This window comes from Dermacentor albipictus, chromosome 1 (genome assembly GCF_038994185.2).
Source record: "Dermacentor albipictus isolate Rhodes 1998 colony chromosome 1, USDA_Dalb.pri_finalv2, whole genome shotgun sequence".
In the NCBI taxonomy this organism is placed as follows: domain Eukaryota; kingdom Metazoa; phylum Arthropoda; class Arachnida; order Ixodida; family Ixodidae; genus Dermacentor; species Dermacentor albipictus.
Genome location: NC_091821.1, coordinates 88,000,859 through 88,577,574, shown reverse-complemented (window position 1 = coordinate 88,577,574; position 576,716 = coordinate 88,000,859). Strand labels below are relative to the sequence as shown.

General features: G+C 46.5%; 7 protein-coding genes and 1 non-coding gene across 16 annotated transcripts in view; 3 read left to right on the top strand and 5 right to left on the bottom strand.

The window, feature by feature from the left end:
• LOC139048719 (netrin receptor DCC-like) overlaps window positions 1-81,583 on the top strand; it is a 132,462-nt gene extending 50,879 nt beyond the window's left edge. The window contains exons 5-8 of the mRNA XM_070523232.1: window positions 19,378-19,431; window positions 27,045-27,314; window positions 78,577-78,867; window positions 80,193-81,583. Coding sequence (XP_070379333.1) covers window positions 19,378-19,431; window positions 27,045-27,314; window positions 78,577-78,867; window positions 80,193-80,455 — 878 coding nt within the window. The 3' untranslated portion in view covers window positions 80,456-81,583. The remainder of the gene's footprint in view (window positions 1-19,377; window positions 19,432-27,044; window positions 27,315-78,576; window positions 78,868-80,192) is intronic.
• A 38,283-nt stretch (window positions 81,584-119,866) lies between these two features.
• Window positions 119,867-413,400, bottom strand: LOC139048715 (uncharacterized). 8 transcript variants are annotated; one of them, XR_011507863.1, is made up of 4 exons: window positions 413,041-413,065; window positions 291,759-291,809; window positions 244,456-244,575; window positions 236,925-243,589 (listed from the first exon to the last, which is right to left on the bottom strand). XR_011507863.1 is itself a non-coding variant. In XM_070523211.1 (3 exons), exon 3 carries the CDS (start codon window positions 122,950-122,952, stop codon window positions 121,741-121,743), a length of 1,212 nt encoding a protein of 403 aa, XP_070379312.1. In that variant the 5' UTR covers window positions 122,953-123,152; window positions 291,759-291,809; window positions 413,041-413,127; the 3' UTR covers window positions 119,867-121,740. The 8 variants fall into 8 exon arrangements, 4 of the variants coding, with proteins under 4 accessions (XP_070379312.1, XP_070379314.1, XP_070379325.1 ...); XM_070523211.1 differs by lacking the exons at window positions 236,925-243,589; window positions 244,456-244,575 and adding an exon at window positions 119,867-123,152 and having other exon boundaries at window positions 413,041-413,127; XR_011507865.1 differs by lacking the exon at window positions 291,759-291,809 and having other exon boundaries at window positions 413,041-413,145.
• On the bottom strand, window positions 203,759-228,627 carry LOC135897033 (uncharacterized). 2 transcript variants are annotated; one of them, XM_070523209.1, is made up of 10 exons: window positions 228,352-228,627; window positions 226,727-226,854; window positions 225,677-225,898; window positions 222,280-222,364; window positions 220,678-220,845; window positions 209,515-209,739; window positions 207,024-207,162; window positions 204,832-204,908; window positions 204,090-204,194; window positions 203,759-204,012 (listed from the first exon to the last, which is right to left on the bottom strand). In XM_070523209.1, exons 1-10 carry the CDS (start codon window positions 228,490-228,492, stop codon window positions 203,974-203,976), a joined length of 1,329 nt encoding a protein of 442 aa, XP_070379310.1. In that variant the 5' UTR covers window positions 228,493-228,627; the 3' UTR covers window positions 203,759-203,973. The 2 variants fall into 2 exon arrangements, with proteins under 2 accessions (XP_070379310.1, XP_070379307.1); XM_070523206.1 differs by having other exon boundaries at window positions 203,759-204,194.
• LOC139055445 (uncharacterized) lies at window positions 370,540-378,122 on the top strand. Its single transcript, XM_070532931.1, has 5 exons — window positions 370,540-370,634; window positions 372,904-373,046; window positions 373,994-374,062; window positions 375,123-375,203; window positions 377,693-378,122. The coding sequence occupies exons 2-5, from the start codon at window positions 372,950-372,952 to the stop codon at window positions 378,046-378,048; spliced, it is 603 nt and encodes a 200-aa protein (XP_070389032.1). The 5' UTR covers window positions 370,540-370,634; window positions 372,904-372,949; the 3' UTR covers window positions 378,049-378,122.
• A 67,587-nt stretch (window positions 413,401-480,987) lies between the features above and the next one.
• Window positions 480,988-508,253, bottom strand: LOC135897816 (uncharacterized). Its single transcript, XM_065426520.1, has 8 exons — window positions 508,037-508,253; window positions 501,834-501,910; window positions 499,786-499,818; window positions 498,340-498,429; window positions 488,982-489,029; window positions 482,483-482,530; window positions 481,662-481,805; window positions 480,988-481,534 (listed from the first exon to the last, which is right to left on the bottom strand). Exons 1-8 carry the CDS (start codon window positions 508,158-508,160, stop codon window positions 481,175-481,177), a joined length of 924 nt encoding a protein of 307 aa, XP_065282592.1. The 5' UTR covers window positions 508,161-508,253; the 3' UTR covers window positions 480,988-481,174.
• On the top strand, window positions 482,973-488,397 carry LOC139055439 (uncharacterized). Its single transcript, XM_070532925.1, has 2 exons — window positions 482,973-484,083; window positions 488,251-488,397. The coding sequence occupies exon 1, from the start codon at window positions 483,109-483,111 to the stop codon at window positions 484,078-484,080; it is 972 nt and encodes a 323-aa protein (XP_070389026.1). The 5' UTR covers window positions 482,973-483,108; the 3' UTR covers window positions 484,081-484,083; window positions 488,251-488,397.
• Window positions 508,254-545,205: 36,952 nt separating the features above from the next.
• LOC135897815 (uncharacterized) lies at window positions 545,206-554,799 on the bottom strand. Its single transcript, XM_065426519.2, has 2 exons — window positions 554,196-554,799; window positions 545,206-546,029 (listed from the first exon to the last, which is right to left on the bottom strand). Exons 1-2 carry the CDS (start codon window positions 554,667-554,669, stop codon window positions 545,358-545,360), a joined length of 1,146 nt encoding a protein of 381 aa, XP_065282591.1. The 5' UTR covers window positions 554,670-554,799; the 3' UTR covers window positions 545,206-545,357.
• An 11,939-nt stretch (window positions 554,800-566,738) lies between these two features.
• LOC135897831 (U2 spliceosomal RNA) lies at window positions 566,739-566,929 on the bottom strand. Its single transcript, XR_010563164.1, has one exon. It is a non-coding gene; the product is annotated as a U2 spliceosomal RNA (small nuclear RNA).
• Window positions 566,930-576,716: the final 9,787 nt, after the last annotated feature.

Sequence of the window (576,716 nt, the reverse complement as noted above, 5' to 3'; positions counted from 1 at the left end):
TCTCTCTGGCGATTTTAATGCGACTTTCAAGATCTACATGCGCGTGCCATACTGAATAGCCAGATCTCGGTCCAATTTTACAAGGACTCAACAATTTATTTTCGTCAATAAACTCTATTATATGCCCGTGAAGCACTCTTTCAATAAGTTTCACTATGTTTGATGTCGACGCAATTAGTCTAATGTTGTCGATAGTATACCCTGTTTCTTGTGTTTTAAGTAACGAAATAATTTTGGCAATCTTCCATTCATGTGGAATCCATGAATTGCTAATAGAGTAGTTTAGCCACTTCAGAAGCTCACTTGGAGCTTCTAGGAAGAAAATCTTCAATATTGCATTTGTTATTCCGTGCGGGCCAGGCGCTGTAGTTGGCAACCGTAACATGACCTGTGCTACTTTCGAATAGGATATCTCTTTGTAGTCCGAGAATGCAGGAGTAAAAATAGAAGTTCGAAGGCGCATTGTGAACCGGCTCTCCAATCCTTTAGCCAATACGTCTAAGGACTCCTGCATTTGCTGTGCGGTATAGACGATTGAGCCTACATTAACACTCATTGGGAGTTTGTTTTTGGATTTAGAAAGACAATCGAAATGTTTTTATCGTACTCATTTTTTGCGTGTTTAACAGTACGTGTGAAGGTTGCCGAATTAAATCGATAATCTTTCCAATTTTGTGGGCTCTGATTGTGTGTGTCACGTCTTGTGTCACGCGAAGACTCACTCAAACGTAGTAGCTGGGTCATGAGAGTCTGGAAAGCATGCAGTCGCACAGAGCGTGACCCAGCCAGCTTTGTAGAGCACTTTTTTGTTCGATGCCGGCTGAGGGCCTCCCAGTCAGAGTGGAAGACCTCTTTCAGTGTATTGCTTCTAAGCGCTCGTATTGACTATCTGAGGGTGACATCAGATCAGATCAGATATCAGATAGATATAGGTAACAGGCCGCGCTCATATACTTATGCAGCACCAAACACGCTTCGAGTCATAAGATTGCGCTGCTCGAAACAGAGTGAAGAGGTAGACCCACCTTGGGCATTTGAAGATATCACATGCACCTAAAGTTTAACACGATTGCAGTCAAAAAGCTGCATTCCATCTGCAGAAGTCAAGTCACTGGTTCTGGAACATTTGCACACGACTTACCCGGATCACCTCCAAGTATACACAGATTGCTCTGTTGAAGTAGACGAAGACACCTGCGCAGCTGCAATCTATATGAGTGGTCTGGTCGTCTGGACTGTATAGCTTCGTCTACATTTGTGGAAGGCGTGGCAATAGCTGTTATTCTGCGCAAACTAAATACTTTGCCTCCACAGAATGTGGTTCTCTTTACGGACTTAAAAATCGCCATGCAACAACTCTACCGTGGTCTACCATCCGTCAAGTTCCTACGCAAATCCCTAGCCCCCGTGAAAGAAATCGGCAACAAAGGCTTCACAGTAAAGTTTCAGTCGATTCACTCCCACATTGGCATTGCTGGGAACGAAAAAGCTGATGCTCTTGCATACGCTGGGCTCTGTCATCCTACCAAAGTCAAGGCCCCAAAGGGTAATCATATTAAAAAATCTGACATTCGAAGTCAATTTGGGTCACTTCAGGTTCCACCACATGTGCTCTGCGTAATCAAGAGATTTCATCAAGAGGAAGCCTCACTTCCATATTCCAATAAGGCAGGATCTGCTAGTACACCAGCATGCTTATTTAGGACGGGACGTATCATTTCTTCGAACTGCATGACATGCAACGAGACAGGAGACATTGAACGCTTTCTGTGGTCATGCCCGAAATTCCAAGATGAAAGGGACGCTCTAATGGAAAAATCTTGAAGGAAATGACCTTCCGCATTCGTGCTTGCACCATCTTGTGTTCCCCGAAGGAACATTTATAGCCCACAAAGGAACATCGTCTTTTTTTCGCATTCTTAAGAGAGTCTGGTTTGATAGACATGTGGTGAAACACCGCAGTGATATAAGAGGCGCTCAAGCGGAGCAGCTGCGGGCCTTGATCGCCAGGCTAAACCCAACTGTTGCTCCAATTCACCACCACCATAAAATTGTAAGTGAAAAGGTAGAGACAACTCAAAAGAAACCTCAAATGATGTGGGTAACAGAATTATGGTAACGACAATTTAGGTGGGGGCAGGGCCTCCACCTCCCCCGTATTCTCCGCCTATAGGGCGGAGCAAACGTTTCTGTGACTGAACCCTGAACAGAGGCTCCAAAATAAAAACCGCACCACAGGCAGAAAGAAAAGCTGAATTTTCATGAGAATGGTAATGAAAGCACATGTTTAACTGGTTTTACGATGAGAGAGGGGTCCCACTGTGTTATATATTTGCTTGAATGAAATGAAAACAGATATCCCTGGCAAGTACTAATTTATGGCTAGAATGTGAACGAGACGGGAAAGAAAACCTGCACATGATCCTTTATGAGTTGCGAAGGGAACGAGGCAAACAGCTGAGAAAAGAGGTAAACAGCGATACATTCTTTTTCGCATATTGCAACTTTCCCGAAAGAAAGAAAATGAACTCCGTGCCGTTTTGCGGGCACTGTGTTAGCATAAGGACAAGTTTGGGTGTGTGCTATACGCAAAAAAAGGAACAGTAGCACACCTTCAGTTTTACATACACCGTTGTGGAAGATACGCAAGTATAGTGCGGTCATAATTGTGAACGTAAGACTACGTAAAATCACGCACTATTCGTGCACCTTTGCGCTTACAGTTTGCGACGTGCTATGTTTCGGTATCATGCGCAGCAGTGCGCCGTGTCCGCATGATTGAAGAAACTAGGTTGAGGTCTGCGGCGCCTTCCATGTAATAACGGCCTCACATTTTGCGACATAGAAGTATGAGGCGTAATGCTACATGCAATTATGTGAAGCACTGTTCCGTAGTCGCTAATGGAAGTTGCGAGAGAAGTGTCTGTAGCATTCGTGTAGCATTGCCTGTTACGTATGAAACGGAGTAGAGTATCGAGCGAGCTGCTGTGCTGTTGCAATCTGCCCAGAAGTATAGCAGGAAAGCATGGTAGTGGCTGGGCGCCCCGTTTGAGGATGCCACCCGGTTCTTTGTGATGTTCTGTTCTTACCAATGGTCTTATTGTGAGCGCGCAATAGCAGTTCGATATTATTGCCCAGCCAACAGATTTAGTGAAGCGAAAACCTCAAATATTTTTTTTTACCAAACAGTAAACAAAATGCGTCATCGTACGAAAGGTACAAGGCACGAAGCATTTGCTCGCGGCGCGAATAAATGGTCCGCTTAGGTGCAGGCTATAACACATGACCAAGAAAATACATTATGTATATCGACATATTCCAGAAGCGAAAAAAGGCAGAAGAAAACGAGTTGCCAGCTAGGATTGCCTTTGTTGCCACATGACGAAGATGTACGCCATCTCGTTCCCGAGTGTCCAAAACATGAAACTGCAAGGGAGGCACTGGGGGCAGATTTTGATGTATTAGATCGTCGATCATTTATCCTGAAAAACAAAGGAAGAAAATACTTCTGGCCAACAGCGGTGCTCCAGAGGAAAGCGCTTGTTGCTTTAAAAGAAAATTTCTAGAAAATGGAAACATCTTAGGTTTATAATAAATCGTCGTTTCGTGCGTCACGAGAGTTTAGCTTGGTTTTATGATGTGTAGTTGTTTGGAATGCTGTTTAATTTCACCTACTCGACCATGTGCAAAACTGCGAACTGTGTGTCTTCAGGAACAATTCAGTTACTTTTATTTATTTATGGAACTGTGTATGTGTATACATGTTTGTGCGTGTAGTTCTGTACTATTTTGAGCTGTGCATTTGAGTTGGCAAGCAAAATATGCTGACGCCATCCGGTAGGGAGGCAGCGAAAATGGCACGACATCACCATCATCAGCCTGGTTACGCCCACTGCAGGGCAAAGGCCTCTCCCATACTTCTCCAACCCCAGTCATGTACTAATTGTGGCCATGTCGTCCCTGCGAACTTCTTAATCTCATACTCCCACCTAACTTTCTGCCAACCCCTGCTACGCTTCCCTTCCCTTGGGATCCAGTCCGTAACCCTTAATGACCATCGGTTATCCTCCCTCCTCATTACATGTCCTGCCCATGCCCATTTCTTTTTCTTGATTTCAACTAAGATGTCATTAACTCGCGTTTGTTCCCTCACCCAATCTGCTATTTTCTTATCCCTTAACGTTACACCCATCATTCTTCTTTCCATAGCTCGTTGCGTCGTCCTCAATTTAAGTAGAACCCTTTAGGTAAGCCTCCAGGTTTCTGCCCCGTAGGTGAGTACTGGTAACCCACAGCTATTATACACTTTTCTCTTGAGCAGCTAACCGACACGACATGTCGGCACGACATATCGAACGTTAACACACGCGCCATAGGTCCAGCCGAGATCTGTCTATGGCCGTGCTCGTTGCGAGGAGTGAATGTCGTTTTACGTTCTAGCACACTAATGCCCAGTCACATGGAGGAAGAGTAGAACTATGAGGGGGCACTGCGTAACAAAACTGCAGCCAAGAAAAGCCGGCCCATCACTTGATCACGTCGTGATAAGTTTTAGTCACTTCTACCGCCGCGCTCAGCGCACGTTCTTTAACAAATCAGGAGTCATTCCTCTCTGTATCGTGTGCTAAACAGCTTCGCTGGTCATCTGCCTTCACAGAGGTGACGCAGAATTTTTAACAAAGGTACGAACACATTTATAGTTCTGATCGGTGGTCATCATGACATTAGGCACGCACACGCATTCTCGTATCGTATCTATCATTAAATGCGTAAGCATTTGTATGCCTACGCAACGAGAAATTTGCCCGTCATGTAAGACAAGGAATGGCTCATACCCCCTTAAGCAATAGTTCATACCCACGTAAGCAAGCAAGTCTAGTGATGCTGAAGATGGTGCCTATTGATAATTAATCTACTGAAAATGCACATCCAAGTGATGAGACGTATACGCTTTTGCATAGAATAAAGCGTTTTTGCATGAAATTCGGGAGCTGAGTTTTTGTACACACAGATTTGTTAACGGACACGGAAAATCCACGGCACCCTACACATAAACTGCTGCACTGTAAAAAAAAAAAGGAAGAAGATAACGGATGCGACAGCAGCAATGTGCATTGCTGCACTCGAACGATGCAACGAAGACGACGAATTCAATAAAGCTAGAGTGTACTTGATAGACTTGCTAGCAGTGCGTGTCGATTAAAACCTACTGGAACCAAACACGCTGGGCCGAATCTGCCGAGCGCTGCTGCTGCATTCTTCTTCCTGCTCCTCCTCCTCCTGATCGCTAGGTTGCGTGTAACGGCGCTGCGGTTGGCCCGCGGTGTCTTAGAGCTGGTTGCCCATAGAAACGGGATGGTGTTGGCCTAACAATACGAGAAAAAGAAGGCATTGTATGAAAGACGACGCCAGTACTAGTGGAATCACTTTCGTCCACATATACTGCAAACTGTCTTGCTCGCTAGACATGGCTCCTATAACGTGCATGGCCGCAAAATGTAAAGACGCCGTCCGCTCATATTTTGGTGCACGCTAAGAAATAGTTGCGCCGATTACAGCCGGGTGACTCTCATGCTGCTCTTTTTATCGTCCTCAAGGGTTCTTGTAGGAAACTTAAGGTTTTTTGTTGTTAATCTGTATTCAGGCCAAGCAAGATCACGATTTTGATCCACACTTTTGCTGTTACGTGACCTTGTGACCTCTGCGTCACAACGGAACACGATTCACGCTTAATTTCCACATTACCGTTGTCCCCCGCGGACTTATTCATAAAACCAGCTGGTATTTCGGTTAGTGTGTCTTAAGTCGACGTATTTGCGTTGACTTAAGGCACTGAATCTATGGAGGTGAATTGCATTACTTAAATTGCTTGAAGCGAGGCTTCTCATGTAGGGGCTTGTCGTGAATCTGCTCTTGCAACGTATAGCGAACTTGACCGAGAAAAGCAAAGCTGAGTACTGCAGTAATAGCACTTTCGGTAATATGTATTTGCGTTGGTTAGAGATTATACACGGGAATAGTTCGTGGTGCCATTCATCGAGAAGAAAGAAGTATGGAGCCTCACACTATAGCCTTGAAGCCTAATAATACAAAATAACTAGGAGAAATAATCGAAAAAGCAACCAAGCTCGTCTTGACAATGGATTAGTTTCTAGTCACCCTGCGCTATACAGTGTCTCGTCGTCTGCGTGCACGTCTATATTCATCTGCTGCGCCGCTTGGAGAGCATCTTGTGAGAGGTAAAAGTAAGCGTATTTGGAGTAATTATGATATACAGTCAATTAAGTACAGAGCAAAACGGTACCAAAAAATTTGCCTCAGCCGTGATATTCATTACATCGTGTGATGTGATGCGCATGGTTACACCGATTCTAAACTCGAAGCCACCATATTTTATGTAGGAAACATACCTAAGGTGACAGAATTCTCTGAATAATAACGTTCAGTGGAAAAATGTTCTTAGTATAGGAATGAGGGGACATCGTCTTCCCACTAATGTACGAAGGATAAGGAAAAACGTTAATCCACTCCTGAATTTGATCTAACAACATAAAAAAAAACCTTCAGTGTTGTTGCGTTCACAGTAGCTTGAATAAAAGAAAGGCGAAAATATTAGCATTCCCTAGAATGTTCCTGTATCGCACCCACGGGACTCATGATTTCGTGGTGGAGGTGTAGCACGTTTTAAGAAAAAAAAAAGGAGAATGCATTCATTGAATTGCCATCGGTTACCTGTAGCTTTGCTGATATGTTTATCTGTTCGACACAGTCTGTTATAGTGAGTGTGTCATACCGTCCACCAAATTCTGCACTGGCCACCTTTCTGGGCAAGCGTGAAATATTTTTTGTGCTCTCATCGGTCAACATAAAGACCCAGTGGTTATTGTAGGAGATTTGCATTTTACCACTGGTGAATCTGGTCATACAGATTACGATAATTTACTCAAGAGTTTGTTTTCGTAATCTCAGAGACACACCTTCACGCAAACGTTTACATCAGCAACATTAGGCTGAACCAAGCGTTGACTAACACACCCGTAACCTGCGTTGTCTATAATAAACCAATGTCGAACCAGCTCCCTCTCTTTCGGTTTGATTGAGTAAACCTGCTACAAGAATTCATAGTAACAAAAAGATAAGGACTAGAATAAACTGACTTACAGCATGTGGTCACTAGGGTCAGATTCCCTATTTAATGAGAAAGTTGACGCATGACTTTCAAACCTCACTGAAACAATTACAGGCCTTTAGGCGCAGTGCAGCGTAACTGCTCCTACTCGATCATATAAGGCTACATTTTGGCCATGGATAAATGAGTTATTGCAAATACTAAAAAATAAATATTTCTGCTATCAAAGCGGCTGAAACATGAAAGAAATTGTTATTACCTAAGTCAGTACAAATATCTTCGAAATGAAGCAGTCACTGTAATACGGTTACGTAAGAAGGACTACTATCGATCGCTTATTCAGAAAGCAGAAGAAGACAAAACAAATCAATACTCAAGGAAGTTCTTGGTAATCCGCATTTGCAACGGATTCTTCTAAATAGCGTTGATTGTTGCACTGTAGAATACTTCAACTTCCATTTCACTAGTACAGGGTCATCTTCGGCAACTCGGTTTCTAGAATGTAAAAACTGTCTGCCTTTCTACTTGTCCCGTCAACGCCTTCGCTCATCCTGATATTAAGGTTTATCAACTACAAACTACAGTAGTGACTATGCTTACTAAGAAAGCAGCAGGTCTAGAGGGTATTACGGTACGCCTCGTCAAACATAACCTTTACACACTAAGTCCAATTGTGTGTCACATTTTTAGTTAATTCACAGAATCTTCTACCTACCCATCATTGCTTAATGTAGCCAAGGTCGTACACTTGTATTCAAGAATGGCGACCGATCGTTCTCAGTGTTATGAATGACATCGTCAAAAAAATTTGCAATACGCTTCCATAACTATTTAGACAAGCATAACGCAATTTGTCCACAGCAACATTACGGCCATATTTCCCAACGCCATCCTTAGTGTCGTACTTAACAGAACTAATTTAATTCGTCATTGAATAGTAACAAGCCAGTCGCTATTGCGCTTTTTGGCTTAAAGAAAGTATTTGACACTGTGGACCACAACAGTTTACCACTCAAACTAAAACACTAGGTGTTAGGGGTAAATTTCTTGATTTCTTCAAAAGCTACTTGTCCCGCACTCACAAGGTTGCTATTAACTAAACGGTATCATCTCCTCTGTCGTATCTCCCCTAGACTCAATTATGAGGCTATTGTTTCTTTTTTGTACGTTAACGAACTACGATTTGTCTTGCACTCCGCTGAAATTGCGATGTATGAAGATGATGCAGCTATAATTGAGACAGGCGATAGCGTAGAATAAATTGAAAGCAAGACAAGCGCAGAGCTGGTCAATATTCAAGACTGGTTTTCTGACAAGTTAACCATTGGCACTAGGGAAACTAAGGACATCATAATTCACTCCGGTAAGAAGGCTGTTGAATTAAGCGCTCTAAAGATCGAAATTTCTAACTACACTTCTTCCTTCAAATGCACCATTATATATTATGGACGACACCTTCCACCGGTGTGATCAAAGTAATGCAGATTGTTCTAAGCTTTCTGGAGGCTGCGATACACTGTTAGAAGCACGTGCTTATTTTGGTCCTAGTGTGTTACGCATTCTTTATTTCGATTCCTTTCCCTCTCACTTAGCATATTGCATAGCGTCATGGGGTTTGACTTACAGCACTCCCAGTGTGGTCTCGTCGTGATAGCGTTAGCCATCACGACGAGACCACACTGGGAATGCCGTAAGTCAAATCATGCTATGTCATAGCTCTGACGGACTCTCAAACGGCATGCGGAAATTTTTCCAGGGCCAAGATTTCCAGGGCCGCACGTTGCATTCTGATTGGGGCGCACCAGCTCCCGCCATACATACAATTCATGTGGAATCCGGGGCATGAGTCCTTGCGCGGCACTCAACAGGCGCACGCCTACGCCCGAGCGCATGCACACCGGGAGCCACGAGAGGGTCACGCTGCGCAGTTCCACCCCGAGCCCATACCGTTAACCTACACGCACATCCTACAACACTATCGCCTTTCACGAAGAACACTACCGCCGCCTCATAATGCTCTGACGCGAGAGGAAGCCGTAATATGGCGAAAACTCCAAACAAACACAAGTCCACATTTGAGTCTCTACCACGCCATGCACCCTGCGCTGTATTCCTATAAAAGCCCACACTGCGATCAATGCGCAAAGCTTTACCACATGGTATGGGCTTGCGCAAGCACACCATAGCTCACACTCATAACGCACCCAACTACACGGCAATGGGAGGAAGCGCTGTCCAGCTCCGACTCGATGGAGCAGCTCAACCTGGTCAACCGAGCGGGAAGAGCCACTAATGTCGCTGGACTCCTGGACTGAGTGGACCACCAACTGCACAGCGAAAAAGCTTCCCTACGCTCGAGTGCTCTTTTCTACAAAGTTTACTCTCTATGTCTCTTGACGTACGGCAGCTATCTTGATAACATTGAAGCGATGACGAAGTGTCTGCCTATTCATGGCCCATCCCCCAAAGTGTGTTGAGCCATTTAACTAAGGAACAAGAAGAACAGTTTTTGAGTATCTCTTGCAACAACACCATTTCTTGCCTTTTCTGTGGAATTATACGTGTACCTCTGGGACGTCGCTTCTTTGTCCGTTGGCGAAGGACGTCGACCACCTCGGACGTCTGCCAGGTTCGGAGACAGGGGCGGCGTCCAGAAAGCTGACCGGCGCTCACAGTGACTATGGTACCGATGACACCCGTATGCACTCACTGGACAGCGAGGAGCCCTCTGACGATGACTTAGCACTTGTTGTGAGCCGTAAGGCGAAGAGACGGAGCACCAGAACTTCTTCGTTCTCGAGCACATAGAATGAAATAACGCAACGGAGGCCTCTTACCAACACCACCCTTTCCATTCCTGCTAGCGCCCTACGGCAACACGAAACGCCTCAACAGGCAGTCTCCTTCATTGCTGCTGGAGGGAGTTGGTGCCGAATGAAATTACCGACACCACAGTGAATTCACGCAAGAATGTCCTGGCGATTGATGGCGCGCACGCAATGCGGCCGCGCTGAATATCTTGCGCTGTGTCACTGATCTAGATGGAATGTTCATTCCCATATCCCGCTGGGCTCTGACTTCGTCACCGGTGTTATCTACGATGTAGATACCGTCGTTCTCAGCTCCGACTTAGGTCTTGTCAAGCCAGCTAGTGGAGCGGCTGTCATTGCGATTGTTACCCGCCTGAGTAACGAGTGTGCACTGAGACTTATTGCTTTGAGGCGTTTAACAAATAGGCTACGCTTGCTTTGAAATTTAGAAAGATATACAAATCCATGCACTAACCATCGTTACCAAGTATAGCAGAACGATAGCAGCGCGAGAGTTCCTCTAGTAACTGTTGTAGAAACGCTCTGTGCCTAAGTCATTGTCTCCGAGATCGCGCTCTCCCGGAGTCCATACGTGGGATGGTGTGACTATTCAGACTATTCAACCCACTTTATGCTTAGTCTTCTCCTTAAATATACGCCGTCCCCTACTTCTGCTGCGCGCCGAATAACCAGTTGAAAATTTACTTGCTCGTGCCTTATTTAATTACTGAGCACCTTCGCTTCACTTCCCGTTATCTTAAATGAGCTCTCGGTAATATTGGCACTATTATTTCATTTCGTCGCTCGCTCTCTTTCAAACGCAACCTCTGATTCGCGGTGCCGCGGTTTGGGGCGCCTATTAGTCGCGGAGCAGGGATTAATAAAAGCTTTATTATAGCTCTGGAACTTTGGCATACCAATATATTACATTCTTTTTTTTTCAAGGTTAGGGCACGTTGTCCGGAAATTAATTGTTCGAGGTAACAGCGCATGCAGGGTGAATAATGAGAATCTGCTGGACTGTACGCGGTCTGTTTATTGCTCTCTCAAAACTCCGGTGAGGCGCTAAGTTGCTTCATTTCCATCCACTAAACGAGCCATGCTCGCACAGACGCCCCAAGCGCAACCTTTTATCATGCAGTCCGGAAGTCCTGATGAAAAGTTTAGTTCCACCGTGGTTGGGTGAATCTCCATATATGTGAGTACTGCCGACATTTCTCGCTGCACAAGCTAGTGATTTCATAACCCCATCTACTAAAATTACCTGCGAGTAAATTGGCGTTGCGCTAAAGATAATTTAGTGCGAGTGATGAAACGGACGTCTGTTGGTAACTGCGCTTCAAAGTGGAAAAAGGCAAAAGAAAAAGCTATCGTCTTTGTTCGCCGCGCGTGCACGTTTAGTGGACCGCTATACACACACTGCACTTCAAACTTCAAAGTTTTCAAACTTCTATTATGCAGGCAACAAATGTGAATCACGCGTGCACGTATGGGTGGCGGTGCTGTATTTATGACAAACGACACTTCTTTTTCTAGCATTTAAGGGACCACGCCTCGTTGCAATGACACTGCAACAAATTGATCCGTAATTTTAACAGATTGTGCCTCAACAAATTTAGATCTGCCAACTGTTACTTGAGATTACACAACGCCATTTTCAGATAATCCGATTTTTCTTACTCCAGACCCTCCTACGGAGGTAATATTTGAAAGTTGTACACTTCCATACAAAGACCAGTATGCAAGATACCGCGTAATGAAAAAAGAAAAAAAAATCAAATGACCTTTGGTTTCAACGTTATACAGGATGGTTCAGCGAACACTTTCATAAATTTTTAAGGATTGCCTGTGGCAGACCGCACAATTCTAGTCCATGAACCGGTCTACTCGAAGAGGCGGACATCACTTGCACGAAAAATTGAAGTGCATAATCGACTAACTAAATTTTCCTAATTAAGTTTTAACTAATTACTGCATGGCACGTAATGCAATTTACAAAGTCTAATTAATAGGTGAGATTGCGAAGCGTATCCATTTGAAAAGAATTGTGTGGATGACACGATTTAAGAGAGACGCGCCGTCACACTTGCGGTAAAAAGGCACTGTGGTTCCAGTTAACAAAACGTCTTTTTATGCATTTCAGCACAAAAGTAACTGGAACGCCAATGCATTTCTCCGCAAAGTTGGGGAATTAATATCTCGAAAGTGATGTCATCCTGAGAATTCGTTCTAAGTGTGTCCGCCTTGCGAATTCCCGGCCAGAATGTTTTAATTGCGGTATGTGCCATTAAGTAATTAGGTAAGAACGTAATTATTGAATGTTTGTTGATTAGTCCATTATGGTTTTCAATTTTTTGTGCAAGTGATGTCCGCCTCTTCCAGTACACCAGCTCATGGACTAGAATTGTGCGTTCTGCCACAGGCAGTTGAAAAAAACATTGTGAAAGTGTTCGCTGATACATCCATATTTTATAACATACTTGGACAAAATTACGAACAATTTAATCTCACAATTGCAACTACCAAAATCAGCTGCAAGGTTTTCGACTGTACAAGAGACAAGCCGTTTCCATGATAAAATGTATACTTGAATCGATTGAAAGCTACCCGCCGTGGTTGCTCAGTGGCTATGGTGTTGGGCTGCTGAGAACGAGGTCGCGGGATCGAATCCCGGCCGCGGCGGCCGCACTTCGATAGGGGCGAAATGCGAAAACACCCGTGTACTTAGATTTCGGTGCACGTTAAAGAACCCCAGGTGGTCGAAATTTCCGGAGTCCTCCACTACGGCGTGCCTCATAATCAGAAAGTGGTTTTGGCACGTAAAACCCCATAATTTAATTTAATTTTCGATTGAAAGCTGAATTTAGTTTTATTCTGTTTTCCTTTACTCGTGTGCGGAACTTCCCAAAAGCTTGTGATGTTTGATCTCTACTGTTTTCAAGTGTTTTTCATCTCTTTAGTTCTTCATGGCCTTGCGAAAATGCGGCGCTGATAATGCCGGCACTAATAAAAGCGCCAAACTCTTCTTTAATTAATAAGAAAATAAATACAGTACGTGAAGCAAATCGATACAAGTACGGGAAGCTTAGAATGCTGCGCAAGAAATTTTTTTTCTCATCGGCTAGACTGCTTTAGGCGGGCATTACGTGCAAAACAAATTGCAATGTGATGTACCTAATGAATAAACTTCAACTAATTAACTTTTATTTCCGTTATTCACCTCAGCGCAAACGCCCAATTTGGGGGAATAGAAACCTAGCAGTAATAAAGTCGGATTCATTTAGCAGAAATCCTGTGCCTAGCGCCAATTTCGAGAAGTATATATCCTCAATTGTGCGGACACTTATACATTTGTGTTCCAGTTAACCCTTATCGGCGACGTGGAAGAATGCAGAACGGGCCAACCACCTCCATCAAGCTGCGCGGCGCCGTAGCTTTTATATAAGTGACTGCTTCTTGTCCTTCCTTGTGAGCAAGGACAAAAAAAACGAATGAATGAATAAATTCGAAGTGACCTGCCGCGATGACTCAGTGGCTATGACATCCTGTTGATGAGCAAGAGGTCGGGGGTTCGATTCGCGATGGGGGACTCGCGATTTCAGTGGGGACAGAATGCAAGAACGCTCGTGTTTTATGATTTAGGAGCACGTTTAAGAACCCCCGGTGGTCTAAATTAATCCAGAGTCCTCCACTGCGGCGTTTCTTATAACTCACTGAGCACTTTCTAGACGTTAAGCCCGAGAGTTTCGATTCTGAAGTGACCTGAAAGCTACCGGAACCCCAGCTGTTGCACCTTTCAAGTTTGTTGCAAATTGTTTCAGGCGCTAAGGCAGATTTATTTCTGTCCTTTTTGTGCAAGAGCAGCACCTACTAAATGCTTCAAGTTTCGCTGCTTTCAGATATCCTATAGTGCAAAGCTGCCTTATACCAGTGCCCGTCGGTGACTTTCGCTGTGGTTTGAGTTTGGAGGTCTCTGATAACGTGATCCAGGCGTTTGCTGCATTGATAGGAAATAACCATTTTGTCTCACTGCCAGGAAACGCAGATCCTGAGCGCGGTTATGTTGCTGTGTCACAAGACAACTGCTCGACATGCGTGTCTCCTTTTGATAGCAAAGGGATCGCAATATGATTGCAAAATGCCATGACTGCGGCGGGGCGCATAGAATGTGGATCAAGATGGGCACACGTATCCTAGTGAAACGCTGCTTTATACCACTGCCCGCCGGCGGCTTGCGCAGTGAATTGGATTTGGAGGTCACTGATAACGTGATAGACGTTGGCTGCATCGATAGAAAATAACCACTCTGTCCCCCTGCCAGGAAACGGAAATCCTGCGCTCGGTTACTTTGCTCTGTCACAAGACAACTGCTCGATATGCGCGTCTCATTTGATGATGGCAAAGTGGTGGCAAAGTGATAGCAATGGGCCATGATTGTGGCGGGGTGCATTGAGTGGGAATCAAGATGGCTGCACGTCTGCACGTATAAAGAAATAAGGAAGCAATGCTGTCACCATTTAGTTCTTTTCTTTCGTGCCGAAGTCATGCTTTTTAATTCACGTGCCTCCGAGAACGCATACGGAACTGATTGCGACTTTACTAGTGTACCTTGTCCACCACGCAGAGAGGCAGCCGTATTAGTGATGAGATTTATTCCCATGTGCGCATAGTTCCAACTGAAGTAACGGCAGCGCTACTGTGAAATATACCTGTGGCTTCAAAGCAATTCTGACCACCTGCGAAAAAAGAATGAAGATAACCGTAGGGCTTATCTTTCATTCAAGTAACAACCTTGCAAAGACCATGTGAAAGGCAAAAAAAAAAAGAAATATGTAGCGGTTTTCTGTATTTCTTTAATAGAACTGTCAATTATACAATCGTTGATGAACACTCATTCTATATTCTTGATGAGTCGAAAAAGCTTTACGAAAGGAGAGTTCTATTGACGGTGGAAACCGAACTAATAGTTTCCGCATTGATGTTGCCGTGCTCTGTGGATTGAGCTGCGAGATTGATTTGGTTTGCCGATGGCTTTCTTCCTCTCTCCGTCCCTCCCCCATTTTCTTGGAGGAAATCCTTAACCTCGGTCAGAGCACCAGGCTGCACGTCACCTGTCGCTTGCTCTCGCTATCTCTAAGCGTGTCATAACCGGCAATATAGCACTGAGCTGATGCTGCTTGGTGTTCGATGATCGACCAGCCCATGTGGTCGCAGGGAATGCACCAACATTGCAACATCGTCACAAATTGGACATGTGAAGGCGGAAGGGTTGATCGTTTCGAACTGCTAATAGACACCATATTTTGACTCAACAGCGGAAATTTGAATCCGGCAAACACGGAACTAAGCTCACAAAGCTTCCTGTGTGACCTTTCCTACGTTCGACATAGAACGTTGCGTCCGGTCGAAGGGTCGTCCGGATTGTCTAACTAATGACTCAACTTGCACACTGTGATGTTTAGGACAGGGGGAACCGGTTGGTTTGAAAGTGCCGCTACGGGCAAGGAACCACATGGTAGCTTCACCAAGGTGCTTGACAGTGTGCGGCGTAATGAGCCCGGCGACAGAGAATGTTTTTTTTTATACATGAGTGACAAGTTCGGCTAGTTGATTGGGCAACATGTTTTACCTCTTTTTGTTTTATATGCGTTGATCAGGCCTGCTCGGTGCGGAAATAACATGACCGCTGGGCACGCTATATTTGGGAGCATACACCATCGGAAAGATAGATTCCGCTTGTATCAGCACACCTTCGGTTTTATTATTCAGCAAGGAGATTACAACTAGATTTCTTAGTTTCCGCACATCTTCTCGCCTGCGATCTCTTTTTTACCACTGTCACCATTACATTTGTTGTATTTTTGGCTGTCGGCCGTGTACAACAGTTATCCTCGCTAGTTTTCGTTCTGTTTTGTTTCGAATAGCATGCAGTTCGTCTATCTGATAAATTGCACTTCGCTTGACCGATGTTGCCGGTCGGCCCTTGTTCCGTTCTTTATGATCTTTGCTTACATTCAGATGTGACGTTGGATTTCTTTAACACCTTTGTGCTATGTATCTATGTAAGTCCTTCCTATGAATAAACCACAATTTGATAGTAGCGCTTGGGTTGTTCCGTCTTTCAGTGATGCTGGTGCTGCTATGTTTTTCTCCAAATGTTCTTTTTAGCGCGAAATGTTTACGCGTGACATGAGACGCACTTCATCGAGCCTCTCGCCGAGTTTTGCTTGTTCGGTCTTCATTTTTACCGATTTGTTAGTTTCCACACTGAAAACCAATAGGGCCAGGACGAAATGTACAAGCTTGCACCTGACTCATGACCTGACGCCTGCACTGTCAGCCTAAATTCAACCGTGAAATAATTGCAAGAGACTAGGTTGAGTTATTGCGTTTTCAGCTTTGCCTGTATTCAAGCTTCACAACGTTCATTTGATCCACGCCACGCTTAATAACCGGCAACAGAACAATCGCGCATACGCCTTGTGGTTACAAAGAACAGGTGTTCCCGTGGGTTTTTTTTTTCGTTCGCGTTTCAATTTACGCTAATGGTACATTGTGTGCTTGTGCGAAGCAGCAACGGTCGTAAGCAAAGCGGAACTAATAAATTTTTTCTCAAATGCACACGCACATGCACGCGCACACGCGCGCCCAAACCAACGAACACACAAACACACGCAAACAGACACACACACGCGCGCGCGCCCGCGCACTCAATATTGAGCAGGGGCACATACCGTACCTTGCCTACAAAATTTTGCAAAACAACGACTATCTCGGTGCCCCCTCGCACCGTACGATTATCTGGACTCCCGCTCACACGGGCCTCGAGGGAAACGAGACGGCCGATGCCGTCGCCCGCGCGCTCACTTTCCGGGCATCACCTTCGTCCCCCACCGATCCGGACCCCGAACCCAATCCCGCCTATACTTTCAAAGAGATCGTTCAGCTCTACCAATCTGGCCATGCCATCTATCCCAAGCCCTGTAAGGGCCTCACAAAGGCGGAGGATCGCATTCGCCTTCGCCTTTATACCAAAACTCTGCTGTGCCCGGCAGCCTTAAAATACTTTGACCCCGCTTGCACGGGGGAGTGCCCGCACTGTGGGGAAAAGTCCTCAGACATTTTGCACATGGTATGGGCATGTCAGAAAACCCCAAATCTAACCCCCCTACCCAACCCTTCCCGGGAGGACTGGGAGGCAGCCCTGGTCGGCTGCTCTGACCTGACGGCCCAACGGGCCTTGGTCGAGCGGGCCCGGGCGGCGGCCGACGCCAATGGGCTCCCGTAAGGGGGAGCCCACCTAGTGTTGATGCAAAAACCTATCTAAATAAATGTTTTTCACACAGACAGACACTCAAATCGTGAAGGTGACGCATTTTGTTCCCATTGTTTGCTAGATCGGTCGTCCCTAAGAGGGAAAAGGTTCGTTAGTGTTCCGGTGTACCATTTGGCGTCATCAGTCTGATAAGAAGCGTTGCGCGAAAGTAGGTGCCGTATAGGCAGGGTGTTACGACATCGCTGATAGGACCCGGCCGGACGCTTCATTAGGACCTCTACAGTCATTACGAGCTTCCTAACAAACCGTAGCGACAACTGTCGCGTGCTGTATCCGCGTTCGCTATTCTTGGTCTATGGTCAACGAGCGTTAGGAAGCGAAGTGCACCGCCAGTTGAGAAGTGGTATTGCAGAGGGCCTTCTGCACAACGGCGGACCTTAGCTACAGGAACAAAGCGTCAATCGTAACATTCTGCGCAAACTTCTGGGACGCTGCGGGATCCAAGTGCGATTGCTCAGCGCGGCGCGTGATGAACTGAGGAGAGAGTGCAGCCAGCGCTGCCTCAGTGCCGCAAACAATAATTAACGGCAAGCACTAATTATCTGGGCTACCTTCTGCGGAGCTGGGCCGATGAGTGCTGACTCTAGTTCGTCTCATTTCTCAGAGCGCCGTTCGCTTGGCCTTTGCGCTTAATTGCTGTGCATGTCCCGCTTTATACTCGTGAATCAATGGAAGTTTTTTCCCGAAGCTCACCCATCTGCACTCAGAGCACATTTTGTGTCTTTTTTTTTTTACCGGTGTTTCAAAGCAAGTGTCTGTATACCACGAATAACATTAAAAATAGAGGTGGAGGAATATCAACTAGTTCGAATACGAATCGAACACGAATAGTAAGGGTGGAATATCATATTGAATACTGAATAGTCACTCGCAAAAGCACATGTTTTCAGCAGGAATATTCATTTTTGGCATGATTAGGTAGCACGCTCGTATTGACCAGTGAAAAGGAAAAAACACCAACTATCAAGCGCAGTTAGGATCAGCTTTAGACACGACTATAGTAATTGGCATAAAAAGAAACTGCACAAATAGCCTCCCAACATCTTTAGAGCTTGGTTGCAAACAAGATTCCTAAGAATTATTGGCTGCTGTATGACCAGATTTCCAAAAAAGAACAACTAAATAAATGGGTATTGAAAAAAAGATTAGAAGTTCTGGAAGAAGAAAAGGCTCCTGTAGGACTTGTACGCCGTAGACTCATAGAAAAGAATCCGTTACAAGGAAAACATAGCTGGTTGTTGCGTAAAAGACAAAACTGCGGCATGAATAGACTGCAAGGAACACGAAATGACAGAAGACGAGCAAAAAAAAAAAAAATAAGGCAGGTAATCATGTAGGGTCCCGGCGCGAGACCGAAACAAAGCTTGCGTCGCCAATTTTGTTTCTGCATTGGTTCGAAAAATTTTGACGTTGTTTCGCCTTTGATAGTTTGCGATACATTAGAGAAGAATAAGCAGACTTTAACTGTCAATTTTTACGAAATATTTGGTTAGTTTCGATATTAGAAAATTCGGAATAGTTAGTTTTACCAATACGAATAGTTAGTGTGAAATATTCGATTCGTATTCGAAACTCCGAATATTCTCTCACCTTTAATTTAAAGTGAATCAGCTCGGTCGTAAATATTTTTTTTACTCCGTCGTTTTGTTATACACCATTTCACTTCCTGAACCTTCCCATTTTTGCAAATAATACCTAGAATAAGAAGAGCGATTCCATTCTAAGACAATATTTTCGTTCTAAACACCATGTGCGAACTAGCCCAACAGCAAACTTTCAAACATCTTCATAGTGGGAATTTTAGTCATTACGGTCTTTTGAATTTGGATGCATTGCGCACTACTGGTTCTCAGTGAAATTAATGGCAGCCTTTAACTGGCACGTGGTGGGGGGTAAAATAGCGATTTCCGATATGAAACGGCTGAACCTTACTTTAGTGCGAAGAAGAAAAAAACAAAAACAAAAACGATTAGTTAAACGTGTCCTAGTGTGGGTGTGTTGCGTAAGTGTTGTATGAAAGTGCAGAAAACTAAACCACGCTTCGCCGTTTTTGGCATGCATAGCGCAAGCGAAGTCAATAATTTTCACTATTCTACTTTCAGCGAGCCCCACGACTCCCGCGACTCCCCAAAGTACTCCCCAAAGCGTTCTCAATGGTAAGTAAGAATATCCGTAGGATTTGTTTCCTTATTTTTGTAATCACTGTAGCATGAAGAAATTGATGATCTGTTATACTCGACCTCTTATATCCCCACGACGTGAACAATGACGAGAGAGACGGATGCGATTTAATGCCTATTCGTCAGTTCTTTATATTACACGCAGGGTAGATACCTGAAGTGAAGGCGTTACGTCTCGTACAACGCGGCGACGGTTGCTCAAGGGATTTGCGACTCGTATTATCTACGTTGCATATACCACGCATGGATCCCGTGGACGGGTCTCGTCTAGTTGTTGGCAGATTGAGGGGTATTCCACTGAGAAAATCTATCGTTTAGCTGTAAAACGGGAATCGAACTTTTTTGAAGTTCCTGTGGTCGGTAAACTTTTGTGGCCGGATGTACGTACACTGTGTGGCGTACACTGTGTGGTCTTCGCTAAACGAGAAAACTGTGATACTGCAGCTTCGCACATTGTTTATAAGAGGTGCAATAATATGATGAAAATGGCGCTAGATAATAAATTGGAACGAAATAGCATACAGCCTAGAAGCGAGTCATTCTTATTGAATGACTAAATTATTGCGCAGAATTTGTATTCCGCGTGCGTTCACTCGGGAACTAAAGCTCCTGCGCAATAACCGTAGCTATCCCGTAGTGCAGAACCATTCGAAACAGTCCTCGCATCCACTGCTCTGTCTCCCTCGAGACTACAATAGGTGGTTGTATGCCTTACACATGCTAAAGAAGCGAATATCCGGTCACCTCAAATAGTGAACTCTCGAGTCGGATGCGATTCATATAGCAAGGATTATTCGGAGCCATTCGATTCGTATTCTAAATTTGAATACTCACACACCCCTATAGAAAATTAATACGATAGGTGGCACGCCACGCTGTGCATTACGAGCCACATCCGACGGCGCGATGCCTCGCGTGAGCTAACAAGCAGCCCACCCCACATCCACGCCGAATAGGGCCGCGATGAACCTCCGCGCTTGAGCACTACACCGGGTCATCGAAGTCTAACTAGCGGCAATTTTAATGAAAACGCTGTGCTAGCTACGCAAAATCTGCTTCCGTATACGGTTTATGCACTTTGGCGTACGTAATTTTCGCAACAAATTAGTCACCAAACAGATATTTAACAGAAACTTCTTAATTAATTTATTTGCAATCACGATTAAGGTGTATGCATATATTTCAAACGTTAAGACGATCGTATTTGTAGACAATCTCACTTTTTTGTTCTCCTGGAACGCTTTTGTTCCGAGATACTTATCCTCAAATTTTGCACCCAGTTAGCTAATTTTGCACTTAGGGGCGTGGGTCTCGACACAACCTAAATTGAAGCGTGTGCGTGGTAAAAGGAAGCAATCAGTATTTGCTTGTTTTCGCCAGCCAATGGCGGCTTCCCATCGGGGGCTCGACATTGTGTCGATATCCAAGACCCTGCGCGAAATTAACTGAATACGGGTCAAATTTGATTATGAATATCTCGGAAGAGAATATTTGGACATTAATTAAACTAAATGAAGTCGTCGTCAAATAGGACTAACGTTTCAAATACAAACAAGTGAACATTCCCTAGCTCGCTCAGCTATTGCAGGAAAAGACAGCCACACAGCACACGTGTAAGAAGGCGGCAAGGTTTATTTTAGCCCACACGAGACCTGGTCTGTCTTCATCACGGCCTGTTAGACTCATCTGACAGTATTGAAAGCCGATGACGTTATTCTGTTAGTGGGTAGTCAGAGAGATATTCAGCTTCCGGCAGACATTTGTGAAGATGGTCAATGCCGATGCTCAAACTTTTAAGGCAGACAATGACAGTCAAACAATGACAGAAGAGGAGGCATTATTCTGACGTTACTTCGGTTTTAAGGCAGATGGTTTAGGCTAGTTGGTTTTGCATCGTGATGTGTGATGCAGCGCGAAGCGGGACAAGGGACTCGCGCTTGCCCTTATTTTTCTGTGTTCTTTGTCCTGCTTCGCGCTGCACCACACAGCCTAGGTTTTAAGTTCACTGGGAAAAAAATAAGAATCATGATGCCTAGTGATACTACTCATCAGGCAGTCACAATGCAGGAAGACGCGATATCGAGATAGCAGCACTCAAAGTGTAATGCGAGAGAAACAGGGCCACAATGAAACATCGCGCGATACGGGGACACAACAAATATGAGGTAGTGCTAGGACTGTGGAAAGGAATCACCATTTCCAGACTTAGGTTTGTAAATTCGGTGTTGCGCCTTCAAAATCCGAAGTCTACTGTGGGTCAGAGATTAATCAAAGGCATGTTGAAAGACTAACTTTAGGGGCCCTTGAATAATAAGAAGAAAAAGAAATAAAAAGCTACAAACGATTGGTGTTGGGAGGAATGGGTTGGGGTTACTTTCAAGTTCGGGAGGCTCAGAGCAAAACCCGTTTCGAAAATGAATTGAGGATAATGAAGGAACAATAGATGGGCGGCTAGGATAAATAGGCGCATGTATAAAAGTAACTTCGACTCAAAGTGGAGACAAAAAGAAAAGTTGGGAACTAACCCGTTAACTTTGCATAATCAATATGGGCAGTGGCAAGGAAAATAGCGTTTAACATAAAGTCGGAGCCGCATAATCAGCATACTAGATAGGCGCCATGAATGTAGAGAAAACAAGCAATGGAACTATATCCAACAGCAAAAGATAAATGAAATCAGAACAGAAAAGATTTATCCTAATTAGAGTGCCTGATTGTTCGAAGCCAGATTGTGGTGTCTGAGGACGCGGAGTTATGGACTATTCATGAGTAGCGTGTGAAAATAGCACAGGCGCCGTTATGGATGTTTTGTTAGCATATCACGTTATCAATCTAGAAGTAAATAAATAAATGAAGACGCAGTCACCCAGACCCAGGCCCTGGGTGTTTAAGATAATGAAAGGAAGGTGAATGAACCTGCTGTGGAGAGAAATAAAGCAAGAAGAAGAAAGGCCGGGAATTCAGCCAGACGAGCATGCGGTTTACTTCCCTACATTGGAGGAAAGAAAAAAGGTAGAATCTAAAAATGGAGAGAGCTAGCACTGTGCGCACACAGTAGGATGCACAGCAGGACCGCAATCGGCCACTGAGGCTGATGTTCTTCAAAAGGAAACGCCTGGGTGCCTTCGTGACCTGACGGACAGCCTTGTCAGTGCAGTCGTTACCGATGATGCCACAGTGATCTGGAAGACTCTGAAAGTTGGTATCGTGCTCTTTTTTCCCATAGCATGTTGGTTAATTTCTCTTATTTCAATTGACATCTGCTCGTACGTACAGATTTCTAGCTCTGAAGAGCTGCTTTTGAATCGCAAAACACGACCCATTTCTGTGCTGGTTGGTCAGCGACATAATTGATAAGGCACGGAGGGCTGCAAGTTCTGTTGCCATGGATGCCGTTATGTGAGACACCTTGAATGTTATCGGGATCCGCACACGCACATCCGCACACGCTGTGTAAATATAGTAAACGGCAACTCGAGAAATGGTGGCATAAATGTACTGAACGCACGGAACGAACAGAACACGACTTTTCAGGGCACTACAGTACATTATTTTAAGGCGAAAGCCTTTCTAGGCTCATGGTGAAGTTTGTGTCAGCAAACCTGACCGCCGGTGTGTCCGCTGAAGCGTCATCACGCCATATGAAGATAGATTAAACACAGATTGAAGAACGAAAAATGATTGATAGTGACAGTTAGTGAATGATAACGTTATAATAGAGATTGGTAAAAGGTAATAATGGCTAGTAATGAGTAATGATCACTACTAATGACTTGTAATGACTACGAAATGACCAATATGTCTAACGACGGCTTGTTATGACCACAATTGATTACAAATGACTAAAAACGCGTACTAGGGAGCAGTAATGACTAATAATGACTGAAATGACTTGTAATGACCAGTAATGACTGAAATTCTTTTAAGATGGGATTTGAATTGGTCAGTGACACTTATTATGATATCCTTCGTCTCAACAGAGAAACCACAGGTTTAAAAAGATTTTCGACTATGCATATAAATGCCAGGAGTGTAAGGAACAAAGTAGATGAAATTCGCAATATGATGTCGTCAATAGAAAATAACTTTGATGTTATATGTTTCACGGAAACATTGTTATCACAAAAGGACCACATACCTATTTTTAATGAATATCGCTCGCAGCACATAGCTAGAATCAATCAAAGGCGGTGTAGCTATGTACATAAAAGAGGTAACGTTTTATTGTAGTGGAAGAATTCTCTGTATTTACTGAACAAGTAGAGTGCCTTAGTGTATATTTATGAAAGACCATGGCATCGGTAATGTATAGGCCTGCTACTGGCAAAAAAGTTTTTTTTTTAATTTCTTAGACGCGCGTTGCTACCACATGCCTGTTCTAGCAATGAACCTGTGATGGGAGATATAAACATAGACATGACCTCACATGACACATGGGAATGGCATCTGAAATCAATTCTAGCTTGCCACGCCTGCACAAACCACGTTAAATTACCAAGCACACTTACAGAGAATAGCGCTACATCGATTGACATCTGTGTTACAAACTTACATTAAGAAGTATTTGCCGCAGTTCTTACAAGTGATATAAGTGACCATTTACACCTATTTTCTGTTACTAATTGTACCATCAACAACCGCGCTAGCCGGGCACCTTGATATCGTCGAATTATAAATGATTTTTCTTTACATCTTCGGGAATGAATTGTAGTTGTAGAATGGCAGGCGGTCTACAATGAAAGTGATGTTTACGCAGCTTTTAACATTTTTCTTCCTAGCATGCAAACCACTTATGAATCGGCTTTCCCGCTATACCACATGAACGAAGCAGAAATAAGAAATTACGAAAACCTTGGATAAACCGTCATTTGTATAATGACGTAAAAAAGAAAAATGCGTTGTACCACCTTTTTCATAAAAACATGTAATCAAGGACAGTTGGCGATATTTAAAATATTCAGAAATCACCTGCAAAGCTAACTAAAGAAAGCTAAACAAGATTACTATCCACAACTGTCTTCTGGCATACGTCACGAAGCGAAACTGATACGCAATGCAGCGAATAAAATAAGCAGAAAGTCGAGTATTGCGTCGCAGATGGCATTACTGAACAGAAGCCAAATAACGAGCATGAACGAACATTTTGTTGAGGCTGGTTCATGTACCTCGAGAGGAGGCGAAAGAAGAGTTGTTCATGCAATAGATATCCCGCCGGTGACTAGCTCCATTTTTCTGCAACCGACAGACAGCGTTGAGACGCAAAATCTTAGACAAAATGAAGAGCACAGCCTCGGCAAGACCTGATGGAATTCAACCGGAGCCCATCCAATATGTCTCAAGCGAAATAAGCTTCGTTCTAGCTTATATTGTTAATTTGTCAATATCTTCAGGAATTTTTCCAGAAGCGCCGAAGACCACTCGCATAACACCAATCCATAAAGGTGGTGCGAAAGATGAATTCTCAAATTAGACCAATGTCGGTCTTAAATATATTTGCAAAGCTTTTGGAAAGCGTCGTGGTTCAGAGGCTGTGGTCTTTCCTGACTAAACACAATGTAATCTCAAAGTACCAATACCGTTTCCAAAAGAATAAGTCAGCAGAGCAAGCACTTCTAGATATCAAGGATAAAATAATTGAGAGCATTGTAAAACAGGTTACATTTGGCCTTTCTTTAGATTTGCAGAAGGGTTTCGGCTCGATCAATCATAAAATATTACATAAACTAGAAATCTACGGAATACGCGGCGTCGCTAATGATTTAATAAGAAGCTATTTAACGAATCGAAACCAATTTGTTCAGATAAATTCTATTGCCTCTGGCATTTCGCCTCAGGGTTCAAAACTGGACCCACTATTCTTAATTTATGTAAATGATATTGTACGAATACCCGACTCACCTGACATGGCAATGTATGCCGATGATACTAACGCGTTTTTTAGATCCAATGACACTTCTGAACTTTCTGTCAGCGTTAATGCATATCTAAATCGCTTGTCAGTTTGGCTGAGAGTAAATAGTCTTGAAATAAATACTGCAAAACAACATACATCTTATTCGGGGCTGGTAAGAAGAACATACCTAATGACATTAACATTTATTTCAATGGTACAGCGATTAACCATGTCCAAGAACAAAAATTCTTAGGCGTGTGGTTTGATGAAAATTTTACTTGGGGATCGCATATAAGGATGCTATGCAATGACCTTTCTAAATCTGTCGGTATCATTAACAAGATAATCCAGCTGATTCCGCTTTGGCTCAAACAACAGTTATACAACACTCTTCTTTACTCTAAACTCTGCTACGGGGTCCTGGTTTGGGGAACAACTTCAAAAACAAACTACAAGTTAATTCTTTTACAGAAACGAATCCTTCGTATATACTGCAATTACCATGGCCATTTTGCAGACCTTGAAACAGCTCCATTATTTCACCACTACTCCCTTCTTTGAGCAGAAAGAATATATTATCAGAAGCGTCTGATCACCATACATATACGAAAATTATTTACCAAAATAGACAATGATGACATATCTCGTTATTCACTACGCCGGAATACCAGACACTTACCGAAAACAAGAACAAATTATAGAAAACAAACATTCATATCTTAATCGATAGAAATATTAAGCAAAGTAGGAGAACTGCTAAATTTTAGTGCTTTAGAAAGCTCCTTCAAAAAGAGCTTAGTGCATTATTACTCGCCGATGGCGTTTGCTTTCACTAACTATTGATATTTTCGTTTTATGGAATCTGTATGTATGCTTGTGTGACCTAACAAAGAGTGTATATAGATAGCATTTGTGCTCATTTTTATGTGGCTTCCTCATTCCAATGAACAACTGTAATAATTTTTGTTACTGAAATTCTGTTCTCTTGTGCGAAATGTATGTACGTTTTATATGTATTCACTTGTACTGATTATAACCGCTGTTGTAACTGTGGAGTCTGGGACCTCTGTCAGGCCTTCGTGCCTTTAGTCCCAGTCTCCCCTCGCTCGGACGAGAGATAAAATTCATTCATTCATTCATTCATTCATTCATTCATTCAAATGACCAATAAGTCTAACGACAACCTGTAACGACTACAACTGATTACAAATGACTAAAAATGCTTAGTAATGACCAGGAATGACTCATAATGACTGAAATGACTAGTAATGGCTACAAGATGACCAATATGTCTAATCACGAATTGTAACGACTACAATTGATTACAAATGACTCAGAATGCCTACTAATGAGAACAGGCAAAGAGAAAAAGGTGAATGATAAAAGGAGGAAGAGTAGGCTTTCGCCGTTCACCTCTTACGAGAGATCTTAACAGACTCTGCAATATTTTTGATGATTTGTTAACACCACCTCCGCATCTTAGAGGCCAAAAGATAAACGTAGCAGAAGGGTAAATATAGCGACTTGGTGGCCCCACCACCTCGTTTTCAGAGAACTGGTCATAAAATCACGAAGTCCGTCCGTCCGTCCGTCCACGAGCCACCCTACTCACGCATACAGAGATCAAAGAGAGTGCATACTTGTTTTGCACTTATGTCGTTAACAATGGCCACTTAATTATCGTGCTGTATTGCAGGCCCTACGAGCATCCAAGCGGTTCCATTGTCGAGCACGTCGGTGCTGCTGTCGTGGGGTCCTTTGGCACCGTACGTGGTAGGAGGCCAGTACCGTGTGCGCGTGCAGAACAGTGATACCTCGCAGCGCTTCCTGAACGTTGGCTATGTGCTCTCGGCCATCGTTCAGGATCTGGACCCCACGGAGAACTACACCATTTCTGTGCAGTGGTGCCCCTCGCAGAACGTCTGCAGTCCTTTTGTGTCCACCACGCGGGTTGCTAACGCACCAAGTGAGTGGTGAATCTCAGTCTGTTTTGCTTAAGGACGTTGAGTGCCATCAACCGATCATTATAATCATTATAACAACCAACAAGTAACGCATGACAGCATCCGCTATGACGGCCATCCAGAGTGTTGAATGTGGCTGTCATGTGAGCAGTCGATGTTTTTATTGTTTCAGTTTGAACGCGATGAAGAAAACATCAGAATGTTTCGCATAACGTATGTTGTAATCGGCGCATTCAAGTTCCCCAACACCGGAGCAACATTTGTGGAAGTGACAAAATGTCGTTCCATACTGCCCATTGAAGACGACAATCATCGGCATAGGTACTCGTTGGGGCATGCGCATAATAAATCTATAAGACGGACCAGAGAAGTACACTGGTCTGCGGACTGTTGGCCACAACTTCAGGGCCCTAGCCTTAACGGAGTACTGACATAAACATTTCGTTTCTCACTTTATTGCTTCATTAAATGGCTCTCAAATCTACAGTCAAGATGTGAAGCCCCAGTTCTAAGGACCAATAAACCACTAATTGTGGCATTTTTTTCATGTGACCAACTTAAAACACGCGCGAAGTGGAACGTAAACGAAATGCTGTTCACATGCTGTTCACATAGCTTCTCAAACCACTGACGCCTGTCAGAGTAGCGCAGTTATCGCAAGCCCGAAAGCTGGGCGCGCGTTGCCACATCGGCCTTTCTTTCCTCCTTCGCTCTGCATTTCTCCGCATTTGACGTGAAAAATTGGATATTCTTCGTCCTCTGCTTTCGTTTCCCTTGGAATGCGGAGTGCCCCTGACACTTTTCTTTCCTATTATCATTTCGATTGCTCAATGTGCTCGGCTTTCAACGAGGCGGTCGCGGTGTGGCTTGGGACCATTGTACTTGGTTGACTGACCAGGGGGTAAGTGGTTTGTGATTTAACGTGACCACTACCTCAAGTTTTCAGTTCTGATAAGAAGCCCACGCAGCGACTCGACACCCTTAGAGCAGCGTTATACTTGGCGTGTATCTTGAACTTCATCGCATCAAAAGACGATGTAATTGATGATTCGTTGCGCTTTCCAGAAACTGAGGCCTCATACCGTGATTACCGAGGTGGCAGCTATATATGAAAAATGCTTTCCGCCAGTGTACTCCTCTAATCAATTTCACATGCAACCATCAAAAGAATGCTTTCACTGCGCAGAGTGGTGTCAATTTGCATGTTCTTTTTCATATATATTTTGTTTGCCCGTAGTTAACCGCATCAAGTTTTGAACTACGCGTACGGTGAAAGTACGTACCAGATGTCTGAAAAAGAAAAGCAAATAAGCACCGGCACTGGATAATATGAATACCTTTATTGATCTTATAAGGCAGTCCACATTCACCGCCGCACCTAAGCACAGTCCTTCTGTGTGGGCAGGCCGTGCCTCAACAGCCTCAACAAAATAGTGAAAATTGATTTAACATTTAGTAGTTGAAACATTAAATACTATTAAATCATCTTTGGCATCAAGGATGCTTTAACTCGTTGTTTACAGTATTACATTTATATATTATATTACAAAAACATTTAGACAGCGCAATTGTCCACTGAAGAATATATAAGAGAGCAGATAACACACATTAGTTACATATTGCATGCACATGCACATTCAAAGAAAACGTAAAAAGCAGTTACATTTCGATTGAGGCGTACATGGTGTAACTGCTAACAGAAACAAAAATGGAGCATGACAACTGCAGTAGGTGGTAGCCGAATGAACCGAACGTCACCGTGTGGTACAAGCTGTGTCTAGTGCTTATGACTTCACCTGAGATCTTTCGAATCACTGGCGGATGCTCGGTTTTTAGGCAATACTACCACTATTAAGTGGCAAACGGTTTCCTGGATTTGACAGGCACTCTTGTTTTAGGTTAAGAACAGTTACTACAATGCGTTTAGGTTACAAAATTGATAAGCTGTCGGCAGAGCTCAAACTTAAGAAGTGTTAAATTTTTGTATTGCTTAGTAGAAGCACTGGAGGGATAAAAATGTTTGTTCTGTTACTGCAAATGCACTGAGCTAGAGAGCACTATATCAGTGCTCTCATATGTACATAAATTTGGGACATTGAATGTTAGTGACATGGGTTGGTAGAGAATGTGGAGCACGCGCGGCATTCAACGGGGAACGTCTTTTAATATTTGATTACAGTGCCAAACTTACTCATACTCAAATAGTTTCGCTGATGTCACCTGTAGGGCATGCTCTAGCCAAAAGTCAAGTGTGGCTTTATTATTCTTATTATTATTAATTTGTTTTCAACATATATATACATTTAACAGGAAAGAGAGAGCGAGGAGCAGGCTGGAAACTGCCACCGGAAGGGGCACAACGCCTGCCTACTCTTCAGAAGGTAGGGGACAGCAACACAGAAATGGAAGATAGGAAGGAGGGGAGGAAAGAATCAGCAACAGGGCAAATCTAAAAGAATAAAATAAAACACACATTGCTTATCATACACAGTAGGGCCGGTCACTGAAGGTCAAGCTACTACAGAATGTTAAATAGAAGAAATAGTATCGACGCCACAAACCTGAACATAAGTTAGTTAACTCTAGAAAAGTAGAGTGCGACGAGCCTGACCACGTTTAGACGCACTACCAGTGGGGTACAAACATTTGTCGAGTGTCGTACACCGTAGGGCAAAAAGATGATAGACTCACTAGTGACATGCGCTGCGCACTGAAAGCGGGACACTCAAATATAAGGTACTGAAGGTGCAGCAGCCGCAAGACGTACACGATGGACTGGCCACTCGTCCTTGTCTGTATAAACGTTCGCGCACGTTCACGCAGCCAACCCTCAGCTTGAGTAGTTGCGCTTTAGCGCGATGACGCAAGCCTCGACCGCGAACATGGGACGGGAACGTTCCATTGGCGACGCGCTGGTCTGGATGCTGCTTTATTCCGGAAACACTTATTCACCCAGTAAAACTCTATAGTTATGTGTGTTTGGAAACCGTATCAGTGTACTGGAAACTCATGCATCCAAATAATGCTACTGACGCAACTCTGTCGACATACAGTGTAATAATAAAGTCGCACTTTCTCCCGAAAGGCGAAGCATTGATTGCGAATGCAAATTAGTGGACTGGGATACGAAGTAAGGATAGCAGTTTTATCGGCCGTATGAACTTGTAAACATAGGCATACTAACTAAATTAACAAGCATGGTGTCATACACGCACAAGAAAACACGAACGCATCTCACTCGATGATCGCGGAAACTCGCTGTAAACAACGCTGGAATGAGGAAGCATGGCAGCAGCAGCGAGCGAATTGACCTTCCTGCTGTCTCTCTCATCAACGTGAACTAAGCCGCGGAAACACGGCGCGCGGCGGCTTTCAAGATACAGCAGGTCGGAGTAGGACGCGCCTACCATCCCCCCGAAGCCTTGCGCGACGGAAGACGGCGCGCTTCTTCCCCGCTTCCCTCCCTCGCGTGCACGAGATTGAGCCGCGATCGCCGGTTCACCCTCACACGCTTTCGCTAGCACATACAGCATACGGTGCGCGGCGACGATTTTGTTTCACTTTGACTTCATACGAAACGTCACGGCGACGGCAGAAATGCGCCTGGAGTGTCCATATAATTGCTATCGCAATAAAATGCTTTTACGCTAAAGCTATCCATAACAGCCGATGCTAGTGAGTTGTGATGGTGGGCATATTATTACCAAAGGTGGCCGGTGAGTCGTAAGCAGCACTTACGAAATAAGAACTGTGTATTCGGACTTAGAATCCGAAGGAATGACCAGCTCTCGTAGGAGACAATTCATGGTCACTTCAACTCCCTGTGGATTCCCTCTCATGAACCATGCAGTATCACAGGGCTCAGGTACAACGAAGTCATGGTTTTATGTAGAATATATTTGTTGCAGCGCGAAAAGCGGTAGACTAATTGACACGGCTAGTTGGCCGAGTTGGTGATTGAACATGTTCCTAGGGGTGGGCAGAGCAACCAGGACAAAGAACAAAAGGAAGTAGGCGATACGAGCGCATACTAACAAGTGATTTATTTTTTCAAACAGGCGAATAAATATACAGATAAATATCATTCCAGCTTCGTGCGAAAGAACCATGCGCGTGGACCGTGGCAAAATGAGTGGCCGCGGTGGTAGGCATCGGCTCCACAGTGCGTCAGCATCTTTGGCGGTGGCACACGGAAAGGAAGCGCCATCGTTCCTGATGCGCGATAGGCTCGACGTACGTTTGAGAGCGCTGCAATACTATAGCGCACGAACGCAGTCAGATGGTTTTATTCCATAGATCGCGGGCTTTCTTTAAACGCCGAAAAATATCCCCCCCCGCAGCTGTACATTGCCACAAAAAATTGCATCGGTCATTTCTGTGAACCCCCTTTAGAACTAACTCACTGAAACACACTTGGCCCTAAAGTGGATATTATGTTTGTTTCATAATTGATCTTTCAACAACCGTTGGACAAATAAAGTTTATTCCTATCCTATCCTATCCTCATAATTGATCTTAGTTAATCAACTAATTAAGCGGAATATAAAAAATGGTCTAACGAGTGCCACATGACGGCAAACCAAATGTCGTTGGTTGCATTCAGCTGCGGTTAACCACGTTTAAAATCCTCGGTTGAAGTTACCTGAAACACCCTGTATAAGCGATTGCAACACAAAATATACAAATCCAAAGAACGGACGATCAGAAACAAGGCAAATAAAGCAAAAAAAAAGCAGGAAAGAAACAAGGCAAACATTGAAAGTGATCTTCGTGCCTTGTATCAAGGAGGATTAGCTCACGTGCGTAGTCATTGTCTGATAGTGAAACCGAAGCCTGGTTGACGCACGTGTCTCACATTCTTTTAATGTGGAAGGCTTCGATAATTTGTGAGTTTTTCCACAATTATGAAACATAAACAGAGCACTGGTGTCGTCCATTCCTTGTCCCTCATCTGTGTCGCGCTGCACTTATGCGTCAAAATGGTAACTTACCAACTCGCCAAACTTGCTGTGTTGATAAAAATTTGCTTTTGCACGTGCGCTCACCCTAGATGATACATGACATGAAGGTTTCCTTGCACTTGTTGCATTAATTTGTTATCTTCTTTGCTTTCTTTTTTTGCTTTCTTCGCCCTCTTGTTTCGGATCGTGGGTTCCTTAAATTTTTACGTTTTGAATTGCAATCGCTTATACATATATACGGTTTACAATAAAATATTCAGCTGAGAATAGGCGCACGTCCTGCGTGCGTCATCTACGTCTGGGTCATTTCGCGTTGCAACAAATAGGTTACCATACCAACTCGGCCAACTATTGATCCTTTCGTGTAGGATACAGACAGGATCGGCGTTCACTCCAACATTTCTGGTCATGCTGATTCTTTCCTCCGCACAAACTGTAATGAAGGAGGGGATGCGAAACGCATCTGCCAGTGCTCCAATGTAGCGAGAGAGAGAGAGAGAGATAGCTTATTTTGCATACTGGAGAGAAAAGGATTTCCTCATGCCTGTGTGCAACATCTAGGACCAAATTCTCGAAGCTTTTGTTCGTAAGTGCTCTTTGTCATTGGCCAACCGACTTAGCCAACCGACCAGCATCACTATTCGTTGGCATATTTATTTATTTATTTATTTATTTATTTAAAGTAGCTTACAGGCCCCTTGACAGGGCATTGAGTAAGGGGGGTAACAGAAGTGCAAAGTGTCTCGATAGAGTACAAACATACGGCTCAAATTTGCAATTAACACAAAGAAACGGAGGAATCGATGATAATGTGGTATGACGGCAATATGAGTTTGGGCAGGAAAGAGGATAACACGAAAATATTGGCTGGCATGATACACATGGCAAAATTGCCCGCAAGAACTACAATGTATACCAATTACAATGACGACAGTAAAAGGAAAAGAAACGACAACCAAAGATAGACAGCCCAATATGCGGATACTAGGCGCAGAAACCGTTAGCATTGTTTGAAAGACGCACAAGGGTAGAGCATAATAAAAACGCAGGGTCTAATCGCGTGCAGAGCAAAAACATTTTTCAATATAAGAAATGCAGTCGGGTGCAAAGTGGGATAGGGAAAAAAAAAGCAGGAAAGCACGTGCACTGGTACAAGAAATGACGGATGTCTTTGGTCTTAAAGCGGCAAAAATAACAAATAAATAAATACGTGGATGACATACAGGACATGGCACAAGAAGTAAAACAAAATTTGAGAAACTAGTGGTAAATTTTTATTGCGAAAAGAGTGCAGAAGTTGACGGAAACTATCGTGGTCTGATTCGGATGCGATGTTCTCTGGAAGACCATTCGACAAACGTATGACGCGAGGAAGAGCAGATGAGTTGAAGGCATCAGTTGACCCATATAATTGCGTGAAACTTAAGTGATTATGCAACCGACGTGATGTAATGAATGGAGCATCAAGGTGAAGTGGGAATGGTCTGTTGCTGTATGTGTATTTGTGAAAAAGGCATAAAAAGGCAATGTCGTGGCCAGTACTAAGGGGTTGGTTGAAGTGAAATGTTGAGTTTAATTTGCGTTATGCTCAAATGATTGTCACACTTGCGTGAAATGAAACGGGCGGCCCTATTCTGAACCGCTTCAAGCATGTTAATGAAATCATTGTGGTAGGGGGACCACATAGACGCGGCGAATTCAAGCTGCGGGCGAAGAACGGTTTGATCAGCTGGTTGACGAATATGAGTGGGACAGCTATTTAAATTTCGACGTAAATCTCCTAAAGATTTTGAAGCTTTTGCGCATATGGTGGTAATAGGGTAAGACCAGGAGAGGCTGGGTGTGAAATGCATACCAAGGTACTTATAAGATGATGCCTGCGACAGTTGGTAATTATTAATGGTGTAGCAGTAGTTGGAAATGTTTTGCTTGCGTGTGAAGGAGATTATTTTGCATTTTTTTGTATTCAGTGACATGAGCCATTTTTTACACCAGTTGGAAATTCGGTAAAGGTCGTTTTGCAGCGTTAAGTGGTCGTCGGTACAGGTTATTGGACGATATATGATGCAATCATCAGCGAAGATTCGCATGCAGGAAGAAATGTTCTCTGGCAAGTCGTTTATATAGATAAAAACAATAGGGGGCCGAAGACGCACCCCTGTTGTACGCCCGAAGTTACGTGAGGAAGGGAGGATTGTAAACTGTTAATAACTGTTAACTGCTCGAGGAGTGAAAGGAAGGTACGGAGCCAAGATAAAGTTAGCGAGTCTAATCGGAGGGCAGATAATTTAGAAATCAGGCGGCAATGGGCGACACGATCAAAAGCTTTTGAAAAATCAAGAAAAATAGTAAGTCTGGAGGTCATTGTTCATGTTGCAATGTAGTTCTGTACTTAATTCTAGTAGCTGGGTTTCGCAAGAAAAAACTTTCCTGAATCCGTGTTGGTTGTTAAAAAACAAATTATTAGATTCTAAGTGTCGGTAAACATGAGAACTGATTATCTGTTCAAGAAGTTTGCACCAGATGCAAGTTACGGAAATTAGACTGTAGTTTTGAGGAATATCTTTATCACCGGCTTTAAACACAGGCGCTATTTTACCAATTTTCCAATCGGGGGGAAGTTGACCTGTCGCTAAAGATTGCCTGAAAAGGTGGTATAAAATGTTAGCAAAAACGGAGACTGTGTTTTTAAGAATTCTAAAGTTAATATTGTCAATGCCGGCTGAAATGGATAATTTAAGGTTATCAATTAGAAGTATTATGCCCTCGGCAGTCATTTAGATCGGTTCCATATATGCGAAGTCAAGTTCAGGTACGTATGAAAGGTCAGAATGGTCTTCCCTGGTGAAAACAGATGAAAAGAACGTGTTGAATGTCGAGGTGCAATGACTGTCTGAAAGTGGAAAACGATCATCGTCTAGCAAAGATATCTGTTGCGGATCGTGATCGGAGGATACAAGTATCGAAAACTTCTTAGAATTAGATTTCAGAAGGGAAGGTAAATCAGAAGAGAAATATTTTGTTTAGCAGATTATACTGTGGAACAGTAGTTTATCATAAAATTTTTGTATGCCTTCCATGCGGAAGGCGTGCCATGTCGCTTTGCTGTGCGGTATAAACGTTTGTTTTTGTTTCTGAGCTGCCGGAGGGACTTAGTAAACCAGGGGTTCGATTTATCGTTTTTGGCTGTTATGAGCGGGACGTACTGATTTGCTAGCTCACACAATTTGTCTCGGTAAAGCACCCAGTTATCATTGATGGGATGACTGTCGAAGGATGATGGGAATGTGTCAGTGTAGAAGGTTTCAAGTTCGACGTTAATTTTCCTGTAATTGGCTTTACTGTAATCGCGAATTTTTGTGCTGTCGCTGCCGGAGAAGGGTAGTGGAATGTTAAGGGAAACTTGAAGGAGTCTTACTAAATATCATCTTACTAACAGTTCCAGCGTAAGAACTTTCTTGCGAATATGGACCATAATGTTTACTGAAGAACCGCGCACAAGGCGAAAGAAAGTTTCGCGTCTCTTCGCAATTTTAGGCGGCTGTAAACAAATGAACGTATGGTAGCGCGCTTTTTGTTCCAGACACAGCAGTGCTTAGCTGAAGTAATTGCCGGCGCCGACTGCCAGATGAAGACCGGCTGCTGCAGCCACCGCCACTGCCATCGCAGCAGCAGCAACGATAGCACCCGAAAAAAAAGGCCGTGATGAGTACGTTACCCATTGGTTTATACTGCTGGCACAAAAAGACTATGGCTGTTTGTTTTTCATGCGCAAAGACGGCTGGAAACACTCTGTTAATCCTATCAGTGTTTCTAATCATCGTGGAATTACTAGGTGAAGTTGTGCAATGAGTTATTTCGGGGGTACGTTCGTTAAGTTCCCAGGAACACCTACTTTTTTTTTTCAGACTGGTGGCACCTGCGTCTCATTTCTTCCTTCCTGGCGACGAGAAGGCTGAGATAGTTTCCTGCATTCCGTATGATAAAACTGAACATCAAAACTGAGTTTCGCTTGGGCCGTTCCCAACATCTGGTGTCAGTGGTCGTGACAATTGTATACATTGAAATTGTTCTATGAAACAACTGCTATAAGCTGCTTTTTTTCTTTATCCTTTCTGCCCTTGCATGCCGTCGAACAACGCATGAATTCTAGAAAAAAAATGTTTGGAGTTTCCGAGCAAGCTTGATTATAGTTCATTCACGGGCCTGTTTCTTGGCAAAAGGGACTACACACGAAGAACTCTGTTTCTACATGCCTCTATCTACAACAGCGTGGTACTGCGAATGCAACCATGCATTCCCAGTCAGTCAAACGCCATTTTATTTTCATACGACACGATGCAGTGCTATTCGCGTCCAGATAGTGTCACTGTTGGTCTCGTGCATGTCATTTTTTATCATCTGGGTTAAAAGAGGAACTTGCCCTATACAATCATGCTGTGACGCAACACGGTGAATGAATGAGGCGCGCCGCGGCAATAGGTTGTGTCGGCCGCAACAGCAACGTTAACGCCGTGCCACAATCAGGCAGAAGTTGCCACCGTTCTAGAACCTTTGTTTAAGACAGCTTTCATTGAGAAGCTGGGCGTGCATGATGAGGAATTTCGATCAAGGAGCATGCGCAGCAAGTAAGGGTTTATCAAGGAGCTTAACACTTTACAGATGCACCCCAGGAGCTCGCCAGTGTTTCGGCGGAACGTGGGCGAAAAAGGCGAAGGAAACGCCTACGCGTGTGCAGTCGGTATTCTCGGTAGTTTTGCGTGCGTGGCGGAAAATAGATTGCGGGGTTATGGAAGACAAATTACTTCCAGCAGGGGAGAAATGGTCTTAAGCTCGTTTGTATCGTGCTACGCACGGAAGCCCACGAGTGAACATTTTTCTCATGAAAGCGCGGCGCGACTGTAGGTGTATGAAGCCGCATTTCGATGGGGGCGAAATGCGAAAACACCCGTGTGCTTAGATTTAGGTGCACGTTAAAGAACCCCAGGTGGTCAAAATTTCCGGAGTCCTCCACTACGGCGTGCCTCATAATCAGAAAGTGGTTTTGGCACGTAAAACCCCAAATATTATTATTAGGTGTATGAAGCGTCGCCGTGTTATTGCCACGCACGTGTTCTGGGTGTTACCCACAAATTTCCTTTAGCGTTGAGCTTGCTGCTGCTGCTGCGCTGTCATCTTGGGGATAACATTCTTAGCACACCTTTCGCAAGATACCTCGAGTGCTCTTGAGAGCTGCCTGCAGCAAGCATCTGTAATTCGTTACGAGGTCATGTGTGGTCGCTGAAACACTCGCCACGCCATCTGGAGTATATATTATGGATTGCGTACATATGTATATTGAAAGTACTACTTTAGCAGAAGTCAGGAATGACCGTTTGGGATAAGTCAGCGTGCGTGCTCTCGTTTGCGGCATGTTCATTTAGGTACGCTACTTGCAGTTCATTGCAACTACCCCTGTTGAGGTATTCTGTAAGTATACACCTAGTGGACATGTCCATCTCGTATGCTGATGAAGTGCTGAATGGCTGGAGGTGCTTGTCTCCTTCTGATGCGTATCCCAGCCCACTACTCCAATGTAATTGACGAGACCAGGTTAATGCGAATAAGTTACCGTCTCATATCATAGACCATTCGTGAAGGTTGTGAAGTTTCCTTTCGTGGAAAAGTCATGGGATTGAAAGGGCACAACACGAGAGGTCGACCCATGGTACAATCATAAATGAAGGGAGAAGTGCTTTATTGAAAGGCAAGGATTTTTGCCGGTGTGTGAATGACATGTTTTCATATAGGGCGCGTGTATGCGATGTTGTTTTCATTGAGAGGAGGAAGAAGATCAAAAGATAGGAGGGTGTGAAAAAAAGAGTGAGTAAAGTTAATGGGTATACATTCAACGGGCATACGATGTTCACTGTGCCCTGCGTGCAATGTAGGAAAGGAAATAGCACGCTTATTCTGCAATTGCTACCTCATTGCACTCCAAAGAACCATCCTATTAGTCGCACTCAATGTACCTCAGGGTTTGCACCTTGGGCTACGACATGTACTTGGACCGTGAACTAGTACTACCTGTATGTATCCGTGCTACTAAGGCGCTCCTAGCTTTTCCGATCTTAACAAGATACTTTAATCGTGTGTGTTATGTGTCGTGTTCTCTGTTTATATCGATTGATTTATCATCGCACTTACCTGCAGTAGCATGCCAGGCGTGCCACCAGGCAACCCTCTCCAGTTTTCAACAAAGAGCCTCTCCCTAACGGATGAGATGATATCGAAAAAATTCACGCTTCACTGGAGCATCAAGGGAACTCTGGCGACAGTTTCCGAGAATGCTATTTCGGAAAAGTGGGTGAACAATAAATCTAAAGGCTACCGCTATTTTGAAATTATTATTATTATTATTATTATTATTATTATTATTATTATTATTATTATTATTATTATTATTATATGAAAACACACATACATACAGAGAGATTGAAACAGGGAAGGAGCAGGCTGGCTGGCAGCTACCATTGAGAGGGGCTCGAAGCCTGCGACTCTTTAGGAAGTAGGGGATAGAAAGGAAGTTGAAGATAAGAAGTGAAGTAAAGAAGAAAGAAACAGCAATATGACAGGCCACAGTGACGAAAGTAAAGCAGGAACATACCCACAGGAACAGAAAAAAAGAAAACGTGCAAATCAAGTCGCACTGATCAGAGAAGGATGTACAAATAGAAAGTTAGCAAAAAATATTTCGTCCCTTGCAAGCACACTCATAAACAGGAAGCTAAGCCAGTTTCTCGTAGAAAAGTAAGCAGCGTGCGAAGAGCCTGGTCGCGTCGAGAGGCACAGCCACTCAGACACAGGCTATGATCAAGGGTCGTACACTGCAGGCCATGTAGGCTATAGTCCATTAGTAGCAACGTGTGCTACTAAGGAAAGCAGGGCACTCTAACGTGCTCCAGTGTGTCGCAGGAACCGTAAGAAGCACATGATGGACTGCCTACACGTCCTTGCCGGTATAAACATAAACATTCAGACACCAGGAAACAACCAACCCTTGAATAATGGTGCTCTAGCACAAAAAGGCAAGCCGCGACTACGAACACGAGGAGGAAAGTATCCGTTTGTAACATGCTGGTCTGAGTGCTGCTTGAGTAGGTATCTTCGAATGAACAGACGAGCATAGTCAAGTCTACACAAAATTTCCGAACAGTCACATTCGTTGTGAGCACAAGAGAAGGCAGTCCATCGGCCTCCTTGTTTCCGGTGATACCTACGTGCCATTGTATCTACTGGCAGACTTAAAGATGCTACGCATAACTGGGCGATCAGCGCCACTTTGTAGTATTCTGAGGGCAGCGCGGGAGTCCGTATGGATGACAACCTACAATGTTCTTAACTCGCCGTGCACGTACTTCAAAGCAGCATCAAAATTGCTGCCAGCTCCACAGTTATTGATGAGACTGGATGCGGTATGCGAAACGGCCGTCGGATGTCAGTTGAAAGGCAGAAGGAAGCTGCAGAGGCGCCTTGGCAATCGCTGTGTACAGCTGCGTCCGTAAATAATTTAACATCATGCCAAATCTTTCGAATAAGTGTGACTGGCCCAATTCGAATAGCGTCGGAACAGGCAGTGTCGACTTTTTGTGTATCTCTGGAAGTGCAAGATAAACAGGGAATATACATTTGCTGAAACCTTTCAGAGGTGTAGCTGTAGTAGCACCTTCACAACTGCTAGTAATAGCTTTAAGCAAAGCCGCCATTTTCCCCTTGCGAGAGAAAGGGCGCTGAATCAGCCGTTTAAGTACCTGACTATCCGATGCGCGGTGCAGACGCAATGTCGCGGAAAGACTTGTGTGCTTCACTAAGTAATGGAACTGATTGTGCCTCGCGAGGTAAGCCAAGCATGACTCGGAGGGCAACCCGGTGGTCACGTTTAAGTTGGGCCATAAAACTAGGCGGCATATCCAGGACTGGCAACTCGTACATCACGCCAGAGAGTACAGATTGATACACCTGTAGGGCTGTCGTTTGGCCGCAGCCGGCACCACTAGCATCCAAGGCCGCCGCACATTTGAGGAGGGACTGTCATTGGCGCCGTGCAGATTTAACCACAGGGCGCCAGGAGAAGCGATCATCAATAATAAAACCCAGGTAACGGCGTTGTCGTACCTCTTGCAGAATGCATGGTATTGGTGTCTCTCCAAGGTACAGTCGGCTCATGGTTTGACGAGCACGTTATCTGGGATAGTATGCAATTGCAGCCGACTTGACAGGCGCAATCTCCAACCCCACTTCATCCAAGTATTCTGCAGTCGCATTTCGAGCTCTCCTCAAGCTTGCCCGAAGGCGTGGACCAAGGTGCGAAGGGCCGCTGATCCACAAAGCTATGTGATCAGCATAGACACATATGCCTATTGGGAAGTCGCATTCCTGAGGCAAACAGCTTGGAAGTCCAGGGATAACGCAGTTTAAAAAGAAGAGGGTATAAAACGCTGCCTTGTGGAACTTCACGCATCACATTGCGAGATGCATTTATTGCTCCTCCAACGCCTACTTTCATTCTACGCTCTCATAGAAAATTATGAGCAAATAGAAGCAGGCGACCCGAAATTCCAGCGATCGCAAGTGCGACAATAATCCCCTTATGTGGAACCGAGTCGAAAGCTTGCTGTCTGTGCAAAAAATGGCGTATATGCGGAGTGCTTGCTCTCTCGAGCAAATTCAGGCGATGATACAAGGTCTGCAATACTTTCCAGGGCTGAACGACAGCTACGAAAGCCGCTGATGACATCAGGAAAGAACTTAAGCTCCTGTAGCCTGTCATCTTGACAGTACCATTCCTTCCATCAGCTTTACAACATTTGATGCTAGTGATACTGGTCGGTAGGACTTGAGGTGCTTTGTAGAGCGCCTAAGCTTCACGATCTGTATCATCACGAAGATTTCCAATCATGTTGGATCATACAGGTTTGCCAAACTTCATTAAATTCGTATAGTATACGTTCATGAAAAGCGTTATCAATGTTTCGTAAGATTTGGTAGGTGATACCGTCTTCATCTCGGGCAGTGCAGCCTTTCGAAAGACTGAGAACGCGGTGCGATTTCTCGAGTGAAGTCTGCCTCGTCCATCTGGCAAGCAGGACTATAGCAAGCAGTTACGGCACTCTAGACTTGTCAGAGATAGAAGGTTGCCGTTTGGGATGTCACTTGACATAAAAGAGACGAAAAGGTGTGCAAATGCTTCTGCGGGAATTTTCGGTGACTGGCCAGTCGCTATGCAAAATTCTGCCGTTAGATTCTTTTAGACTATAGGAGTGCGGGGAGCCTTGAATAAGCGCCGTTCACTTCTACAACCACTTGCAGAATGCAACGAGCTACATAGTGCTGCCGAGCTCTTGCGACGAAGTTTAGCGTGCCGACGTATGGCTGCATCGAGGCGGTTATGCAGCGTTCAGTGGCGCTCATTGGCGCTACCCTTGACCGAAAGGTTTCAGCCGAAAGGTTTCGTTTTCTCCACTCTGCGCCACCCGCGCTTTCACATTTCTGTAGGTTCGTCACCGCGTAGTGCTGCGCTAGTTATGCTGGCTCGCGAAACTCTACAAACTGCAATTAGCAGAGAATTCTATTTCCATGTGGATGTCGCGGGATGCCCGAACGGTCCACGCCAGGTGACCAAACGCAGCGGCAGCAGCGAATCCACCGCTCTATCGTGGCTCGGTTTCTCCATGGCTGGGCGTTTGCGTTTTCTGAAAAACACCATGCTGCCCTCTAGTTGGCGCCGTTTTACTCACCAACGGCCGCAAAGGGCGCTGATGGTTTATGCAACGTCACCGCTCCACCGTTGGGAGGCGGGATATTTGAATTGCGATAGAGGTAACCGGACCTTTCAGTTCATTTTTCTCGTCAACTAATTCTTTTCTTGGCACGAAACAAGCGTTTCGAGGTTTATGGTAGGGTACTTAAGCAGTCCACGTCGACTTTGTATTTGTCTTTAGTGTACCTGTAAGAGGAAGCTTTAGCTCGAGGACTCTTATCTAAAGATATAGATGGGAACGGAGAAATCGTTTTTCTCGGCAAATAATATACCGAATTTGATGAGGTTTAGTATTTAATTTGATGAGTTAAATCTAGTGACTACTGGAAACAAAATTATAATTTAGGACGGCAGTGTATTTATAAACTCTGTTGAATATCTCAAATTTTTAGAAAACGAACTATTAAATTTACGACTATGTAAATCAGCACAAAAACGATATCACAGTTATAAATGTTACATCTAATAAAACATCTAAAGCGGACAAATTTGATATAATATGCATGGCTTACAAATGCACCACAAATGTGTGAGTACGACTTTTGCAAAACGTTTGTGAACATTGTAACAAATCACGTAAAATATAAATTACATCAAATTTGTGCGCTTTAGGTGCTCTAACGAATGCAGTTTACAGTAATGTGGTATCTATTTTTTGTGCAGAGATACGGATTTGTAACCTTCGTGCTTCTATTTTTAAACTCGCCAATTTCTGCACATTTCGCAAAAGAATTTCGCATCTAAATCAAGACTTGGCTTCCTTCAGTCACTATAGTTTAACTTACATCTCTCAAATGCAACAAATTTCGCTAAAATGGTTTTAATAAGTGTCTCGTTACCATTGGTCAGGAATTCGAGACCCTCGTTACGTAATGAACGAGAAGTGAGTTAACCGAGGGGCCAAATATTTTACTAATCATGGCATAAGAAGCGAACAAACAAAGACAGAGAAGACAACACGGGGGAACTTGTACTTACTAATTGAATTAAAGAAGTAATAAATTAATGTAAATGAAAATAGATGAGAAAACAACTTGCCGCAGGTGGGGAACTATCCCCCGTGTCCACGCATGGGTGGGTTTATTTTCAAGTTGCCTTCACCCATAAAGATAACGTACTCGTGACGCCTGCGGCAGGAAGGATGTTCCACATCCTCCGCCAAGGTGTGCGAGTGGTGCCGCTGGCTAACACTAGCTAGCACGCGTAACGCGAAAACGTGGCATCGTTCCCCGCCCTGCGTCAAGTTTTTTTCATCCACTTTCATTTCCATTAATTTATCATTTGTTTAATTCACTTAGTAAGGACAAGTGATTTCTCCTGGGTTGTCTTCGGCGTCTTTGTTTGTTCGCTTGTTATGCTATGTTTATATATATATATATATATATATATATATATATATATATATATATATATATATATATATATATATATATAAAATGTGTGTGTATATATGTATGTGTATATATATATGTGTATATACTGTATAAATCGGCAGCTAGCTCAGGCGTATCTCCTGGACGAAGCGCGAACCACTGCTCTCAGAAATGCAACAGGACGATGAATATGAATGTCTAGGTGTCTTGCACAAATAAGGATATTATTGAAGGGCACCTCTTTCATCACGACCATCACTATCAACAACAAAAAACAACTAAAAAGCAAACAAACAACCTTTCTAAAGTTCAAATCGAGAACGCGCTCAGGTTGCTTTATTGTCCTCTGTCAGATTGTGAAACCAGTTGGTGCCGTTAGTTTGTAGCGACCGGCCGTCACTTCGTTGTCCCCTCCATGGGGGTCATTGCTCTCTGCTCGAACCGAAGCCGCTGCCCGACAGGGGCACCACCACTGCCACTCGGCAAACCTGCTTTTACTCTTCAATAAAGCCAGCCGACTCTCCCAGGACATTTACGCTTTTTTTTCGAACACTAGTCATGGACGACGCTGCTTCTACTCCTTCTGGCAGAGACGACGCCTCGATCACGTCTCCTGTTATCGCCGCAGAGCTTCAGCTTTCGAGCTTTTGGTACAAGAATCCTCGAGTTTGGTTTATGCAAGTAAAGGCCCGCTTTCAACTGCGGCGCATCACTTCACAGAAACCAAGGTACCTGCACGTCTCCGCCGCGCTACCCTCCGACATCGCCGATGCCACAGGCTTGTTAGTGTTAGTGCCCCGACTTGTTAGTGCCACAGCATACGATGACCTGAAATGCACGGTCGTGCAGCGCCTCGAGCCATCGCAACCGAATAGGCTCCAACAGCTCCTCTCCGAGGAACTCGGCTACCAACGACCGTCACAGCTCCTGCGCCGCTTGCGTAAATTGCTATGTGGCTACTCGCAAACGAGAGCCAGCTTCCAATTTTGCGCGAGCTGTTCTTGCGGCGCCTCCCAGAGTCCGCACGCATGGTGCTGGCGGGTTCCGACAAAACGAATCTGGATCGGCTAGCTGCACTCACTGACCGTATATGCGACTGCTCGTCTGTGGCACAGTTACCTGTCGGTGCTGCGAGAGTCTCAGAGCCAGGAGACCGACTCTCACGCCTGGAGGAAACAGTCGACCGCCTTACCAATGCACTGAAGAAGCTGACGACGGGTGGCCACATTGATGACCAACTTCGGCGCAACCCTTCACCTTCACAGTTTCGAAGCGCACATAGGCTCGCCGCGGCAGTTGTGCTGGTACCATTGTCGCTTTCGCGATCAAGCGAGTCGCTGCATGAACCGGCCAGTCGCTAACTGGGGCATGCAACATCGGCCCTCGCGCAAGCCGCCTATTCTTCGTAGTCAACCGCATCACTGGCACCCGCCTCCTTGTCGACACTGGAGCCGAGCTGTCTATCATTCCCGCCACGGCCGCAGATCTCCAACGCGGCAAGTCCACACCCACGCCCCACGCAGTGAACTGCCATGGCGTCGTATGAGCTCCGGTCAATAACGCTAGACATTGAACTCCAGCGCTTGCACAGACGGGTGTTTGTGATCGCCGACGTCAGCTTTGCCATACTGGGAGCGGACTTCCTCAGCCACTTCAACTTAGATGTGAGTGTTCGCGATCGGCGCCTAAAGCATAACGTCACATGCCTCGATGTACTTGGTCTGCAGTCCAACCGCACCTCATCTGGCATCCATACGTTTTGGCCGCTCTCAACGTACATTTTCGTCTACCTTGACGACATTCTCATTGCAAGTCGCACAGACGAAGAACAAGAGCGCCTTCGCCTTCTTGTTCAGCGACTGGAAGAACGAGTCCTGGTCCTAAAACCCCAGAAATGCATTTTCCGGGTTCAAGCCCTGGTTTTCTCGGCCATCGTATTTCACCTCAAGGCATCAAGCCACTAGAATCACGGGTGCGGGCAATCGAGGACTCCAGCTTCCTTCCGAGAGTCGCACGAGTTTCTAGTGCTCATAATTTTTTATAGGCGCTTCATACCAACCTGTGGGCAATTTCTTCAGCCGCTTACCGACCTGCTGCGTCGTGACTCCAAGAAACCGCCTACCTTCCACTGGTCCTCGGAGCACGAACACACCTTCCAGGAAGCCAAAACGCGGTTGGCTACTGCAGTGCTGCTGATTCATCCGTTGCCCGACGCGCCAACTCGCCTTATGGTAGACGCGTATACCACGGCAGTGGGTGCAGTACTGCAGCAGAACGATGGAACAGATTGAAGGCCGTTGGGATTCTTCTCAAATCGCCTCAAACCTACAGAAGCTCGCTACATCACCTTTGGGAGGGAGACGTCGGCCATCTATTGCGCTGTCAAGCATTTCCGCATTTTTCTTGAAGGCTGTAGCTTTTACATTCTGACCGACGAGAAACCGTTAACCTTCGTTTTCAAGAACAGTTCCTCGTACTCAGAATGTGAGCAACTCAGAACGTGAGAACGCGGGAACTTTCCTTTATCTCCGAATTTTCTACGCACATCCGGCATATCTCGCGACCCAAAATCAGGCAACTGGCGCACTGTCGCGGATCTGCACTGTGTCTGCTGGCTCTGTGGATTTCCAAGCTCTAGCCCCCGCCCAGCAAAACGACCCCGAGCTTCGCCAACTGCGGTAAAAAGGCTCGTCGCTCCAGCTTGCAGTGGTACCACTTCCCTAACGAAAACATTGGTCACGTGCGACACATCGCAGGCAGCTCCTTGCCCGTTCGTGCCCTATCAGTTTCGACGGCCAGTATTCGATTCACTGCGCGGGCTAAGCCATCCCGGCATCAGAGTGGCACTGAGGCTTATCACAGACGGCTTCGTCTGGCCAGGGATCAAGAAAGATGTTCGAAGCTGGGCAAGAAGCTGCAAAGCTGGCAAAGCCTCTCAAGCAGTGAAAGTGACCCGGCACACGCGTTCAGCGATGCAGCCCTTCCGACCACCAGAGAGCCGTCTCGATCATGTTCATTTAGACTAGGTGGGGCCTTTTCTGCGCTGCCAAGGTTTCAGGTACCTCACGTGTGTCGACCGATACTAAAGGTGGCCTGAGGCGGCGCCTCTATAAGAGATCACGGCGGAAACAGTGGCGGGGGCATTTGTTGCCACGTGGGTGTCGCGGTAGGGCTGCCCTTTGCGCGTAGCTGCTGACCGAGGCCGGCAATTGCAAAGCTCGCTTTTTTCTACCCTGGCGAAACTGATTGTGCATAACACTGCTGTGCATGACAGCACGGTGCATGATTGCTGTGCATAACACTACGGCTTACCAGCCACATTGCAACGGCATGGTCGAGCGTCTCCACCAACAACTGAAGGCCTAATTGACCGCCATGCTCGACAGACAGCTCTGGGTGGAAAGGCTACCTCTAATACTACTAGGGTTGCGAACAGCAATCATGGATGACCTCGGAGTCAGCGCAGCCGAGGTGCTCTATGGGTCAGCAAGCCGCGTTCCAGGCCAGTTTTTCGGCACCCATCAAGGCACCCCGCCAGCGACCGCGCAGGACTTAGGCTACATTCATGGCTCGACCAGCTTCGACCTACACCCCAACTTATCGCCCGCGGGCACCCTGTGTTTAGTTTCCCGACAATGAACACTACCACGCACATCTTTCTGCAACGCGACTCTATCAAGCCACCATTGACTCCTTCCTATGAAGGTGCCTTTCGTCTGTTTTAGCGTTCAGAGAAAACCTTGAAGATTGACGTTCGCGGCAAAGAAGAGACCGTGTCGTGCGACCGTGTGAAACCAGCCTATCTTGAACATTAACCCTTCATTGCATCCGCCATTCACACCTAAGCATCCGGCATTCTAGGGGGGGGGGGGAGCCCTTGTAGTGACTGTCCGTCACTTCGTTGTCCCCGCCGTGAGGGACATTGCTCGCTGCTCGAACCGAAGCCGCTGCCCGACAGGGGCACCGCCACTGCCACTCGGCAAACCTGCTTTTACTCTTCAATAAAGCCAGTCGACTCTCCGTTCTCAACCTGTCAAAACGAGTATACTTGCCTCCGCTAAACCGAACTCCCAACAGGTTCATCGTCAAAAACACTGGCAGCGCTCAAAAGTTGGACATATGCCTGTGTGTCCTTGCGTGTGTAGGTTCCCGCGTCCTGCCGTTAAGTTCTGCAGCGTAGTGCAGATTGTGAAGTAACGAGATTGCTGTCCGATTCCGCAGAACTATGTGAAAGAAATAATTGAGGTTTCTGTCGCGCGGGAGGAGCATGGCATCACTGGGGGCCACTAAGGTTCTACTGGTATTTTCTCCCACTTCGCCGACTATTGGTACGCAGCTTCACTCGCTCTATATATATGTCCGTCACTTGGTGCAGTGCCTGACCTCAGTGCACCTTGGGACGACGGCACATCTTTAGAAAATACCGTTTTGAATGTGAATGTTCCCGCACAATCATGAAATGTGCCACCTGCGAGAGACGCGGCAGCGACGACTAAGCTGGTGTCAACTCGACGGTGTGCGTTCCGCTATCGTTTACGCTGTGCCACGCCTGGTCGTGCTTCTGTTGCTTTCGCTCACGAGTCTGTGGACCAAACGATCTCTCATTTCTGCTCTTTATGGCATCAGGTGAAGTTCACCTCAGTTTAAATTCCTGTTTCAAAATTTAGTAAAAAAGACAGAGTGTACCAAAATTTTTGCAGTGTAACACAGAACAAGACAGAGTACTCATAGGTGCAGCAGTAGTAATAATAAGAATTTAACAAAAAAGAAGAAAACGGAATAATGACGGGTAGCACTCCAAAAAAACAATAAGATAACTACCCATGTATCAAAAAAATTCTGTAACACCTGTAATAGCTATGTACTAAGCAGCGATGTTAACACGGGCGATTACAACTATGTTATTGTGCGCAGCAGTACCGAAAATTCGGAAAACATTAGTTAGAGCCCTATATTGAGTTAGTAACTCCGATGATGGTGCCTTGTAATTCGTGACGTTAGCGGTGTTCCAAATTAAGGGACAGATTTAGGTACAATATGCGTTGCTACCGTTGAAAGAGAAATTTTAGTCTCTAAACATTTCGCTGTAAGTGGTAAGTTGCAATGTCTCGCCAACTAAAAAAATTCCGCGACTGCGAAATCTACAATACCAAAGTTTGATGAATATTCAGGAGGTAAGTCGGGAAGTCAGTCTTACGACATTTCAAGTAGATAAATCGGACATATTTCCGTTCGATCATATTGACAATGTCTCGATGTTGCGCTTAGCATGCGAATATCATGCATTCGATGCCTATTGAAGCTTACAATCTGATAATGAACGTATATATTAAAAGTTTGGCTTCGGCTTACACGTGCCTTAGCTTGTGCCCCTGAGGACGCGTATAAAAAATATGGGTGAGGGAATTTAAAAATATGGAGATTTGAACTGAGCATGCTTGCTGTCGTGGGGCTTTGACAGTTGCATTTGACAACCTCTGTTAGTGGCTCATGCAGTTATCTATACGGGAGCAATGAAACGTTTTGTTCCCTTCTTACATTCGTTTTTTTCCCCTCGCGGTTACAGTCCTAGATTCGGCCCCATATACGTATGTGTATTGCATAAATTAACACTTGTCGAAGCCTTATAATCCGAACGTTTAATTTCTTTAAGGCTTGGTTTAAACCAGCTCGTTAGTTGGGGATACATCAGGCCTGTTTTTGATGCGTGTTAAAAACGAGAGAGCTCCGAGACCATTTCCTTGCGAGACTCCGCCATTATCAGGCAACTACCCCGAAGAATGGCCATCAGTATCTCTTCAATTATCCACATTGACTAATCAGGCATTAGTGGGAATTAAGGTCGAGTTTGCATCTGTTGTGTGGAACACTCCGTGCCAGACATTGCAACCAAACGTTTAAAAAGGTACAGCACCGCGTTATTCGCATTTACTGTGGGGATACCTCGATCGACGCTTTTATTACGAATATGTTGAATTATTGAAGAACCCCACAGGAAGTTGCAACTTTTTTTCTTCTGCAAGTGTTTTCTACAATGCAATCTTGTTGACTCGCCGGATATTGTTGAATCAATTGTGTTGAACGCGCCTGTGTAGCCACTACGACATTACTTTTTATGTAATGTAGTCGTGTCCTGCTAACCCTTTCATGCGCATAGTTCTTCTTGTTGAGATAAAGAGCTCGAGATCTCGTAGCACTTCTGGGTGACTTGCCTCTGCTGATGCGTTTGCTTCATCGTTTAGCCAATTTAAATTGTTATTGAATGCACTTAATTGAATTGAAGTAATTGAATGCAATTACTTATAGGCATGACGCTGTCTATGCACTAAATAAAGAATAAACAATGATACAAACTTTTGTACGGTTACTAAAGTATGCTGGAAACTAAGTAACTATGAAATACGATAGTACCGAGTTTTAGTATTTTAATATTAGTTTTTCATGCGAGACAAGATTAAAAGCTTTCATAACGTCCCAAAGTAGAACGTGGGTTGCGCCCAACTTAACTAGACCAGAAGCGACCTTATGAACAACTTAGGTTAGCGGAGTTTACTGTGGAAAGCCTCTATATAAAATCGTGCTGTAAATGAGATTTCACGTTACTATCATTACGATAATTAGTCATCCAATGGCAATAGCATGTTTAATGAGTTTACAGCAGGATTAAGACAACGATGTAGGTCTATAATTTGTCACTAATGTGGTTTTGCCCTCTTATACAATGGTAAATCCGTGCTCTTCTCCGGTCTGCAACAATAGATGCTGTTTCATGGCAGTGATGCACGGAAAATAACTACACGATGTTGTGCTAGCATCTCAGCGTACCGGCGAATAAAATGACCCGAAATATGGTCCGAGCCGGGTGACTTTGCCGATATTAAATTGACATCCATACATCATCGAGTAACTACACAGTGTCTATTTCAGAATAGTTTAGTTACTCTGGTATACTGGCTATGATGGTTTAGGAAGGCTACAACGACACAATGACGGTATCTTACCCAATGCGCCCAATTACTTTCTTATTTTCAAAAGAAGCTGTCAAAAATAGTGCGGAGGTGCGCGAATGAATTTAGGCAATGCGTATTGAAACGCTGCTGCGTCGCGCTACTGACAGCTTGATTGAGTGTGACGAGTCTCTTGCACTGTTCGCGTTTCGTTGTTTAAATATCTCCGCTAGCTGTTTTCTTCCAGTCTCCGCTTTTCTGTCGTTCAATAGAAAGCTTTTTGCAGAGAGCTTTCTTTGTTTTATCTGGCTCGAATTTGTCAAGGCAGTATGCGAACAAGATACGCGGTGAAGACTCCCCTTAAATGGAACTCGTAGGAACAGAAAAACGTATTGCATTTATTGGAGGTTTCCTTGAAGCGAAGAAATCAAATATAACCAACAATCGTTACATTGGAAAAACGTCCGAGCGTTTTGATATTACTATGACGATATAGAAAGACGTTACTCCGCTCTTTCTTAAATATTTTTGCTTCTATTGCGCAAGGTTGATTTCATGCGCAAAAGTATTCCCATTATTCCGCGAAGTCGTCGCATTCAAAATACATCTGCAGACTCAACTGCATCTCCTGTCGTCTGGTTCGAAGCAATTATGCGCACTGGAACAGTAATATCTATGTCCTCCTCAACAGAATCAGCATTCATCATAAGTTTTACCGATAATATATTAAACTTACACAAGGAAGTATAATATGGATAGAATTGAACATGCGCTCAGGAACGGAGGAAGCCTAAAAACAGTGAAGAAGAAACTAGGAATTGGCAAGAATCAGATGTATGCGTTAAGAGACAAAGCCGGCAATATCATTACTAATATGGATGAGATAGTACAAGTGGCTGAGGAGTTCTATAGAGATTTATACAGTACCAGTGCCACCCACAACGATAATGGAAGAGAAAATAGTCTAGAGGAATTCGAAATCCCACAGGTAACGCCGGAAGAAGTAAAGAAAGCCTTGGGAGATATGCAAAGGGGGAAGGCAGCTGGGGAGGATCAGGTAACAGCCGATTTATTGAAAGATGGTGGGCAGATTGTTCTAGGGAAACTGGCCACCCTGTATACGCAATGCCTCATAACATCGAGCGTACCGGAATCTTGGAAAAACGCTAACATAATCCTAATCCATAAGAAAGGGGACGCCAAAGACTTGAAAAATTATAGACCGATCAGCTTACTGTCCGTTGCCTACAAACTATTTGCTAAGGTAATCGCAAATAGAATCAGGAAGACCTTAGACTTCTGTCAAGCAAAGGACCAGGCAGGATTCTGTAAAGGCTACTCAACAATAGATCATATTCACACTATCAATCAGGTGATAGAGAAATGTGCGGAATATAACCAACCCTTATATATAGCTTTCATTGATTACGAGAAAGCATTTTATTCTGTCGAAACATCGGCAGTCATGGAGGCATTACGGAATCAGGGTGTAGAGGAGCCGTATGTAAAAATACTGAAAGATATCTATAGCGGCTCCACAGCCACCGTAGTCCTCCATAAAGAAAGCAACAAAATCCCTATAAAGAAAGGCGTCAGGCAGGGAGATACGATCTCTCCAGTGCTATTCACAGCGTGTTTACAGGAGGTATTCAGGGACCTGGATTGGGAAGAAATGGGGATAAAAGTTAATGGAGAATACCTTAGTAACGCGATTCGCTGATGATATTGCCTTGCTTAGTAACTCAGGGGACCAACTGCAATGCGTGCTCACTGACCTGGAGAGGCAAAGCAGAAGAGTGCGTCTAAAAATTAATCTGCAGAAAAATAAAGTAATGTTTAACAGTCTTGGAAGAGAACAGCAATTTACAATAGGCAGCGAGGCACTGGAAGTCGTAAGGGAATACATCTACTTAGAGCAGGTAGTCACTGCGGATCCGGATCATGAGACGGAAATAATCAGAAGAATAAGAATGGGCTTGGGTGCGTTTCACCGGCATTCTCAGATCATGAACAGCAGGTTGCCATTATCCCTCAAGAGAAAAGTGTATAATAGTTGTGTCTTACCAGTACTCACCTACGGGGCAGAAACCTGGAGGCTTACGAAAAGGGTTCTACTCAAATTGAGGACGACGCAACGAGCTATGGAAAGAAGAATGATAGGTGTAACGTTAAGGGATAAGAAAAGAGCAGATTGGGTGAGGGAACAAACGCGAGCTAATGACATCTTAGTTGAAATCAAGAAAAAGAAATGGGCATGGACAGGACATTTAATGAGGGGGAAGATAACCGATGGTCATTAAGGGTTACGGACTGGATTCCAAGGGAAGGGAAGCGTAGCATGGGGGCGGCAGAAAGTTAGGTGGGCGGATGAGATTAAGAAGTTTGCAGGGACGGCATGGCCACAATTAGTACATGACCGAGGTTGTTGGAGAAATATGGGAGATGCCTTTGCCCTGTAATGGGCGTAACCAGGCTGATGATGATGATGATGAATTTTTAATTTGATTTCTTCAGATTTAGCCGGGATGATGACTGCAGCAGCAGAGCTGTGGAGTTTTACCGAACCATCTGTGTAGACATGTTGCCGGAATCTGTGCACGTTGTGAATATGTTCCAAAGTGACTTGTTTCAAAGATTGCAAAGGCGCTCCAGCTTTGTTTCTGAAGCCTGGAATTGTCAGTTGCACTTTCGGCTGGTGCAGACACCACAACGGGTCGGATAATCGTGTAGCAGGCGTAAACTATGATGCCAAGTCGGACTGATGTCTTACAATACTTTTGGCAAAAGTTGAATGGGGCATTTTTGCTGGCAAGCAAGCAAGATGATGAGAGGGAATGCGAGTTAGGTGTCGGATGTGTGCTCTCAGGACATCTGTATCTATATAGACTGTCAAAGGTGTGTCTCTGGCGATGGCCGACGTCACAATCCATGTAGTTTTTGGGAGACGGAGACAAGTTCTCAGTGCTTGTGCTTGCACACTCTGGAGTTTGCGGACATTTGTAGTGCAAGTATTTCCTAGTACGGGTAAGCTGTACCGCATGAAGCCCAAAAGAGAAATCGGTGCGTTCGTCTATATCGTATAGTTTAGTCATTATTCCGCAAAGCATACGGGGCCATCGCTTTGCGAGTAAAAGCGACGAGTGTACATTTCTCAGCTGAAAACTCCGGTACTTGCCGTCTTAGGCACGTTGACACAGCCGTTGAAGCTATCTGAAGTCGCGCGCGGACTTGTACATGTCACTCCTGAAGCCCATATGCAAATGTCGTCTGCATATACGGAGAGCTGAACGCTTTGCAGTAACGAATCTGCGAGACCAACGAGCACCAGGTTAAAAAGGGTAGGGCTAAGTACTCCGCCCTGCAGTACACCACGACTGGTACAGCTAGGCGGCGTTGGTCCGTCTTCAGTCAAAATTCCATTGAAATAGTTGCGTACCCAGCGAGAGGTGTGTCCACCAATCTCTACAGCTTCTAAGGCACCCAGAATTGCATAATAATCTACATTGTGCTGCGCACCTTTAACATCAAGGAATAGGGTCACAGTGATTCGTTTCAGATGTTTCTGGTGTTGTACGTATGTTACAAGGTCGATAACGCTATTTATTGACGAGCGTCCGCGTGGAAAACCAGCCATTACCTCTGGATAGACGTTATAGAATTCCAAGTACCATTCCAACCATGTCAGGATCATTCTCTCCATTACTTTGCCGACACAGCTGGCCAGTGATATTGAACGGTAAGATGACAATTGCAATGGAGATTTGGCAGCCTTGAGGAGTGGAACAAGGCGACTGGATTTCCACGTGGTAGGGACCAGGCCGTCACGCCATGATGCATTGTATAGGCCAAGAAGTGCATCTCTGGCCTCTTGACCAAGGTTTGCAAGCGCAAAGTATGTGATGCCATCGCGTCCTGGTGATGAAGATCGCCTGCACCCAGCAAGTGCGGCCCCCAGTTCTTCGGTGGAGAAGGGAGCGTCCATGCGAGGATCTCGGGAGTAAGGGGGACAATAGATGACATTTCGCGTTCCGTCAATGGGGGCAGCTTAAACTTATACTGATGAGTTTTCCCGCGAAGATTTGTGGTGGAAATACAAACCGCTCCACAAAAGTAAGGACAACACAAGGATTACGCGCAAACAAGCTGTTAAAGAATGGTTTAAGCATATTTGCACTGACCGATGTACCTGGCGGCAAGCAACGACGACGACCCGGATTGCTAAAAGTGAAGCATGTGGCCGTCCATTGCCATCGACAGGCTTAAACTGCTTGAGTTCACTTTACGCGGATGTATTCCGACCAGGTATATTGAGTGATACGTTTGAGTACACTATACTTGTAGGTGGGCTAGTTGGTTCATACGCGCGGTGAAATAGAAGGTGGATGGATGGATGGAAAAACTTTATTTTCGTCAGAACGCATGTGCGGACGATTCCGTGCTAGATGGCCATCAGCTCATGGCTGACGGCGACCTGGGTGGCCCACTCCACGGCCCTGGTCTGGACGACCGGGTCTGAGCTGGCCAACACGGCCTCCCACTGCTCGAGAGAAGGATCACGCATAATATCCGCCGGTGGCAGCGCTATGCTACAGCTCCATAATATGTGGTCATAGGTGGCCAGTTCCTGGCACCATTTGCATTCCGGCTGAACGTCCGGGTAGATTTTGTTTAACACGTATGGGTTACAGAAAGATCTCGTCTGCAATCTTCGCCAGACGCTTTCCTGCGCCTTCACCAATTGCTTGTCCGGTGGAGGGTAAATTCTCCGCTCAAGTTTGTAATGGTTAGTAATGTCGTGAAAGGACACCAGCCCATCTCTCGTGGACCTCCCTGGAACGTCCGGCTCACCTGCTCGGCTGACGAAACCTCGAGCATTTATGTGAGCTGCCTCGTTCCCAGGGTTCCCAGAGTGGGCCGGTACCCAGACAATTTCCACCTCCGTAGTCCCTCGCCCCGTGGCCCGATTTAGTAATCCTGCCGCTGTGACAGAGATTCTGCCCCTCGCCAAATTTCGGATGGCTGTTTTAGAGTCGCTGAAAATCAGGTCAGCTTCAGTATTACCTATAGCTAGCGCTATCGCCGCCTCCTCTGCAGTTTCTGAGGAGCGGGTTTTGACTGATCCAGAGGTGATTAAGCGTCCCCGCCCATCCACCACCGCAACTGCAAATGCGTCATTGTTCTTATACTCGGCGACATCTACGTAGACCGCCCCGTTGTACTTCCCGTACTTAGCATGTAAAGCTCTGGCTCTTGCGTTGCTACGGTTCTCGTGATGTATCGGATGCATATTTTTAGGTAAAGGTTTATGTACAAGCCCTTGTGCATTTCTCGCTTCACCTGAATTTTCATGTCCCCAGCTGGAGGATCAACTCCAATGCCGATCCCTTCCAATATATCCCTCCCTACTATCGTTTTGGAAAGTCTACTGAGTTGCATCGCCAAGTGTGCCTCCCGCAGTTCTTCCAAGGTGTTGTGCACCCCTAATCCCAGCAGCCTTTCGGTGGAAGTATTGTTAGGCAACCCAAGGGCCGCCTTATACGCCTGTCTAATCATAGCCTCCACCTTGCCTTTCTCCGTCGCGTCCATCTTCATATAAGGCGTCGCATACACTATTCTACTGAGCACAAACGCCTGTACCAGCTTACACAAGTCCTTTTCCTTGACGCCTTGTTTACGATTGGCGATTCTCCTGATAAGTCTCACGGTAGCATTGACTGTATTTTTGAGCCTTTCCAAGGCCTCCCTATTCTTCCTGTTAGTCTGCAGATACAGACCCAGGATCCTGATCGTTTGGACCTCAGCGACCGGTGCACCCCCCACTTTCACCTTCAGCGGTGGTGGCGGCACATAGTGCCTCGCATGTATCCCTCTTGGTTTATCCCTAAGCACAAAAAGCTCGGACTTGGGCTGAGAGCACGAGAGTCCTGCCTCCCCCGCTAGCTCCTCCACAATATCCACTGCCTGTTGTAAAGTTTCCTCCAATTGTGCGTCGCTTCCCTTTGTTACCCATAGAGTAATGTCATCCGCATAAAATGTATGTTTAAGTCCCGATATCATTGCCAGCCTGGGCGGTATCTTGATCAAGGCGAGATTAAACAAGAACGGCGATAAAACCGACCCTTGTGGTGTCCCCCTGCCCCCCAACGGGAAAGGATCCGATTTAAATTCTCCGACTACAATCTCCGCAGTCCTATCCTCCATAAATGATCTGATGTATCGGAAGGTTCTCCCCCCCGGTCCTATGTCCGATAGGTTCCTTAATATTGCCTCATGGGTGACATTGTCAAAGGCCTTTGTGAGGTCGAGCCCCAAGATAGCCTTCGTGCCCGTGCCGCACCCAGGATCAACCACGTCCTTTTTGAGCTGTATCATGACGTCCTGCGTTGATAAATTAGCCCTGAAGCCAATCATCGTTTTAGGTATCAACTCCTTGTCCTCCACATAACCCTGAAGCCTGTTGAGGACCACATGCTCCATCAATTTGGCCAAGCAGGACGTCAGTGAGATGGGTCGAAGATTCTCAATACAGATCTTCTTCCCTGGTTTAGGAATAAATGTAATCCTAGCATGCTTCCACTCTGCCGGGATCTCCCCGGCCGCCCAATATTTGTTCATCAAGTCCGTGAGCGCCTCCACTGACTTGAAATCCAGGTTCCTCAGCATTTTATTAGTAACCCCATCTGGACCCGCTGCCGACGTAGTACGAAGCTGCCCCATTGCAAACTCCACCTCCGCCACCGTAAAGTCCGCATCTAATTCGAGGTTTTCCTCTCCCGAGTAATCCGGCAAGAAACCGCCCGCCTCGCCATTTATGTAACGACTTCGGAGTTCTTGAATGAACTCCCCAGTCGTGCCTTGATACTGATGAACTAACCTAGCCATTTGACCCTTCTGCGCCGATTTGGTTGCCGCCGGATCTAAAAGGTGCCTCAACAACTGCCATGTTTTTTTGCATCCGAATTGCCCATTCATCCTGTCACAAATTTGACCCCATTGTTTGCACTACAAGTCCAACGTGTAGGTTTCGATTTCTCGTTGTAGCTTGGCCACCTTCCTACGGAGGACCCCATTATGCTTTTGTTTCTTCCATCTCCGAAGGAGACTCGCATGCGCTTCCCACATGTGTAACAGTCTAGAGTCCGCCGTAAAACCTTCCTCCACCGTCGGAACCTGTGCTGTGGTACCCTTCACGTCCTGCTTGAGCGCCTCAACCCAGGCTCCCAAGTCCTCGATTTCCCCGCTCACTGTGTCTTTCCTGACTTTCCGAAATCTGTCCCAATCCGTCACTCTAGTTCCTTTTACCCTCTCTTTGTGCTTAGCAGCACTAAATACCGTGGAAAGGATGTAGTGATCACTGCCCAGTGGCTGTCCCGTGTTTACCCACTTTGCATCCCTAATACCTTTAACAAATGTGAGGTCCGGAGAGGTGTCTGCGCTAACGCTGTTGCCTATCCTCGTATGATCTAGCGGGTTGTTCAAGGTTGTCCATTGTAGGTCCTGAGCTACCCGCCAAAGCCTATTTCCCTTTGGAGTGGCTCGGATATAGCCCCACTCCGGATGAGGCGCATTGAAATCTCCAACCACAATGAGTTGAGCCCTAGCCGCTAGCCGTTGCGTCTTTATAAAGAGGTCTGGCAAGCCCAGCCCTTTATCTTTAGGAGAAGAATATACATTAAGTACAAAGAGACTCTTATCGTCCTTTCTTTTGGGCAGAACCTCTAGCAGGACGTAGTCCTCTCTGCTGCTATCTATGGTATGCTGAATCGCCGTGGTGTTGCGATGGACTAGCATGGCCGTGAAGACGCTCGATACACCCCCCCGATCAATCTCTGGCGGTGTAAATGCCTTAAATCCCGGTAATTTCACCCAGCCACTAGCCTCTTGCAAAGCTATAATGTCAGGCTTACTGTCCAGATTTTGTATGTGCAATTGCAGGTTCCCCCGCTTGCGACGGAAGCCCCTGCAGTTCCACTGCCAAACCTCAATTTGCTGGCGAGGGGCCATGATTAGGCACTAGGTTTACTAACATCGGCGCTTGGCCGACTACGGGAAGCAATCTAGCCTGTAGCGTAGCATTGAGCTGTTGAAACATGCCCATAACCTGTGTTTGGAAAGCCCGCATGTCATTGGTGAAGGCGTCAAGACGCTCCTCAACCTTGTCTAGTCTGGCTTCGATCCTGTCGACCCGAGCTTCCAACCTATCCTGTCTTTCCTCCAGTTTTCCTATTCTGTCCGCAAGGGCAGACATTTCCCCCCTAAGACTAGTGACTTTAACGACTGGCTGCGGCGTGTCCGCCGTTGAAGTTTCTGCCACTCTTTTTGCATTAGCTCCCTCATCCGCCGATGGCGGCCTCTTAAGCTTCCCCCGATTCTCCACCTCCATAGCTGTGCTCTCGCTCTCGCGAGAAGCAGTCGCCTGTGCCGCTTTCAGTGGGGCCTGGACCACCGGCGTCTGTACCCTTTGTCCTTTGTCGCTTTTAAGCGCGCGTTCCATCTCTGCCATCCTGACTTCCATCTTTTTAATCGTCTCAGCCTGCTGCTGCACCTGCCTTTGTAGCTCCTTCTCTCGAGCAGTCTCACTCTGGGAGGCCACGTAGGGCCAGCTCACCTTTTTTCTCGTGGCACTGGGACTTCTTCCATGACTGGAACCCTGTTCTCCTTTGCCACGCTCGGGTCCGGGCAGTGGTGGGAAGGAAGTGGACCGGTCCCTGCTCTTGTTATCGTCTCTCGCACCGCTGGATGACCGCTTCCTGGGCCTCGAGCGCCGCTCCTCCTTGTCAGTTAGGCCGTTGTCCTCACTGCCCTGCTGCAGGCCCGTCGGCTGCTTACGGGCTAGACGAAACTTGCAGTTCAGGCTCCCCGTGTTGTGCGCCCCATGGCACACGATGCAGTCTGGAGTGCAGGTCAGCGGCTCTCCTTCCGGTGGTGCAGGATGATCCTTTCCGCAACGGCGACAGAGATTAGTCTTCGGACGATAACAAACGTCCGCCCGATGTCCCAATCGTCTGCAGTTATAGCAGGTCTCGACTAACTCTCTGTACGGAATCACCGCGTACAAACAGTTCCAGTAAATAACCTGCCAGGGAACATGCTTCCCCCCGAACGTTATCTGAATCGCCTTCGACTTCCCCAAAGGTCTGGCATCCAAAATTTCTATGCCGTCATTCCTCTTCAGGAATCCCGCCCGAACTTCTGCCAGTGGGCATCCGTTGTACGCGTTGTAAATGACTCCGCGCACAGAGTTCTCCAGCGCCGCCACGTACGCCGAAATCTCAAGGTCATGATTACCCAGCTTGAAGGAAGGAAGGAAAAAGTGGAGAAGGAAGGCAGGGAGGTTAACCAGTTTCGCTTAACCGGTTGGCTACCCTACACATGGGAGTGGGATGGGGGAGATGAAAGATGGGAGGAGAGAGAGAGAGAGAGCACATAACACAGCGAACACATCGTCAGTTACAGTCCGTCACTCTTGCGCAGTACGCGATATCACTGTCACAGCCGCTTGTCCAAGCCCGTATCCTTCAAAAACCGAAGTAGTCCCTTCGTCGCCTTCAGCTGCGATGTCTTCTGTCGGCGATGTGTGAGAATGGTTGTAACTGACAATGGTCTATTGTCCAGGTGCGCTAGAACAGATGCCATGGACTGTCTCTGAACATTATATTCAGGACAGTCGCACAGAATGTGTTCCAGCGTCTCCTCGCAAAGACAGGCATTGCAGAGAGCGTTATCGGCCATTCCAATGCGAAACGAGTAGGATTTCGTGAAGGCCACCCCTAGCCATAAGCGATAAAGCAGGGTAGTCTCACTTCGGCGGAGTCCAGTTGGCATACAGAGACGCATCAATGAGGGCAGGTCGTGTTGATGATTGCTGCGGTTGGTCTGGCTGCTTGGTGTGCACCATAGAGAGAGCGTGATCTCCCGTGCAAGCACTTGAAGTCTGCTGGCTGCGTCGGACCGCGAATGTGGTATGGCCTCTTCCTGTGTGTCTTCAAGAGCTCTCCGAGCGGCTTTATCAGCGTCTTCATTTCCTATGACGCCGCAGTGACTTGGCAGCCACTGAAACGTCACGTGATGTCCTTTCTCATGTGATGTATGAAGCAGGCATCTAATATCGAGCACGAGCTGTTCGAATGGCCCGCGACGCAGAGCTGATAGCACAGATTGGAGGGCTGCCTTTGAGTCACTGAAAATTGACCATTGTCGAGGTGGTTCGCGATTGACGAAACTAAGAGCAGCGCGAAGAGCAGCTAGTTCCGCAGATGTAGATGTCGTTGGGTGGTCAGTCCTAAAGCTGATGGTAATACCTCTTGCTGGGACGACCACAGCACCGGACGAACACTGGATGTTTGTGGAACCATCTGTATAAATATGTGCACTCTCCGCGTACCTCTCGTGCAGTAGAAGCAGAGACAGTTGTTTGAGCACAGGCGACGACAGCTCAGACTTTTTCCCAATTCCTGGTACGCTGAGATGGACTGTGGGGCTGACAAGGCACCAAGGGGGTATCGGTGGCTTAGATGGAGCGGTGAAGCCCGAGGGAAGTTTGTCGTTGTACTTGGCGATAGTTTTCGAGAATGATGCTTGGTGCCTGTCTGAAGGTAGTGTTGCAAGGTGGTGATAGGGGGCACGTGCAAAATGTCTTATATGCGTTCTCAGGGCTTCCACCGTGATGTGAGTTTGCATTGGATGGTCCCGAGCAATCGCAATAGTTGCCTCAGTTGACGTGCATCTGGGCAAACCAAGACAAACTCTGAGTGCTTGAGCTTGTGCTGCCTGCAGAACACGAATATTTGTCTTGCAGGTGTTGGTCAGTACAGGTAGACTGTATCTTAAGAAACCGAGGAAGAGAGCTCTGTAGAGTCTCAGCATTGCGTCTACTGACATCCCCCACGTCTTTCCTGTCAAGTATTTAAACAACTGGGAGGTTGCTGTCAGGCGCCGTTTCATGTAGGCCACATGTGGGCTCCAACTGAGGTCTCGGTCGATAATTACGCCAAGAAATCTGTGGGTTCTGACATAGGAAATGGTCCGCCCATTGATTGAGATGACATAAGGCGTCATTGGTCTGCGCGTAAATGCTACTAGGGCGCATTTTTCTGGCGATATGCTCAGACCTTGTTCACACAAGTAGCTCGCTGTCAAAGTAGCCGCTCTTTGAAGCCGTGCACGTACCTGAGGACGTGTGACTGCCGAAGTCCAGACACAGATGTCATCTGCGTATAATGAAATTTTGGTGGTAGTTGGCAAGTGTTCAGCAAGCCCAATAAGAGCGAGGTTGAATAGCGTCGGGCTAAGAGCACCGCCTTGAGGAACGCCCCTGCTGGTATAGCGTCGCGTAGTTGGGCCATCGTCGGTTAACACATAGAATGATCTTGCAGAAAGGTAACTTGCGATCCACAAAAATACTCGACCACCTAGGCCAACCGTCACAAGAGCGTCGAGAATTGCCTCATGTAATACGTTATCGTATGCCCCTTTCACATCTAAGAATAAAGCTGCAGATAAACGTTTACGGGACCTTTCGTGCTGGACATAAGAAACGAGATCAACTACATTGTCGATGGAAGAGCGGTCACGTCGGAAACCAGCCATGGAATTCGGATAAATCTTGTAGTATTCAAGGTACCATTCCAGGCGGCCAAGGATCATCCGTTCCATTATCTTTACTACACAGCTGGCCAACGCTATTGGGCGGTAAGAGGCGAGCTCTAGCGGGGATTTGCCCTGCTTCAAGATTGGCACCAGGCGGCTCACTTTCCATTCGTCAGGAACATTTCCCTCCTGCCATGAGGTGTTGTAGAGACTCAATAGTGCTATCCGTGCGGATTCTCCGAGGTAGCACCCAGCTTAGCTTGAGTGTCTTACCCAGCTTGAGTGTCTTCACATTCGCATATGCCCCACAGCGATGCATACACGGCGTGCTCACCGTCATCGTGTTATTCGTCTCGTTGACCCGCACCAGGTCTTCCTCCGCCGCAGTCGCATTCGTCAGCTCCGCTGCCGCTCTCAAGGCATATCCGAGTTCCCTCGACGTTACCATACTCAAGTCCCAATTCTTGGGTCGGCACACAACCTTGAAGTCCTTCGCTGGCATCTTCAGAAACGGTCCCCGTTTCTTCCACACCGGCGCTTTCCCGCGCTTGACTTGTTCTGCTCCGTGCGTCTGGCGCCCGTCGCTGCCTGCCTGCTTCTCGCTAGGCTTACTCTCGGGATGGTTCCCGTATACAGATTTCTTGAATCTATCTTGAACCCGCAAAACCCAGGCCCATTCTCCCGCCTCGAACTCTTCGGGCGTTATAGTCTCTCCCGCAACGGAGTACTCCATGGTATTCAGCCTCACAGAGGCCCACAACCACAAGTCACCGCCACGGAGCCCGGTGCCGTCGGCGGCGGCTCGGCCTAATGATGAGGCCTAACTTTGCCGCGCGGTGGTTGAGCACGAAAAGCGTGGAAAAACCCCTAAAAAGGGGGCAAACTTGCCGAAATTAGGTGTCCGCAGGGAGAGGGCAACTTCCTGTGGAGAATCACACCAAAAGCAAGTCCACAGCACAGGGAGTTCCACCGAAAAACGGTGAAACAATCTGAAATAAGAAAAGAACAAGAAATAGCGTACCTCGCAACTAAGCTTACTCAGAGCAGACGTGTTTATTTTTATAGGGAAGGTGCTAGCGTGCGCAAACACATTTGCGCACCACAATCAGACCACTACGATGGAATACTTTTTCTAACACACAATCAAGGAAGTGATGTTCACTGCTGCGCAAAGCCACAGACTTATCTCTGACACACATATCGTCTTTTTTGTTTAATAACTCTTCCTTAAAACTCTCGTGGAAAATTCATCCTTTCCTCTGCCGAGTATGCGGATGTTAGAAAGACTTTGCTCACGCATGCAATAACCATAGTGCATAGGCAACAGTACATCAATCTTATTCTTGAGAGAAAGCTCATACTTCCTTGCCCTGCCATTGACGTAGCTATTGCAAGTGAGCGGGATTTTTTACACCAGGTCAGCCGCGCAGGCAACATGCGGCCTAGCATGCTTCTTCCCACACAGGGACGGCTTTTGCGGTACTGAAATGCGTGGGCACATGCGAGCCACTTTCCGTGATGCCGGAAAGACAATAGGTGTCTTGTAACTGTTAGTCACTTTCTTCAAGCTGTGAGCCACTTTGTGAGCGTAATTGAGAATATGTGGCCTTTTTTCCACAAGCGGCTTGGCGTTTTGCTTGCCTTTCATTTTGTGAAGGAGAGTCACAGCCAGCAATTTCGGACATTGTCCTTCCGGCAAGCTGTTGGACTTCGCTGCAGTACACCAGCGTAACTTAAAGGGTGGTATTTTCAAAATACATATATTCCAAAAGATGCGTCGAGTTTCAACAAGTTTCAAACAGCAATGTTGAGTCTACTTCCTTTTAATAAAATGCGCATTCACGGCACTTCGTCGGCACCAAGTGCTGCCTTATAGTAGTGTTTTAGTCGGCACACTGAGGTCGCTTACTTCAACAGCCCTTGTAAACAGTGCACGATCAACACAATAAGGAAAGACAATATTACAACTTTTACACGAATATGAGGAAGTTCTGATTTTCGATGAATTTAAAGTAAGCCCGTTTAGCTGGCACCATTCAGAGAATGAGGATACGTAGGACTGCGGGGAGCGCGGCAGTTCTCGATATTGGTTACCTCCTTAAATATTTTGATGTCGTCAGCGTAAAGAAGAAATTAGCACTTCTGGACTACTGCGGAAAGGTCATTTATGAAAATATGGAACCATGGGCAACACCACTATATACCGTATGTTGATCATTGTTGATCACGATGCTCACGAAGCAGGATTCATCGAGGAGATAGCTGCGTGGTGCAGCTACAGTAGCAGCTTGAACACCATAGTGCGCAAGTTTCTGGAGAAGTAGGGAATTGGCTGCGTCAACGGCTGTGGTGAGGTCGCAGTACACTGCATCAAATTGCCGTTTTTGTGTGATGGGCATGGAAATATGTATCATCAAGCTGTCAAGGTTGGTGATCGCTGAGCGGCCATAAGGAAATTCATGAATATTTAGAATAACAGCATTTTTTACACTGAACAACAATACACTGTGACTAATTCGAAAAGCTTGGAAATTAGAAAGAGAAGAAAAACCGGCTGATAGTTTGCGACATACGTTTTGATGCCTGATTTAAAAGGCAGGAAAAATGCGAGTAGTTTTCCAAGCGCGCGGGAAAGTGGAATTATACGGACAGTTGGTAAAGATTCATGTCAGCACACGTGCTAAGATGCTACCGTAGGCTTTGATAACAGCGGTCGTGTTATCATCTGGGCCGCAGGACAAACATGGCCTCGGACGCCTGAGGCATTCGCTGTTGAGATTTTCGTCAATGAGTACCGAGCTGGAAATTCTAGCAAAAGAGCGCGGCTGGTGGACAGTGTGGTCAGGTGACGGTTATTATATAGAGTAAAAATGAAGCGCGAAAAAATCACTGGCTTTTGCCCTTCTCCCCCACAGAGTCGAGCAGATACGATCTGCACTTTTACTGGAGCTCCTACGAAAGTTTCTCCAAAGGTCTGCCGGCCAGTTAGATGCTGTTCTTCAACGACTCAATGTGAGACTTGTTATCGCGTGTATGCAGGTCTTTACCGAGGACCGCAAGTGGTGGAATTGTCCTATCCATTTGTTAGTCTTAGGACTTCAGGCTGTTCTGTGGGCACGCGCGCTAACCCGCCGTGGTTGCTCAGTGGCTATGGTGTTGGGCTGCTGAGCACGAGGTCGCGGGATCGAATCCCGGCCACGGCGGCCGCATTTCGATGGGGGCGAAATGCGAAAACACCCGTGTGCTTAGATTTAGGTGCACGTTAAAGAACCCCAGGTGGTCAAAATTTCCGGAGTCCTCCACTACGGCGTGCCTCATAATCAGAAAGTGGTTTTGGCACGTAAAACCCCAAATATTATATTATTATTATATATGTGGGCACGCTCCTTACGCTTTAGAATAGTTCTAAGTGCCGCAGAGAATCAATGGGTAAATTCCATCGTTTGGGCTTGTACTCGGCTGTGTAGTCATGTTTACATCCTGAAAGATCTTTGTAAACCGATGGAACTGTTCGTCAACGCCTCATATACTAGTGGCGAGAGACAAATCAACTATGCAGAAAAACTTGAAAAGGCCAGCATAGTCACCAGATTGAAAAGCAAAGGGGAGGAATTTACTGACTCTGGCCTTACATCGACCGTTATGGCGTAATGGCGACAAGGGGGTTGGGGGTCTTCGGTGGTTGACATGACATCACGCTCACGGGCTCATGTCAAATATGGAACAGTCAGTTAAAAAATAAGCAAAATGATGGCTGCATTCCTGGCTAATTTTCTTTTGTGAACGTAACGTCACCAGTTCTGTCAACTTTTACACAAATTTTTAGACAGTGTTCCTTCCAACAGCCTCAAGGGCATATTGCGAGACCTTATACAAGTACTGGCACGATGCTTTTCCTTCTCGTTTTGCTTGCTTTAACAAGTTCTTATGGATCCAATTATCGCTATAGGGAAGGGCGATTGCTGCACCGCCGGGCGAATAATTATGTACGCACTCATTGAAGCCGGTCAGTCTTTGACCGCGATGTCGAAAGAAGCGCGAGGGGAGATCATGTAGCTGATGATTACGTGGCTTCACAGACCACGTCCCTGGCCAACTAATTCACGTCTCTTATTGCTTTGCATGGATGGAAGAATTTGGAAGCGAGTTTCAATGGAGATTTCTTCGCATTGAAAAAAAAAATGTCGGCAAGAAGAGAGGAACATTTTACGCTGAAAACTCTCGAGTCTCCCAAAGACGTTTCAAGTTTTTCGTATTGCCTAGTATGGTCCTCCTGTTCGTTAATTAGGCATGATGCTTTAAAGACATGACTGTGTCCAAGAACTCGAGAGCCACTGTCACTATGCCGTATTGTGCCATGCGCTAGCTGGGCATTCGATCGTGCAACAGCGTCCTAGTCCGAGCGCTGCTTTTTCTGCGCTGTAGTCGATCGAACCACACGCGCTTCTCTGCCGCAACTGATGCTTGTGCGCCAGGGACTACTTCGCGTTCTTTCTCTTCTCACATATATGCATTCTTTTGTCACGAAAGGTCAGCGCTGATCGACCTCTTATTGATCAAATTTTGATATACTTCATGGAGACTGCATTTGAGCGCAGCGCTAAAGTACTGAGGCATCCCCGGAAATGTTACACATACTTAAACAAAATGCGTCAAGCCATACGGGCAAAGTAGATCTTGAAAACAGCTTTCGTTAATTTCGTTATAATAGGCTGATTTTTGAAGTGAAAATGAAGATTAAAATTAAATTTTTTGAACACTAACGTTTCGGCGGAACTTCAGCGCCCGCACGTCAGTGTGACGTCATAAATTTCAAATTTTGTATTTTCTTTTTGTATTTAGACCACTGTGACTTGCCAAGTTCAGTATTTGACCCTTCTAGACCCTTCTGCCTTGTATCAATATAATTTAGTTCATTTTTACCGATAGCAAATAAACTAGGCCTGAGCAGACGCCATCAATATGCATGACGTCATGGCTAGCGGGTGAGGGAATGTCAAGACGGCGTCGCCACCCGTCATTAGTTTCTGCGCCTTTTGTGGCTCACCAAGCATTCTCACGGTAAGAGTGCGTTTTCTATATTCTCGAAGGGTAACTGAATAATTTCGCTTAGTCTAGTTTTCTGTTTTCCCTAAAAAGAGCTCGTGCTGTTGTGCATGAGTATATGAAACACTATGCATTTATATATTTCAAATGCAAGGGAGGTTATTCTATGGTGGTCAAGTAGCGCATTACAAGGGTAGAGTTCCAATTAAGTGTTCAGCACGCCAACTTCGAAAAAAAAAATGGTGCACATTAAACAACCATGTTTCCGATTACTTCCTTATGAATAACTTGTGACGAGCTTAGCGTGCACCCAGACAGACGTAGGAGCGTCTTGTCGGAGGGGATCAAACAGCGCAAAAAACGGGACATGAGGGGAGACGAGACCCACAGCGCTGGTTAACAGTCCCTTCTTTATTGCACTTAAACTGCAATATAGCTTCTTGTGTGCTTACATGAGGGAAACGACAAAGTGACACAATGCAGCAATAAACCAGAAAGGAAGATCTTGATATTAACTACACTGTTCCATATAAGAATCTAGTCAGGAAAAATACCAATTAAAAATTTAAAACAGGGCCGCTATCTTGTACACGTTCGAAAAGCCGACGTTCGATTTTGCCTCACGCGATTGGACTAGATTGGCCTAGGCCGCGATATCGGCGCAGCTTGGACAATCGCGCGAGGCGAAATCGAACGTCGGCTTTTCGAACGTGTGCAAGATAGCGGCCCAGAAAGACAGGCAAAATAAAGCGTCCCTGAGATACATGTCCCAACTTGTGCTGGTCGTGAATAGGGGACAATACCAACATGCTTTGAAATTGCCCTCCCTGGGTGCTGAAAAGTAATTGAACCCAATGTTTTTTCTTTCTTTTTTTTTCTGAACGTGCCGCTGTGAACCTGGTGCCGAATTCACAAAGCTTTTCGTTCGGAAGTGCTCTTCGCCATTGGCTGGGTGCCTTCGCTATTAGCATCTCTAGCATCAGGATTGTCTGGAATTTTCTCTTGGCGTACGACGTTTCAAGCGTAAAAAGTTCTACCGCAGAAGCGGTTTTTGATGAGGTCTTCCGCAGACTTCTGTTGCACGGATGAAAAGGAAACTGCGTCATCGCCTGTCATGGCAGCACCTGGCTATACCTAGGCTTTCTAGCTTCAGGCCCCACAGGTACTTCCCAGTCACGAACGGCATGCGCGTTATCAGTGTGACGCAGCATTCTCGACAGGAAAGTAGCGAACGCCGAGTTTTCAGGAAAGGAAACGCAAGCAAGGCAGATGGCGATTATTGTTGTGGGACAAATATACACCCCAAAGGGTGCAACCGTTTTAAGAGTTTAAGAACAGTTTGCACCCTTTGGTGTGCCCCTTCTGCCACACAACAATAATCGTCACCTGCCTTGATGCGTTTCCTTTCTTTAACGCTGCGAGCCCGGTACTTTCCCGTAACGAACGGCATGCGCGTTATCAGCATTATAGCATTCCCGACAGGAAAGTAGCGGGCGCGGCGTTTTCAAGAAAGGAAACGCATCGAGGCAGATGATTGTCGTTGTGTGGGAGAAGGGGCACGTCAAAGGGTTAAACTGTTCTTAGAGTGTAAGAGTGTAGCGTGTCAGGATTGGGGGCTCAATCCCATCGTCCGTGGTCCTTTGCCAAGATTGGAGTACGGCATGAATTCGGAGGTAGCTGGCCCATGCCGTCGTCCAACTTATTTACGCTGAGATCGTTGATGAAGTGAAGAACTGCTTCTCATCGAGAACGAGGAAAAAGGGTTTATTTACAGAAATTAACTCAGTTTAACATGACTGCTTGAGAAAAAGAGTATTAGTCCAACAGGACTGCATGAGAGAAGTGACTCAGTCTAACATGACTGCTCAAGAGAAGTGTCCTCAGCATTCGCACAACCACAGTTTTTATACACTCGATGCGCCGGTCCTACGACGCGGCGACTGTTCGTTTACTCATCACCAACTCGCCGCTGCTCTGCAGACCAGTTTACGTACACAAAGGCAACCGCGCTCTGTACACAGAGGCAACCGCGCGGGGTGCCGTTCCGGGAAACTATCGGCGCCGATCGAGGGTCGCTCGTTGTTCCGTGCTAGGCCGAAGCGTGAGACGCTCCAAAATACGTCGTCCCCACGGCAGCTTGTCCATGCGTGTCAAATCAGCTCCGCGTTGGGGAACTCCGGAATCATTGTTCACACACCGAACTAGTTCCGTCACAATGTCGAAGGGGCTGGAGTAAGGCGGCGGATTCCAGCGCAAAGGCCGCTTCTTTGAACGCCTCCCAGCTGCAGCGACGGAGAGGGAGAGGTGCGCGTCGTGTCGCCCTGTCGTAACTGTGTGGCAATCTTCTTTCACAGCTCGCCATTCTTGACAGCGCCTCCATGGCCCGGAAAGTCTCGACTGTCTAGCGCTGACAACCGCTAGGCAGGAAGAGAACGGCTGCTGGTCAGGGGGGGATTGATGTATTGGCTCGCAGCGACCACTTGTGCATTGATGTCACCGCCCCAAAACATCCAACAAGGACAGGCAACTGCAAAATGAATCCCACAACACGGCTCTGCGCCGAGATGACGCGCATTGGCTCTCACTTTAGACTCGCTAGGCTTCAAAAAAAAACAACAACATAAGTGCAGAAACAAAAAAAAATGCTACATTTCACTATGCCAATTTCTGAAGCAAATTCTTGCTGACAAATTCAGCAATTAATGGAGGGAATTCTGCTGAATGAGAGGGGATTTTCTTCGCCTAAAGAAAAGCTAACACTAGTAACCTTAAAATTTCGGCGGGACCCTCAAACGTAGAATTCAAATTAGCCTGCTCAAACCATCCGCATTGCTATGCAACTTTCCCTTCTTATATCTAACGGAGAAGTTGTACTCTTGGAGAGTGAGGCTCCATCGGAGCAAGCGGCCGTTTTTGTGTGACATTTGATTGAGCCACGTCAGAGGACAGTGGTCGGTCTCGAAGATGAACTTCGCTCCGTACAAGTAACACGACAACTTCTGGGCGGCCCAAACCAAACAAGCGCATTCCTTCTCTGAAGCGCTGTAGGCTTCCTCTCTTACATTTAGTTTACGGCTGGCGTAGAGGATAGGATGCTCCTCGTTATCGTCGCCGACCTGACTAAGTACCACGCCCATACCTCTGTCGCTTGCGTCGCATTGAACTATGAATTCCTTTGTGTAGTCTGGCGCGCGAAGCACAGGGCGAGAAACCAATAGCGTTTTCAAACTTTGGAAAGCGTTCTCTTTGTCCTTATCCCAGTGTACGTTACTCGGTGCTCCCTTTCGGAGGGCGTCTGTTAATGGACTTGCCAATTGCGAGTAATTCGGAATGTACCGTTGATAGTACCCCACAAGTCCCAAAAATGAACGAAGGTCCGTTTTCGTGCGCGGCTGAGAAAATTCTCCAATCGTAGCTATTTTCAGCTCAGCCGGCCGTCTCATGTCCTGACCGACAACATGGCCCAGATAAGTAACCTGTGAACAACCGAACCTACACTTTTCCGCTTTCATCGTTAAGCCGGCTTCAAACGTACGAAGCCTCGCATTCTTGTCGTAATAGACTTTGGCGTTCTTTTGAGCTATTGCCATGTTCTTTCCGACTAGTTCTTGGTTTGCGCTTAGCCGTTCCAGTAAATTTAGCACGTATTCAACCACTGTCGGAATCTTCCCCCTTTCTTCCCACATCTCTCTTAACATTCTCAGTGGAGAACGGAGTGTTCTCTCATACACTAGTTCTGCTGGTGAGAACCCTGTCGCCTCATGTGGAACCGTTCGCAAAGCAAACAAAGTTGCCGGCAGACAGTTCTCCCAGTCCTCCTTGTGCTCGTAACAGAGCGCACGCAAAACTCGCTTAAGCACCGAATGCCACCTCTCTACACTGTTTGACTGAGGGTGATAGACAGAACTGTGTATTAACTTTACCCCGCACTTTTGCAAGAATGTGGAAGTCAGTGCGCTCGTGAATACTGACCCTTGATCTGCCTGAATTTCGGCAGGAAACCCAACTCGTGCAAACACTGTCAAAAGCGCGTCTACTACTTCGGTGGAGCTGAGCTCTTTCAAAGGGATTGCTTCTGGAAACTTGGTAGCCGGACACAGCATGGTAAACAAGTACCTGTAGCCTGATTTTGTTTTTGGAAGAGGCCCTACCGTGTCTATTACCAGTCGTCTGAAAGGCTCTGTTATTAAGGGCACTACCTTCAGTGGAGCTCTCCAAGTCTCTCCTGGTTTACCAGAACGCTGGCAGGCGTCGCATGATCTTACAAAGTTTTCTACATCTTTGAAACAGCCAGGCCAGTAGTATTCCATAAGCAATCTTTCCTTTGATTTGTTTATGCCTAGGTGGCCGGACCACCCATTTCCATGACAAAGACTCAAAAGGTCCTCCCGATACTTAGTAGGTATGACTAACTGATCTAAAATCCTACCCTTTCGATCTCTGTAATGCCGATACAACAATCCTCCTCTCTCATGTATCGTTACGTTGCGCCTAGCAATGCCTTCTTTAGCTGTGTCATGTAATTTTGCTAAGCTCTCATCATTCTTTTGCTCAGCTGCCAGTGACTCTCTATCCACGCGTAAGAGTTGATCAAAGTTCTTTGAGGCCGGTGATAATAACGACCCTGTCTCGCTTGTGAGCGCGTCTGCTTGCTCTTCCTGCAGGCTAGAACTCTGACACTCTAGTGCTACGCTCTCATTGAGCTGGTCAACTGGCAGGCTCTCCTCAACTGTTCTTTTGTCCCTCGGGCCTAGCTCGGATTCGGGTATTGAAGTTATCCCCTTTTCTGCTTCCGCTGGAGGAGCTTGAGCATTTTCAGCCGAAAGCGCCGCGATCTTACGAGCTTGGCCTCGGGTCAATGCCTGTACTATGCCCTCTCCCAGTTTGAGCCCTCTGTCACGCAGTAACTGATTCGAACGATTCGAAAAGATGTAGGGATACTGCAGTGACAAAAATTTGGAAACTGCAGCCTCAGTCTCTAGCTCCCCGAATGGTCCACTGATTTTGACTTTGGCCATGGGCAGACACACGCTGTGTTCTACAACCTGTTTTATCCATGCTACTTCTCCGGTGAAGTCATCTACCATCACGTAAGACGGATGGACAATGTCCAGCGTGGCGGCACTGTCTCTTAGCACTCGGCATGGTTTTCCATTAACTTGCAGGTCGTGGAGATATGGACTTAAAAGTTCCATATTCTCATCTTTTTCCTCCACGTAGGAAAAAACTACGCTAGACTTCTCGCAGTTTACAGCTATATGTCCCAGTTTGTGGCATTTGTAACAGCGAATTGGTCTAACAGATTCGAATTTTCTTTTCTGTTCTTTTTGTGCGGTTTCTCCGTTAAGTTTCTCCTCGCTCTTTTGTGCGGGCTTTTCCGCCATGTCTACAGGCTCGGATCGTCTAGTTTGCGCACCCTTTTTGAACGGAAATGGTTTCCGCGGTCCATTTCGACCGTCCCAGTCTCCCTCCTCGGCGTTCAACTTTCTACGGGTTGCGTACTCTTCGGCTAATTCAGCCGCCCTTTCCACAGTGTTTACATTACCTCTGTCTTGCACCCACAGTTTGACAGCTTGGGGGATGGTTTTGTAAAACTGCTCTAGACACATGCATTCAATGATCATGTCTCTGCTGTCGTACGCTTCCGCGCTTTTAAGCCACTCGACTAGGTTGGCCTTTAAGCTATATGCAAACTCCGGATAGCCCTCGCTATCTTTCTTGCCTGTGCTCCTAAACCTTTGCCGAAAAGCTTCGGCTGAAAGGCGGTATTTCTTCAGGAGACTAGCCTTAACTTTTGCATAATCATATGCATCCTGCACACTCAATCTGGCGATTACTTCCGCCGCCTCACACGGCAACATAGACAGCAACCGCTGTGGCCATGTACTCGGGCCGAAGTTCATCTCCTCGCAAGTCCTTTCAAAATTGCTTAGGAACAAGCCTATGTCGGTCCCGACCTCAAATGGCTTTAATAGCCTGTCCATGCGGTACGATTCTGCCTCACTTGATCGACCCAGAGCGCCTTCACTTCCTTGAGGCAACTCCAAACGTTTGCTTTCAAGTTCAAGTTGCATTTTCCTTAACTGAAACTCGCGATCTTTATCGCGTTCCTCTCTCTCTCGGTTTTCTCTGTCCCGTTCTTCTCTTTCTTTTTCCCGTTTCTCTCTCTTTTTGAGAAGTTCCAATCCCATTTCAATATCTTGCTCACTGGCCTGATTGGAAATTAGCTCCAATAATTCTGATTTGAGCATTTCCTTGCGTACATCTAGGCCCAGTTCCTCACCAACAATCAACAACTCGTCTCTCAGCAGTGTCCTTAACTCCATGACTGCTGCTTTTACTGCCTTGATTCTGCTCTCTAAATCTAGCTAGGAAAACACAACCTAGCTAACACACAACAATCTAGCTTCCCTACTGTTCTAAACAGAACAACCACAAAATGAAGCCTAGAGAGTCAAAGCAAAAACCAAGCACTCACCGCAGATACAGCACCATGTCGCAAAGTCCATCTCACCGCTGTCAGCCAGTTGTCAGGATTGGGGGCTCAATCCCATCGTCCGTGGTCCTTTGCCAAGATTGGAGTACGGCATGAATTCGGAGGTAGCTGGCCCATGCCGTCGTCCAACTTATTTACGCTGAGATCGTTGATGAAGTGAAGAACCGCTTCTCATCGAGAACGAGGAAAAAGGGTTTATTTACAGAAATTAACTCAGTCTAACATGACTGCTTGAGAAAAAGAGTATTAGTCCAACAGGACTGCATGAGAGAAGTGACTCAGTCTAACATGACTGCTCAAGAGAAGTGTCCTCAGCATTCGCACAACCACAGTTTTTATACACTCGATGCGCCGGTCTTACGACGCGGCGACTGTTCGTTTACTCATCACCAACTCGCCGCTGCTCTGCAGACCAGTTTACGTACACAAAGGCAACCGCGCTCTGTACACAGAGGCAACTGCGCGGGGTGCCGTTCCGGGAAACTATCGGCGCCGATCGAGGGTCGCTCGTTGTTCCGTGCTAGGCCGAAGCGTGAGACGCTCCAAAATACGCCGTCCCCACGGCAACTTGTCCATGCGTGTCAAATCAGCTCCGCGTTGGGGAACTCCGGAATCATTGTTCACACACCGAACTAGTTCCGTCACAATGTCGAAGGGGCTGGAGTAAGGCGGCGGATTCCAGCGCAAAGGCCGCTTCTTTGAACGCCTCCCAGCTGCAGCGACGGAGAGGGAGAGGTGCGCGTCGTGTCGCCCTGTCGTAACTGTGTGGCAATCTTCTTTCACAGCTCGCCATTCTTGACAAGCGGCACGCCAGACGCGCCATATGCCTACACTCTAAGAAAAGTTTACACCCTTTGAGTCGTATCCTGCCACACAATGATAAACATCATCTGTCTTGTCCGCATTTCCTTTCTTTAATGCAGCAAGCCCGGTACTTTCTAGTAACGAACAGCATGCGCGTTATCAGCATGACATAGCATTCCCCGACAGGAAAGTAGCTGGCGCGGCGTTTTCAAGAAAGGAAACGCAAGCAAAGCAGATGACGATTATTGTTTTGTGACATAAATACAGCCCAAAGGGTGTAACTTTGTCTACACACTCTTAAAGCGGTTGCACCCTTTGGGGTGTATATTTGTCCCACAACAATAATCGTCATCTGCCTTGCTTGCATTTCCTTTCCTGAAAACTCGGTGCCCGCTACTCTCCTGTCGAGAATGCTGCGTCACACTAATAACGCGCATGCCGTTCGTGACTGAGAAGTACCGGGCTCTCAGCGTTAAAGAAAGGAAACGCGAGGAAACGCGGGCAAGGCAGACGATGATTATTGTTGTGGGATAAGATACGCCCCAAAGGGTGTAAACTTTTCTAAGAGTGCACTCTTAAAACGGTTGCACCCTTTGGGGTGTATATTTGTCCCACAACAACAATCGTCATCTGCCTTGCTTGCGTTTCCTTTCTTGAATACTCGGCGCTCGCTACTTTCCTGTCGAGAATGCTGCGTCACACTGATAACGCGCATGCCGTTCGTGACTGGGAAGTACCGGGCTCGCAGCGTACTTCCGTAAACAACTCTTCCGTCCTGGCGTAGTTAATTTGAGTGAATGACTCGTATACTAGGAGATGTTTGCGACGCTTTCTATGAGCCCCAGCATCATTTTAACTGGTTTCGATAGTTCTAGGGCACGCTCACCGCGCCCAGCTTTGTGAAGCAGTTAGTTTTCCGTGTACTGAATCTTACTGGGACAACTTTTGGCGCTTTCTTTGACCCCCAACGAAAAAGTTGGCTAATTTTGTTACTTTTTCGGTTACCTTTGGAGAACAGTGGCCATGCCCAGGGTTGCGACGTAGTTAGCGAAAAGCAGCTCGGCCGTGTCACACAGTTGCGCGTGTACAGAATCTTACTGGGACAAGTCTTGGCGCTTTCTCTGATTCCGAACATTATTGTGATTAATTTTGTTACTTTCTGGGTTACTCTTGAGGCATGCTCGCCGCATCCGGCTTTGTGACGCAGTTAGCGAAAAACAGCTCGGCCGTGTGGCGCAGTTAGCGAAAAGCAGCTCGGCCGTGTGACGCAGTTGCGCGTGTACTGAATCTTGCTGGGACAACTTCGTGACGCATTCTCTGACCCCCAACATTATTGTAATTTCGTTACTTATGTTCTAGCATAGGTTTGAGGTACGCTCACCGCGTCTGGCGTTGTGACGCAGTCAGCAAAAGCAGCTCGGTCCTGGTGAAAAAGTAAGTTTGGCGTGTAATGAATCTCAGTGGGACAAGCTTGTGGCACTTTTTGTGGCCCCACAACATCATATACTTTCTTTCGGTACTGACGCTTGCGAAAACGTGACAATTGCCAGGAGTGATAACACTGGAGTGTATCATAAGAAGTTAACAAACTTCTGCTTCTGGCTTCTTATGATATGACTAATCAAAATCGGGCCCCTCGGTTAACCCCCTTTTTTCTCGCTTAACACTGGAGTGTGTTTCTTGCGCCGGCAGAACGTGCGAAATATAACGCCGGGGAGCTCAAAAACTAAGAACCTGAAAATTCCTTCTTCAGAATGACTGAAAACAGGCTTTGCACCCACGCATGTCTTGAGCGCGAGTAGAATGAATTCCGTCAACGTCTAGCATGGTTTGGCTGAGAGCCTGTGTTGTCGCCACTTCTGTGTATGTAGCTTACCATCGCGTCGGCTGAGGCCAAGTTGTTTTGGAAACGCGCGGTCGCCCGTGTATTTGTGCTCTTAAAGTGCAGGAAGTAATGAGCGGTAATGGGAAGTGCTTGCATATCAGATGTTTTCATATTTTATGGTATTGTTTGGGGTGAGTCAGGTATTTTTCTGCACTCTGTGTACGTAGAATCGCATTGCTTTGGTTTGCAATGCCGCCCATTCACGACTTTCGCACGCTTCGCCTCTACACGCAGTATTCCTATAAGGTCTAAACGCCAAAATGACACATGCTTTTAATTTTTTCAGCTGATACCGTCCGGTGGAGTTTTGTACGCGAACTACTGCTGCTTACCTGGTGCCAGAACGTTGGATGAATGCACAAAAAGCCCGGAACAAGCATTTATATAGAGAAAAATAAAAATTTATTGATGTACTAGTCGTCTTGCATCTACTTAATGAAATTGCCGTGACACAGATTCGATGGAGGCTTCTAGAGATCGTTCGCAATCATTTGTACTAAATAAAACGATTCCGTACTAAGATCGCGTGCCGTTGAGCAGCATAAGCAAAAAAAAAAATATATTGCCGCGCAGATTATATAGCGCAGCCGGCGCAGCGCGTGCTACCTAGTGTTGAAAACGCGATGTTAATCTCATCCACTTGGTGCGCTACAGTCAATTCGGCCGTTGGCTCTATGGGAGTGTCCGCTTTTGTTAAATGGTTCGACCATCTTCGCGGACTGGAAGGGGCGGTGATTTTTTTGCTTTTTCCTCCTTCGTCAATGTTCCGAGGTGTGCTCCGAGTATACACTATCACCAGGATCAGTCTTTCGTGAGCGGTGGCTAACAAGAAAGAAATAGAATCGAACGATAGGAAGCATTGAATTATATCGGCCAAGGTCGCCCAGAATTTTCAGGCGTAGTTTGCCTTGCGTATCTTCACGAGATTTCGCGTGTCGTTGTCGTCTGTCTGGCCCAGTAGAAGCTGTCGCTGCCAGCGATACGATGACTTCCGCGAGGTTTCGCGTGACTCGGAACCCCACGCGTCGGAGTATACGGCTTACCGCGTTTTTTGTCGCTGTGCCAAACTGCCAGTAACGCTTTCGGCCCGTCTACCTCGACGCCACCGGTGCAGGGTCACGCGAAAGTAATAGCATAGAGAAAGGAAAGTAAACGTGAGTACACTAGGCGCAAACTGGTATCAGAAAACGCGTCACGGCCTAGTTCCTACTCCAGCCACCAGCTGACGCGAGCATGACAAAAACCGAGCTCAAAGGTCGCCATTTTGACACGATTGCTTTATGAAACTCGAATTGCAGTGGGGTGCTCGACTCCTTCAGGAAAGCAGGCGTCCGGGACATATTCTGAAAGTGGCAGGAACGCTGAGAGCACTATATTGGTGTGCAAGGGGACAATTTTATGAGAGGGCAGTATTTCAATGCATGTAAATAAATTTCTTCAAAACGAAGCCAGTCAATAAACTTTTTGATAATAACATGCATATGATGCATAACAACCATTCTCTACCAAACAAAGCATGCATGCTTCGCGTTACGTAGACGTGAATTAAAATTACGTCTCGCTTTATTTATTTAATTTTCGCTTCCAGTTCAACAATGGAACTGCCTTGACTGCCTTATCACTAAAACTGTGTCACTAGGTGTTTTCACTAACTACAACTACAAAACTGGCACAATCTGGTCTTCCTTTGGCATTTTCTTACCGGTTGTGGGATGCTTCATTTCGCGTCGAAATGCCTACATATTACATACATACTACATATTATTAATTTGTTTGCATTTTATACTAGTATGCATTGTAGTACGTGCCAGTGCATTGCCGCTTTCAACGAAGCTTATACTGTCATAGATACTTGAACTGCCGTATAATTGGAAATTGTATTAGGTGCCCTACCTTGTTAAATCTAATTTAGTGCTTTAAGCGCAAGTCATTATCTATTGACCAGCTTTGTAATTTGTATTGATGCATAGACTGTCCACCTGTCCTAGTCTCAAATTGGACTGGAAATGTCATAGTAGCTATTTATATGAAAATAATTAAATATTATTTTTTCCCTCGGCGACACATGTGGCTTCGTAAAGAACCTCCTCTGGGCCCTAACAAAAAGCTGTAGGGTCATCCTGTGTGTTATCGTTGCCAAAATCTAGCCGTGCAATTAAAACGCACTTTCATGTTACGTATATATACCCCAAGTGCTTAATGGTTCGATGACAAATTGCAATTTCCTTCTTTCCTTACCTCCTCTCTCTCCCTATGATCTTTGCTTTCCCCTTTCCCATTCCCCCGGTGTAGGGTAGCCAACCGGACGTTATTCTGGTTAACCTCCCTGCCTTCTTCTTTTCTCTTTCCTCCTCCTCCTCGCAGAGCTTCCGGTGCCGTCTAACCTCACTGTGGTGGCTGTCGGGCCGGCGTCCATCAACGTCACCTGGCAGCTTCCGGGGAATAGCACCAACATTACTGGCTACCAGGTGTCCTGGTGCATCAGCGACTTGTGCGTCGGCAAGCTGAACGACCTTACGACAAAGACTTTCTATTCGGTTCAGCGGCTACAAGACTTTAAGAACTACACCGTGTTCGTCTGCGCCTACGTGGACCGCGGCCTGACCACCTTCGTTGGTCAATGCATCAATATTAGCGCCAAGACGCAGCCCGCGGGTGAGTGTCTGCTTGGTGTGCGTTTCTTCATTACTCAGCCGTAATGGAAAGAACGTTATCGATGACAGACGGTGCAAGCGCATTGTCAGCTGATTGCCGCACTTAATCGGGAATGCTGAAGCGAGCGACTTTAAACGGACTCCATATGCTTGGCTACATGGACAGAGTTTAGTGGAAAACGCAAAAGGCGTTTTATATTCAGCAAGAATTTCAAATAGGCAGGAACCTTATCACGTTAAATATTTTTTACCTATTAACACCGTCGTTCCGTACCAGATTATACGCCGTCATTTTCACGGAAAGATGCCAAGAAATAAAATTGGCAGAGCCTTTTGTGTACGTTGTTACGAAGAAAAAGCGAGAACTAATGCATAAAAGTAACCGTCACAGTGTTGGAAAACGCCTATGCGGTAATTGTCGGAGAGTGCATTCGGTGAGTGCGTCGAAAGTCGAGAAAACAGGACTGTGGAGTGCTAGACGTATATTGTATAGCAGGGCGACGATACCGGGCCGTAGCGTTAAAACATTTTCAAATATACTCCAGCTTAAGTCTTGGACTTCTTTATGTGGTCAACCATATATGTTCTAGCTTAAGTTTTGTACTTTACGTGGTCATCCATATAGCAAAAGTTCACTCGCTTTGTGTTGCTACTGGCAGTTGTTTTTTGCGGAAAACTGCAGATTACTGATGTGTTCTGCATGATGGTGTGATTTATACTGCGGCATGTCAAGTCAACCAAAACCGGCTTATTTCACTAAATAAAAGAAAGCACCAAAAATGTAGGCTCTCGATTGAGTTTTGTATACTATAGGTGCTACAAAAACTAAAGTAACGTGCCCGAATGTGCACGATAAAAATAACAAGGTTCTTTTTCTGACAAAACGCAGTTACCCGGTCTGCTTGCGCACGAAGTGCTGCATGCGAACGCTCGTGCACATGACCGAAAGCACGGCCGCTTCTCGCCACCGGAGGCAGGCTAGAAGAAAGTGGCTGTGAAAACAGGGGCCTGGTGGCTCATTGATATGCGTGGAAACAAAACGGGTCCTGGGCTGTGCCACCCATGGCAAGCAAGCGCCAGGGCAATGACTTTGCATTCATTTAGTCTCCGCGACAGGAAATGGATTGACTTGGGCGTGAACGGAACACGGCAAAAGAAAAGCGCTCTGCGGAAATTCCTCGAGGCTATTGTCGATGGTATCGTTTTCTGTGTGCGCGATGTTCGCGGAAGACGGATGAACCGCGAATAGGTTGCACGCTATTGTACTGTCTTCGTCCCGTGCGGCAATGGACGGACGTGACCGACATCTGCTCTTTCTTCTCGCAGCTCCCACCGGTGGGGTGGCGATACCGCTGAGCCAGTCATCGATCCTCGTCGCCTGGGCACCCAAACCGGCATGCCCTTCGATATCGGCGTACCAGCTGAGGGTCGCCAGTCCGACGCCCACCGTAAACTGGGCCTCCACGGAACTCACTCAGTACACTTTCGCGAACTTGGTGACGAAGACGAAGTACACCTTCCAGCTTCGCTGGTGTCCCCTGCCGGGAACGTGCAGCGAAGCCGTGAACATAACTGGAACCACTTTTTGAAGCCTTCAGTGCAAGAAGCACTTGCATAAGGAAAGGCCTGAGCGTCTGTGTACGTTGTAATGACGACGGTGCTCTACAACTGCGCGCGATGAAACTTAAATAAGGCACATCGTGCAGGCCAATGGTATACTCCGAAGTCTCAATGCGCTCATCCATTTACTAACAGGGTAAATGCTATGCGCCGCAATGAGTATTATTTACGTCACACTGCCTTTAAACTGTTTTACGTGTTCGTCTTCGCGCTAGTCACTATAGAACGTGAATTCATAGCGTGCATGTTCTTCTAGCCAGACATCTCGAGATACTTATATTGCGAAGAACAAAGCAGGAAAAATTGGTTCTCGCAAAGCAAGCTGTGCGTAAACTTGTTCTTTCACAGCAGGGTGGCTTGTTTTAAGCGCGTATTGATGTTATGTGCTAAATGTGACAGGATTCATGGGGCTTCTATGGTTGGAAAAGTCAGGCGCATGGAAAACATTGGAACAAGAGGAATGAAAAGGTGCCTTTATGTTCTATGCCTAACTTTACAGACCCTTTGTAACCTTACGAACTCGCTCAGCTTTCTCTCGTCATAAATAGAGCTTCTAATTTCTAAGGCTACTTTCACGTCCTTCTGTAATGGTGGGGTGTGTCTGATTAATTAGCGAGCTATGTAATATGAATAACAAAAATCTGATCGGATTCATTTAGCAGAAAGAACGCGGAATGCGCGAGAATGCGAAAAGCATAGTTTTATGCCGCTCTTAAGTATATTCAGCGACTCCTCAATGTTAAATATAGTAAATGCCGACGTTGTGCGAAAAAATAAATATGAAACGGATAGACGAATACAACTACCGTGATTAAAAGCGCGCTTCCCAGATTCCAAAGCGCGACGACGGAGAGTGATATCAGGCATACGCGGACTTCGAGCACAGTGGAGCCCGCCGTACAAGCACATCGCTTCGAAGGCCACTTGTCATCCACCCTCGGTCTTCTGTAAGCTCGGCTATGTTTCGAAGCACCCAGCATTTCTATTCTTCAGCCGTAACTCATATGCCACGTCAGTGAAGGAATGGACGATAAACGGTCATGACTCCCATGAGAGACCGCTCCCGATGCATGAATAAAGTTTCATCTTCGTCTCTATTTCCTAGCCCAGCCACCAAATAGCGGCAATTACAAGCGAGTAATATGGGGCCGCTTGCGCTTGGATGGATATAATAGTGGCATGTTGGAAATGGAAAACGTTAACTGTAGAAGTTCCTTTCGAAAACTTATCCAGCATGAGCACGAGAGTGAGTGAGACCAGCACCACTGAGATAACGCTGCTGCACTGTCTCGTAGCTGTTACGTCATACAACTGCACGGAAGTTTCCATTGCGTACCTAACACCTAGTTAATGTGGCGAATTGGGCGTGTTGGTCCATATTTGAAAAGGGGCACCACAAAAAAAGACATGCAATGGAGACAGGACAGCAAAGACGAGTGCTGAATTTCCATGATGATTGTGAACGGTTCACTAAAACATACGTGCTGTCCGAGCCAGGCATTAACATCTGCGCATGCGTAAATGTGCCAGCCCTTTGTCTGAAAGCATGAAGGAGGTCATGCTAGTATCATCATCAGCAGCAGCCTATTTTATGTCCGCTGCAGGACAAAGACCTCTCCCTGCGATCTCCAATTACCCCTGTCTTGCGCCAACCGATTCCAACTAGCACCCGCAAATTTTTTAATTTCGTCGCTCCACCTAGTCTTCTGCCGTCCTTGACTGCGCTTCCCTTTTCTTGGTACCCATTTTGTCACCCTAATGTTCCATTGGTTATCTAATCTGCGCATTACATCACCTGCCCAGTGCCATTGTTTTCTCTTAATGTAAATTGGAATATAGTCTATACCCGTTTGTCCTCTGATCCAAACCGCTTTCTGTCTCTTAAAGTTATGCCTAGCATTCTTCGTTCCATCGCTCTTAGCGCGGTCATTAACTTGTTCTCAAGCTTCTTTGTCAGTCTCCAAGTCTCTGCCCCATATGTCAGCTCCCGTAAAATGCACTGATTGTATACCTTACTTTTCAGTGATAACGGTAAGCTTTCAGTCAGGAGCTCACGATGTCTGCCGTATGCGATCCAACCCATGTTTATTCTGTGAATTTCCTTCTCATGGTCAAGGTTCCCTGTGATTAGGTGACCTAGTTAAACGTACTACTTCGGACTCTAGAGGCTCACTGGCGATCCTGAACTCTTGTTCCCTTGCCCGGTTATTCATCGTTATATTTGCCTCCTGCCTATTAGTATTCAACCCCACTCTTACACTCTCCCTGTTAAGGCCCTCAATCATTTGTTGTAACTCGTCTGCAGTGTTGCTGAATAGAACAATGTCATCGGCAAACCGAAGGTTGCTGAGGTATTCGCCGTCGATCCTTACTCCTAAACCTTGCCAGTTTAATAGCTTGAATACTTCTTCCAAGTACGCATTGGAGAGATTGTGTCTCCTTGTCCAACCCCTTTCTTTATCTTCTTACTTTTCTTGTGTAGAATTAAGGTGGCACGTCACAGATATTTTCCAAGGTATTTACGTAAGTGGTCTGTACTCCTTAATTTGATGACTCCTATGACTACTTCTATGACTGCTGGTATCTCTACTGAATCAAATGTTTTTTCGTAATCTATGAAAGCTACATAGAGAGGCTTATTGTACTCTGCGGATTTCTCGATAGCCTGATTAATGACATCGATGCGATCCATTGTAGAGTATCCCTTCCTGAAGCCAGCCTGTTCCCTTAGTTGAATGAAGTCCAGTGTTGCCCTTATTTTATTGGAGATTATTTTGGTAGGTATTTTATATAATACTGGGAGTAAGCTAATGGGCCTATAATTTTTCAGTTCTTTAACTTCTCCTTTTTTGTGGATTAGTATAACAATGGCATTCTTCCAGTTTTCTGGGACCCTTGCAGTGCATAGACCCTTCGTATAGAGAGGCGCCAGTTTTTCAAGCATCTCTCCTTCATCATTGATTAAATCGACTGTTATTCCATCTTCTATTGCCACTTTTCCCCGTTTCATGTCTTGCGAGGCCCTTCTGACCTCATCTCTAGTTATAGGAGTTTCTGTATCCTGTTCTTAATTGTTTCGAATGGAGTTTTCCTGAGTCCTCTGGGTACTGTACAGGTCAGTATATCCCTCCCCAAGTCAAGAGATCCGCCCAACCTTGAAAACTCTTCCGTTCCCAAGAGGAGTAAAGTGCGTGTGACACGAGAAATCGCAAAATCTGAACGGACCTTTTGACTTGGGGAGGGATGGTTTAGTATGACCTCCATCACGCTTGCAGACAAAGAGCTGGCATATTTACGCATGCGCAGATGTTAACCTTTGGCTCGGGCAGCACGTATATATTTTCGTGAACCATTCACAATCATGTTGTTGGACGGAGACAATCGTCCTATCTCCAGCCGTGTCTTTCTTTTTTTTTTTGCGCTGCCGCCTTTTCTAACACCTAGTATGACGAAAACACGATAGTCGCCACTGCGCACTTGTCTATATATGTTTAATATATATCTATATTCTTCATTTTTTATTCTCGTCTTTGCAACAAGGTTTTATATTTCTTCGCGGACACGCTGTGGATGGCAAATTATGGGCAAGAAATAACCCAATTCAATAACAAAATAAAATTTTTGGGTTTATAGTCTGCACTTATAAAGTAATCTTAATGATAGTCGCGTTCTATAAGGCGAGTTCATTTTGCTGTTAACAGTGCAAAATGTAGACAAGAGACGAGACAAGAAGACACCACAAGCGCTGACTTTCAACAACAGTTGTTGTTGAAAGTCTACATTTGCGCTGTCTACATTTTGCGCTGTTAACAGCAGGATGGAAAACCCAACAAGCCCAAGCTGCTATTCTAGAGGACTTCATTTTGTTTTATTTCCCTGCAGGACATGCGTTCCCAGATAATTCCAAATTTTACATCCGAGACTGACTGTTGCAGATGATCACACAATATGCATTTCTTTCCCACTAGAAGGCAAACGTGATTTCTGAACTTCTGTTACGAGTGTTGGCAGAAACATGCCCTTTCACAAATGCGACTTTCTTCCTACTACTACGCCACAGTATAGGTGACATCGTCAAGGCGGACTTTGCCATTTAGACATGGTGAAAAATCGCAGATGGTCGGATTCTTTCGTAAGTGGCAGCGAGGTACGTGCGATACGGCATTCAACATGTGAAACCCAACCTTAGTCTGGGGTTTTACGACACATTAGCGTCGATGACTAAAACGGTCGTCTTGGATTGACATCAAGCGTAGCGCAGCAAAAGCAAGGACAGAAGAAGAAACGAGAGACTCAAGCGCTGGCTTTGCGGCTTTGGTATTAGCTTTCGGCCTTAGGTGTGGAGTATGTTGCTGCGGCACACTTCGTCACTTCATAATGATCAATCGGCAAGCGCACATCGCCACCCTCGTTGACATCGGTCATTGTCAGCAATTTTTAGTTTCGAGCGTATAAGAGCAAGCTGTAGCTCAGCTGCTCCTCTCTAAATACATGGGAACGGAGAAGTCGTTTTCTCAGCGACCACTGCACCAATTTTGATGAAGCTTGCTGAAATTAAGATAATAAAATGTAATAACTTTGGTAAGCGATTTTCAATACCTTCCGCGAATGGTTTTGTAATATTCTCGACAATGGCGAAATATAAGAAAGTCAAGTATTAAGTTTGCAACTATAACTCGGCAATGAAGAATATCCCAATTGTTTAACCTTCACCTCGCACTAAGCCTACCGGCGCACGTCGCGTCTCTCAACTAGGAGTGCACATGCACGTCACAGCATAAGTCATCGCTAGGCACAGCCAATCCCCCAATGCGCGCCTCCTCACCCAAACACCTGTGCAGCGCGATGCACTCTCGTAGCTGTTGCCTATGTCTCGCCTAGCCTTTCCTCCTCTCCACTCCATTTGCATAACTGCACCGAGTTTTTAGCGGTCGCCGGGCACGACTGGAACTTACGCTTAAACAGCTCCGCTGTTAAAAATGGAGACGTAATGATTCGAGCGTAAGGCTTCTGTGCTGAGGGACAGAGCTTCCATCTCACTATCCAGCCCGTAATAAATTTTTAATGCGAAGCAAACTAGCCGCACAACCACGCTCTTCCTTGCTGCGCCGCGCGCGGCCGCGTAGCTACCATATGACGTCATAACAGCTGCAAAAGCGGAGGCTCAACTCGTGCGCTCGCTTGCGGCCGCGTAGCTACATAGCCGGATCTCAGCTCGTGCGCTCGCCTGCATGAGTTGTTTCTTCGTCTAGCCGAGCCAAATATAGCCAAGCAACAGCAGTTCACCAGGCTAAACAGTGGTTCAACAACTAAAATAAAGGCTAGTATGCTTCGCATCCTGGGCTTAACCTTAGCTAAGCCACAGCCATTTTTTAAGTGTGAGATATCCGGCAGGATAACAGCACCACCCAGCAGCAACGGTCAAGAAAGTCCGGGAGTGCTTGCAACGAAAGCTTCGCTTTAAAATAAAGCTTGGAATGAATAATGCATATATTCATATGCCGTATGAAATCGAGATGGTTCGAAGACAGCGGTCTTGTATCATAAAGTAGCATATTGGTAAGGAGTGGACACTCCCGTAGGGCCCTTCAGCCGAGCTACTGCACTGCCACCAGCGCCCTGAGCAGCTGATCAGACCACTAATCTACAGAGATTTCATACGCGTGGTCTAACTCTTAGTTTCGGTTTCGATAACAATGCTTTCGATTCTTGTTTTCCTTTGGCTGCAGAAATGCTTCAAACGTCGTCTCTACAGTAGCGCAAGAGCTCTAATCATCTTTAAGCAGGCCATACAAATGGACGTAATAAGCTCGCGGATGGCAAATATTTTACTGAAAAAGCAGCCAAGCTTCTCAAAAGGCCAGCAAGGCTGAATCAGCTCATGCAGATTGGAAAAATAATGCGATCAGGGCTCTCTTTACTGCAATTCTTTTACCGTTTGTGAGCCAATTTTCTCAATTGCATACAATGGGAAGCAGTGGTTCCATACAAAAAAAGTATATTTTTTTCTTGTTTACACAGGGAATTGGACAGAAAGAATGCTGGATGACACACTCGATAAATACACAAACCGAACTACAAGAAGAACGTTTTAGCAATGACAAGCAACGCGTAAAGTAAAAGTGACACTTGCGAACCGGGCTAGGCGCCATGCAGCGAGGTTAACATCATTCACAAAACGATCCCAAATGCGCATTACACTGCTCGGGCTGCGCCTAATGAAACGTTTTTGTGATGGTACGAGTGAGCCACGTGTAACGAGTTCTGGTCTTGCGAGTGACTTGGAAAATTGCGTGTCAGATGTAATGCGCATGCTCATCCGGAAAAGATGGGTGCAAAAACAAGCGGATGGCTGCACGTTAAACGGCTGCCACGGCTCAGATTCTATGCTACATGTCCAAAATACGCTCACCCAGCATAACAAACGTCTTGCAACAATGCTCTTAATGCAAGAAACAGCAAAATTATCTCTGTAGAGAAAAGGAAACACCTTACCGCACGAGCGAGGCGGCGCGTGGAAAAGCACGGTGGGGTGGGCGTAATCAGCGGTACATGACCGGCGCAGCATCACCGTCCTTATGAAAACGGAATGTGTGCACGTAACCACGTAGACGTATTTACGTGTGTAGACTTTTGAGGTAAAGAGGAAGCGCGAATGGCTACGCCGCCTGGAGGGTGGTCAGATCCTTAAGTGCTGCGCAGAGTACTGGACCAGTTGGACAATTGTCCACTATCAGAACTGAAAGTTTTAGGTCAGTACTCGAACAGAATATTCACGCTAAAGGCCTTACTCACGGTTCCTGCGGTCTGCGGGGCTTCACGATAGACTGTAAGGGCCTGTTTACGCTCGAGCCGCCCATCGCCGCAAGCCGCACCGCACGCGTGCGGTTGCGCGAAAGATTGCACGTATCAAACACTTGTGTACGCATTTCGGTTTACAATGTGTAAGGTATACACTGTGTGCACAATGTAAACGGTAATTTGTGCAGAAGTTCTGGATACGTGCAATTTTTCGCGCAACCGCAAGCGTGCGGTGCGGCTTGCGGCGATGGGCGGCTCGAGCGTAAACAGGCTCTTACTTGCTCGGCCGCGATACGGCTCGAGTGCCCGCTCTTTACGCAGGTATGCTTCTCTGGGCTTGAGTTCATTTTTTGCCTGAGGAAGTGATCAAGCAAATTGAACCATGGCATATAGCGATAAATAGCGCATGGAAACCATGGAAACTCTTGACGTTATGTCAGCGTTTATACATTTGTCGGGCTGCCCAAAAGGCGAGGAGGCTTCGGTGGCGGATGGCAATGCATTCGAGATAACCGGTGGCCGTCTCCTCAGAACCACCAGTTTCGCTTGCGGCCTATTCATACGCTCCTCACTGGCGTCCACATGGTGCCCCCTGCGCCAGGAACATCATGGGCGTCCCGGGTGACTGCAGTGTCAAGAGGTGGTCAAGCCTGAAGTAGCGAAGTCTAACTCGTACCGTGGGAATAGTTAATCGGGGGCCGAGGCAGATTCGTAGATAGTGTTGTTGCGCGGACGATGAGGCTGCGGTAAGAACGTTCGAGTCGGTACTTGAAGATTTCTGGCATTTGTTCCGTGCGTAAAAATTATCCTCCGTAGTGTTTCTAGTACCGTTGGTTCGACTTGTCATGGTATTGTACGTGAACCAAAGTTTGCGGAGGCCCGTGCCTCCCTTAAATGTAATGCAGTGACCTCTCCACCTATCTCTTATAGCAGGCACGTACCCAGGATTTTTTTTTCGGGGAGGTAGCCTTTCTATGTAAATGAGGGGGGGGGGGGTACCTTTAATAGTACACATGTGAATAACGCCCACCATTCGCCAAAAAAACGCGTCAACCCACCAAAGAGAAATGAAATAAGGTGTATTTTACAGGTACGCCTGTGCGATACACCTCTCCTTTACTTGGCAAACAAAGAACCACGTCAAATGGAATAGCGCAGGAAAGAAGCGCAGGAAGAACACTGCCAAGAACAAGAAGCCCTCCCGATACTGTAAAATAAAGATTAGTAGAACAGAACTTAAAAACAGCAGTTGGCAACAAAGGCACAAGGACCGCGCGGAGTTGTGTTACTTCACCAGCCAATCACAAAAACAAACAAAATCGTCGTCATGCGGCCTTTTCAACATGGCATCGTGCTTGACACCTCCGGAGCATCTGCTGTTCTTGAAGAGTCTTTTCATCGGTGGAAGCAATGAGGTGTGCAACAGACATGGAGATAATGTACGGAGTCTGCGCATTTCGCATGAAACTTCACTGCCAACTGAAGTGAAACTTCACAACGGAACTGAAATAGTTGTAACGAAGCAAGCATGTTATTCCAGTTCAATAAAGAATTGAGCATCCACCCTTCCACTATAGTAGGCGAGGAAGAATTACGCGCTAATAATATTATTTTTGTCGTTACCGCCTTATTTGGGTTACAGAAAAAGTTTGAAGTACGAGTTATTTGCAGCCTCGCGGAGGAACAGTGGCTGGCGGTCATAAGGGCGTGGGCGGGGCTTCATTGCAGACTTAGGTTCTATCCGACTATAGTAGCGTTTTTTGCAATTAGCTCTGGAAGTATTATACATAAATATATATTTGCGGAACAATCACAGTTCTTTTAGGTCCCTCGTTTACCGCTCAGACAAGTTAAGTGCCACAACCGACTCGTATTGCTATTTGGGAAGTTGCGTAACGATGCGTGGCCGCCAGTTGCGTACAACTGCGTATGGCGCAGGAAGCTGCGATTCTGCACGTACTTCGCCCACCACGGAAGGTTAGAAAAACACCTACATAAGCACAGCAGTGGAGTGGCTATACGTGATAACTGTAGCAGCGTGATTCAGAACACACGGAATTGTCCTCCACTTCTGGCGGTGTTTTCTCTACTTCCTTTTGAAATAAAAAGATGTTGATCCATGAATATTTTCATAGAAAAGCGGTTAAATGTGTTAATTTTCGCTTTTCCTTCCTTTTGGCTGTTGCCTTGGCACTCTCCCTTAGTAGATCGCTTAATTTCTCAAATCCTTGCGACTCTTGTTTCCAGTCGGCAATTTTGCACGAAAAGAGCTGTACAATTAGGGAAAAACCAGACGGTTAACGGGTGACAGTCATATTGCCTATGAGTGTAAGGGTTATTGCAGGGTTTGATGATGGACGCTGTCTCGCATTATCTTATTTTACACCTTATCTAACCCATATCACGGGTATAAGGTTCCGAGCGTCGCGGCGAGCCGTCACTCGAGGAAATAATGAAACAAAAAATAAGTTAAACGCAAATGGCATTTTCTCTGGCTCCTATTCGTTCCATGTGCATACAGACTAGCTGACCACGAGCCGAATCCCTTTCCTGGTCCCTGGATCAGTCTAAATGAAGAAGGTTGAAATAACGAAGCAACAACGATGTGCGTGACCGTTGAATAAACGGTGACAACTGAATGCATCTGGAGTTATCTGTGCGGGCACCGAATTGATGAGGAAACTGGCCTTCACATCCCAGGAGACGCCGTTAACTACCGCCATCCAAAAGGAGTGAAAAAGGCAGCAAAATGTTGACCGCCGAATAGCTGTCCAGTCTCAACATTGATTTGGCGGCGCTTTAGGAATGTGTGTGAGAAGTGGTGGCCTGGGCGCGGAGGGGGGTGGGGGGTATGTGTCCTAACTTCGGGGGGGGGGGGGGGGGGCCGGGCCCCCGGGCCCCCTGGCTCCCCCTTGGGTACGTGCCTCTCTTATAGACTGCATAGCTGGTCGGCGCGCTCGTGTAGTTGCGATGTTCTACGGTTATTATGTCGTCATGTCTTCGTGCGATAGTTGCGTGTTTTTCCAGCAACCTCTTTCGGCTCTCCAACAGTCGTAATACTTGTGGGTCCTGCATAGGGGGGGGGGGGGGGAAGGGGCATATAAATGTGTTCCTACACCATTATCGCAATGGCCATGGTCATCTAGCTATGGAGTAGGGGTGTCAAAAACGTCGTCGTGTTTTGGTTTTGTTTTTCTACCGCCAGACGGCAAGTGGCTGAGGTCGTCATTTTGTATCATCTTCCGATACACTGTTGCATTGCCCTTTTGTTAAATTAAAACAATCTCACGTGAAGTGTCGAACGAAGTCGTGAACTTGTGCATGATCCACAACAACAGTGCCTTTTGAGAGCACATGTAGCGTACGCCCACAATACATAATATAGACGTGACAGCGGCGCAAAACACTTAAAGTGCCTCGGGCAACTGAAGTGCAACTTACAAGTGTTCAGGGGCAAAGGTCTGCACTCCAGTTGCCCAACTTGTTCTCCTCCGACCTGCCACAATTTTTTATGCTGTGTGTGTTTGATGGGATATCATTTGCGACATATCATATGCGGCTGGGCAAGTACCGACACACACAACCGGATGCATCTGCACCGTTTGACCTCGGGCGTCCACAAGACTCGGTATCCATAGTCAAGCTGTAAACTGTCGCACTTGCTCCACTGGTTGACACGGTCACATCGCATGTTGAATTGTCACGAACTAAAAAGCATTCGCCGCCGACGTCTGAACCAACAGATCCACATATGTATATAAGAAGTAACTACGCTATTTACCGCTACGGGACGTCTGCGTTTCTCTGTCCAAATAGCACTGACAGAGAGAAGCAACCACCACAGCACAAGCACTGAAATTTCACGTGCATATCTATTTCGGAAAAGGGTTTATTTTAGGGACGCATGTGCGCCTGCAAGAGAACAAAACGAACGCTACAATAGAATGCAGTTACAATCAGTTTCACAGAAAAATGATTATATGCATCTTCAACGCACATTCACCATGCTGTATGAAGCGAAGCTTTCCTGAAGAAATCCATTGAAAGCAATAAAGTTGTTCATCTTTCGCAACACGTGCCTGTCTGTCGCACGAGTTTACGTCAGTAAAATAAGGTGGATTCACGCAGAGTCAAGAGGGAATGATACAGACACGGGCTCTGGTAACAAAAGCAGATTTAATTATTTTTAAGATGGTGCCCCCCCCCCCCTTGTTCGCTGCTGCAGTAATGCGGCTTCGAGTCGACGACGTCGACGCTTGTCTGCAGGCGATGACGGTCCCCAAGGGCTTGCGTCGTTTGAGAATGGGTCGCCGTCGCTCGGTTCAGCAGTCGCCGTCGCTCGGTTCAGCAGTTGCCGTCTTCGTAACCGAGGGTCTGCGTCGCTTGTGAATGGCCCAGTCTAAGCTATGTTCATCTGCTGCTGTCTTTGTCACCGCCGAAGATGGTGATCTACCACAGCCTCATTTGCCGGCTAAGGGCGGCTAGGTTGTCCGTGCGGGGTTGTATTGGCAAGCGCTCTCCCTTTTCGAGGCGGAGGCGCTTTGGGAATTGCTCCTACAGCGTCTCTACTCGACAGGCACCGAGTTGAGACTGGAGAAAAGCTGAGGCTCCCATAGCCTGTCCTTTAACTCCCTGCGCGGACGAGGGTTTTAAACCCTCCTTGGGTGAGGGGTGCGTTCTACAAAGCAAGCCGCGCGCACTACTGTTCAGGTTCAACAACCGGTCACTCACACCTAGATGGCTGGCAATATTACGGGGTGTTGTTCCATTTTACATAGGCTACATGTATGTTCGTGTGTGAGTTGCCTCCAGCAATACGCTCTTCACGGGCTTCACACCAGCCCGGCAAGCCGGCGAGACGCGCAGACCCCCATGCACCCGGCCAACGTGATCCACGCAACGGCGGATTCACTGTATCCGCGATCGGCTATCTTTATCTTCTTTATCTTTATTTCTTTATCGATCGGCTCTCTTTATCTTCTTGATCAGCCCAGTTTATATATAAACTGGGCTGATGAAGAAGATGACGTATACTATTTCGCTATCACAGTTTATTTTAGCGAGAGAGAGAGGGGGGCAGGGGGAGGGTAGTTAGAGTTACTGCAAAGGGAGCCATAAACAGTAACACTATGGGGAATGTGGTTGTGGCACCATCTGTACTTGGCTAGAAGCACTGCTTGTAGCTACCCACCGAGACTACCCACCGATGGTGCCCACCGAGACAAGAGATTATGAAACGGCGCACGAGAGAGGCTGTGAATAGAAAGCTGAGGACAGAAAAGTATCGAAGAACAGGTCAACTGAACGGAACGCCACGGTATGGCTTGAGTGTATTTTACAGGATTGTTGCAGTTCATTGTAGTTGCAGGATTGTATACTCTTGACAAGTTTCTATGTTCAACGTTGCCGCTTACATAAAGCGGGATCAGTGCTTTTTAGCCATCACATTTAAACCACTGACCTGACAGCCATGCAGGACGACTGCAAGATACTGCTATTGGCAATTAAAACTCACTTTAAAACATGAAACTCTTTATTAGTTCATGCTTCTGATAACCGAAGGCGACCAAAAACATACAATTCACAATATAGCGCCACCTTGAAAAACTTCCCTTCAATAACATTATTGACTCGCAAGAGCCAACCCACCTGCTTTTTCTTAAGAACAGGATGCTATGCGGTGCAAGCATATGGAAGACTATAAGCGAGATGAACCAAAACGAAATATGATCATTACTTACAAGTAAAGGAACTTTTCATTTTCATATTTCTGTATATCTAGAAGATATGTTTTATTTGTGGTCTAGCTACTTTGACCTTAAGACGACGTAGTATTGGAAACGTGTTTCACTCTAAGTGGGAAGTAAAGTCTGAAGTTGGTATACATATCTTGTATAGAATGTGCCGTAACGTGCTTAGCTCGGCTTTAATATCAGCGTTACATTTTCATTTTCTTGTCCGTCTGTTTAATCAACGCTTTCATCTCGCACGGAACGCATCTTAACGTCAACCTCAATAAGGCGAACGGACAGCGGACCATGAGGAACATGTGTCGACACTGTGTGCTGTAGGCAGACGCCTCGATCTGGTTTCGCGCTCTAGAATAGCCCGAGGAGGAATTCGGCGTTAGTCAACGATGGCCTAGCGTCAGCGTTGGTCAGCGTTCGTGATGGGGCCTGCTTCCTCTCTCTATTTTTTTTTAGGAGCTAGACTGCGTGTGAAACAGAGGCTGTCCTTCAGTTTCCGGCGTTCAAATCACGTTCGTTCGACGTGCTGAAAGTGGCTATTGCGGTCAGTGCTGAAATTTTATTTAAGCGCACTACACATGGCCGTTGTAACCACGGCAACGACACCATCAACACTCGTGTGGACTGGCTATTTCAAATAGGCAATCACGAGTTGCAAGACTGTACGATCAAAGTCGAGAACACTGTTTTGCTTGTTTGTATATTGAAATCGGGGTCGAATAATTTAAGAGCGAATGCGCCAATTGCCGCTCTTCTTTTTTCACCTCTGCACACACGACAAAGCGATATTAAATATTGACAGACAGCATCCAGAAACACAATCAACTCTATCTAAATATACGAGAGGGTCACGGCTGCCACCGAAACCTGAATCGTACGTGACAGATGGACATAAGATTGAGGTTTAATGGTATTTTTGCATGCTCTATATGCCTTGCTGGGTGCCAATACACTTATGCTTATTTTTGTGTGCAGTCAGCAGCCCAGTTAACGCGTTGGACGAGCAGGCGTTGTAATTATGAAACGACAGGTAGGCTTTTTAGTGTCCGGCATTGTTTCTCATCAAAAATTCACCGACGAGTAACGGTGCTTAGGGCTTTTTCTAAAATTCGTATGTGATCTTGTGGCCCCATGAGAAACTTTACTAAATTTACGATGATCCATTCTAAATAAAAGCTAAATGGCATGTAAAACACCAAGCGAATTAAGATATACATTGTTGTGAGCTTGCATACAGTTTTCATGGATATATGAACTGATAGGCTTTAGATCGGCGTTACAAAAAAAAAATGCGTTGGGTAGGTCATGTTGAAATGATTGTCTGCAAAATATTACGCCAATGTACACCACGTAAACGTCAAAATTAATAATCAGCCGCGCGATCTTACCCTCAGAGCAGTTAGCCTTCCCGCCAGCGGAAAGATGCCAGAGCTCTCGCCTGTCACATCACGAGTCTCCCCGGGCAGAGCACAGACATTCAAAAGCAACATTAACAACACGGGGTGTCTAAACCACAACCGTCTAGCTACTGGATATGCTCAATGCAGAAAGAAAGGAAGTGAAAGAAATAAGGAAAGACCCGAGGTGGGGGCCTTGATAAAACGTGACACGGGCAGAAAAAGTGGTTATCGGTAGAGGAAAACCACAGCAGGTGTCTTACTCGCTGCTGGGCTCCTGAACTCGTTCGTTACCGCGCCTATAGAAATCAATTTTATTGACGTTTTTTCTAAGCGTTGTTAAACATTTCTGTTGAAATTCTTCGACTTCAACATGATGCACGGTCTGAAATGACGGCTGAACTTTACCTATTTGTCAGATTTGACAATTATTCGCAAATTGGGGACTCTAGAAAAAGAAATAAATAAAAAGAAACTAGCTTCTACTGCTCCTAGCACTACTTCTATAAAAGAATGCAAAATATGCTCTTTCGTCGACTCGGCAACATCATTTTTAAAAGACAGAAGCAGTTAATATACAGAAGCGTCTTTGAGTTTAACGGTGTCTCAAACGACGGTAGATGCTCATGGGTGTGTTATTTTGATAAATACATTCGGTTAATGCCAAGGGCAACTTTATTTATCCCACCGTGGGTTGATTTTATCCATCAGCGCTTCGACGGCGTATGTACATTACGAGCAATACTTCCCATCGTCTGGAGTTTTTACTCGCACAAGACCAGACAGTAGATTTCAGACCGATCTTCAACCGAAGCTTGACTAGCTGTCTAATTGCTTACATTTTGAACAACGCCTGTGCAAGTGCCTTTATTCATTACTGTGCAATATTGTTCAGCAGTCCACACTACCGTACATCACTCTAGAGGAACTGAACAAGGCACATGGAGGCTCCAGCGCCAGTTGAATGCACGCTAGGTCACCTTGCTTGCGCAGAAAAGCTGATCGAACGAAATAATTAAGTATGAGAAGGTCTCTGCGAGCTCCATGACATGACAACAGTTGATTCGCGAGCCTGAGGAATGCAGCAAGTGGCAAGCGAAGGACCTGCTGCAATGAGTAAAAACAAATGCTCCGTTTACAATAGGAAATTATCAGTTTTCATATTTGCGAAGCTACTACTTTCCCACATAGCATGGACATCCCTATTGCTAGTATTGATGCCTGCAAATATTAATAATTTTTTTGCATGATCTGACTGACAATATTTGGGAACTGGGGACAGGCCCATAATTTGTATCTCTCATATTTTTTTTTTTACTCTCAGTGCTTAGGCTAAAAATAGCCAATTATTGCTTTCATTCGTGTTCCATGAGGTGCTTCTTGTCAGTTCCCCATAATAATTCTCAGAAATTGTCTGACCAATTATTACTGCTACAGATCTATTGAAAGCACCAGTGATCCGGGTATAATCACATGCATCGCAGTAAAGGTTGCGACTTCTAAGTCCTGAAATACAATGTTAAACATGAAAGCACGGCAAATGAGCCCATTTCTTGCGGTAACGATAGAGTTAACCGTGGTGTCGTAGGAAAGAAAGAAAGTGAAAAGAGGGAGGAAGAGAAAAGAGCAGCGAGATCAGTGGCGTGTAGAGGGGGGAGCACTAACCGAAGGAGTAATGCTCGTCTAGCACAGTATTTCAGTGTAGGTCTTAAAGATCATCTGAACCTAGACTCGGGTGGAAAGATCGCTATCCTTATTGTAATGACGGACGGCCTGGGACGATCTTCTGCGCAGTTATCACGCGCCAGAAGAGCGACAGGAGATCCTGGCGGCTCGCCGTCCGCAGATTGAGGCGCATATGTGGCTTTACGCACTGTATACGCTGGGCATTCCAGATGTATGTGGACCAGGCCTCAACTGCCAGGCACTGGATCCACTTGGAGGAGGCCCTTTTAAACTGCAGGAATTCTTTCAACCACATGCATGCAATGCATCATCTGCTAAGGAGGATCGAGCGGTCGTTGCGCTAAGAAGCTTTGTCTGGCACTGGTTTGGCATTGATTTGGCGAAAAGGTGCTGGTGATCCTGGAGTCCGGATGGTGTGGGAAAAAGTCGAGGCGTTTTCCCTGAAGTGACAGTGGTCATGCGTCTGTCTCAGTCAAGGCATCAGCTACATGCGAGCTAGCCAGAACGTCAAGGCAGATATCCAAGGTATTTTGGTGGGCCACTTTGAACCTACCCCAGTTCTTCTGACGAGCTCCAGGAGAGGGCCGAGTAGCGCATGGTTGTAGAGAGGTACGCAGTGAATATACGTGTTGCCCAGGTTGCTTAGCAGCTGCGTGCTCCAGCTAAAAGTCGGTGTACCGCATGGAATGTCCTGACAACATCCAGGTATACCTGACTCGCTGTCGCCTTGGTGAGGCGCGAAGTGCTCCCATAATGGAGGGGTTGAGTGGCATGGACCTGTGACCAACTTGCAATGCCTGGGCCTCGGCAGTTGACACCACAAGATTCATGCACTGAAGGCAGTCGCTGATAACATACACTGCGCACTCCTGCTGGCCACAGCTAACATCTGGGCTGCAATATTGTTCTGGGCAACAGCGACAGACCATCAACACAGAGTGCATGGGAACAGTATAGGCGGTGGCAGCTGGAAAGTATTTATTGGAGGAGAACTGCACTTGGGGCTAGTTATTTTCATTACAATGTATTTATGGATGGAGAGCTGCAAGTGGGGCCAGTTGTTTTCACTAGACTGCACTTATGGACCATCGCCATTGCAGCGCTTAATGGTTAGGGCCTCGGTACGGAGGAGCCTCGCGGAACATCACCGGTCATGGTTCGAGGCGTGAGTCATGTCATGTAGCAACAAGTTGCTTAAAAAACGGGAGCCTGCCAGTATCACCTATTTTATCGTGGAAGCTAGTGTTCAGAGACGTGGTGTTATACGGCGCTTCGTTTTCTGGATCGGCCAACATTCGCTATATAGTCTTTTCCTCGGCTGTTACATCATACCGCTTTCAGGGTGGGTTCAAGTTGTAACGAAAAAGGTTGTAATTTTTCTTCATCGAAGTAGCCAAAAAATATCATTCGTCATGGCGTCGGCGTCATGTTATCGTCGCAGCCGTCGTAGTCTTGCCGCTGTTTTCACGCACACACTAGCCTTATGCACGCAATTGCTTGCCTTGTATAAACTCAAAGATGTTGGTTCATCTGGTAACGCCTTGCAGAAACCCAAATGATGCTGTAAAGCCAGTTAGCTGCAAAATGCTTCGCACAGTACCGATTCCCATAGAGCGTGGTATCTGCAGAATTTTTTTTTTTTGATGACGCCCTAAATGATGCGAGACCGGAACCCGCCTACGGCAAAGTGATTGGAATGAGCCAAAGACTGCTTCACATTAAAACCTTTGCTCCTAAAGGCCACTACTTCCTCGCACTCGCCTGATTCTGAAATTGAAAGGGAAGCAGACTATGTATAGGTTTCGCTTGAAAACGCTAGAAAAGCCGCTTATGCTGCGACAGGCAGTGCCCCTCGTTCTTGAGGTTACCGCAGCGACCGCAAACTGCACGCGCCCGTTCAGGGTGAATTCTACTGTGCCTTACCTTTTTACGAAGTAGGAGCGGTTGGAGCACATGTGCATGAAAGGTTGCAGTGAAGGAACAAAAGAAGCCGCACTTTCAGAGCAAGCTACTCGCCCACGATGGCTGCACAGCTCGCTTCCAAATCCCGCGGGGTTTTTTCTTGCTTCGGAGAGAAATGGCTTGGCGTCTTTCGTCTGACAGGGATGGTGGCCACATTCTCGAGTGCAGAAGTTTCTTGTTTTCCTTTTTCCACGTGCCACGGCGCAAGCGTACAGTGAGTAGATGGAACACACAGAAGCAACGCTCAGGATGAAACTGAACAGGAAATTCTAACAAGAATAAAACTTCAGTGAAAGGCTATTAACGGTATACGCAGGCGGATCGCGAGGGAATATGCAAGCGTCGTTGTAAGCGGCCGCAGCATGATGTTTGCTGCTGTTTTCTGTGTTCTATGATACAGCGTCGCACGTAGACTACCCGACAGGAGTTTCACAACCTTCGACTACATGATTGTGGTAGTCGTGCTGAATAGCACTGCAGACCGCATATGCAGTAAGCGAGTCGTCTATACATGCAATTCCTGTCATTGGCGATGGGCAGCCAAGTGGACTTCATTTCTGGGAGATCTGGGTAGGCTTGACGTCATCGTTCGGCAGGTGCTTCAGTCAGCGTAAAAATGCATCAATTATTTATTTACTGCTTATTTCTGACTAAACCTAGCTCTGGTATCATTGTTATAAGAATTCAGCTTTTATTTGTGGCATAAATCATGCTGGCAAAATGTTCATTCAGTACTATCCTTTAAGGAATCGGTGGTATGAACATTTGACAACAGATACTCACGGGCCACGTGCACGGAGATTTAATAATGAAAATGATGCCCATTTTCGTCTCTCCTGCATCCAGTCACACCACAATTAGCGACCTTCCTTCTTTGATAAGTCACAGCAGCATAACCGCTTCCTACGGTCCAGCCTGCCAGATGGACGAGGCAGATTTCGGTCTTGAGGAGCTGCGACACGCGCTGAGCCTCTCCAAAGTCGCACTGCTCCAGGCGAAGATGGTGTGACGTATATAGCATTGTGGAACGTTGATAAGAGTTTCCATGACCGCATATTGGAAGAGTATAATGAAGTATGGAGAACGGTGTAATCCCAGCTGAATGGAAATCGTACGTGGTAATACCAATTTTAAAGCCCGGGCGTCCTGCAAGGCACCCCAAGTCCTACCGAGCAATATCCCTAAATTCAAATGTCATCAAGTTAATGGAGCGAATGGTCTTGTTTCGCTTAGATGTCAGGCTAGGGAAGCTGAATTTTTTCCCTGATGTCATGAGTGGCTTTCGTCGCCGCCGTTCGGCTCTGGACAGCATATCAGACCTTGTCTCAGCACTCGAATTTGCTAATGAAACAAGCATTCCGCCTGTATGCTCTTCCTAGAGATACAGCAAGCTTTCGATTCAGTTCCGTATAAGGCGATTATTTTCGCTCTTGCAACCGCGGGAATTTCGGGTCGTCTGCTCCAATTTGTGCATAATTTTCTATCGGAGCGCAGGATGAAAGTGCGTGTCCGAGGAATAACTAGTGAATACCTAAATGTTAAGAGCCGTGTTCCACAGGGCAGCGTATTATCACCGCTTTTGTTTAACACCGTACTCGCCGCGCTTCCAAGTCGTTTGCCTCGGGACACTGACTTCCCTCTTAGCATAGCTGTCTACGCAGATGACATTGCTTTGAGGGTAAGCGGCCCTTGACACCTTGGTCCGCGGCTTCGTGCAAGCTTGCAAGGAGCTCTCAACGCTACTTCGGAGTACTTGGGTGAAGTTGGCCTGCTGATATCAGCTGCTAAGTTGGCTGCAATAGCATATCACCCTAAACAACGCGCTCGTCGAACAATGAGCCGACTGTATCTTGACGAAACGCCTATAAACTGGGTGCGACAACACGGTTATTTGGGGTTAATTGTGGATTATCGCATCTCTTGGCGTCCTACCGTTAAATCTGTACGACGCAAATCGCACTCTCTCCTTAAGTATGGGGCCGCCTTGACTGCTCGAGGTGCTGGCTGTGACCAAACAACGGCTCTTCAGGTGTACCAGTCATCTGTACTCTCAGGCATGCTGTACGCATTACCAATTTTGAACATACCACCCAGTTTGATGGCCCAACTGGAGCGAGATTATCGCGTTGCCCTTCGACTAATGCTTGGATTACCTCTTGTGGCGCAATGTATTGCATTACTCACTGAAGCGCATCAGTTACCCCTGAAGCTGCAAGCAGATCAGAGAGCTCTGTATCATATTGAGCGTCTGCACCGCGCATCGAATGGTCAATCACTCCTTGATCGTCTCATTCACCGCCCGTTATCTCGCATGGGAAAAATGACAGCATTATTTATGAATATCACTGCCATTTCTGAACATGCTGCTTCAGATACGTCTCCGCCTCCAAAAGGTATCACGAAACACGTATTGCCCATTTACCTCACAATCCCTGACATCAGGCACGTAATCAGGGGGGGGGCCCGGGGGGGCCCGGGCCCCCTCCGAAATCAAGTGGCATACCCCCCCCCCCTCCCCACCCACGCCAGCACTCCTCACACATTCCTGAAGCGCCGCCAGATCAATGTTGAGACTTGGCAGCTGTTCATCGGTCAGCATTATGCTGCCTCTTTCACTCCTTTTAGATGGCGGTAGTTATCGGCATCTCTTGTAATGTGAAGGACAGTTTTCTCATAGATTCCGCACCCGCGCGATTAACTCGAGATGCGTTCAGTCGTCACCATCTATTCAACCGTCACGCGCATAGCTGTTGTTTTTGTTAGTTCAACCTTCTTTGTTCAGGCTGATCCTGGGACCAAGAGAGGGATGCGGCTGTTACTCAGCTGGTCTATACTCTCATGGAACGAGTTGCGGCCGCGGAGAAAACGCCAACTGCGTTTAGCTTTTCCCTTCGCTTCATTATTTTCTTGTGTTACGGCTCGCCGCGACGCTGGCAGATGCCCGGTACCATATAAACGTGATATGGGTTAGACAAGGTGGGAAACAAAATAATGTGAAAGAACGGCCATCATGAAACCCTGCAATAACCCTCAAGCCCATAAGCAAGATGACTGTCGCCCGTTACCTCGTCTGTTTTTCCCTAATTCTATAGCACTTTTCGTGCCAAATTGGAAACTGGAAACAAAAATCGCAAGGAGTTGAGAAATTAAGCGATCTACTGAGGGAGAGAGCCAACGCAGCAACCAAACTGCAAGCAAAAGCGAATAATAAAAAAGTTAACCGTTGTTTATGAGAATATTTATGGATCAACACCTTTTTATTTAGAAAGGAAGTAGAGAAAACGCCGCCGGAAGTGGAGAACGATTACTTGTTTTGAATGACACTTCTACAGTTATCGGTCGAATCGCCTCACGTAGCCACTTCTCTGCTGTGCTTATGTGGGTGCTTTTTAACCTTTCGCGGTGAGCGCAGTACGTCAAGAATCGCAGAGTCCTGCGCTTTACGCGGTTGTATGGGACTGGCGGCCGCTCAGTGTTACGCAATTCGCGGAACTGTCAACACTAATCAACAAGGCGAAAATAACTGATATTCGAAACTATAACATGAGAAAGACTGAAGAAGCCGCAAAAAAATGAACGCAGCCTGAAATCAGCAAAAAAGAAACCTGGCATAGGACAAACCATGATGTATACACTAAAAGATAAGAAGGATAATATCATCAGCAATCTCGAAGATATAGTAAAAGCAGCGGAAAAATTCTAAGCTGACCTGTATATAGTACCCAGAGGAGTCACGATACCTCACTTAGAAACAGTAATGAAAAGGATACAGAAACTTTCCTATAACTAGCGATGAGGTGAGAAGGGCCCTGCAAGACATGAAACGATGAAGAGTGGGAGGAAAAGGTGGAATAACTATCGATTTAATCAAAGATGGAGGCGACATAATGGTTGGGAAACTGGCGGCTCTTTATACGAAGTGTCTATGGACTGCAAGGGCCCCAGAAGACTGGAAGAATGCAGACATTATACTAATCCACAAAAAAGGAAACGTTAAAGAATTGAAAAATTATAGGACCCTTAGCTTGCTCCCAGTATTATATAAAATATTTACCAAAAGAATCTCCAACAGAATAAGGGCAACACTCGATTTTGTCAACGAAGGGAACAGGCTGGCTTCCGGAAGAGATACTTTACAATGGATCACATCCATGTCATCAATCATATTATCGCGAAATTTGCAGAGTACAATAAGCCTCTCTATGTGGCTTATATAGATCACGAAAATGCATTTGATTCATTAGAGATACCAGCAGTCATAGAGGCACTACGTAATCAAGGAGTACAGAACGCTTACGTAAAAAGCTTGGAAAATATCGCTACATGCGTGTGGTATTTGTTTGAACGAGGCGCGTGGGCGCCGTCACTCCAGAAAAGAGGAGGAAGAACGAACTGGGCTCGCGCTGTGAATCTGACCGGTCTTCGCTGCAACCGTTGTTGTAAATATAATATGTAAATAGTTTCTCGTCTTACTGACTCATCCTTCGCGTAAGAATATCTACAGAGGTTCTACAGCTACCTTAATTCTACACAAGAAAAGCAGGGAGATACCTATAGAGAAAGGGGTCATACATGGAGACACAATTTCTCCAAAGCTATTCACTGCATGCTTAGAAGAATTCAAGGCAATAAACTGGGAAGGCTTAGAAGTAAAGATCGACGGCAAAACTCTCAGCAACCTTCGGTTTGGTAATGACATTGCTCTATTCAAGAACAATGCAGACGAGTTACAACAAATGATTGGAGACCTTAACGGAGAGAGGGTAAGAGTGGGGTTGAATATTAATATGCAGAAGATGAAGATAATGTTAAATAGCTGGGCAAAGGAACAAGAGATCAGGATCGCCAGTCGGCCACTAGAGACTGTGAAGGAGTACGTTTACCTAGGTCAATTAATCACAGGGAACGCTGATCATGAGAAGGAAATTCACAGAAGAATAAAAATAAGTTGGATCGCATACGGCAGGCATTGCCAGCTCCTGACTGGAAGCTTACCATTATTATTGAAAAGTAAGGTGTGCATGCAATCAATGCATTTTGCCAGAGCTGACATATGGGGCAGAGACTTGAGAGCAAGTTAAGGACGGCGCAAAGAGCGATCGAACGAAGATTGCTAGGCATAACGTTAAGAGAGAGAAAGACAGCAGTTTGGATCAGAGAGCGAACGGGTATAGACGATATTCTAATTGACATGAAGAGGAAAAAATGTAGCTGGGCAGGTCATGTAATGCGCCGGTTAGATAACCGTTGGACCATTAGGGTTACAGAATGGGTACCAAGAGAAGGAAAACGCAATCGTGGACGACAAAACACTGGGTGGAGCGATGAAATTAGGAAATTCGCGGACGCTAGCTGGAATCGGTTGGCGCAGCACAGGGGTAATTGGAGATCGCAGGGAGAGGCCTTCGTCCTGCAGTGGACATAAAACATGATGATGATGATGATGTTCATGATGATGATGGAGGTGGTGGGCCCCCCCCCCCCCCCCCCGAAAAAAAATCCTGGGTACGTGCCTGCCTGACATGCACAAAAAGTCTGATATGGCTGTTTTGGCAATATTCCAATTGGCTCAGTCTCGCATGTTCGAAAAGTTTCCAGATTATCTTCAAGTTTTCACAGATGCATCTGTGAACACCTGTGATGCATCTGTGAACTGAAGTACGACGTATCTTTCAAATACCTCATCCAACTTCGTCAACACTTGCGCAGCCAGCTGCGATTAATGTTGCACTGAAATACGTGCAAGAGGAGTTAACTACATCGAAGGTTGCCATCTTTACGGACTCCCGTGCTGCCCTTACCAGGTTGCAACGCAGTGAGCTTGATTGTCCACTTGTGCGCAGCATTACTGACTCTGCGAGCAAAATTGCATCACGTGGGGTATCTCTCGTTGCTCAATGGATACCTTCTCACGTAGGAATCGCCGGAAATGAAGAGGCTGATCGGCTCACTTCAAGTTGCGCTCATGACAACTGTGACTGCCCAGAAATTTTGTGTAAGCTTTATGACGCTCGTGTGCTGATTCGTCGCCACCTACTCAAGCAGCATCCAGATCAGCGCGTCGCAAATGGGACGTTCCCGGCCCGTTTTCGCGGTCAGGCTTGCCTCGTCGCGCTAGAGCACAACTGCTCAAGCTGAGGGTTGGTTGCGTGAACGTGCACGAACGTTTATACAGACAAGGGCGTGTGGCAAGACCATTGTGTACGTCTTGTGGCTGCTACGAGACACTTCAGCACTTTATATTTGAGTGTCCCGCTTTCAGTGCGCAGCGCATGTCGCTAGTGAGAAACTATCATCTCCTTGGCCTGCGGTGTGCGACACTCGAGGAATGTTTATACCCCAGTGGTTGTGCGTCTAAACGTGATCAGGCCCATCGTACCCTACTAACATTTCTAGAGTTAACTAACTTAGGTTCACATTTGTCGTGTGAACATTCAACATTCTGTAGTAGCGTGACCTTCAGTGTGTGATCTGTACTGTGCTCTAACGCTTCTTTCTTCGAAGATTGGAGGTGGCGGGTTCAAACACCTTGTAGTGTATATTGTGAACCGACTACCGGTGAAACCGTGATTGCGTGCAGCTGTACTTGGCGTCTCATCGTGGAGCGCACAATTAGCCTTATAGCGAACTAGCCATGGATGTGATTGATAATAGTGGAGGCTGTTCGACGAGGCGTCACTTTAATTCCGGCTGCAGAGTCGAAACTCGGCAGAACAACGTGCGTAGTATACTGTGTTCTACTTTAGTCTTTAGATTTGTCCTGTTTCTCTTCCTTTCCTCTTTCCTGTCCTGCTTCTTATCTTCCATTTATGTGTTGCTGTCACCTCCCTTCAGAAGAGAAGGCAGGCGTTGTGCCCCTTCCGGTGGCAGTTGCCAGCCTGCTCCTCGCATTCCCTTTCTTGTTAACTGTGTATATGTGTTCAAAACAAATACTACTACTACTACTACTACTACTACTACTACTACTACTACTAATAATAATAATAATAATAACAATAATAATAATTGCCCTCCTTACCGGTATAAACCTAATATACAGAAGACTTTTGAGGTTGCACGTGATCTTGGGGCCGTGGTCACGCATATCACAGCTGCAAAAACCACAAAAGCGTTGCTGAGCTTCCTGAAGAAAACCGGACTGGGCGACCGTCTTTGATTCAGCGCTGAGTATTTTCACTGCGTTGACGATACCGAAATTGGACTTTCTCTCATTTCCTTAAAGGGACACTAAATTGAATAATGATTTCTTCTGCATCAGTAAATTACCGTCCTACAACACCAAAAACACCGCTCTTTCAACGATAAGACGTTTGGTAAGCCAGAAAAAGCGCAAGAACGAAATACGGGTGGCGGCGCCTACTTATGTTTCCGCACCTGGGGGCTGTGACGTCTCGGATTTTGATGGCACATTCTGGGGCGTACTAAATATATATAGCGGTACAGATTGACTACATTGTGTTCTAAAGGAACCAAACATTAAACATGGCAAGTTTCGGCAACCTTTATTCAGCGAACGCGCCCCAAATGCGAAAACATACTTTGGAATCCCTGACGTCACGCTGATGTACCAGCGCTGGGGTTTCGGGGCGAAATTCAAACACTGATACTTGGACCTTCATTTTCTCATCTAATAATCAAACTATTTTTTTGGAATGACTGCCTGCAGGGTTCTCAAACAACGCTTTATTAGTCTAAACTGATGTATTGTATGGCTGTAGTGTCCCTTTAATATTTTCGTCCCCTTCCCCCAGTACAGGGTAGCCAACCGGCCGCAGCCTTGGTTAACTTCCATGCCTTTCATTTATCCTTGTTGTCCTCACTCTACAGCCTCTTAAATCATGTTCAATCAAACGGCATTGAAATTGTCATTATTTTTGCTATAATTTTTTTGCAAACGGCTGTAGGTTTCCAAAGAGACACGCTGACCTGTCCTTTCGTTCACACTTTTTGCAAGAGTATATATACACAGCGATGAACGCGATCTTAGAGGTACAAAGCTCATATGTAGTGTTTCGCCTAACTTAACATATTTAAGCAAGATCTGCCGAATCTCAGCAAATTTTTGAGCCACCTCAAGTGGGTCTTCCCTCATTAAATGACGGTACCGCTGTTCTGCAGAAAAGAAAATGAGAAACCCATCGTTAGGAAGGAATTATTCCGCATGTTCACGGCTGCTAGGTCAAAAGAGATAAACACGTGATAGCTTCGTTTAGCAAATTTCTACTCTGTACCAATATGCGAAAAAAAAAAACCTAAATATATCGTAATATATCGTAAATCACAAAAAAATAGTAAAAAATAGTCGGACGTTGTTATGTCGAACAACGGGGAAACATGGAACTTTGTTTTTTTATATTGGTCACATCGTTATAACGGTCTCTAGAGCATCTAATAAGGCACACGAAGTGCTTTTTTAAATTTATTACTTATCTTTTTATTTTTTTAGCACACTAGGTGTGCTAAATATCCAAACTGACTGCACGATAGTTTTCCGGCACGCTTGGGAAGTAATGCTTTACTTTTTTTTTCTGGAACCTTGTTGAAGTGTGTACTTTAATCGATCAGATGTGGTCGGGGTTTATTAACTGTGCACTCGAAAGTGTCTGCAGTGACGCAAGAAATAGCTAAAGGTTATGAAATATCGCTTTGCCAGTCGGTCGTCATCATTCTCGAAGCTGCCTCTCAGTCCTCGTCACTGTCCACCGAGGACTCAGATAGCGAAGGATCCGCGCCGTTGTAGAGGGTTACAACAAATGGAGTTCTCATTTAAACGTGTGTTCGCTATAAATAATTCTTTTTTTAGACAGGCAAATTTATGGTAGAGCGCTCGCTGTAGCGGAGCTCACGATTAAACGATAAAATACGATTCCAGCCACGAACGAGGCCGTATATATCCGTTCGTTGCCCGGATCCTTTTGTAATAACGGCCACTCCCTCTTTATAGAAATTAGGTTTGACTTGCAAATGTTCTAAGATTCTGAGCGCAGATATAAAAAAAAATACACTTCGTGCTGCTACGTGCTTCATATTAAGCCAGTATTCTTGAAAGCTATGTGGAAAGCGCGAACAGCGTTACTTCAGTAGCATTTCTTGTGATGAGGTTCTTTGTAATATTGGCGCATACCATTTGTCTGCAATATGCTCGAAATAAAAGACACACCAGCAGCCATGCGACTTTTCTTGCTTGTTAATATTGACATGCAGTACGACCGCGATTATAGCGCAGGAGCGCGCCCATTCGGAGAGAATACCATAACCCACCATTGGAACGAAAACCGGCTTGTCGTACACGGTATCGCAATTCTTTTACTGGGGGATATGTTCAATTCCTAGGTTGAATCGGAAGATCGAAAGCGCAGCTGTGACGTACGTGTAAACATTTAATTATGCTACTGAGCTTTTCTAGTGAGCTACAACACATTCGTCCTTTAAGCACTTCATACGAATATTCAACAAATACTTGTAACTTCAATTGTATTATGCGCATATCTGCTTCCTGAAGATGATGAATTAGGCATTCTGACGCCGCCGCCCGGTCAAAATTAGCAATAACGGACAAAGAACCGCACATACGTACTTTCGAAATCACTGACGAGCGCTTCCATGGCGACAGCGTTTCTTTCTTCTATTTTTTTTCGGAAAATTTTTCTACGCACATTTCGCACCTGCATTTCATCGCCGAATTATTTGCTGTGTACTCCTCATTTATGCACATGTCTGGTTCTTCATCATGTGCAAAGCTTTATCATGGGCGGAAACAGCACGCCTTTGACAAGCACCGACGTGTACGCTTACGTTTGTTTCCTTTTTAATGATCTTGCGACATACGTAACGAGAATCAGATCCACATCATCGACATCAGAGTCGGAAGATATCTGCCACTTCAGCAATGGTTGCATAAATGTGCCATATTTGAGAGCCTGCATGATTGTGAAGTCCAGAGCGGAAAAAAGAAAGCTACTCTGGTTTTTTGTTCCGAACCGTAGCGAAACACAAAAGCAGAGCGTGTATTATACTACGCATATATTTTATTTATCGCATGCGGAGCACACCTAGCGTAAACACAGCCTGAAGTGCTGCGAGCATACGTGTCTACGCACATTTCTTTACAGAACTGCTTCAGGTTGAGCAAGTTGGAAAGGATTCATGGTATACCGAAAGGCAGGCGTAAAAACACGGACGCGAGACGGAACAAAACGGGCAGCATGGCATTTGTGTAGGCTTTTTCGTTTGCACTTGTGTCTATGTTTGTACGCCTGCCTTTCATTACTATGACTCTTTTACAAACTTATAAAGAATTGAGAAGGCTAGCATTGAACGAAACTGAGTTGTCGGCTGGCAGACAATGGCGGCTAGAAGAAAAACTTCGGCAGAGTCAATTAAGACTGCTCACGCGTGGGAATGCTAAAGCATTATAGTCCCTTTGGTGAAATGTTTTTTCCGCACGTTCCTTGCCTGTGCAAGCTCTCGCCTGCATTCTAACTGCGCTTCGGTAAGGCCAAATCAAAACGCGCCAAGCGTCTCGACGCACTCGCTTGTGTTGTGACTTCGGGGTGGAGGACGAAAGACGGACTGTTTCCACAGACAAAGAAGAAACGAAAAACTTTACACAATATTTACAGATGGTGGATGATAGCGTACATGTAGCTGCAAGAGCACATCAGACCGACTGGGTGGCTGGAAGCGACTCTCTCTCCTCAACTTCGACCGGTTCTCCCTTCAGTCCCTTTGGCGACCGCTCGTCGGCAGGAACCAGTTTGGCAGGTGCCGACGTCACTCGCGTCGAATTCTTAATTCGTCGCGGAGATAGCTGGGTGCTTCTTGAAGTCCCCCTCGTCAAATTCTTGATTCGTCGCGGAGAAGTGGGAGCTCCCGTCGCCTCGACGATAGCCACGTGGTGCACGTAGTATGGCAGCTCCCGTCGCCACGATGATAGCCACGTGGTGCACGTAGTATGACAGCTCCCGTCGCCTCGATGATAGCCACGTGGTGCACGTAGTATGGCAGCTTCCGTCACCTCGAGATAGCCACGTGGTGCCCATAGTATGGCAGCTCCCGTCGCCTCGATGATAGCCACGTGGTGGGCACGTAGTATGGCAGCTCCCGTCGCCTTGATGATAGCCACGTGGTGCACGTAGTATGGCAGTTCCCGTCGCCTCGACGATAGCAACATGTGGTGCACGTAGTATGGCAGCTCCCGTCGCCTCGATGATAGCCACGTGGTGCACGCAGCATGGCAGCTCCCGTCGCCTCGATGATAGTCACGTGGTGCACGTAGCATGGCAGTTACGGTCGCCTCGATGATAGCCACGTGGTGCACGTAGTACAGCGGCTCCCATCGCCTCGATGATAGCCACGTGGTGCCCGTAGTATGGCAGCTCCTGTCGCCTCGATGATAGCAACACGTGGTGCACAAGCTTGGAAGCTCCCGTCGCCTCGACGACAGCCACGTGGTACCCGTAGTATGGCAGTTCCCGTCGCCTCGATGATAGCCACGTGGTGCACAAGGTATGGCAGCTCCCGTCGCCTCGATGTAGCCACGTGGTGCACGCAGCATGGTAGCTCCCGTCGCCTCGACGATAGCCACCCACGTGGTGTGCACGTAGTATGGCAGCTCCCGTCGCCTTGATGATAGCCAAGTGGTGAGCGTAGTATGGCAGCTCCCGTCGCCTTGATGATAGCCACGTGGTGCCCATAGTATGGCAGCCCCCGTCGCCTCGATGATAGCCACGTGGTGTGCGCGTAGTATGGCAGCTCCCGTCGCCTTGATGATGGCAACACGTGGTGCACGTAGTATGGCACCTCCCGTCGCCTCGATGACAGCCACGTGGTTGCGCGTAGTATGGCAGCTCCCGTTGCCTTGATGATAGCCACACGTGGTGGATGTAGTATGGCAGCTCCCGTCGCCTCAATAATAGCCACGTGGTGCACGTAGTATGGCAGCTCCCGTCGCCTCGATGATAGCCACGTGGTGCACGCAGCATGGCAGCTCTCGTCGCCTCGATGATAGTCACGTGGTGCACGTAGCATGGCAGCTCCCGTCGCCTCGATGATAGCCACGTGGTGCACAAGGTATGGCAGCTCCCGTCGCCACGATGATAGCCACGTGGTGCCCGTAGTATGGCAGCTCCCGTCGGCTCGATGATAGCCACATGGTGTACATGGTATGGCAGCTCCCGTCGCCTCGATGATAGCCACGAGGTGCACGCAGCACGCCAGCTGCCGTCGCCTCGATGACAGCCACGTGGTGCACGTAGTATGGCAGCTCCCATCGCCTCGATGATAGCCACGTGGTGCACAAGGTATGGCAGCTCCCGTCGCCTCGATGATAGCCACGTGGTGCACGTAGTATGGCAGCTCCCGTCGCCTCGATGATAGCCACGTAGTGCACGTAGTATGGCAGCCTCCGGTCGCTTCGATGATAGCCACGTGGTGCACATGGTATGGCAGCTCCCGTCGCCTCGATGATAGGCACGTGGTGCCCGTAGTATGGCAGCTCCCGTCGGCTCGATGATAGCCACGTGGTGCACAAGGTATGGCAGCTCCCGTCGCCTCGATGTAGCCACGTGGTGCACGCCGCATGGTAGCTCCCGTCGCCTCGACGATAGCCACCCACGTGGTGCATGTAGTATGGCAGCTCCCGTCGCCCTGATGATAGCCATGTGGTGCACGTAGTATGGCAGCTCCCATCGCCTCGATGACAGCCATGTCGTGCACAAGGTATGGCAGCTCCCGTCACCTTGATGATAGTTTCGTGGTGCACGTAGTATCGCAGCTCCCATCGCCTCGATGATAGCCACGTGGTGCGCAAGGTATGGCAGCTCCCGTCGGCTCGATGATAGCCACGTGGTGCACATGGTATGGCAGCTCCCGTCGCCTCGATGATAGCCACGTGGTGCACGCAGCATGGCAGCTCCCGTCGCCTCGATGACAGCCACGTTGGTGCACGTAGTATGGCAGCTCCCGTCGCCTTGATGATAGCCACGTGGTGCACGTAGTATGGCAGCTCCCGTCCCCTCGACGATAGCCACTCACGTGGTGCACGTAGTATGGCAGCTCCCGTCGCCCTGATGATAGCCATGTGGTGCACGTAGTATGGCAGCTGCCATCACCTCGATGATAGCCACGTGGTGCACAAGGTATGGCAGCTCACGTCGCCGAAATGATAGCCACGTGGTGCACGTAGTATGGCAGCTCCCGTCGCCTCGATGATAGCCACGTGGTGCACGTAGTATGGCAGCTCCCGTCGCCCTGATGATAGCCATGTGGTGCACGTAGTATGGCAGCTCCCATCGCCTCGATGACAGCCACGTGGTGCACAAGGTATGGCAGCTCCCGTCACCTTGATGATAGTCACGTGGTGCACGTAGTATGGCAGCTCCCATCGCCTCGATGATAGCCACGTGGTGCGCAAGGTATGGCAGCTCCCGTCGGCTCGATGATAGCCACGTGGTGCACGTAGCATGGCAGCTCCCGTCGCCTCGATGATAGCCACGTGGTGCACGCAGCATGGTAGCTCCCGTCGCCTCGATGACAGCCACGTTGGTGCACGTAGTATGGCAGCTCCCGTCGCCTTGATGATAGCCACGTGGTGCACGTAGTATGGCAGCTCCCGTCGGCTCGATGATAGCCACGTGGCGCACGTAGTATGGCAGCTCCCGTCGCCTCGATGATAGCCACGTAGTGCACGCAGCATGGCAGCTCCCGTCCCCTCGACGATAGCCACCCACGTGGTGCACGTAGTATGGTAGCTCCCGTCGCCCTGATGATAGCCATGTGGTGCACGTAGTATGGCAGCTGCCATCACCTCGATGATAACCACGTGGTGCACAAGGTATGGCAGCTCACGTCGCCGAAATGATAGCCACGTGGTGCACGTAGTATGGCAGCTCTCGTCGCCTCGATGATAGCCACGTGGTGCACGTAGTATGGCAGCTCCCGTCGCCTTGATGATAGCCACGTGGTGTGCACGTAGTATGGCAGCTCCCGTCGCCTTGATGATAGCCACGTGGTGCACGTAGCATGGCAGCTCCCGTCACCTCGATGATAGCCAAGTGGTGCGCGTAGTATGGCAGCTCCCGTCGCCTTGATGATAGCCACGTGGTGCCCATAGTATGGCAGCTCCCGTCGCCTCGATGATAGCCACGTGAGTGCGCGTAGTATGGCAGCTCCCGTCGCCTTGATGATAGCAAAACGTGGTGCACGTAGTATGGCAGCTCCCGTCGCCTCGATGATAGCCACGTGGTGCACGTAGTATGGCAGCTCCCATCGCCTCAATGATAGGCACGTGGTGCCCATAGTATGGCAGCTCCCGTCGCCTCGATGATAGCAACACGTGGTGCCCGTAGCATGGCAGCTCCCGTCGCCTCGATGATAGCCATGTGGTACCCGTAGTATGGCAGTTCCCGTCGCCTCGATGATAGCCACGTGGTGCCCATAGTATGGCAAGCTCCCGTCACCTCAATGATAGCCACGTGGTTTGCACGTAGTATGGCAGCTCCCGTCGCCTTGATGATAGCCAAGTGGTGCGCGTAGTATGGCAGCTCCCGTCGCCTCGATGATAGCCACGTGCTGTGCGCGTAGTATGGCAGCTCCCGTCGCCTTGATGATAGCAACACGTGGTGCACGTAGTATGGCAGCTCCCGTCGCCTCGATGATAGCCACGTGGTGCATGTTGTATGCCAGTTCCCGTCGCCTGGATGATCGCCACGTGGTGTGCGCGTAGTATGGCGGCTCCCGTTGCCTTGATGATAGCAACACGTGGTGCACGTAGTATGCTAGCTCCCGTCGCCTCGACGATAGCAACACGTGGTGTACGTAGTGTGGCAGCTCCCGTCGCCTCTATGATAGCCACGTGGTGCACGCAGCATGGCAGCTCTCGTCGCCTTGATGATAGCAACACGTGGTGCCCGTAGTATGGCAGCTCCCGTCGCCTCGATGATAGCACGTGGTGCACATGGTATGGCAGCTCCCGTCGCCTCGGTGATAGCCACGTGGTGCACGCAGCATGCCAGCTCCCGTCGCCTCGATGACAGCCACGTGGTGCACGTAGTATGGCAGCTCCCGTCGCTTTGATGATAGCCACGTGGTGTACGTAGTATGGCAGCTCCCATCGCCTCGATGATAGCCACGTGGTGCACAACGCATGGCAGCTCCCGTCGCCTCGATGATAGCCACGTGGTGCACGTAGTATGGCAGCTCCCATCGCCTCGATGATAGCCACGTGATGCACAAGGTACGGCAGCTCCCGTCGCCTCGATGATAGCCACGTGGTGCACGCACCATGGCAGCTCCCGTCGCTTCGACGATAGCCACGTGGTGCATGTAGTATGGCAGCTCCCGTCACCTTGATGATAGCCACGTGGTGCACGTAGTATGGCAGCTCCCATCGCCTCGATGACAGCCACGTGGTGCACAAGGTATGGCAGCTCCCGTCGCCTCAATGATAGCCACGTGGTGCACGTAGTATGGCAGCTCCCGTCGCCTCGATGATAGCCACGTGGTGCACGTAGTATGGCGCCTCCCGTCGCCTCAATGATAGCCACGTGGTGCCCGTAGTATGGCACCTCCCGTCACGTGGTGCACAAGGTATGGCAGCTCCCGTCGCCTCGATGATAGCCACGTGGTGCCCGTAGTATGGCAGCCCCCGTCGGCTCGATAATAGCCACGTGGTGCACATGGTATGGCAGCTCCCGTCGCCTCGATGATAGCCACGTGGTGCACGCAGCATGGCAGCTCCCGTCGCCTCGATGATAGTCATGTGGTGCACGTAGCATGGCAGCTCCCGTCGCCGCGATGATAGCCTCGTGGTGCACGTAGTATGGCAGCTCCCATCGCCTCGATGATAGCCACGTGGTGCCCGTAGTATGGCAGCTCCCGTCGCCTCGATGATAGCAACACGTGGTGCACGTAGCATGGCAGCTCCCGTCGCCTCGATGATAGCCACGTGGTACCCGTAATATGGCAGTTCCAGTCGCCTCGATGATAGCCACGTGGTGCCCATAGTATGGCAGCTCCCGTCGCCTCGATGATAGCCACGTGTTGCACAAGGTATGGCAGCTCCCGTCGCCTCGATGATAGCCACGTGGTGCCCGTAGTATGGCAGCTCCCGTCTCCTTGATGATAGCCACATGGTGCACGTAGTATGGCAGCTCCCATCGCCTCGATGATAGCCACGTGATGCACAACGTATGGCAGTCCCGTCGCCTCGATGATAGCCACGTGGTGCACGCACCACGGCAGCTCCCGTCGCCTCGACGATAGCCACGTGGTGCACGTAGTATGGCAGCTCCCATCGCCTCGATGATAGCCACGTGGTGCACGTAGTATGGCAGCTCCCGTCGCCTCGATGATAGCCACGTGGTGCACAAGGTATGGCAGCTCCCGTCGCCACGATAGCCACGTGGTGCACGTAGCATGGCAGCTCCCTTCGCCTCGATGATAGCCACGTGGTGCACGTAGTATGGCAGCTCCCATCGCCTCGATGATAGCCACGTGGTGCCCGTAGTATGGCAGCTGCCGTCCGCTCGATTATATATAGCCCCGTCGTGCACGTAGTATAGCAGCTCCCGTCGCGTGGGAGCTCCCCGCATAAGAGCTCCCGTCGCTCCCGACGTGGTATGGCACAACACTTGCCAGCGAGGAGCTCGTAACTCGAAGGACCTCTCAGCGCCATTCGATTGGATATTAATGCTTTTTATTTTATACCCTAAAAACGCGGGGCCGCCTCCTCCCATCGGCTGTGCCATCACGTGCGCAATGACGCATGCACTAGGCACAATTTTAGCCAACGAGAACCGTGGAGCCCGGAGGCCCCAGCTCGAGTCCTAGCAAACCGGATCTTTCAAAGTGATTAATTTACTTAGTTTACGGGAACTTCGCTGAGGAATTTGACTTAAATCCTAGCATATTGTGACGTGTGTTTACTGTTTCCGCCGTCGGCCGCTTTTGGTACCAGCTTTCGGTCACGACGACTACGCCGAAGGATTTTTTCGTAATGGGGCATATAATGCTTTAGCATTAAAATAAGAAATACACACGCCTTCACGCAAACGCACACGCCTTCACGCAAACTGAATAGGAACGGCACACAATAGTGAGAAGTACGTACGTTCACTATCGGCACTTCCTTTCGAAACACGGAAGATCGTAACGCGGGGCGCACGCTACAGTGTTCGGGAGCCGGCTGCTGCCCACTGTAACCACGATCCCAACAACGAAACAGAAAGGCACATGCTCAACACAGCACTCACGTTGAGTAGGCACACACACCCTTGCTACTTTGTAGAAGTCGCTATCTATTTGTACATCGCGGCTTACAGTTATACGTATACAACATTGAGCTGATCGCGAGGTCGTTATGTCTCACCTGACTCATAGTGATCGCTATTTGTGGAGTGTCCTAGACATACTATGATGCGCAAATCTGTTAGTTGAGCCACTTTAGCGTCAAAGTGCTCTACACGATTTAGTATGAACGACATGGTGTTGTTGCAAGGGCTGTGAACATTCAGGAAAGAAGTATCCCGACTTTTGAAGTTTTTTGGGGATAGCAATTATATGGACACTTAAGGCGCATTTTGCCGTCGCCATGGACGTCGCCGTGATGTTCTGTATAAAGTCCAAGGGCGACAACACCGTCGCCGCACGTCCTATGCTGTATGTGCGAGAGAAAGCATTCGAGGGAAGCCGACGATCGCGGCTCAATCTGACGCGCGCGAAGGAAGAAGGCGGAGAGCAAACGCGCCACCTTGCGTCGCGCGAAAGGCCGTGGGGGTATAATAGGGAGGGAGGGGGCGGCATTGTGCCTTGGCAGCAACTGCGCATTTCGAGACCGGGCACAAGGGGAACAGACTATCGCGGCTCAATCTCGCGCGCATATATGGATGAACACGGGGATGCGGCGGCGCGGGAGGAAGGGATCGGGGGGAGGCTTCGACTCTGTCAACAAGTGTGCACTTTACACGGCCGCGCGCGCCGTTATCTTGAAAGGGATCTGCATACGGCTCGTAGCTTTGTGCGCGCTGTCGTTCTTGCGCTGAATGGATAGACGGCACGAAGGTCACTTCGCTCGCAGCTGCTGCCGCGCTTGTACACCAGCGCTTTGACAGCGAGTGTCCGCGCTCATCGAGTGTGATATGTTCATGTTTGCTTGTGCGCGCTGACACCATGCTTGTTAATTCAGTTAGTAAGCGGTTGTTTTCAAATTTAAACAGCCGATAAAACTACTACCCTTACTTAGTATAGCTGCCTACTAATTTGCTATCGCAACCGATGCTTCGCCTTTCGTGCGAAACTGCGACTTTTCTTTAGTGATGTGGACTAAAGATTCATTCACACTAGCGGGAAAAATTCACCGACGATTTGATACTCCCTAATGCAAAATTTGAGCTCAGCTCTATAAGTGTTTGCATTTCGCGATATTTTGGCAGGCACGGACAATCTGTCTCGTACGGCACGCTGCAAACGGAGCGAAGTGTGGCGCGACTGCCTCGCTAATCTGAGGATCGCGAGAGCCAGGACGTGGGTGACGCGTGAGCGCAATTCACAGCAGCCACCACCGACAGACCTCCCAGACGCCGCACTACGCTTTTCTTCTTAGCCTTTCACCATACCGTCCTCCTCCGCTTTCCGCCTCCATGGTTACGCTGCACTCTCCTCCTCCGCTTTCCTTCTCGCGTCTTTCATCACCCGCTGCGCTCCAAGTTCGTTTTCATCGTTTGCTGTGCTGGTTCGCTCGGTTACGCCAACGCTCGCCGCAGGAGCCGGCGCCTAAAGCTGAGCTCTAAAATGGGAGAACGCGCCAGCGTTGGCATGGCCACACTTGGGGGCATCTGCCGCCGCGTCAAGCAAGTGATTTGGTATCAACAGGATTCACTGCGGCTGGGATCAGCGATGCTGAGCCATATATTTCCTTGCAGTTTTCGCTCAATCGGCCGCTCCTGATTCGTCTCCTCGATCGGCTGCAAGCGGCCTGCCCGCGAAATATAGCTCCAAGACCCATTCGCTACGCGGCAGGAAAAAGTTGCCGCTCACTTGTTTTCGCAGCCTGCTTTCTGCCACCTGCGGCAAGCCGCTCGCGTTTTTGCCGCTATACTCGCGGACAACTTTCTGTGGCTGTGGAGGGAAAGCTACAGGGGCAGAGCTTCTGCACATGAGTTACCGCGCCAAGCAGTCCGGCAGCGTTTGACAGTGTTTTTGGTTGCTCGAAACAGACGCTGAATCGGCGCAGCTTCGTGCGACAGCCTCCTGTTTGCCTAGACGCGGAAAAGCCGCAAAATAAGTAAGCGTTTACGTTCAGTGGTGTGTTTTGTCTTATTTAACTGTTGCTAATAAGTTGGTTTATGTTTTCTCTTCGCCAGCTTAAACTACCTAAGATAAAAACGCGGGACTCTTTTCAGAAGCGATCTGACTTGTGCGCGCTTTGCCTCCGTAGCTTTCCCTTCATAGCCAGAGAAAGTTGTTCGCGAGTATAGTGTGAACGTACCTTTAGTCTGTATGTTCGTATGTTGACTCATTTCAAGGCGTTGTGTCAAAGGCTGGGTGGGCCGGCGCAGCATCGTGGCGCTGGGTTGGCCCAGAAGCTGCTTTGGGCTTGCGCTCTGTTCCGCCTCACTGGCCCAAAACACAAATGCCGACACCACACGAGAGCGATGCGAATACTATGAGCAGGCGTTATGAACAAAATATTTTCATGGCACCAAACGACGGGGAAAATGTCGCGATACGCATTCCTCTCGGCCGCCATTGCATATGGCTGCTCATTACCATAATTAGCGCGGATCGTCCACAAATTATGGCAGAAAATCTCTGCAATGGCGGCCCAGGGCAACGTCACGCAACGTCAAGTTGACGTTTACGAAACAGCCCTTCCTGTGACGCTCCCCACAGCAGATTCCTTCAGCCAATCGGCAAGCTGGCATGGCGGCTATCTTGGATCGCCACCACATATTCGCGAAATTGCATATGCATTGCACTGGCTTCTGTACGCTACCGCTCACTTTCGTTTTGAAGCGCTAACATCGCAATATAGCTGCCAAGGACCAAAAAAAAATGTATTAGTCCATAAAATTTGCAGCTCCACGTCACGTTTCGTCATCTTGATGAAAACGCAAAATTGCGTTTTGCAAAACTTCCATTTCCCGGCACAAATATCAAGGCACGTGAGCTCTCCACAGCCGATCAGAGTCAACATGGCGAATAATGGCGGCCGTGCAGCCGCAATGCGTGTCGAGAATAGCACCCCTTGGACCGCACTACTAAATATACAGCCGAAGCCACAGCCGATGCCACAGCCGATGCCACAGCCGGAGCCACGTCAAGTGATACAGCGCGGGTTCCTGACTAATTGCCCGAACAAGACCGGCAAGTGATTATGGTGCTTTGGTTTCTGATTAATACTTTTCGAACACTCTTAAATAAACTGCATAATCAGTCAGCGCAAAGTGCAGTACAAGTGCTGGATGCTCTCAATTCAGTGCTTGCAAGTCTTCAGTAGGCATCACAGCTCACCCGCAGCATTCTATTCGCGCTGAAGTCAAGAAGGCCGGGGTTTACTTTAACGATATACTGCCCCGTACTGCAACGTACTGCTAACAACCACTGGCCCCTTGGTCTTCCGACGTGCATCACCAGCTATGGGGAAGCACCAAGATTAGCTTAAAACAGCTAAAGGACGGCAGCCCGATGTATCGGCTAGGCACTTGCTTGGACTTGACCGATTTCTAGGCGCTTTGCTGCGTGCACCCACAGTGTTCACTCTCTCCGGCTTTCCTCTTTCTATTCCTACTTTCTTTTGCCCCAGTGTAGATTGGCAAACCGGACACTCATCTCGTTGACCTCCCGGCCATACTTTTTCTTGCTTTCTCTCTCTGTCTCTACGCACAGGAAAATAATGCAAGTAATTGCCGAATGGAACTAAACGTACCAAGACAGGGAAGTTTAGAAGCACACCCGACGTTAACATGAAACATTTAGAGACACATGTAAGAGTATGACTAACTATAGCAGAGAAAATGAAGGCCGAACTTCGTATTTTCAATGCGCACACAGATAGCGGCATCAAAAATGTCATTGTGCAGTGCCTCAAATTTCGCGGTATTTTCGCAGTGAAGTGCCCTTTCTGCGCGAGAAAGTTTTATTGAGTTACCGGGCCCAAGAAAAGACGAATCAAATAGAAAAAAATATTCACCGAGTGGCTGTTTATGTCACCTCCTTAGTACTTAGGCAATCTAACTGAGTTGCGTTGCTTCATGGTTGGCATTCAAGCGCTACCCACTGTCGCGTGCCATGACGCAACGCGTCGTCATGAATTTTGTTCATTGTCCAGTATACCATCGAAATTACGGTATATTGAGCAACGTGCAGGCAGCCACGAATGGGAAAGGTAACAAATCTGTGTGGCACACGCTTTCCGCGACAAACTTTCTCCAAGAAAGGACTAAGCCTGCAGGCACTACCTGTGTATAACGTGGGGCCCAGCTAACACAAGCCAAGCTCCTCCAAGAAAAAAAAAACGAAGATTAAGAAATCTCGGTGCAAGATATGATAAGACCTACGGTGTTCGGTCGTCAGACCTATGACGACCGAACACTGTAGGTCTGACAATCGCATATTGCCGCGTGTTCTTTGAATCTTTATTTTCTTTTAACATCTTCACTAACGTTTATAATGTATATGGCGCACTCCTATTATAGCGTTTGACAATCCATACGTATACAGCATTGTACCATCACAAGTAAGCCTGCAACGATCTGCATGTATGCAACATTCTTCCGTTATTGTGTCTACGAACTTTACTAACAATTCTTTCACTGGATACATACTTTATTCTCTTAATACACTAGGCGCTTAAACACGCTTTGAGCACAATATTTTTCTCTTGACATGATTTATTCCTATTTTTCTTACAGAGTAATATACGCAGTTAGTAATTTTTCTTCGTTTTATACATGAATGTGTTCCTCGTGCGCGGTGTAGTTTGCCTAATTTAAGAATTACCGTGGTTTGCCTGAAGGTAAATTCAGTTGTCTTTTGGTATAGGTAGGATATGACGCGTGAAACACCAATAGCAATGTCCAGTTATAACATCTTCAGTAGCAGACGGGTTTGTCCGAAACTAATAAAATAAGTTTTTTCTTCTCACACCGAAAATCATTACACACAAACGCCAACGGCCTCATGAGTGGCATACACCGGTGCAGCCACTGAACAAAGTAGGTCACTGTTTTCGTCAACACAGCTTTCCGGCACTGCCACAAGAGCGTCAGCTCTCAGAATTCATGCACTCCGGTTGCTAAAGCGTTCATGGCACTCGAGTGTTACTGCAGTTTTTGAGGAACACCGGCCTCAGTGAGTGATTGTATCGCTTTGCTGTGCGTCCCACTGTATGCACGCTGCTCTCTTTCTCTCTTCGTGTTTTCCGCTCTCTATTTCTCCTTGCCCATTTTACCCCTAGTGTAGGTTAGCAAACCGGACGCTCGTCTGGTTGACGTCTCCACCTTTTCTCTCTCTTTCTCACATACTATATGTTTGTGCTAAGAGGTAACTTTTGGGGCATTTAATTAAGGAAGAGGCACCCTGCTTAATTTTCAACGGCCTTATACCACAAACACACTGCCCCAGACATATCAAATACAACTTTGAGCATTTATTCAGTCTTTTTACCAGCGCGCATGGCTTTTATATATTTCCAGTAACTGAACACTTCCACCGCAAAGAACGGCACTGTCAACTTAGTGCGCTAGCGCGCACCAACTGCTACATTCAGCGTGGTTGCGTTGGCGCTGTTTTCAAAACGCGACAGGAATCACAGTAAGACCACTCAAGTCAGCAAACAACGAATTTTGCAAGGCTTCAACGAACGATGTTCGGATCCTCAAGTTTGTCTGTGTAGGTGACAGGCACAGTGAAGTGTTGCACTGGATGAAATCTGCACAGCATCGTCGGCTTAAAGAAATGATTCAGACAGCTGCGTAAGTTTGTCGCCACTGGGAAGAAAGTAATGAAAAAAGGAAAAGAACGACAGAAAATTAGAAAGACTAAATAGTGCATGATGACGCATAATATTTACTGGTGTTGTTACTATAGGATTGGTGTGCGAACTACGTGGTTGTACAGAACAGCAAGGGCTCCGTGCACAGCTTTTACAGTTAAGGTGACTACAAACGGCTGAGGTCAATAGCATTCATTCTCGATTGTTTTTCAGGACTGAGCAGGGTGGACTTACCTGGGACGATCCCAACCATGGCTGGCCTGCTGAATGTGATTACATATTGTACCGAACACACCTTACCCGTGGCCGTGGCACTTATATATATATGAAGTAAGAACACACAGCTTCCATACACCTATATGGAAAAAAAAAGATCAACGACAACAACAACAATGGCAAGCATACGTGACAGTTCAAATGCACAGTTTGAATCATTTTCAAGAAAAAGCTGAGTAGCTCCGCTGAGCGACCATAAACATTGAAAGTACACAAATTCATGTTGTTTCGTGTTCTTCATGCGAACCGCAGACAGCGTTGCCCAGGTGCCTTTGGGATGCAGCCTGCTCAACTACAACGATAATTTAAATGTCCCATCCCCGAGCGTTTCATAACGATATGTTACCTTTTGGCACGCTAGCAGGTCCAACACGTGATGTAAAGAAAACGTTTCACGTCTTTTTGAAGGAAACCCTCTTGGGCGTCGTAGGCACAGCAGCCGAAGTACCGCCCATGGAGCCCCTGAGGAAGGCTTCGATGGCGTCCCCAAGAAGCATGGCATCTACAACGTTGCCCTCGTCCCACTTGACCTGCGACTCGTCTTTTTTCGGCGGCTCCTTCGCGCTCTCTTCGGTGGTCTCCTTCTTGACCTCGCGAACAGCGTCGCCTGACTGCTTCCGCTTGGACTTGCGCACGCTCGGCTCATCCGCCGGGGACGGCGGCGCGTCCTCCAGCGACCTCTGGGGCGCGCCTTTGCCAGACAAACTGTTGCGCTTCGACTTGCTCGGCTTGGCCTCTTCGCTGGTGCTGCGCTCAAGGGTGGTGGAGCCTCTGCGGGGTGCTGGCGGCGTCGACACGATCCTGGGGATGTTCTCGGCCGTCGGCTCGTAAGGATCGGTGGCCATGCCCGAGGGGTCAATGGTGGCGGAACGCGTCGTTCGCAGTGCTAGCTTCTTGGGAGAAGTGGCACCGGCGGCCGGCACTGCGACGGAGCCAATAGACGACTTTTTCTTTGTGGTGTGATGAATGAGAGAGAGGATGTCTTCCTTTTTGCAGACGATTCCTTCGTCGATGCTCGTTCGTGGAGACACGTTGGGAGAACCATCCGAAGATTCTCGCGAAGACTTCCTCGACCCCTCTCCGCTGCGCAGCCCTTCTGGTGAGCGGTCTTTGTTGACGGCCGAGTCACTGGACGAGTTGCGCTTTTTCATCGTGAACTTGACCTTCCCACCCGAAGGGGGCTTCGCATCCGGGTCGTCAGAGGTGCTCGTCGTAGCGGCGTTCACCGAGAGCTTCTTCAGGCCACGTAGTAGCTCGGCTGAAGACATCGTCTTGCTGAAAAACTTGGAGGTCTTCCATCCCGCAGCCTTGTTAGGCTTCGGCTTGCCTCTCTCGCCATCCGAGGAGCTGGTGGTGGGTTTGACGGCAGTCGCGTCCACCACAATTTTGTTGGAGGTGTCGCGGCGCGTGAGCTTGACTTTGAAGCTCGACGGCTGCGAGGCGCTCTTGCTCAGCGGCTCGGCCACCACCACCGTGCTCTCCGGGATGACGGCCGAGCGCCGGGGGCTGGACGAGCCGCGGCGCTCGTCGCGCGACGGCGACCGGGCCCGCTCCTCCGCCTCCAGCCCCGCCTGCGGCACCGACATCTGCCGCACCGCGGCCATGGCGCGCTGCGCCACGAGCACTAGGTGGTCGCTGCAAGAGCACACGTCATTCTCGGGGCTGGCAAGCTTCACGAGGATCTTGGGCAACAGGGTGCTGGCTGCGCTCAAGCGCTGGCACGGGTCATCTCAGCGGGCTGTCAGCCACTTGGCCGAAGAGGCGAACATCTCCGCCAGCCACACAGTAGCCGCAGCAGGGCGCCCTGCACAAGTGCAACAAAAGCAAGCGTAAGAAAGGCTTTCCCAAGCAGCGTTCTCTCCTAACGTCCTTTAGTTAGACTTAAGTACTGTGAATTAGAGAACTCGTTTTGACCACCGCGCTTACCGCCGACAATTGATAACACCCCCATCTTGCCCTTACAGTAACACTAGCTGTCAGTAATAGAGGGATTTGTGTACTTGAATTGACCCAGAAATTAAGCCCTCTTTGTCTCTAGGAAAGCGTAGAGTACACACATATTTTGGCAAAAATAAATGCGCGTTGGCGCTATATCTGATAATTCAGTGCGAGGAACCATGAGGGCGTAGAGGAATTTGACAATGGGCATCACGCTGCACTTAATTTAAATGTTTCATTTTCTCACAAAGGACGAATAAAGAGCGGAAAACTTGAAGCGCCGAAACAGTTTTACGAGCTGCTCCTGTATTCGTGGACCATTTTTTTTCTTAGGCTATTAACATTTACTCAGGCAAGCTCACAAACCCGCAGGTCTTATACGGTCGGGTTTTATACTGCCTGCTTTCCATAACGGGAGCTGCGCCTGAGTAGCTGCACCTCTGCGCGGTTACCCGTGACGTCGAAGAACAAAAGGTGCAGTGCCGTTCTCAGGAGCTGCGTCCGGCCATGTACGGGGCACAACAAGGGATGATTAATACCAGGTCATCGCGACAATGATAAAATGAAATATAAGATAAGAAAGCACCGCCTACGGTGCCGAACCTATGACTTTCCTCTTTAAAATTAACGCTATACATATATGTATACTGGCAGGGTAAACTAACGAAATGCCCGATGCAACTCTTTTTTTCTGCATACGTCAGTGCAGCGCGTGAACGCTCCTTACAATATGCTCATTATGACACGCTTTAAAGTAACATTGGCGTTTGAGTTTTACGTACACACAACTGTTTCTGTGGCAAGACCCATCAGGCACAAACACTCATATTCGCTCTACGAATACGCGTTCAACACAGACTGCTTTAGGTATTTGTAGGCTCGTGCCTCAGGAGCGAAGGAGAAAGACAGTTGACCCGAATCGACCCCGGGAAAGAACCGCGAGCCGTGGCTTCGCATGCCACGACCGTCTTTATTTTTCCCTCACGCGGGCGCGCGCTATCCCGACACCGCCCAAGCAAGGGCGCTACAGGGGCCTAGACTGGAAGTCGAAACCGGACTAAGGGCCGGCTATGGCTCTCGAGCACGAGGTCAGACAGCGATGCGAGGCTTGCCATTGTGGTCTCATTCATCACTTGTTTTTCGTTAAACACAAGATAGTGCAATGAACCAGCCCCTTCTTCAACCAGCAGAGCATCACTGGCTGAATCCCTCTCGAACAACCAGGATAACGTTTGCAATTTATGAACTGCTAACATACTGATGTGTCCTGTTTCGCAGTGTGTCGTGTTCTGAGTGCTCATTTTACTACCGAGTGCCCATTTTCTGATCACTGAGTCTTTATTAGAACATGTTTCTACATCTTTCTTTAGTTACTATCGATCTCACCTCCGGTCGTGCTAGTATAGGTAAATCTTTGTCGTGCGATTATGCTCACTTATCAACCGTCCCTTTGAGCGACTAATTTCGGCGATAGCGGCTGTGCGGAAGCGCATGACGGAGGGTAAAAAGATTCGAAAATTAAGAGCATCGTTGCCCAACGCGGCCACAGTGTTTTCTTTTTGTTGTCGTAACATAATTTGTTCATATACAGGGTGTTTCCTTTAGACAACAATATATATATATATATAGTCATATCATAAGAAGCCAACAAACACCGACACCAACGACAACATAGGGGAAATTATTCTTAATCAATGAAATAAAGAAACGATAAATTAATGGAAATTAACGCGGACGAAAAAACAACTTGCCGCAGGTGGGAACCTAACGCACAACCTTCGCATTTCGCGTGCGATGCTCTACCAATTGAGCTACCGCGGCGCTGTTTCCCGATCCATTTTCTTGGGTAATTATGTGTCCTAGTAGAACCCTGGGAGTGTTAGCCAGCGCCACCACTCACAGACCTTGGCGGCGGACGTGGAACGTCCTTTTTGTCGCAGGCATCGGTTCGGTTCGGTTCCCACCTGCGGCAAGTTGTTTTTTCATCCACTTTAATTTTCATTAATTTATCGTTTCTTTATTTCATTGATTAAGCACAAGTAATTTTCCCTATAAGTATATAACAGCTGCGTCTTACCACTACTCACCTACGGGGCAGAAATTTGGAGGCTTACGAAAAGGGTTCTACTCAAATTGAGGACGACGCAACGAGCTATGGAAAGAAGAATGATAGGTGTAACGTTAAGGGATAAGAAAAGAGCAGATTGGGTGAGGGAACAAACGCGAGTTAATGACATCTTAGTTGAAATCAAGAAAAAGAAATGGGCATGGGCAGGACATGTAATGAGGAGGGAAGATAACCGATGGTCATTAAGGGTTACGGACTGGATTCCAAGGGAAGGGAAGCGTAGCAGGGAGCGGCAGAAAGTTAGGTGGGCGGATGAGATTAAGAAGTTTGCAGGGACGGCATGGCCACAATTAGCACGTGACCGGGGTTGTTGGATAAGTATGGGGGAGGCCTTCGCCCTGCAGTGGGCGTAACCAGGCTGATGATGATGACGTATTTTCCCTATGTTGTCCTTGGTGTCAGTGTTTGCTGGCTTCCTATGATATGACTAATAAAAATCGGGCCCCTCGGTTAACCCCCTTTCTTCTCGTTTATATATATATATATATATATATATATATATATATATATATATATATATATATATATATATATATATATATGGTGTGTTTTGCAGACGAGTTCCTAGGCGAGGCGGACATACTTTGCGGCTAGTAACGTGAGCTTCAGAAGAGTAATTAACAGAAATTTATTAAAGCACCTTCTATTCTTCTGAGGTACAGCAATCTAGAATTTGTCCAATATATTAGACGTTTGAAAGCTAGGCGCAGCGGCCAGAAAAACACCTCTGCACGATGGAAAGCAACTTTTTGGTTTGTTCCGGCACCTGAGCTGTTAACTGGGGTGTATGAGTTATGCGCGCTTGCTTCTCGCAAAAGTAGGAGATTTAAAAATGGCGGAATAGGAGCTCCGCCAAAGCACGGGCTCCTGTTACAGCGGTCGTCACAGAAATACGTGAATTTGTGCATATTTATGTGAGTACTTATGTAAGGGTCAATGTGTTTCCAAGCATTTCTTAGTGTTTGGCATAACCGAAGGATTATGTAGAATCTTAATCCGGGTGATGAGTGCAATAGTGTCTTTGCAATATCGGCAATGCCCAATATATTGGACATTATTTACTTGAAGATATTTCAAACACTATAAAATGACGTTTTATGGTTTTCTGGAAGCTAGAATAGCATAACTTATAAATAAATGAAACAAATCAGTTACACGAACTGCACTTCGGACCTCAGGAGGATACCAGTGCCTGTGGGGCAGTTGTTTGGAAGGCGAATTTGAAGGACGTCAGATTTTAATGCACACTTATTTTTTTTAATCATGCAAGTCGCACCGAATTCGAGATATTTACCATCGAAGTTCAACGGTAAATCCAGGACAATATCAAAACTGAGCGCCGCGGGAGCACAGAAAAGGCGGCCCCGCTAAGGATGGGTGGATGGATGCTTCGAGCGTCCCCTTTGCGGGTTGCGCCACCAAGTTCTTTTTATTATATTGCCTAACGTCCTACCTATGTTAAAAAATGAAAAAAAGGAAAGAAAACAGAAACCACGATGGACTCCCGAACTCACATTTCCTGACCCCCTATTGCGAACTTTGCTTTTGTACGTCTCCGCTTTTTGTCGTTTCCAAACGTTTCTTCCATCAATCTTCCAATCGCCTCTTACTAATTTCTATTGCGGACATGTTTACTTTTCCCCTGCTCTCGCTGAACCCAAGGGCTTCAAGGAGGCCAGAGGTGCCTGCATCGATCGCTGGGCAGATATAACTTCACATTATAATAAAACACGCTCCATCGTTTCCCTAGGTCTACCGCAGCAATCACATGCTTCTTCTTCCTTCTTCTATCTCGCTTTATAGGTGCGTGTTATAAGGCATTCTGATCTCGCTTCGAAAAGTAATGAGCTTCCCTTTGAGTTATCATAAATTGTTTCTTTCCTGATTTCGTTTTTTTCTCTTAAGTAGTTACTCATAACAGGTTTCTTTTCCATTACCACAACCCATGAAATTATTTCAGGCTCTCCGACTTTCCGCTTGACGTTCTTTGTTTCCATGTAGCTTACTACACCGGTTGCATATTTGCTCATAAGCTTCCTAGTTCTTTTCCTCCACTGTGAGTCAATGTCTTGTTTTCTGTACAAAAGGCTGAACATTCTCGTGACCCATTTACTTTCTTTCATATTCCTCATTCGTTCTTTGAAATCAATCTTACTCTGAGCTTTCCTCACTTAAAAACTTGTCTAGCCCATATCACCCTGCACAGGTTCATTTGCAGTCTTCCAGTGAGCGCCCAATGCAGGGGTCCCATTGACCTTTGGTTGCCACCGAGTCCTGATTGTGCCCCTGACTTCAAGCAAACAACCGCATTTTCAAATGTGAGTCCTCGGACCATTACACCTTTCCACATACTCCCGAGCACCTCGTACCTTTTGTATCTCCACAGCGCCTGTGTTTCATTATGGCAGCATTTCTCTTCTCCTTTGCTGTTATTGTTTTTCTTGTGTTTCCGTGTATGTATTGCATTCGTTTATCCATATACCAAGATATTTATATTCTCTTACCCGAGGAAAGTCGTGGCCATGTACTGACACTGTCCGTTCACTGTTTTCATTGAATGCCATAACCTCCGATTTTTTACGCTAAATTTCAGACCTACATTCTCGCCTTCCTGCGCATAGATATTAGCCAGACCTAGCATATCGCTTGGCTTGTTAGCTAACACTACAATGTCGTCCACATAAAACAAACCTGGAAGCTGCTGCTCTAATACCTTCCTGTTTGTACCAGAGATTAAACCCGATATTACGTCCTTGTAGCGCCCTCTCCATCCACACCATGTACATCATAAACAGCAGTGTGGATAAAGGGCACCCCTATCTCAGTCCGTTGTTGATATCAACTTGCTACGCGCTCCTCATCCCTTCCCATTCAACGCAAACTGTATTTTCTAGATAAATCTCTCTAAAAAGCTGTATACAGTCATTGCCTATGCCTTCCCCTTCAAGAATATCGTGCAATATGTTGCGGTTTAAGTAATGTCTAAAAAAGCTACACATGGCGCTCTCCTTTCTTCTCCGGATACTTCAGTACACTGAGTAAGGACAAATAAGTTGTCATCCAGACACCTAATGATCCTGAAGCCATTCTGAAATTCTCCCCAAAAGGCCATTATTCTCTGCCCATGCTTGAAGCTTTAATTTGACTGCCTGCATTGCTAACAAGTACATTACCGGTGTAACGGTCAACGGTCTATACGAGTGGAATCTATCTTCTTCCCCCTTACCCCATAAATTAGGTTCATTCTACTTTGTCACCAACTATCTGGTATTCATCTATCTTTTAAGGTTTTTCCTACTGCTTTCAACAGAGCTTGCTTACTTTCTGTTTCTAGTTCATTAATCAGCCGAACGGGAACCTCCTCTAGCCTTGTGGCTGTGGGCTTAGAAATTTTCTTTTCGGCTTTCTTCCACTTGAAATTTGTCAGCTCCAGCTCTTTTTCCCCCATCTGGTTCTCTTTCATGCTCGTTTTTTCCTCGATTACAACCTCGTCATTGCCTTGGAAAGATTCGGCTGTTCTTTTTCAGATGTAATTTAATGCCGCGTCCCCTTCCAGTTTGTTTCCATCTTTGTCTAGGATATGTTGTTGTATTGTTGCAGACTTTCTGCCTAATAAATTTATGTGGTACCAAGATATTTTAGGTGCGACCTTTTTTTTTTCTCAGGTATTTCTGACAAACAACGTTCACTTTCACCTTTTACCCTTTCTTAAACCAGTATTTGAACCATAGATTTTTGTCTCCCGGTATATTTCCCATTTTCCGGCTACTTCATCCTGCAGCAACTGCACTTTTCTGCCCCTTCCTGTGCTCTCGTGATACTTTCTCTCATTTGGCGATCGATTCTTGTATCTCCCTGTTCCATCAGCGTTTCAGTTTCTATTTTCTTTCCAATGAGGATGTTGCTTCTCTTTGCGTATGTCTGTCGTAATTACGCTTGGAAGCGTACCATATTCCCACTCTTTCTTCGTCCATTTGCCGAATTATTCCTCTACTCTTGTGACTATATTTGTTATTTCTCGAACGTTCAAATTTGGATTGGCCACTCCTCGCTCTTTGCTCTCGTTCCCAACTACGTGTCCATATTCAAAACGATGCGTCGCTCCCTATGCATGGTCGCGCCCTACGTTGCTATACCCTTCCTCGTTAATGACGATTTCTCAACTCATCATAAATTCCTTCTGTCATCAGACAATAATCAATGGTCAATTGCCGGTTTCCCAATTCCCACGCGGTCTGCCCGTCACATTCAGGCGCTGTATTCAGAATAACGAGGTTGTTTTGCTCGCAAATATCTAGCATTGACTTTCCGTTGATGTCGGCATAGCCATCTAGATCCTGTATGTGGGCATTCATGTCAACTAATAATTTCGGCATCATTTCCGAAACCCCTAATAGCAGCACTTAGGCATTCCATCCCTTCCACTCTCTTCTTCTTTTTATCCCCCTTAACCCTTCCCCCCGCGCAGTGTACAAAACCGGAACTACCTCTGGTTAACCACTCTGCCTTTCTATGCATCCTTTTCTCTCTAGGCATTGCACTAATTGTCGATTCTTCTTTATGCAATTCTTTCCGGTCAACAAATACGTTACCCCCAGCCAAGTTTTCTTTCCACTCATTGTACATGATAACCAAAGATGCTCTTGACATTTTGAATTTACTCTTTTCCGTATGGCTCCCTGATGGATGAACACTACGACTCCCCCTCCCTTTCTTTCCAATTTAGTTATGTAACACCTTTCCAAACGTAATTCTCAATCACTGGCGGCTCTGCCGAGTATCTAAGGCGCGTTTCTGTAACTACGTACACCCCTATTTGTTCTCTACTTACCTGTTCTTCAATCTGGAAGAACCACCCACTTTTTTTTTCTGCTACCGCCCGGCAAGTTTATGCAGCCTATTGCATGGCGAGCTTTCTTTCTTGTTTTCCTCCTTCTTCTGTTATTGACGCCGATGCTATTCTGAGGTCCCCGTAGGGGATATTCTTCATTGCTACCTACCTTGAACTACTGAGCGCCCGTGGGCCCCTAAAAAAAGCAACTGCGCGTCCAGCAAGTCACCAGCCCACTTCTCGTCCAAGCCTGTGATTGAAGTCCATCCCGCCTCGTTGAAAACAACCATATACCTTCTCACTTCCTTGTTTATTTCTACAACCTCGAAACCTTTCTCTCGGCTCAATTTCCATACAGCCTCATTTGCAGCCACGACAGCTCTGTATTCAGTCATTCCAGCGACTATAGGCGGCGCGACGGCAGGTCGAAATGGCTGCCGAGACGGTGATAAGGCGATGTCGCAAGCGTGTGCATCCCGAGCAGCAAAGCACGTCAGGCCCCCTAATTTCGCTGCAAAGTATACTTTCTCTCTCGCTAAAGAGACGCAAATGTTTGTAAATGAAGGCGAAGCTACGTTCAACGCCGGTCACATCATATGCTGTGACATCAACTCCACTAGAGACGATTTCTGCAAAGGGGAGCGCAGAAGCGTAGCCGAAGAAGGAGACGTTGACAGGAAAGACGCCCAGTTGCGACTCAGTATACGTTCAGAGACCTACCACCAGGAACATTATTGCGCCTGCGCTGTCATCGAGCATTTAACAAAAATGTTTACATTATATATATATATATATATATATATATATATATATATATATATATATATAATGTAAACATTTTTGGTGGCCTGAGAAAAGTCATTCAAAAAAAAAATATATTCAAGGGGAGAGCGACAGAGGAGGTGGCGCAGAAACTTGAGCCAAGGGCGAGGATCGTAAATTCTTTATCCATCAGATGCACTTACGGAGCACCAATACAAAAGTTAGAACGAGCGTGAATCTGGCCTGCCTCGAGGATTTCCCTTTCGAGTCTGCCTTTGGATCTGCTTTTAATCTCGGTTTTATCGAAAAGGGGCTTACAGCCACAATTCCTGCAGTGCGCAGGAAGGTGCGCGGAGTTGCTCCGGGCCTTTAAAAATCAAGAATGTTCTCTTAGCCTGTCATTTAGACAGCGCGCCGTCTGCCCAAGGTAAGCTATCCCACAGTCGACTGGTATCTTATATACCACTTCGGTAGCACAGGAGGCGAGCGGTTTCGTGTGTTTCTTTCCACAGGTCTTGTTCTTGTTGTGGCCGTTTTGCAAAGGCGCACAACCGAGAAAGCTTGAGAGGAGCTGTGAAGGCGAGGTCAACGCCGTGCTTTTTCCCGATCCTTTTTAGGTTGTATGAAATCGTTTTGTCGCTGAAAATATACTTAGTTGCAAGCGAGCGTCTTTCCTGTCCACATCACCTTTTTCCGCAACTCTTCTGCGCTCCCCTTTGCAGAAATCATGTCAAAGCAACTGGCCCAATAGCTTAATATTCCATTATAGAAAACGAGGTCAGCGTCGAATCGCTCTGCCTGCAGACGAGTGCAATCAAGGGCTCGCGGCCCTGCGTTAACGCCGCAGTACGTGAAGGTACAGGCTCTGTAAAGGTCAGTATGTCGTTACTAGCCTTGAAAATGCTCACGGGCATGAAGCCATATATTTGTGTTTTCGCAAACACTTAGTAAACACAAGCGCATACCGATAACAGACATTAGTTGTTTTTCAAGCGCTCCTGTTTTCAACAAATTCATCATATGCAGTAAGAAACAAACTTTAGTGCATTTCGAAATGCAAACTAAAAGAAAAACGGCTGTATAATACAACAATTTACGAAACTCGTAACGTACAGGGGTGATCACGCTCGTCTCGAGCAGCGTACGGCGGAGCAAATGAACTGAGCTTTAGCGCAGCTGTTTGACTAAGGACAAAGTGCTTGTTCCTGAACGGGTTTCACGTTTTTCCACTTGCGTATCGAGTTGTTTCTTCGTAACTCGGTACCTCCCTTAAAATTTGTTTCTTCCTTGCGCAGAGCTCGGCTCGATAGCTGTAGACAAGTGGGATCCCCTCTGTACGCGATTCAGTGTCATGCAAATGTAGTACGAGCTTCGTAACTGGTTGCAATGACTCAGGTCGTTATGCCTGTCTTGAAGTACATCTTAAAGATACCTTAGCAGTGAACACTCGCTACGGCACGGTTTGAGCGCTGCAGCACGCTGCATATGTGATTACTATTTTCTTTTTTCGTCATCGGCGCGTCCCTGCACACCACTAGACCCAATCACCGAAGGGCGTCGCAGATTTCTATCACCGGGTGACTGCTTCGGGGGAGGGCTGCGTGGCGCCGCCTGCGTTGCTGGAATGACCGAATACGTCACTGTCACGTAAAGGTACCCCCGGCACCGTGCACACCACAATCTGCACCTGAAGGGACATCCCGCGCAAGTCGTCTACCTCCTTCGCCAAGCGCTGGGCTACTCCTGTCCCTTTTCTGTTTAGGACGTCATTTAGCCCACCTGCTACGGCGACAAAGTTGCCTCCGTGGCCATTTTCCGCGAGGATTGCTTTTGCTCGCTCAAATGATACTGCGAAACAAAAACGACACGGACGTAGGAGAAGACGGCACACCAAGCGCAAACTTTCAACTAGGTTTATTGTACCATTGAATCGATTTTGTACATGTGAAGCAGTGTAGAATGCGCATGCGCTTGCATGAAAATGAACTGCGTATTCATGTAACATACATGGTTATATTGCGCTCAGTTTTACAAAGACGATATTAAGAAAGGACAGAACGTGGACGGACGTAGCGCAAGTAAGCTACGTCCTGTAAGCTCATCCGCTACGTCCGTCCACGTCCTGTCCTTTCTTAATATCGTCTTTGTAAAACTGAGCGCAATATAACCATGAACGTTCACCAACTAGCCCCCTTCATTGCTTTACTAAATGTCATGTAACATAGTTACGAGTCATGCGAAACTAAGTTCTTTTTCTGTGAGAGCCAGTGAAGGGAAGCTAACACACTTATCACCCAATTTTGCAATCATCTGCGCTTCAGATATTTCACGGATGAGCTGCGTGCTGCCACAGAAAACAATCGTGCATTGGTCCTCAATAGGTTTGCATCCATGATCGCGACAATGAATCGCCAAGAACCCACAGAAGCCATTTTTTACGTTGTTGCTGTGTTCGCGGAGCCGATCATTGAGGCAACGCCCAGTTTGCCCGATATATTGCTTCCCACATGAAAGCGGGGGGTTGTAAACCACCCGGTGTACACACTCGACAGACTTCTTGCGGTGTTGCTTCCTGCATTTATCGGACGGGACGGCATTTGGATCCGTCAACCTGCAAAGCTTGCCAAGCTTGTTGGGAGCAGAAAAAGCAACTCTTAAAATTCGCCCTTTGGGCCATCTTTTTCAAGTTATGGGATATCCCGTGAATGTAAGGTATAACACTTACATTAAGGCGTTTGGCGGGAGGGGCATCGGCAACTGACTTCTGCGTGCTGGATCGCACTTCTCTTAAAATACGTTCTGCGACAGACACTTGCACCACCTTGGGATATCCAGCCAAGGACAAATGTCGAGTTTGCTTTTCAAAGCTTGCGTCCACTACATGACAGCAAGACTTGCTGAGGGCATACTTGAAGCACAAACTGACAATGGGCCGCCTAATAAGTTTAGAATGTGCGGACGTATACGGCAGAAGTGGCTTGTTGGCTCGCGTCTCATACGACCAATACGTGTGGCTGTCCTGAAACCTCAGGCTAAGACCAAGGAAACGAAGAGACCCATCTACCGGCATCTCATGAGTTGTTTGAAGGGGCACTAAGCACTTCTGAAACGTTTCTATCGCTTCCTTCGTTTACAGAATGAAGGCGTCAGAAGAGCAGTCAATGAAAATTAAAAAGTCATCAACTCGCTCCATGACTCGTTGCTCGCCCTATGACAGCGCCCAATGCCCGCCCTGGAAATGTCCATACCGCCACCCTTTTATCGACTTTCACCTTCTCCACAATTGCTTTTGAGCGACTAACCTAGGCCGCTATCTTGTACACGTTCGAAAAGCCGACGTTCGATTTCGCCTCCCGCGATTGGACTAGATTGGCCTAGGACGCGATATCGGCGCAGCCTGGACAATCACGCGAGGCGAAATCGAACGTCGGCTTTTCGAACGTGTACAAGATAGCGGCCCTGGTTTCAGCCGCCGGCGATAGTCACCCTTTCACTCTCTCCTACTGCCGAGGCCTCTCCCTGCTCCCCTTTATTATCCTTTGCCGCGTGATTCGGACTTGACAAGGGACACTGACACCTGCGTACCTGCTTTTACTTTGTGGCCGCCTCAAGGTCGGTACAGCTCTTTACAGCCACACCCTCCTCCCGTCGCACGCATTCCACGTGCTCTGTTGACACTCCTTCTCCTGTCACGTCGAGAGACGGCGTTCCACTGTCACGACCATTCTCGTTTATGATGGTCGGCCTGTTCAGCTTTTCCTCGGCTACTTGAAGTTTTTTTTTTTTTTCCACCGCCGAGAGAGGGCCGTCAGGTTTCACCTGATGGTCTCCGAGTGGGCCTAGCCAGGTGACGTGGAGTTTGCTTACGTTTATAGTGGACCAAATAAAGTTGTTTCACTCACTCACTCACCGCCTTGCGTGCATCACGCCCCATATTTAGCTCATTTTTGAGCTTTCCGACCTGTTTCACAAGCTCATCCTGTAAATCCTTCCTTTTCTTTAGTCTAGAACCGACATCACTGTGTCTGCCGATTGATGTGATTTACTCTCCATTCTGAGCCTACTCCTCGTCTACATTTATCTTCCACTCGTCAACCTAGGCGCTAAAAACTTGACGTCCCACAAGGTTGCACACTTTGAAACACGTGGCACGAAAGGACGTTCTGACTATCCTGCAAAACCAAATATACACGAAACACACCCGCGCACACGCAAAGGAAAGAAAAAGAAAGAAAGCTAGCAAATTATTATTTGAAGGCTAAAAAAATCATCAAATAAAAGAAATAGAAGCTAGATCAAAGCATGCACAAAAATCTTTTGTTTTCGTCGCTGCCACGGAGCCCTGGAAAAGCACGTCCATTCGCCAAACGTGTCTCGCCTTGCGGCGCCGGTAGTCTGTCCGAGGGAGACGCATTCGTGGCTTCACGAAGCGATTCGTCGCAGCGGGCTAGGAGAGGCTAGACGGTCACTACACCCACTGGCCGATGGTATCACCGGCTGTGTGTCGGATCAGGGGTTGCCGCGACATGCAATCATTCAAACTTCACCCGACTCGGGGCGTTGCCGTCTGAAGTGCAGCGGGACGCGCTCAGTCTCGATATGGCCTCGATTGAGTTTTGGAATTTGATGATGAATATGTCGAATTAGGTGCGATTTTCCAGATTTCTAGAAGATTTGTGTGCATGAAAATGTCACTGCCTCCAAATTTGCCATTTAGACAATTGCCCCGAGGTCGTAATAAAAACGATAATTAATGATATTTGTTAATTAGTTTTCTGAATCTATCGCTATTAGCGGCAATGTTCGCCTCGCCTAGGAACTCGTCTGCAAAAACGCACCGTTCTCTGCTCTCATTACTTTTCATCACAAAACAATAGGTGTAGTTTTTTTTAAAGAAGAGCACCCCATATATCCCCGCTGAGCTCAATTTCTGTACAGAAGTGGCAGCACGAATAAATAAATAAATACATAAATAAAAGTTTGCATTTGCAAGATCTACATGAGCGTGTCCCTGAGCTGCGTTTTTGTTCTCAGCCGGCACGCGAGCGCACATCAGGTGTACAGGTATAGTAGCACTCCATTGATGAAAACTGGCAAGACGTTACTTAACAGATATTGATGCGCTGGTTAGTTAGCCATAGTATTGATGAAACAGCGCACCTGAAATAGGCACGTTCACGCACAGAGATGTTAGTATAAGTCAAAGCTCACAAAGATATCGTTTTCATATACTTATTATCGTTTTACGAGGGCGAGCCTGTTTTCTTCTTTTTTTTCTTTTTGCCGCCAAAGGCAACCATCACAACGTTCCGAGAGCTTTACTAAAACTTTTTACACAATTTTTGAAACACAACTGACGAGATTCGCTTGCGCATTATACTGACATCGAACAGACAGCCGTACATACATACATCACGTCGACTGTGTGCGACATTCTGACAGTGCTCCAGACTGGTTAGGTTAGTTACGAGGAAAGACGAGGCGTCACGCCAGGCACCCGAACGAATGTGGCCGTGGCGAGGATAAAATCGCAGCTTCCGCGAAACGGCCCGAGCGAATCATGTCTAGGCGCATCCGTATACAGGCGAGGCTGCGCGCGGCGCGCCCGTTTTAGTGAAGCTGCGTGCGTCCTGACGGGGCTTTCTTCTCAGCTGCGCGCGCGCCTAACAAATTCGAGGCATTCGCCCGCTTGTGCAAAGCGTGCAGGCGCGTGTATTCGCCGCCGTGGGTCGATGCGCGAGCTCCCCCGGCGGGCGCCCGTCGCCAAGATATATACATAACAAGACGTCGCAACGCCGCCGTCGCTCGGGCTGATGTGGAACCTCTTTCGCGAGCCCGCTTGCCAAGCGGCGCAAGCTGTCACATGTGCTACTTCCGACGAGGCAATCCTGAACAATACGGCCCACGCGCTGCTTCATTCGCTGCTGCTTGCGTGGGTGCGCATCGCAGTTTTTCGGGCGCTTGAGAGAGAGAGAGAGAGAGAGAGAGAGAGAGAGAGAGAGAGAGAGAGAGCAAATAGAGGAAAGGCAGGGAGGTGCAGCAGACGAGCGTTCGGTTTGCTAACCTACACTGGGGGTGAGGGAAAGGAGAATAGAAAGAAGAGGAAGGAAGGAGTTGAAACAGTCATTTGCTGGTATACTGGCGGACAACTTTCTGTGGCTATGAAGGGAAAGATACAGACGCGTGGCTACTGCACATGTGTTACCGCGCCAAGTAGTCCGGCAGCATTTACCAGTGCTTTTGGTTGCTCGGAACAGAAGCTGAATCGACGCAGCATCCACGTGCGACGGTTTCGTTTTTCCCTACACGGGGAAGGGAAAAGCTCTGCAAAATAAACATCTACACTCACTGGTGCGTTCTGTCTTATTTAACTGTTGCTAATAAGGTGTTTGTGTTTCTCTTCCCCAGTCAAAACTAACGTCGATCAAAACAAGGGACTCTTTTCAGAAGCGCTCTCATATGTGCGCGCTTCGCCTCCGTAGCTTTGCTTTCCCCCTTCTTAGCCACAGAAAGTTGCCCACGAGTATGGCATGTTTAGTGTAGTCGTGGGCAGCTGCGTAGGGTGGAACTGCTCTACTCGATAAATCACGTAGTAGAGCCGTAGTAGCGCACACATACCGCAATCGCTCCTGATGACCGAAGATTAATAACAACGCCTTTCGCATGGAAAAGGTGCGGCACACGGGCTGCGCGAAATGCGGCAGATTAAATCATAGAGTTTTACGTGCCAAAACCACTTGCTGATTACGAGGCACGCCGTAGTGGAGGACTCCGGAGATTTGGACCACCTGGGGTTCTTTAACGTGCACCTAAATCTAAGTGCACGGGTGTTTTTGCATTTCGCCCCCATCGAAATGCGGCCGCCGTGGCCAGGATTCGATCCCGCGACCTCGTGCTTAGCAGCGCAACACCATAGCCACTAAAGGGCCGTTTATAGTCCGACGTAACGCACGCGCACGCGCGCGCGCGCGCACGCTACGTCACGTCGGCGAAAACGACACCTCTATAGTCGGGCGCACCGGCGCAGCTAACGTAACCGGCGGCTTCCAACGCGCCCCGACGGGCCCGGCGCCGATTTGGCTCCGGAGCCATTCGCGCGTCGAAGTCGGCGGAACTCTCGCACCACAATGCATTGCGCGCGAAGAAAAAGGCGCCAACACAACTCCGCAGACGGCTTTTGCGGACGGCGCGCGACTTGGCGAACCTTCTGCGCATGCTCCGAAGATAGCAGCCTACGGCGCGCGCGTTAAAGTATAGAGGGGATGGCATCTCGGCTGGCGCAGCGCAACCGACGCAGCGTGACTGCCCGCGAATGACGCTCGTCCGCGCGCCGATAACGTCGGACTATAAACGGCCCTTTAAGGGCCGTTTATAGTCCGACGTAACGCCCGCGCGCGCGCACGCTACGTCACGTCGGCGAAAACGACCCCTCTATAGTCGGGCGCACCGGCGCAGCTAACGTAACAGGCGGCTTCCAACGCGCCCCGACGGGCCCGGCGCCGATATGACCCCTGAGCCATTCGCGCGTCGAAATCGGCGGAACTCTCGCACCACAATGCATTGCGCGCGAAGAAAAAGGCGCCAACACAACTCCGCAGACGGCTTTTGCGGACGGCGCGCGACTTGGTGAACCTTCTGCGCATGCTCCGAAGATAGCAGCCTACGGCGCGCGCGTTAAAGTATAGAGGGGATGGCATCTCGGCTGGCGCAGCGCAACCGACGCAGCGTGACTGCCCGCGAATGACGCTCGTCCGCGCGCCGATAACGTCGGACTATAAACGGCCCTTTAAGGGCCGTTTATAGTCCGACGTAACGCATGCGCGCGCGCCCGCTACGTCACGTCGGCGAAAACGACCCCTCTATAGTCGGGTGCACCGGCGCAGCTAACGTAAAGGGCTGTTTATAGTCCGACGTAACGCACGCGCGCGCGCGCGCGCGCGCACGGTACGTCACGTCGGCAAAAACGACACCTCTATAGTCGGGCGCACCGGCGCAGCCAACGTAACCGGCGGCTTGCAATGCGCCCCGACGGGCCCGGCGCCGATTTGGCTCCTGAGCCATTCGCACGTCGAAGTCGGCGGAATTCTCGCACCACAATGCATTGCGCGCGAAGAAAAAGGCGCCAACACAACTCCGCAGACGGCTTTTGCGGACGGCGCGCGACTTGGCGAACCTTCTGCGCATGCTCCGAAGATAGCAGCCTACGGCGCGCGCGTTGAAGTATAGAGGGGATGGCATCTCGGCTGGCGCAGCGCAACCGACGTAGCGTGACTGACCGCGAACGAAGCTCGCCCGCGCGCCGATAACGTCGGACTATAAACGGGCCTTAAGCAACCACCGCGGGTGCGAAATGAAGCAATCGGTGGCGCAGGCCTTATGGCGATTCCTGGCAAGCACGCGAAGCATTTCTTCTGCTACCATGACCGTATGTCACATGTAGAACACTTGCATGTTGTTTTGCATGTTGTAACTGTCGCGGCTTGATGCATAGCCACAAAGCTGGCGCGGCGCAACAACCTGTCGACGTTTTGTGTAGAAACAGCACGAGCGCGACGGAATGATGGAATAAAGAATTTACACGCGTGGGCGCTCGTACTTTCATCCTCTGTGAGAAAGCACTGGCAAAATACCGTCGCTCCTGAGTGCTCGTGTCCGTTTCGCGTAGTTGAACGTCTATGCACTACGAGCATAGATACTAGAGCATGTATACTTGATCCATTGCGCTAACAATACGGAACGTGGAGAACGAATAAAAGCTTTCAGCCGAACGTGAGGCAGCTGCTGGGCGCCGCGTGCATTAGAAGGGAACGCGCACGCAATGTCTCCGCTTTTTACCGGCGCTTAAAGCTTAGAGGCAAACAGCCCGGTCTGGTATTCAGATAAGAAAAATTTCAGCTCGGTGGAAGATACAATAACGCAGCAAAGTTGTGGAAGTAAATTAAACGCATGAAATGCCAAGAGGGTCAGCGTTGCAGCCTGAGGCTTACTAAGCTTCGCTCACGCAAAAAACAATGACGAGTGCATGCTGCGACGACAGCTTGAAATCGTCGCACTAATTTCACGGCACGTAATGGCTTTTCATAACGTCTGCATGCTCAGGACTAGTTCATTGTTTACGTATGAACAAAGATTGCATTGCAATCTAGAGAACCAAAGACTTCGCTAGCGAGTTTTGAGTAATTATTTTTCGCGAAAAACAAATGAAAGGAACAGTCCAAATGCGTAACGATAAATTTCGAACCCGTAAAGTCACAATGACATTAATTGCGGAATAGTGAAGAAGCAAATGGTTCTTCATTTTTTTTATCCACCTTTCCCGCCAAGAAACGCCCACATCGAGTATCTAAAAAAATACTTCACGAGTATTGATCAAGTTGGTGTTGCTTATATGGGTGGTAGGGAATAAGTGGAACAAACGAAATACTTGTTTATTGCGGGAAGTCTAAAAGTACAGACTCAATGCCTTGTTGTTGCCGCATAACGCTCGTAAAATGTGCTAATTTGAGAGATAAAGACACCCACACACAGAGAAACACACACACAAAACACGAAGATAGATGAAAACAACACGCCGTTGGTAACCTTTAGTGACTCGTCCTCACCCTTGACCATTTATACCGAATTCATTCATTTATACTAAATTTACGTTTTTAACCACGTGATATCGGAAGCCAGCGTGAACTTACACGCTGGATTTGAAAAGCATCTGGTGTATGTGATTCAGAAGACACGCAAGAATAATGCGAAAAAAAAAAACTCTTTTGACAAGGCAAAATGCTGGCTTCCGCAAATATTTAATCACACAGCCAACGAAGCGGGAAATCCTGGAGTGAAAAAACACAAACCACCTCTGCACACCACGCAGGTGCGCCACAAGTATTGCGGTGGAATTTTTTTCTCTAATAGCAGGGCGACCTTACAACTATGGTGAAACTTAACGAATCGACACATTTTGGAGACAAAACTACCGCGTCAAGCAGGTTGTATTGTTTAAGGACTTGATTTTCATTTTGTTTTCAAAGAGCGAGATTTGGACGCACGAAAAAAAAAGAACTTTGACAACATCGCAGATTCGAAGAGATGTATGTTCAAGCATGTCTACGATAAGAATCATTCCTGCGATCGGTGAGTTCCGACTATCGCAGGCCAAGGTTTGCGATAAGAAGTACGTGATCTCGCTGGTTAAATTTCTGCATAGGTGTACTATAAGCTTGCCGCGTCGCTGACTGGTACAGTCGCGATCAATATGAAGGTGATCGCTCGAGCGGCGACCAAAACTAGGAGCAGCGCCACGTTACGTCATCACCGTCGGTCGAGAGGGAAACATCAGATAGCTCCCCTCTCTCTCTTTTGGTGTTCCCCGAAAAGCTGTCACTCCCGTCACCGTTCACGGCATAACCTGCGAATTCATTTCGATTGCGTTATGAGCTATTGCACAGAGGCGTCATTGTTAGCCAAGATATGCATGAGGAAGCGACGCACACAGATCATTGCCATGAAAGGGAAACAAACACAAAAAAATGTGGCTAGTTGGTCTTTGGGGTTATGGTTGCAGCCTGGAAGAGCCTAATAGGGGATGAAGGCAGCGCAATTTTTATCTTCGCAGTTCCAAAATCGGCCGCTATGCTGCTTGGAAGGGCCGCCGGTCGATGCTCGCGCGATCACCTTCAAGTTGATCGCGACTGGTACACTGATCAGTCGCGCATAACGCGCCACGGCGCTGTCGCACGCAGGAACGCACCGCTCCCGCGCCGTCTGTAGTGCGGCACTCGCACATGACGCGAAATCGGAGAGCCGACGTCGTACGCCAATTCTACTGGTATCGTAATTCGCGCCGTGTCATCAGTTTGGCCTTTCGGTTCTCAAGGAAGCGCGTCTCAATGAATGAAGAAGTCATGCTCCAATTCCAAGTTTTGCGCTAGCTCAACGCCCACTCATCTCTTTGAAACCATTGACAGCGCGAAACGGCACGAACTATACGGCACGAAGACATCAGAGAGCTTTAGATTAGGGATTAGGGAATTTCCGGCAATAGAAGCAGACCCATCCCCTAATCTAAAGCTCTCTAATGGTGGTTGTAAAACTTTATTTCCCAAAGTAGGGGTCCTGAAGGACACTCGGCCAGGCGCCAGGAAGCTCTCTAATGTCTTGTCACCTGTATACATGTGCGCCTTCGTTCACCGCTCTCGCCGGGAAATTATATAGCCAAGCACTAATAAATAGCTAACCTGGATCGTCTTGTTGATTACACCCGAACTTCGAGAATGAAGCTAACATATCAGGACTCTTCGAGGAACTATCAGGCATTGTCTGGGATATAATTGGCTTTAGTGAGGTTAGAAGACCCGGTGAGCCTTATACAGTACTGACTAACGGCCACTTCCTCTGCTATAGAGGACCCCCAGATAGTAAGCAATACGGGGTATTCCTAATCCATAAGGACATAGCGGGCAACATTAACGAACTCTACAGCAATAGTAGCAGTAGTCGTAATAAGACTTAACGACAGGTATAAAATAAAGGTAGTATAAGCCCACACTGCAACCTCCAGTCATGATGATGATGAAATAGAACATTTTTATGATGTTGAATTAGCAATTAGAAAAGTGCAAACTCAATATACTGTAGTAAGGGACAACTTCAATGCAAACGTGGGGAAAAGGCAGGCTGGAGAACAAGCAATTGGCAACTACGGTATCGATTCTAGGAACGCTAGAGGAGAGATGCCTGTAGAATTCGCAGAAAGGAATAAGCTTCGAATAATGAACACTTTTTTCTAGGAGCGTAGCAACAGAAAGTGGACCTAGAAAAGTACTAATGGCGAAACAAGAAATGAAATTGATTTCATACTTTCTGCCGATCCCAGCATAGTGCAGGATGTAGAAATGTTAGGTAGAGTAAATTGCAGTGATCATAGGTTACTGAGGTCTAGGATTCACCTAAATTTGAACAGAGAAATAGTATAATTGGTCAGGAAGAAGCAGGCCAACCTAGACACACTGCAAACAAATATGCAGCCTTAGAGCAGAGAGATTAAGATGACATACTGGTAATGAATGAAACCGTAACTAGGCTGGCTTCAGAAGCAACAATTGAAGTGGGAGGTAAGGCACCAAGGCAACCAGTAGGCAAGCTCTCCCAAGTAACAAAGGACATACTAAAGAAACGACAGAGAATGAAAGTGTCCAACTCAAGAGATAAGATAGAATTCCCGGAACTGTCAAAACTGATCAACAAGGCGAAAATAAGCGATATTCGAAATTATAACGTGAGAAAGACTGAGGAGGCAGTAAAAAATGCACGCACCATGAAATCAGTGAGAAGGAAACTTGGCATAGGTCAAACCAAGATGTGTGCTCTGAAGGATAAGCAGGGTAATATCATCAGCAACCTCGAAGATATAGTAAAAGCAGTGGAATAATTCTGTGCAGACCTGTACAGTACCCAGAGCAGCCACGATACCTCCATTCGAAGTAATAATGAACAGGTTGCAGAGGCTCTTTCTATAACTGGTGACGAAGGTAGAAGGGCATCGCAAGACATGAAACAGGAAAAAAGCGGCAGGAGAAGATGGAATAAAAATCGATTTAATCAAAGATGGAGGAGACATAATGCTTGAAAAACTGGCAGCCCTTTATACGAACTGTCTGTCGACTTCAAGGGCCCCAGCGAACTGGAACATTGCAAACTTATACTAATCCACAAAAAGGGAGACGTTAAAGAATTGAAACATTATAGGCCCATTAGCTTACTTGCAATATTATATAACATATTCACAAAGGTAATTCCCAGTAGAATAAGGGGAACACTTCAGTCACCCAAGGGAACCCGCTGTTTTCAGAAAGGGATACTCTACAGTGGATCACATCCATGTCATAAATTAGGTAATCGAGAAATCCGCAGAATACAATCAGCCTCTTTATATGGCTTTCATAGATTACAATATGGCATTGGATTCAGTAGAGATACCAGCAGTCATAGATGCAGTACGTAATCAATGAGTTCAGGGCTTACGTTAATATTTTGGAAAACATCCACAGAGATTTTACAGCTGCCTTAATCTTCCACAATAGTAGACAAATACCTATACAGAAAGGGGTCAGACAACGAGACAATCTCTCCAAAGCTATTCACTGCATACTTGGAAGAAGTATTCCAGCTATTAAACTGGGAAGGCTTAGGATTGAGGATCAACGGCGAATATGTCAGCAAACTTCGGTTTGCAGATGACATTGTCCTGTTAAGTAACACTGGGGACGAGTTACAACAAATTATTGAGGACACTAATAGAAAGAGTGTAAGAGTAGTGTTGATATATATAGGCAGAACACAGAAGACAAAGATAATTATCAACAACCGGGCAAGGAAACAGGATTTCAGGACCGCCAGTCAGCCTCTGGAGTATGTGAAGGAGTACGTTTACCTAGGTCAATTACAGAAGAATAAAAAATTCACAGAAGAATAAAAAGGGTTGGATAGCATACGGCAGACATTCTCAGATCCTGACCAGAAGCGTGCCATTATCAATTAAAGAAAAAAAAGGTGTACAGTCAGTGCATTTTATGGGTGCTAAGATATGGGGCAGAAACTTGGAGACTGACAAAGAAGCTTGAGAAGAAGTTAAGGACCATGCAAAGAGCGATGGAACGAAGAATGTTAGGCGTAAGGTTAAGAGACACAAATAGAGCGGTGTGGATAAGACAGCAAACGGGGATAGCCGATATTCTAGTTGCCATTAGGAGAAAAACGTGGAGCTGGCCAGATTATGTATTACGTAGGTTGAGTAACCGGTGGAGCATTAGGGTTACAGAATGGGTGCTGTTAAGAACGGCCAGCTGCAGTGCAAGTTTGCCACCCAGTTACGACTACGGCAGCAACACTCCGGGACGTCGCCGCCAACCTCTAGCCACAGTGTGACTAAATCGACTTTGTGTCGGGGAACAATACGCGCATCCTCCACTCTCCGTCGCTGCAGCTAGGATGCGTTCGAGCAAGTAGGCTTTGTGCTGAAACCGCCACCAACCTCTAGCCCCATCGCCGCTGTGACGGAATGAGTTCGGCGGGCCAACTATTGTTACCAAACTCCCCAACGCGGACCTGATCTGCTACGGGTGCGCGAGTTGCCGCGGGAACGCCGTTTCGCGCTCATTCCCACGCACCGACCTATACGCAAGACAACGCGCTACCCGGAACGGCTCCGAGTTCTGTGAAATTCGTGTGGTGTCGGTTTCGGACCGTAAACACGTGTGTTTGTGCATGTGTGTGTGTAAACCGTCCTGCAGAGAGGCGGCTAGTTTGCGATGGCTAAAAGAACGTTCGCATCACCTGGGTATCGGGGGAGGACCGAGTGTTTAAAAACCGCTGTTGCGCGGCTGCTCAGGTCACTCTCCCTCAAGTAGTCATGTTAGAGTGATGTACTTTCTCAAACAGTCATGTTAGACTGACATAAATACTATAAATAAACCCATATTCCTCGTTCTCGATGAGAAGTAGTCCTTCCCTTCATCAACGTCCTCAGCGTGGATAAGTTGGACGACGGCATGGGCCAGCTACCTTCTAATTCATGCCCGACTCCAATCTTGACAAAGGATCACGAGCGATGGGATTGAACTCCCAATCATAACAGTGCCAAGAAAGGGAAGCGCAGTCGAAGACGGCAGGAGACTACGTGGGGCTATCAAATGAGGAAATTCGCAGGCGCTAGTTGGAATCAGTTAGCGCAGGACAGGGGTAATTGGAGATGGCAAGGAGAGGCCTGCTTCTTGCAGTGGACATAAAATAGGATTATTATTATTATTATTATTATTATTATTATTATTATTATTATTAGGGGACGCAAGCCGAACCCAAGTGTTGGGGGGCAAAAACTCCATTGTGGGCCCTTCGCGCTCTTTTGTGCTCGCTTTGGGTACTTTTGTACGCCCAGCGATTTGTGTCCTCCTACTTTTGGGTGGGGCTTTCGTCCCCCAACCTAAAGCTACATATATATACGCGTAGCGGGACTTTGTCTGCTCGCAAAACCCTGTCCTTGCGCCGAATGTCTATGTCCGATGCCCTGCTAGTTTTCGCACCGGTAAATTGTGATACATAATCGTGGGGCGCACACTGTACTGTTCCTAAGCAACCAGCGTGCAAACAACTGATGCGTACGACAAAGCGAAAGACGTCGTCTTCAAATCCTGGGCGCGCGGTGAGAGCGCAATCCCTCACTATCACGCCGGTTGTGGAGAAATGCGTTTGTGCTTTACCGAATGCTAATGAACAAATCTTATATTATATACAGGCGTAGATCGGTTTTCCAAGAGGTGTTACGAGTCAATAACTTGTTGTCTGCTTTGCCCTGATTTCCACGACGAAAGTAAATCAGCGCTGTCGCAATTTCTCTTCCCAAACAAAGGCAAAAGCGAAACCGAAAAAAAAAAGGAACGAGAACTGAGCATCCTTATCGGAAGTAAACTTTCCACTTCAATCAAGGCTACCAAAATGAGTCTTCTGCTGCCGAACGGATGAAAAAGTATTAATAAAAACAGTCGCGCGGTATGGTGGTGTCGACGGTGTGCGCTTAGAAATGAAACCTCTGATGACTTTTTCGGCAGCGGTTATTGCCTCCGTAGCCAGCGTATATGCTTACACGAGCGAGGAAAAAAGTGCGTGCACGCGTGCACGCGCGTCGAGCTACGCGCGTAGAAGCAAAATAATCAATGATCCAGTCTGCCCGTGCTATTCCCACCAGACATAACAAACAGTGATTTTTCTCATTCGCGGGGCGTGTCGTTTCCCCGAGAAAGGAAATGGCTCGGAAAACAGGACTCTCCGGAGAGACGGAGAGACGCGCGAGAGGATAAATTGCGTGCATGCTGGAATAAAGTACGCTCGGAAGGGAGCCGAAGGTGAGGGGGCGGATAGGAGGGGGTCGCAACTCGAAGTAAAAGAGAGTGGTACAACAACAACCGCGCCCGTCAAAAACAAACGGCAAGTGAAACACCACGCGCAGACGACGGAGCGAAGGGTTCGGGGTGGTGGAGAAAGCGGGCTCGCGCCATCAGCGCGCGGGGCTGCATCTCCGGGGCTAACGAGCCCCGGGACACAATGCGCAAGGGCAGGCCATCGATCTTTGCACGCCCGTCGCGAAAAGGAAACACGGCGCGAACGAAGAAAACCCACGCCGCCGGCGGTCGATGTGCGGGGGTCGCAGCGGCAAAGGTCGCCCGTCGTCGAACGGTCGGGCCGGCCCTCCCTCAGCGGGCACAGACGCACGCGCGTACTTGACGCCAGTCGAGAAAAATCTCCGCCCGGCGCCTTCTCAGTCACGGCGCTGCGACACAGGTGCGGCAAGCCGACGATGCTGCCGACGGGATGCAGTATGACGTCAAGAGAGAGAGAGATAGCCGAAGAAAAAGAAACGAATGGCTCGGTGGCGTCATTGATCCTCCGCCGCGCCTCGGGGGATACTTCTTGGTGGCCGTCGCTTAGCTTCATTATACGGCCCCGAGTGCTGAAGGGCTGCGATGGGAGCAAATTTAAAGAGGGAGTGAACGGCGAGGAGGAGGGCAGTGCGACGAGACGGCTTCCTTCGCGTCCTCTTTCCTTAACGAGCTGTTACACGAGAGCAATTAAGCAGCTTGCGACAACAGCTCATCTAGTTTGTTTCGAGACGCATTACTCTAGCCTGCACACCGTGCTCGCGACCTTGCTTCATCCTGTACATTGCTCCCCCGTGGGGCCTTTTAAGCGAGAGAGATGCCGCGCGAATGTAATGACCGTCTCTGGCCGCAGGAGCCGCGGCTCACCACGTCAAATGACCTGTTTACGAGTACCACTGAAAATTGGAAGCCAGGAAATCGGGAAATGCGCAACAGCAAGATGTTTCTCTAGCTTCGTTTATCTATTGGTTTCGCTATGCCGTGTGTAATTGCGCAGTCTTCGTCGTCGTCATACCGCCATCTTAAATAACTTTTTATTGGGGGAAGGGGAGCAGAGTAGTCTGAAGACTTAATAGCTGCCGCACTAAATAGGTTCATAGCCGCAGGCATCGCTGAAGTCTGCCGATGTTCTTCATAACACCTCTCTCTCTCTCTCTCTCTTTCTCTCTCTCTCTCTCTCTCTATATATATATATATATATATATATATATATATATAAAAATTGTCGGCTTTGTCGCAATAAAAACTAGCAGTTTCACCCGAAAGGCGAAGTATCGATTGCCATAGCAAATTAATAGAGAGCCATGCGAATTAAGGATGGTAACATTATCGCTAATATCGACTTGGCAACATTCGCTGACTAACTGAATTGACAAGATAACAAGCACGGCGTCAGCTCGCAGAAGCAAACATGAACACACCACACTCGATGAGCGCGGACACTCGCTGTCAAAACGCTGGTAGGAGCAAGTGCATCAGCAGCAGCGAGGGAAATGACCTTCGTGCGGTCTATCGCTTCAACGCAAGAGCGACGAGAATCCAGCGCGCACCAAGGCATGAGCCGTCTACAGGTCCCGTAGGTCATACGGCGCGTGCGACCGCGCGCGGCCGTGCAAAGTACGCACTTGTTGGCTAAGTCGAAGCCTCCCCCCTCGCTCCCGCGCTGTCTACCTGCTTTCCTTCGTATATGTGCGCGCGAGATTGAGCCGTGATCGTCAGTTCCCCTTGCGCCCGGTCGCGACTTGCGCAGTTGCTGACGCCCCCCCCCCCCCCCCCCCCCGGCCTTTCGCGCGACGCAACACGGCACGTTTGCTCATTGCCTTCTTCGTTCGCGCGCGCCTGGTTTGTCGCCTTCCCTCGCATGTTTGCACTCGCACATGCAGCATACGACGCGCGGCGACGGTGTTATAAACTTTGGACTTTATACGGAACACCATGGGAACACCGACGCCCATAGCGGCAGCAAAAATGCGCTTGCAGTGTCCATATAGTGGCTATCGCAATAAAATGCGGCGGAGTGCCCATATAATTGCCATCGCAATAAAACATTACGCCGAAGTAACTTAGCATGTGTTGGTGGGCTAGTTGGTTAAGCATGATTACAAAAACGGCGCCGAATAAAACAACACACGAAGAAGGGAAACACGAGACAGCACGTAGGCGCCTACGTGCTGTCTCGTGTTTCCCTTCTTCGTGTGTTGTTTTATTCGGCGCCGTTTTTGTAATCATAATTACGCCGAAGATTATGTGCCGTGGCCATTTGATCCGGTCATATCAAGTGAATATACAAAACAACAACAAATGAAAAAAAATGTGGTTCCGTCTATTGTTAGCGCAGGCGTTATTTGGAATTCCTGCACCCCCTTTTGTTTTGACAGTCGTCTTTATTTAGGATCATCTGTTGCCTTGTTAAGGATCCCCTGTTTTTAGCCCACTGAGCGTTCCAAAATGTTTTTGTGTGCCCTTAAAATTAACAAATGCCGTGGTTTTGCGTGCAATAACCTTGATCCGATATCGAGGGACTGCATAGTGGAGGACTTCGGATTAATTTTCACCACGTAAGGGTTCTTGAACGTGCACCTCAATCTTGGTAGACGCGAGTCATTGCATTTCGCCACCATCTAAATGAAGCTGGCACAGCTTGCACTGAACCTGCGACCCGTTGCTCTACTGCGCAAATTCTAAGGACACCTTGCACCACAACGCTGCGAATACAAAAAGAACTGAAATTCACGACGTCACAATGACGTACTGGCACAAAACTTTCGACGTGAAATTCAAGAAAGAAACATTTTTGCCTTCATTTCCTGCAGTAATATCTTTTTCCCGCTAAGTACATAAAATGATAGTTTTCAAAGAATATAGTTTTAGCAGCACACAAAGAGACAGTGCTAGTTTTTTCATGAAACTAACGAATACTTTTTATCAGCATACAAAGAGCGTCTACAATTTATCATGCGGAATGACTGGCAGGATGTAGATTTATCGTACTGGTAAAAAATAAGCGAGTTCACGGAGCACCCGTGCATCATAGAAAAACAGCCGCCAGCTTTCCTACATGTTCAGGCTGAGCTTTTAGCACAATTTATAGTCTTTGCATAACCATGTAGTGTATATTTCTCCGCCTAAAGTCCGCATTCCCAAAGACTGCAGCACGAACTATTATACGGACGCCGGAAGTTCCATTATGTAGCTTTACTTCTCTAGCCGAAAAACAGCGAAAATTTGGGATACGATTCCATTTGCGCAGCGCGCAACGTCTTTGCATGTACAAAAGTTAAAGGGACCTGCATCGCATACTTCCTTCAAGTTCCGACTAGGCTGTTATTAATCCAGTCTTTCGATTTCCGGCAGCAACGGATAACATTATAGGTGTTTACGCATGCAATGAAAGAAAAAAGAGAAGGAAAGAAAAGAGGGGAGGGGCAGCATTGAGGCCGATGACCTAAGCTACTTCTGCACTTGTGCCGTGTATTTCTCAGCCCTCAATGTCACTTGTTATTCTTCTCACGGCCTCCTCGCTGCCTCAATGGAGTGGTTTGTGTAGCTCCACTGTGCATCCAACCATGGATCGTTTCCTATGCACGCAACCCCACCCACAAAAACTGGCTCGCACGCAAGCACGCACGCCGGAGCAAATAATACGTGCCTTGATACAAGGAATTTCGAAAGAGTGGAATCGTAGATCCCATATCGTGGCCAAGGAATCTTCAGTGCTCTGCCCGAGGCTCTTTTTTGTAAGCGCTCAACTTCTTGTGTGCGTGCGCGTCTCCGCTTCGGTTGTTTCTGTTCCCTGCTCTAAACGCGTCGCAAGACCGTCTCGCGCGTGGAGGCCCTCATGGCGACGACGAGCTTATCAGGGCACGCAGCTCGGCAAGCCTGCGCTTCTCTCGATGCGAAAATTGTACGAGGATGGAAGGGAGCGAGAAAACAGAATAAATTAGCGCCGCAGTTCAAAGCGGTGAAAGTGAGCGCGACGGGCGCGTGGGGGAGCTTCCTTACAACGCAGAGAGGAATTCCGAGAGGAATTTCCATATGCGTTTCAGCACGCCTGTCTCCGATAGTTATCGCCGAGAAGACATCTCGCGTGGGCGAGAGGGAGCCCAGAATGAGGCCACCGGGCGGTAGATTTAATGAACGAGACCTTCAAGCAGGAGACCCCCGCGGTCCGCCCTGACACTCGCGCTGCCTGCACTGCTCTCGCAAGCCGCTGCAGGCTGCCCTGATCTTTTGTCTCCACGAGCAGCCAGGCAGCGCGCGTCTCTTCATTTCTGCCGACGGGTCCCTCCTTTTGTGTACAGTATATACTGTAGGTGCGGTCAGTGCAGGACAACGTTTGGTGCAGGAAGTGCGGCCGTGCGAAGCGGCGCCCTCCATTAATTAGTCCGGCGGACGGGGTAATTTAGCTCGTGCCCGGAGTTCTTTCACTCGGTGAGAAAGGCTCGGCGGAAACGTGCGCGGTAAGCGAAGTCGACGACAAACGCGGAACTTCGGTTCGCTCAACGAAGCGACGACTGCACGCGTGCACTCCTGTGATTAGGGCGGCAAAACACACTGTAAGCGCGATAGAGGAACAATGCCACTGGGATGCAAGAGAACAGGGATGAGCACTGAGTGTGATTCTACACGTTTGGTTGTCACATTTGAAGAACACCCGACTATGATAAAGGTTCATGAAAGGGACAATTGTCGTCCACCCCACTGTAGCACGAAGCTGCAAAGGAAACGCAAAGGAACTCCTTTGTAGCTTCGTACTACAGGGAGTTGGCCGACAATTTTTCCTTTCATGAGCTTTTTTCCACCCATAGCGGACTTCCGCAGCGGTTATTTGCTATGATATGATAAAGGTGGTGCAGTGTGCTGAATTGTCTGTGCGACCTGCTTGGCCGAAAGTTTCAGGAACCCTTTTCTGTTTCTCTCCATGCTGCCTTGTCAAGCGGCGTGACACATAATTGCAACATATGCTTAGTGCATGTATTGTATTACAGCTCAGTGAGGCAATGTATTCACGCATCTGTTTGTTGCATTATATTCTGGCTTTTATCTCTTTTCGTGTACGTGCACGACTACCGTAATCGACAGCTTACTTCGAGAAGTACACAAGAGCACGGACTGCGGCGTAGCTGTACTTGGGCTTACATTCTGAACTTAATCAAGAAGTGCCTCTAGCTTTCGTCAGCTCGAAACAGGGCAATGTTTATGGAGTAGCATCACCATTCAGGGATGTCTATAACCACTATTGAAATAAACTTGAAGTTACTAGAGAAAATACCAAATACGTCGCTGGCAATAAAAAGTTATTCCCGTACTAGTGCACTTAGTTTACACAGTGGTTTGCATACGCAGTTTACACAGTAGCTCACAAGATTCACAGCCGTCAAGTGCCCTATATAGCAGCATTGCAAATGTATAGGGTCAAATGAAATCGCTGAAATTTCGTCGGTGGTGCTGCATCATTTCGCTCGTAAAATCAGTTGTCGTTTCGGCCTCAGAATTGATAACTGTAGAAAGGCGGGACTTTCAAAACGAGTCATCTAACCCCCCAAAAAAGGACCTTTCACACAGAAACTGCCTCCTCACCTGCGCCCTAAATATTCATTCGCACAAAAACTGAATTTAAGAAATAATGCCGGGAAACTTCAAATTTGGAGGTAATCTCAGATGCCACACGGTGTCACTTCGGGAAGGTACGTGCTTGGACATTGTCCTACTGAACGATGCAAACAAATGAATGCGACTATTTCACACAAGTTCTCGAAACTTGCTACACCGACGCAATTATTCGAACAAACAGAAGGCGTTTTCTTACTGCTCAAACATTCTTCAATATGTACGAAGCACCGGTAAAAACCCAGCATACGTTATTTTTTAAGAGTTCACTGGTCGAGATTTCAAGCACCACAGGCCGCCTTCGTACAGAATCTGCTTGGTCCCTTCTATGTACGCATCGGTGAGATACCTCTATTGGCGGTGTGCGGGAATCCCTAAGATAATCTACAATGATACGCATTTGTGGAACGACGCAAACCATCTCTCCTACAATACCTTAAGTTGGATACTGCAAGATAATTTAATGGAACTTGCAATAGCTACTATCATTGTGATAGGTGCCTGAAAATTCGAAGAAATATCGGTTACTGACATTTTTCCCTGGCTCTTTATTGGTCTTTCTTCCTTAGAATTCCTTACTTTATATAAGGACGATGAGCAAAACGAGAACAAGGTGAAAGCGGGCGACACATGTCAGGGCGACATATGTCGCCTTTTTCAAGGCATATGTCGCCTTAAAGAAGACAAGTCCTCTTGTCGAAACGTTGCCTCCCGTTTTTACATTGTTCTCGTCTTGCTCATCGTCTTGAATTTCCATCTCCCGCCTTGCCCGTGTTTTCCCTGACTATATATCAGCATTTCTGGCTATAAAATCTGTATGTATGTAAGTAGATGTACCGTCACAAACAAATGAAATGTGAATAAGAAATCACAAAGTAGAATACCTTTCTTAAGTAATAACTCTTTATTATGATCTCACGCCACTACTTATCCGGCTGACAAAGGTGGTATACGGCTCACGCTAAGCTTGAAGCCGAAGTTATGCCGACATTAACATTAGAGAAAACAGATAGGAAAAAATACGTTCTAGTTAGCCCCAACCTGTTTAACTACAATATAGCCACATACCTTATCATTCACTTTCTAGCTATGGTTTTGCGAGGTGGTTTCGCCCTACGCAGGCAATAACCAAATGAAGGCACTATCAGCACACATTCAAACGCTAACCGTTCTGAGACATCTTCAATGCGTTATTTCGTTTCCAGTTTAAGTGAAACTAAGAACATTTGTAACAATGGCTTATTTCAGACTTTGAAATGCACACATTGCACTACTCCATGCTTAGAAACTAGCTGCCAGTTCGCGTACAATTTTTCGGACTCCCTACGGGCCACGAGAACATCCGAAAATATGCCTGGCCATGGCGTCCGCATTTCGATGGGGCGCAATGCGAAAACACCCGTGTACTTAGATTTACGTGCACGTTAAAGAACACCAGATGGCCCCAATTTCCGGAGCCCCCACTACGGCGTGCCTCATAATCAGATCATGGTTTTGGCGCGTAAAACCCCACGATTTCATTAATCTTAATCCGAAAAACATAAATGCGTGCGCTTTACTGCCCCAAAAGTGACTTTCTTGTTTGAAGCCGCCGTTGGAAGCCGCCGTTGGTTTGCGTTCCCATCGCCAAGCGAAGGCCCTTTCTGTGCACTGCCTCCAAGCGCTCGAATTGACTCGATGACGGTGATATCAGAGGGAGCTGATAGAGAATGCGGCTTGTTATCAGTGCAGCGTTCAGTTTAAGCATAGATATAGGATTGTTTCCCCAACGTATACCTGCCAATCGACGAAGTGCGTTGATTCTTTGCACTGATGCAGCCACAACACTTTGGACCGCACCACGCCATAGACCGCACCACGCCATTGTTGTCGATGGTGACGCCCAGGGATCGAACATGAGTTGCACGAAGAATTGAATGCCCTCTGATATTCAGCGTCAGACGTGTTGACTTGCGTCTCCCTCCCGGGAAAAGCATGAAGGCCGATTTTTCTGCTGATAAAGATAGGCCAAGCGTCGATAAGTGGCGATCGATAGTGGAGATTGCGGCCTGGGCTATTCGGGCCAAACGTTTGTGTTGGTACCCCGAGATCCAAATGCAGATGTCATCTGCGTAGATGGACATCTTAACTGCCGTCCGACCTACTTTCAGGGCATCTGGAAGGCTGGCCATGTCAACGTTAAAAAGCAAGGGGGATAGGACACTTCCTTGTGGGACGCCGAGGGAAATTCGTCGCTTGTCACTCATTATACTTCCGAGCTTAACTTGGACACATCGATCACTGAGAAATTCATGTACGAATCGAAGAGCGTTTCCCGAGACGCCCATGGCTCGGAGTCCGTTGATGATGCCTGTATGAAGCACACAGTCGTATGCCTTGGCAACGTCCATAAAGATGGCGAGTGTGGAAAGGCCGTCTACGCGATGGTGCTCGATATGACTTAGTAGATCCAAGACACTGTCCTGGGCACTCAACCGTGGACGAAATCCGGTCACACATGATGGCAGTCTACTTCCTTGCTCGAGATACCATGTTAACCTCGTACATATTAGTCGCCTTGACCCGCCATGGTCTTTTCCGGACGTTACCTGCAGCCTCAATGTACCCCACCTACCGACGAAACGCACCATTTCAATTGCCGAAGCCAAGTTCATTGTGCTGGACCACTTGAGCACTGCGTTTTAAAGCCATCTACAAGTGTACACAGACGGTTCGGTGTGCGCACAAACAGATAGCTGTGCAGCGGCATTCTGCATACCATCCCTTGATGTGTCATGGTCTGGCCGACTGGATCGCGTAGTTTATAACAGTAGAAAGCGCCGCAATCACCGCGGCTTTGCGGAAACTACGGGCCTTTTCTGCACGAGATGTCGTGGTGCTTACGGATTCCAAGTCAGCATTACAGAGATTACATCGGGGCCTACATCTAGAGAAATTTACAAGGCAGTCAGTTTCTGGCACTGATCGACGACCTAACGAGCAAAGGATTTAACATAAGGTTTCAGTGGATTCCATCACACGTAGGAATTGATGGAAACGAGGAAGCTGACGCCCTTGCACGCCTAGCGCTGACATGTGTCCCAAAAGTGAAAGCTCCAAAAGCTTTTCGAAACCCTAAGGGTGCAATCCGCCTTCACTTTAGAGAGATGTACAAGAATCCACACGAATCCTGTGTGACTCGTGGATTCACACGTGAACAAGCGACGCTTTTATACCGCATCAGGACCGACTCCGCGCACACCCCAGCTTGGTTATTCAAGACTGGGCTTCGCGCTTCCCCACTCTGTGTTTTCTGTGGTGACATTGGCGACATCGAACATTTCATTTGGCTATGCCCGCAGTTTGACACAGAAAGAAAAGCGATGGTCGACAACCTACAAAAAAAGCGGTCTCACGCACAGGACCTTTGAAGACGTTGTTTTCCCCGGAGGGCCCGCGGCATTCAGGAAGAGAGCGCAACGACTGCTGATAGCCTTCCTGCGAGACACGGGGCTCATCGACACCTGGTGACACACCACTGATCTCAACTCGAAGGAGGATCAGGCGGAACAATTGCCGGCTATGTATGCCAGGCTAACCCCGCCTGCTTCAACATCACCACCACCACCACCACCACCACCACCACCACCACCATCACCTGCCCCAAAAGCTCAACTCGTCACAGGCCTGCCCGAAACAGCACTGAAGGGCTGCGGGTACACTTATTAGGCTTAACGTAGCTCGTACTTCGACAGGAGATGGCGGGTGACTGCGTGTATAATCAAGGAATACATACCATGTCCCGTGACAGTTGCTCCCTTTACACTCTTTGTATGCTTCACCACAATACATAGCACGTGCTTGACAACGTGACAACGTGACTTGACATAGCACGTGCGACAACATAATTACATTACGACAAAGCTGACTTTCACGAATCGGCACTATGCAACACAGAATGCTTTCATCGCTTCGAAGCCATCGCTCAGGATCGCCAAAGCGGAGTCGGCGCCATTGCTCACAACAGCAAAATTCTTTCAATGAAAATAACGGCACCGAACAGCGATAATCTTGGCAGCGAACGTCTGAAGCAGCTAGGCGTAGCGTTCCCGCGGTGGTGGCTGCCATTGAATCGACGTGCGAAAACGCCGGTTCGAAGCTGTGATATAATCCAAATGGCAGTGGCTTCGATTAATGCTGTTTCATACCTGCAGTCACGGCGAAAAAGTCGGGAAATTGACGGCGAAAAGGTTTGCGTCCAAAATTCCAGGCGTTCTTATACATTGACTTTACGGGGTACGTGGCGGTTCCGTAAAGGCGGCCGAATTATCGGGTATGTCCAAAAAAAAAAATATAGGCCGTTGAGTGTAATTACACATAAAATGCTTTCGTTACGGTACGCTTTTTATTCATGCCAACGGTACCAGAGCAACACCAGAGGCCACATTGGCAACAAGATAATGAAGCATTGCACGTCAGGGAAAAACGGTTACAGAAAGGTTCTAGCTAGAGTTACTGCATATACCACCTTTGGTATATACATATACTGTAACTCTAGTTGTAGACACGGGACTTTCTGACAAATTGTGACTGTACACGGTGTGACGTAGGGTTGTACGGTGACACTGCGCAAGACTAGGAACGCCTTTGCGGGCTGCGTGACTGTACCCACAGAAACAGTTCGTGTGTACGTGCGTGTGTTTGTGTGTGTTTAGGTTTTTTTTTCTTTTTTTTTCTTCTCTCTCTCCCCTATCGCATCCCCCTGCCCCTCCCCCAGTACAGGGTAGCCAACCGGAGATAATCTCTGGTTAACCTCAATGTATTTCCTTTGCCTTCCTCTCTCTCTCTTTCTCTAGTTCTAGCTCCGTCGCAGTGCCCGCAGTCTCCCGTTCGTTGTTTTGCGCCTCAGCTAGGGAGCACCGCGGCGCTCGGCTCACTCAGCGGTATTCTAGTACAAATGCAGCCGCCCTGGCCGGCAGCGACGGCAGCCGGGAGTGGCCCTGCGCCCGCCGGCCACTTGCCGAAAGCGCCGAAAGCGTTGTAAGCGCGAAAACTGCGAGAAACTGTGCGGGAGGTGCCGTACGCACGATGTGCGGAATGTGAACGGCTGCATTCTTTTTCGGAGAAGGAATGCGCTCGCTGTTCGCGGCCGAAACACAAGTCGAAGCCTTTCTTGGGCAGCGTGGCGCAACTTCGGTCAATTTTCTCCGTTTGGCGCAGTTTGGCACAGGAATTGGCGTTTGTATCGAAACGGCGCAATGGTCGCAAGAGTCTCGCTCCTGCGTTTAGACAAACTTGAGTGAATTTGCCAATTCCCGAAAGTCTTTCTCTGGGATCCTCCTCTCTAGGACACTGTCATAAGGATGCTTGATCAGCCGTTGAAGAATATGTAATTATTTCAAGGCAATTTTCTGGTAATATTTCTGGTACATTATGTTATTCTTTATTCCTTCGATTCTTCGTTTAAATATTTAATCTGTTTTCTAGTTAGCACTAAACGACTTTTTCTAATTACATTCCAAAACACCTTCTTCCAATTACTTTTCTAATTTTGTTTCCCCAGAGTAGACGAGCCATCAACGGAGAACAAACAAACAAGAAGGTGGTCTTCACTGTGAGAGAATGCTGCTGTCGAAGTAAATGACTTCAGAGCCGAAGTAATCGCTGAAGACTGCTGTCTTTTTTCACAAACATTCGCGCCAACAGAACCCGCCACGAAGAAATGTGGAGAGGAGCGCCGATATTGCCTATCTCGCAATCTATTTGGAGCGGCCAACCAATCTCCGGGTGATGCGCCGTGCCCAGCTTTCTAAATTGCTAACTACCACCATTCTCTTCAAACTTGCGTCTCTGAGCGCCTTAAGACGCGCTCTCTCCTATTCTTTCTCCGCTATAACTGTCAACGCTAAACGGGGGCGTAGCCGTACGGAAAAGGCAGCAATAAAGCAATTTGCGAAAGAACACAAACGGTTCCTGTCGGCCAGACGGCGGCGATCGCATAAGACGCGTGTCATCAATGGGGGCCAGTTGGTTGTTTGCAGATGGAAAAAAAAAAATGTCGCAGTTTCGCCGAGAAGCCAAAGCACTGATAGCAATAGCAAGTACTCAAGAATTAAACGAGGTAGAAGGTGTGGATTTAGAGGCCGTATATATTGCAGGAAGAGATTGGTTACTAGCTTAACAAGCATGCTGCAAGCGCGCACAGGCAAACATGAACAGATCTGACTGGCACGCGGTGAGGAGCGCCAGCAGCGGGAAGCGCGCGCGCATTCCCGAAAGCAAACTTTTTGCGCTGCTGCTTGCTTCGCCAGTTCTACGGTGTCGCGTCTGCAAAACTCATATAACGCGACCTCCAACTCTGCACTCGCGGGAAAACAGCGCGCACGAAGCCACCAGCCGCATCGGCTCGTCCTTCGGCCTGACACCCGCAGCAGATGTCCTCGAATATATGACCAGGCTGGAGGAGGAGACGCGCTCTCTCCCCCTATACATGTAGCCCGGCCGTGGGGCAGTGCAGACTCGATCACGGAAACTCCATTTGGCGCCATGGAGGAAAGGAAGAAGCTCCATGGCACCAAATGTTTCTTTTATGACTATAGTCACAAAAATGAAAAATAGAAGTCATGGAGTACCCAAGCAGGTGGTGCAAGCGGTTTTTTTTTTAATTTTTGGTTGGCGCTCAGCGAGACGGCGCGCATGAAGCCACCGTCCTTCTCGGCTCGCCCTTGCATGCTTGTCCTCGCATCCGCAGCCCATCAGCTGACCGCCAAAACACGTCGCGCGGGCCGCTCATTCTCCTCGCACGTGGACTTTGATAGGGACGGCATGGCAGCCGTGAAGGGTGGAACGAACTACTTCCTTACAATCGCAATAAAATGTGCGATAGGTCTATTGGTACATCGGGTGACTTGCGGTATTATCGCAGTTCCGAACGGGACCATGCACTGTTGTATTTATGCATAGGCTTAGGGTTGTATAGATATTTTGAACGACTGGACTCTACGACTACCTGCGATTGTCAGTAACCACATACCTCTGCGAGTGTCTTTACATTGGCTGCCTCTTTAATATCGTTCTTTTCCTTTTCTTTTATCTATGTTTTCTACTTTCCTCTTCACCAAGTGTCAGTCGAGCACGGCCTCACTTAACCTCTCTGCCTTTCCTTTTCCTTTGGTGCTCCCCTCTCTTCGTCTCCACCTACGTGTTGCTCCACGAAGCTTGAATAGGCAGGAATTAAATTTGAATATCGTATAAGGCAAATCAGCACTCCTGTCTGTCTTGCTCCGCAGACCCAGTAGAGAGGGGCGTTGTATCTCGACGCACCAAGATCTGTTAACTGTGCTCATTGAAACGCTGCTTGAAACGAAATGCCAGCTGGCCCGCGTTTCGGTAAATATGAGCACGATTGCTTTCAAAATTGCGGACTGCTACCCCTCTTTTCTTCTTTTTCTTTTTGTGGGAAGCCAAGCTCGCCCTCGGTGACCTGGAAGACCAACGATAACTCATCGCCAGGGCCAGAGGGTTTCTGGACTAAGGAGCCTTCCCACGTCAGGGTGATACCGGGGCTCGCTCGGGACAATGTTTCGATCAATAAACGTTTCTTTCTCTCTCTCAGGCTACATATCCAAACTGTACGGAAGATCATAGAGTCTGTACCCCGTAATGTTTGGGGGCCTACGGTACATTACCACGAAACGGTATATAAAACCGCAACGTATACATGTGTATATAGGAGCGGAAGCATCATAATGACGTCTGTAACGTGACAACTTCCTGCACAATACTTATCTTGCCCTCCGCCAACGAAATCGCATGCAAAAAATATGCGGAGAATTCTTGGCATGTTTCATACGCATCATGAGCTGTCGCAGCAAGGTAGATTGCAGCACTGGCGCGGAAGAACTGCCGTTCTAGAGCAGTTGCAGAAACAAATACAATATTTAAAAAAAAAAACGTTGATGAGCGCTTTGCAACAAGAGACACCAGACCGGCAATTCCGCTCTATTCAAGGAGAGAAGCCGCTCTTCTCTGCCTTTCTTGTGCGTCTTCTCGGGAACGAATTGCTCAAGATAGTACGGGTGCTTCCATGCACGTTTCGTAAAACGCGCTTTCGTAAAAAGGTTGCTGAAAAAGAAGCCAATGCGCCAGGCTCGCGAAGGTTTCAAGAGACGGGTGTCTACGAAGTCGGGCTGGTTGGTTCGTGGACAGAACGTGAGAGCCGCGCAAATGATGGCACAAGAAGGACAGCGACACAGGCGATGAGGCACTGCGTCATATTTGCTTACGTATTTATTGCCCCATTGTTGAAGCTTTTGCTCAAGTGACACAAGACGGCTGCAAGACTTGCGGCATTGTTCGAGTTTAAAACTGCAGCATGGATCCAGGCCGATGCCAAATCAGCTGTAACTTTAAACTGGTGTGGCAATCATCAAGCGTTGACACGCGAGAAAGACGCAGCAGTCTTTAAAGGGGTGGTTATATCGCCCGAAGCTTCAACAAATATACGGTATTGACAGTTGCAGCGGCAGGTCGTTTAAGCTATCACACCGATAATTATCATTAGTTGCGGACGCATGACCATGGAGCTACCAGTGACGAAGCGCTCTTAAGTAAGAACAATTTCGTGAACCCTGTTCCCTATGCGTTACGTTTAACAAATTTAGTTCCTCAGGTACGACAAACTCCTTTCTAAATGACTTCTAAATTAACCTTGACTGAGCTCTATATTGCGGTTGATTTGAGCGAGGTCCTTAAGTATGCAGATGAAAAGATACCGCTTTTGCACTTCGTGATCCCGTGTTTGCGCCCAAAAGAATTCAGTGACGCATACGAATGAGACTTTAATAAAACGGAATAGGGCGCCGAGAAGTTCAGTGAGGACATCCGCGACACATGTCGAATAAATTGAATTTCGTGGTTTTACATCCCAAAACAACGATCTGATTGTGAGTCACGCCTGAGATTCTTTAACGTGCATCTGAATCTAATTAAACGAGTGTTTTTTGCATTCCGCCCGCGTAAGAATGCGGCCACCTCAGCCTGCCGGAAGCGAACTCCCGGCCTTGAGCTCAGGAGCGCAACGCCCTAGCCAATAGTTGCCCTTAAGACGTATGCGGGTATTATTGTCACCGGCTATAGTTACGGAGCCGTGGTTATCTCAGCAAAGTAAATTAAGACGGAACTGCTGCTTGCCACGGATGACAAAAACCGGTAAAGACTGCGTTTTACACACCAAAGGTTAATGCAGCCACTTGGATATAAACGCACCGGAGAAATGCGCCATATGTTGCTGGGACTTAGACTCCCCTGCGTAAGGACGGTGCTCACTGTGGGATCAGGGCGCTAGTGCACTATAGGTTGCGCGCCGTCTATCATAGCAGAGTGTGGGTGAAGGCCAGTTGGTGACCCATGATTTTGAGAAGTTATCGCAAGCAAACCACGAGACTTGAAGAAAGGGGTAACACGAAGCGGAACTGACAAAAGATGATTTAATGAAACGAACGCCGAGCTTTTAAAGATCAGACACACACGTGCACACGTGTGGTTTTACAGCGAAGCTGTATATCTCTATCGTCGAAGTAAATTTTCGTGTCGTTGTGATAAGCAAAGAACTCGCCATGCATAGGCCCATCCAGGAAATAGTACAATGCCGGGCCGACCAGCGGCAGCGGTGAAGCAGGCGTTAAGCACTCCCCATACGTGGGCCGATCTAGGGCAATGCCGGGCCGACCCGCGGAGGAGGCGAAGCAGGCGTTAAGCACTCCCCATACGTGGGCCGATCCAGAAGATAGTGCAATTCCGGGCCGACCCACGGCGGAGGTGGAGTTCACGATTAAGGTGCCCACATACACAGCTTCGCTGGTCATCCTTCTTGCCAGAGTGGAAGGGCACTGAGATTTTTTTACGTTCCTTTTCGGGAGCACACGTGCGCCTGATCTCTACAAACTTGGCGTTCGTTTCATTAAATCACCCGTTGTCAGTACCACTTTGTGTTGTCCATTTCTTCATGTCTCGTCTCTTGCTTGCGGTAACTTCCCAAAACTGTCTAATATGCTACGACTCATTCAATGATCTGGGCCCGTATTCAGAAAAGCCTCCTACGATAGTACTGTTTGTTCGAGAAAAATCCCAGCCAATCCTGATGCCGGACATACCCTTTAGCGAATGAGACTGACCAATGTCAAAAAACACTTACGAACAAAAAAGGTTTGTGTATTCGGCCCCAGATATTGATGTACTTCACGAAACGGAAACATGCGGCGGCCGCTTATCGGGGACGGAAGGAAGGCGACCCGAGACTAGAGCTAATTTTCTGCTACCTCTTGAAGCTGTGAGCGGTGACTGCGCTCTGAAGAAGAATGTCCGCACGCAATAAAGAAGTGGCGTAAGTTCGTGGAAAATATTCGCAAGCGACGAGTCACGATAGCAAATATCATTTATAAGCTCAGGATTTATAGATAATATTCTATAGGCGCTTAACTTGGGAGAACATAGGTGAGGTACAGAAAATAATAACAGTAATATATAGAAAATGAAACAAGGTATATTTTGCTTCTCATTCGGGTTCAAATAAAGGGTCCTCGGCTAGCTTAAGGCGTCTGATACTTTAAAGACGAGCATAATTTCGCAAGGAATGCGCGCGTGCTCTAACATGGCATGCACAGAACGATTGCGCATTTTCCACAAAGTGCGGCAAGAAATGAAAAAGCTAGTATCTTGTTTTCTTCACGAAGGCGAAAATAACTAAGGCGATAAAACGCCGGTTTTCTGAGTGGAGAGCTTTTCTTTGCCGTCGCAGTCGGATAAAGAGAGCGTCAAAAGAAAGAAGGGGGGGGGGGGGGGGTCCTGAACGCGTGCAGCTACGTAGCAGCTTTGTTTTCGTATGACGCCGAAAACGAACAAGAAAGAAATAAAGAAAGCAAAAAAAAAATAAAAAATAAAACCAGAACGACAGAGCACTTTCGTTCGCGTTCTACGTCTCTACATTTCGCAACGACTTGCTCAGTTTCAATCCTTGAAATCTCAGAGATTTTTGTTTTTCGCGTATGGTTGCACCACCTTGCACACAATTCCCGCTCTCCTTTTTCAAGCGCATTGAGGCACCCGATTTCTGAAGCAGCAACTCGCGAGGGTAGAGTAAAGTGTAGGACGGGAGGAGGTGGAAGGGGGACGGCACTAGCCTGGTTTGGACATTACTTCCCGAGGGGGTGGGGGTGGGGGGGTATCCCCCTGAAGCAATAGTCTCGAGTATCAAATAGCGTCGCACATCGAGACAGCGCGCGCCCTGCAGTTTCGTCGGCCAACGCGCGAAAGTCGGTCGCGGATTTTCCCGCTCGAAGCTTAGCACTATGAACAAACAAACAAACAAACAAACAAACAAACAAACAAACAAACAAACAAACAAACAAACAAACAAACAAACAAACAAACAAACAAACAAACAAACCAAAAAGACCTATAGCATCGCATTTCCTTTCCGTGTGCCGTTTGACTGAAGTGGTTCACTGATTGGCTGGTGAGCGTCACGTGGTCTTTGTCCCCATGAAACAAAACCTTCCAAACGCCCCGCGCAGATACTTCACTCCGATCCGCCGCTCGCCCTTGTGCGCGACAACTATACGGAGCCTAAATCCGCAGCCTCGTGTTCGTCATCGTCACAATCGCAGCACAAGGGCAGACGTTCGCTAAACGCTTGGTGAAGAGAACAATTCTACGACAGCGACTCTCCGGCGTCGGGGATAAGCGGTTGAGCATATTTTTTATACCCTTGATCACATTAACAGGCACACCGGTTCTTTCTTTTTTTTACGTTGTCATTGGTAATAACGGGGTAAGCTTGTTTAATTGCCTCCTTAATGACTAGCAAAAAGTGAAAATAGAGCTGAGCTGAACAAATGAAAATGGTTGTTTGCCATCGCCACCATTCAAAGCGTGACCATAATGACTCAACACGAAACGATAGAACACGGTTCCTGTTTTTAGAAATGCCTATATCCGTTGAGTACTCATTCCGCAATGCGACAAAAGCAGTACTCCCCACTTTACACACGCACCTAGACGAAGTGCGAACTTGTGGATGTGTAGTTATCGATGAACTTCTTGATCGTGGTAGAATATCTTGCCGGAAAATAATATCTAAATAGCGAACTTCGAAGTTTTATCTCGCTGCATAAACAATTAATTAAATTAAGGTGTTTCTTTTGATGCGTGTATATATGCTATTATTGCTTGTGTTGATACGGGAGCGCTATAACGTATAACTATTCCATTGTGATTTTATTCCAATCTCTAAACGTCTAATTTACGACACCGGGTCAAGCCTGGTCGCTTGGCTGCGAGGGGCAACGTTTTATCTTTCTTTCTTTCTTTCTTTCTTTCTTTCTTTCTTTCTTTCTTTCTTTCTTTCTTTCTTTCTTTCTTTCTTTCTTTTTTTCTTCCTTCCTTTCTTTCTTTCTTTCTTTCTTTCTTTCTTTCTTTCTTTCTTTCTTTCTTTCTTTAACTGCGTAGTGAAACGCTCTCCTCGTTTACAGCAGGTCCCCTTCGTTCGGTTGAAAGCGAATAGAATCGCCAACCCCGACAGATTTTTCTTATCCCTCCGGCAGACTAGAGGGCGAGAAGGCTTTAGTGGTGCTGCACCAGCGGAACGAAAGTATATCACCGAGAGAGGAAGGTTGCGAGCGGCGCTACGTCACGCCGGCATCACTCTTCTCAGAAGTGAGGAGAGCGACGCCGGCCTCTGACGACTGGTCTGCTTCTCCTTGCTTAGCTTGTGTCTTCTCGGCGATTACGGCGGCATGCAATGGGGCGCTAAAGAACGCCGCCAAAACGGATCCTCAGCGAAGGAGCGTTGGCAGAGCGACGTCGTTCACGGGACGAAAAGGCTCCACAGCGTTATACTGCCAAGGGGGCTGCGCACTGCGCCAGATGAGAAAGTTCAGAGCCCAGCGCTGCGAACAAGCGGAAAGTCAGGAACCACAAGCGGAAAGTCAGGAACCATCTTTTTCGACGGCTGCGCTAACAACTACTTAGAAAAGCACTTCGTTAATGACTCTTTCGTTGCAAGTTGTGCGCTTTCGGTTGTGGCTCTAGTCGGACAGTCAGTACCACTAACCCAGGAAGAAATATATTCACATCATTGGTTGCTCACCGAAAACCTCTGCCTGCCAGTTCATAATATTACACATCAAATTAAATGCTTGTATCATAAAAATATAAGAAGAAAAAAGCCTTGAGCAGGATGCATTCAGACTCAATCTAGTGCATAAAGTGGATTTCGGTGATCCACGGAATACTAAGCGGGATAACAAAGTAATTCGTTTACCTAGAGAATCATCTTCGATAGCATATGCATGATGTTTTTTTTTTCTTATAAGGGCTGTATATCAATCTAATTATGGACGTGAACGCTAAATAAATGAACCATTGCCTGCTACTGAAAGCAGAAGTGATTTATAACCTCTCAACGCAATAGTGGCTCGAACACATTTCAATATAAACCACAGTATTCGATTTAGCCGTAGAAATATTGCATCGATTCCGCATTCGATCTACGTCGTTCAGCGCCTTCAAGGCAAGATGCCAACCACTGCGGAAACAGCCTATCGGCTCTACGAGCCTCTTTTCCTTTACTTTTGCCTATAGCGCTGCGATATAAATTGAGGTCTCAGTTACCGAGGTGTATTTTCGATTAGGGTATTGTATCTGCTGCAATCAAGCGGGGAAACCAGTAAAGTGTAGTACGAGATAAGCAAACATCGTTTTTTTACCAAACGTTGTTGCGCGCAGCCATAGGGTAAGTGAGTGCGTGGTGTTTCACTCAGAATGCACTCTCACTTGATGTTTCGTTTCTCATTTTTATTATGCGCAAAGAAATTCGTGCTCCCCGGTGGCTCCGAGCAGGCAGGGCCGGAGCGATTGGTTGGCTATTCCTTTCTATATCTTCTATTTATTTCGGAACGGGGTCGTCTCCGGCTATTCAAAGAGAATGAAAAAAAAAATGAAAAAAGAAAGATTTCTTTTTTTTTGTCAGTTTTATTGGGCACCATAATGCAGGTTTAGTCCACACGCATGACTGACAAGATGAGTTTTCGCGGTTTTGTGACGTCGCGTAAAAGACAGGCAACGTGGGCGGGACCCGAAAACATAGGACCAATAGCGGAGGGCTAATGGTGACAAAAACGTAGAATGATAAAGCTTTTTTTTATTTGTTCGGTGTGATCACCTATAATCAGTGTGAGTGTTATCCCAATTTTGGTGACGTCACGTGACACACAGGCCAAGTGGGTGTGGCCTTAATATTTTGGACCAATTGCGGAGAGCTAATAGCGGGAATGGAATAGAATGGAAGAGCTTCACGTTATAGCACCTCATTTGCGCTGACAGACCGTTGCAGACGTAATCGCAGAACAAGACGCTGGAGAACTTCTCAGAGTTGGTTTACGCATCGCGCAGATCTCCGAAATTGTTTTACTCTGCCCAGGCGACACATTTACGTTTTGAAAACGGCACAACGACGGGACAAAGGTAGACAAATATTTGCACTGGTTTGTGGAAGTGTTGGTGTGAAGCTCCCTGTGTGTCACATGTGCCTCCGAGGTGTCTGATCATGAAAAAGTTTACAGGGGATAGCAAGTTGTACTGAGTGTCTGCAGTGGTTCGTGCCATCTTGTCTGAAGTGTGTTATATCTTTAATCACGAAACACACACACACACACACACACACACGCACACAGGAAAAGAGAAACAAAGATGGCGGGAAACGCTCAAAAGTGCGCACAAAAATAATTCGCCGAGTGCACCAGGCCGCCGCGGTATATATACATATATAGCTCAATGGCTATGAAATTCTGCTCCTGATTGCAAGGTCGGGGGTTCGAAACACTGCCGCGGCGGCTGCATTCCCACAGGGACGAAATGCAGAAACGCTCGTGGTACTCCGATTCGGGCGCACTTAAAGAACCTCGGGTGGTCGAAACTAATCCAAAGCCCACACTACAGCGTCTCTCAAACCCGTCTGTTGCTTTAGGACCTTAAACCCTGCAGCTTGACTTTTGATTTACCGGTACAAAGGGAGGACAATACCATCATCATCATCATAATCCTCAACAGCATACCCACCGGCTTATCAAATCTCATACATACGTACGTATACGTACGTGCCTAGCTATAGCGCCGCTCTGTCAGCGTGAAATTGAGGCGGTAATTCATGAGTAAGAGCAGGTATACGTCAGCGGCACCGCGTGCAAGTGAGTCTAGAAGCTAGCTTCGCAAATACTTTCAGTCGTAGTTTCGTGTGAAAAGTGCTTTCTTCCCACACTGATTGTTTTCGTCGCACTCATTTCAAAAAAGTCTGGCAGGTTAAGCACGCTGGGCCCGGTTGGCTAACCTGCACCCAGGAAGGGGGAAAGGCTACGAATAAAAAATACGAGTAGAAGGAGAGAAAAAAACTTCCCAATTCAAGGTTTAGTAGGAGCTTCATTAGCCCGATTGTCATTCGTGCATATTGTACGACGGCCTAATAAAGAGCAAGTTAAAGTAATTACATATTTTGCGCAGACAGAGAGAGAGAGAGGGGGAGGTTGCGCAACGAACAAATAAACGAATGCATACGCCCCCAAGCTTTCTTTAAATCCATCGCAGTGGCTGAGCGGCGAAAAGAATTATGTTGTTATAGGGGACGCAATGTCGCTAGTTTTATTTCTGGCCGCAACGTGACCACATTTTGGTACATACGAAGTATAAATGTGTATATGAGGATATTTTGTTACGCATTAGCCAGCCCCGGGGGGGGGAGGGGAGGGGGGGAGGGGGGGAGGAGGTTGAAGTCTGACGCACTCAACTACGCAGTGCCTCTTTTATCCAGGGACAATAGCTTAATTTTATTATCACAAGTTCTTATACGGGCCGTGATTCACGTGCGACTTTATTTACTGCAATGGCTCGGGGTGTGCTGAAGTTGCTTGCATGCATTAATTAAATTGATTTGTAGATAATTATGAAGTGCGCGTATATTGAGTGCTTGATGTCAAGACTACTTGGACAATGGTTTTCTTGCACTGCGCATATATTAGTGTTTTTATTCCATAGTAAACATGAACTTCTTTTACTATAAACGCGGGTGCATATGGGTCGATTCCCCTCGTTAAGATTTTTTTGCTGTCCGTTGTCATGTATACATTAAATTTTTTATTGCCTTAGAGGGCTTGCGAGTTTGTGCTGCCTGTATGTTACAATTTTTTTCACTGTATATTGGTATAGCCAACTCTAATGTAGCCCACCTTCTCGCTTGTCTGCAGTTAGGAAAAAAAAATATGTGCTGCCGTTGACAGTTCAAAATTAATGTTGAGACGCAAGACAAAACGGGGCACTTAATTACAGTCCCTGCATAACCCATTGCATCTTTGACGTCATTTGACCTAAACCCGACACCTCAGTATTAAATTATGCAAAGTTCGGAAATACCGGTGGTGCCTGAAAAAGTTTGCAAAAGCGTACTAAGTGCAGACTTGAGCAGTTTCGCAGGCAATGAAGCGCGGTTCTGCGAGCCACTTATTTCTAAACAAAGGGATGCGAAGTGGCGCCGAGGTTCCTTCGGACTGCGTTTTTCCTTCTGCCAGATTCCATGACATGTCGCTTTGGAAACGCAGTCGGTACAACACGCACAGATGCGTACATGAATGCACGCCAGCAAGCCCTTGAAGGGCAATAAGTTCGGCAAGGTTTTCGATATGTTCGCATCGCTAACGACGCCGCGTGACAGGCGGCTGACGTTCGGGACAGGCGCAAGCGAATCCACACAAGTGGCTGCAAGGGTAGACGTTAGTGGAGCCCCCTTTCAATATTCTCAGACGCCTGACAGCAGGAAGAAAGCGATAAAGCCCTTAGCCGCAGTCAATCCGTGAATGCAGCATAAGACCGCAACCCGTCGCAAGGCGTGAGCCTGCCGGCGGCTTGTCCTTTAATGCGAATAGACAGCTTCGCATTGCTTCTCCGAGTTCCTGCTAATGTAGTCGTCGTTCTATCTTTCAACGCGGTCTGTCTTTCGTCGCAAGTACACAACGCTGTAGACACTTGGAAGTGTCCTCGTCTTCTCGTCAATTTTGTACACCCTGCAGCGGCCTGAAGAAAAGCGTCGTTCGCTTGTGTTGTCTTCATGCACTCTACGTCAGCGGTCAGCTTCGCCAGGGAATGTTCATGACTGTTGAATAACTCGAAATGCTCTAGAGGCTCGCATTTGTGCCCTGCAGGTTTCCGCCCCTGAATGGATGCAGCCGTAGGATTCTTTTGGCGTATTTCGCTAAGTTGGAAACCACAAGGCCTGATCTCGTTCAAACGCGCAGTGGTTCCTTATATTTGTCTTCGGAGACGCCCGAAACTGGCGAAATTGCGAGACTTGGCTGTGAGAAGTTTTTCGAAGCGTTAAGGTCAAGGAAATTTTCTTTAAATTCTGCAAACAAGCATTTCACCGTTTGCCAGTGTCGCTAGCGGGAGGCTGCGGCACTATGAGCAACGGCAGCCGTAAGGTCAACACATGTTTTGTGGCGAAGCTGTTGTCGCGACTGGTAATCTCTCGAAAACGTAAACGCCGAAAGCACGGCCTCTGAAAATGTCAGCACGCGCTTATCCGTATAAAATAACAATAATAAAATATCGTGGCGCGTTGAAAATTAGAGATGTGGGAAGTGATGAATGAAGGTCACGTTTGGGCAATGTCATACGTGTGGGCTTCATAAAGTGCTTAGTGCGAAATTATTAGTCTTTCGCTATAGTGACTGCCCTACGCATTTTAGTAGTTTCAAAGAAAGCCGGGAACGGAACTTGGCAAGTTTCAGTCGTTTTTACTGCTTCCCGGCAGCCCAAGTACGAGAGAAAGAAAGAAGAAAAACTAAATATGAGAAAATGTATTGAATTCATGACGTCACACTGACGTACCAGCGCTGGGCTTCCGGTGCAAAATTTAATAAGTGGAAGTCCGTCCCTTCATTTCTCCTCTAGTAACCGCTATTTCCACCGAAATTTAACAAAAAGTAGACTTTCAAAAGAATATTTTATCAATCTCAACTGATTTATTATTTATCTTTACTGCGCCTTTACAGTGTGCGGTGCAAAAGAAAGCTCAGTGAAGAGTCACTGGACGGAAAATTTTCCACGCTAAACTTAAAAAGCGATGAATGCGATAGTATCTTTAGTGGAATGAAACTACCGAAGAGAAAGAGAGAATAAAGAAACTGAGTTCGCTCTTTTGTGACTGGCAAAGTTCCATAATTGAAGAGATGGAACCGCCATTCACAAGCGCACAGGAACAGCACTCGAAGAGGGGTTGTTTTTATCGCGACAGCAGCGCCGCGCAGGTGTTCTGTTTATCCGCGGAAGTTCTCGAGCAACGTATAGCGCAGCGCGAGCAAGCAGGCACTAATGCTGCGTAGGTACACGTAATATATATGCGCAAGGAGCCGCAGTGCCGAAATGTTATCGGCCCGCGGCGGCTGTCACAGCCACCTGGCAACCCTTTCCTGACGTATAAAAGCAGAGCGCGAGCGTCTTTACCATTCTGTTCTTTCCGAGACGGGCCCTACTAAGCTAATGGGCCTTTTCCAATTGTCGACAGCTGAACGACACAATGAAGGTACTCCACACAAGCAAGGCGCGAAGCGCGACGCATATTGCTTGGCGCTCCAGGCGCCTCCTTTCTCACCCTCGCGAGTTCAGAAGCAAAATTATTTGCTATCTTGTTTGGAAAGATTGCGGTGTAAACGTTTAAAGATGAAATACCTTTAATTCAGCGGAAATAGGCCTGAGGAGGCGGACGTTATGGTTATGGGAGGCGGTGCGAAGAGGTAGTGGCCGTGGCCACGGTTTATTTAGGCCAGCCAACCATGGTGCAGCGGGATCTCCGGAGCTGCTCACACCGCGGCCGCTCAGGTCGAGCACGCCTGACGTGTTCTATCCTCGCGCTACCTGCACGTGAGGTCACCTTCTTCATCACCCGATTTGCAGGCGGCAGTCGCGCCGCTACATACTGAACAACAAATCGCGATGTCCGGGTAACTAATTAAAAGGATCCGCGCACGAACTTCGCATTACTGACCTTAGGACAAATGTGAAATTACGAAATTCAAGCCGATCAGCATAGTGAAGTAACGCATGCTCAGCAGAAATACCGAGACTAGCACCACTTTCAAATACATGGGGGAATCAAATTGAAAGGGGTCCTGAGCAACCTCTCGGGCTTGGCTAAAAAAAGAAAAAAAAAAGAGATAGTCCGCGGATAGCATACGCTGCTGTGAATATCTCAGCCAAATTTTGCTGTCGTACCCGGCGCATGGAGCTCGCAAGCGGAGGACGAAGTAACCTTTCTCTCAAACTCTCTCGTTTCAACAGAAGTCTGCTCCTCACTCTCTTCTGGACGCTTTATTTCGTAATAAAGCGGATTCCCGTACGCATCTGCGATCGGCCAATAGCTGACGTCAATCAAGAAGGGCGTTTGATTCAGTGCGCTTCTTCGTACTGTTACTGTGTATATTTATTGACGAAGTTCAATAAACAGGCTGGAGCAAGCGAAAATGTGCTTTCGAATTTCAACAATAATTACGAACTTCCACTGGAAAGGTAGACAAGAACCCCTGGGCACTGCGCCGACCAAAGTAAAATTACGGAAGAAGCTGAATATCGTCTGCTCATGCTCGGCCTCGGCCGCCCGCGCAGGATTTACACTTTGGCCACCCTGCTCATCGGTGTCGTAGCCGGCTGGTCTCGATAATTACGACTAGTTTTGAACACTCAACTATCCCCGATCCATGCGAAATTTAAGGTCAGACCACACGCACGATTGCAAGCGCGCTCGCCTTTCCTGGTTATACGACTTGGCTGACTAATTGATAGCGGTTCAGAAATGCTCAAGTTGGATGTGTCTACTATCAGTCGGTCAAGCTGGTGAAGGACAAAGCCGGTTCGCACCACGTAGCATGGTCAGACTGGAGCATATGACCGCGAGCACGCATTCAAGCCTTGTTGTGCAAAGCAAGAAGTTGAGGTGAGTTGAGTGGTTCTAGGCTACTGGTGGGATTAGCCTTGCAGCTGCTGCTGGCAATTGCTCCACCGTAGCGACACTTAGAATACATAAATAATATAAATCAGACACAGACATCACAGCTACACATAGTCACTCCTAAGGTCACCACGTGGAGGCCAAATCCGTGTCCTGCAAGTAATCTAAAAGAAGGCGAGAAACCTCCTTCTTATCTAACTGCATGCTTCCCGCACGGGAAAACAATGTCCTGAAGAGAACTTTGAGGAATTCCTGTCTTCTTGAGGGACCCGAATAACGCACTCCTTTCCGCGTTATACAGAGTACCGCACATAAGGTAATGTTCTATGTCACCGCACACACCACACGTTGAACATATAGGAGACAACGCTAGGCCAGTCTTGCACATCCACGCAGGGGTACGAGCAGAGCCCGTGCGAATGCAGAGCAGTAAAGTGGCTTGGTTTCTTTTGAGACCCTTGGTCACACATGGCTTGTGAGGTGAGCTCCACAAAGAACTGAAGTGGCACGACACCGCTTCTCTGAAGAATATATCTTGTCCTCTTGAGGCACTTTTCTCAATGGATGCCCAGACAGCGCTCTATGGGCGAGGCTGTCCGCCATCTCGTTGCCCATGATACCTATGAGCGAGGGCACCCATTGGAATCGTAAGGAGAAGCCTTTGATATGGAGATTGTGCACCGAGCGTAGGGAGCTTAGACATAAGGCATCAGTAGGGAACCCGTGTTCTAACCTTTGACGGGCGGATTTCGAATCTGTAAGAATGACAACAGGTTGAGGCGTATAAAACCGTAGCTTCTTTAGAGCTGCCTGAATGGCAACGCTTTCGGCCGTTGTGGAGGACACAACTGCAGTGAAGCAAACCGACCAATCATACTTTAAACAGGGAATGTGAAAAGCAAGAACGCTGCGCATACGCACTGCAAGCAGTTGCATGTAACTGCGGTCTGCTACGTGGCGTAGATAACGCGGCCGCCGCGGGTTGCCGTGACGAGTCCACTGGCTAAGCGCACTGCGGCTCGCTGAGGACAACCGCTTTTGGCTTACATTCAGCGCGTCGTAGGCACCAAAGGCATAAGTCGTGGCGTCTACGTGAACGTCCAGAATGAAATTTGAACTGCGTGCCACGGTGACATTTAGAAGGCGCAGTGTTGTGGGCACGCTCCACTGCGCCGTACCCTTCGCAGTGCAAGGCATTGAAGAAGGAGCGGAAGCACCGCGAAGGCCGTGTTTGATTGCCAATAACCCCGCTTCTGCTGAACGCATTGAAGAACTTTTTGGGGCAAAATATTCCTGAAATAGCCTATTTTATCTTCAAATGCATTTCTCCTCTTCGATAAAAAGCAGTTCAGGGCCCCTTTATGGGGCACTGCACCCATTTTTTAATTCGGGTAGCTATATATGAGTGTTTCATTTATTTTTCTGAACTTACATCAAAATTGAGCATGAATTTATGTATTTTTTACACTTAGGTTTCCTTTATTATCCCCATTCCTACGTGAAAACAAGTAGCCGGCGCGAATTAAAGGACGCCAACATCTCCTAAACATCATATATAAAAGAAGAGGACCTCTGTCAAGAAACTTATGCTATGTGTAGACTATGCTACCATGAACACGCGAAGCAAATACTATTCTGCTGCATGCAGCACGGGGCCCACCATCTCGCATATAAAAAATATCTCGCTCTCTCCCGCAGTTTTCAAGAACCTGTGCATCATATCCCGTCTGTGACGTTACAGAACCGCAGGATGGCCCATACACCCCAGCCATATATAGGGCAACTATTCACAATCATGAGTTACTCCTGAGTGAAACCTCGGGCACGGATGTGCATCCCTCCAATCTGCTAGCAAACGGGAAAGCGGCGTCGTTACCGCGTCTCCACCCGTCCTGTCAGCACTTCGTCGCCGCTCTCCAGCACTTTTGCCAGATATCAACTTTGAAGAGCGCACATTCGACACCTTTCTCGGCTAACATCCCACCATTTAGCCGATTTGCCAGTGCGAAGACCACAGGCTACATTCTGTGGTATTGTGACGAGACACCATGCATGACTCGATACCGTCTGGCTTCCAGACAGCGAAACGCACAACATCGGCATTGTGGCGTCTCCGGCAATTGCAATCCTTACCATACGCCTCTCTACCTGTTCGCGGATATTACAATTAAACAGCGTGATTCAGTTTTTTACAGATTTTGGGGACTGATATCTCAAAAGTGGTTCTAGTCATAAGATTTCTGCTAAACTGACAAGGCTTAACTACTACTCGACTTCGAATTTACAATTGCAATATCTTCGTTAAAGTGACAAAAGAAACGTCAATCAGTGAGTCTTTTTAATTAGCTATTTATACATGACGGCCTTTCATACAGGTAACGCTTCTTCCAGAAAGCCACCCATTCATAGATAGCGCCCCCTTAAAGTACGCGGGGAATAGAAGCAAGAAAAAAATATTTCAGATCTGACGTACTGTGGCAATCGAAGTTATCGAAAGCATTTTGCTGGTAGGTGGCTATGGCGTCGACCCTGCGGCGGTGCACCTCGACGAGCTCTTTGACTCTCTCGATAAGTTCGAGCAGGCGCTCATTGTGGAGCTCGCATATAATGAGGGTCAGGAAGAGCGTAGGCTTGCCTAGTTGCTGAATCATTGAGAAGACGTTCCTTTTCCTCTGCGCCCAGTAGTACCCCACTAGTACGCTAACTTCGAGCTGCTCGAGTAAACCCCTGAGGAACGCAAAATCCGAGTTGACGCACTTTTCAACGAAATTACGGGCCGTCTACGAGCTTCTTTGTGAGCATCAAAAACTGGGGTCGTCGAACAGAGTTGCTGTGATGATGATGGAATGGTGCAGTACGGCGTAGCGCTGTCGTACTCAAACTCCATGCGCGGCACGAAGGAACAGGCCTCGATGCTTGATTAAACGGCCTGCTAAAGACGAGAAGCGCGGTGAAAGTGCGATGCGGGCGTACGGCGAAACGAGGAAGCGGTGCCTTGCTGTCCGACGATTGGAAATCAACGCTCATGGGAAACTTACTTTTGAGTCGCTGTTCGTACGGAGGAAACAACCACCCGGTTTTCCGCAGCCGAGATGTCCGGATCTACTTGAGCGCGAAATCTAGACTCAGCTAGAGGCGAGTGTCGCATGACGAAGCTTGCACGATGACGATGCAGCGACCACGACGGCACATATGGAACACGAGCACATACCGAGTGGCTCAAGTTGGGCACCGCCAGCACCACGGCATAGAAGGAAGGAAGGAAGGACGGACGGACGGACGGACGGACGGACGGACAGATAGATAGATAGATAGATAGATAGATAGATAGATAGATAGATAGATAGATAGATAGATAGATAGATAGATAGATAGATAGATAGATAGATAGATAGATAGATAGGGTCAAAGTGCCTGAACTTAGAAAAGAATGCGCCATTTTTATCGCATCTCGAAACAGAAAACACGGATCTGCCCAGCAATCTCAGCTGCAATATCAGCGCGGCGCAAATACCAGTTCGTTTTACGAGACGCGTAGTTTCGGCATTTCCTCCCATAGTGTTTGTTTCTGCGCTAGTCATAGCAGTTCAGTGAAACGTTTTTCCTGATATAGCGCAAGCATTTATCTTTCTAAGTTAGTTCTGACTGCTGGAAGGCTATGATTATTGTAGATGACGAGGAAAGAAGATAAAAAAAACGCAGCAAACACGGCGTCAAGTGCTTGCTAGACTGATAGCGGAATGCCACCACGGTGGCTGCAGTCTCAGCGATTTCGCAACACCTTGATATTGCTCCATTCCCGATTCAGGAGAAGCAGCGACAGCGGGAGGATCACTCCGAAGTTGTGGAGAGGTGCCGACCGGGAGTGCCTTGCCATGGGGGGCTAGAAAGAAAAGCGGGCGTGTCGGGCTCTTGGTGAACGTTCGCACCGGGATTATAACGTGATGGACGAGAAGTGTCTGGTAAATATGGACTACATATGGCGGGAGCGCCGCAGCCCTTCTTCTTATCGGCCGCTTGCGCTATAACGATGTACACGCGGCGCTGAATCAAGATTTAGGCAAGTCTGTATCGTTTCTCCACTTTCTGATAATCCAAGCAAGAAAGCAAAGAGCGGGATTGATGGCTTGTGCCAGGCACGCTCTTTCATTTCAGCTGTCGCGTCCTCCAGATGTTCGCGAGGGCGATTCGCGCGCTCCTATAAAAGCTCGCTTTTCTTTACTTGGTTTTGCCCTCGCGAGTAAGATTTAAAACACGCTTGCACTATCAGTTCGATCATGCACTGCGGGTCATTTCAGACGCCGTGCTATAAATTTATATTACGGACGTGAGGCGTAAGTTCAGAAATAACTGGTCCCAGCGTACTTTCCGGGAAATAGGGGTTCGAGAATGGATGTTCGTTGGTGTTCTGGCGAACAACGTGCGTGGCACTGATATAGCTCGAACTCTGCTTACTTGAAGTTTGAAGCAAGCTAGACAGATTAATTTCACTTATCCCCGAAGCATACCTTATTTCAGTCTGTTTTAAGATTCCCTGTTTCCTTTTTTTTAAAGGTTCTCTCCTGCCTCCCAAAAACAAAATTATCTGAACACATTAGAACTTAAAGTATATAATGAAGACAAGCTGACTGTTTTAGTAGCTTACAAATTTATCGTAAGTTGAATAATGGTTACTTCAATCACAGTAAATGTACTCTGACGCGACTTGAATTCGAACACGCACTTTTTTTTAATGCGACAGCATTATATGCCCCATGAAGCGGAAAATCCGGCGTCCGGAGTTACCATCCGATGGTACCAAAACCAACGTCACCAAGTGATGACGTCACCTTCCCGGCGCTGCACTTTATGCGGCTCGCACTGCGAAATCCCACGGTCAACAGCCGCGGCGTCGGACAGACGCCATGGCCAATATCCGAAAAAAAAATCACTTTGCCCAATTCCAAAATTGAGTTGACCCACGTTCAAAACCGACCTGATTTTCCGCTTCATCGGGCAATAATTGACTTGACCTACCCCCAAAATTTGGGTGGTCCACACCTAAATTCGACGTTTCCCAATTCGGAAAATCAGTTGACTCACGATCGAAACCGTCCTGCCCCACTTCCAAAATTCACTTGGCCCAATTCGAGCACATGAGCAAGCGAAAAGTATCGCGCGGAATAGTCAGCATGCTTTCCCATTCAATGCACGCAAGGAGACTTAAGTGCCTCTGCAACTTTTTCCGTGGCGAAATATAAAAAGTTTACAACACGATTAATGGGGAAATTTCATCCTTTGGTCGTTAATTCACCCAATTAGTGTGCCGTCGCTCGCGCGTAAACTCTTCATTATACAAAGACGTTCCGCGATGAGAGACGCTATCCTTCGCCCTCGATAACTTTGAGTACTCGCTACTTTCTGAAATGCGGGGCTCTAGATTTCCAGTTTCTACACACGTTTACGCAATACCCTATAACGCACTGTCCCATTTCCACGATCGGCTTCTCTCTCAGGCAGTAACTTTCTTGCAGGCACCATGTCTTCTTTTTTTTATAATTGTCTCCTCTCTGTTGTCGTTATTTCTTTAGTGCCTTTTCTCTCGTTTGCTGTGGCCCGCATGGCGCTCCGCCCACGTTGTCAATAGGATCAGCCGGTCGTGAGCGGTGAATGACAAGAAGGGAAGAGAATGGAGCGAAAGGAATCGCTACAGGACAGTGGAGTAGCCAGAAATGTCGTTGGAAGGGGAGGGGGGGCTCACGTTTCAGCTAGCCCTCCTCTTTATAGAACTTGTCACGGGATCAAATTCATGAATAATAACTGCATTACCATTGCCAAAGATGCTGCAAACGAATTCTTGAACGCTAGGCACTGTCAAGAGAAGTAAAATACCTATTTTTTCCTAAAAGAATATACTCATATGTCCCAACAGTTCTGCCTGAAATATAACTGATATCAATGCTACTATGTTTTTTTTGTCTATTTAATAAGTAAAGAATATATCACGCGAGCTTTAGAACTATTTCAGTTCGAAACCAGCGGTGCAGTTCATTCTGCTGATATGAAAAATGTAAAGGCCAGGAAATGAACAAGTTGCGGACAAATATTGTAAAAAAACTTTGTCATTCAAGAACCTTGTTTACATTTTTGTACACATGCTACGGAAAGGAAAAAATCTCAATGACACTGTTCTTTGTTCCAATGTACTGCGCTGCCAGCGGTCGTGTATTGTGAATAATTGCACCGAAATGATAGTCGCAACCAAGAGCACATATAAAAAGCAGGACTTCTGCAAAATATACGAGGGCGAGTGGAATGAAAGTGACCCAATGCGAATATGTCACACATGGTGCACTTTATTTAAAAGTATAGTCTCCAAGAGCATTTAGGCATTTGTCTCATTGACTAACGAGTCGCGCCATTCCCGTATCATAAATCTTCTTGGGTTGCTGCTTCAAAAAGTGTGTAACTGACTCTTTCACGTCATCATCCGACAGAAATCTGGTTCCCTTGAGCTGTGTTTTTAATTGCTCCAAAATTAGGAAGTCGCAAGGCGACAGATCAGGGCGGATGTCGCAGTGTTTCCCACTTGAAATTTGCCAGTTTTGTGATAGACCAACGACTGGGGACGGGCATTGTCGTGGAACAAGATGACCCCATTTGTCAATTTTCCACGTTATTTGTTCTTGATTGCGACACGAAGCCGATCCGGCGTTTCACAATATCGTAAACGGTTGATAGTTTCTCCAGGTTTAGCAAATTCAATCAGTAATGGCCCCTGACGATCGAAAAAAAGGCAACGCCACCTTTCTGGCGGAAATGATGGCCTTTGCTTTCCTTGGGGGTGGTAAATTCGAATGTTTCAACTGCAAGCTTTGCCGTTCTGTTTCAGGCTCATAGTAGTGGCGCCATGATTCGTCCTCGTTCACAATTGCCGACCAGATGTCGGCACCCTCATTGTGATACCGGATCAGATGAGTCAAGACAGCACCGAACCTCTCCATCTTCTGGTGGTGGTTCAAAATCTTGGGCATCTATTGCGCACACAAGAGCCGATAACCGAGATGTTAATGAATTATGGTGTGAAGCGAACCGTGACTGATGTTCACACGCTCTGCCAGTTCATCGATGCTTATCCTCCGTTCTTGTCTAATCAGCTTATCAACCTTTGCAATTGTGTTGGGGGTGATTACATGGCGGCTTTGGCCCGGCCTTGGATCGTCTTGGCAACTTTCACGTCCTTCTTTTAACCGTCTGTTCCAACACATAGTGGCCAATGAAATGCAATGTTCAACGTACACGGCAGCCATACGGCGACTAATTTCTTTTTTGGGAAACACCTTCAGCTGTCAAAAACCATACGACACCACGCTTTTCAACTTTTGCAGTGTCCATTATGTTACCCAACTATGTTTAACCCAGTGAGTGGTAGCATTAAAGAACATTTATCTTCACGCCTGCGTGTCACTTTTGTAAATGAGAGATGCCTGTGTGCTACGCGCATGCCTCGCAGATAATAACCGAACCATCATTGCGCGGGGTGGGTAGGCTCACTTTCATTTGACTCGCCCTCGTACATTAGAAATGCGAAGACACAATAGAATATACAAATGCGAAGATACAGCTTGATAAAAGGCAAGAAAGTGTCACTGGAAACAAAGTTCACTACATGTATAAACAAGTCCTCGGAACAAGATATTTAAATATACGTATAAGTGTCCAATAAATCTACACATTTAACAAGACGTCACTGAATATAATGCGTCAAACAAGGCAAATAAACAGGCTGCGCAATCACAGATTCACAGATCACAGAATCCGAAGGTCCGCCACCCTCCCTCCACTCCCCTCGACGTACCTCGCGCGACGGAAGGCGGCGCACTTTTTCCGCGTTTTTATCCCTTGCGCACGCATGACTGAGCCACTATTCTCGGCTCACCCATGACCCCCCCCCCCCCCCCCCAACGCTTTAACTCGCGCATGCAGTATGCGGCGCGCGGTGACTATGTTATCACCCTTGGACTTTATACGGAACATGAGGGAGACGGCGATGCTAAGAATGCGCCTGGAGTGTCCATATAATTGCTATCACAATAATATATTAAGAGTATCCGGCAACTGAAGCGTTGTGTGGCCCGTTAATTTTCGCAAAAGAAGTAACAAAATCGAACTTTCACCATGCGACAATTCGCTGCGCCGCAACTATGTCTTCTTTTTTCTTTTGTGGTGCGAGGACATCGAAATGAAAGAAAAAACGCAAAGGAAAGCATGTTGGCCACAATCGAATGCCTTCTTTGGGCACCTAATGTGAGTACCGAATGAATATCGAAGAAAATGTGAGAAGCTTTGTCCTCAGCGAACCATACGCATACAGCTTGGTATCCTACACCTGCGAGACAAGACTTTCTGGAGAGGTTGCGCGCAAGCGAACGCGTTACAATCCGTCGAGTCCCCACAGTGATGGCGGCGAGCGACCATTGTTTTCTTTTCTCGTCTGCTAGCCAGAAAGCATCCAAAAGTCTGCCAGGCGAAAATCCACTCGGCCATAGAAAAACGAACGCGCACCGAAGTGCGCCGTGCAGTGGTCAGGGCAACATGAGTAAAACGCATGCGGCCTGGCTGGCTCTGGTAGCCAGCGGATAGCGAGAACAAAAAAATTGAGGAGGCTCAATGTGTCCTTGCGAAGAAAATTCAAAGTAGAAAAATAAATAAGAACGTAGTTACCTTTGCTGGCTTTACTGTCTTGACATGGATGCTTTGGCGCAGGTGAAAAAAGTTGATATTCTTTTCTGTGACTTGACGACACAAATGAACCACCACAACGCTTCGTCTCATAGAACCTCGCTGTGCGCTTTGTCAGCTGGTCTGATAGTATGTTGATTTGGCTTGTCTCGTTGTATGTTCTGATGTACGACTTTAGAAAATTCAATGCACCTTTGGCGTTAAATCTTCATAAGATCATTACATCGACAAAGTTCTGGAATTGAAAATCTGAAGCATGACTTCGGAAATGGCAATGCACCTTACGCATCAAAACTTTATGAGAACTTTATACCCATAAAGTTTCAGAATTGAAATCTATGGGCTTCGTAGATTCCGCGGTCTCCGCGAGATGCCGCGACGAGCCTGCTCGCCATAAAAACACCCTTGAAACTTTGTGCTTGGATGGGACGGACTCCTTGCGTTATGTGACTCCCGGTTCATGCATGGGCGTTGCCGTGAAATCCGGCCCGAGTTCACAATGTTCGCGCCGAAATGTCGTTTTGAGGGTGAAAAAGAGATTCTAGACAAAATCCAGAATGATTTCCGGCGACTGGGGTTGTTTTGGTCGGCGATGCCTGACAGCACGAAAAAAATTCGGGGGGGGGGGGGGGCTGAAGCCCCGTAAGCCCCCTCCCCCCCTCCACCCCCACTCCTGGCTACGCCCCTGCTACACGAGGATCTAGCACCGGAACTACAGGCCAGCGTTTTGTTCTCGTATCGTTTCTAGCGTATGAGGGCTGTGCTCATAGTAATACCCCAGTCACACGAGCATGCCAAAGGTCCTTTGAAGTTAAGGAGCATGGAGCTTTCAAAGGCACATTAGTTCCAGGGATATGTGTCGGTGCTACACAGTCTCCAGATGGCCTCCGTTGAAGCTTTTAACAGAAACCGCAACGTATCCTTGGCGCTGCCATCGTCTCGGAAGTAATAAAAAAATATGGCCCGAATGCGTCTTATAATAAATTTGTCATATTTTCTTCAGCAATATTTATTTTTCCTAATACATAGAAACATCAAAACAAAATGTACGCGTAGTAAAGGCATTACTTTACCAAATACAGATGTATTTATTGTAATGATGGCCACCATGTGTACCGCTTCGTACACCGCTTGTTGGTGTCGATTATTCGCTTTGTTTCATTCCTTGTGGCTAGGCAGCGGTAGGTACGCGTAAAAGCGGCAAAATAAAGAACTACAGAACAAAAGTGACTAGGGAAGAAGACGTGCAGAAAAAATCCGAGGAGACTGGGATGCCTAGCAGCCGCTAATCAAAGAACCATATCGCACATAGCACCTGTGTTGTCTCGATGTTGCTGCTGACGACAGGCCGTGCCGTCCCTGCTATACCGGCGCGTTCATGATGGAGATTGCAGGTATCCCGAAAGTGTTTAGTACTTAGTAATAGTATTCAGTACTTATAAGTTTGTTCTGAAGAGGGAAAAATTGAACTTCCATACTTATATATATATATATATATATATATATATATATATATATATATATATATATATATATATATATATATATATATATATATATATATATATATATATATTTCTGCTGTCGGACGCCCTCTAGGCTCGAGAGTATTCTCTTGAGGTTTCAAAGGAAGAACGCGCAATCCTTTGGCTCCAAACTCCATTCCAGTAGGCCTCCTTTGCTGTGCTTGTGTGATAGTGCGCATTCTCCCTTGAAGTAAAGGATATTTGCTTCAAAGGACTTTGAAAGTGCCCGTGTGACTGGGGTATTAGGCTGGTACTTCCGGCATTCCAGAAGTGTTTAATATCAATCCACACTCTTAGGCAAAGTTACACCCATTGGCTTGCCCCTTCTGCCACACAACAATAATCGTTATCTGCCTTGATGCGTTTCCTTTCTTTAACGCTGCGAGCCCGGTCCTTTCCAGTAACGAACGGCACGCGCGTTATCAGCATAGAACAGTTTACACCCTTTAGAGTGCCCCCTTCTGATAACGCGCGTGCCGTTCGTTACTGGAAAGTTCCGGGCTCGCAGCGTTAAAGAAAGGAAACGCATCAAAGCAGATAACGATTATTGTTGTGTGGCAGAAGGGGCAAGCCAAAGGGTGTAACTTTGCCTAAGAGTGCAGCTTTACTTTAACCGTTCCTTTAGTTAACACATAGGTGTAAAAAAAACGTCTTCGCGTCTTTAGGAAGCTATAGAGAAAAGTAGAGACGAGGCTGACCGATGACTTTACCACGTAATTTATGCAGGAAACGACCTGAAACGGAAGCGGCGATTAGGTGTTCGTTGCTGTAGCAGAGCTACTATTGCATATGGTGCTCAGGGCATGTTCCCCTCTAGAGTTGCAAAATATTTTGTCTCAAACACGATAATCTTCAATTTTTTAATTCTTTCAGAGCTGCCATAATGAGAGCATCTGCCTCAAATTTGATGTAGGGTACGAGACTATGCGTCTCGTACCCTACATAGTCTCGTAGAAAAACGAGACTATGCGTCTCGTTCTTCTTGTACAGGCTTTGTTCCTATCATCCGCCAGCTCCCTTACTACTCTTCAGTGAAGCCGTTAACAACAGCGACAACATGCGATATTGACGGTGAAGCTGCATGCTTCCTTCCATCCACGGATGACGCAGTAATTACAAGTCACAGGTTCCTGACGTCAACAGATTCAACTCCTATAAAGACAGCACCGCACGATGGACTTGCCAGTGGGCACGGTGTTGTGCCATTACCACAAGCCCGGATTCCGAATCTGCAAGATGCGGAATCTATCCTGCGAGCGCCATAATTCTCCCTTCACAAGTCAAGATGCTGCGCCTTCGTGCGGGAGAAGCCTCGGCGGAGCAGCGTGTTTTGACGTGTCCGCGTGTGCCCGACGGCCCGGCGCCGCACCTCCCTTGCCGGGAGGTCACCGCGCGCGCGAACTTTGAACCGAGTGGCCAGCGCGGTCGCTGGTTGGACCCCTCGGACGACCGTCGTGTGCTGACTTTGTATTGGGCCGTTTGAGTGACAATGGGCCTCGGGGATTATAAAAGCAGCGACACGCCGCTCGAAAACAGGATCCGCCGACCCCACCTGGAGAGAGGGTCGCTCCCGACTGGGGTGAGATGTGTCACGCGTTTTCGCCGGACGCCGTCGTGCGAGAACAGTCGCGTTTGTGTGAGCTCTCGGCCCCAGTGCCGATCCGTTCATGTCCTGTATGATAACCTGTATATAATGTATAAAGTCCCTTTTGTTATTCTCATCGACGCCAGGCTCGGAGTCTTCGCTACCAACGCTCTGTCACGAAACGGGTGACGAGCGCTACGGGACCACAAAGCCGTTATCGTGGTGCAGCGGTTGAAGTTCGTAACACTGGCGGCACCGGTTGGATGACGTAACACTGGTGGCACCGGTGGAAGTTCGTAACACTGGATGGCAGCTACGGGATTGACCGGCATCAGCTACCTCGGCGCGGTGAGTGCCTGAAGTTTACCTCAAACACCAGACTTTCTTTGACACAGGTTATAGTAGCTTAGGGAAGGATTTGGTGTTGCATTGTGATAACCTTGTGTGTTTCAAGCCTAGTAAGAGTGTTTTGAAAACCAGGGGATGCTAAGGGGGTAAACAGGGCAGTGTGTGAAATACTTGCATATGTCTTACTAGTAGTGTTATAGTAGCGTACGGCAGGTATATTCAAAAAGGGTAAACAGCAGGAGGACAGTGTGAACGATGGAGAAGTACAAGGTGAAGGAACTTCTCGAAATTTGTGAGGAGTTGGGCATTGAGTTGGGCTCGACCAAAAGAAAGAATGCGATCCTTGAGGTCATGAGGACTGGGGACGTAACGGCTGAGGAAGCCGCTGAGGCCTGGGCGGATATCAATGAACGTCGTGAGGAAAGGAGAGAAAAGGAACTTCGCGAGGAGGAAAAGGAGGAAAGGAGAGAGAGGGAGCGACGTGAGCACGAGCTTAAAATGAAAGAGTTGGAGATCCGAAATAACTCGCCGGCGCCTAGTCTCACTTCTAACGTTCCAAGAATACGCGATCAACTTCCACCCTTTGTCGTCGGAGAGGATATGGCCAAATACCTCGTGAAATTTGAGCACGTCTGCGAACGGAATAGCATTGAGCGATCCCTTTGGGCACAGAATCTGTTAGCCTTGCTTCCTGGGGAGGCATCAGACGTAATAACTTGCTTATCGAAAGAGGCGTTTGAGAGCTACAGTGATGTGAAGGAAGCGCTACTGCGGAAGTACAAATTGTCGCCCGAAGCTTTCCGGCAGAGGTTCCGGTATGCAAAAAAGGGTAAGGAGTCGAATGTTGACTTCGCGTTCCGTCTAAAAGCCGACCTGGTGGAATGGCTGAAGGGCGAAGAGGTTTACGACGACCGCGACAAAATTGTCGAATGCATCGCGTTGGAGCAGTTCTACCGTTGCATTGATGAGGATGTCCGGCTCTGGCTGCAAGATAGGCTAAAGGAGGTTAAGCTAAACAAGGCAGCAGAGTTAGCGGAAGAGTATTACACCCGCCGCAGCTTGCACAGCAAGGCAGTGCGTGTAGAAAAAGCAGATAGGAGAGATGTGTTTTACGGGAAGCCCGACGAACGGAAGGAAATCACGCGTCGCGAGTTTCAGGACGACGAGTCCCTTCCCAAAGAAACTGTAAGGGATGGACAGAATGCATCTCAGAATGATGACGATGGTCCGAAACAGCGAAACGAAATGACGCGTTCTTTTGAAAAACGGAGACCGTTAACCTGCTACAATTGCAAAAAGCAAGGGCACATCGCTGCAAGCTGCCCAGAGAGAATTGCTTTTGCAACGATACGGGAAACTCACAAGAACATACGTCTATTGGAGCCCTATGTGCAGGAAATTAAGGTAAACGGCAAGAAGTGCCGAGCACTGCGGGACTCTGCAGCAACTATGGACGTTGTTCACCCGTCTTTCGTCTCCTCGAGTGATTTTACGGGAGAGTGCGTTAGGATACGGCAAGTGGCCGAGAAGGAGAGTGTCTGTTTACCGATCGCAACGGTTAGCATTGAAGGAGAATTTGGAAAACTTAACACCGAAGCCGCTGTGTCAGCCGCCCTCCCGGAGCAATTTTCCTACCTCTTCTCAAATAGCTCGGAGCAGTTGCTGAGGGATCACGGCAAATCATTCTTTGCCGACGTGGCGTACATGGCCCCCACGCGATCCAAAGCGCGCCCGCTGTCGAGGGAACTTGACTTAGCGTCGGGAAGCGAAAGGCGGTGCGGCACACGGACCGATCACGGTAACTTGAGTGGCGAGCAGTCACGGGAGAGGCAGAGCTCGGAGGCTGGCCTAGACGAGCGGGTCCTGGAAGTGAGTGGGAGTGACGCGTGCAGTGCTAGCCGCGATATAGACTCGACGCCGCAATTAGGCGACGCGGGCTCCGCACTCGCTCCGGTTTCCGCCAGCCGGCAGGAGCAGGCTGCAGTTGAAAGAAAAAGTCTGATTCGCGAACAACAGGAAGATTGTTCACTAGCCGATCTGAGGAAGAGCGTCAAACGGGGAGTGAAAGAAAAGGGGGTTTCATTTGGCAAGGAATCTGGCTTATTGTACCGCCGCTACACGGATAAGCAGGGTCGCAAATATAAGCAGCTTCGGATTCCGCGAAAATATCGCCGGGAAAAATGAATGACCTCATTTGCTTCCTCAGAAGTATGTTTTCGGTCCAAAGCGATTTCAAGGGGACCATTCTATTTGTAATTATTTTTGCTGATTATTAATTGTTTCTATTTTGTTATGTTGATGATTTGAAAACTGATTGTTTAAGCCTTGTGTGCTAGATCGTACACCTGCCTCTTGTTGCAGCGGAAAAAAAAAAAAAGGGGAAAACAATTTAGTTAGGTTGATTTGAATTATGGCCTTGTCTGGTGTTTGACGGGAGACAGAGGGCACTTGTTCGTGTTGGGTGTTGCCTTTTGCCGGTCGGTTTTGCAAGCTGCAGAACGACCAAGCGGGACCAGTGGCGAGAAGCAAGGTCTTAGGAACGACCCGAGCGGAGCTGGTCAAGGTGCCTTGGCGACGACGTGGTGAGCAGAGCTCCTGTCCTGGCGAGTCGGACCTGGGCACGTGATGTTACCTGGCGTCCCGACACTGGACGTGAACTTGGACGAGCCTGACGAACGTGCGCGCCTGGCATCCGAGCCACGTGGAGGCAGCTCGTCTTCCCGGCGCCTTATCTGAGGGCGGGGATGCTGTTGTGCCATTACCACAAGCCCGGATTCCGAATCTGCAAGATGCGGAATCTATCCTGCGAGCGCCATAATTCTCCCTTCACAAGTCAAGATGCTGCGCCTTCGTGCGGGAGAAGCCTCGGCGGAGCAGCGTGTTTTGACGTGTCCGCGTGTGCCCGACGGCCCGGCGCCGCACCTCCCTTGCCGGGAGGTCACCGCGCGCGCGAACTTTGAACCGAGTGGCCAGCGCGGTCGCTGGTTGGACCCCTCGGACGACCGTCGTGTGCTGACTTTGTATTGGGCCGTTTGAGTGACAATGGGCCTCGGGGATTATAAAAGCAGCGACACGCCGCTCGAAAACAGGATCCGCCGACCCCACCTGGAGAGAGGGTCGCTCCCGACTGGGGTGAGATGTGTCACGCGTTTTCGCCGGACGCCGTCGTGCGAGAACAGTCGCGTTTGTGTGAGCTCTCGGCCCCAGTGCCGATCCGTTCATGTCCTGTATGATAACCTGTATATAATGTATAAAGTCCCTTTTGTTATTCTCATCGACGCCAGGCTCGGAGTCTTCGCTACCAACGCTCTGTCACGAAACGGGTGACGAGCGCTACGGGACCACAAAGCCGTTATCGTGGTGCAGCGGTTGAAGTTCGTAACACTGGCGGCACCGGTTGGATGACGTAACACTGGTGGCACCGGTGGAAGTTCGTAACAACGGCGAAAGCGAAGAGCGCACATCGCTGACTATGCGTCTCGTTGTTCTTGTACAGGTTAGTTACAATAACACAATACGCAGTGATGATAGATTTCTGGTTGTACTGCCATGCCCACATGTGTGTATGAATATTGCATATGAGTGTTTAAATTTTTCCAAGCTCTTAGTATGTGGCGATATAGAAGGGAACCCAGGTCCAACCGTCGAGGAAATGTTCCAGTCATTAATGAATGGCCAACAGGCAATTAGAGAAGACATTGAATCTTAGCGATACATAGTTTTGATAAAGCGATACATGGTTTTGAAAAGCGTTTAAACAACTTGGAAGGCAGTGTGATTGAACTAAAAGCAAAAAACCACGAGAACAAAGAAGTAAATGCGACTGTAACTGCAGTACAGGAAATAATTAAAACGCAAAAATAAAAACTCACTGATTTGCAAAACCGCAGCCGCCATTCGAATTTGGTAGTTTTTGGAATTTCTCAACATCCGAATGAAACAGAAGCGGTATACTGCGGAATAAGTTTGTCCGGGATATCTTTCAAGAAAAGTTAGGAATAAACTGTACATCTGTGGCGCGAATTCAGACTTGGGAAAGTACCCACACGGAGGCCAGTCACTGCATTCTTACAGGATTATTCTGAAAAACAAGCTCTCTTGAGAAACGCACGCAAATTGAAGGGAACATGCATATCGTTGCAAAACGATTATTGTGCAGACATGCTGCGCAAGCGCCACGTGCTTTGGAGAAGTGAGAAAGAAGAAAAAGACCTCGGCAGAAAAGTTAGGCTTATTTATGATAAGGTTCGCGTTGACGACGACTTGTTCTTTTGGGATGATGTACTGCACATGCGGAAACTAATTGCAAGGAAAAAAGAGAGCGCAGAATTGCGACCAAACCACACCGACTAGCAGTCACAGTCGCAGCAGTTTCGGCTGCTTTCACCGTAATGCCCAAAGTGTAGTCAACAAAATAGAGAAACCGCAGGATGTTTTACTCACATACGATCCTCATGTGTGTGTTATATCTGAAACTTGGTTGCACGACGGGGTGCATGATGATGAAATCGTTGCGCCAAACCACCAGCTGATTAGAAAAGATAGGTCATCCCGAAACGGTGGCGTCGCAGTTATTGCAAAGAATAATGTTGTTGCAAGGGAACTAGATCAGATACATAGTCATGAACGTTTGTTTTTGAGTGTCTCTGTTTGGGGTGTGCCATTCATATTATGTTCTGTGTACCGCACACCAAATGCTGATGATCACATTATGCAGAAATTATATGATTACCTTTTGAAATAGAGGAAAAAAACTTAATAATTACTGGTGATTTTAATCTCCCACAAATAGAATGGCAAAATTGAAGTTATGGACACAGTCTTTCCTCTGACTTATTCATTGATATCATGCTAACTTTCAGTCTTCAGCAGGTTGTCAGTGTATGTACTCGGGGGGAATATTCTTGACCTCTTATTCCTCAGCGAAGTTTTTGGTGAAGGAACCGTCGAAATTGAAACTGGCATTTCCGACCATAAACTAATTGCTTTTACGTCACCGACGGTTGTGAATAATATCAGACTACCCCGAAAAAAAAAATCACATTAGCGATTATGCTAAAGCAGATGAATCGATTATTGATTACTTGGACTTGCATCTTAACGTTGTCCAGGATGATGTCGAGCTTTCATGGCAAAGGTTCAGGGACACTGTTACTTATTATTGAAAGATTTATTCCATTGAAGGGAGTCAAAAAACTTCCACCGAACCCTTGGATCAACAGAGATATCATCCAAACAAAGCGGAAGCTGAAAATAATGAAACGAAAACATGAAAAAATAAAGATTTCGCATGACAAAGAATTAAAAAATTAATTACTGACAAAAGTTAAATCTGTGCGAGAAAGATTCTTCAGTCATAGCCTCGCTGATTTTATTTCAAATGCTCCACAGATGTTTATTGTCATAAAAGCCGGTAAAAGCAGCCCATTAGACCTCACGGCACAATTTGCCAAGTTTATTATGAACTTCTTTTAACATGACACATGACTTCGGCAACGGCAATGCAATGAGACATCGCGATTAGCGCGCGCGTCCGAGCAGCCCGGTTGCGCGCAGCGCGGCGTGGCTTCGCGAGAAATGTGAACAAGAGAGGAGAGCTGGCCCGATAGGCGCAGTAACGGAATGAGCAACGCCAACTTCCGGCTTCAGTTTAGCTTCGCAAAGAGCGACGTCAGGGCCTCTCCTGACGTTTCCTTCCTCCATGGCGCCGTGTTATCTCTCGTAACACACAGCGGCGCGCTCCCGGTAGATGGCGCCACCGTATGAACTCGGGCCCGAATTCGCCTGTGTGTCCATATAGCTACTATCGTAAAAAATAAATAAAGAAAACAGAAAATAAAGAATCACAGAGGGCATGTCAAGCGCCCGCCGCATTGAGCCAGTGGTTACACGGCGTCCAGTTTGAGTGTGAGGTGGCGTTTGAGATTCCAAAAAGCGGCAACCTCCTAGTGACAAGACGAGAATGCGAAAACGCCTCTGCGCTTAGGCTTGGGTGCTTGTTAGGAACCCCAAGGTTGTCATTTACTCTGGGGCGTCCGCAAGGGAAGAAATTATGTACACGAACAAATTGTGCCTCTAGCAGCCCCGAGCTGAAAACAGGGCTGTAACTGAATCCTTAGCGAATATATAAGTCAGCGAATTGGAAGTGACTTGAAGAAAATGGGATTAATATGCCTCTCCGTGGGACATCATGCATGCCAAGCAGTTTTTTCAACGTGACCGAATTTTAAGCCCAAATGGTAGCGAAGTTCCAACTATAGGGAGACGATAGACATTGTCAAAAATATATAGCACACAACAACTGCCCCTCGTCGTTGTTGAAGGAGAGCTAATCCCCCCCCCCCCTTAAAAAAAAAAGTCACAGGCCTGCGCGGCACACGCAGCACTGTCACAGCATAAGCCTGGCGTCACAGTTCACTAGCCCAGTAGCCATTGGAGCGCTTCTTCAGTACCTGAAGGCAACAAACTTGAGTGCCCGACGGTATACATCCTGCACCTAACTTAGTGCATATGAAAGTGCGATATCGACTCATGTCTCGCCTCTCTCTCTTTCACTCCTACATCCGCCTTCCCAACGTGTAGGGTAGCAAACTGGACTCAATCTGATTAACCTCCCTGCCCTTCCTCCCTCCCTTCTATATATATATATATATATATATATATATATATATATATATATATATATATATATATATATATATATATATATATATATATATATATAGGAGCTCCATTTAGCCATAAACGTGTATAGACACATGCGAAGGCCCGTTACGCGAACGGTAGTACAGCAGTTTCCGCTGAACCGTGGAGGGCGGTCGGGCGATAAAGTGAACGCGCTTTCGGTGGATCGATTTTCGGCGTCGGCTTTTTACTTTCTTTGGCCACAGCGTTAATTAGGTTCTCTGATTGGTCTAACGAGAGCACTCGGGCGATGCACGTCGAAAGATCGACAAAGTCGCGAACGCGAAGCGTGTCAACAACGGACACCTGTTAGGCGCCGTGCGCGGTTCATGTACCCACGCAGTCCGATCACAGCCCGCAAGTTGAGAGGGCAGAGGGTGGGTGCGTCGCTTACAAGGACGACTAGTCGATAGTGTGCTTGCAGCAGACTTTGTAGCGCATAAGCCACCTTTGACAATTTCGACACGCCCACAGCTCCTGTCAACGGAGGGCTCAAGAAAACGCCCCTTGGCGCTACCGAACCGCGGCGATGCATCCGGGAGGTAGTGAACGCTTTGAACACGGGTCCCGTATTTCCGGGGCGAAAGTAAGCCTGCGGAATAACAACGACAGGAGAGGAAGCAAATCCAACGTGAGACGTCGCGCCCCCGAAAGCGGGCCCTTTCTGCACCTCCGGAAGGATGTAACCAGCGTAAGCCATAGCAGCAAGACACGTTCGTGCATAAGCAATGTGACGCGCGTGTGCAGCTACACAGGCTTGCAGCTTATTTCGGTGCGCGGTGCGTGCGATGCGCGGTAGAGCACAGAAAAGTAAAGGAAACGAGAGAATGCAGCTCTGACATGGCAACATGCCTTTCGACTTTTAAATCACACGATAAACAAATTTTCCCTTAGTGTCATCGAATATTTGTGCGCCTGTGAAAAAGGAACACAATATTTCTGGGCAAGAAAAAACAAGAACAACAAAGTCCGTCCCAGAAATATACTGAAGAATAACATATGATATACGTTAGTGCGACAAAAAATTACTGGCTTCAACAGTTTATTTTCTTGTGAAACTTTATCGATTCCATCAACAGCGGTGGAACAAGGAATGTCCTTTGAGCCAACGTTTCGACAGGCGCACTTTTCTTCAGAGCTGTATTGTCTGGATTTTTGTCTTGTTCAGATTTCTGGATGACACAATGGGAAGGGGGAGGGGGGGGGGGTACTGCCGATGTGGAAGCACCCAATGCGATGAATATCTTGACAGAAATAAGTGCACGTCAGATACGCTTTTGCAGTTAGTTATACTCCTGGTATTATACTCGTTGAATCAGGAGCGCAGAAAAATTACATCAATGTGGGAGCACTGAACACTTTTTAACTGCGTGGCCGCTCATGGAGACGGTATTCATCTTCCGTCGCCTCAGGCGTACTGGTGCATTGATTGGCGATGCTGTTGGGCTACTGGCAAGAATGTCGCCGGGTTTAAAATAAGTTTTAATGCAGAACATTACGCGCCTATACACGCTAGGCAACCTGCTACCAAACCGCCAACCATCATGTTTTTCAACAGTTGTCCAAAATGCTGGTGGCAAAATATAGTCAGAAAACGTATTGCACCTACATGACGTAGGAGTGAGCAAATGACACGAGAAAGAGAGCTATCCTTATTTTTGTAGAGAAAGTTGTAAGCTAATGGCATAATAAACATAATATGCGTTCCCTTCTGAGGTGATCACTAAATGGGAAAGTATATTAGGCGTGCTCTAAAAAAAAATGCTTTGCAATGGCGTTATATCGGGGGTGTTGTGTCACAGTCTCCGCCCGCATGCCACTGTAGCAATTATTTCCAGAATTTTGCGAGTATTTTGACGAGACGAAGTGCACCCTTCGCGCTGCACTTCGTCTCGTCAACCAAGAACAACCTCGAAGGTGGTCAATATTCAGTGACTCCAAGGCTGCACTGCAATCTTTGCTATCGGCCCTGCGCCGGGGACCACACGAACAACTGGTATTTGAGATTAGAGAACTCATTCATACCTTAAGTGAGAAAGGACACCACGTGACATTTCAGTGGCTTCCAAGTCACTGCGGAGTCATAGGGAACGAACACGCTGATAACGCTGCTCGGTCGGCTCTTCAAGGGGACGAAAAGGAGCCGATACCGTTATCAAGGACAGATGCCGCTCGGAAACTTCGAATTATCAGCCGTCACATCACGTTATCCTTGTGGAACGCTGTAAGTTTTCACAACTACCGACTCCACCATCTCGACTCCTCCCTACGCCTTTGTATTCCAGCTGGGCTCTGTCGTCGCGAAGCTACCCTGCTTTGTCGACTATGGCTAGGGGTGGCTTTCACCAAGTCTTTCGCTTACCGAATTGGATGGGCCGACGACGCCTCGTGTGAGGACTGTGGTAACGAGGAGACTTTTCAACACCTTCTTTGTGACTGTCCTCGATATACTTTACAGAGACAATCACTTGCAACCGCAATAGCGCGCTTTGACCAAAGACCTCTCACAGAGGAACTCATTTTCAGATACCGCCATCATAAGCCATCGCAGCAGAGGGCGACGATGGCACTGTTGCGGTTCTTGAGGGCGACAGAACTGGACAGGCGACTGTAGCCTGAACAGATGTTGATAGTGCTACAAGTGTCAGTGTGCTGTGCGATGACAGTGTTCGGTGACAGTGACCGATTGTGATTGTGTGTCGATGCTCCTTCCTTTCCTTATCTCTACTTTGTTTCCACTTTACCTCCCCCTCCCCTCTCTCCCCAGCGTAGGGTAGCCAACCGGATTTTTTTTCTCTGGTTAACCTCCCTGCCTTTCCCCTATCCTCTCTCTCTCTCTCTCTCTCTCTCTTGCGAGTATTCCATTGAAGCCAACGCTCAAGTTAAAAGTTAGGGCATGCGGTTGAAAATAGTGGCCAGGTACGGGGCAACTGATGTGAACTCTTAACTGCGGAAACGGCTCGAGCTCTTGTTAAACGAATGGACGAACATAGTATATAGGAACAAGTAACGTGCATAAAGGTATCCTTTGACGAATACGGTGACCATTTCCCTTGCTAACCTAAAGAGGGCATGGGCAAACAGCCTGTTTCCGACATCTGAACTGCCAATAAGCATTTAAACAATCACAAATTGTTTTGCCCCCGGAAAGAAGCCAACATGACTTTAAAACCGACCAAAATCCTGTTGCCTGTAAAAAACACTGCAAGCAACCGCTAAATTTCGCGGGTAAACCGCTGAGTTCGCATCACTGTGTGTAATATACCGGGTGTTTCAGTGAACACTTTCAAAAATTAGTAAAAGTTGCTTGTTGCAGATAATACAATTCTGGTGAATGAGGTGGTCTACTCAAAGCGGCGGACACTACTTGCAAAAAAAAAAATTGAAATGCATAATCGACTAATTAACAAACATTAACTAATTAGCTTTCTAACTAATTACTTTACGGCCCATATTGCAATTTACAAATTCTTGCCGCGGAGTTCGCAAGGCGGATCTGCTTGGAACGAATGCGCAGGATGACACCAGTATCGTGATAATTACCGAACTTTGTGGAGAAATGCATTAGCGTTCCAGTTGAATGCTAATTCCAGCTTGAATGCATCAAACGGCGTTCTTTTTACAAAGAAAGTAACTGGAACGCCTGTGCATTTCTCCGCAAAGTTCTAGAATTAATATCTCGAAATCGGTTTCATCCTTAGCATTCGTTCCAAGTGGATCCGCCTTGCGAACTACGCGGCTGGAATTTGTAAACTGCAATATGGGCCATAAGATGATTAGTATAAAAGTCAATTAGTGATTTTTGTTAATAAGTCGGTCATGCTTTTAAATTTTTTTGTGCGAGTAATGCCCGCCTCTTCGAGTAGACAAGCTTATGAACTAGAATTGTGCTATCTGACGCAGGCAACCTTTAAAACATTTTGAAAGTGCTCGCTGAAACACCCGGTGTACTGCCAACGCACCATGGTGATTTACCATTTATATGATTTTTTAAAAATATAAATCTAGAGCTTGCGGCAGAACGCCTATGTTGGACCGTAACGCCGAACCGATCGATTCTTCAAGGAAGCATTTCGCTAAATGGCTGTCCACTTAAATACCACGTTTACGGTAAAAGCAAATTGCGACCGGATGCCATATATCTTGATGATGTGCGTTTCGGAGCGCAAGGCATGCAATACGAAAAAAAAAGAAGATATCGGAGAGAGTGTGCGAATAGGGTGTTTGAACATTACAGACCGGAACTTGAAGAAAATGTCTACTTTTTCCTCTTACGTCATTAGTATGCCTATTTAACATGTAAGCACAAACGACGGTGTCAGAAACATTCTAGTGGCACTTTTATTGTGCCTATAAATGTCTGTCTCGATATTGGCGCCTACGTTAGATTTTCAGAGCCGAAAAATGCCTTTTTTGTATTTTGCCCTAACATTATTTTGTTTATAATGTTATCACGCACTGTGGAATTTGGCTGAAGGCAGCCGATTATTACCACAAACAGTTTTCCGGTGTAAAGGCTGTTATTAGTAGCTTTGCAGAAGACGAAAGCATCGCTGTGAGACGACTCAAGCTGTGCTTAGCGTAGTTATAAGTTCTCTTCAGGTTTTTAGCCGACATCATCGAGGAACTTGAATGCTCAGACGCAATGCTAACCAGGAATGTGGGGCTTATTTGGACGTTCAGCAAAAGTTCACCACCATTCCCAAAGGGCCTGTTGCTGATATAGCTAGTTCGTAACTTCAGCCTGTCTGGGATAAAATCCCTGCTTTCCGCTACTGAAATAACTGCCAAAGTTTCCGACCAGCGAACATTCTGAAATTACAGAGAACGTTGGATGATCGAAGGTTCCGAATTATGCGCCCCTAACTTCTGTGGATGTTGAGCGCTCCTTTTCCGTATACAAACCAATATTCATTGAAAAAGGGCGCAAATGAAACCCGACAACCTTGAATTGGTGCTTGTTTGTCACTGCTTTCACGACTTTTCTGGTGGTGTCTTAGCAAACTACATTTCAGATGAAACTTGTAACCTACAAAACTTGCCTTCTTTCGATTTAACGAGAAAATAAATTGAATTTAACGAGACGGCGGTTTAGCGAGATGTGTTCGCTATGAAATCATAATTTGTTCAGAGTTACACAGCGGAAATTCCTATTTGTGCACATGCATGAGGCGAAGGGATGGGGGAGGTAAAGAACAGTACTTGGGAGCTATAACGGTTGTCCCACATATATTGAGCCAAACATTAAAGATATGGAAATGCCACGTAGTTGGACAGAATTAAGGTAATGTTGTTTGCCATAGCTTGGAGATGCTCGGATTATTTATTGCATGCTGCGTAATTATTTAATTAGTCGTAAATAATCATTCAACTTTTCAAATAGTATAATTAGATTAAGAATGTCCACGAGAAAATTGAAGAGCAACATAATAAGCTCCCGATACAGCTTTCTGTTGCTCGACATGTGCTATATAAAAGTGTTTTTGCAAGAATGATAGAAGCCCAGGAAGACATGCAAAAAAAAACATTATGGGGTTTTATGTGCCAAAACTACTTTTTGATTATGAGCGATGCGTAGTGGAGGACTCCGGAAATTTCGACCACCTGGGGTTCTTTAACGCGCACCTAAATCTAAGTACAAGGGTGTTTTCGCATTTCGCCCCCATCGAAATGCGGCCGCCGCGGCCGGGATTCGATCCCGCGATCGCGTGCTCAGCAGCCCAACACCATAGCCACTCAGCAACCACGTCGGGTGCACGCAAAGTACCTCGAGCGGTCAGTCGCGTGCCAATTTGTTTTTGTGTATTCACGGGCTTCTTGCATGCTTGGGAAAACACTTTTATGTAGTATGTGTTGAGGACCAGAAAGCTGTATCGGGATATCTTCATGTTGATCTACAATTTTCTTACTGACACTGTTAATCTAGATATAACATTTGAGAAGCTGATTAATTTATTAAGACTAATCATGTAATTAGGCGGAATGGGAAAAGTAATCTGAGTATGTTCAAGCGACGGCAGACAAAAATACCTTAGTTCTGTCCACCTACGTGGAATTTGCATACTTTAAATGTTTTGCTAAAGTTACGTAGGACATCCTGTATAATACTACACCACTTATAGAGACTGTACTGCCGCTGTGTTTGCGTATGCGTAACGGTTGCTTTTGAGTGCATATTAAGCAATTCTAGTGAAGGCAACTACAATTTGACTTTACTGTTGGTTATTATTGTTAGCAAGCAATCATTTTTTTTTTTTTACTTCGCGAGGAGCGCACACAGAAGGCGGGAAGCGGTCGCGGTATGGTCTACGTGTTGTACACCGCAGTCGGTAACCACTAGCCTGAAGTGCACACCGGCTAATTTTATTATTGATATGAGCCTAAACATTTGAGCTGATTAGTAGGTATTGCTAAGTTGGCGGATTATTTATTTTCAGTGAAGCACTGTTTGTGTTTCATGTCAACAAGCGATGGCCCGGGCCTTCAGTCGAAACAAACGTCAGCAGCTACTGCAGCAGACGACTCGAGAAGCGGGTCGCGGTTTATGCCATCAAGAGCTGCGAATGTGCGAGAGTTGCCAGAATATCAAACAGCGGAGGAGTAAACTACGATATTTATTCAAAGATACTTATACCAAGAAATCAACCTAAAATTTTTAGAGAGAGACGTTAGATGGTAAAGGCAGATATGTTAACCAACCGAATGAGAATATAAGTTTCTCTCTTGCTACTCCAGGGGAAAGAAAGGGGAAAGAAATATGGAAAGCATAGCGGAGAAAAAAATAATAAGCGTAAAATAAAAACGGAGTAAGTGGGGAACACCTGGGAGCATGAAAGTCCCTCTAATAGGCTACTCGAAAGTAAAAAGTTCGATGGCGCTTTGATCGACTTTTGATGTGACTTCCGCATATGCCGGGAATGGATTGTTAGCTCCGAATGCGGCCGGTCATGGAGATGGGATAGCAACGCAGTCGCCACTGTCATTGGCAGATCAAGTGGCCGCATCTGCGTGCTCGTTTCCAACTACATCACAGTGACTTGGCAACCACTGAAACGCGATGTCGAGACCTTTCTCAACTGCCCGATAGTAAACTGGTCTTTCGTCTGCGACAAGTTGTTCGTGGGGTCCACATCGTAATGCAGACAGCAAACTCTAGAGTGGGGACCTTGGAATCGCAGAAGAAGGACCATTCCTGGAGCGTTTCCTGATTGACGAACTGAAGTGCTGCTCGCAGGGCTGCAACTTCGGCAGCCGTCGTTGATGTCAAGTACGATGTCTTGAATTTTATCTCAATAGACTTTGCTGGGACAAATAATGCAGATTCTGGACTCGAGTGCATGACCGTACAACCTGCGTAAACATGTACGCGGTCAATGTGGACTTCGCGTAGTAGCCACAATGTTGCCTGCTTCTCTGGTGCTGACGGCATCTGTGCCTTCTTGATGCCTGAAATGGTAAGGCATACTTGAGGTGAATGCAGAGACCACAATGGCCACGAAGGCCATGTTGCAGGGAAACAATTCAATGGTAACGATGCACCATGAGTAGTGAGGAGACGGTTAAAGCTCGTATGCGGCCTATAGTTGGCGGGTAAGCAAGATTGTGAAACGGCATATTTGCGACACGTCGAATGGTCACTCTTATGCCCCGTTCAAACCGGAAAATCTCTGGTCGGCGACTACATCGGAGACCGAAAAATCTACATCGCGCGACGTCTCGCGACAGAAAAGAAAGAAAGAAAGAAAGAAAGGAAGAAAGAAAGAAAGCCCTCGTCGCACTTGTTGGTCTGAGACCAATTTTCGTCGCCGGGGAAAAAAAAGTAAAACATTTCCGCATGCCAATCAGAACGTGGGCTTACGATAAAGCGGAGGACATAAGGGCGGTAGCAGGGCTCGCGGTAGTAAACATTCGGTTAGCCATTTTTCAAATGGCGCAGGCATGGCTAGTCCCGTCGTTGTTTGCAAGCATATGTATTTGCTGGTGTTTTTTTTTTACTTTGTGCCGTGTTTCGTGTGAAGAGAAGTCTGCATCACAAACGTGTTGCGCAGTATACAATGACGCTATGTGCATTAAAAATGTTGAGCATTAAGCGTGCGTATGCGCTTCCTGTATTTGTACGGGACGAATCGGGCTTTCAACGTGATTACGAAGCATTTTTTCCTCTCTATACTGTTGCGTTTGAGAAAATTCACATGATCATTCCAGCAAATGGGTGAATTCATCGGTCTACGAATAAGAAAGGTGATTTAATACTGCGTCGGTATATGCAGGTATGGCGCAATGCAACTGGTGAGCGCAAACGACGTCTGGCACACGTAGCACATAGTCGAGACCGGCAGTAGTGATACATGCGCTGTATAGCTGTGAGCACCATCAACACAGTGTTGCGGCGCATAGCACACCGTCGTTGTAGCTACAGTGCGATCGTTAGGGATGCTAAAACAGCTAAAGCGGCACGTGCCGAATGAGAGGTTTGATTGGTGACATTTATGGAAGCTCGTTACCGCATCTGTTCATTTAATGTAAAACAGTTAAGCACAATGTATTTCGTTGTTCCGTTTTATTTCCAGGATAAACCACGTAGGCAATACTCCTGCATTACCCATGAATTCAGAAAAAATTTAAATTATGGAATTTTACGCGCCAAAACCACTTTCTGATTATGAGGCACGTCGTAGTGGAGGACTCCGGAAATTTCGACCACCTGGGGTTCTTCAATGTGTACCAAAATTTAAGTACACGGGTGTTTGCGCATTTCGCCCCATCGAAACGCGGCCACCGTGGCCGGGATTCGATCCCGCGACCTCATGCGCAGCAGCCCAACATCAAAGCCACTGAGCAACCACGGCGGGCTTCTCATGAGAGTTTTCCGACGGCATCGGGCATTTCCTCGCGCGAAAATAGAGGTTCATTGCGAACGCGTCCGTCTTGTCCCAAGCTTTGTAAAGTTTTGTTGTCTCTATGGTGCGAATTTGTGCATTAGGTTGCCACTGAGACAGAAAGGCCCAATGGAAAGGTTTGTTTTAATAGCTAACCTAAGTACGTTTGTCAAAAAGGTTTATCAGCTCAACTATAGATATACTCTCACGCAAGAAACGACCAGGCGTGCATGATATGCAGAAGCCCTAAAATATTTTTCTTTTTCATATATCATGGCACATTTCCTTCGTCACGTTGTTTTGAAAAAGCCAGGAAACAAGTTGCCAACAACTTAGATACCACCTAGTACATAAAGTATAATTGAGTAACTTTTCCAGTGAACGAGAGGAGAGGTAGTGTAAATTTGAATCACAGAAAGTGAACTGAACCGGCGAGATATTTTGTCGGGCCCTTTCAACTCCATCCCAATATATCAATATCGGCGCAAGGTTGAAGTACGACTCTCTCGAAAAGAAGAAAAGAGTTCGTGCTCCGTTAATAACTATGCCATGCTCAGTTACACCAAACCTTAACTTTCCATGCGATATGCAAAGTGAATATTCTTCATACGGTAACTGGATTCAAATGCCCTTCTTGTAGTAACGCAGCAACGGCGAACAGAGCCACGAACCAGGTGGAAGGATCTTGATCTCATAAATATGCAAAGTAAGGTCAAGATGGATACTTCACTCATAGAAAGCTTCACCTCGGCGCGCACGTTTTGTTCTCAATTTCAAACGGCAGACGAAAAAAAAGCAAGAAAAGTAATTGAAAAACGAAATTTAATACATTTCGCTTTTAAGATCAGATTTCGAAATGTCTTTCTTTCTTTTTTTTACATTAATTTTTTTTCACGGTTTTCCGTGTGCCCGCAACGTTCGCGCTCCCGAGGAACGTGCACTATCCCCCATGGGGCATGAAATACAATTTACGTAGTTCGTAGAATCCTCCGCCCGCTCCTTTTTTTTTTTCTTCTCTCACATATATTTTAAAACGACACTGTTACGACACAGCGGCACAGAAGATAGCATATAGCTATGACGTCGCTTAGAGAGAAGCAGACGCTTTTTTTTTTTAGCTTCCCGTGTCGCGACATTTCGAACAGCCGTAGGATTAGCTCTACGAAACTGCGCACCTCCGCACTCGTATAAGTCTGTCCCGCTGTTGTTGCCGCGTGACAACAGTTAAACAAGTGAAGTTTCGCGACGGCTCTTACGCGTGGGCGAGGCGCTGCTCACTCGAGAAGCGCTGCCTATAACAGTTATAGCGTTAGCGCTCTGCCGTTGCCATTCCGCACCTGTCAGGATCGACCTGAACACCCCCTGGATTACCTTGCACACGCGCAGCTATCGCTCGTGGCAGTGCCAAAAATTGTAATGCTATACATGCAAAGTCCGTGGGCGGAATTCACAAATATTTTAGCACGAAAAAAAAAACTGCTTGTCGTGGCCGATCGCCTTGTAGGAAAGGAAACGTCCAATAGGCGCGCATGTTTTACGATTCTCCCGAACTGGTCCAGCGTTGATCTGCTTTGTGAAGACGTCCGCGCTTTTAAAAGCGAAGCTTTTCCTGGCCAACATCGCCGGGTTTTCGTGACCCTGGGAGCTGCGTGGCTGATCTGTGGCCTAATAGGCTAACCAGTCACAGCCGGGGAGGCACGCATCACCGCCTCTGGGTTCTCTTCGTGAAAGTTTGGGTCGGCCCGGAGAACAGAGTTAGCCTTTCATTTCACGCTGGGCGAAAATGCATGTGAGCTGAGTGACCGACAAATCAGTGTAACTTCTTTCAAACCATAGGCGGTAATTTTGTCCCTTGAGTTCAAAATGCAAGCATCAACCTATACTTTCATTGTAGCTTTCACCACGATGGCACATCGCTCTTGTCCGGGATGTGCTACTTTAGTCACTCAAATTCTGCCATATTGTCAACTTCGACATCTTGTGAGCTCTGATTGGCTTAAAGTGCGGCTACGCCCTCTATGATTGGCTCAGAACGCCAACAAGGCGGAATTTGACAACATGGCGGAATTTGACAATGTCCAGAATAGCACCCCGAGCCTCATAGAGCGTGGTTTGGCTTTTACTCTCATTATGTTAAGGAAAAGCTCCGTACAAGGTTCCTTGCAATCTTTCATTATCAATTTCTCTGGTAGCCCACACGGCGTTGTTTCCTGATGGTTAGGTCTTTAGCTGCATGATTCGAACTGAAGAACTCTTAGACCAATGTTTTGTAAATGATGCTCCGGATACGCACTTTGAATACTGTACGATACCAGGCGGACACATTCAGCATCATACAGTATGCAACCGCAAAATGGGTGGCAGAACGGAATCTACTTACGTCTCGCCCTTTTCTTTCATTCGATACGTCTAAATAAGCGGCGAGGTGAACGCTAAACGAGAAATCGACGACTTAGCAGCGCATTTTACGTCCAAACAAACTGCTCAAAAAAGCTAAAGTGCGCGTCCTCACCAAAAAGCGGTAGATAAACTTTAATGAGATGGAATGGCAATGTGAAAAGTTACTAACGATGTCTCAGCAAATGAAAATGCTGAAATATTACACTCTAAAAACTAAGAGAGTGCCGGGCACTCCCTTTGAGGGAGTACTCGCTTGTCCCATATTTCACTCTCTTTTCGAGAGTAAAACACCTCCCTCTCAGACAGAGTGCAGCAACTCTCCCGGACAGTGTATTAGTACTCCTCCTAAACAGAGTGATGGAACTCCTGCTAAACAGAGCCCTGGTGCTCCCCCAAAGAGAGTAGCAGTACTCTTATCAAAAAGACTATTAGTACTCCCCCGAAGGGGGTAGCAGTACTCCATGCAGGGTATCAGTACTCCACCAAGAAGAATACTAGTACTCTACCAAAGAGAGTCTGGGTACTCCTCCAGAGTAGTAGCACTCCATCAAAAAGAGTACCGGTACTCTTCCCAGGCAGGGTTTTATTATTCCTCCGAGAGTACTTGTATTCCCCCAAACAGAGTGGGGTTACTCCTCCTAACAGAGTTCTGTTAGTCCTCCTAACAGAGTGCTGTTACTCCTCCTAACAGAGTGGTGTCACTCCTCTTAACAGAGTGCTGTTACTCCTCCCAGAATGCCAGTATCTTGTCGCAGCAGTGCACACATTGATTACATTAAAGAGCCCCACTATTTGCATAACCGGCCTAGTTTAACCTTTACAAATGAGTTCCAAGCACACTTGCTTTGGCGGGGTACTTCGCACTACAGTGGTATAATCGCTACAAAATAATTTTTTAAAAGGGCCAAATTTTTACTGAGGGCCAAAATTACATGCATGGTGCTAGAGGAGATACGAGATTAAGCAAGATTTTGACACATTTCAACTTTATCTAATAAGTTTCCCTTGAACATTTAAACAAATCGAACACAAGTGATACCAAACAACTGTTTGACTAAAATAACGTCATATTTATTTCCACAAATATTTCTTTTATTGCAGAACACAGAACAAAAAATAAATAAATAAATATTTCTGTCACTCCCTGACAAAAAGTTTGTCACTCCCTGACAATGAGAACCATACTGAGCCATACGGCACTTAGCTAGTTTCCCGCATGACTGAGGTTGCTACCTGCACGATGCTAGGTGCAACAGCGGTGGGTTCAAGGCCCATCAGGGCCTCCAACAGAAGACAAGTTCGCCTTCCCTTTGGCGTGTACTGGACATTAAAAGCCCAGAACACTGCCAAAAGCAAGGCGAACCCATCTACCACGTCCACAGCTGTGAGCTGCAATGTCTCAAATGAAACAAGAAGAGCTGAGGACGTTGCCGGGTGCTCTGCAGAGTGTAAAATCTTCGGGTACTTGTGGCTTTCCCCAGGCACCTGGGCATAAAAGGTGAGAACAGAGGCCAAGATTAAAAGGACAACAATAATTATGTCAAACAACCTGGAAGAGGGCTCATTTCATGAAACATCCTGTTTGGCCACAAGATTTTGCAGTGAAATTATTGAAACTAGTTTGTCTAAAATTTCTACTAAGGGCATGTGCGTTAGCAGAAAGCAACTTCAATTATTTCAATGCAACATGTGTTCTAAAATCATTATTTAAGGATTTCAACATGATGCAAATGTCAGGCGTGCAACACACTGGAGCTGTTATAGCTTTAATGTCCTCTTTAAGACAGCTGCCATTTAAAATATGTACTGAAAAGAAAATAAACTACCTTAGAATGCTTTTGTGAATGTAGGTTTTGCTTTCTACATTAGTTGGCTCAAATACCATTTAAAAGCATGTTGTAAAAAGCAGTTTTGTTTCTGGCCAAAGTAAAGATAGTACTTTCAAAATAAAAGTTCAAAAAAGAATGACATGTAAGGATGGTGACTTCATGGAAATGTGCTTTGTAGAAATAGATCTAGTCAGAACAATGAATGCTGGAGAATACCTACAAGCATATTAAGTTAGACGTGAATGAAGAAATAGTTGAAGTGAGGCTAGACGTCTACAAAAATGTGTGCCTACCAGCTGTGCAATTATGGCACTGGGGTCTTCCTTAGCCAAACGAGGCAGGGACATGAGAACAGCTACAGTATAGTAATCTGAAAAAAAGAGGGAACATAAAGGCAAGGAAACAAAGCTACAGAAGGCGGGTAAAATTCGTCAAACGAAATGTAATTTTATGGTACAAAGGTATCCGGCATTCAAGACTTGTTTAATTGAGTTCAGCAACTGTTAGGACTGCTCGAATATCACTGGCTTCACCATGCAAATATCTGTGGCCAATTAATGCTGGAGGCATGGTAACAAAGAAGCTCAAGTCCACGGCTGACATTTAATGAGCACTTTAAAGTAGGAAAGTATGAACACCTTGTCAACTTGTTTTTTTTTTATTACCACAGCCACTTACCAACCAACACAGAGGCCAATTGCAATGAAATTTCACTTTCACTGTGGAATGACTAGTAGTATGCACAAACAAAGCACTATGTGGTCTGGGTAGTTAAGATATATGATGCAAATTCACTGTGCAGAAACAAAGACGACAAGAATGTAAATGATAACAAGTGCTGCCCTTGTTAATTTATAATTTTCCTGTACTTGTCTTGTTTCCGCACTATGAATTTGCATCAATGCATCTGGGCTAGTAGTTCTCATTAAGCAAAGCTTCTTTGCCTACTTTCCCAGGTTTGGCATAGCTGCCTGGCTGTTGGGTCGGTTGCTATATCGGCGGGTATACTTGTGGATACAAATACAAAGATTGTATGAAAGTGCCTGCAAATGGCTTATGTAATGCTTGCATGGTGAAAAAGTATGCTGTTTTATGCAACAAGAAACTCGATTCCTACATAAAGCCTGAACATATAATGTCAGCCCACATGTATCCTAAAGAACACCTATCTGTCACGGGAACAGTGAATTATTTGTAACGAATTCTTTAATTTGCATTATTTTCCTTGATTTAGTCAATCTGTATATGCCCATTCTTGGCCAATCCTCCACAATGGGCTCATCCCACTGCAATTCCTACATAAAACTCGCCAAACCAAACCACTCTTCATTAGTTACCGAAGCTTCACTTCACATAGATTCCAACATGTGCATTGAATCTGCATAATTTATTTTTTAATGACAAACTGAATAGTCCATAGATAACAGACACTTGGTAGTTGATAGAGACAAGATAGATGCTGGAACATCATTTCAAACATTTTCATGCACTGTCATACCCAAGTGCCTTGCTGGTTCTCAACATTTCAGGGTTTGGATCCTTTCTGGCAAACGGTAATAGCAGCGTATATTTTTTAAAAACTTTTGGTATTAGAAATGTACATTTTTCTGAACTTGTCCTTACATTTCAAAGAAAATTTTTTCACAGATGCTGCTCTATGTGTAGATATCTTTTCTTATGCACTCCACAATTTTATTGCCACTGGCCTTTAATGGCTTCAAAAATGAAGCTTCTGGGGGTCCTACAATGCTTGTATGAGTTAACATTTTCCAAATCATTGACTATCAATAACAGAAGCATAGTTCTGTCCACTTTGTTCAAATACAGGTAAAAAATTATATTCTGGGGTTTTATGTGGCATAACTACGTTACAATTATTAGGCATGCTGCAGTGGGTTGGGGGACTCGATTAATTTTGACCATATTTAACATGCACACCAATACAAACATGTAAACGTTTTCACATTTCACCCCTATCAAAATGTAGCTGCTGTGACTGTGTTCAAATGCAGGAAACCTGATGTGATGTTCCTTGCTACATCATCATCGAATTATATGCAAACTAAAACTGTTTTGAATTCCACCCACCATCATTGCCTTCCTGAACTTTACTGCACATATCTAAATTGAAGCCCCTGTTCTGTAGAAAATACAGCTGGAGAAAAACAACTACCATATTTAAGTAATTTCATGATCTGGGTTGCATGTGGCATGAACACTTGGCAGTGTTAAAAAGGCTACAAGTGCTGGTAAACACTACTACTGTTGAATCCGTGATTATGTCTAGCATTACACAAGAGTTCTTAGAAGTAGCAGAGCAAAACTGCAAGACTGAAGACTCGCTTATTGCATGCAACACTTTTCCAACAGGTCTGTCAGTACATTAACTGCAGGGTAACACATAGCATAGAATGAAAAGGTGAGAGTGGCTGTGAACTTGTTTGCGTTTCAGCCACTCAACATCAAGGTTATGTGTACAACTTACAAGCGTCGTCCGGGTCTTCTTCTAGTGGGCGTTTTTTCTTGGGTGCCAGTGCCAAGATTCTCTGGCCGTATTTTTCCACAAACGCATTTATTCTTTCCTTTGCATTTAAACCTGTCAGCCGATGGAACTCGTTCAGAAGCTGCAAAAATTTTTAAAAATATGAACAGCTGCAACACCAGATATACTTAGGACTACAACCATGAATGAACTACACTGTTGCAATTTCTTTTTCAACTTTTTCATAATTACATTGCGCAGCTTCTTGACAGGTATAGAAAGAGTGACAACAGTATTAGCTCAAGAAAATTGATTTAATCTGGAAGATATTACAGAAAATCAAGGATGGCCCTTTCTTTAAAATTTTTTTAAGGTAATACTAATTTACTACCCAGACTCGAGTGCTTCCAGTAGATTTTTCGTGCCAACAAGAGAAAAATTTACATCATATTTGAGTAATTTTCATGGCAACAGACTGAGAAATTTAGAAAAGTGCTCTTTGTAGATGAAAAAAATATAGCACTTAGGCTGATATTGTGCAATGTTGCATTCTTGCAATTCTTTTTCGCTGTCATAGCGATGATACGTGGTAATTGGTTAGAATCAATGCCATTGACTTGCTGTCTATCACTAAATATTTTAGAGCAGTAGCCACCACACATCTTTGAAAGCTAACTAAAATGCAGATTTGGCAAAATCTGCAGAATGCTTTTTTAACTGACTGTGTGCTTCTATATTATTTTTATGAAGATACATTTTCTTTTCTGACCAAGATTGCCTTCGTTGTCCTTGGTTACCAATATATAATTTTTTGTCTAAATTAAGAACCAGACATGCCCAACCAAACTTATGTTGATGCATGCTCCAGTGGATGCATACAAACTTAGGCTTGTTTTCCAACTTCCTTCACCAACCTCTAAAGTTTCAGCCCTCTCAGAGAATGGGCAGAAATTATATCTTCCTTTCCAGGATAGTTTAGGTGCTGTTCATTACTTGCAACTGTGTCGAGCCTTTATCTATAAACTTTTTGAAAATTTTCCACAAGCAGTCGGAGAAGCCTCCATATTGGCCCAGATGAATTGTGACTCGATCAGGAACTCCCACCTATCACTAGGCTGCATCACATAAGCTACAATCAATTTTAAAGCTTAGCCCTAAGCCCTATGCAAGTACCCTTCAGCACTAACAAGACACCTGAAGTATAGACTGCTTATGTTTCACCCATTACTATAATACATCAATCCATAGTCTTCACATTAAAAGGTCTTGCTACATACATCATCATCATCATAAGCCTGGTTATGCCCACTATAGGGCAAAGGCCTCTCCCATACTTCAACAACTCCGGTCAGGTACTAATCTAGAAGCGTACGGTGAGGGGCTAGTTGGTATGACATTATGAGAACAAAGAGAAAAATGTACTAATTGTGGCCATGTTGTCCCTGCAAACTCTTTAATCTCATCCGCCCACCTAACTTCCTGCCGCCCTCTGCTACGCTTCCCTTCCCTTAGAATCCAGTCCGTAACCCTTAATGACCATCGGTTATCTTCCCTCCTCATTACGTCCTGCCCATGCCCATTTCTTTTTCTTGATTTCAACTAAGATGTCATTAACTCGCATTTGTTCCCTCACCCAATCTGCTCTTTTCTTATCCCTTAATGTTGCACCCATCATTCTTCTTTCCATAGCTCGCTGCGTTGTCCTCAATTTAAGCAGAACTCTTTTCGTAAGCCTCCAGGTTTCTGTCCCGTAGGTAAGTACTGCTAAGACACAGCTGTTACACACTTTACTCTTGAGAGATAATGGCAATCTGCTGTTCATGATCAGAGAATGCCTGCCAAACGCACCGCAGCCCATTCTTATTGTTTTGATTATTTCAGTCTCATGATCCGGATCCGCGTACACTACCTAACCTAAGTAGATGTATTAACTTACCACTTCCAGTGCCTCACTACCTATCGTAAACTGCTGTTCTCTTCAGAGACTGTTAAACATTACTTTAGTTTTTGCAGATTAATTTTTAGACCCACCTTTCTGCTTTGCCTCTCCAGGTCAGTCAGCATGCATAGCAATTGGTCCCCTGAGTTACTAAGCAAGGCAATGTCATCAGCGAGTCGCAAGTTACTAAGGTATTCTCCATTAACTTTTATCCCCAATTCTTCCCAATCCAGGTCTCTGAATACCTCCTGTAAACACGCTGTGAATAGCATTGGAGAGATCGTATCTCCCTGCCTGACGCCTTTCTTAATAGGCATTTTGTTGATTTCTTTATGGAGGACTACGGTGGCTGTGGAGCCGCTATAGATATCTTTAACTATTTTTAAGTATTGCTACATACACTGAACAACAAATATATTGTCTTCCTATCTAGCATTGGTATTTTACCTTCCTAATGAACACAGCAGTAGCACACTGATGGGAGACCAATAACAATGAAGAACTAGGGCCATTCCACAATGACAGCTTTAGAAGGTATGGTAAATGCTTAATCACCTCTCTTTCAAGACTCAATGCTGGGTATATCTGGAGCAAATCTGTGACGGCTGGCTTTTCCATTTCTATGAAAGTCCTACGCTTGCGGAAAGTCTTATGCATAGACTCTCGGATTTTGTCTGCATTCCCACCGGCCACGCGCATCTCCTTCTTCATTATCTCAATATGTGCTTCAGTGCTCTTCTCGTCTTCCCCTTCATTGAAAGCACCGTTCCAGAAAGAAGACTGCAAAGTCAGAAGTAGGTAATAGCACTTGAAGAATCATTCATGTCAAAGTAAGCCAAGTCCTATGCTGCAAAGTAGCAGCAATGTTGTTTTCATAACATCAGTCATTAGCAAATATCATGATATGCAAAACTGCTGGAAATGGCAGCCTAACTTTTTATACGTTAAAATTATGAGCTATAGAAATTGGCATGCTTTTTATATGTGTACTGTATAGTAGCATATATGAATGTTTTCTCTAGCTACTTCAACATTAAATGAAATTAAACTTCAAATCCCTCCAATAAACAATGCCTCTAATTATGAAAAAGACTGACAGTGTGGTTCTAGAGAAACTGCAGTCCCTCCACAACTGAAATACACTGTAGCAAAATCATTCCTTCAGAGGCCCATAAGGTGGAAGGTTCATGAAAGGGAAAATGTCATCCACCCAGCTGTAGCCCAGCTGTGGCAAATGGCTGGGTGGAAGAGAGTTTTTTTTGTGAAATATGCAATAGTGAACAAAAATATGACATAGTGGTTTTATGTAAAAAGTTATTTAACCAAGTTTCTAAGCTATCAGTCGTTTTTTTCAGAACTTGAGGATGTGGACTGCTACTGAAAGGGGGTCAGTAATGGCAAACATATTTAGTCCCAGTGCAACGTAGCTCCACTACACCTTGTTCATTTTGTGTTGCTCACTGTTGCCTACATTTATGAATGTGTGCAAGTGCATTTTTGAGTGTTTTACATCTGTCTTCTTTCTTTCATTTCTTATCATATATTAAACGTGCAGTAGCATGTCAAGCCTTTCACTCAGCTAACCTCTCCAGTTATCATTGAAGCTTCTCTCACCAGCACATGGATATTTCCATACATAATGGTTGACCTATATTGGTTTACCTGCGATACATTCTGGACTGAAAGTCATGTACAATGGGCGGGCTACGTGGTGCAAATGAAATAGGACTATTGTTCGAGGATAGTATACTAGCTTAACCCAGTGCTAACGTTTTAGGCAGCTTAGCTCAGAAGATACAAAATTCATAATACAGTAAACTTTTTTTAAATTTGACCCTAACAAGATGAAATGGGTTGAATTATCTGGCAAGTTGAACTAAATAGGAGGCAGAAGAAAAATCAAAATACACAGCTAATTTCTTTAGCAGTATTTGCCTTGACTCAAACACGTCCCTGAATCAAACTTGCACCCACTTTTTGAGTTCAAAGCAGAAAACTAACTTAAATATGGCATTGAGCTCCTAAGCAAAGCAGAAATCAACTGTGCACCTAACAGTTCTATTTTCAGCAAGAAAAATGTAGCATGCCTCTGATTCTGACAAGAAAATAAAGGTGAAACCAGCAAGCTTCACCTTCATGGAATCGAAAATTATTTACTTAATGCCCATTGTCATCAATCTCAAGACAGCACTTTATCCCTGTCTATGAATAACTACAACATGTCCGCCATACGGTCTATAGAGTGGTGAAAAGGTAGACAAAACCCAGGGCACTACTCTGACCAAAGTAAAATTTAAAAGCAAAGATATTTCGGCTCCCACACGAGAGCCTTGTTCACAAGTTAAACAAAGGTGTTCGAGCAGCTCATTTAAATAGTCTAGAACATGTGACACAGGCAGTGCGCGCATACACTGACAGCAGATTGCCATCGCTCCTGTTCGGAGTGTGTGGCTTAGTCTGAATCATGAGCAACTCAAGATAAATGCGTCGAGATAGCCCTCTTTTCCTGGCAAGAACACGCGCCTTCCCTTAGTTGATTACATGGCCGCTTGAAGCACCATGCTCAGCCAAAGCACGAGATTTCACATTTTCTTTTGCTTGCTTGCTTTCTCAACACTTGCTTTCTCTGAAATGCTAAGAGCACATCATGCGAATTGTTGCCACTAGCTTAAAATGTGAAATAATGTATCGCTTTATAGTGCTTTTGTAGTAACACTGAAAGCAGTGTGTCCTTGTCGTCACGGTATGCAAAAACTCACAGCTGTCACTATCCCTGTTTCCCATTTTCTGATGCCAATGGTGATGACACAAGCTAGGCTAGCTCTAACATATGTTGCTCTGAACATGGTTTGGATTTGAATTGGACTGCACTGCCCAAGCAATTTTCGAGCAAATCTTTTTGTGTGCGTGTGTGGAAAAAAAGAAGAGGCATACGATAGAACCAAGTAATACTGTAATAATTTACTGTGAGCTACCTTTCTCACTTTAAAATCTTTCTGGGACAGGCCGAAAATAGGTGTTTCCGACAGGAGATCACATGACAGACGCATTCGCTGTACCCTAAACACCACCAAGATAGAAGCTTCCACTGTTGGAATTATTACTGTGGTTTCCATTGGGGTCAGACACGTGGAAGATGACCAGCCAAGTTATAATTATCTAGCAAAGGCTAATTTCAGCATTGGAACACTGAAACATTTGTCCCATAGAAATATATCGTTACACGAACGAAGGATTAGGAACTGGTGGCTGTATATAAAGTACATTTACAGAGGATAACTGCAGTGCTCGCCAGTTCAGCTGACAGCTCGAGAGCCAGCGAGCGCTCGTCTTTGTCGGGGAAAATCTCTGTGTTGGCAATCGTACTAACGCCGTTGCTTCTCTTGGGAGGTCAGGAGGTGAGCGCAGGCCATTTCGCGTGCCTGGGCTGCCCTGGTGATGGCATCAAGTGCATACTCACTGGTCTCTGCTGCGGCGGATGGAAGGAATACGTCCAGTGGCAATGTGGGTTTTCAGCCGAACAACAGAAAGAACGGGGAATAACCGGCAGTGTCGTGACGCGAAGAATTATATGCAAAAGTGACATAGGGTAGGGCAAGGTCCCAATCAGTACGGTCGGACGAGACATACTTTGCAAGCATGTCTGTTAGGGTGCAATTCAGATGCTCCGTGAGACCATTAATCTGGGGATGGTAAGACATAGTCAGCTTGTGCTTGGTTGAGCAGGACTGCAGGACGTCGGCGATGACTTTAGAAAGAAATGTCCGACCACGGTCAGAGAGCAGTTGGTGTCGAACACCACGCTGCAGAATCACGTCGCGTAAAAGAAAATTAGTGACATCTGTGGCGCAGCTTGTTGGAAGTGCTCTGGTGATGGCGTAGCGCGCGGTGTAATCTGTCGCCACAGCGACCCACTTGTTGCCAGATGTGATAGAGGGAAAGGGCCTAGTAAGTCCAAGCCGACGCGAAAGAATGGCTCTGAAGGAATGTTGAGCGGCTGTAGACACCCAGCAGGGAGCGCCGATGGTGTTTTTTGGCGCTGGCATTTCTCACACGCCACAGCTTATTTCCGGACGGAGCGGACAAGGCTTGGCCAAAAGAAGCATCCGTGAATCCGGTCATAGGTGTGGGAGACGCCACGGTGACCTGTCGTTGGTAAATCGTGAAGTTCTTGGAGAACAGCTGACCGGAGGTGCTTAGGAATGACGAGTAGGGCAGGACCGTCGGGGGCGTACATTGTGGCGGTATAATACACCATCCCGAAGAGCAAACAGGTGAAGGGACGAATCAGAAGGTGAAGATTCCAAGCCATCGATGGCGCGCAAGGTGGCATCACGACATTGCTCATCGGCTATGTGTAGAAGCTCAGAGACGGAGAAGACACAAGTGTTGGCATCGTGGTCAGGGTCGGCGGGTGGTTTGCCCACTAGATAGCGTGATAAACAGTCTGCGTATTGATGTAATCAGCCCGACTTGTACCTTCCTGCATAGAAATATTCTTTCAGCCACAGAGCCCAGCGACCAAGCTGGCCGGTAAGATCCTTGAGTGAGGAAAGCCGACAGAGTGCATGCACTTATCTGTGATTACAGAGAAGTGCACGCCGTACAAGTAGGGGCGGAATTTGGAAACCGCCCAGATGAGAGCCAGGCATTCATGATCTGTAATCGAATAGTTGAGCTCTGCTGCTGTGAAAAAGTTGCTAGCATAGGCGATAACACGATCTTGACTTTGTTGGCGGTGGGCTAAGACAGCTCCGATACCGTGACCATTGGCATCGGTACGCACTTCTGTAGGAGAAGGCAGGTCAAAGTGGGCCAGTATAGGTGGTGTGGTGAGAATGTTGGCGAGGTGGGCAAATGCGGCAGTTTGAGCGAGGCCCCATGTAAACGGCACGTCCTTCTTCAGAAGATCAGTAAGTGGTCGGGCAATCGCTGCGAAGTCTTTAACGAAGCGTCGGAAGTAGGAGCAGTCCTACAAAAGTTCGGACGTCTTTGATAGACTGAGGTACAGGAAAAGATTACAGCACGAATTTTCTCCGGGTTTGGTTGAATACTGGAACCGTCGACAAGGTGGCCCAGCACTCTAATCTGCCAATGACCAAAGTGACCCTTCGATGAATTTAGTTGGAGCCCAGCTTTTTGGAAAACTTGAAGAACAGTGGATAAGCGCTCAAGATGTGTCTCAAATGTAGCCGAAAATACAAGAATGTCGTCTAGGTAGCAGAGGCATGTTGGCCATTTGAAGCCTTGAAGCAAAGAGTCCATCAACATTCGAACATTGCTGGGGCATTGCATAGACCGAACGGCATAACCTTGAATTGATAGGGACCATCAGGGGTGACAAACGCAGTCTTCTCTTGGTCTTTTTATCCACAGAAATTTGCCAATAACCAGACCAAAGGTCTGTTAATGAAAAGTAGTTGGCACTGTGGAGACAATCGAGGGCATCGTCAATGCGACGCAAGGGGTAGACGTCTTTCTCGGTAATGCCGTTTAGATGACGATAATCTACACAGACACACCATGTGCCATTTTTCTTTTTAACAAGCACCAAGGGCTAGGCCCGAGGGCTTGACGAAGGTTCAACAATGCCTTTGGCATGCATCTGGTTCACTTCATCTTGGATAACCTTACGCTCTGAAGCAGAAACTCGATATGGCCAGCGATGAATAGGACTGGCATCACCAGTATTTATGTGATGCTTAACAATTGAAGTCCAGCCCAATTGGCAATTGTTGAGGTCGAAGATGTCGTGGCAGGAAATCAAAAGGTGACACAGAGCTGCTGCTTGTTCAGGCAATAGGTCCGCAGCAATCATGGGACAAAATGTTGCGTCAGGGCATATAGCATCCTGTGGACATGGTGAAGAATCTGAGCAGACGTCTACTGAAAATGTTGTGACATGGTTATCTGCTACAGCACGCAGTGTTGCAACCGATATGCCTTGGGGTAGAACTTCCTTTGTCAGGCCGAAATTGACGACGGGGAGGTATCTCCGGCTATCGGCAACGGTGACGACGAAGTGGGGCACAGTGATATTGCGCATCAAAAGGACATCAGGAACAGGCGTGGTGACATAATCACCATCAGGCACAGGAAAGGATGATAGCAAATAGATGAAAGTCAAGGCTTTAAGCAGCAGGTGGATGAAGGCAATTGTACTAAAGTTGTTCGGCAGCTCGGCACAAATATGTGCGAGTAGAGGAAGTTCAAGGCAAAGGGTACCGGCAGAACAGTCGATTAAAGCTGAATGCGCCGTAAGAAAGTCGAGTCCGAGGATTAGGTCATGGGGACAATTGGTCAACACTGTAAAAAGAACCGGAACGTGGCGGTCGGCGATACTTATACAGGAAGTACACATACCAGTGACGTCAATAGTGCTGCCATCAGCCACATGTACGGCTCGCGTAGTAGCAAGTGTGAGAAGCTTCCTCAGTCGATGACGGAGGTTACAACTCATTATGGACACCTGGGCTCCAGTATCTATTAACGCTGTCAAAGGGACACCGTCGAGGTGAACATCAAGTCCTGGTTCATTGGGTGCATCAATGGAGGATTTTAGCACTACGAAGATAATGCAGCACTACCCTCAGGAGCTTTCCAGTTTCTGTCTGGGAGGGCCCATAATTGTTCAGTGACGAACAGCGGCGTGGTTTGGGCGATGCGGGTCGATGGCACTGAGAAGACGGCGAGCAAGCAGGATGACTGTCATCGATGGATACGTCCGAGGTACGAGGCATACGGCTAGGCGAGTAACGGCGCGGGTTGGCATATGGGAGAGGAGACGGGGAAAAGGAGCTCGAATGTGGTGATGTCCAGGAGATGCGGCAGTGGCGAGCGACGGAGCCAATGCGGAGGCAACGGAAGCAAATGGGCTTGCCGTCCGGAGTTCTCCACTCAGCAGGGTTGCGGTATCTAGGAGGCGAAAACAGATCGCTGTGAGGCGTAGCTGTCAGCACAGGTCGGCCGTCAGGTCGGGAGACAGAGCAGGCAGCAGGAAAACTGAGGTTTGCAAATTCTTGCTGCACGACTGCCTGAATGAGAGAGATTGCTGGGGCTGGTAGGTCAATGGTGGGGTCAAGTGGGCGTGGATGGAACGGTGCAGGACTTGTAGCCTCGAGCTCCCGGCAAAGAATACGTGTGACTTGCTCATTTAAGGGTGGTGAAGCAGTAAAGTCGACAGAAGACTACATCGCAGCCGCGTTAGGGAGCAGGAAGAACTGTGGAATGATGTGACGGCTTTTGGCGAGCTCAAAGCAATGGCATTCCTTGACAATGACTTCGACGGTGGACACATTGTTGAAGACCAACAAGTTAAATGTGTTGTCCGCGATCCCTTTGAGTACATGGCTGACTTTGTCAACCTTGGCCATTTTCTCGTCCACTTTCCTGCAAAGAGCGAGTACGTCTTGTATGTACGACAGATACGATTCAGTAGAACACTGAACTCGGTTAGCAAGCTCTATTCTAGCAGCCAGCTGCCAACCGGTGGGATTTCCAAAGAGGTCACTGAGCCTCTCCTTGAAGGCATCCCAGCTAGAGATCTCGTCCTCGTGTGCCTGGAACCAGACATGAGGAGTTCCGCACAAGTAGAAGAGGACATTCGCTAGCATAATGGTAGGGTCCCAGCGGTTGTTTTGACTAACACGCTCATACAGGCTGAGCCGGTCCTCAACGTCGACATTATCTTGACTGGATGCCAGGATCGCCAGGATCGCGGGAAAATGCCAGGATCGCGGGAATTTTGTACCATAACATACATTGTTGTCGGAGTCACAGGAGTAGAAGCAGACAAGGTATCGTCACCAGGAGCCATGGCAGAAAATAGGATGGTGCAGCCGCTGCGGAGCTCCGTGGCGAGGACAGGGAACGGCGCCCTTTACCAAGATGTTACACGAACAAAGGATTAGGAATTGGAGACAAAGTATATTTACAGAGGATAACTGCAGCACTTTCCAGTTCAGCTAACAGCGCAAGAGCCAGCGAGCATTAGTCGTCTTCGTCGGGGCGCCCGCGTGCATCATCCACAAAAAACGCAATATGCATGTATCAATATGGGCACCGGTCGCGACTTTCAGTCGGGATCGAATTAACCAAAAAGTCAATTTACTTGGAGTCAAAATAACAGAAGCCTATTGTATATAACAAAGAAGAAAATTAACAGCAACAAAAAGGCAACTCACACAGGAAGAAAAGACAAAGACAAGTGCTACTCTATCTTTTCCTCCCGTGTGAGTTGTCTCTTTGTTTGTGTTAATTTTCCTTATCAGCAATGCAAGACCAACGAGCCCAACAATTCATTCTGCTAGAGTATATCTTTTTGTCTGCAATAGTATATTTGCAGCTTTGTTGCAGCACAACTCATATCTTACATGCATTTCTTACAAGGAACTGCACGAAATGTGTAGCAATGCTGCTTACAGTACAGAAATGTTAGGAGCCTGATGAATTGCAATCTAATGAATGGCAGAGTGATAATGGTTCACAAAAAGAAATACATAACAGCTACAACACAATGAAATATGGATTGCACTGGATATTGCACTGCCTAACTGTCAGCCAAAGCTACACAAGCCACGTTTACACTAATGTGAAAGGAGCGTATCATATTAATGTTTATAAGCATACTGCATCTCGTGTAAATGTAGTAATTCTCTCAAAAGGCACATCACAACAAATGTACCAAGCCGGTCTAGCTTGAGATGGACAATGCACATTTCAGTTGCCCATGTAAACAGAAACAGCATCACATCAAGAACTATGGGAACGCATTTGCTGTAGGATAACAACCGGCCAACCAACTGGCAGCTGCCTCTGCCATACTGTGGGACCACAAAACAATAATAGCTGCTTACAGAGCAGGCCGCACGCGATTTAATTTTACTCATGAGTACATCACAGGCATTGAAATGGTATCTTCTTCGTCAATAATAAATTAGATTAATATTGGTAAGTTTGATTGTGGCATTAACACAGTCAAGTGAATTTTGAAGAGATAAAAACTGTGATGGCCGCTGGACACCGTGATAGCCACTGGACATGGGAACAGTTGCGGGCAGGCTGGGAAATTTTGATACAATACGGTACCTCTCCGCAAAATAAATGTCATACGAAATTACCTATGTCGACAAGTGAAGGAGAACCTGATGGAATGTAGGTGACATCCTGCAGCTACTTTTGGCGCATTTTGCAACAAGATAGCAAAAGCATGCTTTATTTACTTCATAGCAAACATAAATTTCTAGTATTCACATTTCTTTGCTTTCAGAAACCATTAAATCTTAAAATTGCTTTGTGGTTACATGATACCTAAGCAAGAAAAGAAATGCTGCCACCAGTAAACTGCCACAATGAATGTAGCTGCTTCATGCTGTTATTTGTTGAAATCACAATATGGTTCTAACAAGTTGCTGCCGAAGTAACATTAGAAAAATTCCATGGACAAAGTGCACAGCTTACGCATGACACATCACATAAAGGTATTAATGGCATACACACCTAGCTTACATTTAATAAACTTTCTGAAAAATCATCGGTCTAAATGCAATCATGAGGAAATTGGGAATATGCAGAATGTCCCTGCTTTCGTGTGCTAAGGTTTCAAAGAGATGGATCAATGTCTGTGCAACAATGCACGTACATATTGTTGACAGACTAGTTGAGCAGCCGGCCCAAATATTTACCTGACGACATTGAATTCTTTATTTATGATAAATTATCTAACACGTGAATTACTGTCCTGAAGGAAATACACAAAATACTGAAAGTATGATTTTCCACACTCTTAGGTTGACAAGAACCATATGACTGACTTCTTGCTTACGGTACCATTGAGCCAAAGATAGGTTTGCAAATAGCAAGGATGTAGCAAAGAGATGGCAGATAAGATAGTAGCAACAGCTTGTGCGCTCCTGCTTCAATCCCACATCTAGGGCAACAGCTTCCATAATGTGTGGGTCAAATGAGATACATGTGAAGGTGTACTTGCAAAATTTCACATATCCCCTGTTATGAGGTGTCAGGAAGTTGTAGACAATTAAAAAAAAATTGATTGGGATGTGTAAAGCAGGTATGCTGTTTTATTGCTTGTTTCTTTTGGCTAGAAAAGAAATCGTGGGGAACACGAATACCATGTGGCTGCACAACCACCAGCACCAACAAAGTAGCACCTTCAGACAAGCCTTCAGGGAGGTTATTGAGCAAATGGTATCACAACACCAAAAGATGACTGCGCACACGCTTTCCATGGCATGCCAACAAAAAGGCCATGCAGTTTATGCAGTGTGCAACAAAGTGGTAGCTCTTACAGAAATTTCTCCGTCTTATTTTTGTGAGCCCTTCCATGTGAGCATGTTTGAGGACAATGCTTTTTGGCGTGGATAGCTGTGCAGTCCCATGGCATTTTTCAAGTGTAGCAGGTCCTTGCTTAGCAGAAAAAATAAGCAAGCGAATAGTTCTATGGTACTTCTAATTGCCAACAACTTCTTATTGACACATTCATAATTGGGTTAATTCTGAATTAATAATTTATGTTAACCTACATTAATATAATATTTTTTACACCATGCAGACACAATGCACATGTTACAATTATACGAAGCAACGCGTTCGGAAAGCAGTTAAGTGCAATAAAACGGAATGCGATTTATAGAACTTCCGTTATTGTCATAGTATGCAATATGCCATCTCATGAAACATTTGTTTTTGCACCACACAAGTCACAACTTAAATGTCACACAATGCATGTGTTGTACAGTACTGTTCACTGTTGCACGAGTACACAAGTGGCCTGTTCTGACATGATGAAGGTGGTGATCAAGTGTCGCCGCTCTTGAAAAGCAACATTTGCAGTCTCACACATGTGTGTCTTACACGGAAGCCCCTAGGCAGGGTAAGCATTGGCTATGTAGAGCTCTGTAGCCGCTCCCATGTTGACCATGTAACTGGAGCTATCTGCTCATGCACTCCATACAGCAGTGAATGGGACCGTACATCATGCATAAGCTATGCGAAAATTCAAACAGCCAATCCTGTAAGTGAATGCTGTGAAAAGGCAACAGCAATTCCACAAAGATGAAGGCAATACTTGTTGAGGGGAGAACAGTGAGGAGAGGTGTCTTTAGAGAAGTAGGATGCAAAATACAGAGGTAATGTTGACTATTAAAACTGGTAAAGTGCACATATGTGCTGTCACACATGCTATGCAACATGATACATGCAGCTATTAAGCAAGACAGTAGCAGTAGCCATGGTCAGCAAAGGCCTGGAGGGTTTGCAAAGAAAGCTTTGTTGTGTAATTACTGGCGCCTGCTCAACTTGGCTGTGAACACTACGTATTTGGTTTTAATAGCATAATATAACACATACTTCTTTTTTAAGCTCAGTACGTGATAATAGCGACATACTGTATACATGTAATGGTACATTATACATTGTGATTTAACTTAAAGACAGCACCAAACTTCTCTGTGGCGACGTGAAATGGGGGAAAGAATAATAAATCGCAGTCCACAGTAAAGGTTTAGCACATATTGTTTTATCCTGATGCTGACCTTTGTCTCTTTTTCATCACAACCTACAGTGCTCATGCCACTTGCATGATAGGCATGCACTGTGAAATGCTAGATGACACTGAGTGTCTGCACAAAGTCAAGGAACAAAAATTATGCCAACAGTCTTACAAGATTAACATACAGCAACAAACTTAAATATTGTTACCTTTCTTACGTGGACCTTGGCCGTTTTAGTATTGCTGTCTTCCTCGCACGTGCTTGAAGCTTTGCGCCTTTTTGCTTTTTCTCGCAGCTCGTCCACTTCTTTAATGCCTGCAGGCAATTTCTTGCGCGTGTTTTTTCCCTTGTACCTTAATGCTGTCTGCCATGACATCTGCAGCAATCGCAGTAAGCAACTTGTCAATGCGTATCATTATCATCACTGAAAAGCATTCCTGTTATTTGTGATATTCAGTAATAGTGCAAGTGATTTTAGGCCAACAAACTTGACACATCGATGGACAGCAATTGCTCGCAAGTGTTGATGCTTGAGCGGGTTGCTAACGGTTCATTTTAATAGTGTTAAGAAGGAACAAGCAGATAGTATGAGTGCGACCCATCTTACTTCTTTAGTATGTTTGTACTGCCAATACCACTGATTTGATTGCTAGCCAGCTTAAATTACTCCTGGTCAGGGCATGCCTATGCCAAAAATCTTCAATTCATTCATTAATTCAAATCTGGTAGCATTGTTCTAACAATAAAATTAACATATACGATAGTAGGATTCGAGAAGAATGACCTTTGCACATCAAATCAAATATATGTTTCTTTTTTTTTTAAGAAAGTGAAATATAAATTATTGAGTTTGTCCGATAAAAATAGTGAGACTTATTTACATTATTCTATACATGCATGTAATGCTGTTTGCAACTGGAACTACAATTAACCTAGGAGCCTGTAAATAAAAAATGAATGCTTTTAGTTATCCGGAGCACCATGACAATGAAACAAGGGAACAACGCATCGCCGGATGCATGTGAAGTGTTGTCTTCATTGAAAATGTGATGCAGCAGTATTGCACATTGATTTAAAGTAATTCAAATATGATAAGATCAGTTAACAAGTAAATTTCTTTAAGTCAAAACAAATTCATATGTAGCCTGTACATCATGGAATGACTGGAATTTATTGAGAACTTATCTGCTCTCGTCCATGTGCTTAGGAACTGGTGCCTTTGCCCTAGAACCACAGTTCCCTTGTGGCAACATTATTCGGAACAGTCCTCACTTCCACCAACCTCTCTCACTCAAGACTAACAGTAATTGCCTGTGCTCAAACAAACAAATATTGAATAGCTTTAAATAGTAGATACTAGAACTGAATGCAAATTTAATACAGATAACTATTACTTGTATTCAGAGAGTTGAGCATTTGTGCACCTTTAATTATTAGTACTTGATTCCTGATGCCTACAAGTAAACACATTATCTCTAGCACTACTGAAGAGGTTTTGAGAATCTTGCACATTGTTGTTTAAACACCCAATATACTATAAACCTCCCTTTTCTATAAAATTTACAACATACTACAGAGAACAATGTTTAGTTTACGCAAGGCAACTAGTTGCTACCTTATATAGTAGACTGCACTCTTTCTGCTTTTCTGTATGACATCGACTTTTTATGCACAAAGTGTGTACTAAAACACCAATTCATCTTCCTAGCGATGCTTTATGGTAGTTTCATCATTTATATCCTTCTTAAGCACATCTTTTCATTTAAGGTTATTTACGAGCAAATATCATAGACAAAGAATCAATACGAACATGTCCATCACCAAAGCCATCTCTTAGCTGAGGATAGCGCTGAACAAGCTCCCTCGCAGCTGTTTCATACAAACGGCCAGGGTACCTGAAAATCCGTAAAATACCGTAAATTAAATTTTGTGGTTTCACATGCCAAAATGACGATATGATTACTAGGCACACCGTACTGGAGGACTCCAAATTAATTTTGACCAACTGGGGATCTCTAGCGTTTGGCTCCTTTAGAGAAGAATGCATTCCACGTTTACTGATAAATTAGCTAGACCCTAGCTAACAGTGTCAAAATTTACGATGTTATGGCAAGCTGGTGCGCGAACTTCAAGGCAACGTCACCACCTATTTTTTCTTTGCGCACATTTTTTGGTGCAGAAACTTTTCTTGGAGCAAGAGTGGCATTTTCGGCATTGTAGAATGAAATTTTGTCAATAAATACAGATAAAATCTTTTTTCTCTTTAGTGTCTCTCTAAATGAATAATGCAGTGCTTGCCAGCTTTAGGCATTCATCCCGGTGCTGTGATGCTTCACATGAACAAGCACAACAAAAGTGTTGAAACAGCCACACTAATTAACCACATGTTCAATACTAGAAGTACTTAAAATGCCTGTAGTGGCTTGCTTGTGAGTAACCAAAGGAAAGGACCATCCAGTGGTAAAGATTGGCACAGGTGACATTGTATCATCGTGCACATAGGATTGTAACAGACGTTTGTATATCATTACACTTTCCAAATAGTTCGTTTCGCTGTAGTAGCTTGAAATTCACTGCAAGACAAGAGAGCATTACTGCTTTACATCGGTGTAGGCTGTTAAGTTGTTGTCGATTTCAGGAAAGGCTTCTTTCTTGTAATCTATGTCTCATCCTGCTGCATGCAAAAAGCTCTTTTTTTACCACAACCAGACCCAGCCGCTTGTGTTTTTTAAATGTTGCGCCATGCCCACTGTTGCTGGTAGTTTCAGCAGCCAAAACTGTTCTCCGTTTACTGCCTCCATGGTGCTGCCACCGCGTAGCTCAGTAACAGCGAAATGAGATGATATAGTCAGCTTGTTATGTGGTATGCAGACCTCAGCAAATGTTTCGGCACAGCGGCATGAGCATTTGCAGTTTTGAGTTTTTATAGTCATTACATCGCCAAATGACAATAGGTTCCTACTGCTTTGCACCACCTTTCAAAATCAAAACTATAACAGGGAAAAACATGAAAAGTTTTGGTATCAGTATATAATATACTACTGATATTATGCATTTTAAAATATAAAAAAAGTTCACTGCAACTCAGCCTAGTTGGAATTGATTCTAGAAACCTTGCGCTAAACAAACGGTAACAGAGAAAGAAGACACAAGGACGAGCGCTTTCCTTCTGTCTTCTTTCTGTGTCGTTTGTTTAGCACAGTTTCAATAGGAAAAAAGAAACTTGAAATATATGCCGGATTTCCTGGTAGTCTCAAACTAAGCTGTTAGCTCTGCTTGCTTGTCACAAGTCATACTGGGTGTGGTAGTAGATGAAAAGCCGCTATAAATGCTAGCCAAGTATAGCATATGCTAACTACTACTTGGACCCAGTTTTAACAGTGTAACTATGATATGGGTCAAATGTTCTGTACAAAGTGGCAGCTCCATAGCCAAAATTCTTGACTACTGGGTATGGGGCTATTTTTGCAAATATCACAACTTGTTTTGAAAAGTGCAGTCTGCTAAACATAAAGCAATTCTTTGTCCTCTGGTCAATGTAGTCTTTAAGGCATCTGAAAGCTACAACAAATATCAGAAATAAGTGTGCTATTAATGACAGCGACCGCCTGACTATAAATGGGATCTGCAAACAATGTTCAGATGAGCAACTACACCTTGAACATCCTTAAAGAGCACCGACACAAACATTTGTCTCCCTTTCCTTCCTTATTCGACAACCGCGGACTCTATAATAACTGCATGAGGCTTCAACTCCACGAATATGCAACCAATCATGAAATATGGCTTCACTTGATGTCAAAAGTTGAGAAAGCAACCAAATTTCTTGGCGTAAGGTTCGCTTGCAAAGGCTTTTCCGTATGTAAAAAAAAATGGGGGCTGTGGTGTGGAGGTGGGGAGTACATGGTGTCACTGATGCTTAGGTTGGCATAGTAGATGAAGCCACATCGTGATTATCTTGCCAAAAGTATAACATAGGAGGAAAGCTTAAAGAGGACAAAGGTCACTACCTTGTGACAGATTCAACAGTGATAAACCAAGCTAATTATCTCATGTTGAATGTAGAAAAGAACAAAGCAAAAAGGAGAGGATGGTTTATGCAGCATGCATCCAGCTTTAAGCGACATGGGCATTCTTAGACTAAGCTGAACTAGGACTACTGGTTGGCTACTACTGCACTATTGGGCGAGGCTGACTGGCATGTGCACCAGTGGTCTGTGATACCGTGTGACCACTACCTCTGATTGTTGTGGCATGAAGAGCTACCCCTGCAAACTATCCCTACACCAAGAAGCCACGCTACATCTGGTGTGTGTTTTGAACTAGCCACACTTAAAGAGGGTATACGTTCAAAGAATTCTGGCATGACACTAATTACAGTGAGCAGCTATCTAATAATAAAACAAAGTAATGCAAAATCTGTCAGTACTCAAGTGTTTTATCACACATCAGTTCCTCCTGAAGAAAGTCGCCACTCCTTTTGAAAGCTGCACAATCAATAACTACACAATGGCTTCATACAAAATTTTCTGCAGGGGACGTATTCTGCGACAATCCACTTCAATGATACTATCACCTTGGCCATCAGGTGCACACTGATTGGTTGGTTGAGCACTACATAATTCGATTTTGCTCAATCAGCCAATCAGCATATGCCTGATGGCCAAGGCGATAGTATCGCTGAAGTGGATTGTTGTAGAATGTGTTCCGAAGTCTCCTTGCCATTTTTATCACTTATAAAAACAAGGAGGAGCCGCAGGCTGTTGATACCACTTATATAGACAAAATATGTAAAGTGAATTCTAGAACACTAGCGAAATCACTAAATAGGAGGCTTCCTTTTGTTTTATTTCTATTTGTGGCACTCCAGTGTGACAGTCTGCATACATCAAGCAAGCATGTGACAGTTTATTAAGTAGCTGTGCTGTTGCATCGAAATCAACATGACATGGTGATTGTTTGCAATGCATTTGATGAAATTTCAGCAAGCGCTGTCTGACGAGTAGGATAACGCTCACATGCTTGGCTCAGTGAATGCCTGTATACTCGTTCATATTTATTTTCTGAATCATGATATGAACACGTTTACCTGAACAGAACCTAACTTCAACAATTCACATCTCTGAGAAACAGACTGCAAGGAAAGTATGAGTAGGTCAAACTAGGTGCGCAAATAAATGAAACTCTAGATGAAGTAAAAGACTTACAATGTGTACTGCGAGAGTTCGAACCATAACCAATCAACTATTCTTCGTCGGAGATTCTCTGGGACCTCTGTCTGTCTGCAGCAGCACAGACGAGCATCTATATCAATGGGTGTCTTTGGAAAGGAAAACTGCAGCCTTCCTTTTGCACTGTTGCATTGTGAGCTGGAGATCACAGTGGTCACCTCATTGCATGAGATAGCATCACTACTGAGCGAGGAATTCCTAAAGTGAGCGCAACACAAAAGAAAGGCATTAAGTCCAATTATTACATGCCTGTCACACAGCATTACTCAATACACATAATACAACAGCAATGCTGTAGCAGCCTCGTATTTGTGTAGTCAATCAGCAGTTCAGTAGCAGCCAAAATGGACAGTCCACTAGGTGGAAACTAACAGAAAATCCACCCCTGATTATGGAACAATAGATGTCACATGTATAAACCATTTAGACATTCAACAGATATATCAAGTAAGGACTTGTAACTGGACAATGTCCAACGACAATCAAGCCTGCGTGACACTGCACTCCCTATGGGAGCACACGAAGTTGGGATCAACCATTATTTGTGATCTTCCCCTTTTACTCCTATTCACCCCACTTCGCATGTGGGCCTTCAAGCCAGTCCTTTCTATGTAAATATTTATCACTCATCTGCAGTAAACTGAAGTGCATAACATGCCCGTTTGCAAAGGTGTTCAAACATCAGTGGGTGCAACACCCATTAGCAGGCATCGTTTGGCAAAGGTAACAAAGCAATGATAATAGCAGTATTTTCTTTTTCTGGTGTAAGTAATGCACAGCCAATGTTAGCATGCTTCATTTTTTATGTTATAGAACACATTGTGCACTCAGCTAGTTGTGAACATGGCGAAAAAGATATGTGCAGAGGACACATGTATTAATGAGAAAGCAATGAAAGACAACATGCATTCCCTAAATTTGTGTAGTAGATATCAAAATGTGGGGATTTTTAAGTTACTCAAATGCTAAGCAAATAAAGCACTAGTTGACTGAATCATAGGATGAAAATCATGCATGCTGACTTACAGGCTTACGGCTTCCTCTGATGATCCGTCAGCAATTATGCATACATCAAGAACCCTAATGATGCAGTTGTCTTCTAGTGTGGTGTTCTCATCCACATTTACAAATGTGTTGAAAGTTTTGTGATGCACCTGAAATGCCGCAAAAGGAACTTAACATTCCTACACCACAGCCTAAATTATGCTGCAACTGAAAACCACATGCGAATATGGGTACATATATACCAGTTGCTGCGCAGAAGCAATCTATGAAGAGCATCTTGAATTTCAGGCATTCTCACATACACTTGCAACTGCAGCTCATAAAGGCTTTTTATTTTCTTATGCTGTAAGAATTTTGTCAAAATTTTCTTGATTCGATAATATTCATTTGTGACCACTTAATTGTGGTCCACAGCCTGGCAATGTGAGCCAGGCGGTACAGAATACGTAGAAGTACTGTTACAAAAACTGGACCCTCCACTCTCTGTAGACGAAGCGTGTTATGCTAAAATAAGTGTGACAGTAGTACAGCTAGAACACAACATGCGTGCAAGAGTGCTTCAGTTTTAACACACTAGTTTCTGCGAGCAGAAAAGGTCTAGAAGTTAATGACCACAAACCCCTTCACTTGAAGTACAAGCATGGGTATGCCAGGAAAATTGCAGTAACAATATGCGTTTAAAGGTAACTGAAACAGGACTGTGACAAAACATTTGCAGTTGGCTAGTAGCTACAGATAAATTACGCATACACAGACGCTTTTGCGTGCGAGTCCCAGTAAAAAAAAAAAAAAATTGAGTCCATTGGATTTTTCAATGGGACCCAACTTGTTCCAAATGCACATAGGAGGCCCAAGTTCCAATTGGGCATCATGAGAAATACAGTTGGTTCCAACTGGACATCACTGAAGCTTGGTATGCCAGCTGGTCCCAATTCAAAGTGACTATATGAATAATCTTGTGAAACAATACATATAGTTGTTAATAACGATAGCGCAATTACAATCCAAGTTTTCAAGTAAAAGATTTGTGTTTTGCGATAAATGGAGAAAACCGTCATACATCTGCCAAGTTACAAATCTTTCTTGAAATTCTACCATTTTCCCATAAACCACTGGCAACACTTGGTCAACCAAATTTTGCTTAAATATATAGCACCTAGACATGTGCCTCTGAGTGAATTGGTGAATGGTGGGTATGTCAATGAAGTGAATTGCCGTAGTTTTCATGCATGAGTACACTTCTTGACAGGAGTTTAGAACCGAGGTTGAACAGCGCGAATAAAACAAGGACACGAAAAACTAATGCCACAGATAACCACCACAAATTGTGTTCAATATATTGGACTTGTTTAATTTTTCTAATGGGCGTCCCAAAACAAAATTGGAAATATTCAATTCGTTCCAATTGCACATTTCCAACTGGTCTAATTAACTTTTTTACTGGGGTATGACGCTTTAGAAAAAAAAACAAACTATACGAGTAAAATTTCCCCGGACAGTCTTCATTCAATATCGCATCGCAACGAAGAAATCTCACACTTCATCTGCTTAATTTGTACGACAGCATGTACGGACATCGGTAAAAGTACGCGAAAAAAAGCATGTATTAGCCGAAACACGTCTGCTCGTGTGATAAAGAAACTTACCTGCAGGATAGCGGCGTGTTCAACAAACTGCAGCGATGAGTGTGCTGCCATTGCATCCTTTAGGTCTTCCAGTTTGTGGTCGCCAGACACGGTGAGCACGTAGCTCGACGGCCCACGATTAATTAGGCACGTTATGGCCATTGCACCAAAATTAAGCGGGAACTCGGCAACCGCGACAGTTCAAACCGGCGCGTCAAGTTGGCGGGAGAAACTGAACCTACAGAGCCCAAAACCTAAAACGCCGCGGGCCATGCCGCGGATCGCTCTCTCGCTGAACAATTTGTAACAAAATATGCTTAATTCACAAATATTTAGCGTATTGTAAACCACCAACGAGAGGTTTCCTATATGTTTGAATTTCATTTAATACATGCACTGCCTTATACTCGACAGAAGCTCATCGTGCGGGCTTGCCACCCCAAAGGGTGAAGCCCCGCGAAGTACAAGTAAGTAGCAGAAGAGTAACACAAATAAATAGCCTCTTTATTGAAAAGTGTGGCTCTTTGGCTTACGTTGGGCAGGTGGGTGGAGGTGATTAATTATGTATGGAAATTGGTGGTAACGAAGGGTCCGTCAGTCAGCTGTTTATTCATTTATAACCCGTAGCCCAGAAACCGAAACCGAAATCGTTCGATATAATAATGCTATTAATAAATTATTTATCGGGTATATAGGAATCCCGCAGTGTGTATCGTGCTTCCTGAATCATTACGCAACGCTTGAATCGAAGAACGCGTGAACGAAAATTTTCATGTCTACACTCCTTTAAGCAGTGGCACCTGCTTACATAGGCCTCAGAGCCATCTTTGTTATTCAATCCATTACAACTCATTCGCTCTTTTCTGACAATTTGCTGTGCGGCACAATGTCTAGCCGTCCGCCGCTGCTTCATCGTTGTTCAAAGTGTGCTTTTTTTTCTAGCAAGTACCTACTTCTTTTGACTCATATTCGTGATGCGCACAGCTGGGAACCCAACTTTCGCATAGCGTGCGGAATTTACGGGTGCCCGAAAAGGTACAGCCTTGTTGACTCTCTAAGAAAGCACGTGTACCGCTGTCACAGAAGCTACGTCGATGTCAGTGGCGCGCAGCACGACTCGCGCAGTGCCGACTGTCCGCACGGAAACGTTGTCATTGGTGACACTACCGCAGTGCAGCTTCCCAAGGTTTCGGATGATGCCCATGGCCGCAATGTTTCTGATATATTGCATGACATGTCATCGACGGACGTAGAATGTACGAACGCGGGTACACTTGACACATTTGAGAGTCCGCCTCAACAAAGCGCAGAAGCGTCGGCCTCAGAATTTGTTGCAAACATGCAAAAGAAGGTGTGCTTATTCTTCTTTAAGCTAACCGAAGAACACAAAATCACGCATTCGGCTGCAGAAGACGTTTTTAGCGACTTCGAAGGTCTGTTGCAAGGAACGCTTCAAGGGTTTTTTAGCATGGTGCGAAACCATGCTCCACTGAGTTCTGCTTTGAACGAGAAGCTAGAGCGCGTTCTAAACTCCGTCTCTGAAATATTTTCGCTCTCACGCTCCAGATTCTCCCGTGATGTGTTTGCTAGGCAGCACTTGCCATACACAGCGCCACAAGAGCACAAGTTCAGTCCACAAAGCCCAGAGACGTTTCAGTATGTGCCCATACCAGCAGTGCTTAAGAATGTGCTTGAAGTCCCACATATTACTGACATGGTTTTCAGCCCTACACCTGCTCAGCAAGGCCACCTGCCAAATGCAACAATCTTGACAGACTTCAGGGATGGAACCATTTACAAGAACTTGATGAATATTATTGGGCCATCAGAGATCAACACAATTTTCTTGCTTTTGTATGCCGACGAAGTTGAAATATGCAATCCACTTGGTGCAAAGAGAGGCACACACAAGCTTTTTCTTGTTTATTTTTCTATTTTAAACATCCATGCTGCTCATCGCTCTCAACTCAAAGCCATCCACCTGGCACTTGTTGCACGACACGAACATGTAACCAGGCACGGGCATCAGAAAGTTTTCATGCCTATTGTGGAAGACTTGCTTCAGCTCAAGAATGAAGGCCTCACATTGCAGACAGAAAGAGGTATCATCCAAGCTAAAGCTCTTGTGTTGGCATTTTGTGGAGACAATTTGTCCATGCACAGTATCGGTGGATTTAACACCTCATTTGCCAAAGGCAGAATATGCCGTTTCTGCATGGCACATTCTGACAACATCAAAAGTCTGACCAATGAATCTAAGTGTGTTCTTCGGAAGGACCACACTCATGCAGACCAACTTGCTTCCATTGCTATTAATGGAGACCTGAGGCGTGTTTACGGTGTCAGCAAGCCTTCGCCACTGTTATCTTTAGAGTAATTTTCTGTGTGCACACAGCTGCCACCTGATGTGATGCATGATATCTTTGAAGGAACAGTTTCACATGTCCTGCGCAATGTTCTCAATGGACTTGTGAGTGATTCTGTGCTATCTGTAGCAGACCTTGATAGGATCAGCACATTTTGCTATGGCTATAATGACAGAAAGAACCGCCCTGAACAGGTCACACAGTCTTTTGTGTGTCAAAAAGGAGGCTTGAAAGGTTCAGCTTCACAGAAATGGTGTCTGTTAAGGCTACTGCCCCTCATATTTTCCTCCAGCATACCCGAAGGAAACCATCACTGGGAAATATATCTTGAATTTAGAGAGATAGCTGATATGGTGCTAGCTGAAGAGGTTCCTCTTGCATGGGTTCCTTACCTTCAGCACAAGATAGAACAGTTCCTGCAGAACTACATGGGCAGATACCCTGCCTCAGGCATAACACCAAAGATGCATTATCTGGTACACTACCCCAGAATAATGAGTCAGCTTGGGCCGCTTACACAGTATTGGTGCATGCGCTTTGAAGCCAAGCATCAGTACTTCAAGAGATTGTCTTCTCGCACTATGAACTTTCGCAATATTTGCAAGACAATGGCCAGCCGGCACCAATTGCTTCAGGGCTATCAACTCCATGGCCTGGGCACTAGCAACGTGTCATGCAATGGAGCACAGAAGGCCAACCACAATGACCTCCCTGCTGTGCTACAAAACAGCGTGACGGACATGGAAAACATCTGGAAAGTGAAGTCCATCACTTGGTGCCATTCAGTGTACAGGACGAACGATGTTCTGATTATGGAAAAAGGAGAACATCCTAAGTTTGCCCTTGTGGACTCTATATACATGAGAGAACAAACTGTTTTTTTGGTGATGGTGCCACTTGAAGTCGAGCATTTCAGACGACACCGCTTCTCTTATCTAGTCTCGAAATCTGGGGAGCTGTACATATGTCATCCTGGAGAGGAAGTTTCGCCACAGAGATTGGACCTTTACTTTGGGGCAGAGATAGTGCCACGATGTGAAATTTTCGGTTAGTGGTTCTATGTTGACATTTTTGTGTTAATGCGAGCAGAAATCAAAAGGTTTTGCAGGTTGAGTGTAATGGAAAGTCAGACACTGGTTTCTCTATAGCCATTGGCTATTCAAACTAGCATGGTTGTAATATCAAAACTACCAGTTCGACTGTTGTTCCACATCAGCCAGTTTAACATGGTGTGATCCCACGATTTCAAGCTTGAGTGCCAGATTGTGATACAGTTGTGGTGCAAAGAAGAGAGTTCAGCCAAGGAAATAAACTGTGCAACGATGAATGTATGCAATGAATGTCCTTCACATGGTACGGTAACTTAATTCATGAAATTTAGACATTGCAGTATGTATGTGCAAGACGACACATGGTTGGGACAAACCACCACTTCAGCTGATTTAAATCGTTCAGCCCAAGTTGAGAGCCTTATAATGAACAGTTGTTGAATTAAGGTGCCCAAAATTGCCATGGAACTTGAGATTCGACATGGCACTACATGTGTGATGTTTTGGGCATGGTGGGTACCATAAAACCTCTGTGTAAGATCAACACCACCTCTTGCATTTTTCAAGGGTGCTTTTAGCCCATAAGGAGGGGAGACTTAAGAGCATTGTCTGCCTTGTGAATGCGGATGAAACATGGCATTAGTGGCGAGATCCAGAAACAAAGCAACATGTTATGTACATAAGTGAAGGCTTATGGGGTCTGTCCGTCCCCCCACCACCCAAAAAACTTGTTATACGAGCACTTGGGGAGAAAAGTGATCATGACTATTTTCTAGAATATAAAGGGGCTACAGCTGGGCATTTATGTGGAAAATTGTAAGAGGATAACAGTAGAGCACTGTGTAAATGTTAGATGTTTTAAAACTGCTTGTGGCCATTGTGAAAAAACTACGAGGATTAATGACATTTACGTAGTGGTGTTCTTCCCGTAGATCAATAATTCCATTGTCCACAGATCTCATGTTATCCAACCTATCATTATAGAAGGTGCATTTGAAGAGCTTGACCGTCAATCTTAGAGGCCTGTTATGGCTTCCAGTTACGTTATTTTTAATCTCAAGCCTGAAAAAACACCTTCATCAAGGGGACAAGGTATGATCACTAGAACACACTGTAACCTGGTACAGAGCAGTGATCTGACAAGCAAGATGAGAAAGTTTTTTTTTTTTTTGGCGTGATATTGGAAGCATTTATGCAAATGGAAGAAATGTGGAGGGAGATAAGTTTAAAAAACATTTTTTTAAAACCCAGGTAAATTTTTTTATACACAAGTTGCAAAACTTTCTGATTTCCCATCATATCCTTCTGTTCAAATTTGCTGAATGGACAAAACAATGTGTATTTTTCAACTTACTGTAAATTAGTTCTGCTTCAACTTGTGTTGTATTTTATGTTTTTCCTTTTCTGCCTTATTCCAGTTGTGTTTTTCTACCAAAATAAACACTGTTAAGACGAGCATCTAAGGGAGCATCAGTTTTGAAGGTACTAAGATGGTTGTTCGAGTTCGTATTTTTTTCTCTTACAAGAATGCATTACCATCACTGTTTTAGGAACATTTCTCTTAAACTCAAATTTATGTCACCTAATGTGTGCAGCAGAGGCTCTATGTAGGGAACAAGTGAGGAGCTGCTATCAATACTTGAGTTGCCTTTTGCTGCACTTGTGTGATTTAATATATCTGATTGGGTTTGTACTAGGGGTCTTCAAATAATTTAAGTTTTGGATATGAATCAAAGAGTTTCTGCTATTCAGTTTGTGCGGATTCAAAAATTCATCATTCGAAGTTGTCAAATATATTAGTTTCTTTTGAATACATGAAAGACAGGAACAGGTATTGGAGTCTCGAGTGAGACAATACAATGAATGTGAGGACTGTTCCAAATTATTCTTCTGCAGTATAGCTGCGATTGTTGTGCAGAGGATTGAGCAACCATTCTATAGAGATGGCTCGCTTTTAGACAGCCTACATGCTAATTCCTTCTGATTTGTTAATTGACTAGTCAATGTTTGCAACCCTTTAAGAGAACATTAATAAAGGGAAAATCAGACCATCCACCCATTCGTAGCAATTGCTACAAAGGAAACCCATACGGGTTCCTCGAAAGAAAAGCCTCGCAGTTGGATAAAAATTCCTCCTGGTCCGGGACTTGAACCTGGGACCACTGCCTTTCCGGGGCAGCCGCTCTACCATCTGAGCTAACCTGGCGGCTAGCAGATGGTAGGGTGAAGTCGAATTTGTCAACAGTATGAAGCAAAGGCAAGAGTTTGACATAATAGTTCTGTGGAAACCCGCAAGGTGGAGAGAAGTAATTAATAAAGGGAAAATCAGACATCCACCCGTTCCTAGCAACAATACTGCAGCAACATGTGTTGCTGAAGTATCACGCCTCTCTTCGTGAGTGAGCTGCTGCAAAAACATGTAAAGATGTGTGTCTGGTAACATGCTGTTCCCTTGTCTGATTACTGTCATTGCTGTGACGTCCCAGGTAAGTGAAAGCAGTTGTCTATTCTTTACCAGCTCCTCAGTTGTCTCGACATCTATTTGTTAATGGTAATGCCTGTATGAATGCATATGAGCCTTTGTGCAAACTTCATATTTCTTGTTACCCTAAAAATGAGAAAATAATTGTAATTTTACCATTTGTATAGCCCTAGATTATACTAATCATATATAGAAAATTTGTCCTTTGTGCACAGCCTGCTTTTCATCGTGTATTGAAGCTTCCAGCTGAATAAAACTTAACGTTGGACTGAAGTTAAACTCTAGCAGGACACCCTGGCTGAAGCATTCTCTTGCATTACCTAACAAAAAGCACAGTTGCAGCCATAGGTTGGCAAGCTCGCTCATTAGTCGACTCGCTTGGACTGACCTCACGGTATCAATGAGTACAGCTGAGTAGAACTTTGTTGAATCTGAGTACGAGTAAGTTTGGTTGAGTAGAATTTTGGCAAGTCAGAGTTAAGTGAGTCCGGCTGCGTATAATTTTGGTTAAACTGAGTCGCAAGTGAGTGAGCTTTAAGTAAAAAAAAATATTTTTTTTTATGAGCGAGTCTGAGTCAGTTACAATTTTTCTGACCTACGGGTGGCAACCTATGTTGCATAAACCCCTTTTCAGGGCTGCTTTATAAATTTTCCAATAAGTAGATGAAAAGTTAGTCAATTTTGTGCTGCTAGAGCGTTTTATCTATATGCTACCTTGGGAGATGCTTCAGTGCGGGAATCTTAGCTGCAAGTACTCGGACAAGAATTGCGATGGAAGTATGCGAGTCAGTTCAAAATAAACTGGAGATGCTGAATGAGGAGGCCGTGATATGTACTGAGCACATTAGCCAGCGGTTGCTGTCATAGGGACGCATGTATATAGCGTATCAAGGCGGCTTTGCGATCACGTATGCAGTGGGTCTCGCGCGTGCGCAGCGCGCATGTGTATCTGGTGCGGGTTATCTCTTTGCTTGTTGCCGATCGATAGTGTAGTGCTGCTTCGTCAAGTAACTGGCCATGTTTCATGCGCGCTGATATAATGATCCAGCCGTGCTCGACGTTAGCGAGAGCGCGGTACGCACACACACGTCAAAGCACGTTGGGATGCATGCTGCGTATCAAAGCGAAACCCACTATTCAGTAGATTTCGTCTGTGACCATCGCAAGTACTTGTACGGTGCGATGTACGGATTATTTGTTGCCGATAGTGTGCTGGTTGGTCACGGCGCAATCCAAGTTTCATGCGCGCTGATAGTAACAGGCCTGCGCCGTCGATCACCATGTTGAAGCTAGAACGTTCTGGCGCATGCTGAGAATGAAAGCACGTATTAAGTGGGTTTCGCGAGTGTCTTAAACGGCGCAAGTAGCACCAAATTCACGCAGAACAGAATCAAGTGGCGATCGAGCCGTCAGCAACCTTGCTGCTGGTGAAGTTGCAAGATCTTTTGACGGTGTATATACATATACTTTCTCAAGTGCGCGACACCGTTCACATGCTGTGAACGTACGCTTTTATGTCGAATTGCTTTCGACCTCTCAGCGCAGGTCGTTTTGATCGATCCATATCATCTGCCTAATTGTGCCAAAAACTTGGAGGACGCTTAAGCTTCGCCTGAGGTGAACGCGATAGCATTCAAAGACCCCTGACTGCATTTCATGTTTCCGAGCAAGTGCAGCTTATGTAACAATATACCATTTACCGGGAAACGCTGGCGGCGAACGCTACGCACGAAGGCAAGCTTTCTGATAGAAGCGCAGCCTCTTGCGTGGGTCGATCTCCGGTTTCGCACTTTTAATATTTCAGTCTGAGAAGAGCTAACATAAATAATATGCGTTCTCTGTATTTTTGTTTTCTCATTACATTTGTTTGTGGGCTGCCGTTGTCAAAGTGCCGAGGAATAACTTTGTAAAGAATGAAAGACGAGATATGAGCAAATTTGGTGGTAGAAGAGTGGTATATAGTGTATCCACTTCGGTTCGAAATTCCCTTCGTCGAAGCGGCGCCCGACGCTGGATTTTCTGCGACACAGCGTCCTTAAAGCTATCGATCGCGTTAAAAGATGTATCTGATAACGACAATCGCGCATTAATGCCAAGCGCAGCGGCCCAAACGCCTGCTGTTGTCTTTAATTTTCTGGTCTGCGACACGGCGTCCTTAAAGCTATCGCGTTAGAAGATGTATCTGATAATGACAACTGCGCATTAATGCCAAGCACAGCGGCCCAAACGACTGCTGTTGTCCTTTATTTTCTCGTCATAACCCTTTCAGCAAGATTGCAAGGTGCAAACATGGTAAATCGTCACTGACCAAACTGTCTATCATTGGGAAGGCATTGGAAGCCAACCCAAAATCCATGCTTATGTGTGACAAGCCTAGTACATTTGGCCAAGTGAATGAAGGCCAAGCATGACCAACGCTTGGAAAATGAAGTTGCCATTCATGCACATCAACTGGAAAACCATACGAGCTCTTGCTTTGAAGGTTATGCATTATGGCCAATGTTTAACTCGTCAAAACGAGTTCCAAGTGCGGCGATTCAAGGCAATTGAACCAGTTGGACCCACCACGAAACGAGTTTGGACAATTTGCAAAGTCGCAGTCCTCCAAATGACCTTGTGGTGCCTTTCTTTCCCATTGAGCACCTGTGTGCATGCCTTTTCATTCCCATCTTTGGGCAATGAAGACCAAATTGGACCCAGGCGCCTTTGTGGAGCACTACCGGGCCCAAACCATTTCTTTCTCTATGCTCAAACTGCAATGTCTGTCTGCGTCGGAGAAATGGTCATTGTGCTTTTCCCTGTTTGTGCACAGTGCTGTGCATGTCTTGGGCCAAATTCCTCATAGGAAAAGGGCTGCAAACCTCCGAATTGGACGAAGCTGTCGCCAATCTCCCAACACCAGAGAGGGGAAACGTGATGTGACCAAGACAATAGAGGAGTTAAAGGGACGAGACGGGCACTGTGACAAAAAGAAAAAATTGCAGCTACAGCTTGAACATCTGCATCATTGCTCATTCTTGCACAAAATGCAAATACCAATGTGTTCAAAAACAACCTGGATATCAGGCCCAGCCCCACTATCCTTACTCCACCATAGTGCATAAAGTTCCCCACGTCGCAACAGCACCTTTATTATGCTTATTGTTCTTCACCTTAATTTAAACCCCACTGTAGTAATTCAATCTTTTATACATACCCCACTAAGGAGTGATCACACAAGTGTTTTCAATGTCTTTTTATTTCACGCTGCAAAGGAATACAACAGGCAAAAACTTTCTGTACAATATATATATGTAGACGAAATTCACACCTAGGTGAATAAACTTTATCACAGCACAAGTCAGCGAGGGTGGCGATGTGGGCTTGTTGGTTAATCATCATGAAATGACCTGAAATGCAGTGCAGCAAGGACAAAAACACAAGAAAAAAAAACAGAGATGCAAGTGCTTGTTTTTTATTTCTACCTGATGTGCTGCAATTAATTCTATGCCAGATCTGAACAGATCCGGTTTGTACAAGTAAAATTTTCAACGTACTGTGGATAACTTATCCATAACTTGCTAATAAAATATTGCAGAGCAAGAGATTGCATTAAGTAAAGTAAGGAATGGGGCTAGTTAGTGCATGTTAATGATTATGTTGCACTGAGTTTTATACTGACAAAAAGTTACAAAGGAAACAAGGATACAGATGGAGGAAGCATCAGTGCAAAACTCAGCAAAACATAATACGTAATCATGAAAGAGATCACAAGCTATCACAGCAACAAGGGACATAATGCACTAGTTACACAGGTTATAGAAAACTCCTCACAGAAAATTAGAGCAGATTAAGATGCAGTGCAGTGTTGAATAATTGTGCACAGTTTTTTATGCAAGCCATGTAACTAAACTGCTTAATAGAAATGACAAACATTAGCAAAGCATCATTTAAATTATAAGTATATAAACAGCACTTAAAATTGATAACATATGAGAACCTTCTCGTGTGCTGTCACACACGATTACATATTATTGCTGAATTTCCCTACACTGCAACCGAGCATAAATGTTTTGTACATGACATTTTAAAGCACAGGGAAAGCAAATGCTTGGACATAGTACACCAAGAATGCTGAAACAGGCAGTGCTTATATGATTCACTGAAGGGTACCAAAATTTGGTGCACAGTAGCAAGATATTCACCATTTTGGCTCTGGCATGAATATGCCCACATAGTGACTAAAGCACTTGAACATGAAGGTGCCTCCTTTGTTTATGAGGAATAAATAGGTGCAATTGTGATCTGTGAGAGTTACTAGAAGTGCAATTTCATCAATGTATATTTCATGCTGAAAAGAATGCAGTGCACAACTTCACATTAAATATATATTCATGAAAGTCATACCTAGGTGAGTGCATTTCATCAAAGCAATTATTAGTCAGATTTGAGAACAAAGCAGAAATAATACGTTCTAAATGCTATGACATTGTGCAAAAGTTGCTCATAAAACATCTGAGGACACCTAAGCACTTATGAGTTGGGGATGCGAAAGAAATAATGTCCAACTGAATGCCGCTGAGCGGTCCTTCGAGTGACAAACTCCTTGGAAGGTAAACGAGCGCATTGAGACACCTGGTGCATTTTGATTTGGCCTTACCGAGGCACAGTTAGAATGGAGGCAAGAGCTTGCACAGGCAGCGAATGCGCTGATAAACAGGCTTCCGAAAGCGAGAGTGAGGGTGACGTAGTGTCACAGTGATGCGCTCTCCCCTCACACAATATCTGACGTGCTACTGCAGTAGCAGGTGTTCCTTTTCGCCTGCTCTGTTCCGTTAAGGCGCAGTCGTGACGTGTTGCGGGCAATGGGTCTTTAGGTGCTATTTTGCTGCTAGACTACAGACGCTGGCTCTTTCGCTCAATGGGCCATTCGACGGTTTTGCATCAAAATATAGCAGAGCTAGAGATTGCGTATTAACACAACAAGGAACATAATGCACAAATATTGCACATTATAAACACTCGTGGCTGAAAATTAGAGCAGTTTAAGATGCATTGCACTGTCTCATTACTGTGTATGGTTCTTTGCACAAACTATGTATTTGCTTCATAGAAATCTCATTAAACAGTGCAAAGCAAGGAAAGGATGGCCAAAAGGGGGGACAAAGACTAATTAGCCTAACATGCTTTGACTGTACTTTGTCTCATTTCCCACCATTTAACATGATAGAACCTTCACTAGTTCAGTCTCATGTCTACTGCTATTTATTAGAAGTGCCAGACATTATCAAAGTGTGAACTACACAGGAGAGCCTTGTTGATGATTCTGCATAACATGTATTTCAGGATAATGTTTTTTTTTGTGTGAATATATATATGCAAATGGTCATTGCAATCGTGTTTTCACCTAACTGCAGATATGACTGCAGAAGTAGGCATTTAGTGGCATTTCTAAAACTAATAGCTTTACATTGCAGTGTACTAGCTTGAATAACATTCCAGCCACCCATGGACAATGCGTTAAGCCCCAGCCACACTGGAGGAAAAGTGCACGCCGCCAGCTGCTGGTGGTAAAACATTTCAGCAGCAGTGTGGCCACACATTGTAGCAGTGCACCGCCTCTCTGTTTAGTGAGGAAACAGCAGCTTCTTTTTTTAACTTCCACAATAACTTTTCTTACAGACATTGAAAAGAAGAAAGTTCAGCGCAAACTGAGAAGCTATTTTAATGTTGCTGCATAGAAGTGTTTGCTGTGGTTCCAGTGGCATCAAGTGACACTGCTTTGCAGAATGCTCCATGCGCAGCAGTGTCACTCGACACCACAAGAACCTTTACAATTGAGCTAATTAAATCAGTGAGAAGGAAACTTGGTATCGGGCAAACCCTGATGTATGCACTAAAAGATAAGCTGGGTTATATTATCAGCAATCTCGAAGGTATAGTAAAAGTAGTGGAAGAATTCTATAGTGACCTGTACAGTACTCAGAGGACTCGGGAGAACTCCGTTGTAAACAGTAACGAACAGGATAAAGAAACTCCTCCTATAACTAGCAATGACGTTAGAAGGGCCTTGCAAGACATGGCAGGTAAAAGCGGCAGAAGATGGAATGATAGTCGATTTAATCAAAGATGGAGGAGACATAATGCTTGGAAAACTAGCGGCTCTCTATATAAAGTGTCTATCAACTGCAAGAGACTCCAGAAAAATAGGAAGAATGCAAACATTATACTAATTCACAAAAAGGGAGACATTATAGAATTTAAAAATTATAGGCCCATTCATTTACTCCCAGTATCACACAAAATATTCACCAAGATAATCTCCAATAGAATAAGGGCAACACTGGACTTTAGTCAACCAAGGGAACAGGCTGGCTTAAGGAAGGGATACTATACAATTGATCACATCGATGTCATCAATCAGGTAATCGAGAAATCCGCAGAGTACAATCAACCTCTCTATATGGCTTTCATAGATTACAAAAAGGCATTTGATTCAGTAGAGATACCAGCAGTCATAGGGGCATTACATAATCAAGGAGTACCCCAGACAATGTACGTAAGTACCTTAGAAAATATCTACAGATTCCACAGCCACCTTCATTCTACACAAGAAAAATAGGAAGATACCTATAAACGGGTCGGACAAGGAGACAGAATCTCTCCAATGCTATTCTCTGTGTGCTTGGAAGAAGTATTCAAGCTATTAAACTGGGAAGGCTTAGGATTAAAGATCGACGGCGAATACCTCAGCAGCCCTTGGTTTGCCGATGACATTGTTCTATTCAGCAACACTGCAGACGTGTCACAACAAATGATTGAGGACCTTAACAGAGAGAGTGTAAGAGCGGGGTTGAAGATTAATATGCAGAAGACAACGATAACGATGAATAACCGGGCAAGGGAACAAGAGTTCAGGATAATCAGTCAGCCTCTAGAGTCTGTGAAGGAGTATGTTTACCTAGGTTAATTAATCACAAGGAACCCTGATCATGAGAAGGAAATTCGTTGAAGAATAAAAGTGGGTTGGATCGCATACGGCAGACATTGTCAGCTCCTGACTGGAAGCTTACTATTATCATTGAAAATGAAGTTATACAATTAGTGCATTTTACCGGTGCTGACATATGGGGCAGAGACTTGGATACTGACAAAGAAGCTTGAGAACAAGTTAAGGACCGCGCAAAGTGATGGAACGAAGAATGTTAGGCATAACTTTAAGAGACAAAGAAGCGGTTTGGATCAGAGAGCAAACGGGTATAGACGATATTCTAATTGACAGCAAGAGGAAAAAAATGGCGCTAGGCAGGTCATGTAATGCACAGATTAGATAACCATTGGACCATTAGGGTGACAGAATGGGTGCCAAGAGAATGGAAGCCAGAAGACTAGTTGGCGCGACGAAATTAGGAAATTTGTGGGTGCTAATCGGAATCTGTTGGTGAAAGACAAGGGTAATTGGAGATCACAGGGAGAGACCTTCGTCCTGTAATGGACATAAAATAGGCTGATGATGATGATGTCTATTTAAACACTTTTTGGAGCATCATGGTTACGTCATGCTTATTAATTACTTCGGAAGCAAATCAAAGGTGTTTGCTTAAATTTACTAAGCTAACAGCAAGTGTACAGATGCTTGGTATATGACAATTCAGAGCTCAGGGAATGTGAATGCTTGGATATAGCACAAGAAAAATACAATAACAGGCAGTGCCTATATGGATTTGCTAAGTAAGGCCATCAACACTTGGTATAGATCTGCGAAAACATTTAAACATAGTGGCTCTGGCACTATGACTGAGCACTCGTGACAACAAGAACTGAACATAAAGCTGTGCCCTCTGTTTATTTCAAATAGGTTTGCGTAAGTGTGATGTGTGAGCCGGTTTTCCGATGGAGGCAGAATGCACAAACCCTCGTGTGCCACACATTGGGTGTGCAGCAAAGAACCTTCAGTCTTCAGAATTAATCCAGAGGCCCTCGCTATTGTGCGCCTCGTAATCAGACCATGGATCCCTACAGGCTAGGGTCATTAATAAAGTTTCTATTATCAGCACCATAAATTTGGAACACGTGTATGGAATAAGCATCAATAAGAGTGCACATCTTTAGTTTCAGCAAGATATAAAAATTGTCTTCTATATAGTATCACGAAACGCTGCGAGGGGCATCAAACTACAAATGGCAGCATCCATTGGGAAAGTTGGTTGAAACAAGAGTAGCAATTTGCTTTCTGCAATTTAAGAGGCACAATTCACACTGAGCTGGTTACGGCATGCGGTGAACAACACTGCACAGTGTTGACATCAATCTTTTTGGAATTTTGTAGGGGTGTGCGAAGAGCGATTTTTTAGATCAAATGCAATACAAATCCAACAGTGCTTAAAGCAAATCAAATATATTTTCCAATAATGAACAGCCATTGTCATAATTTTACATATAAAGAGATGTTCACATTCTAGCATGCTTAAAGTTGGCAAGTTTCTGTCATACATAGCACGTTATGAAGTGTTGTTTAATAAAAGCACCAACGGGGCATTAGGAGCAAACAAGTAGTTTCTTCAAGTACACAGGACTCTTCAGAAAGTGCAAATGATTGCTGTATAACATGTAAAGTATGGCTACCTAAGCAGCTTAGCCTGCTCCACGAGGCAAGTTCTGTTTTTCGTCTATACTATCTCCATGGGGATGCAAACTTACTGTACGTTTGCTCCATTTTTATGTGTAATTGAGTGCAGTTGACATTGTAAAATATTCTAAAAGTGTTTGCACTTACTAATAGGGACTATTTGATTCGTTATCTGAAAAATTTGAATATTCACATACCCCTAAAATTTTGTCCCTTGAAATGCAGAAAGCTCATCACTGCTTTTGCTACAAGCAACTTTCTCGATTGACGCTGCCGTTTTTGGTTTGGTGCTTCTAGCAGTGAATGGCAGCACTACATAGAACACAATATATACTCTGCTAAATCTAGAATGACATGCACTCATGCTGATGCCTAATGTGTACACCTGTTTCGAATTTATGGTACTGATAATACAAACTTTATGAACACCCCTTGTATATCAGGCATACACTCTGACAAGGCACATATTACATTTAGTTTGCTCACATGACAGCGAAATTTATTCCCACTCCTGCAAATTTGCAAAGTCTAGCAGCTGGGTGACTAAATTCATCATCTCTACTAGTGAAGGCACTGTGCACCGGCTGATCAATGTTGAAAATGCTTGTGGTTGCATCAGCAGCAATTTCCTTCCACTCCCTGCGGTGCATTCTCTCAGCATCACTGCATCCGATTATGGAGACGCTAGATGATGACTGGTCCAAGAATTCACCTTTCATGTTCTAGCTGTGGCGTCTGCAGGCTCATTTTGAATCTGAAAGCAGATGTCAGTATTAAAATGTGCACGAAGCCATTATGCACCAAAAGCAACAACCGAAAGAATTACATGGACCGCTATTAAGCTGATATTAATGGACGGGTATAAACGACTGATTGAAGACATTAAAATGTAGCTGCTTTTGCACACTGGCAGTGTGAGGTGGGCAAATAATGTTTAGTCCCCCTCCTACCCCCCCCCCCCTAAAAAAAAAATATATATATATATATATATATATATATATATATATATATATATATATATATATATATATATATATATATATATAAGTTTAAAACGGCGAACATAGCAACGGTGTCCACACAGCCTATCAGCGACCTTGTTGCAACGCGGCGCACTCAATCCTGAAGTGAACGCAGCAGAATAAATTTGAACTGGAAATCGGCCCACGCATACTGTCGCCGATCCCGGCGCCCATCGCTGCTGCAAGGCCGCTGATGGCATGTAGTCGATGCACCTCACTGGACGGCGTAGCGCGAACGCAAGAACTTCGATTGCAGCACGGTTCGGATTTCACGTCGCATTGCTGTCCACCAAAACGACAGAACACTAGCGCTCATTGATAAGGGTAATTGAATCGGTGCTCGAACACCGTGAAAATACAGATGGGCGCAACATGCCCGCGGTTTTAGCTGGCACCGGTAGTTCGCTCCATGTTTAATACCACAAATTTAGTGCTTTACAACGAATTCTTGCAAGTGAAAGATAGTGCTAGGAATGAAAAGGAGCATACAGGCGCGCGGAACATACGCACAGGCGCTGTACGCACTTACGCGCTTTCGTTGATCGCGTTGGAATGAACGAACAGAGGCAACTCGAAACACTGCTCAATTTTCGCTCACCTTTGACGTCGCCGAGTCGGAGGCGATCATAGTGATCTTCGAGGCAACAAGAAGCATCGCAAAAGCGGGCGATAAAGTAGAAATACACCAAAGAGGTCACAGCGGGGCAAGTAAAGAGCGCTGAAAATGAAGGAAGCAATCCGCATATTCTTCAGGAATGCGCCAAAAGATGACAACGCAAACGCGCATTCATACAAATAAACGCGCACAAATACACGCTTACATCGACATGAATGGTAATATTTATGGGTAACTTGTGTAACATAATATTATTGCTTAACAACTACTGCAGTTAGCGGGCGTATAAAATTTTTCTGCTTGGCTCCTTTGACAAACTATTTTCTTTATCGCAGTACGCAGCGCACAGTGCACAGGCAGGGCGCGCACGAAATGCGTGGGAAAATGTGCGAAATTCAAACTTCACGCTGTGTGTGCACGCCCAGATTTCATGGTTTGGATTTTTAAATAAACGAAGTAATATGTAAAGCAACCGGAGCGAACTGAAATATTGACTGGAAAAGTATAGCACTGTCGCTGTTTGTTTTTATTGTTTTGACCTCATGACAAATCCTAGAGCAGAGGCGTAGTTTGTCGTACTGTTTTTAAAAGTTCAGTGCGTATGTTTCGGCGCTACGATTTGTCACGGAAAAGTACAGAAGTGAAGATTGTACTTCGTAGCCAAGCAGTTTCCTAGTACATTGGCCAGCACCCCGCGTATGTTATAGAGAAAAGACCTTGGCCTCCGTGGAAAATGTGCATGTCGCAGGTAATGGCCAAACCTATTGTTTCATTAACTGTGCGCTAAGGGCCAACAACCAAATACAATCTGCCGAGCGGCAATCTGCGTGGGCGCTTTGAGTGCATGCATATATACATTGTTCTTGAGGATCAATACATTCATTGGCAGGGTCTTTAATATCATTAATTGGTGCGATGAAACGCATATTTTCGACGTGCCTCAGTACTACGACAGAACATACTCAGGTGCTGCGTTGTGATACAGCACAGAGCACCCGCTGTTGGGACAGCTATAACCGTGCACATACAGACGAAGTATATATATCATATGTGTTGAGCTGAATGCCTCGCTCCATCTCACAACTACTGCGAATTCGTCATAACGCCACAGTGCAAGGACAGAGCACGTATCTCGAAGCTAAGACTTTGTATAGCATTTCGGTCAGCTGTATACATACAATGTATCCAAATCAAGTTAACGCACGCGTAACACGATATAACACTGCAAATACCTGTAAGTAGATATGGGAGGGCGGGGGGGGGGGAGTCCTCTTAACCTGCGTCGAGTATCATTGTATGCGTGTTTATTCGTTCCTGCATCACAGCAAACAAATGCAGTGCTCTTTACTGCATGTGCGCGCAAGTGATGCATCGCCTGGTCCCATGCAGGCCGGAATCCATCAGATGAAGCAGGAGTAAACTTGGTGTTTTACTCTCGGATGCCGCAAGAGTAGAATGGCCACCTGAGAGAGAGTAGAATGGCCATTCTACTCTCTGCCAGACGGACGGAGTAGAAAGGACATTTCACTCTCCCTTCTCTCAGAGAGTGAACAAAGCATTTCACTCTCTCCGCCATTTTGCAAGAGTAAAACAACGCCTCGAGGAGTAAATCGGCCCTTTTACTCCTGTGGTACTCTCCCCAGTTTTTAGAGTGTACGCATTGCTAAGAATTGAAAGCATCTGATTGCGCAGACTCTCGTGCGAAAAGCTTTATTTCGCTATGCTATATTACTTCTGGATAATTTTTTTCAAATGCTCCCAAAGCGTTGAAAAACGCAAAACGATACATTTAGCCGAATTTACGAAGCTTTCCGTTCGTGAGAGATTTTGACCTTGCCCGGCCGCTTTCGCCAATATTGCGTCCGACATCTCGACTGATTCGCATCTGCTCCTAGGGACAAGTTTTTTTGTGTGTGTGTGTGTGTGTGAATAAATTCCTTTAAATTTTCTCAGTTGTTCTTTTTTTTATGCATTTAAATATTTTCCGGAATTCTGCACCTCCAGCTTGTATAATCACTTACAATATGCCGCCGATATGTTATGTGTCGCGTTAATCAACATGCTCGCACTTATCTGCACAGTAAACCACCCTCAGCCTCTGCTTCAAATTAACTGGACATTTTGGCACTGGATTCGAGTCAGCTTCCCTTAAGGGCAGTAAACGTAAACGCGCGCTGCCCAGATAGTCGTTATTTTATATTCTTCACGCACAACACTTTTTTTTCTTTTAGCACGTCGGCTGCTGCACGCCCACGGAACGACATCAGGCCTAACTGGGGAATGACAGAAATGAAATATTCTGCACTTTTTCTCGAACGCTTCTTCCTAAGTATTCGCTTGTTCGTGCCAATCTTTTCGTTTTTTTCTCCCTCTCTCTCTTTAGCAACATTCTCCGTGCATCGTCGTCGCGCCCGAAGCAGGCACACGAAACGTGATCGATTCCAAGAAACAGTCGGCCAATCGATCGGAAACAGACGCGCGGCTCCACGTCGGCAGCAACGCACGCGTTGTCGGCATAATTGGTCTTTCCTTAACGGAGAAGGGCCCCCGAGGCCCAAGAGGGCCTTGCGCCACCAAACTACTCATTTTACGCGTGCAACGAGCACGCGTAACGACGTACAGGCGCGGCGCAAGCAGCGGCCGCACAGTGTGCGCAATGAAGCCGCTGTGCAATTTACCTCGGCGGTGGTCGCAAAGCATGACGTGTCGGCAGCTGAAGCGATGCTAAACGTGGAGGCTGTTCGACTGACGTTATCGAGGCGGACAAGCTGTGGCCGTGTATCTTTCATCGGTCCACCCCATTTCGTTTTTCCATTCCTTCCGCTCTTCGTTATTAGCTCGGGCTTTCGCGCTGGGATCGGCCGGTCGGAGCGATGCACGAAGCTTGGCAAAATGAAATGGAACGTGACAAAACGCGGGCCCTGCTTCAGGGGCCCTATTAATGCCTTAGCATTATAATCAGAGTACTTCACGTACTTTCCACGGGCTATGTATCTATCTATCCATCTATGTTTGTATACAAGGGGTCCCAGCTATCAAGCACCAAGATTTAAAAATATGCGAATGTCACGTAGGTGGACAAAACCAAGGTAATGTTGTCTGCCGTCGCTTTTAGATACTTAGATGATTTCTTTGCAGTCTGCCTAATGGGATAATTAGTCTTAAGTACTTGAGCAAGTTCTCAAATATTATATTTAGATGAAACGTGTCAATGATAAAACTGTAGACCAACATGAAAATCTCCTGATACAGATTTCTCTTGCTCGCTACGTGCTACATAAAAGCTTTTTTTTTTCGATCGTGAAAGAAGCCTGCGAATACTCGCAAAATTGCCGCGCGACTGGCCGCTCGAGGCACACTGCGTGTATTCGCGGGCCACTTTCACGTTAAAAAAAAACAAAAACAAAAAAAACACCGTTATGTAGCACAGGCACGTACCCAGGATTTTTTTCGGGGGGGGGGGGGGGAGGGCAACCCAAGGTAATATTTCTATGCAAATGAGGGAGGCGGTACCTTTACTAGTACAAATGTGAATAACGCCCACAGCTCGCCATAAAGAAGCGTAAACCCCCAAAAGAGAATTGAAATCACATGTATCTCATAGGTATGCCTGTGAGTTACACCTCGCCTTTACTTGGAAAACAAAAAACTACATCAAATGGACTCGCGCATGAATGATGCACAGGAAGAACACTACCAAGAACGAATGAACAAGCGGAAGTGTAAAATAAAGATTTCTAGTAGCGTTTTATAAATTATCTCTGGAAGAATGATAGAGAAATATGTATTCACGGGACAATCACAGTTCTTTTGCATCCCTCGTTTACTGCTCTACCAAGTGCGAAAACCGACTTGTGTTGTTATTTGGGAAGTTTTGTAACGATGCATGGTCACCTGTCCCATACAACCGCGTAGAGCAGAGGCCGCAGCGGTTCTAGACGTACTGCGCCCAACGCCGAAGGTTAGAAAAACAGCCACATTAGCACAGCAGAGAAGTGGCTACGTCAGGCGGCTCGAATGATAAGTGTAGAAGCGTCATTCAAAATACAGGGAACCATTCTCCACTTCCAGCGGCGTTTTCTCTACTTCCTTTTTAAATAAGGAGATGTTGATTCAAAAATATTTTCACAAACAACGGTCACATTTGTTAATTTTCGCCTTTGCTTTCTGTTTGGCTGTTGCGTTGGCTCTCTCCCTTAGTAGATTGCTTAATTTCTGAACTCCTTGCGACTCTTGTTTCCAGTTGCCAATTTTGCACGAAAATTGCTGTACAATTAGGGAAAAGCTAGACGAGGTATTGTACCTATCTTTAGAAAGGAAGACCGCCTGACACTAGGAAATTACCGTCCTATTTCACGAACTTCGCAATGCTGTAAAATTATTGAACATATCATGGCTACTAGTATAACAAACTTCCTCGAGCACTGCTGATTGACCAAATATCAGTATGGATTTCGGAAAGGATTGTCAACCGTAGCTCAATTCGTCACAATGATTTCATTCTCTGGCATTGACCCTCGATAGACACGGTAGGATAGATATGTTTTTCTTGGATTTTTGCAAAGCCTTCAATAAAGTTCCTCATAGTAAACTCATTTTCAAACTTGAAACAATAGGCATTCCACAAATACTTGTTTGGATTTCAGCCTACTTGAATAATCGCAAACAATACGTTGATGTAGCGGGTCAATACTCCGGCTGTCTTCCGGTCACATCCGGTGTACCTCAGGGCAGCGTGCTAGGCCCTTTGCTCTTTATATTGTATATTAATGATATTGTTGATGTTGTTCGCCTTGGTGCAGAGATAAGATTGTTTGCTGATGATCGTGTTTTGTTTCAAGAAATTAGTTCCACTAACGATTACAACGATCTCAACACTACTCTGGGCAATATGCATCAATGGTGTATAAAATAGGGAATGACCCTTAACGAACAAATGTGTCTGCCTTCAAGTAACTCGCCAAAAAATCCGCTGTCATATACCTACATATTAGCGTCTTCACTGCTATAAGTAAGTTGCTATAAATATCTCGGTGTAACACTCACTTCAAACCTGTCTTGGAATCCTAATATTGATAATGTTTGTTCATCCGCCTTCCGCAAACTTTGTGTCCTTAAACATAAACTTAAAACTGCTCCCACTAAAGTTAAGATGCTCTGCTATACTGCTCTTGTGCGGCCGCGACTGGAATATGCGTGCATTATGTGGGATCTTCATTCTAAGCGCAACATTGATTGTCTTGAACGTATTCAGAAAAAGGCCGTAAGGTTTATTTTAATAAATTTTCACCATTGGACTCACCTTCTGGTTGAATGCAAGCAAATGGCGTTCCCCTATTACAGGTACCAAGGCAAAAATTTAGATTACAGTTTGTTTCTCAACTCTTGGAAAACAAACTAGCGCTAGATGCATCAACATATTTGTCACCCTTAACTAGCAGGCCCACCCGACACCCTTCGCCTGTTACAGACCAATACATACCCCTCCCTCACACGCTATCACACCATACACCCCGACATCTACCCAAGCCAGACGTGCAAGGTCTGTAAAATTCAATCACCAACACTCGCCCACATGCTATGGGAGTGCAAACATCAATCCCCAGATCTTAATCCCGTGACCCTCTCGTCGAGATGGCACGCCGACCTGCGCAGCTCCCATCTCGACGAACAACTCTGGGCGACCTAGCAGGCTTAGGAAGCGGCGAAGAGGCAAGACCTCGACGTCCCATCGTGGGAGGCCGAGGCCCAGCCGACTGAATTGATGGTGCTCATTAAAGTGCACTCTCTCCCGACCCCGGCTCCTTCGCTGTGTTCGCTTGAGTAACGAACGACCAACCGGCTTGTATACCCCGTCGACGACTTCGCGCCGACGGCAAACGGGTCACAAGCCCTGACAAGCTTCAAAGCTGTCTTCACATGTCATAATACCGCAGATGCACACATTTCTTCCTCTCGAATCGCATTGATAAACTATAGTTTACAAAAAGCTCAATCGCCTTGTTTTGATTTCATTATTATTCTTATTATTATTATTTTGCATTCAGAGATGCTTTTCAAGATATTATACTTGAAGTTTATAAACGTTCGCGAATTCTTAAATTATGTTACACAGTGAATATCTATTTTTATTCACGCGTCGCGACTATTTCGTCTGTTCATACAATTAGCTCAGAATCATCCAAATATTTTTTTTTTTCACTGCACAATGTGCTGTGGCGCGTTTACTTGTTACTTTACAGTTTGTTTAGTTTGTTATGAGCTCCCTTTTGGACCGCGGCATTTTGTTATTTTAGCGCAATTAAGCGATCTTCGCACACCTAATCCCCCTACTGTAATGCTCTCGTCTAAATGTTGGTATTTAAATAAATAAATAAATAAATAAATAAATAAAATTAGACCTTTTCTCGAAACAGTAGCAAGTCTGTTGGATCAAACGACGGACGTTCAGGCCATCACAGTCGGTTGCGTGAGCTGAACGAAGTTTATTGTGAGCGAAACGAAATAACTCTGACTGGTATATATCATTCTATAAAAAAAATAATGATAAAGGGAACCATTATATACTATGCTCACACTCCCTCTGCCACTTGTACATCCATTCTCATATGTACGTCAACAATACTGATACATATTTACGAGTACTTTGAGGTCAATGAGATGTGGATTTCCTGTCCACTTGCATCTCGACTGATCGAGTGACACCTGCGCAAATGTGCACCCTCGAGTAAAATGTACACGAATCACAGACTCGCCGACAAACACGGGGTTTATTCGTTATTCAAACGCACAGACTGAAGCTGACGAGCGCACTGGAAAGTTCGCAATGCCTTGTTTGCGCTGCTGTCCTAAATTTACAAGTTACATTCACAGGCAGAGAAGTAAATTGGCATTCTCGCCAAATCCCTGCTCTCTCTCTCTTTTTTCTCAGAGAAGTACATGTTCTAGCGCCTTGCCATTGTAATGTGTGCGAGGTAACAGTCATAGGCATATACCTCGTCTGACGCCATGCAGCCCTCCTCCCTGCGTTCTATTCTATACGAGGCATAAATAGCGAGTTCGTTCGAGGCGATAAACCTCTCCAACTCTCTCTGATAAGCCTCTCACTATTGTCGGAACTGAAGCGAAAACTAGAGCTCGAACCAAGCGAGGAATCAGCCAAGCGACGCGGCGACCGAGCTTAGGTTCCTTGCGGCCCGCTTAATTGGGCGCCTTTTACAGTTCGCGGTGGCGAGGACAGCCAACGGGACATAAAGCGCAGCGGTTATCACGCTTTGCTTGCCACTAAAGGCGCGCCTGAATTATTCACATACTTTTCGCACTGCCCTTCTTTATTGCTCGTATATATTTGCTTCCCGCAGGATCTTGAAGGCGGCGCGCAGTTTTACGGCCACATTAAAAATAATGGCGCGTGCGAAGCGGATGCAACGGTTTCGTGGCGGTTATTTTACGTTGCCTATTTACATGTTCGCCCGGAGGATGCCATCTTGCTGCTTGCAGATATAAGGAGAGAGTAAAAAAAATTGCAACCAAAATCAAGCGTTTTAGGGCCAACTAATGAGATTCGCGCGATTTATAAGAACAAGTATGAGACAGCGCGCAACATTAATATATTTATGTAATCATAGAGGAGGTATACAATACATCAGCGAAGTAGGAGAGGCAGTATTTTTTGTTGTTTCGTCAACTTTTCTATCCGCAGTATTAGGGTTCAAGTAGTAATATCAGTACTAGTTTTAACGTTAAACCTCCCTTAGAATCCCTTTGCAGGTTCGTAAAATATATATGGTCCTGCGAGTAAACTACAAAATGATCAATTCCGATTGCGTTCCTCGAATATATATATAAAAGAATCGTGTTCTAAAGTATTATTGTGCTCTTCGCACACGATGGCACATTTTTGGCACGCACAGTAAGGAGCGAGATGGATAGTCCTCACGGGCAACCATGTTGCAAATCAACGTATACCACCGTGTCCAATGCGTTTCAACGATTACAGCTGCCGCAATTGGCGCATCCGTCGGCTGAGGGGTGACAAGGACGAATGTGCTGAAGTCGCGCTGTGTGTTTTGTCATTCTTTAAGTATAATTCGCAATCTTCATACGCTCGGGGAGTAACTTCAATGCGTCAGAGAGCGTCAAGGTGAATATTAGGCGCGAAAGCACAGAATCAGAGAACCGTAGCTCCGGCCATCGCTCCCGGGAGAAATCCTTTCTAGTTCTCACTCGTTCCTCCTAGATATCATATCAAAGATATCACTGGAGAGCAGAATGAGAAATTTCTTCCAGGAGTTCATATGAGAGAATAAAAAAAAAAAAAACGTTGACAGCAACTTTAGCATACGCTAAAGAGTATGAAGGCGAAAGCCTGCGCGCTCACGAGATATTAATTAAACCGAAGTTCTCATTCGAATGCGTTGTTACTTCCTATTAGTTGTTTTCTCCCAACAAATGTCGTGGGTTCGAGTGCCTTAATTAACTCGATCTTAATTAACTGTGTCTTAATGAACTTCACCTTAACGCCAAAGGTCATGGGTTCGACAATCAATGGTGGAACCATGAATTTTGGTGCCATTGAATTTCGGTCCCACTAAAGGTCGAGCGTTCGACTCCCACCAAAGGTCGTGGGTGGCACAATCAATTTTGGTGCCATTGAATGTTGGTGCCGTAACGCCGGTCGCTCAATTTTTCGACAACGCCGGACAACGGATTTTTCGACCCATGAGGCACTTAAGGCTTTCGCCTTAACAACGACGACAAAGAAAGGCGGGGGCTGAGCAACGATGCTTAATGGCATTATATAGGTCATCGCCCATTTTATAGGTCATCGCCCATCGCCCAGCCTGCTTACATAACTATGCAGTATACAGAGGGCGTCCCAACTATCATGCACCAAGATTTTAATATATGCAAATGCCATGTAGCTGCACAAAACCAAGGTAATGTTGTTTGCTGTCATTTGGAGATACTCAGGTTATTTTTTGCATTCCGCCGAATTACAATGTCAGTCTTAATTAATAAACTTCTCAAATATTATTCGGTTAAAAGTGTCAATGATAAAATTTTAGTGGGGCAAGAAAAACTACCGACACAGCTATCTGTTGCTCAATACGGGCTGCATAAAAGTGTTTTTCCGAGCGTGAAAGAAGCTCGCGAATAAATGCCACTTACTTCGAGCGGCCAGTGGCGCGGCAACATTGTGTGTGTTCGCGGGCTTGTTTCACGCTCGGAAAAACTTTCATGCAGAACGTATTGAGGAACAGAAAGCGGTAGCGGGAGCTTTGCACTATGCACTTTGCAATTCTATTTTGATGAACTTGCCTCCTTACTGTCACGCGGAACACTGATGCGCTGCCTGAGCGTTCCAGAAACTGTCCCCTAGAGCATTTGTCTCTCCACAGCCCGTCTGCTGACATTTCGGTGGTATTTCGGAGAAGCCCAGGCGGTCAAAGCGAACTTGGCCATCTCCACTGAAGTGTCTATAAGAACACAAGCGTAAGATGCGCGCCTCCAACTGCCAACAGAGAACAAGAACAAGTGGTCAACATGAACTATTCTGCAGCTCTAAAGCACTCACGTCGACAACGCTCTGACAGCGAGCGACACGATCCACCACCAGAGAACACTACTCATCTTGCCCAGGCTTCGAGTGACCTTCGCCGACCTTCTAAACAACGCCCTCTGCCAGTGACACGGCAACCTCACCTAACACCTGAACAACTACCTCAACATTCGCCTCAACCACACCTGTCATCCCAGCGACCATCTCAGTCCGCTCTTCAGCGACCTGCTTCGAGCACACATGGAGCTTCAGCGTCGTTTGGTGATTACGCGTCTTTACCCGTGGCACAGATGATCCTGCCCATGCTATTCACAGCTCTGCGTGCAATTCTCAGCGCCATTCCACACGCAAACAACCTTCCAGAGGTAAAAGCACTGCTTTCTATGGAATCGTTGGTGCTTCCACAACCACCAACAGCTCCACTGCAGGCCTACAATGAATAATCGCTATAACAATGTTTTCATATTTCAGTGGAATGCTAATAGCCTTCGAAATAAGTCAGCTGATTTCCGCAAACTACTAGCTCAACATAACTTTCCTGTTTTATGTATACAGGAGGCAGGCGTACGAGATGACTTTCGTCTTTCGAACTATGTTATATATAAATCATCGCGCATTGCTGGAAGTAGCAGAGCGATGTTATGCGTGAGAAAAGACCTTCCGTCCTATTTAATACAGTCGAGCGATATAAAAATACCGGAGTTCGTAGCATGCAAGATATCTTTTAGAAATAGAAGCGTCACAGTGATTAGTCTTTATCTGCAATGTTCTAGCAAAATATCAGTAGACAGCTTGGTGAACGTGTTTGGTATCGCGAACTCACATGTGATGGTTTGTGGAGACTTCAACGCACATAACGTCATCTGGGGTAGTGAATATAACGATTCCCGTGGAAGCATCATAGAGTCTGCCGCAGAAAAAAGTAATCTTATCGTGTTAAATGACAGCTCTCCAACGTTCTTGCGGGGGTTTCGTTACTCAAGCTGTATAGATGTCACACTCTGCTCACAAGACCTTCTTGATGGCGTTGAATGGTCAACAGACATAGAAACGCACGGCAGTGATCATTTTCCGATCCTGGTAAAACATCGCCTCATACGGAGTGAGGGGACCCGGCGCTACTCAAAATATACTAATTGGCAAAGTTTTCGGCACCAGTTAAGTAACTCATTGGGTGAAAACCCGAACTTTCAAAGTTTTGCAAATATATTGTGTGAGTCTTACAAGATCTGCACAAAGAAAGTCATTGTTCCAAATGAATACGCTGCAGTCGACGGGGAATATGAATGCCTAAGGGCAATTCGAAGACGCGCAGAACGGGCTTACCGCCGCAGTGGAAAGCTAGATGACTACAAGATGGCACAGAAAATTCAGTCAAATTCGCGCAGACGCTTACAAAAATTAGGAACGAGAAGATGGCGAGAATACTGCGCGTCGTTGTCTCCGTTTACTCCAGTTCCCAGAATATGGTCCGTTGTGCGATCTTTTAGTGGTCCAGTTACCCAGAGCCATCCCTTCCGAGCCCTTGCCGTAGCTCGAAGCACTCCGGAAACATTTGTTGCTGACGAATTCTGTAAACTTATATCCAGACATGGAATTTCATATACTTGCCTACAATTCGCAAGTTCAACAACACTAGCAGACCAGAAGGTTCGTGCATGCTTTATGTCACAACATCCTCAACTTGACTGTGAGTTTAGTTTAAATGAATTGAAAAGTGCTCTTTCGTCATGCCGTACAAAGAAAACCGCAGGCCCAGATGATGTTACGTATGTGATGCTAAAGAACCTAGGTCCAGTAGGAAATATGACTCTTTTGGAGATATTTAATGATATCTGGATAAAAGAGACCCTCCCGGATTCATGGAAATTAGCTCGGGTAATTCCAGTGCTAAAACCAGGAAAGACCCCACTTTGCCTTGACTCCTACCGACCCGTCAGTCTCACAAGCTGCTTTTCCAAGCTAATGGAGAAGATGATAGACAGTCGATTGCAATGGTGGTGTGAACACACAAATGTGTTTTCCGACCACATGACCGGATTTCGACAAAATCGGGGTACAGTGGATGCAGTATTAGACATAGCCACATGCGTCGAACATGAACGAAGTTGCGGAAATGTGACAATAGCAGTATTTTTAGACATTCAAAGAGCATTCGACACTGTAAGTCACATACACGTCCTTGCTGGTATGTTAGAGCTTGGCCTACACGGTCGAACGCTGCGCTGGGTATCAAATTTCTTGAAAGATAGAAAAATATTTATGGAAACAATTGAAGGAGAAAGTAATTATCACAGCATAACGCAGGGCGTTCCGCAGGGCAGCGTTCTCAGTCCGTTTTTATTCAACTGTGTCATAGCAGCCTTGCCACAAAAACTACCGTCTGGTCTACAGTATTCTCTGTACGCAGATGACATCTGCATATGGGCCTCTGGATCTTATATACAAGACATTCAAAGAACGCTGCAAGAGGGTCTTGATAGTATCGACACCTTTTTAAAAGAAAGAGGCATGAGTCTTTCATACGCAAAGACAGCCGTACTTCCTTTCACTAGACAACAGCTGAATAATTTCCAACTTACGCTTAACGGGCAAAGTTTGATGTTTGTGAAAGAGCATAAATTTCTTGGAGTTATTCTTGACCGCCAGCTAACATGGGCATCACACATCCGCGCAATTGAAAAGCAGACGAACGCAGTAATAAACGTACTTCGGCGACTCGCTGGCCCAACGTGGGGAGGATCAGTCTCTTCGCTACTACAAGTTCATAATGCACTCATAAAACAAAAAATTGCTTACTCGGCCCCTATTCTCCATGGATTATCGCAAACTTCCGAGGAACGTCTTCAACGTTTACTAGCAAGGGGGCTACGAATGTGTCTTGGGGTTCCGCAGGCTACCTCGAGTTCTTTAGTAATTGCTGAAGCTCGTCACCCTCCATTTCCAGTCATACGAACGGTTGAAACATGCCGACATATTTATCGCATCTTAACCCAACATGAGAAGCATCCATTAAACCTCGCGCTCGCCGAAAGAAACAAAAGCAAAATTCACGATGTTGTTCGAGAACATAGAGCATTGTTACCAAGATTTGAATTATGCAAAGTGGATGTTAGTTACCCTCCCTGGATGTTAACATGCCCTAAAATAGAATTATCGGTTGACGGGATTATATCAAAGAGAGACATGTTCATAGGAGCCGCACAGCAACTAGCACTCTTCCAAATTTACTCATTATATCCCCAGTACATCCACGTTTACACAGATGGCTCGTGTCATAAAAATTCCTCGACTTCAGCATTCGTCATTCCACATTTAGCGCTAGAGCAAACATTTAAATTATCCCGGGAGACATCTTCCACCATGGCAGAACTATTTGCAATCCTGTGTGCTTCGCGTTTCATAACATCAGAAAACCATCCGCAAAAATGGGTTATCTTTAGCGATTCGCAAGCCGCTCTCACATTACTACAGAGCAATAAGAAAAATTCTTTGAACACTTCGCTATTGTATGAGACGCTCAAAGAACTTACTAAAGCAAACGCAATGAACCACGTAATTGCATTTCAATGGATACCTGGGCACTGCAATATTCCCGGTAATACTGCAGCGGACGCAGCTGCGAATCGAGCGCACAATAACGCAGAGACAACCAATCTTCCCCTATTGCGTAGTGAAGTCCGTCTGATCCTGAGACAGATTTCTTGTCGCCTCAGTAAAACTACCTGGTTTGACCAGCAAACTAAAAACTCGGAATTATACTCTATAGACCCTTGTATAAACTTATCAATGCCGGAAACTCTAAGAGACAACAGAAAATTTGAAACATTGGTACACCGACTGCGTCTTGGTACTGCATTTACGAAACACTTCTTGTGCAGAATAAAACGTGTCTCTAGTCCGCAGTGTTCTTGTGGCCACCCAGACGAAGATGTGCATCATCTTCTCCTCGAATGCACGAAATACGCTACACAAAGAACGGTACTGCAAGCTAACTTGGGTATATTAGACAGAAGACCATTCACTCTTAAAAAGATACTTGGCCCATGGCCAACTGCGGGCCTTCAAAAAAGAGCACTTTTTGCTCTGAAAAAGTTTTTGGAGGACACCAACATTTTGGGAAAATATTAGGTACCCGATATTCGAATACGCTAAATGAGTTACATAAATCTTGTTCGTGGTCCATAATTGGTTTATGTGATGATCGGAACTTTTACGCGATATGTATGATTCTGTTCTGTACTTGCAGTGTACTACATGTGCTGTGTGTTTTGGCTGTTCAAAACATCTGTCTTTATATATGTGTACGTGGACTGAACTAATGCACAGAACTTTGCGACTCATGTACTGTTGGACCGTATAGTTTTTACTCACCCAGTGTTCTACTGAGTGTTATATTTTGTGTCACTATTCACCCTTTTTACGTAAATTTGTTTCGTTTGCCAAGTGACAAGGAGTAGCCGGTGCCACCATAAAGGCGCCAACCTCTCCTAACATTTTCACTTCAATAAAAAAAAAACACAAGCGTTTCTAAAGCACATGAAACTTCAGAAATCATCGTCCCGGTCTTGAACTTCGCTGTGCTTGTTTTCTAGACCATTGTGGACATTATTCACTCCAGCTGAGCTTGGACGAAGACGACATTGTTTCGACCCACGTCCTATTCTGGTGTCCTCTCCCTAGACGGCTCAACGCTGCTTGTACCACGACGGCAGCGCTGGCTACTTTTCTTTTTCGTCGTCCTCTGCCACCAAACGAAACGCCGCAACAAGCTTCTGTGAATCCTTGTTAGCTAGACCTTTGGGACGTAATGATAAGAGACAAAAATTGTGCAGATACCACGCACTGTGGGAATCGACGTTATGCGAAGCATTTTGCCGGCAGCTGGCTTGGCAGCATTGTCTGGGGTTCCAGTGTACTTGTGTAAATCAAGTATTTCTGTATTTGACGAGAGCACAGGGAACTAGAATTGACGCGATATTGCGTACGCGTGACGCCAACAGCAAGACGACGGCAACGAGGATTGCGTGATTTCTACGAACGATCGAATCGACGTGAACCCGCGGCATGGAGGTGCGAGATATATAAGAAACGCACAAACTAAATGCTCACTGACGGCAGCACGTGGTATCACTTGGAGGACACAAACGGGTGACTTGACGGCGCTACTGTAACATAACCTGAAGCGCGTGCCAGTATGTAGCCATTCGGACGACTGGCGTGGTGCAGCCGTTCGCCTTGACCGAGCAGCGATGACGCTGCCATAGTGGAATGCGATGCAGCGGCGTCGTACTCGGGCAATATGTGCACCAGGAAAGAGCACGCCTCTGCGTTTTATTAAGCGGCCTGGTAACGACGAGAAGGAACGAGGAGGCTGCGCGTTGCTGCCCGGCGCCCGGACATCAATGCTCGCGGGAAGTTTGCTTTTCAGTCGCTATTTAACCGGATGCAACCACAACGCGATGTCCTTCTGCCGAGATTCCGGGATCTTCTTAAACGTGCCACCTGCTCGAGCACCGATGGCACGCGAGAAACAGGCGAGAGTCGAATTACGAGGCTGAAACGACGGTTCAACGACCATCACGGGATCACGTACACGAGCATACCTATTGTATCGCATCGCACGCATGCGCACTAGCAGTGGGCGCAAGCCGTCATCATGCCGCTGTCGGATGTACGATAGCGCACTCCCCCTCTTGCGGACTGAGTGCGCTATAAATGCCGACGCTCAATAAAATAAAAAAAAAACGGGGGCTCACTGTTCACTGGCTGTGTCGACGCTTCACTGCGGAAAGCTCAGAACGATACACCTATACATAGTCATCGGCCCATATTAGTAGACAACTTGGTCCACTGGGTCGGCATAAGTTCTTGTCATGTTAATGCCGTGCCGTCCATGCATGCGTGCATGTCATGAATTTATTTCATTCTAGTAATGTATGTCATAGTATTCATGGGAATCATGCCATGCCTTGACGTACAGACCATGGCAGTCATGCTAATAATTTTATGACATGCATGGTATGACACGTCATTACTGTCATACATCCATGTCATGACGCGCATATTCAGAATATATCAAGTTTACAAATGCATGTCATGTAATTCTATCCATTATACTCATATAATTTATGATATTCATGTCTTGACGTGCATGGCATGTCATTCATGTCATGACACGCTTGTCATTAATGTCAGTTCCATTTCCTAAGAAGTGATAGATCAGTAGATCCACGAAATGAATGAAATGGCATCACATGTATCACATGAATGACATGACATTTATGCCGTGATGTGATTGTCATGACTGACATAAATGACATGATGTGATGGCGTCGTGGTCACTTCTTTATGTGTATATGTCAGGATATGTGTGGCGATACATGCGTGAATGACATGACAAGAATGACATCGAATCCATGTCATTGGTCTCATGACACGCATCTCATTAATGCCATGGCGTTTATGTCATGTCATCCATGTCAGGTCATGCCTGCATTTCATTCATATACTGATATGTATTGAGTAAACGGCCACGACGGCAACATGTCATTCATATCACTTATGTCGCGACATACGTGCCATATGTCATCGATGCCATGATATGCCATTCATGTTATGTATATATGCTTGTCATGATAGATAGATAGATAGATAGATAGATAGATAGATAGATAGATAGATAGATAGATAGATAGATAGATAGATAGATAGATAGATAGATAGATAGATAGATAGATAGATAGATAGATAGATAGATAGATAGATAGATAGATAGATTCAAAACGCCTGGAGTTCCAAAGAATGTTTCGCATTAAAAACAAATAACGAGTACGCGAAAATACTTCAAATGTGTAAGAACCGTAGGCCCTTCTGAGCGGAATCTTAATCATGTGCGGTTAACCTTGATCGCAAAAAAGCAGCAATTCGCTAACGCCAAGAAGATTATTCCAAGCGGCACGGTTACAACAGAAGAACACCACTAAAAAATATTATGCCTCTTTAAGTAACTCTCGATTGCTTCACTTCCAAAGTTGCATTGATAATTGCGTAATGCGACAAGCGTCGATGAAGAAAACAAGGAAAAAAGAAGAGCGGAAATATTCTTCTAGCGCGATATACATTGCTACTGTTATGTTTGGAAACAACCCTGCGTACTATTGCGCATCTGCTGCACCCCGCAGGTTAATGAAGATGCCTGCAGTTAAAAAATGATCAGTCGTTCCACTCTGTGAAGATTGTTGATCAGCGAAGCTGTTTAGCACACGACACAGACGTGAAACATAATTTTGAACAAAGGTACGAACTCATTTATTGTCTTGATGGGTGGTCATCGTGACGAAAGGTAGGCACACTCATTTATTGCCTGGATCGGTGGTCATTATTTCACTCGCAACTGCAATCACATTCTTCGATAATGTCAAATTGATGCACGTACGCCGCTGGGTGGTCAGTTCGGCCGGATCGGTGTGGCATCGCAAGGGATATGTCTGAAACACGGAACGCATAAAGCGCTCCCTTTTTGGTACCGACACATCCACATTGAACTCAGCGACAACGACAACAGGGGTAGTGTCATCGCAGCCAATTCACGCAAAGTGAGTAGCCATATGAACCTTACAGGACTATGAGTCATCGCATTTATTGCTTGCTTACGTGTGTGTGAGCCATTGCTCACGGGGGTATGAGCCATTGACGATGACAGTTTTCGACATGATGCTCTGTATGCTTTATGCGTGATTAGAAAGAATTTAAGCCCTGTTCGCTTCATTTCGCTGAGTGCTTGTAGCTTCTGCCTTACGGGGCTATGAAACATTGCGCTTTTTGCTTGCTTATGGGAGCATGAATGCTTACGGCGATATGAGCCCCTCATGATGATAGTTTTTGTTCACGGAGAACAAGAATGCATAAAACTCTAGCTTCGCTGTAATAGGCAGGGTATTTCAACAGAGCAGCTTTACAAGCAGTGTCATAAGTGAGCGGCAAAAATGAAGAACACAATATAACTTGTTCTAAATGTATTGAAGTACGACATTTACCGTGGCTTCTCGAATTATTGAGCTAATGCCTACAACGCGAGACGTGAAGTCTAAAGAAGATTTCGAGAGTCGAAATGGCAACGCCTCCCGCGACGTTTTATGATCCAGGCTGTTTCAGTGGCGGTATGCATAGTATAGCTTCCTGCCTTGGGGAAAAATACGGTCTAAAATGATAGACCAAAAAACAAAAACGCGAAGGTTTTATGCCCTCTTTTTTCTGTTTACGACTAGGACTACAAGCGCAGTAGCCGCACGAGCGCAGTGAGCGGTAAAATCGTAACGAAGAAAGATGAAAAAGCACCCAAAAGCGCCGACCCCTCTCTTGGTGCGCCCAGTGCAGTGCAGGGTAGCCAGCCGGGCTTATCCTAGTTAACCTCCTCGCCTTTTCTCTTATCACTCCTCTATCTCTCAATTGAAACAAGTGAAGCGACATCTTAGTTGTGCTTCAATGAGCCGGTGCTGTTTCTGCTAATGGTTTCCCTTTTTTTCCCCCAACAGGCACTGCTAGCCACGTACCGTCTAGCGCGATATGAAGGTTATCGCGCGAACGGCGACCAAGAACAAGAACTGCGCCACGGTTGCCACGGCCCAGAATCCTCTTTCGAGGAGAGGGAGGTATCAGGCCAGCTTCCCTCATGCTTTTTACAGCGAATGTGTACATGACTAGGATCTGGCGGATCACGTCCGCGCGCAGACCAACAATTTTTCATACGTGCGCCGATTCCGAAGACAGTGCAATACCGGGCCGACCCGCGGCGGAGGTGCAGTTCGCCATTAGGGGGCCCACATACATATGGCTTCGGTGGTCATCCTTCCTCAGAGCGGAAGGGCACTGATGTTTTGCTGTTCCTTAAGCTGCAGTCACTCCCATCGGAGTAAGGCGTTTTCTCTTTCCCTGTTCTCTTACTTTTTTTCTTTTCTTTCTTCTTTTTTTTTCTTTTGTGCTTCAGGGAACAGGCCGTGATGGTATTGCGCTCAAAGTATGTTTCGATATTATGAGGAATTGGACGCTCCGAAGCTGCAGCTGGCGTGTGTAACGTCATTGCTGCCGAGGCAGAAAAGATGGGTCACTCCAAACAGTCGTTTCGGAGGTGACTGTTGTAGGATGGAACAGCGAACGAGGCAGGGCACAATGCGAAATCTTGATTGTTATTCTTCCGAAACGGGCCGCTAGGCACCTGGGACCCTAGGCCAGTCGACACTCGCGCGATAATCTTGAAATCGCGCTAGACTGTAGGCGCACGAAGCGCGGCGGTACACACTCCTACTGGCGCATATAAACAAGGGCGCCGGCAGCAGGTGGGAGACTGGGACCAAACTTCACGGTAGGCGAGGGCAGGCCAGTTACTTGCGCTCTCATTTGCATGCGCTAGCGCCCTCCTCATCTAAAGTGGCTCGATCTGCATCTAGCCGCGGGCCGCGAGCGAGCGGGCGACGGATAATGTATACGGCACTCAGGCGCTAAAAATGTACAGTGGCACAAGAGCGCGTGAAGTTGCGAAATTGCCCTATGCGTGCTCATTTTTTTTTCTTTCCTTCCCTACCTTTTTGCCCGTCGCACGGACACCTTTCCCCGTCGAGGTAACAAGTTTATTCAGAAAGACAGGGGGCGCACGCTCCGGTGTCCATTTGACGGCTGCCCCATGGGGAACTGTCACTTTCGTCAGAGCTTATTTTATCCTTCGTCCGGCGTTTCCATGGTGGACCTCGCGGATGCTCCGACATCCTCCAGACGAGATCGGGCGAGAGCTCACCGTAGCGGCAGTTGCCGGCGACGCAGCTGCCCGTCTTTACGACACCAGACATCGCCCCTTAGTCACGCCCACTCACTCCTCCTGGGCCTTCGTTCCTTAGATTCTTCGGCGACAGAAAATCGCGGTCATCGCTGCCGGACAAATTGGGAAAGAGAAAGGAAGGAAGTAAGGGGGGTATCGCACGTCCCCTTACTTGCACAACGAGCTAATGGATTGCGGCAGCTTGCCCGGACGGCGCCTTTAGTTTCTATATCTTACCTGTTCCAGCCGCCGCTTTGCAAGAAAAAGGGATAAACGATGCATCTTTTTTTAATATTCCGACGTTCGACAAAGGAAATAACATTCGGCAGAACCCATTTACGTTGATTCCCAAAGTTACGCGATAGCATTCGCACGAGACAGACACGTCATTGAACCTTCATTACGTGACTATTCACTGCATCTGTTGTGCACCAGAAATAACCCGCGACGGTGTGCCTGTTGAATAATGACACGTATGATTCCGCGCCTCTTAGCTGCGTTGCGTGGCACTGCGTGTAGTTCCTTGCTTACGGCGCTACAGGTCAGGGTTCAATTTGTTGCAGGGGATCAAATTTTCGTAAATAACTTTTTTTTTTCTTGGTCATCGTTTCGGGGACAGACAGATACCATACCAGGCCAAAGAGAGAGAGAGAAAATAATGTAGAGAAAGGCGGGGAGGTTAACCAGAGGTAGTTCCGGTTGGCTACTCTGCGCAGGGGGAAGGGTTAAGAGGGATAAAAAGAGAAACAGAGTAGAAGGGGGACATAGAAAGAAAGGGAGACAAAGTGAGTATATAGGCGTAGTCAAGAATGCTCGCTCATCAAAAAAATGTCACTTCTTGTGGCTGGTACGTGTGGAAGACGTAGAGAGGACGAAAGCGGGAAAAGAAATACTGTCGGACTGTTACATATTAAATAGAATAAATAGATCGGCTGAATGTGCCACAAATTGGACTTATGGAAACGCCCGGACTAAATCAACAAACAGACTAATCCCGTGAGGCGCTTATTGCGTTCGTCTCCACGTTGTGTTAATCTGGGCGACGTGCTAATATTGGCGCCTGATGCACTTCCACGGTGCTTCATAGCTCATATTGCGTTGTTTGTTGACCATCAAAACAAAAGGCGACGCCAGTAAGATAATGCAATCTAGGAAACTGAGTGGCAGCAACTTCCTTATAAACTTTGTCGAGGGATCAAATACATGAATAATAACTGCATTGCCATTGCCAAAGATGTTGCAAACAAATTCTTGAACGCTACGCAATGTCAATAAAAGTAAAATACTTATTTTGTCATAAAAATGTACTCGTATGAACCAAAAATTGTGCGCGAAATAACTAATATCAACGCTCCCTGGTTTTTTGTCTAGTTATTAAGTAAAAAAAAAAAACATCACAGAAACTTAAGAACTGTATCAGTTCGAAATAAGCAAGGCAGTGCATGCCGCTGATATGAAAAATGTAAAGGCCATGAAATGGAGGGGAGGGGGGGGGGACAAGTTGAGGACAAATATTTTTATGAAACTTTGGCATTCAAGAACCTTGTTTACATTTTGGTAGATATGGAACGGCCAAGAAAAATCTCAATCACTCTGTCCTTCGTTCCAATGTATTGCGCAGGAGGAGCTGTCACCGGTCGTGTACTGTGAGTAATTGCACCGAAATTATAGTCGCAACAGAGAGCACATACATAAAGCAAGAGTTATGCAAAATATACGAGTGCATTAGCAATGCGAGAGAGAGAGAAAGCAAGGACAGGAAAGGTAGGGAGGTCAAACAGAAGAGTATCCGGTTTGCTACCCTACACTGGGGGTGGGGGAAAGGGGAATATAAAGAAGAAGAAAGGGAGAGAGTAAGCACAGAGTACGTGTGGGAGGGACACTATGCACAGGGACACTATAAACGGTCTCTTAAACCGGTGTACCTCAAGTATTGCAATAATGCACGATTCGCTTTTCGTGCCAGTGACGGGTGTGGCCACGGTCCGAGTATTTTAGCAATGCGAAGATACAATGTAACATACTATTGCGAAGTTAGAGCTTGACAAAGGGCAAGAAAGTGTCACTGGAAACAAAGTTCATGCATGCATGCACCAAACCTCGCAACAAGATATTTAAATATACGTATAACTCTCCAATAAATCTACGTATCTAAGAAAACGTCACAGTAAATAATGCGTCATATAAGGCCAATAAACATGTTGCGCAATCACAGATTCACAGGTAACCGAATCGTAAGCCCCCACCCCCTCCACTACACTTTCACTCGCACACACAGCATGCGGCGCGCGGTCACGATGTTATCGGCCTTCAAATTTATACAGAACATGACGGCGACGGCAGGAATGCGCCTGGACTATCCATGTATTTGCTATAGCAATTATATAATAAGAGTATCCAGCAAGTGAAGCGTCCCGTGGCCCATTACTTTCCGCAAAAGAAGTAACAAAATCGAATTTTCACCATGCGACCATTCACTGCGCCGCAACAATGTCTTCCTTTCTATTGTGGGGCGGGGGCACCGAAATAAGAAAAACACAAAGGAAAGCATGTTGGCCACAATCGAATGCCTACTTTGGGCACCTAACATGATCCGTTATATCATGATTGTTAGCACAAGAACTCAAGTAAAAAAAAACAGAGAGAGACAAAAGGAAAGGAGAGACAAGCTCTACACTTACAACTGTTTATTCCGACAACAGAGCATCCTATATATACACCAACATACACATGCGCAAACGCATAAAGCACACAAAGAACGCCAGTCAGCCTAAGGCATTGTTATCACTTTTTTTAAATGCTTAGCAATCCCAATTCCGAATCATAAAACGTACAGAGGTTTAACTCACGCAAGCTAGACCAGTGGTTTGGATATGGTAGGCCTCTAACAATTCACGTGCGGTTTTGTTCTTGCTTCTGCCTAGGATCCTGGCATTAAAAAAACAGATCCTGACATTGCGCAGTCAAGTGCGCAGTCGTATACTTCTTTAAAATACTTCCGTGCTCTCCAATTCAGTCGTTGACGCAGCGCCCAGTTTACCCAATGTAACACTTGGCACAGCTGAGAGGAATCAGATAAACTACTCCAGTGGAGCAATGCACATAACACTTGACGTGTTGTTCTGTACAGCCGTTCGTAGCGCCACCCGTGATTCAGGGGCAGAGACGGGACAGCTTGTTCGGGGCGGAAAAGAGCTCAGGTACTCCATACCTGTTCGCCATTTTCTTAAGGTTATTTTTTATTTTTTTTATTTAGTCATACTGTCAGCACAAGCCAAAACAGGAGTTGCGGTTACATTGCTGTCATCAAACTAGACATAGTAGATGTTTAAACAATTCAATACAAAACAATCAGGCTAGGAAGGCACACCATATAAACAAATATGAAGCAACAAAGAACATCAGTTACAATGAGTAAGTTATAGCACTATATGGGTCACAAAAAAAAAAAGGAACGCGCCCTGGCTAACCATGTGAAGGTACGGGACCACTTGTGCCTTTTTTCGAGCGTTACGCTCGACTTCATCGCACTCCTTAGGCTCTTTGTTGCCTTTCAACTTCTGGATCAAAGTTTCGCTCAATGACATCAACACCGAGCGAGGGCAGCCGGCTTTTAAAAGCCGCTCAACCTGATTGTCAAAACTAACTTGATCCTATGATGACACGATTTTTTAAAGCGCAAACCCCAGGCAGGTTGTTGCAATCCGTCGTTTTAATTTTCTAGTGGGCGGAATCGTATGATAACCGCTCCTTTTTAGCGCGTGATAAGTAGAACCAACAAACATGTTTTAAAAACGTCCTATTTAAATCTGAAAACTGCAGCACGTTGTCAACCGGAATCTCGTGGGTAAAAGATACTCACTGCCATGAAGTTTAAAAAATGCTTAAAACCGCGCTGATTTCATTATTGTGAGTTGAAGAACACTGGTCATCCAAAGGAAAGAAAAAAGGTCTACATATCTAAAAGCTTTTATCACATGCGTGTTATTAAAACAGTTGTCAAGGGTTATATTCGTTCCGGAAATAAATATCTCACATAGCAGAGGGGCTAGGCACGAACCAATACATGTGCCCTTCTTTTTAAAATATAGCTGGTTGTCAAAAAGAATAAAAGTACTTTTGAGATAGCATTCCAATAAGGCCAGAAAATTGTCAAAGCTAAGACCAATTGCGTTTTAAAATACCGGTTCACCAAGTGCATCGATGCGTGCTTTAATACGAACAAACAATTCACGATGCGGAATAGAGTAAAATAATACTTCTAATCCACAGAAAAGCCAAAGCCAATCTTATGGTTGACACGAAAAAAACTGATGATATCGTAGGAACTAGTAAAGGATCATCGACTTTGAGTTGCTTGAGGCAATTCAACAAAAATCGGCTATCCTCGAGTTGCCGAGTTCCACGTTCACTAACAATGGTCCTTAAAGGGGTATCCGTATCCGGGTATCCGGGCTTGTGCGTTTTTCTACTAAAAAAAACGCAGCGAGCGAGTCATTTTTGCTTTTTTCGATGCATTTTTGCAGGTTCTTTCGGCTGTTGTCTTCGCAGAAACGAAGAAAATGTTTCCTCACGCGTGATGCCCGGACTTCTTGGGGGGCGATATTCTTGTTAATGGCTATGACCGCTTTTTCTGTAAAAGCACCTTTAGGCAAAATGCCCAAGCCGCCATCTTTATCTGCTTGTAGCAGGCACAGGTCTTTCTGCTTGAATTAGCTTACAATACGCTGAATTGAACACTTTTTATCGCTACTATTGCGATTCGCAGCTCTTTTGTAAGGACAATCGGCGCCCTCAAGTAAACACCTTTCACGCAGTTCCACTTCCGCTTTCGCCGCCATACTTATATTCTCTGTAGCTAGTTCATGCGCTGTTATTTTTGGTTCCATTTGGGCACCTAATGCGGCTACCGAAGGAATATCGAAGAAAACGTGATATGCTTGGTCCACAGGGAAGCATACGCATACTGCTCGGCATCCTACACCGGCGAGACAAGATTATCCGGAGAGGTTGCGCTCAAGTTAACGCGTTACAATCCGTCGAGTCGCCAAAGTGATGGCGGCGAGCGACAATTGCTTCTTTCTCTCGTCTGCTAGCCAAAAAGGGTCCAAAACTATGCCAGGCCAAAACCCACTCGGCCAGAGAAAAAGGAACGCTGACCGAAGTGCACCGCGCGGTGGTCGGGGCAACACGAGAAAAGCGCATTCGCTCTGGCTGGCTCTGGCAGCCCGCGGGTAGCGAGAATATGAAATTTGAAGAAGCTCAATTTGTCCTCACGAATAAAAGTAAAAGTAGAAATAAATAAATAAGAACGTAGTTTTCTTCGCTGGCTTTAGTGTCTTGACATTGATGCTTTGGCGCAGGTGAAAAATATGGTGATATTCTTGTCTGTGACATCACGGCACAAATGAACCACTACAACGCTTTGCCTCATCGCACCTTGCTGTGTGCCTTGTCAACTTCTCTGATAGTGTGTTTATTTGGGTCGTCTCGTTATATGATCCGACGTACGATTTTAGAAAAGTCAATGTACCTTTGGCGTCAAATGTTTAGAACAACATTCAACCCACAAAGTTCCAGATTGGAAAATCTAAAGCGCGACTTTGGAAATGTCAATGCACCTTTCGCATCAAAAGTTTATGAGAACTTTCAACCCATAAAGTTTCGGAATTGAAATCCATGCGCTCCGTAGATGCCGTGGCCTCCACGAGATGCCCCGACGAGCCCGCTAACCATCAAAAGCCCTCGAAACATTGTGCTTGGCTGGGACTCCTTGCGTTATGCGCCTCTAGGTACATGGGAGTTACCACGAAATCCAGCCCGAGTGCGCAATGTTCGCGGTGAAATATTTTTTTGAGCATGAAAGACATAAAATCCTGAATGATTTCCGGCACCGGGGGTTGTGTTATTGGGCGGTGCAAGACTTAACGAACCCGCCGTGGTTGCTCAGTGGCTATGGTGTTGGGCTGCTGAGCACCACTCTGGACGCAAGGACACCGACGCCGACGCTCTCTCCCGCTCGCCAATTTCATCTGGTGTACACAGACTTTGCCCACTCAACTTTTTCCTGTCAGAACTTGCCATCGATTTCATGTGCTCTTAGCAGAACAGACCTGTGGATTTCTTCGCTACTCGCCGTGGTTGCTCAGTGGCTATGGTGTTGGGCTGCTGAGCACGCGATCGCGGGATCGAATCCCGGCCACGGCGGCCGCATTTTCATGGGGTCGAAATGCGAAAACACCCGTGTGCTTAGATTTAGGTGCACGTTAAAGAACCCTAGGTGGTCGAAATTTCCGGAGTCCTCCCGGCGTGCCTCATAATCAGAAAGTGGTTTGGGCACGTAAAACCTTACAATTTTTTTAAAGACGTAACGAAAAAATTTCGGGGGGGGGGGCTGAATCCACATAAGAACCCCTCCCCCCCCCCCCTCCCCTGCCTACGCCCCCGATATATATCCTTTCTGTGAGCGAAAAGGCTCGAAGAAACGAGAGCAAGGCGACGACCTAATAGCTGAGCAGAAGGAGATGATGGGATGTTTCCACTCTCCATATACGGAACCGTTACCGAGACTTACTTCATACGCGGAAGCAACACCGTCTTTCGAACTTACAAATTCAACTGTCCCTACTCCCCTCTTCTTTTCTTTTTTGTTATCGCCGAAGAATTGTCTCGCTTCTTTATAAAAAGCTGCGCACCGATTTGCGGAACTAAGGAACGCTCTTTTTCTAAGTACTTTTTCTAAGTACTCACCCGTCCGGAGAAATGCGCATTCGAATGACGTCACTACCCTCAACCGGCGCAAAGCGTTAGGTAAACGTGCCGAGCAGTGATAGGACGAAAATACGTGCATCCCTCGGTCTTGATGAAGAGTAAAAAAAAAAAAGTTAATTTTGCAAAAGCGCGACGCACGTGCGAAGACTCCAAGCTTTAGGCTCAGGGCCGCGTTTCATTTCTCCTCCCGCTGCTCGCGCTCTCATATTCCGCGGTCCCAAATAAACGCAGGCGCGCGTAATGCGCCGCTCCTTCGGCGCCTCTCTCTGTGTTTGGACCGCGCTGCACGCTGACGTCAAACGGCGAGCGACCTTCCTCAGCTGAGGCCAGTGCGGGAGCCCCTATTGGTGAAGCCGCAATCTAGCCGCTGCTGCACAAAGAGGCGGCTGTTTGGCAAGTATCGACCCACACTGCGCGCGCACACTCTGAAAGTTCGAGCTTATTCACTTCCGCCCCCCCTCCCCTCCCCCCGCCTTTCGTTAAATATTTCTTCCATCTTTCTCCCTTACGAAGAGAAGCAAAGAGATGGCGGGAGGGGCGGGGGAGAGAAGGGTGACGGGAGATCAGCAAAGCGGATTTCGTGTTTCTTTCTACTCCTAATTGGAACGGCACGGATAACCGTGCGCGGAGACGAAATGCAAGATGGTGGAGCTACGAGAGGAGCGGGAAAAAGCGGAACACTCGCTTTGCAATACGCCCACTTCGCCTAAGCGTACTTCGCAGCACATAATCATGCGAACAGTGAATTTGATGTTTGGCTGTTGCCGTTCTCGTTCGTCGTCGTGGCCGCCATTTCTCTCTATCTCTCTCTCTTTCACTTTCAGCATTTTTTTTCTCGTTCCTACCCAGCTTTCCTCGTTCCCTGTCGCGCGAATTCATCTCCCTTGAACATCCAGGCATCTTTCCGACCATTTATTCGTTCACCAGGTCAGATAAAAGCTGGACCTGCTTTGAAGTTCTGCGAATGAATACTGGTAAAAACTTTCGAGCGCAGGGAAAGACCCAGCTTTGGTCCCGCTTATAAGCGCCGGTTTTTTTCAGTGGCAGGGACTGCAGTGGTTAGTAATTGCTTGCGACCAGTCAGTCAGTCAAGAACTTTATTGAGGTCGTGAGGAGGTTTAAGCCGTTGGAGATCGCACGCGGGGAGTGCGGAAATTTTTATTTCTTTCCTTTCCAGCGCGGTGTAGCAATGGCGATTGTGAGTTTGTAAAAGCCTGTTCGAGCCAAATACTAGAAGTTGCCTTACCTGCCTGTTTTATAGAAAACAACAACAAAGAAAAAATATATAAAAAGAAACAGATAGTCACAAAAAAAATCAAGTATTATCGGAAGAAGCACTCGAGACGACTTGCTTTCACCAATACGAAACGATCTCTGAGCTTGTCTGTCGCGGGATCGAATCCCGGCCACGGCGACCGCCTTTCGATGGGGGCAAAATGCGAAAACACCCGTGAACATAGATTCAGGTGCACGTTAAAGAACCCCAGGGGGTCGAAATTTCCGGAGTCCTCCACTACGGCGTGCCTCATAATCAGAAAGTGGTTTTGGCACGTAAAACCCCATAATTTATTTATTTTTTAGTTGAGTTTTTCTGCCTGACTGGATTTTATTATCCGTAGTTAACCTGCAACGTGCTGAGACTTTGCTTCTGCTTATGTTCTAGTTAGGTCACAATTTTGGCGGCCCCTTTTCTGATGACAAAGAATGAATAAACGGCCAGAAAAGGAAAATGTCACCTTGCCGACACTGGTCACGGAGCGCGACGTTTGCACGTGCGTCTTTGGTGGGAAGCACAATGCCAAGGAGATCCTACCATGTATAAAAACATTACCTCCGGAAACAGAGAGTCGGAGAATCCGCAATCAGAAGTGGTGCTAGGACGAACAAGTGTTATTTCAGCACTTTGTGCCTTAGTTTCTTTTCCTTCCTTTTCTTTTTGTTTTCAGTCAGTACTTACTCGCTGGATTTCATTTTTTATTATCGGGATAGCCGGCGCTTTGGTGACTATTTTGACCAGGGCCAAAAGATTTAGAAAACAACAACACTGCAGCGATTTGCTTCCTGGCACAAAGGGATCAATCAGTGCAAGTAACGACGAGCAAGACGTACGTTATTAACCCGTTTTAATGCGCTGATAACATTGCTTTGCTTTTTATCATATGCACCTTTAGTACACATATTGCAGCACCAGGAGATTGCTGTGTTTTATTTTCAATTTCTCCAGCAGACATTATCAATCTTTACAATCTCAGTTTGTGCCCTCACTCATGCTGTTGCGTTCCAGATATTCAAAACTCGGCGTTTCAGCTTTCAGTGTTCAGAAATTCAGCGTTTCTGTGTTTATCTTGGCTACGTTTCTCCGTCTGTCCCCTTGCTTTCTTTCTATCTCGTTCAGGGTGGGAAACCAGAAATACCCCTAGTTAATCCCCCGGCATTTCTGTGAATCCTTTGTAACTTATTTTCTCGATTAAATTTCTTATTTTTCTGTTTGTTCGTTTGTTTGTTTGTTTTTGGTGGGGGGGGGATCTGGCTCAAGAGACAAAAGTTTTTTTTTCTTACATTATTTTTCCTTTTTTTTAAAGGGGGTTTAGTTGCTTGCAGGGAGTGCGGAGTAGCGTGCGACATTGTTTGTCTGTAAAGTGGTGCCGGTAAACAGCACGTACTCTTTTGATAAATTTTGATATCGTGATTTTGATATCATGATTAGTTTCTGAGCAGGAGGAGGATGGCGCTAGCTGTGGGCGGATCTAGCCTTGCAGAGGCATGCCGACAATTGTTCCGCCCGAGCGTCTCACTTTAACCCTCGGGGATTAACATGCATGAGGATAGATAGTTCATCGCAGTTACCACTCGACCAAGTTCATCCCGTTTGTACTGAGGCTCTGTCTAGTGGAATAAAGGACTGGTGCCGTGGAGTGTTAATTGCTAAACGTCATCACTCACTGCATTGGTCGATGTGGTCAAAACACTTGAGGAGGAGCCGAAAAAACCTTTCTCCTGAGAATCTAGTGTCCTTGCGGGAAGATCGCTACATCCACAGCAGCGCCTGTTCGTCTGTTGTCAGAGAAGTCACCGCGAAATTCGCGCCCACGCAGTGAAAGTACGCTATACAGGACCACAGCCTGCTGTTCAACGATGCCTTGGAACGGGATTAGTCAACAATCTACGCACGGCTCCATATCGTCTCTTGCTTTTCTTGTCCGCCGCGGAATTCGAGCCAGTGCGCTATCACGCGCTTGCAGTGCACGGCACCCAGCGCTGCGCCCAGGGGAAGCTTTGCACGACTCCGTCAAGCAGCGAAAAAATGTCGCCGCAAACCAAGATCGGAAGGCGGCAGCGGGCTCGGCGACAGCCATTTATTTTCGGCAATTGCTAACGCATGGCGCACCCGCTTCGTCCGCCGAACGCTTTTGGCGGCAGAGCTGTGGCAGCGCCGAGCGCACGCCTGCTTCCGCACCCACGGGAGGAGGCCTGTAATTTATCTCGCAATAAATTACCGGCGCCGCTTGACGGCCATCACCGCGATCTGGCTCGAAGTATGGCGACCAAGCGGGCGAACGCGGCACGGTGAAAACGCTAAATGCCAGCCTCCGAGATATGCGTGCGCAAAATCTGCAGTATATCAAAATCAAAAGATGAACGAGAGATCTATCCGGCCTAGCCGCGGCGGCCTAGCTCGCTGGTAGCGGCACAAAAACATATCCTTCCTCGCGCCGTCTGGCATTTTGCGGTGCCTCGGATAGTCCGCTAAAAACAAAAGCGACGGTATTTCGCGGGTGGCTACACACACAATGGCAGCGTTCCAGGGTTCCACGTACGGATTAAGCCGGGAATGCATGCTAAAGGCACAGACAAAGTTTGAAATGCCGCGAGCTGTCGAGGCGCTAGACTGGATTAAAGCCGTCATTCAGCTCGACCTGGATCCACCAAACTCGTAGAAAGGCTTTAAGGGCCAGCTGCATTTTGCGGACGTCTTGAAAGATGGGACAGCGCTTTGCACGCGCTTATTAACAAACTTCATACAGGTTCCGTGACAAAGATTAACTCAACGAAACCACCACTCTAATAGAGGAATAACTAGGAGATGTTTCTCAAGGTCTGTGAAAGCTACGAGTTCAAATTGCACGACCTATCCCAAGTGGACGATTTGCACTAAAAGGGAAAACCTTCACATGGATGTCAACTGCATGTTTGAGTTGGGGACCTCCACCACATATCCCGTTTAGTGAGGTTAAAAAACACAGTAGCAAAACTGAATCACGAAACAAACTCATTATTGGGCGAACCTGTGCCCATAAAACACGTTACACTCAAAGCACAACGATAGCGGCGAGCACAGTCAGCGATCGCCGAAAATCTGATCAGCAGGTCAAGCGCGTCGGCTTTTATACATAGCTCGTCGAAGGCTCCAGCGTAATCGCTGGTGCCCGCGTGCCTTCTAGAAAGTAGTACACAATTCGCATCACATATACAATCAAATTACAAAAGGTTCGGTGACAACAGACAACGCTTAGAACTATCGATAACATTCGGGAAGGAGGAAGGAAGGAAAAAGTGGAGAAGGAAGGCAGGGAGGTTAATCAGTTTAGCCTAACCGGTTTGCTACCCTACACATGGGAGCGGGATGGGGAGGATGAAAGATGAGGAGAAGGGTTAGAGAGCACATAACACAGCACACACATCGTTGCTTACAGTCTGTCACTCTTGCGCGGTACACTTCAGATACATACAGGCGCGTCCTGCACCAAGCGAAAACTTATAACATTTGTGACCTGGTGAAAAGCGGTCACCAGAGAAAGATTAAGAAGTATGTATGTCGATGCCCCCTTCTTAAATGTATCGTCCCGACTATACAAACATAACAACAGAGCGAAAAACAAAAGCACACTTAGTAAAGAAAAAGTAACAAAGTAACAAAGAAACCAAGTCCCAAAGTTCGTTAGCGCTGGTAGAGCGGCTTAAGGCGCACAACACTGACTATTTCAGGTTGTGAGCTGTCTGGCACGATCGCATAGTCCAGTGCGCCAATACGTCGTATGGTCATGCAGGGCCTGAAATAGCGGCGTAAAAGCTTCTCACTAAGTCCTCGTCATCGTATCGGGGTCCAAACCCAAACACGGTGGCCAGCATGGTATCCCACGTAGCGTCATCGCAGATTTTAGTACTGGCTGTCGGTCCTCTGCTGGTTCTTGATGTGCAGGCGGGCGAGCTTTCGGGCTTCTTCGGTGCGCTGGAAATGTGGTAGCATCGGTGATTGCTCGGCGGCCTGTGGTAGCATGGCGTCGAGAGTCGTCGTCGGGGTCCTTCCATAAACCGGCTCGAAAGGCGTGATCTGTGTTGTTTCTTGCACCGCCATGTTATAAGCGAAAGTTACGTGGCGAAGGATCGCATCCCAGGTCTTGTGTTTGACGTTGACGGACATGGATGACATGTTGGCGAGTGTCTTACTCAGGCGTTCTGTAAAGTCATTCGTCAGCGGGTGTCAGACAGTGGCCCTGTGGTGTCTCGTCTGGCTGTATTGCAGGATGTCTTGAGTGAGCTCCGCCATAAAAGCAGTTCCTCTATCGGTGATGGAGCACCATGTCGTAACAGGATGCTATCAACGAAGAATTTCGCCACTTCGGCCGCAGTCCCTTTGGTTAGGCTTTCGTTTAAGCGTATAGCGGGTAACGTAGGGGGTCAGACACGGCAAGTAGTGCTTATATTGTATCTTTGATAGCGTATGGCAGAATCCGAGGTGGTTAGCGGTCGGATCGTCATGTACGGCGTTCATGACGATCTCTTGCACATTGACACGCATACTTCTATCTCTGGTGACCGCTTTTCGCCGGCTAACGAATGTTCAACGTCGTCGCTCGGCACAGGATGCACCTGCATGTTTGAGAAGCATCTCGAATGGTGACTCATAATCAAATCATGGTGTTGGCACTTAAACCTCAGAATTCGATTTTGAAACCTGTCGAATGTTATCGATAGTTATGTCCCCTGTCTGCTGTCACCTAACCTTCTGTAATCCGATTGTCTGCGCGACGCGAATTGTGTAGTACTTTCTAGAAGACACGTGGGCACCAGTAGTTACGCTGGAAACTTAAACGAGTCGTATAAAAACCGACGCTCTTCACCCGGTGATCGAATTTCCGAAGATTGCCGACTGTGCTCCCCGCTATCGTCGTGCTTTGAGTGTAACCTGCTTTCTGGGCACAAGTTCACCCAATAGAGAGTTGGTTTCGCAATTCACAGTTCTCGCTACTGCGTTTTTCAACGTCGCTGCAACGTGACATCTGGTGGAGGTGCCCGTTGTGTAACGAAATCCCCTGCAAGCGCAAGCCGCAAGGACATCGTCAACGTCGTCATGGACCATCGAGCTAGCCGCAAGCTGCAACGATTACCGCCGGGGCAAGGACTTGTACTGGAGACTTCCAGGAAGATCAAGGCCAAGCAAAGAGCCGAAATGACAGCACCCGTGCCTCTGATCGTCCCACAACAACCAAGGGAGCCACCGACCTTTCGCGGATCATCGGCTGAATACTCCGAAAGCTCGCTGGGCATATACGAAATAGTCGCGACGTTCAGTAACTGTAACTGTGAGGACAAGTTGCGCCATGTGTACTTCTCCTTGGAAGATATCGCGAGGACCTGGTTTGAGAACCGGGACTCGACCCTGACGACATGGGGCCTGTTTCGAAACGGCTTCCTGCGGACCTTTACGAGCGCCACGCGCAAGGAAACACCAGAAGCTCTGCTGGAAACCCGAGCGCAGCTCCCGAACGAAAACGTTGCAGAATACACGGAAGATGCGGCCCGTCTGTTCCGGCATGTCGACCCGAATATACCTGAGAAGAATAAAGCTCCTTTCCTCATGCGGGGGGTGAAGCAACACCTGTTAGCCGGATTAATTCACAACCCACCGACAACCGCCGCGGAATTTGAGTCGGAAGCCGCGGCCATCGATAAGACGCTGGAAATGCGCACCAGACAATATGATGGTCAATGGCTACGCCGAAGTAAGAGGTCCAAGCACTTGGCACCAACGACTTGCGCGAGACAATCTGAGAAATTGTGCGCGAGCAGCTAGAGAGGATGTTCCCAAGGTCGCAGCCTCAGGTGGCCTCGATCGCTGACATAGTCAAGGAAGTACGTAAGCGGTCACCGGAGAAAGAAAGGAAGTATGCGTGTCGATATGTACCACGCTCTGGTAGCCCGCACGGGCCTTCTTTCGCGAGCCAGCGACAGTAGCAGCCGCGGAAAAAAAAAAACTATTAACAGTAGCGCGCGGCTGGGAGGTGGTAGCGCCAAAATGCCCGCGTGGTAAAAAGGGCAACCAAGATCGATGTTCTCAGTTCTGGCCGCCACGCGTCTTCAGTGTATTTCAAGAATACGCGCGTCTTTCTCTTGCGGATCCAGCGGCGTTTCCATGGAAATGAGCCGTTCGTGCACTGAGTGTGCTCGCGTGAAGGGCGCAGTTTCCCTCGCATTCGCCACAAGCCCATCACTGAGATTGTCGGCCCCGCCATCAGCGTCGACGAGGGGGTCGGACGAGGGGGCGCCATAGATCTCCGTCCGCTCCGCTGACTCAGAGCGCCCTGTCAGCGAAAGCGTCACTTTAGGGACGCGTGCACGCTTTCGCCCTCATGCCCACCTGGCAAGAAAGCACGAACAAGCTGATTGCAGTAATAGGAAGAGGTCTTGGTCCCCCCCCCCCCTTCTCGTCTTTCTTTTTATGTACGGCTACACCATGATAACGCTGCGTTGGGAGTTCATATGAATTCGTGTGGAATTACTGGAATTACTCTGACAGCGAGGGTTCCCCGAACAAGTGCATTATAGCAGTTCCTCGGCATTATTGCGCTTCGTCTATACCAGAACACATCTAGTAAAAACGCTCACTCTGAAAGCTGTCTTAGTTGCGGTACTATAGTGTGCCGCTTCTGCGAGCTTGGAAGTGACGAAAAAATTGCTGCTAAAAGTAGCCGGAGGGAACGGTGGCACAGTAGCAACGAGCCAAACCTATTTGTGGGAGCTTCTCAGAACGCAGACACAGCATAGGCTATGATGCAAGCCCTTCCGGTAAGCCAAAGCACTTTTTTGTAGTAGGTTACATTCAATAAATGTCGGGACCCGCTGGGGAGGCTTATGAGTATGCAGCGAGCTCATAACAAACCTCATGGGCTTGAGGCATCGATGCCGACTCGCCCGTGCAGCGGCTACATTACGACGGGGGTGGAATGCAACAAGACGCATGTGCTCAGATTTGCTGGTGAAAATTCGTTCGGTGCCACCCATTGGGTCCTTCAAAGTGCACGTGTAACTTTGAGGCGTAAAAAACCCTCAGTGAATTACACTGGCCAGAGAAAATAAAACAATAAAGCTGCCACAGCTATGTCTCATACAGCGCACCTGTAATTTCAGGGAAAACGATGTTTTGGCAGGAAATAAGATGTAGTGCTCAAGACGGTGTGTAAAACTACAGATTTCCTTTCGCACGTAGTTCAAAGGAACGCTGTGTGTGCGTGTGTAATTCTATATCTCTGTCCTCGTCGGGTCGCGCTGCACATTGTATAATGAACCCGTATTTAAGAATTACTTTTTCTATTACTTGAGCGCGTTCTCTTATCGGCCGGCATTTGGGCGCCCACCAAGGTAAATCCCCAATCGCCATGCCATGACCAATTGCAGACGGCGCTAACTTAAAAGAAGTTCAGCGAGCAACTTGCTCTTAGCCAACCATGAATCATTCATAGAGAGAACGACAACCACTGTTACGGTTGGCGTCTAGCACCCCCGTGAACCATGGATTCTCGACCACCATGCCTCATCGAAGCGAAGTGTGACTTCCTAATTCGCCGTGATTGTCTCGAGTGTATGCCGGTCTGGCGGACGCCCCGCAATGTTTACACGCCCCTTTTGTGTGTGTGTGCGACTTTAGAGGGACCCTTTCCTCGAACTGTAAAGCACTGCAGGGAAACTTCCGCGAACCAGCAACGCGCAAAAGAGAACGATAAGCATCTACCATCCCGGACCTGCGGCTTGGTATATACGGAGGCGGGACGCTCTTTCCTTGCTGAAGGCTTCGTATATACGGAGGTGGGACGCTCTTTCCTTGCTGCAGGCTTAGTATCTACGGAGGCGGGACGCCCATCTACACACCAGACTCTGTGCCTGTCACGTGACGTCGACGGGAGCAAGATCCCTCCCACGATTTTGGAGAGCCTATTTAAGGGGCACCGAAATGTACTTTTTATCACTTAATTCTCTTATTATCATCTTTCACCTACCTTTGAATAAGCTGTGCAAGTTTCGCACTAGAAATCGTCTCGTCCTTGCCTGGTCGCTATGGTCTACCGGATGCCTGCAGCATGCCGACAACGCCATGCTACCCAATTGTAACGCCGGCCGAGCTTCGATAAACAGGCGTCGCTACAACTCGGAAGCAGTACGGTACGCTATTCTGGAGTACGCAACACCACCTATAATTTATTTTATTGAATACTGATAAAATAACTCGAATCAACCGACAATACCGGGAATCACTCATCGAAGAGAGGACAGAACGTTCTAAATCGTTATTTATGGTTGACAGACTTTATTAGCTTGGCCCGTGTTCGCATTACTCATCTTACGTAGAGTTTCCCTTCATTCGCCACCGCTCGAGCACTGGCGACTCGTGGTATCAGTCAGCGTGACAGCGAGCCGATTACTGAGGCCATGACCAATAGCGGACAATCCTTAAGGAAGAGTCTTGGGAACAGAGGCGCTGGTTAAAAAGCCAAGCAGTTCATATGCTTCGTCACGCCAGACAGGCGTTCACGTATATATATCCTATAAACAAAATATCATATGACGCATATGCCACACATGTTTTGTATATGTTCTCATGTGATCGTAGGAGATTTTGGAAAGGGTATAATTCATGTGATGATCTTCCATTACTAACATGTCGCTTAGGTACGCGGCACCGGAAGCCCGCGGTCAATGTGGTGACGTGAGCGCACTTCCGCGATCAGACGGCCTCGCAGAATCATCATCATCCTTATTCTCGTCGTCGGCGTCATCGCTGTCGTTTTCGCCCACTACAGGACAAAGGCCTCTCCCAGCGAGGTCCAATAACCTCGCAGTCCACCCACGCTTAATAGCCGCTGCGAGCAATGTTTCTGTAAGCACACTGTGACGCATTTGTGTGCTACCAAAGCCACATCAAGTGTTGGAAAGCTATACTATTGCATTAGCGTGCGATGTTTCCACTGTGTAAACACTGCATTTGACAGCAGTCTTTCTCACTCAGCGTTTTAGTATCTGCTCACTGTAAAGGGTGCACCGCAATCAGCATGCTTGTACTGCGGCGAAGTAAACGTCCAGCAAATTGGAGAAGGATGGATGGATGGATGGATGGATGGATGGATGGATGTTCAAAAGTATGTAAACCCCAGCTAAGATGATGCAACACGCGTAGCCACCTGCAGGCTATTCACGAATAGCCAGCAGCAACGCGAATTACCGGGAGACCTCCATAAAACAGAGAGCACGCGAAACCGCCTTTGAAAATTCACTTTGCGGCAAGACAATACGGGGGAAAAAAAAAAGATAATGGAAGCGCGTGTCGTGATGTAAACGTCACGTGGGCCCCTAGGTTCCGATATGAGAGAAGGCAGGAGAATGTCTTTGCGAGTGCGCTTCTGCTGCAGCGAGAAGAAAACCTCCCATCCTCGCACCATGGTCTCGCAATATTTTGTTTCCTTAAATATCGGCTGCTACTAAATTGATTTAAAGATTGTGGTCGTAGAGCACTTCCTGGACGGCACTTCACTAAGTCCAGTCCATAACCAAAATTTACGATGAAGGCTGGTAAGAGCCTCGTTGAGATGGTGAATTTCAATGCTTGTGTAATCTTTCGTGATCAAACCGCAACTTTCACGCCGCTCACAACTTTTCAGAAACGGGAACGTTGTTTAGTTGAAAGATTAGAATCTAAAAAAATACCACTTTTCGTGTAACAGCCACAAAATCCAAGTGTAGCCACACCAATTTTTTCTGACTGACTTTGAACCCTCGCTGGCCCATCTTCAGCAAAGAAAACAAGGCTGTTTTTTTTTTTACATTTTACGGCGACCTGAACAAGCTTCATTTCTTATGTAACGCAGCCAGAAAAAATAAAGCACGTAGATATTTTAATGAATGCGAAGTTATAGTTAAGGTGTGCGATATCGCGCACACTGTGACGTGCTTGCATACGCTCCAACACACCTCGAGTTCTCTGTTAGATACCTCCAAATAGGATGAAATCTGCCTATAATGTTATAAGGAAATGAGTGACCGGTGGTGGGATCGAACCTCTCTTTTTTAGCACAACAGCCGAATGCTCTAACCATTGGTTCACGATCGCACGCGTGCTTCTCTTGTACCAAAGTCCCTCTTTGAAACGTTTGGCGCGTGCGTCACGTTCCAGTTACTCGCATTCTTCCTCGCGAGACTGCACTGCTTTCGGGTTGGGCCAACGATTTTCATCAGGCAGATACCTACAGAGTGTGTGAGGTCCACGTATAATGCTATCGCATTAAAAGAAAGAACATCAAGAAGAGACCGTAAGTCATGTTAACAGGCAGGATTGATGCATTATTGTGACTGCTTGGAGTGGGACGTATTCACGGGAGGGTAATAATGCAACTACATTGTGACCACTGTGGCGGATTAGTGGCTATGGCGTTGCGCTGCTAAACACGAGGTGCGGGATCCAATCCCGGCTACGGCGGACGTATTTCGAAGGGGGCGAAATGCAAAAACGCCCAGGTACCATGCTCTGTGTGCATGTTAAACACCCCATAGCGTTCAAATTAATCCAGAGCCTCCCACTACGGCGTGCCTCATAATCAGATCGGCGCTTTGGCAGGTAGAATATAAGAAAATAAATCGCAGTTTCTCGCGAAAGGCGAGGCATCAGTTGCGATAGCAAATTATTAGAAAGCCATACGAAGTAAGGATTGTATAAGGCGTATAAACTTGTAAACGCTCGCTTACTAACTAAATTAAGAAGCATGGTGTCAGCGCGCACAGGCAAACATGAACACATCACACTCGATGACCGCGGACACTCGCTGTCGAAACGCTTGTGTGAGCAAGCTGGCAGCAGCAGCGAGCTAAGTGACCATCGTGCTATCTATCGCTTCAACGCAAACTGAGCCGTGAGAACAGAGCACATGCTAAGTTGATTACCCAAACTATGCCCCCAAAGCAGATCGCATTCAAGATAAAGGCCGCGTGACTGCGCGCGGCCAGTTGCTGCCGAAGAACACCCCCCCCCCCCCTCCTCCTCTTTTTCTCCCGGTATGATGCGCGCGAGGAAAGACAGCGCGCTTCATCCCGATTTCTTCCCTTGCGCGCACGAGATTGAGCCGCTATCGTTGGCTTACCCTCGCAGACTTTCATTTGTACATACAGCATACGGCGCATGACAATAACGTTATCACCATTGCACTTTATACGAAACAGCACGGCGATGGCAAAAATGCGCCTGAAGTGTCCATATAATGGCTATCGCAATAAAGTGAAAAAAACATCACTGTTACAAGGCGCAAGAACAGGTGGACATAGCGGATTGAATGGTTAATATAGCATGTGTCATCTGGCCTCAAGCATGACTGAAATACCACGCTGCAACGACGAAGGGGTAACTACAAAAGTTGCAGCGAATGTCGTTTGATTACTTAGGGTAAATGAAGCCTGATTGCAAACACTTATCCCATACAATTTTGAGTACACTCTTACATTACGCACCGCCAGTGTTCTTCCTTTATATCTTTATTTGGAAGCATTAAAAAGTTTTCGGCAGCTCGTGTGGCTTTGACTCTTCAGCTGGGTCACTCCGAGTGGCGGATAGAATTTTCCCAACAAATCATAACGGTTAGCCTGTGTATTGCATTTAATTGCTTTATAAACAGGTGTTGCAATTGAAGATGATAAACATTGAGTAGAAAAAGAGCGGCGCCATCAGATTATCAACATTTGTGTGTTCGAATAAATGGGAGCAGCGGGGAATTTCACCATGGCGTCAGAAAATGCGCCAGGATATGAAGCCAGGAAATGCGGAAGGCGTGTCTTGAATTCTCTCACTAGCACTTGCCTTTTGGCATTCTTCCCCAAAGTTCTGACGACAAACATCTGCGTTTTTAATATTATTTAGAAAAAAAATTTCTTAACATGCAGGAGGACACAACACGACGCGCAACGCCGACGTGTTTTATTGCGCGTTTTGGGGTTTTCAACAATAGGCGGTGCGAGAAACGAAAGTCGAAAGAATGCGGAGAAAGTTCCTTCTTTTTTATTTTCAGAGCCTCCGAAAGCTTTAATGTGACCTTACGAAAGTAAAACAATCAAGAACAAAAAACAGCAAATGATGGTAGTTTCGCATGCCCATTATAAGCAAAGTCAATTCACATGCTTTTGATACGTGTTGCGCCATTTACACGAGACAGTCAGGTACCCCGAGCAGCTCGTGCACGAGTAACAAGTGAAACTATGATCATGTCCCTGCCACGATCATAGTTTCTTCCGCCACGGCTGAAGCAGTGGTGAAACTGTGAAACTGTGGGAGATCAAATGCGTGCAGAAATTAATTTTCCTACACGTATGGCACTGTTAAGATTGACAATGGTTCTATTGCGGTTGACGAAAACTTCGTTGCTAAAAAAATAAATTATGAAACCACAACGTATGAAACCGGAGGAAAGGTGAAGACGCTGGAGTAGGTCAGTGCCGCTCTTCGCATAAAAAGTAGAAATGAAAAACTGCGAGCTATCACCAGATGCCGTGTGATTACACAGGTGTGATGAAAAATTTCACAAATTTTAATCTCATATCCGGCTGCCTGAACCGTAATATAAGCGTTGGAAAATTTTTTTCCCGAGAATTACACAGGGGCTTCTTACGAGCACTTTTACAATATTTTTTTTATAAAGTTCTGTAATCGACAGCCGCCACTACACCATCCGAAAGTGACAGAGAAAAAGAAATCGCTTTTTATCCATGTGATATGTAACTGTCTCGTTTCATCCATGTTGAAACCGTTCTAAAGTTCCTCTGTGGAAAGCCTTCACAATAATGTGACAATATAGCGCCTTTCGCGCGTGTTTTGCGTGCGTGAGTGTCAAAATGGAGGGAAGGTTAAGAATAGGCTGAACTTTTCTTTACAGTTTTAACAAAATGACTTTAACGATCGTGAATTACTCGTCCCAGCAACTACACGCTGTGTAATAGCGGTGATGTGCACAAACGTAGTCTTAAGAAAAGGCCATCTCAAGGGCATTGCAATACGACCCAAGTGTCAACCGGCGTGACGCCGCTATCAGGAAGCAGATTCGTTCTTTAAACAAACCGTTAATGCCGCCAGTTGCACTAGCACACGAAAGACTCGGAGATTATTTATACATCCCCTAAGTGGCAGAGAGAATCGGTCCTCCACGATATGGTGTTTCTATACTTACGTATTCATGCTACGTTCGCTTTACGAAAACAAAAAATAAGCGGCAGCCTGTGTTGTTCTACAAAGGAAGTAAGTGTTGACTGTGCGTGCTTCGCTGCCGTTACGTCGCCTTTACTAAGCTCGCTCGCCCATTTTATCTACAAGCGCTCCACTCCTGCCGAATGAAGCGATGCTTGGAAGGCTAACACGGATGATATTTCCTGATGGACGGAAGTACAGAAAAGGAGTCGGCTCGCTCCACTCGGCAGCCATGCTTCCTCGTAAGACATATGTTGTATAGGTGGAAAGCTCGTAAGCAGATTCCCAAAGGAAGTGGCGCGCCCTCCACCATTTCCTTCTTTCTTCTTCCACGTGTCCTTTCCTGCATTTGCCCCAGCAAGATTACTTCCGCAGATCTCGGCCCTGCACTTTGGCACGGACGCCTGCGCCATGTAAAATTCACGACACGCTTATGGCTTCAAACTCGCTAGGATGTTTGAATTCGCAAGCATTTTTGCGGAGTTTGGAACTAAGCCGTGAACATTTTCTTAGTGCAGTACGTTAATGCTGCATTTCGAGAAATAATGTCACATCAGTATACTGTTAGTACTGTGTGTTTGTACATCGAGCAAACCTTTCTGTTGCGTTACAATTCCTCACAACTGCGCCAGACAATGAACGGCGCCTCGACTTTACCCAGGCAAGTAAAATATCAATCCCTCGTATAAGTGCGGCGTCGCCCCGCCCCCCCCCCCCGACCCCCTTACACACAAGCACGTTTTCTTTTGCAGGACCGCGCTTATTTGACTTCGTTTAGAGTGGCTGCATGAATCATTTAGGCGCAAGCGGGAAAACGGCGAAATTCCCGGAGTGGGGCGCACTCTAAAGAAGTAAAATATTCAGCTATTTTATGCTCTCCAGGCTGCTGCAGGTTTTCGCGCCTGGAGTCCGGTGACCTCGAGTGGCGTAAACGCCTGCTGCACGTGCGGTGACGTCGGCAGTCGGAATATGCCTTTTCCGGCTCTCTGCCATTTATAAAACATAATGCGCAAGAAACAAGAGGCCCAGCACGACGAGCAGCACAGGTATACGTAGGCGACGCCGTTCGCCGTTGGGAACTCTTTTCCAAACTGAAGCGCCGAAATCGAGTCTGTTTAGGCGCACGTTCACGTTCTAGTTTAAAAGCGCTTTCTGTTTCTTATTTTCTTCAAGGAAATTGCCAGAAACAACACGCTGTGGAACGGGCTTTTGGCGAGGTTCGCGCAGGAAAACATGCCCAAGTTTGCACACATCTGCAGAGAGAGAGAGAGAGAGAGAGAGTTTAAACGACACTAAGCGAAGAAGAAAAAGCGAAATTCGCGAATTGCTGCTCGGTTTTGGCGGAAACCTACTGAGCAGAGGCAATCCCGTGGATACGGCAGCCACACAGTGGATATCCCAGTACTTTGAGTTCTGTAGCGGCGGTGCTAACGTTCTTTTTTTTTTTTTTCGCTCGGCAGCGCAGTGCTCAATTATGCTGAATTTCCCAGCGCTCCAACATATACATCCTGTACTATCTCTAATCATTGGCTCTTAGACGTCAGGCTCTGAATAACTGGCTCTTAAAATTTACACACGATGAAGGGTAGTTGCGCATCTGTACTTCCAGATATTTCCACCATGATTAGATTACCACCAACTCATTCTCCAATTAAAGCTTGTTGAACTTCGCACACAAGAAAATATAATTACCAACAACAGAGAGCGGGAATATGAAAAGGCGCACAAAGACGAGAGGATTTGAAAGGTAACTTAAAGAAGTGAACGTCAGTCGGGGCCCATTCTGTCTCTTTGTTAAATAAATATACCGAAAAGGCCTGTGCTTCTATCAGTTAACACTGGTCATAGAGTTTAATTTCTCAAAGTGAATGTAGCATATTAGTCTACCCACGTAAGCACGAGAGCTTGCGTGCGGGGCTGCATAGTACTGTAGGAGCTTATTGTCTTGGCCCTTCACACGTTCCGGATATTTCTCGCATTCGTTGGGATCATGTGCCTTCTTAGAACAGCCACAGCGTTGAAACAAGCTACATTTTGACGCCTGTTTCATTGTCCTACATACATTAGAATACCTCTAGACGAGCAATTTACAAAACGAAAGTGGCCATAAACCCAGACCCCACGAAACCCGAATCAATATGAAGTCACGAGAGAGACGTTGTCTTCGGAAAGAAACGAAAAAAAAAAAGCAACAGATGAAACGAACCGGACTAAAATACCGACTGTGTTGTGCAGTGAAGGCGAAACAAAGATGCCCCGCGGAACCTTTTGATTGTGTAATTCAATTCTTTTTTCTCTCGCTTAAAACAAAACTTATTCTTTTAAAGCTTTCTAAATAAATCGGCACCAACGCATACTATACAACGTTTATTAGGTCATACTTTTACTTGGACTGCTACATCGTAAAGATGGAGTCACAAATACAGACAGAACATTTTTTTTCCATTCGGACATTTTTTTTTCGTTTTTCCATTTCACTGCAACAGAAAGCTTAGGCTTTATTTCTTCTCAGTGTAATTTTATCATCCAGTATACACACAACACATACCAAGCACATGTTGTGAATATATTCCTCGTGAAACAATTAATTTTTTCTCGAAGAAATGTTCAATATGCGGCAATTGTTGATTTTCTCTCATGACTAAGATAGTGTAAATTAGAAGAAAAATGAATAAACTACAATAGTCACGAAAGAGCGCCGCCTGCCGAATAAAATAAAGAGATGTAGCGGTAATAAGCCACAGCAATATTTTGTATAATTATTTTTCTCCCCGACATAGTTACACTTCGAAGCGCCCTCACGGCATCACAAAAAGAAAAAGAAAAAGTTTGACCATGAAGAATTCTCTGGTATAATTAGTTTCCACATTGAGGTAAAGTAGTATGATGTATTTCATCTGAATCGGAGATGGTCGAAAAAAGACTTAGAACCCTCGAGATAGAATGACCTCTCTGTCTCTCTCTCTCTCTCTGTATATATATATATATATATATATATATATATATATATATATATATATATATATATATATATATATATATATATATATATATATATATATGCCTTTTAATTACCAAATTACTAGTGCTAAGGCTATGAGTTATGCAGAATGTATATAACTTCATTGCAGCTCGGCTCCAATTACACTATTGGGACACACACTTTCACGTGATACATTGCAAGTTAGGTAGTGAAATTTTTCTTGATTAGTCAACATCACTGAGCGATTTCTATTGCATGCTATGTCTGCATGTTCAAGTAATCCAGCTTACATGACAGAATTACGACGTTAACTTTATTTTAATTAACACAAGTTAATCCGTATGTGTGACATAATAATAATAATAATAATAATAATAATAATAATAATAATAATAATAATAATAATAATAATAATAATAATCAGCAGCAGCAGCAGCAGCAGCCTGGTTACGCCCACTCCAGAGCAAAGGTCTCTCCCATACTTCAACTACGCCGGTCATGTGCTAATTGTGGTCATGTTGTCCACGCAAACTTCTTAATCTCATCCGCCCAACTAACTTTCTGTCGCCCCCTGCTAATTGGAATCCAGTCCGTAACCCTTAATGGCCATCGGTTATCTTCCCTCCTCGTTACATGTCCTGCCCATGTCCATTTCTTTTTCTTGATTTCAACTAAGATGTAATCAACTCGCGTTTGTTCCCTCACCCAATCTGCTCTTTCCTTATCCCTTCACGTTACACCCATCATTCTTCTTTCCGTAGCTAGTTGCGTCGTCCTCAATTTAAGTAGAACCCTTTTCGTAAACCTCCAGGTTTCTGCCCCGTAGGTGAGTACTGGTAAGACACAGCTGTTATACACTTTTCTCTTGAGGGATAATGGCAACCTGCTGTTCATGATCTGAGAATGCCTGCCAAACGCACCCCAGCCCATTCTTATTCTTCTGATTATTTCAGTCTCATGATCCGGATCCGCGGTCACTACCTGAATCAAGTAGATGTATTCTCTTGCCACTTCCAGTGCCTCGCTACCTATCGTAAACTGCTGTTCTCTTCCGACACTGTTAAACATTACTTTAGTTTTCTGCAGATTAATTGTTAGACCCACCCTTCTACATTGCCTCTCCAGGTCAGTGAGCATGCATTGCAATTGGTCCCCTGAGTTACTAAGCAAGGCAATAGCATCAGCGAATCGCAAGTTACTAAGGTATTCTCCATTAACTCTTATCCCAAATTCTTCTCAATCCAGGTCTAAGAATATCTCCTGTAAACACGCTGTAAATAGCATTGGAGAGGTCGTATCTCCCTGCCTGACGACTTTCTTTATTGGGGTTTTGTTGCTTTCTTTATGGTGGACTACGGTGGCTGTGGAGACGCTATAGATATCTTTCAGTATTTTTACATACGGCTTGTCTACACCCTGATTCCGTAATGCCTCCATGACTGCTGAGGTTTCGACTGAATCAAACGCTTTCTCGTAATCAATGAAAGCTATATGTAAGTGTTGGTTATATACCGCACATTTCTCGATAACCTGATTGAGAAATGTGCAGAATATAACCAACTTACATACATACATACATACATACATACATACATACATACATACATACATACATACATACATACATACATACATACATACATACATACATACATACATACATACATACATACATACATACATACATACATACATACATACATACATACAAAGTGCGATGTGTGGGCAAGATCTAAAGAAAGCTATTGCTTTAAAAGCGTTTGCAGCTCATCCACGGACCCACGGCTGAAAAAGGCGGAGCACGCCGTTTTCACTATCGGGATCGCAACGGCGGGCCCCGTCGGTTATTCCAAATATTGCGAGTACGTCTGGTATAATCGATTTCAGCGATCATACCAGACGTACTCCCAATGCACTCGCGTATGATCGCTGAAAGCAAGCCATGTTACAACTTTGAGCCTATAAATGAGTGCAGCACAAGCGAAATTCCCAGATAAATTAGTTCGATAGTTTTAGCATGATGACGTGCATTAGAGAATTAGGGAGCTTTAGGGCGCATTAGGGAGCTGGGAGAGAAGTAAGTGCTTTGACAGCGACTTGGAAATGGAGAAAATATATTGCCGCCGAGCCGACTATATCCTTCTAAATGTTAGACACAAACTAAATAGGAGCATTTTTCTCATTAAGAGAACGGGATCATGCTGCGCACTAGCATTTCGTACATACATTGAGAATTAAAAGCTTTTTTTTTTTATGGCCACGGAAAACCCTGCTGTTACATTTTGTCCCGTATACACTATAATTGCAAAACGAATAACGGTAACGGGAAGCTAGAGAGAAACCAGCTTGCTGCAGTGTTTACTACTCGAATTAATCTGAATATAGGGAAGCATGACGCTCAGAAAAGCCCTTATAGGCGAGGCTACCGAACGTCTCTGCATTGCAATCAACAGAAGATGAACACCCTACACAACCCATCTGCTACGCACGATTATATTCAAAGGCGATATTACTGTCACTTTGTGCGATATTGCTGTCACTTGAGCTAAAAAGGACGTGCCGCAAGAAGCCGAACAATAAGTCTCGCTCGCTAGCTGACGAAACAAGTGACTAATAGGCAGATATTACTGAATTGGCGGTAAGAAGGTTGTGTTTTCGTTAACACACTTTTCCGATGAAAGCGCTTTATTATTCCCGTACTTTCTGTCTGAATGAAACGCACGGTGTAACCAAATCATGGGTCTGCCTCAGCGCGTCGCAATACGTTTAGTTCGCATAGGAACAGTTTTCATTTGCCGGACTCCTTTGTTAAAAATATGTCGACCACGAACACGGACTTGCGCCAAATTTCTTACGGACCGTTGACGAATATACGAGGAGTGTTTCGCACAGTTCGCGACATGCGCGGGCGCAAATAATGCACCACACAAATAATCATAACAATAATAATACTAATAATAGGCGATGGTGTTTGCTCTCCTGTTGCGCTGTTTCCAAAGTATATTTGCCAGCCTTCGCCGCGACGCCCGTTATTGCTGCCGCACGCGCACCCAGCACTCTTTACCAGCACTGAGCAGCCAGCGCCCAATCCGAGAATAGCCGCACTCGCCGCGACCCTTTTTGGTTTTCCAGACGGGCTTCTCTCGCTTGCCTGAATGCCCACTTTGCGCGAAGCTCGATCGTGTTCTCAAAGAAAAAGGCGGGGCGGATGCGCGGGTTTCCAGGGGCTCGTCTTAAAAAAAAGAAAAAGAAACTCGATCCGGGCACTTAATTCTAAAGCGCACATGCTCACGGTGAACAAAACAGTCTCTGAGAACAGCGAGACCCCCCCCCCCCCCCCCGACACACCATCAGCTACGTCACTGAGCGTCCAACAAGAACAAGAAGGCGGGGGAGAACCGCCAGCGGGCCGGAGTTTCAGCGCCCCGCGGCCCACGTAGAGGTCGTCCGACACGGCGGAATTTAATTACGGCCGTAACTCGAGGTCGGCGAGGGAGAACATTGCCGCCGCCGCCACGGCGCGCATCGCCAGAACGGAGCCCGATTCCGTCCCCCCCTCCCGTCCCCCCGTCATGGCGTGGCGCGCGTGATGCGGCGGCTGGCACGCGGGACGGCACTTCGATTGCTAACTCGACGCGGGCGCCGTAATTGCGCTACTACTCACCTCTCGCGCACACAGCGCACAGGGCGGCGTCCGTGCTCGGACCGACCCCGTCTGGAACGAAAGAGAGAAAGAAAGATCTCGATTACCGAAACACGGGTTGTCCGTCTAAATAACAACTCTGCATGCGTAGTGGTGGCATCAGCGTGATCAACTGTTTGAAAGATCTATAACTGTGACGGGACTCGAGAACTTTACTCAACGTTATATCTCACTGAAGGGAGGGGGGAGGGATAAGCCTGTCATAAGAAGCCAACAAACAATTACACCAAGAACAACACAGGGAAAATTACGATGAATTAATGGAAATGGAAGTGCATGAAAAGGCAACTTTCCGCAGGTGGGGAACGATCCCACAACCTCATTTGGTAGAGCATCTCACGCGAAATGTGAAGGTTGTGGGATCGTTCCCCACCTGCGGCAAGTTTTTTCATCCACTTTTGTTTCCATTAATTCAGCCTTTCTTAATTTCATTTATTAAGCACAAGTAATTTCCCCTATGTTGTCCTTGGTGTCATTCTTTGTTGGGTGCTTATGACATGACTAATAAAAATAGGGCCCCTCGGTTAACCCCGTTTCTTCTCGTTTATTAGATAACGAGGCTCTCGAATCCGGCAACATTGATGCCTTTAGGTAGCATGCGTGGGTTTATTGACCGGTTGCCTTCACCCAAAAAGATCACGTTCTCGTGACGACTGCGGCAGAAAGGATGTTCCACATCCGCCGCCAAGGTCTCTGAGTGGTACTGGCTAACACTCCCAGGGTTCTACTGGGAAACATAAATATCCAAGAAAGTGGATGGGGAAACGGGGCCACGGTAGCTCAATTGGTAGAGCTTCGCACGCGAAAGGCGAAGGTTGTGAAATCGTTCCCCACCTGCGCCAAGTTGTTTCTTCATCCACTTTCATTTCCAATAATTGATCGTTTCTTAATTTCATTTATTAAGCACAAGTAATTTCCCCTATGTTGTCCTTGGTGTCATTCTTTGTTGGCTTCTTATGATATGACTAATAAAAATCGGGCGCCTCGGTTAACCCGCTTTCTTCTGGTATAGTCTGTGCTCCTTATGCATCCGCTGAAAAAGCTTTGAGAATGTCAGTTTGTTCATCTTTCATCGCCCTTGAGGGTTGTACGGCACTGAGTAACTTTCGGCCATGAACGTGGCTGCATTCTCGAGAATTCTTCGGAAACAAGATCAACAACAAGACTAGTCTGTGCGAGCTTTCGCTTCTTTCTCCACGGCGTGCCTTGCGTTGTATTTTTTCAATCAGCGCGGAAGACGACGGGCGCACAAAACGGAAGGACACAGGATCAGCTCTGTCTCGGGGGAACGCTGTCTTGCGTTGCAATTCAAGCGTTTCCAAAGCGTACGCATTCAACATTTGCATGCAAGCACAAAACATGTTTCGTCGAAAAGTCAAACGCAGGTCACCGTATTTTGAATGCCATCTCTTATACGAATAGTTGCCGTCTGCGATGCACAGCTCGCTCTGCGACTTGGTCACGCATAAGAGGGCAGCGAAGGTGAACGATGAATGGTGAGCATTCCTAGGCCGACATAAGCACTGCGTTCTGGAATATATGCGCGGGCTCTTGGCTACATCCAGACCGCATGCATGTACTTTGCAATCTACCTTGTGACCTAATGCATCCGTCACCCAGACGCCGCAACGAGCAAAGTGCCGCATTGAGCATAGTGAAGGTTTCGCATGCGTTCTGAATTGGCTAGCGCATATCACCACTGCTGGAAGAGTGTCGCCTTCTCCGTGAACTCGTGAGTATTGACCAGAACATTGCCTGCAAGCGACGAGAACTGGGACGAAATAAAATAAACCATGAAGGATAACCTTGGCGGTGATCAAAGGGTATTCGCCTCGAGCTCCACTACTGGAAAAGCCAGTCTGACGAAGGCCGGACAACCAAACAAATCGTTACGTACGTTAGTAAAATAAAGAGAGAGAGAGAAAAAACGTGAAGCCGAGAGTTCGTAGCCGTGTCCGAAGCCTAAATAACACAAAGGCTGCTGGCCCCTGACAAAGTAAAAGTAAACTGACGTTTAAGAAACGTCAATTGTTTTAGAGTGTATCAGTGACCAGAAGCCTTAGCGTTCTTCTTAAAGATATGCTACCTGACCAGACGAATTTTCGTCGGTCGAACCTCTTGTATTTTCATTGTTATATACAGGGTGTTTTTTTTTAACTGCACCAAACTTTTTTAAATTAGGAAAGTATAAATTACGGCAACGTTAGGTTCACCATTCCAGTGTTCGGATAGGCAGCCTCTAGATACAGAGAAATTGCCGCACTTGCGTGCGCAAATAGCGAAGTTACGGTAATTAACTTTCTAATTATCGACAATAGGTGACTACAGCAAATGAGTACTTTGGGGCCCGCCCTCGACACTACCTATCACAACGATCAAATTTTGAATAGCCGGTTTCATGTGGGAGCTACGCGAACAAAAATAGTTCCCCTTGGCAGGCTCCTTGAAACAGAAACTGGCCGAAAAAAGAGCGTCTGTGTCGTCGATGTCGCCGCCCTCCCGTCTCCGAGGTCACCACCGATCCGGCCCCACGAACAGCTTGCGTTATCTCCTTGCTGTCTGCGGCGTTGGCCTACAGCGCTTCAGTGCCGGCGGGGCGCCAAATTTACTTCGTCATTCCCTTGGGTCCCTGAAACTGCATTTCGCCGGTGGAAGTGGACACGTGGCGCCCAACGGAATGACGAAGTAAAAGCGCTAGGCCAACAGCCGCAGACAGCGAGGAGATAACGCAAGCTGTTCGTGGGGCCGAATCGGCGGTGACCTCGGAGACGTGACGAGAGGCGGGAGGGCGGTGACATCGACGACACAGACGCTCTTTTTTTGGCCAGTTCGTCTCAAGGAGCCTGCCAAAAGCAACAAATCGTTCGCGTAGCTCCCACATGAAATCCGTTATTCAAAATTTGATCGTTGGGATAGGTAGTGTCGAGGGCGGACCCCAAAGTACTTACTGATTTGCTGTAGTCACCCATTGTTGATAATTAGAAAGTTAATTACCGTAACTTCGCTAATTACGCACTCACGTGCTGCAATTTCTCTGTATCAAGAGGCTGCCTATCCGAACACTCGAAAAATATACATAACGTCACCATAATTTATATTTATCTAATTTAAAAATTTAGTGCAGCTAAAAAAAAAAGACACCCTGTATATATATTTGCTGCGGGACTGGCCGTTCGAGGCACGTTGCGTGTATTCGCGGGCTTCTTTGAGGCTCGGAAGAACACTTTGATGTAGCACGTATTCAGCAACAGAAAGCTACATTTGAGCTTTATTTATTTGAGCTATATGTGAGCTATATTTGAGAAAGCTATTACAATATTTAAGAAGTTCTTTAATTCATTAAGAATAATGTTGTGATTAGGCGGAACGCAAAAAATATTTTGAGTATCTCCAAGCAACGGCAAACAACGTAACCTTGCTTCTCTCCAGCTACGTGGCATTTGCATATCTTTAAATCTTGGTGCATGATACTTGGAACACCCTGTATCTATATACTAAAATCATAAATAGCCAAGAAACAGTGACACGAACAGCAGGATAGGGGAAATTATTTGTAGTTGTTAATTAACGAACTGATCGTAAATTGAAATGAAAGTGGATGAAAAACACGAACTGACCGCAGGCGGGACAGGAACCAACGTGTTTGCATTACGCGTGCTACGGTCTTACCAATCGAGGCACCGCAGTTCTTGGGATGCGGTGTCCAATAAATTGAAAGAAGTGCCAGCGCACGCAAAAAACGAAAACAAACATTTAATTTCGACGCTTCGGTCGGGTTCCAGCCTTCGTCAAAAGTGCGATTGCAAACACACAGAGCTCAGTTTATACAGTTTCTGTGTAAGCGTGAAGCATATTAATAAAACAAAAAGCGAATCCCAACATGCCGACATTAAGGGTGCGATCTTGTACGCGTTCCAAAATAGAACGGAGGTGGTTCGTTCCACCAAGCCAAATACGATTCGTCAATTTGAACCGTGCCGAACGCCATGACGTCAATTGCGGCGTGATATCTGCTATCAATCATTCCGTGTCGTCTGCTATCGGACGAACGGATCGGAACATACCGCCTATTTCGTGACGTAAAGAACGAACCGCTTCCGTTCTATTTTGGAACGCGTACAAGATCGCACCTCTAGTTTCGTCCACACATACAAAATTAAGCATAGCTAGCTTATAACATTATATATATATATATATATATAACACAACCACGCCTTCCATCTGTCATCTATAGAGTTTAAAACTCGTTTTCATTAACATCCCTTGGCGGGAGCCTCTAAACGTACCGAGTCAGTAGGGCTCATAACTGCTCTTCACAGTAATTGAGTTAGGGAAATGAAACGTTTTCCCTCAATCCTCTTCTTCGCCTTTTCCTCTGGTCAGGTTCATTGAAGCCATAGCGACTTCTTGGAAGAGCAAGAGCACGCGAGCCTGGCTTTCTGCTTCGCATAAAAATTATTTTCCTGCCTTTAACTGCCGGCGATTTGCGGTTGCAGCGGAAGTCACTTACGAAGTAATAAACTTTATTATATATATATTTTTTTGTAAGCTGTCTGGATCCCGCGTGTATGAGTAAATGACGTCGCGCCCTTGAGGCGGTCTCGGGCTCATCGCTGGATGCAGCGAAGCATTTTGCTTTGCCCCACAAAAGAAGCGACTGACCGACACGCGAGACGGACAGCGACAAACCGGGAGAACACCCAAAATATCTCGCGCAAATCCATACATTCAAGTCCCTCAAGCCTTTCAATTCGTCTCGAGAGCATCGGTACACCTATTTCACGCTCTTTCAAGCGCTCGTTTCGCTACGGAAAGCCCGCTTTTGTATTATTATTATTATTATTATTATTATTATTATTATTATTATTATTATTATTATTATTAATTCATATATATAGCAATTGATGCTCATTAAGCCAGCCACAGCAGCCAGGCAAACTATACGGCGAAGTCGGGCGCGTGAGATACAGACACAACGCGGATTTCATTTCAGCGACCACCACAAAAGCAACGGTTGGAGAAAAGGTTGACTCAAGATAAAGTCTTTCCAAAAGCGAAGCTTTTCCTTGCCAACCTCGCCGGGTTTCATGACCGTGGGCACTGCGGCCCGGCTGTTCCCTTGCCGAACAGGCCAGCCTATCATAGAGGAGCATGTGCGCTGCGCGCGCCACTGGGTTCCTATGCAGCAACACGAGATGGCGCTCGCCTCAGCGCGTCCGCGGAAAAAGAGAAATTAATGGACGGCAAGAAATTGCAAAGAATAAAGAATTAGTGGAATGCCTAAATGCATGATGCTGAGCGTTTCGAGAACTACGCCGAAATTATCCTGTTAGGTGACATGAATGCCCACGTACAGGGTGTATACAGTAATGTCTCGTTAATATGGACGCCTCCGTTCCCCAGAAAAATCGTCCATAATGCCCATAATAAAGAATCAAGGTGAAAAACACACACATTACGGAATAACCGTTCCAAAGAAAGACACGGTGTATTTAGCAAAAAAAAAAACGAGGAGATGTGGGTTTGCACTGATGCCTTCGGTCCTACTGTAGTGTCCAGAGAAGCGCAACACATTGGCTGCTTGAAGTGCGCGTTCTCCGTGTTCTTTCTGTTAAAGGTACGCGATAGCCGTGTCCAAGCCAATCTTGTAAGCCAGTCTCATCCAAGTTGTAAATAGCATCTGGAGAATTCTGAGCAAAAAATTCCGCGAGATGTTTCCGAGCACTTGCAACGGCGGCTGTACCCACGGTGCCTTGAAATTCCGTGCCTTGTCCTAAACCTGCTGAGCCAGTCCATTGAGTAGTTCAGGTCATGAATGCATCCATAAAGACGTAAAGGTTGCATTAAAATAAAGTCACTGAAGAGAGAACACTTATTTTAGGTGTTTAAAAAGATAGATTCCAACTCACTCACCCATCATTGCACCGAACTCTTTCGCTTTTTCTTTCAGCATCTCGTCGCTCATGGCAGCGCCTCTGAAACGCATTTCCGCGAATCACATTGAGGGCCTCCTCCAGTTCAAACTTCGGGCGATACTGCCGGCAGCAACTCGAGCTTGGTGTTGGCACACTCATCCATTGTCCTGATTATTTCAAAATTGCGTGCAGCGTCGACTTCACCAGATCATTGCCAAGGTTTTTAAAGCGCAGCTTTCCATGTCTCACTGATTCCTCCATGAGCGCCGAAAACGCATTGCAGGAAAGCCAACTTACACATATGCGTAGAACCCTACAGTTTGCATTCGCAGTACCGCGCCAGCACCGACTGGCCGGCCGATCAGTGCCTAATAACGGCTCTAAGCGACGAGCTCAGAAAGAGTAGCACCAGTGCACGAAGTTCACCGGAAGCGCAAGTTGCGTCTGCTAGGCATGACACTACCCCTGTCGCGATTAAAGGGATGCTGAAACACTTTTCGAAAAAAAATGAGTTCTCTGCGGCTTTCTACAGTTTTGTGTCCCCTGAACACGAATATCTGGTTCAAAAGGGCGGAAACAAACGCAAGCGGCTGTTTTTTTTCAAGAAAACACGCACCAACGCCTCAGGGCATCGCGCGAACGCCGCTGTTGCCCGTGATTGGTCGCGGCCGCTGTGACATCATTCGCGGCAGTCGCCGGTCGGCGCCGCCGTTTCAGAGCGTAGCCGGCGTAGCACGCTGTTCTGTTCTGGCTTCATAGCTGAGTTGTAAGCATTATCGAACGTTCTCGCTGTCTCGGACAGCTTGTATTTTCGCCGTACATGTTCGAACCGACAGCCGATACGGAAAACGATCGCGGCAACGGCGGCAACGACGATGTTGAGTGTGCCAACAGCGAGAGCGATGTGTGCAGCTTCTCGCGCGTTGGAAATCTTAGCTGGTACGTAAGTTTTTTTTTTCATGTAGCTGCACGTTCCAATGATGGGAGCAAAAATGCGCTAAAGTGTCACTGAGAACTTGCTGCTGGAAGAATGCCGAAGCACTAACTTCTCATTAGATTGTAAACACGGGTGCAATTCCGCGATGTCAAGCACCTTGCCGCTGCTTGTCTTAAGTCCCGTGGTTTTTTGAGTGTTGATACACGATCGCGAACATAAGTGCCGCGTTTCAAAGCGCGCACATGCAGTGCCGCGAGGTACAGTCATGGAAGTTGCTTATCATACACATCCAGAGATGGCCAGATGTATTATATGTGCAATATTCATACTATGCTTCGACGACTTTGCGATTGTGGCTCGATCAAGAATCGGCATGCGTGCTCCATGCTAGTGTTGACATAAAGATATTAGGCAGTTTTAGCACCGCCATGTGGTAAACACGATAACTGCAACCGTACGTCGAATGTCACTAGGCAAGCCTATACTCCATTTCATACCTGATGTGCAACGCTGTGGAAGCTACGCACGAAGTCCGGTCACCAAAATTTATTGCTGCGCGCGTTTCCGTCTATGCTTCGCTGCGTGCAAGCGGCGTTTGCTGGCGCGAGCATGCACGTGAAGCTGCCGCGACGGGCTGCAATTAAAAAATGCCGAAAAGAAAATTGATTTAAAAGAACGTGTTAGCAGCCGTATAAGTACACGGATTGTTTCTATGGGTAAATTCTTTTTTTTTCATTCAGAACTGAGCTTATATATAGAAAATTTTATCAGAAATCGGGTCAAGAAACACTGAACTTTTTCTAAGTGCGAACGCAGCCACTGCAAGAAGTATCTCAAGAATCCACAGCGTTGTACCTGATATGATACCTGATAGCGTTGGATGAAATGGAGTATGGCAACGCTAGCAACAACGCGTTTCCGCATTTGTCGTAAGGCTATCCGGCTATCACGGAAATGGTCCGAGCACAGCACAGTTGATTTCGTCGGCACGAACTTATCTCTCCTCACCGCACGGACCCACTGCGCTGAAAGCTTCTTGTCCTTCGGGAACCTGTGAAACATCACATCGTCTCGCCCGCCTGTGTTCGCGCAGCCGAATGCTGCACAGAACGAGGGCATGTTGGGCGCCCTTGGCTGTAGGCACTCACGCAGCAGAGAAGGAAAGAACAGTTTACGAAAATCGCAAAAGAAAACAAACGTGAGCGGCGGCGCGGCGGCAGATCTCTCGTAGCGTCGTTCAGTAAAGCGCAGGACGGAAAGAGGCATGCCAGCACGCCGGTCCGGCAGCTCGGTCCCCGCGAATGACGTCGCTCTCGCCGGTTCTCTCCTCTGGCAACCACCTCACCTGGCGCTCCGAGAAGCGATGGGGGCGTGTCCGCGGGGGTGATTTAGAAAGCGATTTCCACCCCTTATATTAACAAAACGAAGAAAAAAAATTCGGAACCGTAAATTATTAGGTCTGTTCTTCCCAATCCCAGCAATTCATGGAAATTGAAAACCGTTTCAGCTTCCCTTTAGTTGAGCTTCCTTGCTTATTGGGGACAGCAAGTGCGCGTGAACACAGACTCGTCTTAGGATCTGGAAAAAAACAAACCCAAAGCCCCTTTCTTAAAGAAAGATGGTTGAACGCCACGCTGTCCAGACAAGATCTATGTATTTGCATTGCATTACGCGCGTCACGCAATGCATTCCTGGCCGTCACCATGGATAGGCCGCGGGAGCAGCGCACGGCAGAAGAAGAGGCAAGAATAGCAGCTTGGGCTTGTTCGTTATCCATCCTGCTGTTAACAGCGCCAAACGAAGACGGGACACGAGGCGAGCAGACGACACCACAAGTGCTCACTTTCAACAACCTTGTTACTGCCGTACGCGAACATAAGAGGCTGCCGTACGCAAACATAAGCGCGAGTGCGATCGTGCCCGTAATGCTATGTTCAGACTACGTTCGTAAGGCGCCGATTTTTCGTAACATACGTAAGCGGAAGCGCAACAAGCGTATGCGTCTAGTTCAGACTGCGAACGTAAAGGTACCAACGTGCGCAATTCTCGCAAAAATCGTGGGTGAGAGTGTTAAAGGCTCGGCAACATTTACGACTGTTATGTTACGACCGTTGCGACACAGCCAATGACCGATAAGCTTTCGGCTTTCAACAACCGGTGACGACACTTCCGTCCTCCCGTCTGCAGACAGCTCCGGGCGCGGGAAGTGCCATTCCGCCATTCCGTGCGCACGATTGGCTGTGTTCGTGAAAATTTTTGCAGTGCGCCTTGCGAGACTGTTTTCAGTTCATCTGGTTTATCCGCCGAGGAAATCGATGGCCGCAGATGCGTGCTCCGAACTTCGATGAGTGGTCTCATTAGGTTTTCAAGGAAGCGGAACTGCTGGGGCGACATGCGCATGATGTTATGAAACATCGCAGCGTCGCCAACTCGGAGCTTGGCGAAAAGGTTGTGAAAATAGCCGTCCACGGCCCTGTCGAGAAATACTTGCCGCACCCAAACCCTTCTGCGACGCCTTCGTTGTCTTTGGGCGATTGAATACATGACTATAAGTTTGTTTTGAGCGTGAATTTCCTCGATCTCGGCCAGCGCTGGCATGTTGGCAGGAGCCATATTGGACCGCTGGTGACGTCGATTCTGCAGCTCCAAATTTGATTGGCCTGTTGTAAAAGCCGTAATTTAAGCAGCAGTAAATGTGAACAAAGGTGCCGGCTTAACTGCCGTAACGTTTTTTACAGCCGTTACGTTCGATACGCCAAAAGAGCTGTTACGCGCGTTACGACCGTAGTGTGAACATAGCATAACGCCGATCTTGTGTGCTGGCAACGACACACAGAAGCCATGTGGGAGGCACTAGTGCAGTCGAATGCCTACTGGTCTTTTAAAGACTTACCATCGAATGTTCTAGCGTTATCACTGACCGTCGCGCCAGTTCTAGAATGTACCCGATACGGCGCGTCGTGCAGGCAATCTGATCCCGTGCCCATAATAACGAGACAAAAATGCCTGTATTTACCCGTTTCGTTCCCAAAATAGCCGTCCATAGTCCGGACTGCGCGTTTCTACATTAACGGGGCAGAATTGCATGGCGAGAGACCGGTCGCTGTTAAGAATGGCGAGCTGCAAGGCAAGATTGCCACCCAGTTACGACTGGGGGACAAGACGCGCATTCCCCACGCACCGTCGCTGCAGCTAGGAGGCGTTCGAAGAAGCGGCCTTTGCGCTGAAAACCGCCTCCTTCCACCAGCCCCATCGACATTGCGACGGAACGAGTTCGGTGTGCGAACAATGGTTCCGGAGTTCTCCAGCGCGGACCTGATCTGATGCGCATGAACAAGCTGCCGCGGGAAAGCCGTATTTTGGTGCTTCCCATGCCTCGGCCAGACGCCAGACAACTAGCTACCCACGATTGGCACCGATACTTCCCGGAACGACACCCCTCCAACGCCATCGTCGGGCATCGGAATGTGTGTGCCTTTGTGTACGTAAACTGTTCTGCGGAGGGGCGGCAGGTTGGCGATGAGTAAACGAACAGTCGCCGCCTCGTATGGCCGGCGGACCGAGTGTATAAAAACTGTTGTTGTGCGAATGCTGGACACACTTCTCTTGAGCAGTCATGTTAGACTGATACACTTCTCTCGTGCAGTCATGTTGGACTGACACTCTTTTTTTCAAGCAGTCATGTTAGACTGATTTAATTTCTGTAAATAAACCCTTATTCCTCGTTCTCGATGAGAAGCAGTTCTTCACTTCATCAACGTCCTCAGCGTAAATAAGTTGGACGACGGCATGGGCCAGCTACCTTCCAATCTTGGCAAAGGACCACGGGCAATAGGGATTGAGCCCCCAATCCTGACATCGCCGAAAATTTCATCCATATTGCGGGATGTCCACATTAACGGAGTCCATATTAACGAGACATGACTGTAGACTGTTATGCCGACAACAACGGGAAACTAATGGCAGATCTCTGTGAGCAGCGTAACCTCGTTATCGTGAATGCGGAGACTAAATGTGATGACCAGATCAAATGGGAAGTCAGAAATAGGCAATCGACCATTCACTACTGCCTGATGACAGAAGGAATTTATGATGAGTTGACAGAAATGGTCACTGACGAAGAAGGGTATAGAAACAAAGGGAGCGACCATAAACGCATCATTTTGAATATCGAATATGTAGTTGAGAAAGAGAGCAAGGAGCGAACCACGGCCAGTCCAAATTTGAACGCTGAACAAATGACAAATATAGTCACAAGAGTCGAGAAAAAACTTGGCAAATGGTCAAGCAAAAAGTGGGAAATAGTGAGCTTCTAAGTGTAATGACAAGATAAATAAGGAAAAAGAAGCAACACGTTTTTTTTTTTTTTAAGGAAGAAAGGAAACAGAAGAGCTGGTGGAACGGGGAGATACTGGAGCGATCGATGAATGACAGAAAGCATCACGATAGCATAGGCAGGCAAAAAAAATAAAGCGCAGTTGCAGCAGGATGAAGTAGATAGAAAGTGGGAAGTACAGCGGGAAAAAGAAAACTATGGTTCAAATACTAGTTCAAGCAAATATGAAAGGTGAAAGTGAACGTTAGTTGTCAGAACTGTGGGAGAAAAATAAGGCCCCACCTAGAATTTTTTGGAACCATATTTAATTGATAGGCAGAAATTCTGGAACACCACAACAACATATCCTAGTCTAAGATGGAAACAAACTGGAAGGGGATGCGGCATTAAATTACATCCGAAAAATAACAGCCGAATCATTTCAAGGCATTGGCAAGGTAGTTTCTGAGAGAAAGAGAGCAGGAATGAGAACCAGATGGAAAAGCAGCTGGTGGTGAAACTTTTCAACTGGAAGAAAGCTGAAGAGAAAACTCCTAAACACACAGCCACAGGTTTAGACAACGTTCCCGTAAACTGGTTATTGAAATAGGAACAAAAAGTAAGGAAGCTCTCTTGAAAGCAGTAGAAAAAGGATCTTGCAAGATAGGCGAATACCAGACAGTTGGCGACAAAGTATAATTAATTTCATTTATAAAGGTAAGGGGGGAAAGATTGAGTTCACTCATATAAACCACTGACCACTATATCGGTAATATACAGGTTATCAATGCAGACGATTAAATTAAAACCACATGTATGGGCAGAACATAACGGAATATTGGGAGAACATGAGAACGGCTTCAGAATCGGTAGACGTACGGATGGTAACTTCACTGTTCTTACTCAGTATATTGAAGTATTAAAAGAAGAAAGGAGACTATTGCATGTGGCTTTTCGAGACTTACCGGAGCTTATGACAACGTATACCGCAACATCTTTGGGGATATTCTGGAAGGGGAAGGCTTAGGAAACGACTGTATACAGTTTATGAGGGAAATTTAGTTGCGAAATAAAGTTTGTTTTGAATGGGAATGGATGAGGAGCGAGGAGAAAGCTTATATCAACAAGGGACTGAGGCAGGGGTGCCCTCTATCGCCGCTGCTGCTTATGATGTACATGGTGAGGATGGAAAGAGCGCTACAGGAAAACAATATGAAGTTTAATATCTCATACAAACAGGCGGGAACAGTAGTACAGCAGCAGCGTCCAGGTTTGTCTTATGCGGACGACATTGGGTCGCTAGCTAAGAAAAAACGAAGTCAGGAAAAAAAACAATTTATGCTAACTCAAAGGGAAGATCCTTACTTTTCGAAGCGAGATCAGGATGCCTTAGAACATGCACCTATAAAACGAGATATAATAAGGAAGAAGAAGCATGTGCTTGCTGCAGTAAAGCTATGGAACGATGGAACATGTTTTATTAGAATGTGAAGATATTCACCCAGCTGTCGGTTTAGGTTCGTCTGGCCTCCTTGAAATCCTTGGGTTCAGGGATAGCAGAGGAAAGTAAACATGTACGCAGAGAGACTAGTAAGAGGGGATTGGATGCTTGCAGGCAGATAACTATAGGGATACCCCAAACAACGGAGGCGTACAAAAACAAGTTCCGAGTAGTGGCTCAGAAAGTTTGATGCTGGGAATTCTTTGTCTGCGTTGTTTTCTTTTTCTTCATAAGGATAGGTAGGACATTATGCAAAATAAGAACAACTTGGTGGCGCAACCCCCAACCAGGTTTCAAAGAGGACGCTTTTAGCATCCATCCATCCATCCATCCGCGGCAGCGGCGGCGCCGGCCATGCGGGGGAAGGAACAAAACAGACTCAGAAAACTCGCCTTCGCGAATCCGTGGCAGCACGGTCGGTAATGAGGAAGTAAACGCTTCTTGCAGACAGAATGAATTCGAATTGCACTGCGTACATATGCGCATGCTGCCTCTGAAACCATGATGCGTTCGAGGCGTCCGTGGTACTCGCCAGCAGTCAGAAACTCCTCTTAACGAAAGGCTCGGCATGACTGATGTCTGCACTCGTGTTTCGACTCTTTATGCACTCACACAAAGCTTCGCTGTAGATAGATTCCAACTCGTTGGACCTGCAGCAATTTTTTATATGGAGGGAAAGAGATAAGAAGAAGGTAGGGAGGTTAACCAGAATCACGTCCGGTTGGCTACCCTACACCGGGGGAACGGGAAAGGGGGAACACAAAGATAACAGGGAGAGAGCGGAGGGAAGGAAAGAAGGAAATTGCAGTGAGTTCGCTGACGTGTGTGGCCTTACAGAAATTGCAATTAGAGTCACAAATGACCGCACAAGCCCATCGTCCTTAAGAAGCACAAAAGTGCCTTCACCGCTTTTTGGGCCGACGGGCGATGGGGGCGGTGTTCCAGCAGCACCTGCACAGAAAGCGGCCGATTGTCCAGTTTTTGAAAAGCTTTGGCAAGTTCTTGTCTCTCAGGGGTGTATCGTGGACAGTGGCACAGCAGGTGGTCGATGTTTTCTTCCGTGCCACAGACCTCGCATGCTCCACTGTCAGTCACTCCAATCAATGTAGAGTATGCCTTTGTGAACGCAACTCCTAACCAAAACCGACAGAGAAGCGTAGCTTCACGTCGAGGAAGTCCGAGTGGAGGCCGGAGTTGCAGGGAGGGGTTTAGTCGATGCAGTCGTGTGTGTCGTAAGTTTGGCGAGTTCCACTCGGTCAGTGGGAGACTGCGTGCCAAGTGTCGAAGCTGCCTAGCGGCGTCTGTCCTCGAAAGCGGAATCGGAACGCTCTGCTCTTCATGATGTGCTGTACGAGCAGCGTTATCGGCGGAATCATTGCCACTGATTCCACAATGGCCAGGTACCCATTGAAAAATGACCTCGTGACCTTTTTGTTGGACATCATGGTAAAGTTTCGCGATTTCGTATGTCAGTTGGTCATGGCATCCGTGTCGAAGAACTGACTGCGTGCACTGTAATGCCGGTTTGGAATCACAGAACACAGCCCATTTTCTAGCTCTTTCAGATTCAATGAATTCCAGTGCTCGACGCAGGGCCGTTAGTTCTGCTGCCGTTGAGGTCGTGACATGCGATGTCTTGAAGCGCAGTGTCATTCCTCGCGTTGGTACCACCATGGCACCACCGGAACTGCACGACGTAGTTGATCCATCGGTATAGATGTGGACGTGGTTTCTGTACTTTTCATGCAGAAGAAGTAAGCTCAGCTGTTTTAGAGCAGGGGCCGGTAGATCTGTCTTCTTCTGTAGTCCTGGAATCATTAGATGCACTTGTGGACGGCTCAAACACCACGGAGGAAACGCTGGCTTGGCCGCAGGTGCGTACCCTGAAGTAAACGACGCACGCTGTGCAGTGACAATGCCGCTAAATGTCGAGCAGGGCCTTGCAGCAGTGAGGCTCGCCAAGTGGTGGGAAGGGGTCCTAGCATAATGCCTGAGATGCATACGCATTGTCTCAACGGTAATGTGCGTCTTGATTGGGTAATCCTGCGCAAGGGCAATGGTTTCAGCCGTTGATGCACTGCGTGGTAAGCCAAGACATATCTTAATAATAATAATATATGGGGTTTTACGTGCCAAAACCACTTTCTGATTATGAGGCACGCAAGGCATATCTTAAGGGCTTGGGCTTGAATGCTCTGTATCGTACGCAGGTTAGACTTGCAGGTGTTGGATATTGCAGGCAGGCTGTATCGCAGGAATCCAACGAACAACGCCATGTACAGCTGTAACATAGCGTGTACAGATACTCCCCAACTTTTTCCAGCAAGGAACCTGAACAGGTGGCAGATAGCAGTCAGCCGCTTTTTCACGTAATTGACGTGCGGAGTCCAAGACAGGTCTCTGTCAATTACGACTCCCAAGAATCTATGACTTCTGCTGTATGGCATAAGTTGTCCGTTAATAGATACGCCGTAACCAGACATTGGCTTCCTTGTGAATGCCACCATTGCGCACTTTCCGCATGAAATTTCAAGTCCCTGTTCACGAAGGTAGCAAGATGTCATTGTGGCAGCCTTCTGAAGCCGAGCGTGAAGCTGAGGTCGTGTCACGCTTGATGTCCAAATGCGGATGTCGTCCGCATAGATGGAAAGTCGTACGGTGCTTGGCAAGTTGTCAACTAATCCACAGAGGGTGAGATTGAAAAGAGTCGGGCTAAGCACTCCGCCTTGAGGGACTCCTCGGCTACCGTAATGCTCGGATGTCGGGCCATTTTCTGTGTCTATATAGAATGGTCTCCTCTGTAAGTAGTTGCACACCCACATATACATCTTACCACCAAGTCCGACGGCTTCTAACATGCTAAGAATGGCTTCATGGGTGACATTATCATAAGCCCCTTTAACGTCTAGAAACAGAGCAGCAGATAGTCGCTTACAGGCCTTTTGGTGTTGCACAGATGTTATCAAGTCAACAACGTTGTCTGTTGACGAACGGCCACGTCTGAATCCGGCCATAGCATCTGGGTAGATTTCATAGTACTCTAAGTACCATTCTAGACGTGTTAAAATCATTCTTTCCATTGTTTTTCCGACACAGCTGGCAAGTGCTATCGGACGGTATGAGGAAATGTCCAAAGGCGACTTGCCAGCTTTCAGAAGTGGAATGAGGCGAGTTGACTTCCATTCTTGCGGAACCGTACCCGTCTGCCAGGAGTCGTTGTACAGGAGCAAGAGTGCCTTCCGAGCTTGGTCTCCTAGGTTACACAGGGCACGGTATGTAATGCCGTCAGGTCCTGGAGCTGAAGAACGCCTGCACAAAGCCAGCGCAGCTTCTAGTTCTTCCATAGAAAAAGGGCATTCCATGCGGGGATCACGTGAGAACGGTGGGTGGTAGAGCGTTCCCGTACCCGTTCCATCGGAATTTGCTTCGCCAGCAATCTTTCTGCAGAAAGATTCAGCGACATCAATATCTCTACATTGTAGATGGAGTGCCAGAGATTTAAACGGGTGGCGCTGACCAAAGGTTGTGCGAAGGCCACGAGCAGTCCTCCATATAAGCGACAAAGGTTTTCGCGGATCCAGGGACTCGCAAAAGGATACCCATTGTCGCGAAGCCAGCTTGTTCATGTGACGCTGCATTTTCTTTTGTGTTCGTCTAGCCAATCTCAAATCATAATTGGACTTCGTGCGTCTATATCTTCGCTCCGCACGACGGCGAATTGCTCGAAGTTTCGCTAGTTCGATGTCGAAATCGGTGCGGGAAGAACTCTTCGAAAGGAAATGCGTGGTTGTTTGTATGGCATCCTTTATCGCGCCCTGTAGGTTATAGGAGGTGCCGTCACGACAGTCTTCCATTATTATTTTGTATTTAGGCCAATCGGTGCACTGGACGGTTCTGGAGGACTTGGAGCTAGTCAAACCTTCGATATTCAAATAGGTTGGGATGTGGTCGCTACCCCGCGTTTCTAAATCCGAAAACCGGTGCACTCTTCTCGAAAGTGAACGTGAAACGAAGGTAAGGTCCAAGCAGCTACTATACGCTGATCCACGCAGATAAGTAGGGCTACCATCGTTTGACAGGCAAAATTCCAGTTCATAGGCAAAGGACACCAACGTTCTGCCTCTAGAGTTCACTTTGGAGTTTCCCCATAGGTAATGGTGGGCGTTAAAGTCCCCGGTGAGCACCCACGGCTGTGGAGTCGATGTCAAAATTCCCCGTAAGCGCTCACAATCTAGACGACTTGTTGGAGATAATTAGACTCCAAGAATTGTGAACGTCAGCTTTTTATTCTTCACTGTTAAGCAAACGTATTGATTTGCTTCGTCAAGAGGCACTGTGCGATGTACATAAGTCAAGTCACGGCGTATAAACACAACGACCTTGCTGCACTCTCCGTGGGCAGAGGACATAAAGCACTCATACCCGGACAGTCTGATGGGAGCTGACAGGTTGGGCTCGCAAATCACGATAATGGGGAATTGGTGCGTAAATACCATGATACCTACAGGCTGTAATGGCACTGTCGGCGTCATTTATGACGTCGACATTTCTATACCAACCGACGACTTACCTATATTAATAAAGCCAACTACAGAAGGCACTCTTATTAAGCACATCACAAGACTTGGCAACACACGTTGCCTGAAGCTGTGGTTTGAGCGAGACAGCCTTCCCTCACACGTCAAAGTTGGCCACGTCCGCCATCCAGTCCGCCCATACGTACCGAAGCCCCTGCAGTGCTACAAATGCTGCAAGATGGGACACGTAAAAGGTGTGTGTAGGAATAACCTGGTGCGCCCACGGTGCGGTAAATACAAACTGTCTGAAATCGGACATGCGTGACTTAAGCCCTCTGGCGTTCTACTGAAAGACAGATGCATTCTTGACCTCCTCTTGAAACGACGGCAATTTTCGGGCCGTGGTTTTACCCTAGAGTCGCAAGCACCGGACTCAAGGTGTCCAGCACTTGCAGTGCGCTCTGTGCCGACGGGGTTTTCATGCTGCTCAGTAGAATGCGCATGGCGTCCATAAGTGACTTCAGCATCACTATGACTTGGCGATCCCCAGTCGTCGTCGCATCCTCGGTTCGTGAGGTCAATGAGGGCGGCGCAATTTGATGTGACTCCGGTGCAGGTTGTGCTCGTGGAAGTGTTGGCGACTCTTCAGGAGGTGCGAGTCTTGCCCCTTTCTTCGTTTTCGCAGTGTCTGTCTTTGTGGAAGTCGGCGTTGATACGGTAGCCGCTTTGCCGGAAGACGATGGTGTATATCTTTCAGTAGATGTTACTCTTCGTGATGCTCTTCGATGGCGATGTCGTCGTCGCCTGAGAGTAGCGGCAGCCTCTCTCTGTGTTAAATGGTCCCGAACCATACGTTTGAGCACTGCTCGCTCGTTTCTCACCCGCGGGCAATCATTGGATGAGGCCTCATGAGTACCATGGCAGTTAGGGCACTTCAACACAGTTGCGCGGCAGGTATCTGCTGAATGAGATTCAGCGCACCGTGGGCACACCAGGTTATTCCTACACACACCTTTTACGTGTCCCATCTTGCAGCATTTGTAGCACTGCAGGGGCTTCGGTACGTATGGGCGGACTGGATGGCGGACGTGGCCAACTTTGACGTGTGAGGGAAGGCTGTCTCCCTCAAACCACAGCTTCAGGCAACGTGTGTTGCCAAGTCTTGTGATGTGCTTAATAAGAGTGCCTTCTGTAGTTGGCTTTATTAATATAGGTAAGTCGTCGGTTGGTATAGAAATGTCGACGTCATAAATGACGCCGACAGTGCCATTACAGCCTGTAGGTATCATGGATCGAACTTGTACTTTGTCGATCTCCGTTACGTGCCGCAGCTTTTGCAGTGCACTACGGTGTAGAACATCTACTGCTAGGACATTCTTACGTGAGTTTATTCTCACGTCCTTTATCTCGTTTGGCGCGATTCCCTCAAGAAACGAGGAAAGGACTTGCCTGTTTAGGAGTCGCAGATTGGACACTGGGTCCACAGGCATGAAGAGCATGGTGTACGGCCAGCGCTGTGGTGTTGTCTTCACGGTGGAGACACTTGGCGACGATGACCTCCGTAGCAGTCTTCTTTTTGTGGTTCGGCTCATGACAAGTGTGAAATCGTCGTCCGACGAGTCGACGCTGTCCGAGTACAACTCGGTTGACTCGCTGTCCGTGTCACTTGACGCATTTCCGCGTTTCCTGGACGCGACACCACGTGATGGCTTGACTCCAGGAAGGTCTTCGAGGGCTTCTTCATCCATTGCCGCAACAAGGGAGCGGCAGCTCCAAGAGTTTGGAAATAAACAAAGCGAGACAAAGGTACAAGCGTTCTATGACAGAAACACTTCGTCGTCGTCTCCTTTACAACCAATTTTTTTTTTATATGAAAGCATCAAGCGACCCATTGGGCTAAACCGACGGCGTATGTGGGAGCGAAACGGCACCTAAATTCCCACTGGCCGCGACGCCAGGTTACATGCACGCCTTGACGGAGCAGAGCGGGCGGGGGAACACCTGCTACAGCGCTGGCGCACCCCCTTGTTGCGTGAGGGGAGAGGGCATCACCGCGACGCCACGTCACTCTCGATCGCTCTCGGAAGCCTGTGTTATCCGCGGTACTCGCCAGTAGTCATTATCCGTTCATTGTCCGCGCAAGCTCTCGCCTGCGTTCGAACTACACCTCAGTAATCGCTAGAAATAAATTAATGTATAAAGAAACAGAATCAGTATGAAAGGAAAGACGTTGGCAGTAGCGAGTTTTGAATCTACGACCCCGCGCTCAGATGGCGAGTGTTTGATGCTGGGCTTAACTAGCGCTTCTTTTAATGGTATTTATTACAATGAGTGAAATGATGTATGTACTGGAACTACTTATAATAATATTAGCACCAGGTGGTCATAAGCGATCACAGGTATACGGACAGTACATACAAAGAAAATGTAATACAAAGCGACATCTTCCATTACAACAAAAACTTCTAAGAAGTTAACCACATAATCAAAATTTGATACCAATCCGATTAGGAAGAATGGACTACACCAGCGTTTCTAGACCAGCGCGCTCTGCTTTATGACATCATGCTACTCGGACTGAAATTTCCATTGAGAAGGCAACGTCTCCTAGATAGCACAACGCCTCTGCCCTTGAATCTATGACGTCATGCTGCCGTGCCCGACTGCCATGGAATATAACGGGGATGTTATAACGCGGATGAAAACCGCGGTGATTCTGACGTCACCACTTTCGTCACGTCAGTGGAAATTTCGGTCACGTAGCATGACGTCTTAACGCAGAGTCCACAGGTCTGCTATCTAGGAGGCGTTAGCCAAGCCCGGCGTGACGAAAGCGGTGACGTCAAATCCATCGCGGCTTACTTTGGAGCTTCCCCGTTAGATTCTATTGCGGTCGGTCAAGGTAGCATGACGTCAGTGATCGAAGGGCACCGGCCTTGTGCTATCTAGGAGGCGTTGGCCAAGCGTCTCAATGCGTTCGCTTGCCTGCGAGGAGTTCATGACTCGAAGGACCGCTCAGCGGCGTTCAATAGGACATTAATGCTTTCATATTCACAATTCATAAGTGCTCAGAAGTCCTCGGATTTCTTTTTTTTTGCTTTTTATTTTGTCTAGAAAAAAACGATGCTGCTCCAGTTCATTTCAGAGATATAGTAGAGGAAAGATTGATAGGTTAAAAAGCGCGATTTTCCTGTAGGGAGGGTACAAAAAAGGAGAAAATGTGGAAAGAAGATACGAAAAGACAACTGTCCGCCCACTCCGTGAGGCACCTGAAAATATTCACAGCCTGTCGCACCGTCCATATGCTTAAAAAAAGAGAAAGCAGCACTCTTCAAGAGCTACGGATGTAATTTTGATCTCGAGTTTTTTTTTCTTTGCTTTGTTAGCTAGTGCCCCCTTCCGTAATCGTGATTTGAAGCTTCGACTTCTTGAATGGGGAACTAGCTCAACACAGCCGTCAGCTTCGCTTGGCCCTTATACTATAGCAAACGCGCGCCAAGCGGATTGCCGTTTCGTGGCGTATAGTGAGTTTGTGGGGTATGGGGCGTTTAGGGAGTATAGGGAGTTTGAGTTAGGAAGGTTGTATCGTTGCATCTGTTTCATCGGTTGTACTGAAACCGCTGACGTGCTGGGCGGTCAGCGCGGTGCAGTGCTCGCAGGTAACACCGTGATCATTATGCCGGAAGCTCAACGTACTAGGCTCAACGTACGTATTCTGCGAGAAGCGAGACCAAAGGCGGAAGCTTATCCCGTGTCGAATGCGAAGAAGCCAGGAGCCTCTGCTTTCGTCGTGTCCTTCACACTGTTTTTTACCCCCTTCGCCTTGAACAAACCAGCCGAATTCAGCAGGCTCCTGAGGGAGGAAGGAATAGCCAACGAGGCAGCAAGCGCCCAACTTTCGATGACAGGGTCATGGTTGGTGCGGCTTGCGACCACCGCACTAGCTTGACTGACGTGGCGTCAGCGGTTTGAGATACCACGCGAACGGCACCGCTACAGTTCATACGACGTGTTGAGGGAACCTGCTCCAACACGCTTTAAGCCAAGCTCTCCTTTGCACCCGTCAAATAATTGCCTCTCCTATACGATTGATGTAATCGGTTACCGCCGTCACGTCTAATATTTGTGGCAGGGTGTGCGACATCACATAAGTTATGCGGAAAACTCATGCGGAAACATCTCCAGCATATCATTAAAGCTTGTTTCACTCTCTCTCTCTCATTATGAGCAATGTTCATGATGAGGGCGAAGATGAAAGCAAACAAAATAAATTGTTTTTCAACGTATAGGTCCTGTATTTCTTTCTAGTAATTCAGTGCCCGCTGGTCGTAATGCTTTCCCCTTAAATTTCTTTCCGATCACCCGTTCCGTGATGTCTCGAAGCTGTTTAGTATAAGCATTTGTTCTGAAGTTCGGGCACTCCAGAGTGTGCTTTCAAGCACGAGAGAAGCCCGCGAATACACGCGAAATTGCCGCGAAACTGGCCACTCGAGGCACTTTGCGTGTGTTCACGGGCTTCTTTCATGCTTGGTAAAACACTTTTATGTAGCAAGTATTGAGCAACAGAAAGCTGTATCGAGAATTTTTCGTGTTACCGTACAATTTTCTCACTGACACTTTGCATCCAAATATAATAACGGAGAATTTAAATAATTAGTAAGGACTAATTATGTAATTAGACGGAATGCTAAAGAAAATGTCAGCATCTCCGAGCAACGGCAAACAACATTACCTTAGTTCTGTCCAGCTGCGTGGCAATTGAATAACTTTAACGCTTGGTTCAAGTTACGTGGGACACCCAGTATAAGATAACAATATATAACATATAACATACAAAACAAATTCGATTGAAATTTCTGGGAGTCTGGACACCAAGTAACATAACGTAACGTTAGCCAAGCTGGTAGAAGAAAAATAATGAAGAAAAATACACGGTGGAAGATACAATTATAAAACTTACGGTGTTTGTTCGTCACAAGCCTGAATACCATACACGTCTTATAACCATATTATGCACCGTGTTATTTTTCTTCCTTTTTTTTCTTATAACAGGTTCGGTAATGTTCGCGGGAACATTCTATATGGAAACTGTTGCATTGAGCAAGGCGGCTATATACATACATCAACAAGAAGAAAGAGTTCATATCTTATAAGATAGAGGGTTAACATTAACACCCAAAAACAACATTAATATTTTTTGTAAACAGGTCATGAAATCGATCCGCGTGCTGCTTGGAAAGTGGGAAAATGTTTGTAAAATATGTTGATTTCATGTGGGTGTTCTTTGCAGGCCCGCAGAATACTGACCAAAGGAATATTTCAGACGCCAAAGGTATAAGACATGAAAAGGTCAGGCACCCTAGTTACTTTCCGCAGAACTCCTATACTAACCTTTTCTGTAATACTAATATTTATATACAGTCAACGAGAGCCGTCACAAGCTTGAATAAGGGGGTTACGTCAGCTCTGGTGCGTCTGCAGTCTAGGTCTCCCATACCGAGCGAGGACTGAGAGCGAGGCAGCTCTTCACGGCCGACCAGCCTAATGGACCGATATCGCTGTAGAGAGATAAATTTCCTCTGAACTCTATCTAGGTTATCTTTGTTAGACCGGTATTGTCCGAAAGGACAGCGGCATATTCCAGCAAAGGTCGGCAGAGGGATGTGTACTGCTTAAAAAATACACCCGCGTTTCTGAACTCCCATGATATTCGACTTCCTGCGTCCAGGGTGCTCCGGCCGCGTTTAGTGATCTATGTATAGGGGCAAGATGGTGAGCTTGGAAAGAAAGATGGTTCCGAGGTCAGTAACTTCGCATTCCCATTTGCCCAGGTAGTAAGAGGAACAGAACTCATTTGCCCTGACAGCACTTACGTATTTCGGCCGTTTGACGTGAGTTCGTTTCACACGCACCATACGGAAAAGGCGGATATGTCAAGGAGAATGCAGTCTCGAAGGTTGCGAACTTCTTCGAATGTCTTTATGTCGTCCGGATAACGCAAGAACGACGACTTCTTAATGACTTTGGATACATCATTTAGGGACAGACAGAAGAGAACCGGTCCAAAGACACAGCCTTGTGGCACACCACTGGTAGCTATAGAGGTACGAGATTGAGGACAGTCCGCTCGAGATGACATAGCGGTGTTGGGCTGGCAGTTAGTGCATTAAATGTGCGGAAAGATTGCTTTCGTATAATTTTGGGACTAACAAAAGACCACTGACAACATAAAACGCCCCCCTTGCTTAGGTCCTAGTAAAAAGTATGCAGTTTACGCCTGTTATCGAACGTTTCCGATGCGAAGGTCATAAAGGTGACGAAGTTTGCGGTTGTTGAACGGCCCGGTATAAACTCATGTTGATTAAATATTAGGCTGTTCCGTATGCTGCATGAAATTAATGTATGCAGGACAGACTCAAAGATTTTCTAGGCACAGCAGAGGAGAGATATCAGTCTATAGAGGAAGGCACTTTTGTGTTTCCTTAGAGGCACCAGTCTCAATGAGACACTTTAGTCGAGTGTTGAATGTTGTGTTTTGTGTATGTCGTGTATCTGCGTTGCGAACTGTGCATGTCACTTTATTTTTCATCCTCTCCATCTGGAGTAGCCTGGTGGTGGTGGTGGTGGATTGTAGCAACAGGCGGGTTTAGCCTGGCGAACAAGGCCGGCAATTGCTCCGCCCGAGCGTCTCGCACAATACCGCTGATGGGTTAGCCTGTTAGCTGATGGAGTAGCCTGTTACGCAAGCCGCCAGGCAAACCTCCCCAGGATCCACATCTGTTTTCAAGCCAGATATGTGGATGGGAATGATACAAGAGATTTTCCATGGCACAGGAAATGTTCATGTTTTGAAACAGGTGTTGTATATGCGAGTTAGTATTGCACTAAGCACATCCTTTAACGATTTAATTAGAGCCATAGGGATGTCATCAGGGCCACGTGACTGGGACGGTATTGGGCTGAGCATGCTTTTTGTGATAAGTTCATCACTAATAGACGCAGTGCTTCATACATCACTTCCGAGCAGCGGAAGGTCGCACGAAGAGGGGTCACCAACCTTGCTGAAAACTGATTGAAAGTACTGTGCAAACGCATGTGAGACGTGCTGTATAGATTCATGATTACATGTTATTAAATAATAATAATAATAATAATAATAATAATAATAATAATAATAATAATAATAATAATAATAATATAACGCGGAATGAAATATAGTAGGAATAGCATCGTTACACATTCCCGTTCCCGTATTTCCCTTGAGAGGGCTTGCATAGCTCTAGGGCTCACAAGAACAACCAAAAGCAGTAATAAAACGCTTCTTACCGGTCGTTCCTATTGCCGGATGCTTACATTCAAGCATTTCTGATAAAGAAAACTTGCAAGAAAGCGTCGACTCACTTTAGCACAGCGCCGACGCTTGTTCGAGGCGCCGCAACAATATTTAGCCGCACTTTTTTTTTTCTTCTCTTTCCATCCCGCAACTTCGGCAGAGTGAATACCCTGTCCGCTTCCAGTTCCTTGCTTCTTTGCTCCCAAGGGAAAATCGCGGCTTGCGCATTTCACTCACGGCAGCAGCAGCTGCTGTGCTGCTGGTGTTTATCCCGCCGCCCGTCCCTGCAAACGGCCGTGGGCCTGGCGCTCTCCTTTCTTGTCTCCCGTCCATGGATAGGTTGATTGCGTCTGGACTACAAACAACATCGCTCACTGAGAATCAATGCTATTTTACCGGCGTTTTTCTTTTTTTTTTCCATTAGAGAACACATATTCCGATTCACGTAGACCCGCTTGTTTGCGCAATGGTCGGCGGTTTTGCCAGCCGATTTGCTTGCAACGACTGGGAAAAGCGCCACACGCGTTCCGCGGTAAAGGAAGGAAGCAAGCGGCGACATCGCAAACACGCTCGCGAAGAGCGTACGATAGGGTAAACAGATGAGAGCTGCACCGAGGGGGGGAACTCTTAAAAAAAACCAAGGCGGCACCCACTTCTGCATTCCGGGCGCACGACGAAAGGAACTTCAAGAAACGGGGCCCTAAATGGCTGCGCGAACCTGTCGAGCAAGCAGGGATCTACGGGACGAGATTCCAGGATTGGTACACGGCTTTCGTGCGAAAAATAGATTTAAATAAATAGTGGCGGATGTGTCAAAACGTGTTTTGCCATTGCTTTCTTGGCACCCGTGCGAGATGCGCATGGTCAGAACTAGCTTTCAAAAACAGTAACATTCTTGCTGTTTTAGGGCGACACGTGTAATTTTTCTTTCCGCCATTGCCTCCCAGCGCTAGAAGAGCTCATCCAATCTTAGAAGTATTTCATCATGTTTTGCATTTACCCCACCAGGGCGTCTACTAAGTTGTCATTTTCAAACTCCCTGAGTATTCCAGGTTTTCCCTCAGTGGGCCATTGCAAAATTCCTTGAGTGACACAGAACTTTGTAATACGTCAAGACGGGCTGACACCGTGTCGCCCGGTGCAGTTAGTCTCCATAAGCACGTTAAAAAAATTTGAAAAAAACGACTTAATCTAATTTGAATAACAAGGAGTAATGTTTATTTTATTCAATAAATAAAACTGAAGGGAGGGGTTAGTAAAATACACAGCGGATAAAATATCTTTTAAAAAATAGTAAAGCCCATTGCGAATCGAGTCGAACATTTTCAAATACGAATAAAAAGAGATGCATGCAGAAACAGATATATTATAACATGATATATTTCTATCAACTGAAAGCAAGCTCGTTGGTATGAGACCTGACCTTCGTCACAAGTGAGATTCTCTCTCTGCAGCTGGAAATTCAACCTCAAGTGTCCTGACAAGAGAGATTGGTTTGATAGACATATGGTGAAACCCTTCAGCGGTATTGTGCGAGACGCTCGGGCGGAGCATTTGCCGGCCTTGTTCGCCAGGCTAAACCCGCCTGCTGCTACAATTCACCACCACCACCACCACCATACTCTCAGCCCGCACTGAACACCTTAGTGTTGCGTTTCACTGCTTTAAAGAGTTTATATGGTTTGAATGAGGGACACCTGCATCTCGGCGTCTGCCAACACTTTATTTTTTTTTCAGCTCAAGCTCCTCCAAAGGAGCAGCGGCACGCTTCCTTTTCCGTTGACTCCTCAATGCGTCGGTAATTTCTGTTTTCGTCCTCGTTCTGCCATGTGTTCGCCTCATGGACCATTTGAAGCATCTTTTTTGTCACTTGTACAATCAAGGTCCAATTTTTCGAACTCCCTAAGGGCCACTAAGACTTCCGAGAAATCGAGCAGTCTGAAAAAATGAATGCATGTCTTTTACTGCCCTTAAGGGCTCAAATTCTCACAGGCACGACCGAAAAAGCTTGCTAGGCCTGCCAGTACACTTATTAGGCATATCGATGCTTGTACTATGAGAGGAGACGGCAGGTTCGCGCGTGTGTACTTAGAGAATACGTACTGTGGCCCGTGACAATTTTACCTTCCCACGCTTGTTAAGCTTCACCGCAATACTTCCTTTATGCTTCACAGCCTAACAATCCTGTGCGGAGGCAAAGCTGCCTTTCGGAAACCGGCATTATGCAACGCGTCGTGCTTACTAAGTTACGAAGGCAATCGCGAGGGTTGCGGAAGCGGACTCGGGGCCATTGCTGACAGCGGCGAATTCTTTCAATGAAAAACGCGGTATCTAAGGGCAAGAACTTTAATGACGAACGTCGAAGCACCTAGGCCTCGCGTTGCCGCGCTGGTGGCTACGGCTGGCAGCGAATCTGCGTGCGAGAGCGCCAGTACGAGGCCGCGAGATAATCAAAACGGCGGTGTTGGCTTTGATTAACGCCGTTTCGGGCCTGCGGCCGCGGCAGAAAGTCCGGAAAATCGGACGGCGAAAGGTTTTTGCGCCCGAAATTTCAGACGTTCTTATACATTGACTCGATGGGGTACGTTGGTGGTGCCGCGAAGTTGTCCGCATTATCAGGCATGTCCCAAAAATTGTGCGTCCGGAAATCGGTCGTTGACTGTACAATGGCGACTCCTCCAGCCAACGACACGGCGTCAAAGACAATTCGTTTCGATTCCTCTCTTTTACTCGAGCCAGCATTAGGGCGACTTTCGTGCCCTTTAATTAAAATGACAGCTAATTTTCACTGATAAAAGCACAAATTTTCTGCGTTTTCCCTGAGTATTTCCGACTATTCAAGATCCCTGAGAATTCCCGCTTTTCCCGCTTGCTAGGCATCCTGCCCACGACAGTTCGCCGCGCTTGCCCATCAACATGTCCCGCTTTTCAGTATTATCGCTGCTACTTTCAGACCGCAGTAATCCTTTTTCCTCTCCCTCAAGACGCACGTGTCAATAACACTTTTTTGCTGATTCCACGACAGCCATCGAGCCTCACGGGCCCCTGTATGTCAAGGAGTTGCGCAACGTACTCAACAAACGAATGCATCAACTGTGGCGGGTACGCATACAAATCACAGTGAAACACTCCGCTGGAGAGAGCATAAAAAAATTAATTTGCGTAGTCTCACAAAGCGTCCCCAGAACCATTCTAGCTTGGTCGTCACGTATGTTGACCAACTCAAACGTCATTAGTCATATCAAACAATATTCGTCCGGGCCGCGGCGCATTCATAAAAACTTGTCTTACGTAAGCGCCGTCTACAATGGCATATAGCTGCGACGACGATTTCATTATCACAGTGTTCGTCATGATGAGTGGCGGGCACCCGAACGCCGGCCAATCAAGAAACGCCGTTACTTAGGAATAATATGTGTCAATACAGGTCCACTTTTCTTGTTCTTGCTTTTCATTTCCTCTCTTTATTTTTCATTCTTTCTCACGATTTCCTTGAATCGTCCTCTGTTTTCCCACAGAATGGAATTTTTGTGAATGAGAAAGTGAGTTATGACCATAAAGTTTCCACATCGCCGTCTTATATATTTTCCAATAATATTTATGCGCTGTAGCACTGCTGCGTGTTGGTATGCGAACTTGGATAACGTTTTGTTGAATATTTGCTCTGTTCTTGTCACACACAGAGATAAGGATTTGTGTGAAATTATAGAAGCACAAGCTATCATGCGGAATGGTGAAACGTGCCTTAGCGCTGCGTTTGTTGACCTGCTTGATAAAGAGACGGCGTTTTTGAAAGGAACAGTACGACAATTTCACCAGGAGTGGCGTGGCTGCGCATGGAGTACAAATGCATGAATTTCCCAGATAATAATTTACTGAAGTTAACGCATCGTAGTGTCTACGCCTTCCTTTTGTCATTGTCTGCTTGCGCAAAAATGGTATTCAAGTATTTATACGGTACTGATATTTCTCATATCTTATTGCATCATTCTTTGAAGATGTAAAGCTTTAAATATGTCTCAACCAGCATGACACAAGAGATTGCTAAGCTTCTGTATAACGCGAAGGCGTCTGCGTGGAAGGCTCCCGGCGGAGTATTTCCCTCGTCAGGCCTACATAGATGGTTAGACCCGTTGTATATAGCTAGCGCCGCCATAGCCGAAGAGCACGTATATTATCGCCAACCGTCATTTATCCAAGCATTCAAAGACAAGCGGAAATGCTGCTAGGCGATGATTGCCCACGAGAGCCTTTTTTGCTCACTCCCTGCACAAAGAAAACAAGAAGATTATGCAGATTCCACGCACTGTGGGAATCGGTGTACGCGAGGCTCTCATGAGCCACCAAGGCGAAATGGCGCATTACGACAAAAGACTTGCTGCAGGCTTCAGTGACGACCAGGTTCCTCAGCCACCAGACGTTCCACCTTTCAGGGAAAACGGAACTTTTAGCCAGTAATCAAAACGCGCTTAATCAAAGCACACGACGTGCTTGACTATGCAGAAAGGCACCACAGTACGATGAGAGGCGCGTAGTGAATTTCAGCGACGAACGCGCCACGTAACTCCTATAATTTGTAGCGGCGCGGCGATGAAGCTGACATGATCCGACTCACTGTGCCGAACGTCGTGCGCGAGCTCCCTTTTCTGATTACTTTATTTACTGCTTTCCTTTCGCACTAGGTCTGAGCACCGCACTTCTCTCTGCTCCTTTTCTCCCTTTTCTCCTCTCTCTCTAAAGCTCTCGCCACTTCCGGCGAGCTGCGCCCACCCGCTCAATTCTCTCTCTTTTGCACAGAAATAAACTAGACCTTGTTACTGAAAAGTCGTGTGTCCGTCTCGTTTACCATAGCTCTACAAACTAACGCGATAGCGTTAAGGGCCCCATGTCACAGAAAACCCGGTGTCCGCGTTCGGCGTAAGCGTTGGCGTCCCGTGAGCGAAAATTGCCGTATAGATCGTATGCGGCACTAAAATTCCTCTTCTATCGCTAAAGTTGCTCATAGCTTGTCTTCCATTCTTTAAAAAGCTGTTCCTCAGAATTTTGAGAACGACAGCCCACAAACAATCGTCATGAATCAAAACACCGACAGCGCATGCCTTGTATGTTAAATCTTCCTAGACTGAAAGATTAAAAGTGCGAAACAATAAGAGAAGATCGTTCCACGCAAGAGGTCGCGCTTCTACCAGAAAGCACGCCTTCGTGCATAGCATTCGCCGCTAGCGTTACCCGGTAAATATTGCGGTTACATAAGCCGCTGTTGCCGGAAAGCGTTGGTTATCAGTGCAACAAAAAAAAAATTATGGGGTTTTACGTGCCAAAACCACTTTCTGATTATGAGGCACGTCGTAGTGGAGGACTCCGGAAATTTCGACTACCTGGGGTTCTTTAACGTGCACCTAAATCTAAGTACGCGGGTGTTTTCGCATTTCGCCCCCATCGAAATGCGGCCGCCATGGCCGGGATTCGATCCCACGACCTTGTGCTCAGCAGCCTAACACCATAGCCACTGAGCAACCACGGCGGGTATCAGTGCAACAGGAGAACATCTGCAAAACCTCGACAAAATACACGAGAATTTACACGACGCCTGATCCCGAATGAACCGCGAAAAGTGCCAATTTAGATTACCTGCTATATCGTACCTCGGTTACACCATAGTTCTGGACGGCGTCCAGCCTCATCCTGAAAAAAATTGCAGCCCTAACTACCCCGTGCTTACCGGTTTTGAAGAGCCGCAGGTATTCCTCGGAATTGCGTCGTATTCGCGCAAGTTTGTCCCCAACTTTGCGTCTACTACTGCTCCACTCACGCACCTACTTCAGAAAGGAGCTCAATTTCAATGCGGACCTTAGCAGGACGTCGGCTTCCGGACCCTAAAACATCAGACGACAAACAGCCCTGTTCTTTGCCACTTCCATGAAGATTGGAAGAAAGAAGTGCACACTGATGCAAGTCAGATTGGTGTCGGCGCAGTTCTGATCCAGCACGACCATGACGGACGTGAGGACGCCGTCGTCTACGCCAGCCGCAAACTCTCGGACGTGGAGTGTCATTACCACTCGAACGAACTGGAGTGCCTGGCCGTCGTTTGGAGTGCGGAGGACAAATTTCGTCACTACATGTTTGGCCGGACTATGCACCGTTGTAACGGATAACTGCGCTATTGCATGAATATTTGCTAAACAATGTCTCAAGCACAAGTTTTCACGGTCGATCGTTGTGCTGCAAGATTACACGTACGACATCCGACACAGTGCAGGAGCACAAAATCAGGATGCGGACGCTCTATCGCGAAAGCCGATTGAGGAAAGCTCCCCACAAAACCAAGAAGGCTGGCTCATGTTCTCTAAACAAGACGTTTTGAAGGCCCAACGTGTCGACAAAAACTTGGTGCCGATATTATGAATTCTCTAGCAGATACGGGGCGCAATTTCAAGTTTATTTTGTGGGAAGATACGTTGTATCGTCGTCATTGGATGAATAAAGAAGAGAAACGCAACCATTTGGTGGCGTTTCTGGCTTCTTACGCTCAAGCATTTTGCGTGCCATCCATGATATACCCGAAGGAGGCCACGCGGCATATCGATCCAGCTTGCGCAAGGCACAGGAGCGCTAGTGGTGGCCGAGAATGGATAGAAATGTGTGCTCGTATGTCGCAGGCTCTCAGGTGTGCCAACAGCACAAACGGCATCCCGGGTGTCAACCTGGATACCTTACGCCTATCACGTCCCCTGAGACAATTTTCCACACTGTGAGAATAAATCACAACGGGCCTTTTCCAACAACAGTAGCGGGTAACAGATATATTATACTCGCTGTGGACCATTTGAGGAAAGTTCATCGAGGTCACTGTCATGCCTTCGCTTCCCACCAGCTGCGTCAGAATGTTGCTACCGGACCGCTTCGAATGGAGACACGGCCTCCCTAAGAAGCTCCTATCCGACAGGTAGACCACGTTCCGCAGCTGCAAACTGCGCGCTTAAATTAACTAGAACTAGATGGAGTTGAGCACCACTTCGCGTCAGCGTACCGCGCACAAGCGAACGGTCTGACAGACAGGTCGGACCAGACTATCTAAGCTCGACTCGCACCGCATTGTAGAAACAATAAGCCAGGTAAAGCCGATTGGGAAGAGCACGTTCACGCAGCTGCATGCGCAGTTAACACGGAATTACAGAGCTCCGCCGGCACTTCCGCTTACGAGGTTGCGTATGGCCAACTTCCAATGGTGCGCGCTACACTCTGCTTGGACACGCCTGTAAAAGCGGGACGTCCCGCTGCACGTCAGACGCTTTGCCCCAACATCCGAACAGAGGCGCGCAGGAGGATTGTGCACGCCCAACAGGCGCAAAAACGGTACTACGACTGTCGCCGCCGTCTGGCACCTGAATACAATATCGACGACGAGGTGCGGGTGCAACGAAGTGCACCGTCATCTTCAGAGAAATTAGGTGCAAAGGTCAAAGGGCCCTTCATTATTACCGCACGCGTGGGTGAGAACACTTGGTGTGTGCGGTCCTCGGCAATCTGACTCGTACGCAGACAAGAGAAAGTGAAACAACTTTCCCGTGCATGTGTCGCGTATGAAGAACTGCGTCCGTCGGCAAACTGTGATGTGTTTTTCTTTCAGTGGCACACAAGTCGCAGCGTGGCCGAGTATGAGGAAGACAGAGCGGAGCTCGGGCGAGCGCTGTCACGTTAAACTGCCAGATAGAAACATGCATACATGCATACATATACATACATACATACATACATACATACATACATACATACATACATACATACATACATACATACATACATACATACATACATACATACATACATACATACATACATACATACATACATACATACATACATACATACATACATACATACATACATACATACATACATACATACATACATACATACATACATACATACATACATACATACATACATACATACATACATACATACATACATACATACATACATACAAAGTGCGATGTGTGGGCAAGATCAAAAGAAAGCTTTTGCTTTAAAAGCGTTCGCAGCTCATCCACGGACCTACGGCTGAAAAAGGCGGAGCACGCCGTTTTCACTATCGGGATCGCAACGGCGGGCCCCGTCAGCTATTCCACAAACATTGCGAGTACGTCTTGTAGCGAATGGCTTTGGTCGACAGTGCGTGCCAAAGCGTTTCTCGTTTGCAGCAACCGCCTATGGCTACGTCTTCACGAATTCGGAGTTCGTGTCCATGCGCGTTTGCAGGTCACGTACTATGTAAAGGAAGCTTTTGGCGCTCCCATTCCATACTCAATCCGAAGTCCCACGCAGTGGGGCTGCGTTGCATTTTTTCTATCTACTGTTTACATTTGTTATTTTCCATCGTACGAATGTGCTCCCGCTGGCCAGTCAAAGGGACGCACCTCGGCGAGTTTATCAAAAAAAAAATCCAGGGAGGTATACGCAACTTTCAGCATATCGTAGATAGTGAGGAGCTGACAAAAGCATAACACCTCTTTTTTTTGGGGGGGGGGGGGGAGGGGGTGGGATGCCGCGCTCACCACACCGACGCGCCGAAGGCTGCACTTTTTTAACCTTCAAGGGGAGCGCCTTGGTGCACTTGGTGCACTTCTTTGGCCTTTGCATCGGTTCTTTCAGCTCATTGTTGGCTTGACACTGTCTTGTGCTCTATGGCGGGAATCGCAAGGGGTGCCCCGTGAGGCATTGCTAGATTTAGAGCACTTGCGATTCTTGGAAGTTGTTTTCGCGCACACACTTTCATGGCGCCGCAATACAGGCATATACACATCCCACCAATTCGCTTTAATTTCTTCCGCTTAGGTATAATGGTAGTCCTTTGTATGATTTGTCAAATATACTGACGGCTAATTTGTGTCTGGAGGAGGAGGACGACAAGTAGGAAGTGTGACAAACGTGCTGAAAACCCACCGTGGTTGCTCAGCGGCTATGGTATTAGGCTCCTGAGCACGAGGTCGCGGGATCAAATCCCGGCCATGGCGGCCGCATTACGATGGAGGCGAAATGAGAAAACACCCGTACACTTAGATTTAGGTGCACCTTAAAGATCCCCAGGTGGTAGAAATTTCCGGAGTCCTCCACTACGGCGTGCCTCGTAATCAGAAAGTGGTTTTGGCACGTAAAACCCCATAATTTAAATTTTTTAAACGTGCTGAAAAATCACGATCTACTATGTTTATTATGTTTTTCCCAAGAAACCACCTCTTACATACGAAGTCTGCGTGCAGCGTAAAAATTGCCACCCCACTAAACGAATTTGTCAGACGTACGAGCGTATAGCCATATGTGTTAGGGGTGCACTACAATAGCCTCGGTCTCGCGATTTCCACGTGTTAAAGGGCAAAACAAAATATGGTCACGGTGCAGTCCGTCGGAGCATTAAATTTCGGAGAACAAGGTTCGAAGCTCGATAGTGGCAGCAATGTCTCTCAGAGTTGATTGTTGGTCTAGCTGATTTTCCGTAATTGAAGTAGTAACTTAGCGTGATAAAAACCACAGAGACAAGAAAGGTGGACAAAGACAAGCGCTGAACTCGCAACTATTTAGTGAATGGATAGAACCGTACATATATATCCTCTTACCAAGCAAAAAGAACAGCAACATGAACATGAAAGTAAAGCAATAAAGGGGGCTAGTTGGTGAACGTTCATGGTTATATAGCGCTTAGTTTTACACTGACGATATTAAGTGAAGGACAGGACGTGGACGTACGTAGCGCAATTGACGTGCGCTACGTATGTCCACGTTCTGCCCTTCACTTAATATTGTCAGTGTAAAACTAAGCGCTATATAACCATGAATGAACATGAGAGGCGGTTGCGCAAGAAGTCAAATTCAGCATCAAGTAATAAGACCGAAGGCTCACTTATACAGCGATCTCTATTCTTCATGATAAAATGCCTCAAGTGCAAACCTAGAAGAGGCATTGCCGCTTCTGCCCAGAATAGTAGTCTCAGAAAATCGAGCGTCACACGCACATGCGGTAACATGAGCCACCATATGTGCGCCCTTGTCCTACTTTTTCTTTATATTTTGCGCATGTTTCCTTAAATGGTCATTCACGCAACGCTCGGTTTGTCCAACGTACAGCTTCCCACAGCAGTGCAAGGGAATTTCATATACAACCCCTCTGGAGCACTCACCACAGGGCTCCTCATGCCTCGTGCGGCCGCCCCGCCTGCTTTCACAGCAAACTCGAGAACATATTTTAAAGCTCGCTAAAGTTAGCTGGGACACCCTGTATATATAAAGCCATTTAGTTTGAGCAATTCGTTTACACTGACAGTCATCAGCGATGCTTACTGCGCAATTTTTTTTTTTTCGTCTTAGTGACACCGTGATCGGCGTTATTGCTTGTTCCGGACGCGAGACACTATATTATTTTCCGGTAATTCTCGTTATTAAGTACATTTCTCAAGTTATTTAAGAGGCAAACGTGATGAGTAAATCACAAACGGCTGGTGTATTCGCAAACCTGGGGCTGCATTCACGAACTATCTATTTCGTAAGGGTTCATGGCCATTGGCTGGTCTCCTCCTTTAATGTGTCCAGCGTCAGGATTGATAGGAATAGACCCCTCCGAACAATTCTGACGTAAAAGCATTTTGCGAATACAGGCCCCCGTGTCTTTCCAGTTCAGCATTTTAAAAATTGCGTTGGCTCTGTCGTGGCATCATGGCTTCGTCCGCGATGCAGTCCGTTGTACTAAACGGCCTTTGAAGGACGTGCTGCGCGAATACACTTTGCGGCGCCGACCCGATGAGTGGTATCCTATGTTCAATCACGCGTGGAAAGCTACGTGGATGTTCACAGTATAGTTTACCATGTACATGTGACGCGCAGTGCTCCATTAACAGCCGTTTGCAGTTCGCTCAGCACCCCGTATTCAGCACCTGGTTCCAGCAACCCTTCCCTCCACACCATTTTCGCATTTCTCCTGCAATGTACATTGGCTGATGTACAACTAGCTCGCAAGGTACCTTTGTTCCATCTCCAAGGCGTCAGCAATGAATCCATCAATGGATTTTTTTTTCCGGGGTTTCGTGGCGTCTGCGAGCAGAAATTATCATCATCAGCAATGGCACTAGCGTCGTCGTCTTCTTCGATGGCGCCCCTCGTGCCACTGCTCGCGCGTTCGTCGTCGTCGTCTTCCTCCACAGTTGGCTCTGTTGTGCAAAAAATTATCATCGCCACCAATGGCTCTTTCTAGCGCGGCCGACGTCACGGCTCGATAGGTGAACGACGTAATTGATCTCAGTTTCGTTCCGCCGGTGCTATGGACGGGCCGCGGGTCGTGAAGACTGCAGAAGAACAACGCGCGCATGAAGAGGGACGGAGGGAGCAGCGACGACACTGTGACCGTCGACGGCGTGCGGACGTTAATGCGGTGGCCGACGAGCGAGCCCGCGAGGCGGCACGTAATTAAGCGACTAGCCAGAACCGACGAAGCATACCGCGAGTCAGAGCATGGCGCAAGGCGCCTTCGGCGTCGAGGGGTCAACATGGATGAGTTCAAGGGCGCGAGAGCGAGGTGGCAAAGATACTTCCTTGATCCGTCATATCGGCTCTGTCTGCAACGTCTGTGACAGACTATGGTTCGATAACGACCTCACTACGATCGCTGCTGTGAGTGACGACGAGAAGTGACAACATTCGTTGGAGGTGTTAACGCGGTGCTGCCCCAGAGAGTGTGTATCGGACTTTCGTGTTTGCGGTACGTGTAGAGAGGCTCTGCTAAAGCCTGCGGTTCCACGTTTCTCGACGACGGACGGTATTAGGTGTGCCCACCCGCATGTGCAAGCGCATCTTCCGAAGCTCAGCGCCGATCGGATCAGCTTCGCTGGTCCTCCACTTTCACAGAGTGGAATGATTCGTGAATTTGTTTTCTTTTTCAGCATAACCTACGCTAAACACCGAGAATGCGAAAAGGTCACTAGTGGTATCTGTCCCTCCGGGAAAGAGACAGAGGGAAAAAAATTGCGGTTACGGCAAGGTATGACAGCTTTTATATGTCCGCGAGTTTTTCATCAACAAACATCGCCGAGTTTCTTCTTAATGGCGCTGGTTGAGTGGATCAGAAAAGCGGCTTTGCTCTCGTGACCGGATTCGTCTTCATAAGACTCATGCACTATATCGGGCTTATACAAGCATAATGTTGAACAAAACTGACTGAGTCATAGGCTAGCTGAACTTTCCAGCTTGAACTACGACACATATTTACACCCCAGAGCCGCTACAACCCTATATAAAGCTCGTTTTAATTTAAAGCCGGAAGGAACGAGAGTTGTCATGCGTAACATAATTCATAAGCCACAGTTTGGCTCTGAGGCACGCTGCAGTCGGTGACTCCTCAATAATTTCATCCACCTGGCCTTTCACATGCACCGAATCTAGGCACTATATAAGCGTTATCGCCTTCCGACCCTATGGGAATGCCGCTCATTGTGGCTAGGAATTGAACCCGCTACATCGCACGTTTTCAGCAGCCGAACGCCATAGCTTTAGCCAGCCAGCCATCGCGGCGCAAGTTTTGTGAGCATGATAAATCTTAAAAAATAAAAGATTTTGTACCATGTCTCGAGTTTACATTACACGCCAGGAGCAAGTATTTTTACACGATCCCTCGACTCTTACTAGAGGTTGACATCGGGCATCCACAGGCATTCAGTAAATCATTAACGAACTAAAATTTCTCTCAAGTACGCAATATTCGAACAATTCGGTGGTGTCTGCACTTTCTCTTGCGTGTCTCCCAATATGTGCTCTTGCAGGCTTGAGTACCGAATAACCGCACAGCTAGAAGGCGAGTTTCTAAGTCCCTCTTCTGTGAAAGCTTGACGAGGCATTTCATTCTACCAGGTGTTCGAAATTAAGCTTTATGGTTTTCTTAAACTTAGGCACTGGGAGGCATGCGAAGGCCATCTATGCAAATAAGTTATGTGGCCAGGGGCACACAAATCGAGATGATAATTCTCGCTGTCAGCTGCCAAATTAACAAAAATTAAATAATTAACTTTTTATTGAGTGCAGTAAGTTTGTTTGTATTCAGAAGTTAGAGGGAGTCGTGTATCTACACAGTTTCACTTGGAAAAATTCTTCTAGCATGTCTGTGCTCCGAGATATCCTATTCCAAATTTTAACTGTTCCCATGATTGCGCACACATGGAGTGAGGATAGGTGCAAAGCTCCTCCCTGATGTGACGCAGCTGTTGCGTGCGGCGTTTAGTCTGACAACATAGGCAAAGACGATAATTGTTGCCCTTGTCCTCTCGGCTGGCGAAATCAAGATATGACAGCGCCTTGTGCCGTGCAGTTGTTGCTCTTGATTTTAATATAACTTACAGCACTTGGAAATCAGCCATCACTTTATTTGCGTAGCCCAGGCAAGGACCATGCCCGCTCGTTTAGTCGCCATTAAGCACGCGCACTGCCCTCTGGCTTCTCCGCTGGCGCCATTATCTCGGCATGGCAGCTGCCGCCATCGTTATAGGCTGCGCGGTCGCGTGTTACGACAGCGGTTCCGGGTTCTTCGATTTTTTTATTTCGCCAGCCGAGAGGGGAAGGGGAGCCGTCATCATCTTTGCCAATGTCTCCGTCCCGTTGTAAGACTAAACGCCGCACGCAACAACCGCGTCACATCGGGGAGGAGCTTTGTGCCGATCCTAACTCTCTTGCGTGCGTAATCATGCGAACCATTAAAATTTGGAGTCGGATATCTTCGAGCACAGACACGCTAGAAGAATTCTTCCAAGTGAAACTGTGCAGAAACATGATTGTCTTTAACCTTTCAATGTAAACACACCGACTCACTGCAGTCAACAAAAAAAAATAATTATTTAATTTTAGTTAGTTGGGCTGCTGACAGCGATAATTGTCATCTCACTTTGCGTCCCCCTGGCCACATAACTTATTTACACAGGTGGTCTTCGCGTGCCTCCCAGTTACTAAATTTAAGAAAACCATAAAGCTTAATTTTGAACACCCTGTATAGTAGGCGAACGTACCATAGCTAAGTCTGCGACAGCTATTACCGCAGCGTCGAGAACGACCTCGCGAAATCAAGAACCTACAACGACAGCGGGAGCAGAAAGGAATCTTGGCCTCCCACACTTTGACGTTGGCGTCGTCTGGCGATGGCAGACGAACGTCTCAGACGCCCGCAGCCTATAAACATGAACACGGCCAGGAGGGAATTGGCGGCGCGAGTGTGACTGCGTGTGCATGTCTGTGTGCGAGCTCGGATGTACGCGCACGAATGACGCCTCGTGCGTGTTCACAAGGCTGTTGTCGGCCACGCAGGTACTATAAATATACAACGGTACTGTGACACGGAAACGCCAGGGCAGCTACTGACGCCACAGTGTTTTTTTAATACATATATGTACGCATACATATCTCTGGATGTTCCTTTTTTGGCCTCTCTAGTCGAGGCAGAGAAGAGTGTCCTATAAACATAAAACGATGGGTTCGTGCACGGCGGGACAAGAAAAAGCGAAACTGCTCGGTATTGCCAGTGTGTCAGCAGCGATTTATGGCTGCGAACAGCACAGTAGGCGCCTGCGGTGCCCCGTGGAAAGAGCCTATGCGTCGAGTTCATTGCGCATTTCCCCCACAGGCGCATACACTTGTACACACGTACAGACACGCGCCTGCACAGACATAACCTTAACCATCCTGGCAGCGTGCAAAATGGCTTACGTATGGGTACGATAATGCGAAGAAAGAAAGAAAGAAAGTAAGAAAGAAAGAAAGAAAGAAAGAAAGAAAGAAAGAAAGAAAGAAAGAAAGGAAGAAAGAAAGTGTGGGAATACGCAGTCTGGTCAAGTAGGCTTTTCCTATATGGCGAAGCATGACCCAAAGCGAATTTTCTCACTTTTTTATTCTCAATGTTGTAATGATGTTAGTTCTCGCATGACCTATGTACAGGAGAAAATGCAATCAATTTGTGCTTGCCTTCGCGCCCTCACACGGCGCAATGCTTGTATTGTGTTGTGCAGACTCGCCATGACCCTTGCGTGTGGGTATGAGTTCTAATCCACTTGAACTAACATGACCGACATCCCCTAACCACAAAGCGGGAGAAGGAGAAGGGAGAAAGTGAGAAAAGGAAGGAAGGAAGGAAAAAGTGGAGAAGGAAAGGTAGGGAGGTTAACCAGTTTGGCTTAACCGGTTTGCTACCCTACACATGGGAGAGGGATGGGGGAGATTAAAGATGGGGAAGGGGGAGAGGGAGAGGGAGCACATAGCACAGCACACACACATCGTCCGTTGGAGTCCATCAATCTGGCATGGTACGCGACGTCACTCTCACAGCCGCTTGTCCAATCCCGTCTCTTTCAAAAACCGAAGTAGTCCCTTTGTCGCCTTCACCTGCGATATCTTCTGTCGGCGGCATGTGAAAATCGTGTCGAGGGACAATGGTCTACTGTCAAGGCGCGCTAGAACAGATGCCAGGGACTGTCGCTGAACATTATATTCAGGACAGTCGCACAGAACATGTTCCAGCGTCTCCTCGCAAAGACAGGCATTACAGAGATCGTTGTCGGCCATTCCAATGCGGAAGGAGTTAGATTTAGTGAAAGCCACCCCCAGCCATAAGCGATAAAGCAGAGTCGCCTCTCTTCGACGGAGACCAGTTGGCATATAGAGATGCATCAAAGAGGGCAGGTGGTATTGACGATTCCTCTGGGTGGTCTGGCTGTTTGGTGTGCACCATAGAGATAGCGTGATCTCCTGTGCAAGCACTCGAAGTCTGCTAGCTGCGTCGGATCGTCAAAGCGGTATCGGCGTCTTCATTTCCACTGACGCCGCAGTGACTTGGCAGCCACTGAAACGTCACGTGGTGTCCTTTCTCCTGTGATGTATGGAGTAGGCATCTAATATCGAATACGAGCTGTGGAAGACGAGGAGGCGGACCTACGCTAAACGCGGCGTTCAGTAAGTTTACTTTCTGGTTCGATTTTGATACTTAGTTCGAGCTTTTCCTTTTCGAAAGCTGCAGCAGAACACATGAGTTAATTTCGCGCAGCGGAAACTTATTGCAGAAAGCTGTACTTGTATGCTCGAGTAACAGGGCCACTATTCACAGAGCACACAGTACGCAAGAGTAGTTCGTAAGAAGCGCCGGACAATTGTAATTGCAAACATAGCGTTAGCAAAGGTGGTGAACTTATGATAAACATATCATACAGACAAAAGGTTTTGCACATTCATGGACCATATTACAAGGTGCAACAAGCTGTAACTATTCGTAAGAAGGCGCACCGGTCGATAATGATAGAATACTTCTGACGAAAGGTATCGCTTTGAGTTGACGCATTGTGATGTATGGTTTTACAGATTGGCTTGTAAAGCCATCGTGAACGGCGAATACCTCTCGGGGCGAGATAGCTTGTGTAAGCAGACTATGGGGGGGGGGGGGGGGGGGACATAATGTTTCGACATCTGCGATTAGATTATGAGAAATCTTACACACACCTCTCGTTAACATTTAATCAGGAGAACATCATATGCCTCTGAATTTACAGCATTCATTTTCAGGGTCCACGCTGCGAGGGACTTCTGATGAAAGTCTATCTTGACGGCGACAAACTGAAGCGACATTCACCAAGCTTGTTGCTCGTAAATGCTCTTTGTCATTCACCGGCCGCTTTCGCTCAGAATATGTCCAGCATTAGGACTGGCTGGCAATCTTACTTATGTGCAATGCTAGCGTAATAACCCTGTGTATTTGGGACCCTTTGTCATTGTGGCGCCTGCCAGGTGCATGGAAGTGGGACGAAACACAGCGCCACCAGAACTACATTCGGGCTATGACAGCGAAAGCAGGACGTGTTCAGCCTGAATCGGGATAATATGGGCCCGTATTCACAAAAATGTTCTTACACTAGAATTACTCGAAAGAGGAAGTGCCGGCCGATCGTAGTACTGAGTATATTGGCGAAGGCGGCCGGTCAGTGGGGAACAGCACTTACCAAAAAAATATTTGTGGATTCGGCTTCCAGGGCTGTTAAAGCATTCGCAAAGCTGAAATCATGCAAATTAAACGATATTTGTCAACCTCTCGGTCCTCCTTACAAAGTCTTGACCGGCTGCCTACCTCTCAACTTCCTCTTACATGAAAGCTGTATATGACTAACCTTCCATAGTTTCTTCGGCGTCCGGCAGCAGAAACGGACTTAGCGATTTTTAACAAACCCATACTGGTGCAGTGCGGCGGCGCAGATGTCAAAATGCGGTACAGATTAGAACGTTCACCGGGAATAATATCCTGACGTCAAAATTATCGCAGTATATAAGCAGGAGAGGTATCGGCGCTAAAGACAGCCGCGTTATCAATTGGGCGCACACGTATAATTCATACGCCCGAAGAACAACATACGTACGAGGAGCACTGGAGGGAACCGCAACGAGAATGTAAACGGCGCCGGCGCGAAACGACCCCCACGAATAACATTCGCGCGATGCTGAACGAAAACGACTTTCGCGAGCCCGGGCACCTCCGAATGAGCAACGGCGCCAGACTCAACGCAAAAAATGACAACCATTCCATTCTGTGAAGATGGAATGGCAGCGAAAGCACTTTGCTTTTCGTTTGAGAGCTTTGACTGTCATCAGCTTTCGATGCCATTCCATCTTCACAGAGTGGAATGGTTGTCAGTTTTTTTTTTTTCTATTCAGTGACCGCTACTAGATTTCACGGGCCGAATTCACCAAGCTTTCCGTTCTTAAGCGCTCACTGCCAGTGGCCAACCGTCTTCGCTAATGATATGTCCAGCATCAGGATTGGTTTAATTTCTTTCTTACAAACAATTCTAGCGTAAGACGTTTTTGTGAATACGGGCCCAGGGGCCAAATTCACAAATCTTATCGACCATAAGTGTTCGATCGGTCGCAAGTGTTCAATCGCGCCTGCTTACACAGCGCGATTAACTGGCTTCTGCTCTCGCAAACAGTTTTAGCTGAATAACTTTTTTATGGGATTATGAATATAAAAATGGGGGGGGGGCATTGTCCAGGAATTTGAAGTAGAAACCACTGAAAAGCCGTAATCGACAGTGAGTATATTAGAAGCAGCGTATGGTGCAAGTGAACGCTGCATTTCTTTTATCATCGTATGGAATTCTGCTCATTGACAAAGAATACAATTTGGCGTTGTCTGCCACCGTAACGGGTGAACTCCGCTGCAGCTGCATCTTTCGGCGCATATTGCGTATACGTGTTGCAGGCAGTGATGAACACAATCTAAAGTAATCATAGATATGCCATGATTATTATTATTATTATTATTGTTATTATTATTATTATTATTATTATTATTATCAGAAGAGCTATTTGATGCTTTGTAGCGTATGCTCGCATGCATTCTGCTTCTTGATGTATCTAAAGCGTCTGACACAGTCAACGACAATATTCTTCTTCAGAAGTTAAATCTACTCGGCGTCAGGCGTCCTTTCTGAGAAGATTTAGAAGACTACCTTGATGGTCGCTCGTAAGTGGTGTCCAGCCACAGGGTATGTCGCAAGTGGTGTTTAAGCCACAGCTAAATGTCTAAAAGCTGGAGTTTCGCAAGATTCTCCTTTGCCCCTTTACTATTCAATCTATTTGTAAATTATTTTCCGTCACGTTCATCAAATTTCCTTGTTTATCAATATGCAGATAATGCTGTAATTGTAGTTAAACACGTCTGTTACAATCAAGCTGTAGCTTTACTGCAAGAAAATGTGCAAGTTGCAATAAATTGGTTCGCGAACAATTGTTTGTCAGTGAACAACCGTAAAAGCAAAATAATCTGCCTTAGAAATCTGTTAAGGACGACTGCTATTGATGCACCACTAGGTTTCCATTCTCGTAACTGTCGCTGTTGTCAGTGCACGCTAGTGGAGTATGGAAACTATAAAATATTTTGGCGTTTTCTTTGATAGTGATCTTGCCTGGAACAATCATTTAACTTGCGTTTGCGGCAAACTAGGGGCACGGGCATGGTTGCTCTTTAATAATATACTTTTGTTCCTCTAACTGCAAAAAAATACCATGCACGCAACTGCTTAACGTATTTTACGATATTTACGATATAGTATTACGGTATTTGCTTTTTGATCCGCTCGTTTGGCAGAGTCACTACGAAGCTTTATTTCTAAGAAATACATGCCACTTTCCTTTGTAGCTGCATGCTGCATACGCGTGGATGTCAATTTTTTCTTTTCGTGAACCTTCCTCCACCTAGCGGAATTCCGCAGAAATGATTTCCCATACCGTGAGGGAGTTTGAAAAGAAACAGAAAGTCAGCGCGATTACATTGGCAGCGAAGTAAGGGTAATGACAAAAATCCAACAATGCTAGTAGAAGGTCCATATCCGTGTTAGCAAAGCGGTAATGATATATGCTACTAAACTTTTTCTGGACCTCATCTATAAGGTCACCGTTAGATCTGGAAAAGCCATTCCAGACAATCGACGCATAATCGAGTTGAGGAGGACAGGTTGTTGTGTGCAACTTGCGGAACGGTGTAGGATAATTGTATTCCCTATGTATTGAATTGAATTGTATTCAGGCTTTTTGACCGTGCTCCAAACATCTGACAGATGTTGAATAAAGCTGAATTGAAAATTGAATTGAATATAGAAAGAACTAAGAATTCTGAGTAGAGGAAAGAACGTCATTTCTAAAAATTAAAAAAAAAGGAGTGGTCTTAATACTGATCCTTAAGGGACGCCGCTAGTTGCCATGTAAAAAGAAGACGTTTGACCATTGACGTTAACATCACATCATTTATCAAGAAGATAGCTGCGCAAGATATTGACAATTGACGAGTCCGCACAAAAGTGAGTAAGCTTGATCCGAAGCAGTGAGCGGCTGAATACATCAAAAACTTTGCGTGATTTGTGATAGTGGAGCGGCCAGTGAAAATCCATGCTGAATGGGAATCAGTGAGTCTTTCACAGTAAAACAGAATATGCCATGAAGAGCGAGCTCAAAATTCTTAGACATGGTACAGCGAAGAGAAATCGGGCGATAATTCGAGACATCAGTTTTACACCTAGACTTAAGTACAGGAGAAACACGAGCAGCTTTCCACATGTGAGGGAAAGTGCAATTATTCAGAGTTATTAAATACAGATGTCAATACTGTGACAAATACGCCGCCGTAAGCTTTTAGAATTGCGGAGGCGACGCCATGAGGGCCGCAGGATAGGGAAGACTTCAAGCGCTTAAGGCATTCGCTGATGAGTTTTTCATCAAACAACACTTAAAATCTACTAGATGTAGGAACCGTCATGTGGTGCTGACTGAAACCAGCGTTGAAATCTGAAGTTTTATATAAGGATCAGAAATGGGTCGCCAAACAATCCGCGGCTGCTTGGACATTTACTCCTCTCGAGTCTAGCAGGCAAGAACACCCTCCAGGTAATAATAATAATGATAATAATAATAATAATAATAATTATTATTATTATTATTATTATTATTATTATTATTATTATTATTATTATTATTATTTATTATTATTATTATTATTATTATTATTATTATTATTATTATTATTATTATTATTGAATGTGTTCTCTGATGTTGCTCCTTCGATGCAACAGCTCCAAGCTGCATGTGCACGCCACGCGCACTGCGTGGCCGGACGAACAAAGAGATTCAGCTGCTGTCCGTGGCGTGTTCGTTTGTGCGCAACAAGCGTGAGTGTGCCGCCGTCGGAGCTGAAGTACCCTCTGGACGACGAGGAAGCGCCAGCATCACCGCAGCTCTCCCCTTTCCATTCCGAGTGACAGCCGCGGTCCAACCGGATGACGTTGAAGCGTCACTTGTTCATTCTTTTTTTTTTAATTTTTGAGGGACCAGCTTGTTCCACCGCGCTTCCTACTCATCGATGCCAATAACAGAATAGCGTTCCTGACCGACGAGGCTAGTTCGTCGGCAGTAAGAGAACGGGCCGCTGCGCCGGGCGAAAGTACAGTGACCGCGGAGTCGCGCAGAGACGGCGTCGATGCGCGCCGCCGTGGATTTCTGCCTCTGCGGGAAAAAAGCGGGGCTGAGAACCTCCGCCTTGCCATCCGCCGCCTTCGCTGCTGCTGCCACATAAGCTGCTGTATCAACACCGGCTGGAAGGGACGTCGACGAAGGCGAGTTGAGGCGGCCGGGGTCGCAATGCGCTGGCCCCCTGTTCGTTCCGAGTCCCGCGCCACTTCCAGCCTGACGCGCAAAGATCGACGACCTGCTGGCACTGGCGACCGAGGAATCAGTGGACTGTCCTTGGTGAGCTATATCCCCCAGCGACCAAAATCCGTGTTCATGCCCAAGCTGTCTCCAGACTCGTCGTCTGCCCAGTTATACAGCTAGGCACTTGTCAAGCATACGGGCATCCGGCCATCGTGTACAAAAGCTTTAAGTGTATAGCTGTTGACGAAAAGACTACTCGAATCTTCCAGAACCCAGAACTTAGGTCAAGAAAGTGCGTTTTGAAATCATTTGAAGAAATGCTACACAATAACATCCTTTCTGATTCGGAACTAGCAGCTATAGCCAAAGTTCCAGCAGAAACCTTATCAAGATCACTGTCGTGGTTAATGTTATTTGAATTGAAGCAATGTAGCAACACAACGTCCTGCCACCGCCTAAACGCCACATGCATGAGGCGTGTACTGCAGCCAGGCTCCTCTCGCACGCTTTCGTGATGTTCACGATGATGATGATAATGATTTATTGGCATACCATTTGAAATGAGACGGCGAGAAACTGTCACCTAGCCTACCTGAGTCCATTAGGTATGCCGTATGTGCTTTTCATTCTAACATTTTTTATACATTCCCTCAACCTTTTTTTTCCCTTCCTCAAAATACATCTACCCTGTACCGCTACGTATGCCTGTAACGGATCCAGTCATATCAATCTCTTCCTTGATTTTTTTTTCACTGATACTCAGAACGACTCTTGCTTTTCTCGACTGCTGACCGGTCGATGCTTCCGTCCACTTTAAATCCAAGCGCTTCAGGAAGGTGTACGTTACGTCTGGGTCCCGCTGAGTGAATCCCTTCTCATTCTATTAGGATGTGCTCAGTGGTGTCAGGAATTTCGCTGCAGCATACACTTGCCTCATCTTGTTGTGTATACTTGCTCCGGTAACTTTTTGTCTTTAGGCAACCAGCTCGAACCTCAAATAGCAAGGCACCGCCCTTTGTGTACTCGCATAGATCCATTGTCCCTTCTATTTTCTTTCTTTCCATTCTTGTAAATCTCCATGGTCTTTGTTTCGATTCTTCGCATACAATTCTCTCTTTCTCTCACTTTCTTTTTGATGACTACTTCTTTTTTATTTCTTTCTTAGAAAATAAAACATACAACATGAACATCATCATCATCAGCCTGGTTACGCCCACTGGACGGCAAAGGTCTTTCCCATACTTCTCAAACTACCCCGGTCATGTGGTAATTGTGGCAATATTGGCCCTGCAAACTTCTTAATCTCATCCGCCCACCTAACCTTCTGCCGCCCCCTTCTACGCTTCCCTTCTCTTGGAATCCACTGCGTAACCCTTAATGACCATCGGTTATCTTCCGTCCTCATTACATGTCCTGCCCATGCCCATTTTTTTTCTTGATTTCAACTAAGATGCCATTAACTCGCGTTTGTTCCATCACCCAATATGCTCTTTTCTTATCCCTTAACGTTACACCCATCATTCTTCTTTCCATAGCAAGTTACGTCGTCCTCAATTTAAGTAGAACCCTTTCCGTGAGCCTCCAGGTTTCTGACCCGTAGGTGAGCATTGGTAAGACACAGCAGTTATACACTTTTCTCTTGAGGGATAATGGCAACTTGCTATTCATGATCTGAGAATGCCGGCCACACGCACCCCAGCCCATTCTTATTTTTCTGATTATTTCAGTCTCATGATCCGGATCCGCGGTCACTACCTACCCTAAGTAGATGTATTCCCTTACCACTTCTAGTGCCTCGCTACCTATCGTAAACTGATGTTCTCTTCCGAGACTGTTAAACATTACTTTACTTTTCTGCCGATTAATTACAAGACCCACCCTTCTGCTTTGCCTCTCCAGGTCAGTGACCATGCATTTTAATTGGTCCCCTGAGTTACTAAGCAAGGCAATAGCATCAGCGAATCGCAAGTTACTAAGGTATTCTTCGTTAACTCTTATCCCCAATTTTTCCCAATCCAGTTCTCTGAATACTTCCTGTAAACACGCTGTGAATAGCACTGGAGAGATCCTATCTCCCTGCCTGACGCCTTTCTTTATTGGGATTTTGTTGCTTTCTTTATGGCCGGACTACGGTGGCTGTGGAGCCGCTATAGATATCTTTCGGTATTTTTACATACGGCTCGTCTACACTCTGATTCCGTAATGTCTCCATGACTGCTGAGGTTTCGACTGAATCAAACGCTCTCTCGAAATCAATGAAGCTATATATAAGGGTTGGTTATATTCCGCACATTTCTCTATCACCTGATTGATAGTGTGAATATGGTGTATTGTTGAGTAGCGTTTACGAAATCGTGCTTGGTCCTTCGGTTGACAGAAGTCTAAGGTGTTCCTGATTCTATTTGCGATTACCTTAGTAAGTGCTTTGTAGGCAACGGACAGTAAGCTGATGGGTGTATAATTTTTCAAGTCTTTGGCGTCCTCTTTCTTATGGATTAAGATTATGTTACCCGCCGGTGTTGCTCAGTGGCTATGGTGTTGGGCTGCTGTGCACGAGGTCGCGGGATCGAATCCCGGCCACGGTGGCCGCATTTTGATGATCAAAACACCCGTGTGCTTTGACTTAGGTGCCCGTTAAAGAACCGCAGTGGTCAAAATTTCCGGAGTCCTCCCCTACGGCGTGGCTCATAATCAGAATGTGGTCTTGGCACGTAAAACCCCCGTAACTTCATTCAGTTTTTTTAAGATTATGTTGGCGTTCTTCCAAGATTCCGGTACGTTCGAGGTCATGAGGCATTGCGTATACAGGGTGGCCAGTTTTTTCTAGAACAATCTGCCCACCATCCTTCAACAAATATGTTGTTATCTGATCCTCCCCAGCTGCCTTCCCCCTTTGCATAGGTCCCAAGGCTTTCTTTACTTCTTCCGGCGTTACTTGTGGGATGTCAAATTCCTCTAGACTATTCTCTCTTCCATTATCGTCGTGGGTGCCACTGGTATTGTATAAATCTCTATAGAACTCCTCAGCCACTCGAACTAATCCATATTAGTAATGGTATTGCCGGTTTTGTCTCTTAACGCATACATCTGACACATAAGCAACATAAACATACTGCTTGTCTATTACACTTTCAATTAACCTGTATTTGGTTGCCGACTTTCTTGACGTCTTCCTCCAATCTGTGCCCACGTGTTTCAGGTACAGATACTTGTGCAATTTAGCCATCCATTTATTTTTATCCATGTTCCTGAGTAATTCTTCAAAAATAAATTTGCTCTGCGTTTCTCTGACTTCAAAAGAGGACAAACGCTTGTCACCCTGTACTGCCTCGATTCTGGTTTTAGCATGGGCTCCTAAAGCCAACCAGCCCACCGATCATCGGTGACCTTCCGACCCCGACAAGATATCCGATTTGAAGCACAGAATGGCATTTGCGAACGTTAGCGCTGGTACCATTATTCCTTTCCAGATTATACGTAACCTCTCATAATTATTGTGGCGTCAAAGTGCTCTATGTTTAATTATTTTTGCATTCCGCTTCCCCTTTACTTTCACATTCTCTTGGTGCATGCTTGAGTAAGTCTTTCCTTCGTTTATGTATACGCCGATGTATTTATATTGCTTGACTATGGGTATGACTAGCTGTTGAATTGACACCACTTAATTACTTGCCTCTTCAGTAAATCTTATCATTTCTAATTTCTCTGTGCTAAACTTGAGGCCCTAGATTTGTCGCTGCGGTGCCAAAGATATTCGCAAGTGTCTGTAAATATCTTGCATTGTCCGCTAGTAGCACTATATCGTCTGCATACATCCGTCCGCGGACCTTCTGCTGCACCATTTGTCCATTACGCATGTAGGATAAACCAAATCCTAATTCAATGTTTTCCAGTCGTCTTCCTATGCACTTAACATAAAGCGTGAAAAACAATGGAGACCGAAAACATCCTTGCTTCAGTCCTTGGTGAAGTGCCACCACTTCATTACCTTTCGACCTTCCCATGCAATTTGCACTCAGTTGCCTCTATATACGTATATCCCTCATCAGCTCCACTAAATCGTCATCCTGCCTTCGTGCTTAGGAGTATCCCATAACACTTCCCTGTCTAAGTTGTCGTAGCCTCCTTTAATATCTGGAGATGCTATCCATAAAGATCTATTCTGAGCTACTGAAATCTCTATGTACTTAGAACAAACATATCCTCCAAGCATCTGCCTCCATGGCCTGAACCCATTCTGTAGTTGCCCCAATACATAATTATTTTCCGCCCATTTGGACAATTCTAATTTTATAGCTTCTATTTCCATTCTATATATGACCGACGTTACCGTAAATGGCATCTACGAGCTCGTCTTATCGTTATCACCTTTGCCTTTGTAGATGAGGTTCCTGTTGCTTACACGACAGCCAACCAGAATTTGTTTCGTTCTAATCACTTGCTCTATGGCATTAGTCAACAGTGCCTTGCTCTTTGGACCGAGGTTTTTGATTAGCTGTACACGCTAATTGCTTCGTCATTCAGCTGCGTTTGAATTTCCAGCCAATTTTCCTGCTTGCGACCAGCCTGCACGTTTATGTAACAACGTCTCTTTGAACACACTGCGCCATCTAGTGGCACCGTCACCAAGTGTCTAAATATATATGGAGGCGGCATCGATTCCGCCCAGCACCCGATAAACTCTCGAGGATATTTTGTCATCCAAGAGTGCCACATACCCACAGGCACACACCTGCAGTGAGCAACGTTGGTTCGACGCTTGGTTTCGAACCCGGTTCCCTACATTTGTGCTTGTTTTAGGAATATTGAGTTGACGTCGTCGGGCCCACAGGATGATGATAATTTTACAAAAGGATAGAAAGTTGGGCGAGTCGGCACGGTAACATGATCTTGGATTGTAGCGCGAAGTAACACGGACAGAGACTAGAAGCAGACGCTCGTCCTGTCTGCTTCTAGTCTCTAGCGTCTGCTTCTAGTCTCTAGCGTCTGCTTCTAGTGTCTGTCAGTGTCACTTCGCGCTGTATACAATCCAAGATCATGATGGTAATTTTAACCGATCAGCTATGTTCATAATGCCAACAGAATCAATAACAATGGGAAACATGGGAGAGAAATCAAAATTAGAGGCATCAGGAGTGGCAACTTCGAAAACTGAAGAACAACAAATACTACTAAAGACGTTGTTAAAAAAAATAGAGGCCAATCCCTTGGCAAGAATGGCTCGCCGGGTTTATCATAAAGAGATATATCCGACTTATCTTTGGTGTTAACAATGGACCAGAACTTGGGGTTATTTTAACAGCATATTTGGTAATGTGTCGCCAAAGAAATGCTCTTTAGCAGCGCAAAGGCAGTTCGTATATTCTGCGGTTTTAGAAAAATACGAATCCCAGCGAGCATCTGTGTGTCACGATTTAGCCATACGAAATAGGCACTTTTTTCTTATTTGAAAGAAGGGCAAAAATTCGGTTATACCATGGTGATCTAGCATTAGCACGAATATTCCTCGCAGTTCTATATGTGTTGATAAGCTTGCTAATTTTTGAGCAAAATAAATCCTAGTTTTCTTGAACCGAAAAAAAAAATTATGGGGTTTGACCAAAACCGATAAATAAAAGGATAAGCGCCACCCGAACAGATGTTGGGAAAACTGAAATCACCTAACAATTGCCAAAGAAGGATAGCGACATACAATGCTGTTGATGATGTCATGAAGCTCGTCGAGAAATGGTAATGCGCATTTCGGAGGGCGGTAACAGACAGCTAATATTATTCTAGTGTTCTTTTTTTAAAGAAATACAGGCCCATATGGTTTTCAAATTAGAAACAACGTCTATCTAGAAAGATAAGATAACCCTAGATATCGCTATCAGAGTTCCAACCCCGTGTCTCTTATCGTGGCCCCAAAGATACACGTCAATTTTTTTATTTTTTTATCTTGGAAACTTTCCCTATTGCATACGTTCTCGCTCAACCACGCTTCGGTAAGAAAAATAAGGTCTGCGTTACTTGAAGATACTGGTGAGTTGAAATGGTCCCGCTTGCTGATGAAGCTTCTTGCGTGAGCGAAAATGGTCGGCACTGAATTAACGCCACCAGCCCTCGCAAATTGGTAGACTGGCGCAACTTTAGGCTGGGGATGCGATGACTGCGTATTTCGGTTAATACGTGCACGTGCGCTAGAAGATGGCCCGCCAGCGTTGTGCGTGATCGAGCAAATTGCGGTGCCCGAAGTACGAGGTGAACGTTTGCGTGATATCCCTTGAACGCTATCAGCTAGGCGGTCAGAGATGGAAGTGGTTTTGGTAACAAATAGTTTATCATGTCGTAGATGGAAAACTGGGGATTGCGGAAGCGCTTTGGGGGGGGGGGGGGGGCGAAATCTACCGGCCTTTTGCGGGTGTGACGTGCAGCGGCCGACAAATTTGTAATGGCAACGCTAGTGTCCTTTAGTTTTGACCACTGTTTCCAAACCATTTACTTTATTCTGAATGTACTAAATTTCAGAATCAAGAGGCCTGCATCGACCACCTTGATATCGACCACCAAGGCGGCGAGCCCGTTGAATGGCATCATGCCTTAGGTTAGGATCGATATCTCCTTGCAACACAGCAGTAATTTTTTCCTCACTTTGTTTCTTTGTGGATATTGCAGAGATGTTCTTCCTACGCTGGCAGTGTCCGCTGTGGGAGCATGGTGCTGTCTCAGTTAAGTAAGTTTACAGCCGAAGAAATGGCAAAGGGCAGCAGCTTTTTCTTTTTCGTTTCCTTTCTTTTTAATATTTCTGCAGCCATATACATTGTCTGCCTTGGCGCTTGTATATAACTTAATCATCAGTTTATGTATTTTGACATGTTGTGCCAAATGTACCACTACCAAGATCGATAGCTAAGTTGATCATCTGCCTGGATAATAAGCAAATATATTAATGTATATATTAGACGTATACATATTAAATACGTCTGTAGACTTACAAGAGATTTCAGTGCCCCACTTTCCTTCCTCATATTATTCACATCCATATGCCTCCCACTACTTTAATACGTCTTAGTGATGTGGAATGGCAGAATAACCTGTCGTGGTTACTCTGTGGATATGGTGTTCGGCTGCTAAGCGCAAGGTCGCGGGATCGAACCCCGGCCACGGCGGCCGATTTCGATAGGAGCGAAATACGAAAACACCCGTGTAGTTAGATTTAGGCGCACGTGCTGTATTCATTCTGTTCCGAGCTTCGTGCTTTCTCTTGAGCCTTTCCTTCTAGCTGCACTCCTTTGGTGTAATCTAATAGGTTCTCTCTCCCTCAGCACGTGTCAGCTCATCGAATGTGCACTCCTAGCCATCGACTGATGTTCAAGCTGCGTTATTCATTGTGTGACCTACTGAGTTATTGATCATTACGTAGTACCTGCTTACCCCGTTCTTAGTTTTTATTCTATTTCTTTGTCCCACAATTTCTTGTCGTAGTTGTTTTGCCTTTTCACTGTCTTGATTTTTCTTTCTGTGTGCGCCAGTATATACCCTCCGGTTGCTCCTGGGCAGACACAATAAAGTTGGATTTATTATTATTATTATTATTATTATTATTATTATTATTATTATTATTATTATTATTATTATTATTATTATTATTATACTAGCGCGCTACCTTTCCTCGCGATGAGAACAGCGATATATTCTTTCGTACGTCACGAGGAACCTAAATGACATCAAAAGCACGGCAGAGGGCACCAGTGGCGTTTCGGGAAATGCAGCCCCTTCTCCCCCACCCCTCCCCCCCCACCCACCTCCAGGTTGAAACGTTACCGAACCGAGCACATAGAACAAAAAGAGCAAGAAAAAAAAACGACAAAAGAGAAAGAAAGGCCTGTAAGCGCGCGACCACCCACCGGCTTCGCGCACCCGTCGGATGCTGGGGAGACGGGCGTTATGAAAGAACGCAGTGACGACGACGACAGCAGTGACTGCATCCGCAGCGAATGCCGGAGCGCGCAATGCGCTTTGGCAGCCAGGAAGTTGGTGCAATGGAAATGCGCCGCGGGGTGAAACGCATTGTGCGCCCGAGGCGGGATGCCGTCAGCTGCCGAGCGCGCGATGTGCAGCGCTCGCCAAGGGCGTTGGCCACCGAGCTGCGGGGGCCATTCGCGCCATCTTTCATCTTCGTTCCTGTCCTCCCTCGAATGGTCACTCGCTGTCGCTGAATGTCTCCGGTATCGTCTGCACTATGATGGGAAGCGAATAAAATTGCTTTTCGTGCGCTGCTCCCACGAGCCGAAAACAACTCCACCGCGGAGATGATGCTGCCTGTGTCTGTGTATGCGCCTGTCTTTCGAGACGTGGTTGTCCCAGTTACTCGGCTCGGGACGAACGCTGAAGGGTATAAAGGTGAGGCAGTTACTTGGGATTCGTAGATCGCTATGATCGGATCATTTCCTCCCCGTGTTCATAGGCAAGGCTTGCCTCATCCTGCTAGAACACTGTTATTCAAGCTAATCGATGGCTCCGTCCTGGTGTGTGAATGCTTATACCGACCAGGAAGTGTGGACAGTATGTCGTGTGTATTTTGTGGTTTTTGCGAGATATTTGAGACATTATGTTAGGGTGTCCTGTTTTCGTTGAGCATCTCCCGTCGCTACTGAGCGACTATAGTCAATTTGTCCTGCGGTGTACGACCATCGATGACTGCCTATATCCGAGTGGTTGTGCTTCTCGGCGCCACTAGATGAGCCATCGCGTTTTGCCTACTTTCCTAAAAGAAACTGACCTGGCTTCCCGTTTGTAGAGCACTTTTAAAGCGAAACTTTCGTTGTCTACCTTCCCAAGTTCGGCGGGGCGGCTGGCTGCTTGCTGTTTGCCTGCTGCTGGGACGGTTGGTAACCTTTTTGTGAAAGAGTGTTCTAGATGAAACGCTCTAGAGAACATCCAGTCATCCCACTGTGTGGATAAACTCCTTCATAATCAACGCCAAAACCTCGTTTACTCTTAGTGCGTCATTATTTGCGCTTGTTGTGTTTATGACATTAGTTTATTGTTACTGCTACGTGAAGAGGAGTAGGCGTCACCAGTGAGGAGTAGACGTCACCAATGCTGGGTGGCTAAATCCCCTCTTTTAACTTTTCGATAACTGAAATATATATAATATTTTCCTGTATTTTACTGCCTCAGCAGCAATGGTACTTTCGCACCACATCTGTCGTGTTCGCATCCTTTGCGCCAGGTGCAAGCAATGGCGAACGGGTTCTACGAACAAAAAGACTTCCTAAAGTCCCAAAGTTTTAATTTCTAACGACTACTTATTGTACATTCGCATTATTCGTTATGTTCGCATTCACAATTTGCTGGTAAAGGGTTCCTTTGCCTACAAACCGCTGCAGCGTAATTGCTGTCTTAATGAGGGCCTCGTTTTCGTGTGCTCTCTGAAGTTCTGTCGGCATCTTGTGCTTATTGGGTCCGGGTCCGATGCAGCATGTGCAACGTCCGCGGCGCTTGACCCCGCATGAGACTCGGCTATGCTTTTACTTAGCTCCTTTCTCATTAGTGCCATTTGTGAACATAATATATTCTTGTAAACGACATCAGCCATGGCTTCCAATATTGGTGACGCCACGGAACAGGCCACAATGAAAAAAATCTATAATAGTTTGGGATGGATTGGAGCATGCTAAAAGTGGAAACAAGGGGTACTTCAAGCTGCCTTTAGCTGACGAATAGCTTTTTTATGCCACAGCTATTTCGTTAGGTTACTTGTTTTTTATTCCGGGTGAAGAAAGTACTCTTTCAGGCTGACACTCGAAATAAATGTTTACTCTCTCTCTCACATGCACATTCGAAGCATGCTATGGATACATGGAGCACAAACCACAGATCAATTCCTACTCCAGGTATGAATCACGGCACAACATTATGCCAAGAGCCATTACAGGCCTCCCTAGGTACGCAAGGATTGAATAGCTAAGGTTCTACACCAAACTGCCGTTCCTCGAGGATATTATCAAGGTACTCAAAAAGAATACTACCAATAGACGACTTTCGCTATTTTCGGAACTGCCAATAGCCTCCATACAAGGATAACCAATCGCTGACAATCGCATCTCAACGCCCATAGCACCATTGGAAGAAATCTACATTGTAACCGATAAACCTTTGACGAAAAACGCTGCAAGGACAGGCATCAAAACGAATGCAAGGCACGTGCGAACAGAATAAACAAGGCTACAGAAGAAAGGAAACCGCATTATTACACAGATGCATGGTACGATCCCGGCACGCAAAGCTTCACACAGTCAGCTTCACCCACAAATTCACGTTTCATAGCATCCGTAGCGCACCAGGAACACTTTACCGCATCACTGGAACTACATGTTAAAGCTATTCCTTTCAAGACACATATCGCGCTCCAAGAAGCAGGAGCCCTCAAATAGTTATCGTGTCAGAACCCGATGCATATTCAAACTTAGAGGCTCTAAAGAATCCGTACCCACTTTGTGGGAACGCCCAATAAAGAACCACTATACAACAAAATTATCAGAATACTACAGAGCAAGCATAGTATCATGCCTCGGGTGGACTGGGTCCAGGAACATGCGGACTGCTTCGGTCACAACAGATCACGTGACAAGAATGGGATTCTCTGCCATTTCTGTCCCGCTACCCCCGGAGCACATTTCCACGATGGGAGCAGCAACAATCGACTCCAAACTAAGCTGCGAATGCCATGAACAGGGAAAGCTGGCACAACAGTTACCCTGACAACGAATACTCCTTGCCTTAAGAGCTTAGCGGAGGAAACGAGATCTTCATACATGAACTTCCAACAGGAACAGCCCTCATAAAAGATGGTATGGGTAAACCGGTGGTTCACAAGACAAGAATGAAAGCATGAAGACAACCGAGAAACAGCCAAAGTAACCTGCTCCCAGATGTGAGAGCAGCACACAAAACTCAAGACAACTATTTTAGTTTTTCCTAAACTTGAAAACCAGTCAGAGACAAATAAGAGACAGCTCAGAACAATGGATTCATGGACGTACAGGCCCGTCAAAGAAGACCTCACTACTCCTTAGCAAGGCGAATAGAATATCATTCTTTTCCCGCTACCCAAACCCCACCTCAAAAAAAAAAAGAAAGAAAGCTAACGCCCAAGCATTTGCTCTAAGAAACAAATATTCGTTCGTTCATTTCAGTGTTCTGGGTGATAAAGAAAGAGAGCGTTAAGCCAGTATAAAACCAAATGCGTGCGGGCATTGTGCGACATTTGCACGCCAGCTTGGCGCCGCGCGCAACATGTGGCGTCGTGCGGGAGCCAGCTACGCTGTCTAATTACTGTGCCAGCTGCGTGTGGTTTTGTCCGAAGATGGCGGCCCAGGTTTCGTGGTCGGTAGAAATGAGTTCTGAGGCAATGCGAGCCGAACTCTCCCGAGGCGACCCATGGCCGCTGGGTTGTCTCCCACATCGCCGACCACAGCGCGTGTCGAGGTGCTTCTGGCTTCGCACAAGTCAGTTCCACGACTGGTTCCATGCTGCTGCGTTCTGGTTGGCTTCTCCATTTTCGCCCAGCGACACCGGTGACCTCATGCCACGGCCTGCCGTCCGTCAAAGCCATTCTCCCGGGGACTTGCCCCCGGAGTGCGCGGCGAATGCGGACAAAGCCCGCTGCCACTCTCGGATCGGATTAGTCCGAGTGTGGCGAACAAGATAGGCTCCCGTCTTATTACTGACGCAAAAGCTCGCTTCGGCGGACACAGACACGGACCCATTATGTGAGCCTCTCTCCTCGGCGGCTTCCGGCGGAGGCACCATCCACTGGATCTTTGTTTTCTTTTCCCCCTTTTTTTCTTATTCCTTGTCGAAAACCTTTGTTGGCCTTGGTTATACACTCGAATAGAGACTAGCTCAGTAAACAATAATTTTTGCTTTAGCTCCTCCTCTGTGACACGTACAACATATCTTCGCAATGCATCTTGTATTTGCTAGCTTTTCCTTCCGCTGTTTACCACTGCCTATGTTCTTTTGTAATCTTTACCTGCACCTCCCCCCCTTCTCGTCAACCTCCGCCACAGCACCTTTCCAAATTTACCTGAAGACACGATGAGTACAAAGAAGAAAAATGAGCGTTACGAATTAAAAAAAAATAAACCGAACCGGTCAAAAAACTTTTGTGCGTATTTCCTTCAACCACACAGTACGCAAATAAATCCTGCCGATGCGCAATCGCCCAGTCAGTTGCGATCTGTCCAGAAAAGTTCTGTAGAAGCTGTTAAAATATTTCACACATAAGAGAGAGAGAGAGAGAGAGAAAGAAAGAGAGAGAGAGAGAGGCTTGCTCTTGTGTTTTTTTTTTTCAGTAACCATTTACAAGCGACTCTTCTGTCGAAGTAGCGAAGTACGTATGTGATGGATATATTTGAAGGAAATGCCTGTCTAAGAGGCCGGTTTTCTCCGTTTTAAACACAACTGCAAGCGCACTGGAGGCACTTTTGTATTCGCAGCCTTGACACTGCCGAGATAGAGTTCGTTACTCCACCGCAAAAACGATAAGAAAAGAAAAACAAAAAACACAGCCCCCCTCCGCCACACACCACGCACGCACGCACGCACACACACACACACACACACACACACGCACACGCACACACACACACACACACACACACACACACACACACACGCACACATATTGTTGCGCCTCTAGTGCGCATCGTCTTTAATCTGAGGTCGCATACTTAATGAAAATGCGTGGCATGTTTACTGAAACTGAGTATGAGCTTTCCACCAAAGCTTCATTTCAAGATGAGAGTAGCAAGAATGATAGATAGCATGGGGGAGAAGGCGTACTGCATTCTGGCTGCAACTAATAAATATCCTCAAAGCATTTGCAAAACGTATATACGAGAACATTCGCGAATTGCACGACTTATTACAGCTTTGTGCTAAATATGCAAGGCATTTCATTTATTTTCACCTTAAAGGACCGGAGGCATTACATAAGGGAGGGCTTTAATCCTTGTGACAATGTTAGAACAAATGTACAGAAAAGTAAAAAAACAACAATAAACAAAAACAAGCCAGGAACAATTGCGAAAAAGGGGGAACATCGTGTTCCCCTTTTTAAGGGTAAGGGTAAGTGGTAAGTAAGGGTAAGTGGAATCGGTAATTAAGCAATGTGGTTATTTAATATGTTATGTCTTACGATCCAAAATAAATAAAGGGGATACTTGTGCATGAGCCATGTATCCACTCTGTCACTTGATATTTAATTGAAGCCCTACTGCCATTCACCAATTTGGAGAGAAATATTCACGACAGAATTTGACTTCAGGGACATTATGGTTAGAAAATGCTAGTAGCAACACATAATCATGGCGGCACTCAACCATTTGCATACATAATATTTAGGCCGAATGGACATGGATTTAGGGGTGAAGTAAGCCGGACTACACACGGTGTCCCAGCTATCACGCACTAAGATTTTTTTAAAAATCTAATTCCACGTAGCTGGACAGAATCAAGGTAATGTTGTTTGCCGTCGCATCGAGATACTCAGATTATTTTTCGAATTCCGCATAATTAAACCATTAGTCTTAATAATTATACAACTTCTCAAGCATTATAATTAGCTGAAAAGGGTCAATGAAAAAATTGTAGAGCAACATGAAAAAATCCCAATACAGCTTTCTGTCGCCCAATACGTACTGCATAAAAGTGCTTTTCCGAGCGTGAAGGAAGCCCGGGAATACACGAAAAGTGTGTCCAGCCGCCAGTCTCGCGGCAATTTTGCGTACATTTGTGGGCTTTTTTCACGCTCGGAAAAACAATTTTATGTAGCACGTATTGAGCAACAGAAAGCTGTATTGGGATTTTCTCATGTTACTCTACAATTTTCTCATTGGCACGTTTCGTCTAATTATAATACTTTAATTTCAAAGGCACTGCCTATTTCACCTGAAGAAAAATGTTTTTCTGTTGAGTCTTGCTCAAGCGGAGTGTCCTTTGGCAGTAGCACTTAAGGGCGGTATTGTCCAATCTGCTAGAAAAAATGTGAGAGGTCGTACGAGTGTAACGTGCAAACTGCATCATGAAGTCGGCCCCAGAGATCGCATTTACGTACGCTGGTTGATTGCCTTAACGTCCTGAAGCAAGATTCGCGTTATGAACGCTGTATCGGTAAAGTTGTGGATTATATTCGGTCATCTTGGGGTTTTTCAATTCAATTATGGGACTTTACGTGCCAAAACCACGATCTGATTATGAGGCACGCCGTAGTGGGGGACTTCGGAAATTTGGACCACCTGCGATTCTTTAACATGCACCTAAATCAAAGCACACGGGTGTTTTCGCATTTCGCCCCCATCGAAATGTGGCCACCGTGGCCAAGATTCGATCCAGCGTCCTCGTGCTTAGCGGCCCAACACCATAGCCACTAAGCAGCCACGGCGGGTGAGGGGATTCTAGAACGCGCACCTGAATACCGTAGGAAACTGGCGGCCCCGAATCAGTAGGACCAGCCCTCTCTAAGGGGTCTTCCTCGTCGTCCATGCACCATGATAATAATAATAATAATAATAATAATAATAATAATAATAATAATAATAATAATAATAATACTTTATTGCGCCAAGTATTGAAAAAATGTACAAACATCCGGCCTGCCAAAGCCTCATTGGGCTTGAGTGGCAGAGCCCGACAGGCAGCGGAACCACGCAGATAAACACACAGGCATGAACGCACATGAAAAGTTACAGAACATCAAATTAGTATAGTGGCAAAAAAATAATAATAAAAATAGACACGGACCCAAGTTACATATAAAAAACACAACAGAATAAAGAGCAAGGAAGGAAAATAAAATAGCATGAAAATACTCAGATAAGTGCAACAAATACTGCAGTAACTAGCGAATTCACAGGATTCATTTGATAAGTGGTGGAGCATGCGTGTACAACGTCGTACAGCCACTAAGTAGCGTATCGCAGCATCTTTTTTATTTTATATATAGTTTTTGCACGGCGAACACTTGGAGGCAACCTATTGAAGTAAAAGGGAACGTAAAAATCTCTTACTCGCTTTCCATATCTTGTAAACCGTCGGGGAATACAAAAAGCTTCCTTCGGTCGAAGAGACCGTGTGGGAACATACGGAATTTTATAGTCACTAAACCAAAAATGTTTCAGGACAATAGTTTCCATCAAAAGGCGATCAAAATCAGGTAGCGAAAATACCTTAAAGACATCAGAATTGGGGCGCAGGCCTAAATCATAGCCAATATTTTTTAACAGAGATCTTAGGAGAGAATTGATCCTGTTCTTCCAACGAACTGCACAGTGACCATAGATCGTTATGCCATAACGCAGTACGCTATAACCGAGGGCGTTTACAATAGCTTTGCGTATTGAAAGTGGCATATAGTATCTAATGTTATACAGCACACAGGAGACGGTTCGGAGCTTTTTACAAATGTGGGATAAGTGGTCATTCCAAGAAAGAGCACTGTCAAAGTATAATCCTAGGTATTTCACAGTAGTTTTATAGCTCAGGGGTAGACATTGACATTGAGAACAATTAGATCCGTGCAAGAGCAGCTGTTGGTTCAAATCTACTTTCTTCATCGGGCTGTGAAAACATATAAGTTGGGTCTTAGAGCTGTTTACTTTGATTAGGTTGCGTGAGAACCAGTCCATAGCAATAGTTGCTGCAGCTTGAAGAGAAGAAAGGGAGTCAGAGTAGTTCGGCGACTGGGATACGAGGACAGTATCGTCAGCGTACTGATACAGGCTTGCAGGCACGGCGTTTGAAAGGTCGTTCACGTAGACGTTAAATAACAGCGGACTAATTATGGAACCTTGAGGAACGCCAGCTTTTATTAGCAAAGAAGCACTCTTTGCCCGCCCAATCGAGACGTACTGCGTTCTCTGCTGCAAAAAATTTTTCAAAAGCGAAAGAAACACTCCACGGAAGCCTAACCTGGATAGTTTACACAATAACAGAGTGTGACAAACGCTGTCAAAAGCCTTGCTGACATCCAGAAACAGTGCACTGGGACTGTCCATTCTTCCGGCCTCAGCAACACTAAATTCTTTGGACGTTCGTCCCTATCGGAATGCGCATGGCGCTGCTGATAATCAGCCGCCCCAGAAGGGGAACGTCATGTTAAGGGGAACGTCATTACGACTGAGCCACCGCGATGGGTAGTGTTTATGCTAAAATGGCTTGTATAAGGACGAGTGCTTGCTAATCGCCATGGCGAACATCATTACCGGAGGCGGTAGGCTAAGATGAAACGACTTATAGTTCGGCCCCAGCTATGTTGAATAACTTTTCATCAATAGCAGCGTGACCAAACTTCCCTTGTCTTTAAGACCTAAACTCGAGGCAAATAACTTAACAAAAAAAAACTAACAAGATAAGTCAAGAAGCAAGGGATAAAATAAATAAATAAATATAGGAACAAGAACGGCAAGTGCCAGAAGCAAGTGCATATTCAGAAGAAACACGGCAGCATTCATCGTGCCATGTGATTTAAGCTGGTAGAACACACAAACTCAAGTTATTAGAAATTATCAGAAAAAATAACGAACCCTTCCCGTACCAGAAAATGGGGTAAGCGAAGCTTGTCCTATGTGCACCTGATAGCCACGTTAAGTTACCCACAGGTAACGGCGCCGAATTGCTTCGGCCTCCCGCTCGCTCAGCTCGGGATCTTCTCGTTGCTGTCGGATTGCTTGGTCTCGCGCGGCTCTAACGGCTGGATCGGCGCGCCGTTTCACGGGCGAGTTCTCACCGCCAGTCGTCGAAGGCAGCCAGTTCCTCGGGAGAAGTCGCAAGGCGTGGCCGTCCCATCCGTTTTCCGAAAATGAACTGAACGGAAACGAAGCCGGCGCAGCGCGCGCGAAACCCTTTCTATCCCTTTCCCTCCTCGGCGGAAGCAAAACGGCTCTGATTGGTTGCGCGCGTGGCGTGAGCGCGCGCCTAGGCAGCTGGAATCCTTGCTAACGACTCACGCTCCGGCGCCGGCTTAGCTGTCAACTCATCAAACCGCCCTTTCCCGCAGCTGGTGTGTTCTGAGAACAACTGGGATTTTGCGTGACCATATTGCCACCAAAACTTGTGAGCCAATAGCAGCTTCAGCTACAAATTAACAATGAATGTGGTCATTATATAACTAGTTTCTGTTGTCTCTGTCTCACGCTGTAACTTCTACGGCGGACGAGCGAAACATCCTCTTTCCTAGTCGCTGCTGTTATTGAAACAAACACTTGAGATGCCTGACGCCACAGGCAAGAAGGCGAGCGCCTGCTGCGCCCAGCACGCTTCGCAAGTGCACTCTCACTCATGCGATTGCGTCACGGCTGCTCCTAGCTTGAGCCACGACGTCGTTTAGGCATGGTACGGTCAGCTTCGATTAATTTCCTTCCCTCTCAGCATCACTGTTGGGCACGCTCTTAAATGACGTCCTCAGAGTGACATTTATTGGGAATCGGCGGGAACTCCTGCCGAGCGCGTTACGGCAGCAAGGTCGCAATTACGCAAGTAATGACGGCTGAACGACCATGAGTGTCAAGGGCAGGATAATGAAGCTGGGGCGACCGCCGCGCTTGCACCACTCCGAGAATAGGTAGGCGGACCGAAAGGAATGAAAGCCGCATTGATCTGTGAGCGTGGAAAGCAACTGGAGTGTTAGACGCTCCCCCACTTGGAAGCTTCGTTTCACTTTAGTGTTTGTTTTCGAAGCTACCGACTCCATCCAGCACAACATGTGCGTGAACGCCTCAGCAGCGCTCCATTGTTAAATATTTTCTTATTTCTCGTTTCTTCGTTAGCATCTCATATATTCACGACTGGGAATTTCTGTCCACCTGGTACTACGTGTGCATGCTGTTTGAAGCTGATGTGAGTAGCAGAAAAACATTTTGCAGCTGAATTTTCACTATGTCTGTATAGAAACTTTCATTCTTCGCGATTCAGTATTGCACGCACTTGCGTCTATTAGCGATATCTGGCCAGCATTTTAACCATGTATCTTTCTCAATTAACAACGCGATTACTCCTGTCGTCTTATCATCCTCTTCCGTTTTAACACGTGTTTAATATCATGCATGCAGTAGGATATAGAGGAAAATTAAACTAAATAGGTCGTGATTACACGTATATTTTTTTCACGTTTATGTAACCAGCGCAACATGCGTTCGCTGTGCGCATATTTCTGAATTTGTAGCTGTCTGCAGTGAGGTTCAGTTAGAATAACTTCGTGTGCAAATTGCGTGGGTTTCCTCAAAAACTGAGATCTCTGTCTTGACGGTTGTTTGGTTCCTTGTCGCTACAGCAAACAGCGCAACTGTAAGAAAGACCATGAATAGCAGAGAATACATAGCACGCGGGGGTATCCCAGATAACATGAAGGAAGTTATACAAACAAGCGAAGCCTCGTATATACTGATGAAACCAGCTTTATACAGTCAGCAACCAGCTCAAGAAGCCTCCAGGATTTGTGGTGTCCTCTATGAGACAATTAGTACTAGTGTTAGCACTCATTACTACTAATGACGCTAATAAACACTTTAGGGACTTTACTACGACCCTGATGTAAGTACTGGCGTTTTAGAGCACATCTGGAAATCTGCTATAAATGCTAATATGTGAAATGAAATAAAAAAAGTCGCAGTTTCGCCCGACAGGCGAAGCATCGATTGCGATAGCAAATTAGTAGACAGCTATACGATATAAGAATAGTAGCTTTATCGGCCGTATAACCTTGTAAACATTCGCTTACTGACTAAATTAACAAGCATGGTCTCGCGTACGCACAAGCAAACAGGAACACTTCTCACTCGATGACTACGGAAAGTTGTTGTCAAAACGCTGGAGTGAGGAAGTGCGGCAGAAGCAGCGAGCGAATTGACCTTCGTGCTGCCTCTCGCTTCACCGCAGACTAAGCTGTGCAAGCACAGTGCACACGATTCCGTCCCCATCGCAGATCGCTTTCGAAATAGGGCCCACGCAGCCGCGCCATACACAGCAGCCTTCGGAGAAGAACCCCTCTCCCCCCCGTTGCCTTGCGCGCGGCGGGAAACGACGCGCTTCCTCCCCTTTTTTCCTCCCTCTCGAGCGCGACATTCGCTCACCCTCGAACGCTTTCACCCCCACATACAACATACGGTGCGGAGCGACAATGTTATCGCCCTTGCACTTTATGCGGAACATCACGGCGGCGACGACGGCAACGACGACGGCGAGAGAAGTGCGCCTGGAGTGTCCATATAATTGCTATCGCAATAAAATGTCATTTTTGGTTACTTGGGGCGCTCCGAGATTAAGGACTTTCGCTGTACTGGCTATTGACCTGGTAAGACTGAAAGCATAGCTAAACTTCGTGTAATCCCACCGCCAGACTCTCTCTTTGTCTCTCATTCGACATTTAATGAGTTCCACGAGGACAGTGAATCGACAATCAATAGACAGTTTCTGTTTAGCATACGCAAATTATAGCGTACGCTATACGCTATAGTGTAGCGTACGCTAAGCAGCGCACGTTTTCTATAATTTTAGTTGGCCGGCGATATCTCCGGAGCACAGAGGCCATATGCCGTCGCTGCGGCTATTTACCGACTGTAGCGATAGGTGGCGCTGACATCTGGAATGTTTTAGTGTTCCTGTATATGCTCCCGCAGGGAGCAGAGTTGCGCATAACTTTTCCGGCGCCGCTCACACGGCTATTGGCCGAGCGCGAAAAATGACGTCAAATGATCCGCGCCGCTGCGAAGCCAACTTTACGGGTGCATCGCCGACTCATGCGAACTCATCGTTTCCGTCAGTGCCATCGCCATTGCAATCAGCGGACCGTCGATCGTGCGTTCAGAGGAGCAGCTATGGTTTTCAGGTGCGGTATTCGACGATGTGAAGTCAAGGACCTTGGTGAAGTGATACGAAACACATCGTACTGGCACTTGTATTTCAGTATGAAGGGGTGCAGCGCACCACACTGCAGAAACCGCATGGAAGGCGGTGAAGCGCTCTACGCGGTGCCAGTGGAACAAAACTTGTCGTTCAATTAAACATGCTGGAAATCTACGTTGTGCTTTGGTGAATGCTGTTACCTGTGGGCGGGAGTGGAGTGAATGCACTGTTGAATGACGTAAAATTTTCTTGCCTCTGATGCGATAGGTCACAAAGCTTTGTAACCTGGCTTTTTGGCCAAAGCCTGCTTCAGTGATTTCATTGACTTGATACAGTGTCTTCAACTACTGGCTCTTTTCTGAGTGGTAAGAGATCAAGAAAAATGTGTTGTCATATTACAGTCTGCACTGGGTGAATAATTACTCTGCAAGTTTGTCATCTTGATGTGATTAGTGCAACAAAAATAACCTGTTGTTACTCTTAATAGCTTGTTGCCTTTCCAGTTTCTTTGAATTACAATTAATTTGTTGCCCCTAAGGTTTCAAGAACCAGCACACTTGGCCTGCTGCCAGCAGTCGTTCATGCATACCCTTGTATGAAATAAATTTGATCTAGAAGCTCTTGCATCTTGAATCTTTTTCTACTTGCAGATTTGCTGCTACTAAATGGCTGATTATTCTGCGGTATGAATGAATCGTAAAAGTAAGCTTTGCTTAAAATGTGCGCATGTGAACATTTGAAATGCGCTTAAATATGTGTCTGCACCGCATGTATCGAAAACGTGCAGCTGTTGTGAGCGGTGGCTAGTGATAAATGACGCTCTGTTAACGGTCACTGACATAACTGCAAGCACGATAGCTCTCTTGGCGACGGTCATTAATCGGCTAGTTGCGGCAGCCAAAATGCATTAAGTGTCCACCTTACGTGTGTGAAGTTTTCTTTAAACACTCTTTAAAACATTTCTTGCCCTCTGAACATGATAAGACAACTTCATATGCATGCTGAAAATCATTGCACCGCTTTTTGTGGCAACGTACTGCGTGTTTGCGAGCGAACTTTGGAGCTGTTCGAGCCACGGGAGTATTTTATTTTGGGGAATCGAAGGCGGTCCTACCCCCTATTTGTACGCTCATGTGTGTGTTTGTATATGCGTGTTTACATAGGTACATACAAAGTTTCGGTTGGTTGGAAACCCACCCCCTCCGGCTGCACGAATGACTCGTTCGAGCGTTGCCTGTATTAAGAAGTGCCCTTTGCTAAGCGCCTGCGAACAATTGGCGCTTGTAGCTCGCGACCACTAGGGAAAAAGGCGGAACGCCGCGCGGCATTTGGCTCCTGCGCGCGCGAGGAGTGGCTTCGCTGCAGAGCTGGAGCACGACGGTGGACCTATGCGCAACTCTGCACCCTGGGGGAGCATATGCAGGAACACTAGAATGTTTCTTTCGTTAGGCTTCGAGTCGTTCGAAACGAGAAGCGATCCCTAAAGCACCACGAGGTTGTCCATAATACTCTGTCGCCGAATCGGCCTGAGACTAAGCGAAAGCCTTTTACACAATCATTTGCTACGAACGAAGTGCATTTTACAAAAGCAACGCCAAATTCAATTCGAAGTGGACAGCCGGAACCGCCGCCATATTTCACGCAAACTCCGCAAACCACGCAAAAAATGCTAACCCTAACTCGTTTGCGTTGCGTACGCCCGCTTTATACCCGCTATTTCGTTTAGCGTTCAGCGCATGCGCAGTGACGACCCGCTATTTTTTAGCGTACGCAATAGTATAGCGTACACTCTTCAGTGAGCACGAGCGTTTCTGTGACTGCCGGCGCTTACCAGTAGAGCACACAGGATTGCGCGTTCCGCTTGACCGCTAGACAGCGTGCAGGCACTTCGAACTGGTCGCGAGCGCGGCGATAATTACTGAGGTTACCAAAGCCGTTATCTCTTCACCCGTTGTGGGCCTCTCTCGAGAGTTCACCTTTTCCTCTCGTTCGTGCTCTTTAGTTCTGTGAAAATAACAGCAATAATTTTCTTGCTGCGACGTAGCGCGTTCGGAAATAACGCTCCGGCCATCGTTCCGCCGTTTTGTGCGACGGAGACCTTCAGAGGATAAGCGATGCAATAATGCTGTCTGTACTTAAGATAGCAGCGAAGTTACATTATCTTTGGTTATAAAACGATAACGTGGCATTCCAGTCCCCTTTAAGTTGAGGAACCGCACTTTAGGTGGTTTCTATAAACAAAAGCGTAATGTTCACAAATGATTTCTTTTTTAATTTCGACTCCATGAGTTGTATTAGCATTAGGTTCCAACCGCTATGGCCGTGCTGCACTTTTATTTTTCTTCTGTTTTCTAATAAGTGCAATGATCGATTGGATCATACAGTAGCAACTGCAGCTCTTTTGAGGCGAAAAAAAAATAACAACATAAATCTGCACGTCATTTCCGTTCTGCAATGCGAGTGGTCTGCTGGGTACATAAAAACGAAAACTCAGTCTTTACCCCGACAAACTGAAGAAGGGATTGTAGGCACGGCATCCCAAGAAGAGTGTCTGTGGTACTCTGTTGCCATAGCGAGGCACCTCAAAGAGATGTTTCGAAATTTTGGCCTCCAATATAATCGTTGCATTATCCCCGCGTTTGCACAGCCCTAGAAGAAAGCTGCATAGCCATACAGCTTCAGCCAGAGAATAGGCGTACTATAAGCGCAACTGATCCCAAGACCCCCCTTACGGCGTGTCTCGTAACTGTATCGTGGTTTTGGCACAACAAAAGGCTAGGTACACTTCTGGTGCGCCCACGCTATGTGTGTGTGTATGTGTGTGTGCGTGTGCGTGTGCGTGTGTGTGTGTGCGCTAAATTTTATGAGCGCCAGCTTATAGCACAAGCGACCGCCACGCTTTCTCACATTTTCTATACGCTTTCCAGCTCTGCAGGTGCGTGCGTGCGTGCGTGCGTGCGTGTGTGTGTGTGTGTGTGTGTGTGTGTGTGTGTGTGTGTGTGTGTGTGTGCGTGTGTGTGCGTGCGTGCGTGCGTGCGTGCGTGCGCGCTAAATTTTATCAGAGCGCCAGCTCATAGCACAAGCGACCGCAACGCTTTCTCACATTTTCTATATGCTTTTCAGCTCTGCAGGCGCCGCTTGTGCTTTCTTACAAATTTCTTAACAACTGAGCGCAAACAATGTGACCCGCCGCACATTGCAACCATTCACAATTTTACCTATCTCTGATGCGTACTCCGCGCAAGATTTACTCTTGGATGTTTCCTCATCTTAGATGTTTCCTCATCAAATAAGAGGGGGGTGGGGCAAGAGGATGGCGTTCAGGAGTCAACTGGGAGGCTACGGTCGCCCTCCCCCCCCTTCTTATCCCTCGCCCCATCCATCTCGTCAAACACGTTCGCGGGCACGGTGTAACTATGCCAGTATACCGTCATTTCCGAATACTGCTCCCCGGTGTCTTCCATCGTAGCCGTCATTCTTGTGCCCCCCCCCTCTCCTTTCTCTTACTCTGTCACTTGCATACCGGTTTTCCTGTATATCGTACACTGTATGGTACACGAAGAGACGTTATTCAAGCAGACATTGGCGATTGGTGGGCCGAATTTAATGTGGGGAATCGTTAGAAAGAATCCGTATAACGGGGACTTGTCTGCGAACAATGGGGCGCAAAGTAAAGCGAGCATTTTCAATGAACAAGGAACCTATATCTTTAAAAAGCCAGGGGTTCCATCTTGTCTTCGCTGACCGACATAAATTTCCTCCGCGCACTTGACGCCCATAGAGGATACAAGGATTTGCTATGCCGATTCAATGACAAGCCGCCTTTATGAACTACACTCGCATAGGATGCCGAAAGATAAAAAAATATAACTGCAAGGAGGCGTAACTGGTATGCGCCCGTCTCGGTGCCGTTCAATGAACGCTCACTGAAAGAAACACCATACAGTGTTCGATCACCCTGTGTGTGCACGCCGTTTCGATCAATAAGCACTTGGAAGAAAGGATAGCCTTCTTATTGATTCGCTGAGCGGAATAAGCGATGTAAGCATCGAAAACAGCGGTGCTGCAAAAGAAGGCCAGCAGGTGTCGGGAATCACTGGTAAGACCTCAGTTAGACATGCATCTCCTATCTAGAAACAGCGTAATACCTGTTGCGTTCGTTCAACAAATAGAAATGTAGAAAAAAAAGAAACGTGAGCGCGCTGGCTAGCAATTCTTTCTTTTTTCTCAAGAAATGCAGTTATAAACCATAAGAAGTATATCACTTAACGACAGACGGTCCTTTGCATGAAGGCTGAATCCTAAGCGGCGACCTCTGTTCTGGCAGTCAGGCTAAATCAATATTCTAACGAAGGCACTCAATAATGCGCCGCTTTACGTCGACACAAAAAGTTATTCTGGCTCCACTGCACACATCCTTCTATGTACTCATGTTGCAGCAATCTTTCATCCAGCAGGGTAGAAATCTGCACACGTCTGTCGGTTCGCTTCAAATTGTTTTTGTCGCTACCTGCCTGACGACAATGATGACAACAACAATTCCAATCGTCGTGCATTAGCCGAAAAAACGACATCCTTTGCAAAACTATATAAAAGAAAAGAAAGCCAATTGAGTTTTGCGATGAAATCAGCCTTATATTGAGTGCTGTCGACACGCATAATTCATGAGATGAAAAGCAGAAAACTACTCTTACATTTGGAACATTTTTCATGAGGCTAAACTGCGCACGGCAACGTCAAATTAGGCCACCTTTTAAGTCGATAACCTTGAAGCACGCACGTAAAGCTCCCAGCACGCCTGCGCAGAGCGCGGTAGCGGTGTGCAGCAACGTGCACTTGCGCTGTCTGGCGGAGTCCGCTGAATTTAGAAAATCTTTCTCAACGACCGCTTCATTATTGACGAGGTAACCGCGAGTCGCATTGCCCTCTGTGCAGCGAAGACAGGCGCTGTAGTGAGAGAGAGATTGCGCGAGGCGTGAAGGACTGTTCGAGCTTCGAATGCTGGCTACAGCTGGTATTCGCCTGGCTTGCAGCGGTGTCGTCGATAAAAGAAAGCAGTAAAAACCAATTGCATTGCGTGAAGCACTGGTAGCGGCCGTGAAGGAAGGAGCAACAGTTAATTTCCTTCCTTCATGGTATAGCGGCGACCAATCCATCCTGTAACCCCTGCTCAGAGCAAGTTATTTCTAACAAGTGGCCTACGGCAGAAAGAGCATGCGCACTTCCTGGGGCGCTCTGCGGTAGAAGGTGTGCTGCGTTCCATGGTACCTCAGGCTTGTAAGACATACATAGTATCCGTGTCTCAACTTGTCGACATGCAACTTTCCAATTGGGCAATAGGTGATCAATTCAACATCCCCTCCTCCCCAGTTTCTGAACAAAAATATGCACCTGCCAAAATTATTCTCTTTGCTACGCAACACAATGCAGGCATGGCAGCTGTCCACGTCGCAAAAGTATTACACAATGCATATACAAAAATGAAAGGGAAGAGAGGAGGACGGGGCACGTAGACGCGGCGCTGCTTAGTTGGAATTGGTTACTCCTTTGAAGGCGTTCGCGCCGCCATATTGAAGGAAGCCTTCAAAACATCAGTCAGTCGAATGATGCGTTTAGTGAAAAAATAAAATTCTCAAGGTGTTTATTGACGAGGTACGCAAGGAGCTAGAGGTCAAACTCGGTGAGGGCAATCAGAACCCTGCGAGAAGTCAGAACCGGCCCCTTGCGTAAAGCGCTAGTGATGCGCCTGACTGACCGGCACTTCTTCGTATCTAATATGCTGCAGATGAGCCTGGCTAACGGGCGGTTCTTTGTTACATTTGTCTCCGGAGAAAAAGACCCCATCCTGACGATCGAATAATATGGTAGCATAGACAGATCATTGAAGGACCTGAGCCAATCTACGTGAAGAGTTTCGCGACCGCGGCGGCGGTGATCAGAAGACGGTGACATAGGCTCTACGATGCAGTTCACTGGAGACGTTTGTGCAAGCATACGGTAAGGGTCATGATATCTTGGGAGCAACTTAGACGAAAGGCCGGGAGCTAAAGGTGAGACCCACAGCCAAACCAAAGAATCGGAAGCGAAGCTTGGAGGTCAGAGCCACCACGACGATGCTTCTGGTGTGTCTGATCTGCGGTAGTAACACAACGGGCGAGTTGTCTTCATCTTCGTCATGCTGCGAAGCTTGAGATACATGAACACTTTCCGATGAATCAGGCTGGTATAGGGTACAACTGTATCGATGGTGCAGGAAGGTTTGCGGCCGTACAGTAGGAAAAACGCAGAAAAACCAGTGGTGGTATTACAGGCGAACGTGACGAATGGAAGCACAGCGTGCCATATGGAATGGTCGGATTCGACGTACAGTCGCGGACAGAATATTATGGACCATGAAATCTAAGAAAAAGTTGAATATCTCCGCAACCTCACAACGCAATCTGGTATTTGCATTTTGGACCTCGAGTAGAATATACTAAAAACGGTGTCGTGGGCAGTTTTACTGGTTACTGCTACAGGCTGCTCGGGAATTGAACGTTTTCGGAGATCCCGTGGTCCATTTTATTCTGTCCGCGACTGTACATGACGAGCATCTCGCCAAGAGTACGGTTAAAACGCTCTATCATCCCCTTCGTCTGCGGATGGTATGCGCTAGTGGTCCGGTGGATGATGTCACACTTCGTCAGAAGCGACGTCACAACATCAGATAGAAAAACGCGGCCTCAATTGCTAAGAAATTCCCGAGGGGCTCCGCAACGAAGAACAAAATTGTCGCAGCATGACTGATGCAGCGTCTTGGGCCGTAGCAGATGGGAATGTAGAGGTTTCTGCATAGCGTGTGAGGTGATCCTCTGCAACGTAACCCAGCGGTTCACAGCACATGTACAAGGAAGCGGACCGTAAAGGTCAATTCACCCGATGAAAAGGACGGGATGGACAAGGAAGCGGCTATAAAGATGTGGCAATGGAATTAGGGACCTACTTTCGGCACTGGCAGTCGATGTAGCAGCCGACGTACTTGCGAACAAACTTGTACATGTTAGGCGAGTAATACCGGAGCCGAAGGAGGGTACAGGTCTTTAACACGCCACCGTCTGCACGTTGGGTATCAGCGTGAAACGATGCGCATACATCAGACCCAAGACGATGCGGTATTACTAGGAGCCATTTCCGACCTTCAGGAAGATGGTTGCGACGGTAGAGGAGTTGGTCGCGAACAACAAAGTGATGCGCCTGCCGTCGTAGAATCCTAGATGCCGAAACAGTAGCAGAATCAGCGAGAAACCCCAAAAGCGAAGAAATCCACGGGTCTGTTCTGCTAAGAGCACATGAAATCGATGGCAAGTTCTAACAGGACAAAGTTGAGTGGGCAAAGACTATGTACACCAAATGAAATTGGCGAGCGGGAGAGAGCGTCGGCGTCGGTGTCCTTGCGTCCAGAGCGGTACACGACCCGGATGTCGTACTCTCACAAACGGAGCGCCCAGCGTGCGAGGCGGCCAGAGGGATCTTTGAACGTGAAAAGCCTGCACAGTGCCAGGTGGTCCGTCATTACGTCAAATGGGCGGCCGTATTGACCTCGAGCTCCACCACTGGAAAAGCTGGCGCCACCGTCGGCGTGACGTGCTAGGAGGGATCACGTGGACATAGCGGCCGCGTCGGCTGCTTCGGGCGCGCCGAAGCGAGCTGAAAACGAGTATAAATTCCCTCGTACGCTGCGGTCCTCATTTAGTGGCGAAATTTTCCCGCTTCGAGTGTCTCCTTTACAACGCTTGAAAGCACTACAATAGGTAGTGGCTGCCATTGAAGGCGCGCAACATGGCAGGCTACTGCTCGGTGCCGCAGGGCCGGACGCACGTAACGGAGGCCGGTGTCAGCCTTATTCACACGTAGCAGCAGGACAAGAAGCTGCGTGAACCTTGGCTCGCGAAACATAAAACCGGCAAACAGTCATCGGCTACAACTCGGGTATGCAGCAAGCACAGACGCGAGGAAGATTTCTGCTACAGCGCCCGGTCTGCGATGTTTTGAAAACGCGCACTGAGACGCTCGCCCGAGTCCGCTGCCCGACTGATGTCATGACGGTTTGGTCTATGAACTTGTCGATGCTATAGATACTGGCAAGTTCAGTGGAATGGAAAGGGATCGGTAAGAAGCACATTTTAAAGAAGCATGGCATATGGTCATGTTTGTGTTATGAATTAATGCACTGGATTACAAAAAAGGAGCAGCGGGAAATTGCACGCTGAAAACACCGATAAACATACAGTGCGACGCAACTCGAGAAATAATATTGAAAGGTCAAGGAACTTAGAAGAAAAAAAAAAGATTGAATCGTCGCGATGGCACATCACAGTCCCCGTAGGCATCGAAGTCTCTACAAGAAATTATTTTTGAACAGAGGCAATTGCAGACGCACACATATCCTAACCCGGTGATCCTACACCTCTGCTACCCCGACATATATCCGTCCGACGACTGTAAAGCGTGCGGAGCCAGAGCGACGCTGCAGCACATGCTGTGGGCATGCGCCGGTAGCCAGCAGCAGGAGTCTCCGACGAACGGGATAGAAATGGCAGTCTCGAACCGAGGGGCGCGTTGGGAGGCGGCCCTGCTCAGCCACGACCTCGCCGATCAACTGTGGGCCGTCCGGCACGCTGAGGAAGCCGCCCGGGTCCAAGGACTCGAGGCCGTCACCTAGGCTGGGGTGCTTATGGCCCCACCCCACCCAAATCGCCGGGCATTTTCAATAAAGTTTTCACCACCACCACCACCAGCTCTGATAGCGCCCACGCAACAATGGTTGCTTGTATACTGTCAACTGCTCATATTCTGCGGCCTGAAGCTCATGGCACGGTGCGAAAACGCGCGCGCGGAGAAAGCGAAACAGTGCGCGGACAAGCATGCAGACGCGCACTCGGTCGCTGCGAATCTGCGCGATCGCTGCATTTAGGCTTCATTCTATTACACTCCATTTAGTTATACAAACACTATAAGAACATATTTCACATAGTTTGCTCTCAGCGTTTACCTACCTTTCACGCAAGAAGCCGGTTCGGGAGACTCCATCGCGGCGACCGCGCGCAGTGGCGTTCACTGTACGTATTCGGTAAAGAGATAGCGTCTGTAAACGATTGTGTGCTTTCAGTTTGCCGAAGATTATTATTTAGACGGTAAGAAACTTCTCTCGTTTCGAAAGTACTTACAGAAATGTCCGGGAGAGCTCGCGCGTGGTGTTTTCAGTGAGCGGTGACAGCAAAACCTATGAGGAGCGCGCCACGTGATCCCTCATACTACGCCAGCGAGGCGCTTCCGATAGATGGCGACTCCGTAACTCCTCGCCGCCAGTACATAAGGTTGAAATTTTGTAAGGGTCCAGAAAATGGCTAAGCACTCCTTTGCTGTAACAAAGTAGTTTATCTCAGACTTTGTGAGCCTGCGGCTATAGCATAAGCAACGACGTATTCCTCGAGACAGCGTGTACGTTGGGCGAGAACCGCCCCAAGCCAGAATCCACTGGCATTTGTATAGACTTCAGTTGGGGCAGCAGAGTCAAAATGTCAAAGAATAGGAGGGGTGAGCAGGCGGCGTAGGGTGTGAACACGTCATAGCATGCTTTTGCCAAGACGGATAGGGTGTTGTCTCCAGCCAGCAATTGAGTCAAATGAGCGATGATCATAGCGAAGGTTTGACAAAGTGGCGAAAATAGGAGCAGATGCCGACGAATCTGCGTAGCGTCTTCAGGGTGGTCGGTTTAAGGAGCTCCGCAATTTCACGGAGTTTTGCAGAATCTGGAAGTACGTCTCCTTTGGATACGACGTAGCCTAAGATGGTAAGCTTGCGAGCAGCAAAGAAGCATTTTTTTATGTTAAGCTGCAGGCCAGCCATAGCAAGACAGTTTAATACCTCTCTTAGTCGTTGGAGGTGAGCCGGGAAATCAGATGAAAAGACATCATCTAGGTAGCACAAACACGTGTGCCACTCGAGACCGCGCAAGATACTATCCACCATACACTCGAAAGTAGCGGACGCGTTACATAGGCCGAGTGGCATGGCATTAGATTCGTATAATCCGTTTGGTGTGATGAAGGCGGTTTTAGAGCAGTCAGCGTTTGCCTTGGGGGCATGCAATATCCGGACCTCAAATCCAAAGAACTCGACACCTTGCACGCAGTCAAAAGTATTGTCTATGCGCGGTAAACGATATACGTCTTTGTGAGTAACTTTGTTAAACTTCTGTAATCAAAGCAGAAGTGAATAGAAATATCTTTATTCTTTACGAGGACGATTGGTGACGTCCAAGGGCTGTGGGAGGGCTGAATCACGCCAGGCCGAAGCATATTGCTCACTTGTTCGTCGTTGACCCGGCGTTCCGAAGCGAGACACGGTATGGATACTGCCGGAGTGGAGCGTGCGAACCGGTGTAGATGTCGTGCGATACTGTGGTGGTGCGGCCGAGATAATGTTGATGGCTGTCAAAAGAGACGGTAAATTCGCTTAGCAGGCTGACAAGCTGCGCGTGTTACGTGGTTGTAAGATCACAAAATATTGACGGATGGACGCAGTCTAACGGCGGTCGAGTTGCACTGGCGAGTGCGGCGAGGGACGTCGAATGTACGTCGTCGGGCGCATCGAAGAGCATATAGGAATCCACTCTTTGAGCGTATCCGAGGCATTCTCCGCGATACAAGTTAATCGACAGGAAAGACGCATTACACACACGCATGACACCAGGGCCAACACTGATGGCGATGACGGCAAAGGGCAACGGAAGGGCACGACGACAGGCGAAGAAGTCACATGGCGTGAATAGCACGGTTGCGCCATGTGCTGAGGCGCAAGATATGGAAACGACGACGGCTGCCCGAGGAGGGATATCAGCAACTTCGGCAACAAGCATTTTTGTAGACTTCGCCGGGTATTGGTACATGGCTGCGTTGGAAAGAAAGGACAACTTCCCCCCTGCGCGTGTACTGTTAATGATGTCATTTTTGGACGAACAGAAATCCCAGCCTAGGATCACATCAGGGGAGCAGGACGGCAGAACAACGAATTCAATAATTACATGGAGACTCCTCAATGACATCATGTGCAGTAGAGCCTCCCAAAGGTTGACGGGCTGTGGACTTGCAGTACTCAAATACAGTCCGGAAAGTGACGCCATTACTTTTCCTATCCGTTGGCAAAGTCCTGCGCGTAGCACCGAGATTGCTCTACCCATGTCGACCAGAGCGAATGTTGGAAACCCTTCGACGTATACCCCAATGACGTTGCGGGGGTTATTTCGAGGCCTTTGGTAAATTGAAGGGGACGCAGTTCGCGCCTCGGGAACTGCGACACTTAGTTTCCCTGAGGTAGAGGGCTTGGCCGGCGTCTCATCGGTGAGATGGAGCGGCGGGGTGTGGACGGGGAACGACGAGTAGTGTAAACAACGGGGATTGCATATGGCTGCACAGGAAATTGTAGCTGTCGAGGGGCGTAAGTGCACATGGGTCGGTGGTAATCATAAATAGGCGGCGTACGGCATCGAAAAAAGCGGGCAACGTGTTCCGGAATACCGAATTTGTAAGAAATTGGGCGCTTGTCCGTTGTGTGCCAAGGATCTGACTGGCGTGGCAAGTGTGGTGCAGACGGCGAGAAAGGCATCAGGGATGGTCACGCAATAGCTTGGAGGGGTGGACGGGGAGCGAAGTGCGGCCTTGCAGCGATGTCAGCGTACGTCAAAAGGGCCGCGACGGTAGCCTGTTGGATAGTAACTTGCAGGCACTCAGCGACTTGCTCATTTATGACGGTCTGTAATCTCGGGGTCAATAGGGAGTGTGGTTGCGCGTTCGTAAACAGAACCATGGAAAACTGCCGAGCAGCTTCTTGCTTGAAGAAAAAACAGCGCTAAAAAGACGCGGACTAAAAGAAGAACATGTACGACGGACAGGCGCTAACTTCCAACTAAATTTTACTTGAAGAAACAGGGTTTACATACATTGAAAAACGAATAGTACCACCGTGACGGAAAGAAGTTTTTATCGCATCAGAAATGCAATCTCTTTTTCGGCAAGTGCCACGGACGGACAACTAATGCACGTGCCCTCGGCCCTAGCCATGTAAAACGCTTCTAATATCTCCCTTTATTGTGTATCTCCAGAACGTGCGAGACACTTGGTGTCACGAAGATACGGACGACACTTGTGACGTTTACAATGTTTAGCCAGAAGACCCCCTCTAGTTATTTACGGCCCAAATGTGCTCTCACGCCCTTTCATTGTTACGCCGTCCCGTTTGCCCAACTCGTTTATCACGCACAAACTCATTTATCTGGTGCATTATAGGCGACTCGTCGACGCCTAGCGTCAGACCTGACACAGAGGCGAAATCTGAGGGCGGATGTCGTGTGACTACTCGCTGCACTCTAAAAACTAGGAAGGGTATCGCAGGAGTGAAACGGCCGGTTCACTCTTCAAAGCGTCGTTTTACTCTCGCAAAATGTCGAGGAGAGTGAAATGCATTGTTCACTCTCTCACCAAGGAGAGAGTAAAATGTGCTTTTCACTCCCCCCTTCAGAGAGAGAGTAGAATGCCCGTTCTACTCTTGCGGCAATAGAGAACAATATATTTCGCTAGAATAGCAGCTTGGGCTTGTTGGTTTTCCATCCTGCTAGTAACAGCGCAAAATGTAGACAAGGGACGAGCCAAGAAAACACCACAAGCGCTGGAAATGTATTTCGCTAGAATAGCAGCTTGGGCTTGTTGGTTTTCCATCCTGCTAGTAACAGCGCAAAATGTAGACAAGGGACGAGGCAAGAAGACACCACAAGCGCTTGTGGTGTCTTCTTGTCTCGTCCCTTGTCTACATTTTGCGCTGTTACTAGCAGAATAGAGAACAAAACGTAGCGTAATCTTCTGCTTCAACTGTAGGTGGCTGGCCCCGAACATGGCAATGTTTCATTCATGCACGCTGAGCAAAGAACACATCGTTTTGCTTCTAAGAGAAAAGGCCGCCGCAGTTCAAATGGAACGCACAGCGAGCGCTCTACTTTTTCACTCGGATTTGCTCCACCGAGCGCGCGCGCGCTCAAGATCGCGGAACAACACAGCACCGGAGAAAGGTGATCCGCAGCATAGGAGCTGCGATTGCCAGCCAACGGAGATCGTGTGGCAGCCATCTCGCGTCGCCACGAAAACACGACAGTCGTTCGTCATGCCTTGGATATAACAGCAAATCCTCCACGGTAAGTGAATTCTAACTTAGGTGCACATTCTCCGTATATGTCATGCTATCGCCAGGAAGTCGTCGCTGCGCTTAGCCGACGCGATTGACAAAGGACTAGGCATACGCGCTGTGTCTCTCGATGTCAATCGAAAAAGCCAGTCGTCGCGATAACTGCATGTGATTTTATCACTTTGGCGTTGTCCGTAAGAGCTTTAAAAATCGCAAACGCTGCCAGAACTATGGTATGTTCAATAAGACACCAGGCGAGAGGACGCTTAAAATGGTTCGTTAACCAGCCCGTGATTCCGAGCCTATGCGGAGCGTGATTAGCGTGCGGTTTTGTGTATTTGAATTTATTCAGTTTGGCAGTCTACTGTGTACGGAACGCTGTTGAACTAAGGAATCACATAACAGAAGGCGTCGTTTTGCTGGCAGCATGCTTTTTTATAAGTAAACCGCGCGCTTGACGGTGTCTCGCGCAGGGGGAATCTGCGACCACTGGAGTTACGTGCAGCACCAGTGCTAGTTGGAAACTTTGCCGCAGGCATTCAGCTGCGTGCTGCAAGAGGTCAGTTGGGCGCGTTATCTTGAACTTACTGAAAACGCATGAGGAATCCATTTTTTATGCTGAAAAAAGTATAAACCCCATATAAGCGATCTTGCGCGCGGCAGCTACAAGCGACGCGATGGAGATGGCTGTCGCGTTCGCTTGTCGCCTACAAGTCGTACTCCGTGCGAGCGACGATATTGAGCGACGCCTCCCCGGTGTTGCCGGCATGAGGGCTGCAATCATGCGTGACGCGTGCTTTAGTAATTTACGTTGATGTATTTTACGATAAAAAGTAGCATAAAATATTTCCGGAGGTATTGCCGTAGGTTCTCATCCTTGCACGTATAAAAATTGAATCATTTGCTCGTTCCGCGCGACAATCGGTAGTATTTGAGCGATGTACTACATCCAGTTCCGGCTTCGCACTATTGGCTAGTCGCTCATAGCACTTTCGGGCGACGAGCGATGATTTATAGATTTCCAGAACCGAGCCATCTGTTCAAGCGACGGCCCGTTTTGTCGCTCGAAGCCGTCGCTCGTCGCCGTCGCGCACTAAATCGCTCTCACAGTGTTTATCCCTAAGACTGAACTGTTCTTGCTCATGTATTGAAATGGTGTGATTATAGGTGGGTCCGGTTTTGTCTCCTGTTGCGGTTTTCGTGCACGGTGCGAAACTGAAAGGATGCTTATGTCTACGAACTCGGTGAATTGTCGAGCAGCTAGTTATGCATCGGCATCGAATATAACGGCTGCTGTGTGGAATTACAATTGCGAGGGCGCTTTGCATACGCTTATTGTTTTGGACATGCCTGTGCATTTGCTAATATGAGTTGGCGTGTCAGAGTTATGTCATTTGAATAGCTAAATCAGCCTTCCTCTGGGGGTTACAAGCGTAATGTGTGCATTTTGCTATTGCATGGCACATCAAAATGTGTTTATCGCTTGAAAATTTTAGTATAGGAATAAAATATCAAAATAAAATGTTGCTTTAATTCCATGTTACCAGTCTGTCGTACACAGAACAATAGGTTGGTGTAATAAACTAATAACTGCGGTTTAACTGCAACTTTTACATGCCTTCAAGAATCTAAAATGCTAGATTTCAAACTGCAGCAGTAGTCGGCTCTGTCAAAAATGAACTCCATTGCGCACCTCGTACATGAAAATAAGTTCAAACCTTTTAGTAAGCTTAGATGCAGGTCGCAGTGAACTTTCTTGTTAGTATTGAAATGTGGGTAAGCTTGCCATAACAAGCCTTGTTGCCCTTTTTTATAGGCACATCCATATATCCATTGAACTGAAAAACAATATTTTCATCCCTACTTAGCATCATGTTTGCAGCTATAATCCTCAAATTATGGCTTCAGCAGTGGCACAACCAGGGATGGTGCGGGGGGCACACTGGGCACGTGCTTAGGATGTGTCACAAGTAGTGTTTGTGATACACCAGACTCATGACAGACCTATGATGTCTGAAAATGACCAATATTCTATTCATTAGCAGGAGTATTCTAACATTCGTGCTGAACGAGGATGAACTGTCCGTTATTTCTTTTTTGTGTAAATCTAAAATTGAAGTTAATTTAGCAGTTGACTGTTGCAGTCATTTGGATGTTTTGCATGCATTTCACTAAGAAGACTAAGAGCTAAGACTTTTTTTTATTGCCATGGCCTTGACTGTCTTGATGTTGTTTTGCACCATGCCCTTGTGTTGACTTTTGCATACGATATTTTTCAGGCACCCGCTTTATAGAACACAAGAAGGCAGCTGCAAGGACACGAGGATGTACAAGAGCCAGTGCAGCGTGACTTCACGTAGTGCAGAGGAGCCAATGCCAAAAAATCTAAATACATTGGCATGCAATTTGGACAAGAAAACTAGTATGTGGGTATATTGGGTGTACCATTTGACCAAATGTAAACAAAATCAAGATACAGTATGTTACACCAAGATGAAAATTCTCACGTGCTCCAGGCAGTTATCTTAACATGGTATACTTATGTAATGTCTCCGATTGGAAAGTCAAATCAAGTATGCTCTCTGGAGACAAACACATAGCAGCAAGTGTCATTGAAAAGTTAGAGATGTGTTTTAAAAAAGCTGATTAGTTCTGAGAAGTGACTGCTTTTTGTCTTGCCTCTCAACAGATAGATCCATGTGATAAAAAAATAGTTGTACAATGAAATTGCATATTTGCTTAGTGACATGATACATACTTGCAATGAGCACGGTGCCTGTGTTTACTATAAAAAGCAACAGCCCATGCTTGGTTAGGTTAGGCCCACTGCAACATACAGGCATGGGTGATTGGCGCTTTTTTTTATTTCTGTGTCGTGAGGTTTATTGACATGCGTATAGGTGCAATGGCACGCAGTATGGCTAGTACAGAAGGGGGGGGGGTGCAGATATATGTAGCTCACTGTACACGACACAGGGCAAAGGAAATCCGTGTTCAGCAACTATGTTAAATGCCATGTGCGTAAATTTTACAACGCTACTCATTCGAAGGGTGCACAGGTGCATATTGAAGAAAAGTTTTCCAGGGTACATAATTTAGTGCGTAATTTACAATAATTTTGCTCTAACCACAAGACATAACGGAAAAACCTAGAGCGAATTAAATTGTGTGTCAGCTTCGTGTGTATACATATAGTCTTTCCTATGCGTTAGGTTTTTCGCGTAATGCATTACTAGTTGACAGCCTATCTTATCATGTGTGATCTGTTTACATTACAGTTGTTTATTAGTTTACTCATAGTTTTGCAACTTATGAAATGCCGGTGTATATATATTTTCAACATTTGACATAACCCTGTATGTTTTGTAGGGACAACCCAGGACGTGCATTTCTCAGCACCCCGTCAACTGCCAGAAGTGACTCGAACACAGGCCACCAGTAAGTGGACATCAGTTGCAATTTCACATTATGCAGTTGGCTGCTGCCTTGTACTGAGGCTTTTTTTTTAATGAGATGGTGGTGTCGTTCTAATGTACATTTTGACCACAAAGGTGCGATCATGTCTCACAGAGGCATATATGGTTGCTATTCTCTGCGAGGGACGTGTTCTCATGTTTGTGAAATATTTGTGTTTGGCAGTTTTGTCGCCCAATGAGTCAGATGTAAACACTGTAACTCGCCACTGCTGGCAAGTAGTTGCGAGAAACACAATATATTATGACGCTGTAAAGTTATTTCATTAATTCGAAGGAAAATTTTGCAGCAGGAAGAAAGGTTGCTATTCCAGGTAAACATGTCTTTTTCTCACAAGTTATTTAACCAAACTGTGGATGCGTGAAATTCGTGACTTATGAATAGATTTTAATTCATCCTTTAGTAATGCTTCTAAAAGAGACTAGAAATAGCATGTTACTACCTCTCCAATCAGCAGATCATACACTTACAGTCATAAGTGGTAGTTCCATGCAGTCTCGCACTCTATATAACCTTTCCTTTCAGCAGCATTGGAACTGGCAGCTGCGTTTTCAGAAGGAGTGCACTTGGCACTGTATATGTATGCGTGAATTCAGTTTTCTTTCTATGTGTCGGCTCACTGACACAAACAGTGCAGGAATCAGTTGTACTATGAGGCTGACGACGCCTTCTGCTGCTAGAAATGCGGCACTTCATATTTTATAGTACTGCATGACATTTAAATCAAAGCTAGCACATCAAATGATCAAGAAAACTAACCGCTGTTATAGCTGTTTTCCTCAAAGAAAGCTTGTCGTTTATGGGCTGTGTTAATCTGAGCTCTCCACCGATGTTTCAGTAGTATTATCCCTTAGTGAGTGAGAGATTGGGGGCAATTAATCGTGTTAGTCTTTAAATGGTGTCCTAATTATGTGTATTTGTTCCAACAAAGTTGTCTAGATTACTTTATTGTGTAGTGTAAAGCTTATGAAACCATCAGCAACTAGTGAGTTGCTAACATGCACATGCATTTGTCACTATACAGGTGGAACTCGGCTGTACCACTGCAGTGCTGCGGAAATTGCCAGCACCAGCGGCTTTGCAACAGGTGTTTCACAGCATGTCGGTATGTGCTGATATATAGTTATGTTGGGATGGGTTAGTAATATGGACCACTGCTACTCTGTATTGTGACAGATCCATGTGATAAGTGATGTAATGGGCTCAGTGAAAACCTGTGAATGTTTTACTATGGTACATAAAAAGGCTCTCCTTTTTGTCACTGGAGCAGGGGAGAAGAGCATGCAGGCACTCCTGAATGTATATATATTTCAAAACATGAAAGACGTATATATATATATATATATATATATATATATATATATATATATATATATATATATATATATATATATATATATATATATATATATACACACACACACAAACACATACAATTATACTAAAGGCAGAGACATTCCATCTTTCATTTTGAATTGACTTGTACAGCACAAAAATACAAAACAGACCACAGAGAAGCCCGCATGTTAACAGGTTTGATACACAATAATTCAGCAGATTTGATACTTCAGGTGTGCTATTTTACGCAAGGGGGAAGGGAAAGGGGAGAAAACCAGAAAAAAGAGTGGAGTGGAAAAGAAAGGAATCGTGCCAAAAAGCATGAGAAACATCGTGCAGCCAGGATCGCCAGCAGGACATTTAAAAAGCACTCTGATAAAATTACATACAGGGCAACCTTACGTATTGTTTGTTTCAATCAACTCAGATCACATGCAGCCATTTTTGCAATCAAGTTGTTTCCTTATGTCATGAGGGAATGATGTGGGCCCAAAAAACTGTTTAGAGCTGAAGGATTATGTTCCATGCTAGCCTCATTACCTGCTTTTTATCATATTGTTATCAGCTGCTTATGTTAGGGACAAAAAGTAAGAGTACGAGCTTTTTTCTGATTCGCCATTCCACACAACATGTCTTTGTGACTAATGTACATGCAGATGATCCATAGATGAAAAATATTCAGTACAGTAGAATCTCATTACAAGATTCGCCATTCCACACGTCTTTGTGACTAATGTACATGCAGATGATCCATAGATGAAAAATATTCAGTACAGTATAATCTCATTACAAGATACACTTGGTTGTAAGAGACATCTGAAAATGGTTTGGTTGGTTTTCCAATGCTTGCCACTTTAACAACACTGTACACAAGAGACACCTTGGTTACCAACGACTTTTTAAGTATTCCCTACTTCGAAGGGACACAACCCAGACACATTCACTTCATGCACCTTGTGTGCTGTGAAGGGCGTAAAGATCACGCAATTCTCACGCAAGTCAATTGCGCATGTCTCTTAAGCATGAACTAGAAAAGGAGGGCAACGAGGACAGTGAAGGGCAGAAAGTGTCGACAGTTGAAGCTGACGAGCGTCTAAGAGCACCTCAAAGGCACTGCGAGCAACAAGGCTTGCAAAGTGAAGTGTTTAACTTCCAGAAGTTAGGAAGGAAGCCAACACAATCTACAGTCACTAAAAAGCTGTGAATGTTTTCTTTAAAGGGCACCTAAACCACCCAGGTTGAAATTTAGTTGCGGTGTTGCAGTTGTACAAGTTAAGGCAACGAACACGTAGCCACAAGAATTTTTCGGAACGGTGCAGTAATAGTGGAGCTACGTGTTTGATTATCGAAAAGTAATCCCCGCTCATTTTACTCTTTCATCTGGTACACGCCATCTGGACAGTATCTTTTCCTCGCCTAGTACACCTCCAAATGTTACGGGACAGGGCCATCACCAATGAGCTCTGTTGCTGCCACGCAGGCCCGTCGTCCTGCGAGGGGTGGCGCTAATTACCTCGCCAATACAATGGATCTGTATGGTGACTCTAGCTGAAGAGCCTCATAGGGAGACCCTCCTGTTGGCGTTTCTGTTCTTTGCCCCCATTGGCTGCCCACAATGGCATCGCGAGCAACGCGACGAGGAAGAAGGAGTGTGTATTTGCTTGCAGGCCTTGCCGGCAGTCGTACACTTTCGTTGGACCACTCGACAGCACCGGAAACTGGTGACATCATCAGAGACAGCCTGGTGATGTCAGGACAAATTGGGGGGTGCAGGATAGGTCCAGAGATGCGCACGGGGTCGTTTTCTTCATTTTGTGGTGCTCCCACAGGTGCTACACACTGTGGCGTTTGGCATCGTCAATTGTGACGGCATTCTGATTTTGATGCGTGTGCTTACTTGAAATGTTCAAAAAATGTCGAGAAGTGGTTTAGGGGCCCTTTAAGCCACCCTGAGCAATTATTCCTTCAGATATATCTAAACATACTTTAGTGATGATGCATAATAAAGTGATCTAGTCTGGCTCCTCAGTGTTTTAAAATTTTTGGTTTCAAGAGACATGTTTCCCCTGCCTCTTGAGTATCTCTTCTAATGAGGCTTAACTGTAATGTACACACACAATTGTGTAACTCCTCCTGCAAGTATTATTCAATAAGCCTGGTCACTGATGTGCAAAGCTTGTGGTTAAGTTTTGATGTCCATACTGTTTAGAGCTATGTTTGTTAATTCAGGCTGTTCTTATTGATTCTTCGATGCAGGAGACAATGCCTACGAAATTATTGGCCCTGATGACGAGAGCCCTCAAGGGGCAAACGACATCTCTGTTGCAGAAGAGAGCCCGATACCACCTGAAGTTACCATGACAGGTGGCACGGCAGCAATAGATACAGAGACGGCCATGTCTACTGCAGCTGCAACAGTGTACGAGGCAAGCAGCAGTGTGTCAGCATCAGCAGCAGTGTCAGAAGGAACTGCACCAGGCCTGGTAGAGCAACATGTGTGTTATCAATGTGACTTTTTTGTAGTGCATACAACTCATTTGCTCAACATACAAAAGCTTTTCACCACGACTGTGAGCCAGTGTTCTTGTGCAGCAAGTGCAAGACTAAGTTAAGTGTTATAACACAGTACAAGCATCACTTTAACATATGCAAACATATTACAGTTGCCTCCCCAGCCAGCCCACATAGCGACAACAATGTGGAACACATGGTGGGACACACCTCTTCCCCATTAGAAGATAGTAGAGACTGTCAGTGTTATGCTAGATTAACTGGTCTTTGTAGGCAACTAGAAGGACAACACAGGTGTCAAAAGATTGTTGTTTATGTTGTTGTTGAAGAGGTAAAATAGAAGTTTGATGCAGCTGAAGTGCCAACTGATATTGAGCAAATCAAAAACAACCACCATAGAAAGCAACTCTATCGGAATTTGGGTATCTATGTGCCGCCAACTCTGGTAAGGATGGCATAGGACAGAAGTGTGATGAAAATCACACAGACACTGCTGTTCCAGCACTGGTCACAGTGAGCAGTGACTTGTAGGGCAAGAGAGTCAACTGAAACGAACATTATGGCATAGTGTCATGCTCCCATGTGACCATTTTCCATGTTATTTTGCATGATACAGCTCAACCTTCAGAAACGAGACTGCAACTTGTCTGTAAAAAGCTTTCACAAAAAATTATTCATAACACTATTAACACAGCAGTATCTTCTTTTTTTGTGGGTTCGAGGTTCCCGGGTGTCCATTAATGCAACAATTCTGGAAAAAAAGAACATGTGTCGTACTTACACCTTTTTAACAAGTACGAGGGGGACAGAACGTTTGTAGTCATGCATCTTCATCATACTATCAAGTTTTTAAATGACTTTTATAATTATTATTACCAGTTATACCTGAGTGCATTGTATGCATTTAGCAGGTGTAAAATCAGGTCAGTTGGATCAGATGCCTTATCTGTAAGGGAGCCCTATATTCAAGAAATGTGAATTAAAATAGGTACGTTAGAGACGCAGTCTTTCAGCACTTTATTGCGTGTGGTTTAAGCATTGCTCAATACTTTTGTGGATGGCAGTTTCAACCGGCACAGCACTGCGATTTGTCACGGTCACGGTCTTCAAAGCGGTGTTTACCATTTGTGTTGATCTGTTTGTGTGTTCATAGAGCAAGTTTTTAATTAATTTTTTTCCGCATTCTTGTGCTTGCACTAAGCTTGTATAAGGCAGTTACAAAATGGGCATCACTATAGCGAGCTGTTCTGTTGAGCTTACACTTGCAAATAATAGTGTTCAGATGGCCGCACTTCTATGTAGGTGCACCGATAGCTTTGTGTATGTTCTCATGTTTGTATAAAGCTTATATAAGCTAGTTACAAAATGTATGTCACTAAGCATTGTGATATTCTTTAAAGACCTGCTTGGTTGGTTTTACACTTGCGAATTAGTATTGAGGCGGTGGTATTTCCATGTAGGCCCACTGCTAGCTTTCTGTGTGCTCACGTGTTTGTATTAAGCTTTTACAAGGGAGTTACAGCATGTACGTCACTAAGCGCTGTGATATTTTTAAAGAACTGCTTTGTTGGTTTTACACCTGTGAGTAATAGTACTCGGGTGGCACTAGTCATGTGTAGGTACACTGGGACCATTTGTATATATTATGCTCATGTAAAGCAGTTACAAAGTGTATGTCACTAATCACTGCGATATTTTTTGAAGAATTGCTGTGATGGTTTTACACATGTGAATAATAGTGGTCAGGACACAGTACTTGCGATGTATAGTTGAATTTATACAGTGCCAAGACATGGGCTGTATACGTACCAAAATAAATGTATGTCATTATATTGTTGTGATCATTACTGTTTGGATTTTATTAAACTGTAATAACGTTTCTTCTTGTATCTATTGAGGCATGGCAATTTGTCATGCAACCAAACTGAGGACCTGAACTTGTGCATACAAATAAACAGCTAATTTAAGAGTATACTGCTCATATTCTGCGAAACCAGTTTAACAAATCTTGTACTACAATGCTGGAAAAATGACAGAGCTGACAGGGATATACAGAAAGAGTTCTGCACTGGCTGAAGGACTGCCCCACATTGGAGTTGGTAATGTTGCGTTTATTGGAGTAGAACAGTAAGTGCACTTCTATTAAAAATGGGACAGTCAATGCAGAAACATAAGGCAGACAAGCAGATGTGGCACATTTTTTTCAGGGCCCTCCATGCCTACTACTGCATTTCTAGTCTTCCTGTGCTCTTCGTATAAGCCCCTGTTCAGCCAAGGTTTTTACTCCATGACAGTTGTTCTACTGGGTTCGTAGCAATATTGAAGAAAAAAAAATGCAATGGTTTTCAAGAACTTTCGACGCCCCGACACAGTAACTTCAAGGACCTCGTGCGATTTTTTTAGTAGTTTGGACAGGCAATAACTTGTTCAACGAAATCGTTAACTTTAATGCAAACAAAAGAATACAAAACAAATCGCATTTCACTGATTTCAAACATTTGAAAGATTGCTAATTTGCCTTTCACCGCCCATCACTAAACGCACACAAGGAAGCATTTCAAGAAATTGCTCAAAGTTTTTCTGCAATAGCACAATTAACTACTTGGACCTGCAACATTTGCAGTTTTTGAATACTGTTTGGTTTGACAGTGTATGTGATATCATATGGTGCCTCAGCTTTTCACCACCAAATAAGCAATATTCATTTGTAAATTCCTTTTATTGTGTCTGTAGCTCTCGATTTACTCATCACGGCTTTTCTTTGAATGCCTCAACTGTTGAGCTTCCTGCTTCTGCTCCTCCAAGTACATTTGTCGCCGGTTCCATGTGCCTAAAACTGGTATCTGCAGCTCCTTTGTAATTTCAACTTTAAGGATGTCGCTTTCCTTCTATTACCTCCATAGACAATTCTCTGTGACATGCGAAGAGTGTCACAGAAAGGGGAAAAAAACGATTGGCAATGTCTGCTAAGTCTAGCCAAGTGTACAAATTTAAGGACTTTCCAGTACTTCTAAAAATTCCAGGGTTTTCAATGCCTTGAATATGGCATTTTAGAAATAAGGGGTTTTCAAGGATCGCTACAAACCCTGGATTCTAGCACCTAAATTTTACAAGCTTATTTTGGCATGGAGTTCGGAAATTCATGCTTTTTAGCTAACGCTGCACTATCTCTGTGCATTGAAGCCACGAGAGCGCAACCATTTTGGAGTAAAGAAAAATACTAAAAGCTTTTAATACCACTCTTTTTCTATGGAGCTTCGCATTGCCTAGTTAAGTTTACGAATGTGCCTGGTTTTGGTGGGCGTTTCCTCGACATTTTTTTTTTAGAAGTGGATGACTAACCCCCGTATTCAGAAATGTATCTTAATACAAAGCTCATGCTTGACTTTATATAAACGACGCCTGGTGCGAACGTCCCCTAGACGCTCACTGCCTTTCTTTTGGTGCGTTCACGACTTCCGTCATTTAGATCAAGTCAAGCATGGGCTTCAAGTTATGATGCATTTCTGAATACGGGGGTAAGCGTGCGCAATTCCGGGCAACGCATTGTGCCATTGACACTGAGAGGAAACGGGGAAAACAAAGTTAACGCCCTATGCTCCTAAACTTTCGCGTACCTGTGGTATGCGTGTATCGTGGAAGAAGAAACAGCGCAAACACCAGGACGAAAAAAATCATCAACCACACCAGCGCTTCGTGGTGTGGTCCATGTTTTTGCGTCGTGCTTGTGTTGCGCTCTTTCTTCTAAAATGCTGAACCGACTAGCCGGCAAGTCCATCCTGTGCATATATATTGAACACACGTATGAATGTAGATGGTCTTCGAAGCTTTTAGAACGAGCACTGCCACAGGATACGAGCAGTGCACGCGTAACAAGTGGTCACATTAGTCATTTAAACATGCGTGCCAATGCATGTGACGCGGCTATCGGCATAAGCAGTCTCCAAATGCTGGAATGCATGCTCTTCAAAACGCTAACGATCCGCTGCTAATGCAGGACAACAGCTCACAACGGACTGAACCAAACTCTAAACTAATGCACTTGAAAAGAACGCCTACACGGCAGCGTGAGGCACGTCGAAATGCCTGGTACTGGCGTCGCAGTTGACCACATACGAATGGAACTGGCGGAAAAAATAAACAGAAATGTTCACCAGTATACGCGCGACTTAAATTCACATACGTGGATGGTTGGCACGATACTTTGTATCCGCGTATTTTCGGAGAACATATAATGCATGGACTGGAAAAGCACTCGATCGTGCGCTGAACGGCACATTTGTTATTTTTCTGGGGTGACGACAAGCCGTTAATAGTTCTCACGTCGTCGTCTACGTTGTATTCCTTCGTTAGTCGTAGCAAGGAATGGAAATTATGCAAACGCAAACGTATTTCAGTACACAACAGCACAGCACACTGCAGAGAAACTCAACCCACCACAGCTGATTCCTCAAATACATTTATTATATATATAACCTCTAAAAGAACACGATTGAGTGTGGTGGTTCTGTGGTGTAATGGTTAGAATGTGCGCTTTGAAATGTATATATGCGAGTGTACGCGGGTTCGAATCCACGTGATGTATAGAGTAATGTGGTTCCTCAAAAGTATGTGATACCCTTGACTATCATGTTCTAATTAGATTATGTGACTCCTGAGTGTGAAGTTTGCGGGCATATTTGCGGATTAAATCTCCGTTAGCTTTTTTTTTTCTTCGCAATGGCGTTCGGGACGCATACGCATAGGCCGATTCCGAGCAGTCACGCCTCATGGTAGGCAGCAAATAGCCAGGAAAAATGACTTTAAAATCCTGCATAACTTTGCTCACGCCTATTCTGAAGCCGCTTGGAATTGGGCCACTGACTCTGAGGAGCCGCCTTGGGAAGGTATATCAGCGGTCCTAATTTGATCCGATTTCCTGCCTGCATGCGTGGCCAGGACTTCGCTACGAGGGTATTGATTGGGAAGAGTACTAGCACTCTGTTTGGGGGAGTAGAAGTACTCGGTCTGGTGGAGTGCCATTACCCCTGCGGTGAGAGTATTAGCACTCTGCGGAAGAGTACTAGCACTCCCTGTGGGAAGAGTATTATCACTCTGTGGAAGTGTTCTAGCAATCCCTTGCGGTGGAGTAACAAAACTCTGTCAACAGGAGTCGACCTACTCTCTCTCAAAGAGGGTCGATCTACTCTCGAAAAGAGAGTGAAATATGGGACAAGCCGCTACTCCCTCAAAGGGAGTGCCCGGCACTCTCTTAGTTTTTAGAGTGTGCCTCCAAAGTTTTTCGTAATTCTCCCATATATAGCGCAATGACGACAGACATTGTGGTCGGGTTTCGGACGACCAACATGTAGAACACGTCGTCCACAATTCCCGTGAGGGTATGCCTGATCTTGTCAGCTTCTGACATCGTTGCGTCGACTGTTGCACAGATTAACGACGTCTTCAATGTAGCTGGTGAAATTCTCACCTGGTTGCTGGGCGCGTCCGCGCAGGCGTACTTCGGCCTGAAGTTTATGGACAGCAGGACGACCAAAGACTTCCGCGAAGTTGATCATGAACTCCGACCATGTCCGGATGTCGGATTGCTGCTTACGATACCAAAATTGTGCAACGTTGCTCAAGTAGGAAATTACGTTGGTGCGCTTTGCCGTATCGACCCAGTGGTTCTGCGCGCTGACTATTTCGTACGAGGCGAGCCATTCGTCAACGTCGTGGTCTCCGGTACGCGCAAAAATAGCAGGATCCCGCTGACGCTGTCCGCCAGGATAGATGACAGGTGGCGCCGTGGCTACAGCTTGTTGGGCTGGATTGTCAGGCATGGTTCGAGAAGGCTGGGCTAGCTCGTCCGGCAGGGCCGATATGGTTGAAGGGTTGGGCTTCGAAGATCCAGCGTTGATGGAGACGTACCAGCACCTCCACCAATGTCAATGTTTTATTGACAAGCTACACAAGAAGCGATATGTCGAACTCGGTGCGACAATCAGAACCCTGCGAGCAGTCAGAACCGGCCCCGTGCGTAAAGCGCTGATGATGCGCCTGACTGACCAGCACTTCGTAGCACTGACCAGCACTTTTGTAGCGCCTGGCTAATCGGCGGTTCTTCGTCGTTACAAAATAACGAAAAAAATGAAAGCGTATCCTACATTCGTTGCCATTATCTACACATTTTCGTTATGAAACAAAGAATTGCGTCACTAAATATAAAAGCAAGCGGTGGAAGGTTTTTTTTGAGCAGCACAGCAGGACACATGCGCAGGAGTTGCCCATACTACTTGAGATCATTTCAAAAATTAGGGACACTCGTCGAAGTTCGGCCGCGCCTATGGCAGAAACATTTTATTTCAGATGTTTCAAAAGGAAGTTTATTTTAAGTTGCTCATTGCTTTCGACTTCCCTCCAGTAAGCTCCTCGCATCCTGAACATACCCTGTAACGTGTGACGAATACAGCGTCTACAGCTTATATCGAAATAGAGCTAGTTCTTGAACTATTGCATTATGCTTGTTAAGGTGTCTTGTCTTTAATTCAAGACAGCGGTGATTTGTAATCATGGTTATGAATATACAGGTGGATGTAATTAGACAGGGATATGGACCAGACACCCTCAACATAGACACGTCTTCTGTGCTTCAACGCTGCTTCAAGTATGCCTTTAAAATTTTTAAATGAGCTACATTCGCAATTTGTAAGGATCATTTTTCTGGATTTTATTCTTTTGATACTACATCCTTCCTCCCTAGTGGCCGATCCTGGCGATATCTAGGGCGCGGCTTTGTGCTAGCCAATGGCGAAGGATGAAAAAAAAATTAAGTGAAACATGGCGTTTCACTTAATTTTAGAACATTTCATACAAGACGGCTTCTTTTAGTCTTTCGGCGTAGGTTCAGTATAGCACTGTGCATGCGGCAACTGTTCATGCCCTATTATGCAGTTATAAATATTTCAACAACTAAATATACGAGATTATGAGGCAGCGCAGCAAAAATGAGTCTCACTGTGCCTCGAATCATTTCAACCGCAGCGCGCGATTAGCGTCGTGGCATGCGGTGACGTCAGTTATTAGAGATCCTTAGCTTGTCCGGCACTTCGCTACATGCAATGACGTTTGTATGATATCAGGTTACCAGAGAGGAAAGCTGGTGGCTATGACTGTAACATGACGATAAAATGCTTTATAGTCATGTTTTCGTGTCCCACGAGTGTTCTTGCCGAAAAAAAAAATCATTTAACAAGGCAACGTGTTCACGATTACGCAACTGCCAAAAACTGACAGCCGTAGCAAAGTACAATACACTTGGTTACTACAATTACAGTTCCGTGTTTGCCTGGTTGAGCTCTGCGCCACCAGACGGCGCCACAAGCCCATCTTCTCACGTTTACGCCTCCGGTAACGCACTGTAATCTTCCAAAAAGAGAAACTAAAGCTTTCTATATCTGCTACCGGTCGACCTGGCGTGGCCTATACACTCGAGTAAGGGCCGCACTTTTTTTTTCACAATTTTGACGAGGTGCGGCCCTTACACTGCACCGAACGTTTTGGTCAAAATGGTGCCAGCGCAGCCGCTGACCCCGGCACATCCCGGATCCCCGGATGTACCATTGCATCAGAGGTCAACGCTCAGCTCTCGTCATCTACTAGCGGCACGCGGAAATACGCAGTGCGCGAAAATTAGCCGATTCGCGCGCGCGCGGCATCGAGTCACCGAACGCGATTGCTTCTCCGATGCAATATTTTTTTTTTCTTCAAATTTGTTGGATGCCAAGATGGGAGTGTGGTCCTTACACGGGTGCGACCAGTGGCGTAGCTAGGTCGTCTGGCACCCGGGGCCCATAGGTCTTCTGTCACCCCCCTCCCCGGATGTAGAGGCGGACAGAGGGGCGTCTTCAGACGTATATGACACCCCCCCCCCCTCATTGGCACCTTGCACCGAGGGCCCACGGCCCCCCGGCCCCTCCTGTTGCTACGCCACTGCGCGACCCTTCCACGAGGCTATACGGTACTCCACGAGGCTATACGGTATTCGAAGTCGAGCTTGTTAAAGACGCGCAGAGCCTTCGTCTATTTGACCACCTTGACCTCTTCGAAAAGAAAAGAGAGATAGGAGATGGAGGGCAGATTTTCATTCCTTTCGTGAAATATTGCACTGGATGGGGCCTTCCTTTACATTCCCACACTTTTGCCCATTTCTTTTATGTGGTCTCGCTACCGCGACTGCCCGGTTTGGCGACACACGGTTGGCTTCCATCCCGCCAACGGTGCCCTCGCGACCGGCCTTAGGGGCGACGCACGGGCGGAGAGGCAGTCTCGGCAAGCGGAAGGGGATGGGGAAAAAGTCGTCGCTCTCGGCGGCTCGGGCGCCTTTGTTGGCGACTCCATTCAGGGAAGCTGCGCATGCGCCCTTTCATTCGGTGCCTCTCTTTAACGGCGCCGATTTCGTTTTCCTTCGGACCGCATTCTGCCCCCTCTGATGTCAGAAGGAAATGAACGACGCTTTGGCTGCTGCTACCACGGCTGCCTCCTGTGAGGACAGGGCGCCCTCTCTTTCGTTATTTCTTTCCTTCGGTTCTCCAAACGCATCATCGTCGTCGAGCATGCACGTCGTCTTTCTGGAGGCAACGCTTTCAAATATCTTGGAAACCCAAAAAGAATGTCAGTGGAAAAGAAACCGGAGCGAACCGGTGCGAAGCGCTGAAAGCTCCAAATGAAATCGGAGAACTCTCGGCATATGAAAACATTGGCTCACGTCGTGCGCGCTCGTGCATCCAGCTCTCTGCGCTGGCGGAGGGAGATGCAGAACGAAAGACTGGTAGCCAGCTCCTCCCGGTGCCACTCGCGACATGTACCGAGTGTGCTTTGTCCGCCGTCGGTCGACGACTCGCTTCGGTGAGCTCGAATGCTGATGCTCAGGACCAGGGATTGGATTCATAGTGCATTTCGTAGCAGAAAACAATTTGCTGTAAATGGAACTCGACAGCAATGATAGCGTACGAGATGATGGCGAATCTAACGGCCAGCCGCAAGCAGCTCCCACGAGCAGAAAACTGCGAATCCTGCCCAGAGAAGCTCTCCACGCCGCATTTGCAGACACGCTGTGTCGCATTGAACGGGAGGGGAAACCGCGCTTTCCCACGAGACCGGAACATGTAACAAATTTGCCTAGAGTCGGTTACATGTTACAGTAGTGCCATATGAAAAAAAAAAGAACGCTCATCGCGAAGTTTTCTCAGCTCTGGAACCTCTCTGGAAGGCTGCCTGACGACGGGCCTATTGTACTCGTAGTTTCAATACCTTGCGCCCCGTTTGCATGTCTGTCTTCGTGCGACGTCGCCTCGTCGCCCACTCGCGCTAACGCCTATGGATCTTTTCATTTACAACCTATCTCGCATCCTGCCTACGCTCGAGTTTTGAGTGTCTAATCATGCCTACATTCGAGCAAAGGGTATATGAAAATTGCTCCGCCAAAACACCGAAGTTGGATTGAATTTGGCATTGATGCCGAAGAAAAAGAAGGTACGCAGATTTCAATAGAACTCCATTCTGACTTATGCCAGCCGACTGCTGTAAACGCCAGCATGCGATGCTTTGTGAGAAAAAAAGATCTGTGGAAGCTGTGAAATCACCTAAATCCTGCTAAATTGGATCTTCGGAAGGGCGCATACGAAATAAAGGAATGTGCTCACAGACCACATCGCACATTGATGTTCGCTACTGCAGACGCCCACATTGCGCTGAATTACATTAAACTAAAGTCAAGGAGCTAAGTGTCGCTGCCTGCATTTCTTTGTTTCTTCATTTCCTTTTCGTTTTTATCGCGATACATATTGATTCTATCTGACCTTTATGCCCTGAGCGTGGATACAACGTTCAAAGGAAATAAATGAGATTTGCCTAGCTCACGCAGGTTTAGAAGCCCACGCATAGATGTTCAAGCCAGACATGAGCCTTTGGAAATCAATGAAAAAGAAACCAAATATGAACGTCGACTACTATTGTGTAAAATAAGGCGACGGGACATGCCACGTGGGCTCTGGTCATGCTATATTGTCGCGAAGTAAGCCTTTACAAATGTCGCTTTTATGTGGAATATTATGTGGCAAGCGCATAACCTTCGATGACTGAAATGAATTAATTGCAAACGTTCTCAAAAAAGTGGCCTCACTACCCGCTCCACTTCGCTAGCCTATGAGCAGGCCCAGTTCACTAAGCTTTTCGTTCGTGAGAACTGCTTGCCGTTGGCTGGCCACTTCCGTTCGCGTCCAGCATTGTCTGCATGCTCTTGCAAATAGTTGTAGACCTTTTCATCGGGCGAGCAGGATAGGGCGCGTCGCGAGCCTTTCCTCCTCACTGGCTTCTACATGCGATCCGGCGCGGCGCTACTTGGATGTGTTGCCGTCGTGTGCTGCAGGACGATTCGGAGTTGCTTTAGCTCCTTCTTCGAGAAATTTACGGGATGTGAGTTCCTACATGGTTGTCGGGGTGCCGCTGCGCAGTCTTTCGGTGCAGCAGTAACTACAGTATGCGGAAGTTTCTCTTGGCTGCGCAAACAAAACGCGAGATATGCATCAGAAGCCGCGGTGTATGTTGTGAACTATTTTGTTTGTAACGGTTCTCACTGGACAAAAAGCAGCGGCGTCTGTGAACTGCCAGCGTGAATTGGAAATCTCATTACACGGATGCTTGGGGCGTGGGAAATAAAACATAAAGAGTGCTCGTGTACGGCCAACCCACTGCAACCGCGAAACATCTAAGCACGAATATTTACCACAGCCACCGACACCGCTCTCACTCCTCGAATTTCTCCACGATGAAGAACTGCATGGGGTGTGAGTGGGAATGGGCTATAGCAGAGCAAAGTGGGATGGATGGCGCGAATCGTGTTGCGTCCCAGTTGAACTCTGCCCTGTATAGAGGAGGGAAAGAGACAAGTAGAAGGCATAGAGGTTAACCAGAATAACGTCCGGTTGGCTACCCTACACCGGGGGAATGGGAAAGGGGAAAACAAAGATAACAGGAAGAGAGAGGAAGGAAGGAAAGAAGGAAATTGCGGTGAGTTCGCTGACGTGTGTCCTCTTACAGAAATTGCATTAATAGTCACAGATGGTCTGTCCTGTATCTGTCCTGTGTCCTGAACTCTGTCCTGTATAGTCTTCCCTGTATCATTTGTGAACTTGTGACGGGCTTCAGAAGCTACCGCCTTTGATAAGTGGCGCTCGGCTGTAGCTATAGCAACGCTTATAGCTATAGTAGCTATAAGCCTTGTAGCAACCTGTACTATAGCAACGCTTCTTCTTCACCTCTTTCTGTTGAACCCAATGCTTCACCTCTTTCTGTTGAATGCCCAAAGTGTTGCATTCGCGTAAATTGTTTGTCATTGACCGAATTACGCACATAATTATAACTGCAACAGACACAAATACACGACAGAAGCACCGCTTTTAAATCGTTGTATTACCTCTATCCATACCTCCTAACGGTATCTTATGCGAAAACTATTCCACACAGACAGACCATTGCAGTGGGGGCGGCCGAGCGCGTATGGAAAGGGTGCCACAAAATAAGGCGAAGCGAATTTACGTATTCCGTGCAGCTCTCGATGCCCTTGTGCGCGAAGCGGAAAAATCCTGCATTGGGCACGCAAATTGAAGCGCTTCAAGTTGAAAGCATACGCTGGGAATGCACCAATGGCTTTCTTTGTCTTTTGCCCAGAGCGCTTTCTGAAACAAGAGTGGAAACGGGGGGAAGGCGGGGGCGGGCAGCGGCGGCGGGGGGGCGGGGGGCAGTACACGATTCGCTCGCGATTTAAGCGCTTTCATGGCGCTTTTTTTTCTGGCTCGCGAACTTTTCCTGCAACTTTAATAAAACGCTAGGAAAGCAGCTTAAGTAAGCTGATAGAAACCAGCCCGCCGCACAGAAAAGAATGGGCGAACTTCAATGGCAGAAAAAAAAATAACGTAACTGAAAAAAAAAGAAAGAAGGTCACAGTCGCGTTCTTTGTTCACTTGTGATGCAAATAGCCATTATCGTCTTTTTATAACCTGCACCAGTTTCACCGGACAACATTACACCCATGATTTGCTTTACAGCTCAGCGGGCGCTTTGGAAGCGCTCTCTCAGGCGTGCTGCAGTCTTAGCTTCTTTGACCGCGGCCGCCTGAGCGGCGAACGCGAACACAACGGCGTGCATTGGGCGAAACTGTGCGTCAGTTAGCCGTTTTTGCCTATCATAAAATTTAGAACACCCATGGGAGAGGAACATAAGCTTGATTTTGCGCACCGTGCGAACAATTGCATTCTAATGTGAAAGCGTCGCGAAACAACCTTTAATTTTGTTTTCTTTTTCACCAGTCACCAAGTCTACGAGGTAATAACTGACACATGTCTGCCACTGAAAGAACGAGACAATGGTGAGCCAGCATTTCAGAGCGTAGCTATAACTGATATCTGCATGCGCGAAGAGGAATGAATAACACAGTGACACCCCACCGGCCATATCAGCGACCAAACAAAACCTAAAAATTCGCATCAAGCGTGACATTGTTTCAAAGCTTATTAAAGTGAGGCTTTCTTGTACTAACGGCTGCAAAGGCCGGTGCTCCAAGTTGTCCGCTCCGAAAGCGTCGGTCAGTTGGAGCGAGCTGAGACCATCGCAAGTGACTGACTGCCTTCTTCAGTTGCAACGAGGAACATGGCAAAGCACGACCTCAATGGTTTCGTCGCAGCCACATTCATCACAGGCAGCGGCATCAGACATTTCACTGCGATAAGCAAAATCGTTTGTAAAAGTGACTACACGGTATACGACAGGAAAACAGGTGTTCCGACTCAGTCCACAGGAAGACGGGGTCATAAAGAATAATTGTGAATAATTTACCTTACCCCCGCGCTTATTTCTTCGGTAGGCCAATTTTACATATTTTCGCTAGCTACTCGAAGCTCAGGTGTGAAGAAGCTAAACTCTCGAACAGTGTCGAAGTAACATTACGGGGCCACCAGAGTGACGCACGCTAGGATTACTCGCAATGTAAGAATTCAATGCAAGGATCCTTTTCAATTCTAGGATTCCTTTCTCTTAATTTTATTCCTTTATTATGGTCCACCATTCCCCGACAGCCGTTCCTGGTGGGTGAGTGAGTGAGTAAAGACTTTATTTGAAAACAAGGTATTGACGGATGACCTTGTTGTTAGGCAGCCACGAGCCCCTGGGCCCGGGCGGCTTCTTCAGCTCTTGATGACCTTGGCCTGCAGGTCAGGGTCGGAGCTGAGCAATACGGCCTCCAACTGCTCAGTATTACTTATTTCGTGATGTGTATGATTTTCGGCTGGGCACGACCACATAATATGGAACAGATCCGCTTTTTTCTTACAATGCTTACATGTATTAAGGTATTGGTCCGGGTACCATATATAGTAGTGATAGGCTACGGGGTTGGGGTAGGTGTTCGTCTGAAGTCGTCTCCAAGCTACTTCTTGTCACTTGCTAAGCGATTTGTGTGCTGGCGGGTACACTGCCCTGGCTAACCTGTAGTGCTGAGTTATTTCCTAGTAAGTGACCATGCGATCCCTCTTTGATCCTAGCGTGAGCCGTCCGGGTGCTCGGTTGGCGAGTCCTCGAGCGGCGGTGTGGGCGGCATAATTGCCGGGTAGGGAGGAGTGTGCTGGTGCCCAAATGATCTGGATTGATCGTGGGTGTTGGTTGGTGTCTACTATTTGTTTTACGGAAGCCGTGACCCGACCTTTCGCAAGATTGCGTACTGCTTCTCTGGAATCGTTAAGAATGTAATGACAACGTGTGGAGGCTACTGCCAGAACGATAGCCGCCTCTTCCGCTGTTTCGGAGCTTCTGGTGCGAACTGAACCACCAGCGCGTATTTGACCTGAGCAGTCCACCACTGAGAACGTTGACTAGAGAGAGATCGAGAGAAATTTATTTACGGAAAGACAGAGAGGTCGACTTGAAGTATAACTTGCTCTGAACTGCTAGTATACACTGGGGAAAAGAAACGGGGAGAAAAAAAGCTCATGATGAGGATGATGCTGATGATGATGTGAGCAGGAGATGCGTATATACAAGTTCGCAAAGTTGTGGCATCTCTAAAGCAGCGCGTCCAGCTTAGTAGCTTGTAGAAAGGCTATAGCGGCACTTATCAGGGCTGCGCTGTTTGAATAAGGCCAAGGACCTAAAAGAATCTCGTCTGATAGCGGCCTCTTATCGACGTTTGCAATAGAAGAGACCAGTTTCTGTCGTTCTTGCGCGTGCGCCGGACAAACGCAAAATATATGATCAAGTGTTTCTGGTACCTGACAGTATTCACAGTTTGGGCTAGCATCGCTGCAACCTGTCGGTTATAACGTAAAACTATTCCAATAGGTTTTTATTCCAATCTCCTGACGTCAAAATTGTGTAACCGCCAACGCAAGGATCGGGCGGTCACCCGCAGGGTTGTCTGACTGACCAATCAAAGGCTCTCCTCGTTCATAGTAGGTCAAATTCGTTTGCTTGAAAAACGTATAACGCTGCCTACACTGAGCGGCTTGTCTTATCTAATTGACTGACAAGAGACGAGGAGCATGCTCAAGTGGAGATGGATAGATGTGGCCGAGCCACTGTGCTGAAGATCGATAACCGTATCAAGAGGGTGGTGACGGCGTCTGCGATTGGTCCGCTTTCCCTTACTTAGCTTGCGGTGGCTCTTCGAAAATCGCGGCGGCATGCAACGGAAGCTTAAGAATGGTACTACAACGGATCCCCAGCAAAGCATAGTTGGCAGAACAAGGTCGTAAACGTGCCCAAGGTGCTCGAAAACGTTACACGGCCACGCAAAAAGTTTTATTATACACAATTAAACCCAGGCTCTCCGGCAGCTGCGAGTCGCCAGTGCTTGAGCGATCGGCGGCAGCCATCTTTTATTCCTTTCGGAACGGGGCAGCCTACGGCTATTCTGAAGAAAATTCACTTTTGTTCGGCATACTAACACATCTTTATCGTGTACACGTCACTTTGACGCGGTGAGTTATTGCGGTTTTGTGACGTCGCGTGCCAGGCAGGTGAAGTGGGTGCAGCCCGAAAGCTTTTGACCAATAGCCGAAGGCTAATGGCGAAAAGGGGTCGAATCATAAATAACTATTTTTCTTTTGTTTGGTCAAATTATGCATAATCAGTCTGTACACGTCATATCAGATGGGGAGCTATCACGTTTTTCGTGACGTCGCGTGAAAGACAGGTTAAGTGGGGGTGGTCCAAAAAAGTTTGTGACCAATCGTGGAGGGCTCATTGAAGAATTGGAATACAAAAGTTTGGAATAGTTTTACGTTATAGCGCCCTATAACGCTTAGTCAGTGCGACACCAAGACGAATCCGGTGCACCACGCTTGCTTGGCTTCTTTTACGCTTGTAAGGCATACGGAATTTCATTTGTGGGTCCCATTTAGGCACTCGCTTGTGTCGTCGATTTGGTTGGGTCCAGTGCTCCAACGTACGGCTGCGTATTATGCAACGAAGTAGGGCGTTTGTGTCTGTTCGTGAGAACGGAATGTGTATCTCAGAAGCATTATTTAAAGGATTTTTCGTTTCGGCGTTTACCTGTTCGTTCCCTATCAAGCAACAGTGCAAGGATATCCACTGAAAGGTGATATTGTGGCCATTTCTATTTGCATGGTAATTTCCATAGCCATTGAATAATAGAGGCACCATCTGAGGATACAGTCAATCGTTTAAAGAGCTGACTTGGAATCGCAGAATACCGTCCACGCGCGAGGAGGCTCCTCAGATCGAAATCGAAGTGCTTCACGAATAGCGACAAGTTCTGCGGCAGTTGATGTTGACCTATGGTCTAGTTTAAACCACTGAGCGATGATGATATGTGGTATTTCGAAGGCTTCAGTGGAGGCATATAGTGTGACAGAGCCACCGGTATGCACGTGTACCGTATCTCTGTAATCTGCGTAAATGTGAAACAGGGTAACCTGCTTCAGGCCAATGGAAGCGACGGATGACATTTTGTAATTACAGGGATATGCAGCGTAACGAAAGGTTTAGGCAGGACCTACGGTCGTATTCTCGGAATACAGGCGGGAGAAAATCTTGACGGCAGAATATTCTGATGACGCGACAGCATCCTCGAAAAGCTGCAGCCTGGGTGAGTAGCAGGGAGCGATGACAAAGGATGGTATCTGTGTCGGGTCAACACGCGAAGGTACATTCGAAGAGGCTCGCAAAGCAAGTATACACCAATAGGACAAGCACGCAGCTTCCGGCTATTGTTTCATTCGTTGACGTGCATCGTGGAGGACCCAAACATGTCCTCCATCGTGCGCACACCGCTAAGTCCCAAGCTTGAGAGCACCGGCATGCTGTACGATATATACCCTACGAATAGTTCTTGGTACAAATGGAGTAATGATGACGCCGAGGGGCCCCATCTTGTTCCTGCAATGACGCGAAGGACGTGAACGAAACTCCTCAGCTTCGACGTCAGTACGGCGACGTGTCTTGACCAAAATATTCCCAGGACTGTGACTACACCAAGTAATCTGCGGTGTGTTACCGCAGGTATCGCTACTCCGTTAACGATTATCGGGTACCTGGTCATTTGTTCCCGCGTGAATACAATCGCGGAATATTTTTTCTGTTGAGACCTGGAGGCCTTCAGGCCACAGACAGCTGTGATTGCCACAGCACGTTCAAGCCTAGCACGCATTTGGGGACGCATGGCTCCCAATGCCTATATGCATATGTCGTCCGCATATGTGCTAACCTTCACCATGTTAGGAAGTTCAGGTGTAAGGCCAATTACTGTAACATTGAAGAGAGTTGGACTGAGAACTCCCTCTTGTGGAATACCTCGGTGGATATTGTACTGTCCGGTGTCGCCATAGCTTGTCGACATATACACCGTGCGGCCATTGAAATAGCTAACAATCCATACATATAGCCGGCCACCAATGTCTAAATCTTCCAGCGCATCAAGGATTGCACAATAGAGTACATTGTCGCATAAACCCTTAATGTCCAGGAGAGTCACGCCAACTAACCAGCGGCGACTTCTTTCCTGTTCAACAGTGAATACGAAGTCGACAACACCATCAATGGACGAACGCCCTCTTCAGAATCCATTTGTAAAATCAGGAAAGCAATTATTGCTCTCTAAGAGTCATTCCATCCTTGACAAGACCATTTTTTCCATTACTTTGTCGACGCAACTGGCTAAGGCGATCGATCGGTCTGCAGAAGGAAATCTCGTTAGGGCACTTCCCCGGTTTAAGCAACGCTATACAATGCGACTGCATTTCCAACTATTTGGAACATTTCTTGACTCCCACGTGGTATCATAAAGAGATAAAAGGATACGTTGGCTAAGAGCCGTTCGTACCACTGACGAAATGTGAGAAGGAATAGCACTGGAATAGACTCGTTATATTATCTATGCCTAGTAGCATATACCAATACGCCATGCGCAAAACGCCGACAACGCCGCCTGTCGCCAAGGCTACGAAGCGTATGGCGGGCTCGGGCGAGCACTGTTCCCATCAATGCCAATGCGCGCGCTGTCATGCTTGCGTTCTTCATCGTAATTTAACGCTTCTGTCAGCCTTCAGTGATGTCTTGAAGCGACTGTTGCGTAGTTGGGCGCTTTAACACAAACAAAGACTCGTCAGGCACACAGTTTCCGGCGCTGCTTCGCGAGCAAGAGTGACGGCAGCGGTGGATCGCGGCTCTTCGACGGTGAAAAGCAATCGCGCTTTGTGTATTGCAGTTTTAGAGTGATCACTGTGTTTTTATTTTATTTTTCTTGATGTCGCTGCGCCTTTAGTGAGCGCTTCCACGTTTAAACTTTGATTAGATTATTAGATTGTGGTGTTTTACGTGCCAAAACCACGATCTGATTATAAGGCACGCAACACTGGGGGACTCCAAAAATTTGGACCACCTGGGGTTCATTAATGGGACCTAAATCTAAGTACACCGGTGTTTTCGCATTTCGCCCCCATCGAAATGCACCCGCCGTAGCCGGGATTCGATCCCGCAACCTCGTGCTTAGCAGCCCAACACCATAGGCACTAGCAACCACGGCGGGTAGTTTAAACTTGGTCGCCTCGTCTACAGTCCAGAACATATGGTAAACATTAGGCTGTTCTTACTGATGAGACGCGATGTTGTTACTGATGAGACGTGCATAAGGCGGACGACGGCATGGGCCAGCTACCCCTTTTGATATGCCCGACCCCAACTCTTACATGAGATGCTGCACGCTGCGCGACCTTCGCGTTCCACACACATTTCACACTTGTGTGCTTAGCAGCTAACACGTCACTTCATTTCGTCATTGTGTAGGCTCTGCACTAGAGGATTAATTCATCCCACCTTTATTTCTACCGTAGGAAGTCTTCTAAACGTTATCACAAAACAATAACTGCCTACTGTACATGACTGAATAAGATATCATGCGTGTCGTTGTTAACGCATCCGTAGCTGAACCAAAAATCGTCTATAACAATAGATGACTATGGCTTTGTTCACATCATTAGAAGTTGACTTAAATGTACTTTGTGCATCATAAAATAGAGGCACCTGGAAGTTCCGACAGCTACGACACGTATGCTACTCTAGGATGCAATGTACACCCGTGAGCAAAAGTATACGAACCAGGGATTGTGCGATAAAACTCATTTTCTTCCCTGTCAGTTAATGCAACTTGAAATTAATGACTGCAGTCCAAACTTGGTATTACGAATTTTCTAGCGCACTCATCAGTTTCAGTTTATGCGTGTTACTTACGAAGAAATTCTGTCTTTTCGGCGACCCCGTGGTCCGTGTACTTTTGCTCACAGGTGTATCTTAGTCTTAAATTGATGCATGGACGTCAACATTTAAATTGATAAACAATATCGCCTACAACGCAGAATCAATTGAAAACATGTTAAGGAACGGCCGCGAAGCTGATTGCAAAACATGCTAGCCCCGATACTTTAGGTCATATAAGGAATGAAGCCAAAACCTCCAGACAAAAAAAAAACTGAAATATGTGTTCTAGAAAAAACACGCTTGTTAGCGCTCGGATGTGGCAAACACAGAGGAGGAATGAGACGAAGAGCTCATATGAACTAGAAACGTAACACCACTTTCGCTGCAGTTGTAACTACGACAAAGACCATCTATTCGTTGCACGCGTACATTGCGGTGCACCCATAAATGTGCATAGTAAAGATTTTCGCACGACGGAAACGCTATTTCATGGGGCTGCTATAAGAAATCATACACCTTCATATCGCAGTTTGTAACAGTGACGCAGTGGCATCACTTTTGATTACGAATTACAGCTAAGCTCAGTACGTGCTCTCCATTCGATGAAATACTCGATAAGCACGACAGCCAACAGATATAAGTGCATATAAGTAGCACTGAAGAAACTTAAAGGTAAGGAATAAAAACTAAAGGTAATAATAGTCTGCACTTATAGTGACCGATGAGTGGCTAAAACGGTTTGCGGCTGACAGAACTTACTCTGGCTGCTGCGAAAGAATTGAAATGGCCGCAATTCGCTGGACAAAGAGCAACAGCGAGTTGATGGTCAAACTTTTTCACGCTGTGAGGCCGACAGAGCCACACTTCCGTGAGAACGCAATATTGCAGTGCCCCTCAAAAGAATATATATTTCTTCGCTGGCAGAGACCCGCGTTATCTTATTACTCTTAAATATTTCGGTGGCGACGTGGAATGGAACACTCAAGGTCTTCGGTACGAGTCTCTGTAAAAGGCACTACACATCCATGCGCGGGGCCGAGTTCGGTAAGAGAAAGAAGGAAGACTGCGTGAGCAAGTGGACTATACTAGTCCAGGTTTAACTGCATTTGGAAAGCCTGCTGACTGGCGAAAGTATATTCCCTCACTACGACAGGAATTGTATACTGCCCCCTTAGGGCAAACCAATTCTGTGGAATTAGCAATTCTTCCTTTCATACCCACTACCAATAAAACGGCAGAAACATGCCACCTGGCATTACGCATATGGCATTACGCATATTCATACACCATTCGCTGGTTTTGCTGCAATCGCATACTTTCTGCTCGTTACTTTTCCACTATTTTAAAGTTTGCTTGCGTTACTAGATTTATGTACGAAAATCCGTTTAGCCTTTGTCGTTTTTGCTAGCGTTTCTCTGCACCGAAAATCCCTTCAATGTGTGCCGCGCACCATTTCATCCGGCAGTCAGGCTACTGAGCAAGCGTACGTATTACGCTACGAAAGTCTATTAAACGGTTACGTTATAAGTTGTTATATTCACCAGACGTTATTCTTACAGTACCAGAGTACACAAGATAAAAAATGAGATTTGAATGATTTGGTGTTTTGACCTCATTATTGCGGTATTTTACAGCATGTATAGAATTTTATTTTAACCTCTATAGAATAATTATGCCATGCTCTACGCAGCATTTCTTTTTTTTCCTTTTTTTTTCAGACATATTAATTAGGGTAACATCTTTGGTACAAAGTGCTACTCCGCCTACGCGGACAAGCAAATTACAAGACAAATTGAATCAGTGAGCTAATTACCAATCTTCTAATTAACTGATTAGTTTTGATTATGGAGTTATGGCCAGCGCCCTTGGCCACGTCATTGTCCGAAATCGTTTATATTTATAAAACGCCTCAAAACCGCTCGCATCCGAGCATACCTATCGTCAAAACTCAGACTCCATTTGCTTCATTTCCCAAATATGCGCATTGTGCGCTCAGTTGGCGGAGCTATTACAGTACGCTGGAGGTATGGTAATTGTCACTTTAAGGATGGCTCTGGGGCATAACGTTACCACTACCACACAGCCAGCCGACAGCTTCGCTGATGTTAACTATTCCGCTGCTTCCATGTCAGTGGGATGTACGACATGGATTAGCTAGGACTTACTAAAGTTGGCTATGTTATTCTGTCTAATGTATGTACCTTAGAAAGCAGGGGCCAATATTAGCTTAAAAATACCGACGTGCGGCCCTAATTAGGGAAAAATGGTTTAACTTGAAAAATTAGTTAATTCAGCCTAGAATGACCATAGGAGCGAGGCATAAAATCATTGCTTGACGCAGGCCTAATGAAGACGTCGCATGCGGTTTTTTATTTCGTTTTATTTTCTTTTTTTTCGCAGGAGCAACAGGTCGTGACGTTACATGTATCTCACAATGCATCAACGTTTCGCGACCCCTCGCCGTTGTATTCCTTCGTATTTTCTGATATTAGCTTCCCGCTGTTGCTGCTTAATGAACTGCAAAATTCATGCAGGCAATCATGCAAGCGCGCACACACAGCTTAACGGCCAACCTACGACAATGTAACAGCTTTCGAAAAAGGTACGAACGCTTCCGTTCGTTTAAAGCGAGCACTTTGTATAACAGAATGAAAAACTGGGCTAGTTGGTTTACGTGCATCTCGAAACTAAAAGCGCAAAAAGACGAGAACGAAGGGAGTGGACAGGACGAGATGCTTTCACAACTGAAAAATTTTATTGAAATGAAATTTTGCGTACATATTTGTTTTCTGTCAAAAAAGATGTTTCAGTTGTAAGAAGCGCCTCGTCTTGTCCGCTCTCTTCGTTCTCGTCTTTGTCCGCTTTTACAGTTTCAAGACGAAAAAAAAAAGAAACTTTGCATAACGTTATGTTGTGCGTGACATGAATACGTTTAGTGTAGCGTACGCGAACACAACCGTAAGAAAGTTACGCCAGAAGTCATATCACGATGACTGTCGACGGTAATGCGATTAGCATTCGAGAAATGTAGCGACACATCGTATCACTGAAGTTTACTTGTGTCGTGGTCATTATGAGACTTTCTTTGCTTCGGCTATACACGACATACTCTGATATCGTTCCACTTTGCTGTGGCACTCCGTAACCAAGGTCGCCCATGAGCATGGTGGCATGACGATGACTGTATGACGCCGCAGTGATGACGACAATAAAATCACGAAGGAATGACGTTGATGGAATGACACAATCGATGTAACACGACCGCGACGATATCGCGACGGCGATATGACCACGAATGCGTGACAATGACCGGGCGACGACGATGGCGTGAAAACGGTGAGAGGACAATGGGATTAATTAAAAAGGAAATTATGTGGTTTTACGTGCGAAAACCACTTTCTCATTATGAGGCACGCCGTAGTGGGGGACTCCGGAAATTTAGACAACCTGGAGTTTTTAACTTCTACCTAAATCTAAGTACACGGGTGTTTTCGCATTTCGCCCCCATCGATATGCGGCCGCTGTGGCCGGGATTCGAGCCCGCGACCTAGCAGCCCAACGCCATAGCCACTAAGCAACCACGGCGGGTGACAATGGGATGACGAGAGTGTAGGATGACAATTCCGTGAGGACGACTGCATCATGAAGCCTGTATGACGACGGTGAGGTGGCGGCGGCAGCTTAACTAGAGTAGGATGACGACGCTGGATTGACTATAATCGCACAACAACAATGGCATGATGACGACGGTCTGAGGAGGGATGCATGACAGCGACTGTCTGACGATGACGGTTTGACAATGGCAGCATTATCACAATTCATAGAGTTTCTCGCTATAACACCTAGAGGGTAATCTGGCGCCACCGTCTATGGGAGTTTCTTAAGGGGGCACCGTGCCGTCATGGGAATGACGCTATATGTGTCTGCGAGGCTCGTGTTGGCTGGTGTTGTAAGAGGCTTCGTCTAAAACGTGGATATGGCTACGCAAATAACGCGTTCTCAAAGTAAAATCTTCATGAAATGTTTCCATTCACGCATATTACATCTTTACTCACCCACGATGCATGACCAAGCGAAGAAAAGCAAGAACAGACGACCAACTGTTTCAAAGCGAGCGCGAACCTTGTCGTCTGTCTTCCAACTTTAGCGGCCCGCTGATACTTTTTACGTAACATGTAGTCGTACACCCAATAACAAGTTCTCATAGTTAAACAAAAGATGTTTTCGCGTAATAATAAAGCTAAAACAGCTTTTCACGTGCTGTTCTAGTAGAAAATGAATCATTAGGACAGACGGAACGGTACTTGCCAAGCGCGTCTTCAAGGTGTCCTGTTTCTACGAGAACGATGCCAATCCGAATCCACAATATACCGGCATTCCCATGCAAACCACAGCGCAGCAGCGCCAGATTTCCCTCTAGGTAATGTAGTGAGAAACTCTATGTCACAATTGAATGACGATACTATAATTACAATAGAATGGTGAAGAATGATGTCGATAGAACGACGAAGGCAGTATGGCGACGACGGCATGACGACAACGATATTACGGCAAATGTGTGATGACGATGTCGTGACGATGATGCCTTGACGAGACTCGGATGACAAAGCTGGAATGACGACGATGCAATGGCCACATGGCATCACGACCACGAGCACATATACCCTAACGGCCCAAGCTATTAGACAACTTAGGACACTGGGTCGGGGTATATATATAAGGCGTGATGCTGACATGACGACTACACAACGAAACTGGAATAAGGACGATCAGTAGACAACTGAAATGGGTGGGGGGTGGGGGGTAGATGAATGGGTGGATGGATGGGTTCAAAACGCCTGAAGTAGGCAAAGAATGCTAATCGCACTGAAAAAAAAAAACGTTAGCGGTTGTTGCGTTATCTGACGCATGGTGTTCTACTTGCAGGTCCAAGACAATACAATCCATTAGCCCCAACATATCGTTTCTGCGCCAACGCGTCACGTCAGAATACGCCTTTTTCTTTTTTTTCACGGCGCGACGGCGCGCGCGCTCTGCCCTAGCGGATTAGTCGTGAAACGTTTCGGAAGGGTCACGGGCGCGGCCGCGCGGCCCAATATCGGGGGAAAGTCCCCGAAAAATAGTAAAAAAAAAAAGCGCTCGGACGCGCGCTGCTGCAGATACTCGTGCCGTGTACCGCGTTGAAACTGCACTGGTAGCTCAACGTCAGTGCGGTGCGGAACACATGCGTAACGTAAGACTGCAACTCCATTTCAAGACCGAAGCAGCCTGGCCTTCGTGGTCCAGACTGTACCATGAGCCACGTAGTTGCAACCTTTCATTCATGGCTAGCAAATTTGACGAAAAACTCCTGCGTCGCATTTGGGCGACACTTACAAACATTACGTTGCTGACCAAGCCTTCTTGCAGCGTCGGCCCTCACTTGCTAGTGGCGGCAGCGCGTATCTGACTTCACGTACTCTTCTAAGGCGCCGTAACACTGGGTCGATACGAGACCGACAAGACACTCACGACAACGAATCGCCAACTATTCAGCACAATGTGTCGCTGAAATTATTTTATCATACCAGGCCGACAACGACGCAACCGATGAGCGCGAGTTGTCGTACTGTGATGGGATTTCTTGTCGACGGCACCGATAAAATCAGCGTGCCGACCATCGTTCGACCGAACCCCGCGCAATCGGCCGTCGTACAGACAACGCGATAGCCGCAGTGCCTTCGCTTGTATACATAATTGATCGCGCTCAAAATGAGTCACAACATGCCTACGAGATGGAAATGCACAAGCGTCAGCCCTTTCAAGCCGTGCACATGAAGTGTGAACCAATGTTAATCCTGGGGCCCTATAACGTAAAACTATTCCAATATATTTCGATTCCAATCTCCTGACGTCAAATTTGCGTAACCAGCAATGCAAGCACTGGGCAGTCAACCGCAGGGTTGTCTGAACAGACCAATCAAACGCTCTCCTCGTTCATAGGAGGTCACTTTTGTTTGCTTCAAAAACAAATAACATTGCTCACACTGAGCCGCTTGTCGTATCTAATTGGCTGACAAGAGGCGAGATGAACCCTCAAGTGGAGAGGGATACGATGGGGCAGAGCCAGTGGACTGAAAATCGATAACCCGATGAAGAGGGTGGTGCCGGCGTCTGCGATTGGTCCGCTTTCCCTTACTTAGCTTGCGGTGGCTGGTCGAAAATCGCGGCAGCATGCAACGGAGCTTAAGAATGACGCTAAAACGGCTCCTCAGCAAAGAAGAGTTGGCCGAGTGAGGTCGTAAACATGCCGAAAGTACTCGAAAACGTTACATGGCCACGCAAGAAGTTTTATTATGCGCAAATAAACCCATGCTCTCCGGCAGGTGCGAGTAGCCAGCGCCTGAGCGATCGGCGGCAGCAATATTTTATTCCTTTCGGAACAGGGCAGCCTGCGGCTATTCAGAAGAAAATTCAGTTTTGTTCGGCATATTAATGCATCCTTAATGCGTTCACGTCACTTTGAGGCGGTGAGTTTGCGCAGTTTTGTGACGTTTCGTAACAGGCAGGTGAAGTGGATGCAGCCCGAAAACGTTTGACCAATAGCCGGGGGCTAATTGTGAAAAGGCGTCAAATCAGAAATAGCTGTTTTTCATTTTTCAGTCAAATCATGCATATTCAGTGTGTAGACATCATATCAGATGGGGTAGTATCGCGGTTTGCGTGACGTCGCGTGACACACAGGTGAAGTGGGGGTGGTCCAAAAAGGTTTTGACCAATTGCGGAGGGCTGATAGCAGAAAGGGGATAGAAAAATTTGGACTAGCTTTACGTTATGGCTCCCCTGTTCAGCGAAGGTTAGGCCTGGCGCCGTCGAGTTCGTGCACCAGGTATCAAAGGAAAGTGCTTTCATATTTCAATTCTGTCCTTAGCGCTTTGAAATCAGCTGTTCTTCACTATGCATGGCGCGTACACAATAAGAGGCTAGCAGCGACCCAGCACTGTGCCAACATCTGCGCGTCATCGTTGCCGTAGGCTGCCGGTCGCATTCGCTAAGTTGATGGATGGGTCTGCGTGTTGTTACGCTGGCACATGTCTTAATCCCAGAGATGCACTGTTTACTCTGCGTCAAGCAGGAAATAAGAGGTGGTGCATTCGGTGCAGCAGCATGCATAAACAACCACCTCGCCCACCTATACCAACCGTGTCATCGATAGCATCCACGTTTTCGCGAGAGAACAACACGGTCTGGCCTATAAGTGAGACCTTATGCGAGCACAGTTTTCTGTAATAATGTTTTATCGCATGGGCAAACTGCAAGTATGATGAAGTTAAAGAAAAGCGAGAATTACTAATAGAATACCAAACCGTAATATATGTATCTGCCGGATAACAGTTGCCGTTGTTTAAGTCGATCGGCCGCTCGTATACTGACTCGTCTCAGGGTGAAACAACGCGGCTCATATGCCAAGATATGTATGTTTTGCTACATTTTGACATTATTTCGTGTCAGCAATGCACCTTTTCCCTCTTTTTTCACACTAACGGCGATCTGTGGCTGTAGATGTCGATGTAAACACATGCACCACTTTAGTAAATCCGACGCGGAAAGCGGCGCTCGAAGACTTCTTAAATATGCGACATGTCTAAACTCTGAAAAACATGTGTAAAAATAATACAGAAAGCGAGGTGCAAGTGCAGAAATCAGCGGCAACAAACTTAAGACAGCCGCGTCGGCAGACGGAACTCAGCGTGCCTTTATCGGTCGCACTGTTAGCACAACAGCGCACTCAGGCCTGCTCAACACAGTAGCCGGTGAGTGCTACATGGCTTCCGGGGAACGACATGCTGCCCCGGAGAAACCACGAATAAGTATTCGCGATCCACGAAAGCCACAATCGACGCGCACTCAACATTGGCGCAGGTACACAAATCAACCGGCGAAAGCTCCGGCACCCTTTCAAAAATTTCCATCGGCAGCACAAGAAAACGAAGAAGGTGGATAGCCTGCCAATCTCAGAAATTTGAAGCGCTAGCCTCTCATAATTATCGCTTGCCGTTTCGCCATTTAAGGGCAATAAACAATAGCGACAGCGCAACCCTATCACGACAATCCACATTACAGCGGGGTCACTGGTGCCATCGTTTGCGCTATTTCTCAGTGTACGCAAAGACTACGTATACGTTAAACTAGCCAAATATACGTAACAGCGTACGTCCACAAATCGGCCCACAAATCCAGTAATTAACGAAGCCTATGTGCACTGAGCAGAATATTTCTTTAGTATAACAGTTTTAGAAAATTTTGCTTGTGCAAGCAAATGTAAAGGCTTTACGTACGTTAAGCCTTACCTTTGTTTGCACGCACCATAAACTCTAAAGCTCTAACATCTGAGTCGAGCCCTCTAAAGCCATGGTTCATCTCCAAGAAGCATGTCCAAGAAGCTTCATCTCCAAGAAGCTTTCCGCAGCAATCTGCGGCAAGTCGTTTTTTCATCCCCTGTCATTTCCATTAATTTATCGTCTTTACTTCATTTATTACACACAAGTAATTTTCCCTATGTTGTCCTTGATGTCAGTGTTTGCTGGCTTCTTGTGATATGACTAATAAAAATCGGGCCGCTCGGTTAACACCCTTTCTTCTCGTTTACTACGCCACTGTGCCAAGAGAATGTGTGTCTCAGCGATGGCAGCCCGAGAGGCAGGCAACCGCTACTGGGCCGGTATTGTGTAGCGATGCCTTTTCCGATTCTATGCTTATTCAGGCATTTCGCACTTGGCCAGTGGTCAGAGCGACGGTCTGCCCACATTATCAACGGGATCAGGCGGCCGTGTGTGGTGGATGATAAGAATAGCATAGAATAAGGCATAAGGCATCGCTACAAAATAGCGGCCCTGGTGCTTTTCCTGTTTCGCAAATGTGGCCTCAGTGGGTGGACGATATGACACACGTGACCCTAAGGCGTGGTTGCATTTCGCAGCTTCGCGATTCTAGACTGCCTTGGGATGGTCTTTGATGAGCTGCGCGGGCTGCTGTTGAGCGAGGGACGCAAGTGTTGACCAGCTGCACGACGGTGTACCCTGGAGCTCTACGCTCAGCGGTAATAAAAGTGGGGAATGTGGGTTGTCGGTGTGCTGTTCGAGTAATTTTTACCATCACCCGAAACACCCTTATTTCACCGGTGGCGCAGTTTGTTTGAAATATCATGCCTAGGGAGCGTTCATTGCTTCGCAACTGTACATACAGCCTTTAAAGAATGGAGCAGATGTTACGCAAAGCATTTGGGTGGTAGTTGGCTATCGAGCATCATTTTGGATTACGCAAAGGATTACCTGGGAATACCAGGAGTGCCCAATGTGTTTCTGTAAGACGAACGGCCACGTGTCTGACGCGAGCGTGTGCGTGACGACAGCAGCAAGACGACGATTGTGTGACGCCGACGGCATGATTTCTACTCCGACCGTTCGACGCGAGGTTACGACATGCCTATTGTTTGGTCCTGCATATGTACTTGATGAGCGCAAGCGAGAAAAACGCGGACTGTGACGTCATCAATGACTACGTGTTATACAATCGTAAGTACCTGTGGCTATGTGATGAGCTGCATGTTAAAATAACGATGGCATTTACACTCCGGCAAAGAAACATTAAAACTTGTTCGACCTGGGCCGATCATGAAAGTGGTACAGCGTTGGATCAGCTTCTACATAGCGGTAGTTCTTACGAGGAAAGCAACTGGGAATGTGGGCCGATCCCTGAGGCGGTGCAGTCCAACACGGCGCCTCAAAGCGCGAACTGTCACGAAGAAAGAACACGAGAAACTAGCACAGGACGCACGCGCCAAACGTCTCAAATAGTTAGTCGGCTTTGGCACGAGAGGAGTATGCGTGCGATCATGGTATACTGATTAGATCATTAACCTGCCGTGCTTGAAGGCAGATGTTTGATTGCACTGTCGGTCACACATTCCTTTTTATTGCAGAGGTACGATCTGTGGCGATAGAGGAAATACCTACCCATACTTACCTAACTGTACCTACCGACATATTGCAAAGTGCCTGTATGAAGGCAAAGAATGCTTCACATTAAAAAAGAGATGTAGCTACTGTTATCATCAATGTTATCAAGATCTGGCTGAGTCATGGTGTTGAACAGATCGGCAGGTCAAGGACGAAAAATAAAGTTCACCTCCAGAGTTTTTATTCGGACAGTGAGTATGCGACCAGCCGTCCCGGAGTCAGCTCCGTTCAGGAACTTCCGTTTCTTCTGACAAAGATGGTATACATAGCCATCGCTCATAGCATTGAATTACTTTTTAGGGCAGTGGCTGTATTATTGCCTTCGATAGGTTCACCCAATTTCTTTCTTTTTCCTCCCCTTTGCCATAAAGATGTAAAAAGAAACAGTAAATTGCAGTGTATCGTGTTCGGCATTTGCTGTTTGCTCACCTACTTGTTCACTCGACCTTAAGTATTCTTATACGGCTGCTTTGTCAGGTGTTATGAAGCCGCGCAGCATATTTAAAGCCTCCAAAATGCTTGTGTTGAGCACATACGTGATACAATTGGAGCGTTTTCGCACCACCCAGTGGAAGAGCCTACTTCGAGACAGCTTCCGTGCTAACATGCGCTTCCAGATGGTCAGGAACCTTGTACCGACGCTACTGACTACGTCCCGGCAAGTGAAAAGTTAAGCGAGGCTATATGGGCGATCAGCTTCGTCTCACGGCTAGCGGCTGCTGAGGCTCCCTTGCGCCTTAGGCTGAAGTCTTCAGCAAGGTAAAATGTGTAAACCAGTGCATAACGAAAAGCACGAGTATATCGATGGCGCACTTGTACGGCCACTGTGCTGACATGGGACCGGCTTCGCACCAACGGCATTCAGAAAGTGGCGAAAACGCACTCTCAGCTTTCATTCTCTACATGCGATTAAGCTGTGGAATGTACAAAGCGTATTTTCACAAATAATTGCGTATACCAGAGCGGTGTGTAAGAGTATTTACGAGCCAATCATGACAGCAAACATAATATTTTCAAACACGGCCGGCCAATTTGTCGAACACTCCCAAATAACAAATATATTCGCAAAAGTTTTAATAAAAATTTTGAAGAAGTGCTCGATGTTTACTCAGAAATTGGAACTGTGTATTCTATCTTTGTTGTCTCTCCTGGCTATGGTGTTCTATGTGCCCATTGGCTCTTTATAATTAGACCTTCAATGTGCACAATGCGTGTTTTCGCCAACGACACAGTACATCGATATCCAAACAGCTCCAAGGCCTACTGCATTGGCACCTACTTGCCTGCAATTTTTTTTTCGTTGGGCTCCATTCCGTTCATATTTGACCTTGTGTACTGTCTGGCGGATCCTAATTTTAACAGTGGCAAGGCGTCACTCGAGCCCCTGAAGAGGGACAATGTAATCGGTTCTGGACGCTAACTGGAATAGACACGTTGAACTGTTGCGGCGCTGAATTAGATTATTCTGGCGTATGATTATCTAATGACGAAATACGTCCTTTGCCTCAACAGCCCACGCAGGCAGACATGCACGCGCGCTCTCTGTCATCCCTCGACTATTTCGACTGTTTGGTTTTTATACTTGGACGTCTAGAGACGTGTAGGACAGACTTCATCAGTGAGAGCAAGAACACCCAGAGATGCTTATTTTAATGCACACAATTGATGTCCAGCTTGGTATAAACCAGAAAGGAAAGTCTGAGAAAGAACCGGACAGACGATTTGGTTTAGGAGCCGACTTTCTGGTCTAACCACTCCGGACATCCAGTGTGCCCTTCCGATGTTATTGTACAAAACAACCAGAAGCCGTAGCGAATCTGAGACATGATAAACAAGATTCCTAAGCAGCCCGTGATCGCGAGTTAAAGGACCCTTAAACCACCTATTCTACATTAAAAAAACAAGAGCGTGGGACTCTTCGGGCTTTTCAAGTTCCTTCTTTACATGTCGCGACGCCAACAGGCTCATATACGTGATATCATCCTGAGTAAATGCTCTCGGTTTGTTCACAAACGAGAACATCAGTTTCAATCCGTCTGCTAGCTCGCCTTGTCCATGTGGTCGCACGTCTTTGTCATCTTGTTTGCCTGTCATATGCAATGGACTGGCTTGATATGTCGCGAGTTTTGCAGCCTGAGTGTGATTTTCGCGGCACGGGTCTGCCGCACATTTTCCCGCCAGTCTGGTGGTAACATTACAATGCTTGTACACATTAGCCATGTACTCTGGCCCTGGAGTCATCGATATAATAAAGCTATTCTTGACATGCCATTGTCTTCCATTATGTGTATGCGCAGCGCCGAATGACCAATCGTGGCAACAATGTAGGTGGGACGTCACTCAAGTTGATGATGAAATGGGAAGAGACGTAAGGGCCATGTCTTGCGTGCTAGTGGCATTAGCGTACTTACTCGAACGTAACGCGACCGCGACTGCAACGCGAGGGTCGACTTTCCGGTCAAGCAAAATACAAAAGATAATAATAATAATAAAACCGCGAATGTAACGCAAAATGAAAGAAAGAAGAAATGGCACCTTTATTCAAGAAATCACAGTTCGGAAACAAGTTCTCTCAGGCGATCCCTTTCAGAGATAATTTCACTTTCGCGAAATTTCCACCTGACTAGGCACCGAAAGCGTCCCCGACAAGTGTTACGTACTCCTTATGAGGCCACAAAACCATTTCATTCGGGAACGCTACCAGGCCACTACGAAGTGCACAGAGCCCTTCTGTTCGGCCTTCCATTTAAAGAGGCCTCCCATTGATCTTGCCATCCACGAATCGTTCCATCCTCTCAGCCATCAAAATTGCTCGCCTCTCGAAGCGGGCGTCATACCGAATGCGCTACGTCGTCATAACGTCACGAATAAACGAAGTCCAAGCGCGAAAGGCCACAGGGTACTGCAACGTCCTAACCATAACACCAGTCACAAGCATATGACGTCGAATCCAACAAAGACCAAGCTTTAACTTCGATCAGATCAACTTATCTACGGATTGGATCGAGACGTATAGGTTGCCAACCTAACGACAAAAACCGCAAGATTTGGGATATTTGTTTTAAAACAGTCAGATTTGCCGTTATTCCAATGTAAAGCGAGGGTCGAATTTAAGCAACTAAAGCCATGAAAAAGAAACTCGCGTTACAATCGAGTAAATACGTATTGTGGTACAAAATGAATATAAACAAAATACTGCCCTAATTACACGTCTATTCCACACGATTATGGACTCAAACAGTTAGCTTACTCAAACAGTAGGAAACATATACGCCTTGTAACTTCATCGTAGGGGAAACAAATGCCAGCAGTATAGCTCTGAAAGGTTACAACCGCCTATGATATCAGATTAACATCGCTTCCACCACCATCATCACAGATCACACAGCAAATCCGCTAGAAAGCGGTTCATAAACACACACTGTACAATAGTGGAAAAACAGCTCACACATACAAAAAGCCTTTAGAGAATTCGGCCCATCGGGTCGAATTCTCTATAGCACTTTTGCAAATACGCCATTGCTCGGCAAACGTTTTGACATAACTTGACCTTTTTATCTTATAACGAGTGCTTGAAAACAAGTAAGAGAGAGAAAGATAATTTATTCAAAGAAAGCAGAGACTTCGGTTTTTGCTGGTGTGCTCTGGCCTGCTACTCTGCACAGGGAGAGAGGAAAACGGACAAAACAACAACAATGAAAGATGATCATGAGGAAACCAACGCGAATGCTTTCACAAAGAGACGTATAGAGCTGCAACACGCAAAATGACTCCTCTGCCCGTTGTGTTCCTCGAAGGTACCTGTCCTATTTTATTTCATCCTTATATTTTGGCCAGTTCTGATTTTTTTTACTTTCGCAAGAGCTTCTCGGACGGAGTAACTGCTTTGACTGGCTTTGTAAAAATACGCCTGGGTCGGATTAGTGCTCCGATTCTGACATACGAGCTGTGGGGAAATCCGCATGGCGGAGGAAACATCATGTAAGGAAAAATTGTCATCCACACAAGAATAACAATTCCTTTTCATTCTATCCCTTTGAGTGATTCGTCATTCGCCCGAGCGGAACCCCGACTATGTTATCCGCATTGTCGACCGGCGCGGTTTTTGGAAAAGAATTCGGCGAAATTAGAAGTTGCTTATAATACGCGCAAGGATACATAACCGATCCTGTAACGCTAAAAACAGAACCACGACATTTCTGCAACGACATCCACGACATCCCCGCAGAGGTTGATGAAAAAAATTCTGCCCTGCACACGATGGATGAGTAACGGAAGATGATGGTTTTTCAGCTGCGATTACCATTCCGGAAATGCGCGCACATTGCCACTTTCTATTTTGTAACTATAGATTCAACGACAAAAAATGTTATTCACTTGTTAAAAGACGTCTTTTTTTTTTACTAAGTGTTGCTGTTTAATTAATAGTACGTAGTCGCACTGGGTGCATTTGACAGCAGGTCGAGCTGAAAAGACCTAGCCCACCGCCTTCCTTGAGTTCCCTCACGAAGACCAAATACGTTCCTTTCAAAACTCGTGTGCTTTGTTTTACGTTTGCACCAATTTAGCTTTTCTTTTTTTCCTCTTTCGCGCTCTGTACCTCTTATGGCCAGCATGCAGAAAAGAAAGCAATGAAGAAAGGAAATCGCGAACTAAGTTAATTTCCTCGTAACGTCTTCGTGCGCGGCTTGTTGACCTTAATCAGGCCCTTGCGCAAATATTTAAAAACAAAGAGAAGAAGAACAAGAAATAGAGAATGCAGTGCTCGAGGCGCCATAATGACAGTCTACGTATCTGCGTCACACACCTGTTGCTCAACCCTCTTGTACAGGCATGAAAATTGAGAAAGAAGCCAGTTTTTATACGCTTTCAAAAAAGGACCGCAATATAATGCGGCCTGCGTTACCTTCTCGAACTTTTTTTGGAAGAAGCCTATTTTCACGAACCAAGTGGGAGCAGAACGCCATGCAGAGCGGCCTAACGAGAGCCGTGATCACCAAAGCCTTTGAAGCAGGTGTTAGAAGAAAACAAAAAGGAAAATAAAGTAAAAAAGGGCGAGTATAATTTAGTCAGCAAAAGGAAAATGTCATTTCGCAGCAGCTCCGAGTAAACGACAAGCGAGAAAATGCCAGGACAAGGCACCATGGCGCACTGGCTTTCTGAAGTGCGTTCAGCATTTTCGTCCCTATATAAATGTTGCTTGAAAAAGACACTGACGAGAAGCCGATTCATTTAAGCGCGTTCTTGATACAGAGCCAGCCTGAATGCATGGAACTGGATGGAAGACCCAAGAAAGAAAACCACAACCTATTTCTCGAATAAAACCATAGGCATAAACGCGGAAGCTGCCGCTCCTCATTCGGGCGTTTTAGAACGCCTTTAAGTGTTTCCAGATAAACACCCTGCCAATGGTGACACCACTGTCGATATAACTGTTTGGAAAGAAAGTTGTAGGAAGCAAACGATGCATAACCCCTTCCGCATTGAAATTTCTTCTTGTGTGTGTGTATATGCTTGCGCTTCCTTGCATGTATACGCATATGCGTCGTGCTTTGTGCTCGTGCGGGCGCGGCCGCCTACTTGAGTGATTTTGCCCCGAATACGGCACGCTGGAACCGGCGCAAGCGAAAGAAAAACGAACACTTTACCACCAACTTGAATGTGTACCGACAACACACGGCACACAAGGAACATCTTACGCTATTTGCCAAGTCATGTAGTGTCCGTTGTAGAGAACGATATAACGCGTTTTAGAAGAAATAGGAGTCAATCAATTCAGAGCATAACATTTACTGGGCCCGAAATTAGAGAGAGACATGCAGTGTTTTATTCAGTCGCATTTTCTTTTTCTTCTTTTCGCTGATGAGCTACGATGAGGTATTTCGCACAGTAACCGTTGAAAACGCATGTACTCACGCTCAGCGAATGAAACAATTTTAAACAGGCTACGTCAGTTGCATAAGCTGCCAGTGTCAGAAAAAGACGAGAAATTAGATTTTTGCGAATACTCCTTCCAACTTCTTCACACCATCCGTTTCCATGGGAATCGAAACTCCTTTCGGATTTTCAGTCTCGGCTCGACTATCGGCTGCGTTCTGCTTATTGAGAGCGTCACTTGGGAACAACAGCACAAATGTACTGTGAAACAAAGTGAACGAGTAGTACACTTCCTCGTACATGCACTAAGACTGCGTCCCCGCAACACAGCTTAAGAGCACACACACCGTGCGCAACAGCGCAGACACGAGTAATCTAAAACTTTGCAACGACGCTGAATGCGGCGCACAAAGCGTGCACGTAGCAGGAGACCGCGTGCTCCAACAACTCGGCTTGCAAAGGACAACTGCAGCTCACCTTTCTCGAGCGGCGCCGAAAGCTGGTGGCACGAGGCGACGAACTTTGTGTGTGTCGGTCGAGCAAGCAACGTCCCTTTATTCGCGGCGCCACCGACGGAGCAGTCACCCGCACGCGGTCGGCGTGCTCTGGCGCTCGGCGAGGAATCGGCTCCGGGTCCGAGGCGCGCCGCCGAAGCCAGCCGGCTCGAGGTTTTCTTTGAACGGCGCGCTGTAGTCAGACGCGAGTCGCGGCGTTCCCTGGCGCTGCCAGCGGCCAAGGATTGGCGCACGGGTCGCTCGCTACGTGTTGAATCTGCTAGCGAGAACCTCCGAGCACTTTTGTTTACGTTTGACTGAATCGCTCGGAGCGGCGCTGCGATCGCCGGCCTCTCCTCCTCAGCGCATGCGCTGGCTGCACAGCGAGCAGCGATAACGCCCAGCGCAGTAGTACCTTACTCTCTCGTCCCAATATTGATCCGAGCTGAGCCGCCTCTGCAGAAGGCACTGGCAGAGGAGAGACGCCCGAAGGAAACCAGCGAGGAAATAAGCGGTTCCTTCCCACCTGGCTCTTATGGCCGGGCGAGTGGAAAGAGCCGCCAAGAAGGGTAGTTTGGCCGCCCCGCGTTCTTCACCCGCGACGGGTGTTTCGTCCAATGGGCGCGCGAAAAGCAACAGCGCAGATGAAAAACGCCCGAGTGAAGAGAGCCGGCGATGACAGCGGCGCTGAGGCGTGATTGGACGCAGCTGCGAATTTCGTCTGGCGTGTCGTTTGAGAGACTGTGCGGAAACACCGAGGTTTGCGGACTTCCCAATTGTGCAGCCTCCTTGCGAGACCACTTCGAAACCTGCATGAGCAGTAACGATATAAAGAGTTGAGAAAATCTTGTGCGCCTAGAAAAAAATTACTCTGTACAACTTTCCTTTTCTATGCCGGCTACTCGTGTCCAGTCCCATCTCTCCGATTGTTCCCTACCACACTATTCACATTTTTTGCCTTTACGCGCATGTTTTATTGAGAATGTACACACTCATTGTGGTGACTTCAAGTGTTCTTTTTGTGGCGTTTTCTTTTAATGTTGGCCAACCTCATCTCGTATTTCCAAAAACGTTCTTACGCTGCAACTCTGCGTGAGAATATTTGCGAGCTAAGTGCCGTGCTGGACATAGTATTAGGGAGGGGGCTGGTCAATGGCGAAGAGTATTTACGTACAACAATATGTGCAAACACAGCGACTGGACACGTATACACTAAAAGCTCTTACGTTAGAATTTTTCGTAAGAGCAAATTCCAGCCAATTGTCATGCTAGATATATCATTACCGAAGGCGGCCTGCCAATCGGAAATAGCACTTACCAAGAAAAAGCTTTGTGAATTCGTCCCCTGATTTCATCAGAGCAGCCTCCAGGAGTGCGCGTTTCCTCATATATGCCGAGTCCATGAACTTACGGTTATGCGCGTCTACGACCATATTATATTTAAAAAAATGCATCCTAGAATCCTTTGTAACAGCTGATATCAGCCAATCCTGAAGTAGGACACATTATTAGCGAATCTGGTTGGCCAATGGCAAAAAACATCTGCGAACGAAAACGTTTGGGAATTCGGCCCCTTCCGATGGCGGAATATTGAGCTTATGTGGCGAGCTGAGCTATTGTATTTTTTGTGTGCAGCGGTTTCCCCGTCTAGAGCATGACGTATGTTACTACACGTGCGTGTGAGAGAGACAGAGAGAGAGAGAGAAGTCTGGAGCGTGCACTTTGGCCTGGAAACTTCTGCGACAGAGAATGAATCCCATTAGCACAGCGTCTTATTTTCGCCTGTTCGTGCGGCGTCGTGAACGAGTCCCTCGATTTTCTCTCCGCAATATGATTTCTTCGCTGTCCACTATCCAGCCTCTCTTCGAGTACGCTTGTTGGCACGCAAGTTTGCGCCTGCCTGCTTTCTTATGCCATCATCGCGCTCGGGGCGCGGGCTTCGTCTGTCTGTCGCTTTGGGGAAACGAAGCGAAACATGTACGTTGGGTTTGAGGGGTCTAATTTACGAAGAGTTTGGTGCTGACGCCGCGGGTCAAATTTTACAGCCGTAGCTTTTATAGGCGCTGTCCAGCGTCGTTGGCGGCGTCATCGGGACCCGCGGCCAAAAAAAAAAAAAACGATGCAATGCGAAGGCAAGGCGCACATGAACAAACGCACAAACCAGCCTACTAATATAGCGCACCTCGCGAAGGTACACACAAGCGAGCAAGAGCTGGAAATAGAAGAATGAGCAGGACACTCGCTCGAATCGGGCTTGTTACCCGCGTTTTCTCTCTCTCTCTCTTTCTCTCTGCATGCATCGAGCTTGTGGTCGGCATGGACTAAAACATCGTCATATCGTCCTGTCAGGGGACACACAAAGCGCGAATGCTCACGGACTGTGGTGTCAAGGTAGTTCACGCACATCTACCAATGTGCACAGCGCTTTACAGCACAGCGCAATGTGCCACGCGAAATGTCGCCATTCATACTGCGTATAATGCTGCAGTATATGTCGCTGTCAGAGCTTAGCGATTTCGGACGGCGAATCTGCGATATCCTTTCCTTTTCTGCCTGCGTGGGAAGATTCTATTATTCGGCAGTTCAAACATTATTATAGCAATGGTGGTTTTAATGATCAATGACGCGTTTGTTATCACTGTAAAGCAAAATAGTCAATGGAATATAACAATATAACAGAAGTCCGCCATAATACAAATGGCGCGCTAGGTGCCTGGGTGCAAATTTTAAGCAGTGTTAAAATACGTTTCTTCGCCACTTTAGTGACTTTCGACGCACTACGTTTTCATTGATTTCGCTACATCAGGCCAGACCGTGCGGCGTCACTGCGTAACTACCGTAAAAGCTACCACTGGCAACTTTCCTAGAAATAGCGAAGATAGTTGGACTGCAAGTGGTCACCGGTATAGTACAAAAAATATGAATATGCGTTAGGTCGGTTTTTCTGCCGCGAAATACCTACGGCTATCGTGCTCCAAGGACTAGGTATGAGGATGGAAAGAGCGCCACCACGTTTCGATGGTTATTGCGCGACTTGCACTGCGCCCACATTTTTACCGCCCAGTGCGCTTGCATGCTGTCTATAGGAGGGAAAATTTTGGGATAAAGGCAACACATTCTCGATTAAAAGGGGAACTGCGTTTCTCTTTCTTTTTTTTTTTTACTTCGGGAGTTTGCCCTGTGACATAAATATGTGAAGTGTACAAGTTGTTCTCAGTGATTATAGCGTGATACTCGGAGCGCATGGCTTCCGCCGGTTTCTTGCGCTGGCTGATCGCTGTGGGAGGAAATCAAGTCACAGTGCGTCACAAAGGCTCTCGATTTCATTGTATACCACGATGCATCAGCTCGGTGTCCCGAGAGTCCAGGGTCTGCGCAGAAAAGGGCCGGCAGCCATGCGCTCCGAGTGTCGCGTTTCTACACTATATTGCCGAGCATTGTACGCGTATAATTCTTTTTTTTTTCGGTGAGGCTAAACAGGGACCAATGGTGCGGACCATAGTTCCACAGATGGTAGTCAGGTGGGCAGCTCGAGTGTGGCCCGACTTTGGAGATCTAGTGATGCCTTGATGAGCGCTGGCCGAGTCTATTCCACAAGAGCTGTGGCAGACCTGCGAGGGCAACTGGGCTAGAGCAGAAGGAAGAGGTCACGCCTAAGTTTGGCCGACACGTTCGTCCACGTGGTGATGCTTTGTGTAATTGAAACGACACTCAAACGCAGGTATCTGGGTGTAACATCGTCCTCCACCCCCCCCCCCCCAATTCCCACAGTGCGTGCAATGTTAATATTTCCTAGTGCTTTAGCGTTTTGAAGAACATGCTAGAAACAAGAGGGGGTGAATCGCCTGCTGACTTTCCGATTGCTAGGAATCTAATGGAGGAGACAGATGCGCCTGTTTCCATACACGGAATATAATTTCCAAAGGAAATTGAGAACGCACCTTCCTAGAGAAATCCACATTAACGCAAAGAACAGATGCAGGCCATCGTCAGCGGAAGTTGGGCATATTTCTTTTTCTATATGATATGCTAAAATGAATGCCAGAACCATAAACAAATGGCTTCCGACTCCTCTTGACATTCAACCTCCAGAAGGGCTTGTCAGCAAACAGGTAAAGAGTATATGCTTGCAGACTGCCATTCACAAAGTGATTTATTTACCGAAAAAGGCGACACAGTTTGCTTGTTTGCTTGCCTTCGACAGTGACTCATACCAACTATGGGGAATTGGCCAAGGATCGGGTGATTTATGAAAAATGATTATATGAGTCTTAAAAAAAAAGCCCTATTGAGAAATGTTTAATAGCTGAAAACAAGAAATTCAGATAAAATTTAAAAATTCAACGAGAAAGTCGTGCTGATTTAATTATATATCTCCCAACAGCTGTACCAACATCCCCATGATGATGTCCCAGAGTAAAGGCTCCGAAAAAAAGAATATCGGGAATCATTATACTTAATCCAGCACCATCAAATTTTTCTTCATAAAGCATGTTTTTTTAATGATAAGAAACGGCGACACGACAGGCAGAAGTTTTCTATTGTTTAGCCCTCACCAGAGTATCAGTACAAGTGTTTCAGTGTTTGGGTAGTGCGCGTCGTGTGCTTCTGCGGCCGTATTAGACTGGAACTTCGGCACATTTAACATAGTATTTACACTGAAAACCGCCTTCACAATAACATCATAGAAAGTTACAGAATGCAGCAGAACTCTGTCACTTGCGAAGGTAACGTACTTGCCCTTTCCGTCACGTGTTTGTTTGCCCGTTTGAGGTGCAAAAACATAAAACCTATTAGCGCTGTTTAGTCCGGTAAATACGTTAAACTTTAGTCTACGAGGAGGAGGACAAATTCTGCATGGACGAAATAGCCCTTCATCAGTTCTAAAGCGACAAAGGCGAAAGTTTGCTTTGCGGAACCGATATATAGTATGTAGGGGCTGTATGCGAACTTCAGTTCGTGCAGGGTGTGTTACTATACCATGTAATGCGGAGGAGAAATTATTTGGCTTGAAGGTCTGCAACATACAATGGCCTAAATAGCGATATTCGTACAACTAAAATTTCTCGGTTCAATTTCATTGCCCGTATTGGGGCAGCTATTACAAACGAGACACGCTTGCAATATAATTAAACCATATTTTCGACAATACCAATAAACTTGTTCGTGATAAAAAAAAACGAATTCTTACGTTGTTCGATAATGTATGATGAGGGGAGTAGCTTGTAGCATGAAAAATAAGTTTGGACTCATGATGATCGTAATACGTATACGTTCGAATGCAATAGTTATTTAGGTAATTCTTCGGTCCCACAAGCAAACCAGCAGCGCCAGGCTTTTACTGCAAGTACAGCTTTAAATAAAACACTGCACTGCATCACAGCGCTCACAATGCATGCAGCGCATAGCTGAAGGTGCTTTTTCTTTTTTGGAGTACACTCAGGAGCCAAGTTCTTCGTCTTCACAAAGAAGTGTAGGCGACAATATATTATCTTGATGATGCTGTTTGTATTTTCGATTTTATGCTGCTCACAACCGATGACTCCTGAACGCAAGAGCTGGCGAAAAGAGGGGAAAAAATACCAGCGGCAAGGCATCTGCCAGTCGTTTTGTTGTAAACCATGTGCTGCACTTCGAGCTGAATTTTTCGCACACAGAATCATTTTGTCGAGCGCATTTGAGCAGGTCATTTTCTTCACTGGTCTACAAATGCTCATTCTTCACCTGCAGAGCAAGCGACGTTTTCATCGGCATCCTATTTGCTTGAAGCGTGTGTAAGTTTGGTTCGCTGTCTCTTCAGGATTATTTCAACGGCTGAGATCCTGTCGAAGCCTTGCTTGCTCTTTTTCTATGAATTTTCTTCAATATATAAGCCACAGCGTCGGGTAGCATCGAAGCGAAAGTGTCACTCGTTAGCCGCACATACGCCATCGGAATTTGCACAATCTTCCTGCCGGTCATACGCTGGACGACATTCCTTGAAGTGTCCCTGGCACATGACTGGTGCGGTTCAAGCATTTTGTCAACACGGCGAAGGACAAGCTCACGTCTCTCGGAATGTTGTGGGTCTCAGCTCATCGAAGCGAATGATATTTTCGTCTGTGGCTTATACGTTAGTAGCCGAACTTACAATGGCGGCGCAAAGCAAGCGGTATTCTTGGTATTCACGAGCATCACCCACAGCCTTCACATCGCTCCTTAAACGCCAAAGGAAATTACAGGAGCGTTCACAAGCATTCACAAGCGTTCATCGTTCAGTTTGTCACAGGTAGACATAAATTGATGGGCCTCATTGTGACCTTACCGATGGCTGACACACGGGGCCCGATCGCAGGATCTTCTGGACCCGTAATTACGAAAAGGTATTGCGCTAGAATGGCTCGCAAGAGTAAATTCTAGCCAATCATGGTGATGAATATATTGTTAGCAAAGACGGCTGACCAATTGCAAATATCGCTTACGAACGAAAAACTTCATGAATTCGGCCCCTGTTCTGCAGAGGACGTGTCGTCATGAGTTAGCCTACAGCGACCTTAAGGGCCTCCCTCTGTCTTCATATGACGGGAAGTCGCCGAACAGGTGCTTTAGAGTTTCTTCTGTGCCACATGTGTCACAACTGGCACTGTCCGCCATTCCCATTAGAAATAAAAAGTCATTCGTAAAAACAATACCTATTCTCAGGTTGCAGAGTGAATTATTTTCGGTTCGACTAGTCCGGGTAGAGAGAGAGAAAGAGAGACAGAATAAATTGGAAAGGCAGGGAGGTTAACCAAATGGGTAGATCCAGTTTGCTACCCTACGCTGGGGCCTTCATTAAGTTCTTTGCATTCCGAATCGGACGGGTCGACGACAACTCGTGTGATGACTGTGGTAGCGAGGAGGTTCTTCAACATCTTCTCTGTAACTGTCCTCGCTACAATTTACAGAGACGATCGCTTGAAATCGCGATAGTGTGATTTGACCAAAGACTTCTAACAGAGGAACTTATTTTAGAATGCCGAGATCACAAACCATCACAGCGGAGGGCGACGAGCGCACTGTTGCACTTTTCAGGGGCAACAGAATTGGACAAGCTGCTGTAGCCTGAACAGTAGTCGTCTCTCAAACTAATGCTATATAAAACACTCATTCGCCCTAAGTTAGAATATGCCGCTTCGGTTTGGGATCCGCATTATAATAATTTAGTACATTCGCTTGAAATGGTGCAAAATAATTCGGTCCGTTTTATACTCTCTAATCACAATCGAATCGCGAGCATCACGGTAATGAAAGCGAACCTTAATCTACCTACGCTTGCTTCTCGACGTGCGATGCTTCGCTTAAGCCTTTTTCACAAACTGTATCATCATCCCTACCTGCGTGATTTACTAATACTTCCTCCCAATTACGTTTCGCACCGTCTAAATCATGCTCATAAAGTTGGCATTCCGTTCTGTAAAACAGAATCATTCCTACAGTCCTACATACCAGCACATCAAATAATTGGAATTGCCTTCCCAAATTGGTAGTAACAATTTCAAATCATGAAAAATTTGATTTGTGACTTCATTAACCAATGCTCTGTAACTTCTTGTTTTAGTCTGCCTCTTTATAGCTATTATTGTTTAATTAGAAAAACTGGACTGCTTGTTTGTATAAATATAGTATTTTTTTGTAACATGTATTTTGCCTCTTCATAACTACTATCGCATATTTAGAAACATTGTGCTACTACTTGCAGTTGAAATTTTGTTATTTTTCTGTATTTTGTACCACTTCCCTCTGCAATCTCTGTTGACCCTGAGGGTATCATAAATAACTAATGAATAAATAAAATCTGTTTATAGTGCTGCAAGTGCTACCGTGCTGGGTGGGGACGGTATGCGGTGACAGTATTTGACTGTGATTGTATGCCTATGCTCCTTTCTTTCTTTGTCTCTACTTTGCTGTCACTTTAAGTCTGGGTAAGAGTTGTCTTTCCAATATGGATCAATTCCGTGTGGGCACCGGTTGGTGAACTCCGGTCAATCCTGTTTGCTGCGATGCGTCCATTCTGTAAAGCGGAATAGAAGTGGTTGCAGCTTCTCTGTGTGGCGTGCGGCCAGCTTTGTCGGCACTTTCATTGTCAGTTATTTGTGAAAATAAACGAATAGAATATGCGAACGACAGAAGTGAAAAGTTTACGTTTTGTTTCTGCGAATGCGAAGTTATACTTGTCCACATTCGAACAAATTCCACTCCTATGAAAAGAGTGCAATTTGTGGAACATCTTTGACGACAAGACTCATGACTCGAGCTTCTTCTATTGCATTCACGCGTGCCTGTTAGCAGTTTGATATAACATACATGCGTCAGTCAAGCGTCGATAAAAACGCGCATATAGCATGCAACACGTTTGTAAGGAGAGCTCAAGTGAGGATTACTGGTTGAACATATAGTGACCGCAGACAAGCCTATACATTATTCATCATATCCGGCAAGCTTTCTCGGGAAAGTCTGGATTAAAGCGACTTATAGGTCCTATTCCGATGTTACTCATCACCTCAAGTGTTTTGCTGATGATGAGTACGAAGCCGCGGTTTCAATTCTGCGGCCGCACAGGCCAGATTGCGATGGGTACGGAATGCAAACAGTTTCACGAGCTGAGTTTTCGGTGCACGCTAAGTAGAACCATGTGCTAAAGATTAATCCACTCTCCTATATGGCCTCTCTCATAGCTTCTGTGTTGCTTTCGCACATTAAACCCCATCAACCAATCATCTTCGAGAGGCGCTTGGATAAACATGTCTACTTCGTTTTATGCTTGCTGCCGTTCTAGTGCGCAAACTTCTACATGCGTCAGAAGAAACGACCACTTGTGTGGCACGGCATAACCTCTCAATCAAAAAAAAAACAAATAACCCCAAGGACGATACTTACCGTTAGTAATTAAATACATTTCAGATACAGAACGAAGAAGTCACCGTGCATTATAGAAAGTTGGTGGTGGAAAATCGAGATAACTTGCAACCACATTGAATGAGCGAAAAAGACAACCTGTATATTTATAAATACGCTCTGCTTATGTTTACAAGCTAGTATGTATTATATGTAGAAATTTGCTAACCAATTGGCAGGTCTTGCTAAAGTGCGATTTAACAGCGGTGGGGCGAAAGAAGATGCACACGCTGACTCCTACAACGTACCCTGAACTACTCATAACGCTGTTTGCATTTTATATTAGGGATTGTAGGGTCATCTTATAGACTCCATCCTCCACAGGTTCATCGAGTAAACGAGTATTAGCGGAGTTTAGCCGTTTTAAATGTATTTAGGGGAGCCGAACGTTCGCTACCGCATTCCTTATATTATATACATATATGGTATACCTTTACCCAGTGCAGGCGCCAATGAAGCCGACAGATGAGCTGGCGGTCGATGTGAGCGCTTGGCTATCGACCGCTGCGCTACATCCGTCTTCTTTTACCGCATTAGCTCATACGAGCTCATTCACACTTGGCCGCGTTCGTCCTCCGCATCCCCCCCCCTCCCCCAGTTCTTTCACACGAACATAATCTACCCTATGTGGCGCGCCATAGGACTGCACGGAAGGTGGCGTTCGTTAACGTTTGAGAGAAAAACGCTCGCAGGCAGCAGAGGGTGGTATCGCGTTGCAGTTTTGCAGGCAGTGAGTATATGGTCAGTGAAACCATCAAATATTATCTCATAAAATTCTAAAGCTCGTAAATAATTAGCATAATCAGCGTGCAGGCGGCGCCCCAAGCAAGTGCCTCCCCTCCATATGAAAATTTTGAACGCTCTTCACTGTGAAAACTTGAGCACCAGCTAAAGATTGCGTTTGCTCAGCCTTGCGGGCATTCAGGGATTAGCTTCTCACAGTTTTATGTATGCAGCTGGCAGCACATGCTGTGGCACTGGAAAGACGCACGCCGAAAAACGCTGGTATGGCAATTTTTTTCGCAAGAAGCACTGTATTATTGGCAGATAAATGCTGCCCTCCTAAATAAAGCGCAAATTTTCCTATTTTACGAGTTACTCGCGCTTTTTATCCTGAATAATGGTAATATAACCACGCGGACTCTTATATTTTGGCCATATTTTGTTAAGCTTTAGCGCGGCATCGATTTTGTTCAAATTTACAAGGTCAATGTGCCCTTAACTACAGCGTTAGGCGTCATCCAAAGTGCCTCTAGCTGCCAATCGCGCAGCGATTCGGCGTGTATTTGCGGTCTTCATTTGCGCTCGAAAGAACATTTTTATGTAGCACGTATCGAGCAACAGAAAGCTGTATCGGGAGTTTTTTTACGTCGCTCTACAATTTTCTCATTGGCACTTTTCATTTAATTATACTTGAGAGGTTGATTATTGATGAAGACTAATTATCTCATTAGGCGGAATGAAAAAATAATTTGTGTATCTCCAAGCGACGGCAAACAACATTATCTTTGTTCTGTCCCGCTACGTGAATTTGCATATTTTAAAACTATTTCTAGAGTTAGCTGGGACACCCTGTACATATATACATCTGAGGGACCAAAGTTCACAGCCAATTTACCTTTCGCTAAGAGGATGAAGGCGAAAGCCTACGCGCTCACGGGACATTCATTAAATTAGTTTACATTCTCATGCGAATGCGTTGTTACTTCCTGTTCCTCGTTTTCTCCCGCCAAGGGTCGTGGGTTCGAGTGCCGTAATTAACTATATCTTACCTAATTTTGCCTTAATTAACTTCGCCTCAACTAGCACCAATGTTCATGGGTGGTACCGTCATTGTGGTGCCATTGACTTTTGGTACCCTAAAGCCCGACGGTCAATCTTTCACTAATGCCGGACAAAGGATTTTTTTACGCATGAGGCAATTGCCTTAATTGCCTTAACAAGAACCACGAGTATCAGTCATTAGCTAATCTGGCAAAGTGCGCTCAAATTCTTTAAACTAGGGGTGCCTACAATATAAGGTTGTTCCATTCTGACATTATCCTAATCTTCTGGCGTCAAATTTACGTAACCAACGACGCAATCACGGGCGGTGACCCGCCAGGTTGTTTCAACAGCCCTATCAAACGCTCTCCTCTTTTATAGGTGGTTTTTGTGAAATTTCAAAGCGAATACAACCGCGACAAGCTTTCCTGATCTAATTGGCCGACGACAGGTGAGGTTAGCGCAGAACAGTAGAGGGTTTCTGTGATGTCGGGTTCGAGCAATGAAAGTAGATAACCGGATGAAGAGAGTGGTGCCGATGTCTACAGTTTGTTCAGTTTCCCTTGCTTAGCTTGTGGTCGCTCGTCGACAACGGCGGCAGCGGGCAACGGTGGGTTAAAAATGCTGTCAAAACGGATACTGAGTTGAGAATATTTGGCGCAGCGATGTCGTATACTTGCCGCGAAAAATTCTGGGCTATTACGTCCCAAAACCACGATTTGACTATGAGGCACGCCGTAGGTTTATTCGGGTTAATTTTGATCACCAGGGGATCTTTAACGTGCCCCCAATGCACGGGACACGAGCGTTCCTGCATTTCGGCCACATCGAAATACGGCCACCGCGGCCGGGATTTGATCCCGCGGCCTCGTGCACAGCATCCCAACACTGTAGCCGCTAAGCCACCACGGCGTACTTGCCGAAAGGGCTAGTCAACGTTACACTGCCACAGAAAATCTATATTACACGCTACGAAATCAATTCTCGCCAATTTCACCCAGTACAGAGCACCGGAACGATGAGTTGGCAGCCATCCTCTATTCCTTATGGATCGGGGCGCTCTGTGGTTATAAGAAAAATGTTGCACAGTATTGCTCAGCATAATAATGCATCTTTAGTGCGTACACGTCACTTAGACGTGGTGAATTTTCGCGGTTTTCTTATGTCGCGTGGCAGACAGGCTAATTAGGCGTGAACGGAAGACATTTTCACAATTGCGTGAGGCTAACAGCGATAAAGCCGTATAATCGGAAAGAAATTATCTTTTTGTTCGGCCTAATCATGCATAATCAATGTGTACACGCTATCTTTATATGGGGATTTTTGGTGGTTTTCGTGACGTCTCGTGACATACAGGCGGAGTGGGTCTGATCCCAAAAATGTTTGACCTACTGCGGAGGACTAACGAAGAAAATTAAATTGAAACAGATTGAAAAAATCACCGCCCAAGCACCAAGTACAGATGGCTAACAAGCGAAGCTGAAACCTGTGGCCCCAGTGTGTACCACTGGTTTAATTCCGACGTTTTATTGAACGACGGCTTGGTAGGCTGCTGGATCCTCGGTACACAGTTGCTGGGTGCGCTCGGCTGCACGAGTCTGTTGTTGTGCACGGACTGCAGCATCGGCACGGCGTAGACAAGCTCGTTCTCTCTTCTGCTCGCGGCGTTGCTGATCGAAAGCAGCCTGCTCCTCAGTACGACGCGTGGCCTACCTGTTTCAGAGCCGGAGAGAAACAGCTTCGACGGAGAGCAACGACGTCACTACTGGCGCAGCCCCTCGCACGCCTCTTTTTCTTTGTTTTTTTTCGCGCTTGGACATGGGGTTGCGCTGGAGGAGTTTTCGGCGTACAGACGACAGACAGATGGACGGGCGGGGGGACGAATCGGCTAGCTATATACAGCTTCGCTGTAATAACTTTACTTTATAGCCCCCAAGCGGCCTACATCATAAGCGCTTTCTGGCTCTCAACGGTTGCGCAATCTAGGCAATGCGCTGGGGGCTGTACTATCAGATCTTGCGTAGAACTTCAAATTATTATTTTTTTCTCAAGCGCGCAAGTCCGCTGTCACATGTTATTGTAACGGGATCCTACGATCAGCCTTGTATATTGTTGTTCCAAGCTATTTTCTTGTGGTACAGTTAATACTCCTCATGAAGGATAAAAGAACCAATGTAGAACAAGGGCCCTAGTACAAGATACATAAACCTCCCCGCAAAAAAATAATAAAAATGTAAGGAACATCACGAAAATGTTAAGGTACATACCACACTGTCGATTAGTAATATTCTTTTGTTCAACAAGAACTAAAATACAGGCCTGACGCCAGGAGAAGGAGTTGCAGCTATTTCTCCTACTCTTTTATTCTTTTTTTGTCTTGAATTGGGTTGACGACGACGAAGTGTCTTTTGATACAGCGCTGTTCTTTCTAGCTCCGGGTTATTTCTGTGAAAACCTAAGTTCATCCGCTGGTGCTCGCTCCCTGCTCAGTCGCAATGGAAGTGGACGACCCCGCACGTCTGCCGGCGACGGCGGCGTCAGCGGCGGCCGCCTCCAGGACGCGGATCGGTCAGCAGAGCGACACCGACAGCGAGGACACCCATGTCTACTCTCTCAGCAGTGAGGACACTTCCGATGACGACTTCCAGCTTGTGCAGAGCCGCAGAGCGAAGCGACGGAACACCAGGACGTCCTCATCGTCAAGCACGCAAACAGTGAGACAGACACAGAGGCCGGACGCCAATACCATCATCTTTGTGCCCCTGCTTCCCAACGTCAACATGAAGCTACTTAACAGGCACTCTGTGTCGATGTCACTGGAAGCCTTGGTGCCAAATGAAATATCGGACATTCGAGTGAACACCCGAAAAAATCTTCTGGCGGTTGATGTCCAGCATGCGGCTGCTTTGACCACTCTACGCAGCGTAACGGACCTCGATGGCATTCAGGTGCGCTCTTACATCCCTCTGGGATCTGACGTAGTCACCGGCGTTATCTACGACGTAGACGTCGCCATCCTTAATAACGACTTGCCGATTCTTATCAAGCCAGCCAATGATGAGGTCATCGTTGATGTTAAGCGGCTAGGCAGTTCACGCTGCGTGAAAATAGCATTCAAGGGCAAACATATACCCTCGCATGTCAAGGTTGGACACTTCAGACACGCAGTGCGGCCTTTCATTGCGAAACCTCTCCAGTGCCGCAAATGCATGAAACTGGGACACGTGAGCAGCGTCTGCGAAAATCAGGCAGCATGCCCCCGCTGCGGAGAGCCCCACGCTGCAGATAAATGTGGCGCGACTGTGGTGAAGTGTTCAAACTGCGGAGGATCACATGAAGCTTCATCGAAGAAATGCCCACATATTAAGAAGGAAATGGCCATCTTGAAAGAGATGGCGAGAGATCATTCATCTCATCGCGAAGCCGCCGAAAAAATCAGGAAGCGACGTTCACGTCACCGGCGCTCCTCAAGACAGGCTTCTCAAGGAAGGCGCATGCCACTTCCTACAACACCACCTCCTCCTCCACCGCCTAGGCCAGACAATGTGGAAAGGACCGCGAAGAGCAAGTCCACTGAGAAGGCCACATCTGCCGAATCTTGGCCGGCTCTACCAAAACGACAACATTCACCAACAGAATCACAGAAAACTTTCGCTGGACAACCCCCGACGTCTACAGTCGGCGATGTGTGCGACCAAGACAGGCAGGTGGCTGATATGCTGCAATCGCTAATTAATACAATGCGCATTATACTGAACAAGCTGCAAACACCAGCAGCTCGAAGCGCTCTGCAAATACTGGATGCACTAAATCCAGTGCTTGCTAGCATCGTTTAAGCACCATGGCTCGACCAATAGTCCCCTTCCGCACTGAACTTAAAAGTGCGTCGATCTTTCAATGGAATGCCAGGGGTCTAAGGACCCGTATATCAGACTTTCGCCAATTCATTTTCACAAATCGCTTCCCCATACTGGTCATTTGCGAACCAAATACATCAACTCCACTCAGACTGTCCGGTTATGAATCTTTCGTCTCGTCCACACGCGGTGCGAGCACGAAAGTGATCATCTACATCCGCACGGACTTCACATATGTCGCTAACGCAATAGAGCCTCATGACGACAACCAATATGTCTGCCTAAATGTCCAAAAGAAGAATGTGTCATTTACACTAATTGGTGCCTACATATCCCCAGCGGGTCACTTTGACGGTGAACGACTTAAGAAAATATTACTAATGAACAATGGTCCCTGGGTTATCACAGGTGACTTCAACGCGCATCACCAGCTATGGGGAAGCACTAAAATGGACTCCAAAGGCAGGAGCCTTGCCTCCTTTGCTGCCGACCATGATTTGTGCTGTGTAAATGACGGCAGCCCTACATTTCTGCGAGGCACGACCTATACAGTAGCTGCTTGGACTTGACTTTGGTGTCACGGCGCTTTGCCTCGAGCGTCCAATGGTTTACAGACGTAGAAACACATGGAAGCGACCATATTCCAACATACATAACGATTAGAGGAATTGACCAACGCTCCTCTACTGTGTTGCGTACAGTTGATTGGACAAAATTTAAGAAGGATATGGATGACACTTGTCGGGAAGGCCTCTCACACACTTTCGAAGAAACAATCGCAGAGGCATTGAAAACGTCCATGTGCTCGCTTACAAGGTCAACAAGGCGAACAGACTTGGACGTGGAACTGGATAGACTGCGTGCGGCACGCCGACAGGCGGAGAGGAGGTATCGGCGCACGAAGTCCGTCTTGGATCTGAGGGCTTCACGGCGCATACAAAAGAAAATCCAGCGTCGCATGGATAAATTGGAAGATAAGCGATGGAAAACATTCTGTCAGTCGCTTGATCCCCGAAAATCGCTCTCGCACATATGGAGAACGGTTATGGGTCTTCGCTCATCTCCGCATCAAAGGAAGCCCTTCGCTGCTCTGGCCCTCTACCAACTTCGCTCGGAACTTCGAGTGGCTGAGGAGTTCTGTGCACGGGTTGCTGGGTCCGTGGCCATCATTACCAACGCAGCACTGCATGACATCCCTGAGGCACGTGTACCAGACATGAACGTGCTATTCTCACTCAAAGAGCTCGATGCTGCGTTGGCGACCTGCAGGCGTTCTTCGTCACCAGGCCCTGATGGCATCACGTATGCTGCCCTATGCCACCTTGGACAAGAGGCACGTGAATAATTGCTCAACTACTATAATGAGTCTTGGCAGAATGGCACCGTTCCTAAACAATGGAAATCGAGTCGCTTGATCCCCATTCCGAAACCTGGAAAGTCTCCACTTGAGCTCTCATCATATCGTCCGATTGCGCTTTCGAGCTGCGTCCGCCAAGTGATGGCAAGAATGATTCTTGCCCGCTTGGAATGGTACCTAGAGCGATTCAACATTGATCCGGACGCCATGATGGGCTTTCATCGAGGTCGCTCGTCCATCGACAACGTCATTGACATCGTAACCTGGGTCCAAAAACAAAAAAGCCTCAAGCGCCTATCACTGGCACTTTTTCTAGATATAAAAGGAGCATACGACAACGTCGCCCATGAGGCCATACTGAACTGACTTGAGACTGTTGGAGTTGGTGACCGGGTGTACAAGTGGCTTTTGTACTATTTGACAGAGAGGTGCTTTTTCCTACAGACCAAAGACGGCCCAACTTCAGAACATTACATCTGCCGTGGTGTGCCGCAAGGTGGAGTGTTGAGCCCTATTTTGTTCAACCTCGTCCTGGTAGGACTAGCGGATTACCTACCGCAGACAGTACATGTCTCAATATACGCCGACGACATTTGCATCTGGGCCTCTGCGGTGACTCGCCCTCAGCTAAGAGCCAGGCTTCAGCGGGCGGCAACCATGACGGCTTCTTATCTCCGAGAACAAGGCCTCAGTGTGTCTACTGAGAAGTGCGCATTACTTGGTTTTACGCCGAAACAAATGTCATCGTATCCTGTTACCATCAATGGTCAAGCTGTATTCTATGTTAAGACACATCGGTTTCTGGGCGTCATCATTGACCGCAACCTCTCGTGGAGCCCTCACTGCGTCTATCTGAAGAAGAAGCTAGTCGCCATTGCTCAGGTCTTCAAATTTCTATGCGGGAAAAACTGGGGTACACCAGTCCATTCTATGTTGCAGCTGTACAGGGTTCTGTTTCTCGGACTCCTACGTTACAGCCTACCAGTGTTGTCCAATGCATGCAATACGAACTTTCGCACCTTGGAGAGCATACAAGGTCAAGCCCTACGCACGTGTTTGGGGCTGCCTCGGTGCACGTCAACAACAGCAACAATTGCCATCGCAGGAGACCATACACTCCAGACACATGTAGCTGTCGACTCTCTCAGAGCGCACATTCGCCATCTGTCAAGGATCCCGACCACCATTTGGCCTCCCTACCAGCCGAGAGACCTCAAGCGACCTTTTCACGAATGATTAACGCTCATCAAGAGTACATACCAGCAAGTTTTACACCGGCGGCGAAGCCTTCCTCCCCCCTGTGGTGCCTGCGACAGCCTCAAGTGAATTTTGATATTCCTGGAATTACAAGAAAGTCCAATCATCCATCGCCGGCTCTGAAGCAACTTACACTCCTATTACTGCACCAGACGTATCATGACCGCATACACATATATACCGATGGTTCAACCTCACCTACCAGCTCAACTGCCGCATTCGTCGTTCCAGCCAAGAACGTTACAGTTAAATTCAAACTGTCGCACACGACTACATCTACATCGGCAGAACTTGCAGCTCTCCATGCCGCTATGATGTACATCACCGAAGAGCCAACAGAGAAGTGGGTCGTATTTTGTGACTCCAAGGCAGCCCTTCATAGCATCAAGTCCGCGTTACATCACAGAACTTACGAGCAAATGACATCTGAAATCAGGGAACTGCACCACCATGCTCTGGAAAGAGGACACCACATTGTATTTCAGTGGATTCCTGCTCACTGTGGCATCGTCGGCAACAACCTAGCTGACAAGGCTGCCCGGTGTGCCCACGAAGATACAAAGACGCGTCCAACACCTTTGGCGAGGTCGGACGCTGCCAGAGAACTTCGCCTACTTGCGCGCAAGAAGTCCCAAGATCTCTGGACATCAAGTGGCTTCAATTGCAGATTACGTCAACTGGACCCCACGCTACGGCTACAACTGCCACCTAGCCTTTCCCGCGGCGAAGCAACCTTGTTGTGTCGCTTGTGGTTGGGAGTGGCGTTCACGAACGCATACTCCTACCGTATGGGAATGGCCGAGAGCCCGATGTGCGACTCCTGCGGGTGCGAGGAGTCCATCGAGCACGTATTGTGTACCTGCCCTCGCTACGATGTCCACCGCCTCCCTCTGCGGTCAACTTTACACAGACTAGACTCGAGGCCATTCACCGAGTCAAAGATACTCGGACCGTGGCCACAACCGTCACTGGCTCGAAAAGCGATTCGTGCACTAGTGCGGTACTTAAAGTGCACGGGCTTAAGAGACCGCTTATAGTGTCATTGTGTAAGGTGTCCCTCCCACATGTACTCAGTGCTGACTCTCTCCCTTTCTTCCTCTTTCTATTCCCCTTTCCCCCACCCCCAGTGTAGGGTAGCAAACCGGATGCTATTCTGGTTGACCTCCCTGCCTTCCCTACCCTTGCTTTCTCTTCTTCTCTTGTCTTGAATTAAATGTTAGTTACTATATTTAAAATTTTATAAAATATATTCTGAGGTTTTACGTGCCAAAACCACAATTTGATCATGAGGCATGCTGCAGTGGGGGGTGCCGGGTTAATTTTGACCAGCTGGGGTTTTTTAACGTCCACCTAATGCACGGTACACGGGCGTTTTTGCATTTCACCCCCATCGAAATGCGGCCGCCGTGGCTGGGATTCAATCCGGCGCACTCGGGCTCAGTATAGCGCAACATCATAGCCACTACGCCATGATTGCGGCCTAACTTATATTTACGATTTGGAATTGAAGCGGGCGTGGTCTCTATTTATCCTCTAGTCTCTGCACAAAGCGCAGTGCTAGATGACACTTGTAGCTGCAGCCAAGTGTCCACGTGACGCAGTCGGAAATTGGAGATACCCGGATAACACCAGAACGATGGTTTATTTGTGCAAGCAAGCATATTAAGATCCCTTGCTGCATCCATCCTCGTCAAAGGAATGCGAAGGGTCTGGGTGTCTTCGTGGGCAGAACGGGTAGCCTTGTCAGCAAAGTCCTTGTCGACGCTGCCACAATCGCCAGTAAAACATGTCGTGGCCTTTTCACACTAGGTTACCGTCCAATGATGAATATTTTTTACTCTTCCTCGATACACGGGCCCATACCGCGTCCTTCGACAAGTGACTAAGGTCACGTGCGTGATTGTGTCCGCCAGCCCCACTACATCTTCCGTTCCGTTGCCCAGAGACGTTGTCCACGTTTCGAGCCTCAAGCGTTACAAGACTTCCCCTGCTGTGGGTCCTTAGTGTCGCCGGGCCCACGCTACTGCCACCGGGGGTCATGCTACGGTGCACTAGAAGACGATGATGTTGACCTTTGGATTTAGTGAGACGTACCCATAAGCGGCCACTGCTGATCTGATGACGACGTCGTGCCTTGCTTCATGTTGGCTAGCTTCTATGTTGACCAGTGCCAGTGCTACATATATATATATATATATATATATATATATATATATATATATATATATATATATATATATATATATATATATATATATATATATATATATATATATATATGTAGGAAGAAAGAACACAGTAGCAGTACTGTGACAGACAAAACTAGCTTTTATCGGGCGAACCTGTGCCCACAAAACAGGCTACACTTAAAGCACAACGATAGCGGCGAACACAGTCGGCGGTCGTCGAAAATCTGATCAGCGGGTCAAGCGCGTCGGCTCTTATACAGTAGTCATCGAATTTTCCAGTCTAATCGTCGGGACTCACATGCCTTCCACAAAGTTCTACACCATGCGCGTCAGGCGAATAAATCAGATAACACAAGGTTCGGCGACAACAGACTGCGGATAGAAGCATCGATAACTTTCCAGAAACTTCGGATACATGCAAGCGCGGCCCGTGCTGTGCGATAAGATTTGTTAGGCGGCGAAACGTGGTCGCCCGATAAATATAAGTACACGTGTCAATATATATATATATATATATATATATATATATATATATATATATATATTTATTTGTCCATTTACATATATATATAAATGGACATTTCAGATACAGGCCGCAGTACGATGAGAGACGCGTAGCGAATTTTGGGGACGAACTTCTTTCTTCGTAGTGAGCTAGAAGATGGACGCGCTCACTTTTTATAAGTAAAACTGTTGCTGTTCGACTCAATAAAAAAGAATGCATGACCGATGGTGGAATCCCACGTACATCTGCCTTCCAGCACAGCAACCCGAGTCTCCGATCATAAGGCTACGATCGCACTTCCTTTCTATTTTCGATCGCACTTACTAATTTCTTCCACTATCAAGTTAAGATATCATACTTCGTCCAAGCTAATTTCCAGCAAACCAGTGAGGTACCAGAAAGAATCAATACAAGGCAATGAACACGAGAAGCAGGCCATTTGTACTGTCAAAATGTTCTGAAAAAAAAATCATTCAGGGATGAAATTTTTCTGCATTCTGTTTTTCATTCCACATACCCTTCGCCATAGTTGCAAGATCTTGTAGCACACTAGTAGGTTCCAAGTATTTATCTGCGAGCAGTTTAAAGATGGAAATCAATTGTGCGGGACAAAGTATATGATAAACTAAGACACATTATTCAAATCACTTGAACAAAGAATGAAGGAATTAAATGGAACCAGTACCGAGTTGGTACTAAGCCTCAGCACGCTACATACTGTGTGAAAATATATTGCAGAATTTATTTACTGTTAGGTTAATGAATTATTTCATTGCTCTATATGAAAGCATGTAGTATTTGTTTCCATTTATGTTGTTACTTTTTATAAAATGATTACAGGTAAGGCAATGCAAGGCCTGTAAAACAATCGCAGCTGCCAAAAATGTGCATTTTTCTTTTTTGCAAAGTCAAATAATCCACAAACGACGACGCTTTAAGCAAGCCTCGTTCTCTTGAAAAATTGTAATCAGCTGCACTGAAATTTATTTTATTGCTTGCGCTTGTTGCTGCTATAAGTAGAATGCGTTCGCCAACTGAAGACTGTATAGGTATTTTTTTTTTCTGCGAACCTTCCACAATTTAAGCAGGTGTTCTATCTCTTCAACGCCATCGAAATGCAAATATTGTCGAATTAGTTTCATGTACGTCTGACTCTGTTGGGGTGTGCGAATAGTATATATTTTTTTAGACCAAATGGAATACGAATCAAGTAGTGCAAGAAGGGAATGGGATATCAAATACATTTCGGATAGTTTGCGAGCAATATACAGCCTTCTCACCAATATTATCAAACAATTTTTCCATCCTGTAAGCCTGGTATTCAATTTATTAGAAAGTGTGTCATTACACTATACATTAAAGATAATTCTTTAATAAAAGCGCAACAAAGGTAACGTTAAGAAGAATTATCTAAGCAGTTTATTGGCAAACTCGGGGCTCTTCGGACTATATGTGGTAATGCATTATCATATAAAGTTGAGAAATGCAGCCTTGTTGGCCGATACTTATCTTTGCATAGCTTCGCGAACAAGCCACAAATCCGTTCCGTCTACAGCGAGGAAATAATGAAGAAAAAGCTATTTTTTTCTTGTTTGAATGGTCGCAGCAGACGGAGCCACTTTTGTAGGAAGTATGTTGCAATGAAATGTACGTTCGTATGTATATACGTCGCAATGCGATATTGAGTAGACATGCCATTCGACAGAGAGTATTATCTGGTACAACTTAAAGAGGCAGCAGCCATGTGATTTCATCAAATTAAATATGAATATTTATTATTAATTAAATTTCAATTTATATTCAATTTTCCATTAGTTATAAATAGCAGGCAATAATACCCGCTGCGGAATGGCATGTCTCTGCAACATCGTATTGCGAGGGATCGCGTTTAGCCGAAGTCTCACTGTTTGAATGACGCTGCGCGCTGTCCCCTAATGAGTCCACTGTGCATAGGATTGAAAAGTTCATGGGATTTTGGCTTACATTTTATGCGTAATTTTGTATGATCAATGACGTAATGCAGAGGAAAACTATTCAAGATATTCGATATTTCGAATAACAACTATTCAACGCAAGGACCTAATCGAATAGTGACTGATTGATTCGAGAACGGAATCCAATAGGACAATATTAATTCGAGTTGCTAAATGAAAGTTTCGAATATTCGCATACCTTTATGACTCTGCACTTCTTTCCACTCACCCGCCGTGGTTGCTCAGTGGCTATGGTGTTGGGCTGCTGAGCACAAGGTCGCGGGATCGAATCCCGGCCACGGCGGCCGCATTTCGATGGGGGCGAAATGCGAAAACACCCGTGTGCTTAGATTTAGGTGCACGTTAAAGAACCCCAGGTGGTCAAAATTTCCGGAGTCCTCCACTACGGCGTGCCTCATAATCAGAAAGTGGTTTTGGCATGTAAAACCCCAAATATTATTATTATTATTCTTGCCACTCTTGAAATTCGTCCCTCACCGCCACTCGCTATTGCCTAATTCGCTTCTTGTTGTTGCCAGGTGGCATTGCAATGCTGTCAAACTGATCTCACCACCAACATTCGAGCGTCGTGTTGACCGTCTAACGGCTGAGCGAGAAGCTTACCTCAAGGAAAACCAGATCTCAACAACCTGGGAACTATGATGACCAGAATCTCTCAGCGTCGCGAATCGGTGGCTTCCTATTTGAGGCCCGAGCTCGCTACCTGAGAATAAAAACATACCGTAGCAAATATGTGTCACAGGATGAGGCATGTGTGTGCTGAAAAACAAGCTCGGAAACGACTCGGCGCTTCATAATGGAATGCCAAGATATTCACCCAGCGAGACCCATGGCGAGTGCCCAGCTTCCAGAAGCATTGAATTCAAAGAACGGGGCTGGATTAAATGGTCGGCGGTGTAGATAAGACTCAATTAGAGAATTGGTGGGAAAAAAGCAGGGAACAGATTAATAGAGCCCGAGGCATGTCAATCGTAGGTAATGGTACAATATAGTGATGGAGTTCTTAAATACGAAAGTTAATTTCGAGATATGACTGGCAAAAGGCGAGGTGAGGAATTGTGTAGTGAAATCGGATTAAATCAAGCAGGCTAGGTGCCTGTTATTCCCTGGCCCGTTTCAAAAAAAGATGCCAATAGATATTATCATCATCATCGGCGTAATGTACCGCCACTGTGCTGTGGCCTGCCTGCTGCTGTTTGCCCGAGGCCAACAGGCTCAACTTAAATGAAATTCTGCAAGAACCGCCATTCTTATAGGTTACAATTTCGCGAAGTTCCAGCCTATTATGGGCCCTGCTGAGGCCCAGGCCCGACCGGAGCCCGAAGCTCCTCAGCCCAAGCTCAGCCCGGGCCTTCTTCTAAATTTCCTTACCCAGCCCGGCCCAGGACTTTCGGGCAAGCCCGAGCACGTGCAGGGCTTTCATAATTTACGAAACTCAAAGTGGTGCTCATCAAGTTTTATAGGCCTACCGGTGTGAAAATTATCGCAAATAGTTCACGCTTGCTCGGCTGTGGCCACTCGGCGTTCGAGGCGTATATGGTCCAGAAAAGGCGTGAAGAGACTCAGGGGCAGCAAGACTGAGGGATATGGTGGAACGTGTCCGTCTTCGAAAGAAGCGCAAACGTGAGGCAGGCGCACGAACTTTTACTATCTATGACTGATGCAAAGACCAGTTTCGTGAGTTGTAGTGCTGGTTAACACTCTCGAGGTTAGTTATAGTAGTAGAACATAACTACCCAAGAAAGTGGATAGGAGAACGGCGCCACGGTAGCTCAAGTGGTTAGAACATCCCACGCATTATGCGAAGACGTGGGATTGTTCCCCACCTGCGGCAAGTTGTTTTTACACCCACTTTCATCGCCATTAATTTATCATTTCTTTAATTCAATTAGTAAGTACAGGTAATTTCTCCTATGTTTTTTTCCTTTTGATCTTGAGCACGGAAGTTAGTTTTCTCCCGTGATGGTACTGCTGACATTTTTTTAATATACAAGGTGTTTTTTTATCCCACAATTAGGTATTTCTACAATATTGTAATTCATCTGTCACATTTTTGAACTTTCGACACTGCCAGTGGCTGCTCTTGTAATTCTCAGCCCCGAGTGTAGTTTTCACTTGTGGTGGTTCTGCGGACATTTCATTCTATATAGAAGGTGGCTTTTCATCCCACATTTAGGTGTTTGTTTAATAATTTCATTCATCTGTCATATTTTTGTTGGGCTTCCGACACTGTCATTGAATGCCCTTCTGATCCTGAGTAGCGTATGGTAGGTTTCTCTCGGGGTGGTTCCGACATTTCATTCTATATAGAAGATGGCTTTTTCCCCTTATTTCAGTATCCGTGCAACAATTTCGTTCATCTGTCATACTTTTGTTGGACTTTCGAGACTTTCGAAACCCTTCTGATCTTGAGCCCCGGCTGTAGCTTTCTCTCTTGGTGGTTATGCTCAATTTGATTATATGTAGCAGGTGGTTTTTAGTCCCCCAGTTAAGTATTTGTGGAATAATTTGAATGAAATGTCAAATTTTGGTTGGACTTCCGACACTGTCATCGGATGCCCTTCTGATCCTGAGCTCGGACGGTAGTTTTCTCTCGTGGTGGTTCTGCTGACATTTCATTCAATATACAGGGTAGCCTTTAGTCCGCCATTTCAGTATTTGCGGAATAATTTGATTCAGCTGTCATATTGCCGCAGAGAGCTCTCCACATGCCAGGTACGAGCACTCTCGTGAGGCACCTTTGCAAGCGTCTCATCGCTAAAACCCATTACTCGTCGCATCGCCATTAGAAGAGTGCCAGCAACGCCTCACGCATGGCGATACAGCGCGTGTCTCCCGTGCACGCGCTCATGGCAGCGCCCAAGTCTGCCGTCCTATGAGAAGCCACGGCGTGGCTCTTGGCCTTCGGGGCGCGTGAAAAGTGCGTTCGGCGGAGAGACGCGGTTGACTGTGGAATGGGCTCCTGTTAACTCTTCTTTTAAAGTGTGTGAATGCTTAATATTGAGTTTCCGGGCACAAGTTCGCCCACAATAAACCACTGTGTTTAGTGTGCTTCATTGAAGAGTGCTACAATATTTCTGTAGTACTTCCGACACTGTCATTGGATGCCTTTCTTATCCTGAGCCCCGAGACTTGTTTTGTCTCATGGCGGTTCTGCTGACGTTTAATTCTATATAGAAGACGGCTTTTCGTCCCCCTTTTCAGTATTTGTGAAATTATTTGCTTCGTCTCTCATACTTTAGTGGGATTTTAGACACTGACATTGGCTGTCCTTCTTATCCTCTGCCCGGATTATCCTTTTCTTGAGTGGTGGTTCTGCTGAAATTTGATTTTGTACAGAAGGTGACCGTTTGTTCCCCGTTTCTGTATTGGTAGAATAATAACATTCATCTCTCATTGTTTTGTTGAACTTTCGACACTGAAATTGGCTGTCCTTACGATTCTCAACCCCGACTGTAGTTTTCTCGCGTGGTGGTCGTAGCTTTGCGTCTGCTGTATTCTCGCCGATCAATTTGCGATGAATCGATAGGCAGCACGAGGGTCACTTCGCTCACTGCTGCTGCCGCGCTTCCTCACGCCAGCGTTTCGACTGCGTGCGTCCGCGGTCATCGAGTGTGATGTGTGCATGTTTGCCTTTGCGCACTGACACGATGCTTGTTAATTTAGTTAGTAAGCGCGTGTTTACATCCTTTTAGGTTCGATAAAATTAGTATCCTTACTTGTTATGGCTGTCTACTAATTTGCTATCGTAATCATTGCTTCCCCATTCGGGCGAAACTGCGACTTTCTTTTGTTACGCAGAACAGAGGTGCGTATACTTGGTCAGCGTATAATAGGCACAAATATACCGGCCGATATAGCGACTGACGCAGCAGCAGCCACCAGTCTGGCAGCCACACAACACATGGGAAACTAGGCAAAGAAAACTTCGTTTCAAAACATTTTTGTGCAGTCGTGCCCCATATAATGTGTTGCCAGATGCCTGCGTACGAAGTTGCCGCCGACCTGCTGCTGGTGCGGGCTTCAGTGACGACGTATGATGGAACGTCAAAAGGTCGCTCTAGTGACCACAGTGCTTCTGCAATCTACCGTCCTCTGGACGAGCTTGGATAGTCGAGAGCACGTAGTAGAGACCATGCTCGGTTCCATCGCATGCTGTAGCGCTGCAGAAGCGCTAGCACCACTGAGGTACCTTGTTCGCACTGGTGTCCGCGGCCTGCCAGCTTGTTGCCAACATGGCCGAAGCCTCCGAGGGCGGGCTGCTGTCTTTTACCGGCTATACTGTTGCTCAATGGAGTAGTGCTGGTGACAAGTTTGTACAGGCAGTCCTGTCAAAGTTGCATCGCTGAAAGCTGACTGCCAATGACGTCCAACGAAATTGGGTGGATGACAGCAAAAAACCCTCACAGTCGTCGTCCCGAGAATGGGATATAGGTCGTCACATAGGGCCTTTGGTGCCGTCCAGGAGTATGGCGCGTATTAACGCCTGGAACACGTCTAATGAACGTGCTATAGAAAAGTAATGTGCAAGTGACGTACCGAGAGCATCTTGCGAACGTGCTATGGAAAAGTTAATATTAGAGTTACATAAGTACGAAGATGTTTTTCTATTGCACTGTGTCCGTATGCTTTCGTTACGTCAATTCCTTTGTGTCCGAATACTCATGTGATCAAGTTGATTTTCATCCTGGTCGGCGACTCGTTCGTGTTCTACTCGAATCCTCACATTTATGAATATGCTGCAGAGCATGGTGCCTGAGAATAGTAGCGCATCAGCCAACTATAGAGCAGCTGTCACCGTATTCTTCTGTGCCGTTGCATCGAAGGAGTGTGTGAGAGGTAAAACTTTGCATTGGCAACCTGTGACAACATACGGAAGACTTACTGAGAACCATCTTGCCCCAGATATTGCGTCACTGTGCTGCATTATGAAGGAAACTGCATTTTTCCTATTTCTTTATAAACGTTTCATAAAGCACGGTATTCCTGCGACGGACACCGGCGGGCACTGGCACCAATGGCGCACATCAACATGACTAGGGGCATGAGCACATAACAACTAATCGCTGTAAAATAAGAACATAAGAATCAAATGCAGTATATTGCGGATGTCGGGCATGCAGTCGATGACTTAAGGGGTGTAAAAGTATCAAAAGATTTTTCCACTGCTCCAGTAATCCCGTTGGTGCGCCTGTGATGATTCGCCGCTGTTCTCGCGAGGCATGCTGTTCGGAATTTTTTGTTCAGTGCACCCCCATAAGACGAACCTGGCGAAGTCAACTTTTCGGATATGAGGAAGAATGTTTTATCATTAGGTTGTTTTGTCGCTTACCGAAAGCGAGAAAAAGAAAGAGAAAATAAACCTCCTTAACTATGTCGAGACGCTCGAACTTTCCTCTACCGTTTTGGTTTTTTTCCTTTCCACGCATGGCTCACGTCTCATGGTATCTGGCTTTCCCTCATAGCACGCACGCGGCTGATGTAGTTGGTGGCGTAGTTATAGGTGGGGGTCACAAAATACGGCCACTTGTGGCAAGCGCCCACCGACTACCACCCGTCGACGTTATCCTGAACAGAAAAACATGCGCCTAACTACCTGATACCACCTCCAACAACACCTGATCGTTTTGCTGGCTTTTTGTGGCGCATCCACTTGTATTACAAGCAAAATTCTGCAGAGGGGCTGCCTGGTATCCAACCTATGGAAAACTGGGGTGGTTCCTTTTTCTCTTTTATTTTTTTAAGTTTAAAATATTGTAACAGTTAGCCTTCAAGAGGAAGCATTAACTCGCGGCACCCCGACATATGTATAGCGCGGTAAGAAGGCGTCCGCCATCGCCGCACGCATTATCTCGCGGCAGCAATGGGTGAGGTTACTATACGGCGCTACGGTTGCGTGTAGAACGACAGAAAGCTGAGCTGGTTGGTAAGGATTCATTATGCAAAAATGTGAGGCGTGCAGACAGGACACAAGAGAAGAGAAGTGGACAACACGAACGCCGGCTATCAACTGACGGAAGCACTGAGGCACTGAGGCCACCATTCCAGAGCTTGCGCAGATGAGTTTTGCGTATTCTTTCTTTTTTTCGCCTGAGTGCTCCCTTCAGTTGATAGTCGGCGTTCGTCTTGTCCACTTCTCTTCTCTTGTGTCCTGTCTGCTCGCCTCACCTTTGGTTGCGTGTAGAAACAAGCACGCAGGCAACGCGTCGGTCTCTCCGCTACGAACAACTGCAACAGCTGTGGTAAAGTTGAGACTTCCCAACACTTGCTAGTATAAATAGTGAAGTGATTTCGAGACACCACGAGAGGAAAACCTGAGCTGCTGCCGCGCTCAAGGGCTGCGGCCGACAGCGCCGAGGGACAGGCGGCTCCCGAAACGCTGTGGGGTTTCCTCGCCACCCTGCTGCTCGATTCCTGGCCTAACAGTGCCGGTGTGCGGGGCCGGGGGGCAAAATGTCTCGAGGAAATCAGCCCACAAGCGAACTTTAGGTAATACATATGTCGCTTAACAGTGGACGTCCGCTAGAAATATAACAATTTTTGCAGCGGGCAATGAATTTGCAATAAAAGTCGGTGCGCACGCCTTACCTTCTTGTTGACGTTGAGGCTCCTCTGGCATAGCAGTACAAAATTTATTTAAGGGAGCAATCAAACTTCGTGAGTGAGTGAGTGAAATAACTTTATTTTGTCCACTAGAGACGTAAGCAAACGCCACGCCACCTGGCTAGGCCCACTCGGGGACCATCAGGTGGAACCTGACGGCCCTGTCGCGAGCCCTCTGGACTGCCAGGGTTTGAGAGGTCTGATCCTGGGCCCTAATCAGCTTCTTCATTTCCTCTTGAGTGAAAGGAGGACCGGCAGAGGCGCAGCCCCACAGGACATGCTCGAAGTCCGCATAGTCACCACACAGAGGGCAATCCGGGCTTGGGAACCGGTCGGGGTACATTGTGTGTAGCGCTGCGGGGCTCGGGTAAGTGCTTGTTTGCAGTAGTCTGAGAGTGACTGCCTGGGCCCTGCACAGCGAGGAGTGCGGCGCAGGTAGGACTCTTCTTGACAGATAATTGTATTTGCATATTTCGTTGTACGAGCAGAGAGGCTCGGGTCGCCCAGGAGAGGACGCGTTGCCCAGCGCACGGTCAGTCAAACCTCGTGCAGCTGAGTGCGCCTCCTCGTTGGGGTTGATCAAGGCACCCTCAATGGTCCCAATGTGCGCAGGGAACCAGGCCAAAGAGTGATGTTTCATGTCTTTGGCACTTTGGATGATACGTAGGGCCTGGGGAGCCACCATTCCCATCTGAAAGGCCCTGACAGCGGCCTTAGAATCCGAATAAATCGTGTCATGTACACTGTCCGTCAATGCAAGAGCAATAGCAACTTGCTCTGCAACGCTGGAATTAGAAGTGCGGACGGTAGCGCAGCTAAGGATTTTAGCATCACAGTCGATGACCACTGAGGAGAAGGCCTCTTCTTGAACGTAGGAAGCAGCGTCTACGAAGCATGTTCGGTCCTTGTTCAAGCGGGCACTGGCGAGCAGAGCTTTACCCCTGGCTCGCCTTCGTCCTTCGTTGTAGGTGGGATGCATATTTCGTGGCATCCGGTGTATGTAAATTTTGGACCTTACGTCGCTGGGCAGCTTCACAGCGTCGAGACTGACGACGATGGGGTTACGTCCCAGCTTGCCAAGTATGGCTCGGCCCGTTGGGGTACCGGAGAGTCTGACAAACTGGGAAAATTCTTGGGCTTCAACGATTTCTTCGAACGTGTTGTGAATTCCCAAATTGAGAAGGTCTTTTGTGTGCGTTCGCATGGGAAGGCCGACGGCAAGCTTGAAGACTCTTCTGATTAAGGCGTTGATCTTGTTGCGCTCCGATACGAGCCAATTGTGCATAGCCCCTGAATAAGCGAGGTGGCAGAGCACGAAGGCGTGGATAATCCGGATCAGATTGTCTTCCTTGATTCCGCAGTACCTATTGGCGATTCTTCGGATCAGGCCGAGGGCGCTTTCGGTCTTGGAACAAATGCGTTTGAGGGCGGCTCCATTGGCCCCGTTCGACTCGATAAACATTCCTAGGACCCTGATAGTGTCTACCCGCGGTACTGGGGAGCCCTTACCGGTGAATAATGTAATGTGGCTCTCTGCTGCTGGCTTCCAGGATCGGTGTGAACCGCCTCTGGGCCTCTTCTTGTAGAGCAAGAGCTCGGATTTAGCGGGCGAGCACCTTAGCCCGGTGGGGATTAGATACCGCTCCGTCACATCGATGGCCTCTTGCAAAGCACCCTCGACCTGCCCTTCACATCCACTGGAGCACCAGATGGTGATGTCATCCGCGTAGATCGTGTGGTTAATGTTGGGGATTTTGTTCAAGGCCCTCGACAGGTTGATCAGGGAGATGTTGAACAGCGTCGGGGAGATCACCGCCCCCTGAGGTGTTCCCTTTGGACCAAGCTGGATTTCGTGGGTCAAAAACTCGTCAATCTTCAGTCTAGTGGACCTTGAGGAAAGGAAAGATCGCACGAAATTGTACGCCCGTTTGCCGACGTTAAACTCTGTCAGGCTCTTGAGAATAAAGGCGTGCGATATGTTGTCAAAAGCCTTTTCCAGATCCAAGCCGAGAATTGCCTTAGTGTCGGCGGAGGTAGAGTCAATGATTTGGTGCTTGATCAGTCTCATGGCGTCCTGAGTCGAAAGCCCCGACCGAAAGCCAATCATGTTGTGTGTATAGCATTCGTTAGACTCGAGATGGTCAGTGAGGCGGTTAAGCATGGCGTGCTCGGCCATCTTTCCAACACACGACGTCAGGGAGATGGGCCTTAGATTGTCGATGCTCGGCGCTTTACCTGGCTTCGGTATGAGTACTGTGTAGGCTGTTTTCCAGCTCTTGGGAATGAGGCCGCTGCACCAGATATCATTCATCTTGCGCGTAAGAAACTCGATTGAGGCGTCGTCGAGATGCTTGAGCATTTTGTTGGTGATCCCGTCGGGCCCAGGGGCAGATCTGCCGTTGAGGGATGCGAGAACTCGCTTGACCTCAGCCACAGTGAAATCCTCGTCCATAGATGGTACGTCACGCCCTTCGTACTCGGGAAACTGGGGGGGGGCACCGGATCGTCCGTGGCCGCCAGGTACTTGTCTATAAGGTGCTCCATGACTGCCTCATCGGGAGTCGAGTCGGTGGCCAAATGGACAGCTTTCGCCAAAGCTCTCTTCTGGTTGGGCTTGGTGTTGCCATCGTGCAGTAGGTGCTTAAGGAGACCCCAGCTTTTACCGTTCTTGAGCTGGCCCTCCACCGAGTCGCACAGCTCGTCCCATTGCTGCTTGCATAGCACCTTGCAATGAGCCTCTATCATCTTGTTTATATCGGAGATTTTCTTGCGTAGTCTTCTGTTATGGCGCTGAGTCTTCCATCTCGCGAGCAGTGCCTGCTTGGCTTCCAAAAGATGCGCCAGCCTACTGTCCATCCTGTCCACCTCCAGATCGGTTGTCACCTCCTTGGTGGCTCTAGCCGCATCCTTCTTTATCTCGTCGCACCAAGAGTATAGGTCCATATCATCGTTAAGGACGCGCTCGGAGCGGTTGGCTCGGAACAAGTCCCAGTCAGTGAACCTAAAGGTCCTCGTTTTGTTGCGGGCAGTCTTGATCACAGCTTCGATGATGCAATGATCGCTACCGAGGTCCATGGCTGTGTTCGTCCACTTGACGTTTTCCAGGTTCTTGACAAAGGTAAGATCCGGAGTCGTATCTCGGCATACCGAGTTCCCTCTCCTGGTTGGAAAGTCTTTATCGGTTATCAGCGTAAGATCTTCCTCCGCTGCCGCATCCCATATGTCTCTACCCTTCTTCGTATTGGTACAATAGCCCCACGCCTGATGCTGGGCATTAAAATCCCCCATGACAATTAGAGGCTGACAGCCAGCCAAATGCACGGCCTTCTTGAGAATACCACTAGGCCTGGCTCTGTGAACGCTGGGTCTGCAGTAAACATTCAGTATGAAGATACTGTTTCTTCTTAAGCGCTGCGTAGGGGGGTCGACAAGGAGTTCGGCCATGACGTACTCGATCCCATTGTCCGCGGGACCAAGGTCTCGCTGAAGGCACGTGAATTTTTTACTGACCAGGATAGCGACCCCCCTTCCTCCTTCAGTGGAAGCCACCGTAAGGAAACCGGGGAGCTTGATAGGTGATGATGTGATCGTTTCTTGCAAGGCGATTACTTGGGGTTTGTCCTTTACGCTTTTTAGGTATTGTCGCAGGGTCGCCCGTTTGCTGGCGAACCCTGCGCAATTCCACTGCCACATTGTTATGACGTTAGTTACGTTATCCATGTTTGGGCTTGTGAATGAATTGCGAAAGTGCCGCATTCACAATGGCACCCTCCGTCGGTGAGGCAATGACGCTGGGCAACGTTGGGACCTGAGCTGTAGATGTGCTTGGCAAAGATCCGTGGCTGGTTCCCTCCAGCCTAAGTATTCTAGTGCTGAGGGCGACCAGGCCCAGCTGAGGGTGCGCGATCATTTCTTGTACGTGTGAGAGACCTGTCTGTATGTTGGAGATGGCGTTCTTGAGGTCAGACAGGAGTTCTACCATCTCGTCTCCCCTTGAGTCATCCAGGGCACGCCCCTTCACTGCAACCGTCTTGGGAGGGGCCTCCACTGTGTCCATGGCCGAAGAGCGTGCGGCAGGCTGAGAAGCTGGCTGTGTGAGCGCCAATCTTCGTATTTCCGCCATCTCGGCGGCTAGCCGACTGATTTCCTGCTTGAACAGAGCGTTTTCCTTTCTAAGACTATCATTGGCACGCCTAAGCTCTTCGAGCTCATTCGTGAGACGCAGGTCGTGCGAGTCTTGAGAGTTGGACGCCTGCGTTTGGTTGCCACGGGCCCTATCGGCCCACGTTAGAGAGGACTTGCCTTTACCGCCGTTGGGAGTCTTCGAACGTGAGCTGTTGGAGGAGTCGCTCCCAGTACGGGACTTGGAGCAGCTTCTGGAGCTGGAGCGCGCTGGAGAAGGCGATGTAAGTCGCGATCTCGAGGTAATCTCGAGGTAACTTCGTAATGAGAACCATGAACCTAACTGCATGTGGCGTCGTCTTCGCATTTGTTGACGCAATTTGCTTTTGCCATTTCTGTCGAGTAGTGGTCAAGAAAAAGCCACGGACATTGAGCTTCAGGTCAGTGGAACCCCGGGCACGTTCAATGAGCTGCATAGTGCTACCGATGACAATTAGCTGAGGGTGCTAACATGTTCGGCGGAACGTTCGACGTACCGCGTTCCGGCAGCCATGTAGAAAGAATTTGAACTTTTCTCTCGCTCTCTCTCTTTTCTTTTTTTGTGATGCATGCAGTCAGGAATTACAATGTACATGTAATGCAAGCTTGTGATTCGATTCTTTTTTATACAAGAACGGAACATCCGGTACGGACTAGGCGTTAAGTAGATATTTACTTAGTCTCTAAATATGACCAATTAGAAAATGAACAAAACATCATTCTACCGCCTTGTCTTCCTTGCAATGGAGTGTCGAGTGCTTTGGAATAAATTGTAAATTTCACACATTTATAGAAATGCCGTCATAATTTGCCCCTGAACAGGACAAGCGGCGACCCGCCGTGGTTGCTTAGTGGCTATGGTGTTGGGCTGCTAAGCACGAAGTCGCGGGATCGAATCCCGGCCACGGCGGCCGCATTCCGATGGAGGCGATATGCCAAAACACCTGTGTACTTAAATTTAGGTGCACGTTAAAGAACCCCAGGTGGTCGAAATTTCCGGTGTCCCGCACTAGGGCGTGCCTAGTGCGGGACACCGGAAATTGTCTTGTTTTACGTGTTAAAACCACTTTCTCATTAGAGAAAGTGGTTTTAACACGTAAAACAAGACAATTTGATTAAAAAAAGGACAAACGGCAAGCCAGTCTGGCAACGCGATTACAAAGTAAGTTGTTTTTCTTAATTCATTAAAAAAAATCCTTAAGTCCAAGAGGGCGTTACAGAGTAGGTGGGGTGTGTGATCGTTAATTGTAATAGTAAAAATAGAAAAGTGTACCTAGTTAAAATAATTTTTGTAATGGCAGGCTTGGATCACTTGTTGTCATCTTGGCAGCAACGGGGGGAGAAAGTGATTCCACTACAGTATAGTTCTGAAATGAATTCACGCAGAAGGCTTTGGTTGTGAAGAAAAAATTAATAAAAGGAGAAAAGCGAGAAATTTTTTTTCCCTATTTCCAATTCTAGAAGATCAAGAGAACGTTTCATTAATATGATAATTACAGTTCTATTGCATTTCACAATAATAAATCTAACCATTTGGTTTCATACGGATTCTAAAACGTCAATTAACTCGTTCGTGGGAGGATCCCATATCGCTCCAGCATAGGCTAACTTTGAGCGTAAAATTGTTGGGTATAGCAGTACTTTAAGGTGTGCAGGGGCTTGGTTGAAGCTTTTTATAAGGCATTCCAGTGAACGATTAGCAATATAGATAATGTAGTTTATGTGTTGATTGCACGGCATGCTACTGGTCATTTGAACTGAATAAATTGAATTCTGGGGTTTTACATGCCAGAACCACGTTTAGCGGCGCAACACTACAGCCGCTATGCCACAGCGGCGGGTGTATTTGAACTCCGAGGTACTTATATGTTCAAGCTTGCTCCAATCTAGTTTCGTTTATAATGTAATCGAATAAACTACGTAGAAGGAGTGCAGAGGGAAGAAATAGCCGTGCTTTACATGCTTTTACATTTATTTGCGTTAAGTGTCACCACCAATTTCTTACGCCTCTCAGATAGAATAATAAGATATCATTAAAGAACAGAAAAATTATTTATAATGGTCAGTTCGCGAAAGATGACGCTATCGTCAGCAAATAACTTTATGCTGGAGTTAGGGCTGTTCGGAAGGTTGTTAATATAAATTAGAAACAGCACAGGACCGAGGAAAGAGCCCTGAGCAGCATCGCAATTAGCCCTACGTGGTGGCGTAGTGGCTATGGCGTTGCACTGCTAAGCTTGGGGGCTCAAATCCCGGCCGCGGCGGACGCATTTCGGTGAGGCTGAAATGCAAAAACGCGCATGCACCGTGCACTGGCTGCACGTTAAACAAGCGCAGGTGGCCAAGGGCAATCCGGAGTCCCGTCACTACGGCGTGCTTCATAATTAAACCGCGGTTCCGGCACGTAAAACCCCAGATTTTTTTAGGGTCAATATTTAGTGCACTCATCTTGAAGAGTAGTAATTGGTCGGACACTTTGTTGAAGTGGCCTCAAACCGGAGTCCTACGGTATCCTACGCCATAAGCGGTTTTCTGTGTGTCGCCATTTCTTTGCTTTAGGCTATGCGCTGCGGGCCGTACTATAAGATGACGCAAAGGCCTTTCAGTTTGACTTTTTTTTTCTCGAGCCTAAATTACGTTCTAACATGGTATCGTACTATCGTAACGAGTTTCCATCGGTCAACGTTGTATCTTCTGGTTTCCTACCATTATTATGCGGAACAATTGATCCCGGAATGCAAGCTGCCTGCAAATGAAAAAGTGGGCCAGTGCCGTTAGCGTCTTCGCAAAGGGCGTGGGTATGGGAACGCTGGCATGGTGAGCGGCATCGGAGCCAGCTGTGGAAGAAGACGACGACGAACGCGCGAGTAGTGGCACGAGCGCGTTCGCGGTTACGCCGAGGGACGGCGACGCTCAATCCAGAAATGGGTAACTAACAGCTGCACTCTAAGATGGGGACGGATGCACGAAGAGCTGCACGTTCTCATGTCAAGGCTTCATACCTGCAATGTTCTAAGGTCTGACGGTGTGAAAAGCCTCATCCAGTATTCGTAATTGCCCGGACTGGTGCATGGTGGTGCTTGTTCGGGATCTATATCGTGAAATCATTCACGTAAATTGAGAGTTTAAGAATTGAGGCCCCAAGCGCCTTGGGGCCCCAAGAAGATAGCGGGTCACAAATGAGCATGCGCAGAACGCAAGGCAGCCTTGGGTCTTTGCGTTAGGGTCAACCCGACGATCTTAAACTCGAAACTCGAACTTGAAAAGTAGCGTGGATTCCCAAGCCGCCTTGAGTGGCTCGCGTGGGCGACGAGCAGTCAGGTTATAGCCAAGAGAGACCTACGAGCCACAGCCATCCAGAGCTTGGATCGCTCAGTCAAGTTATGACGCCAAGCATGACTGGCCACAAAGCTTCGTATGCGCGGCCTCGTTTCACTACAATTAACTCGGCGTACAGTAGTTCGCGGATCCAACTTGCCGTGTTCCGGGTGATGTTCGGTGCAAGACAGCAGTGTAACGCCAAAGCCACTAAGCAACCACCTCGGGTAAGCGCCTAGTGACGTGGTACTTTTGCAAATATCGCGCTTTCTCTTTTTTTTTTGCAGTCTGGAAGTATGAACGCTACCGCAGCTGTAATAATGGAAACAAATTATTTGAATATTTGTCAGTAAGTTTCACAATTTCTTCATTGAAGATTTTGCGCTTCAAGAAATACTCCAAACCTTGGTTAGTTAGTTAAGGTTGCTTATTACCTAAGCTTAGTAAAAGATACTCTGTGTTGCTCAAGAGGACAGTGGACAATACTAAGGGCGAAACAATGAAACCCTCCTTACCTCAGTAAGGAAGCCTTCATTGCGGTGCGGCCACCTTATGTCACTTTGAAAGCTTCCTTACTGAGGCACCCTCAGCGAAGGCTTCCTTGGTGCTTCCTCAGCGTAAGGTGGCTGCAAAGCTACCTTACGCTTACGCAGCGCCTGGCCCTGAACGAGCGCTTCACCTCACTGCTTAGCCACGTGATGTTTGCTTGCGCATGCGCACTGTCGCCCGCCTGCGGCGAAGCGCGAGCACGGTACGTCTTGCCAGGGATGTTCGTTTCATTCGCACGTTCGGCATGACTAGCGTTCGTAGGCGTTGCTAGAGCGTTGCTAAGTGTTGCATGACGCCGGCGGTGCCAGCGTTGCTGGAGCCTATCAAGTTCTGCGCTATAATGTGGTACTTTTTTTACGTTTATTAAACAAACGTAGAAGAAAGCGTGTACGCGTCTTTACATCAGCACTTCAATTTAAAAATTATGCGACGATACAACATCTTTTTATTGAATAATGGTGTTCGCGTAAAGCTCTTGAGAGATCATCTCGAACCCAGGCATGCGGCAACCATTCCTTACGTAAGGACGGGCGAAGGGAGCTTTCAGAGTACGCTTGCTTCTTCAATCGGTCCTTTGCTGTAAGGAGGCCTCACGTAAGGTTAGGAAGCGGTCGAAGGAAAGCAACATTTCATTGTTTGGGCCTAAGCATGGTTGCACTCTCGTAACGCGTACGTGGGTTATTTAAAGATGTCTGCGAGTTAGGGAATATAGGACACCATTCGAGGAGTTCAAGCGCAATGTTAAATCTTGCTATTGCTGTCAATGTATACCTTTGTGGCAAAACCGTCACACGTTTATGTCATCCTGCTAGAAACTCATATGAAATGACTTTAATATGGGGCGCTTGCTTTGACGCCAACAAACACTAACGCAGAATAGCTCTTCAAAAAATACTACAAACTGCTAATTTCTCGGTACACATGCAATTTCGCAAAAGCTTGAGAGAACGGTGAATTATGTTACGCATATCGACCCAGATGTCAATGGACAGACTGGGAATATGCATCTGAGGAGGCGTTTAAAGCCAGTTTTTCTAGATCATTGTGAATGACAGCGTTACCAGGACTGTCCTCACTGCCGTTTTTCATCTGTAAAAGGTGCGATCCTTCGTCGCATGATAAGTGGTGCATATGAGGTTGGCTCCCGATCTGGTAGCGGCGAGAGCTCCGTCATGACTACGCCTGACCTGACACCGGGCCAGAGGCCACCGACTGACCCTGAGAGCAACCGTGGCTGTAAGCGATACAAGGCTACAGAAACAGACGACGAGTCTACGCTTATTGACGATTGTGACATAGCTGACATCACAGATCTGGACGATGAAGGCTTCAGGCTTGTGCGCCACCGCAAGAAGAGGACCGTCGGAATCCCAGTGATTATTACCCCTGCCACAGAAGGAGCCGACCTGAAAAAAGTAAATCCCATTGCTCTGTCTACGGAAATTGAAAAAATTCTTGGCACACCACCAGTTAGGAGCCGATTTACTGCTCAAGGAGCCCTGCTTCTAGATGTACAGACAGAAGAGCATGCGAATTCCCTTCTCATCTGCAAGTCAATCTCAGGGACTGCAATATCAGCACGAGTGCCCAATTCGTACCTGCAAAACACGTGCATTATTAGAGGAGTACCGAAGTGGTACACTGACGAGGAACTGCTGCTATACCTAAAACCACAAGGTGTTTACCATGCAAGGAGAGTCACGCGACGCGTCCAAATTTCCGAAACCGATTGGGAGTCAAGGCGAACCAGCTCCGTGGTTCTTACGTTCGCTCCAAATACAGACCGTCCAGAGAAGATCAACTTGGGCTTCACAAGACACGAGACCATTGACTACGTTGAGACACCACCTCGGTGCTTCAAGTGTCAGCGCTACGGACATGTGGCCAAGTACTGCCGTGGTGAGCAGCGGTGTAAGAGATGTGGAGGACCGCACGATTTCAAAACATGCGCATGCAGCGAGAACTTTCTATGTGCAAACTGTAGTGGTGGTCATCCAGCTAGTTATGGCAAGTGTCCTACGCGTGCAGCGGCAATAAAGCGTAAGAAAACGTTTATCTTGGGGCCAACAGGAAACGATGAGAAAAATACGACGAAGACAGAAAGTCACAGAGAGTCGGACGAAATCAAATGGAGCTCAAAGAGTGAAACTGATTTTCCAAGCCTGAAGCCTTCTCCAGGAACCCAGGACACAGTGGTGCCATCGCGCAGCGGACCGGCTAAAGCAGTCAAATCAGTGAACAGAGGTCCCGTAGAAGAGAAGACTGCTGAACAACTGTAGCAGCGAAGTTATGTGTCTGCACTGCAGCGACCCCATCCGCGTTGCGATGAAAAAAATCAACAGGAGGACTGTCAGCAGGTGCTACGTGCTCTCTTCAAGGCCTTGCGATCACACATAGAGAAGATGCCGGCGAGCTCGATGAAGGAAATGCTCGAAGTAGTCCTGGCTCTCGAATCAGTGATTCTCAGCTCTGCCTCTCTTTAAAGCACCTATCAATATGGATGCGGTCAGGACAGAATGTTCACCATCTCCTCCACAGGTGCCACTTATTATGCAATGGAACTGTGCGGGTCTTGTGTGCCACTTACCTGAACTGTCGCTTTTCTTACGCAACATGCCTGTGCCAATATTGGCCTTGTCCGAGGCTGGTCTTCCAAGTTCCAGATCAATTGCTGGTTATGTCGCACATGGAAACCAAAGTATTCCAACATTTCCGAACGGAAGCGCCATGCTATATGTGAGACGGGAAATACCACATTACGTTCTACCAGTTCAAGACCTTTGCAGCAGTGCTTTGGAAGTCACTGCTGTACAAGTGCGGCTGGGAAACCGAAGTCTCAGCGTGGCCTCCGTATATGTGAGCTCTCGTCAGAAGGTCCCGATGGGAGAAATTATAAGAGACCTCTGCAGCCGCTGCCCAGCTCCGAGGATTATATGTGGGGTCTTTAACGCGCACCATACTCTCTGGGGCGACAAGACGACTGATGCACGTGGAAAGCAAATTGTTAGAGCTTTAAACACCGAGGAACTCTGCGTGGCAAATGACAAACAGCCTACGTTTTTTCGACCACCGGCCTCTTACAGTGTCATTGACTTGACGTTACATTCAACGGACATCCTCGCATCGTCAACGACTAACAAAGATAGAATGGGCAGTGATTATTTTCCTGTCTTCGTTAACACTGCTGGATATGGAACCAACGGCCGAAGATCCTGTCCTGTGACGCATTGGGATACGTACAGGGATGGCCTAAGCGAATCATCTGGAGACCTGTTCGCGGACATGCTACGTAGCAAGAGATTGGCTACCGCTGAGCTCAAGCTACCCGACCACTTCCCCGCTCCGGATCTAAAGCTCAAAAATCTATGCGCTGCCCGTAGAAGAGCGGAACGGAGGCTGATGAGGACGAAAGGCAACCCATCAATGAAGACTATATATAACAGGATTAACGCAGTAATTCGACGTTATACAAGGAAACTAAGAAGAGATCAATGGGCATCATTTTGTGCAAGCCTATCGGTCTTCACGCCAGTTCCACGGATATGGTGGGTCGTTAATAACCTTGCTGGAAACTTTCGACCACACAAGCCATTTGCAGCCCTAGCATTGAAGTTAGGCAAGACACTCGCTTGTCTTGCGAATGCGTTCGCTGAAATATACTCTTCCGGCAGGTCAGCCGGCACAACCGACCCGCCTCCGCCGCTATTGTCGTCTCTAATGGATGCTCCTTTCACACTCAGAGAGCTGGAACTAGCCATGAGCAGCCTCCGATGTCGTTGTGCGGTCGGACCTGACCTTATCAGTAATCAGATGCTGACTAACCTACCGGTTGAGAGGCGGCGTGATTTGCTGGCATTTTTCAACCAAGTCTGGGCCAGTGGGGCTATCCCACATTTATGGAAGGTAGCATGGGTGGTACCGGTTCTGAAGCCTGGAAAGAATCCCGCAGCTCTGGACTCATACAGACCGGTATCACTGACCTCGTGTGCAGCGAAGCTAATGGAGAAGATGGCGTGCACAAGACTCACTTGGTATGTCGAGCAGGGTCGAAAACTACCATCGTGCATGACTGGGATTCGGCAGCGTCTAAGCACTCAAGACAATGTGCTGGACCTGCTAAGCCACATAGAACATTACAGTGCGGACGGCCTGTCGACACTTGCTGTTTTTATGGATGTCTCTAAGGCTTACGACTACGTGACTCAAAGAGCCATCATCAGCCAGTTACAAGTTATAGGCGTCACGGGTCATCTCTTGCACTACATACATACGTTCCTCAATGATCGTCGCATCAGAGTTCGTCTTGGCGACACTTTGAGCGATGAAATACGTATATTTCGTGGTGTGCCACAGGGGAGTGTTTTATCTCCCTTATTATTTAACATTGCCATGAGTAGCCTCCCAACAGTACTAAACCGTCGAACACCAGTGAAGATATCTATATATGCCGATGATATCTGCATATGGGTCTCCGGCTACCAGCATCGCCGCCTCGCACGAATAGCCCAGGGAGCAGTAAAAGCAATTCAAGGTCACTTGGCAACGATTGGATTAACACTATCAGCCGAGAAATCATCATTCATACTATTTCCTGGAGTGAAAAGAAAATCTACCCGCTTGACGCTGACTTTGGACGGATACCAGATTCGACAAGTCACCAACGTCCGATTTCTGGGCGTTACCTTAGACCACAGGCTACTCTGGCGCCGCGGTGTTGACCACGTTGTGGCGTCATCGTCACCCAGGCTACATGTGCTCAAGCGAGTCGCTGGCATACGCTGGGGCAACCACCCGATGTCGATGCTACGACTACATACAGCGTTGGTTACCAGTCGAGTCCTGTATCAGCTACCTCTGATGTCACCCTCAGACAGCCAATACGAGCGCTTAGAAGCCATCCACAGAAAAGGTATCCGACTTTGCCTTGGAGTCCCTCAGCCAGCGTCAAACAAGAAAGTGCTCTACGAAGTTGAGTCACGCCCTCTACGACTTCAGGCTTCCGAGGCTCTCATGATCCAGCTACTACGATTGAGTGAGTCTACCCCCGGTAGAGCCCTCTTACGACGTATAGGTAACAGGCCGCGCTCACATTTTTATGCAGCATTGAACACGCTTCGCGTATTAGGATTGCGCTGCTCGAGACCGAGGGAAAGGATAGAACCACCCTGGACATTCGAGGACATCATATGCAACTTAAGTGTACCACGATTGCAATCAAAGAGCTGCATTCCATCTGCAGAAGCCAAGTCATTAGTGCTGGAACACCTGAACACGACATACCCGAATCACCTACAAGTATACACAGATGGCTCTGTCAAGGCAGATGAAGACCGCTGTGCAGCTGCATACTACATTCCCTCTCTAAGATATACGTGGTCTGGGCGTCTGGACTGTATAGCCTCGTCGACAGTTGTGGAAGGCGTAGCGATAGCTTCTGCTCTGCGCAAATTAAAGACTTTGCCTCCGCAGAATGTGGTTGTCCTCACGGACTCAAAGGCCGCATTACAACAAGTATACCGTGGTTTGCCATCCCTCAAGTTCCCACGCAAATCCCTAGCCATCGTGAAAGAACTCAACAACAAAGGCTTCACAGTAAAGTTTCAGTGGATTCCCTCCCACATTGGTATCTCAGGAAACGAAAAAGCTGATGCGCTTGCATACGCAGCGCTCTATCATCCTCCCAAAATCAAGGCTCCAAAGAGTAACCAAGTGCAAAAATCTGAAATTCGAAATCACTTTGCGTCGCTTTGGGTTCCACCGCATATGCCCTGCGTAACCAAGAGATTGCACCGAGAGGAAGCCTCACTTCTATATCGTATAAGGACAGGATCTGCTAACACACCGGCCTGGTTATTTAAAACGGGGCGAATCAATTCTCCCAACTGTACGGCATGCAACGAGACAGGAGACATTGAGCACTTTTTGTGGTCCTGCCAGCAATTCCAAGATGAAAGAGACACTCTCCTGAAGAATTTGCAAAACAAGGACCTTCCGCATGGGCGCCTGCAACACCTTATATTTCCCGAGGGATCAGTGATGGCCCGCAAAGAAACTTCACGTCTCCTGATCGAATTCTTAAGAGACACTGGGTTGATGGACATATGGTGAAACCCATCAGCGGTATTGTGCGAGACGCTCGGGCGGAGCAATTGCCGGCCTTGTTCGCCAGGCTAAACCCGCCTGTTGCTACAATCCACCACCACCACCACCACCACCACCAGGTTGGCTCCCTGAGCAATAAATGATGGAGATGCAGCGTACCACCAACGTCGAAAATGTTGCGCAAACTCAAATAATATGGTGCTTGAATGTTGATACTCGTAAAAAGTGACAACCTAACATTCGCTTGATTTACATGAATGCGCTTCATTTTATTAGGTAAATTGGTAAATTAGTAAATTGTTTTTTTTTTAAATTTAGTTCATTGGAACACAACCAGAAAAAATACATTCTTTTAATATTTTCAGTATTTCTTAAATCTTGTCTTTTTTTTTCTCAAGGCTCTCACATCACTAGCAGTGCCCATGCAAATCTCGGCCGTGAAATTTCCTTCACTGCTGAGCCTATGTGTGATTTGCACAGGTATACGGTATACCGATTCAAAAGAATAGACAGTGTTAGAATACCGTTTGCCGCTTTACGAACGTTAAACGTGAGCACCTTTGCGGGACGTTACAGTGCGCGCCCGTTCAAGATTTTTAGTTTACTGTACGGGAACGCAAACGTAAGGACGACGTTATAAAACAGGGCGCCGTTTGTTGTGTCGTGCCAAACATATCTAAGCCAAGACAATACATTAGCAACCATCCTGTTGTTGCTATATGTGGAGGCGTCTCTTTAGGCCTACGGGCTCCGCAATCGCCGAAAGATATCTGAAATTGGACGAGCTATGCGCTCAAACTAACGTTTCAGGTGATTTCAGAGAAAGCGAAAGCTCATTTCAATAGTTATTGGCGATCAACGCGAGTGAGAGCGTAACCATCATGACAATTCACGCTGAAGCGGGAGCCCTTACTGCCGCCATGTTTGACAACGCTATTGCTTAGCCTCCATAAACAATACGAACGTTAAACTCGCCAAATAACGTACGTTGTCCTTGCGCACGTTTGGAGCATGCACAGGGAGAACGACGCTTTTTCTTTACATTCGTAATGCGTTTGCGTTTGGTTGCAAATGCTATTCTAAAGCTGTCTATCTTTGGAGGCAAGAGACGCAGCGCAATGCAAGAAGACGCTAGCTGAGGTTGGGTCCATATGTCCTTCGACACCCCCCTAAGCTCACAAAGGGCAGAAACTAGTTGTGCAAATAATAACGTAGTCATTATTCTTATTGCCAGCTTTATTCCAAGCGTTTGTTTTTCCTGTTAAAAATGATTTTTTTTTTACATTACGCTTGTAAAGGACTCCTTTTTTTTTCAAGCTGCTTCTATTTTCACCACTGCGGCGTCCCGAGCGTATAACCCAGCGCTGCTTTTGTCCCAATTCTAAAACTCTACTGCCCCTCGGAACACAAGTGCATCCAACGCAACGTGGCTTGGGCCCCCAAAGTCATGGTGCCCCAATTACAAAACTCTCCAATGTTGAGCGACACTATATCGACTTCGTGCAGCTAGCCATTGGTCAAAATGGGCAATGACGTCTATGAAGAGGATTGGGAATATGACTTCCCACTGGGGTATTATTACATGACTCTTAAAGATCTTCAATTTCTCCTACTGAGGTCTAGGAGTGAGGATCTCAAACGTGAGTTTTGCCAGAAATGTTTGAGCATACTGTCTCCTGCTGTCTGGCCGAGTGTACAAGTTGGTTCAGTGGATAATTGCCACTGTATATGTGCTTCTGGCTTGGTGCTCTAATATGAAACAGCAGTCAAGAAATGAAGAGTGTGGAGAAAGAAGTAAAGGGAACAAAACTGGACCAGAGTGTGCGTTGAGCGAACATCATTGAGCTACAAAGCAGTGAAGAAGACGTCAGCAACACAAGAAGCCGATTGCGAAGAAATTAAATTAAATGACTAAAAAGAAACCGGAACGTTTATCGAGCAAGCGTTCAGCTACATAGAAGGGAACAAGCAGATGTAAACTGAAGACGTTTCAGCAAACATCAAACAAACGTTCGCTCATTGCGAATTCCAACAGATTCATAGAATCCAGAAATTTTTTACGAAGTTGCATGATTCGTTTTTAGAGCTGCAGACTCGCCGGCCATGCAGCTCTGGAGAGCCTACAAAATGGTGGTGTTGCAAATACCATGAACTGCTTTTTCAGAACGACAGCTACGAGGACATTTAAGGGGGACTTGATGGCAAGTGTCGTCTCTTGTTCCTTATCTCAGTTGCCAGTCATAGTCGAGAAAAAAAGCTTAACGCTTGGTGGAAAAAGGCTAAGATCTCCAACTGGCGCGATCTGTTAAGCTTTTTACCCTGCATGGGTATTTCTATAGCCTTGGAATATTTCCACTCTTACGGTTGGTCAACCGACATTTCTGCTTAATTTACAAGTTCGAGCAGTAACCTCTTCCCATTCGCTGCAATTGCGAAGTGCTGCCCAAGAAATATAAACGTGTATTCACAAGACAGTTCTTGGGCTAGATCAATTCCTGAGAGCAGCCACCGAGCAATTGTGAGAAGGAATGAAGCATAAGCGAAGGCTACCGTACAATGGCAAATTGTTCTTACTAAGAAAAAAATTATTTATGAATACAGATCTGTTCTCTACGTGAGGTAGTTTTGGTAAGGACGTTTGAAGAGCACGTTTGAAATCAGAGGGCATGAATAGATAGCTCTCGAAGTGTTGGCATCTAGTCGAGGAGATAGGTATCTATGTCTCCATATACAGAACAGGATTTGCAAAGGAGAGAGGAAATCACCTTCTTATAGAAATGTAGTTTAATAAAGCCTAAACTAGAGACCTGTTATCGTTAACCGGCGTACAGCATGCTCACAATCTATGCTTTTGCCAAAACCAATGTCAGCATCCTAAACAAGTTCACCAAAGAGCATTGGGCCTGCAACCTGCCGAAGTGTCTAACTGGCGCAGGCCAAGCATATACATGCAGCCTTTCGTTCACAATATTATTTTACTAACCCACAAAAGCGGCACATTTTGGCCAGTCGTAGTCGTATGCTTTCCAATAGCACATTTTCTCACTACGTTCATTGATTTGGGGGCGCTGCGGGGTTTCTTCGCTGAAACACACTCGCCGGAAGCATGTACCAGCACCGTCCTGATAGACCAATTCGCAGTCAAGGTATACCGGCTTCGACGGCTGCTGTGAATTTGCACCTGCTCCCAGATGTGTCTCACTCCACGCAAGACAATGCCAGGGCGGGTCGCGGTACCTTGACACGGAGTACGAAGTGTACCACTCGTCGTGACCGAGTGCTTCCCCAATTGACAAACCAAGTGCCTCGTTGGTGGCCGTTGAAGAATCATTCTTCCAGCATAGCACGGCGCTTTGCAAATCCTGCAGTTGTTTTGCCATCGGCAGCGCAGGAGCATTGCTCGTCGCGCGCAGTATGCAACAAGCTACGTCGTTCTCTTCCGTTAGCGTAATCGCCGTGTGGGTCTTGTGCATGATCCGCAACTGCAATCTTCGAGAAGTGTCGATGGCAGCAGGTGTGAAGGACACCGCCGTGGTGACGTACTACTTGCTCAGTTCTCTGGAAACTCTTGGTTTCTGCTGTGCCAGCGCAATACCGCAGTTCCACGGCGGTACTTCGGCCCTTGGCTAGGAGATCTGCTGTTTTCGGTGATGGCCTTCTGACCACGACGAGATTTGCGATTGTGGCCGGCCAAACGGCGGCACAGGAGATTGCACTTCGCCCGACCACGATAGGTGGGCCTCGGAGGTAGCTCATCTAACACATACGAGCGAGAAAGCAAGGGCCTCGATGGTGGCCGTCGCCGAGACATTCTTTCGTAATGCAGCGGCTATTGGCGAACTCTGCACATATTTCTCCGTGGGCAGTAGAGGAGCATTGCTCGTCGCTCGCAGTCAACACCAAGCCAAATCTTTCTCCTCCCTGTGGGCGATCAGAGTGTGGCTCTTGTGCATGGTCCGCAACTGCCGTCCTCGAGGAGTGTCCATGGCACCAGGTGCGAAGGAGACTGCCGCAACCACTGAAGTGGTGATGCACCAGCTGCTGAATTTGCTGGAGACTCCTCGCTTCTGCTGTGCCAGCGGGAACCATATGGTTCACGGTGGCACTGCGGCACTTGACAAAGGGAGCTACTCTTTTCTGCGACGACTTTGAGACCGTGACAACATCCGCGATCGTGGCCCGCCAAACGGTGGCGGAAGAAAGTGTGCTTCGCCCGACGACGCTAAGTGTGCCTCCAAGGTGGCGGCGGCATGGGCCTTATTGTTGTCGAAAATGTACTTCTATTGGGTCTAGCTACTCCTCCGCAATTGGATATTGTTTGCTTATATATAAATATACTCTTTGTCATTTAAGAATGTTATGTTTGTTCTGGATGTTTGCAACTCAGACCCTGGATGAGCCTTGCACGGAGAACATGAAGTGGCATCCACCGTGATGGAACGGCGAATTTACTCGGTTAACCGCTCTCGATTGTGACAGATTTGGTTGTTCTCGACCGTCGCTTAAAGAGATGCGCTGTATCTGACAGACAAACATCGCTTTGTCAATTTTCATGTTAACGTGAAACTATAATAATCAACATTTTCAATATTACCGCCCTGTCGCACTTATTATTCGGTTGAAAGGCGACTGCGCTAATTGTTTCTATGCGGCGTATACAAGAATGTCACAGCCGAAGTGCGTAAAATGGCGTTATGTTGGTTAACTTTAAATATCAGGACCAGTATTCCTCGGCAATTGACACGCCTGGGTAATCGATACCGTGTTCGCGTCCAAGGCCTGCCATTGACGCCGAAGTGCTCGCGACACTGACGTTTTTCGGTCATGCTGGTCTCCGTAGCCTGCCGCCTCGGCGCCGATGTGCCCGAAGCCTCTAGTGTTCTGCTACTATTCACAGGCGGCTATCCTGCTGCCCGACGCAGGCTTGCTTATGACTAGCCTATATATTGGAAGCCCTGCGGATGCTTCGTTGCTGACCGCCCACGGGAACGGTGACAGGCCATTTGGCTTCCCACGGAATTATGTGCACGACAACGCAGAGGCCTCCTCGTCGTCGTCCCGTGAATGGAACAAAGTGCGTAAATTGGCCTTTTTTGCGGATCAATGCATCTATTAACGCGCCTAGCATGTGCATGCTCACCCACGGGCCCGCTCGCACACCGCTACTGGCTTGAGACCCCCTCTCCTTGCACCACTTGCCGGTACGGTTGTGCACGCGGCAAATAGACATGACTCAGTTGCGTTAGCTACGTTATGTTGCGCGTAAGCTGCTACTTCCAGATACAACACTGAACCCTCGAAAGTACAAACGGAAGCGTGCAAAAGCTTACACCTAAATTGTTACACCAAGAATCCCAGATATCTACACTGATGGGCTTTGCAGAGGCTATAGAGATATGCGATGCGTACCGAAGTGGCGAGGCGGAAGGCGAAGCGATGGGCTGACGAGACACCGTGGTTGTGGAGCGTGAGCAATAAGAGAAGCGACGCGTGGCCGTAGGACACCGCCATGCTGTTGTGCCCGTACAATTAGCCCGAATTCCGAATCTACAAGATGCAGAATTTATCCTGCGAACGCCCTTTGGACAAACCCGTGGCTGCGCCGAAAGGCACAGCGCCCTGACGCTCCCTTGACAAGTCAATATGCTGCGCCGCCATGCAGCTGCGTCCTGTGGAGGAGCATCGGCGAGCGACATGTCCAAATGTGCAACAAAGTGCTAGACAGCCCGGCGCCGTATTTCCTTTCCCCTGGAGGTCACCGGGGAAGGCAAATTTGAAGCGGCTGGCCAGCACGGTCGCTGGGTGGACCTCTCGGACGACCGCCGAGTGCTGGCTTTGTATTGGGCCGTTTGAGTGACAATCGTTTCTTGGAGCTTGATAACCCCCACGCAGCCGCCTGGAGAACCGGATCCACCAAACCCCCGTGAGCCGAGTGCCGATCTCGAGTGGAGTGAGATGTGTTACGCGTTCGAGACTCGCCGGATGTCGCCGTGCGGGGACAGTCGCGTGTGCTGTGAGCTCTCGGCCCCAGTGCCGATCCGATCTTGTCCTGTATAATGACTTGTATATAGTGTATAAACTCCCTTTTGTTATTCTCACCGACGCCTGACTCGGAGTCTTCTACCAACGCTCTGTCACGAAACGGGTGACGAACGCTACGGGACCACCTCAAGGTCGCAACAACACCAAGTGAACGGCCGCTGAACAGGCCGCCGAGGCCAAGCGGCTCCGATTGGGGGACCGCCACTTGCGGGACGCAGATGCCTTTGTCAAAAACGATTTTGGTGTGGCGTGTAGCGTCTGTGACCGCCTCTGGTTACGATCGCACGTCATCAGGGTGTCGCGGCTTGCGCATGTGGAGGTCCTCTAGATTGCGTTTCTCTGGTAGGACGTGAGTTCGTTCGCGCTTTGCGCCACGTGCATTCGAGAAATGCTTCGCATTGACTTCGATAATCATCAAGGATGGTTTCTGGCGTAATTTTTTCCCTTTTTCTAATTGTACCACATACACATGTTTTCTTTAGGTCAATCAGTTCGCGTTCATATACTCATGTGACAAAGTTGTTTTTCATCGTTTGTCCTGGCCTCTCGGTCTCTTTCGTGTGCGAGCCGAGCCGCCACATTATATGCTGCATTGCATGACGTCAGTGCATGATAGCATGTCAGCGACCCATAGCAGCTGTCAGCGGGGCCGCGCGCTCCATGGCGCAGCATTTTATGACGCAGCATTGGTGGAGTTCCTGATAGGTAGAACTTTCGACTGGCAATATATGACAATAGATATGCACAAGACTTTGCGCCATTGCATTGCATTATGGGCCGTTGTGAAGTCAGGGGTCTGCGTGGCCAACGAAGTTTCCGTGGATGGTGCCTTGCCAGGTGACGAGAGAAAGGGTTCCGAGCGGCGTTTAAGAGAATGAAAAAAAAAGAATTATATTAAAAAAGTACATGGTTGAGTTTTACAATACGGCTCCAACTATCGGAGTACACTATGGTAGCGTCTTTGCATGTCCGAGTGTCTCTGTTTCCGAGCGTCCCCCTCCTATCCTCACACCCATCTGGATCCGCTTTTTATGCCCTGCGTCGTCATTGTTCAGTCACTTCCCCCAAACCGGCGTCAGGATACCGATGAACTCAGGTCTCACCAATCCAGAGGTTTGTTGCCTTTTCCCTCCGACGGGAGTTTTGTCGAAACACACCTACATCCCTGGGCACAAACAGGGGAAATGGGATCGTACACTGACTCGTCTCCGGCGCGGTCGTGCCAATTTGTGCGGCTGATTGGTGTAAAGAATCGTAGCCTTGCGCGAACCTCATATCCGGCGTGCACGTTCAACATCCCACTTGACGAGGCCGTCGCTTCGTTTCCCATAATTCCTTTATCCGTCACCGGAGATTTGTCGCGGAGTGAACGGCCGACCGTAACGACATTGATGGGCTCTTCCTGACGGTCAGGAGAGACGACGTTGCTATCTTCAAGCGAGCTGCCTTGAAATGAATGATCAGGCGTGATAACTGCATGTCGCTGGGGTGGCATCTCCCGCTCAGAATGACCGCCGGGCACAACAGGGCTTAAATACATGTTTCTTTTCTTTTTCTTTATAAACTGCTTGCAAGCAGTATGATATTCCTGCGATGGACGCCTATGCCGAGACGGAGATCAACACGACAAGGGGTGTGAGCTCGTAAGAGTTATCGCTGTAAAAATATAGAGATACGAAAGAGAGGCAGCTTTTACATTATGACGCAGGTTTACATTATGATACGGTGACACTCACAACTCGACAGCCCTGTGGCATTCAAGCATATCTTAAACACACAAGTGAGCAACGCCAACGCAGTGCGTAGATACGCACAGCACATTCGCACGGAAACACTGCTCGCGCTGCCCAATTGAATTCTGAGGTTTACGCGCAAAAATCACGATTTAATTATGAGGCACGTCGTAGAGTGGGGGACTCCAGATTAATTTTGACCACCAGGGGATCTTTACCGTGCCCGCAATTCACGGTACACGGCGTTTTTTGCTTTTTGCCCACATCGAAATGCGCCCGCCGCCGCCGCCGGGATTTGAACCCGGGACGCCGTCCTTAGCAGCGCAGCAACATAGCCGCTAAACCACCACGGCGGGTTCGCGCTGCCTATAGCCATGCAAATATTGTACGTATGCACTACACTACAATACCTGGGGTATAGTTCCAGGGGGCGCATCTTTATTCTGCGTAATTAAACAGCTATTCTCGAAAGAATGCTTGTTTTGTTTACCGCGTGAAAGAAACTGGGTATATTTCATAGGCTTCAAGGCAAGCCTCAGACGGGGACAAAGACGTCCTTTTTCCCTTCCTAGTTCCCTCCGCTCACACTTCTTTGTCTTCCACTTATGAGGCTACATTTGTTGTAATATTTCTCTCCTCACAGACGAATCCCGCCGGGCGAATCAGTTCTCGGAGTTAAGGGCTTCAGACGAGCTGTGTCTTCAACCTCAGTCTCAGCGGAGCGTCGTCCAGTTCCTGTGAGACGCGCTAGTCGATAATTTACTTCACTAAGCTAGTCAACAATAACTTACGGGCCAGTATAGCTGTCGAGAAGTTTCTGACAGAGGCAACGTTTGTGCACCGGACACCATAGCCAAACCAGATCTCCTAACCGGACGTAATTTTGGTTTACCTCCCCGCCTTCTGCTCTTCTCTTTCCTTCCTACCTTCCCTCGGTAATTTGTGAGATCCCGATGTTGCTTGTCGTATACTGTGCTTTTGAGTGGTCTTGCGAAGCCAGAGTACGCATGCTGGCCAATTGTCGAGCTTCTTCAGCGAGACACAGCGTCTTGGCAATGGCGAGATTGTTGTGAGTGGGGAAAGAAAATATGTTGTCCAGTGTGTGATGCGGCAGACGAGCGTAGAGGAGCAAAAAACAAACAAAAAAAGGCGCAGTTTCACCCGAAAGGAAAAGCATTGATTGCGATAGCAAATTAGTAGACAGCTACACGATGTAAGAATAGTAGTTTTACCGGTCGTATAAACTTGGAAGCATTCGCTCACTAACTGAATTGACAAGCATGGCGTCAGCGCGTACAAGCAAACATAAACACATCACACTCGATGGGCGCGGACACTCGCTGTCAAAACGCTGGTAAAAGCAAGCGCATCAGCAGTAGCGAGCGAAGTGACCTTTGTGCGGTCTCTTGCTTCAACTCAAGAACGGCGAGAACACAGCGCGCACAAAGGTATGACCCGTCTGCAGATCCCTTTCAAAATACGGCGCGCGCGACGGCGCGCGGCCGTGCAAATTACGCATTTGTTGCGGAGTCGAAGCCGCACCCTCACCCACCCGCGCTGCCTACCCGCTTTCGAGATTGAGCCGCCATCGACAGTTCCCCTTGCGCCCGGTCGCGGAATGCGCAGTTGCTGGAGGAGTACAATACCGCCCCCCTCCCTACTTCATATCCCACTCCGGCCTTTCGCACGACGGAAGACAGCGCGCTTGCTCTCCGCTTCCTCTCTTCGCGCGCGCTAGATTTAGCCGCGATCGTCGGCTTCCCTCGGGTTCTTTTCTTTCACTCGCTTTTACAACATACGAGGCGTGACAACGGTGTTATGGCCCTAGATCTTTATACGGAACATCACGGCGATGGCGACGGCAACGGCAGAGATGCGACTGAAGTGTCAATATAATTGCTATCACAATAAAATGGGCGTAGCCATTAGTTTCCTGCTTTGAGGTATTAAAGGCGCATGTAATGAAGGGCAAAATTTCGTCCCCGTCTTCATAGTCCGATGTGACGTACATAGACAACATGTTGACCAGTGTGCGTTTTACGCTCAGTCAGATCATGCGGGTCATACGGTGTTGAGTGACGAAAGCTAGAAGCGCACAATCAAGAAGTTCTTCTACGACATCTGCACTAAACTGGCGGCCGCGATCACTGATGATGACTCGAGCAGGGCCCTGACGGAGAATGACCGAGTGCAATAGAAAAAAGGGAGATTTGGCTGGCGATGGCAGATGGTAAAGAAGCTGTCTCGCAGCACCAGGTCAGATGGTCGGCACATACGATGATGCAACGATTCCCTTTCGACTAGCGGGGAAAGGGACCCATGAGATCAATTCCAACTTGCTCGAAAGGAGAGCTAGGAGACGTCAGTTGTTGTAGGAGTACGGCTGGCATCGTAGTTAGATGCTTGTGGTCTGACACTAAGCGAAACTGGTCACATACATTTCAGTCGACTGACGCATTTGGGGCCAGTATAACCGTTCTTGGGCACGATGGAATGTACGCGCTGCTCCTAGAGGTCCGGAGGAAGTATCATCGTGCATGGCCAGCAGAATAGTGGAGCGTCGCTTCTCCGGAACTACAAGAAGGTAGCGGGCACAAGTGGTTGCGACATTTCTTTTGTAGAGAAGGCCTTCACGAATACAAAAGCCTCGGGTTGTTGTGGAGCCATGCGCAGCGTTGAAAAGCGGCTCTAAGCTAAAGTCTTCTCGCTGCTCCTTCGCAAATATCTCTTCATCAGAAGAAGAAATCAGGTGGTCGAAGTTATCAGCATGACAAAGTTTCGTGTTTGGCGGCATTCACGAAAGGCTGTCTGCATCAGCGAGTCGGCGACCACTCTTGTATGAAATTGTGAAGTTGTGCTCATGGAGACGTCGAGCCAAGCGCGTCAGGCGATTACGAAGGTTGACAAGCCAGCACAACAAATGATTATCTGTGACGATTGTGAATGAACGTCCATATACGTACGAGCCGAAACCTTGCACAGCAAAAATGACTGCTAGGTCCCAAGATCTTGTTCAAGGTGAACGGGGTTTAGGTGCACAATACACCCGAACGGAAACAAAATGGTTCTTTTGTAATCAAAATACCGTGTTCAGATTGTCGATATCATCATCGCTGCTGACCAAGGCAATCACAGTATACAGACGCCGTTGCATGACGAACCCACGAGCATGCGCAACACAGCGACTGCAAAGGTGGAGGACGACAGCTCTTGTGACATCATGAACGTGCCAAAGAAGCCCTGATGGTCAAGGCTTCATAAGGAAGCAATGGTACTGCTCATGGTGGAGACTGCTGCCAACTGCCCTTGGACATGCATATTCGTGTTGCATGTGCACCACCAGGGCCAAGGATAGTTGATTTGCACGTGTCGTCGTATGTTGGTGTCTTTAACAAGATATATATTCCGTTTTAGGTCTATTAAATCACTATTCGTTTTGTAGGCCGCTTCTTCTGGATCGTGAGGGGCCTCTCACGGACCTTTTACCGAAGTAACCCGCTTCATTTGACGCCAAATGTGTACTCCCTTCACCAGCGGAAGCAGCTCTGGATGAAGGACAGCACTCGCAAGGTTCGGGCTTCGGCAGCGTGAGTGACGCAAAATGGCACTGGAGGTGGTACTCGAGAAACTATTGCGTACGTTGGAGCGTCTACTGGATGTGCAGGTTCCCTCCGGCTGCAGGTTCGCATACACGGGATGATCATTTCCATGTTTTATGGAATTTTCAAAAATCGCCTGTGGCAGTCAGCATAATTCTTGTCCTTGAGCTGGACTATTCTAAGATGCGGACATTACTAGCACGAGAAATCGAAATCTATGTTCAACTACCAAAAGTTCACTGATTGACTTCTTAATTAATTACTTTACTGCACATATTGCAATATCCGCTTGAAATGAATTTCCAGGAGGACACCAGTTTCGAGATATTTTGCAGAGTGCGGAACCAAGTACATGGGCGTTCCAGTTACTTCTATACTTCAATGCATAAACGAACGTTTTGTTAAAAAAGTAAGCGGAACAATAGTGTATTTTTAGCGAAAGTTTGATGGCGCATATATCCAGACTGGCGTCATTCTGGAAATTCATTCCAAGTGAATACGCCTTGTAAACTCGTTGGTTACAATTCGTAAAATGCAATATGTAACTTAAAGTAATCAATTCAAAAGCTAATTAGTGGATTGTTGTTTATTAGTTGAATGTGTGTTTAAATTTTTCCTGTAATCTCCGCCTTTCTGAATAATCCAGTTCAACGACTTGACTTATGTTATCTGCAATAGGCTATCTTCTTTTAATTTCATAAAACCTAAAAATAAACCCTGTATAGATTCACTAAAAGAAAGGCTGAACTGGCGTAATCACATCGTCTTGTTATATAGTAGTATAAAGTTGGACGAGCTGCTTCGTCTTAGAAATCTTGAAATAGCACTGGGAGCGTGTGACCACACGAGTGGTTGTTTTGTCCCTTTCTTTTCTTCTTATTTGCAAACTGACGTTATTTTACAACGTTGTGGCACCACCCTCGTAAGCATTGTGCCAGTTTAACGCCCACCATACACTCTGGGGAAGTCCGATGATCAACGGAAGAGGCAGATCTCTAGTATCTTTCGCCTCCAGTAATGAACTTTGGCTGCTGAATGATGGAAGTCCTACCTTCTTACGTGGCTCCACGTACAGCAGCTGTCTTGACTTGGCTTTCGTCTCACGAAGCCTTGTCAGACGCGCAGGGTGGTTTGCGGACATAGATACGCACGGAAGTGACCATATCCCCACGTACATCAAGATCAGAGGATTGTCCCCTATCAAAATAAGGGATACGATCCAAAGAGTGGACTGGCCTAAATTTCAATCTATTATGGAAGAACACTGCGACGCCAATCCATCTTTCGACTTGGAAGAGGCAATCAAGAGCGCGGTGCAAGACACTATGCGTACTCTCACATGCTCTTCGAGACTGAATGACTTTGATGTGGAACTAGAACGACTTCGAGCAATCCGACGACGTGCTGAACGAAGATACCGACGTACGAAGACAATGGACGATCTACGGACCGCCAGGCGCACGCAAAAGAAGATACAGCGCCGGTTAGACAAGCTCGATTCGCAACGTTGGGCTGCCTTCTGTGAGTCGCTAGATCCACGCAAGCCTTTATCTCAACTATGGAGAACGGTGCGCGGTCTCCGGACACTTCCCGTACAGCGATTCCCATTCAAAGCGCTTGCCCTCTCTCAAAAGAGATCGGAGATTGACGTGGCAGAGGATTTCTGCGCCAGACTATCCGGCCAACTCACAGCTACCAACATTCTATCACCTTCGAGCAGCTGTCCGCCACCACGTGATCACCGGTTGGATCTACCATTCTCAGTCCACGAACTTAAGGCAGCATTAGCTTTGTGTAGCCGCACATCAGCGCCAGGACCTGACGAAATTTCCTACCGAGTTCTGTGTCACCTCGGGGATCGAGCGAGAGGAGTTCTCCTCGAGGTGTACAATGCATCTTGGAGAAATGGCACGCTACCAACAACCTGGAAGACAAGTCGCCTTGTTCCAGTGCTGAAGCCTGGCAAATCGCCGTTGGAGCTCTCATCCTATCGCCCGATCGCTTTGGCGAGCTGTGTGGGCGAAGTAATGGAGAGGATGGTCCTAGGACGTCTGGAGTGGTACCTGGAGTACCACAACACCTACCCAGATGCGATGGCGGGCTTCCGACGCGGTCGATCATCGATCGATAACGTCATCGACCAGGTCACCTACATTCAACATGAGAAATGCCGTAAGCGTCTCTGCGCTTCTTTATTCCTCGACGTTAAAGGGGCGTATGACAACGTTACGCATGAAGCCGTCCTCTCTGCTCTCGCAGAGGTAGGAGTGGGTGGTCGGATGTTTCAATGGATACGGAGCTATCTACCCATGCGATCCTTCTTTGTAAGCACCGAGGGAGGCCATACTTCTCTACATTACAGCTACCGCGGCGTCCCCCAGGGCGGTGTACTTAGCCCTGTGTTATTTAACCTAACACTAATTGCTCTCCTTGAGCACGTGCCAACCACAGTCAGGCTATCAATGTACGCCGATGACATTTGCATATGGACGTCTGCAGTAACACGCCTACAGTTGAGAGCGAGAATTCAGAGAGCCGCCACACAAACTGTTATCTACCACCGTAATCGAGGCCTGGAAATTTCCTCAGAGAAATGCGCACTAGTGCCATTTACGCTCAAACCCATGGCCAATTACAGTGTAATGATAAATGGCCAAACAATACGACGGGTCCGATCGCACAAGTTCCTAGGTGTCATAATCGACAGGGACTTGTCATGGAGCCCACACGTATCATACGTGAAAAAAAGGTTGACAGGCATCTGTCACCTGCTCAAGTTTTTCGCTGGCAAGACCTGGGGAATGTCGCCCAGTGCCATGTTGCAACTGTACAGGGTGCTTTTTCTAGGATTTCTGTGATACAGCTTGCCAGCAATAAGCAACACAGGTAAAACAAATGTACGCACAATACAAAGTCTTCAGGGTCGAGTGCTCCGGATCTGTCTAGGCCTGCCTCAGAGTGCTTCAACAGTGGCTACGATAGCAATCGCTGGAGACCACCTTGTCAGGACCCACATTGAAATTGAAGTACTCAGGACACATATAAGGCATCTGGCAAGGACTCCCCGTCACCACCTGGCTTCCCTAACAACGGACAGACCACACACATCTTTCAGCCAGACGATAACCGCATATAATGAATCATTGCCAGCTTGTTTCACCCCGGCTGCGAGACCTTCGATTCCTCGGTGCGAGACCTTCGATTCCTTTGGTGCCTCGCTCAGCCAAAAATCAACCTCGCTATACCTGGTATCTCGAAAAAAGCTGATCTATCATCGCCAGCCCTTAGACAGCTCACGCTACTACATTTGTACGAGAACTACCGTGATTCTACGCATATTTACACTGATGGATCTGTCCTTCCAAACAGCTCCGCGGCGGCAATCGTCATACCAGCGAAAGCTACAACAATCAAATTTAAGACGACTCACGCCACAACATCGACGGCAGCAGAGCTCGCAGCGCTCTTTACTGCCCTTGAACACATTGGTGATGAACCACCACACAAATGGACAATATTCTGCGATTCGAAGGCGGCACTGCAGTCTCTACTGTCACCTTTACGACGCGGACCGCACGAACAGCTAATATTCCATATTACAGAAATGTTACAACATACAAGTGATGCAGGCCACGAAATAACGTTTCAGTGGCTTCCAAGTCATTGCGGGATTATCGGCAATGAACGGGCGGATCACGCTGCCCGCTCAGCCCATACTGAGGAGCGCCACGTCCCAATTCCTCTTTCTAGAACTGACGCAGCACGGAAGCTCCGCCTACTTGCTCGGCAGTGCACCGCGTCGCAATGGAATGAGCCACATTTAAGAAACACGCGACTGTACTCACTTGATCCCACACTAAGTCTTCGAGCGCCATCACAGCTTCGCCGTAGAGACGCCACGCTTTTATATCGACTTTGGTTGGGCGTTGCCTTTACTAAAGCCTATGCATTCCGCATAGGGATGACCGACAGCCCATCCTGTGACCACTGCGGCCTTGAAGAATCAATTGGCCATATCTTGTGTGCCTGCCCGCAGTACAGTTCCCAGAGGGCATGCCTTCGCCACGAACTTGACCAATTGGATGACCAACCGCTATCCGAAAAAATAATTCTACAACATCGAATGGACCTACCGTCACAGAAGAAGGCCGGGCAAGCGCTATTGCGCTTTTTACGATCTACCAGCCTGTGTGAACGACTTTAACTGGAATGCCTTTTGTGTGTGCGCCTCCATGTGTGCGTGTCTTTTTTTCCCTTTTTTTTAGCGTTTTCCTCTGCCATCTTTCTAACCCCTATCCCCCATCCCCAGTGCAGGGTAGCAAACCGGAGACTCATATCTGGTTAACCTCCCTGCCTTTCCTCTTCACTCTCTCTCTCTCTCTAACATAAGGGATAACTTCATATATAGTATCTGTCTGCTTTAGATGCTTGAACACACATACTGCCCAAAACTGCGATGCTGTGTTTTAAAGCTTACACTCCAAAAAACGTTTAGAGCCTTTGGGTTGTATTTTGTCCCCAAACAATAATCGTCATCTGGCTTATCCGCATTTCCTTTCTTTAGCCGTGCGAGTCCGGTACTTCCTAGTTGCGAACGGCTTGCGCGTTATCAGCTCGACACAGCATTCTCGACAGAAAAGTAGCGAGCGCCGAGTTTTCAAGAGAGGAAACGCAAGCAAGGCAGATGACGCCTGTTGTTTGGGGGACAAGATAAGCCCCAAAGGGCGTAAACTTTTTTAAAGAGTGTAATGAGTTTCGATGGTTACTGTAAAACGTTGAAGGTGCCAAAATAAATAATTATGCAGATCCAACGCATCTCTTGGAATCTATGCGATGCAAAGCTTTCGTGAAGCAGTTAATCAACTGCTGCAAATTTGCCCATTTCGTTGCCGCGTCTTGGGCATAATGGGAACTGGAGCGACCCGCTGTGGTGGCGTAGTGGCTTTCGCATTGCGTTGCTCTGCTGGGGGCGAAATGCGCAAACGCTAGTGTGCTGAGCATTGTGTGCAGTTTAAAGAACCCGAGGCCGTCAAAATAATCCGGAGTGCCTCAGTATACGGCGTGCGTCGTAGTCATATCGTTGTTTTGGCTGAGTAATACCACAGCCATATTTTTCACTCGGTGCTCGCGTACCCGTGCTACACAACCTGACGCATGCCGCGATCATCTCAAAGAACTTGTTGGCGTTGGCACGATTGAAATATACGTGCTTATGCTGCTTCGACGCAATAACGGAGGAAAGAAAATGCGCCCGTGCGCCCACTTTATCTGCGTCCTTGTCTGTTGTGAGCGCTAGAAATTTCACCATGAACACTTACCAACTCGCAGAACCACCAGTTCGGCTGTGATTGTGTCGTAATGTTGAGAGCATCGAGCTGCAGTGCTGGGGAACCGTGATTCAATCCCACCATCGGGCACGTTTTTTTTATTTTTATTTTTTTACTAAGTGTGAGCCATTTAGCAAAACAGCAGTAGCACCCAGCAGCCTCAGTCCGAAAAGTCTGGGAGGAGTATGCAAAGGAAGCTTCGCTTCAAATTATTGCTTCCTTCCGTCAGTAGAATTCAGCTTTCCTGCTTAAGCACATCCAATTTCATTCAAATCGGTTCAACGGTTGTGTGATTATAGCATTTCTCCGTTGTACGTATGTTTGAATGGAGAATTCCGAGCTGGCCCGCGAGGTAATTTAAAGCACCGTGAATTGCGCTGAGCCGTGCTTCATGCGCGGAAGCAAAAGAAGTGCCTATATTTTTTTTTTATGCAACCTCCTTTTCTGTATCTTTCTTCGGAATAATTTTTGAAATGTTTTTGTTACTATTGTACCATATAACGAATGACTGCATTGAATATTATCGTGCGTTGCCGCAAGTTCTGCCGGATAGTTTGGACGAGTGGAGGTCCAGTTTCATGCATAAAAATGTCGCCTTGTTAAGAGATATTCCTTTAAAAACGCTAAGTCTGTAATGATAGATTACTTTGGCAAATGTTCACTATTTCGTCGACGAAGAAATCTGGCACTCATTGCCGAAAAACACTTTTACTATAAGCTGAAGCGTCTGAATTTCTCTCGCATCCAAACAGCTGTGCCAATGACGTCATTGAGTAATATCATAGACCATAGGCTTTGTTATCAACGCGTCGTGGTGGCGTCGTGGCTGTGGCGCTGTGCTGCTACGCCCGAGAGCGCACGATCAAATTCCGGTGGCGGTCGCCCTATTTCGATGCAGGTGAAATGCAAAAACACCCGTGTACCGTACAATGGGTGCACCTTAAAGAATCCCAGGTGGTCCAAACTAATGTGGAGTCCCCCGTTACGGCGTGCCTCATGATGATATTGTGGTTTTGACACGTAAAACTCCAGATCTTAAAGTTTTATCATTTAGCAAATGAGCACCTTCTTTACAAATCTTTTTTTCACCAGGTTGGCGCCTTGAAAGTCTACGGATAACATATTTTAGTTTGAGCACGATGCAGTTTATTTTGCAGGGCTTGCTTTGGGCTTTGCTTTGCAGGATCAAGTTGCGATAACGTGATGTTAGCCTGAGTAATGCATATAGCCACGTGGCCTACATTCTCTCAACTGCTGTTGCCAACTTCTCCACTTATGTGCAGCCGACTCTTGAATATTTCGTTGCACACTTCTTCACTTCTCTGTAGTTCAACGTTTCGCTCAATGAACTTTCTGCTTCCATTCCGTTCACTCCACTTCTTTCTGCGCGTTCGGCTGCTTGTTACGTTGACTTGTGAATTTCTATCAACTCTCAACGCCGCCCCGGAAGGCAAACCCGACTCCTGTGTGTCACAGTATTTATGACGCGGGGCATCACCCGCGTCACGAATGCTTGACTCTGTATTTGTAGCACACGGAAAAACAAAGAGAAACACGAGAGACGAAGACGCGCCTACGTGTCTCTTGGTGGCTTCTCCTTTTATTTTTTCTTCCTTTCTTTTTTCATTTTTTTGCCCTCGTTTTCCGTGCGTTACGTATACGAAGTCAAGAGCTACCAACTCACCCAAACCGCCAAACCTACGAGTGATTGGTTGCTGTATGTTCTTATGACTAGCCTGATGACAGCGCCCAAGCTAACTATTTTTGAAGTTTTCCACGAATTTCCAATAAGGGTTTCCGAGTTTGACTGACTGACTGACTGACTGACTGACTGACTGACTGACTGACTGACTGACTGACCGACCGACCGACCGACCGACCGACCGACCGACCGACCGACCGACCGACCGACCGACCGACCGACCGACCGACCGACCGACCGACCGACCGACCGACGGACGGACGGACGGACGGACGGACGGACGGATGCATGCATGCATGCGCCCCGAGATGTTCTACTTTTCCTTGACTTTGACTAGGCTTTCTGTTTGTTACTTTTCTTTTTAAGTGAGATTTCTTTCCCCCCCCCCCAACTTTGCGAGTGCTGGTTGGTGCTGCCTTGCCGATTATACAACTTCGGCCACTTGTGTATGTGCAATTGGCATGTGACGCTGATTATGGGAACATTCTTGGCCACTCAATGGGTGTGTGCTCTGGATGTGGGTCCCGAATAGACAAAGAGAAGAAGCAAGAAATGGAGAAGTCTGAAACTAAAATTTTAAGAAGTCGGCTGCCCATAAGTGGAAACCAATATGGCAACAGAAGTAGCCCGCCCGGTCTGGAGAAAAAGAATGAACGAAATTGGACGAGGACGAGTACAGGGCTAGGAGCGTTGAGCTTCACAGACGTCAAAGAGCGGCGAAGACATTTCAGAAAACATTATTTTGTTTCAATTTCTTTTACCCAAATTTATTATAACTTACTGAACCCTTGCACCATCCGATTCATGGCTGATGCGCCAGAATGGGTTGCGTCAGTTCAGTGAGGGACAATCAGCCAACATCACAGAAAGCTTCACTTATCACCGACTCCCCCATATGCGTGAAATATGTCAATTTTTTCCCCTGTAACTTTTGCTCTTTAGTCCGAAACCTCTATAGATATTAGTATTCCCATAGCCATGGTGTTTAATTTCCTGATATTGTGGCCGACGGATCACACGTGTCACTTCACACCATACAGCCTGAGTTGTCTGCCCAAAACTTAAATCCTAGAACCTTACCCTATTCACCAGATATTACTGTCAGAAGCTGAATGCTTCTCTCAAACCCACGGCACCTACGTAAAATTAAACCGGTAAGACGTAACTTTTGCATACATCAGATATATGACATATAGTTAGCTGCCTTTAGCTTCCTTGTCATGCCTATAATGTGTACTGCAAAGACGGCGCGCGCCTTTTTGGATAACAAAAAGAGTTGGGCGTTTGCTTTTGTAGCGACGTCGTTTTTAGCGCAAAAATTATTAACGCAAGAAAGATATAGGACAGGACAGACCACTAGCTTTCAATTGACGGATTTTAATCAATCAGACAAATCGGGGGGGGGGGGGGGGGGGGGCAGCATATACGCGAACGCATGCGCAAACGAACGTGCAAACAAGCCAGCATATAACAAAAGCCATTGACGCCAAGGCATTACAAATCCTTGACTCGAAGGTTCCTATCAAGATATGAAACTCGAGCTGAAAGGCAAGCCATTTGCGTTGAGCTGGCTATCGGCAAAACACTTCGGTGTCTGTCACTGAGAACCTGATAAAAGAGGTAAAAGCAGACCCGGCATCTGTTGGGTACAAAAAGAAAAAAATATCAGGGGCGATTGCAGTGGTAAATGCGAGAGAAATACGCTAGCATTACGTCGCACCTCTTTGAGGCCCCGTATTCGTGATCTAAAGTGGTTCACCGCGTTGCAGTGCAGGAGCTTACTTGCTCAAGACACGTCCTGCCTGTTCGCGGAGCGAAGTACAACAGATGGGTGTCCGGAATATATATATATATATATATATATATATATATATATATACAGAAAAACGGCGCAGTGGTAGTTCAATTGGTAAGAGCATCGCACGCGTAATGCGCAGCGCAGACGTGTGGGCGTATCCCACTTGCGGCTAGTTTTTTCACCCACTTTCATTTCCATTAACTTATCATTTCTTTAACTCAAAGCATAAGTACAAGTAATTGCCCCAATGTGGTCCTTGGTGCCTTCGTTTGTTGGTTTTGCCCTTTCTTCTCTTTCACACACACACACACACACACACACACACACACACACACACACACACACACACGCACACACACACACAGTGTGTGTGTGTGTGTGTGTGTGTGTGTATAAACAAGAAGAAAAGGTGCCGGGAGATATCTGCACATATATGCATACACGCTCTTGGAAGCTCTCCCACCCTCTTTCTATCTCATGACGCCTTCCGCCACTTCCCACGCACTTTCTTTCCCACTTTGACACTCATAATGCTAACGCATTAAAAAGTACCTCCCAGTATGCGCCACGAGGCTGTCCAACAAGGTGTCCCACAGCTTGAAGAAGCTGCCGACAAGTGTGGTGTCCATGTTTTGTCACCGCCGTCAAAGTTCTGAAGTATATGACGCTTGGTAAATAACGCCTTGAAAAAAGACGCCTGCTCAAAAAAGAATTCCGCCCGCTTTGTGTACTGCAAGATTGCGGTAGTTTACAAGATCGCACTTTGATTAGCAAAGTGCTATAACGCCCAGACGGGTACGTGCCTGAACAACCACCTGATGAGGGAGCACCGGACCCTTGTCAGCGCTTTAGCGACAGCTGGCCACTTCGCTGACCACTGCCGCAAATGCATATGTTGCCCGTGCTTTGATAATGTGAATGTACTCGGACGTCTCAGCAGATAGATTAATGGAGAAGTATTCGAAGCCGTTTGCATTTCAAAAGCAGCTGATTGATGCGTAAGCGCACCGGCTGTGGCATTCAAAAGGAAAGAAATTTCATACCTTGATAGGAACATTCCAGTGAATGATTCGTAATCGTTTGTCTTTAGTGGCGCTTCTAACTTGCTGGCTTGTTTGCGCATTCGTTCGCGCACAGGTTGGCTCACATGCATGTCTGGTCGATTAAAATTCGTCAGTTTAAGTCTAGCGCACCGTCTTCTACAGCAAAGTTTTGTATGGCTAGCCGATTCAACCTTCCATCCCGTCTGTCTGTCGCATGTGCGCCGAAAACTTCTCCGGCCCAGCTGTATGCACATGCGCGAAGAAAAAAAAAATATAAAAGGAGAGGTGCGCGATTAGCTGCGCCCGTAGTGACGTCGTCGCTCTCCGTTGCAGCGGAGCGCGCGCGCAGCAGTTTCTATCCGGCTCCGAAATCGGTATGCCACGCATCGTACGTACTACTGAGGAGCAGCAGCTTTCGATCAGCAACGCCGCGAGTAGAACCTGTAACAAGCCCGTCTACGCCGTGATCGATGCTGCAGCCCGAGCATAAGAACAGGCTCGTGCAGCCGTGCGCAAGCAGCCACTGTGTACCGAGGACCCGGAAGCCTACCAAGCCGTCGTTTAAAAAACCGACGGGATTCATCATCATCATCATCATCATCATCATCATCATCAGCCTGGTTACGCCCACTGCGAGGCAAAGGCCTCTCCCATATTTCTCCAACAACCCCGGTCATGTACTAATTGTGGCCATGCCGTCCCTGCAAACTTCGTAATCTCATCCGCCCACCTAACTTTCTGGCGCCCCCTGCTACGCTTCCCTTCCCTTAGAATCCAGTCCGTAACCCTTAATGACCATCGGTTATCCTCCCTCCTCCTTAGATTTCCTGCCCATGCCCATTTCTTTTTCTTGATTTCAACTAAGATGTCATTAACTCGCGTTTGTTCCCTCACCCAATCTGCTCTTTTCTTATCCCTTAACGTTACACCTATCATTCTTCTTTCCATAGCTCGTTGCGTCGTCCTCAATTTGAGTAGAACCCTTTTCGTAAGCCTCCAGGCTTCTGCCCCGTAGGTGAGTACTGGTAAGACACAGCTATTATACACTTTTCTCTTGAGGGATAATGGCAACCTGCTGTTCATGATCTGAGAATGCCGGCCAAATGCACCCCAGCCCATTCTTATTCTTCTGATTATTTCCGTCTCATGATCCGGATCCGCAGTCACTACCTGCCCTAAGTAGATGTATTCCCTTACGATTTCCAGTGCCTCGCTGCCTATTGTAAATTGCTGTTCTCTTCCAAGACTGTTAAACATTACTTTAATTTTCTGTAGATTAATGTTCAGACCCACTCTTCTGCTTTGCCTCTCCAGGTCAGTGAGCATGCATTGCAATTGGTCCCCTGAGTTACTAAGCAACGCAATATCATCAGTGTATCACAAGTTACTAAGGTATTCTCCATTAACTTTTATCCCCATTTCTTCCCAATCCAGGTCTCTGAATACCTCCTGTAAACACACTGTGAATAGCATTGGAGAGATCGTATCTCCCTGCCTGACGCCTTTCTTTATTGGGATTTTGTTGCTTTCTTTATGGAGGACTACGGTGGCTGTGGAGCCGTTATAGATATCTTTCAGTATTTTTACATACGGCTCGTCTACACCCTGATTCCGTAATGCCTCCATGACTGCTGAGGTTTCGATAGAATCAAATGCTTACTCGCAATCAATGAAAGCTATATATAAGGGTTGGTTATATTCCGCACATTTCTCTATCACCTGATTGATAGTGTGAATATGATCTATTCTTGAGTAGCCTTTACGGAATCCTGCCTGGTCCTTTGCTTGACAGAAGTCTAAGGTGTTCCTGATTCTATTTGCGATTACCTTAGTAAATAGTTTGTAGGCAACGGACAGTAAGCTGATCGGTCTATAATTTTTCAGGTCTTTGGCGTCCCCTTTCTTATGGATTAGGATTATGTTAGCGTTTTTCCAAGATTCCGGTACGCTCGACGTTATGAGGCATTGCGTATACAGGGTGGCCAGTTTCTCTAGAACAATTTGCACACCATCCTTCAACAAATCTGCTGTTACCTGATCCTCCCCAGCTGCCTTCCCCCTTTGCATATCTCCCAAGGCTTTCTTTACTTCTTCCAGCGTTACCTGTGGGATTTCGAATTCCTCTAGACTATTTTCTCTTCCACTGTCGTCGTGGGTGCCACTGGTACTGTATAAATCTCTATAGAACTCCTCGGCCACTTGAACTATCTCATCCATATTAGTAATGATATTGCCGGCTTTGTCTCTTCGTCGGGATTAACCCAGTGATAAGCACCGGGGCCGCACGTATCAGCTTCGCTGGTTAATCATCTGTACGGAGTACTCGGAGGGTCATTTTGTTCCATATCTTTTTTTTTCGTTAATAACTTATCGTGATAGAAAATGTCGCAGCGCAAAAAAAAAGCAGAAGGAAAACGCCCTTTTCAGTATCTGCCATCCTGTCTTTATAGGCACTCCTTCGCATCTTGCCTGGGCGTTAGCATTCTCGCAAGTTTAAGTAGTGTTGTTTCACCCATGACTTTTATCTCAAAGGATGGCCTACGCATTGATAGATGCAGAAAAGCTACATGCCGTGGGTGCCACGCCATCTGTGCCAAAAAAAAAAGAAAGCCCGTGAAACACGACAAAGTGCCTCGCTGGCCTTTTGCAGACCTTCGCGCGCTTTATTTCAGGCTTCGAAAAAAAAGAGAACTTTGTGTGGCACGTATTGAGCAACAGAACACTGGGCCGGGAATATTGCAGCTGGGTCGGAAATTTTGCCATGGAGACTTTCGCTTTGAATATAATGGTTCTTGAAGTTGATTAAATAATAATAACTTATTAAGTAATTAGGATAAATACAAAAAATAGTCAGACATGCTCCAAGCGACAGGAGACAACATTACCTTTACTCTGCTCCGCTACATGGAACTTGTGTGTTTATATGTGTGTGTATATATATATATATATATATATATATATATATATATATATATATATATATATATATATATATATATATATAATTTTTGCGCAAGTTCCGTGCAACACATTGTTATAATATTAGCCTGGCGATTTTCCTTCTATGTTGCAATTAAGAACTGCTTATTACTCATCGTATGCTAATTTCCCAACTATTTTGCAGTTTCCACGTTTCCTTCTGTTCTGCTCCAACTAAAAATTTAATGTTAAATCTGACATTGTTAACCTTTGTATCACTAACAATATTGTAATTAGTATGTATTACATAGTGTTGATTAATGTCCACTTTTTCATTTTACACTTCGTTTACCGACCCTCCAGGTTTATTCCTTGCAAGAGCCTATAAGTAGAACGGCACGTTTGCAAACACTCGTGGCTTTGGCTGCCTTGCAATCTGTAATGTTGTACTGACTGAAAAATAAAGATTTGCTTCAACTCTTTCCACTGTTCTTACCATGACCCAACAGTTTTTTTTTTGTTTTTCGTTTTTTTTTTTAGTATCGCTTCCCGTCACCACAGCTCATAGTAGCTACCTATAGATTCAGCTGGTACCTCAGTCCTCTCTCTCTGATATTCTTATGAGTGAACTTTATCTCTCTTTTTCGTCTCGATTCACTGCCTCTGTCCCTTCTGTTCAAACCGGATACTACATCAACGCCACCCCTCCAGGCACTAAACGGAAACGGGGGCAGAAAAAGAAAACGACTCACAAGTGACGGTTTTCGTAAGTTGTGCTAAATGTCCCTGTCACCGAGTAGCTCTTCAGTGAGAACTGCTCACTTTTCTGCCTGATTGGCAATTAACTACGCTCGGCCAGTATTTGCCATGGTCTTTGTCCTAATGGGAAGGTGCTTTGAGAGCTTTAGAGGATTTACGATTACCCGCAATTATCTTTTTACATGGGCGTAACCAAGCCTCTGCTCTTATAAAACTAACAGCTTTACTACGTATTTCGGAAATGTGCACTTTACACAGTTAACTCAAATCATAATTTGTCTCATTTGACGCCCCTTTTAAGTCCCGCGAACCCTAAGTATAGCCATGCGATAAACCCCTAAAAAGCTGTTAGAATATGGCGGAGAGTTGGAATGAACAGTGACAAACGCAATTCCAGCAGTTTCATGCGCCAGATTTACCCCATGTCCAAAGCATATTATTGCGCAATCGATCGCACTAATTTTATTTAGCAGCTTTCTCCAAAAAATTATACCGCGAAGGAGCATTATTACACCCTCTGTCGACATCCGTAAGAATAAACCACGCTGAAGACGACGTCCCACGCTGTCGGCGGTGAGGCTGCGCTCCCGACCAGCATTCACCGCGGTCGCAACAGCTGTGATTCACTTGCGAGACGTGCGAGGAAGTTTGGTGGTCGAAGGGGTCGCGACGTGTGGCCTTGTAATCGGCCCCGGCAACTTTCTGGTCGTTGGCGGAGTTTTGGCTGTCGTATTCGCAGACTGTGCGGTCTCATTGCCCAGGCCTTTCTCGCGCCTCGGGTAATAGTAGGTCTGGTCGTGGAGTGGGTACGACCACATTCCTCCACCGCGTTTCGCTTGCGTCTGTCTCCAATCTGGTCGCCTGTGGGGCATGCGGCCTGAGGATGGTCGGGGACGAGGTTTCAAGCTTCGCTTCGGCCGCCGCCCCCGGGGCATCTCTGTGGGGTAGTCTTGATCCGGGAAAACAAGGCTTGGCTCCGGCCCCTGCGTCATGTTGCGTAGTGTTATGGAAAGCAGTTTCTCTGATCAACAAATTTTCCTTGCAAACCACACTCACCTTCGGTACGCTATACCTAGTACGTTGAACTCTCTCCAGCTATAGCTCTCTTACCATTTTTTCGCTTTCAACTGGTTCCATTTCCCTTGGTTCTTCAGGTTCGATGGGCTCGCTTGGTTTAGGAACTTCCCTTTTCCACTTATGTGACTTTTTCTTATAGTGCTCCATTGATTCATCGTGTTCATTTAGGATGCAATCCTGCAGCACAGAAAAAAAGCAGCGATTCGCTTTTTTTAATTGAACTGATTGTGACACATACACAACACACAAAAGCCAGAGTAAACAAACTGTAAATTGCCTTTGAAGTCGCTGTCCGGCCCGACCATATACATTCCACTTTTTTAAGGTGCAGCACATTATCCTATTCTTGAGGTTGCGCACCCGTTTTTGATAGATTCCTGCACTCTGGATTATTTGTGCCCCCAGAATCATGTAGAGCGATGAAGTACGATGGCCTGAAGACGGTAGGCAGTGTTGGTGTGGAGATGCCGTGTCATCCCAAAATCCGCACAGATTAGGCGGAAGATCATCAAAAGGTTTACTGACTACGTAAGGACAAATAGGTACGGCGACGCGCCGCACCGGTCCGGCTATGACTACAATGGATTTGTAAAGGACTAAGTTGATTTTTATAAGTTTTTCAAGGCATTGTTTATAATGCATTGTTTTGGACCATGCAATCGTATTATAGTTTGTTGTAAAATGCACCATGATTGTCACACAGCTGTTCGTATCATGCCCAAGGATTTGGAGCATGACGAGGGCATATATTGGAGTGGTAGCTAACACTGTATTTCTGTCGCCACCGTCGGTTTCTGCCCTGAAACTGCAAATGAACTTAACTGAATTTCAAGCCTCAGAAGGCCTCAACTCACCTGAAGTTTCTCAATACCCTCTGACACGACAGTCTCGGACATTGATTTCTGTAAGAGAAAATTCATTTCATAAACAATGTACACCTCATCTAAATAACGTATATTCGGTGGCATTGCGCGGGCCTTTGTGTGAGAGTATAGCACGAAATTTGTGAACGGTAAGTTCGTTCGTCGAAATGAATTTCGCGTGGCCATCTCCTGGTCGGAAGGAAGAAGAAGAAGCCGAGGTGCGGACGTCCCTCACACCGGCTCCGTCGTTTTTGAATGTTTGTGCAGCCGTCTTTGCCGCCATTACGGATTCAAGCACATCACTGGATTTGTGAAGTCACCGGGAATTCGCGGACACCTTTCTTTAAGGTGGGACTTCCATTTTTGGACTTTTACTGGCCTTTCTTGGCGCAAGACCGAAGTAGGCCTACTGGCCCCGCCGGGCCGCGATGGCGGACACGCGCATGGAAGATGAAGACGCTATCGGATTAGAAGAGAATGAGGAAGATCTAGGTTGGCAAATTGTGACAAGCCGAAAATTTCGCTCCACCACAAGGATTGCTGGCGATGGGAAAACATCGCCGCAGAGCCAGCAAGAGCAAGGCAACAGCAGCAAGAACAAGGGACCTACAACCACTATGTTTAAAAATCGGATTGTCAAGGCATCAAGGATGCCCCAATTGCCCGAGGAGCACAGCAAGATCATCATCCGTCCACGAGGAGGTCTCAACTTGAGCAAAGTGAGCACCACAGCGATAGGCGTGGCGATTATTGAAGCATCAGGCCTGACTCCGCAACAAGCCCGAGAGGATGTCGTTTGCCCTAACTTCACGCAAAACATCGTGGTGGTTAGTACACCAGACCCCAGTCATGCTGCCAGGTATGTGCGAATCAGGTCAATAGTTATAGGGGAAACCGAATATGAAGTGAACGCCTACGAGACAGCTCCGCATACCACGTGTAAAGGGGTGATTCGGAGAGTTGACCTCAGAGACAATCAGGCCACGATAACGCAGAACATTGTGCATGACTTTAACCCACTGGCATTGGCAGCCAAACGTATTAAATCCACGGGCTCGGTCATTGTTCTGTTTGATGGGCTCAAGGTGCCCAGTTATGTCAGATACGGGTCGACCCTTGTAAGGTGTTACCTGTATAGGAAGCAGTTGATGTCTGCTATGCTTGCGGAAAGATTGGACATCGATCAGATGTATGTCCAACACCAGACGTGGTACAGTGCAGAGGATGTGGAACTCAAAACCCGGAGGACAATCACATGTGTGTGCCTAACTGCAAATTCTGTGGAGGGGACCACCCAACTGGAGACAAGACTTGCCGACAGCGGTACCAAATTCCATACGTGGTGCGAATTCGACGACGAGAACGCAACAGATCTGAATCGGGGGCGACACCACCTCAGCTGCAATTGTATGCCCAAACGGGCACCAGGGGGCGCACGCGCTCAAGGAGCTCCACACGGTCAAGAAGCCGCTCGCCTTCGAAGGGCAGAAGCCGCTCCAGATCACGTGAAGTGCAGGTGCGCTTCGAAGGAGGAGGGCAGACGCCTGGCGACAAGACGACATCTGGAACAACCTGGGTCGACAAAGTGAAAGGTACTGTGGGGACCGCGGAGAGCGGTGCGGGGCGGCCGGTCGGAGATAATGATGCCAGGGTAGAACAGCTAATTAAAGAAGTAACGTATCTAAGAAAGGCAAATAAAGAACTTACTAAGCAGGTTGTAGAACTTCGCAAGAACTCGCAGACTAGCTCCACAAAAGTAGCAATAGCCAAACCGGTGAATAATGACAACAGTCAGGATGAAGAAAACACACCAGCTCACAAAGAAGCGGGCAATAAGCCCAGTAGAAACGACAGTGTGCTCTGCTTTGGAAGAGATCAAGGAGGCGATTAAACAACTTAGAGATGCCATAGACAAAACTACCTTCAAAGTTGATAAGTTATGGAAATGGAGACTGACGGCTGAAAAGAGGCTTACCAAAGTAGAAGCGCAAGGCGAGGACGACGAATACTTTACCTCAGAAGCAGAAAGCGTCAGATCACTCCCTGGCGCGTCGAGGGGTTCTACGAAGCGTACTCTAGCGGGTAGCAGTAAGGCGGGTTCTATAAGCAATGGCTAGCAGGGGGAGCTTTACCGTGTGGCAATGGAATTGCCGAGGATTTTATCACAAAAAAGTACCTCTCATGCAGTTAATAAAAAACTCTGCAGACAAACCGAAAATTATTATGCTGCAGGAAACCTTGGCGGATGACATCAGCCTCTCCGGATACAAAGCGACATGCAGGGGCAAAGAGCCGGGTAGGGGGCTAGCCACGCTCGTAGATAAGAAAATACCTTACATAGAACATGATTTGCACCTTGGACTGAACAAATTAGAATACTTACTTGTGGAAATAATTTTGAAAAGGAATAGAAGCAAACCGCGAAGCCTCTTTTGTCTTAATGTTTATAGCAGCCCTAGCGACATGAAACAGAGTTTCAGGGCACTTCTTAATAAGACTATGGCTATTACTAAGCACGCTCCACTCATTATTGGAGGAGATTTCAACGCCCCACATCAAACCTGGGGATATCGCTGGAATACTAAGAAAGGGGATGGACTCTGGCACCTAGTTACAGATCTTAATCTCTCCCTCATCACAAACCCAGCTTATCCCACTAGGTGTGGTACATCTACATGCAGGGACTCCACCCCAGACCTTGCTTTTGTATCAAATTTAGTGAACGCTGGCTGGAATAACTCCAATATTGACCTGGGTAGCGATCATTACATATTGCAAATACTATTGGAAACACCAAGTAATGAGATAAAGCATTTTAACTACACTGACTGGGATCTTTTTCGGAAAGCAAGGAAAAGCAGAGCTGAGACAGAGACAGGAGAAAAGAAAACACTCCAAACTTGGACCACTCAGCTCAGGGAAGATGTAAAGGCGGCAACGAAGGATATTACCACAGAGGAGGATATCGAAATCATGGATAGTAGGCTGGCGCACTTGATTGAAGCCAAACAATCTATGTTAAAAAGATGGAAAACGCAACGTCTGAACAGGAGACTCAGGAAGCGCATATCATTGTTGAATAGGGAGATTGAAGAACACTCCAGAAATTTACAGAAACAACAATGGGATGAACTTTTCAATTCCATAGATGGTCGAATCAGACGTGGTGGAAATTGGAATTTACTTAGACATTTGCTTCATGAGAACGACACGAAATCTAATAGGAGAACAGCAGTAGCACGACTCGTCCATCGTGACAGTCAGGACACAACGGAGGAGGCCATTCTGGATCGACTTGCAGCTAAGTATTTACCGCTTAAGGATAGCAATGAGAGTACAGACCCGCTTGAATATACAGGGGAAGACTGTGAGCCTATATATCAAGACTTCACAGAAAGCGAAGTTCGCGCAGCCCTGTACGACCTCAACAGTAGATCTGCTGCCGGTCCAGATGGCATTTCCAATAGGCTGTTGAAAAATTTGGACGATGAATCTATAACATATTTAACAGAGTATTTCAACGAACTCTGGAGAAATGGTGATTATCCAGAGGAATGGAGAATTGCTAACACAATTCTTATTCCCAAACCAGGCAAGCAACTAAATCTAGATAACCTAAGACCCATATCGTTAACATCATGTCTGGGCAAAACCATGGAGCATGTCATACTCAATAGACTTACTAAGTATGTAGAAAACAGAAATCTTCTTCCGCATAACCTGATCGGTTTCCGTCCTGGACTTTCGACTCAAGATGCAATGCTTTTATTCAAACATCACCTTATTCTTGCTAGCCCGCTGCATACGAGAGCTCTTCTAGGCCTAGATGTAGAAAAGTCCTTTGATCGCATCAAGCACAGGGCCATATTGGATATCCTCTCGGAGATGGGATTGGGTAAACGATTGCACAATATAGTTAAAGCCTTTCTCGGTGGCCGTTCTGCTTGTCTCAGGTTAGGCGAACTCCAATCGACAACTCTGGAACTTGGGAATCGTGGGACACCACAAGGGTCCGTCCTATCTCCCATGTTATTTAATTTGGCAATGTCAAAAGTGGCTCGAGGTCTCGCGCAGATTGAGGGTATCCACTTTGCTATATATGCAGATGATGTAACAATCTGGAGTGCCGAAGGTAATATGGGACAAACAGAGACCGAACTACAGGAAAGCATTTATGTGGTGGAAACAACACTTGAAGGTATGGGACTGAACTGCTCTGCTAAGAAATCAGAACTATTGGTACTACGGAGCAGTAAGCGTGGGCGCAAACCGAACGGATATATCCCAGAGGAAGAACCCCGCATTGACATATACGCCAAGAATGGAGAACCATTCAGGCAGGTGGAGACTATTAGAGTGCTAGGACTTCTCCTGCAAGCGAATGGATCTAATTGCAGGATGATACAACACATATCTAATAAGTCAGAAGAAGTCATTAGGCTTCTGCGTAGAGTTACCAACAAGCATAAGGGGCTAGGAGAACACAGTGCCATAAGATTGGTACATGCATTCGCCTTTTGCCACTTCTCGTACGTGGCTGGCATGCTACAATGGACACAGGCTGATAAGAACAAGCTAAACGCTTTAATCAGACGACTTATAAAGACTGCACTAGGACTTCCCATCAGCACGGCTAACGATAGCTTATTGCGCCTAGGGCTGCATAACATACTAGAAGAGATAGCTGAGGCTCAGGAGGTGGCCCACCAGGAGAGACTAATGGGGACACGACCTGGGAGGGCGCTACTTGAAGAAATTGGCATAGAAATTAACAACCACACCAACGAAGGAGAATTATTAACACAGTTGCAAGCGGGACTACGAGAAACAATAAAGACGACCCCGTTCCCTAGGAACATGCACCCGACACATAACCTCGAGGGACGAAAGGCAAGGGCGAAGGCACTCCTTCAGGACATAGATCAACATAAGCAGCAGGCGGTGTTCGTTGACACTGCCTGGGTTAAAAATAAGGATGCGTATACCTCCGTTGTTGTAGACACTCAAGGTAACATACGGGATGCCATCACCGTCTATACCAAGGACCCAACAGTAGCAGAACAAGTAGCAATCACCTTAGCCATTCGGGCTAATCGGTGGACACATATCTACAGTGACTCTAGAACAGCCATACGCAACTTTACCAACGGATATGTGACACGGATACCAACAAAATTACTAGAGAAGGTCAACAGTGAGAGGATTGAAATCCGCTGGTTTCCTGCACATCTGGGGCTAGTGGACGGAGCTCGGAGAAACCTCAATGAGGTGTCAAATGAAGCAGCACGAGGACTTTCTAGCCGTGCTCTTCAAGACCGAGCAACTTACACTTCACCCGGGGAACACAGGGATCGATTATTAACATATAACGAAATCACGAAGCATTATTATTTAAGCAGAAGGGAGTACCCATTGCCACACGGTAAGCTTTGCAGAGCCCAAGCGGTCACATTACGTTTGCTACAGACTAGAACATACCCAAGTCCAGATTTTATTGACAGAACTGGACAGGCGACTGTAGCCTGAACAGATGTTGATAGTGCTACAAGTGTCAGTGTGCTGTGCGATGACAGTGTTCGGTGACAGTGACCGATTGTGATTGTGTGTCTATGCTCCTTCCTTTCCTTATCTCTTCTTTGTTTCCACTTTACCTCCCCGTCCCCTCTCTCCCCAGCGTAGGGTAGCCAACCGGATTTTTTTTTCTCTGGTTAACCTCCCTGCCTTTCCCCTTTCCTCTCTCTCTCTCTCTCTATTAACAGGATCTATCCTGAGAGGGAAACAAAAATCAACTGTAATAAGTGCAATGGCATCATTACTCTTGACCACATGCTTTGGCAGTGCCCCGCGGTCTTCACAGACTGTGACAAAGAAGAAGAATGGTGGCGGCAAATGCTACACAGCGAATCACTCTCTCACCAATTACGGGCAGTCCAGAAGGCCCGCGATGTGGCTGAAGGGCTCGACCTGACAGTCCCAACGTGGGAGCAGCCCGCGTCAACCTATGGTTGACCTTCAGGACCAAATAAAGTTCTTCATACCATACCATCTCCTGGTCGCGTGCAGTTTTTCGCTTGTGAGCAAGTTCCTAGCGGTGGTTGCATGGCACGCACTGCACTTTGTATTTTTGTCAAGCCACTCGGTCGCGTTCAACTGACCTGAAGAGACCTTCTGAGGCGATTATTGGTATGAAATAGACTACTATTTAGCCGATATTACCCTGCCCCCTCGGCAGCGTAGATTCGACCAACAACAACGCTTTGCCAGCGTAATTGCTTGTGTGTCGCAGTACATGCCTCTAATAATGCGATTCTGCTGGTATGTTCTATGCCAGAGTGATTATGTTATTGTTATTCGGTTTACCACAGGATATACTGCAATGAGTTTTGGCTGCATCAAGAAAAAATGAATTAAGTAGCTGGAACTTTTCGCGTGCATGTGCGTGTTGCTAGTTATATGTAGTGCAACAAATGTAATAAAGAAAAAAACTCACCGTATGCTTGTCAATCAGGTATCGGTAACAAACAGCCACTTTTCGTGCCTGCAATAATGCAAATAGGAAAAAAATAATAACAAAGGGCAAAGGATATGGGGCTGTAAAGTAGTCGTTGCAGCGCTCCAGGCCAAGATATACGGGGGGGGGGGTGGGGGGGTGAGGTTACAATCGGCCAACGGGGTCAGCGACCTTCGTACCTCGCTTCAATTTCCTGAGAGAATCGCTTAAGCTTTGTGAAGTTAACAGTACGTTCCATCAGTCAGACCAATGACTACACATGGTGTGGCACGTTTGGCCGAAGACAGCGTGGTTTATGAATGCCAGTGGCAGTGGCGTAGCCAGAAATTTCGCAAGGGGGCGGGGGCTCACGTTGAAGCTCGGCAACGTGAGCCCCCCCCCCCTTATAAAATTTAGACTTATTATAGACTTAGAGAAATATTATAGACTCATAGAATTAGTCGAGGGGTGAAATACCTGAATAATAACTGCATTGCCATTGCCAAAGATGCTGCAAACGAATTCTTGAACGCTACGCACTGTCAATACAACTAAAATATGCAATGCATTTTCTCGTAAAAGAGTATACTTGTATTTCCCAAAAATTGTGCCCGAAATAACTGATATCTATGCTTCCATGTTTTTTGTCTATTTAATAAGTAACGAAAGTATCACACCAACTTTTGAACTATATCAGTTCAAAATAAGCGAAGCAGTGCATGCTGCTGATATGAGGAATGTAAAAGCCATAAAATGAACAAGTTCCGGACAAATAGTTTAATGAAACTTTGTCAGTGAAGAACTTTGTTTACATGTTTGTACATATACAACGGCTGGAGAAAAATCTCAATGACGCTGTCATTTGTTTCATTGTATTGCGCAGGAGCAGCTGTCGCTGGTCGTCAATAGGGAGTAATAGCACCGAAATTATAGTCGCAACAGAGAGGAAGTATAAAAAGCAGGAGTTCTGCGAAATATACGAGGGCGAGCCAAATAAAAGTAAGCCAATGCGAATATATGAGAAATGGCGTACGTTATTTAAAAGTAGTCGCCATGAGCACTTAGACATTTGTCCCACTGACTAACGAGTCGCGTGATTCCCGTTTCATAAAACTGCTTGGGTTGTTGCTTAAAAAAATGTGTAACTGACTCTTTCACGTCATCGTCCGACACAAATCTGGTTCCCTTGAGCTTTCTTTTCAGTTGCCCTAAAATGAGGAAGTCGCAAGGCGACAGGTCTGGGCTGTGTGGCGGATGTTGGAGCGTTTCCCACATGAACTTTGCCAGTTTTGTATTAACCACATAAGCGACGTGGGCCCAGGCATTGTCGTGCAGCAAGATAACCCCATTCGTAAATTTTCCACGTCGTTTGTCCTTGATTGCAACACGTAGCCGTTATGGAGTTTCACAATATCGGAAACGATTGATAGTCTCTCCAGGTTTAGCATATTCGATCAATAATGGCCCCTGACGATCGAAAAAAAGTCAACAACACCTTTCCGGTAGAAATGACGGCCTGCTTTCTTTGGGGGTGGCGAATTCGAATGTTTCCACTGTAAGGTTTGCCGTCGTGTTTCAGGCTCGTAGTAGTGGCACCATAATTCGTCCCTGGTCACAATTGCAAACAAGAAGTTCTTACCCTCATTCTGATACCGGACCAGATGAGTCAGGACAGCGCCGAACCTCTCCGTCTTCTGGCGGGGGTTCATAATGTTGGGCATCCATTGCGCATACAAGTGCCCATAACCGAGATGCTCATGAATTATGATGTGAACCGAACCGTGACTGATCTTCATACGCTCGGTCAGTTCATCGATGCTTATCCTCCGTTCTTGTCTGATCAGCTTACCAGCCATTGCAATTGCGTTGGGGGTGATTGCATGGTGGCTTTGGTCCGGTCTTGGATCGTCTTTGCAACTTTCCCGTCCTTCTTTGAACCGTGTCCTCCAACACTTCACAGCAGCCAATGAAATGCAATGTTCAACGTACACCACAGCCACACGTCGACTAATTTCTTTTTGGGAAACACCTTCAGCTGTCAAAAAGCTCACGACACCACGTTGTTCAACTTTTGTAGCGTGCATTATGTCACGCAACCATGTTCAACCCAGTGTATGAGAGCATTAAAGAACATTGATCCTCACACCTGCGTGTCACTTTTGTAAATGAGAGATGCCCGTGTCCTACGCGCATGCCTCGCAGATAATCAACAGAACGATTATTGCGCGGGATTGGTTGGCTCACTTTCATTTGACTCGCCCTCGTACATTAGAAATGCGAAGATACAGCTTGATAAAGGGCACAAAAGTTTCACTGGAAACAAAGCTCTCAGCACGTATACACAAAACCTCACAATAAGATATTGAAATGTAGGCACAAGTCTGCAATAAATTTACGTATCTAAGAAAAGGTCACTGTATACAATGCGTCAAACAAGGGAAATAAAGATGTTGCCCAATCACAGATTCACAGGTCACAGAATCCTAAGCCCCCCCTCTACTTTCCCCGATATATCGCGCCCAACGGAAGGCGGCACGCTTCCTCCCCGCTTTTCTCCCTTGCGCACACAAGACTGAGCCACCATCGTCGGCTCACCCATGCCACTGCCAACCCCCCAACAGTTTCACTCCCACATACAGCAGGAGGCGCGCGGTCACGATGTTATCGCTTTGGTCTTTATACGGAACACGAGGGCGACGGCGATGGCAGGAACGCGCCTGGAGTGTCCATATAATTCTTACCGCAATAATATAATAAGAGTACCCAGCAGCTGAAACGTCCCATGGCCCATTACTTTCCGTAATAGAAGTAACAAAATCGAACTTTCACAATGCGACAATTCACTGCGTCGCAACAATGTTTTTTTTTTTTCTTTTGTCGGGCGGCGGCCCAGAAATAAAAAAAAAAGCAACGTAAAGGAAAGCATGTTGGCCACAATCGAATGCCTACTCTGGGCACCTAATGTGTCTACCGAAGGAACATCGAAGAAAACGTGAGACGCTTGGTCCACAGAGAATTATACGCATACTGCTCGGCATCCTACACCCACGAGACAAGACTTTCCACAGAGGTTGCGCTCGAGCGAACGCGTTGCAATCCGTCGAGTCCCCACAGTGATGGCGGCGAGTGACCATTGTCTCTTTTCCTCGTCTGCTGGCTAGAAAGCGTCCAAAACGCTACCAGGCGAAAATCCCCTCGGCCAGAGAAAAACGAACGCACACCGAAGTGCGCCTCGCGTTGGTCGGGGCAACACGATAAAAAAAACCATGCGCTCTGGCTCGCTCTGGCAGCCCGCGGGTAGCAAGAACCAGAAAACTGAAGAGGCTCAACGTGTCCTCACGAATGGAAGTCAAGTACAAAAATAAATATTCTAATTACCTTTGCTGGCTTTAGTGTCTTGACATGGATGCTTTGGTGCATGTGAAAAAAAAATTTCATATTTTTTTCGGCGACATGACGGCACAATTGAACCACCACAACACTTCGTCTCATCAGACCTCGCTGCGTGCTTTGTCAACCTGTCTGATAGTGTTGATTTGGCTTGTCTCGTATGTTCCGATGTACAACTTTAGAAAAGTCAATGCACCTTTGGCGTCAAATGTTTATAACAACATTAAACCCGCAAAGTTCCGGAATTGAAAAGCTAAATCACAACTATGGAAATGTCAATGCACCTTTCGCATCAAAAGTTTATGAGAACTTTATACCCATAAGTTTCGGAATTGAAATTCATGCGCTCCGTAGATTCCGTGGCCTCCGCGAGATGCCGCCACGAGCCCGCTCGCCATCAAAAGGGCCTTGAAACTTTGTGCTCGGACGGGGTTTCTTGCGTTACGTGACTCCCGGTGCATGGGCACTGCCGCAAAATCCAGCCCGAGTTTTCAATGTGGGCGCTGAAATGTCTTTTCGAGCGGGAAAAAGACATTCTAGACAAACTCCAGAACGATTTCCGGCGCCGGGAGTTGTTTTGGTCGGCGGTGCATGGACACCACAAACAAATTTCGGGAAGGGGGGGGGGGGAGCTGAAGCCCCATAGCCTCCCCCCCCTCCCCTGGCTACGCCCCTAACCACCGGGTTGCTGACCAGGACGTTGGTGGGACAAAGAAATTCTCTGGAAAGAGCGTTCTGCACCGTTTCGTTAAGGCCGCTGCTAACCGCCCAAACCAATCGTATCAAGAACCAGAGAATTGCTAGGCCATTCAATGAGCCGAGACGCGTCAATCGAGGCAAGCGTGAACCCTCTTATTAACACATATGCCCTCCTTTCTCTGGAGCAGGGAGCCGTGTTTGCCCGAGGCACTTCTCCAATTATGTTCAGGCAACAAATGTACAGGGGTGCTTATGCGCACCCTCGCCCTCCAGGCGGAGCCTTCGGCGACTTTAGACGCACCGGCGCGAGGAAGGTGTGACCGCAAATTTGCCTGACCTAGGGATCTAGGGATCTAGAGAGGACCAAAGGGATTTAAATGGACTTTTTCGGTGCTTCAATTTAAAGTGTGTTAGTGTGTGCTGACATGTCCTAGTGTGCGCTCCCAGAAATATGTAGTCTGCTCAGACCTGTAGCTCATGCTACGAGAACGATATACTGCGCTCTGTGCTCCGGCCAGTTCGGATATCCTTTGTTGTTCTGTAAATAAGTTCGCTGACAGTGCTGCAGTCTAATAAAAAAATTAATTACCCTTCCACTCTGCGAAGAAGGATAACCAACGAAGCTGTGAATGTGGCCCTCTTAATGGCGAACTGCACCTCCGCCGTGAGTCGGCCCGGTATTGCACTATCTTCGGAATCTTCCTACGTATGGAGAGTGCTTAAAGCCTGCTTCACCTCCGCCGCAGGTCGGCCCGGTACTGCACTATATTGGGGATCGGCCCACGTATGGGGAGTGCTTAACGCCTGTTTATCCTCCGCCATGGGTCGGCCCGGCATTGCACTATTTTTGGGATAGGCCCACGTATGAAAAATTGTTGGTCTACGTCCACGGAGACGAGATCCGCCATAACTAGCCATAAACAGCTTCGCTGCTAAAAAAAAATAAATAAATAGGGGGTGAAGAGTTCGTCTCCATAGCATTGCCGGATACAAAGTAGCCCAGAATTTAAGACGTAAACACGTTTGATACTAATTGAATCTCGAAACCAACTGATACGGGGGAAACAAACATTCCAATTATTTAATAATATAAATAACATTGATATTCTCATTTATTAACTGAGAATGACCCTCTTGCATTGTATTGTTTCACAATAACTGAAGCGCTATAATGGAAATTTATTTATTTCTGACTTTATTACAATCTTCCGGCGCCAAATTTACGCAACCGCCGACACAAGCACTGGCGGTGACCCGCGCGGTTGTTTCAATAGCCCAATCAAAGGCTCTCCTCTTTCATAGCAGGTGATATTAGTTTTGTTGCAAAGCGAAGAGCATTGCCCGTGGCGACAGATTGCCCTTGCTTTATTTGCTGACGCGAGCCGAGGTACGCGAAGAAGAGGAGAAGCTTTTGTTCGGTCTGAGCTAGCGCAGTACAACAGATAGCCCAGACAGGAGAGCGGTACCGGCAACTCTGATTGGTCCGCTGCGCCTTGCTTATCTTGCGGTGGATCTTCGACGATCGCAGCGACGTTCAACGCAGCGTTGGAGATGCGGCAAGAGTGGATGCTCAGGGGAGATTTGGCAGAGCGTTGTTGTGTATGTACGTACGTACATGCCGAAAGGGCTAAGCGCCGTTATACTGCCACGCGGCATTGTTATTATATGCAAAGCAATTCTCGCCGGCAGTTCCGAGTACACAGTGCCGGAGCGATCATTGGACAGCCATCTTCTATTCCTTTCGGAACGGAGCCACTCTCTGACTACTCCAAAAAGAAGGTTCAGGGGCCCCATAACGTAAAACTGTTCTAATATTTTTCCTCGAATCTCGTGAAGACAGATTTACGTAACCACCAATGCAAGCATCGAGCTGTAACCCACAGCATTGCTTAAAAAGGCCAATCAAACGCGCTTCTCGTTAATAGGATGTCACTTCTTTTGCTTTCAAAGCCAATAGCATTCCATACATTGAGCAGTTATTGTTATCTAATTGGCTGACAATAGGCGAGGAGGACCCTCAAAGGGAGAGAGTTTCGATGGGGCCTAGCCAGCATACTTAATATAGATAACCGGATGAGGAGGGTGGCGCCGGCGCCTGCGATTCCGCCTCCTTTTACTTAGCTTGCGGTGGCTGGTCCAAAATCGCGACGGCGTGCAATGCAAACTTAAAGATGCCTCAAAAACGTATCCTCAGCAAAGAAGAGTTGGCCGAGCGACGTCGTATACGTGCCGAGAGGTCTCGATAACTTTGTACTGCCACGCAGTTTTTATTTTAACTTTACGCAAATAAATTCATGCTCCTCGGCAGCGCCGAGAAGCCAGCGTCAGAGAGATCGTCTGGCAGCCATATTCTATTCCATTCTGAACGGTTCAGTCTCCGGCTATTCCGAAAAAAATTCAGTTTAGTTCGGCATATCAATGCGTCCTTAACGCGTACATGGTACTCTGACGCTTTAGTTTTAGCAGTTTTCGAAGTTGGAGAAGTGGGCGCATCCCGAAGACGTTTGTCCAATAGCAATTGATCAGTTTTTTGGTAATGCTTTTTTCGGTAATGACGAAATAGGCATCGAATCAGAAATTAGGATTTTTCTTTAGTTCGGCCTAATCATGCATAATCAGTGTGCACATATCATATCAGAACTTCGCGGTTTTTGTGACGTCGCGTGACAGACAGGCGGAGTGGGGGTGGCCAGAAAATTTTTTGACCAACCATCGTGGGCTGATAGCAGAATTGGAATAGGAAACCTTGGGGTAGCTTTACGTTACAGCACGCCAGCTTTTTTTCGGCATGTTAGTGCATATTTAGTGCGTGCACATCACTTTGACGGGTCGAGTTCGCACTCTTTTGTGACGTCGCATGACGAACAGGCGAACTCGGTGGGGCTGGAAAACACTTTCACCAATCGCAGACGGTTAATGGTTACCAAGGCGTAGAATAGAGAAAAAATATTTCTTTTGTTGGGCCTATTCATGCATAATTAGTGTGTACACATCATGATGAGATGAGGAGTTTTCGCAGTTTTCGTGACGTCTCGGGACGGGCCGATGGAGTGGTCGTGGCCCTAAAAATATTTGACCAATCATGGAGGCCTAACAAATGAAATGTAATAGGAAAAAAATTGGAATATCTTTACGTTGTAGCGGCCCTGCTCCTTACGCCGACAAAAAAAAAGGCGGTGGGTTAACTCATCAGCATCAGTTTGTTAAAGCTTTTTTTCTTTTTGTTTTTGCTTTGACGGTCCCATATTATTGTAATCGCCCCCTTTCTGAGTGACTCAAATAGAGGCCTGTAAGGTACCTTGAATAAATACCTAGGGCACTATAACGTAAAACTATTCGAATCTGTTTGTATTCCAATCTCCTGACGTCAAACTTACGCAGCTGCCGAGCAAGCATCAAGCGGGAAAACCGCAGCATTGAATGAGCAGCCCAATAAGACGCTCATCTCATTTATAGGAGGCCACTTTGAGTTCAAAACGAATGACATTTTCGACATTAAGAGGTTTTTCTTATCTAACCAGCTCTCATGAAGCGAGGAGCACGCTCAAGTGGAGAGGGTTTCGATGGGGCCGAGTCCGCGCAGTGAAAATAGATACCTGGATGAGGAGGATGGTGCTGGCACCTGCGATTGGTCGGTTTCCACTTACTTAGCTTGCTATCACTGGTCGAAAATCTTGGCGGCGTGCAACGGCAGGCTAAGAATGTCGCTAAAACGGAGACCCAGCAGCGAAGAGTTGGCAGAGCGATGTCGTATAAATGCCGAAAGGGCTCGATAACGTTATACTGCAGCGCAAAAAGTTTTATTATACGTAAATAAAACCGTGCACTCCAGCATGTGAGAGTAGTCAATGCCTAAGCGACCAGCGCGCAACCATCTTCGATTCCTTTCTGAACGTGGCAGTCTCCGGCTATTCAGAAAAAAAAGTCAGTTTTGTTGGCATATTACTGCATCTTTAACGCGCCCACGTCACTTTGTCGTGGTTAGTTTTCGCGGTTTTGTGACGGTGCGTGACAAACAGGCTAAGTGGACACGGCCCGATAATTTTCGACCAATATCAGAAGACTAATGGCGAAACAGTATCAAATCAGAAATAATGATTTTTCTTCCGTTCGGTCTATTCATGCATAATCAGTGCATACATGTCATATCAGATGGGGAACTATCGCGGCTTTTGTGACGTCGCCTGACAGACAGGCGAAGTGGCGGTGACACGAAAATTTTTTTACCAATCATGAAGGGCTGATTCTAGAGCTGGAATAGAAAAGTGGGGAATAGCTTTACGTTATAGTGCTCCCTGATTTCGTTAATATATAATTCTTCCTACGTAGATGAAAGAAATAACGAACAGTTGTTGATGCTTCACTAGAAGCGTCTATATTGTAAAATTAAGCGCAAATAATGAACAACTGTTGCTCACATTTGCGCATCACAGCTACGCACTAGAATAGTGCTGCGACTTCTCGGGTGAAGTATGGCAACGCATAGCTCTCCCCGCGCTATAGCGATACCGGTTGTATTTTTTCTCCTTTTTGTTGTGGCAGAATAGGCATTCCTATGTCATTCTTTAATTGACACGTATGTTTGTATTTTATTCGCCTTTACGGCGCTACAAATTCTAACTCCAAATTTCATCCAGCCCTTTTACCACATTTACCGTCGGGCGAATACCACCGACGATGATCGGTCCAGGGAGCCGAAACACAAGCGCTACGCATACCAAGACCCCGCATATTTCGCCCAGTACTGAACTCATAATAGTCGAATTCAACACAGCAAATTCTCAACATAGGAATAGCCCAATGTAGTAAAACCAACGATAGCGCCAGCTTCGCTGGACTTCTCTCTTCACAGGGTGGAAGGGCTCTGACTTTTTTATATATTTTTCTTTGTTTTCCTTTTGACATTAAGTAAGCTTTTAAACGGCATTCAGTATCGTAACAGCTTTGATCTGCCAGGATATATAAAGCAACTGTAACATTTTGTGCTGTATGGCATTGCAATTCCCTTAATTCAGCAGCAGGGCTGAACGATGCCGAGCGTTTAAGAGCGATGACCTTTCAAGACTGGAATTAATGAGGTCAGATAATAAGCTTATGACAAGATGCCTTATCTTCATTTTTCCTATTGCTCCGCGCAATTATCAACCGACAGGCATGTTTGGCGCCCGCTTTCGCCAGCTAAAATAATCTTGACTCAGTTCTTGGCGTTACTTTCAATGCAACAGTAAACCCTTCCGAAATGCTTCTAATACTTCCGCGCAATGCTTACCACTGACGATTTGTGCTCGCACCATGCCGCATATTCTCGAAGAGTAAGCTCTTGCCTGTGCAGAAGGCAGTTCTGAAAATCTGTGGATCCCTGCGTAAGGTGATACAAAAATGTTAACTTTACACGAAGTGATATCTCACATGTATAGCACTTGTGTAGCATACCTAAAGAAGATCGTGCGTAACTCAATTCTAAATGATTTCCCACACACTCATGTCGTATACAACCGAATGATGGCCTATACAACGCAACGCATAATTGAATTATGTGTTACATTAAAAATGAGCTACTTTAAGAAGACAACAATTAGCCTTTGTAATGTGATACATAGATGATTACATACTAATGAATCAAAATCGCAAAGGAGGACGTCGAGCTCGGTATGCCACTTGTATTCATGAAATGGTACGGAATACCAGGACATGGCGAGGCCAGATTTTGAAAGAAAACTATCTTGTGCGCTTTCGTGGAAGGCCTGTTGTAGTGCAGTAACAATTATTGCTGTAACAATAAGTGTCGATCTTGGGTACATTGGCATATTCCATTATGGTTATTTTCAACGCCATAGACTAGTTGTAGCACCTTTCCAGTGGCTACAACGCCAGAGCTTTCCGTATGGCAAAAGGGTGAAATACACATTTTCTTCTTTATGGATTGTGGGACAAATGAAAACGCAAATTTGCCGCATTAGCAGTGGGCGTTATTCCTTTCTGAGCGATGTAACATGACTTAGAATAATGGTTTCCTATATGTATGTTGTGAATAACTGTAATTAACTACTTCGTCTTAGTTTTCTTCGTCTGGAAATGCCTGAGGCATTGGGCATCTGCTTACGAAGACGATTCCTTCTCTCTCTCATCTCTCTGCTCCCAACGTCCGCGAAGTCATATATGTCGTTGTGCAGTGCAAAACAGCTCTCAAGAAAAACTGCGCGACCGGTCGGGTGCTTACGAACTGCTCTACTTATATTTCTTAAGCTTGGTGCGCCTGCAGTTTTTTTATCTAGTGCGCTCCCAAAAGGTGTATCGCGCGAGGCTATTTGGTGCAGAATGTGATAACGGATGATGAGAAGTGAATAAGTCTTTATTTCAGTATATCGGCTTATTATATTTATCATATTCAGCTCTCATTACGCAATCATAGTGCACCAGATGTACTTGCATTCTATGCACTGTATGGTGTCCACTCATTACATATTAAAGGACTAGGCAGAAGTCACGTAGCAACTCTGTAGGACATCTTGTGGTCTGAACATCTCATTCTCATCATAGTAAATAAGTTGTAAATTCTGTTTTTATGGCCGTCAAAGTGTTGTAACAGCTTTTCTCTCACATTACCATGCACACGAGTGTAGACAGAGTTTCGAGAAAATGCCCGTACCGCTGCAGAAATAAAGCCAGTATAAATTTACTGATACCGCATGGAAAAGAAATAAAATATTCGTACTTGCAAAAAGTTCTTTATCTTCTCATGTTTCATCTAAGAAAAAAAAAACACAACAAAACGAGCACATAAATCATTGATTCAGCCTCATGAAGAACACATGCATGATCCCCGCAGTTCTAATATTACCTAGCATCAGAGTTCCATCATTAAAATATGCACGGTGACAGAGATAAATAATGGTTTATTCAAACCCGATCATAGATCTTGGTCTGTATTTTCTCCCTTAGGTTTTGTACTAGTTGATTTATGTATGGCAGCCATGAATTAAATGCGCCGCAGAACACGTGTACGCGTGCTGGGAAAGCTCGTGGTATGCCGTTGTAAAACGCAGCAGGATGACGCAATATAAAATTGTAAGAAAATCCACGAACTACAAGGAGGCATGTTCACAGAGTAGTTCAACGGTGACCCACAAACAATCCAGCATTATTTTATGTATGTGTCTTACCGACGCATAGTTATTTTCTGTGAAAATGACTAATCAGTGCCACTTTAGCTATGCGCTAACATCTCTCTAGAATCATCTACACTAGAAAGAAAAAAACTAAACAAACAAGCACAAATATGAATAAGCATGAGATAAATATTTTGATATGAAACAGATATAAATTAAGCGTTATGGTATTTCCATTATGCTTCATTACCCCACGGAAAGCTTGAAGAAGCAGTCGATACTTCTAGATCATTTCTTCTGGATATTGTTTTTCCCACCCCTTTGGTCTGTACTTTCAGAGCCCAAAATAAACCATTTGTCTAAACTGTTTGTCTAGACAAGGCATGACTGAGACTCGCTGGAAACTGCACGATGATAACATGTTAGAAGATGTCATGTAGTATTCATAAAAGTAAGAAAACCCTCGGCTGTCGGACTGCAAAAGGTATTTACTCCGCGCCTTCTTGTATGATGGCGCGGAGTAAATCTGCTGATGCATATAGAGCAAGTGTAGCACATCATCTGGAAGTGACACTGTTTGTTTTTCTTTGCTCACGTGCTTTCGAAACACGTAAGGATGCTCCCGCGGCTGCGCACTTACACTCGCGTGCTCGCTGTCCTGAGTGTCTTCTGAAGCCAGCGTCTGTGAGACTGCGGCATTTACGCTCTTTTGTGTCGTGCGGCATCTTCTGTTCGACGCCGCCTATCTCCTTCGGATGCACAGTTTTCACGTGGCGGCGGTCCCTATTGAGCGGGCAGAGCAAGTGACGGTCATCGGCCGAGAGCACAGGACACTACCTCCGCCACGCGTCACTTCGCCGCTCGCATTCGCCTCCCCCCCTCCCGCCCACCTTCCGCGCGTGCCGGTCTTAGGCAACCACATCGCCAATCTTTTGATGTGGCTTGCACAATGGCAACGATGCCGCACAGAGAGAAAGCGGCTCCCCCGTCAAAACAAAGGGACAGCGTAGAGTGGCCTCGTCCAACAAAGGACCTTATGCCTGGCATTCGCAGTCGTGGACACGTGTATTTGCCGAATACGTAGTGCAACAAAGAGGCGCTCGTGTTCGCTCGTTTTATAAAGCGCGGCTGCATATCGTGTATCACCGTTGGTAGTCGGAAGAAAAAGCACGCGTCCACTACATATTGAAGAAATGCGCTCTTGTGTTCATCCGTTCTGTAATATGACTCGTCTGGAACCGCTCTTCATCCGTCATTGTTTCCATTACATATTGCATCTTGCTTTATCGATCGCTCCTTACTGTTTCTTTAAAAAGTATTCTTAATACGCCGCACGATGCGTGTGCAGGGTGCTTTTCTTTTCTTTGATAATCAGGGCGTCACAGGAGTCTATGCGTCTATTGTTATTAGTTTTTATAAGTTAATGTAATTTTATAAGACCATAGCTAGTCTTTCCTTCTTAAAGTGGATATTTTTTCATGTTGCTTTTCTTTATTTTTATTTGTGATATTGCTGGGTCCAATTTCCCGATACACATGAACACGGAAACAGACGGAAAGTTTACCTAATTAATTGCGGCAGTTTGTTAGTATTCTACCGAAGTGAAGCAGAACATCGCGAAACGCTTTCAAGAAACTTCTTGTTGTATACATACATCCTTTGAACGACCACCCCGAGCTCTGGCAAGAAACGACGTCATTTTCTCTACGCAGCCTTCCACGATACCGCCGGCTGAAATGGAAACAGCATGCAATAGCACAAACAACATCAGTTACAAAACCATAATAAGTGGAGTTCTCTTCTCTACGTCATTGGGCGTGACTATAGAGTGAAGGTACTTTTCATACAAACACGGCCAGAAATATGCTATTCAGGAAGTTCAGTACGAATAAAGGCAAATCTTGACTAGCAGTGTGATGTAAGAACATGTACAAATTTCACGTCCTCATGGCGTACGGCTCATGCGTACATGCGTGCATGCGTGCGATTTATTTATTTATTTATTACAGCGAAAGCTGCATATGGCTAACCTTCCGTAGTTTTTTCGGCATCCGTCACCAGAAAAAAAAATATTGTGGACCAATCGTGGTGATAGTGCAGAAAGGCTCCAAGCTCAATGGCGCATACCCCTGTGGGGGATCGGCCCACGTATGGGGAGTGCTTAGCGCTCCACCTCCACCGCGGGTCGACGCGGCATTGCACTATCTTCGGGCCGCGACCCGCAGCGGAGGTGAAGCACTTTACTTTTAGTTTGAGAGCTTTGACTGTCGTCAGCTTTCGCTGCTGTTCCATCTCTACAGAGTAGAATGGTTGTGAACTTTTATTTATTTATTTATTTATTTATTTATTTATTTATTTACTGGTTTGTGTGGAAGATGCGAGGGGGGGGGGTGGACTTTAATTTTGGTCAATGAAATAAGACTAAAGCAGCAACCATACTACGCCTAACATGGAACACGTCCTCAAAAGTTGCGCTTATATAATTTTGTCGAGGGCGGGGATATTAACACTTCATGCTGATGTCGTCAAGTACTCTAAGCGTAGAACTTCTTAACATAAACTGCCAGTGCGTTTTCTGAGCAGGAACGCACTGTCACGCGCCGTTACTATAGTCCAGCAGGCAACGAACTAGGTTTTATTCGATGAAATAGATTGTCACGTCTACTCGCGGATCACAAATTCAAAGGCACAGTTTTTTCCTTCAAGAAAGCTTTTTTGTCCAAGCCCATGCGAAGTTTGAACTGCGCCAGTTTGTAATTGAAATTCAAGTTTTCATGCCGCGCGACTGCGCACACTCGAAGTTTGTTGAGAAGGCTGTTGCAATCCTGTCATTTGAATCTGCGCGCAAGAAGTAGCGACTTATCATGGTGCGAAGTAGCTTTAATGATTAGGGAAAAAGTGAAGCTGCAGATTATTATGCGAACTGCAGAATAAGGGCGCACGGAATCTGTGTAACGTTAGAAAGTATCTCGCACACCAAACAACACGTGACCCAAGAGAAACTAAAACAAGCGTAGTTGTCTAATTATTTTTTAATAAATAAATTAATTATTTATATAATTAAGTAATGTTTGGTCAAATGGCAAAGTAAAACTAGAAAAACAAACGGGTTTCTCCCAGCGATCATTGACCAGAGCGTTCATCGTAAAGTGAGCTTCACAGCCATCGAAATGGACTAGCCGATTTGTAAAACTTCACATTCTTGTTTTATTCGTCACGTGCAGATAAATGCACGTAAATAAATTACTGTCTTCAAGACTGAGCGTGTCGCGAAAGTTTTTTGACACCACCATGTATACGAAGCGAAGCTTTTGCGAAGCGGCTAATGCAAACACTCAGACTTTGCCAATTTCATTCCTGCGTCGTTGGCGTGATGCGCTCTCGGGCGTCCGCGCTACGCAATGTGACACACGTGAGGAATCGTCTCAAACAGCTGGTGGGCGTTGGCGCCATCGAAGCATACACGCGATTGTGACCTAATGGTTAGAGCACGTACGGGGTGGTCATTGTCAAGTTTTACCGAATTTTCTTTTAACCGCATCTTGCAGGTAACATAATTCTAGTCATCAAGCTCAGTTATTCAGAGGACGGAACATGGGCCGCAAATAATTCCATTGAGAGGTTAATTAGTATTATAGTGGTTAATACGTTGAATGCATGTTTCGATTTCCCGCGTTAGCAGTGCCCGCCTCTTCGAGTAGTCCAGCTCAAGGACAAGAATTATGCTATCTGCCGCAGGTGATTTTTAAAAATTCTGTTAAACTTAGAAATGATCACCACGAGTGTGCTGGGTGACCGAAGGTCGATTCCACCGTCGGGCATCTAATTAATTTTTTCTTTTATTCGTGAGCTATTGGGCAAGACAGCAGCAACACCCAGCAGCCACGGTCAGGAAAGTCCGGGAGGGTTCACAAATAGAGCCTCGCTTTAAAATTGTGGGGCTTCCCGAAACTACGCAGTGGGCTATCAGGAGGGCCATTTTGAATACTCAAAGTTGAACCCCAACTGAAGGTTACAGACGCAATCAGCGGTTATTCATTGCTAACGTAGTGGAAATACTTAACCATATTCGTAACTGTCGAAACTTACTTCATTCGCAGGATATATTCGTTCTATGTGAGGAGGAGTGTTCAGAATCGTTTAAAGGCGCCAATATCTCCGAAATATCACGTAGTAAAAAAAAGAAGAAAAAACGTGTACGTGTGCAATGAATGGACATGTTGCATAAGTTTTTCTTTTTTATTATTATTACAGCGCCTAAAATGCCTAAGTTTGTGTATGTCCCATCGTCAACCGAGAAATGTAACCACTCTTTAACCACAAGAAATTATTTTCTCACATTCCGTGAAAAAAAAAAGACGCTATAATCGAATGCAGTCATGCCTAGATTCCCATTCCAAGCAGGAATAGTGCCATCAGATGATCATTCAGTGGTGTAAAAGAGTAAGAGGGCGTCCTATTACAAACAAAAAAATCAATTCATCAGGTGCTTGCTGCCTAACTTCAACGTGTCATCTATACTGGACAAGTGAATCAAATCGATATGTTCTAATCATTGGTTATATTGAACTTTGTAAACGATACAGATTGCGCATCAGAGTACGTGATGGCATACTGCAAGGGCTCTTGCTCTTTAAACGATATTGGTGTAACTCAAAGAGTTATCTTTATAACCATTTTCGTAGCCCTATGGGTGCAAACACCATAATGCAGAATTTTAAGGATCGAGTCTCGGTAACCTTAACAACGGTAAATTTTTCACATTGAAAGGAAACAGTCATACTATGAGCTCAAGTAGTGTTAACAGCCATGCTTATTACGGCTTTCTAGTCATTTGTTTCATGTCTAGCGATGTGACGTCGATCGTAGTAAAATTTACAGCATATATTCATAGGCAAGTGAAGCGACATACATCGTACTATACATGTTATAACATGTATAGTACTATGTATAACAAGTACATGTGTAACACGATGTGCAATGACAGAACCCGTGTTTAAGAAGAAAACTGCGAAAATTCTTGTCCCGAACGCCACGAGGTAAGCCGTAGCGTACAGCTCCGGATCAATTTCGAGCTCATGGTTCTTTTTTTTTTAACTTCCAGGAAAAGCACAAGGACTAGCGTTTTCGCATTGCACCCCCATCAGAATCCGGTGGCCGTAGAAGGGAATGGAACCCGCGACCTCGTACTCAGCTGCGCAACGCCCCAGCGACTGAGCCACCGCGATGGCTAGTACACGTGCTAGTACAAGTCGCTAGTACAAGTACGCTAGTACAAGTCTCAAAACTCGACGCCTCCCAAGTCAACAGGTACGGTTGTGTTTAAAGAAAAAAGCCAAAATTAAAAAAAAAAACGTTTTCTTAGCAAACTTGAATGCGACGCACATCTCGAACACAGGTGCAGAAGCAATAACCACGTATGCAGCTGTTTCGAAATTCTTTACGGAGTCTTGCCGCTGAGGCTCACGTCCATCTCCTCACAGTTTGTTACCAATGCCGCAGCTGTGCGCAAGCACGGCGAAGCTTCAATGATTAAGAAACAAAGTCGACTGGATCGGCCTACAAGAAAGCGAGAAAATCTATAGCTATTTCCGACAACAACAACAAAGAAAGCGCAATGGCGATATTGAATTCCAGGTACAGAGTAATGCCAACGAAAACTGAACGTCTGGGTACCTGAAGCGATCGCTTTCCTTTTTAGTAGAAACGTGCATGTGTTCACTATTTACCTGTTTATGCACGTTCTTGCAAGCGTCCGTATGGATAGAAATATGCGGAAGACTGCCGGAAAGTAAGTTGCACCACATAATGGAGTTTTTCAGCCAGAAGTGCATTACCGTACGAAGAGCCACCTAGCCTTTCAGTAAAAGCTTCCGATGTAAATGCTTCCGTTCGGCAAAACGAAGCGAGTTCCAGGCAGGGAATTAGAGTATTACCGTACTGCTGATAGAGAAACGCGGCACAGCTATAACTTTCTAATATTAGCAAAAAAAAAAACAAATTGCATTACATAAAAAAACACATTCCCTTTGAATGTTGTGCTACGACGCAGGCTGTGCTTTATAACCAAAGATCGCGGAAAGGAGCTCGTTGCGTCGGCTGGACCAGCAGCGGTATACTTATAGTCTAGTAAAACTGTATGACCTCTTGTTCTGTCAGTGGCAGCAATGGCGATGGATGTAGTCATAATATTTGGTAATATATTTTTCGTTATTTACACGCCTTGCCAAATTGAGAACTACGACTAACGTCTATATTTGTTTGGTTGTCCTGCAGAATACACACGACTTACGAAAGCTTATAAATAGACGTGGCTTCAAACACGGATATTTACCGATGCTCATATCATCATCATACATATCATCATTCCGCGTACGTAGCTTACCGGCAGGACTAAAATTCCTCCAGCGCGCCCTTCAAGTATCCGTAAGCGTTGAAGGCGTGCACGCTTAGTTGGACTCTGGTGCAACTTCATCTGTTATTCATAGGGATTTGCGTTCACGTTGCAAGAAATTCGCAGTGCGTTACGATGAACCGAGGCTAGTTGGCAGCTCAAGGGAACACTATGCAACCTTCCGCGCTCCGTAATGTGCAAGTATTCATTCGCGGTATCTCATGGCGGTTCCTTATAATTACACACAAGGTGTTCAACGTTGAAGCATTGTTCGTCAAACTTTAACTCACTGGCGTTCCGTTCCCACACATTGAACAAGCTTCTTTCAGTGCCCTCTAAAATGGTCGCTTACCTTTGACATAACCTCTCGCTATAAAGGAGACACCAAAATGCCGCTAATCGGGATTGATTTCTTGCATGTGTATTCCTTCTTAAACTGTATGTTAAACCTAAAGTACAGAAGTTTTCTAAACATTTATTGATTGCATTTGCACTAAACGACCATGTAGTTGAATCTTTGAGACTTTCGTAGTGAAAGGATACATGGTGCTATTTGAACATGTATTGCATTTAGAATTTTTCGTGGAAGAAATCTTTCACGCGCTGTGCAATGCCTGAGAATAAATAGCACGCCCTTTCTTAGCGTTCGCTTTTTTTCTTTTTTCTTTTCTGCAATTACCAACTTTAATTCAGTAGGCTAGTTTCACCAAGCTTTTGGTCTCACAGTGCGCTTCTTCGGTTTCGAATGCTTCATTCTGCCTCAGATGCGGCAATAACTCGGGGTAGTTAGAGTTATTAAAAAAGAGTATTAACACTTAAGAGAGTGGCTTGTTCTGTGGTACTATAAACCACACTGCCGTAAGCTGTTTTGGTAAATATTGGCACCTATGTCATGCCCACAAGCCTGGCGGCTAAAGGCGTCAACCACAAGGTAAATACAAGACATAAGAGAGAGTGACGTAGAGCTCTCTCTCTGGTGTCACCCACGCAGTGACTGCACTGACGCCAGCGCCTGCGGTGACAGGCCAGAGGTGGACCATCGCTAATAGCATTGTCGCTGAAGGCGATTAAGAGCCTGTCAAACTGCATGTCGAGCGTAATACCCTAACGCTGACGTATACAAAGTAAACATGTAAGTGTTCCTGACTACCTGGAGCGCGTAAACGGCAGAAAAAAAGTTTAATCCGAAGGCCTACAAAAAAAAAAGAACCTGAACGAGAATTAGGCCTAGGAGCCAGAGCCATCTTTCGTTAGGACGTGTCCCCATGTCGAAGCGTTGGCTCTGCTTCTCAAAAGCGTGCTTTCTTTTCTTTAATTTCCCCTTTCTTTACCTGCATAGAAACGCTATGTAATTTGCTTTGAGATTGAAATCCTTCCGCGGAAGTAGGAGACAATGGGCGCGAGCGCCTGTGTGCAGCGAAACCCTGAGAGGCTTCCGGCGACTAGTGCCCCGGTTTACTTACCGTCGCTGCAATGAGGAAAATGCGGTGGCGTGGTGGAACCGGGCAACATTATTGTTGGATGTTGGTGTGCTCCCACGACGAAAAACAAGGCGTTCACAAACAAGCACTGCAGCTGGGCAGTCATTGTGACCCGGCTTGGCCGAAGGAAGTGCCGCGAATCGGCCGTTGGTAAGCCGGCTGTGTGCGGCCACGTAAACGGCTAAATTGACACGTCTCTACTTAAGCAGAGTTACAGGCGCTTCTTTTTTCTTTTTTTGCTTAGAGCTTTCTGCTTCATTTCGTTGGGTTTTCTTGTTAATAGTGCGGGGCTTTTTTTGTTTTTCATTTCTCGCATATGAACAAAGATACATGCAGATATGAGTATGTAATAAAAGCGTCCTCGAACACGCGGATTTCTCTTCGGGAACAAAAAAGGCATCCCAGACGAGTTCCGAGCTCGATACGCCTGCTTTTGTGAATACCGAGGCAGAACAAGTGCGGCCAACTAAAAGAGAGGAACGTTGTCTGTAACAGTAAAATAGGCGTCAACACACGTCGCGCACGGCGGAGCATTAGGATAACGTGAATACAACCAAGTGGCGTCCACTTATGTTCGAACATACTTGCCGGGTTGTGAAAGTCAGCTGCACGTTAAGTGCGTGCAAGTAACGCGGAAAGCTACGCGAGTGTATTTCTGTCTTTAAGTTTGATACGTCAAGCACTTCCTGGTGATACGGTAGTATTGAGGGCTGCCATATAGAAGGCGCTAGCATTGTTGTTTGTATTCCAGATAACAGGAACGCCGCTTGCTTTGTATACTTAAGAGTGCCATGTGGCTTCTTGCCGCATTACATATACCTTTATTGCGTACGGCTGCTGCAAAACCAGCTGGTTAACTTTCGCTTATCGTGTTATGAAGGCTCAGTTTAATTGAATTGTGGGGTTTTAGGTGGCAAATACCACGATATGATTATGAGGCACGCCGTAGAGGGGGATCCGAATTAATTTTGACCACAAGGGGATCCTTAACCAATAAGCGGGACACGGGCGTTTTCGCATTTCGCCATCATCGAAATGCCGTCGCCGCGCGGCCCGGATTTGATCCCGCGACCACGTGCTTAGCAGCGCAACACCATAGCCACTTAGCCACCGCGACGAGTCATGTTCTGAAGGGTGAGAGTAGGCAAAAATAAATAAATAAACCTTCGTACATGTGTACCAGTCTGAGAAACTCATACATCAAAGACAGCGAAGGTGTATAAGGGAGTTCGCACATCCATCGGAAGTCCTATAAGGGCCTGTTTTGCCGCTGTCCGAAATACACCCGACACTTCACAAAGGCTTTACTATATATGCGCTGCAATCCATTCACTACCCAATCTTTTCAAGTGCTTCCCTGCATTCAAGTTCAACACTTGCATAGTCTGCGTTAAATCTGACGCATGTTCATCTATACTGCGCCCGCTTTACTGGCGCCGGCGTCTGACTGCACGATCGTACGTCCTGGCAGGCCGGCGTTGCTCGCTGTCCTTAGTGATGATTCATCACGGGCACCCGGCTGCGCGTTCTGACCGGCGTCCTGGCTTCGGGGCTCTGGCTTCGTTGCTCGCTATTGACATTTGACACCGACCACGCCGGCACACTCACCACCTCCATCACAAGAACCCTTGTGCAAGTTCCTTCAGAAGCTCTGCCGTAAAGAGATAGAAAAGGAAGGATATTTTACATGGTGTATACCTGCTGATAGTACCAGCGCTGTACGGATTATGGTGAGGTAGAGGGTGGAGGGGTGTCGTAGGCTTAACGAATGACAAGTAGGAAAGAAAGTGTGCAAGTCATTTAACTTGGAGAACCGTCATCTCCAGTTATGCACATGACGTATTTATTGACAAAGATAGTGCAGCGTGCAGCGGCTTATGTGAATTGGATTCTGGGGCTTTAGGTGACAAAACTACGATTTGGTTACGAGGCGCGTCGTAGTAGGGGACTCCTCTTTAATTTTGACCACCAAAAGATCCTTAACGTGCCCCAAATGCACGGGTAGGAAGTGTTTGTATTTCGCCCCCATCGAAATGCGGCCGCCGCGGCCAGGATTCATCTCGCGAGCTGCTGTGTTTAGCAGCGTAACAGCATAGCCACTAAGCCACCGCGGCCGGTAGCGGCATATGTAAGCCCGGTGCTGAATGTCTCATGGGCTGCAGGACTTGACCGCATTGTGTCCTCAATGCTGTCAGAAGGTGTCGCTATAAAAGCAGCCTTCTGGGAACTTAAGTCCTATCAGTCGCGGTCTGCTGCCCGCTTTTGAGGCAGCGAGGCTGCGCTCCAACCAAACGGGGTGCTGCTTGACAAGTGCATTCAGCGCACGTTACGTGCTGTCACTAATTATGGGACATCAAATTTACCATCTTTATTCAATGGCTGTCCTCGCATATTGGCGTAGCAGACAACGAGGCAGCTGACAGTCCTGCGCCCAATTAGTCTCAGTTTATGATAAAGAAGAAGGCTCCTCAGTACGCAAAAAGAGCGATGAAGCAGGTCATCTTAAGCAATTTCTGTGCATTGTTGTCTTTACCAAACCAGCATTGTGTGACTAAGGGACTTCGCAGAACTGAAGCCGCTCTCCTTTATCGCCACACCCAGCAATTCCTGACATTGCCCCTTCGGCAATTTGTTGAACTTAACCACAACAGACCATCGAAAATAAATGGGCAGAATTCTCAAAGACCATGTTTGAAAAAATTGACCTAATTTTAACAAGTACTTGTTACCAACGTCGAGCGGGTACTTCCTTCTCATTACATACGCATTTAGGACGCTTCTTGGCACTTAGTGCAGCGTTGGAGCAGAGGTACTGTCCTGACCAAAACAATGTTATAAAGCACCAGCGAAATTAGGACCAAATGCCGTAAATGCCTGTGTTATTAGAGGAAAATACCCTGTGGACGTTGGTAATTGAACGTAGTGAAAGGCTACAGCGCGGGAACCGACCAAAACAAAGGAGGCACACAAAATACACAGACACAGCGCTGACTGTCAACAGAAATGTTTATTTTGCCGGTGCACAGCTAGTTTTAAAGCGAACACTTGGAAAAAGAAATAAGACCACACATGCGCACAGAACCTGCTCGTACCGCTATCGCACCTTGGCATTTTAAGTAGAGTGCCTTTTTTTTCACACAAGGCTATAGAGGGATAACTCGGACAAAGTCGTGACAACGAAAAGAAGGCAGTTATTCCGTATTTTCATGGAATCTCGCGCAACCTTAAGAAGGTTGGCCGGAATGCAAATGTTGATGTCTTTTCGCGCCTAGAAACTGGTGTCACTGAGTAAGCAAGCTTGCGCTGTCTTCCAAGACAAGGCCCAGTGCAACACTAATCACAGACAGCACTTCACACAGTGTGCCCAGTGTGACGTATATGAAATACTTATCTCATGTGCTAAAGTCTACATCAGGCAAAGCGGTTGGTGCATTAACGGTCGGCTTAGGGAACACCGCAACAATGTTAGCAACACTATTCAAGGTCTTCTAGGCGTGCACTGTAGCGACTGTGGGCGCAAACCGGTCTTTGACAAATGCAAGACTGTATCTAGGAGAAAATCAAGCCTTCCTAGAGAAATTATCGAGGCTTTCGCAATTTCACGCGCGGGAAATAACTGTGTCAGTTGTCCCTCGACAGCATTGCATGAAAAAGAGCTGACCTACCTTGATTCAAATGTCAGGGTCAGCAGGTTGTGCGCGCATGCGTGATCTTCTTTTTTTTTTTTGTCAAGTGTTCGCTTTAAAACTAGCTGCGCGCCGACGAACTAAACATTTTTGCTGAAAGTCAGCGCTGTGTCTGTGTACTTTGTGTGCCTCCTTCGTCGCCGTCGGTTCCCGCGCTGCAGCCTTCCACTATGTTCAACCAACAAACTCAACTACTTACTCTGGTAATTGAAACTTGTTTAAACTCTTTCAGCCTCATGAAGCATAATTTTTCGAAAATTTTGCCCATTAAGTTACGCTAGTGCAGTGCGGTGAAGTTTAACAAACTTTAGAAAGGGCAATGCGGAAATTTCTTGGGCATGGCACAAGGTCAGCGCAAATTTTAGCGCGGCGGTGCAAGACAGGACTTTGTCGTATGAGCACTGTAAAGCTCGTCGTGATATCGACCATTAATTTATCTTAGAGTCTTCTGATAATCATGCAGGACGCAAGGTGTTCGTAGATAAATTGAAGCGCGAAATGTGCTCACACACAAGCGCAAGTGACATTTTTTTACTGCAAGGACCCTGATTATTTAGGTGATAGGTGTGTCGGCTCCTCAGATTTATTAGTCATATACAGAGCTGGAGTGTAAATGCTGAGCCGTGTAAGTCGACATGGAATTAATGACGCGCCCCATATTACGCCTGGTTCGAATGTATCCTAGCCATTATAGTATGCCCCTGCGTCAAAACGTGCTGTTATATTATCAGATGTAGTCACGCGGGCTTCAGACCTGCTTGATAAGTGGCGCTCGGGCGGAGCTGTTTCTGGCAGCTTTTGCAGAACTGCATGCTCGAAGAGACACTTATTCTCCTTTGGAAGTACCCATACCGTGTAACCCGTTCAAGATCATCAGATAACTGTTTTTTTTCTTTTTTTCAGAACAGAATTAACAATTTATTTCTTCCTGATCTTATTCCATGTCCTTATGCTGTAAATGAACCCACGCTTAAGTTCTTGCCAAAAAGTTCTGGGCAGCAAGTGCCTATTTTAGAAATAAACCTGGGGCCTAATTCTCGAAGCTTTTTTGTTCGTAATTGGCTAGTCATCTTTACTAATAATAAGTCCAACATCACAACTGGCTACGATTCTTTTATTACGAATAGTTTTGACATAGGATATTTTTGTGGGGAATACGGACGCCTATTTAATCCAAGCCCTCCTAGATCTCAGAGAGGATCGCGTGCCTCGCATGCATAATCGTCCTCATCAGTTTCCCCGGTCACCGAAAGTCTCGCCATGCACTGATCATCACCAGTCATAAGTATACAAAAGCAAAACTAAGTAAAGCGAATACTAATCTAGACCACTGCTCAGCTCATGAATCAACTTATAGATATATATAGCTCACGAAGAGAATTTGAGGACTTGGTTGCATGCAGCAAGGATCGCTAGCATGTTTTTGGACAAGCTATTACTGATTGTGAAACGCAAGGCAATTATCAAAGGAAGAAGCGCCGACCACGACAATTAAGACGGAGAGGATTATACATTTACCACTGATGCCGGGAGTAGCCAGAAAAACCGTGATGCTTTTGACCACGGAAGGAGGGAGGAATACTGTATGACATCCGAAAGGAATACATATTCTTATAGCTACTTCAAAGAGACGGCGGTTAGTATGTTTGTGGCGTGTATGTCTGCATTTGTCAGCTGCGTATTGTGATAGCCGACTCTTATGTACCCTAACTTTCCATCGGTGTGCAGTTAACGAACGAACGAACGAACGAACGAACGAACGAACGAACGAACGAACGAACGAACGAACGAACGAACGAACGAACGAACGAACGAACGAACGAACGAACGAACGAACGAACGAACGAACGAACGAACGAACGAACGAACGAACGAACGAACGAACGAACGAACGAACGAACGAACGAACGAACGAACGAACGAACGAACGAACGAACGAACGAACGAACGAACGAACGAACGAACGAACGAACGAACGAACGAACGAACGAACGAACGAACGAACGAACGAACGAACGAACGAACGAACGAACGAACGAACGAACGAACGAACGAACGAACGAACGAACGAACGAACGAACGAACGAACGAACGAACGAACGAACGAACGAACGAACGAACGAACGAACGAACGAACGAACGAACGAACGAACGAACGAACGAACGAACGAACGAACGAACGAACGAACGAACGAACGAACGAACGAACGAACGAACGAACGAACGAACGAACGAACGAACGAACGAACGAACGAACGAACGAACGAACGAACGAACGAACGAACGAACGAACGAACGAACGAACGAACGAACGAACGAACGAACGAACGAACGAACGAACGAACGAACGAACGAACGAACGAACGAACGAACGAACGAACGAACGAACGAACGAACGAACGAACGAACGAACGAACGAACGAACGAACGAACGAACGAACGAACGAACGAACGAACGAACGAACGAACGAACGAACGAACGAACGAACGAACGAACGAACGAACGAACGAACGAACGAACGAACGAACGAACGAACGAACGAACGAACGAACGAACGAACGAACGAACGAACGAACGAACGAACGAACGAACGAACGAACGAACGAACGAACGAACGAACGAACGAACGAACGAACGAACGAACGAACGAACGAACGAACGAACGAACGAACGAACGAGCGAGCGAGCGAACGAACGAACGAACGAACGAACGAACGAACGAACGAACGAACGAACGGACGGACGGACGGACGGACGGACGGACGGACGGAGCTATTGTGCGTGACGAGGAGACTCTTCAACACCTTCTCCGTGACTGTCCTCGCTATAATTTACAGACGATCGCTCGCAAACGCGATAGCGCGCTTTGACCGAAGACCTCTAACAGAGGAACTTATTTTAAGATGCCGTCATCACAAGCCATCGTAGCAGAGGGCGACGGGGGCACTGTTGCAGTTTTTAAGGGCAACAGAATTGGACAAGCGGCTGTAGCATGAACAGATGGCTCATAGTGCTGCAAGTGCTACTGTGCTGTGCGGTGACATTATGGGGTGACAGTGACAGACTGTGATTGTATGTCTGTGCTCCTTTCTTTCTTTATTTCTATTTTAGAGCGCAGCTCTTTGGCGTCCGTTCCTGGGTTTCGCGTCGTCGTCGGCGTCGTCGTCGGCGTTGTCGTCGTCGTCGGCCTCGTAACCAGCTCGCCGACGAATCTGCTCCGCCGCCGCCGCGCATGCGCGCTGTCGGCTCTCCGGTCGAGGGAGGATGATGGAAGGGAGGAGGAGAGACTGTGGAGGAGGGCTGGCTACACAAATGGCTCTTTGGCGTCCGTTCCTGGGTTTCGCGTCGTCGTCGGCCTCGTAACCAGCTCGCCGACGAATCTGCTCCGCCGCCGCGCATGCGCGCTGTCGGCTCTCCGGGCGAGGGAGGATGATGGAAGGGAGGAGGAGAGACTGTGGAGGAGGGCTGGCTACACAAATGGCTCTTTGGCGTCCGTTCCTGGGTTTCGCGTCGTCGTCGGCGTTGTCGTCGGCCTCGTAACCAGCTCCGCCCCCCTTTCATCCCCCCAGCGCTAGCAGCGACCGACTGATACCGCTTTCGTGAGTCCGCTACCGCACTCACGAAAGACGTCGTGCACTTCCTGCAATTCGCATTAACCGTCCATCGATCCACACCGATGTTAGTAGTGGGGGACTTTAATGTTGACATAAAGACAAACAGCAATTTCCTAACACTTATGCGGGAGAACATCCCGTTCCTCTCGCTCGTAACGCGTCCCACGGCTGTGACAACCTCGCGAGGCACTTGTATAGATCTCGTCTTTGAGAATCAAGCATTGGTGTACCAAGTCAAACATATATCAGTCTATTTCTCCGACCACAAAGCTTCCTTCATGACTGTCAAGAACTGTTAGTGGAGTCTTTGTTAAAGGAATACCTGTGAAAAATAAAAAAAAAAATCTGTGATAGCGCATACATGTGTTGCTCGATTTCTTTGCCTCAATCTATCGAAAAGGTGAAACAGTTTATTTGCTGCGCTCAAATTTCGCATTAGGAAGTAACGTAATCGTCGGTAATTTTTTGTTATCATTTTACCTCCCCCTCCCCTTTTTCCCCAGCGTAGGGTAGCAAACCGGATCTTCCCCTGTGGATAACCTCCTTGCCTTTCCCCTTTCCTCTGTCTCTATTGTGCGCTGCGCTCACTAAACGCTTCGGCGAGCTGAATGCGCCAAGCGAATTTGCGGGCATACTTTCAGATGGCGGAAAACCTCGATTAGCCCACTTCAAAGGAACGCTCTCAAGACAAAGGAGGCTGACAGATCGATAAAACGTGCGCCAGGCATGAAGTGGCGAAAAAACTGTGTATATAACGCTGCAAGTAAACACGCGTAAGGGCGTCTGACAATCAAGCACAGCCAAGCGTAAATGAGGAGGTGCACGTTCGCGCAGCGAAGAGGCCACCTTTAAACGGCGCAGTCACACACTAGCGGCATCGATTAGGTCGCATCTGCGACTGCGGCACGCCGCGACGTTGTAGTAGAGCGGTACAGCTTGTGCGACCCCTTGCCTGTGCGGCGTACCCGCGAGAGCGCGCCTGGCAATCGCTTTAGTTTGCCGACCATCAATAATTTATAAGTCCCGGGATGTGGAGAGAGTGCACTAGGGCCGCCGGTCCGTTAGCTCGCTGTACTCGAGCTCCCTCGACCTCACTTTCTCTCGCAAGGACCGCCATACGCTGGGAAGATGATGAGGAGTGAGGGAGGAAGTGAAGATTAAGTGGGAGGGGCCCTGTCGGTAGACACGCGGCGGCGGGCGAGGGCGACTCTTTTTTTTCGGAGCTAAATCGGCTGCGCCGCCATTCAGGGCGCTAATGACGTATGTGGCCGTGCGCGGCTGCCGTCGAGCACTTTATCGCGGCGCCGCTCGCAAATGCCCCGCCGCCCCATGAGCTTATTTATGTGTCATATTGCCGAACCCTTGGCGGAATCCGGCGCACAGCTCAGCACTTTTCGGAGCCATTGGGTAAATAAAGGAAGAGCCGTTTTAGAGAAGAGCGTCAGGGCACCCGCCACGCGGATGACCGTCAAGAAGTTCCGGCGCGTCCGTCGTATGCTTGAGTCTTTTATGTACCACAATTTGTACAGCGGGTGCAAGCATGCGGCTGTAACAGCATTAGTGAGAGGGGCGCGGGGCAGGGGGAGGGGCGACAACACCGGCTCGGGCTTCTTACGTTTATCGCCTATAAAGCTATGAAGCGTCAAGTGCCGGGAAAGAGAACTGACGACATTTGCCACTGTTTTTGTGGCCGCACGGTGGTGTATTTGTACACTTACCGCTCAAACGAACTAATTTTATTGCTACAGCCTGACTGAGCACGCAACAGTGTCGATCATTGCGACGGAAAAGACATTATGTGGACGCAGCCTTTACGGTAAGCTTCAGCTCTCGTCTTCGCTGAAGGCCGTAAATGTGTTGCCCCGCTGTCTAGGCACTGCTTTGTTTGATTTTTCGTGCGTGGAGCGCTTGTTACTCATTCGTTTATTATTCGCTCTTATTACGGATCCAATATTCTCCTCACTGCACCCATGTCACATCAAGTCAGGAGATGACTTCTCGCTAACTTACCTGTCACTGATTGTTGCTATGCAAGTTGGTTCATGCTTATAACGATGGAAAAGACACGAAAAGACGTGAATAAATGAAAGCACAGGAAGCCAACACGTGTCATACGCTCTTTCCTGTCCAGTCGTTTCTTCAGCTCGTTTCGCATCTTTTTCATCGTAATAAGTACAAACTTTCCTCTGTTCCTTTACTTAAACTGTGGCTTTTATGATAATTTCAACACTCGCCCGCGACCATTGTTGTATCGGTGACCAACATTGCATTGTGAATGCTTTGTAAGTTTTAACATCTAGTAATGACCTTTAGTAAAGAATGTCTACGAAAAAAGAATAACAAAATTTATAAGGCACGGGCTTCTATATGGCTTAACAAGCACATACAGTACTTATTTTTCCTCGCTACTTGGGCATAAATATTTCAAATTAGCGCTTTGCCTATTTTACCAAATTTTTGGCAGAGCATATATGTGACGAGACAGTATTCACAAAGTGGTTCGTACTTTATAGCTGTTCGTAATAGGACCAGTCAACCACTGATAGCTGAAATATTAGTATAATGTTTCCTATAGTGCAACTTTTATCGCCCGGTCAGCCGTTAACCTATTCGGGCTGCAAGATCCGCGCCACTTCCGTCCGGTGAATGAACGGAGTTAGCTACTGTGTTGCCAGGGCAGTAACGGTAAAGGTAAGCGGTAAAACTGTACTGAAACTTCCTATTCTTAGTGAAGGTGGCCTTTAAATGACAGCATTTGTACGAATCAAAAGCATCGCTAATTCAATTCCACATCTTGTAAAAAATAAAAGAAGAATGAAAGCTACAGACAGTGCTAAACTTGTAGACAAGCACCGGATTACGTTGCAAGTATTATTATGGGGACGGGGTTTTGTGAACCTTCAACAGCGCCTGCCTGGAGCTCGAACCAGGTTGCCCATCGGAGCGGGTTCGGCAGGGAAGACGAGGTGACGTAAAAAAAAAAATAACAGCAGTTTAATACATCGTGATGCGTGAAGGTTGCACTGCTAGGAAAATAAATATATAAAAAACATTCAGCATGCGTGTACCTGCACGCTAGGGCAGAGAAGATGCGAGTATCCGTGGCAGCTCGCTGGCTTTCTTATACCCGCCACCATCCGGGCATCTTCTTTCTTTGCTGCTCCCTGGTGGAGGGCCTTGTGAGGACACGTCGGGGCAACCCACATGGAGGGGTGCAGGGGGAGGGAAGCCACTCCTTGGCGTGGAGGGGTTGAGCGATGGAAAGAGGGGAGTAGGATGTGCGCATTCCACGCATAATCCAGTCTCACACAGCCGACGAAATAGTCTTTCCATGTTGACGAGCATGACGATTAGGCATGCCGTGTCCCAGGCGTTTGGCATTTGTTCCATTTATCGCGGCACAAAGTGAACCGTAGCAGTGTATATAAGTGCTAGTTTGCCCAACTTTCAGGCACTAACGAGCTCCTGGTAGCATGAAAAGATAATTACCCGACGCGAATAAATGCAACGTGCAGAAGCGACGTGAGAAGGCACAACACATAGCAAGAGGTTTTTCGTTTTCTTTTTCTTTATTGAAGACCTGAGTAGTGTTTCAGGGTAGATACACAAACACTATGGAGCGAAAAGCACCTACCACATAAAAACCCACGTACCCCTTAGCTACACCTCAAGTGCGATGCAGTATAGCAGTAGAATAACACCACCATCACAAACTGGTGAAAAAGAAAAGCCTTCCTTGAATATGCCACTTGTTCTTGTCGGCTTTGTGCCAAGTCAAAAGGCTCTGTTTTCTTTTCTTTCCAAAGAATAAGTGTGATGAAGGAAGCAAAGCCAAGCGAAACATATTGACCTGGTTATGTTGCATCTGCAGAGTGAAAGTGGTTGGGTAAAAGATCGGTGCGAGAAAGCAGGCCCCGATTGCGCATCGGTATGCACGCGAGCATGTTCGGCAGAAGCGCCCACTACGTGCAGCTGCGACGTCAGGCAACTTGGGTCTCGGGCATCCAGGCGTACGAAACAAAACAGTTATCGCTTTTTCGAGCAGCCCATTTGAACCTCATGCTTGCTTCTGTTTCGCTTGTTTGTTTGTTTGTTTGTTTGTTTGTTTGTTCAGTTCTCAATAGAGGCGGAGTCGGCAGCAGGCCCACTCCTGGACAGCGTTGCACAATCTCGCGACGACTGGCAGGGATTTATTTATTGGCTGAGCACATGCTTGTGGTAGTGACCACTAGAGTAGATAAGATTATGCTCTCGGTACACAATCGCATGAATTCGCGCGATATGCAGCCTATGAGACGAAAACGGGAAGGAGGAGGCCAGTGCATACATTTCAAGCCAGCTGGTGCTGGTCTAGTGGGAGAGGATATTAAATTCTCAGACTGACAAGTGTGCTTTTGTATCGTATTTATTCATTTAAGCGACATTCGCTCCTGTATATTACTCGCACAGTGCACTAATCTATGGCTGAATTCCCAATGCTGTTTGTTAGTAAGACCTACTAGCAAGACCTGATAAACAGCTGCCGACTGCCTTCGTTAACATATGACCAAAGGCCTGAATGGGTGGCATTTGCTCTTATATGAGCCCTTAGCGCCTAAGAAAGTTTTTGTGAATATGGGGCCCTATTCTTCGCGGTGTGTTAAACATCGCTGCGGAAAAGGCTCACAGAATCATCTGGGGCCGTATTTCACAAAGCCAACTTGAGAAAAAATTTTGGCAAAAAAAAATTTAACGAGAAAAAGCGTATCTCACATAGCTAGAAGCTTTCGTAGGACAACGTACGAGCTCCTTCATGGGGAGAGAATGTATGCTTTCGCTTTCGCCCTTTTGACGCCATCTGCCTCTCGCTGTCTCTCTTGGACCTTTCTTCTAGCAAGAATGACCTCTCCCAAGTTCCTTGAACTTATTAAAAATAGCAGAGCTACTCAACCTTATCTAACGCGTACTGATGCTTTTTGTTTCTCCTTTTTTTCTGACACGATTGAAATGTGGAACAGATTGCCTATTGCAGTTGTGAGCAACGAGGGCTCTGCCGAATTTGAAAATGCGTTAGATACTTTCTTTTGCGAGGATGTATACTCAATTTTTACTGCGAGCATTTTCGTTTACTTTTCTGTGTATAACTACTGTTCTTAGCTCTTTTTGTTTGCTTGTTGTTGCTGTTAACTATACCAAAAGCGCCAGTGAATTTGTATGTTGCATAGAAAGAAAATTATGTATCATGTATTCTTGACACATCACCCTCCCTTTAGTGACCCCAAGAGCAGGGTTGACAGTATCAAATAAAATAAATAAATATATAAATAAATAAATTAATTAATTAATTAATTTAAAAAAAACGACGGCCCCCGTAATGTAATTTCGCCATGCCGCGAAAAGCGATATGATGCGCTATTGGCGGACGCAGAGTAGGTGCTTTATCTGAACTACCTAAATCGGAATCTCGTGTCCGTTTTCTCTTTAAAGTAAATATGCTTTCAAAACCGAAAACTTGCGGTTTGCAGCAAGTTAAACGAAAACTGCTTCATCTGCCAGGATGTTTGAAGAAACCTCCTCAGCATCTGCCTGTTCTACAGATGTCTCGTGACATAAACACACAACATGAGGCACTCGCGTAGCGAAGGTAGCTGACGGTGGTAGGCACCGTGGCTGCCAGTGCGCTGTGAGGCGGGCGTCTTCAGGCCTAGCACCTACACTGCAGCGACAATATACTGCTACGAAATCACCTGTTCGTGCCCGGTGATGGTGTTTAATGTAGCCGCGTGCTGATGAGTCGTGGTCGGACGTTCCCGCCACAGCGGTTCTGGAGAGAGACGAAGACTCGGACTTTGAGAAAAGCAAAAATACGTTTACACAGACAATATGTTCATACAGCGTGTCCCACGGGACTTTAGCCAAACTTTACAGATATGAAAACGCCGCGTAGCTGGACAGAAACGAGGTAAGGCTGTTTACCGTCGCCTGCAGATACTCATATTACTATTTTTTTTTGCATTCCGCCTAACTACATAATTAGTCTTAATTAATTAATCAACTTCTCATATATTATATTTAGTTGAAAAGTGTAAATGAGAAAATCGTAGAGCCGCATGAAAAAACTACTCCCGATACAGCTTTCTGTTGCTCAGTACGGGCTCCATAAAGGTGTTTTTCGGAGCGTGAAACAAGCTCTAAAATGCAGGCCAAGTGACTCGAGTGGCCAGTCACGCGGCAATTTTGCGTGCATTCGTGGGCTCCTTTCACGCTCAGAAAAACACTTTTATGTAGCACGTATACTGAGTAACAGAAAGCTCTATCGGGAGTTTTTCATGCGGCTCTACAATTTTCTCATTTACACTTTTCAACTAAATATAATAAATGAAAAGTTGATAAATTAATTAGGACCAATTATGTAATTAAGCGGAATTTAAAAAAAATATTCTGAGTACCTCTAAGCAACGATAAACAACATTCCCTTGGTTCGGTCCAGCTACGTCGTATCTGCATATTTTTAATGTTTGGCTAAAGTTGCGTGGGACACCCTGTTCAGCACTGAGCGAGACGAGTCTCTTAACAGGAAGCGGGTGCGACCTTAAATATTGTTCGATATCCGCCTAGGCAAGGCTGTAGCTCTTACTTGCCATCATTGGTTTTAGCAAAAACGTGTTGGGCGTGGCAATCGGTGACCTATCACACCCTATCACACTGGTCGTCTTCTGATCCAGTCAGGAGGAGACAGGAAAGAGAAGATTTAGTGAACTTTGGAGTCCCTCAAGAAAAGTGAACTGGCGTCGGCTGGTTTATACTGCCACGCTGCGGTTGCACTACCCCCCCCCCCCCCCGCCTCCCTTCCCAGGACGTAGCTTAAAGGCTAGACCACATGAGCGCGATGTTGTGCGCGACAGCGACGAGCGACGGCTTCGAGAAGGCGATCGGGCCGTCGCTTGAACAGATCGCTCGGTCTTGTCGCGCGATCGCTCGGTTCTGCAAATCTAGAATTCGTCGCTCGTCACCCGGAACTGCTATGAGCGACTAGCCAATAGCGCGAAGCCAGAATTGGATGTACATCACTCAAGTACTACCGATTGTGGCACGGAATGATCAAACGATTGAATTTTTATAGTGCTAGCATTAGAACTTATTGGAAGACCTTCGAAATATTTCATGCTGCTTTTTACAGTAAAACACATCAACTTAATTTAATAAAGCACGCGTCAGGCTCATTTCGGCGCCTATATTGCTGCCCTCATACCGGCAACACCGGCAGACGTCGCTCGAAGTCATCGCTCACATGGGGTAAGACTTGTAGACGACGAGCCAACGCGACAGCCATCTCAGTCGCGTAGCTTGTCGTTGTCGCGCGCATGATCGCTTGCATGGGGCTTATAGTTAACTTTTCGAACAAATACGGTAAAGATTATCTCTATCAACAGCTTGATTGGGCAACCTAGGGGAGAGTAACCCTGCAACACCACAGTACGCAGACAAGTGTACTCACTGTGTTGAATGTCAGGACACGACTTAATCTATTTCCACCCCGCCTCTATGAAATCATGCTTCACCAATGTATCGACAAGTGTTCCAGCCCGATTTTGAGCGTTAAACCTCCAAAAGCGTTCCAAGACACTTAAACGTCAAAAATTGATAAACAGTGGGTGAACAAAGGAAGCCTCAGCGATTGCTCGGAAGTTGTAAGTCCACTGCTGGAAAGCTAAAGTTTTCCTTTTCCTGTGATCCCTCTATTTTGTTGGCCTTTTAAACCACGGAATCAAACTATGTGAGGGGCCGCTTGCACCAAATTTAGCCTGCCAGGAGACCCGGTCTCGCTGTGATGCTAACCATTTGACCTGCCGTAGCCCTCTTCGGCAACTCGGCAAACTTGCTTGACGCTGGACCGTCGCTGTGGCATCTTTACCGTTCAGCACGTGCTTCCTCTCCTGACGGATGAGGCATCTCGCTAGCTTACGTAACGCCATTGTGTGCGCACATGCGCTCGCATAACCAATGCCGCCGTTGGGCACTGTCCAAGCTCCGACAGCTGCTCGCTGCAGCGCGTAAATTCGTCATGAGAGCCACTGCCGCGCTATGCATGCGTGCTTTGTTGTTGGCAGTGACCAGCCGGAGGCATGAGCGCCGCTCGCGACCTGCTCCTGAGTGCTCGGGAACGAGCCAATTTTCCCACGAGCATTTCTTTCCCACCGTAATCTGAGCTATGCAAAATTAATTCTTTTTTTTTTCAGCGGACAGCGCACCAAGTAAAAGATAATCCAGGACCGAGCGCGGCTTTAGCATCGCACGTTGCAAGTTCGAGAGAATTCATTACTCACCGCACACTCGAGGCTTGGGAGAGAAAGGCGCGCGTATTTACTTGTCTTGCATGTCCTACGATGTGAGCAGGGAAGGCGAAAGGGGTAATTGCCTCCACGACGTTGTTCTGACCATGTAGGCGGGCAAACCGTCTCCGAATGTACACGCGCAGAGCTCGAGATCAGAGTAATTAAATGCGGCGAGTGGCATAGTCTAAGCTGTCGGCAAAGAGGAAAAAAAGTGAAAGGAGAGGACGCAGGAATGTGCACCGGCTACCCTCAAGGCTTTAAAAGGCATTGTTTGGAGGAATACCCTTCCCTATGTAAGCTAAACGTAGTGGTTGACGGCAACTGTGCCGTATACTTTGCTATCGCTGCCGAGGCTGCAGTGCGTTAAACATTCTTAGGGGTCGAAAACATGCTGAAATTTCACAGGTGCGCATCTAGAAGGAGAATGTGAACAGTGTCCGGACACAACTCGCAATTGGCGCATGCCATAATTAGTACGCACCGTAACAATGTGCACAGCACACCGTAATTGTAGATAACGTAATTAATAAAATATTGCTGAAGTGTTCTGTAAGAGCTAGCTTTAGCGCATAGCAGAGCGCCCATTTAGGATTGCTATCCTTCAACGCCATTTCGTGTTTGCATAACCCTTAAGACGGCTGTTGTGCATCACCGTATTCCATCGCCAAATGGTGCGGACAATCAGTTTCACTATGGAAAATGGAGTGGCCTAAAGGAATGACTGGCTTCAATTCTACTGCCTAAATGCAGGCTCCGCCATCAGCAATTTAACAGTTTATTAGATGCTTGTTGTGTAGGTGGTTGAGGGCTGTGATTTGTTACTCAAGTTATTTCCGTCTTTAAAATTCTACAGGGCTACACTGTTAACCTTTCTGTGAAGGTGAAAAGTTGTTAATCTGAACAGGATATTTTTAAAGAGAGTGCAAATGTTTCAAAAATACACTTGTTTGTCCCAATTGGTCATTTGGTTGCCTGAATTATTTGTTTGCACGCTATTCCGAATGTTACCATGCGACACCTCCGACCTCTCTATTATCATAAGTTATTCCTTGACCGAAAGGATACGACATGAAGCCGTCACTGCGTTTAAGTGTCAAGAACATACCGGATGACGTTAACTAAAAAAAAGTGCCCCCCCCCCCCAAAAAAAAAAACGAAATGAAGTTGGTGCCCAGAAAATTAAACAAATACAACGATGAATTACGTCTAACGCCAAACAAGCTCACCAAGCAAACCATTGCTTGAAATCAAAATTTAAAAGAAGAGTGATAACCCAGCCTCTATAAACGAAAACTAACGAAAGGCACAGCCTAAAACATTGTGCTCATAGGGCATTTGGCATTTTGCTTTCTTCTTATTGATATATCTTGACAACCACCATGGTAGCCTAGTGGCTATGAGGTTGCGCTGCTGAGCTCCAGGTTGCAGGTTGGCTCCCGGCCGCCAACGTCGTATTTCGATGGGGGCTGAAATGCAAGAACCCCAGGGGGTCAAAATTACTCCGAAGCCTCCCATATGGCGTGTCTCACAATCGAATCGTAGTTTAGGCACGTAAAACAGCACAATTTAATTAAAAGTTACATAATTTGTAGAGGTGGGCGCATATCAGTTTTTTCCAATATGGCTGGTAAATATCGAATAATGAAACATACACTGATACACATATTTACAGCTGTGATATCTTTTTCTGTATGATTAGGCACCACGCGTGTATTGACAGGTCTAAAAGGTGCAGCTGTCTATCAGGGACGAAGAATCAGTTTTAAACACGACTAATGGTCATCAGAAACGGCATGAGAAACCTATCAAGATAAAGCTTTAGAGCCGGTTTTCAAAAAAGTTTCCCCGAGAATGAGTGGCTGCTGTATGGTACAGAACTTAAGAAGAACGTTAAATAAACGATTGCCAAAAAACGATCCGAAGTTTAGAAAAAAAAAAAGATCTGCTGAAGGACTTGTGCGCCGTGGACAAACGTAAAAGGGCCCGTTACAAGAAAAACATCACTGGTCGTAGCGTAAAAGATAATAATCTTACATGATTAGACTGCCAGAGGCACTAAATAATAGATTACAACCCAAACTCACAGGTTGTCACGCAGGCTCCCGCAGCGAATCCGAAAACACAACTTGCAATTATCCATTTTGTATCTGTATTCCTTCGAATACTTAAGTCGTTGTCTCACTTCTGATAACTTTTCATACTTTATTTAGTAGACTGAGAACAGTAAGAATACTTGAACAACTTGTTGCAAAATATTTAGCTAGCTTCAAATATTCGAAAATACTGAATAGTTCCTGTTTGATTACCAATAGTTTGCGTGTAACACCCGATGGGTATTCGACACTTGGAATATCCGCCCATCTCTAATAATCTGACTAATATTACAACTACAGATCAAGTTGGGTGATATTCAAATAACACTGTGGCTCTCGATTGCACTCTCGTCTTTTGTTCCAATTTGCTACATTCATGGCAAAAAGAAATAAAAAATGGAAACCTCGTAAAGAGAGACGAAGACGAGCGCTGTAGTGTAGAGGGCGTAGCGTGCACGCTTGCCTGAAGGGAAGAGAAACACAGGTTGTAGCGGCTTACAAAGCACCTATAAGGAGTCCCAAAACTGACACTCCCGCGGAAGCGGCGCTCTATTTATTTTATTCCTTTCTTGTTTGCGCGCGCATTTTCATAAAGGAAGCGGTGTGAGCGAAATAGAAAAGCCTAAAGTACAGCATAACCCTCGACGGGCTCCTCAATTTTCTCCAATTCCTTTCGCCGATAACATAGAACATGCAGGTGTCACGAATGCAAATTTCTGTTTTTCAAATACCGTGAACCGGGGAAAGGCCTTCGTCATGTTTCGTAATTTCATTTTAGAAGCCGGGCGGACACTTTTTTGAAGGCGGTGTGCACCCACATGCAACAAAGTGTGGGGTCATTTTCTATCGATTGAAGGGCCGTATAAGGCCACCTGGCCTTACGGCCCTTCAATAGCCTAGCCTGTCTTCAATCACCGGCCCTTCAGCACTCTAGCCACAGGGCCACCCAGCGTTGGGCTGCCTAGGTAGGAAATGAATATTGCAGAAAACTGGTGTCTTTTCGAGAACAAGGTTGAAACACTGATTGAAAAGTGTATTCCAACACGCATAATATCTACATCTAATCGGGCTCCCTGGTTTAACTTATCTTTAAGGTATTTGATCTATAAAAAAAAAAGTTTTTTCGAAGCTTCCGATGTTCTGTGGAAGCCAATGCTAATTATGCTTATGCTGCTATCCATTCGAGACAAAAAAAAAAAGAAGGCCACTCGCTCATCCAAGCTTAGATTTTTACAGCGAAGCTGTTAGGGTATACTTTGCCCGCTATCGTGTCCACGTGTAGAAAAAAATCCCGAAGATATTGCAATGCGGGGCCGACCCGCGGTGGAGGTACCGCAGGCGTTAAGCGCTCGCCATACGTGTGCCGATTTCGAAGATAGTACACTACCGGGCCGACTCGCGGCGGAGGTGCAGTTCGCCATTAAGGGGCCCACATTTTCTTCACAGAGTGGAAGGGCACTTAGTTTTTTTCTGAAGCTTTACCTTATAGCTGCTTACAAGTAATCCTATGAAGTTTTGGAATGCCACCAACGTACGTATATCTGAAAATATATTTCTGAAAATATGAACTGGAATTATTGGCCCCCGTGAGCACTGCTCAACGGTTTTCAACAACACGTCTTCTCTACCGTTTTCAGAGGCTCAAACCGCTACTTATCCGTCATTTTGATCTTTGATGTTCCCTGAAATGGACCCGATTTCTTTTGACGTCAAAGGCGTTTCTAATTTGATTAAAAACGGTAAACATTCTTCGTCAGCAGGCGTTGACCTCATAAATTACAAATTTCTTCAGAGTGCTGAGGCGTATTCATCTGTTTTTTTTTTCTCATATTGTTCCCTTGTTTTTGCAGAGCTCAACGCTACCGGGAGATAGGAAGGCAACGAAGGAGATTCCAGTATACAAGCCTGGTGATGTTCACAACACCTTTAACTACCGGCCGACCTCCGTATCTTCTATTTCATGCAAGTTTCTTGAGCACATATTGTACTGCAACTTCGCTAAAATTTCTTACATTTACTTTTGTTTTTTTTTTGCATCTCAACAGCATGGTTTTCGAAAACGTTATTCCTGTGAGTCTCAGTTGCTACCCTTCACTAATGATTAGTCTTCCGCATTAGATCGATCCTCAGGAATTTATTTCAATTTCTTTGACCCCGCTAAGGCATTCGACACCGTCTCACATACACTCCATTTATTGACACTTCGCGCATTTCACGCTCATTGTAACCTGCTTAAAGGGATTGCATGTTTCTTGCAGAATAGGACACAGTATGTGTCAATGAAAATTACTCTAAACCGGCCATGTCGTGTAACGTCGGGTGTTCCTCAGCGGTCTGTCCTAGGGCGTCTTGTTTTTCTATTTATATGAACGAATTGGCGGATTATGTTACAGTATAAATCTCTTTGCTGACGACTATGTTCTGTAGTGGGAAATTCCTGATGAGCCTGACATTCCCGTATACGTCAATTTCACCTCAATAAAATGCCATCTTTGTGTAACACGTGGGTTATGAAACCAAACATTAACAATTAAATATAAAGAAATGCGGATGTCTCGTAAAATTAACCAGCCTACATCGCATAGTTATGACCTTAACGGTTGTCCACTCGAGTTCGTCGATAGCTGTAAGTATTTAGGCATTTATATAACTAATCGTCTCTAGCGGCATGAGCATGCTCACCACGTTGTTAAGAGAGTTAGCACTACACTTGGTTTTCTTCGTAGGAGTTTCCATCTCACTCCCGTTTCATTAAAGGTTTTACTATTTAAAATCCTCGTTCGTTTTAAGCTCCTGCGCGCTTCAGCCACATGGTACACTAGCTCACTAACACAGACATCAGAATCAGTTCAAGATCTTTCTGGTCGATATATCCCCTCTGATTAGTCTCGCTTAGCTAGCGTTTCTCACATGAGCCAAGGACTTGAACTACCCCACCTATAGTTACTAGACGTCGTATGTTTTGCCTATACTGGTCCCATAAAATACATTACACTTCAGCGCACTGCTACGTGCAACAATGGTCCGGTCACAAAAAGACGACGACGGCACGCCCAGCACGCTGACGGTGCGCGAGCAGTGGAATTGGCGCATTCAGGCTACCGCCTGCTTCAGCGGGCTCGGCTGGAAATGTAATGTGTGGAGACAAGGCACCAGCCTCTGTCTGGTTTTTCTTCCCCTACAAATTAAATTTCTCGTTAGCTTCTCGAAGCTAACAAGGAGCTCACACGGCAAGAAAGTCCGACTGACTGCTGAGGTCGCTGCCATCGGAACACGCCGGCCGCGTTCATCGTCATGACCTCGCCGGCCCAGCCCTGGTCACTTTGGACGCCGTTCTCCTCCTACGGTTACGCTTTGCTTGTACCACCGTCGCTATGGCTCTCGCGTAAACTAGTGCCGCTAGCCCTGCTCCTAGGCGGGAAACGATTGGGCCGAACGCTGACGGCGACCGTTGTTCCCGGCTCCAGATAGAGCCGCCTTTCCCACGTGACCGACCGCGTCACCAAAGTCCGCTATCTCGTCGACACTCCTTCGTTGGCTGAGCGCCGGCATCCTCCCGACTCTGTGTACGTGTACACAGAGGATTTTCCCATTTCGCGCCCAATGAAATGCGGCCGCCGAGGCCGGGATTAGATTCCGCGCCCTCATGCTTATTGGCCCAACACCATAGCCACGAAGTCACCACGGCAGGTCCAACCACAGTCGTTGAACCATTCGCAAAATCCTGCCCATGACATCACACCGCTCCGCCGGATGCCGCCTCCAGTGTTGCACGAACGCCCCCGGATACGAGGCAACGACGTAGCAAACTGGAATTTGATGTCGAAGTCGTTCCCGTGGAAATCCTCGACGTCGGCTTCTTTTATCAATTAGTGGGTCATTCGTTGCCGTCCGCTTGTCAGAGTCGGGTACCTGTAAAGTGGTATTCACGGTTGTTGTTGCTTCCATGAAGGGCGGCGGCCGTTGCTACCTCCGGTGAGCTCTTTTGTTTGCGTGTCACGGTCTATGTCGGGTCCGTCTAGTCCAGGCGGGTGCTCGTCTGGCCGGTCAACTTCGGTTTCACTGATTTAGTCGCTAGGTCCCTGGCCCTGAGAAAGTGGCGATGCAGCGTGATGGACCTTTCATAGCTGCACGCTCCTGCATGCTGCATAGCTGCATAGCTGCACGCCGGTGAAGCACTCATCGTGATAAGGGATGCCGGGCATAACAATGCTAAATGCCAATCATAACACCTTCGATTCCTCCACAGTGTGTGAGCCGTCCTCAAGTAGACCTCACCGTCCAAGGACTTCAGAAAGAGTCGGACTTACCATCGTCTACACTCAAGCAAATAAGTTGGCTCCTATTAGATGATAAATACAGCGACTGCACACGCGTCTACACTGATGGTTCCACTATATACATCACAACTAGTTCCGGTGGCGCTGTAGTTAATACCAAGAAGGGGAACAAACGAACGGTTAAAAACTTCCCATATCACTGCATCTACAGCTGCAGGGCTCATGGCTCTCCGCCGTGCGCTTCATGTAATCAATACAGAGAGTCCTGGCAAATAAGCAGTCTTCTGGGATTCAAAGCCAGCCTTACAATGTTTGCATTCGTTTCTCCGACATGTAACTCACGATCAAGTGACTTGCGACATCGTGGAACTTATTCCTCACTTCAGAGAAAAAGGCCATGATATCTCTTTTCAATGGATACTAGGCCATTGCGGTATCATTGGAAATGTTGACGCAGCTAAGGCAGCTCGGACGTCACACCAAGAAGATCGCCGCGTCCCCATTCCTCTCTCAAGGGCAGACGCTGCGAGACAGCTTCATATTTTAGCACGCAAACTCCCGTTAGCTGAGTGGACTACCGCACTTCCAAGGGGTACCAGACTGCACATAGCAACATCGGACGCTGGCCATATCAAGCAAATAAGCAATCTACACAAGGAGAACCAAAAAAACCGGGAGAGAGGAAAGTAGAAAAAAGAACGCCGTATCTTCAAAACTGCGTGAGAGAGGGGGGGGGGGGAGGTAAGGGGAGCGAAGACCACGCTTTGCGGCAACTCGGACCTCCTACCGGACTGCACCGACGCGAAGCGTCTCTTCTATGTCGGTTGTGGTTGCGAGTTGCCTTCACAAAAGCTTATTCAGCCCAAATTGGAATGGCTGACAGTCTTGCGTGTGATGTAACATGGGGAGCGCGCGGATGAGGGAAAAAGTGACGTAAGAAGGCAAGAAAATAGACACCGATAGCAGTTGCGCACAAGCTGGATAAATTTAAATTCAAGGCGCTCTACAGTACGTTTGTGCTATTTCTGAAAAATAAAGACCGTGCAAATTGGTCAAACGGAACACTGACGTAGGGCGTGCTGGCGCAAAGTCGCATTAAAGCACCACAGCGTCTAGAAGACAGTATGGAAGCGGCCGCCCATCAAATCAACACTTCACTACCCGCCGTGGTAGCTTTGTGGTTATTGTGTTGTTCGAGGTCGCGGGTTCAATTCCGACCGCTATAGCTGCATTTCGGCGGCGGCGAAATGCAAAAACGCTCGTGTTTTCAGATTTAGGAGCACGTCAAGGAGTGCCAGGGGGTTAAATTTAAAACGGGGTCCCCAGCTCCCGCGTGATTCATAATCAGATTGAGAGCTTGGTACGTCAAGCCCCACAATTTAATTAAAGTTTAACACTTCTGTCACGATGCGTTGGGCCGTGTAAGGCAACGACAGTGCCAACCTTCTCGCAGGCTATGAACAATGGCGCAACAAAATGCCTCAAGCAAACACGCCTCTCTGTGTGTTCCGTGCACTACACCGCCGCCAAACGAAAGTGGCGCTTGTAAGTAACGTTTCACATCAACTCACCACTCAAGTGTAGCAGTAAACGTTGATGAACTTCAACATTTCCCCTAAACAACGCCACCAATTATCGTCAATTAACGCAAACAGCACAAGAATCTTCGCTTATATCGATTCCCACAGTGTGTGGTATCCACGTACATAATCTTCTCCCTCCCTCCCTCCCTCCCTCCCTCCCTCCCTCCCTCCCTCCCTCCCTCCCTCCCTCCTTCTCTTTTTCTCATGCAGTTTTGAATGTACGGCGTTCTTTCTTTCTGCTGTCCTCTCTCCTGCTTATTTGTTTCTCCTTGCGTAGATTGCTTACTTACTTGATATGACCAGCGTCCCATGTTATGTTTTCTTTAATTATTTCTTTGTCCCTCTATGGTCCTTATTTTACATTAGCCACTCTTCACTCAACGGCGATTCGGATCCTGTATGGCAATATGAATAAAGAACACCGAACAGTTAAGAACAACCACCACAGACATTTTATTTAGTGCGATATCATATCAAGGCACCATATTCCTGAATTTCTACGTTCTTCGAACATCAAGACGAAGAAAATAAAACGAGAGGAATTCATCAAAGTGTAGTACAATCTGTGGTAAATCGCAGACAACTGCTAAAGAGGGAGGGTGCCTCACTTTTGTGTCTAATTCGGCGGATCTAGCGCCTGTGAATTAGGAGTCCCTAATTGTGATAAGCTCTGCCCTAGGAAGCTCGTCAGGAATTTCGAAAGTGAGGTATTTGCTTTGCTTCTTTTCTGTTTTGTGTCCTTCTGTGTGCTTTTACTTGCGGCATCGATCTCCTCGTCGTCGTAGAAGTGGTCACCCTACATGGCGTTAAGTGAGCTCTCGTTACAGCATAACGGTAGCAGCTTCAATTTCGTGGGCAATTTACTCCATAGCAATTAAAATGAAAGGCGCCACACAGAACAGCCCAAGAAAAGGGACTATGGAAGTGCGCGTCTGTTGTGTCTTTCGATGCGCTGTTGTCTTGAAGTATATTTTCTTCTTTTTTTTGCGTAGACAGTGTCCTCTTGTTGTTTTATTCATCATAAAAAAAGAAAAGAAAAAAATAATAAAACAAAAATTTCTTCACTCCCGGCGTGCACGTTGTAGGTATCGTCGTACGCTCTATGTAAAGTTAAAGCTACATTTTCAAACTAAGGCAATGCACAACTCGCTCCATATATTGAACCTTAGTCCGAGCGCCCAAAACAACGTTCGCGTAGGCCACCTGGCCAGGAACTATACTGGAAGGCCAATACCGCCTGCTCTACAAAGCACAATACACGCACACGCGCACAAACACGCACTCGACAACAACCCCAACCGTTAGCAGCACCTCTTTCGATCTCTGAAAAGTGGGCTGGTCACTGATCACAAGGGGGGAGGGGGGGGGGGGTGTAGGAGGAGTCCCAGTAAAAGATAGGAAAGGCAAAAAAAAATGGCACAAACAGCGCCCACAAACTAAGACACATCCTGCGAAGGCTACAACGGATGCGTCGAAGTAACAGCGGCAACAAGCGAGTGAAGCTCAGGGGCGCCGCCACGGAGCGCGTAACGTTTCGAGTGCGGCCGACCCTGTCGATCGATCTCTGTCACGTCACCCTTCTCTATTATTCCTGCCGAATCTTTCGCCGCTGCGCCCGCCGTAGAAACAGCTATCGATGCCCGCGAACGAATGATGTATCGATATACGTTGGCACAAATGATGTCACGCGGAATCTTTCGACGCGGCCAAGATCGATCGGGGACACCTTGCGACACACCACTCGAGTTTCTCTCTTTCTCCTCTCGTGCTCTCTCTCTCTCTTCCTGTTGTCTGTCCGACTCCTGCGGGAGAGAGAGAGCACATTTTTTGTGCGGCGCCTCTGCTCTTGCGGCTGTCATGAACAGGTACTCCGGCACTATTTGGCGCGTCACCTTGGTCCGCCTCGTCTGATCTGCTGCTTCTTACCTCCTCATTCTTTCACTTATTTTTTTATACCTCTGATTTTCTTTTCCTCCTTTTCCTAGTCAGAGCTTCTTATCTGTCATCGTTTTATTTCCCCATGGTTATAAGGACGAATAGCTCGACCCTACTGCACGCTTCGTTTTATTTATTATTTTTCTTTTGCTTCCTCAATGGCTGTCTCATCTTCTTTCTTTGTCATTTTCTGAAGTAACTTAAAAGACTGGAAGCAACTCCCCACGTCACTCGCTCTGTTTTCGGCTTATCACAGGCGCGTGTCAGGAGGGAAGGAGATGCTCCAGAAGCAGGTCTCCTTACAAAGCTGTCTGCAAGCCGAATGACGCGAGCCGCGAGAGCAGACGCAGCAATATGGCGCTATGGAATCGGAAGCAAAAAGTGCGCGACAAGCAAAGCACTAACGACGTTTGAAGAAAGTGTCTGCATGAATTCTCCGTTTCCGTTTGGGTAAAGAAGGAGATGTTTTCCCGCACGAAGCGGGGACATTCTTTGTTTTGTTACACAGCTTTCTCCGGAAGTTCTCATTCTGCAAACAAGGAGGAAGAAGAAGGCAAAGGAAGGCTGCGTACGTGTCGGTGCACTTTCAGAGCCCATTTCGACACATCCATGTAAAACCTATTTCAATATCGCTTTACTGCCTAAATTTCAAACAGCAAGTCCTTGAAAGATAAACTGGAGTGCAGTTACTCTCTTCGTCTCACTGCATTCACTAGGGGCACGAATAGTCCCCAGTGACTCTTCCTCTGATCAATGGCTTCATCTGCGCGGTCATTGCCAACGCTACAAGACAACTTCGTCGGCTTGCCCATTGATTATCCTTAGAGGTGTGAAATTGGTCAAGTTTCACATGCGCGCAAGGAACCCGTTGCTACAGCTTCTACCCCCAGCCGCAGTCCCTCGACGCGAGGTACCTCTCCTGTGTAGGCTGCCACTTGGAAAGGCGCTTACGAAAGCCTACTTCGCCTTCATCGGAATGGCTGACCATGCTTCGTGTGCTATCTCTGGTTCCGCCGAAGCTATCGACCACCTGCTGTGTGACCGTACTCAGCTTGACGCACAGGGGTAATCGTTCTCCTATGCATTATCACAATTGGACGGCCGGTCTTTGTCTACAGACCATAACCTAGAACACTGAACTCCCCACGGGGTTACAGAATTCTTAGAAAGTGCTATTTCGTTTTCTTTTCAGATAACTGGGTCTGCCTGGTCGCCTTTGACCGCATGGCACTGTCCTTCGGCGTGAATGCGTTCTAGGAACCTTCTGTTCCTCCTTTTCTTTTCTTCGCTTTTATTACGAAAAAGGACCCATTGGTGCTCTCGTGTTGTACTTGCAGTGCAGGCAAAACCTACGGGCTGCGTCAGCCATTCAGAGAAGCCAATGTGCAGATAGTGTCAATATGCGACCTGTCAATCTGACCACCTCTGACCCTCCGGCCACTTGCTCTCAGGAGCCCGGAGCCGACGACGCAGGCATCAAGCGATGTGCCTGAACATCTGCAGCAGTCTTTGTAACAACAGAGGTGTACAAAGAATTAGTGCGTATGATCTTATGCATTGTCATTCACCGCCGTTTTTTAAAGGTCCAGAATGCTAACGGAGCATAGTTTTCATCAAACAAAGTCTTTCATCGCGGTACACTTTTGATGCGTTATTGTAGTTTTCGGAATACGTGGTAAAAGGCTTCTGTGGTTTTACCTGCCAAAACCACGAATTGATTATGAGGTTCGCACAAGCAGCAGCAACAGCGATAGGCCATCTTTTGATAGGTGCTTTTTTTTTAAGCAGTGTGTTGTGATTCTGCTATTCTAATTTCGCGCCACGCGCACTACGGGTTGCAGTGCCGCGATTCCGACACCATCCCAAGGCCTATCGCAGACATAACGCATGGTTGCGTCAGCGCGGAAAGGAAATCGGGGAAAGAAATACATACACTGTGAAAAAAAAATCAAAAGGTATCTGATGGAAAAAGTATGGGAATTCTAGCGACGGTACCTTTTCTGTTTTCGATTTGTTACATACTTTGCTTCCTCAAGAGGCCGCTTTAGCTCGGGTGCTCCTACATAAATACATGTAAAAGGAAAATTGGTTTTTCTCGGCAACCACTGCACCAAATTTGAGGAGGTTTGTTGCATTTAAATAAAAACTTCAAATCTAGTGACTGTTGATTTCGAATTTTTGTTTTAGGTCATCAATTTTCCATTAAAAATTGTCAAAAATCGAAAACTTTCAGAAAACAAAACTATCACCTTTCCAACTCTGTAACTCTGCAGTGAAAAATGATATCGCAAATCTGTGAATCGCATCTTATAGTGCATCTCAAGCGGATAAAATTGGTGTGTTACAAGTAAATAAAAAAAATGGTAATATGGAAATACAGCTTTTGCAGAACCCTTGTACCTAACGTAACAAATTCACGTAAGATATAAATTGACATATCGAATTTGTCCGTTTTGAATTGTCTAATGGATCCCGTTTACATAACCATGATTGGTGTCTTTGAAGCAGAGCTATTACATTGTAAACTTTGTGCTTCTATTTATTTCGAGCGTGCAATGTTTCGAAATTTCTTCTAACAGAATTGAGGCCCTAAATCGAAATTCCGCGTCTAACAGTCGCTAGAATTTAGCTTTCTTTTTGAAATGCGACAAATTTCATTAGAATTGGTCCAGGGGTTATCTCAGAAAAGGTGTTTTACGTTTTACATGTATTTGAATATGCCGGATCGGAGTTTGGCCCGAGCTATAGCTTCCTCTGGAGGGAGTAACTTTTGCCCCCCTTCTGACTGCACTTCTAAGGAGTGCGATAGAGTCAAAGACCACGATTGGGCTGTAACAAAACATACCAGTGTGATGAGATTTAACTAGAAAGTTGATAATCATTCAAAGTTAGTCTATACTCCATTTCATAGATCAGGTGCCACGCTGTGGAAGCTACGCACGAAGTTTATTCACCAAAATTTATCACTTCGCGCGTTCCTTTTATGCTTCCGTGCTCGCCAGCGGCGCTTGCTCGCGCGAGCATGCACGCGAGGCTGCCGCAATGGGATGCAAATAAAAAAGACGGAAAGAAAAACAAAGAAAATCAAATAGATCTGAAACAACGTGTTAGCAGAGTACATGGTTTGTTTGTTTCTAAAGGCTAAACAAATATTTTTTTTCATTTTTGCATGATACATAACATTTTCACAAACATCAGTCGGAAAACACCGAACTATTCCTGAGCGCGAGTGCAACCACTTCACGGAGGCTCTCTAGCCTCCTTGAAGCGTTAGAACTGATGTATGAAACGCAGCATAACAGCAGCGAACAGGACGAGCTCTCTCGCCATCACGTCACAGGTCGTCGTCGTGGTCTTCGAGTTGCCACCGAAAACACGAGGCGCGTCTGACTCATTAAATTAGCCACGAGTGTGAAACGGCGTGCAGCGGTGGCGTAGAGGTAGAACATCCGCGTTGCGTGCAAGAGGACCGTGGTTCGAATCCCGGTGTCACGCAATTTTCCACCGGATCAAAAAAAAATCCGCGTGTTGATAAAATTGCATAAAGGCCCGGAGTATGGCCTGACCCCAGTGACCAGAACCGGTAAGGCACTCCCTCACCAGAGCAGGATGGCCACCCTGCTGCAGTACTTCGCCACGACCTCCTATATGAACACAGACGAATTAGAATGGGCTGGGGTGCGCTTGGCAGGCATTCTAAAATCATGAACAGCGGGTTGCCATTATCCCTCAAGAGAAAAGTGTATAACAGCACAAATTCGTCGTCGTCCTTGTTGTTGATCCACGAAAACCAATGCATGCCCCATCTGCTGAACTACGAGGTCAAATCAGAAGGTCATTGCCCCTATTTTTTTAGCCAGACTATGGCTGTAAAGGCGAAGTCAACATATCCATTCCTAGCGCTGAACCTTTCTTGGAAGGGCCCGGCCTTATCTTCCGCTAGCTCCTCGGAGTGCGGCTCCTGTCAGTTGTTGAAGATGGCGGTTGTGCTTCATACGTCCACGGCGTACGAGCAACGAAGTGGGATTTGTTTTCTATGAGGCAAGGGGCGAACTCCCATCGAAATCCATGGGGAAATGCAACCCACGTATGGAGAAAGGTGTCTCGCTTTGTGAAGTGTGAGTGGGTGGTGCTGTGAGTTCGCAAGAGGCCGTGAAGACTTGCATAACGGTGAGCGTTCGGGGAAGCCACGTGCGTCACTGACTGACGACTGCAATGGGACAAATTTAGTGCTGCGATAGGACAAATGTCGGAACCGCTGTCGGCACTATGTCGAAAAATAGTGTAAGGTACGTAAGTAGTACGTATATTTGTAATTACTTGTATATACCTTATTTTGGCTGATAAAAAATAGGGGCAGAAGCCTTCTGGTTCGCCCTCGTATATCAGGCTGCTCGTGCAGAGCCTTTTTGCGGGCTATTTCGCTCATTACGAATAGATGGTGCTTGTGCCGCACGGAGCCATTTGTTGCCTGAAGACCTGCTCGTAGCCTAGCGGCCATTTGATTTCCGGTCTGAAAGAAGCATTCCAATAGTGGTGCAATGCAAGAACGCTTCTGTGTTAAGATTTATATGCACGGTAAGCTGATTAGCTCGCAGTGTTTTGCGTTCAGAATGGAGAAACATCGAAAAACTATGTACTATGCTCGTTTATGGCGTGGCACTCCGCCGTCTTCACACCGGCAGGGTAGTCACGCTGGCATTCAGAGCCCAATACCTGGAAAAGTCGTCAGACTCATCTCTGGGGAGCTTGCGACACGGGTGAGCTAGTCGCGGCGCACTATCTGCTATGGAAATGTCGTCGTCTATCCTCATTGCGAAGAATATGTCTTGCTGGGCTATAAACTCAGCCGTTACGCTAAACGGCTGGATTCTTCCAAGGGGGGTCTCTGCCCGCGGTAAAGCAACATATGACAGCTTGCTGCCCTACCCATTAAGGAGCGAAACAATTAACCTTATCTAGACACCTCGCAGGAAAAACGACATGGATTGTCTTTTAATATATGTACATATTTTTTTTCAACTTCCAGTTTATGACGTTCTGTTAACCCTGCCTTACTGCAGCTATTGCCCTGCCGGGCTTTCTTCGCCCTTGTGTCTATGTGTCACAACCCCGCCATAAGATGTTGCGCCATCATCTAACTCCAAGCACGGTTTTCCTCTGGCAAAACAGTTTTGAGATTAATTTTGATCAAAGGCAAAATTCCCAGAAAAATGTGATGGCCGCATGACACCGCAAATTTAGTAGATATACTTGCTCGCGCTTGTAAACAGTTTTGTAGCCCCCCACCAACATCCAGCCCCATTCACGGAAGCTCACTCAGACTCACATTCATGTATTTGACATGAGTGCACTCGTTAGAGAACATGCCGACCAGTGGGTGGTTTCCATATATGTTACGCAAGAATGTTGGGCGCTTAATGTTTCGTCAAGTGGTACAATTAACGCAGTTGAGTGACGAAATATATTACGTTTCTTGAGCTGCTACAGAAATTCAGAACATGCATGTTGGAAGCTCCAAGCGTAGCATAAATAAATCCTGCGCAATTTATACAAGCACAAGTGAGTATGTAGAAAAAAATAATTTACTGACGTAGCACCAAAACCCTTAGTGAACTGAAAACATGACGATCTGTGGTTTCCAAGCCATTGGCAATAAAAAAAAAACTATGAGCGTATGATGGTAATCCTGATGTATTACAGCGGCTGAAAGTACGTAGCGCTGTGTCTTGGAAAACAATTTGTAGCCTTGCGCGTACGCGCACCATATGGCCGCGCTATGTCTTGTAAAGCTTCGGTCGAAGTTTCGTGCCATTCGCGCACTCATTGTTGGCGACAAACGCCGAAACAGTGGCTTGGTGCAGCGCACCTGCTTCGTGTGCTGCCATTGTATAAAGAGAGACAGTGGAGGCCGGCTGGGCCATGCAATAGATGCGTCGCCACCTGATCAAACATGGTGAAGCCCACGGAAGCACGGGGAAAAGAGTCCATAAGTTATAATACATAGAACACAACAAAAAAATTATGGCAAGAAAAAGATCAATACATAGGAATGGTCAATAATATAGGGAGTGAGGAATCTCAATATTATTATAAAAGATTTGATTTGATTTTGTTTTTATATTATTCCACATTAAAAACGATACATACCCTCACCTTCAGGACGGCTTCTGGGCACATGACACGCACGCCAGAGTTTTTAGTGCATTTAAAACGCAGGCATAACAACCGATCCAGAGGCTAGTTTTGGCGACAACTGGCGTCGTAGGCTTCTCTGGGGCTTTGAATCAGCTGTTCGAAGCCGGCTATACGTTATGTCTTTTAACTTTTGCTCAATGGCTACCGATTGTGTGACTGCGCTTGGACAAAAGTGGCATAAATCTGTTTCATGGTCAATACGCTTTGCTATGGCAATTCGATCGACAGAAATCGCGGTCGTAAAAGGCCCAGTCTTGTATTTTATAGAAGCTCTCTTCAAAATGCGCATTTTCCTTGAACCTATCGGGTTCAGAGGCAGAACTAGCGCTCCTCCGCAACCAATCATTGCTACAGGCACTTGACGCAATGTCATAATGTTAGGTGAATGCGCGACTGCGCTTTCTTGTCGTTTCGTCCGAGTTATCGTTTCCTTACGAGGTTGTAAGCCTTCTTGTAACAGTACAAGACCTTTTCGGCAAAGAAACTGCGTACGAAGAGCGAAGCTTCTCTCAGCATGCTTATCGTGGACTTGAAACAAAACGAGTTCAAGCCGTCAACGGAGGAACTTTCTGTTTTCCTTTCATGTGAGTGCTTTATGTATGTCTACACGCGTTTGTGTCTGTACATGAATTTATGGGGGTTGCAGATTTTCATGACGTTTGCAAACAAGAACGCTTGCGTGATACGCGGATACTTTAAAGTGTAGGTGAAAACCAAATCTTTTACGGTTAAATTCAAAGTGCCACGCATGACTACATCTACGGCAGCAGAACTTACAGCCCTCCTTGTCGGTATGAGCTACGTCACCGATAAACCAGCACACAAATGGGTCTTGTTTCCTGACCCTAAGGCAGCTCTTCCCAGTACCAAGTGTGCCTTACATCTCAGAACATACGAGCACATGACATCCGACATTAAGGAAATACATCACCATGCTCTCGCAACAGGGCACAACATAACATTTCAGTGCGTTCCTGCTCACTGTCAGACGCTGCAAGATGATTTCGTCTAATTGGCCGCAAAAAGACGCTAGTTTTCTGGAGTTCTCCAAGTATCGTCAATTACCGACTGTGTAAGCTGGACCCCTTGCTACATCTACAACTGCCATCTAGCGTTCCCGCGGAGAAGCAATGTTGTTGTACCATTTGTGGCTGGGGATGGCAATTACGAACGCTTACTCCTATAGTATGGGAATGGCCGATAGCCCGAAGGCAAGCATACTTGACGTCGCCATCGGTAGACGTCGCAGAGAAAACTCGCCTTGCCGCTGTCAGGTCCAACTCTTTCTCCGCTGAACGAGATTATCGTTGCAATCCTTCGGGAAATAAATTTAATCACTCGCAGGGCCTTAAAAAATTAAAATTAAGTAGCAGGAATCAAGTGTTGCCAAACATCTCCACACGATCTCCCAATTAAGCCTCTCTACTAGGACTTGTCCAGTTGGCTAATGGAGACGTGGAAAGGAGAGTGGTGATGCTTTTGCAGAAACTTGCCTCCTAATATTATTTTTCTTTAGAATAAGTACTCTTTAAATGATGAAGTTCACAAATCAATACAGGTAATGTGCCGCTATTCAATCAATTCACCAAGTATTAGAAGTGTAGCACAACTGTAAAATTTCAAGAAGTACAGTTACCCTTCGTGTTTTACTGTTGCTGCCATTTCTGGATACAGAACAGCAGGAACACAAAATTATTCAAGACTATCACATAACACTATCATCATCATCATCATCATCATCATCATCATTACCCTATTTCATGTCCACTTCAGGACGATGGTCTCCCTGCGATATCCAATTAGCCCTGTCTTGCGCCAACGGATTCCAACTAGCGCCCACAAAGTTCCAGTTTACAGCGCCCCACCTAGTCTTCTGTAGTCCTCCACTGCGCTTCCCTTCTGTGAGCACCCATTCTGTAACCAAAATGGTGCACTGGTTATCTAACCTACGCATTACATCACCAAACCACCTGCCTTTCTTTCTCTTAATTTCAATTAGAATATCGGCTATACCCGTTTGCTCTCTGATCCAAACCGCTCTCTTTCTGTCTCTTAAGGTTATGCCTAGCATTCTTCGTTCCACCGCTCTTCGCGCGGTCTTTAACTTGTTCTCAAGCTTCTTGGTCAGTCTCCCAAATTCTGCCCCATATGTCAGCACCGGTAAAATGCACTGATTGTGCACCTTTCTTTTCAATGATAATGGTAAGCTTCCAGTCAGGAGCTGACAATGTCTGCCGTATGCGCTCCAACCCATTTTTATTCTGTGAATTTTCTTCTCATAATCACGGTCCCCTGTGAGTAAGTGATATAGGTAAACGTACTCCTTCACAGGCTCTAGAGGCTGACTGACGATCCTCAACTCTTGTTCCCTTGCCTGGCTATTCATCCTTATCTTTGTCGTCTGCATAGTAATCTTCAACCCCACTCTTGCACTCTCTCTGTTAAGGTCCTCATTCATTTGTTGTAAGTCGTCCACGGTGTTGCTGAACAGGACAATGTCATCTGCAAAGCGAAGGTTGCTGAGATATTGGCCATTGATCCTCACCCCTCCGCCTTCCCAGTTTAAGAGCTTGAATACTTCCAAGCATGCAGTGAATAGCATTGGAGATATTGTGTCTTCTTGCCTGACCCCTTTCTTTATAGATATCTCTCTACTTTTCTTGTGGAGAATCAAGGTACCTGTAGAATCTGTGCAGATATTTTCGTAAGCCTTCGCTACTTCTTCAACACGTAAAGCCTCTATGACTGCTGGTATCTCTACTGAATCAATGGATTTTCGTAATCTATCAAAGTCATATAGAGAAGTTCATTATGCTCTGCAGATTCCTCAATTACCTGATTGATGACATAGATGTGATCTATTGTAGAGTATCCCTTCCTGGAGCCAGCCTGTTCTCTTAGTTGACTGAAGTGTTGCACTTATTCTATTGAAATTTATCTTGGTCAATATTTTACATAATACTGTAAGTGGGCTAATGGGCCTATGACTTTTTAATTCTTTAACGTCTCCCTTTTTGTGGGTTAGTATATTGTTGGCTTTCTTCCAGTTCTCTGGGACTACTGAAGTCGATAGACGCTTGGTATAGAGAGCCGCCAGTTTTTCAAGCATTATGTCTCCTCCATCTTTGATTAAATCGACTGTTATTCAATCGTCGCCTGCCGCTTTTCCCCGTTTCATGTCTTGCAAGGCCCTTCTAACCTTATCGCTAGTTATATAAGGAGTCTCTGCCACCTGTTCAATACCGCTTGGAATGGAGGTATCGTGGCTCCTGTGGGTACTGTACAGGTCAGCATAAAATTCTTCCGCTGCTTTTAGTGTACCTTCGAGATTGCTGGTGATACTGCCCTGTTTATTTTTAAGAGCATACATCTTGGTTTGTCTTATGCCAAGTTTCCTAGTCACTTATCTTATGCTGCGTCCATTTTTTACGGCTTCCTCATCCTTTCTCACGTTACAGTTCGAATATCCCTTATTTTCTCCTTGTTGATCAATTTTGACACTTCCGCAAATTTTTTCTTATCTCTGGAGTTGGACACTTTCATTCTTTGTTGTTTCTTTATTAGGACCTTTGTTACTTGGGAGAGCTTGCCTACTGGTTGCCTTGGTGCCTTATCTCCCACTTCATTTGCTGCCTCCGAAGCCAGCCTAGTTGCGGTTTCATTCATTACCTCTATGCCATCTCCATCTCTCTGTTCTAGCGCTGCATAATTGTTTGCAAGTAGCAACCTGAATCGGGCTGCTTTTATCCTTACTGCGTCTTGGTTGGCCTGTTTTTTCCTGACCAATTTTACTATTTCTCTCTTCAAATTGATGGGAATCCTAGACTTCACCAGCCTATGATCACTGCACTTTACTCTACCTAACCCTTCAACATCCTTCACTACGCTCGGATCGGCAGACAGTATGAAATCTATTTCATTTCTTGTTTCACCATTAGAGTTTTTCCAGGTGCAGTTTCTGTTGCTGCGCTTCTTGAAGAAGGTGTTCATTATTCGCAGCGTATTCCTTTCCGCGAATTTTACCAACATCTCTCCTGTAGCGTATCTAGAATTAATGCTGTAGTTGCCAATTCCTTGTTCACAGCCTGCTTTTTCCTCAATTTGCCACTAAAGTGGCCATAAATAAAGTATACTACAGAGTTTGCATTTTTCTTATCGCTAATTGAACATTTTCATAAAACTGATCTACTTCATCATCATCATGACTGAATGTTGGAGCATAGGCTTGTACTGCCTTTAATCTATAGTTCTTATTAAATTTGATTATGACTATTGCTACCCTCTCATTAATGCTGTAGAATAGGGAAGACAACAAGGTTGAAAAGTATGATGACTACGCCTTCTTAAGTTACTAAGAGTTATAGTGTTGCATAAAGTTTGTAAACAGGGATAAGATGCCTCAGAAAGGCTGGCCAACGTTTCGATAGGAGGACCTATCTTCGTCAAAGGCGGCCTCGTCATCCTCGGCGTGTTAGTTTTAAAGGTTTAGTGTAGTGACGTCACGTGCGGGTGTTGTCGCTGGCGGCTGGTTGTAAAGAGAGAGATTACCAGAGGAAACAAGCGCTGTCGTCCGACGTCTGTGAGCTGCATTCCCAAGACGAGGGGACAAGAGCGTGAGAGTGGGCACGCGGGGAGAAAAGAAAAGAAATAGAAGCAGAAAAGAAGAAAAAAAAGAGAAAAAAGGGGGGTGGGGGAAGCCAGGGCGGCACCAAGACAGACAAAAAAAAGGGGGGGGGAGCGTGAAAGAAAAAGAAAGAGAAAAATGAAATTTTTAAGAAATACGGGGGCTTGGGAGCGTTTTGTGGATGCGAAAGGTTAGGAGGTATTCAGGGGGAGTCGTTGGCGGCATGTTTTTGAGGCATTAGAACGACCGGTGAAGCGGTCAGTGCGAGAGTAACACAAGACAAAAAAAGAAGAGAAAAACAGACACACACACACAAAAAAAGACCATGAGTTGAAAGTGACTTGAGTAGCATAGCAGCAGTACGTCGACTAATTCTGAAATGGTTAAGATGGCGACGAGGAGTCTGCGTTGCAATGTGTGGGGTGACTGAAAGGCAGCGGCATGGTCTTTCAAGGGGCACTGCCCCAGTCGCTCATCGTAGGTGTCGTTACGGCGGCATCCAGAAATGGCGATACTCTGGGTTGAGGCGCCGAAAAAGGCATATTGACTTCGGAATGTGTTGATGAGGGGGTTTATAGTGACACTATTTTCATAAGAACGGCTGAGGTTGATCATGTGCCCTTCCTGGACTTTTTTTTTTCGTTCCTTATGACTTTCAAAAGATTCGGGCGGTTGCGCTGAATTTTCCCACGGATGTAGCAGGCATTTCCAACACAAGCTATCGAAGTCCAGCACTCGGCCTGTCGACTTCCTCCCACAGTTAATGTTCCCTCACGAAGGCTGATTTCGCATTCAAAAGTAAGATTAGGCCCAGCAAAAACATTTATGACTGTTACTCGTCTTTAATAATCAGAAACCAAATTTCAAAGAGAATACACAAAAAAGATCCAACTACATCTGCCCTACTTTAATCAACGCCGTGCTCCCTGGCAAGTCATCGACGCTGTGAGACACGAGCGCCAGCGGCGCTTTGTTCAGGGGCTGCGGCCACGCGACTTGCGGCCAACGTAGGCGCAGACACACGCCACGGGCATCTCCTCGAGCGTGTCGACGTAGACCCTGCCTACACGGCGCATCAGGGTCACTGGCCGGCTGACCTCCAGGCAACGGTAGCCCCTCCGCGAACTGCAAGGGCTACCGGGGCACATGCAGCGCACGGTGGTAACCAGTCTGGGCAGTCGGCGCCGGTCGAAGCTGGTCAGGAAGCGGAAGGGGCACGTCGAGCGGTCCTGCACCGCCGGGCTCGTCTCCAGCGGCAGGCAACCGCGCTCGCGCAGCGTCAGCCTGTCCGAGTCGGCCCTTCCCGCCAGCGGAGGCGGCGGCAGCAGTGGTAGCGACGGCGGGGGCGTCGTTGTCGTGCGGTTTGTGCGGTTGGCGCGTGACAGCACCACTTTGACCTTGCGCAGGGTGCCGCGGCTGCTCTTGCGTGGCCTCATCACCGACTTCCTTGGGGCCGTGCGCGGTCGTGGCATCACCTTGGTCTCGACGCCAGAGCGACGCTCCTTGTTCCTCAGGCGACCCTCTTCGGTGCACTCCTCGGTCGGCTCCGAGGCAGGGCGAGCCGGCACCGAGGCTGCCGGGATGTCGTGACCAGGCACCAAGGACGTCTCGGTAGACAGCCGTGGTGGTGGCTGCAGGACGCTGGCCTGCAGGCCGAGACAAGTCATTTATGGGGACTACCGAAGCTCTCTTTTCGACTGAATACAATAGTTATGGGGCTTCCGTGCAAAGTAGCGCAGCGGCCTAGGAAGACAGAACAAACAAGTATGAAAGTCAACCACACGTGCATACGGTTGACTACCCCAGGCAGGGGGAAATGAAGTTAAAAAATGAAAATAAAGAAATAAAGAAAGGAGAGTGGAAAAAGCACTAGCAGTGCGAATACGCGGGGTTGCCCATCACGCCTTCAATGGGTAACTGAGGCCATTCTATTTCATAAGCTGAATGCCACCATCCGTTTTAAACCCGCGACACGTGGGGCCATGGTTTAATAATCTTTGCCTCTGAAAATTTTCGAACTAGAGCTTTTATTGCTAAGTGAAGGAGCATAACGTCTTAAAGCGATGCATTGGCTATGAAACGCGTCGTATTTAAGAAGGCTCCATATTAATTGTGATCCCTCTAGAACCGTTTTTCGAGCACCTGAATCTATCTGCACGAGTGTATTTTCACTGCGCTTCCAATAAGAGTGTGGGCGCCGCAGCTGAGAATCGAAGTCATGACGTCGCGCTGAGCAGCAGAATTGCAAAGCCAGTGGGCCACCGAGGTGGGCCCACGATAAACTTCATTTGCCGCGAACATCGGGTGCTCATTTTCGAGCATGTTTCCTTATGGCGGTATTTAACTAGGATGTAGTCCAAAGTGGCAGTTCTGATATAACTGCCACTTTGAACCACATCCAAGTACATTATCGGGGCATTAAAGTGAACCTAAGGACCTATCCGGAAAGAAAATCAGTGATGGATGGTACCAAGATTTGGTAGCAAAAATACCTGTGTACTTCGATTTAGGCGCGCGTTAAAGAAGCCCGAGCGGTTCAAGTTAATCCGAACTCCATCACTACGGCGTGCCTCGTAATCAGATGGTGGTTTTCACACGTAAAGCCCCATAATTTATTTTTTAATTAGCTCTGCATAGAGGTCTGTTCCAGTAGGGAGAGAGGGCGATTTGTATAGTGATTAGTACAAGGCTTCGCCACACCAAGTCGAGACAGTAATATGTTACGCCCTACTATTAAAGCGAAACATTCTTTGCTAACCCTCCTGCGCCTCTCTTAGAGGCCGTGGCTGCCGCCTGCAGCTGCTGCTGCGCGTGAGTTTTCGCTGGATAGCCCACACTCGACACATTGCATTGCCATCGTTGAAACGAGGTATGCATGAGACAGGTACTGCAGTGGAACTCCTCGTTCCCGATTCAATGATGATGATTATTTAATGACATTCCCTTAGAAACGGGGCGGTGACAAATAGCCACCCAGGCTGCCTGATTTAATCACGTATGCTATACATGTTTTTATCGAGCATTTTGTATCATCTCCATAATGTTTTTCTTTTCCTTCAAACTCTAGCTTGTACCGCTAGCTACGACTGTAAGAGATCGGCTCGTATTGATCTCTTCCCTATTTTTTTTCATCAACACTCTAATCGTCTCTTGCTTATCTCGACTGTTGACCGTTTGACGCTTCCGTCCACATTAAACCCAAGCGCTTCAGGAAGGTGTACGTTGCCTACGGTTCTCACTGGGTGAATCCCTTCGCATTCCATTAGGATGTGCTGAGTGGTCTCGAAATTATTGCTGCAGCATAGACATGTCTAATTTATTTCCGGGTATTTGCTCCGGTATGCTTTTGTCTTTAGGCAACCGGCTCGAGCCTCAAATAGCAAGGCACTGCCCTTTGTGTTAACGTACAGATTTTCCCTTTTAATTTCTGTCTTCTCATTTTTGTAGATATCCATGGTCCTTTTTTTTCCCGTTCTTTGTATCCAATTAACTGCCTCTGTTTCTCTCAATTTATTTTTGATGACCCTCGTTGGTTATTTACAGTTTTAATTGCCCTGTACTTGATGAAGGGAAAATGAGACATCCACCCAAACGTAGAAAATTGCTACAACGGAAACCCATACGGGTTCCTCGAAAGAAGAGCCTCGCAGTTGAAGATTTTCTACAGATTTTCTTCAACTGCGAGGCTTTTTTTTCGAGGAACCCGTATTGGTTTCCTTTGTAGCAATTTGCTACGTTTGAGTGGATGTCTCATTTTCCCTTTATTCATCTCTTCTCCACCTTGCGGGCTTCCGGAAAGCTATTGCGCCAATCCCTGTACTCGTTTGCCAGTTTTCTTGACCTCTTCCTCCATTTTGTTTCCTCGCTTTTCAAGTACAGATACGTGTGCACTTTACCTGCCCATTTATATTAATCAACGTTCCTTAGTCTTTCTTCAAAACTAATCTTTCTCTGTGCTTCTCTGAGTTCAAAAGAGGCCCAACCCATGTCAACCTGCACTGTCTCATTTGTGGTTTTACCGTGGGCTCCGAAACCCAATCGGCCTGCGGATCTTTGGTTAACTTGGAACCCAGACAAGATACCCGATTTTAAGAATAGAATGACATTTGCGAACGTTAGCGGTGGCACCATTACTCCTTTCCAGATTCCGCGCGCCACCTCGTACTTATTGTGGCCCCACAGTGCTCCATGTTTCATTACTGCAGTCATTCCGCCCCCCCTTTATTTTCAGATTTTCTTGGTGCATGCTTGAGTAAGTCTTTCCTTCGTTCATGTATACGCCGAGGTAGTTATGTTGCTTGACTATGGGTAGACTTGCTGTTGAATTAACACCACGTAATTACTTGTCTCTTCATTAAATATCATAATTCCCAATTTCTCTGTGCTAAACTTCAGGCCCTAGATTTGTCGGTGCGCTACCACAGATATTATCAAGTGTCCGTAAAGCTCTTTTATTGTCCGCTACTAGCACTATGTCAACCACATACATCAGTCCAGGTAGTTTCTGTTGCACCATTTGTCCATTACGCATGTAGGATAAATCAAACCCTAATTCGCTGTTTTCCATTAATGTATCTATGTCCTTAACATAAAGGTGGAACAACAAGGGCTTCCTTGCTTCAGTCCTTGGTGTATTCCCACCACTTCATTACCTTTTCAACCTTCCAATTGAACTTGTACTCGGTTGTCCATCTATATCTCCCTCAGTAGCTCCACGAAGTCGTTCTCTATGCCTTCGTACTTAAGAATATCCCATAACAGTTCCCTGTCTACGTTGTCTTAGATTGCTTTAATATCTATAAAAGCTATCGATAAAGGTATATTTTGAGCTACTGAAATCACTACGCACTGAGTTAGTGCAAGCATGTTATCATCTAAGCGTCTGCCTGGCCTGCACCCATTCTGCGGTTCCCCAAGTAAATAATTTTTCTCCACCTACTTCGACAGTACCAATTTTATGGCGTGCGTTGCCATTCTATATATCACCGACGTTACCGTAAATGGCCTCTGCGAGCTCGTCTTATTCTTATCACCTTTGCAATTGTAGATGAGGTTCATCTTGCTTTCACACCATCCAACCGAATTTTCTTCATTCTAATCAGTTGCTCTATAACATTAGTCATCACTGCCTTGCTCTTTGGACCGAGATTTTTAATTAGCTGTAGTGGGATTTTATCGGGTCCTGGTACCGTGTTATTAGAGACATTTTCTTCTACTTTTGTTCAGTAAAAGCTTTCTAGCTAAATTTTCATCTCTCATGCTTCTCTGTTGCTGCTGGATCTGTTTGAGTCTGAAATACGCTTTCTTTCGTGCCGAAGTTATCCCTAATAACATCTGTGATGTACCGCAGCGCATTGTCTCCTTCGTAGATGTTACCGTCTTCGTCCCTTGTAGCCATTTGGGAATTTTCATTTGGAGCTCCGAGTGCTCTTAGAGGGTTCAAGAATCATTTTGGGGCGCCGTTGTCTCTTTTGCGAATGTGGTGCACCCCACGTTCACTTGCGCATTTAATTTTCTCTTGCACGAGCTCACTCACCACCTTTTTCTTTTTTCGGTATTTGTTACATCTAAGGAGCCCCTCTTCTTCGTGTGAACCCAACTTTTTGGCTTCTCGATGATCCCTAGACGCCTGCTTACGTTGTTCTATAGCTTGCTTTATTTCCTTATTCCACCTCGTACGTGCTGATTGTCCAGTTGTGTGCAGCATCACTGACTCTGCAAACAAAATTTCATCACGTACGTGGGGTATCTCTGGTTGTTTAATGGATAGTTTCACGCGTAGACATCGCCGGAAAAGAAGAAGCTGATCGGCTGACTTCAACTTGCGCTCATAACAACTGTGTCTATCCTGAAATTTTTTGCAAGCTTGACGACGCCTGTGTGCTGATTCATCGCCATCTGCCCACGCAGCATCCAGACTGCAGGGCGTCGCAGATGAGACGTTCCCGCCCCGTGTTCGCGGTCGAGGCTTGCCTCGTCGGGCTAGAGCGCCACTACTCAAGCTAAAGGTTGGCTGTGTAAACGTGTGCAAACGTCTACACAGCCCTTTGCTTTGTTCTCTTCTTCCGCGGCCGGCACATCATGGAGAGAAATATAAAAAAATGACTACTGCTGACGTTTCCGCTGCTGCTTTCCGGCGTGGTGGTTTCGGCTTGCTGAGCTGTTCTCGCCTCGGAACCAGTGTCGTTCGCGGTGCTCGCATCGAAGTGTTCGTATCGAAGCGTGCACTCGATGGACGGATGGATGGAAGGTAGGAGCGTCCCCTTTGAAACGGGGTGATGGCAGTTGCCACCATGCTCAGCTTTTTCTTTTTCTTTAACTGTGTTGTATGTTATTAAAATTCGCCATTTTCTTTTAAATACTTCTTCCTACACGTTTAACCTTATGTCACCTCTCTTATTTTGAGCCACCAATCCTCCAATCGCTTTTTGCTAATTTCCACCGCATATTTATTTGCATGACTATTGTTATCTCTGAACCCTAGAGCCCCAGGAAGCGTGACTGTGCCCGCGTCGACATCGGGATGGATACCATCACATTTTAGTATGAGGTGTTCTATTGTTTCTACAAATTTACCACATACAGTACGTGTGTCTTCTTCCTCGTTAAATTTCTTTTTATAGCTCCGCGTTCTAAGACATGCTGACCTAGCTTCAAAGAGAAGGCCACTGCCTCTTGAGTTATCATAAGACGCTTCCTTCCTGATCTGCTGTTTCCATTATCGATATAGTTCAATACTATGCTTCTTTTCCATTGAATTTATCCAATTTTTACCTTCCGCCTTTTTAATCTGTCGTTTAATGCTCTGTCTTTCTCCGTCCTCGTGTCTGGCGTACTTACTGGTTACCTTCCTAGTTCTTTTCCGCCATTGTGAGTCAATGCTCTTTCTGTGTACGTATTTAAATACCTTAGCTTCCCACCTGTTATCGTCCGATATCCTCAGGTGTTTGTCGTATATGATTTTACTCTGAGTCTCCGGTGCTTCGAACGATGCCCAGCCCATATCACCCTGTACTGCCTCGTTTTTGGTTTTCCCGTGGGCACCTAATGCTAATCTTCCAACAGCTCTCTGATTTACTTCTAGTCTCGACTGAACCTTTGCCTTTAAGCACAGGAGCGCATTCCCGAAAGTAAGCCCCGGCACCATTATTCCTTTCTAAATACCTCTCAGTACTTCATACCTGTTGTGGCCCAACAATGCCATACGTTTCATTATCCCAGCATCTCTTCGCCCTTTTGCTATGAGAGACTGTTCGTGCTTTTCCGTGTACATCTGCTGTTTGTTTATCCATACCCCGAGATATTTGTATTCGGCCACTCGGGGTACTTCATGGCCTTGTATTGTAAGCTCCTGATCAGTTGTATCATTGCAGATCGGCTGCAGGATGGCTGCGCCATCTAGTAGTCATGGCTCACACTATTTGGCCCTCAGCAGATGAAGGTAGAGGGGGAAATCCGGCCTGCGCATGCGAGTCGTTGGCCGCTCGTGTAGAAGGCGAAAGGGCCGCGACGCGGAGAGCCGTGATGAGGCGGGAGACAGGGCACCGGAAATGATGCCTTCACGTTGCGCATGCGTGGCGCCGCCAGGCAACCGCGAGGACGGTCGCATCTGCGCCTCTAAGGGGAGGTAGGGTATCCTCAAACCAATGGGGCACAAAACCAGCTCGCCCTTTTCGACTCCTATAACTCTGGTTGCGTTCAAAGGTGCTTTGCATTGCAGATGCTCCTCATTCGGGGCATCCTTGAGCGAGATGAGAAGGTACACGTGAACACTACCTCCTAAGCTTCGCTGTATATATATTTCAACAGGGCACGTTCGATTTGCAAGATTTTTCTTTTCAAACATGGTTCGAAAACACAGTGCCAACATTCGTTCGGTTACGCTGCTTGTCGAATTTCGTTACTCGCTTTATGCGGTGAGCTTATTCAAAACGCAGCCGTTTGTACTATTGATTTTTACGAACTCCAACTTTCAGGTTCTTCAATACGAGTGCTAACGAGCATCCCTTTTCTTATATCCGGGGCCACTGTAGCCGCTGCCCAATGTTCTTCAAGAAGGCCCCTAAGCGCCTTTTGTCGAATCTGAATCTTCATTATCTCTGGAATTTTTCCTTTTATCTCACCATTGTGGTCGGAGGTGGGACAACGCAGCCCGGGTGATGGTCGGTCAGCGCGCCTAACAATCCTGCAGTTCTTTCTCGTTACTTCTCCCCACTACACCGGTAAACGTATAATTTGTAATACAAGGCTGAAAGGAAAAGTTAACATCCGCATGAATGCAAGGCAGGCCAAGACGGGAATATATTCTTAATCCAAGACCACCATTTTGTCGCGCAAATTACTGCAAAAAATGTCTCATTCTCACTTGCTAGAGCGATTGCTCCGGTCGGAAGGTAGTGGAGACAGTTATTGGGCGATTTCCTAGGCTACGCAATGATCTGTGCTCAATCGCCAGACGAGGAGCAATTCAACCTTAGTTGCGAAGCCTTCTTTCCTAGGAGTTCGGATGTGTTTCCTTATAGTTTCCTGCTGCGTTTAGGTGGGTACAATATTTTACTTTGATGAATTTATGTCCACCGTACACATTTCCGCGGAGCTTATTTGGCTATTCTGTGGAAGGAAATACTAGATAAATACTAGGTTTTTGCTTCAGTGAGGAATGCAAAATGCATCAATACGCAAAATAGTGGAAACGCGACAAAAGAAGGATGACAGTGTTCCAGAGTCCTTTTGAGTAACTTCAGTCATTATTGTGAGACACTGGAACAGCAATTCGTTGCTTTACCAACATGCATGTTTGTAATTTGGCGGTGTGCGGACCTGTCCTAGCGCAACAAAAGGCGAATAAGGTGCTGCTTCCTCCTAATTTCTTTTTTGTCATTGACGTAACACTCTCCTTTTTCATCGATTACATCTCGAATATGAAACACCAAGGATGCAGTTCTAAACTATGTTTCGACAGCATTTGAAAGTTCCCTTGCCTGGGTGATACAGCGCCTGAACGTGGCGTCATGGAACGTCGGTTACTACATTGCATCCTGCGCTTTCCAACCTACCAAAATGTCGCAAGTCAGAGCGCCCCAAAAAGTTCAGTGAGACAAAAACACGGAGACAATTCTTCTGAGAAAATTGGTTTCAAAGTAATCTTCTTTTCCATGATGCGGATTTTAGGGAAATTCTCCGCTGAAAATGGGGCAATTCGTAGTCGCCTCCGCAAGGAGCTTCTTTTGTTGCGTAATTTTTGAAATGCGACACTGATACATTAAACGTTTCTTTTACCCTCATTGTTGCAGCGTTTCGCAAAGCTATAAGAAAAAACTCCGTGGTGCGCTCATAGTATCGCGCACCCACGGAATTGCGCTAGTGATATGCTGGGCGCTTAAGGAAAGAGACAAATACTTATTAGTTCTGTCAGCACGCAGCGCCTCGTCTTGACTAGGCAGCAGTGTAATGCGCAATCTTCTGCGCTTCAAGGGAGTCACTTATCTGCGGAGGAAAAGTGTTCAGTGCCTTTGCGATCACCTCGGATTTCAAAAGGGCCTTTCACTCGCAACACAATAAATGACGACCGCCGCCGTTTACGTTTATCTCACGAGGAAACTTGTATGAGTTTAGCGAACAGGGGACGGAATCCGTTTCCCTAATATCAGTTTCAGTGCACGCTTATTTAAAAAATACTTTCCCCTCAAATATCAGTGAAGTCATCCTCCCAAATTATGCGGCAAAATTACGACAAGGCAGTGACCTCAACGGATGGACCGACCACCCCATCGCTGAACTTCTTTGCTATTGTAGACTAATACTCTTCTCACCACGTCACCACCCATCGTCGTTGGCTCTGCAGTTCTGTGTCTTTCGTCGTCTTGGAAGCTGCCGTGGCGTTTGTCTTTCAGGAAAGGCAGTGGCGAGTCCGGATTTCCGCTAGCGTTGAGCACCTCGTTGGTACGCTCCGTCACGTCGCTCTCGGTGGCGAAGTCGGATACGCCGTGTCTTACCACGATGACCTGCGCCACCGGCTCTGCCAGTGGGTCGGTGCTCCAGGTCGACTCGGAGCCGCTGATGTTGTACTCGGGGCTCGCCGCGACACCTTCAGCGAAAGGCGAGGAGGCAGCCGCGCGCAGCATTTCCTGCGCATCATCGGCAGCCACCGTAACGTGTAGGGCCAAAGTGTCCGGCACTGTGGTGTTTTTGGCTGACCCGTTGTTGTTAAAACGCTGAATTTCACCGCAGCCTCCTCCGGTCAGCACTATCGGCAGCACAATGCCGAGAAATAGCATGACGCCCATTTGTCTGTGCCCGTGACCGTGACAAAACGTCGGAAGCGCTTCCGCTCGTTACCAAACTGCAGACGGACTGCACTCCTACAGCGATGCGTTCGCACTGCGATTCGTTGCCGAGACTGCGCGAATCGGGGCGACATCCGAGGTTGCCTGCGACTGGTGGCGGAGAAAGGATACGCCATGAAACGGGAGACAAACGTTCCCGCCGGCGCAGACGCCGCTCGGGATGATGCGAGACCACGTCGCCTTTGCCGAGCGGCGAACCAGTCAGGCGTGTGGGAAGACGAGCGGAGTGAAATAATGGCAGAAAATTTGGCGGCGTGAGTTCTATGCAGATGTGATAGACGCCAGACGCAGCAAGCTCCTTTCAGTCCAACTGGAGAAACTAGGCGGTATTGTCTAAATGACGCCGTGCTCCTTGGTTGTTAAATTTACTAAAAACGCAGCCGCGAACAAGCAGGTGATGATATCAAATAACTCATTCAATATTCTTAATGGATGGTGGTTTCCTAACTCCCTGAGCCACTAAGTACAGGATCTCGGGGGCCGTGTGCTTCAGTGTTGCACCCACGAATACGGTCAGGTATAATCTGTGGTTCTAGTACGTTGTCGCCTGAGTCAGCCACTCAGCTGTCGTTATGGGAGGGGCAAATGCAGTGAGTAAGGGGATTGAGGAGCAGTATGGGGAGCACGTCCAAAGTACAGGCGTGAGCACTTTTTTACTAATAACTGTCTACCTATCATTGCAACCAAATATCCCGTACAAGTAGCGCACAAGCTGAAATGTTCGGCTAATTCAACACGCCATTTTTTGCTTGGCATGTGGAAAGCTATAGGAAGCAATTTATCGAATTCGCTAGAACGCTTGGTGAAGCACGCACGCTAAAAGATGCTTGGGCGGAATAATTGCCTGCCAAGCATGCCAGGCTTACCGGGCCTGCTGCTACACCCATCATCAACACTCCTTCACGAAAATGAAAGGACAATCTTACAGGCTGGCAGTTAATAAGATACGTATAAGTGACGCTACTTGTGTTTCTGATCACGCCACTTATGCAGTTGTGTCATTTTTCTGATGTCAGAAGAACTCCCCTTGCCTCCTCTCCCTGCAGCTATTCCTAAACGGACGCGACCTTCTAGCTTAATGCTCTCGCTAAACCGTATGTTATACGAACTATGCGACATTGTTACCCAGTCGTGACAGGCTGTGTCCGTACACAGATTATAGCCAACCTGAGATTGTAGCTCTAACCGAGACTTGGTTGAGCTCTGATATCATTGGCGCCCAGCATATGCGAAGCATGGCGTAGGCAAAGAAAGTTTTGCTTTAAAATGTCGGCATCGGTGCTTGTCATTACCTTCAACAGCAAACAACTTGTTCAAGTATTGGGCTACCGAATAGCTCCGAGCGCTATTAAACAACATGACGAAATAAACGATGCTGTAATTCGGCCAAGTAGGTGAATACTGCGTCCACTTATGCGGAATACAGTGAATTTCTACAAAGTTACAGCAGACTGTCTCATGCTGCCAGGTAAAAATATTCTTCTCGTGACTTGCGCCTTCCGCTCAGCATCAATCCTGCAAAATCATTGTAGGTTATGTCACCTGGTCGTCCTATTCAAAAAATTGTGCTACATGATTATCAAGAAAACCCTTTGTCTAATGCTGAAAGTTCAGTTACATTTATTAATTTCTTTGTGTTTGCTTAATACAGCAAGATTTCTGTACTTCGTCCTTTTTTACGGCTTTAGATTTTTCATTATGAAACCTGGGGGCCTATAACGTAAAACTATTCCAATATGTTGTTATTCCAATCTCCTGACGTCAAACTTGCGTAACGACCGACGCAAGCATCGGGCGATCACCCGCAGGGTTGTCTGAACAGACGAATCAAACGCACTCCTCGTTCAGGGGAGGTCACTTTTGTTTGCTTGAAGAACGAATAACATTGCCTACACTGAGCGGCTTGTCTTATTTAATTTGCTGACAAGAGGCGAGGAGCACGCTCAAGTGGAGAGGAATTCGATGGGGCCGAGCCGCTGCACTGAAAATCAATAACCGGATGGAGAGGGTGGTGCCGGCGTCTACGATTAATCCGCTTTCCCTTACTTAGTGTTGTGCCATTACCACAAGCCCGGATTCCGAATCTGCAAGATGCAGAATCTATCCTGCGAGCGCCCTAATTCTCCCTTCACAAGTCAAGATGCTGAGCCGTCAGGCAGCGGTGTCCTGCGGGAGAAGCCTCGGCGAGCAGCGTGTTTGGACGTGTCAGCGTGTGCCAGACAGCCCGGCGCCGCACCTCCCTTTGCCTGGAGGTCTCCGCGCGCGCGAACTTTGAACCGGGTGGCCAGCGCGGTCGCTGGTTGGACCCCTCGGACGACCGGTTGTGTGCTGACTTTGTATTGGGCCGTTTGAGTGACAATGGTTCTCGGGGATTATAAAGCGGCGAGGAGGCCGCCTCGAAAACAGGATCCGCCGACCCACCGGGAGACAGTGTCGCTCCCGACTGGGGGGAGATGTGTCACGCGTTTTCGCCGGACGTCGTCGTGCGAGAACAGTCGCGTTTGTGTGAGCACTCGGCCCCAGTGCCGACCCGTTCATGTACTGTATGATAACCTGTATATAATGTATAAAGTCCCTTTTGTTATTCTCATCGACGCCAGGCTCGGAGTCTTCGCTACCAACGCTCTGTCACGAAACGGGTGACGAGCGCTACGGGACCACAAAGCCGTAATCGTGGTGCAGCGGTGCAAGTTCGTAACACTGGTGGCACCGGTTGGGTGTCGTAACACTGGATGGCAGCTACGGGATTGACCGGCATCAGCTACCTCGGCGCGGTGAGTGCCTGAAGTTTACCTCAAACACCAGACTTTCTCTGACACAGGTTATAGTAGCTTAGGGAAGGATTTGGTGTTGCATTGTGATAACCTTGTGTGTTTCAAGCCTAGTAAGAGTGTTTTGAAAACCAGGGGATGCTGAGGGGGTAGACAGGGCAGTGTGTGAAATACTTGCATATGTCTTACTAGTAGTGTTATAGTAGCGTACGGCAGGTATATTCAAAAAGGGTAAACAGCAGGAGGACAGTGTGAACGATGGAGAAGTACAAGGTGAAGGAACTTCTCGAAATTTGTGAGGAGTTGGGCATTGAGTTGGGCTCAACCAAAAGAAAGAATGCGATCCTTGAGGTCATGAGGACTGGGGACGTAACGGCTGAGGAAGCCGCAGAGGCCTTGGCGGGTATCAATGAACGTCGGGAAAGGGAGGAAAGGGAGAAGGAACGTTGCGAGCAGGAAAGGAGAGAACAGGAACGTCGCGAAGAGGAAAAGGAGGAAAGGAGAGAACAGCAACGTCGCGAGGAGGAAAGGAGAGAACAGGAACGTCGCGAAGAGGAAAAGGAGGAAAGGAGAGAACAGCAACGTCGCGAGGAGGAAAAGGAGGAAAGGAGAGAGATTCGTGAGCACGAGCTTAAAATGAAAGAGTTGGAGATCCGAAATAACTCGCCGGCGCCTAGTCTCACTTTTAATGTTCCAAGAATACGCGATCAACTTCCACCCTTTGTCGTCGGAGAGGATATGGCCAAATACCTCGTGAAATTTGAGCACGTGTGTGAACGGAATAGCATTGAGCGATCCCTTTGGGCACAGAATCTGTTAGCCTTGCTTCCTGGGGAGGCATCAGACGTAATAACTTGCTTATCGAAAGAGGCGTTTGAGAGCTACAGTGATGTGAAGGAAGCGCTACTGCGGAAGTACAAATTGTCGCCCGAAGCTTTCCGGCAGAGGTTCCGGTATGCAAAAAAGGGTAAGGAGTCGAATGTTGACTTCGCGTTTCGTCTAAAAGCCGACTTGGTGGAATGGCTGAAGGGCGAAGAGGTTTACGACGACCGCGACAAAATTGTCGAATGCATCGCGTTGGAGCAGTTCTACCGTTGCATTGATGAGGATGTCCGGCTCTGGCTGCAAGATAGGCTAAAGGATGTTAAGCTAAACAAGGCAGCAGAGTTAGCGGAAGAGTATTACACACGCCGCAGCTTGCACAGCAAGGCAGTGCGCGTAGAAAAAGCTGATAGGAGAGATTGGTTTTCCGGGAAGCCCGACGAACGGAAGCAAATCACGCGTCGCGAGTTTCGGGACGACGAATCCCTTACCAAAGAAACTGTAAGGGAAGGACAGAATGCATCTCAGAATGATGACGATGGTCCGAAACATCGAAACGAAATGACGCGTTCTTTTGAAAAACGGAAACCGTTAACCTGCTACAATTGCAAAAAGCAAGGGCACATCGCTGCAAGCTGCCCAGAGAGAATTGCTTTTGCAACGATACAGGAAACTCACAAAAACATACGTCTATTGGAGCCCTATGTGCAGGAAATTAAGGTAAACGGCAAGAAGTGCCGAGCACTGCGGGACTCTGCAGCAACTATGGACGTTGTTCACCCGTCTTTCGTCTCCTCGAGTGACTTTACGGGAGAGTGCGTTAGGATACGGCAAGTGGCCGAGAAGGAGAGTGTCTGTTTACCGATCGCAACGGTTATCATTGAAGGAGAATTTGGGAAACTTAACACCGAAGCCGCTGTGTCAGCCGCCCTCCCGGAGCAATTTTCCTACCTCTTCTCAAATAGCTCGGAGCAGCTGCTGAGGGATCACGGCAAATCATTCTTTGCCGACGTGGCGTACATGGCCCCCACGCGATCCAAAGCGCGCCCGCTGTCGAGGGAACTTGACTTAGCGTCGGTGAGCCAACAGCGGTGCGGTACAGGGACCGATCAGGGTAACTTGAGTGGCGAGCAGTCACGGGAGAGGCAGAGCTCGGAGGCTGGCCTAGGCGAGCGGGTCCTGGAGGTGAGTGGGAGTGACGCGTGCAGTGCTAGCCGCGATAGAGACGCGACGCCGCAATTAGGCGACGCGGGCTCCACACTCGCTCCGGTTTCCGCCAGCTGGCAGGAGCAGGCTGCAGTTGAAAGGGAAACTCGGATTCGCGAGCAACAGGAAGATTGTTCACTAGCCGATCTGAGGAAGAGCGTCAAACGGGGAGTGGAAAAAAGGAGGGTTTCATTTGGCAAGGAATCTGGCTTATTGTACCGCCGCTACACGGATAAGCAGGGTCGCCAATATAAGCAGCTTCGGATTCCGCGAAAATATCGCCGGGAAAAATGAATGACCTCATTTGCTTCCTCAGAAGTATGTTTTCGGTCCAAGTGATTTCAAGGGGACCGTTCTATTTGTAATTATTATTGCTGATTAATAATTGTTTCTATTTTGGTGTGTTGTTAATTTGAAAACTGATTGTTTGAGCCTTGTGTGCTAGATCGTACACCTGCCTCTTGTTGCAGCGGGAGCAAAAGGGGATAGCAATTTAGTTAGGTTGATTTGAATTATGGCCTTGTCTGGTGTTTGACGGGAGACAGAGGGCACTTGTTCGTGTTGGGTGTTGCCTTTTGCCGGTCGGTTTTGCAAGCTGCAGAACGACCAACCGGGACCAGTGGCGAGAAGCAAGGTCTTAGGAACGACCCGAGCGGAGCTGGTCGAGGTGCCTTGGCGACAACGCGGTGAGCAGAGCTCCTGTCCTGGCGAGTCGGACCTGGGCACGTGAAGTTACCTGGCGTCCCGACACTGGACGTGAACTTGGACGAGCCTGACGAACGTGCGCGCCTGGCATCCGAGCCACGTGGAGGCAGCTCGTCTTCCCGGCGCCTTATCTGAGGGCGGGGATGCTGTTGTGCCATTACCACAAGCCCGGATTCCGAATCTGCAAGATGCAGAATCTATCCTGCGAGCGCCCTAATTCTCCCTTCACAAGTCAAGATGCTGAGCCGTCAGGCAGCGGTGTCCTGCGGGAGAAGCCTCGGCGAGCAGCGTGTTTGGACGTGTCAGCGTGTGCCAGACAGCCCGGCGCCGCACCTCCCTTTGCCTGGAGGTCTCCGCGCGCGCGAACTTTGAACCGGGTGGCCAGCGCGGTCGCTGGTTGGACCCCTCGGACGACCGGTTGTGTGCTGACTTTGTATTGGGCCGTTTGAGTGACAATGGTTCTCGGGGATTATAAAGCGGCGAGGAGGCCGCCTCGAAAACAGGATCCGCCGACCCACCGGGAGGCAGTGTCGCTCCCGACTGGGGGGAGATGTGTCACGCGTTTTCGCCGGACGTCGTCATGCGAGAACAGTCGCGTTTGTGTGAGCACTCGGCCCCAGTGCCGACCCGTTCATGTCCTGTATGATAACCTGTATATAATGTATAAAGTCCCTTTTGTTATTCTCATCGACGCCAGGCTCGGAGTCTTCGCTACCAACGCTCTGTCACGAAACGGGTGACGAGCGCTACGGGACCACAAAGCCGTAATCGTGGTGCAGCGGTGCAAGTTCGTAACACTGGTGGCACCGGTTGGATGTCGTAACATTAGCCTGCGGTGGCTGGTCCCGGCAGCATGCAACGGAAGTTTAAGAATGACGCTAAAGCGGATCCTCAGCCAAGAATAGTTGGCAGAGCGGGGTCGTAAACGTGCCGAAAGTGCTCGAAACCCTTACACGGCCCCGCAAAGAGTTTATTATACGCAAATAAACCCATGCTCTCCGGCAGGTGCGAGCAGCCAGTGCCTGAATGATCGGCGGCAACCACCTTTTTATTCGTTTCGGAATGGGGCAGCCTGCGGCTATTGAGAAGAAAATTCAGTTTTGTTCGGCATATTAATGTATCTCTAACGCGTACATGTCACTTTGACACGGTGAGTTCTAGCGGTTTTGTGACGTCGCATGACAGGCAGGTGAAGTGGGTGCAGCCCGAAAACTTTTGACCAATAGCCGAGAGTTATGGCGAAAAGGCGCCGAATCAGAAATAACAATTTTTCTTTTGCCCTGTCAAATCATGCATAATCGGCGTGTACACGTCATATCAGATGGGGAGTTATCGCTGTTTTCGTGGCGTCGCGTGACAGACAGGCGAAGTGGGGGTGGTCGAAAAAAGTTTTTACCAATCGCGCAGGGCTGATTGCAGAAGTGGAATGGAAAAGTTTGGAATAGCTTTACGTTAAAGCGCCCCTATACAGAAATGCCATGGGCGCCACCAGGTTAATGGTAAGCTATCTCAAACTTTTCTTCCGGTACTGAAAACATCAATCCAAGAATATTTAAATCCACGGTAAACGTTTCTAGTCAATTACTGTGCAATCTTCTTCAACAACCTTTATCTTCTGGTCAGCTATCTGTTGGCTAGAAAATCGCGAAGGTAATCCTAGTATTCAGAAGCGCTAAGAAGCACTCTGCAAAAGACGACATCCCTATACCGATTTCTCTAACACGTATCTGCTGTAAGTTACTGAAATATATCACAGCGACACACGTATCACATTTTTTTTTCAAGCAAGATGAATTTAGAAAAGTATATATCATGTGACAACGCATGAGATGCTCACGCGGAACAGTTGACCGCGTGAGCATCTCATGCTCACGCGGTCAACGCCGAGCTCCTGGCTAGCAGCTAATCCCGCCTGCTCAAACGACAAGACCACCTCCACCATGTAATTACTTGAATAAACTGGACAACACTTTACCATGCACGAAAACCAGAAAATAAATTATTTTTGCATATTTCAATTGAGCCAATATCTTAAAGAAATATACAAATTTCAAGCTAGTCATTGCTTTCAAGGAGAATTCACAGGGCCTAATATTCTTCCTAGCTCTAGTAGTTCTTGGGAAATAGAGCCCATTCTACTGAAATAAATGTTCTCCTCTCCATAACGTGGACATTAAAAGAAAATGTGTTCCATAGTTTTTAACGCACCGCAGTTATCACAATAGGGGCTGGTCTAGCCTGTTTGCATCAACATAATCATCTTTGTCGCACCTGCACATACCATGTTCATGTAAATTATTAGAGCGCTGCTCTTAGGCGCCGGTTCCTGTAAATGTTCCTGCGGCGAGCGTTGGCATCGGCCTCGGCGTAACCGAGCGAACGAGCACAGCGAAAGATGAAAGCGAACGCGGATCGCAGTGGGGGGGGGGGTGCGAGGAGGAAAACGGAGAGGAGGGTGCAGCGCAACTAGGAGGCGCGGCGGAAAGAGGAGGATGGTATGGCGAAACAGGTGAGAAAAGTGGAGTGCCGGCACGACCAGGCATACATCCAACGCGGAAACAAAGCGCTGGCGTAGGCTTCGGACCCACTGGGCACGCGCTACTCCGCCTGCGGCGCTCCGCCTGCGCCTACTCCGCCTACTCCGCCTGCGCCGCCTCCGCCGTGCGCGCGCGTGCGTGCGTGCGTGCGTGCGTGTGTGTTCCTAGCTCGCACGCACGCACGCACGCACGCGCACACACACACACACACACACACACACACACACACACACCAGGTCTGATTCGAGGATATTGGGAGCCTGAATTAATAACTCGCATTTAATCCCTTCTGACTCTGAGGCTGGCCAAATCTACTTCGGAGTTGCACTTGCGAGATATGCACTTTCTCAGTTGCTATAGCACGCAGTCCGGCTAAAGTAGTGTCCTCTGCGGGTGTAAAGGCAGTATATATCGATGTGAGGGCATAGTCTAGGGACGGCGTCACTGAGCCTTTGTCATTCATGCTGGCGTACGCGTATACTAGTGTGTTGCGTTCCGCGGGTGTACCTCGCTTTGCAGGTGACACGTTGAAGTTAGCGTTTTCGTCGGCATTGACACTATAAAAAAGAAAATGAGTGAGAGGGCGGTAATAAGCCAATGAAAACCAGTTTTTACGAATGACTTGTTTTGAGTTATGGCCTCTAGGTCATTTATTACTCTATTTGAAGTAGTAACTTAGCGCGATAAAAACACGGAAACAAGAAAGGTGGACAAGGACAAGCGCTTCATTATCCGCTTTTCTTGTTTCCTTATTGTTATCGCACTAAGTTACTACTTCAAATATGGACGACCAACTAGCCCAACAGTCACCTCTTCTAGAATTCGTTTATTACTCGCCAGACATCAGTGTCTATTCTTTACCGGTGGCGCATCCTTTGATGCTACAAAATCAGGCACTTGCGTTGCCTTTTTCAGTGGAGCAACAGTGTCATATTACCGGCCACCCATAAGGTTGAATAACAAAGGGATCTATTCAAAAACGGCGCAAGAGAGAGATAAAGGTTTAATGAGAGGAAAAGTGGAGCGGTTGGCCAAAGGAGCGTGTTTATGTTTTATGGCCTGCTAGTCTACACTGGGGTAAAGGGGAAGGAAATAAAACGGGAAAGTAGAGGACCATGAGGAGGGATGGTGGAAAAAAAATGCTGTGTTATAAGCACCTGCTATCCGATCAGTCCGATTTGATCCGTGTCTCCGACAACTGCACAAGACACACACTATCTATGCGTACAGCACTATACAAGGTGTTTATTGTTAGCTGTAACAAATTTTTAAGACTTGTCTGTGACAGATAGCACAATTCTAACCATTTATCGAAATGACCTGATGAGGCCGCCATTACTTCTATAGGAAATCAGAATGCTCAAATGAATAATTAACATAATTACGCTAATTACTTTCTAATTAATCGCTTTACGGCACCTATTTCACTTGACGAATTCTAGTTAGTCAGTTCGCCAGAAAGTATGTTCGTAACTTGGAACGAAGAATTCTCAGGAGTGCGCCAGTTTCGAGATATTAATTTTGAAAGTGTGCGAAGAAATGCATTGGCGTCCCACCTACGTTTCTTAAGAAAGCGCCGTTTTATGCATGAAGCACTAATGTAACTGGAACACCAATGCCTTTCGTCGGACACATTGAAAATTAAATCTCGAAATTGGTGCAGTCCTGAGAATTCGTTCCAAATGGATGCGCCTTGCGAACTCGCCGGCTATGATTCATAATTCCCCTGACACAGTGCCACCTGCAGGATTTGAAGGGCTGCTTCAGAGTCTCAGTACACTGCCCACTTACATGGTGATTCTTGTTCAAATATATCCGGCGCGCCGGGTAAGTGGGAGTCAAATGAGGTATAGTTCAAAAAATACGGAAGAACACTTCTCACGATGACTGTAGACGGTAATGCAATTAGCGTTCAAGCAATGTAGCGACACACCGTATTGCTGAAGCCACTTTATTTAAGATATGTATATAGTGGTCATTCTGAGACTTCAGTTGCTTCGGCTGTACGTGACATGCAGTCTCGGGTATCGGCCCACTTTGCATGGCACACGCTTGCTAAGATCATTGATGAGCATGACGGCATAACGATGAGTGTCTGACGGCGACTCAGTGGCTACAATGGAATGACGAAGAAGCAATGACGTCGATTGAACGAGAAAGCGGTAAACGACGATGGCACGATGATAACGGGATTACGATATTGAAATGATGATCAACGGTAAAACGACGAAAGCGCTACAATGACAATAGGATGACGACGAGTGTATGACGACAATGGCATGACGACGATGGTATGACGACAACCACATTACGAAGCGAAAATGGCGATGACGACACGACCACGACGGCATGACGACGACGCAATGAAGATGATGGAATGAAAATGGCGGTATAATCACTATTCAATAACGACAGCATGATCACGATAGCCCCACGAAGAATGAATGACTTCGATGGAACGAAGAAGGCCAACTGGTGACCATGGAATGAGGTTTCTCGAGTGATGGCGATGGTAAGATGGCTGGGTGACGGCGGCGACGGCATTACGACAATGATAGAATCACGAATGTTGGATAACGATGGCTTGTCGACGACTGCATGGCAAGAGTCGAATGACGAAGTCAGAATGAAAATAATGGAAGGAGCGACGGTAGGACCACAACGGCATTACGACGGCAGCATGAAAACGAATGCATGATGACGACTGTATGACGACGACAACGCAATGATGACGATGGTCTGACAAAGATACGAGGACAATGGAATGACGCGGACTGTATGACGGCGATGGCGTGATAACGACTATATTACGAAGGCTGTACGACGACGACATGGCGAGATTAGGATGACAAAGCTGGAGTGACGACTATGGAACGACCATGGCGGCATAACGACGATGGTATGGTAAAAATACATGAGGACTGCATAACGACGATGGCGTGATGATGATGGTTTGACGATGACGGCATGACCAGAGTCGGATGACGCAGCTGGAATGACGACGGTGTAACAACCACGACGGCATCATGCCCACAAGCACATACTTAGCGGCCCGAGCTGGTGGACAACTTGGTTCGCTGGGTCGGCGCAACAGGTGTGGCGACGGTGGTGTGACGACAGTCGAATGACTAAGGTGCAATGACTACAATGGAACGACCGCGACGACATTATGACGAAGGTATCACAACGAATGCATGACGACTGTATGACGAATATGGTGTGACGGCGACGGCGTGACTAGATTTGGATGACAAAGCTGGAATAACATGGAGAAGGCGTGACGACGATGTCATGATGATAGTCAGATGACGAAGCTGGAATGACGAAGATTGAACGACCCTAACATCATCACACCCACGAGCGCATAACTAGTGTCTCAAGCCGGTAGACACCTTGGACCGTTGCGTTGGCTAAAGATAGATAGATAGATAGATAGATAGATAGATAGATAGATAGATAGATAGATAGATAGATAGATAGATAGATAGATAGATAGATAGATAGATAGATAGATAGATAGATAGATAGATAGATAGATAGATAGATAGATAGATAGATAGATAGATAGATAGATAGATAGATAGATAGATAGATAGATAGATAGATAGATAGATAGATAGATAGATAGATAGATAGATAGATAGATAGATAGATAGATAGATAGATAGAAGAAACGCGGGGTCCGCCACAAACGAAAAAATCTGGTGCGCGACAGCTAGCAGGACACCACAGCTTTCTTGTCAGGACATCTCACATACATTTACAATGCGTACCTGTTCGTCGCAGATGCTTTCCTGGCGTCAGTTTCTGTACTGCACAGAACAGCGACTCTAGCAAAGCACCCAATTCTCTGCTGGCTCATTTTCTTTCTCTTTTTTTTTACAGCGAAGCTTTATATGTCTAGGTTCTTGAAAAAAATTGCGTGCGTCTGTCGAGCCTTGTAGGTCGAGAATTTCTCCCTTTCTCCCCATACGTGGGCCGATCCCGAAGGTAGTGCAATACCGGGCTGACCCACGGCGGAGTTGAAGCAGGCTTTAAGCACTCCGCCAACTTGCAAAAATAATAAGAAAATAAGTTTAATATCCTGGGCCCAAATACAACCCATATCAAATATTAAGCTGATAAGAACAGATACTATACTTTGAACTGCATCGGCCATGTCTACGTTCACACCGCCCTGTCTTTTTCGGCGAATAGAAAAAGAAAAATATACAAGCGAGAATCCAAGCCGGTCGAAGGAACTAAGCTATATCAAGACGTGTTCGCTCGGTTTTAAACGTACCAATACACATCTTTTCGAGAATTAAGTGAGAGAGAAATGAAGTTGACCAAATGTTTAATAAATATAGCACTAAACTTATACTAGATAGGATAATATATTTATGTACATTTATCTACAGAGAATATACAGGGCGTTTCAGATAACTTTAGCCAGAGTTTAAAAATATGCCGGTGCACTCTAAGACGACGCGACCAAGTGCATGTTGCTCACTTTTGTATGCAGCGTGTCACACTATCTTTTGTATTTTGCTTAATTAGATAGTTAGTCAAGATTAGTTAACGAACTTCTGAAGCAACGAACCTAGGAAAAAATTCAAATTAGAAAGTTGCAGAGTGGTTTGCAAAACGTTCGAATAAACAGTTTCTGTCTTTTCATCTATTAAGTATTAGTTTAAGTATTAAGTTTTTCAGCTTACTGCGGATGCCCGCGAAATACAAAAAAATACCCCTTGACATGCCCGCTTGCGCAAATTTCAGAGAAATTCTAAAGCATTTGAGCTTGCGTTCCTTCCCTTGAGAGACCGCACTTAGAGCGAGGAATAGAGTCGGTATGGAAGAGCTAAAGTCCCCGTTGGGATTGGCGGTAGGTAGGAAATAAATAAAATTAATAAAACGCCGAACAGCCGGTCGAGGCAGCAAACTTGGATTTTTGCAAAATGTCTGTACAAGTCCGCCGTCTTTCTGTCTTTTGTGAACGGCAAAAGGACTGGCGTTTCCTTTGATCATTACTTGACGAAGAAAAAGTAAGAAGAAAGAAAAATTTAATTATGGGGTTTAACATGCCAAAACCAATCTCTGATTACGAGGCACGCCGTAGTGGAGGACTACGGAGATTTCGACCACCTGGGGTTCTTTAACGGGCACCTAAATCTATGTACACGGGTATTTTCTTATTTCGCCCCCATCGAAATGCTGCCGCCGCGGCCGGGATAGGAAGAAAGGCGCTTGAAAGAAAGGCAAAGAACGAAAGGATACTTGTTTGCAGCCCGTGGTAACCGCGGAGATAAGCGTTTTTTTATCCAACCAAATCTTATATAGTGAGTGATTCAGCCACGGCTACGTACGCAAGAGGGCGGGCACTATTTTGCAAGTCGCCTGTTTCTCACTCGCGCTTACACGTTGTGGGCATGCTCTATCTACATTTAAAGAACAGGAACGAACCTTAGCGCTAGAACTTCGATAGTGTCAGATGATGCAAGTTTCGCTCACTTTCGGTGACCTGCTGTCCGACTTGTTTGAACAGATGTTTCGAGGGAACTTGCGATCGTGATATCGTAGTCATCATCACGCGACGCGTATGATTATTTGATTACATTCGGGAATCGATGAGACAGACAGTCCGAAGCAGGGCTGGTTTTTGTATTAGAAGCCTTTGTCAATATTACGGCATATGCAGTTCGCAATAATATAAAGGCTAGCACCTCCGAGAGATTTTAATGTGCCGTGTCTCCTGACCCCCGGCTGTTCTGAAGACTGCATAGACGTTTTGTTAGGATGGGCTTTCGTAAGCTAGTAGAACGTGTTACGATGGGGTAGGTGAACCTCAGCTATTAGGCGACCGGCCAAGGCCGCCTGATGCCAAAGGATCGAGCAGTGACGAGACGTTGTCCCTATGTCCATAATTTTTCGCCACCTTCGTTCTTTGCGCCTATTATTCGCGTCCCCCCGCCTCCCCCAATTTTTTTGTATCCATCACCCCACTCCCCTTCTTCAAACTATTTTCCGTAAATCACTGTCACACTCTTCAACATTCACCGGGTTGATGAACAGTGCGGTGGCCTCTGACCATTCCTATATTTCAGTTTACTTTTTCAAGGCAGCGCCGCTGTGTGAACGTCGCGGCCATTCATCCAACTCCCTTGGCACCTCTTTGTTATGGCTGTTCCTTAGCTTCCCCGTACCCCTGCCCTTGATATATTTTGCAGTGCGCCCATCAGCGTTCAGTGGGTCTTCCTTTCTTATCCCGTTTATTTTTTATTTACTTTTTGCGCTGTTTTCATTCTCAACGCGTACAAAGTAGCCCAACAACAAGCCCTCCTCAAATTTATTTATATAATGAAAGTCAGAGACAAGGGCAATAACAAAAATGGAGGGAGGGCTTATACTTGTCGTTTTCGCCCCCCCCCCCGCCCCCTGGTTACGTCAGTGGGGCGAATCCTGCTAGAAACTGTTACGTCATGTACGTGCCCAAACGTCTCGAAGAGCTAGTCAGCATCGAAACAAGAGAAGTATGCGTGTGATCGTAGCGTGGGCCATATTTCCAAAGAACTAAAAAAATGCTTTAGGAGTCAGGCCATATACAATTCGTTTGCTACCTTTCAAAAAGCCCTGTGATCCATGTAACATGCTCATATCGCTTGGCCTGCATAGCCTTTGGCACAGTAGGCTGTGCGACAGGCATGTGAATCACCGTGAAGCACACGGTCTTTGATTAGGGGACCTGCTGCTTACGTTCAACGTTTGTGTGCAGATGAAGAATCACCGCCGCACTAGATGTTTTTCAAGTAAAGCTTGTAATAATTGGCTCTCAAGTTTCGGTGGCGTTGTGGTCACGCAGAAAAAACAGTTGCTCCCAAAGCAGAGCAGCTGCGGGAAATGGCGGTTTGATGAGTTGACAGCTGCGCCGGCGCCGGAGCGTGAGTCATTAGCAAATGTTCCAGCAGCATGGGCGCCCACTCACGCCAGGTGCGCAACCAATCAGAGCCGTTTCGCTTCCGCGGGGGAGGAAAAGGGCAGGAAAGGGCTTCACACGTGCTGCGTCGGCTTCGTTTCCATTCAATTCATTCTCGGAAAACGGGTGGGACGGCAACGCGTTGTGCGTTGCCGTCCGAGGGCAAAAGAGAGACGAGTGGCAAAAGAGGGCAAAAGAGAGAGAGAGAGACGAAGACACGCGTAACACTGATTATTACTGATTGTTTATTGATGAGAAACCTTGCACATGTATATAAGATTAGCTGCTCATGTTTACTGCATTCACATTTCCTCTAAAAAGATCAAGTTCCCTTTCCAATACCATGATTCATGGTTTTCACACAGAAGAGATCCCCAAAGCTAGCTATCAGTTCCATTTCAATAATCTCCCTGTCACTAGCTGTCGGGGGCACGTTTGAGCTGCACATCCGTGCATGTGTCAAAGTACCAGCTAGTCACCGGTCGGGACTTTAGTAGTTCCATGGAGGAGTCTGCTTCTGACCGTTGCCGTAGTTCCACACGTACACGTGTTTCCCCGGGCCCATGCTCCTGCAGGGAAAAAATAAGTTATACCTTGTGACCAACCGGTAACCCAAAAGCATTGGAAGAGGAAAGCCGAGATTACTGATGCTGGTTCCTGTAGTCGTGCAAGATGCGAGATGCGCCTTCGATCTTCAAACAGCGCGTTCCGCCAGCCACTCTGCAAGCCCAATGCCTTGGTTGATAGGGTTGCCAACGATCCCGAATCGGACGGGACAGTGCCAACTTTTGAGTAAATGTCCCGAGTCCCCACTTGATCCAGTAGGGATGGCCAAATGTCTCCGCTTTCTTGTTCTCCAGTTTTCTTTTCTTTTATTTTATAACAACATATTAACTAGACTGCCTTCTTATAAGATTGACAGCTCAGTTGCACGATCTTGCATTTTGTCTTCTGTTGCACTGGCATAAACATTGTCAAAGACATAAAACCAGTTTCGTTTTTGTCGTGGTTATATTTCTGTTGTAGGCCCTTACCGTTGACAGTACCTCTTTCTGTAGCCATGTTAGCTAGTCAACTATATTGAAGTTTTCTTGTTGTAAATCTAAACTCAGTAGAACTAAACATATTTTGTGCAACTTGTTGCACGTAAAGACTGGTGGCTACTGGCACTAAGGGCCCACTTACGCTCACACCACGAGCCGCACCGCATTACACGACTGCCGCACGCATGCAGACGCGCGGTAAACAGCACCTGTCGCACACAGGCGCACGAATTTCGATTTACACAGTGGGTCCGCACAAGCAGTGGTGCACATAGGTTCACCCGGTATATACCCCAGACGGCATTTGTGCACGCTAAGTGTCGTGACCCATCTCTGGATAAGGACCGTATTTATGGCAGGTGCCTACGAGTTTTCTGTTAGGAGACCGAAAAAAGACTTATGGTAACTAATGAGAGTGAACTCTCTGCCCATTAGACAATCACGGAATCGTGTGACGCCGTAAACCGGAGCCAACGGCTTCCACTCGATCTGGGCGCAATTCTCCGCGAGAGTCAGTGTTCGTGACCGAAATCTTAGCGCTCGATACTTTCCATCAATTTGACGGAAAAGAGTAGTTCGTACACTATAACATTGTCGCATCGCATTCCAAGAATTCCTCTTCCTTAGAATCGAAGTGCGTCTTCGCCTTCTGCAATGCATCTTCCTTTATTGCTCCCCATGACCGTCTCTTTAAGGTATCCAAACGTCTACATAAGAGTACGAGGAGCGTCGAAATATCTGGCAGGGATTTGTTGTAAATTGCTAACCTTCAAATGAATGAGTGCAACTCCGTAACGATCTGAACAGCCGCAGCAAACCTGACGATTAGTTTTTTTTTCTTCGTTTTTTTGTAAGGTGCAATCTTGCATCGTTGATTCTGTGGCCCAGGTTCATCACTGCAGCCTCGTCTCTTCAACAATTGTGAGCACGAGTTTTGATGCCGTGTTCTTTCCAATGTTGCAGTACATGCAGTTCGAATACTTGCGTTCCGCTTATCACTCTTTGTAATCCTGAAACGTCGACATGGTAAGCTTGCACCACTGGCATTCCCTGCGATATAAGTCGGTAGATTACTCTTTTAACTGCCGCGGTTGATGACGCAATTTCGGACGGATGTCGGTTATAACAAAACGGATCTTTATGCGTGTTTCTGAATGTACTGCATTCAGAAATTAATTCTGGATTAATTTTGACCACCTGCGGTTCTTTAACGTGCACCTAAATCGAAGTACACGGGGGTTTTTGCATTTCGCCCCCATCGAAATGCGGCCACCCTGGCCGGGATTTGATCCCACTACCTGGTACTTAGCAGCGCCACACCAAAGCCACTAGGTAACCATGGTGGGTGCCCGCGAGTGATTAAAATAATTGTTTTTCACTTTTTCTGTCTTTTTCTTCTTCTTTGTTTAAACCCGCGAGCGATTAAATAAACACTCAGCTAGTGACCGTACCGAGGAATGTTACTGAGTCAGGAATATGACAAGTCGCTGCTTCAAAGTCATTGACAAATAAAGAATGCAAAGCAAAAGACACTGATACTGATTTAATTTAGAAGCGGAAATTTCGCGCAGCTTGGAATACATTTGATGCCCCCGCCCCGCTTTTAGAAAAAGCACAGTATACGCTGCTCAAACCGTTTGGACAAGGCGTAATAAGGTCCGTAAGTGCTCACATATCCTCTGACGCCGTGGCCGAAGCCTCGTGTCGTCTGCGCAGTCGCCGTCTGAGATATTCGCGCCAAAACAGAGGATTGCTGAGCCGCACCGGGCGTCATTCACATCTATTGTAAACACGGAGGCAACATAGGCAGCTGAGGCAAGCAACGCACGCGTCGCCACCTGATCAAAGATGGCGGCGCCCACGGCATCACCGTGAAAAGGGTCTATACTAGAACAATAATGACTGCCAATCTTTACGGTTTGTAAGGGGACTGCTGCAGCAAGCGTTCTCCCTGTGATAAACGCCAGCATAGAGTGGTCATGCTTGCTTTTTGTAGCTGTCCTTGTTCTTCTTTCCCTGCTCCAGCTCTTGCCCTCGCTCTTTGCTTTAACTTTACCCGTGAAAAATAAATGCTTGCCTTCTGCATGGTAACACGATTCAGATTCTGTGAGACGGGGCATGGCCGTCGCCAAAGATATTCTAAGATACCTATGTTTACGTTGCAGAAAAGGTAGGCTAACTACACAAAAACAAAAGGTTTATATTGTACCATTCCCCAGAGTGCAATGGCTACACCGTACACGGCCCTAGATGGAGAATATCGAGCACAAGAGGCCAGGTCGATGACATGCAGTAAAGTTCACTGCAAACAGATGCGTTGCTTTCTGCCATAAAACATGAGCTACGGAGTATAGCGCGCATAAAGTCCCTGTTTCTGCCGCGACTTCTTGTGGTAACATACAGTTTTTCTTATCAGTGCGTGCAAAACAGCCCTTCTCAGGTGCCTATTGACCAGACAACTCGAGACGGACAAGTTCAAAGTATTTTATACTCTTGAATGAGCGGCGGTGGTTTCCATCTTCTTTTCCATCTTTCTTCTAGAACAGTGTATCTCCCACATACAGACAGCTCTGTGAATAAGTGGGAGAGCTGCTTCTTGGGTAGTTCGTTTCAATTTTGAGGCATGGTTCCAGCGCCTCCATTTGAAAGGATAGAAACTTAGACGGAGTGTTTGATCTTTGCTTACTGTTATCTAGCTTTTTTCCTTTCAGTTGTTGCGTTAAAGCCATGCCTCAACACATGAAAGAGTGCTTCCTTGCATCCAGGCCAGTGACTTATTTTCGAGCGGGTAATCGAAAGAACAGTGCGAGGTACAAAACGAAAGCGCGTGTCAGAAACTTTAGCAGGAGCATACTTTTCTTGGCCTTCGGCAGCTATATATATATATATATATATATATATATATATATATATATATATATATATATATATATATATATATATATATATATATATATATATATATATATATATATATATATATACACGTGTGTGTGTGTGTGCATGTGTACATGTATGTATGTATGTATGTAAGTATGTATGTATGTCAGGCGGACACCTCTTCTGCTCAGACATGCCAATAATAAGGGTTAACGCCTATTCGTTTTATGCCGATTTTTGAATGGATTATGATTACTTTAAACTGCAACTTGACATAAAACTGTTTACAGCGCAAACACATGCAACCACAAAGTAAGGGACAGGACACAAGACATATGTCTTGTGTCCTGTCCCTTACTTTGTGGTTGCATGTGTTTGCGCTGTAAACAGTTTTATGTCAAGTATGCACCAACTCGCCAGAAAGAAGTTTTAATGAAACTGCAACTTGTTAGTGCAATTCGATCTTCAATGTCCAGAGCTTTCAGCAGACAATCTGAATTATATCAAAATAGACTTCTTTCGGTGGATTGTATGACCGTTACAAGTTGGGCCTGACATGGACCAAAGTAGCTTTAGTGTTCTGATTATACCTGGGCCGGCTTATTAGGCATGTCTTAAAGACAAATTGCTATCTCTAGCGATTTTTCTGGTTTGATATTATTACGTTGTAGAAGTCACATATAACCCGTAACTATGTGTTTGACTTTGCGTTGTCAGCCGAAGCCTGTGCCACGATAATTACTTACACCTATACGCGGAGTTTTAGAGAAGTGTAAAATGGAGTTGAACAGTGAAAACGCTCTCGTATCCGCATAGCGATGAACATATTGACCTAAAATCACTACACGCCTCATATATATATATATATATATATATATATATATATATATATATATATATATATATATATATATATATATATATATATATATATATATATATATATATATATATATATATATATATATATATATATATATATATATATATATATATATATATATATATATATATATATATATATATATATGACTCTCGTTAAACAGGAACTCAAGGGACGAGGGCATAGAGTTCCATGTTCCGTTCATCAGGAGACGACGAGAGATTGAGCTCAAGGATACACAAGGTGGTCTTTTGAAACGGACCCATATTTTATTGCCAACAACAAAATAAGTGTAGCAGATCTGATTGCAAAGGTTCTTCTGACAAAGTTTCAACTTGCGCGCAGCCGCTGGCTGAAGCTAGCAACGCAAAATATGTTTACATAAAGAACAAATAAAACACATTTAATAAGAAAAATAGCCGCCCTAGTGAAGCAACCACTCTTGAAGTCATCGATAATTTTCATCATGTCCAGCGTGAACGCATTGTTTTGGGCGTTTCTCTGCTGCCATGAGAAACGTAAGCAAATCGCAGCTCAGAAACATTGCCAACATAAAGAAAGCACAGCAAGCCACGGCCGGCAACACTACCCACCACACAAACAAACGCCCGCAAAGCCGCCTTGGCGATATCGTCAATATCGCAGTAAATTGGCGATAAAGCCAGAAATGAGTGATGCCTGTGTCTCAGCGAAATCTCAATAATAAAGCTAAGATTTTCGATTATATTTTTAGTTTTGTTTACCCGGATTTAGAAAATATAGGATTCCCTTTAACGACACGACACGGTGACACTCGCACACGTGCTTTGGGAGTGCAGAAACGCTCCGCCCGACTCTACCTCCGACGAGTGGGAGAAGACCATACGAAGCCCGCTCCTACAAGACCAGCAATGGGCCGTCCAGCAGGCTCGCGCAGCGGCCGCCAGGACTCCCTGTCGGTGCCTGCGTGGGGGACGCCCACTGAGCGCTCACGTGCGTCTTGCAGGACTTTCATTAAAGCTTTTCCAATGCAATCCATTTAACGAGCGTTTTTTTTTTCTTCTTTCTTTCTTTGCCATTGCCTTGATACAAAAGCAACCAAACACAAGGCTGTCGTTCCATTTAAACGTCAATGCCGTTTAACCTATTTCCGTTTATGGAAATTCTACTTTTCTACTATTCTAATCAGCTAAAATGATACAATTAATGAGCATTAGTCTAAATTGCTAAATTATATTAGATGTGAAAATACAGAGAGAAAAATTCGTTTCTCATATATAAGAAAGTCAATTCGGCCGTGGTGTAGAGCCTTTGCCATGTTCAGATGGTAAAAAAAAAAAAGCCGGAGCAGGACGGTGTTTTTTAAGCACGTTGACCTTCACATTTTCATTAGCAGTACTGTTGCTTCTCTGGGATTATCTTGAAATACAGATATATAGTCTTATGGAATTTCTGTAATTTACGACTGACTCAGCAGCATACTTTTACTGGCACGTTACTGACTCGGTAACGAGTGGGCGCTATTCAGCTGAGCGCATGTGACGAGGTAGCCGGCTTTGATCAAGCCGGCATCTAGTCAATGCTACCATGTGGACCCTCAAGTACAGAGGCTAACGAAGGTGTGTATCATAAGGCCGTAATTGAAGATTGCTTTCAATCCAGTTTACCCTGAAAGGTGGCTACAAACTGTGTCCCACGATCTCGTGAACTCAACCTGCACAGGACCGTTACAGCTGTTTAGGGGCTTCCCGAGTATTTTACGCATGCGCGTATTCTGTAGATGGAAGAGAAAATAGTTATCCGCCCGAGAGAAGCCCGAATAAACAAAGGAAACTCATATGGTTACCTCGGAAAGAAAATTTGGTCTTCAGTGGGGCATCACACCTGGCACCACCGAATATCCGGGACAGTTTATTCACAGAATATCCAGAACAGTTGATTTCGGAAGGGGGGGGGGGCACAGCCCCCGCTCCAGAATTTAAGCGGAATACCCCCCCCCCCCTCCCCGCCCACGCCACCACTCCTCACACACATTCCTAATGCGCCGCCAAGTTAATCGTGAGACTTTACAGCTGTTCGGCGGTCACCATTTTGCTGCCTTTGTCCCTCCCTTTGGATGGTGGTAGTTATCGGCATCTCCTGGGGTGTGAAGGTCAGTTTCTTCATCTCGCCATCTCGCCCGTCTCTGTGCTTTTCTGGACTTCTCACT

Coding starts and splice junctions, on each gene's coding strand:
- LOC139055439 (XM_070532925.1), top strand. CDS start 483,109: ATGTTTAAAAATCGGATTGTCAAGGCATCAAGGATGCCCCAATTGCCC.
- LOC135897816 (XM_065426520.1), bottom strand. CDS start 508,160: ATGACTGCCCAGCTGCAGTGCTTGTTTGTGAACGCCTTGTTTTTCGTC. Junction 489,030..498,339: donor GCGAGCACAAATCGTCAGTG/GTAAGCATTGCG, acceptor GCATTATTGCAG/GCACGAAAAGTGGCTGTTTG. Junction 482,531..488,981: donor ACCTGATTGACAAGCATACG/GTGAGTTTTTTT, acceptor TTTCTCTTACAG/AAATCAATGTCCGAGACTGT.
- LOC139048715 (XM_070523213.1), bottom strand. CDS start 122,952: ATGGCCGCGGTGCGGCAGATGTCGGTGCCGCAGGCGGGGCTGGAGGCG.
- LOC139055445 (XM_070532931.1), top strand. CDS start 372,950: ATGTACAAGAGCCAGTGCAGCGTGACTTCACGTAGTGCAGAGGAGCCA. Junction 373,047..373,993: donor CAATTTGGACAAGAAAACTA/GTATGTGGGTAT, acceptor TATGTTTTGTAG/GGACAACCCAGGACGTGCAT. Junction 374,063..375,122: donor GACTCGAACACAGGCCACCA/GTAAGTGGACAT, acceptor GTCACTATACAG/GTGGAACTCGGCTGTACCAC.
- LOC135897815 (XM_065426519.2), bottom strand. CDS start 554,669: ATGGGCGTCATGCTATTTCTCGGCATTGTGCTGCCGATAGTGCTGACC. Junction 546,030..554,195: donor CGACGATGGGTGGTGACGTG/GTGAGAAGAGTA, acceptor CTCGGCCTGCAG/GCCAGCGTCCTGCAGCCACC.
- LOC135897033 (XM_070523206.1), bottom strand. CDS start 228,492: ATGGCCATAACGTGCCTAATTAATCGTGGGCCGTCGAGCTACGTGCTC. Junction 225,899..226,726: donor TCAGAGGAAGCCGTAAGCCT/GTAAGTCAGCAT, acceptor CGCTCACTTTAG/GAATTCCTCGCTCAGTAGTG. Junction 207,163..209,514: donor CATTGAGTCTTGAAAGAGAG/GTGATTAAGCAT, acceptor AAATTTTTGCAG/CTTCTGAACGAGTTCCATCG.